Source organism: Pelodiscus sinensis, chromosome 2 (genome assembly GCF_049634645.1).
Source record: "Pelodiscus sinensis isolate JC-2024 chromosome 2, ASM4963464v1, whole genome shotgun sequence".
In the NCBI taxonomy this organism is placed as follows: Eukaryota; Metazoa; Chordata; order Testudines; family Trionychidae; genus Pelodiscus; species Pelodiscus sinensis.
The window spans coordinates 115,078,812-115,655,527 of NC_134712.1; the positions used below are offsets into that span (position 1 = coordinate 115,078,812).

Sequence of the window (576,716 nt, forward strand, 5' to 3'; positions counted from 1 at the left end):
TCTGTCTGGGAAACAAATTGAGAAAATACCAGACATATAAAATGTCTGGTATTTTCTAATTAGGTAAGTTTTATTATAATTAGGTGTGTCAGTCCTTAGCTGTGAACTGCCTGACTGGTAGATGTGCTCACGCTGCCTGAGTGTGTCTACCAGCCAGGCAGTTTCTTAACTACTCAAGAGAGGGTATGGGGGGGGGGAACAAAATGGAATTCCCGGGGCCGGACTCACTCGTGTGCCCAGGTCTGCATGTGCCCAGGTCAGTCCCGCTTGCCTCCCAATCTCCCAGTCCAGCCCTGCTGCCCCAGTCCAGCCCTCCACTGATCTCCCCCGGTCAGCCCCGCTCTCCCGACGGCCCCCCGACCAGCCCTCTGCCCCCATCCAGCCCTGCTTCCAGCAGCTGGTTCTCCCGTCCTCCTCCTCCCAATCTCCCCTGTCCAGCCCACCTGCCCCCCGTCTAGCCCTGGTTCTGCCGCCCGCCCTCCCCAGTCTCCGCTGGACAGCCCCGCTGCCCCCAACCCTGCTTCCGCTGCCCACCCGCCCACTTGCCCGATCTCCGCTGGACAGCCCCACTAACCCCAACCCTGCTTCCGCCGGCCACCAGAAGGTGTGTGTGTGGGAAAAACTGGCCCCTCTCTGCGGGACAGCCCTGCTGCCCCCAACCCTGCTTCCCGGTGGCCAGTTTCCCCCTCACACACCTCCTCCCAGCCCGCCCCGCTCTGCTCCCCTCCTGGCAGCCACGCTGAGGCCCGGTATTTTTTTCCTGCAGCCGATATCGGACCGCGGCCCATAGAATAAGCCAGCGTTTCCCAAACTATCTGAACTGCCAGCCAAAAGTCCTTTCTTTGCCCCCTCCCCAGCAACAGTCCCAGCACCCAGCCAGGTGCTTTCTCTTGCTCCCCTGGTCCCTGCCCACACTGAGCTGTCCATGGTCCCGCTGCCCTTTCCGCCATCCAGGAACACCGTCCTATCTCCTCCAGCTCCAGGCAGCAACTCTTTCTCTGAGGTTACATCTACACTGCAGGCTTCTTGTGCAAGAATCTTTTTGCGGAGGCACTTACCCTTGGTGGTTCCTGGCCAGCAGGCTAGTGGGACCCACAGGCAGGCTCCCTGCTTGCCATGTCCCACGTTCTGCTCAAAGCAGCCAGCTGCCGGGGCCATGTGTATCTCTGTACAGGGCGGCATTAGAGAGGCACCTCCACAAGCTGTTTGTGCCCACAAGCACAGCCCAAGCAGCTCTTATTGCCCAGTTTGTGCAGGGTCTCAGATGCCATCCCACACTGAGGATGCCCTTGTCCCTGTCTACATCCCCTCCTTTAGACACAACCCAGCTCTGGGGAACAGGTGGGTGGCCCAGACAGTAAGGCGAGTGAGGTAGAAGGTTTGGATGACTTCCAGATCCCTCACTGTGTATATAAAAAAACTTCCCAAACCTCTGTGGACAGGTATGTCACAGTACAGTTCCGTGTGCAAGCCTGTTTTATTCTTAAAGTAACAGCACTTCAGAGAAAACATTAAAAGAATAAAAACCTACAGACGTGCTAATGAGCTTACCGAACACCATCCCTCATGAATTCTTGCCGGAGCAATCAAATCCTCACCCAAGAGTATATATGAACCTCTCAGGGAAGGGGGTGTTGATGGAGGGATATAGCTTCACACGACTAACACCAAAAATACATTAGCATCCTCCCCCCTACTACAGAAGTTACATACCATGCTGTGATAACACACAAACAGCTGCATTTTTACTAGAATGCGCTTCCAATGGTATTAACTATAATTTAATAGAAGTTAATAATGTTTATCTTAATCCAATAAAGTTTGTTCAAGATACTGCTGGCCTGTCACAGCATGCTCAGAGGCAGAAATGAAAGGAGCTCTCTTACTGAAGAAATTAAGGCACCAAGCAATAATAAGAGCCTACTGGGCTTGGGAGCAACTGAGAAGGGGTTTTGTAAATCCCAGCGGGACCTGATTTGGGGTTTAAGTGTGAATCCAGAAATTAGTGTGTGTGTGTGTGTGTGTGTATATATATATATATATATATATATATATATTTTTTAAAGCAGCAAACCCTCTCCAACTTTCCTCTTGGGTCAGAGTAGGCAGGTAAATGCAATATGATGGTTCCTGACCTAGCAAACTTTTGTTTTAGCATAGCATACGTTATATTTTTCCAGTTAAGGAACTGTCAATTAACTTTGAAAATTAAAAGTGATTCATTGTCATATGCAGACCCAAAATGTAATATAGAACATCCCTCTCTGTCTGTCATCAGGCATAGGAACACCAGTTTAATAGTACTGCATAGGGTCCCAAAAGTACTAAGGATGGCTCTTCAGCTAGGTCAACACAGTAATTCTGTTGATCTAGCTGTGGCTTCTTGGCATCGCTGCAGGAAATATTTGCATGGTAGCATAGCTGCAGCACTATATGTCTCCTAGCATATGCAGCGCCCGCTTCTTATTACACTTTTACACATTCATGGCAAGACCCATTTATGCTGCCAGAGATTGTAAAAGCATCTCTCTGAATTAAGCCTGCAATGTCTAGTGAAAATTGCATTGGTAGTTTTCAATCTTGTAGGAAGCGTAACACTAAACAAGATGTCTTATTCTGAGCAATAAGAACAATCCTGTTTGTCTCCAGTGAAACTGTTTATTACCACAAAGCAAAGAGATGATGATCTAATTCAAATCTACCATATTTTTTTTTAAATAAAGATACCAGAGGCTTCTGGTTTTATTTTAAATTCCTGCTCCTCCCATTACCAGGTGAGGGTGGAGAAATTTAAAGAGGAAGTAATTCTGTATAGTCACATTTCTAAAGAGTCTTACCTGTATAAAGACTCATGATTTATTTGCCATACTCGGTGTTGTACAGAGCCCATAGAACATGGTACTATTTTTTAATTCTGGGTGACTTCTGACATCTCAGAGAGGTGGCCATGTTAGTCTGTAACTGCAAAAACAATGAGGAGTCCTCTGGCACCTTAAACACTAACTCATTTATTTGGACATAAGCTTTCGTCATAAAAACCATACATCTGACTAAGTGGTTTTTTACTTGTGGAAGTTTGTGTCCAAATAAATTTGTTAGTCTTTAAGGTGCCACAGGACTCCTCTTTGTTTCTGTCTATTGTGTACAGCTCCCGATCCATGTCCTGTTATGCACACACACTTTACTTCACATTAACCATACCTCCTTTGAGGTTAGCATGCTCTTTATTGTAAGAAACTCCCTCCCAGTCCTCGTTCCCTCCCTACCAAGGATAAAAGGTTTACAGCGAACAATGAATGTTGACTGTGAACTGTCAATATTGATGCTGCAGTAATATTCTTCTTGCTGCCCTTCCGCAAGGAAGTCGCCTCATGAATAATTGCAGTGGGAACCAAGCCTTGCTGTCCTGGATGTAATCCGCTGGTAGCGGGGTGCACTAGCCTACCTGAAACACAAAGTCTACTGACTGGCGTGCCCTCCCCCCAGCTGTTAGTGCTTCCTGGAGCGCGTGGAACAGTGCTCCAGAGTAGGGTTGCCAGGTGTCCGGTTTTGAACCGGACAGTCCAGTATTTGAGCTTTCTGTTCGGAAAACAAATTGAGAAAATAGAAATGAGAAAATATAAATGTCCAGTATTTTCTAAATAAGATGTAATGTAGATTGTGATGTAATGTCAGGTGTGTCCAGTATTTCTGTTGAAACCATCTGGCAACCCTATTCCAGAGGCAATTTAAAGGGTCTGGGGCACCAGCCGCTGCCATAATAGCAGCAGCCAGGAGCCTTGGACCCCTTTGAATTGCTGGGTCCCAGGGCAGTTGCCCCATTTGTACACATCACAGTGGGCCTGCATCTTCGCTCGCTGCTTGCTTTGCCAATGCTACCACTTGTTGCACTGCTGAATCTTGTTTCTCTCCTAATAGTCTTCCTTCCAATCCACTGCCATTCCAGGCCTTCTTGTGTACCATTACCTATTTGACTAAGTTCACAGTATCAGCCAAACTATCTAGTGACTTGTTGGCAACTTTTCCTAGAGACAGAGCCCTTGCTCAGCTAGTGTGTGAGTATGGTCTAGTGTCTCCCTTCATGCTTGTAAAGGCCCTCACAAGGTTTCCAAGTCATAAGCAAATGCTTCCAACCTTCCTTTAGGTATGTAATGGTGTTACGTGAACTCAGTCGCCCCGATTTCCCTTTCAGCTTTGCAGAATTCTTTGCCCCGATAGAGGCAACAAACACAGCTTGTTTTCACTGTCCATTTCCCTGCGAGCCATTTTATACGAAATAAGTTCTGGGTCCGTTAATAACTTTGGTAGGCAACTATTTCTGTTCCAAAGCTGTTTTTTCCTTGGCAAAGAGTTCAAAATCTTTCCCGACAGCTTGTCATATTCATCATATATTCAGCTTGTCATATTCGTAAAGGGATTATATTTCTCTGAGTGACTCACAGCACCTCACTTTGTGCAATTAGTAGTATGCAAATCCTGATCCAGTGCTAAATGCCGTTTGATTTCTCCTGGTTATGTACAGCTCCCCACGACCCGCTGAAGTGTTCCACACTTCCATTCAAGGTTATTGTTTTCCACACCACTTACGTTGTCATTTTGTATCGCTAGTTTTGAGCTATTCACATCAATTGCTAGGAACAACTGCTTGGATCTTTTATTTAATGTCATTTACCTCCGCACTCTTTATTACATGCTGAATTTTTCCATTGTGGCATTTTTTAAATTCCATACTCTACCATTAGTAGACATATATACGTGCCAAGTAAACTGTAAATATAAGTGTAAATCTTGCCTACCTCTATGACTACGCCCTTGACGTGCGTAGGGCTCTGACTACCCTAAAACTAGTACAGCTCTGCTTTGAGAGAAGTGGAGGGAATGGGCTAGATGCCAAGGTATCTGCATCCTCTGTGTCACTCTTTGGGTCCTTCCATAAAACCATGGATGGGGACATGGGGGCAAAGAGGGGACATGCTAGGAAAGGCCAGTTCTGCTCTACTCACCCTCCTGGTCTAGCTGCTATGATATCCTTATGTCTGAGAGGGAGTCCCCATGGCCTAAGGACTCCTCTTTCCCTTCTCTAAACTGTTTTATGATTTTTTTCCCCCAAGCACGTTTAACTATGGATGATGGAGTATTTGCCCCACAGAGCAACGATGGCTGGAAGGGGGACGACACAGCAGCCAGGAGTTTAAAATCATTCTAGTAAAAGAAACATTAATCTTCCTTTCACTTGGGCCTGCGCGACCTTGAGCCTCTCTGTTCTCCTTCAGCTTTCTATTTTCTGCTGGAAAAGTGGAGGAAACTAAGTTCTGAAAAGTGGTGAAGGAAAACAAATGTTGCAATGATGCCTTGGTCCTGCGACGTCCCATCCATTGGACAGTTCAGGGTGGCTGCCCCAGGCGCAGTGCTGGACCCATGGGATTAGCTGGGGCCTGGTGGAGTGGCAGCAGGGGGGTCGCCCCCCCCCCCCCCCCGCCAGTCACTGCGGTGGTGGGAGTTAGAGTGGCCCGGCAGCGTGCTCTGCTTCACCGCTCTCTGTTGGCCTGCTGAGCTCGACTCCTCGGCAGTAGTGGAAAGCAGAGTGTCCCAGCCCCAGAATGCTCTTCCTGCAACCATGAAGTGGGGTGCAGCAAGCTGGAAGGGCGCTCAGTAGGGTGGGGTGGAGCAGGCTGCTGGGCCACTCTGTTTTGTGCAAAAAAAACCTTTTGCGCAAGATCCCTTATGCCTCAGAAAATGAGGTTTAGAGGATCTTGTGCAAAAGGGGTTTTTTTTTGCGCAAAACAGACCCGTCTACGCTTTTTTTTTGCGCAAAAACGTCTTCCGCAAAAAGGATCGGAAGACACTATGCAAATGACAGTGCGAGAAATGCTAATGAGCACTTCATTTGCATTGCCTCTGCTGACAAATGCCTGCAGTGTAGACATAGCCTCAGTGCTCCTGCGGAGGTCACACTTTCACTTGAAAGTTACTGTGGCTGTGCTTTAATTTTAGAAGTGTAGAGAAAGCCTGTGACTTTTCTAGTCCAATTCTCCACAGCAATTTTTTCCCCTCAACTAAATGCTATTTTGTCCCCTTTCTAGAAGATGGATTACTTATACATTGCACCAGAAAGTCTTTGCTTTAATTCACCATAGAGGTAACTTAAAATTTTACCTTTTTAGTTTAAGGTAAAACCTTAAACTTTACATTTTAAAGGTACCTGGGGAGCCCCATGGAGTGGCACTTTCATGGTACTCAAGCTATGACCCTGCCAACCCAACCACCTCCCTTGAGTTCCTTCTTATCGTCCATGGTAACCTTGAAACTGCATCTTGCTTGCCTCTCAAGTACTCCCTTAGCCCAGTTACTTGGTCTCCCTTTTTAGCCCCCAGTAGTTGTAATTGTTGTTATTGAGGGAGTGAGTGGGATTTTTCCCATCCTTTTGGAGCTTTGGGGCATGCTGCAAGACCAGGGCTTTGAGTCATGACACACGCGCGAAAAGCCTGTGCCTGACAGTGCCCCCCACAACTCCTGTCTGAGTTGTCAGCGGGGAGTACATCAGTTCCAGCACTGCATGATCTGTAGGGTGTCTAAACCCAGGACCAAGAAAGAGCAGGATTTCCATTTGAAATGCTTGCTTATGGAATCTGCACTTTCCCTCACTGCCAGCGGACTGCCAGGGCTTAGAACCGAGTGCCTCCATATGGAGCACGCTGGTGTCAGTTCACAATCTGATGCTACGGGAAGTATTTACTGTGGGAGACCCGCAGCACCATTTTCTGGACAGAGAAGACTGGACTCACATCCAAGATTGGATGGTGAAGGTCGTTTAACCTTCAGTCTTGAAGTGTTAGAATCACATTTTGATGAACATTAGGAAACCCACCTTACCCCCCAGGGGAAGTGTTTATCAGACGCTATTGACTTCCGAAGCTGCTCTACCATTCTGACTTAGGAGACCATGATCCGTTCTATAACTACAGGATAGAATGGGCCTGATTCTCCCCAGCCCTGCACCAGGTATAGTCATTTAACAAAGTGGGTAAGAAACACACTCGGTTATTCAAGGTGCAAAGAAGGGGAGAATAGGGCCATTTTGTATTGTATTAAACAGTTGTGTGTTTCCACATATCAAGCATGTTAAGCAAAACAAAACCACCTTGTGTTTTCTAGGGATCTGCTATGTCCCCTTTGTTGTGCCAGCATTTGATTAATGCAGCAGCAGCACAATACATGGTACTGGAAGGGAGTACTGCATAAGGCACATGGAAGTGCTGTAGTGGCATTATGCAGCAAACAAATATAAATAATGGTGGCAACCTCCCAGAAAGGGGGATTCAAATGATCTTTATAGAGTGGATCTCATGGAATGCAACCCTGTATGCTATTGCTCAAAATCTGAATTACTTGTAAAGATGTATGTGACTCCTTAGATTGGGAAGAGGGAGAGGAGTGTCCTACCCACAGTCATGCTCTCTATATAGCAGATCCCTTCCTTCAGCTTTGGAAATGTTCCGCCTTTTTGCTGAATCATTTAGTCTGCCATGGGGCTGGGATAAATTCTGTTGGTTTTGAGACTGACAGATGTGAGATGCAGGGAGGGGTGAGGAAGGCTTATTCAGGAGGATGAGCCCACCAGTCAGTAGCATTTTAAGAAAATGCTATAGCAGCCAATCTTTACTGTGCTGGTGAACTACATTCTGAAGTGCTCTTCTTCTTACAGGCTACGTCTACACTGCAGGCTTCTTGCACAAGAAGCTTTTTGCAGAAGAGATCTTCTTCAAAAACTTCTTGCGCAAGAGCGCGTCCACACTGCAAAAGCACATCGAAAAGCAATGCACTTTTGCTCATGAGAGCGTCCAGACTGCATGGACGCACGCTCGAAAGGAAACTCTGATCACTATTTACACAAAAATCCCATGTTCCCCGTCCCCACACACCTTTTTGCGCAAGAACTCTTGCACGAAAAGGAGTTATTCCTCGTAGAAGGAGGAATACCTATACTGGAAAACCCCCTCTGTTCTTTTGTTTTATTTACGCACTTGAGGTGTGGATGCTCTGTGAGCTTTTGCACAAAACCAACTGTTTTTGCACAAAAACTCTGTAGTGTAGACCTAGCTTTAAAGCTGATATCAATGGATTTTCTATTCCATTTCAAGCTGCTTTGCAGAGAGCATGATGCAAACAGCATGCAAGTTTGAACTGTCTGGATCTCTTCCAATCTCTATTCCCAGAAGGCTTGTTCTCACAAATACTGCAGAATACAAGCACAATACAAGGGGGGAAGTGAAGGGAGATTCATAAGAGGTAGGGAGCTGTATACAGTGTCACTAACCATAGTTTATAAAGCAATATGGTCAAGCAGCCTGCATTAAATCATTTAACTTGAGCAGGGGAGAACACTTATTTTTGGAACTGTGCTAATTAGGAATAGGTAACATGACTGGTTTAATCAGCCTTTTGGGAGCTTTGGAGCCCAGGAAGTAAATATATTATAGTCCTTTTATTCTGAATGTGCCTATGAATTTCAAGATGGGTCTGAGCAGGACTATCAAGCCTGTCTCATCTCTGTACCTGTTGGTGTTTCCTCTAAATAACATCTTTACTTACATATACCCCAAATCAACAATTACTTTGGCAAGAAATTTCTCCAGGATTTGGGGCAGGCATGAACATGAATAACTTCTTAGATAATACATCTACCAGTTCAAAGTGAAGCTAAATGGGCAAAACATGCTGCTACCCACAAGCCCATCACTGTGGTACAACACTTTCAACATTCTAGCTGTTTTATAACCTCACCAAACTGGATGGGGCTTTTATGAATCTGAATAGGACATACTCACACGCTTCTGAATGGTGAATGGTCAGGAAAGGGAAATGTGATTCTTGCCCTTTGACCTCTCTTTTTGTTTTTGTGAGCTGTTTGCCAGCTCTTTGGGAAGGAGACATTCCCATAATCGTGGGGGGTGGGGAAAGAGATAATCTGGGGCAGAATTGTCCCCGGCCACACCAAATCCAAGTAGTGGTGGTTGACACAGGGAGTTTTGCAGTCCATAGAGTAGCACGCTGCTCTTTGCTTCTTTTAAAACCCAATTCATTTGAAGGCTAGTGGGTCCAAAGTGGTGGATTCACCAGCTCCAGTACCTTTGCTTTCCATATACCCAAATTCCCAGAGCATGAAGGTACAAAAGGGCACTACAGCGCAATAAGAGTATGGAGTTTGAACATGTGCATCTCAAATCCTGCTTTGCTCCCCACAGGGAAAGATGCCAATTCTGCTTTAGGTAGTGCCCCAACTAAGAAGTGGGGAGGGAGCAGGATCTACTTTGTCAGACTTTGGGAACAAAAACAAATATCACTTAGGATTAGGGCAAAAGCAATCAGCAGTCCTATGGCTGTTGTTTTTCACAGTTACAGACAAATACAGCTACCACTCTGAGACTCTTTAAGATTAGGGATCCACCTTGATAAATAAGCAAATTGGAAAGATAAACCAGAGCAAATGAAAATAACAGGGAAAAGAACAGCTTGAATGTCATAAGTAATCTCTTTACTACTTTCTGATCCTAAAATACTTTGTGTCCTGAAATAGAAATTTCATAGTTTGGGTTCTGTGGATTTAACAATTTAAAAATAAATAAGATAAGGAAGATGTTAGCTAAGAATGCAGCTGGTGAATAAGGCTGGGTCTACACTGAGAAATAAGGTCATATTTATTAAGGTCGATTTTGTAAAGATGAAGTGCATGTTCCCATTGTGCACAAGAGTTCGATGTAGTGCGTCCCCAGTGGAGTGGCTACCATATGCACTGTGGGTAGCTCTCCCACAGTTCCTGACTCCCCTTTGCATTCTTGGTTATGTTCCGAGTTGACAATGGGACTAAAACTGTGCAGTGAGTGGTCCTGGGTACATGTCGTCAGAGTGCCCTAATGCACTCATCTTCTCCCCTCCTCTCCTGCCCCTCTTGAAAGTAATGGCAAACAATCTTTTTGCACCCTTCTTTCCCTGGTTATCCATGCAGATGCCATAGCAGGGTAAGCATGAAGCTGTTCAGCAGCAAAGTATTATGACAATCATATTAGCTGTCCTGCACCTTTATGCTGCAGTATATCCAGGGCCCACCAGAGTGAGGAAGACTCTAAAGAAGCCATGAACATACTCTTCTGTGAAGCATGTGAGATAAGCAATTGGCAGAGGCCACCGGCATTTGAGCCTATTGACACAATGGAATGCCAGTTCTGGTGCCGTGAGACAAGCACTTTCTGGTGGGACTGCATTGTGATGCAGCTATGGGACAGTGACCAGTGGCTGCAAAACTTTCACATGCATAAGGCCACTTTCATGGAAGTTTGTGAATTGCTTTCTCCTGCCTTGAAGCACAGCAATATCAAAATGAGACTCGCTCTGACAGTTGAGAAGTAAGTGGCAATAACCCTGTGGAAGCTTGCAACTCCAGACAGCTACCAGTCAGTTAGAAATCAATTTGGAGTGGGGAAATCTACAGTGGGGGCTGCTGTGATCCAAGTAGTCAGGGCAATCAATACTCTTCTACTACAAAGGATAGTGACTCTGGGAAACATACAGGATATAGTGGACGGTTTTGCCGTAATGAGTTCCCTAACTGGTGGTGCTATAGGGAATGTGTGTTCCATCTATCTTGGCATCTGACCACCTTGCCAAAGAGTACGTAAACTGCAAGGGGTACTTCTCAATGGTGTTGCTGGTGCTGGTGGATCACAAGGGACATTTCACTGACATCAACATGGGATGGTTGGGAAAAGTGCATGATATCCACATCTTTAAGAACTCCTGCCTCTTTTGAAAGCTGCAAGCTGGAACTTTCTTCCCAGATTGTAAAATTAATATTGGAGGCATTGAAATGCCAATAGTGATCCTTCAGGACCTACCTACCCTTTGTTCCTGTGACTCAGGAAGCTGCACATAAGCAGCCTACACTGCAGTCAGGAGCAGTTCAATTACAGGCTGAGCAAGTTCAGAATAGTAGTAGAATGTGCAAGGTTGAATTTACTGCACCTCCTCATGAAAAGCAGAGGCACAGCGGTCCAGGACCCAGCATGAGCTGGGTCTGCTCAGTCCCAGATCATGCCAGGGCCCGGACCTACCCGTGTGGCTCTGCCTTTTAAAGGTAGTAAGAGCCATCCAGCTCTTACTACCTTTAAAAGACAGAGCTGCAGCATCCCAGAGCCAGCACAAGCCAGCTCCAGGAACTATCCCTGTTGCAGCACTGCAGAGAGCCTCCCCTTATCGACTAATCGTGTAGTCGATACAAATTATATTGACTACACAATTAGCCAAACATCCTTAGCATTTCACTGACAGTTGTGGACAGAAGGTCCACTGAAGTGGAACAAAAATGATTAAAGGTCTAGAAAAAACTACCTGTGAGGGAAGATTGAAAGAACTGGACTTGTTTAGTTTAGAGAAGAGAAGACAGAGAGGGGACATGATAGCAGCTTTCAAGTGCCTGAAAGGTTGTTACAAGGAGGAGGAAGAAAAATTATTCTCCTTAACCTCTGATGATAGGAGAAGAAGCAATGGGTTTAAACTGCATCAAGAGTGGTTTCGGTTGGACGTTAGGAAAAACTTGATGGTTAAGCACTGGAATAAATTGCCTAGGGAGATTGTGGGATCTCCATCATTGGAAATTTATAAGAGAAGGTTAGACAAACCATTTCAGTTATAAGATCAAGAACACATATTCCTGCTCATCCAGAAATATAATGTATGCCATCATGTGCCAACAGTGTCCATCTGCTATGTATATTGGACAACTTCTCAGACACTTCGCCAAAGAATCAATGCACACAAAACAGATATCAGACAGTTTCACAAGTTAAAAACAGTTTTTTGCCATTTCAACCAGACTGGGCATTGTCTCAATAACCTGACTACATGCATCCTGCTTCAAAGAGACTGTAACACAAGACTTCAAAGAGAAGCCTCTGAACAATCATTCATGCTTAAATTTGACACTTTACGAATGGGCCTTAACAAAAATGCTAATTATCTTACCCATTACAAAGATAGCTTCCCCAATTATCACCTCTATATCATTATCTCATAGACACCAACCTCTCCTTCTCATTCCCCCTCTGTTCTAAAATCTGATTTGTCTATTTTATATGTGTTCACTTTTTTTGATTGTATCCCTTTGGTATATATGGTTGTGCCAATTTTCTTCCACAATTTGATCTGAGGAAGTGGGTCTGGCCCACGAAAGCTCATCACCTAATAAACCATCTTGTTAGTCTTTAAAGTGCTGCATAGTCCTGTCTTTTGTTTCAGCAAGACCAGACTAACACGGCTACATCTCTATTACTTGTCAGGGAAGAGCTAGATGGTGCTTGGTCCTGACATGAGGGCAGAGAACTGGACTTGATGATCTCTCAAGGTCCATTCTAGTTCTAGTGTTCTATGACAGTGGTTCCCAACCTTTTTATACTGCGGACTGGCAAACCCATTGTGATGGGGTGAGGTCACAGAAGAACCCTTAGGGATGCCTCCCAGCGTGCTGACACAGCTACTGCCACTTGCCTTCCTGCTCTCTGGGGCTCCTCACCACCCAGTCCTGCTGGGCCAGCTCCCTGGTCTCCCTCAGCCAGCCACCAAGCTGAGATCACTGCCCCCTCCGAGAGGCAGCACGGATAGTGAACCTCTTCATGTTCAAGGAGAGTGCAGTTTTGGGCCCAGCTTCCTGGGATACAATTCCCCACATGGGATCAAATCCCCCACTGAATTATTTGGGTAAGCCCCCTTTAGCAGTGAAAGGGGGAATATACACATGGGTTGCCCCTCCAGCTAATAATTATTTACATTATTTACAATTATTTGATAGAAAATAAAAGTGATTTTATGAAGTACAAGCAGTAGGATTTAAGTGGTAGTAAGTGAGAACAGGCAGAGCAAAGCAGATTACAAACTCAAAAGTATCAGAAAACGCTTTGCTAATTCTAACACTAAAATCCTCAGGACAAACTTATTATAAACTCACCCTAAAACTGTTTCTGCTCCAGCGGCACCTTCAAAACAAGGGAAATTTCCACTTCCCCTGTGGTCTCTGGGCCAGCCAGCCCAAAGACCAAAGACTCCTACCTTCATATTCTTTTTAAAGAATTCCCTTATTGCATGGGGAGTCACCTGGCCACTCCCTACCAACCATTGCTAAGACTTAAGAACAAAGAGCTATTTGCATATGATTACCCAGACATTGAGGCCTCCCTTGATGACTTTCATTCACACATTTAAAAAACATAAAGCATTCCACACTAATTTTACACACACACATGATACCTATGCCAAAATAAGATAAACAGACCCAGCGGATTAAGACATGAAGATTGATAGGTTACATGAAGTAATTTGCTCAAAACATCCATAAAGCATGGGAGGGGGGGATGTGAACTGCCACACTCATTCACAAACTTTTGGCAGACTGGCAAAATTTTATTTGCATATTTGTATGTTCATTATACAAATAATTAAAATGCAAATATGCAAATACAATTTTACCGGTCTGCCGAAAACTCTGGCCCCCAGAGCTGTTGCGAACAGCTGGCTTCAGCTTCAGCAGTTGCCGCATGATGGGTGGCTGCCACAGGTAAATGCAGCTGTTGGTGGCAGCTCTGGAGAGCCCTCCACCCCCCCCAGCTACAGCCACTGATCCCAGAGTCCCCTGCACCCAATCCCCCACCCCGTGCCAGCTCCCACCCTCAAAGCCCCCCAGTGCCAGCCCTCAACCCCTTGCAGCTGCACCCACCAGACCCCCTCAGTGCCAGACCCTCCCCCAGAGTCCCCCAGCATTAGCCCCACCCCTAGAGCCCCCCAAAGCCTGCCCCTCTCCCCTCACCTAGTCCTGTTCTGCCTCGAGGCCCCAGCTGAGCACTGCTGCCTGGGTTGCAGCTACTCTAAGGCTGCCGTGCTGGCTTCCACACCGTCCTCCCACTGTGCAGCAAACTGCTCTTCTGCATCCAGGAGGAGACCTTGCCCAGCATTGGTTGACTGAGAGGTGAGGCAGGACATATCTCATTGGACAGCCGTGGCAGGAGGAGAGGCGCTGGGCAGTGTACCCCAACCCCGGCCTCCAGATCCGCTGTGTCCCAGCAGCCAGTAATTTGTAGTCCGGCACTGGGCTGTGGATTAGTGGTTGGGAACCACTGTTCTGTGATACTATCTCTTAGGAATATTCTACACAACTTTTGTGCCACCACTTTGATGTTCTAGTTTCTTGCAACATGGGTCTGCAAATCCCTGCTAGGAGATGAGCTGAGACTAAAGAAATGGTAGCCTTTGAAATGCTTTTTATGTACGTATTAATTAGAATTCTAATAAAAACATGTTACTTATAGATTAATGCCCTGTATTTGGTGTATCTGAGCCCACAACTGCGATCAAATGGAGAAAATTTACTGATGCCTTGAAAAGTATTAAGTGTGTATTTTTGAGATGTGTTGTTTGCAACAGTACTTCTGATATCAGAATTCATAATGTGGAAGCAGGGAAAGGAAAAAGGGGATTTGTGTGCAGCCATCTTAGGGTTGTTAGCAATAGAGCAAGAGACAGGCTAACCCTGAGGCCTAACCATGGGAGAGCGAGAATTGTAATTGACGCTTCGCTCTAAAGATAAGGATGGAATGCTGACTCCAGCAGTAACCTTGAAATAAGGTAGCACCTGAAGAGAACTGTGTAGGCAGTTGTTGCTGTATGTAACGGGAAGGTATATATACTTGTCTTCTACTGCTTGTACTTTGAAGATCTGGTTAGGAAGGGGGATCCGTCCCCCCCCATCCGACCGCAGTCTTCCCTTGCAATTGCTCGAAAACAAACTGTTTCTGACTTGTTGCTTACCAAACAAGTGAGTGATAGAAATGTGATTTGTCCTTTTCATATTTGTTCACTTTTTTTTAATTGTATCCTTTGGTATATATGGTTGTGACTACTTTCTTCCACTATTTGATCTGAGGAAGTGGGTCTGGCCCACGAAAGCTCATCATCTAATAAACCATCTTGTTAGTCTTTAAAGTGCTACATTGTCCTGTATTTTGCTTCAAACAAGTGAGGACCTTGTTTTCTTCCACAATACATTGAAAATACTTTTGTGCTAATAACATTATAGTAATTTAAAATGTACTGAGCTGTATACACTGGCTATTAAGGGGAAATGATCGGTAACATTTTAAATTGAAATGGCACTTCTAACTGTGCTGGGTTTGGTCACAGAGATCTCTTCAGAGTGTCACTTGATGTTCTGAGAATACCACTGAGTACACCTCCCTGTCCTCTGGGGTACCCCACCTCCCAATACTGCTGAAGCAGAGCCTCTGGTCTTGCGCAGCAATGACACCAACTCTGTGCCACAGCAAAGCAACACAGACAATGAGAACACTTCTTGGAAGGCTCAGTCAAAGGGACCTGACACAGTCCCCAGGTGCACAGCCCCAGTGGGATTAGAACCCCTGATAAATCTGTCTTCCTCTTTACAAAGTTTATACAGAGCAAGCTCAGAACTTGTTTGCCTGTCTCTATCAATGAGAGACATGCACAGATATTCCTCCCCCGTCCTGTAACAATTGTTTATACTGAGTTTGATAATAAACAGAAGTGATTTTATTAAGCATAAAAGTAGGATTTAAGTGGTTGCAAGTGATAGCAGACAGATCAAAGTAAGTTACTAAGCAAAATAAACCAGCCAAACCTAATATATTAAGAGAATTTGTTACAAATCATAGGCTGTGTCTACACTACATGCCTCTGTCGGCAGAGGCATGTAGATTAGGGTTGTAGGCAAAGGGAAACGAAGCCGCGATTTAAATGATTGCGGCTTCATTTACATTTACATGGCTGCCGCGCTGAGCCGACAAACAGCTGATCAGCTGTTTGTCGGCTCGTGCGCTAGTCTGGACGTTCCCCCTGTCGACATCAAAGCCCTTTGTCGGCAGCCCCGTTATTCCTCGTGGAATGAGGTTTACCGGGGCTGCCGACAATGGGCTTTGATGTCGACAGGGGGAACGTCCAGACTAGCGCACGAGCCAACAAACAGCTGATCAGCTGTTTGTCGGCTCAGCGCGGCAGCCATGTAAATGTAAATGAAGCCGCGATCATTTAAATCGCGGCTTCATTTCCCTTTTCCAAAACAACAAATCTACATGGCTCCGTCGACGGAGCCATGTAGTCTAGACGTACCCATAATGTCTCACCCTAGTTCTTAATTCAGGTAAAGTCCTTCTCAGGCTAGAGATGTCCTTTCTGATCTGGGACCAGCAGTTCCCCTCCACCCCTATTGTTACAGTCCTTTGTTTCCAGGTGTTTTCATGTACCTTCTCTGGGTAGGGAGGCAGTCTGCCAAGCCAGCTGAGGGCAATCATTGTTTATTTCCCTTGCCTTATATTTAATTTCCCTAAGGCAGGAAGCCTTTGGGTATGTCTACATTTGCACCCTCTTTCGAGAGAAGGATGCAAATGCAGCTGAGCGAAATTGCAAATGAAGCACGGATTTGAATTTCCCGTGCTTCATTTGCATATTCTCGTTATGGTGCTATTTTGAAAAAATAAACGCTGTCTAGACGTGGTTATTTAGAAAGAAAACCCTTCTTCTGAAATAACTGGTAAACCTCGTTGTAGGAGGAATAAGGGTTATTTCAGAAGAAGGGTTTTCTTTCTAAATAACTGTGTCGAGACAGCGTTTCTTTTTGATATTTAAATCCCGGCTTCATTTGCAATTTCGAATGTCTATATTTGCATCCCTCTCTCAAAGGAGGGTGCAAGTATAGATATACCCTTTGTTTGGTTCCCTAACCCAGGGCCATTCTTAGGCATAGCACCACACTGGTGCCCCAAATTCAGTGGTGCCCTATGCTGCCTATGGCTAGGGACGGGATTTGAGGCAGTGCAGGCTCCGGCACTGGCTGCCTCTCCCCCCACAGCCTCAGCACCGGGGCTCCGGCAGTGCTCAGCCCCATCCTCTGGCTGCCCTCATCCCTATGTGCTGCACTCAGCCCCTGCTCCCCCAGCAGTGGCGAGTGTGGGACTGAGGACTTGGCTAGAGCAGGGGACAGCCAAGTGCTGCCAGCAGCTAGAGAGAAGCTGTGTTTTCCCCTTGAAAGCACCATTTCTTTCCAACTACTGACTGCACAGCTTCCCCCTGTTCCTCCTGCCACCCACCTTTGCCCACACCTCCCCCGTGCTGCCCTGAGGCTGCAGATGAGCCTCCCTCCTTGCCCGGCTCCAGCCTTGCCAAGTCTCCCAGACCCAACAGACCAGACACCATTTGATACAATAACAAATAATGAGATGCATGCTTGGGTTACCCTTCATTGCCATTGGGTTAGTATCAGCAAGAGGTTGCAGGAAAAATCTTCACAGCTCCTAATGGAGCTTTACACTGACTTATACCAGTTGAGGATCCGGGCCCTGTGTTTGACAGGAGCTATGAAAAAGGGGATCACAGGACCAAATTTTTCAGTTGGGTATGTGCATAAGACTGATGTCAGAGTGCGGTGCTTGGAAAAATCTCTTGTAGGTCATACCCATCTGCTCCTTCCCTTGTGGAGCCCATGCAAGTGTTCCCTACAGTGTATCTTGTGCATTGTCCAATCCAATTTTAAATAACGGATGGGGCTTCCCCCACTTCCCTGGGGATGCTACCCCACAATTTAATACAGCTCGGTGTTAGCAAGATTTGCTGATAGCTTAATTTTTCCTTTGTGGGACTGAACGCTAGAGCATGATTGAGACATGAAGGAAGACTGGCAGTTGCAAGGCTAGAGCTATTTAGCCACTTTCTAGCTATGCTTTTTAATATTAGCAAGTCAGAAATCCTCCCTTAATAGGGTGCTTGTTTCTAGTCCTGGTGGGTGGCAAAAAATTGGACCTCTTTTTTTTTGTTTGTTTGTTTGTTTTTTGCTTTTGCAGAATAGTGCGAGTTATTGGAGGTAAATGTCAGCCATTTCCAAGATTTGCTGACTATGACCTTTTCTTTCCCTTTGAGGCTTGCACAGCCAGACTCCATAACGCACATGTCATAAAAAATGGCAGTACAAACATTTGGGAAGATGTGCACAACTCAATTGTGGCATTTGCAATTTTAGAAATATACTTACTCTAAACTTATGCCAATTTAAACTTTTATACCACACCGTGTAGCCACTCTTCCTAGATACTTACACATGCAGTACAGACAAGCTGTGAGATTCTTCTTTTAAATGCTAAGCATCTTACATTTCAGCTGAAACAACATCTGCACTACATACGCTCTTTTTCCACACACACACACCCCATCCCTTATTATACTTGCCCAAATACTGCTGTTTATGTCACACTCAAAGTGCAAGCTCTCGCAAACTAATCCATGCCATAGTTGGTGTGGCTCCTTGCAAACGTATGCTCCTCACATCCATTCATACCTCCCTGGGATGTGCTCCAGTCACTTTCTAGGTCTCCACAGAGATGAGCTCTGTCTGCACAGAGGGGATCTTGTTTTTATTTCATTCTGCAGCTGAGGAAATATACAGTAGTGACAGGGAGTCTTGGGAAGCTGAATACAAAGATTCATTTTTGCAAGCTGCTCATTACCATGCAGTATTGGTAAAATTCCTCTCAAAGAGCGGCTGTTCAAATTAAACATGAAGCAGTCTGCCAGAGGAACAGAAGCTGAGTTGGCTCCTCTGGTGAGGTAAAGCAGTGTAGCTCCATTGAAGGTGAGAGGTTTTGCTGACTTACACCAGCTGAGGTTTTGGCCCTCAATCTGTTTCAGTAGCCTGATGATGACAATGGATAACATTCAGACCTCCCTGAGGAGAACCCCAGTATTTTCATTTCAGTTCTGAACTAAATTAGCTAAGATTAAAAGAGTGTCATTGCGGTCAGTCTGCAGCTGCTCACGTGGTGGTTTAGATGGAAATTGCAATGTAATGCATATAGACATTTCTAATCAACATCACAATAACTTAATGCAACAAGTGGACAGCAGTAACTGGAAGTTTGTTTATAAACATTGTGCAGTCCTGACTCACGGTTGAAGCCTTGGGTGGAAAAGGGGCACAGAGCACTGGCTCCAGTCTGGGATGAAGCCATGAGGGGAAAGAGGGGCACACACAGGGGAAAAATATATAGTTCCAGTTCCTCCTGCAGCTGAAAAAGAGATGCAGAGCCCCAGTTGCGACCAAAACCACAAGTTGGGGACGCAGAGCCCCAGGTCTGCCCCTGCCAGCTGACACAAGTCACAAAATGCATGACTTCCCTGACCTCCTTAGTGATAGAAATGTAGCCGTTCTTGCCATTTTAACCAGAAAGGACACTCTCTCAATGACTTAACCACCTGCATTCTGCTACAAAGACCTTTTACATCTGCACTTGAAAGGGAATCCTCTGAACTGTCATTCATGTTAAAATTCAACACTTTCCAAAAAGGACTCAACAAACACTTGAACTATCTCACCCATTACCAAGATAGTTTCCCCAATTATCACCTCTAATACCATTAACTCACAAACATCCCACTCTCCCTACCTCTAATATCATCAATTCACAGACACTTACCTTCCTTCCTCCCCCCCCCCCCCTGCATCCCCCTCCTGTTCTGCAATGTGATTTGTCCTTTTCATATTTGTTCATTTTTTTAATTGTATCCTTTGGTATATATGGTTGTGACTACTTTCTTCCACTATTTGATCTGAGGAAGTGGGTCTGGCCCACGAAAGCTCATCATCTAATAAACCATCTTGTTAGTCTTTAAAGTGCTACATTGTCCTGACCTCCTTAGTGATCACACGCTACTTCTTCTCAGGACCCCTGCTTCATTAGTGCACAAGATGGACCTGCTGTAAGGATGAATTCAGACTGTATGTGAAGGAGACTGTTGTCCACAGTAACCCATTTTATTTGTTACCAGAGTTGGAAAGTGTGCAGTGAATGAAGCAGGGAATGGGAGAAAGAGAAAAGATGGTCTCATGATTAAAGCAGTTCAGTTCTGCTCTAGATAACAGGATTCCATGCCTGCCTCTGCCACAGAGTTCCTCTGTGATGCAGGGCAAGTCTCTTCACAGGCGGCCACTAATTGTTTTCTGGGCTCGTGACTTGAGATCTGGGTGTCTGATTTACAGGGGTGCTCAGTACTCTCCATTGCATCTGAAGACAATGGGGCTGTGCTGTGAACAGATGAAGAGTTTTATATAATGGTAAGTATTCTGCAAAAACAACCTACTCTTCTTTCCCAGCTCCCCTCATCCCAGCCACTTGTCTAATATGTATCTCCCATTTTTCTCCCTGCCCTCATTCCCATGGGCTTCTCTCCCTTTCCTGCTCTGCCTCTCCAAGCTCCTCATCCAATCTGTCTTCCAAGTGCTCCACCACACCCCCGAAACATTAGAGACACCACCTAACCATCAGCTTCACCATCAAAGGCTTGTTCACTTGTAGATCTATTGTGATATATGCCAGCAATGCCCCTCTGCCATGTAGATTGGACAAAACTGATAGTCTGTATGCAACAGAATACATGGACACAAATCGGACATCTAGAATGGTAACACAAAAACCAGTGCAAGAACTTTGTAACCTCCCTGGACACAGTTACAGACTTCACAGTTGCCATCCTCAGGCAAAAAAACCTTCAAAAATAGGTTGCCACATGAAACTGCTGAGCTGTAATTTATATGCAAATTTAAAATTATCAGAATGAGTCTGGATAGGGCCTGGAAATGGCTTGCTTATTACCATAAGTAATTTTCCACATTAGTATCAGAGAGGTAGCCATGTTAGTCTGAATCTGCAAAAGTGGCGAGGAGTCCTGTGGCACCTTATAGACTAACAGAAGTGTTGGAGCATAAGCTTATGTATATGACGAAGTGGAACTTTGCCCACAAAAGCTTATGCTCCAACACTTCTGTTAGTCTATAAGGTGCCACAGGACTCCTCGCCACTTTTCCACATTAAGTATTTTCCTCCTCTTATCCACATCCACCCTGATTGAATTAGCTCTGATGTAACACTCCCATCTCTGTACCTCTACCATCTATTTCTTTTTCTTTCACTTTGCAACTCACTTCATCACATGCGCAATACACAAAAGCTTGTGCCATAATAAAATTGTTAGTCTTCAAGGTGCTGCCAGACTCTCTGTTGTTTTAGTTTACACTGTCAATCGGCCAGATTTTCAGAGTTGACCAGAACACCAAGCAGTACTAAGGTGGTATACGGCCACGTTTTTCTCTTCCTCATCCATCCCTTTATTCCTGCATGAAGTGCGCCTCTGCTGCAGTGAAAAACTTGGCTCCTTGGATACAGCCCTGATTTTGATACATATCCACTGTGTGACTTAGCCCCCGGAATCTCTTTCCTGTTGTGTAAGTTAGTTATATGGCTACATCTTGCTACTACTGCAATAGGAACTTTAGAAATGCTAATAGGTTAGCTAACAAAGACACATCTCACATTCCCAACTAATCTTTGTAGAAATGTTACACTGAATGTCTCCTGCTGGGTGGTTTCAGATTATTAGCCTGAAACTCCTAGATGGAGAATGCAATATTTTCTGCTTCATTCTCTTGTAGTCTTATAGAGGACTGGGGGAACCAGCATGAGACTGTAGCATAGAAGCTTTGAGCTCTATTTAAAGTCAAATGAGAAGAGAACATGCTTTATAAAATGGCAATAAAAAGCCAAAAATAAATACAGGAGAATTAATGGGTTGCAGTGATTTACAAGTAAATTGTTCCAATGAGGATTTGGTCTCCATAGGGTGCTGGGTACATACTTCCCATGTACTACCCTTGTGTTTGTCCTTGGCAATGGAAAGAGGAGAATAACTACTTCCCCATCTCCCCTACATATGCAAATTTGGATTCAGTCTGCCAGATTCTGTTGATACTTTGTACTAGCCAGGAATGACTGGGGGCTTTTAACCACAGAATTATTGTCTAGAGTGCTGGTAACCTCTGGGACTGTAGATACCAACTCCTGCTGGGTGGTAGAGAGAGAAAGATGTGGTAGTGGCAAGGGAGGAAGGGTGGTTGTTTTTCGATAATTCTGGTCAGGGGACTGAATCAGGATTAAAGTAGAGTCTCTTAAGAGTAGTGCATATCATAACTTTATTACAGTGTGGAATGTCATTATGGTGCTTTGTTCTCCCAAAAGATTTCACAGCTCCTCATTCCTCATTACATGCAGCAGTACAATACATCCTGCAAACTGCCAAGGACACAAATAGTGCTTTAGAAACAATTAGAAGTGTGTAGCTCTTCCTTTCTGCTGAAACTGCCAGCTGTGGTTGAAGTGTACTGGAAGACAGAAGTTAGCTCTATCCACCAACAGGCCCTATCGGGGGGGGGGGGGGGGAGCATTTGGCCCTGGCCTCAGGAGACAAAGAGGCCTCAAATTTTGACATTTTTCTACCAAGCCATTTTCATTTATTATACACCTTGCAGTTATATCAGAGACAACAAAAGAATTTTATTAGAGGAATTTAGTAACGGGAACATGTTAGCAGACAAAATGTCAAGACATTGAAATAAAACTATCAGGGCTGTAGTAAATAACACCACCAAACCATTATTATATAATATTAGTTGTGAAGTGTATATACAATTAAAATTGTATATAACCAATAGCTTTTAGCTATTTTGCTAAAGGGGTTTAAAAGAACCCCTTTGTAAAAATGAAGCAAAGATTTGTAAGTGGTGCAAGTAAGAGATGTGTACCTTTAGTGTGGTATCAGTAGTACCAGTACATGAATAAGTTTGCCCTCTAGGATTCTGTCAATTGGCATCTATCCTCCTCCACTAAATTGGAATGGCAAAGCCGGCATCATTGTTCTACTGGTTAGAATAAAACCACAACCAGGTGATGCAACCCACAGTGTAACCATTACTCATGCCTGTTGCTGCTGGTCACATGTAAATGATGTAATAGTTGGGTCCGTTGACAATGAACTGCTCTTAGAACTGACTTGAGGTCTTAGGCAAGGAGCATCATAATGAGTCAGAATCATAATTATAAGGTAAAAGCCCAATTCCTCTGCTTGTATAACTCCTTTTAAATGAATGGAGTTACATCAGTAGATGATATAACTAGAAGTGATTCCTTTCCAGTGGGCACCTGACTTCAGAACATCAAGTGAGATAGTCAGAAAAGAGACCTCTTACGCAACAAGATCTGATTCCTGTTTGTGTTTATACGGTCTCCTGAGTTAATAGCAAAGTGACTTAGTAGAAATAGGAAAGAGGGAGCTAAAATTCTACCCAGGGTTACTCCAGTGTAGCACTGTGAAAAACCAGTTGCAACTGAGGTAAAACTTTAGTCTAGCAAAATCTTTTTTGATGCTGCTGGTGCATGAGCTAGTAAGAACCTAGGCTGACTACATATTGCTGGGAGATAGCCATATAAATGTGCGTGTGTTTGCTTTTAAACTGAACAAAATAGGTCTGGATGTTAGAAGGTTATTACAACCCAATCCTCCTTCCTAATTTTGTTAACAGACTTGAATTTTTTTTTAAGGGTAGCAAGTTTAATTTGCTTTTCTCCATTAAATCTCGATCAGCCTCAGCAAGCCTTATAATTATTCCTTTTTACTGGGGTGTTTGAAATAATTATGTAATACTCCTTAATTTAAAGGTGTTTTTTGTTAAAAGTATGGGAATAAAAATTATTCTAACTAAACGGCAGTTATTAATGATTAATTCTGCTGGAGCATGGTTCTCTTTGAAGTAGCACTCTGGGGACTTATTGATTAGCAATAACACAAAGTGCCTGAGTTTTCTATTTGAAATGTAAAAAAAAAAAAATTGCAAAGGTTGCTGGTATAGCATGAAAACCTCACTGATTGAACAATTTTCCCAGCAGGAGACTGTAAGGACAGAAGAGTAAAAATAATTATTATATGAAGGCCTAGTTGTTTTCATATTGACTTTATATTTAAAATAAAATAGGGATTGTAAATAGAAAAATTCATTGACCTAATGTTATGGAATCCAAATATCAGCTGTTAGGCAATGTGAAATTTAACAGGACCACTAGACTAGAGATCATGCATAACAGAGCTGCCTGTCCCTTTATAGTATGCTGATGTTGCTGACCATTCCTTGTTTATGAATAAAAACTATTAACACTGTTAATTCAAAACAGCTGTCTATTCCAGTACAATGGTAGCATCTTGAAACATTGCTGTTTTGTGCCGCCTGGAGATCCAACACGTGCTGTCTTGTAGCAGTAGACAGCTGAGAAATCTATTTACAAAACTATATTCAAAGCCAAATCCTTTAAACCAAATGAATGCAGTTGGGAGGGGGGGAGGCGGAGTGTGTGTGTGGTGGTTGGTGGTTGGTGGTTGTGGTTGTTGGTGGTTGTGGGTGGTTGTGTGTTTGTACAGTGTCTGCTTCAATGAGTCCTGACCCTAATTGGGATCTGTAGGTGCTACCAGAATATTAATAATATAAGGTGTGATATGCCCAGGAACTATTTGTATAGTAGGCCAGTAGTTTCAAGCCTGAGTTCCTAAAATTAGAATCTTAAATGAAAATGGGTTAATCTTCAAAGATGCTGAGCTCTGGCAACTCCCAGTGATTTCAATGAGAATAAGTTCTCTGTGTTTATGAAAATCAAGCCAGTTTTAATTCAGTTAACTTAATGTGGATTTAGGAACATAAGAATTGTCATACTGGACTGGACCCAGTGTTCCTTTAATCCAGCATCCTATCTTTCCTACAGCAGCTGCTTAAAAGGAAGGTGTAAGAGCCCTGCAGTAGATAAGTGTAAGACAATCTGCCCTTCATATAAATCTCATCCCAATCTCTAATAGTCAGATTTTCTTAAGCTCTGAAACTCACAGTTGAAACTCTGAAACTAACAGTATCCTGTTAAAAATGTGATAGTTATATGTTATGTTATTCCACTTCAGCTCATCTGATGAAGTAGGTTGTGCCACAGAAGCTCATGATACTAAATATTTTTGTTAGTCTCTAAGGTGCCACATTATAACTCTAGATATTCTTTTTAGCTAATTATAATTAGCCAGTCTTTCTTGAATCTTGTTAAACTCTTGACATCCTGAGGCAATGAGTTCCACAGTCTGTCTATACAGTATATTGAGTTCCATTGTCTACACATGGTAATGAGTTCTACAGTCTGTCTATACATTCTGCCCTGCCATGGCCAGTGCTTCCTTTTATCAGTCTTGAATTACCTATCTTTTAACTTCATTGGAAGTCCCCTTGTTTTTTCATTACAAATCATGAAGAATAATGGCTCATGTTTTGCTTTCTTTATGCCATTCCTTATTTCATATATTTTTCTCATGTTCCCTCTTATTACTCTCCTTTCTAAGGTGAACAATCCCAATCCCAGTCTGTCTCCGTAGAGTTTTTTTCCCCAGGCCTTTGATCATTAATTTTGCCCATCTCTAATTTTGCAACATCCTGTTTTGAAATGGAGAGAGCAGGACTGCAGGCACTATTCCAGATGAGGCTGTACCATTAATTTATACTAGAATTTCCAAATTAGTCTCCATCCTTTTTCCTCTTGTTTGCTTTCTAGACTGCAGCTACACATTGAACCGAGTTCTTCACTGAGTTGCATAAGCATGCAAGTTTGAAAACTCAGGCCTCAATTTTCACTGTATGACAACGTAAGTAATAACTAGTGCTGGGGAAATTAGGATTCCATCCCTTATCTTTACTGTCCCTGTGCCATCTTCCCTTGCCCCAAAAAGGCCCAATGTTTAGTGTGTGGGGAACAGATTGTACTTTTTTGCATTGGCTCTCTCACCAGGAGGCTTATTTAAAGCACCACATTATAACTTGAACTGCTTTAAGGTTCCTCTGGAATTTTACTGACTGTCTCAGCAGAATGTTTAAGCCATTCTTTACTGCATCATGAAAACATAGCACCATGTTTTGTCTTCACTTGCCATCCTGCAGCCCCACTGATGCCACTGGGGTTGCATATAGTGTAGGCTGAAGGAGGGTCTGAAGGAATGCTTCCTTGACAGGTAGCTGGGAGGGGGAAAGATTTGGGGTATCTTTTATGTTATCCTCTTGCTCTGCTTACATATTCAACAGAGAGTGGTTTCAAAGTGATCAGCTTCAGCTGGTGTTGGGTACAAATCACTTTAGTGCTGAATGCAGGGGTAGGGGGCTATGGTTAGCAATGTTGTAATTATTGTGGGAATATGGAGAAGAAGGACTGTATTAACCTGGCCCAAATGAGGGTGACACCCTCAGTTGAAAGAACCTCTCTAACTTGAATGTCAGAGCCCTGTGAAATAAGAGAGGTGGGGACAGGTGTCCCAGCCAGGAGGCTACAAATCCTCCCCAAGGGTCCTCCCTGGACTGGTTTAACCTGTTCTCTTCTCCCTCCCCTTCCCCTTCCCACACCCCCAATCGAAGACAAAAATTAAATAGGCTTCATTCGGAATATCTTGATGTTAAATACTCAAATCACAGCTGAGCTCTGTGTAGGTAGGACTGTGTTTTTGCCTGGCCTAAGGGCAAAAAATCACTGGGAGCTGAAATCACTTGAGATGGGGCAGTGTTTCTGCCCAGCCTGCAAAGAACTGAAAATTACTAAGTGACTGACATGCAGAGATCAAGCAACAAGAGTGGTGATCAGGTGGCCAGCACGGTGGCAGTGATGAGGCATAGTGAATGGCCAGCAGGGTGGCTGATGGAGAGATGCAGTGAGCAGGCGGCCAGCAAGAGCAGTGAGCAGATGGCTGGCAGGAGTGGCTGGTGAGCAGCTGGCAGCATGGTGGCAGACAGGAGTGGCAAATGAATGCCTGAGCAGTGGAGCAAGTAAGATGCCTCTTTACCTCCCCTCCACCCAGGGTGGGAGGTGGACTCTGCAGCCGCACCTCTAAACACTGGGTCTGCACTGACCACGGACAGCAACTATATGTGGAATGCTGAGATGGGTCGGACTCCTGAAAGGGACATTTGGGTTGCTGGACTTAAGAACCTAAGGCAAAAAGGAACACTGCCCAGCTTACTTGGGGGTGGATCTTTTACTCACACTTCATGTATGAACCTGATTGCAGTGTTCTCTCAAATTAATGCCGAGTTACTTCCCTCCTTTTATTAAAAGTTCCTTTTCTACACTCAGACTCTGTGCTTTGTCTGGGGGAAGTATTGCTTTTCAGAGGTGCCCAGGATCACGTGTAAATTTCCTAGGTTACTGGGTGGAAGTTTGAGACAATTCTGTGTTGTAGGGTTACCATATTTGAACTTTCAAAAAAGAGGACACTCCCGAGAGGGAGGGTATCTGTATCAGTATCTACCAATGCACGTTGTATTAACTCACGTTGTATAACACATTAATACAACGTGAGTTGGTAGATACTGATACAGATACCCTCCCTCTCGGGAGTGTCCTCTTTTTCGAAAGTTCAGATATGGTAACCCTACAACACAGAACTGTCTCAAACTCCCACCCAGTAACCTAGGGTGTGTCTAAACTACATGCCTCCGTCGACGGAGGCATGTAGATTAGACAGATCGGCAGAGGGAAATGAATCGTGAAACCAGGTTTACCTGTGCCGATCAAGAAAGGCTTCTTTGTCGGCGCGGCGCGTCCAGACTGCCCCGATCTGCCGACAAACAGCTGATCGGCAGAGCGGGGCAGCCATTTAAATTTAAATGAAGCCGCGATTATTTTAATCGCGGCTTCATTTCCCTCTGCCGATCTGTCTAATCTACATGCCTCCGTCGACAGAGGCATGTAGTTTAGACACACCCCTAGTGTTGTATCCATGGAAGGAGCTCCTAGATATTAAACATGGCTCTGGTTGCTGCTGGCTCCACCTGGCAGAAGGGTTACATAACTAAGGATAGTTTTAGATCCCTTGAGTCCCTGGAGGGTCTTATTTGAAAATTAAACATCTGATGTGCCAGGAAGTTCTAATCAAAATCTATTTTCATAACCTCCCTTCATTGATTTTTGCTTAAACAAGCTTACAGTGTTGCTGTAAGATGGACATTGCATCTTCTTAGAATTTGATGAGATAACATGATCTTGGTAACTAATTGACCAATCATTATCAGTGGTAAATAGGTCAATGGAGGGATGATAGGAGTTACTATAGAGAACTTTCTGGGTGTCTGGCTGGTGAGTCTTGCCCACATGCTCAGGGTGAGTCTTGCCCACATGCCATATTTGGGATCAGGAAGGAATTTTCCTCCAGGGTAGATTGGCAGAGGCCCTGGAGGTTTTTCGCCTTCCTCTGTAGCATGGGGTACAGATCACAGCTGGAGGATTCTCTGCATCGTGGAGTCTTCAAAGTATTTGAAGGCTTCAATATCTGAGATATAGGTAAGAGGATTATTCTAAGAGGGGGTGGGTGAGATTCTGTGACTTGCACTGTGCAGGGGGTTCAGTCTAGATGATCATAATGGTCCCTTCTGACCTTAAAGTCTATGAGTCTATGAGCATTTACAAATATTTGTATGAAACCATAGTTTTATCACCATCCAGTAAATAACTAGAGTTCCAACAACCTTTTGCATTCTGACATGCATTCTGATTGAGAGACCCAAGATTATTACTTGGTCTGTGCCTATATAAGTATCCCCTAACCATCCCTGTCTTGTTTCTTAGTGCTGGTATGATTAACATTTGTTAATAATGAACTTACACAAAAAATCTGCATCAGCAGCGAAGAGCAATATTGCCCTCTCAGTATCATCACAACAGCTTCCTGTGCAACACAGTACAAATCTGCCTCAGAGGAGAGGCAAGCTCATCTGGTATTCAGGACACAATGCAGCTGAAAAATTGTATGTGTGACATGTTCACTGCTTTGCCTGAGTTCCGCACAGCCGGGCTCAACTCATGCAAGCCGTGCCTGACGTGTGATTTAGTAAGGCTGTGAGCAGAGTGAATGAGTAGTGCAGTTCTCGCCTAGGCCAGCTTAGAATTCTGAGCTTGTACTGGTCTGCGGGTTTTCACAAAGCAGAGTTTTGGCTCAGGCCAATCAAAAAGCTTGTTTCTTTGTGGGTTGCCAGGTAGCATAAGCCACTCAAAGTCTTTCTAATCAGAATGAGAGAAGGGGTGGGGGAATGACTACTATTTGACTGGCCAAGAAAGGTTAGACTGCAGTGGTTTGTTTTGCCACAATAATTTGGCAGTCTTTGCCATACTACTCATAGAAATTATTCTCTGAAAAAGTCAGGCTAAGCCTTTTATAAGAGTGGCATCTTGATTTTACACGGGTCTTAGGGGAACCCCAAAGCTTTAAATTCTAGTGAAATTGCAGGAAGTCTTCAAAAGCTTGAGGGAGCTCTAATCATACCTATTTGAAATGTTCACTCGCCTACATTATTTGAGTCCATGCATCATTTTCCTCATGGAGCTAACTCTGTGGCCCAAACAGACAACAAAATTAGGGTAAATTGACACGGACTAACGCTGACTTACAAAACTCAGTGGCTGTGTCTAGACTGACAAGTTTTTTCTGCAAAATCATCTGCTTTTGCGGAAAAACTTGCCAGCTGTCTACACTGGCTGCTTGAAATTCCGCAAAAGCACTTACGATCTAATGTAAGATTGTCAGTGCTTTTGCGAAAAAACTATGCTGCTCCCATTCGGGCAAAAGTCTTTTTTCGAAAGACTTTTGCACAAAAGGCCAGTGTAGACAGCAGAGATTTCTTTTCCGCAAAAAAGCCCCGATCGCAAAAATGGCAATTGGGGCTTTTTTGCGGAAACGCGTGTCTAGATTGGCCACGGACCCTTTTCTGCAAATGTGCTTTTGCGGAAAAGCGTCCTGCCAATCTAGACGCTCTTTTCCAAAAATGCGTTTAACAGAAAAGTTTTCCGTTAAAAGCATTTTCGGAAAATCATGCCAGTGTAGACGTAGCCAGTGAGTCATTTGTGGGGTCTGAAGATTTGGGACAAGGCTATCCATGAGCACAACCACAACTCCCGTGGCCATGGTAAGTGCTGTTCCCTTTCCTATCTGCCTGGTAACCTTTGCACATCATAGTAAGCTGATTTCTAACGTTCTCCTAAGGGTTTCAGTGGAAGGGTGGTCTTATGGTTAAATTAAGGGACTGGCATCTGTGACAGACTTCTCTTGGGACTGTGACCAAATTGCTCTGTCTCCCTGTGCCTCAGCTTCCTATAGGAACCATCTCAATACACAAAGGAGGCGAGACAGGGAGCAGTATCATCCCCATTTTAAGCTCTATCTCTTTTTAAATACATACACAACATAATGCCTCTAGGTGACATTGTAATACAAGTAATATGTGTATATTGTCATGACCTCAGCAATGATTACTGGCAAGAGTTGTATGTGCGGGGGCAGCCAAAGTTGGAACTTAGATCCCATCTAGAACTAATACTCATTTAGAAGACCCAGATATAAGGCTGTCCCTTGACCTAGTTATACTGCAGTTTAAAAAAGCAGTGTTGAGGGAACCAGACCATTCTCTTTTATCTGTTCAAGGCTTTATTCTAGTTACAGGGTCATCAACAGTGCTGACGGCAAGTCTTCAAAAATCATGAGTCATCCCTCAATATCCTGAAATCATCTTAAAACCCCTGAGACTATAAAATAAATTTTGGAGTAGTTCTTATTTGCTTTCCAGTTTTTGAGCCTTTAGGGTACACTTGGGTCAGCTTTTCTCTGCTGCCATGAGGTCTAGGAACGTACTTTTATAAAACCAAAAGCTGAGATTCTCACCTAATAACAGGACTCCAGAAGATGGGGTTTAAAAAAATATATAACTGATGTGAGGCAGGGGAGACGTGGGAGGGGCATACATAGCCATAAGCCCCTTCCTAACATGCTGAGTGGGAACAACGGGCCAGTGGCAGAGCTGGAAGGGAAAAGGTGAAATTAGAGCTTTTATTTTTCCAGTTCTGGACACACTGCCTGCTGGGTATTAAGAGGGCTTATCCCTTCATCCTCCTCCTGCCTTCCTGGTCCTTCTCATGTGAACAGAGAACTGCAATACCCAAAGTCCAGTGACACAAACAATTCACTACTTATTGGGGCTAGCTTCCAGCAAGCATGCATCCAGTTTCCTTGCCTTTTTTCCCTTTTTCCAAACTTACTTCCTGTTTGTCCCCAATGTATGAAGTAAATAATTTCAGGTCCTTAACCAGTCATTCTACGGAAATTTAACTAACCAATCCTAACACATTGTAATATGATTATCTAACCAGTCATATATCACTGCCTTAAGAGGTTTACAGCCAGCGTAATTAATTATACAGCAGACAGAAATGATCCAAGAACCAGACAGAGACCATAAAGAAACAATAGAAAGGTGGGGAGGATAATAACAAAACAATAAAGAAATAAGAATTTCACAAGCCCAACTGCTGATAGGTGGGTCCTTGACTGACAAAGTTAGCAACCCAAGTTTTCTTAAAATCTTCTAGGCTGTTCCCTTTATCTGGAGGCGATAGATTGGACTGCCTTTCTAACAGCCCTAAATTACTTTATTTCGATGTGACTGGTTTGAAATGTCAGGACATGACTGTACTTCTCCCAATTTATGGATGCTCCTGCTGCTTAGCCAAAAGCCTTAGCTTAAGAACAAGGCCTCAGATTATCATATGTAGATGGATTGAGATTTTGATTTTGTTTTTGTATTCCTGTAATTAGCAAAATGGTAACAATGCACCTACATTCTTAAAATATAGGCCTTCAGTGCAGCAGTGCAGTGGCTGCATTCTTCCAGGCAGTTGCTGTGTCACACCAGGCAGCGTCCCTGGCAGGCAGCATAACTAAAGGCTATGAGAAGACAGAGTGGTAATGTGACATTGGGAGGGGATAGGGAGAGTGTGAGAGAGAGGGAGGGGGAACTGGGCTGGGGATGGAAACAAGTCATGTAGGGGAGTTGCTTATTATGGGCCTAAGCCATGGATGTGGTTGTTAAACTAAGCTGCCTGTTCTCAAAATGTTATATCTCAGGCTCTCTTCTCCCATTCATGTGAATGTCACCATGGGTAAAAGCACATGGAACATTTAAGTCCAATGCCAGCTGAAGGTATCTATTTTATGTTCAAATTCCAGACTCTCACACTGGGATACAAACACCTAGAATACTGCTGGACTCGTACACAAAAAGTGTTACTGTGAGAGGAACAAAACATTTTTAAAGGGATGGAGAAAACAGGTTTGAACTAGGGATGTAATGGTGTAGTCAATTAACCAATTAACTGATAAGCAAAAGTTTATAGGTTAAAGCTATAAACTACATCCATCCCTCCCCTCCCCTCCACCCAGTAAATTTTTTAGCAGGATGGCCAGTAATCTAGCTTAGTCCTGGCTTGCGATGAGTCTGGGACCTACTCCTGCTGCAGCTTTGCATTTAAAGTGTATCAGAAGCTAGGCTGGCAGGAAGCCCGGCTCAGTTCTGGCTCATGCCAGGTCCGGGAGCACAAACCCTGTCCCCCTGCCCCAGAGGGACTGCTGCCACCTTTCGCTGCTGCCTCTGTATCAGGCAGCCAGTCTGCGAGGGGAGCTAGTTTTTAAACTGGCTCTCCTCGCAGACCAGCTCACGCCTGGCACCCCACACTGTATCAAAGGCATCAGCAAGGAGTGGCAGGGGACTCTTTGGAAGTGAGGCTGGAGCGCACTGGCTGCTGGCCCCACCTCCCAGATACTATAGAGTAGCCGACTAACTGATAAGAATTCATGAGGTTACTCGACTATTCAATTAACCGATATTTAACATCCTTAGTTTGAACTCTCTACATTTTGTAAATCAAATATAATTTTTTTTATTGGGCAAGCTGTGTGTTGAGTTGTTTCATTCCCTTCTCTTTGACATGATGAATCTTATATTTGTTAGTTGTTTAACAAAGGGAATCATGGTCAGTGTATCGAGGGAGAGGGGGAGCTTTATTAAAGTGTCTGCTATTCAGGTATGTGTTGATGTAGTGGGGCGGAGTGGCTGCCCACTGACCCAAAGAGGGAGGAGCCCCTCCCTGAGCCCCAGCTCCTGACCCCAGCAGGCCACCTGACCAGAAGCAAAGGGGCAGGGCTAGGGATATAAAAGGCCTGCTGGAGCGGCCAGTTGGAGGGAAGTCGCCAGAAGAGCCAAAAGCCTCCCCTGCACCCTAAGCAAGGAGCTGGGCCTGGGACAAGCTGAAGATTGGCCTGGACTCCTAGGGTCCCAGCTGGATGACGAACTGGAAGGGCTGCTTACCTGGCCGAAGGTTCCAGAGCACTGAAGTCCAGAGGACCTGCACTGGACACAGGTACCTCCCAAGGGAGAGAGTGGATAAAGCCCAGGGGTAGCCGATCATCATTTGGCTGAGCCAGAACTGGGTCAGTGTGGTGCAGTCCGGATCCCCGTTGACCCAGCAGCAGTTTACAAAAATAAATGTAACTTTCTAAAACATTTGGGAAGGGACGTTCAAAGTGAGCACTTTGCTGTAAAGATACATCTGCTTCTAAATTAGTGTCCGGCTAATGTCTAAGAGTGTACTAAATCTTCCTGGGTTGAAGAATAAATATAAATCTCTTCCAATTGTCACTAGAAAACAAACACTTCAGAGGCTTTCCTATCTTGTTTGGAGAGAAGAGGACCCTATGACTGTGAACTACATTGACAAGTAGAGAGAACTTCTTGAGTTCTGTATCCAGCCAGGCCACTGACTTGCCATGTGGCTGTGGATATGACTGGAAAGCTTTGCCTCTATTTTCCCAGTTGAAACTGGCTCAAAGGAGCACAGGAAGAATCAGTGATTGTATAACGCTGTGCAGTGCTTATTGTGTCTATGCTTACAGTGCTATAAAAACTATGGTTTTAAAGATAACAAAATATAGGCCAAAGGTATTACTTGCACAACGGTCAGTTAGTGAAATCCATTCGCTACACTAATATAAATTCAGAGATGTTCCACATCTATGACAAACCTGAAAATGAGTCACTAAAACTGTACTCCAAAGTTGCACACAGGACACTAGCCAGCACATGCCATAAATGTCTAACTCTGCAGCTGCAACACTGTGTGCTGTATATTTTATCTACACCTAGAATGCAAAGGAATGTTAGAAACTGCATTTCTTAGCCCCCCCAACAATGCCATATGTTCTCTTGTTTTAAATAGTGACAATGAACCTACTCTGGGCTCTAGCAAGCTTCTAGGTTTATGTGACTCTATAGTATGTGCAATGAAGGACGTTCTTTTTGTACATTTATATTTCTAGGCATATATAATTGGATGTCTTGGAATTGTTCCTATTGTTTTACTGAGCTGGTATATGCAGGGGATTTCATTTAGCATGTATTTTGGCTTTAATTAATAGCCCATCTTCCACAGATTAGAAGATTGATCTAAAAGCAGATGCCATACTAAATGTGTCCCACCTCCCCTTAATTTAACAGATGTCTTTGAATTGTGATAAAGCTTCTGTGATTGAGACTCTGTCCCGTGGGGGAAATGAGAGAGGCCTGGGAAAATCTACTCATGTACATAAGAGTGCGGCAAGCCCTGAGCCACAGCATGATTGTGTGAAATCAATAACCTTGGAAACTATGTTCTAGCTGAGACGTATCGTGTTTCAATAAAAAACACTGAATCATGTGTCTTGTGGTCCAGGAGACCGTCCCTGGCAAAGTAACAAACATGCCTTACCAATGCTGCTTTGTGAATAACAGTGCTATTAAAACAAATGTTATCCTGTCAGTATACTGTTATGTATTCTAAGCCTAAAATTCAGGACTGGTATGGTGTCCTAACAGGTTGTGCTCTTCATGGTCTTGTGGAAGACCTGGTTTGATTCCCATTTCTGTTCTCTGACTCACTGAGGCTATGTCTACACAACTGGTTTTTTTGTTTTGTTTTTGTTTTTGCATAAGATGCAATGCAAATGAAGCGCTCATTAGCAACTTTTTGCGCTTCATTTGCATAGTCTCTTCCGATCCTTTTTGCGGAAGAGGTTTTTGCGCAAAAACAGTGTAGATGGGTCTGTTTTGCGCAAAAAAGCCCTTTTGCACAAGATCCTTATGCCTTTAAAAAGGAGGTATACAGGATCTTGCGCAAAAGGGTTTTGGTTTTTTTTGCACAAAACAGACCTGTCGACACTGGGGGTTTTTTGCGCAAAAACCTCTTCCACTAAAAGGATTGGAAGAGATTATGAAAATGAAGCATGAAAAGTTGCTAATGAGTGCTTAATTTGCATTGCCTCTTCCACAAAAAAAAGTAGTGTAGAAATAGCCTAAGTCCCTGAGCCTTACACCTTAATCATCTTCAGTAGCACCTTAGTCAGTGGGGGTATGTCTACACTACAGAGTTAGTTCGAACTAACTTAGTTCGAATTAGTTAATTCGAACTAAGCTAATTCGAACTAACGCATCTAAAACTAAAAACTAGTTCGAATTAGCGTTTTGCTAATTCGAACTAGCATGTCCACATTGAGTGGACCCTGAACAGGGCTTAAGGATGGCCGGAAGCAGTGCCGGCAGGGCATCAGATGAGGACTTAGAGCATGGAGATGCTGTCTCAGGCTAGCCGAGGGCTGCGCTTAAAGGGACCCGACCCCCACCCCGGACAGACAGTTCTCAGGGGTGCCCCGCTTGCAAACCAGTCCTGGCTTGGAGTGCCCTGAGTGCCCACACTGGGCACATCACAGCACTCGGCCATCAGACCGGCTGCACTTGCCGCAGGCTGCCATCTGGGGAGAGGGGGTAATTGGGGGGCTGCAGGAGAGCTTCCACCCCCAGAAGCCTGAAGAGCCAGCCCAGTCCTCCCCATCGGGGGCTCGTACCCCATTCCTCCCTCACCTTCTTCCACTTACCCTTCCCTAGCCCCCCTTCTTATTGATGTACAAAATAAAGATAACGTTTCTTCCAACATTGACTCTGTCTTTATTGAACAAAACTGGGAGAGACTGGGAAAAGGAGGTGGGAGAGGGGAAGAGAAAGGCTGGGAGAAGGGAGGGCAACTAACATGATCAGGGGTTGGGAACAGGTCCCAGATGAAGAAAGGCTACAGAGACTGGGACTTTTCAGCTTAGAAAAGAGGAGACGGAGGGGGGACAGGATAGAGGTCTCTAAAAGCAGGGGTTGGGTGGAGAGGGTGCATTCGGAAAAGTTCTTCCTGAGTTCCCATAAAGAAGGACTAGAGGACACCAAAGGAAAGGAATGGGTAGCAGGCTTCAAACTAGTAAGAGAAAGTTCTTCTTGACAAAGCAAATAGTTAACCTGTGGAACTCCTTGCTGCAGGAGGCTGTGAAGGCTACAACTAGAACAGAGTTTAAAGGGAAGTGAGATCAAGTCATGGAGGTTGGGTCCATGGAGTAGTCTTAGCCAGGGGGTAGGAGTGGTGTCCCTGCCCAAAGTTTGTGGAAGGCTGGAGAGGGATGGCACGAGACAAATGGCTTGGTCACTGTCTTCGGTGCATCCCCTCCAGGGTCCCTAGGGTTGGCCGCTGTCGGCAGACAGGCTACTGGGCTAGATGGACCTTTGGTCTGACCCAGGACGGCCATTGTAAGCTCAGGGCTCAGGGTCGGGGGTCTCAGTGGACCCCCTTGATTTTCATGCCAACCTGCTCCTGGGTGGCCAGGCTGGCAGCTCTCCTGCCCTAGACGGCCACTTTCCTGTGCCTAGTGCGGAGATCGTGGACGAGGTCCACGATGTCTGCACTAGCCAGGAAGGTGCCCGCCTCTTGCGGTCCCGGGCAAGCTCCCGGAAGCCGCCAGCCTGGTCCCGGGAAGAGGGGGTGGGCAGGGGGACATCGGGTGGGTGGCTCTGTGCCATGCCAGGTGCAGGGTCTGCTGGCTGGGTGCTGGCAGGCTTGCACCTGGCATGGGCACCGTAACCAGCCCGTGCCCCTTTAAGCGGTCCGGGGCCGGGAGGGGGGCAATAGAGTTTCCCTGGTGTTGGCCAGAGTGGCCACCAGGGAAACCTGGGGAGGGCTAGCCTCCCACTAGTTCAAATTAAGGGGCTACACAGCCCTTAATTCGAACTAGTAAGTTCGAACTAGGCTTAATCCTCGTAAAATGAGGTTTACCTAGTTCGAACTAAGCGCTCCGCTAGTTCGATTTAAATTCGAACTAGCGGAGCGCTAGTGTAGCGCCTATGAATGTTAGTTCGAACTAACGTCCGTTAGTTCGAACTAACATTGTAGTGTAGACATACCCTGGGACTGGATAATAGGGTAAAAGTATTGGGCATAAGAAAAGGCAGCAGAACTTGACCTAATGCTGGAAATGCTTCAGAGAAAGCATGTTAACTATTTAAGGAGAAAGCAGATCATGATGCTCCCCAGTGACCTTCCAGTCAGTTAAGTAGAGAGATACACTGTGGGTAGTTGATACCTTTTATTGGACCAATTTCTGTTGGTGAAGGTACCAGTTCAAGAAATACAGAGAGCTCTTCTTCAGATCGAGGGAAGGATATATTAGGGTATGTCTATCCTGCAAAAACAAACAGACCCAAAATAGTGAGACTCAGAGCTTGGGTCAGCTGACTCAGGAGCATGTTATGGGGCTAAAAATAGCACCAGAGGTATTTGGGATTGGGCTGGAGCCCAAGCTCAGAAAAATAAGTGAAATCTTCAACAGTCATTACATCTACCACTGACAGGATATCTACACAATCCCTGATATCTAACTACAAGGTAACAATCAAATCATATGACAAAAAGGTTGCTGTCATAGTTCTTAATTCTTTGCTATGTCAATGAGGCGAACTGCATCTCTTAGACACACCCTCCTGTGAAGAACTCAAACAAGACCCTATACAACAATTTGCACAGGAATTTAAAGATAGCATCAAATCCTTCCCCAGATAACTAAAAGAAAAACTCTACAGCCTCATTCCCAATGAACCCACCCCAGGGACCTTCTACCTATTTTACAAGAGACAGAAATAAGGGAATCAGGATGGCCACATCATGTCTGCCTCTGGCACTCATCCTGAAGGAATAATACACCTTCTAGAAATTATCCTCAAGTCCCCAAAGGGCCAGCTTCTTCTAAGACATACTGACTTCTCCAGAAACTCCACAACATAACAATCTCCCCCAGAACACCATCCTTGCTGCCATGAATGTTACCTCCCTATACCAACATCCCTCACAAAGATAGAATTGCTGCCTGCCTCAAATCACTATAAGATAATATACAACATGTGGAAAGCCACCCAAAACACATTGCAATCAATGAGTTTGGCGTTCTCACCCATAATAACTTCACACTTAACAACAAACATTCTGTCCTAACCATGGTAACAGCCACAGGCTACTCGGATGACTCCCCAATATGCCAACTTTTCCATGGACCACCTCAAGGAAAAATGTGGCCTAATAAACAATATCACCTCACCAGCTTCTCCTTTCCATAGCCTGCTAGGACCAACTTGGCTACAACAACACTACAAACATCCTGAAGGAAACACCAATTCTCTTCGGCACAACCGTGACTGAATACTTGCATTGTAGGAATTATAAAGTAAGAGAAAATGAATGCTTCTTAGGGCTCTAGTGAGGACACAGAGGACCCATAGGATAAGCAAAAGCAGAAATTAATCAGATTCAATTTCCTAACCGTAATGCTTTTGGGGCCTGGTTTATTGCTGGCTGTTGATTCAGTCAGTATTCAACCTCAGTATTCAACCAGTCATCAAACCAGGCAGCATTTAAAAGTTGGAATTTATTGGCTGTCTTTTTGAGACTCATTATTGTGCTTACAAAAGTTAATATCACAGCACAGTCTGAATTCTCAGTGTATTGTACTAGAATTTCACTTCTATACATTATTTACAGCTGCTGCAGCTATTCCAAAACTCACCAAACCTCCTGTTTTAACTGCATTAAAAAGCCCCTAGAGACAACTTTGTTTAAACAGAAAAATGAATAGGAAGTTGTGGTGGTGGGAAAGAAGATCTGCTAAGGGAAGCTTGACTGACACAACCTTGACATTAAAGAAAGATGTGAAATTGCCTGGCTTGTGTGTGTTGGGCAGTACATGTCTCCCTAGCCCTCTGCCATAGACTAATTAGTAAAGAAAGCTCTGTTGATGCTTAAACATCATGAAAAGAGGACATGGCAGAAGAGCCAGTGGCCTGCGCTACAGTTAGGATCCCTGTTATAATAGCTTCTGCATTGTAAGTGACACCAGCCAAAATTCAGTTGAAGAACACAGATCAGTACTGATCAATTTGCAGAGGAGTTCAACTCGTAAGGGTAGGTCTACCTGGAAAATTCCATCCAGAGCCATCCTGCCTATAGGACGGGTCAGTAGCCCTAGGCCCATTGCTTTTGGGAGCCCCCAAGCGGCTGCCTTGATCATCCGATGGACTGAACCCAGGGGGCCCAACGCAGCCTGGGAGGATTGTGGGGGGGGGGGGGGGTGTCTGGCATGGGGTGGCATAAAGGCTCAAGGGAAGGTGTCCAGTGGGGTGGGACAGAGTAGGCTGCAGGGTTACTCTGGCTCCCACCGCTGCCGTGAGTGTGTGTTGAGGGGGAGGCAACTATTGCTGCTGCTCCTACGATTCACATCACTCTGGGCAGGGGTCTTTGGTCAAATGGTGCAGGAGGGCAGGAAAGGGCAGAGTAGCGGTGGGGCTTGGAGCAAGAAGTGGGCTGGGGCAGGGATGGAGAAGAGGTGGGGTGGGGCCTGCGGGTGGAGATTTGTCCCTGGGCCCTATGCCTAGGCCCTAGGGCACTAGCGGGATGGTTGTCCCAGACCAGCCTCCTCCTTTGGGATGGCCCTGCCTCCATCAGTATAGTTATGTCTCTCGAGGATGTGAACAATTCTTTCATTGACCTAGCTACCGCTCTAGGGGCAGTGGATTACCTCTGATGATGGGAGAACACCTCCCGTCGGCTGAGACAGTCTCTACAGTGAAGTGCTATAGCAGTACAGATGCAATAGTAGTTTGTGTAGATATAACCTCAGTATTGTGTAGTATTTTGGTGCTGAAATTTAACCTGGAAAAGCCAACGATACTATTCAACAGCACAAATGGCCTGTGACCTTCTCTTTCCTACTCTAACTCAAACTGAATGAACTTATAGCTCTACTCCAAAAAATGACCCTATGAAAATGTTCTTACTCAACAGATTACGTTAACAAGTAATTATCAAAGACAAAGGAACCGGCAGAAGGCAGAATAAAGGGTGCTCTGATGATGAGGTGGTGGGGTGGGTTCTGGCATGGGCTAGGGGATCACTTGGGGAGGGCAGCATGGCAGGTTCTAGTCCATCCTCCACCCCATTCTGACAGCAGAGGGTTAGCCTATACACAGTCTGCCCCAGCAGAATAAAGGGAGCTCTGAAAGTGAGGTGATGGGACAAATCGAACATCTGTGTGCCACATAAGTACAGTTAAACCTGTACAGTACCTGTGCATGCTCATTCACTTGCACAAGTCATGTATCAATTACTTCACTTAGCCTGTCATGGGGGAGGAGGAACCATTAAAAGGGAGCCTGCAGAACTGGTGGAAGCAATTTCTTTGTCTTCTCACTACTTCCTTTTGATCTTCTCTTGTTTGGCTACTGTCTTTACTGCATGTAAGGGGTACGTTTTTCTACCTATCTTCCACTATAAAATCCTAGGGGAGACAAGATAAAGCACGTACCCAGGGAGGACAGGCTTGTGAGTTGGAGTCTCCACCCAGCAGCCCAAGCCCCACCCACCCTGGGAGCAACCAGACAGCCAACAAAGGATACAGAACCCACTAGAGGTGGGGTAGGGTTGGGCTGGGCTCAGCTCTGGAGCAGCCTAGGGGATAGCACACTTACCTGAAGAGCACAGGGTCATGTGGGTTCAAGTTCTGGGAGCTGCTGGACAGCCAACACAGCCAATTGAAATTGGATGACTTGAGAGACATTCACCACCGTGCAGTGGACAGCCATGTAGCCTATGCAACACTAAAACCCTCATAATATGTTTTAAGTCATGCATAGGCCTTGGGCTAACCCTTATATCCAGGCATGAGTTTCACCTTGGCTGTGTCTACACTGGTGCGATCTTGCGCAAAAGCAGCTATTCTTGCGCAAAAACTTGCTGCCTGTCTACACTGGCCACGTGTTCTTGCGCAAGTACACTAACGTTCTCATGTATGAAATCAGGGCTTCTTGCACCAGAACTCTGATGCTCCCGCTCAGGAATAAGCCCTTTTGCGCAACTGTTCTTGCGCAAGAGGCCAGTGTTGACAGGCAACATGAATTTCTTGCGCAAGAAAGCCCTATGGTTAAAATGGCCATCGGAGCTTTCTTGCGCAAGAGAGCGTCTAGCAAGACATCTCTTGCGCAAAAGCACATGCCAGTATAGGCACTCTCTTCTGGAAGAGTTTGTGCACAAGAACTCTTCTGCAAAAGAGTTCTTGCGCAAGAAGCTGCCAGTTTAGACGTAGCCAAGCTTCTGTCTGAGCAGTAAAATCAGGCTCTAAATTATGTTTTATCTCTACTAGCCTCAGGGTATGTCTACACTACAAAGTTAATTCGAACGAACGGACGTTAGTTCGAATTAACTTTCATAGGCGCTACACTAGCACTCCGCTAGTTCGAACTTAATTCGAACTAGCGGAGCGCTTAGTTCGAACTAGGTAAACCTCATTTTACGAGGACTAAGCCTAGTTCGAACTTACTAGTGTGTAGCCCCTTAATTCGAACTAGTGGGAGGCTAGCCCTCCCCAGCTTTCCCTGGTGGCCACTCTGGCCAACACCAGGAAAACTCTACTGCCTCCCTCCCGGCCCCAGACTCCTTAAAGGGGCACGGGCTGGCTACGGTGCCCGTGCCAGGTGCAAGCCTTCCAGCACCTAGGCAGCAGACCCCCGACCCTGAGCCCTGAGCTTAGAATGGCCGTACTGGGTCATACCAAAGGTCCATCTAGCCCAGTAGCCTGTCTGCCGACAGAGGACCAACCCTAGGGACCCTGGAGCAGATGGACCGAAGACAGTGACCAAGCCATTTGTCTTGTGCCATCCCTCTCCAGCCTTCCACAAACTTTGGGCAGGGACACCACTCCTACCCGCTGGCTAATACCACTCCATGGACCCAACCTCCATGACTTGATCTCACTTCTCTTTAAACTCTGTTCTAGTTCTAGCCTTCACAGCCTACTGCATCAAGGAGTTCCACAGGTTGACTCTTTGCTTTGTGAAGAAGAACTTTCTGTTACTAGTTTGAAGCCTGCTACCCATTCCTTTCCTTTGGTGTCCCCTAGTCCTTCTTTATGGGAACTAATGAAGAACTTTTCTGTATGCACCCTCTCCATCCCACTCATGCTTTTATAGACCTCTATCCTATCCCCCCTCAGTCTCCTCTTTTCTAAACTGAAAAGTCCCAGTCTCTTTAGCCTCTCTTCATCTGGGACCTGTTCCAAACCTCTGATCATGTTAGTTGCCCTCCTCTCTCCCACCCTCTCTCTTCCCCTCTCCCACCTCCTTTTCCCAGTCTCCCCGAGTTTTGTTCAATAAAGAGAGATTCTATTTTTGAACACACGTTTTCTTTATTTTGTACATCAGGAAGGGGGTTTAGGGAAGGGTAAGTGGAAGGAGGTGAGGGAGGAATGGGGTACGAGCCCCCGATGGGGAAGACTGGGCTGGCTCTGCGGGCTTCTGGGTGTGGAAGCTCTCCTGCAGTCCCCCAATTGCTCCCTCTCCCCAGATGGCAGCCTGCGGCAAGTGCAGCCGGGCTGATGGCCAAGTGCTGTGATGTGCCCAGTGTGGGCACTCAGGGCAATCCAAGCCAGGACTGCTTTGCAAGCGGGGCACCCCTGAGAACTGTCTGTCCGGGGTGGGGGTCGGGTCCCTTTAAGCGCAGCCCTCGGCTAACCTGAGACAGCATCTCCATGCTCTAAGTCCTCATCTGATACCCTGCCGGCACTGCTTCCGGCCATCCTTAACCCCGCTTCAGGGTCCACTTAATGTGGACATGCTAGTTCGAATTAGCAAAACGCTAATTCGAATTAGTTTTTTAGTCTGGATCCGTTAGTTCGAATTACCTTAGTTCGAATTAACTAATTCGAACTAAGTTAGTTCGAATTAGCGCTGTAGTGTAGACGTACCCTCACAGACCTAGAGCCTAATCTAGATTCTATTTCTTCTCAAACCTCATCAACAGAACAGTTTATTAATTCCCAATCAATCACACCTATGCACATCTATCAATGATAATGGGACTCCACAGATGTCACTGAGGCTTGCAGAATCCTTATCGCTGCATGAGAAGGAAAGAGCCTAGTGTGAATGTGGGATCCCTTGCCTGGGGGTCCCTGGGCAAGGTGTCCCGGAGGCTTAGTTCATGCCCCCAGAAGTGGCAGAGCCTTTGGAGGAAGGGGGAAAGCTGGGGGGAACCAACCCTGAGCGCTCTATGCCAGCTCCTACACAGCACTCAGTGCCGCCGCTTGGAGCATGGCGCTGCCCCTCCTCCCCCTATCATTAGCACTGCCCAGAGTACATGGTGCAGTATTTCAACAGCAATTTAAAGGGCCCAGGGCTCCGACTGCTGCTGCAGCTGGCAGGGAGCCAGCCCCAGGCCTCCTTGGATGACCAGGCCCTGGGAAAGTTGCTCCATTTGCTCCCCCTGTCAGGCCTGGAGAAATAATTTTATTATTTTGACACTGCGTAAGCTGAATATGGAAACAACAGAGAAGCAATGCACACAGTCATACCGGAACAGAACTCCCCTTTCAATTACAATCCCTGCTGCAAAGAGTTTATTTTTTCCAGTCCAAGTCCCGATGGACACATTTCCACCTGGCTCAACATAAAATGTCACTACCGGAACTGGAATCCCTGCTGACAGCTTCATTAGAAAATCCAGTGACTGAATGGGCTTAGAGATGGAACCATCTTCTATATTTTAAATTGGCTAGTTCTTCTAGGTTGGGTTTGATGTTTAGGGCAGAGCTGTATGAGGTAGCTTACACTACCATTGTCTGCTGGATAGCTAACAGAAGATTCCACTTAAGAGGTCTGTGAAGCCAGCACATTAGTAGGTACTCCTGAAAATTCTCAAGATTGTTTTAAAGTGACACATAAGATGCATTATTTGAAGAAGCAATGGCAAGAGACATTTCTTTATTCAGTATTTATGCCCACTAATTCTTCTAAATTTAGCACCTGTGTCCACTAATCTCCAAGCCATCTGGAAGACATTATAGCAAAAGGAAAATGAAACTAATTGCTTTGGCTCTGGGGAATTAAACATTGGATTTGTGGTGAAGGAGAAGGAGGAAAAGAGTCAATGGATTTCTTTCAGAACACCCCCAAATCTGGCTGCAACTGTGTAGCAAGCACATGCTGAATCAAATATCTGTGTGCCACATAAGCACAGCTAAACCTGTACAGTCCCTGTGCACACTCATTCACTTGCACAAGTCACGTGCCAATTACTTCACTTAGCCTGTTTTGGGGGAGGAGGAACCATTAAAAGGGAGTCTGCAGAACCAGCGGAAACAATTTCTTTGTCTTCTCACTACTTTCTTTTGATCTTCTCTTGGGCTGTGTCTAGACTGCAGGGTTTTTTCGAAAAAGTAGCCTTTTTTCGAAAAAACTTCACCTGCATCTAGACTACAGCCGCGTTCTTTCGAAATTAAATCGAAAGAACGTGGCTTTTCTTTCGACGGCAGTACTCCTCATTTCACGAGGAAGAACGCCTTTTTTCGAAAGTGCTCTTTTGAAAAAAGGCGTTCTTGAATGCAAACAGGGCTTTTTTGAAAGAGAGCATCCAGACTTCCCGGGTGCTCTCTTTCGAAAAAGCGGCTTGCTTTTTCAAAAGTACTGCTTGCAGTCTAGACGCTCTTTTTCAAAAGAGGCTTGCAGTCTAGACGTAGCCTTGTTTGGCTACTGTCTTTACTGCATGTACCCCTTTTCTATCCTATCTTCCACTATAAAATCCTAGGGGAGACAAGGCACATGTATTTTTTAGCATGAGGTAGCTGTACTGTCACATGTGGTTGACCTCACCTATTTAGTTTCTATTAAATCTACAGGTGCCTTGATTCCAGCAGAATTTTACAGGGGAATGGTTAATGCACATTAGTTATCCCATGGTAAAAACACTTGGTAATGAATACAAAGCCTTTCTCTCGGTCTCCTCTTTCAGGCAGTGGATCTGGACTGACCGGCTGCGTCTAGACTGGCATGATTTTGCAGAAATACTTTTAACTGAAAAGTTTTTCCGTTAAAAGTATTTCTGCAAAAGTGCATCTAGATTGGCACGGATGCTTTTGCGCAAAAAGTACTTTTGCGCAAAAGCATCCATGGCCAGTCTAGACGCGATTTTGCACAAAAAAGCCTCGATTGCCATTTTAGCCATCGGGGCTTTTTTGCGCAAAACAGTTCTTCCCTGTCTACACTGGCCCTCTTGAGCAAGTATTCTTGCGCAAGAGGGCTTTTTCCTTCTCTAATATGGATGTGCCACCTCGATTTAAAGCCCCAGGAGGTACTGGGAGCAATTACTTTGAATGGCCCTGGGGAGGAGCTATTTTGAAATAGCAGCAGTGGAGCATCCACACTATTGCTATTTTGGAATAGGCCTTATTCCTCGTGGAATGAATTTTACAGATTTGGAAATAAGCCGTCCGTTATTTCGAAATTATTTTGAAATAACGGAATTGCTATGTAGAGGGTCATATTGTTATTTCCAATTAACGTCAGTTATTTCAAAATAACTGTGCTGTGTAGATGCACCCGTACATGTGAAGAGCAACCTAGTCATTCAAATAGGCCAAGAGCCAGCATTGCCCTTCCCCATTATCATCGACTAAGCTTGTTCCTCTTAATAAAAGGATTTTGTTTAGTTTCCTATGTAGTTTCCTCTACTTCCCCTTAGCTCCTCCATGACATCTCTTCCTTTCTCCAAGAAGTCCTGTGTTGCATTTTGTGTGCTCCTCTGAAGTATGTGAATAACTCATGTGTAGCTTCCCCCTCTCCTCAGACTGCTGATGGCTGCATTCCTCTGCAGTCAGAATGTCTCTAGAGTCTAGTTAGATTCTTGCAGCTGGAGAGCCATTCTAGGAACTTACATTTCCTGGCTACCTACTTAGTTTTCAGATCCCTCTGATGTATAGCTTCACTGTTCAGCAAAGACAGAAAACTGTATGTAAGGTAACCTAATGCAGCATTTTTTGGCGAGGCTGATGATTCACACTTGCCCTCATATGCATTGAGTGCATACTGTGAACACAGTGACTGCGTTTATACACTGCGGGCCCAATCCTTCTCCAGTTGAAGTTAACTGGATTTTTGCAATTTATTTCAGAGGGAGCAGAAGCAGGTGCCAGGGGTCAACCCCTGTGACACGCTAAGCACCTACAAGCAGCTTAATGGCCTGCTCTCCCATTGACTTCAAAAGGAGCTGATCTAAAGGGAGTGGGACCATTCCTATTGACTTCAGTGAGCTTGGAATTAGGCCCATAAACCTCATGAAGAAGGTAGTGGGCACCTTTCCAGGATTGGACCCTATAGATGAGGCAACTTTAGAGTGTATTGGAACGAAGGCATGATACTTTATATGGCTGAGGTGTAGAAGAGTGGTTACATCTAGAATCAGAAATCTGCAAGGCCTGATGGTACCATATATTTATGGTTACTTGGTTGCCTGGCTTCTAGAAGACTGAAAAATGTTAAACTGTTAGTGCAAATCTTTTAACTTTAACTGAAAAAAAGCCTTTGAAAAAGAAATAACACATTATTAGATAAAGCAAAAAACAGGACTATGTAGCACTGTAAAGACTAACAAGATGGTTTATTAGGTGATGAGCTTTCGTGGGCCAGACCCACTTCCTCAGAGGAGGGGAGGTAAATGTCTGTGAGCTAATGATATTAGAGTTGATAATTGGGGAAGCTATCTTTGTAATGGGTAAGATAATTAATGTCTTTGTTTAGACCTAGGTGATAAGTGTTGAATTTAAGTATGAATGACAGTTCAGAGGATTCTCTTTCAAGTCTGGTGTGAAAAGGTCTTTGAAGCGGGATGCAGGTAATCAAGGGATGCAGGTAATCAAGTCGTTGAGACAATGCCCTTTCTGGTTGAAATGGCAAGACACTGTTTTTTCTTTGTGATCCTAATATCTGTTTTGTGGGCATTGATTCTTTGGCAAGTATCTGAGACGTTTGTCCAATGTACATAGCAGACGGACACTTTCGGCACATGATAGCATAAATTATATTTCTGGATGAGCAGGAATATGTGTTCTTGATCTTATAACTCAGTTGGTTAGGTCCAATAATGGTATCAGCAGAATGAATATGTGGACAAAGCTGGCAATGGGGTTTGTTGCAAGGGAAGGTTCCAGGGTTGGTATTAGTGTGGTATGTCCTGTGGTTGTTGGTAAGAATCATCTTGAGGTTAGGTGGTTGTCTATAGGAGACTATGGGTCTGTTTACCAGAGCCTCTCGGAGTTTAGTATCGTGTTCCAGTATAGATTGTAGTTTACTGATAATGTGTTGGACAGGTTTAAGTTGGGGGCTGTAGGTGATGACAAGTGGTGTTCTGTTGTTGGTTTTCTTGGGTCTGTCTTGAAGTAGATGGTTTCTAGGTATTCGTCTGGCTCTTTCAATTTGTTTTTTATTTCTCAGGGTGGGTAGTTGAGGTTTATAAATGCTTGGTAGAGATCCTGGTTTCTGGTCTCTGTCATTATTAGATAGCATTATTTCCCTCCTGACAGTGCATGTATTTACCAATTTGTGGTATAATCATTTGGTTAATCGCAATTTTATTAAGGAAAAGAAACACAAAATACTGTGCCAAAGCCCAGTACATTCTTTCTCTTTAACCTGAACCAGTTGATAGTCTGTTTCCCTGTGCAGGCTTGCCTATATTATTCTCATTTTGTATTGCAGTGAGGGGACAATATACATTCCCATCTGAATATTTTGAAAATATCCACTTAGGAGACAAGCCCAAATCTGGAACTGAGCTGTGCTCTGTTGGCATTGTCAGCGTTAAGAGTAAGGGGATTGTTGGGTGGGGACAGAGTAAGGGGAATGTAGGCTGGGACAGAGCAGCTGCTATACACCAGTTGAGTCTATCTGGGAATATTTAGAAGATATGTGTTCCCTGGGTAAAGAAAAAAGGAAAAAGTGTCAAGTGTAAGCAGAGCAAGAAGAAGCTGCAGGGCCTAGTTGCAAGAATGAAACTTCAAAAGGAAAACTGTTTATTGGGAGAAAAAGATATAGATGAAGATATGGCTATGGCAGAATGGAACAACTGGTAAGCAACTTAAATAATTCAGTTTGCAATGCATCTTCTTCAAAATCCTCTTCATGTTTTTTAGTATGTGTGATTTGACAAGTAAATTCCCAAGCTGTTTGACATGTTGCTAGAGAAAAAAAGTTACTAGCCCTAAGACCCCAGAAGAGTTAATCTGGCCTGTGGGAAGCCTTGAACTACTGTCCTCACTTCTCTCCCCACCCCCAATAGGGCTGAAGTGCCAAGAGAGTTAGGTGTCTCAGTCAGGGGTCACATTAGTGTGGGGTTTTTTTGTTTGTTTGTTTGTTTTTTGCTTTTGTTTTGCTTCTGTTGTGCTTAATCTGTTTAATGATTTTGATTAATAATAATTCCTTTCTTACAAGTTATATAGGTTCCCTTTTTCAGGTATCTAAAAGGGTGTCACAAGGAGGAGGGAGAAAAATTGTTCTTCCTGGCTTCTGAGGATGGAACAAGAAGCAATGGGCTTAAACTGCAGCAAGGGAAGTTTAGGTTGGACATTAGGGAAAAGTTCCTAACTGTCAGGGTGGTTAAACACTGGAATAAATTGCCTAGGGAGGTTGTGGAATCTCCATCTGTGGAGATATTTAAGAGTAGGTTAGCTAAATGTCTATCAGGGATGGTCTAGACAGTACTGGGTCCTGCCATGAGGGCAGGGGACTGGACTCGGTGACCTCTCGAGGTCCCGTCCAGTCCTAGTATTCTATGATTCTATGATTCTATGTTACAGCTACATATTTATGTTTTATGCTCCAGTAGCCTTATATGAATCATTTAGTATTTAAGGTATTTAGAGATAAGCAATGGCATTTTGTTATCATGGGTGGTTGGCTGGTGGAAAATTTTGTGTTGTTTTGGGTGGGCACAGACCTAAAAGTTTGTACTAATGCTGCTCAGGCTGTATTTGTGCTGAGGGTGGCATTTCAGAGCTGTCAATTTCACACACTTCTCCCATAGTAAATTCACTCTAAAAATTGCTTCATAAGCCAGAATCCTCTGCAAAATGCCCTTGACCTGTGTTTGGGATGTGTCATGGAGTTGCAGCTGGGAAGTTGCCTCCCCCCAGGCTATTTACTTTGTGGCTGATTCCACATGGTAATGGCTGGAGAAGATTTTGGCATCAGAGCTTCCTTTGCAAGACTGGAAGAGCTTTATGACAGCAGATCCTGTGAACTCACCACTCCCTCATCCCCAGCCTCCTCATTCCACAGTACTGAGGGTGCTCCTACAGAGCTGTTGGTGCTCACTGCCTATGCCCCCCCCCCAACTCCTGTCGTGCACTCTTGTTATGTAGAGTTGTATCGGGGCTTCCTGCATGAGCAGTTATTGGGGAACAAGATTTGCCCCTTACTGATATTTTTAAATAAGTTTAGTGCTACTGAAATGGATAGTTCTGGTTTCTAGCACCAGGTACAATTGCTTCATTATCGTTTTACTGGTTGCAACTTTTGGCTGGATTAAGCCACTTTCCCTTTATAGCTACAGAGCAGTATGAATAACAAAGGCTTCCACTATATTGGGAAATTCTCTCCTTGGCATGTCTCCTATTGGAAGATGTAACAAAAACCTGGAGAAAGCGCAGGAAAATATTTCATGAGCAAAAAGTTCTTGATTAAAGGCTCTATTTTTATTAAATATGCCAGTTTGGTCCTGTGAGATTGGAATATGGTAATTAATACATTTGAGGCAATTAGGCTTTAAGTCACAGTCCTTCCATTTGTTTGGTTACTTTCTGTAGCATGTATACACACTAGCCCAGTTAGACTGCACAAAGGGTGTAATTTATCTGCCTATATTCTGAATAAGTGAGTTCCCTCAGGGCACCTCTGACTATTTTACTCTCATAACCCTCAAGGGACAAACTAGGTGTAGTTTGTGTTTTCCTTCCTCTAGAAATCAAGTTACAGAGTAAAACTGATTGTAACCTTCAAAATCTAGCAGCCAGCAGTTCCTAATGCAAGTAACAGGACACCTTTCTAGCCCTGAACTGGTAATTCATATTCTATAGCATTTTCACAGTTCCTCAATTAGAAGACAGTCACCAGGCTGCAGTTTCACAGTCATTTTACTGAAAAAAATATTTGTATTTTTGTTACTACTAGAAGATTGGAGATAGTCCCCATTTGAAAGGCCCCCTCAAACCATGAGAAAATCTGAAAGCATGAAGTTTCTGAAGAGAGAGACCAGCTCAAACTCTGTGCCATTTAATTGGAAACATCTGAGGATTTTTTTTAAAAGCACTGAATTGACTTTCTTCCAGCTTGGTTTGATTTATACATTTCATTAAGACTCACAAACCTAACCAGGTCTAAAGACTGTATGTCCTGTTCAGTGACTTACTGTGTTGTTGTTTGAGAAATCCATTTTTCCATTGTGCCGTTTGACAAGTAATTTATAATTACACACAAAAAATGACATTAGAAGAACATTATTACGGTTTCAAAGCAAAACACACAAAAGCAGGAAACTCCTAAATTAATGATGACCTGCTTCATTTGTTGCACGAGCTGGAAGATATGTACTATTTGTAGTCCTGGGGCAGGCTGCTTTAGGCATTCCGATAACTGTAGGACCTCTCCTTCTGGTAAAGGGGTGGAACCCTTGAGCTCAGACTACAATTGATTCTGGGCCTATTTGAAATCATGGGATGGTGGGCGGGCAAAGCCCGCCCACCTTCTAAAAGCCCCTCCCCAACCTTATGGGAGGGACACTGAACCCATGTCCAACTGATTGCTTGGGACAAATAATGACTAAAGGATCAAGAAGTGCAGGCTAGAGGTTCAAAATAAGGGAGCCGGATGGGGACACCGAGCAGAGAACCCCGGACAGCGCCCACTGCTCCTCAAAGCTGTCCATGGAGCCAGTGGACGCCGCCCAGAGGAACTCTGCCCGGATTCGTGACACGAGGGAAGAGCGGAAATAGGCCCCACAGTCGCAGAGAACCCCCTCGTCTAACCTCCTCCTCCTGCTATTATAGATGGCAGCTTTCGCTAAGGCCAGGAGGAGGTTGACGAGGAGGTCTCGCGACTTTGTGGGGCCACGGATAGGGTGTGCGTAAATAAAAAGGTGAGGGGAAAAGTGCAGCCAGAACCTCAATAAGAGGTTCTGGAAGAGCCGGAATAGGGGCTGCAACCTGGCGCATTCGAGGTAGGCGTGTGCCAGGTTCTCCCTCACGCAGCAAAAGGGGCAGGTGTCTGGGATTGGGGTGAACCGCGCCAAGTACACGCCCGTGAAGGAACCGCCAACTGATGTCCCCGACGGGCCGCGGAATTAAGGTGGAATAAACGCTGGCCCATCGGGGTTCCCCACCCTCTATAGGTCTGAGATAGTCCCGCCACTTTGTCTCGGGGCGGGACACGAGGGTGGGGAAATGCAAAGCGTGGAGCACGAGCGTGTACAGCTGTTCCCTGGGCGCGGTCCTGAAACAGACCGGCTGCAGATTTTGCAGCCGGCTGGGGGTCCAAGGGTGGGAAGGCCGGGGGGGCCCGCGGGACAGGGGCCCAATAAAGAGGGACGGAGGCTTTGCAGGAGGGGAGGGGCGGGACGTTCCCTCTCGCAGGGCTCTCTGTAGGAGATCGCGAGCGGGCTGCGACAAAGCCGCCTTCACCTCCTGGAGTAGGCGCAGGGGGATTCCTGGAGTAGGCGCAGGGTGTGGAGAGCCCCATGCGTTGAGCGAGTGCTCGGGGATCCACCCAGTCCCCCCTGTCGTAGTCCAGGAGGTCCCCGACCATGGTGGTTTCTGCCAGGATCAGCCTCACAATTGATTCTGGGAGCAGCAAATGACAAAACAGGCACCCGAGTGAGATCAGAGATAAAGAATGAGAGATCCAGAGGTGAAAAAGGAGCAGAGAACCCCAGACAACACCAACTGCTCCTCAAAGGGGGGCAGAGAAGTCCAGAAGAGCAGACAGATTTGCTGGGCCCCTGGGTAAGGATGGGGACAGCTCCATGCTCCTGGAAGGGAAGGGCTGGCACCTGGTGTGGAAGAGATGAGGCTGGGGCAGCCAGCTCTCAGCACTGCCCAGAGTGTGCCCTGCTGTGGCCCTTCCCCTGCCAGCCCTTTGAGTCACCCAGAGTGTCCTGTGCAGCATTCCAGTGGCAATTGAAAGGACCTGGGGCTCTGTCCACTGCTGCCATCACTGCAGTAGCAGCGGTGGGAAGCCCCGCTCCCTTTTGAATTGCTGGGCACTGGTGCAGTTGCCCCCTTTCTCTGCCCCTCTTGGAGACCTGAAGAATTTAGTGGACAAAGATAAGAGGAACTCCACTGAGACACATGATTGGACAATGGAACAAAAATAGGCCACATAGTGATGCAGCACCTCCCATTGAATTTCCCCCTCCTGGTGTGAAGGATGGCCATCTTGACCAGTGTCAGGAGGCGGTTCTGTGGCATTGTGGGGCCACGACTGGGCTATGCATAAATCAGGAGATGTGAGGGAAAATGCAGCCAGAACCTCTGTAAGAGTTTCAGGAGAAGCTGGAAAAGGGGCTGCAACCTGATGCATGCAATGTAGGTTTTCCCTCTCACTGCAAAAGGGGCATGTGTTGGGGAAGTCCTTGAACTACATTAGGTTCTTGCCCAGGCTCACAACTCAGGTTGCCAGGTGTCCGGTTTTGAACCGGACAGTCCAGTATTTGAACTTGCTGTTCAGGAAACAAATTGAGACAATATAAATGTCTGGTATTTTCTAAATAAGATGTAATATAGATTGTGATGTAATGTCAAGTGTGTCCAGTATTGCTGTTGAAATTATCAGGCAACGCTACTCACAATACCCAGGATGAATCACCAACTAGCCTCCCCAGTGGTGAATGGCATGATAGAGGAGTCAAGAATGGCCTGCTGAGGTTCCTCATGCTCTGCTGCTTGGGAGATGGGTAACGAATGAGGCAGGGAATTGCAGGTAGGGTTGCCAGGTGTCTGGTATTGAACCGAACAGTCCGTTCTTTTCGCCTCCTGTCCGGCAAAAAAAATTCAGAGACTATTGAATACCTAAAATGTCCGGTACTTTCTGATTTTTTTTCCGGGCCAGGAGGTGAAAATCCCGGGCTGTCCGGCTCAATACGGAGGCAACCTGGCAACCCTAGTGCTTACCGGGCAGTTGTCTGGCCTGGCGCAAGGAGGCAAGATGGCGGGCAGCCGCCAGCAGCTTATTAGGGTCAAAAAGTCTCACCACATGGTGGGGGTTTTTTCTTAAACTTTTTCCTGGCGTGTTTTTTTTTCTTGTTCGGTATTTTTTCTGAAACCATCTAGCAACCGTAATTGCAGGAAGAAAAAGAGTGGTCTCAGGGTCAAGGATGCCTAGGAGAAGTGGATTCTATCTGTATTTCTGCCACAGAAGTCTAGACTCTGAAAGGTATTGAGGCAACTATTTCTCATTGATATCACTGGCCAGTAAATGTACTAGCAATAGTCCCAATCTTTCACTTTTACAAGTGAAGTAACTTTATATACTGAACTCAGGCTCATGCATCATTTTTAGCAGAATCACTATTTTTATTATTTCCATGAATTTGAAATTTCTGCAGTTCTCAAAGGCATCTTGGGGATAAATATCTCTTGCATTAAATAATAATTTTTAATTCATCATGGCAGACCCTTGCATCAGAGCAAGGGTGAAACTGACTGTAAACAAAAAATTCATTAACCTTTCTCGTAGCCTAGAGAAATGCAAAAGAAAATAAATCAGCATTTATTGCGAAAAGCAAATTATATTTATAGATATTTTAGCTATTAGATTCTATTGATAAATGTTGGTGAATGTCAGTTTCAGCATACACTCCCAAACATAAAAATATATTTCCATTGACAATGGAAATTTACAGATGGGCAAAGAAGGAAAAAGGTTGCTTGAGAATTTGTTAGATTTAAGGATACTTACTTAACATATATAGATTGTGATGCTGGCAATTTGTGTTTAATGGTTGTACAGTTTTAACATTTTGAATATCAACATCTACTATCATGGAACAATTACCTGACCTCCTCCATTGTCTGATTCTCTTATTTTTGTGAAAAATAAATCACATAGTTCTGCATAACTGTGAACATTTGTATACACAATACAAAAATACTTAATAAACATTAATAATTCCATTTAAATAATTACAATGAGGCATGGCAGAGTTCAGTTTTTATCATCTTATGTTAACATGGAGAATTATTATTTTGTAATTTTTCGCCAGACCCTCTCTTTGAAATTGCGCACATACATTTTCTAAGTACCAAGTATTTTCTGTCTGTCTAGGTTTCAGAGACAGGAAGTTGTGGTTCAGCCTCTGATCTTCCCTTTGACCCCTGTGGTCCTCCCCATCAGTTATTCCTGGTTATCTAATCTCCCTTCTTCACTCACAGGGTGGTTTTGTAATTTGGCTTCTCATAGGCTGCGTCTAGACTGGCATTATTTTGCAGAAATACTTTGAACGGAAAAGTTTTTCCGTTAAAAGTATTTCCGCAAAAGCGCATCTAGATTGGCACAGATGCTTTTGCGCAAAAAGTGCTTTTGCGCAAAAAGTGCTTTTGCGCAAAAGCATCCATGGCCAGTCTAGACGCGATTTTGCACGAGAAAGCCCCGATCGCCATTTTAGCCATCGGGGCTTTTTTGTGCAAAACAGTATTCTTGCGCAAGAGGGCTTTTTCCCAAGCGGGAATGTGAAAGTATTTGCGCAAGAAGCACTGATTTTGTACATTACAAAGTCAGTGCTCTTGCGCAAATTCAAGCGGCCAGTGTAGACAGCTGGCAAGTTTCTGCGCAAAAGCGGCTGCTTTTGTGCAAAATCTTACCAGTCTAGACGTACCCATAGTTTTTCTGAACCAGGAGGCTGCTGGACTCTTATGTTACTGAATAGACATAAGAGAGTAAATTAACCTAGAAATAACCCACACTACTCTAGATCAAGATTGTGTAACAGCTACTGCCCCTCTTTTAATTAGAAAGGAACAAAGAATAACCTTGTTAACTGTTTTTCATGGTCAAGCCCATCTTGCTCTTATCACTAATAAATGAGTTAATTGTGAAGGGCTTTGCATATTTTGCTGAAAAGTGTTGTGGTGTAAATATGTTCACAGAACTCATTTACAAGGACATATGCCAAATGTAACAACTGTTATCCAACACCTTTGCAGTGCATTTCCATCCTACCCCAGAGCTGGCTGCATTCCAGTGGTGGGTGAAAGAAGTTATAATTTATAAAGGGTGCTGGTGATCTTCCCGGATGATATACATGATGTAAACTACAGCACTACCTTTGCTGCAGTAGTGTGACTAGCCTGACAGGTTGAATGGAGTGTTATTAGACTGCATTCATTTTAACTCTACCCTTTTGTAGCCTTACAATAACAAACGTCATATTCAATTCATAGGGGATAAAGGCATCTCTTTTATCAAATCGCAGCAAACAAACCACTGGCTTATGTACATTTAATTTGCTTTAAGAGATCAGCCTGATATCTTAATCCTAGGCAAACCGAATACTCTCTCGGGTCCGCTCAAGTGAAAGGTCTGGAGAAGGCAGTCTAGCACGAAGACCCACTCCGATTTCTTTAAGCTGGGGATAACTGGAGAGGAACCAAAGCGGTCGGGGGGAGAGTCATCGATCTTTCGGTCGCTGAACCTCAATCCCCAGCTCCCTCCCCCCCACCCTGCAGCCTCCCCAGCCACCCTGCTGCTGCTGCTGTTGGCTGACACCATATCCACCGCCTCCTGCCTGAGCCAAACCCTGCTGCAGTTTAGCGCAGGCTCTTAAACCCTCCACTTTCCTAGCGGCCGCGGGAGACTGGCCCCCTTGGCCGGAGCCGCTGCAGGAGGCGGACGAGCTCACGGGATCAGGCCGGGTGCCCAGGGAGCGCGCAGGCTCTCCCCGCCCCCTCTGCCGAGCAGGGCTTGAGCTCGCTCGGCTGCCGGCGGCGCCCGGGGTGGGGGAAGGGCTGGGTCCGCCGGCTCCCTGCAGGGGGCGCCCGGCTGCTGCTGAGAGCGCGGCGGCGAGCGCAGGTGCTGCCGCTGTTACCTGGGCCGGGGCGGGTTTGCAGGTCGGGGCTGCTGAGCCGGGCGCGCTGCCCGCCCCCTTCCTTGGGTACGTGCGGCGGGAGCTGCAGGCGCGGGAGAGGCGCCGCCAGGCACAGGAGCGAGCTGTTCCCGGGGCTTCTCCCGCAGGCCGGCGGGCCCGGGGCTGGGCGAGTCGCCCCCGTGGCGCGGAGCCAGATGCGCGGGGCGAGGGGCGGGCAGGAGCCAGCCAGGCGGTGCCGGGAGCTCTGCCCGGCCGAGCCGCTGCCCCGGTGCTGCCCGCGGGACCTGTAGCGGCTGCGGGGGCAGGGGAGGCGCAGCGGGGGCGGCTTTTCGCAGCGCGCCGCGGCTGCGGGGGGGGTGTGGGCCGCGCGCGGCTTGGCGCAGGGGGTCCGGGAGCGCCCTGCCCCGCGGGGCCGCGCTAGCTGTGGGGCGCCTCCCCCGCGCCGTGCCGCCCCCCGCCGCTCTATGTGAGGCTCCCGCATGGCGATAGACCGGCGACGCGACGCGGCTGGCGGAGGCCGGCAGCTGCCGGAGGAGAACGGGTCCCTGCCGGCCGGGGAGGCGGGCTCGGCGGCGGCGGCTCCCCCACCGGCCGCGGAGATCCAGCCCTTGCCGCCGCCGGCAGCCGCCGGCTCCTGCAGCCCCCTGCTGCTGGACTACGATGGCTCGGTGCTGCCTTTCCTCGGGGGGCTGGGCGGCGGGTACCAGCGGACCCTGGTGCTGCTCACTTGGATCCCGGCCCTTTTCATCGGCTTCAGCCAGTTCTCGGACTCCTTCCTGCTGGACCAGCCGGACTTCTGGTGCCGGGAGGCGGACGGGCAGGGGAACGGGACTAGCCCCTTGACCCGGGGCTTCGCTAACCACAGCCACAGCGGCGGGATGCTGGGGCCCCCGGCGCTGCCCACCCCGCCGCCGGGGGACAACGTCAGCCAGTGCCACTGCCACGAGTGGCAGTACCGGATCAGAGCCGGGCTCGCCCACAACGTCGTGAGCAAGGTAAGGGGAGGGGGTGTCTGCCCCCGGGCACCGCCTGCTCCCTTCTCCCCTCTGCATTTCTGGTGGCTACTTCCTGGGGCCTCTGGCTTATTTGCAGTCGTTGATGTTGTGCCCCGGCTGAGCAGCCCCGCAGCTCTCGGCTTGGCAATTCATAGACCCGGCACCTCCGGGCTTGTTGCTTCAGCTCTCAAAGTAAGAAATATGGTTTGAGACTGGGCCACCCCCTTCCATTGCTCATCTGCCCCTTTCCAAGCCGGGCCCTGGGCAGTGAGGGTGCTGAGTGCTATGAGCTGTAAAACCCTGTATATGATGGCAGCCACTTCAAGCCACCCGGTGCCTGGCCACCCCTAGTTCCAGCACTTGCTCTTCCACCCTCAGTACTGTAAGCCCACCTCACCAACTGCGTAGGTTGAGCTGAGGGGCTGCACAAGCTGGGGGATAAAATATGCAAAGTGGGTTTGACCAAGGAATCCTTTCCTCCGGAGGAGGACGGTCGCCTCCCTTAAACTTATGCTCAGATATTCAAGAGGGAAAGGCCAGGTAGCAAGTAGCCTGTGTGTGGGTCACATGCTTCTGAACCCTTATCTACTTCCTGATTGCCAGATTCTTTGTTTGTTTTTCTAATTCATCATATAATGGGACTGGCACGAAGGAGGTGTATTACTGGCAGGTATTGGTTGAAAGTTACACCCAGCTGTGTCATTGAACCTGAATCCTTAACTCATAACCTCCCTTGTTCAAGTAATTCCGGGCCCCTCCTATACTCAGTGGGCAGTATTGCTAATTTTGATGACCGTTTTGAATATGCATACACTGGACACAGTTCATGGAAAAATAGGTTGGCGCCATTAGATCTGTCATGAAGCATTTGAACCCACACATCCAGAAGCAAAAGCAATCAATAACCCATTAGCTACCAACCCTTGAATAAATCCCATGCTTCCTGTCCTGATGTACTCTTTGAATTAATGTCTTGAAAACCTGAACCCTTTTTCCTTTCTTCCTCATCCCTGCCTACTTCAATACATATTTTTATCTCAGGTTTGTATTTGAATACATTTTAAGTTACAAAGTCACAAGGGTCAAGAAATAGGACACAGGGTCTACACGCTGCTGATTTACTATACTAATCTACACAGTTTTCACCGCTAGCACTAATCTCTCAAGCATTATGCGTCCAGTGGGCTAATGAAAAGACATAAAATCTTTCCAGAATTAGTTTGTGGTTGTCACCAAACAGTAGAAAGAAAATTCTCGATTTAGTACTGAGTGGAGCACAGGAGCTGGTCCAGGAGGTAACTATTACAGGACCGCTTAGGAATAGTGAGCATAATATAAATAACATTTAACATTCCTGTGGTGGGAAGAACACCTCAGCAATCCAACACTCTGTCATTTAATTTAAAAAGGGGAATTATGCAAAAATGAGGAGGTTAGTTAAACAGAAATTAAAAGGTACAGTGACTAGAGTAAAATCCCTGCAAGCTGCATGGAAACTTTTCAAAGACACCATAATAGATGCCCAACTTAAATGAATACCCCAAATTAAAAAACAAAGTAAGAGATCTAAAAAAGAGCCACCGTGGCTTGGCTAAACCATGTAAAAGAAGCAATGAGAGATACAAAGGCATATTTTAAAAAGTGGAAGTCCAGTCCCAGTGAGGTTAATAGAAAGGAACATAAACACCGTCAAATCAAGTGTAAAAATGTAATAAGAAAAGCCAAAAAAGATTTTGAGGAACAGCTAGCCAAAAACTCAAAAAGTAATAGCAAAATGTTTAAGTACATTAGAAGCAGGAAGCTTGCTAAAAAAACAGTGGGGCCCCTGAACGATCGAGATACAAAAGGAGCAATCAAGGGACGATAAAGCCATTGCGGAGAGACTAAATGATTTCTTTGCTTCAGTCTTCACGGCTGAGGATGTTAGGGAGATTCCCAAACATGCACTGTCCTTTGTGGATGATGAATCTGAGGAACTGTCCCGGATTGAAGTGTCATTAGAGGAGGTTTTGGAACAAATTGAAAAACGTAACAGTAACAAATCACCGGGACCGGATGGCATTCACCCAAGGGTTCTGAAAGAATTCAAACATGACATTGCAGAACTATTAACTGTGGCTTGTAACCTATCCTTTAAATCAGCTTCTGTACCCGAGGACTGGAAGACTGCTAACATAACGCCAATATTTAAAAAGGGGTCTACAGGCGATCCTAGCAATTACGACCAGTAAGTCTAACATCAGTACTGGGAAAACTCGTTGAAACAACAGTAAAGAATAAAATTGTCAGACACATAGAAGAACATAATTTGTTGGGCAAAAGTCAACATGGTTTCTGTGAAGGGAAATTATGTCTTACTAATCTATTAGAGTTCTTTGAAGGGGTTAACAAACATGCAGATAAGGGGGATCCAGTAGATACAGTATACTTAGATTTCCTGAAAGCCTTTGACAAGGTCTCTCACCAAAGGCTCTTATGTAAATTAAGTTGTCATGAGATAAGACGGAAGATTGTTTCATGGATTGAGAACTGGTTAAAAGACAGGAAACAAAGGGTAGGAATAAATGGTAAATCTTCAGAATGGGGAGGTGTAACTAGTGGTGTTCCCCAAGAGTCAGTCCTAGGACCAATCCTATTCAACTTATTCATAAATGATCTAGAGAAAGGGGTAAGCAGTGAGGTGGCAAAGTTCACGGACGATACTAACCTGTTCAAAGTAATCAAGACCAAAGCAGACTGTGAAGAACTTCAAAAAGATCTCACCAAACTGAGTGGTTGGGCAACAAAATGGCAAATGAAATTTCATGTGGATAAGTGTAAAGTAATGCACATTGGAAAAAATAACCCTAACTATACATACAATATGACGGGCTAATTTAGCTACAACTAATCAGGAAAGACATCTTGGGGTTACTGTAGTTCCCTGAAAACGTCCACGCAGTGTGCAGCGGCTGTCAGAAAAGCAATTAGGATGCTAGGAATTATTTACAAAGGGATAGAAAATAGGATGAGGAATATCTTACTGCCCCTATATAAAACTATAGTACGCCCACATCTGAAATACTGTGTACAGATGTGGTCTCCTCACCTCAAAAAAGATATTTTGGCATTAGAAAAGGTTCAGAAAAGAGCAACTAAAATGATTAGGGGTTTGGAACGGGTCCCATATGAGGAGCGGATAAAGAGACTGGGACTTTGCAGTTTAGAAAAGAGGAGACTGAGGAGGGATATGATAGAGGTACATAAAATCATGAGTGGTGTGGAGAGGGTGAATAAAGAAAAGTTATTTATTTGTTCCCATAATACAAGAACTGGAGGACACCAAATGAAATTAATGGGTAGCAGGTTTAAAACTAATAAAAGAATGTTCTTTTTCACACAGCGCACAGTCAATCCGTGGAACTCCTTGCCAGAGGAGGCTGTGAAGGCTAGGACTATAACAGTTTAAAGAAGAGCTAGATAAACTCATAGGCTACGTCAACACTGGCATGATTTTCCGGAAATGCTTTTAACGGAAAAGTTTTCCATTAAAAGCATTTTCGGAAAAGCGCGTCTAAATTGGCAGGATGGTTTTCTGCAAAAGCACTTTTTGCGGAAAAGCGTCCATGGCTAATCTAGACGTGCTTTTCCGCAGAAAAGCCCCAATCGCCATTTTCGCGATCGGGGCTTTTTTGTGGAAAACAAATCTCTGCTGTCTACACTGGCCCTTTTGCGCAAAAGTTTTTCGGAAAAAGACTTTTGCCTGAACGGGAGCAGCATAGTATTTCCGCAAAAGCACTGACAATCTTACATGAGATCGTCAATGCTTTTGCGGAAATTCAAGCGGCCAGTGTAGACAGCTGGCAAGTTTTTCCGGAAAAGCGGTCAGTCTAGACACAGCCATGGAGGTTAGGTCCATAAAAGGTTATTAGCCAGGGGATAAGGAATGGTGCCCTTGGTCTCTGTTTGTCAAAGGCTGGAGGTGAATGGCTGGAGACAATTTGCTTGATCATTGTCTTCGGTCCACCCTCTCTGGGAAACCTGGCAGTGGCCATTGTCAGCAGACCGGATACTGGGCTAGATGGACCTTTGGTCTGACCCACTATGGCTGTTCTTATGTTCTTACAACACTTTTAAACAGAGAATCTCAAGTTATGACTGCCTCTGTACCAATGCAGCATACTAAGTAGATCAGTTTTAGATTACACAACAAGCTACTTTTCTGCAAAAGTTGTTGAGGGTGGCAATGAGTAATGTAGATTTGAAAGTCACACAACTGGTATGCACTGTGATAAATTTATTTCTAGCTATGTATTTAATGAAGGAATAAAAGAAGACTTGCATTTTAGGTATAGAAATCATCCTAGTCAAAAGGAAAATTGCATACTTCTTGCTCTGTATTACATAGTCATCCTGTAAAATATAAATATGACTTATAGTTAAAACTACAATGAATTCTGATGTGGAAGTATTTCCATATATTCTAATTAGCAAATGTACAGGATCACTTTGCCTTTTCACGTGATATATTTTTAATATATTAGTGGTGCAAAACTCTTTTGTGCCATCTCTGTACAATTCTCATTGATACTAGTAAACAACTGTAGCTTATGAGATATAAAACAAAAATGTTACATCATGATAGCAGTTCCCTTAATCTCAAACCCCCAAAGCTGAGCAAAAAATAGTTCTCACATGGGAACTCTGTTTGGATTAACTGTGCTGCATTACTTTCCTCAACTAGACATGCACTCATCAAGCATGGTTGCTCTTGCTCATGTCAGTTATTGGAAATCATTTAAGTTTTTCAGCATGTATCTCAAAGTGATATATGAAAAAAGCAACCAGATACAGGACAAGCAAATAAACCCCAGAAAAATTCACAAGCATAATGGTTCAAAAATGTCTTCCCTCACACACACTGTCTAGTGTGATGTGATATAAAACTGCAGATCTGAGGTTGTGTTTGGGCCAGATTTGCTTCTGCTCTGACCGAGGACTGAGCTATGTATATGTTTTATGGGGCAATGTTTTTTAGTCTGTGGTTTGTGAACCCACAGAGGTCCGCTTTGGAGTTGGTGGCTCTGGTTCCCAAAAGGGTTCACACTTCCATTTGCAATTTTTAGGGGTCCACAAATAAAAAAGGTTGCAAACCACTGCTCTGGAGCAGTGGTTTGCATTCAGGGAAGTATGAAACCTTTGGGGGTACACAGGTATTCTAGGGGGCACCTAAGCTCATTTAGATATTTGCTTAATTTTACAACAGACTTTGTAAAAAGTACCTAGCAAAGTCAGTACATACGAAAATTTTAATGCAGATAACTTGTTTATACTGCTCTAAGTATTATACACTGAAATGCAAGTACAATAGTTATATTCCAATTAATTTATTTCATAATTGTATGGTAAAAATGAGAAAATAAGCAAATTTCAGTAATGTGTGCTGTAATACTTTTGGGGTTTGTTTTTATGTCTGATTATATAACCAGTTTAACTCAGGTTAAACTTGAGCAGTATGCAGAACCAATCAAACACCTGAAAGGGATACAGTGGTCTAGAAAGGTTGAGAGCCAATGTTCTAGACAAAACTCTTCTACCTAAAGCAGAGCTATAGCAATCTTGAAATACATTTTGTATGGGGGAGAGGAGGGGAGAGGAGAGGAGAGAGAGACTGACCGACCATATTGAAATTCTGAGAATCTTTTGAAACTTATTGTGAAGTTGATAATAGAGCGATAGAGCGGAGAGCATTATTCCTTTATCACTGTGGGCTATCACAACATTTAAAAAAATGTGTTCTTTGGAACAATTTAGCACGTAGGGCAAATTGATTTTAATGGATAAACAAACAGCTGTGGTCCTTGCTCTCTTGTTTAATAAAAAAAAACTTTTAATAGACTTCAGAGGGTGTTTTTAAAGTATAATTTGTTTTGTTGGTGTGTGTTTGCTTGGCAAATATTTCCCATTAAGCTGTAATACCATATAATTACAATTCTGGAGTTTTTTAAGAATTGAGATACCTCTTGAGTTTTGGTTTATTACAAAGGAATGGGAAAAACAAAGCATTATTTCATCCTATCTCAATCTTTATCTCAGGTGAATCCATGGGAGTTTTGTCATTGGCTTAACTGGGAGAAGGTTTGGGCCATAACAGCTAATTCCCATATAGGTGTCCCAACTTCCTTTGTTAAATAGGGCTGCGCTGACTTATTCTGAAAGTTGGATGCTGAGATCTCCCTCTTCCCCCCCCACTAAATAAACTTGCTCTTGTTACATAGTGTTCCGATCTATCTAAATAGAGTTTTAGGGAATGTATCTTGGACTAATACACTCTCAGCTGTGTGGCAGCCAGGGGTTATATTGAAACAGCACACATCGAGCCAAAAAAGTGTAAATCAAAAAGATAGTTGGCCAGAAAATCCCCTATTCTGAATCTGTGTTGCTCACAAGTAATACAGGAAGAAAAGTGAGCTTTGGTACATTTACTTATATCTTAGCTGCACAACTACTTGTGGTTTTTGATAAAAAGCGTATTTTGAACTCTTCTTGTTTTGTTCTTTACATATTTTGTATGTGAGTTTAGAATGTCACCTTCATTTGTTCCTCTTTAGCAAACAGTTGTCCATTAATAAAATGGGTCACTTTAATTAATTAGCTAGCAACTCTTTTCCTTTGCATTATCTTTCAATAGATTGTAGCCTCTTGCCTCGTGTTATGCCTGGGACTTGCAGGGTTGAGGTTTGTCACTTTCAGCACAGCTTTTCAGGGTACCCATTTCTGCCTCTTCTTGGGTCTTTGTTGGTTGTTGTGTTGAGTTAGCTAGTTGCTTGATCTGCAGCAGAATGTGTTTTTTGGTGGTTTTCTGGAGCCCTGCATCATTCCTTTTCTTTCTGATATTTTTGAAGAAAGGCAAAGCTGTTCCAGGCATGAACAAAGCACTGAACTCTTGACTGAGTTGCAGGGGGGGAGGGAGAGAGGAAGGGAGGAGCTGCTTTTGAAAGTGCTGTCAGTCATGAGGGGCTGGAAACAGTAATAAAGTACCACACAGTTTATTTAATATTGTTTAAATTATTACAAAGAAGCAGCTAACAACATAATTCAACCACAAGGCTCTCAATGGCCACATTAAATCACAGACCTGGGTTAATGTCCTGATTCAGGGCATAAATCATGGACTTCAACATGGTACTTAAATTTATCTTCTCCTCTAGATTTATTTATATATTAGTACAGTTGTTAAATGCTACTCTGAGAACTTGGACTTGTTTGTTTCTCACACTATTCAATTGTATTGCCTAGATATCAGATGCAAGTGTAAATGAGGGTGCTTACTGTTCATATATGTCCTGCGCTGAATAAGTTCGAGACAAAAAAAATCCATAATGATAATCGTTAGGAAGTTGGGCACCTTCGTATCCTCTGTGATACGGTGTATCCTTTATAGTCACCTAGATGTGGACTGATACTCTTCATCCATACAGTCAATTTATTTATAAATTGGGCAAACTTTCTCCTAGACCCTTGTGTTGTGGAGGATGTACTTACCTGCTGGGGAAGCTGCTTTTGCCAGTCCAGTATTCTGAGCTTCAGTCTGTGAGCTTCCACCTGCCTCATCTCTGCCCTGTCCTCAATTTCCAGTCAATACATGAGTTTTTGGTCTGCTTTATGTTGAACTTCTTTGTTGGTCTTGTGACTTTGGTAGACTCTCTCTTCCTTATTGGTCTTGCAGTGTCTGGGGCTTGTGTTGATCTGTGGCATATGATCCTGCCAGGGCTATGCCAGTGTCAGTCTGTCTGGAATGGGTTAGGAGCCTGAGTACCAATCTCAGAACAAACTGTTATGATTGGCGTACACTCCAAATTGCTTGTGAGGTCTAGAATTAGCTTTCATCCACCAGATATCAAGTGTGAATTCCTTAGGTATTATAACAGCCTCAGCATGGAATCACAGACAGTTCCCTTGGGCAGTCCTCGCCATCTTGTCCAGGCAAGGTTGCCTTTGTGATGGATGGTCCCTTACACCAAAAAGCGCAACAATATTTAAGTTACTCCCAGTCAAAAGGACAGGCCACATACTCATTTCACTTTACTCCCAGAAGAATTCTGCATCTAAAAATTCTCTGACAAAATTTTTTCAAAATTCTGCACATTATTTTAAATTTCTGCAATTTTTGTCAAAATAACACAATATAATCACAACAGTTCCAATAATTTGGTAATTTATTTCAAAATATTTGTCAGCAATTGTGTCTATAACAATACAGACACACACACAACTTCCTCCAGGAATAGAAAGTTGAAGAAACCCCCCCCCCCCCCGGGACAATCCAATTCCTGTTTCTTTGCCTCTGCCCCCACCCTGAGCCCAGCCAGGGGGCCGGACACCCACAATCCCTTCCCCACTTGGAGTCAAGCTGTGGGCCCCCCCAACCTAGATCAGTGTTCCCTTTAAGCTGAGCACTTGAGCATTCACCCAGGAGAGATTTAAACGCCACCCAGCTAATTAGCAGAGCATCCACAGTTGCCCCACGTGTTTCTACTGGTGGTGCACAATGCACTTGTCTTGATGCACATAACAAAATGTATTCCACACACAAATGTAAAAATTAGAGGTGCCACTGGGCCCTGACAGTACATACTGCAGCTTTCAAGAAACAGCTGCTAGGTTCCTGAAGCCTCTAAATGAATGCATAGGCATCCAGGAAGGCTGCACTCGCTGCCCTTGCACCCACAGGTGTATCCCCAGCAGCTCCCATTGGTCATGCTTCCCTGCCAGTGGGCGCTGCGGAGCCAGCACTTGGGCAGGATCATCCTTCGGAGCCTCGGTTGTCCTTGCACTTAGAGACCACAGACACTTGGTTCCCATTTCTGGGAGCCATATGGAACCAGGGCACTTGCCTTAGTGCTCAGTTTTGGGCCCAGGAGGCACTGGGAGGGAGGAATTGATCAGTAAAGCCCGCGGACTCCCAGGTAGCCATTCATGGACCTCAGTTTGAGAAACAGTAAACTAAGGAAAAGAAATGAGTTGTTTACAAGATTATAGCAGGTTATACCCTAGGGATGTTGAAATGTAACTGCTGCAAATTTCAGTAGTTATACATGGGGGTAGGCTGCTCAAGCCTCTTTAAGCCAGCTCCCTGCACATATGGGCTTTACCTGTCCCTCTGTGCAGCTGCCTCTGATACAGAGGTGGTAGCGCGGAGTGGAGTTGGGGCTGTATGGAACCATGCAGCCCGGGCTGGTTGGTTAACCGTGCACATGGTTACACTTCCACATCCCTAATACAAACACACACAAACCATCCTGGGTAATAGAGGCTGTTGTAATATGCAAGCTCTATATGTCCTATAGGACTAACCCAATCTAGAGGTTCTCATGCCTAGGCATAGAAATCTAGCCCTCCTAACCAGCACAGAAATCTATTTTGTTTTTGTTGGGGAGTTTTATTCCCTTCCTCCAGAATTCAAGCTGATGGAATGAGTCCTTGTGCACATCTCCTCTTCACGGGTGTGGGAGAAACAGTCAACCAAGTCTTTGTCTTCTGATGTTCCACAATAATTTCTCTGGTGTCTTTTATGGGGGCCATCTTTCAATGGGCAGGAGATAACACGTCCTGTGGCAAACTCGTATTTGGTAGTGCTTTTCTCCTGGGAGGTAAGGAAGACTTACAGTTTGAGCAAACACTTTTACAATTACAGAGCAAACCCTTAAATATTTACCTTAAACACAGGATATGCCTTTGTAAATGTTCAAATGATGCTTTAGGCCCTTAGCATGAGCTAGCACCTGGTCTGCCAGCTTCACTTTATATATATATATATACACACACACACACACACACACACACACACACACACACACACACACACTTTACAAATGGGGAAACCATGACATGCTTATGGTCACCATTACATTAAGGAAAACTGTAGTGGCAAATAAGCAGTGGCAAATTTTTAAAGTGCTTGTACACAAATGCTAGGAGTCTGACTAATAAGATGGGTGAACTAGAGTACCTCGTATTAAATGAGGAGATTGACATAATAGGCATCACTGAAACCTGGTGGAATGAGGAAAATCTGTGGGACACAATCATATCGGGATATAAAATATATAGAAAGGATAGAGCAGGCCAGGTGGGTGGCGGAGTGGCACTGTATGTGAAAGATAATGTAGAATCAAATGAAATAAAAATATTAAGTGAATCAACATGTTCCATAGAATCGCTATGGATAGTAATTCCATGCTCCAATAATAAGAAATTAGCAGTAGGGATATATTACCGACCACCTGACCAGGACAGTGATACTGACATTGAAATGCTGAGGGAGCTTAGAGAGGCTACCAAAATAGAGAACTCTATAATAATGGGGGGATTTTAATTACCCCCATATTGACTGGATACATGTCACCTCAGGAAGAGAAGCGGAGATAAAATTTCTCAATGGCTTAAATGTCTGCTTCTTGGAGCAGCTGGTACAGAAACCCACAAGGGGAGAGGCAATTCTCGATTTAGTCCTGAGTGGAGTGCAGGATCAGGTCCAGGAAATAACCGTTACAGGACCGCTTGGGAATAGTGACCATAATATAATAACATTCAACATTCCTGTGGTGGGAAGAACACCTCAGCAGTCCAGCACCCTGGCATTTAATTTCAAAAAGGGGAATTACACAAAAATGAGGAGGTTAGTTAAACAGAAATTAAAAGGCACAGTGACTAGAGCCAAATCCCTGAAAGCTGCATGGAAACTTTTTAAAGACACCATAATAGAGGCCCAACTTAAATGTATACCCCAAATTAAAAAACATAGCAAGAGACCTAAAAAAGTGTCACCGTGGCTTAACCGCCATGTAAAAGAAACAGTGAGGGACAAAAAGATATCTTTTAAGAAGTGGAAGTCCAATCCTAGTGAGATAAATAGAAAGGAACATAAACACTGTCAAATCAAGTGTAAAAATGTAATAAGAAAAGCAAAAAAAGATTTTGAGGAAGAGCTAGCCAAAAACTCTCAAAGAAATAACAAAATGTTTTTTAAGTACATTAGAAGCAGGAAGCCTGCTAAAAAACCTGTGGGTCCCCTAGATGATTGAGCTATAAAAGGAGCAATCAAGGACGATAAAGCCATTGCGGAGTAACTCAATGATTTCTTTGCTTCAGTCTTCACGGCTGAGGACGTTGGGGAGATTCCCGAATCTGCACCGTCCTTTGTGGGTGAGGAATCTGAGGAACTGTCCTGGATTGGAGTGTCATTAGAGGAGGTTTTGGAACAAATAGAAAAACTTAATGTTAACAAATCTCCGGGACCGGATGGCATTCATCCAAGGGTTCTAAAAGAACTCAAATGGGAAATTGCTGAGCTGTTATCTGTGGTTTGTAACCTATCCTTTAAATCGGCTTCTGTACCTAATGACTGGAAGGTAGCCAACGTGACACCAATATTTTAAAAGGGATCTAGAGGTGATCCTGGCAATTACAGACCGGTAAGTCTAACTTCAGTACCGGGCAAATAGTCGAAACAATAGTAAAGAATAAAATTGTGAAGCATGTAGAAGAACATAATTTGTTGGACAAAAGTCATCATGGTTTCTGTAAAGGGAAATCCTGTTTTACTAATCTGTTAGAGTTCTTTGAAGGGGTTAACAAACATGCAGATAAGGGGGATCCAGTAGATATAGTATACTTGGCTTTTCAGAAAGCCTTTGACAAGGTCCCTCACCAAAGGCTCTTGTGTAAATTACATGGCCATGGGATAAGAGGGAAGGTCCTTTCTTGGACTGAGAACTGGTTAATAGACAGGAAACAAAGGGTAGGAATAAATGGTAAATTTTCAGATTGGAGAGGGGTAACTAGTGGTGTCCCCTAGTGGTGTCCCCCAAGGGTCAGTCCGGGGACCAATCCTTTTCAACTTATTCATAAATGATCTGGAGAAAGGGGTAAGCAGTGAGGTGGTAAAGTTTGCAGATGATACAAAACTGTTTAGGATAGTCAAGACAGAAGCAGACTGTGAGGGACTCCAAGAAGATCTCACCAAACTGAGTGATTGGGCAACAAAATGGCAAATGAAATTTAATGTGGATAAGTGTAAAGTAATGCACATTGGGAAAAATAACCCCAACTATACGTACAGTATGATGGGGGCTAATTTGGCTACGACAAATCAGGAAAGAGATCTTGGAGTTATCGTGGACAGTTCTCTGAAAACTTCCACGCAGTGTGCAGTGGCGATCAAAAAGGCAAATAGGATGTTAGGTATTATTAAGAAAGGGATAGAAAATAAGACCCAGAATATCTTACTGCCCCTGTATAAAACTATGGTACGCCCACATCTTGAATACTGTGTACAGATGTGGTCTCCTCACCTCACCTCAAAAAAGATATTTTGGCCTTGGAAAGGGTTTAGAAAAGGGCAACTAAAATGATTAGGGGTTTGGAACAGGTCCCATATGAGGAGAGGTTAAAGCGACTGGGACTTTTCAGTTTAGAAAAGAGGAGAATGAAGGGGGATATGATAGAGGTCTATAAAATTATGAGTGGTCTGGAGAGGGTGGATAAAGAAAAGTTATTTATTAGTTCCCTAAATAGAAGAACTAGAGGACACCAAATGAAATTAATGGGTAGTAGGTTTAAAACTAATAAAAGAAAGTTCTTCTTCATGCAGCGTGTAGTCAACCTGTGGAACTCCTTGCCAGAGGAGGCTGTGAAGGCTAGGACTATAACAGAGTTTAAAGAGAAGCTAGATAATTTCATGGAGGTTAGGTCCCTAAAAGGCTATTAGCCAGGGGATAAAATGGTGTCCTTGGCCTCTGTTTGTCAGGGGCTGGAGAGAGATGGCAGGAGACAAATCGCTTGATCATTGTCTTTGGTCCACCCGGTGCTGGCCACTGTCGGCAGACAGGATACTGGGCTAGAAGGACCTTTGGTCTGACCCAGTACGGCCGTTCTTATGTTCTACAGTGAAATGAAATCTTTTTGAGATGGTGACTTTTCCCCCGGTGGTAAGTACATGAAATAAGTTGAAGCTGGAATGTTTGTGAGCATATTGTGGATGTTTAGTTCCATGGACAGTAGCAAATCATGCCAGGGATTTAGATGGTGTATAGCTACTGAGACCATTGTGCCAATAAAAAGAGGGAGGTGTAGAATTTCGGGAGCTGCGAAGGGAGTTTGGAATTTGCTGTCTTGTCTTTAAAACCTGGATCTGTTAACCTGGATGCTCTGCAAAGCCCATCTTTAACCCACAGTTTTGGTGGAAGAATTGAGTGAACCTGAAGGTTTTACTATATGTTGTTAATTTTTAGAAGTATATTTGTTAGAATGCTCCACTGTAATTGATTGCATTATATTGTGTGATGATTTGTATCATGAATGCTAATTTGTGTAATGGGAACCCAGAGCAGAGGGTAGACAACTACTGAGATGTTAATGCATTGAAATAAATAATGGCACAGATCACAGGAGTGCTAGCTTAGACTATTACATTTCTTTTAGAAAACAATAGTAGAATCATAGAATATTAGAACTGGAAGGGACCTCGAGAAGTCATCAAGTCCTGTCCCCTGCCCTCATGGCAGGGCCAAGCACGATCATCCCTGACAGGTGTCCGTCTAACTTGCTTTTATATATTTCCAATGATGAACATTACACAGCTTCGCTAGGCAATTTATTCCAGTATTTAACCACCCTGACAGTTTGAACATTAGGAGAAACTTCCTACCTAAATCTCCCTTCTTCAATTTAAGCCCGTTGCTGCTTATCCTATCAATGACTAGTTGAGAGGTTGATTTCAAGTAACTTCTTTAGCTTAAAGCAGGCCAATTATTAAATACTGCTTCATGGCTAGTCACCAGTGGATCCAGATGTTCACTCATGCTGCAGCACTGTTTCCTGAACCTGTGGCTATTAATTTTCTTTGGGCTCGTGTTTTCAGTTTTCCTGTGTAATAGTGCATTATTTTCGTAGCAGAATTTTATTTAGTTTTCCCTTGTCTTATTTGGTTTGGCTGTCATTATGTTGTCCCCTTCCCACCTTGCAAAAAGGGAACTCAACCTGGGCTATCTCCTGTGTCTTGCTTCTGGGAACTGGGGTGGGGGGTGTTTACGTGGAAAGAGCTGACTTTTCAGTCTCTCTAGTGCAGATCTTATTCACACCAAGTACTCTACTAAAAAATGACACTATTTAAATATTACTGTAATCCAAGGTACTTCTAGAACTATGCTTATGACAATGAATAAGGAGCTTAAGTAATGGCCACCCAAGAACAGGCCACTGTATCTCTTATATACGGCTGCAGAAGGGCTCAATCTGCAATGTGCCAAATGGTCATGAGAGGTGCTGTTTTCCCACTTGCTTCCATAGAAGTTTGTCACATTTCTGGGGTGGACCAGTGAGCGGTTGTAATCCTGTGTGCCTTGAAATGCTTTGCAGCAGCAGCTCCCTGTCTGGATCTCCCAGCCAGCACGTGTAGTATGAGTTGTTAATGTGATAAACAGCCTTGGCTTGGCAACTTTGATGCTGACAGTCTGTTTGTTACACCACAGCCACAGTCTGGGCAATTGTGTGATCCATCCTTTGACATCCAGTCCAAGATTTTGGCAGTCAGTGGTTTAGGGACACCCGGAGCATTGGGTTGCATCCCTGATCATCTTAACAAATAGACATTGATGTATGTATTTTCTGTTAACTAGTCTAACTCTTTTTTTAACCTAGTTATACTTCTGGCCTTCACAGCATCTTCTGGCAATGAGTTCTATGGGCTGACTATGTGGAGAAGCATTTTCTTCCATTTGTTTTAAACCTATTGCCTAATAATTTCACTGGGCGACTCGTTGTTGTTGTTGCTTGAAAGCATAATTAACACTTCCTTATTCACTCCCTCCTTACTCTTCAAGATTTTATAGAGCTCTCTTTTATCCCACCTTATCCAAAGATAATTTTAAGCTGAACAGTCCCAGTATTTTAAATTTGCACACACAAGTTGGTCCATATACCTAATAATTTTTGTTGCCTTTCTCTGTACATTTTCTAATTCGAATAAATATCTATCTTAAGGTGGGCTGATCAGAGCTGCAACTAGTATTCAAGGTTTAGGTGTACCAGGGGGTTTATGTAGTGGCATAATGATATTTTGTCCCCCCCCCGCCTCACAGGGGTTCCCCATATTCTATTAGTTTTTTGACTGCAGCTGCACATTCATAGAACTGGAAGGAACCTAGAGAGGTCATCCAGTCCAGAGTCCTTTGCACTCTCGGCAGGATCAAGCACCATCTAGATCAGGAGTAGGGAACCTTTTTTGGGTTGGGGGCTGCTGACCCATAGAAAAATCAGTTGGGCCAGGGGTATTGGGGTATGGAGTGCCAGTGCAGGCTTCCCAATGCTGGGAGGGGAGGAGCTCTGAGCCCCAGGGGCTGGATCCAGGCAAGCTAGGGACTGCATCTGGCCCCTGGGCCTTAGATTCCCTACCCCTGATCTAGACCATCCCTGAAAAGTGTGTCCAAATTGCTCATCAAAACCTCCAATGATGGAGGTTCTGCAGTTTCCCAGGCAATTTATTCCAGTGCTTAACCACCCTGACAACTAGGTAGATTTTCCTCATGTGCAACCTAACCCTCCTTCACTGCAGTTTAAGCCCATTGTTTCTTGTAGTATCATCAGAGGTTAAGGAGAATAAATTTTCTCCTTTCTCCTTGCAACACCCTTTTAGGTACATGAAGGCTGTTGTCATGTCCCTTCTCAGTCTTCTCTTTTCCAAACTAAATTAATTATTTTAATCTTCCCTTATAGGTCATGTTTTCTAGACCTTTAATCACTTTTGTTGCTCTTCTCAGGGCCTTCTCCAGTTTGTCTACATCTTTCCTGAAATGTGGTGTCCTGAACTGAACACAATACTCCAGTTGCAGCCTAATCAGTGCAGAGTAGAGCAGAAGAATTATTTCTCATATCTTGCTTACAACACTCCTGCTAATACATCCCAGGATGTGTTGTTTTTTTTCCCCCCAACAGTGTTGTATTTCCCTAGTTTATTAACAAGAAGGTCATGCAAGCCTGTCTCAAATGTCTTACTAAAGTGTAGGTATATCACATCTATCACTTCCTCCTTGTCTACAAGACCTGTTACCCTGTCAAAGAAAGTGATCAGGTTGGTTTGACATCATTGCTCTTTACAAATCCATCCTGACTGTTTATCACCTTATTAACTTCTAGATGTTTATAAATGGATTCCTTAATTATTTGCTCCATTATCTTTCTAGGTACAGAAGTTAAGCTGACTGGTCTGTAGTTTCCTGGGTTGTCCTTATTTCCCTTTTTATAGATGTGCACTCTGGCCATGTCTACACTGCAGGGCAAAAGTTGAATTAAGATACGCAACTTCAGCTACGTCAGTTACGTACCTGAAGTCGAAATGGCTTAATTCAGCCTTTGTCACTGTGTTCAGAGTAGGAAGTTGAAGGAAGAACCCTCTGCCAGCATGTCCTTCCAAGGGTAGTTGCCACAGCCATCTCTGCTACTCTCAGTTGCACTAGTTTCACATTAGGTGAGCCTTTATGTAATAAATCACTTAATGGCTTTATAGAATTTAACACCTTGCTCTCCACCGAGAATCTTGTCGTTGGCACACTTGTGAAGTACAGGTGTCATGTGTGCTGTCTGTATGATACACTGTCCTGCACCTACATAGTATCTCAATGGTTTGTGTTTAGCCCCATATACAGTTATAAAATTGACCACTTTCTGGCTGCGTTCCTCAAATTGCCAATGTTATCTCAAGTCTTGTCAGGTCAACTCTGACACCTAACCCTTATCCAGCCTCCAGGAGCTGGATTAGAACTGATACAAATGAACAATAATTTCCATTCCTGCCTACTCCTTCACATAGCACAAGAACATGAAATTAATAGGCAGCAGATTTAAAACAAAAGGAAGTACTAATTCAGTTGTTTGTCACTCAGTGGAACTTGATGCCAGGGGATGTTGCGAAGGCCAAAATTATAACGTGGGTCAAAAAAGAACTAGATAAGTTCATGTAGAATATATTTGTCAATGGCTATTAGCAAGATGGTCCGGAATGCAAAACCATGCTCTGGGTTATCCCTGGCCTAGCCTGTTTGTCAGAAGCTTAGAGTGGACAACAGGGGGATGGATCATTCCACGATTACCTGTTCTGTTCATTCCCATTAGGGTACCTGGCATTGGCCACTGTCAAGACGGAACACTGGCCTAGATGGACCATTAGTATGACCCAATATGGCTGTTCTTGTGTTGGCATGTTTGGTAAATATGTGGAACTGTCTTACTAGCTCAACAGCCTCACATGCGCATTAAGTAGGAAGAGTGACAAAACAAGCTTCTCGGGTACACAGGATGAGATCCAAAATTACTTTGAGACCCTGAGGAAATTATAGGGTGACTAGATGCCCCAATTTTATAGGTTCAGCCCTGATATTTGAGGCATTGTGTTATGTAGGCTTCTATTCCAACTCTTCTCCCCCTCCCCCCCCCCCCCCCCCCCGCTCCTAATTTTTCATACTTGATTCTGGCCATCCTAGGAAAGTAAAAATTACCATTGGCAGGGGGGAGGGGAGGGAGAGGAGAGGAGAAGGAGGAACTGCAGATGTGTCAACAAAACCTTAAGCTTAGAGTGAGCCAAAACAGTTTGACAGATTGAGAAGAATTGGTAGGGATGCTTCTTTGTGCAGTTTAACTCCGATTTTAAATATAATAGTTGAATTCTGACCAGTTCTTTCTATGTTTATATATAAACAGTTTTTGTAGCAATTACTGCCATGGAGCAAAGGCTTAAAACTATAAATTATACACATTAATTTTAAAACCACAAACCACTGTGCATGCTCTGAGAAATTTCAAGCCATTGTGAGCAATTCCCACAAAGAAATAATGTCTTAAATGTGTTTCATCTGGAGGGCATGTGAAGAGTCAAGGACCAGGATAAATCCACAAATCTCCTTTTTTTTTTTTTGAAATTTCAAGAGATGAAACAATTGCATGATCCATTGCAGATTTTCTGGAATTACTGCTGGACATTAAATGTATTGTTGGCCATCAAGATACTAATATATGAAATACTCAAAAAACAATAGTGATTTGTAATAACGGCTCAAATTAAAGTGTGGGATTTGACCAAATGAAGCAAAACATGTAGGAGGTTATTTTGTATATCCAGAAATTTCAGAATTACGAAGATGTTAAATCTGTATGAACATAACGAATTATTTTGTGTTTGGTGTTTGAAATTGTGCATAAATATCTGGTTGAACTACAAACACTTGTTGGTGGGCTAATGTGCAATATTTGTGTTTTTTACTTTGGCTGGTTTGAGTCAAAATACTTTTAATGTGTTTTTTGGGAAATACAGAATTCAACTTTTAAACTCTCTCCTGTATTTTTGCAGTGCAACTTGTACACTCTGGGTGATTTATATAATTAATTAAGCTTACTGGGTTCCTGACCTATGAAAGCTTTCAATAGTGGAACATGATCTAGTGATTTGGAAAAGAACAGTGATGGCTGACCCTATATCAAAATAAATTAAAGTTTTAAAAATGCATTGCTTCAAAGTCATGGCATCGGTTTTTCAATTTGTACACTGGATTCCAACAGTTTGGCTTTTTAGGCAATAAAACACCCATGGCTGGCCCATGCCAGCTCTGAGACCAAAGTGTAATTGTCTAAATTGCAATTTTTTGCAAGCCAAAGTCAGCTGACCTGGCCGGCGGCAGGTGTTTCTTTGTAGCATAGACAAGGCTTTAACAAACGAACGCCCCCATTGACTTGGAAAAGGGTTAACAGCCTACACCATATATATATTCTGAATATCTTTGACACCTCTTTCTAATGAAGTTTTCTAAGCAGGCTTCTGTATCCCCTTGTTCGATTTACCGTTTTTTCTGTTAATGTCAAAGGGCGGAAAAGAGATTGAATCAAAAATAAAATTGGGGTCAAACCATATCAGATTATGCCCATAGAATACATAGCATAGTATTTTATATGGGGGTGAAATTTATCTTGTGCAGAGTGTTCGGGAAGAACACTTTAAAAATATTGATGTCCATTTTTGGTTCTGTCTTTGGGGGTCCTAGATAGTTACCCCCACTTTCTTTCTCTAGTCTCCTTCATTGCAAAAGCTGTAATATGCCAAGTACAATAGAGCTGTCAGTTCTTTGGGTCATAGTAGTGACACACATTTGAAGGATGAAATACAAGGTAACAGTTGGACAGTCTGACCTTCAAAAGGTCAGGTGCTTCTCATCATGAATGTTAAATGTGAAAACAGTTCAAAACCTTACATTATAATTGACACTGCCAACCTTCCTGCTGCTATTCCTCCTCTTTCTTTTGAAAGGAGAGCATGTTTTTGAGAGCCTACTCTAAGAGTAAACCATTTTCGATTTCACCCTTTCTAAGGAACAGTATTCTCTCTAATTTTTCCCACCCCTGAGCAGTTGTTCTCATATCTCCATGTTGGTGTGAATAAAAATATTCATGGAGGGGCAGGCACGCAAAGGGTTCATAATATAGGAGGCGGCTCATCTAAGGGGCAGAGGATTGTGGTGCAAGGCTGTGAGGGCTCCAGCTAGGAGTATAGACCAATTATGGGATGGGGCTGGGTTTAGGAGAGATTTGGGGTGAAGGACTGTGCTCCAGGGCTACTGTCAGGAGAGAGGCCTTGTAGCAGCACTGGGGCTAGTGGGGAAACTGTTGCAGCTTTGGGGCCAGTCCTTCCCATCTGCAGCAAGTTGGAGGACAGGCTAGGTGCACATTGGGGTGCCAGAGGGGGTTCTAGGTACAGACTCTGGGAGGGTGTTTGGATGCAGAGCTGCTCAGGGCTAGAGCAGGAGCTTGAGGTGCAGTAGGGGGTTCATATCTGGGGTGAGGTTTTGGGATCTGTGTTGACTTCTCCAGGATGCTGCAGGTTTCTGCCCTGTGCAGCTTCCCTGCGGGCCTGTGCTAGGCTAAATAGGTAGATCATCACTTACAGTGAACTTAAGTTGTGAATATATGGATTATCCAAGCATTCACTTGTCTGAAAAATTCACAGGGTTAAAAACTTGTTCAGTAATCCATTGAAAAGATATTGTTAATATTTAACTAAAATGTTTGCACTGTGAATGTTAAGGCTCTCTTTATGATTGGTAAACTGGTATTAAAACAGGTCTGAAAACTAGTTTAACTTTTTACCCAGTTGTCACTGATCCAGTACCACAAAAATGCTTTGTTTAGAACACTGGTTATCAGCAACTAAAAACTGAGAAATGACAATTGTAAAATACTTTCTAGTATGATTCCTGGTGATATGTGCTTTTGCTCCCAGAAAATTCACAGTGCTGGGATGTTGGAATTGGCTGCAATTGTCTAAAAAAACCTATTCAAGGATAAATCAGTTTTGTGACATTAATGTCGTGTTCTTCTGAAAAAAGAAAAAAAACAACCCTAACATTAAAGATGCAGGATTACAGCACAAAAAGACAGGGTTTCTTCTCTTGGAAGAATACGCTAAGGGTTGAAGGTACATTTCCCATGTTTTTTCAAGTGCTTCCTATGGCATGAGGAGAAATAGCTGAAGAGGAAATAGAGATTCAGTGTTCAATATTTGTGCAACACAATTTGCATGCTTTTTTTTTTTTTTTTTTTTTTTTTTGTAACTGTCATAGAAAGACTCACACAGAAGTCACATAAATGAAGAATTCCATTGAGCTTTAAAGAGCACCGCAGCCTCTGGCCTATTGACAAAGGAGCAATGTTCAGTGCTGTTGGGTAGAAGGAGCTCTGGGTGCAGGAAGTACAGTAAATTGATCTGTATATACAGATCACAAAGAAAATGGCAAACTTGTGTCTTGATCATGCTTAGGGTTTAGGCTTGCATGTGAGTGTTTCCAGGATTAAGGGAGTGGTGTGGGAGAAGTACACAGTATTGCTGACCTTAAATTTTCAAAAATCATGAGTTGGGCTCTAAACTATTATGAAAATAGCTTAGAAGACATGATTTTAAAAGAATTTTGGATTGCTTTTATTTGCCATTTGGAGTTCTCAGGTTTTGTCTGGAAATATGTGGACTAGAGAAGTATTTTTTTTAAGCAAGTAATTTCTCATCTCCACAAAGTCACAGCTTGGACTTGGAAAAAAAATATTGCAAAACTTGGATTGAAATGGCAAAATACTCAGTACTTTTGAGGAATTGGAACACAGGTTTCTGATGTTCATGGAGACTTAAGGCGAAATTATTTTTAAGTGCCTGTTGTCATCATGATAGATCTCCAAGGACTTTGATGTTACCCCAAGTACATCAGTGTTGACTTTATTGAGGTGAAAGAGAACCTGATCCACTTCTGGACTACGTGCCCTTCAGTCAGTGGGAAGTCACTTATTTTTGGGATGTGTGAATTCTGAGATGGTTGGAGGTAAAGAGATATCCCTCCAAAAATAAAGGGAGATGAAAGAGAAATTAGAGGTTGATTAATGCTGCTATGATTAATTTAATCCTTTTGAGTATTTAGAACACTGTATATAGGATGTGATTAGCAAATCAGTATTAGCAATGATTGAGTAATTTAAACATGCCAAATCTGATCTGTGTTTACTTCTTACTGGGACTGGGGAGCAACAAAGCTGCTATTAATGTTAGCTGTTCCTGATAAAAGTGAAACCAAAGAGTAGCTGGTCTTCTTTAGTGTCACAGTACTAGAATTTCAGAAATTTTTTCATGCTTGAGATCTTGCTGGGATGACTCATGGATTGTTTGAGGATTTTTGTTAATTTTTATAAACTTTCCAGTTGAATTGGAGCTAAGGTGGTATTCCCAAAGGCTCAAAAGAAAAACAGTTACTAAATTAAAGTATAGACAGGAATCCCACTTCTGTTGCTAGCTGTTACTCATAAAACTGTGTGTAGAACTTGTATGGAATGTAGGGGAATGCTGCACACCTGAATGTGCTAGGTTTGGGGATCCCTGGGAAATATAACATGTTTTTTTCCCCTGAACAAGGAAATCCTATCTTAGGGCAGTTCTACAACTGAGTCTGAAACCACAAGATCAAATACAATTGTAGTAATGCAATTGACAAATCACAGAATCTAACAAGAACCATAAAATCAATAAATGGCTTGGAATTGCACTATTTTTCCATCTCTAGCCATAATAGAGAGCAGATAATAATAGCTTTTCTCAAAGGAAGCCTGCAGTACTTCTAGCTCGCTGAAGGTGAGCTGAGACTGCTGATTTATTTATTAAGCTTGAGGATGGGGGCTCAGTCTTTAGAGCCTACAATAATCTGTTTTAAAAGATTGACTTTTATTTCTTATGTTGGTTAGTGATGGGAACAGACACACCCACCCAGCCTTTATTTAAGCCTCTTTCATAGTAACCGAGGGCCACCGAACTATTTAAGCCTCTTTCATAGTAACCTAGGGCAAGTAATATTGAGCTATGTGCCTGCTTTTCCCCATACAATGGGGGAGAGGAGACTTGCATCAAAATAATCTTTATAAAAGTGTTAGAATGTCAGATGGACAGTCTCTCTCTCACACTCACACACACAGAGTAAATGTTAACATTGAAATATCAAGACCTTTCGGAAGTTGATGTGGAACATTCAAAGGGTGACTTTTTGGACAAGCATCTAAAAATGATTAGAGGATTTTCTGGGGGGGGAGGCAGGGCAGAACTCAGCGATGGCTCTTGCTAGCAGGGGCAACTGGTGAGGAAGGACTGGGGGGGGTACAAGCCAGGTGACATGACTCAGCCACCTGTGTGTAGGGTTCCCTGGTGTCCGGTATTCACCCGGACAGTCTGTTATTTTCGGCTCCTGTCCGGTAAAAAAATTCACAGAACACCGGACACCTAAAATGTCCGGTATTTTCTGAATTTTTCCCTGGCCAGGAGGCGAAAATGCCAGGCATCTGGCAACCCTACACACGCTCAGTGCCTGGCCTCCCTATTAACTCCCCATCCCTGGTCCCCAACACCTCCGACCCCAGCCTCAGAGTTGTTGACTTGAGTCCCACGACTTGAACCCGAGTCTGACTTAAGTCGCCTAGGTGACTCGACTTGAGACTCGACTCGGGTTCTTTGTTTGTGACTTGAGACTCGACTTGAGACTTGCTAATTTTGTTAAATTGACTTGGTGAAAAAATTGTCAGAAAATGCCGATATTGATGGCTTGTACAAAAGTGACTTGACATTTTTAAAATTAAGACTTGAGACTCAATTTGGGACTTTACTCGAAAGTGACTTTAGGGGCTCGAGACTCGACTTGAGACTTGAACTGTAGTGACTTGAGACTCGACTTGGACTTGACAATGATGACTTGAAGACAACACTGCCCAGCCCCCATGCTTGCCTGGTTCCCCAAGGCTGCCAGCACAAAATGGCTGACAGCCAAAAGACCTAGGGGAAGCAATGCTTTCCCCTGGGTCTTAGTGCTCAGCCGCTCCCCTTCACTCACTTTTAAAGGGGACTTGCTGTTCAGTATCTTTGTTTTAGCCATCTGGCAACCCTATTCACGACCCATAACATAAATAAAGCCTTAATATACATCTTATCTACTTTCTTCCACCATGAGTTCCTCCTCTGGGTTCATCTGGGGTAGGCTTGGCTGACTTTTGAAAAACTAGCTCTCTGAAGGGGCTGCATTCTCTGTGTCCCCCTTCTTAATGAACTTTTTGTCAATATGCACTTCTGGGGCTCTTTCCTCTGGATTTCCTGAGGTGTCCACAATTGCTCATGTCATGGTTGTGGGGTCCCTACCTAGTACAACTCCAGCTCCACATAGAAGCAGCAAGTATAGGGTGGGGAGAGGAGTAGTTCCGGATTTTCTTTACGTCTCCATTGCCTTTTGGTATGACTGCTGCAGTTCTTTCCCCTTTGAGCAACATAGCTACTTGTCAGCTCCAGCTTCTGCTTTCATTCTGCATGTTTATTTCTGTTTTAACCTGAAGCTGGGCTTGCACTGTTCCTTTTCCCACTGGCTGAGGAAATCCAGGACTTCTTTCCTGGACCAAGAAGCTTTACATGGAAGAAAAGGAAGACTTGCCAAGGAGGGATAGTAGAAAGTGAAGCATTCCCAAAACACACTGCGTGTATTGCTTTATTTATAGGGTTGCCAGGTGTCTGGTTTTGAACTGGCCAGGCCAGTATTTGAGCTTTCTGTTTGGGAAACAAATTGAGAAAATATAAATGTCCAGTATTTTCTAAATAAGATTTAATATAGATTGTGATGTAATGTCAAGTGTGTCCGGCATTTTTGTTGAAACCATCTCGCAACCCTACCTGTGTGGGAGGTGGGGAAGCCAGCTGGGGGGAGGGAAGCCAGGGAGACACGATTCTCTGTTGGGCAATCTGTGTGTGGCAGCTTGGTGAGGGTTGTGGGTGTGATGGGAATCTGGATGCACAGGGACTTGGTGTGTGTTGGGTGGGGGGAGGGTATTTCCTGGTGCAGTGGCACTGGGTGTCTGCAGGGAGGTTCAGGTGAAAGTGATTGGGGCTCAGTGCAGGGAGTCTAGGTGTGGAGGCTACATCTGGAGGTGCTGCTGGAAGGTAGAGTTGGTGGGGTGGGAGTCTCAGTGCAGTTGGCTGCTGTGGCTTAATGGGGTGGGAGTCCAGATGCAGGAGGCTAGTGGGGGGCGTTTCTGTGGGGGTGGTCTGGGTGCAGAGTGAGGATTCAGATGCAGGGTAGTAGTGCAGGGGGTGGGTTACAGCTCTCATCTTGGAGTCTACATGCACGGATGTTGGGTGAATGGGAGAGCAGCTCCCCATGTAGTGAGTGACAGGAAGGGAGGAACCCTTATCGATACACAAGTCATCTTTAATAATTAGCGAACGTTGGACCACGTTCTGAGGTAAGACTTCCACTGAAATGAATTGGCAAACACTGAGTAAGACCTGTATGGATTTGGGGTGTGATGAGGAGGTTATCAAATAGTTACTCTTTAGAAGTTTTAGGTTTTGTCAGATACATAATAAAAGGAAGCATCAAAGGAATCTATTTTGGTTTTAGTCTATGGTGTCAGGGCTCATCTACAGCTGACAAATGTCAGGATCCTAGGTTTTGCCAAAAATGCTGCGACAGTATAGAAACACTTGCAACATGTTGCCAACAGTGTGTCAACATATGGCAAAAATTTTAAATTGGTGTGTTACCAAACTTGGTATTGCTGAATTCTTTAGGATTTCTTCAATAATTTTGAAATACACGTTAGACATGACAATTGTAAGCTATTGTCTCAAATTGTCATTCCATCTGATCTGTCAAACTGGGCAGGATTGGATGGGAGACATCCAAGGCAGGTCCGAAGAACTCTTGGAAAAGATGTAAAATTAGCAGCTAACCCTCTTCCCTGTAGGTCGGTATTGTACTAACTCCCCATTGTAATGTTGGGACAGATGCACTAAGTACCTGCTCTGGGACAGATGCTCTCTGATGTAAAATTAAAGTGAAGTCTTTTGAGGTTAATGATTTCAGGCATTATTTGCAAGAGCAGAAGTGTTATGTTTGGTATTCTGGCCAAATTTCAGTTTGAGTATAAAAAAATCTCCCAGTGTAAATTCGCTTGGAGTTTCAATTAAATGTAATAGCCTTCACATTTCGTAAGGCTTCATCCTGCAAACATTTAAACACAGATACCTTTTCTCCCCTTCCCCCCCCAATACATTTGTTATGTAGTGACAGTGTTATTGCTGTTAAATAGCTTCTGTTATATTGTGCATGTATGTAACTTGTACATTTGTGTGTGGAAAATGTGATAGCACAGATGGAATGGCAGCAATATCTATTACAAATGTTCTTTATTACTTACAGCTCCCTGTTTAGATGTTTATAGCTTTATTGGAAGGTTTTGAGCTTAATTTTTCCATGTTTGGTTTATGAGTTGGGTTGAATTGGAATGCTTTGTGTGTCTATATAGTAAAAACTTCTAATATGAAAGTCTGGAGATGTCAGATTCGAAATAAAACTGACAAGTTCCTTATTGTTTCTATTTCTCTGTGCAGCAGGGTGACAAAAAGAGAATGCTAATTTCTGTAACTTGTTTGAGAGCAAAGAATAGAAAACATTGTATGTGTATAGCAGCCTTTTATTTGAGCATACTATTGAGCATGCCATCAGTTTTCATGTGGAACTCCACAGTAAAACCAAAAAGGAGTTCAGCCTAAAAAAGTCAGTGGTGCTATATAGCCCTATAAAATTATTACATCACTGTGTACATACTAGTTGTAGATAATCTCTGTACTGTTCAGTATAATTTAGCTCAAGTTTGTAGAAGTTGTCATGGAGGAAGCTGGGTAAACTTGGGCACTACGCAGTTTATGATTGTGATCCACAAGCTGCAAGTTTCTGCTAACATGGTAAGCAGTGAAATAGTTTTAAAATGGTGACGTTTTAAATGGTCATCTATAATTTTTAGATAGACAATTTATTGGGAGTTATGGATCTGATCACAGGTCTTAGAATTCTTGTTACAAGCAATCTCAGACCTAGGAAGTCTATGCTGCATTGTTTTACATTAGATATCCTGGTGCAGAGTATCCACTGGCAACCAAGCAACGCCCCTTCTACCTTCCAGCCTGCTGCTGCTTGCCTGACCAGCTTCTCCTCCGCCCTCCCAGCACTTCCGGAGCACCATGAACAAACAGCTAATTCAAAGTATTCAGGGAAGCCCCTGAAGGGCAGGAGAGGAGCAAGGATGGGATGTGCTTGGGGAAGGGGTGAGGTGTAGCTGAAAGCTTGCAGGAAGGGGGTGGAATGGGGGCTGGGATGGGAAGAGACTGAGCAGGGGTGGGGCTTGGGGAAAGGAGTGAAGTGGGGGTGGGACCCGGAATGGAGGGGCAGGGTGCTGAGTACTCCCCAGCTAGAGTATTCTATGGTAGACACTCTCTTGGTGTAAACTGTTGCCAGTGGGCTATGATGACTTATCAGTTGAGGATCTGGCTCATAATTTTAAATTTTTGAAATCTTCGGTTCTGATTGATAATTCAGAGACAAAGGGTGGATTCTGATGGGTACATTAGGGGCTGGTGATAGGCTTAAGGTTCTAAAGAGGAGGAGTTATTGCGGCATGTAATAGAGCAGCTGAATTTGTCGTATTTCCTTAATTTCCGCCTGAAGTATTATAATGAACAACTAATGACACTTCAGCACTTTTCAGTCTTGAACCCTCACCTTTATGTAATCTTTCCGAATGTCCATTATGTTCAGTTTACATTATGGCCAGGTATCTTTGTTGACTAGCAATACAGATCAAAATGCACTGCGGTATCTGCTGTTTTCATTTTGGATAACATTACCATTTCTCTCATAACAAAATGAAAATGGCAGGCTTGAATACCTGGCTTTTATATTATTTTAAAATAGATTTTTTAATATAAGTATTTTGACATTACTTGAACTCAATTTGTAATGCGCCTTCTTCAAAAGTGATTTATCCTATTGCTGGGCATTATGCAATCTCAATTAGCAAAGTAATTTTGAAAATATTTCTGGAGGTCATATGTCTCTTCGTGCATCTAGTAGCCCTAAAATCTTGAAGTCTCGTTTGTATGTGCAAAATGGCATTAGTAACGTTTCCCTCCCTCTCCAAAAAAAGGGAGGGGGGAGGGCTTTTAAAATTTGGCCTTGCTCACTTGATTACAGTAAGTAGTTTGTAGACACTTGGTGAGAAATATTTACTCCTCCTATTAGCTTCTTGATATTAAGCCCTTTGCTGCCTTCAGACTTGCAGCATATAGCTTGCAAATGGCCTCACTGGTAGGTCTCCCACAGGTGTGAGTGTGCTTCAGTGACTGCACACTATAGGAGAGGAAAATAGGAATGGCTTCGAAAGACTGAATTCAGATGTTTCCAGAGGGATGGATCCATCTGCAAAGAGCTTATAGGATGTACTGACCATATATTTTTACATGACCAGCCATTTCTGTATGTAATTGGATGGTGTACTGCTGACATCATGTCTCTCTTGTAGAGATGGTGCTGATCAAACAGCTGTTATGCTTTCTGTCACATGGTATACTCCACTCACCATTTTGCAGGGAGCCCGTCTCATGCATTATTGGAACCAAATGAGTTTTAATCTAACCCTTTTTTGTGAGATTAATGAATCCTGTAAACTCCCCCCCCCCAAACCCCAGATTTTTCTAATCTAACATTGGCTTGGGATATTGGATCATAATACGTAATCACAAAGCAAATGACATGTTTGATTCTGTACATTTGACCTTGCAGTCATGTTCTGCAAGATGTTGATTGGTAGGACACCTCCCTTTCCTTGCAAATGAATTACAATGTACGCTTCACATTAGGGTTGAAACTAGATATATATGGCTCCCATTGCACTAGTATCTGAACACCTCATAAACCTTGAATTTATTCTTGTAACACTCCTGTGAGGTAAGGAATGCCCTTGCCCCAAAATGTTCCTATGTTGGGAAAATGAATGGAAATTAGAGCTAGGGTTGCCAAATGGTTTAACCAAAAATACCAAACACCCTTCCCCCCCTCCCTCCCCAAAAAAACCCCACCAGGAAAAACATTCTGGGGGGGGGGGAGGGGGAGGAGGGAGACCAAAGTTGTTGAGCCAAAAAAATCCAAAAAAACAGCATGGCCCCTTTCAGAGTGTCTGCAGTGTCAGAATAGGGAAGGGAACAGGGAAGTAGTTGAGCACCAAGACCCAGGGAAGGCATTGCTTCCCCTTGGTCTTTAGGCTTTTTGCCAATGGCCATTTGGTTTTATTGATCAAGCCAAAATGCAGCTTCCCTGTGGAACCAGGTAAGCAGGGGGCCCAGGGACGGGGGGGTGTCAAAGGCCGGGGACTGGGCCCAGTTGCTGAGTGTGTCGTAGGGTTGCCAGGTGTCTGATATTTTTGCCTCCTGGCTGGAAAAAAAATCAGAAAATACTGGACATTTTAGGTGTCTGGTATTTTCTGATTTTTTTAAAAAAAATTTTTACTGGACAGGAGGCGAAAATACCGGACTCTCCCGGTCAATACTGGACACCCGGCAAACCTTAATTAGAGCCGTTTTTGTGGATTTTTTTTTCTTCTGAGAGTTAGGGCTGGAGAGGGCTGAAGATGGGAGGAACATGAGAAGGAGGTGCCTACTGATACAAATCCAGAGCCAAAGGCTGAAGGAAGAGGAAAAGCCAAGGACATTTGCTGGCATCTCCTTGCCAGATAGCTAGATTCCAGAGGAAGCATGCGAGGTTTCCAGGAGAGAGGCACAGAGTTTTAGCTGGAAAGAGCAAGGTTGTACCTTAAAAGGAAGATTAGGCTGGTGATCCCAGCTGAGGGACAGAGGAGGACTATGAAAGAATTCAGGTCTGGCAGAAAACATCAGGATGTTGGGAAGGGAGCTGAGTTTTGAAGACCACATGTGCTCGGGTGATACAGGCTAGGTTGTAGGAATTTTGGTCATGGAATTTTGCACTGTTTTATTAGTAAACTTTAATGGACTTGAGGACATGTTTGTGTGTAAGTCACTTGGAACCAAGAAAGAAATTGAAGGGGGGTGGGCAATGCCTGGCTGCCCTAAGTCTGAGGGGGGGCATCCGGGAGGAGGTGACTCATTTATACACATCCCTTTGAATACTACAGTTTCAGCAATGGAAATTGTTTTAGAGCCCAGTTCCATTTTCCTCTTATCACTTCACCATAGAAGGGCACTGTGGAAATTGCTGAATCAGGCCAACAAAAAGTTACACACTTGATTCTCCTACTGCTCTTATCTCTAATGTGCCAATAAAACTTGAACTTTCGTAAGGAAAACAGCCTGCTCTTACATCATCAGCCCATCTTACTTTAGAGAAGGTAGAGTACTCTTGGGGGACTAGGGTTGCCAGGTGTCCGGTATTTACCCATCAATCTGGTATGTTCAGCTCCTGTCCGGTAAAAAAAATTCAGAGAATACTGGACACCTGAGATATTAACTCTGAGCACTAACTCTTAAAGGGGACATGATGTTTTAATGCTGTTTTATTTCAATTTTTTTTGGCTTATTTGGAGGCTTTTTTTTCCCCTCAAAAACTTTGGTCTCTTCCCCCTTCCATCCCCCCCCCCCCCAAACAAAAATTTTTCCCGGGTTTTTTTTTGGGGAGGCGGGGGTTAGGTATTTTTGTTTCAACCATCTGGCAGCCCTATGGGGGACACTGCATTGTGTTGCAAAAAACTTTCCATCAATTGATATGAAGTATCCTGAACGTGGTGACTCTGGAGCCTGTTACAGACACATCTTCCCAGACATTTGAAAACAGGACATTGGGGAAATGAGGGATTTGAAATTGCCTGACTTACTGGTCGTGGGGTATATGCAGAATTCTACTCCTGCACTTTAGACTTGTGGGGGTGATATTTGGAGATATTTTAAGTTACTTCAAGACTGCCCAGAATATTTGGCTAGATGCTCATTTTTATTAATCCAAATTAACTTGAGAACAAAGATTAAATGACCAAACTTATTAGTGTATAACTAAGCACCTGATCCAACTCATTGAAGCAAAGGAGACTTTTCACTCCCAGTAACATGAGGTGGATTTGGACTTGAACGATGAAGTAAGAACATGAAGTGTGAATGCTAAAATTGAAAAGAACACCTACAACAAAACAACATTATGTTTAAATGCACCAGAGAAGAACTAAGTATGTTTCAATGTACCTTGTCTCTTTTCTTCTTTCAGTGGGATCTTGTTTGTGACTCTTCCTGGAAAGTCCATATTGCTAAATTCTCTCTACTAGTAGGATTAATCTTTGGCTACTTGATAACAGGATGTATAGCTGACTGGTGAGTGAAACATCTGTTAATGCTATATCATTTAAATGAATAGAGATGTTCAGTATCTCTCAAACTTTTTTTAAAGTTGCTCTTCATGGAAAAATCTTTTAATAATTATATCTACAGACCTCTGAAAAATGTTGCATGAGTTGGCAGTACAAAATTGCATTTTAATTGCTTGGGCTGATTCATTTATAGCATGATAAATAACTTAAAAGGAAAATATTTAACCATTGACTTCTAATTATTTGCTGTTGACACACTTTTACTTCTGTCATGACAGAACTGAATTAAATATTTTATAATTATTTAAAAAATGAGCTTTTGTTTAGATAGCAATAGCCTCTAGTGTTCTGTCAAATACTCGTTACAGGCTCAAAATGCTTTTTAGCCATATTTGGTGATAAAAAGAGGCAAGGTCAACTCACATTTGGCCCAGAATGTTCCTCTTATTTTTAAAAGATCTTTACAAACCTTACCATTGTTTTGTTAATTTTTAAAATTGTTTTGAAACTTTCCTTGAAAGTTTGAAACCCAAATATTGTAGCATTAAGAACATATCTCCATATTATTCAAAGTGTGGGATACATCCCTCTGGATTACTGGGGAATGGGAGCATTCTGAGAACTGTCAATCACACTTCAGAGTCTGTTTTTACTTTTAAAAAAATTGCTATCTATTATGGTTACAAAGTAAAATTTTATACTGTGGCCAAAGTAATAACTTCCTGAGCTAGCAGAGAGCCTGAAACTCTAGTTTTGGGGTATGAAACTACCCCATTCATTCCAGTGGATGCTAACTCAGTTGTCAAAGATTAGCTACTAATTAAAGCAGGGAAGAGACTAGTGAATATGTGATATTATGAAGATTAACATGATTACTGCCCACTTTGGTACTATACCTCAAAGCTGTGAGGAGGAGAACCTTGCTGCATTTGAGGCAGCCTGGTCTGAATCTTTAGTTAAAATTGAAATTAAGATGCTGTAATCAAACCAATGTTTTTAATATACATAAATTAATGTCCAGTATTAAATATTCATTGCTACGTAAAATAAAAGTTTAAAAATATATTCAATAGAATACAGTTATGCTTATAAGAAGCACACAGGATCTTTTTCAGGGGAAAAGGCAATATGCTGCATTTGAGAATACAGTAGAGAAGCAGTTAACATATGCTTTACAAAGACACACCTATATAAATACACACACACACGCGCGCGCGCGCCTTGCAGATGGTGCACAGTTACCAGTCCGTCATGGGTCAAGTCAGTCTTACTGGCCAGGCCAGGCTGACTGAGCAAGTCAGGAGTCAGGATTCTTCTGAGGCGTGGCTTGTAGGACTGAATCCAGAGTTTAATGGCCAGAGCCCCCCTTCTTATACATGTAAGTCCCATTGGAGTCTGAAGGTATTGCAGTGTCATGCTGCAATCCTGCATCCTTAAGAGGTGTTAATCTGTGTGTTTCAGAGTTATCCTTTGATGGTGATTGTGAGGCTTTCCATTGATCTCTCTTTGTTGGTGCTGGGGGGGGGGGGGAGGGAGAGGAAAGAGGAAAGGGGGGGGAGGAGGAGGAGAAGGAGTCTCTGTCTGTCTCCAAAGTTGTCAATATTGCTGATTTAATTCAGCCTCAAGACAAAATGCATGTTTCTTATTATCTTCAAAGTTTCCATTTCTTATTCATCACCTGGGCATCTGTCACACTTACACACACATCTTCCCCTCACACCCCACAAGTGCAGAGTTTCAGACAAGATGAATAGTTACTAGAAGACACAGCTTAGTTTGTGATGCAGACATGAGGTACAACTTAATTTGTAATGCTAACTGGGAGCAAGGCCTTATAGTAAACATTGTCTAATAGTAAACATTGTCTAATCGTGAGAGACACACAGAGAAATAGAAGCTACAGAACTTATAAGCAAGTCATTATACATTAAATCATTATGTATCATACTTATAGTCTTATAAACAATACTAACTAATACTAAAATATACATTTTTGCTACACAGTTGAATTTTATTTAATTAGAATTATAAAGTTAGGGTAGCGCTTGAAAATCGTGACAGAGTTGGGGGGGATGGTGAGCGAGTCTGATTTGTTTTACTGACCTATAAAGAGGCAGCGGTGTCTTGCCTTAGGTTTCAAAAGTTTGGCAAACTCTGAGGAAGTGACCAGATTAACAAAAGGGAAATTGACTTTAATTTATTTTCATTGACTAAATTGAGAGAGCTTAAATAGTGAGACACATTGGATTTTGAAATCTCTCAATGTAATAATCTGAATTTGTGGTAATTATACAAGTAAAAAAATTGTTTGCAGCATACAGTTTTTAAGTTGATGACATTCCCTTTAAAAGAAAACTTCTCAAGCTGCTACTGGTTGTATAGGTGGAAGATTTATGGGATCCAGCATGTGGAGATTCCATTCAAACGTACGGCCAAATACTTATCCAACAACCAGGGCGTTATGGATGGCAGCACATGTTGTATGGGCATTTCAGAAAGCATCCTGTGTCAGTCAGGCAGTTTGTTGCTCTCTCTGGGCCACCACAATGTGCTTCCAAAAATTTGTTATTGTTGCCTTCTACAGAAGTAACATGATCACTGGAAATATGGCTGCCTAGAATTTTTCAGTGGTTGGCAACATTCATGCTTATGTACACATAGAGTACATCCCTCACACCCTCTCTTAGATCATTTTTCTTTTGATAGCATTGCTTATTTTATAGCATTAGATGCATGTATCTGCAAGTGCATCAGGATATCACATCTCATATGTTGCTAGTTGCATAAAGGTCCAGGACCTAAATTCCCTATAAGATGCGTGGCCACACAGCTGCCTATTTTTCGTAGAATCATAGAACTGGCAGGAACTTCAAGAGATCAATTCCAATCCCTGCAGTCATAGCAGAACTGAGAATCATGTAGCTCATCCCTGACAGGTGTTTATCTAATATGCTTTTATAAATCTCCAGTGATGGAGATTCCACATCCTCCCTGGGGAATTATTCCAGTGCTTAACCACCTTGACAGTTAGGAAGTTTTTCCTAATGTCCAACCTAAACCTCCCTTGCTGTAATTTAAGCCCATTGCTTCTCGTCCTATCAGAGGTCAAGGAGATCAATTTTTGTAGGATGACTCCTTGATTTTTAGATTATTGAAGATCATCTGGTCAAGTCAGGGTAGTCTCTTGCCTTACTACTCATCTTTCCTATGCAATGGAATAGTTTGCTCTTGAACCCTTAATAATGTCTTTCTGAAAAAATGGTAACTGTCTTCAGTTGTTTTCCTCTTAGACTTGTTCTCCCTGGGTTCTTACCTACTAATTCTTGAATTTGCTAATGACTGCTGCACAGGTGCTCAATGATCTAGCCTGGGGATCTGCTGTACCCCGTGAGGGCCTGGCTCCTGCTCCTGCCTAGCCGTCGCCTGAATCTTTTTTGGAGGGTGGGGGTACCTATCCTTCTACCCCAGCCCTGAAGCTGTCACAGCAGGGAAAGGTAGGGTTGGGGACTTGCTCTGCTCACCCAGTGCTCCTGAGAGGGAGCAGAGTTGGGGGGCTTGCAAGTCTCTGTGCCCTGACCTGGTTCCCCTGTTGAAGTGGCAGATCAGACCCCGGCTCTCTGACCCCACTCCCCATGGGAGCTCCAGGCGGGCAGAACAGGGCCAAGTCCATGCCTGACTTTTATTCCTGGCAGATGGTGTGAGGGGGGGCAGAATGTGGGGAGCATTCAGGACACACATTTTTATGGGGGGTCCCTGGCCAAAGCATCTATTTCTGCCCTTCTTCAAAGACTAGCTGGGGAAGAGGAGAGGCAACCCCATAGCTGCTATCCACCCACCTATCCTGTTCTGGCTATACCACTACCCAGGGATGGGAAAAATTAGAAGGAACATTGTCCAGAACCACTTGCATCCTTTGTGCTTGTTGTGTAACTATATACAGGATTCCACATAACCCAAAGTTCCTCATGGTTTGGATTCAAGATTTTTTTGGGGGGGGCTAAAACCTGAAAATATGAAATGTACATATTTTTTCAACACAAAAAGAGGTAATTACCATTTTGTTTTGAATATATGACAGTATTATGAATCCAACTCCTGGGGAAATAATGTTCTGTTCTCTTCCTGATTTAAAAAGCCACACACTAACCAAGAGTCCATCATCAATGTTTTATGAGGTTTGTAATACCGATTAAAGCAGCCTGCTTTGACCTTACTGTTGACCTGAATGTGCCCGATGGTGCTTTGTTTTAAAAATATCTGTTACATTCTGCAGATGAGTTAAAGCTCTTGGCATGAGGTGTCAACAGGGTGATGATGGAGTTAAAAATGCACTGTGCCCGTTCCCCTTGAAGAGGCCAATATGCTCTGTGTGTGTGAATTGACATTTAGAAAATGGGGTCAATCACATGTAAATTACGATACACATTCTTACACAGTCTTCCAATTCCCAAAAGCCTTAATAGCATTCAGAAAAATATGCTCTGCCACTCTCTCTCACATCTAGATAGGACTTTATTGCTCTTATTCCAGTGTAATTAAAGCAAACCCCCATAGTTTTAATAACTTATGTACATGCGCAGTACATTTTTATAGTTGCATTGTTAACCAGCAAAACCTAAGCAAATGCCCAAATCAGAGTACTAAGTATTGAGATTAAATTAAATTTATGACTTTGTAGAGAATGTGTCTGATGTAAACTTTTTTAAAAAGTCTGTTTTCTTGCATATGTTTTTTCCCCATATCTATACATGCCTTGGCACAATGGGATGACGGCAAACCCCTCTAAATTCTGTGGTAATGTTAATTTTATTCTCTCTTCAGTCCGACAAAAGCACACTCAACTGTGGCTCATAATTGACAACACTTACAGAAATATAGTCTGTACAGTCAGGCAACTCCCCCCTCCCCGCCCTATTCGTCAATATTTTTGAGTTTGCTGTATTCAGCCTGGCTTCATGGTTTTGGCAGTTAAAACATTGACCAGGTGGCCTAGTTCAGATGCTGTCCCTGAAAGAAAGTCAGGAAAGGGGCAGATTGTAGCTAACTTTGATGGCTCATCTGTGGGACTTCCTGACTCTTGTTTACTGCATTGTTCTTCTATCAGTCCAGATGGCCATCCTAAACATCTGACTCTCTTCCCTCCTGGTTAGGAGCTCTACTCCAGTTCTAGCTTCATGGAAGATTGCTGATAGTCTGCTCTGTAATCTTGTTAATTCCTTCTTTGCAAAGGAAAGCTAGAGGATGAGGAAGCTATAGGCAGGCCTGGACAGGCAGACCAAACAAAATGGCAGGTGTCTGACTGCAAATAGTTAATCCTATGGCCCTTTGGAAATATTCTGAGTTTCATAGCTGGTGGATTGTGGAATCCAGGGAGGTGCTGCTGATTGAAATGAGTGAAGTTCACTCCTTATAGAGGTATTGCTTCAGGGTCTCTGAAGGCTGAGAAGGAGGGGTGATGCTTCATTTTTGAGGCTGTCTCCACAACCATAAGGACTAGAAACTTAGTTTTTAACCAAATGAAAGCTGAGATTTGTGGAGCTGAAGCATGTGGCAAGACGAGAATTCTCTAGTAAATTTAATGGTCATGGAAAATGTTTTTTCCTCTTGAGGGAAAACTTCTATTAATCAAATGACATGTCCAAGGTAGGGGCTTTTCCCCCAAAGTGCCTGCCATATCTTTTATTAATGGCTTGCACTTACTGCAATTTTTTAATGTTTATTTTTGATCACTTCAGGGTTTTGAATATGTCTCTAGGATTAAATAGTGATGCACTTAATGCCATTTGCTTTAATCTGTTCCTAAACAAATTTCTCCATGAAATCTTTGCGAGATTTACCAAAGTAATAATTGAATTTAATAAGCAGAAATATGAGAAGTGTGTGTGGAGGGAAGAGTATGTTAGTTGCTATTCAAAATTGCTAGCAGCATTTGTGAGGAACTGTGAGATTTTTTTCCCCATCTGTGCCTGTGTCTGTTCTCTGCAAGAGATAAGCATCTAGCATTGTGTCCACCTTGGATTTTAACCTCTTCTCCCCACTTCCTTCCCATTTGCAGGGTTGGTCGACGGCCAGTGCTACTCTCTTCAGTTATATTCATTCTGATCTTTGGACTCACTGTGGCTCTTTCAGTAAATGTGACAATGTTCAGCACACTCCGATTTTTTGAAGGGTTTTGCTTGGCTGGAATAATCCTATCCCTGTACGCACTACGTGAGTATTACATTCATAATTCAGTCAACTCCAGTTTTGCTTAAATACACAGTCTGTTCTATGTCATGCTTCCTGCTGAATGTATTTCAAGAGGCTTGTACAAAAAACAATTAAATCCCAGAGTTCTTTTTCGTATGCTGCATCAGTTTTGTTGTTTGGAAAGATCTTCTCTGCCCCCATTTTTTTCCTTGCATTGCCAGAGAATCAGCCTATGCAGTGGATGTGTTCATGAGTTTGCAAATGGAAGAAAGGATTAAACAATATTTATTCTTTTGAATGTCTTTAACCTGGGAGTTGCCTCCTTTTGTCATGGCAACATTCACGCAATAACAGGTGTCAACATGATTTCACAACAGCTCTTTCAGAGATTTGAATAATCCTCGTATCTCTTCGTACATACAGACACACAGAATTTTTACTGAAATGTCTTAGATATTAGTAGCTGGGCTTATTTCCTTCTATTGTCATTTAGGGAATTGTTAAATAGAGGGAAAATTGAAGGGAAAAATCTCTTGCTCTCTTTGAATTGTTCTTTGTACTGATTTGCTTTGTTTGCTGAGAGAAACTAGACAGAAATCTTGTCAGAAACTAATGCTTGCTCACTGTTGTCAGGAGCGGGAGGACTCCAGGCAGATTTGGTACACTTAAATGATGTCTATATTGCAGTTAGACATCCTCATACCATCTGACTCAGGCTTGTGGGCCTCAGGGTAAGAGGTTTGTTTTTATGTGGAGCAGACATTTGGGCTCAAGCATCAGTTCGAGTTTAGGTTCAGGAGCCTGAGCTGCAGCCCAAACCCGAATATCTATACTGGAGTCAAACAACCCCTTAAACCAAGCCCTGTGAGTCTGTGTCTGCAGGCACAAGATTAAAGTAGCAGGTTTTTAATTGCAGTTTAGACCTACTCTTACTAGCCATGATTTTCAAAAGCCACCCTCCTCCTTCTCCTTCCCGCTCCCTGAGATACTTGCTCAACACTGTCTGAAAATAAAGTGCCTTTAAGGCAAAGACAGGCAAAATATGGCCTGCTGGTCAGATCCAGCCCACTAAGGGCAGGCTCCCTGCGCGTCAGAGCAACCAGCTGTGGGGGCCATGTGCTTTTCTGTGTGCCACAAGCTGGAGGCGGGGGAGCAGGTGTGGAGAGACTGGCCAATGTTTGCAGCATAGACAGCTCGTAAAGTACCTCCCCAGTCCATGGGTGTTCAGGGAAGCACATGGCCCTTGCAGGGCGCCTGCTTGAGGGACTTGCTGGCTGGGAGCCGCTCTGGCCACGTGGCACTTACCTAGGCCTGCATCAGGCAACCCATTCCTCCCACATCCCAACTGTCTGCTTCCCCTCTTGCACTCCTACCCCAGGTAACAACCCAAACCCTCTGTACCCTGCTCACCTATATCTCTACCAGACCCTGCACCCCAATACGCTGCTTAACTCACAACTCCATCCTGCCCTAGCTCAAAACCGAAACCCCTGCACTAGTGTTCCCAATAAGCTGATTACTTGGGTGCTTTCCAGGAGAGATTCAGCTGCTGCCTATCTGATTGGCAGAGTGCCCACAGCTGACCATAGCCAGAGGCATGTGTTTCTATTTGTGGTACACATCCCTTGGTACACAACAAAATTCATTCCACACATAAATGGAAAATCTTAACGGGAACATTGCCCTGCACCACTGCTGCACCCCTAACCCAGATCACAGTCCCCTCCCAGACTCTGCAACCCTCCTACACACACCTCTCCTCCAAGTCAGAATCCTATCTTGCCTCCCTCACAGACCTTGCACCTCCTACTGGACCCCAATTTTCTGCTCCAGATCACAACCCTCTCTTTCATCCAAACTCCCTCACAGACCCAATACTCGCTTCTGTGCCCAACCTCCATCCCAGATCCCACTCCTCCATTAAAGAGAATGGCACTTGACCACTTTGTAATTCTTGGAGTAGCCTCCTATCAAAAATTACTGATCACTCCTGCACTAAGGCATCCCAGGTCAGAGATGCAAAAGACTAGTCACTTCTAAAATTGGCTGCTATTTTAATCATTAGAAAGTTTAAAACAATTTTAAGAGTAACTTCTGGCTAAATTAATAAACATACTTCAATGTCCAACTCCTCATAGCTTAGGTAGAGGACAGAGAAATGGCATAAAAGAAATTCTGACATCTGATATTTTCACAGGTCTCTTCCTCTTTCTCTCTCAACCACTCTGCATTATACAGTAATATAGATATTCCCTTACCAGGAGCTAGAGAAATCCATTTTGATTGGCAGCTGTACCTGGAGTGCTGCAGTAAATACAGTAGCATGACCATATGTATAATTAGCAGCTAGTATCTTATCAAGGTACCAATGTGTGGCGCTTTTTTCTTTTATTTCTGGTACTGGGAAAACAATTATCAATATATCCTGGAAACTTCTGTACAGTTCGTTTTATTTACTTCCTACTCCAATGTAGATGGGCTGAATGTCAATCGGATCTGTGGATTTAGTGCACCCTCTGTAACATGCACATATATGATCTTTCATAGTGCTGGATTCCTCCGTTTGGTTTTTTTAATCTTTAGGTTGTAGTGAGAGGGAAGAAGGTGATTAATATGTACAAGAATTTGTTCACTACTTCAGTGCATAAATTGCATAGTACCGGAGATCTATGCCCAAAGGAAGAGAAGAAAATCTAATTCAAATCTGGTCCTAGCTTTCAGTGTTACTGAGTAGAAGTAAACCGTACAGGTTGGATCTCTGTAATCTGGTACTCTCTAGTCCAGCAACATCCATGGTCTGGAATGATTTTCTTAGCCAGATGTCCACTTACCATGAATGTAGTCTAGTTTCCCACAGTCCCATCAAGTTTATCATCACTGGCCCTGATTCTGTGTGCTGTGCCATTATTTAGCTCCAATTTACCCCTAAATGTCTTTTATGAGCCCAGTAAACAGTGGAAGTGTTGGTAATGCTGCTAGACAATATTGACCTCCTGTGGTTCAGCAAATTCTCTGGTGCAGCACCGGTCAGATCCCGAGGGTGCCAGATTAGAGAGGTTCAACATGTACAGGCATTTACAGCTTAAAAAGGTGATTAGCTTGCTGCTTATGATTGGATTTAGTGCCCACCTAAGGGGAATTAATAAATAATCATCTTGGGTGCTTTAGGAATGGAAATAGTACCAAAGTAGCGTCTCATAGCTGAAATTGCATAAATTAGATTGATGGCCCTCGGTAGGGTTGACTTAAGCATTAAATGCATGAAGGTGTTGGGGAGGAAAGAACCTAGCAATGTAGCCAGGGCTGTGTAGTGCGCTATCTGTCCATACTACATACTTTATGTCTTGGCCAGGTACATACTGGGATGGCTAGCCTGCATTGCTGTGGCTATGCTTCTATTTTTAGCACACTAGTATGGTCAAAGGTAGAACACATCTCTGCTTGAGCTGAAAATTGCACCTTCCCACTCCTACCTGAGTACTGGAGAATTCACATTCTTCCAAAGACAATGATGAGATTGAATTGTGTTAGAGAGCGAAGCTATGAAAGCCTCAGAAGGATTTAAAGACACAGATTTTCTTCCAAGAGCTTAGATGGTTCAGGAAGAGATTGAAGCGGAGATTGCTGGAAATCAATCTTATCTCACCAAGATTGGAAGAGCTGAGTTTTTATTGTGTTAAAAATCCTTTTCTCTTGTTTTGCGGTGTTCCTATGTTTAATCTAAACAGTACTTTGTTTTTGCAAGGCAGACCTGGGTTACTGTATTAACCATGGATCACAACTCCCAAAGGAAGGAACTGCAGGTGGCTAAACACAGTCCGACCTGTTAGACAGTGCAACCTAGCACTCTGCCACAGAGTGGGAGAATGTCAGGATTCTCCTCCAAAGAGGGGCAATCAGACAGACAAGAAGAAGGGTTAGAAATGCAGTTAATCCTGAAACATGACACACATGCAGCAGCCAGAGGCATGCTTTCTTCCACTGCTGTTCTGAATTGATTTGCCTGTTGCCTCCCCCAGACGATTAGTCATATTGAACAGAGTGCACTCAGCAAACATGATAACTGCTGAGCATGAGCATGTGACGAGGAAGACACTGGCTTTTTTTTTTTTTTTTTTTTTTTTTTTAATTTCTGACACACAGGTAATTCCCGTATTAGCTCACTTAGTCCTGTAGGGCTATTGCTTATGCTAAGGCCCAGATCTAGCCATTGACCCTGCACAAATAGTACTGTTTGACACATTTTACTGCATTCACTTAATTAGGATTCTAGGTTAATTGGAATTCCATGCAAATGCAGGGGTCCTAGTGGGTAGAGTGCAGAATAGAAACCAGTGGCACTTGGCATGTGATTTTCTTACTGCTTTAAAATACTGTGACAGGTGCCATATTCATTAAGTCTTCCAAGCTAAAGATTTTGTGGGTATCCTTCCGGGGGTGTAGAACTGGCATAGTAACTGTGTTCTTACCTTTTATCATTTGATAATTGTGCTATTGCAAAGAAACAAATGCTAGTGCAAGGCATTTCTCTCAGTGTATTTGAATGAAGAGCAGAGCTGGAGCAGTGCCTTCCAAGGCGCAGCACAAAGCAAAGGGAACGGGACTAAAAATGGTATGGGACAGTTCAGAGTGCCCAATAGTCTTTTCCATTGTGATGTCTTGAGATAATTAATAAATTTTGGCTATGTCATTTTGATTCTTTCAAGCCATTTAAATGCAAGGAGTTGACAGAAGTTAAGCATGGGCCCATGGGGGTGAGGGGAAGAGGGAGAGGGAGATTGAAGATGAAGGCAGGAGCAAGACTTGTACAGAGCAGAGCAAATCCACCTACGAGGCTGTGGGATATCAGAGCCAGATTTGCAGAATTGTGCCGCCATTTAAGCAACAAAATAATTGGTCAGATTTTCAGCATGGTGAGCTTTTTAAAAAATCTTACTCTGGGGGAAGGGGAAATGGGTTTAAGGCAGGGGTTAGCAACCTATGGCAAGCTGGTTTTGAGCAGTATGTGGGGAGCTCAGCCTTCCTCTCCCCTCACACAGCAGGAAGCCCCCATTGCTGCAGGAGCCCTCCTCTTTCCCCAGCACCAGGTTAGGCTGCACCACGCCCATAGGCAGTGGGAGGAGGCAGTGCTGGGGCTGAGGCAGCCGCTCCTCCAGCATCCAGGGCTGGCCTGGGACCACGTGGCAAGCAAGGCCAAGGATCACACTAAACGGTAAGCTCTGCATCTTAATTTATATATTAATGAAGTGCTAAAATGTAAGTAGGACTATTATTGATTCTTTTTAAAGTCAATGGCATGCAGACCCATAAATAGAAGTGAATAAATTAAATCTTGGCATGACGCTTCTGAAAGGTTGCTGACCCCTGTTAAGCACTTTTGAGAATCTGACCTTGAAGGGGTGCAACCATTCCAGCATCCAGTCAAACCCTCGCTGCTCCATTTTCTTCCCCCAACCCTTCAATAACAAAATAAGCAAAATGTAGCCGAAGTGAGTTATGTTCAGTATTGAAAACCAGAAAAAGAGAGAGAGAAATAGTTCAGTGTGATCCAAACCCCAACAACTGAATGACTAAAGCTATGAAATGAATCTTTCAAGTGGGGAGGGGAACATTCAGTTGTCTAGCGGACTGATAGGAGGTTTGATTTTTGTATTGCTTTGATAAGATTCTGTTCTGATAAGAACCTGGACAAGATCAAGGTTTTAAAATTATTAACTTGTTTATATAATCAGTTTCTACTGAAACTGCACTTGAAAGGGAATCCTCTGAACTGGCATTCATGCTAAAATTCGACACTCTCTGCGGGGGGGGCTGAACAAAGACCCCAACTACCTTACCCATTACAAAGATAGCTTCCCCAATTATCACCTCTAATACCATTGGCTCACAGACATCTACCTTCCTTCTTCCCCCCCCTCCCCCCCCGCATCCCCCTTCTGTTCTGAAATGTGATTTGTCCTTTTCATATGTGTTCACTTTTTTTAATTGTATCCTTTGGTATATATGGTTGTGACAATTTTCTTCCACTATTTGATCTGAGGAAGTGGGTCTGGCCCACGAAAGCTCATCATCTAATAAACCATTTTGTTAGTCTTTAAAGTGCTACTTAGTCTTGTATTTTGTTTTTTCTACTCAACTAATTCTGTTCCGCTCCGGTGCAGCTGTAGCAAGAGCAATAGCAGAGAGATCCAGGGAGACTCTCTCAAAGCATCTCGTTTCAGTGTAAGGAATAGCATGGTACAGGTTGGACCTCGCTGGTCTGGCACCTTCGGGCCCTGACTTGGCCCATGCTTCCATCAGGTTTGGGCTCCAGCTTGCCTCCGCTGCTGCCCCGGAGCCGCTGCTGTGGGGTCTAGAGCACCACAGCCAGAGCTCTGCAGCCCCCTAGCTCCATGGCTGGAGCTAGAGCGGTGCAGTCAAGGGCCAAGGTGGAGGACCGGAGCCAGACTGGAGCTCCCTGGCTGCTGGAGCCAGAACCAGGGCTGGGGCAGAGCTCCACAGCTACTGCTGGGGCCAGAGCTCCCTGCTGTGCTGCTTGTCACCCTGCTCCCCCATATACACTGGCCTCCTGCCTGAGTTGCTGGTGTCCCCTACAGCACTCCTGCTGGACCATGGATGTTGCCAGACCAGGAAGTCCCAGTTAACCTATACTGAGTATTGCTTAAAAACAGCTGCAAATTCTGAAATATCTGATTGAGGCACGGGTTTCTATACATTGTATAAAGGTTGAATCTCCCTTGTCCAGCACCCTTGGGACCTATGGAGAGGTTAAGGCTGTGCCAGCCCTAACTGGCGCCACTGCGCCAGCCCCAGCCAGAACTGTGCTCCTGGCTGCTGACCTTGCTGCCTCGAACCCTGGCTGGGGATATGTTCCACACCACCAGTCCTGACGGGGCTGTGCTTCTGAGCCTGGCCAGCTGGGGCTTTCTGGTTCAGCAATATCTGTGGTCCTGCCAGACCACAGATGTTGCCGGACCAGAGAGTCCTGGATTTTAGAGGTTCAGCCTGTAACTTTGTAGTTGTAACTGTATCATAATTTTACTGCTACTTACTTGCTGCTGTGTAAGAAACATTAAGTAAAATAGTTTAATCAAGGGCTGTGTTGACAATCTGTCAATTACCCTCTGGGGATTATGCTTAACCTGTGCAAAATGAAACAGGATGCAGCCCATGAAACTACAGGTTCCCAACAGTCAATATTCCATTTAAAAAAAATCACCCTTGTGCCACATTCTGTCTTGCTCAGCAAAGCAAAATCTTGACCCCAAGCTTATCAGATTATCTTAGTCTTTTGTGTGGGGGGGGGGGGGGAGTGTTCCTCTTGGGTCTTTAATGCATGCATTCTCCCTTCAGAGCATTTGCTGACTGCTTGTTTGAATAATTTAAAAAATGGGATCAGGCTCTTATTTAATCTGAATCAATGTACTTATCCCAGTTACTGGAATATTTCAGATATTGGCTATATGGCAAAGAGAAATCCATAGTCAATCCCACAGAGGATGTAAAATCTGAACTTATTTATTTAATGTATTTTGAGTATAACTGGAAATGCAGCCTAACCATGCGCCACAGATAAATATTCCTGTACATGACGGTGTTGTTCAGTTAGGTGGGTCAGTTGAGAGAAAGTCACTTCCACCCTTTTTCCTGCTCAGGATACAGCCTGCTGTCTTTGTAAAGTATCCTTTTCTAACTCTTCCAAAAGAGCTTCATCAGATTGTTAATCTTGGCACGAGAGGTCTGGGCTATCTCACAAACATTGTATTTGCAGGACCACAGCTGTGAATTTCAGAACTATTTTTATCAACACAGACTCAAACAGGAAAATCAGACCTTTCTCTTAACTTAAATAGTGAAGGAACTTCTCGTTTACACTAGGGTCTTTTTATTAAAGCTGGTTGGGAAATAGCTTTTGTTTCATTGAAAAACCTTCACACATGCTAACAAGTTCTCCTTTTTGTTGACATTTTTCATTGGGTTTTTACACGCGCGCACGTGCAAACTTGAATTTTAGAGAATTGTTGAGGCTGGTGAGAGTGCTGCTTTATCAGCCACAGCATGAAAGCTTATGATACCAGCTATATGTTTTGTTCTTTCAGGTGCTACTAGATTCTTTGTTAAATTTTTTCCTGTTATAGACTAACTCGGCTACCCCTCTGAAGCTTTTGAACAAATTAGTTGTTAGCCCTTGGTTTGGGGCTCCGTTTATTGTCCAAATGACCACGTACTCACAAAGGGAAAACAAAGCTTTCATTTTGGGGCTTTCTTCCCAGTCACCACGTTACCTAGTTCTGACCATTAGAGCCTGCCTTCCTTAGGGACTGCTATAGGACACTGTCCTTTTCTGGAGCCTCCCACAACAGTCAGCAGATGAACCACTCCCGCTTGCTGGCTTTTGTAATTACATTGTACTCTGGATAATGTCACAGGGACTTTATGTTCCATTGAATAGCTGTGGCCCTCCATTCTCAACCTACGGTGCCCTTTATACTGCTTTGCTCTGAGAGCAGCCACTCCTGGCCTGTTCACGCTAGTATATAGACTCACCCCCAGCTAATTGATGTGAGTGCTGCTTCTAGTCAGATATTCCTGAGTTATATTGTGGAGCAACACCTGAAAAGTCTCAATCCTGGATTTGTCCCCAGAAATGAGCATCTTGTACTGCTCAGTTCTTTCCTTCTGGACAATACACACTCGGAGAGCCTATCATTCCATTAATAGAAATCCTGTTATCTCAAAAGGAGGTTTCCAAACACACGCACTATTAGCTAAAACAAGTCTATTAACTACAGACAAATTAAATATAATTTAAGTGATTAAAAGTAATGAGGCATAAAAAAGTCAGAATTGGCTATAAAGAAATAAAAGGTAAAGTGAAAGCTAAACTTAACAAGCGCATCTGATTAAGTGAGTTGCAGCTCAAGAAAGCTTATGCCATAATAAAATTGCTAGTCTTTAAAGTGCCACTGTTCTTTTTTCTGAAACACATGAAAACGGCTGCCTCTGAAACTTGAATCCAAGAGGTTTTTTTCTCTCCACTTGAGTCTGGCTGATCTTTCAGCCCTGAGTGCTCCCCGTTTCAGTAGTGCTCCTTTTGTCTTTCAAATGGGTTGTTGATGCCATGAGTGGAGTTGAGGTGATTTAGGACGTGTTCCTCACTTTTATCCCTTTTTCCTCTTCTTTGAGAATTGTCTCCAGTTGGGGTTCAGGTGACAACCATTCTGTTCCATTGCCAAAATTAAAGTTTCTTGCTCACACCCTTCTTCAAGCCAAAAAATAGCCAAGTAAACAGGTAGTAGTCTGCTGGCAAACGGGCAAGATGCCAGCCAGGCTTTTGCCTCTGAGGAACTGGTTTGAGCTGCTTCCCTCGATTTGGAAGATGCCTTAGTAATATACAGAAAAACCTTAACAGGGTGGTGAACCTAGGGGCCAGATGCGGCCTGTGGCTCACTTGGATCTGGCCTCTGAGGCTCAGAGGTCCCTCCCCTTCACCTGCCCAGCATTGGGGAGCCTGCACTGATGCTCTCCCCCCCCCCCTCCTTTACCATCCTACCGCAGGACTGGAGCGCACACAATCTACTAGCCTGGGGCCCCCTTGACTCTGATGTGTGAGGGGGATGCGGGGAGAGTCTTTCTCCTTCTCAGTCAGGGGACATGTCAGTAAGGGTTTATTGGGGTGTTTTCTCTCTTTTTCCTTTTCACTTGTGTGTGGCCCCCGACTGATTTTTTTTTTCTGTGGGTCAGCAGCCCCCAGCCCAAAAAAAGGTTCCCCACCCTGCCTTATAAATTAACATCTATAGTTGCCACACATTTTACCACTACAATAAAGATCAGCAAATGATGAGTTTCCTAATGATACCTCCAGGCATACTTTGTACAGAATTTACGATAGGTATGTGAAAGTAGTGAAGATAGGGTGTATTCTGTTTCTGTCCTTTCCCACATGGTTCTGACAATTCACCTTACCAAAGGGTTTAAGATGGATAGGAAAGAAATTTGCCATTTTCAAGTCAACTTGTATTTTTTCCTGTGCTTTCCCTCCTTGGCAGAAACTAAGCATTTCCTTGTTCTGTAAATCTGAAAACTTAACTGCTGGTATTTTTGGTACTTCTGTGTCTCAGAGGTATTGAGTCTAAAGTGGTGACCAGTGGAAAAACCAATGAAAAATACTTTTGATTTTTAATTCTGTTTCCACATACATGAAGTGTCCTAACCCCCTTAACTAATCGTGCAAGGATGTTTCTCCTGTTTTAAACTATAACTTCATTCTACAAAGTTATTTTCCCTTCTGCAGTGCATTAAACAAGTATTGCTTTTAATACTATATATAAAATATAAAGATAGCTGTCTGTATGTATGTTTAATGCAATATATAAGCTAATATTTTAAAAGTTTAGCAACATATAAATGAGAAATTATGGAAAAGAATTGTGATATATGAGCTGATATTTAAAATGACAAATGAGAAAAGTGAAGGGAGAGAGTAATGGGGCTATTTATTAGGATTATAAAAATAATTAAATACTATAAAGAGAACTTTACTGTCTGTCTCAGGGGCCAGAACACAGATATCAGTGTTTGAAAATAGCCATTGCTGAGTTTCTGTGCTCAGGATGCAATTTCAAAGCAAAATAATGCTTGGGGTGTAGATGGGGACGGGGAGCGGTAGCTTTTTTTTTTTTTTTTTTTAAGGAAACATTTGATTTAAAAGGAAACTGTATTCCATACTAACCATCTTGTCAGTCCTCAGAACTAGGGGTTTGTAACTGAGGAAATAGAAACTGTATTTCAGCAGAGAACACTAATATCAGTGCTACCCCCAGGAAGGTTTCCCTGTTTTTATGTAGATACAGGGTAACTTCTGAAGAGTCAGAGTGCTTCTGGCAGCAGTAGGGCTACCAGCTTGTCAGAGGGTGTGTTCTAGCCTTCCTGATGTAGCTTACACTCCCAAATTGATGTATGGAGGGGTGGTACTGCAGAGAGAGTGTCTTTCTAACAGGATGTTTGCTGCCTGCATCATAAACTCCATGTTAGCCTCTTGCCCAGAGATCCAACCCTCCATACTTTCCTGCACCACTGGGGAATTAACAGCTCTCTAATCTTTGCTATACAAACTATGGAGTTCGTTCAGTCTGTTAGTGAAACCTCATCTTTCTGTAATGCTAAGTTATTCAGTGGTTACTTCCATCTTTGTGGTCACAACTAAACAAGAAAGATTTTTATCATGGACTTATAATTAGCATCATACATCCATGGTCTTCTAAGAAATACACTTTCCAAGGAGAAATATAAATGGTTCAGTGATGGAGAAGTGAAAGGCTCCCCCTTTTCTGGGCAGGTTTCAATATCTTTCTCAAGTGAGGGGCTAAATCTGCTGTGTTAGAGTGGGCCTTACCAAAACCATTTGTGTCCAGCCTCTTCTGGTAGATCTGTTGGCTCATCAGGCTTCAGCTAATCTATGTCCCAAGACCTGATCAGCATCCTGACATCAGAACATAAGATTGTCAAATGAGGCATTTAGAGCTTAATAGTGCTGAGGCTGCCAGCAACCAATTTACACAGCTTCAGCTCTCTCATTTTGAGACTTTTGTGTGTGTTGTTCTGCTGCAAAACCATTCACATAAGGCAACTCGGCACAGCTACTGTTGTACTTCCTTTCCCTCTCAGCAGCACACCTTGACAGGAAAGTGCAAGCAAGGTTTAATGGGAGCTGAAGGGGAAATGCAAATGGACATAGAGAATATAAACTTTAAAAAAACTAGTTTAATGGTTTGAGTATTTAAAATAAACACACACAATATTAATAGTTTTTAAGAGTATTAAACATCATGCATTTCTTTATGCATCATTCAGGAGGAACAATGCAGAATTCCCCGGGGCAATTGCCTCCTTTGAGCTTTCCCCTGTCTGTGGGCCTGTGTGTTATCTTTGGTGCTTTCCTTAGCCTCTTGATACCCAAGACCTGTCAGGTGGTTTGTATTTATGGAGATTCCAGGTTGATGGTATTAAACTTCCAGTGACTGTTTCCTCATTTCTAAAATGGTTATTACATGTAGGGATGTCAACATGTACGATTAACTGATAAGCGTGGCCTCGTCTATCAGAGGCAGCTGTGTGGGGTAGCCAGCGGAGGCTGCTCTGTGGGATGCTAGCTACAATGTGATGCGGTTACATAATTCAGTTACTCGATATCGAACATCCCTTCAACACAAAACACACAGTAATTATGTGTCTTGAGATGAATGGTGCTTAAACACATTGGCAGGTTGTGTGTTGTAGGAAATGCCTTAAATTTGTCTTACATAAAGTTGCTGCGAGGAGGAAGAGAGAGTGGAATACTTGTGGAGCTCACATTGGTACCACATTAAGGCCTTTGTCCGGCAAAGGGAATAGTGTAGGCAGACAGCTGCTCTGTGTTTGGGGCCTAAGAGAAACTCTTCACCATGTTATGTACAGTGGCCTCTTTCCTGCCCTGCCTCTTCCCCCAAGCTCCATCCTCTGAGCCATGCAACCTGGGAGACTAGCAGGGCCAGGGATCTGGCACTGGCAGGAGGAGTCAGGCCCTCAGAATTACTGGTAGTGACTGGGGAAAGCAGAGCAAAGTGGCCCTAGCTTGCTCTGCTCCCCTGGTTCCTGGCAGTGTCACTCTGTTTCCCGTTGGTGAGTGCGAGGATGGTTCCTCCTCTGAGCAAAGCACTTGGAGCCGGGGGAGCAAAGTGAGCTAGGACAATGTTGCTCCACTTTCCCCCGCCACTTCTGGTGAAGGCAGGGGATAATGGCCCCTGCTCCAGGCCTCCCCACTAGTGCCCTAGACCATCCAGAGGCTCTGACTCTGCTGGCTGCTGGTCCCTTGCCCCTTCCTGCCTAGGGTGATTGTGGTGGGGGGGGAAGTCATGTGTCCCCACACATTGCACCTCACCCCTGATAAGAGAGAGTATGATTAAAAGCCATTTCACTTGAGCTAGAATTAAAACGACTAGTTATTTTAGGTTGCAAGGACAAAAATAAAATAAACTTAGGAGTATTTACCATAAAATCAGTCAGGGCCTCATGACTGCTAGTATATGAGAGGTACTGTTGTGTGATGTTATATCACAGTGGTCCCATCATTGGGTTTCAAATGGCTGGGGAAACTTTCAATGAGCTGTTAGTGTCTTTACCAATTAGGCCCCATTTGCAGTGAGACAGACTGTCTGTTATGATTATGAAATACTCTCATTTCCCTCTATTTTTACATTCCTTCTATTCAGGCATTCTATTCATGGAAGTTTACACATGGAATTTGTAATCTGATGTCTCTGTACATAAAAATTTTTACTTTTTTCCATTTTTATGGGAGTTTGGTTGCTTCAGAAATAACTCTCCTGTCTGTTGTAAGGAGAATGGAGCTACTTAGCTTTCTTTCCTCCTTCCTCTTCCCTCTGCTCCGGAATTTCTAGATGCAATATAAAATGATAAAATACCTATTCATAAATCTAACAAAAGCTTGGAAAATTTCATACTCTTATCAAACAGGCCAGAAGCAGACCCAGGAGCACTTGTCTGCTGTAAATGCAGAATTAATATCATCATCATTGTTAACGTTATTTTTCAAGATTGTTTTGCATGTGAATGTAGTTAGTGCTTTGTTCTTCTTGGTAATAGGTTGGAAGGATAGAGTTTACAAAATATTGTTGCTTTGGTATCAGGAAATAAATGACAAAATCCTATCACAGAATATAGTAGGTGATATGATGTGGTGTAGTTTTATTTCACTTGCTAAAGATTATTGACGATGCAGGGTTTTTATAAGCAGTCTTTCTCTGCAAGTAGGCTAGATAGAAACAACTTTTTTTTTTTTAAATGGGACATTAAGTTATCTCTGTTTTCAAATAAAGTGGCCATCCTTAATTGAGAGGAATTTGTTGGTGGGGACACTGTTATGTACATACCTGCATTTTCACATCCTTGAGAAATTCCCAGTGTGGGCAATTTTAAAGCCTAGAGGACATTGAAAACATGTTAATTATAGGTGTTTATTAGCTCTTTTTATTATTGGTAATTTACATGCTTAATTTTTTTTATAAATTTGCATATGTTGGACAGGTAAACCTTTTCCCAAAGAAATCATCTACATTTGAATGATAGCCTTTATTCTTAGGACATCTCTGTTGCCAGGTTGTTAATTTTCCGTGACAGACAAGTGCTTCATGCAGATCCTTTAACGAAAATCATGTCCATTATCGGTATCTGTCTCTCTCTTAATTTAGCACCCTTCAGCTCTTGGAATGAGGAGGCTATATCGTTGGGCTCATTTAAAAAAAAATCCACTGAAACTTGGTTAGAGAACCAGATATGATCAGATTTCAATTACTACACTTCCTTCTTACTGGCAAGCTTTTGTTAGCACTGTGCAAGGAGTTTAGCAGAGAATAAATAGAAACCTACAGTCAGCAGATGACAATAAATAGTCTGTTGCTCAGAGTAAAACATTCTGTCCAGAGACTTGGCAGACACTAAGCCTTCAGGAGCAGAAATGCAGCACTGCAACATTACAGTACTGAAGGACCGTGTCTTACAAGGAAAAATGAGAATAAACAGCTTCGTTGTTTTTTTTTCTTTTGCTTCACTGAGCTTGTTCTTCGGGAGAAGGCTAATTTTTATAAAGGGGGTGAAGAAAGGAATAGTTGTTGTCTGTATCCAGGGAGTGAGAATTGAAAGATGGTTACTGGTCTGACTTGTTTTTCATTCTCCTGCTCGTATTTATTGAAAGAGAATCTTGAGATCTTTATTTGGAACTGCAGTGGCATGTTGACGCCATCCCCCGTTAAGGATGTTAAATTTAGATTAATCAGTTAATGAAATAGGGGATGTAATTTGAATTGACTATTCAATTAGTCGATAAGGGAGCCTCCACATTTGAAATGTACAAGAGCCCCAGCTGGGCTCTTGTACAATTTAAAAGCAAAATGCTGCAGGCAGCCTGAGGTGAGCAGGGGACTCAAACCGCTCCCCCGCTGGCCCCACGCTCCTGACTGCACTTTGCTTTTGAAATGTAGAAGAGCCTTCTCGGGGCTCTTGTACATTTCAAAAACAGGGAGCAGGGGTCAACGGAGGAGATGTTTGAGTCCCCCTGCTCGCCGCAGGCACCCCGCAGCACTTGGCTTTTGAATTTGTACAAGAGCCCTGTTCTTGCTACATTTCCCAGACGGAAGCACCGCCAGTTCCCTGCTGCGCCCCTGCCCCTTTTCCCCATGGAGTCGGTGCTGGGGGGAAACCAGCTTTTAAGCAGGCTCGCCCCCCCCCCCCAGCACCGGATCCTGCTGGCCCCTGCTACCTCTCTCTGATAGAGGCGGCAAGGGGGAGAGCAAAGCAATTAGTCAAGTCACTTACTGCCTCTATCTAATCTCAGTATTCCTTCCACTCTCCCGCAGGTACTTGTCTTAGTTTCTCTGCCCATCTCGTACCATTTCTCTCCTTGTGCCTTGGTTCTGTCAGATCTGTTTCCTCCAAGCCCTCACCTCCTCCTTCCTGCCCACTGGTTCCCAGTCCCACCCTCTCCTTTAGCTTCTCATTCTATGTTAACATTCCTCTTTCCTCCCTATCACTAGCTCCCAGTGTCCGTCCACCCATTTTCTTCCCTGGCTCCCATGCGCTCTGTTTTGAGCTTCAGCCAAGACCAGTGAGATGTTGCGTCCCCAACTGCCCTGTAACGCTTGCTGACTTAAAGGCATTCCTGCTGTGGCTCACAGAGATGACACCAACACCCAGCAGCCAAGTTTGTAGATTCTTGCGTGTCTATATGCTTACAGCTCTAGCTCAGTACAATTATCCTAGCAACCTGCTTCTCACACCCCCATTCCCAAATTTTCCCCAAGCTGTGTGCCCTGAAGTGTCCAGTCCTCTCTTGGCACACCTGGGGGAGGTGAGGTGGATAATATAGTATTTAGGACATTTAAAAAGATAAAAATACAGCTTACTACTTAAACTGGAGCTAACAATCATTTCAGTTCAAAAGCCAAAACTGAGCTGTATTATAGTACAGGCAGTCCCCGGGTTACGTACAAGATAGGGACTATAGGTTTGTTCTTAAGTTGAATTTGTATGTAAGTCGGAACTGGCTCCAGATTCAGCTGCTGCCACTGAAACTGACCAGGGGCTGACTACAGGAAGCTGGAGGCAGAGTTGCTCTGCCCCCAGCTTCCTGGAATCAGCCTGATCAGTTTCAACAGCTGCTGAATCTGGAGCCTGGGACAGAACAGCTGGGGCGCTGCCCGGTAGGTTCCCACAGGACCAACCTGGCAGCACCCCAGCTACTCTACCCGAGGCGTCCCGCAACAAAAGCCTGGTCTGCTGGGGGGGCGCACTAGCTGCGCCCCCTCCCCACCCCCAGCAGACCAGGGAGACCCGAGCAAAGCCGCCCAGGCGGCGGGACCCCCGCCGCCTGGACGGCTTTGCTCCTGTCTCCCTGGTCTGCTGGGGGGGTCCAGCACAGCCGCTGGACCCCCCCAGCAGACCAGGGACACCTGAGCAAAGCCGCCCAGGCAGCGGGGGTCCCGCTGCCTGGGTGGCTTTGTTTCCGGGCAAACGAGCAAAGCCGCCCAGGCGGCGGCTTTGCTCCGGTGTCCCTGGTCTGCTGGGGGTGTCCAGCGGCTTTGCTGGACCCCCCCAGCAGACCAGGGAGACCGGGAGAAGCTTTTCTCGCCCCGGAGGACACGAGTGGCGACCCGCCGCCCGTGAGTTCCGGGGCGAGAAAAGCCCCGTTCGTAAGTGCGGATCCGGCGTAAGTCGGGGACTGCCTGTATAAAGCAAGCGGGTTTATTAGCAATAGGACATAGATTAAATTTGGTAACAAGTAGAATGAATTGGAGATAGTACAGGTTACAAATAAACAGTAAAATACACTTTCTAGTAGCTAAGATTTAACCCAACAAGCTACAACCTTGGTTCAACATAGATTCCTTACCAATCTTTTTCTTTCCAGCTATGACTGACTTTTTCTCTCAGGAAGGATCTTACACAGAACTACAAGATGCTGGTTACCCTTGACTTCCTGGATGGAAGATCTATACGTTAGCATATTTCTCAAATATATTCACTTCCTAGAGATTTCAACCCTTACTGGCGAAGGACTCATCTTCCTCAATTTGTAGGAGCTCTAGTCCCATGTATATCCAGTGATGGATGCTACGATGCCTGCTCTTTTCGCTCTACATATTCCTACATATTCTTACTGTTTTGGCCTCTGACTCAGGGTATAAAACATGATTTGAGTTGAAATTTATAGAGTAATGACCCCACACTGTTTGGGGATTAAAAAAAAAATTACTCTGGATTATTTAGTTCCCTTTCCACACAGTTTTTGGGTGGTGACCTCATTTTGGTTATTTTGAAAGTAAATATTTGTAAGTGCATGATATCCCTCTCCAACCCCCAGAAAGACTGAACTGTAAACATGTGTTTAGTCATACCAGAAAGCTGGCAGTTATCAATAGTGCTATAGAAACCTTCCCAATGCTGTCTTGACCCCCAGAGAAATAATTCAGGCCACACCTGATAATTTTGTGCATAGTCACTAGACTGCTTAGCTAGATGTTTTTTTCTTTTCCCTAGAAGCAATCACCTTGAATTTGTTTAGGCTTAATGTGGAAATCATGCAGGAGTTTGTGGATATAGCTATATAGACCTATATAATATGAATGACTCATTAACCAGTCTTTCCTGCCTTCTTTCGTCTGTTTTGTTGTGTTCATTTTAAAATATTCATTTTACACATACTTGGAACATGGAATCCTATGTAACCCTGGTAGGTGTTTAGGTTTTGCGATTTACTGTACAGAACTAAAGAGGCAATGTTTCGGGTTTCTAGGGCTCTAGTGATAGTTCAGGTAGGGAATTTTCATCATCTGTTCAGGCAGTTGGGCTGTATTCCATGATGTCATTAATAGACTTTGTTCACCTCTGTCATGTTATCAAGTTGTACGTGAATGATTTTGCCCTCCAAATTGTATCCTTTTGTCAAGCAGTAAAATATCTGGTTCTACTTCAGCTGCTTGTTTGTTATGCAGACAAACTAATTACATCTGATAAATTCAGGAAGTTTATTATACACATAACTGTGAAACAAGTATGCCAAGTTCTTGCATAAAGGCTGAGTAGTGCATTTGTTTTGAGGACTTCATCAGTTGCTAAGGAAGAAAGGCAAAGATTATGGGATATGTGTGGCTGGCAAATTTACTTTTGATTCAGTCATTCTCACTGAGTTTTTTTTTTACTCTTCTTCAAACGAGTTATGTGGTGTGAGCATTTGCCTTTGTGTTGATTTCCATATAAAGTACTTACTGCTTTTCACCTCAAGTGTCTCTACAGTGTCCTCTTTCTTCCCTTGTGGAACACTTTCTCCTCAGGACTTATGTGCTCATGCTATTCCACAGCAGTGATTTGAATGCTGAAAGCATCATCAGGATTGCTCACTATTTAGTTTATTTATTGGCATAATTGTCCTAATAAAATATGTTTGTAGTGGTGTTGTGGCCCGAAGGAGGAGCTTTGTGTAGCTTGAAAGTATCTGGTTTTACTGAGGAAAATGGGTCCAATAAAAAGTATTACCTTGCCCATCTTGTGTGTCTAATAAAATAACTGACAGATCAATAACTTGGTTATTTACGGTCCTCTTGCCAAAGGTCAGAAAGAAGCTCTGTCCATGGCTAGGGAAGTTCAAACTGAAAAGAAAATTGGCGAAGTATGAGAAATTTTACTCTTGGTTTAATTTCATAATTTAACACCTGGAGGGGGTAACAAATCACAGATAAACTTGTGTAACTAGCAGAAAATGTGTGTGCCCCCCCCCCCCCGTTCTGTGGTGGACAGTTTTACACAGAAGGACTTTTGAGAGATGTATATTGAAATAGGTGTTATCTTTCTGCCCCATTAAACAAGAAATTGGTTTTCAGCATCATTTCACTGGTGAATCCAAAGCAGACTGAATAACTGGAGGACAGCCAATTTTGGGGCTGTCATCTCCTGTTTAATATTCACCATGTGCATTGATACATCAGAGAGTTAAAATTCCTTCTCTCTAGAGACATCAATATACAATACAGTAAATTAATGTGTTAAAAATAACTCTGTAAAGCCAAACATCCAGCTTGCCTGCAGACTTGTCCTTTTAACCAAGAGAAATATTGTTAGCTTGAATCTTTTAACTCGGAATTATTCACAACAAATGCTGCAAACCTTTCTTTGCTTTTTTTTTTTTTTTTTTTTTTTTTGCTTGATTTATAAATGTGTGGTCTGGAATACACCTAGGTTGAATATATTGAAGTGCTGTTTGTTTCTATAAGTTAATCGTAGATATTCCACATCCAAACATAGAATGTGTTCAGATATGTCACCTAGATTTCAGGACAGAAAACACACTTTTTAAAGTATTTTTTGTATCTCTGTGTTAGTGGGAAAGCGGGTTTTCCAAAATTACTATGATCAAGATTTGTCAAAATGTTGAAGGAAAATGAATATTTTGTGTAGCTTTTACTTCCTGTTTCCCAACATAAGAACAGTCATACTGGGTCCAACAATGGTCCGTCTAACCTAGTCTTCCTACAGTGGCCATGCCAGGTGCTTCAGAGGGAATGAACAGAACAGGCAGTCATTGAGTGTGACCCATTTCCTGTCACCCACTCACTGTTTCTGCTAGGGGCACTTGCGAGTATGGTGTTGCATTGTGCCCATCCTCACAAGTAGCCATTGTTGCACCTGTCCTCCATGAATTTATGTAGTTCTTCCTTGTACCCTGTTTATAGTTTTGACATTCACAATTTCCACTAGCAATGAGTTCTATAGGTTGACTGGGTGTTGTGTGAACGACTGTTTCCTTTTGTTTTAAACCTGGTGCCTATTAACCAGCTCTAGTCATTACATTCTTACCCGTATTAATTGGAGGAGATAGAACTCACTGGAGTTAACTGCCTATGGAAAAATAGAAAACTGTGAATCTGAATTGAAGAACAAGACTAATTCCCCTTTTGTAGATTCTTTCCCAATATCATAGAACACTAGAACTGGAAGGGACCTCAAGAGATCAAGTGCAGTCCCCTGCCCTCACGGCAGGACCAAGCACCGTTTAGATCATCCCTATATATACTAGGTCTCAGAGATACTACAGTAATTAAGTTCAATTGCTATGATTGTTTTAATAATTCATTTACCCTTTGATGGCTGCAGACTTTTTGTCTGGGATCAAATGTAGGATTAGTTTCATATCTCATATGTCTGCCTTCTAGGAGACGCTGCCCTGCAAATGCAGGACACAATTCTGACATGGAAAGTTTTTTTCCATCTCTGATTAATGTAATCCTATCTTTATGTAAGCAGCTGTTATGATCCCCACTGCATGTTTGGATGCAGGACTTCTACCACCATAGCACAAACCTCTAGTAGGTTGTAAGCTAGCTTCTAAAAGGCAGCAGGTGCACACACAGGGCTAGTAGTCTGAAAATTGTCAGCCAGAAAAAGTGGATCTTTATAGCTATATAAAAAGCGGTTTCCCATGAACTAAGTGTCCTTGGTCTGGATCCTCCCACAGTTCCCAAGAGCACTCCTGTTTGGCTAGGCATTGCTGGGACCTGCCAGCTTACACCTCTTGATTTTTGTGCATGTCTATTGTTACCTACAATTTCTGTAGGCTTGCTGCAGTGTTTAAGACCTACACAAGCAGCATATAGTGTTTTAGCTTCCTGGGGTATTCAGTGAAGGCTATCTGTTCAGTCAGTGTCCTCAGGTAGGAGTGTGCTGTATTTCCCATTCTTCCTCCCACTTTGCCCCATGGCTGTCAGTTACTGAAGGTGTGTAAAGTGGCATTCTCTTTTCAGTGAAGCTATTACCCCCCCATAATGACAGAAAGTTGAGAGAGAGAAATATTGTTTTGTTCATCCCAACCCTCTCCTTGTTTGACCTTTGAATATCCTGGACTGGCTGAGTATAATATCATACAGTAATGTATAACTTAAGAGGAGAATTTTAGAGGCAGCATGATGATATTCTCAAGAGAGGGCCAATATAAATCTTGTCATACAGCCTTGCTTTGTGGGCCCCTGACCGAAAAGCATCTGTTTGCAAAAGGCAGCAGAAGAGGAGGGGTTGGGAAGGCTGGCTGGCTGAGATTTGGAGTGTTGCAGAGGCGGTATGGTTACCCCTTGGGGAAGAGTTTGACTGGTGTCAACTAGTAGCAGTCACCTTGGTACAATTAAAGGTGGTTTGTAAAAGATTCCGGGGGGAACCACATCCAGCTGTTTGGCTAATGGGGGGGCCGCTGTGATTAGGGGGCTAAGAGCAATGAAAGAGAGGTAGTGGGGATTGATGAGGAGACTTGGAATGATGTCTGTTGCTGGAGAGAGGAATGGAAGGGGGGAAATGTCAGTACAGAGAGGCAGAATTATACTGATGCAAGGGTGTTAAGAGTGTAAATTTTAAATCCAAGAGGTGGGAAGCGACAGGAATGAGTACAAGTTATGCCTCCAAACCAGCATTCTCTGGTCCAGCAACATCCATTGTCTGGCAGGACCACGGATGAGCCGGGACCGTAAGGACAGGAGAGCCAGTAAGCTGGGGCAAGAGTCATCAGTCCGCCTGGGGGCAGGCCGAGACGTGAGCTGGAGCCCTGAGGCAGCCTTTAGCAGCCCACGACAATGCGGGATTGGGCCGGAGTCCCTCAGCAGCACAGGTCAGTGCAGGGCTGGAGCCCCATGGCAGTCCCCAAGAGCATGGGACTATGGCTGAAGCCCCGTGGCAACATGGGACTGGAGTTCCTCAGTAGCTTTCTAGAGGAAAGGGTAAGGGCACTGTGGCAGCCCCAGGGAATGTGGAGCTGGATTTGAGCCCCATGGCAAGGCCTCTGGACCCATGCTGCTGCGGTGCTTCACTCCAGCCCCATGCTCCTGGGAGCCACCGTGGTGCCCACTTCAGAAAGCTGCAATGACACTGGGCTGCGTGAGGCCAGGGCCCTGCAGCAATCCTCTGGAGCACAGGGGTGGGGCCAGAGCCCCATGACTGCCCCATGGTGCGTGGGGCTCTTGTCTCTGCTGCCCAGGAAGCTGGCAGCAGCTGGACAAGCAGCCCAGCCAGGTTGGAGGTGGAGGAGGGCGAGACAGTATCGTAAGGTTTACAGATAGTGGTTGAATGGATTTGTGGTCCATACAAACTCTGATTTAAATTAGGGATGTTAGCGAGTACTCAACTACTTGACTACCCAATAAACATAAGCTTATCAGGTAGTCAAGTGGAGTACTTGACTACTCGCTCCCCCCTTACTGCCTCTGTATGAGAGGCAGCAAGGTGGGGAGAACAGAAGCCGGTGCTGGGTGGAGCCGGCTTAAAAGCTGGCTTTCCCCCCAACACCGTCTCTGCGGTGCTGCCTGTCCCCCCTTCCCTGCTGCAGAGGCAGCGGGGGGAGGAGAGGGGATAGAAGAGGCTGCTGTGAAGCAGCTTTTGCCCACGGCAGGCCGAGGCTCGCCATGGGCAGAGACTTCTGCTGCTGAGCAATCTCTGTTGACAGCAGCTAGGTCTGGCTGCACGCAGGGGCTGCTCCGGCAGCAACCCCTGGCCACAGGCCACCCTGGCTGCCGCAAAGAGAGGCTGCTGGACTTGGCACGAGCTGGGACCTGTGTGTGGCTCCCAGAGCCACTGCTCAGTCCTGGCTCCGGGAGTAACCCCCACTGCATCTCTGCAGAGTGGCCCCTTAACTAATTGTGTAGTCGATACAAATTGTATAGACTACATGATTAGCCAGATAAGGATGCTAAATTGCAATTAACTTAAACCTCCCACTTTCTGCTCTACAGTCCCCTAACTTAAACTCTGTATGTGCATATGAGAGAATTCCCTGCATCACCACTGGAAACTAAATTTAAGCCCCTTCTGTTCTCAGATTTTTGTGTAATTGAGGAGGACGTGTGGCTTTGTGATATGGGGAAATGTTTAGGAGGAATGTGATAGGGACCATGAATCTGGGGTTGTGACTAGGAAACTGGGTTGAAATACGCATGAGAGATAAAATGCTGGTGTGATCACTCCTTACCCCCCACCTAATCTTTTTGAGTCAGGATATTGAATTTGTCTTGAACATCTGTAAATCAGTGTGTGCTAATTACATGCAATAGTGGAGTAATGCAGTTTCAGAGAAAGGTAGCTTACTTTTTTGGTGATACAATTGTCTGTCTAATCAAGTAATCTATTCACCCAATAACAGTCCATGCTGCACTATTCCCCAGGGCTGGTGGTGGTCATCACATATCTGAGAAGTCCTGGTCGGAATCAGTGACTAATAGAAAAACAATATAATGTTTTATTTACTTTTTCAGTCATTATTCCCAAGTATGTTGTTGGACAATATGTTTTAGCTGAAAGCCAAAGAAAGCACCAGTGCCCTTGCAGGGCAGATTATGCTGTCCTCAGAGAAAAGTGAACTCATGTATGCGTCGTTGTTTGCGCACACATCTGTTTTTTTAAATTGCTCTGACATACAAAATATTAATACAGTTGCACTCTGCCTCATATTTAAATCAGATCATTAAAGTAATGCTGTCTCAACACTGTGGACTACCTGCTCTTTGTTTATAAATCCATGTGAAATTTACTTCAGATCTCCTTTATAAATGTTAATTTTGTTTAAAATTCAGTGTTCTGTCACTGAGAAATATATACATTTAATTCTATCTCCCCTATAAATCTAGCAGTTGAGGTTTGAAGGTCACATTATAAACAATGAACATGAATAGTTTCATTAATCTCCGGTAGCAGTAACTTCTGAACAAAAATTATGATGCCAGTTTTCAAAGTTTGCTGTTCATGTTACAGAAGTCAATACATTGAGTGATGTCTCCTTTATAAGACATTGATAGTCCAGTTTGAGCGTCCCAGGCCCAGTCCAGTAATGTACTAACACATGTTAGCATTTTAAGCATTTAAGGCTCAAGGTTTAAGCACCAGGCCCACTGAAACCAGTGGGTATGTTGTCCTACACAGAAGACGCTTTCTTCCATCCCCCTGGGAAATGAGTAAAGTACACAGCAGTTTATGAGAATTCCTTTGCCTTGAGTATTTATGTTGCTGTAGTAGTGTGTCCTCTGGAAAATGACCGTCTCATGACATTGGTTATTATGCTGTAGTAAACTGCAGAACAAATATTAATTAATTGGATGTAAGGATAGGGAGGGTAATAAAATTAGTATGGAGAAAAGTGCTTCAAATGTTAGTCACTTCAAAAAGGAAATAAATCTATTTATGGAAAATAAGGCAGCCTCGTCCTAAGTAACTGAATGGCCAGATATAATTAACAAGCCTTTTGGAAAACTTGTATACTTTTGTCTTATGTCAAGAACGTCGCTGAATTGTGATTAGATTTCTCAGATATGTTAAATGCCCCAGTGCGCCCTGTGCTTGTAGTGCCAGTAGCACTGATGTTCACTAGTAGAGAAATGAGTCTGCTTATACAGGGCCAGTGTAGAATGGGAGCTCAGAATTATTTAATATGGATCTGACCTCTGAGCCTTTTGGTGTTCTTTTAGAGCTGACAGACTGAGAGGAAGAGAATCTTGGTGATCTGCTTGCAATTGGACAAAATGGGACTGCCAATTATGTTTGGGAAGCTCGCCTAGATTGTCATAAATATTTCTGTTCTCCTTTAAGACCAATTTTGTTTTAACAAAATGTAGGGATGTAATAGTATTGTCGATTAACTAATAAGCAAAAGCTTAAATGTTAATGCCATAGTCTACGCGCATTCTCCCTGCTTCTCTTTGCCAGTTAATTTTTTAAAAGGGTGGTCCAGCAGCCCGGCTCAGTCCTGACTTGCGCCGGTCCGGGACCTGCCACCACTGTGGCTCCTAATACATTGCAATGTAAGCGCAAGGTTAGTAGAATTTAAGTTAGCAGACCCTGGGTTTATTAGCAGCCGGGTGAGCAGGCAACCTGGCCCAGTTCCAACTTGAGCTGGATCTGGGCGCACAAACCCCCCAGATAGGGACTGTTGCCATACCGTGCTGCTGCCTCTGCATCAGAAGCAGCAGTGCGGGGTGACAGGTAACAGGTTCACGAGGGGAGCTGGTTTTTAAACTGTCTCCCTTTGTGGACCTGCTCCCGCCTGGCACCCCACGCTGTTGCCTCTGATACAGAGGTAGCAGTGCGAGTGGCAGGAGGTTCCTCAGGAGTGAGGCCGGAGCGCACTGGCTGCCAGCCCCACCCCTGGGGACTATAGACTAATCAAGTAACTGATAAAAATTCATGAGGTTAGTTGACTATTCAGTTGACCGATATTTAACATCCCTGACAAAATGTGAAAAGGGAAAACCATCCACAGTGACTGTCATTGTAGTTACTTACGTTACTTTCCCTCCTCCCAGCAGAGATCCCCTGTCCCTTAGAACAGGGGTAGGGAACCTAAGGCCTGAGGGCTAGATGTGGTCTCTGGCTTGCCTGGATCCGGCCCATGAGGCTCAGGGCAACTCCCAGCATTGGGGAGCCTGCACTGGCACTCCACGCCAACCCCCAGGGTGACTGGAGCACACAAAATCTTCTAGGCTCGGCCCCTCCTAGGCTTTAGTGTGTGTGGAGAGTGTCTTTCTCCTTAGTCAGTGGCCGCGACAATGAGATTTTTGTTGCTTCTCACTTGCATGTGGACCCTGACTGATTTTTCTGGTGGGTCAGTGGCCCTGGCCCAAAAAAGGTTCCCCACCCCTGCCTTAGAACCTGGCTTCCCTATGCATGGAATATAAATTAAATACTGAAGTTTCCTCTAAAGATAAGTTCCCTACAATTCAAAAGGTCAGGCCATGGCTACAACAACCCAATAGCAGGACAGGACAAGATTGTGACCTTGCTTAACTCTTGTGAAAGATGATGGAAAGTAATCTGTGTCTGGCTTTCTTCCCCCTCTGTTCCAGTTCTGCCAGATAGCATGCTGGGTAGCAGAAAAAAGGCTTCCCCCACTTCCCACCCTTGTGCACCCACCTACTTGGGCCTGGGAATAGACACCTAGTAGAGCTGGTACATCTACACAAACATACTGGCTCTGGCCATGTAGGTAACCTGCATAGGGAGAGCAAAGGATCTCCGTATGTTCCTGGCACTCCTTTGCACGTGTAACAGGACTTGTCACTGAGTGCTTGAAGAACAGAAAGGTGTCTTAGTCCCTCAGTTTATTTCTTTGTCATGCCTTTAATCTTTAAGAAATATAAATGGGCTGAAGGAAACAGTGCATTTTAGGAGCGTGTTCTACTCCTTCACTCAGGTTGAGGGAAATCTGCATAGATCTTGATTTCAAGCTGTTTACCTTATGACTTTTTTCCTCCTCCAACCTCAGGTCTACCTCCAGCGATCAACCAGCCTATCCAAGTACATGGCTTGGCTAGGATGTCTTCTGTTCATCCCTTATCAGTTGAATCCAGTCTCATACTGTACTAGAATGTGCTCTTCAGTATATTCCCTGATCTCCTTTCAGGCTGTGCAATAGCACAGCAGAGCCTTTGTTATGCTCGAGTGCTATTTATAGCCTGTGCCTTGCATGTAGAATAGTGATAGAAATGTAGCTGTGTTAGTCTGGGGTAGCTGAAGCAAAATGAAGGACAATGTAGCACTTTAAAGACTAACAAGATGGTTTATTAGATGATGAGCTTTCGTGGGCCAAACCCACTTCCTCAGATCAAATAGTGGAAGAAAGTAGTCACAACCATATGACTACTTTCTTCCACTATTTGATCTGAGGAAGTGGGTCTGGCCCACGAAAGCTCATCATCTAATAAACCATCTTGTTAGTCTTTAAAGTGCTACATTGTCCTGCATTTTGCTTCATTTATAGCCTGTGACGTGCATAATAACTGCTGCCTGTGTTTCAGCCCCTGTGTACTTTGTGACACATTAAAACCTAAATTGGGTGTCGGTGCAGTCTGATTTATGGGCCAGTGCTGCACTGAATCCTGGAATAAACTGGAAAAGGTGCGCCACAAAATTGAAGTATAGAACCACTGCATATTATTTACTTGCCACACAGGAGAGAAATGTCATTGCTGCGAATTTTAAGAGCTCAGCAAAAAGTGAATATGGGTGACAATCAGCTGTGTGGAACAGGGGTCAGATCTGAAAGTGACTGAATCAACTTGGGGAGGGAGAAGAGGAGGCTTATAGGAGGAAGCAGCACCTCTTCTGTGACAATTATGAATCCTACGTGAAATATCTGCCCCTGCTGCACAGCCCTATAGTCTTGCACGGCTTCTGCAACAAACTAGTCATTTGTATTGTTTGTATTACCTTGGTTTCTAGACACCCTAGTCATAGACTGGGACCCCACTGTGCTGGGTACTGTACAAATACACAATAGAAAACCTCATCCTTGCACCACAGTGGCCTCCCTAGAAGACCTGTTTGTGGCAGAGCATTATATACACCACCTCAAATGGATCTTGTTCAGACTATATGGTTTGCAACTGGATCAGGACGGTTGAGTCTAATGATGTAAAGAATATATAATTTTTCCTTGCTGTGACCTTTCTGGTATAGGTGGTGGAGTATATGTTACAGAAATATTCATGTTACACTAGATGGACTTCATTGGGGACTTGGTAAGTGTTCTCAGTAAGAGAGAAAAGAGGGAATTTTTCTGAAGGCGACTAACAGTGTGGTGAAATTAAAAAAAATATATACAGGCAACGGAGACCCTTTGGGCCATGAACTTAAAAAAAAAAAAAAGTGACCCAAACATTTATTACAATTCCAGAATGAGGGGACTATTCAGGTAAGAGTAAAATTCTTCCGATGGCAGGTAGGCTTTCAGAATACTAAACAAAAAATATCCCTAATCTCTGAAGGACACATTTAATCCTGGATGCCCTGTGGATACATGAGAGTTGAAGATTTGGCTTTATATAGGCTACAAATCTTGTTTAGTCATTATTGAAAGAGATGAAATATACATGTACGCTCCCTATCTCCTGTGGCCCAAATTATTGCTGGCCCTATTTAGGTGCACCAGAGGCAGATGAAGGTGCAGGGGAGATCCTTACAAAAAGAAGCACGCAGGTGACAGCTGAGGTGAGGACTGTAGCTGAGGAGGTCTGCAGCCTGACACCAGGAGCAATGGAGAAGAACAGGGTGCAACATTTCAAAGAAGTAACCTGACCTGCTACCCGCCCATGCTCCCTTCACCCAGCAACTCTGAAAGCTGTGTGCCTTGTGCAGGTAAAATTCTTCCAAGGCCTGTTGCTCACAGTGTACTGCCTCCCTGTCTCTGAGAGCCCTCCTGCCATGCAACCCGACTGCATGTACTGAAGGTGATCTTTTTCATTTGGACCTTCCTGCTGGCACATCATACAGCACTCCAACTGAATTATAATTGAATGCAGATTCTTTTTAGTTGACTTAAAACAGACATTTTTGTTTTTAAAACAATTAAAAAGGCAGGCACTGTGTAAAACATGGCCAAGACATACACCATCATGATATAGTGCAGCTGCCCGGGAGGGGGGGGGGGGGTTTGGTAATAGTTTGCTCCACAGCAGTGTGACTTCCTATGTTCTGAGCTATTCTTTTTATAAACAGGCAAGATGCAACGAAAAGACAGGGAGAAACATGGGTCGATAGAATTGCTTACGTTCCAGCTAATTCAGTACTTTGGTTCTGCGCAGTTGCTTGAGGGGAACCGTTTGAAGGAGACAAAAGGGCTTTATCAACTGAACTAAATTATTCAGCAGAATATTGAGAGGTGTATGCCAAAAGAGAAAAAAACAGAGAACCTTACACTCCCTACTGCAGCCTGTAATGATCTAAAAATAGAGCTTCAGTCTCTGGGACAGACCAGAGAATTTTAATTAGCTCATCGTGCTGAGCAGCTTCAGTGTGTGTCAGCATGTTCTGCACAAAGGTGTTGCCAGGCATTCTTTACTGTTATACTAATTTTTCAGTTTAAATAAAAATAGGTGTGTGTGAGGGTGGGCAGTCGGTTATGTCATTGACTTAACATCATAAATCTTGTGACTAGCAAAGGGCTACTGGTGAATGATCAGGAAGCCCTTTTTATTCCCCCCCCCCCACCCTTTTTCCTTCTCACTTTCCATTTTGTGTCAATTTTTTTTTAAGTCACTGATGTTTATTCTGTCCTTATCCATTTCAAATAAATTATTACCAGGTTCATAAGGTCACATTCCCTGGTAAGTTTTGTATCCTCCCCCTTTCCTTTTTGAATTTACCTTTCCATATAACCTTTGAATGTGTGTGGGGGCTTTTTTATTTCAATGTCATAATGTCAAAGCTTCTGAGATGCTTCTTTATTTGACTGACTTGAATTTCGGGAATCTGGAGTTGCTATAATGGTTTGCTGGCCTGTGTTAAAGGAGCTGGTGGTTTCAGTTCATTTCCTTGTGGACAGGCATCTGCCTCCTTACTTGTCAGCTTGTCAGAACAAAAATGAGTGAACCAGTGGGTGGCTGAGAGCTTCTGCTCTTCCTTTTTCCATTTCTTTTCCATATCATTTCTCCCCCCCCCCCCTTCTGTAGCTGCTGTTGCAGGAAGGCTAGGCTAAAGGACTGAATCTTTTACTGCACTCTGGACACATTGTGGTGGTTTTATATTCCCATATAGGAAACATAGTCATGGACCAAGACCCCATTGTGCTAGCTGCTGCACAAACACAGAACAAAAAGACTGTCCCTGCCTCCAAAAGCTTAATCTATCAGAAGTTTCAGGCAACTAGGCACCCAACATGGCTGGTCCCTATTTTTGAGTTTGCTCCTTCTCTATTTCTGGCCTTACTGGAAACAGGAGGTACCAGAAATCTAATGTACAGGCAGTCCCCAGGTTACATGGATCCAATTTACATCGGATCCCTACTTACAAACGGGGTGAGGCAACCCCGCACTAGCTGCTTCCTCCCAGCAGACCAGGGAGACGCAGAGCTAGCGTGCCCCGCCCCCCCCAGCAGACCAGGGAGACGCGGAGCGGCTTTTCTCAGCAGACACCTCAGCTTGAGAATAAAGGACTGAGGGAAGTGAGGTGTGGGAGAATAAAACTGAGCTCTGGAGAAATGTTTGGCTAGAGTTTCCCCTACAATATGTAACAGTTCCGACTTACATACAAATTCAACTTAAGAACAAACCTACAGTCCCTATCTTATACGTAACTGCCTGTATTACATGTATACAGTCCCTAGTAGGGAGGTAATAGTGTATTCAATTAACTGACTAACTGATAAGCAAAAGCTTATAGGTTAATGCTTTGGACCTCTGTCTCTGTCTCTGTCTCTGTCTCTCACACTCACACGCACACAATTTTTTAGCAGGCTGGCCAACAGCCTGGTTCATTCCTGGCTGGGTCTGGGACTTACCCCTGCTGCGGCTCTGTATTAGGAGTCAGGAGGGTGCGCAGCCTAGCTCAGTTCCAGCTAATGCTGGGTCCAGGAGCTCAGCCCCTAGCCTGGACAGGGGAGCTGGTTTTTAAACTGTCTCCGTTTGCGGACCAGCTCCCGCCTGGCACACTATGCTGCTGCTTCTGATAAAGGGCAGCAGCACAGAGTGGCAGGGGGCTCCTTGGGGGTGGGGCTGACGTGCACTGGCTTCCAGCCCCACCTCCGGGGACTATAGAATAGTCAAGTAACCGATAAGAATTCATGAGGTTAATCGACTATTCAGTTAACCGATATGTAACATCCCTAGTCCATTGTGGAATTGGCCAGAAATAAGATGCTAATAATTATTTCCAAATGAACTTTGTAGACCACATGGTCTCAGAGAAACATCTGAATATTTTGGATGGATATTTGAACAAAAATAGAAACCTGCGGAGGTTCATCTGTTGAACAGGGTCAGAAACTGTCACCTTTTTTGGTCATGCTAATTTTTGTGAAAAGACCCGGAAGAACTGAAAACAGAGAAAATTTCAGTTTTTCAGTGAAAACCTTGAGAAACGTTGACATATTTTGGTTGAAAATTTTGAACATGAAATTTCCTGGTCAGGTATATTGCCCTTCGTTAATGCTTATATCTCCTCATATCCCTGGGATGGAGAGGACCAGGGTTACAATACAGACAAGTAGCAGGAGGGGAAAGGCAAGAACCATCAAATGTGTTGATTTTTGGCTGGGAATTTTTCATTTGGGCCTTCACGCACTGATAGTATCTTAGGCCCGAGGTGCAGCATTGCCAGGGGATGCTCAACTCTGGCTCCACTGCAGACCCCAGCTGCACTCCACCCCTGTCCTGCCTCTTCCCTGCCCCCACTCTGTCCCCTCCCACTCATTTTCCTCCCTTCCCCACCATACCACATTGTAGTTTTCGCAATAGGAGTACCCTAGTGTCTTTTCTATAATAATAATAATTAATAAAAAACTACAGCAATAGGTTTCAATCCTTTTATTGGTCACTTTTGTATTTTCTCTACCCAGTGGGCTACTGTAGTTGCTCCTTAGGTATTTTTCAACATCCCCTCTCAGGCTATGTCTACATGGTACTCCCTTAGCTAAGACATGTAGACTTTGTGTGGCTACATGCTGTACTGAAAGCTAGGCTGCATCCACGCTACTTCATGTAGCTACATGCAGCAGTGAAAGGCTCTGGTGGTGGGGAGGCAATGGGACACTGCTGGCAAAAATAGCCATGCAGATGTGGGAGGCACTGCCTGGGCATGTGGAGTAAAAGTCACAGACAGGTCACGGGAATAAACAAAAATTCATGGAAGTCTGTGACCTGTCCTTGACTTTTAATAAAAATGTTCCAGACAGAATGGGAAGGTGGATTCCATACCCACTGCTGCTTGTGCTCCCATCCCTGCAGTTTGTGGGAGCTCCAGGGTCCTCCCACTTCACTTGGGTTGCTGGGGGTGGGAGAGGGGATTCCCCCACAGGGAGGAGGAGTGTGGGAGGGAGGGGGCCTGGTTGGGACCTCCAGCCTTGAGGCAGAAAATATTATGGACATCAGTAGAAGTTACTGATTCCATGACCTCCGTGACATAATTGTGGCCTTAACTACATGGATTCTGGCTTGTCTTGTACTCTACTTGCCTAAAGCAGTGTCTCCCTCTCTGTGCTGCTATTAATACCTGTACAAAGGAGCATGCACTTCTATGTAGCCTAAGAAGTGTTCAGTGTAGAGTTATCCACAGACATTCTCCAAGCCCAGTCTGCCAGAACAGTATCAATGTAGCTAATCTAGTCATTGTTTGTGCACTTGCTAGATATTAGGGATCTGCGTCGTCATTTGCCATCTGTACACCCAGGCTGTCATTATCCACTGTACCTGCATTGTTCTTATTTAAAGTTCTGATTTTTAAAAAGTTGGGTTTTGTACCAGTAAGAGAGCTTTCAGAAATCTTAAGATTAGTAGCTTCAGGACGCTGATTTGACATTAATGGAAGATATGTCTCTAAATCATAATCTGTGTACCCAGCAAGACCCATAGAGTGCCAGGAAATGTCCACATAGCCAGAGAACAAAATAATCCGGAGGTTCTTGTTCTCTAAGAAGGCAAAACAATTTGTTGAGTTTCTAGGTATCTTGTTATAACTATAGGGATGAAAATTGATTTGAAGGATGCTGAAAAAACTTAACAAACAAGAAATAGTCCTGCAGCACCTTAGAGACTAACAAAACATGTACAGGCAGTCCCCGGGTTACGTACAAGATAGGGACTGTAGGTTTGTTCTTAAGTTGAATTTGTATGTAAGTCGGAACTGGTACATATTGTGGAGGAAACTCTAGCCAAACATTTCTCCAGAGCTCAGTTTTATTCTCCCACACCTCACTTCCCTCAGTCCTTTATTCTCAAGCTGAGGTGTCTGCTGAGAAAAGCCGCTCCGCGTCTCCCTGGTGTGCTGGGGGGGGAGGGGACGCTAGCTTCGCGTCTCCCTGGTCTGCTGGGGGGAAGCAGCTAGTGCGGGGTTGCCTCACCCCGTTTGTAAGTAGGGATCCGATGTAAGTCGGATCCACGTAACCCGGGGACTGCCTATAGATGGTATCATGAGTTTTCGTGGGCAGAAGTGGGTTGTGCCCATGGAAGCTCATGATACCATCTACATTTTTGTTAGTCTCTAAGGAGCTGAAAGACCATTCCCTGTGTTAGTTGGTAACAGAAAATCCTTAACATGGTTACCCCTCTGAAACTTTTAAAGGCTGTTGTAATCCAGAATGTCAAAGGGCAGGTCTACACTATAGCTTGCTTAAGTTGCTCAGGGATTGGGAACCCCCACCCAGCAATGTAAGTTACACTGACCTAAGTGTGGTTGTGGAGATCGTTATGTTGCTAGAAGACATTGTCCAGCCAATATAACTACTGCTGCTTGGGGATGTGGAGTAATTATGTGGACTCCCATTGGCATAGAGTGGCTGTACTAGAAGTGCTGTAGTGCCACAGCTACATTGGTGCAGCTGTGCTGCTGTAGCAATTCTAGTGTAGACCTGCCCAATGACTAATAACTTAGTCATAAAAGGTGACCCTGGTTTTCACAGTTAGCACCTCAATCTTCTGTCATGTGGCTGAGTTTTAAAGAATGTTCTCTCCTTTTCTATTCTGGTGTTAGATGTGAAAGTAACTTTTGAGGAGAATGGCATGGAGAAGCCACCCAAATGTCAGCCAAGGAAGAAGGATTAAAAAGATAATATGATCCACATGTCCTATCAGCAGGAATGATGCTTAAACTAAACCTTGACTCCAGTATCACTCTTGTCTGAATGTTTGTGTTAGGAATTGCTGAATTTTTATGGCAGTAGCAGAAAGGCTGATCATAGCAAGTGGCTCTTGCAATATCATTGAGAGTCAGTACAGAAATACGCCACTAATTGTTTCAACAGAGAAATGAGGAATCTAAATTCCCATTGTAACTTTTCTTTTAAAAAGGGCAGATATTTATCACCGGATCCTTGGCTTCATAAAAGATATACAGTAAACATTGTCTAAAACCCGATGGAAATTGTCATCTTTAATTTGTGTTCCTTTTTTGTAAGCTGCATATTTCAAAAAGCGCAAATTTCGTCTTCCTTTGTGTTTGATTTGCAAAGGAGATCCAACTGGGGCCTATCAGGCTGGCTATAGAAGTTCTGTGCTTCCACCACTGCTCCATTAATATTTGAGGTGCTGTTAAGGAATAAGTGTCTCTTCATTAGACCAGCAGCATCAGACTGAACTGACTAGTGTTCTCCCTGCAGTAATGAAGCAACCTGTCATATTGATGCTACTTTCTGCACCAGTTCCAACAACATGGATAAAGAGCAAGTGCAACACTTTACAGATTGACTAGAAATGCAAAAGCTTCAGAGGGGCAGCCGAGTTAGTCTGTAACAGGAAAAACTTAAACAACAACAAATAGTCTAGTAGCACTTTAAAGACTAACAAAACATGTAGATGGTATCCTGAGCTTTCGTGGGCACAACCCACATCTTCAGATGACTGGAGTGTTGGAAAGTAGTCCATAGCATTTGAAAGCAAAGTGGTACAGCTGCTGACACAGAGATGCCTATCCAAATGGCCCAAAGCTTGTGATTTCAGATGTGCTGCAACCAGTATCCTCCATTAGTATTGGGAAATGCTTTTGTTAAAACAAAACCGCACATTATGCAGTGGTTGGTTATGTGGAATTCACCTGCATCTCCTGGGATATATTGACCTATGTATTAATTACCAAGGCTGGAGTTCTGGAAAGGTGATATCTTATGTACAGTAAACTTCTGATAATCCGGCACCTTTAGGACCCAGGGGGTGCCGGATTATCAGATATGCCAGACTATCGGAAGGGGGGGGCTATGAGGGGTCTGGGGTGGGGTGTGGGGATGCTACCCCAGACCCCCTCATAGCCCCCTCTTCCGATAGTCCGGCTCTACCCCAGGAATCCCTGATTCAGTCGCTGCTGGTCAGTTTCAGCAGCGGCTGAATCGGGGATGCCTGCAGCAGAGCAGCTGGAGTGCTGCCGGGTTGGTCGGGTAGCGCCGACCCTTGGCGCCGCAAGACCAACCCGTCAGCACCTCAGCTGCTCTTGGGGATACCTGGGGCAGAGCAGCTGTGGTGCTGCCGGGTTGGTCCTGCAGCGCCGAGGAGCAGCGCTACTGGACCAACCCAGCAGCACCCCAGCTGCTCTGCACCAGGTGTCCCCAAGTCAGCCGCTGTTGATACTGATCAGTTGCTGACTCCAGGAAGCCTAAGGCAGAGCTGCTCTGCCCCAGGCTTCCTGGAGTCAGCCCGTGTCAGTTTCAGCAGCGGCTGAATCAGGACGCCTGGGGCAGAGCAGCTAGAAGGCTGCTGGGTTGGTCCCACAGCGCCGAGGAGCGGTGCTACTGGACCAACCTGGCAGCACCCCAGCTGCTCTGCCCCACGTGTCCCCAAGTCAGCCGCTGCTGAAACTGACCAGCAGCTGACTCCAGGAAGCCCGAGACAGAGCTGCTCTGCCCCGGACTTCCTGGAGTCAGCCGCTGGTCAGTTTCCACAGCAGCTGAATCGGGACACCTGGGACAGAGCAGCTGGGGCGCTGCCGGGTTGGTCTGGTAGCGCCAAACCTCGGCGCTGCGGGGACCAACCCGGCAGCACCCCAGCTGCTCTGTCCCAGGTGTACCCAAGTCAGCCGCTGCTGAAACTGACCAGCAGCTGATTCCAGGAAGCTGGGGCAGAGCAGCTCTGCCTCTGGCTTCCTGGAGTCAGCCACTGGTCAATTTCAGCAGTGGCTGAATCGGGGACAGCTGGGGTGCTGCCGGGTTGGTCCCGCAGCCCCGAGGGGCAGCGCTACGGAACCTACAGGGCGGCACTCCAGCTGCTCTGCCCCCGGCTTCCCAGATTCAGTCGCTGGTCAGTTATAGCAGCGGCTGAATCGGGGAAGCTGGGGGCAGAGCAGCTCCAATGGTCCGGCTGCCCGGAGCACTTCCGGGATCCTGATGGTGCCGAACCATCAGGAGTGCTGGACCATCAGATGCCGGACCAATGGAGTTTTACTGTACCAGTTTTGGTCCTCTGAGTCTGAATCATTGGACTTTGCTTTTGCTTAGTATATTACACTGTCTCATCAGCTTGCTGATCTCTGATGATTCCCAAAGGAAACAAACGAAAATAAACATTTAGTTCTTAAAGTGTAACTTAAAAATAAAGTCTTGTTTAGCTGACAACTTAACAGCTTGATTCGTTTATTTAATTTGTCTCAGAGTTTGCCTTCAATTTAAATATTAGTTATTATATAAGAGGTCATAATTCATTTCTTTGTGGCAAATGTTTAACCATTACTATCACTCAGGTGCCTTGGAATCTTTGAATGAAACTAAAATTGAAGTGAAAGTCAAGGGGTTGGAGGGGATTTCTGTGTGATTACATTCTTACTTCCATATCTTCCAGGTTTGGCTTCATGCGACAGAGCTTGTATTGCAAAGAGAAACCATTGCATCTTCAGTAAGCTGTTGAATGTGTGTTTTCTTAAGCTTCCTTGTGGTGCTCTACTTTGAAATACGCTGTGGTATATTTTTCTATACAATGGAGCTGGAGTAAAAATTACACACACACACACACACACACACACACACACACACACACACACACACACACACACACACACACACACACACACACACACACACACACACACACACACACACACACACACACACACACACACACACACACACACACACTAAAACTCCAGTTGTTCGGAATCCAATGGTCCGGCACTCCTGATAATCCGGAACCAACTGGAACCCGGAAGTGCTCTGGCCAGCCGGACAATTGGAGCTGTTCAGCCCCCGGCTTCCTGAAGTCAGGCGCTGCTGAAACTGACCAACGGCGGACTTGGGGAAGCCAGGGGCAGAGCAGCTGGGGTGCTGCCGGGTTGGTCCCGCAGCACCGTCCCTCACCTGAGCAGCGCTGCGGGACCAACCCGGCAGCACTCCAGCTGCTCTTCCCCCAGCTTCCCCAAGTCCAGCGCTGCTGAAACTGACCAACAGCGGACTTGGGGAAGCTGGGGGCAGAGCAGCTGGAGTGCTGCGCAGTTCCCCACTGACCCCCTCCCCTCACCCCTAGACCTTTCATAGCCCTCCTTCCGGTACTCTGGCATATCCAATAATCCGTCACTCCCTGGGTCCCAAAAGTGCCGGATTATCGGAAGTTTACTGTATGTATATTTTGCTCAGTGTCCTGCCTCCGATGAGGTTGAACTTATAATGGATGTTAGTATTTAATTGAACCTTGCTAAAGTTATGAATATTACTTGTGGTGCAGCCTTTCAATCATGTTAGTGGTTTTTTCTATTAATAATGAAATAACAATTTTGTAAACAAAGCACTGGGAGTTTAAGCAATAAATACAATTGCAAGTTGCTTTTCCAGCCACTAAGTGCTACATAAATTGAGGCTTTGTTAGTTTGTTGGGTCTTCTTAAATTTCACTCCCCCAAAAAAGGGTCAGACTACCTTGTCAGCAGCAGTCATTTAACACTTTTTCTCTTTACTCCAAACTATCTACTGTTGGCAGCCAAACAACCTATGCGGCTACATGCTTTGTTCTGCCAACACATTCTTCCTCTCCTCTTATATCCTATGTGCTTGTAGTCTTATATAGTGCATCATAAGTAGGGACTTATTTGAAGAGGGCAAATCTGCTTGGTTTGAGGGCAAGACATGAATTATTCTGATGCTTCAGTTTACACTCTGTACCTCACATTTTAATTTTTTTTAAACAGTTCCTGACAAAAGAGTAGATAAAATCTCAGTAGGGGTAGTAAGTTATGAAACCTACCATTCAGTACTCCTGTAGTTTCGCTGATGGTACCAATAGTGGAAATTGGTGTGGACAGGACTCAGGATCATCTTACCATTGTTATTTCTACACTACAGCTCCCACCACTGCTGCCCCAGGTAGAGCTGCACGAGGCATGAATTAGGGATCCAGCTGTGGTCATTGTAGACATGGCTGTGGTGTCTAGCTGAATTCACCTTTGGGGTTGTGCTGCAAGCATGAGTGGAGATGATGAGCCAGGGGAAAAGTCGAAGTGGGTGATGAAAGCCGGCTGGCATAGGTTGGACATTAGGAAAAACTTCCTAACTGTCAGGGTGGTTAAACACTGGAATAAGTTGCCTAGTGAGGTTGTAGAATTTCCATCTCTGGAGATATTTAAGAGCAGGTTAGACAGACATCTATCAGGGATGGTCTAGATGGTACTGGGTCCTGCCGTGAGGGCAGAGGACTGGACTCGATGACCTCTTGAGATCCTTTCCAGTTCTGGTGTTCTATGATTCTGTGATTGCTTGTTGGCAGTGGCAGTGAGGTTATACTCTCATATCAATTTTTGTATTTTCCATTTTGTGCCTGTATAGGCTCAGTGGCTTGGCAACATATATCTGAACTCACAGATTCAAATCAAACTCCTTGGAAGTGGTTCTTGCAATCAAACTTCATGGCTTATTTGAATCAATGACAGCATACCTCAATGCTTTGTGCCTCTGTGAAATCTAATCCTTTAAAACAAACTTTTAAAAGGCTCTCTGGCATGCTGATAAGACCATAGCACTTAGTTTTGATGGAGCGTCTGTCTCCAGGAGTCACAAGTGTACTTCCTCAGGACCCGTAATTTGTCAGTCATAGTTGTGTTTTTTAATTAACCTAATGATCAGTTGTCCAGAATGAAGTGGTGTTAGTGGTTAGAGCATAGACCTGGGAATCAGGAACCCTGTGTTCTGTTTCCATTTCTGCCACTGTCTCACTGATGACTTTGAGTGGGCCATTTATCCCTTTGTCTTAATTTCCTTTAAAATTGGGGGTAATGTGACTTAATTCACAGGGGTTGTTGGGAGTTAATCTAATGTATATAAAATACTCCATCTGTCTAAGCATTATAAAACAACAGTTGTGTTTGTTTCAATGCTTAATAGCAGTAACAGCCTTTCCATCCTAATCCTGCTATTTTATCTACCTTCACTACACTCACTGCTTCCTTCACATACACTTCTAAAAGCATACGTATGTGAACAAAAACAAAAGGCCTGAATAAAGTCCAGGTATTCCAAAAGTGAGTGTGATTAAGTAGTTAATAGTAAATTATTTTTCAGAGTACCTAAATATCTACTGCCAATTTTCTTCGGGGATCATTATCCATGTATTAGTAATTTGTTTCAGCAGCAATTTGTTATTTATTGGATCAAGGAAACAATTGTATTTTCAGCCTAGTTAAGTAAAATCCATTTTTTTTACCATGACTAATAAAGAGTAAGCATGTACATTCTTTATGATAACTGTCTGCTTGTTTACAAATACCCCTAGAAGGCGTGCTTAGAATTTGACCTGCATTTGTTTTTAAATACTTGCTTTCACAATTTTTTCAATTTCAAAATAAATGAAAGGTGCCCCTGCAGGCAGAGGGCTGCTCCACCCCAGTGAGTCCTGTTGTGGGCATGTGTGCTCCAGAGTGCCTCCTAACCACCCCAGTTAAGTGGTTAACTGTTTAAACAATACATTTATCTAGTTAACTGATTAAACAGAATTTTACATCCCTAAAACAAACACTACCCTCCGCTCCACCCCCCCACCCTAGGTGCTGGGTATGCTGCCACACCCTGTGGCTTAAAGTGGTGTCAGCTATGCATACAGGGTTTACAGGTTGGGTTAGTGGCTCTCAGCACCCCCACTGTACAAATTGTTCCAGTGCCCCTGTTCACTCTGGACTATTAGGAGAGCGATTTAGGAGAACCCATTACAAATCTGGTTGTGAAGTGCTCAGTTATGTAGGTGCATTCAGTTGTAGAACAGAACAAAGAGCAAAGTAAGCAGAGGGATGATTAAATATTTTTTTAGTCACCCAACTGCAATTCTGATAATAGGCAGTTTAATTGCCTTGAATATTTTTGCTTGTTGGCATCTGCATCATTTCATTGTATTCATACTGTACTTAGTAAATCAGTGCAGCTTCATGCTTTCAGAAATCATGAACTGGTCCTCCAGAATCATGTGACTTGGCTTAAAAATCTTATGATTTTAAAAATAATACCTTTGAATTTTTTTTCTTTTTGCATTCTGGTACTGGAGCCCTTCAATGTTATGTTTTCAAGCTTTTCTTTGCAACCACAGTAACTAGAAACATCTTTTTTAATGAAAGCTGAGAGGATCGCATCATAACATGACTCCAAGAATAGGAATCCTTTGGAAAATACGGCAAGACTTAAAATTATGAGAGCTTCCAACTTGTTAACACCAAATGGCTAATCAAATGTGGGAAAGGAATAAAAACCACAAAACCCAATGAATTGCATTTGCTTTTAAGTCACATGGCTCACAGATTCAGGCTCATGCTATGACAGTGTGTCTGTGTAGGAAAACATAATCTGGTGAACGTTACTTATCCAGGGAGTGTAGCTGAGACTGTAACCTATAATATTTATTTCTGATCTTTTACTGAGCCTATCGATAACAGTAAGTGAGAGACTCGGAGTTACTGCCACAGTGCTCTCAGTCATCAAACCATGCAGCCCTGAGAAGTAAGCAACACATTGGACCAGGTGAGACACCTCTGACTTGTGGGTCACCTGAGAATTGGGCAACGTCTGAACTAGCTCTGTCTCATCTACCCTGCCAGCTATTCAGCATTCTCAGGCGCTCATGGGTATGTGCGGGAGGGAGGGGGGGGGGGAAATAGAGCTTTTCAGCATGTCTAGTGAGATGATAAAACCAGGTTCTGGCAGAAAGTAAAGGGGGACAAATTCCAAAGCAGAAGACACTTTCTGAGAATGTGCTTCTAGCAGCCTTCTCTTCTTTTTAAAGGAAAGGGATGTACACATTGCTACTGGCCATGTCTATACTAAGAGATAAGGTTGAACCTTTTATGGTTGATTTCTAGTCATCCAATTTTGCAAAGTTGGAGGTCCATGTCCTCATTGCAGGGATGAATCCAAAATAGTCTGAAGTAGCGCATTCCCATTAGGGAGCCTTCCATCCACTCAGCTACTCACCGTGCATCACTCTCTATCCCACCGTGCCTATGCCACTTTGCATTCTGGTTTATGCTCCTGGTGTACACTGGGACCAAAACTGTGCAGCTGGTGATTATGGGTTCCTGTCATCAGCATCCCATAATGCACTCGTCTTCTCCTTCCCCCCTTGTGTGAGATCAACGGGAAGGAAAGCGGGACACTGTGAGATGCCTCCCGGAGGCTAATAACCTCAACTTTTGCCAACAACTGTGTCTACGCTATCATAAACTTTTGACCAGCCAAGGTTGGAATTGTTGCTTCTCATGAGATCAGGAGTAACTGACATCGATTTCAGCAGCCCTTAACGTTGATGACAGGCTTGATAGTGCGGATGCATTGTTTAGAAAATCAACCATATGTGGCTAAATTTGGTGTAAACTCCTTGTGTAGAACAGGCCTATTGATTGCAACTGGGGCAGTGTAGCATGAGAAGATCTGGTCTTGGAGATAACCAGTTCTAAAATGTTTAGTGGCTCTGTAGATTAGAATAAAACACCTTGAATTCCACCTAGAAATGTATTGATAGCCAGTGTAAATTATGGCCTGTAAGAGCATCATTTATTACATGCCATGGTGTATTTATATCAGCTTCAGTTTCCAGCTATTCTTCGTATGCATAGTACTCTACAGTTATCCAATTACAGGAGCCGTGTTGCCATATCTAATGTTCTTTCCACATGTGACATGATTTTGGCTGGGGGTTGGAGTCAGTCTTGTGATAATGCAAGAAGCTCTTCAAGCAAATATGAGCCCTCTGGCTGCCTGCCCCACTCACTCCCCTGTGGGGCAGAATAACTGGGCACAGCTGCAGTAGATAGGGCTCTCTCCACTCCAGTACCCAATACCATTCTCATGGGAGGTGGGGACAAGGCAGCTAAAGAGCCTAGGAGTTCAGCACTTCTCTGCTCTTTCCTTCCTCATGTGAGCAGTGGGGACCAGATGGTGCTTCTGCTCCTTCCCTTTTCACCCTTCTCCTGGCAGCACCCAATCTAGGAATGGGGAGAGGAGGTGGAGAGCATATGGAGCTGCCACCCTCCGCCTGGCAGAGGGAGAAAGGGACCTTGTGGTCTGGGGGGGGGAGGGTGAAGAGCCCCAGGAGGAGCAGAACTGGGGTTGGAAAGAAGGGGCAGAATCAAGGGGGGGCACAAACTCATGAAGATGGGAGCAGAATAGATGAAGAATTAATTGCTGGGCAGAGGAGGAGCAGATATGGGGATGGGCAAGCTCCTGTAGGAATAGCCAAAATTCACCTTACTCAGTAAATGTGAGGGCCTTGGCAGTACTAGCTGTCATGCACATGCTGGAGACGGGCAGTGGGATGTTCAAAAATCTAAAGCTAGACCAAACATACACAGGATAGGCTGGGGGAGAGAGGAAATCACACACACACCTCTCATGGGTTTTTTTGGGTCTGACTCGTGCATTTTTTCCTCTCGAGGTTGGCAGTATTGGAGAAAAAGCTGCATTCTGAAGTGTGCAGGCTTCAGATGAGGCTTTGAACTGGAACATTTTGTATTCACTGCCTTTTAACGTAGGGTGTAGTGGAACTGTAATGTGCTATTTTATGTCTGTACAGTGTTAATATAAACTAATTTGCATTCCAAGCTTTAAAACTGCATAAATAACTTCAGTTGTAGGGACAAGGCAGAGACTTGCATGGATTGTAGGTGGCTAGCGGAATAGATAAAACTCAAATGGCATTTAAACATTACTTGTCACTACCGAGTTTCCGCATATAAAAGTCAAATGCGCCTTTTAATTGTGGGATTTTTGTAATGCTCACTACCTTTGTAAGCTGCCAGGGAGAGAACTTTTCATGTCAATTCAAGTTTTATTGTCCACAACTTTATATAATCATTATAGCAGCTGATCTAATAAAGAGCTTATAGACCTCAAATTTTGGTTCTCAGACATAGTGTTTCGTTCAAGAGGGGGCTTCCACGCTCTGCTAAACTGGTGCTTATGTTGTCATATATTTGCACTCTCAGAAAATTCTTCAGTGTCTTGAAGCCTCTGGGATGATTGATTGCTTTAATGTAAACATTCCAGTCCCTGGAGCGTAGAACTAGGTCATAGGTGGTGAGTGACAAGGGAAGGTGGAGTGGTTGGAGATACAAAGGAGTGGCCTCCATTTCTAGACTGAGACCAATAGTAAGGTGGGTAACATTCAGAGAGATTGATTGTTCCGACTCTGTTCCCACGTGGCTTATTGTAATTTGTGCTAGGGCAGGAATTCTGGGCTTGTGTAATGTTAGCTCTGATTATGAGATCCAATTCAGCTAATTAATCAACAGGTGGGAAGGGAAGATTTGTGGTTTGTTAAAATATATCATCAGGTACCACATCTCAGTTTAGCAGCAGAAGGTATGTTCAGTAGGGGAACCCTACTTTAGTGACAGCATTAAATCCCAGCCTAAAAACAAAACACTTTTGTGCCCTATGCTCTGCATATCTCTGTGGGTCGGCTTTCCTGAGTGAGACTGACATACCCTGCACTAAAGAACTTTAGCAGAGGGGTCATCCATTGCTCTCATTGAGAGTCATAGAATTGTAAGGCTGAAAGGAACCTTGAGGTCATCCAGTCATTCCCTGATGCTGTGGCAAGACCCAAGTGTCCTAGACCATCCCTGATAGGATTCCGCAACTTCCCTTGATACTGTATTCTATAACTTAACTACTGTATTATAGCTAGAACATTTTTTCCTAATATATAGCCTGTATCTTCTTTGCTGCATATTGAGCCAATCACTTCTTATTCTACTTTAAGAGGATGTGGAGAACAGTTGATCACCTTCTTTTTTTTTTATAATAGCCCTTAAGATATTTGATATGTCCCTCTCCCCTAAGTTGTCTTTTCTGAAGACTTAAATACTCCAAATATCTTCAATCTTGCCTCAAAAATCTGGTTCTCTTAAACCATGTATCATTTCTGCTCTCCTCTGGATTTTCTCCCATTTCTCAGCACCTTTATTGATGTGTGGGGCCCAAACCAACACAGAACTCTAAAGGAGGCCTCACCAGTGCCAAATGGAATAGAACAATTATCTCCCATGTCTTGGATACAACAGTCTTGTTAATGTACCCTAGAATACTTCCCTTTTCTGGCAACTTCACCACATTACTGCTTTACATTTAATTTGTAATTGACTGTAGCCCTGAGATCCCATTTACGAGTATTACAGCTTTGCCATTCATTGCCCATTTTGTATTTGTATTTGATTTTACCTTGCTAAGTATCATAATTTGCATTTGTCTTTATTGAATTTCAGTTGTTTTCAGACCAATTCTCCAATTTAACAAGGTCCTTTGGAATTCTAAGCCTATCCTCCAAAGTGTCATCCACAAATTTTATAAGTATCCTCTCTGCAAATGTTATAAATGTGCTCTCCACCCTACTATACAAGCCATTAATGAAAATATTGATTAGTACCAAAGCCATGGACAGACTCCTGCATGATACTATTGTATGTATCCTTCCAGTTTGACAGTGAACCATTCATAGCTAGTCTTCAAATTGATATTTTCAACCAGCTCTGTGCACACTTTTTAGCAATTACATCTAGACCATATCCCTCTGGCTTGCTTATGAGAATATCATGTGGGATGGTCTCAAAAGCTTGGCTAATCTACTATATATTTGAGGGAGTTGGTCCAACTCCGAAATGGTAAGAACTGGGACCACCAAAGTCAGTATACATCTTCCTCTTCATATATCTTACAGCGAGGTAAGGGTTTGGTTCTGCCAGGAAAATGGGATGTACCCAGAATGGGATTGCTTCTCAGAAAACCAAACAGAAAAGAAATGGAATCACCAGACAGGTGAAAGGGGCTGGCTGGGGGCACCTCCTCCCCCATCTTCTCCCATCTGGGAATGCCCCCAGTCCCTGAGCCTCCCACCCCTTAAGCATCCTTTAGGGAGGGCAGGAGGGGATGAAGCTTCTTCACCGCCCCCTCCACCCCAACTTGTATGGGGATGTTGCTGGCTATTCCCCTCTGTCAGGGAGTGAGGGTAAAGCACCATTTGTGGCGTTCCTCAATCTGTCTGGAAAGCACAGGGGGCAGATGAACTTGGACTTGCCCTAGCTGAGGGACATGTACCCCTCCTCTAGTTGTGCCTGCTGTAGTGGCCATGGCTGGGGTAGTCCTCTCTCCCTGGGGCAGCCTACACACTGAACCCCTCATCCCTAGCCCCACCCCAGAGCAATGATTTAAATGAAGCATGTACGTTTTCATTTTATTTTCCAAAAAACAATTAAGGTATCTGAGCAACACCTGGTGAATCTTCTAGTATCAAGATAAAACACCTTCCTCCCATTTCCTGGACCAGTAACTGTCAAAGAAGGAAATTAGGTTGGTTTGGCATGATTTTTTATTGACAAATCAGTTTTGGTTGTTAATCACTCTGTTCCTCTCGGTCAGTGGTTCCCAACCTTTTTTTATATTGTGGATTGGCAACTCATTCAAAAACTGTTGGTGGACCAGCAGTAAAACATTTGCATATGCACAGGGCTCGACAAATGTGCTCGCCCGTAGCGAGTAGATTTTTCCAGCTGGCGAGTGCAGGGGCGGACTGGCCCGGTGGGCCGTTGTGACAGGTTGGCCGAAGCCCACACTACGGGCAGCGCGGCCCCATCCGAGGAGCACAGCGCTGCTGGGAAGGGGGAAGTGTGGCGATTCTTCCCACCGGGCTGCCTGCGTGCAGCTTCAGCGTGAGGAGGCGGGGCGGGACGCCAGGATGCTGGTGTGTCCTGGCCCCGCTGATTTTAAAGGGCCACGGCAGCTCTGCTCTGGCCGAGTGTCCCTGGGAGCTGGCCGCGGCACATGGCGCAGCCAGGGCCTGCCCCGCCGGCTCCAGTCCTGCCACGGCCTCAGCCCCTCTTTGTCTCCGCGCTGCCTGTTCCCCACGCCTCCCCTGCACTCCGGACTCCCTGCTCTTCCTCTTCCCTGAGACCCTTTGCGCCGCCCATACACCCTGCACCCTACTCTCCTCGATCCCTGCCCCCCCAGCTCAGTGCTGCCCATTCCCTGCACTGCCCCTCGACCCCGATCCCTCTGCCCCTCATGTTCCCCGCGTCCCATTCTCTGTGCCTCCACCGCACCCTACTCCCCCCGATCCCTGCATCCCTCTGGCTCTGTGCCTCCCATTCCCTGCGCGACCCCCATACTCCCCCACTGTTCCCTACACCCCTCTGACTCTGTTCTCCCCCTGCACCCTGCTCCCCCTGTGGGTCAGGAGTGAAGGGTGCTTGTCCATAGGGACGGGCTGGACAGGGCAGTGAAAAGGCTGCTGTGACCCAGCAGCGAGTAAAAGGGGGAGTTTGCTTGAAGCGCCTTTGCCTTTGTGGAAAAAAAAAATGAAAATGCTATTTGTTATTTATAGGACCAAATGCCGGGACAAAAAAGAAAAGAAAACAAAAAAAAAAAAACCATTGCAAAATGCAAATGTGTAAAAGACAACAACAAAGGGGGAGGGGGCAAAAAATGTTTTGTTTGGGGCAGCAAAAAACCTAGAGCTGGCCCTTGGGGAGGGGAAAAATTTGGGGAAAGGGCTTGTGCTGAAGGGAGGAGGTCAGGAGAAGAATAAGAAGAAAAAAAAAGGGGGGGGGGGAAGGCACCAAGGGACAGGGTTGCAGGAGAGACAAATGCTAGGGGGCCAAGTGCAGAAAATGAGGAAAAGGGCAGGAGGGTAGGTGTCAGTGGGAGGGGGGACAGGGTGATGCTGGGAGAGGAGAGGAGAGGGTAAGGGCACTGGGGGCTGGAGGGGGAGGTGCTGGGAGAATGCTTGAAAGAAGGGGTGGGCATGAGGAAGGCGAGGATGGAGCAAGGCATCTGTGAGGGCACAGGGGCATGAGGAGAACGGGGGCAGAGATTGGTGAGGGGGTGGGCATCAGGGAAAAAGAGAGCAAAGGGGGCAGTGAGGGAAGGAGGAGGCACCAGGAGGGTGCAGGTGCCAAGGGATTCTGGGGGTGAAGCAGAAGGGCAGACACCTGCAGGGGAGGGACCAGCACCAGAGGAGAGAGGCAGGACAGGTGTGTAGAGGGAGGTTTTAGGAGAGGGGATGAGGAGGGGTAGCTCACACAATCAGAGTGGGGCTACTGGAGGAGTGGGCACAGGGTGGAGAGAAGGGCTGCCGGAGGGGGGCAGGTCTCAGGAAGGCTGAGGGCACTGAGAAGGGCAGGAGTCAGGATAGCAGAGGGTGAGGGGTTGGGGGGCAGCAGGCACCAGGGGAGCTGATGGAGCAAGGGGAGGAGACATGGCAGCAGAGAGAAACAGTAGAGGTTTATACGGTATTTATTAATAACCTGTGTGAGATTTATTAATAACTTATTAGTAATAACTGTTCTTATTCTTATTAGGAATTTATGCCATTAAAAAACACTTTTTGTGGGGGAGGGTGGCGAGTCCCTTTTTTGTCTGGCGAGTAGGGTTTTCCATAATTTGTCAATCCCTGAATATGCATTATGGTAATTAATTTGCATATTCATCATGGTAATTGTAAAAAGCCATGTGTTGTTTTACATTGCATCTGTACTCTCACAGTAGATGTCATTGTAACCGTAACCCATGGTATATGAGGCAAATCAAAGGGAGGGGGGGACATGCTAATTAACATGAATTTGAAATACTGCTGCACGCACACATTTAAAAAAAAACCAATAAAATAGATGCTAGTATTTGTTAGAGTATTCTCCAGTCCAAACCTTTGGCTTCAATTGCACCATAATTAGAAGCAGCAGTTAACAGGTGTGATAGTGCTGACACATTCATCTTTTCTTATGCCCTTAATAATGCATAGTAATATTGTGTGCACGTGCATAGTAATACTGTGTGCGCGCACTAGCTGGGAGCAGCTGGAGGCCGGGGGAGGCTCCCACAAGCAGGGAAGGAGGAGAACAGGGTCACAGGGGCTAGGGATGTGAAGGACTAGTCAACTGGCTAGTCAATTAGTTGTCCCCATCCCTATTGCTGGGAGTACTTCAAAGTGGCAGTGCCTCAAGGAGCCTGGGACCAGATCCTGGGCTCCATGCAGCATGGCTGTTTTGTAATGCTCCGGGGCCCTTGGTGTCAGGCTCTCTGCAGTATTTCAAAGTGGCAGCGCCACACCAAGCCCAGGGTCAGCGGGGTAGTCCCCAGCTGATCCCAAGCTCCACATGGCACTTTCGCCTTTGAAGTGTAGCGACAGCCATAGGGCTGTTACACTTCAGAGGCAGAGGCACCCTATTGACTAATTGAATAGTCGATGAAAATGCATTGACTATTCAATTAGTTGATATTTATCATCCTTATTAGGGGCAGCTGCTCATCCCGGGTAGCAGCAGTGGGGAAAGGAGGACACTGGCACCTCTTTTAGTGTCTGTGCTGCTCCCAGCTCTCAGCCTCCGGGAGGGGAAAGCTAGGAGCCTCCACTTCCAAGCTAGAGGTAGTCTGTGATAAGAACTACCACTTCCCCAGCAGGCTCCCAGGAGTCGCTTGAAGAACGGGAAGTGTGGGAGGGAGTACAGGCAGGAGCCAAGGATATAGGAAGTAGAGAATGACCCCCGTGAGAACAGCCCTTTCAAACGGAAAATGACAAGGAGGTAGCATGTTTGAGCTACTGACTCAAAAGAACCATTTGACATTGGATACTTTTGCCTAGTTCCTGCTGGATTTCTAATTGGAATTCCTGTTCCTTGAACAATCACGCAGCGGGGAGCAGAAAATGTACAAGTAACCCTCTGCCACATCTGTCTTGTCCCTTGCATGCTATGGTGTGCAGCACAGTGACAGCCATGCCTCTTCTAGCTGATCTCTTGTTATAGAGAGACTAAGTTTTTAATAGAATTCTATTTGCATGTATTGTAATTTCAACTGATATTAATGTTTAGCATTTTTAATTTTAATAATTTAAATTTCTGTGTCTGAAAAATTATGATTCTAAGCTTTTTTTATTTTTATTGATTTAAATGTTCACAGATTCAGAAAATCTGCGGATCAGACCATGGGGAGAGTCAGACAATAATTTAACGACAGTAGACACTGAGATTCAAAAAGTTAAAGCTTTATAACCACTTTATAAAACACAAATTGTTGACATCACATAGGGGCAAAATATTCAAAGTGGATATCCATAAATCCAACTCTAATAAGCTAGTCAGGTAGCATTTGTCTCACTTTGCCTATCTCTCCATTCCAGTCCAGTCATTGTTGGAAATATTTTTGTTCCCTTGTGTGTGAATAGTGAACTTGATGTTTATCAGCATTTACCAATAAAAATCACATCCTTTTAACCCTAAGTATTGTACTTCTTTACCTTCCTGCGTGTTTTACTTATCTCTGTTTAAAAGCATTTCCTCTGATGACATAAACAGACTATTTCTCAGTTCTGCTGCATATAAATCTACAGTTGTGTGTGGCTATTACTAGAAAGATAACCCCCCACCGGCAGGGCAAATCTGGTGGCATGGTACAGAACACCGCACCAGCAAGATGCTTATAGATGGTACAGTGTACCAAAAAGAGAGACAGCAGAGCATAGAGCTGCTGGATGGCCCCGTTCTGACAGTTCCTCTGGCGTGGCTTCATGTTCTGCTCCTCTCCCTGCTGTGGATCCTGAGAACAGCAGCAGGAAAAGGAGCGGAACCCCTAGCCCTGTCTGCTACCCTTGCAGAGAGCTGCATCTTCTTGGGGTTCTCAGCAGCAGCAGCCTTGCCTTGTGGGGGTTGGGCTGGGAGCCATACAGGCACCGAATGAGCAGCTGGTGTTCTGCTTCCTCACTGCTGTTCCGAGGTGAGCACCGCCGCTGCCCTCCATGTGGTGCTTAGCCCCAGCCAAACCCTGCAGCCGCCTTCCATTCAGCCCCGCCAAATAGTGGCCACTGGAGCTGCTGCGGCCCAGCAGGCAAGGGTTCACAGCCTGTGGACCAGTAAAAAGTACCTCGCTGCTCTAGGTACTTTGCCCTTCTCAGTCTCTCAGACCTCACCTGTCCTTTGAATACTTGAAGATAATTGGTTAACTTTATCAAGCCCTGCTGTCTTGAATACATTTAATTCACCTAAATATATATAATCTTGATGTGTAAAGCAACATGTCTTTCCTTTTGTCCTGTCTTGGCCTATACCAGTATTCCAGTCATAAGATTTATCTCACCAAGTTTCTTTGATGTCCGTGGAGGATTTGAAGTGGAGCACCTTGTACTGGAATTGTATCTTCATGGCTCAGGTCTTTTGTCTGACTTCCTTCAGATTTTCTATACATATCTGGAGACAGAACATGGTCTTTAGCAAGTTGATTTCTGCCTATAGAGTGTTTCTGAAGCAGGCACGTTGGTTAACTCCAGAAGAAAATAAGAAATGTTATGTATCCATGTTCTGCACCTGAGTTTTACTTTGATGCTCATAATGTGAATCTAATAGTATGAATTTGAAATTCTAAGCACCTCAAGTGCACTATTTCTTCAATGGGAGCTGTGGATGCTGCCTCCTTCTGTAAACCAGGCCATAACCTCTTTCTGAGCTGTTCCCCTGGGGTAAAACTTTTCATATAAGTGAATAACAGATGTAGAGTGAACCAAAGTCCTATAACTGAACAAGAGCATTCCCTTGTTCATACTGAAGCATTACCACATTCATACCCCAAGCCTCCCTTTTTTCCCTGGTGACTCATTTATCTACCACACATTCCCTGTTATCCAGAGGGTGGGAAAAAAGCTTGGTACAAGAACTCTTAAATAAGAGTTCAGTTTAACCCCTGTTTAATATTAATAAGGCTTAGTGCATTTTTTGATCCTGCTGCTATGCCATAAAGCTACCATTCTGGGTATTGAGAAAAGGATCAGAAAACTGCTATAAGAGATGACACACCCCCTTATATACTATGGGTAATCAGTTATTTTTGTCAAGATCCGTATTTCTTGGTCAAGATATTGTTAAGGTCCAGACTGCAGAGAAAAATAATACAAAAACAATAATAATGCTAATAAGTATATAAAAGTCTGAGGGGTAGCTATGTTAGTCTGTAAATGAAAAAACTTAAAACAACGAATTGTCCTGCAGCACCACAGAGACCAATAAAAAATGTAGATGGTATCATGAGCTTTCGTCGGCACAACCCACTCATTCAGAGCTCATGGTACCATCTACATATTTTGTTAGTCTTTAAGCGTACGTCTACACTACGCTTAGAGGACAAAGTCGAATTAAGATATTCAACTTCAGATATGTTAATTGCGTCGCTGAAGTCGAAGTAGCTTAACTTGGTTTTTGGTGCTGTCTACGCTGCAGGAAGTCGAAGGAAGAACAGTCTCCCTTCGACTTCCCTTACTCCTACTAAGCAGGGTTACCGGCATCACTTCGCATTAGCTTTCTTAACTAAACGGCTAATTCAAACCCTGGAAGGTTGACAGTGGCAGTTTTGATCTTCTCTCTAGTGTAGAGGGTATCCTAAAGTGCTGCAGGACTATTCGTTGTTTAAATTTTTTCAAGTATCTAAAAAGATGTAGTGGTGCATTCCAGAGAGTCTGGCGGTTTGGATTTGACCCGTTGTCCACCTATTGACTATCACAGCAGTATAGCTCTAATAATCTACACTGCAAATCCAAAACAGTACTACACTAATGGAAGACAAGGTTTGGACCATTAATGTGGAATATATGAGTGATTTTCTGGAAGGGATTTTTCCCCAATACAGGCAGTCCCCGACTTACGTGGATCCGACTTATGTCGGATCCCTACATACGAATGGGGCTTTTCTCGCTGCGAGGACGCGGGCGGCGGGACCGCCCAGACGCGCCGCGGTCCCGCCACCCGTGTCCTCTGTGGCGAGAAAAGCTGCTCCGCGTCTCCCTGGTCGTCTGGGGGGGGGGGCGCAACTAGTGCGCCCCCCCCCCCCCCCAGCAGACCAGACTTATCTCACCGTGGAGGACGCAGGCAGTCTTGCTGCCTGCGTCCTCCACGGCGAGAAAAGCTGCTCCGCGTCTCCCTGGTCTGCTGGGGGGGTCCCCCCAGCAGATCCCGGAGACGCAGAGCAAAGCCGCATAGGACGCGGGCGGCGGGGCCGGTCCCGCCGCCCGCGTCCTCCGCGGCTTTGCTTCGGGTCTCCTGGGTGTGCTGGGGCGGCCCCCCCAGCAGACCAGGGAGACGCGGAGCGGCTTTTCTCGCCACGGGGGACAAGAAAAAAGCCTGGTCTGCTGAGAAAAGCATGGTCTGCTGGGGTGGGGGGCGCACTAGCTGCACCTCCCCCCCCAGCAGACCAGGGAGATGCGGGCGGCAGGACCGCCAAGAGGCGCCGCGGTCCCGCCGCCTGCGTCCTCCGCGGCTTTGCTCTGCGTCTCCCTGGTCTGCTGGGGGGGGCGCAGCTAGTGCGCTCCCTCCCTCCCCCCCCCCAGCAGGCCAGGCTTTTCTCGCCGATGCCTGGGGTAGAGTAGCTGGGACTCTGCCGGGTTGGTCCCACAGCGCCGCTCCTCGGCGCTCCTGGACCAACCCGGCTGCACCCCAGCTGCTCTGCCCCAGGCGTCCCCAAGTCAGCCGCTGCTGAAACTGACCAGCGGCTGACTACAGGAAGCCCGATGCAGAGCTGTTCTGCCTCGGGTTTCCTGTAGTCAGCCACTGGTCAGTTTCAGCAGTAGCGGCTGAATCTGGACGCCAGTTCCGACTTACATACAAATTCAACTTAAGAACAAACCTACAGTCCCTATCTTGTACGTAACCCGGGGACTGCCTGTATGTTGTGTCTGTACTAACTTCAGTGCCATCCATCAATTATGCTTTTTGTTGTATCGGTTACATTTACTTTTTAGCTCAACGAACTTGGGAACAGTATTATTTGAGAGTGTTTCCTTTCTTTCTAAGATACTTCATCTTTCTACTAGTATATGGATTTCTGGGGAAAAGAAAGGATTAATCTAAGTTTCTGAAAGCCAGTTCTTTTCTACAAGTGCACATCTGGCTCCTGCATTTCTTAGAGACTGTAACATCAATTCTGCCCAGGTATTTCTCAGCTGCACTAAGAAATGGCATATTTAATCAAAGCCACTTTTTGTTTGGAGAATAGCTATTGCCTGTGTCATAAGGGTTTACAGTTCCTTGCTTGTAATGCTCACGTCTAACTAGTGGCAGCATTTGGCCTGCAAAATCATTTATTGTGATTGATGATGCATAATCTGCCAAGGACCCTGCCTGGCTGTCAGATCCCAGGCTAAATTGATAAGGTTGGGAGTAAGATAAATGTCTTTTTACAAGAAAATTGAATAGATTGATTCTGGATCCATTCAAATAAAGCAAGCTGTTGAAGTCCACTATACTATTTTTAATAAGTCAGAGTAGTAATGCACTTGTAAGTCATTATATTTTTATAGTTTACCTATAGAATTCAGGCACTCTTCCTCTTGAATATGTGGCTTTGGTTTTGTATACCTGTATCTGTAACAAGTATGCTCTGTCAGTGTTTGCTACTCACATGTAAAGAATCCAATCTTCAGCCAACTTTTGAAGAGGATCATAGATCAGAGACACAGCAGCTGTGTATCTATGCTACATTACAAAGTAGGACTAAACTTTTGTATTGGAAACATATTACTGTGTGTAAAACTGCTTTCAAATAGATTCCAGCACCCTTCTCTTCCTCCCTCCCCGCACCTCCAAAAAAAGACTTTATCAAAAATTCCACAATACCTAAAATGTTAAGAAGTTTAGAAAATAGCAAATAAGGGATCCAGTAGTATTTGAAATAAAAGGTTTATGTGGCTGTGGAAACTCTCTAGATCCTTTACCTTACTAGGAGCACAACGGCAAAGCTTTTTGTAAGCTATTAAGGTCTTGCCCACAAGTACAATCCCATTTGCAGTCAGTGGGGCAATTTGTATAAATCCTCACTAACCTGTGCCAGTACATTCAATACATTACAGTGGGTCTGAACTTCATGCGGGGGGGAGCAACCACCTCAACGTTTCTCCTTTTACTTATATAGGCTGGTATTTTTAGTGGAGCCTTATTCCCACAGAACCCTCTACAAATTCCAGTTTTCTTCTCTTTCTGAATCTCAGCTCCTTGGAAATAAGGGGTATATTTGAAAATAGAGTGGGGTTTTCATGTATTAATCTGGCATCTTCACAAATGTCAGGATGAAATAGACCTACCATGTCACAAGGTTAGAATTGATGGTGTTCCAAAAGCAGTTATTCATGTGAGTGATTCCCTCCCTAAGGAATCTGTTATTTTTAAACAAAATCTTTTTTACAAAATAAAAGAAACATTCAGGATGTTGCACTGGTTTCAGTGATACCCTATGTGCAGACCTTTTGTGGCATGGTTGCAGTTTTCACACCTGGTAGAAATGTGGCTTTTGCATTTAGGATATGTGTGGAAAAAATCTCTCAGGAGATCACAAATAGTTTTTCTGTCTCAGGAATGTGCAGAGACAATGTCAGCATCAGTGTGTGTATATAAATATAATAAAGCTTTTAGGAAGACTCCAATTTTATTTCCATGATAAATTTCTAGCAAAAATTTTATTTGAGCTATTATATAGAAATAATAGTGGAGCAAAGATTTTGTTTAACTTTTTTGTGGAACCTTTAGATTTTTTTCATTAAAAATCAATAAGGCACAAAAATGTCACTTTAAAATGAAACAAAAGAGTGTGTGTGTAAAATATGTGAGAGGGTATATATGGTGTGCGCACGTGTATGAGATCTTTCTAAAGGAAAGATGTCGGGTGACAAATGAGATGTCACACCCTTCCAACCACTTTTGTGTTTTTTGGTTTTTTTATGATATTTCTTCATATGGTAGTAAAGAGCTAAGGAGGATTTTGTTTTCAGTTTAGTGACTCCTTTTCTCTGTAGGAGGTAGGTTCTGCATCACTGAAACCACCTACTCTGTGAGTTATCTTTTCTTATAGCTCAAACGTGATTTTATATGACCCACATTGTTTTCAGACTTCACATACAAAGAGACTGTCTCAAAGTCTGACCAGAGAGGGGAAAAATGTTCTTCCTCAGACTCATCTTCCTTTTCTTTTAATGGGGTGAGGAGAGGAAGAATCCTCAGGGAAAACTACAAGGAGGCCCTATATACAGAACAAGGAGGAACATGCAGCTTGGAATATATCGCTCCAATTCTGTCCCAATGTTGGTAACTTCCTAGCAACATTAAAAGCATCCCTTGGCTAAATCCCTAGGGGAATCATCAGGTTCTTCCTTTCTTCTGGCTGAAAGCTCGTGTATTGAGCAACAGTGACTTGGCTTTTGTGAAGATAAATTGTAAACAAACCAATACAATGAATATTGCTCTGAAGTCAGTTACTGTAGCATTTCCAGACCTCTGTGTGCCAAGGCTGAGGTTAGGAGCAAACATCATAGAAAGTAGCTCAAACTGAATGAAAATGGGAATTAGAGGAAAGGGAAGTCAAGCTGCTTGTTAGTCTTGACTATACTCCTTGATGTAAGATACAGAATATATAGCTGAAGATTGGTATGCATTTATTTCTGAACTAGAAGATATGCCCGGCATTGCTCAGGTCTTTCACTCAATTTTTGTTTTACTTCATTTAAATCATTGCTGTGGGGTGGGGCTGAGATGAGAAGTTAAGTGTGCTAGTTGCCCCAGGGAGAGAGGACAACTCCATCCCCCTCTCACTGCAGCAACAGCAGGCACAGCCGGGGGTGGAGTGCACGTCTTCCGGCTGGCACAGGTCCAGGTTTGTCTGCCTCCTGCGCTCCCCACCCAGAGTGAGGAATGCAGCAAACTGTGTGTTTTCCCCCTTGGCTCACTGCTGAAGGAGAGTAGCCAGCAACATCCCTGTATGATTTGGGGTGGGGTGGCAGTTGTATCAGGCAGTGGGTGCATGGAGGGTGGAAGGCTCAGGGCTAGGGCAGAACCAGATTGGGGGGCACCCCCAGCCAGCCCCTTTCACCTGCTGAAGGACCCTGTCACGCTTCTGTATGGTTTTATGAGAAGCAATCCCATTCTGGGCACATCCTGTTTTCCTGGCACAACCAACCCCTTATTTTGGTTTAAGTTAGGAGAAGAGGAAGTCCATACCAAATTTTGGGGTCCTAGCTCTTACCATTAGGAGGGGTTCTTCCACAGAAGACGCAGACAAACTGTCTCAAATATCTAGTAGATATAATAGCTTCTTGAGGTTTGCTTCACTGCCAGAATTGTAAATATACTAAGAAATTGTTTCTGTTGCCTTCCCTCCTTAGTCCCAAAGTTGTTAAGCCACTTAAGATTTCTCAGCATATTACATTAGCTCAAACACAACGATAGTCATTTGGAACTCTTAATAGCACTGTGTAACAGTTTCCTTGTGTGGCACACTCTGTAGAGTGGTAGAGAATTTAATTTGCTAACAGAGCTCATCAGCTGTTGCTTTCTTTTCTATAATCCAATATAAACCACATTACTCTTTGGAGAGTTCTTGATTCTCAGTTACTAACCACAAGACTCTATTAGAGGCACCAACTTTAATTTCATGTGAGTGTAGCAAAGTGGTTCACGTGAACATACGTCTTTTTGTTCACTAGTTTGCATTCAGGAATCTCTTGCAGTCATAGTGAACTAAAAATCTAGGCACAAGATTTAAAACAAAACACAAATGTATCCAAGGGAACACACACAGTTGAGAATCCATTCCTCTTTCCCTTTCTTGCCAAGACCTGCATTGAGAATTCTTCTCCATTTTACTTGCAGCAAATGAATGGTATCTCATATGGTTATACAATTCTATCCAATGCTTGGGGGGCCAGCCATTGCAGTGAAAGCAGAATCGTTGTTGCTGTTCTTTTTAGGTTGTAAAAGTTGTCTCCAGTTTGTAAGTTACTTATATTATGGAAACTTGAACACTTTCAACACTTTTTGTAAAGCTTTACCATTCACCTGTAAAAGCAAACATTAATTGTTGAAATGGGCTGCAACATGTGGCAAGTGGCAGGCTTTGGTTATGTGAGGGAAGAATGGGTCTTTTAGATGCATTTTCTCCTGTTGTCTTTCATCCTAGTCTCTTGGCAGACTAGTCCGTTCACTGTTGCTTTTAATCAATGGAAGAAGCCAGAATTTAGGTCAAACTAGATCACGGTGGTACCTTTTGGTCTTGGAATCTATGAATTAATTGCTTGTTCAAAGCAGGAAAACATAATTGTCTTTGATAGAGGATGTTGTCATTAAGGGATATTAGTCTTTACTATGTTATAGATAATATAGAAAGTCAAAGCCCCGATACACCAATATACGGTACAAATATGTATATGTTTTCTTTTTATAAACACACGTGTGTTTGAAGAATCCTAACTCATTGGCTTGAGATTTGTTTCAACAGATCTTTCTTTCAGCAGTTAGAGGTATTGAATTATCTTACACAATTTTTAAAAAATAATTTAAAAGAAAAGTTGGCATGAAGAATTTTTTTTCTTCCCTACAAAATATTTGGCTGAGACTTAGAGGTAATTCAAGTGGATTGGAGGTTTGGTTTTCAGATTTCCTACACCCACACCCATAGTAGCAAGCAGCATGTTTTTGGAAAAATTAATCAAACACTAGTTTCAGCTCCAGACATGATCCATAAAAAAATCCTGCATATGAAGTAAACTGTAGTCAATCATATGTTTATATTTTACATTTTTGACAGGAAAATACTTATTTTTAAATTAAACCGCATAAAAATAGGTGTGCTGTTTAGTAAACATTTGTAGTATTATTAACTGTAGTGGAAGCAACAGATGATGTGATTTATTTATTTTTTTTCATATTTTAGAAACCGGATCCTTCATATTCAGATTCTTTGGGGATGAGAGGTGTTGCATTATAGGTGAATAAATGCTGCATTATAGGTGAAATAAAGGAGAAAAGGATGCAACTGAACTCCGTATACAGTTTTGTACTAAATACCATCCAGGGCGGCTGACAGATCTGCCAGGCCTGAGCGAAGGTGGTGGTGGGGAAGCACTGCACTTTTGGAAGGGGTGGGGGTGGGGCTGGGGCAAACGGTCCTCAGCACTACTTGGAGTGCGCCATGCAGGGCTCGGATGGTGATTTCGAGGGCCTGGGAATCCAGATGCGGCTGCGAGCTCTGGGCCCTTTTGAATCGCTGGTCCGTGGGGCAGATGCCTCTTTTTGGCCTCTCCCCTCCCCCACTTTGGTGGGCCTGATAGCAACAAATAGTACAGGGCATAAACTTTAGAAATAAACTGTAGGCCTTATACAGTATATATGCATTACTTTTAATTGGAGTCTTGCTTGTCAGAGGCAGGAATGTTTCTTCCTATAAAAATGTTTGTTCAATGATCTGATATAGACTGATAGACTGTTCACTACAGTATCAACAATTCTTATCAGATCTCATATACTTTCTAAACCTAACATGGTTATAATCTATATCTAAGGGGTGTCATGTAAGATGCCCTATGCAAATTGGTGACACACTGGGTCTCAAACATTGGGTGGTGTATGTATGGGGTGTGTACAAACTGTGATAGGTGCTAGAATTATGCTCATAAAATGTTGTTTAATATGCAATCTGTAAGTAATATCTGCCCTAGACAAAGGAATGTGGATTTGCTTTCTACCACAATTAAGGTATGTTTACATAAAAGGTGAAGAAACCCATCAACCTAGTAGGAGGAGAGAGTCTCTTATCTCAGTGTTAGGGAGGAGACTGCAAAAATTAGTATGGCTATCTAATGGACACAGTAAGATGAGCCCCAGGAGGGCTTCCTGCCTCTTGAAGCAAGATCAGTGCACTTTGGGGAAGACATAATGAGGGACACAAAGTTATTTCATGGGGGATTCAAAGGGTTAGAGCTCTGGGTCCTTCAACCAATGGAGATGAGGTCTTTGGGAAGTAAGTTTAGGTGACAAATGAGCCTTAGCAAAGATTGTAACTTGCTGAAATTGTTTTACTTTTAGAAGCATATTTTTATTTCTGTTGCAACCTTTTCTGTCTTTATTCTTGATATTGCTTAATCCTATGTCCTTTAGTTAAATATAATTGTTTTACTATAAATAATTCAGTGCTGTGACTGAAACGAGTGTGTTTGTCAAACCCCCATTAAATGTGTGAGCTCCCGTGTATTATCTCTTTAATGGAGCAATGAACTGAATAATTTCTCAGAGTGTTCCACAAAGGCTGGACACTGCAAGGTGGTTGTGGCCGTCTGGTAAAGATTTGAACTGCCTCTTCCATCTGTGTGCTTATCTTTTAGAAATCATTGCCTAACTTAATTTCTAAATAGAAAAATACTTTGCAGGTGTTTTCCATTCATTTTCATATTCTGACTTGTCGGTTATTGGGTCATCAATGATTAATTAGTACAACCTTACCATCTTTTTTACACTCTGTGCTACCTGGTCTGTAGTGTAATTACTGTACAGAACTTGCATGCTTTTTAATTCACACATGGTACACAAGATGTTGTTTTTCCTGCCTGTGGTGGGCTGCCTGCTGATTTGTCTCTTTGAAGGAGGATTTTGAAAATTGAAGCAGCATCAGCCATTTTAATTCTAATCTCTAGTGAAATTAATTAATGTTTCTGTATAGTCACTAGGTCAATATTAAAACCAAGCAGTGCTGTCCAAATCCCTGTGGTCCATACCAGTATTGTCAATTTCAGAAATTGGCCCTGTGTTGACCACCACAAAATACAGAATGACAATTCTCATCTATGCTCTTGCAGGCCCAGTTTCAAGAGGGCTTCCTACATTTAACTAAGGCTAACATTTGGGCCTGGACATTTTCAGTAAATGTCATGGTAGAGATTCAAGAAAAAAAATGATAAATCATGGGAAAAGTACCAAATAATGTCATTTTCAGTACATGAAGAAACAGTGGAACCTCAAAAATACAAATACCAGAGTTAGAGGCTAACCCGTCAACTGGACACCATGGGAACCAGAAGTAAGCTGAGAGAGGGACAACCTTGCAAGCTCAGAGCCAGGGGAAGAAACTTCCCAAACTGCTACTGAAACCTGCCCTAGAGTGTAATCTTCTGGGACTGGAGCCGAAGCTCCTATCTGCATGCTGTGCTGTGGAGGAGCAGTTTTAAAGGGCTACAACATGAACTGGGCACCTACTGACACTGCGGTGCCCTAGTGTGCTTCACCCTTGCAGCCAAGGGCTAGAACCACTCCCACTTGGTAGACAGCCATTTCAAAGCTGTAAGCCCCAGCTCAGAGTAGTCAGCTCTGAGCATCTCCTATAATGACTTGCTCAGCGTTACAGAGGATTTCAGAGTTACAAACATCTTCTGTTCCCAAGGTGGCCATGACTCTGAGGTTCTTCTATACCCAAGAGTACAGAGGGCCTCCTGAAAGTTGAAACTTGGAGAGGCAGAAGGGGATTAGAAAGAGGACCATTCCCACAGTCAACCGTAGAAGAGACATGTATCCTTCAGGACTGAGCGTTTTGATCTAGCATGCTAGGTCATAGAGCTATTCATTATTCGCCCATCTACCCCTCTGTGTAGAGCAGGGTGGGCAGGCCATACCTGAGTAGTGCTATGACCACAGGCAACAGGTGACAATGTCACTCAGTTTGGGGGCCCAATCAGATGCATCTTCACAGCCAACATTTCACAGTCTTCATTGAAATTCATGATTTCCATTACCTCTGCGACAAAACTGTAGGCTTACCATGGACTCTTCTTTACTTTGCACAGCACCTCACAGCATTGAACCTCAAGTGAGTAGCTATCATGAGGAAACAGCTACTCTACATGGTTATTCCAAAAACCTTCAATTAAATGGTGGAAATAGTAACAGATGTGATCTGATCTAGGCTTTATGCAGTACTGAAAGTCCTGCCTAGATCTGGTATGGAGAAAGTAAATAGTTATTTACTACTTCCCATAACATAAGAACTAGGGGGTCACCAAATGAAATTAATAGGTAGCAGGATTAAAACCAACAAAAGAAAGTTATTCGTGCAGTGGTCAGTCAATCTGTGGAACTCCTTGCCAGAGGATGTTGTGAAGACAAGGACTTTAACAGGTTTTTTTTAAGATAAATTCATGGAAAATAGATCCATCAATGACTGTTAGCTAGGATGGGTAGAAATGGTGTCCCTAGTGTCCATTTGTCAGAAGCTGGCAATGGGTGACAAGGGAAGGATCACTTGATGATTACCTGTTCTGTTCATTCCCTCTGGGGGCACCTAGCAATTGGCCACAGGATACTAGGCTAGATGGACCTTTAGTTTGACCCAGTATAGCTGTTCTCATGACTGCTTTGATGGCAGTTGCTTTTCTCAGCTGATTGTATTGGTGAGTTAGTGTCAAACATTTTTTAATTAAAGATATAGTATCTTGCATAGTTTAAGTATTTTTCATGCTCCTTAGCTTGTAATGTCATCTTAGAAGCTTGAACATCATCTTCTCCTTCTCAGTCTTCTGCTTTTACTTTTAGGGTGGATATATTGAAGAACCTGGGGTATATCTGTGTTTCCAACAGAGCTGAGTTACCATGGCCATTGGTTAGGCACAGGCATCACCGGTGTCAGTGCAATTGTGAGACTGCGATTAGTCAATTCAGTGAATCTCAAGCTTTAAAAACCCTAAGTGCTCTCATCAGTTTGTTCCCGTGTTAAAATATCCCTTCTCTAAGATCAATTTATTTTAATCCGAATGTGTGTTAGTTGTTTGGATGTGTTGGGAATATGCTATTTTCAGCAGTGGGGTAGCAGGTGTAGTGTTCTAAGCAATGGTTTCTGACCAGCTTACAAAATGATTTGTAAGTGAAGGATTACACCCCTGCAAGGGGCCTGCCTCAGTAATAACTTGGTAATTCAGGGTAGCCTGCCATCAAAGTATTTCATACAAGGTGGTTGTTTTTCATTAGGCTGATTGGCTTTTTGCATGGCTACAGCTCCCAGAGTTTTCTTAAATTATTTGTGCACTGTAGGAGTATTGTTTTTTCAGCCACCAGCAATATCAAGCAACTGATAATAAAAGGTTTAATACTTACAATACAGGTTACCCAGTTTTGGAGTAAAGATTACCCCCATGCCTAGCAAAACATCTGCTGATTTTAGTGTGTAATCCGGACACACAGAGGAGGAGATTAGGAATGTTAGCTAATGTGTAAATGAACAGTCATGTAACTGTGCAAAATATTATCGGTTACACTAGTGTAGTGGTCACCAACCAGTAGATCAGGATCTACTGGTAGATCTTGGAGCCTCTGACGGGTGATCCTGACTGGTTTGGGTCGGCAGCTCTGGGGGCTGAAAACTTCAAATAAATGCGCTAAAAGACACAGCAGCAGAAGCTCTATTAAATAAAGTGTGTGAGTTTGTTAGTAATCATCATCATGTCAATTATCAATAATATTAGTATATATTTTCAGTCATGCAAACGGGCATTCTTATATAGCTCTTTGTTGACCCTTTATTCAGAATTTTGATGTAGTTTGGCTCTTTGGTTTGAAAAGGTTGCAGACTCCTTCTGTAGGTTGTGGTGCCAAAATTTCGCGTCCGTTAAAAGCTTTTAGCCTGCTTTTGAATACTGGAACAAAAGGCCTAGCTCATGACAATGGAAGCATGATTACATTTCTAACAAAGTTTTCTTAAGCGTTAATGGCTTAAAATAAGAAAGGAATGGATTCTTTTAACCATTTTTTTTAGTGTTTTAGATATCTGCAGACTCTGATCTTAATTATTTTACGCAAATATGCAGATTAATTTGAATAAATATGCAAGTGTGCAAATAAAATGTTACCAGTCCGCCAAAAGTTTGTGAATAGGTTTGCTGGTCTGCGGTATAAAAAAAGGTTGGGAACCAGTAGAAGATGGTGGGCCAGCAGAACACGTTGTGCCTGTCAGCAGTGGACCAGAAGTAAGCTAAGCATCTGCTTCCTACAAAAGAGGGCATGTCTTCACTTGCTGCGCTGGTGATCAATCTTCTGGCATTTGATTTAGTGGGTCTAGTTAAAACCCACTAAATCAAACCCTGAGGGTGGCTCCAGTCGGTGCCAAGGGTAGCGGACAAGAATGTTTGCTCCTGATGGCTTCCCTCTGTAAAGACAGCATGAAGGTTGGTTTAAGGTGTAAGCCAACTCCAGCTACGTATTTTACGTAGCTGGAGTTGCGTACCTTAACCTGACCTTCTAGATCTAGTGTAGACCTGGCCAGAGAATGGATATCCGAATGGAGCATGGACTGTTTATATACTTCTGGCCTTTTTTCCGAAGAGCAAAGCCATAAATTGATATGGGCTTAAACCTAGTTGACTGTATGACATTACTTTGATAATCTTCCTATTCACACCTAGCCCTCATCAAAACGATGTAGCTAGTGGGGAACCAGGACCAGTGGAGAGAATGGGAGTTGTCTGGGAAATATTGGAGGGATAGTTCTCAGTGCCATGAACACTTAGATCCAAACTTGTTACTGTTTGTCCAGAGCCAGACTTGGAAGCTTCTTGAGGTTTGTTCCTGGACAGTTATACCCCACTGCATTCTTTGCAACAGACCTTCCTCTGGAAAGCATGGTTGTCTTCATAGAGACTTCACAGTACTGAATAACAGTTGGAAATCCAAATTATCATCCCATACTAAATGGACAAAGCCAGTGTGCTAAAAGAGAGGTTGGGAGGAGAATTGGGTCTCCCCTTGGCTTCTCTGCTGCCCTGTGGCTCTATAGGAGAAGGTAAAGTGGATACATTTTAGTAGATAAAAGGAATTGTTTAGGAAGGAGATTGACAGAGATACTTTATATGCTAGGATGGAAGTCTGTCGGTGCTGACTGGGAAACAGTTGTGTGGGATTCTATGGCAACACTGTGTAATTTAATTCTATTTTGGAGCCAGTCTTGGATGTATTTCTATTGTCAAACCCTGCCATAACTATATGGGAGTGACATCTAACAGCAGTGAATGTTAATACTGAGAGTTCCCTGAAGGTATCTAAGGGGAAAAAAAGGAAAATCATTAAAAAAGTAAGGAACTAAAACTGGATAGAAGTCAAAAGACAGGAAATGAGGAACCGCCTTATTTTTCATATTTATTTTAGTGGTAAGGAGAACTACATATTTCTGTTGTGATAAAGTTTGTTTTTCTCCGTGCCTAATCTACAGTTGCAGATTTTGCCTTGGTACCTTGAACTGACTGACATTTTCTCCTTGAGAAATTAAAGTTAATTCAAGTATTGAAGAGCCTTGCATTCCTTTTATAGGCATGTCTTGGCCTATCAAGCATGTTTGTACAATGACTTGGAGGGAGGGAGGGAGAGAGAGAGAGAGAAATATGTAAACACCTTAAACTTTCACAGAAATTGCAGGTAAAAATTTGGTGATTAGTGTTAGTCACACTATTAAGTATAAAACTAACACTGCATATGATATCTAATATATGGGAGTGTTCTGAGGGCTCTCATTGACCAACTGTCTTGTATAGTCCCTTTTAAGCAAATGAATACAAATGGGAAGGGTAAGGTAAAACTGAAAAGAAGAGACACTAAACCAGGCAGCCTTGAATCATCAGGTGAATGTTTGCAGTGGAGTGAACCAGTGCTAAAGACAAATAAAATAAAACCTCTTTGTGTAGAACAGGCTCCTCTTTGTACTCCAGTAGATCAGACAAGGTGTTTGGCTATTCATCTGGGTTGTGTGTCCATCTAGTATTAGTGAATGATAGGCATTTCTATTGCTTAGAGTGAAAAGAAGACTGCAAAGGAAGCAGGCTTAGTTAGGTGATCTTTTTATATTTGTTTTTGTTGATAACATCATTTTCACTCATTCAATTGAACTTTATTGGCAATATCAGATTAAACATCTGGCTAAATTAGAAGCCCAGTGCAACAGCTATGTGAACTATTGGTCTTATTTTTTTCTTATGGTTAGCTAGCATGCAGTGTCTCAATTAACAGTTGATACTCATTTAGCATGATGACCAGTAAGCACATGGCACAGTTTGCCTGAGGGCTTCTCCATGCATAAAAATTAATCTGTAATAAAATAGGATGTGAATTTAAAGCAGATTAACTATTCCTGAACAACTCCATGTGTGGATGCTTTTATTCTGGAATAAGTGCCTTATCCCAAATTACTTTAATCCACTTCAGAAGTGAATTAAATAGAATAAAAGCATTCACAGATGGACCAGCTATTCCAGAATAAATTCTAAGAAAGATAAGCCCTAAATATGAAGGCTTATTCAAGAGTATAGGAAGATAAAGAAAAGGAAAATAGCAATTAGACTGTCTTTACTTAGAAGCATATGTTTAACATGGTTTAACTCGAAGCAAGCAGAGATTTTGAATGACATTTCCCTTTGAGAATGATATTGGTAGATCTCCTGGGAGCCCAATTTGTGTATTCCCCCTTCCTTTCTTGCTCCTCTCCACCCACAAGTGCACTTACTCCAGTAGCAGTTCTTGGTTTACAAGGAATGCAGATTCTTGCCCTTTATGCAAGAAAAAACTGTAATTAATGCTGATATTTAAGGCCTTACTTAATTCACAGTATTGCAGATCCAGCAATGTTCGGGTTCCACCACTGTGTTGATTTTATTTTGTGTACTTTGCACAGTCCACAATTTTGCATATATTTTGAGGATTGCAACACACATTTTTCCCCATTAGTTTGGTAGAGCCCTATTTATCTGAGCAGCTAGGGCTTGGGCTCTCAGCCACATGTGTAAGGGGACTGTTACCCCTTACTAAAACTCTGTGGGAGTTTTTTGGTTTGCCAGCTCCCAGTTTCAGAAGGGGGAAGGGTTCATGAGACTGACAGACCCCAGAGACAATGGAAAGCAGCCAACACTCCAGCTCAGCCTGATTGACAGGTTGGACAGGCCAGTGAGGAAGGGGAGAGGCCAGGCCCCATCCTCCCTGTGAGCTGGGATTGTTCTGGCTCTCTCTGAGCAAACAGAGAGCTGAGACACAGCCCAAGGAGTGCAAGCTGTGTGCAGAAGAAGTCCTGTAAAAGGAACAGAGAGCTGAGAGAGAGCCCAAGGAGTGCAAGCTGTGTGCTGAGGGGCAGTTTTTGCAGCAGCTGAGCCAGACACACACAGCTCAAGGAGCACAGACCCTGTGTTGAGCAGCAGACTGGCAGTGCTCAGAGAGCCAAAAGGAACAGAGAAGCAACGCAAGAAGCTAGAGACGGGCCAAACAGCACCCTGCAGCTGGATGTGGTGAGCAGCTGGGAACTGCAAAGTGTGGGGAGAGGCTCTGGACTGGGAGAGGGGTCTGGCCACTTAGAGCTTGAGGCTGTGTGGTCACTACCAGAGCAAGCGTGTCCAGCCTGCAGCCCCACCTGCAGCACATCCAAGGCCTCTAAGGAAGAGACTGAACTGTCCTTACACTCTGCAGACTGCTGTTTTGATGTCCCTGTGCTACAGAGCAGGGCTGTGTGTTCTCATTTAACCATTCTCATTTTTTCTTATTCTATTCTCTTTAATCTGTTGATGTTTAATAAATTGTATTTGCTTTGAACCTTATGAAGTGATCACTGGGCCAAGAAGGCCTGCAGTGTAAAGAGAGCACCTCGGAGTGGGGACACCCTAACTCCTGCCCCTAGTGACTACAAGGTCGGGGATTAAGCCCCAGGAAACCTGGGCCCAGCCTTGTTGGGGTTTCGAGGGCTCTGCTACTCAGGAGAGTGGAGGGGGAGCCCTCAGGATCAGGGAGGCCGTGGGGTAAAGGAAGTGGGAGCGCGGGGGGACTCAGATCCTTTCGCTGGTCCATTTCACCGGGGTGGTATAGAAGCCAGGAAAGTTCCCCACAATAGCGGGACCATTCCCCCGCTTACACATGCATTAATGACTATAATAAAGTTTCAGCAAGATGTTTGCTTTCAAAAAAAAATAGCAGGCATAGCATAATGCTTGAGTGTTTTTATATTGTTTCTACATTTTTTTCTTAAACAAATAAGGTCTCCTCTGGCATTTCCAAATTACTTCAATTAATAAAAGGCCATTATTAGTTTTCCATGATTTTCCATGTCTTGCCTGTAATTCAGCTGCCATTCAAGTAGAGCCTTACTCATGTTCTATCAGGAATTTTTGGCTAACTGAAAGGATAATTTTAAAATGATGGTGTCGCTATTTGACTGTATCCTCTTTACTGATTTTAAACCAAGAACCTTCATCTGCAGTCTGGGTTAGCTTGAACAGAAGGTGAGCTAATGTACGATCTTCCCTTCCTTGGGCAGGCTTTTTTAGATGGCATTTTAGTTGCTTTTACTTATCATGTCACTTGATTTGGTCAGACTTCCTGAATGCTATTTATGCTAGCCTATGAGTCCGGAAGGGATGATTGTGGTCATTTAGCCTGACCCACTGTGTTACGTAAATGATAGGATTTTAACTCAATGTTGCCTGTAGCAAGCCTTGTAACCAGTGATTGAATGAGTTCTCCTTATGACTTGGTACTGCTCCAGGCAGGCAAAACTTCTGGCGCTGCCAATACCAAATTACAAATAATAGAGACTTAAAAAAATTAAATTTGATAAAGCTCCTTGATTCCTGCATTGATGCTGTGTGGCTAGGTGACCACTGATTATTTAATGTTCCAATTCTGTGTAATAAGCTTTGCTTTTGAAGGCTATACAATAAATTCCATTTTTTTAAAGATTTATTTTGCTCCTTCCTTTCCAAATTCAAGATGCATCCCAATTATGTAACCCTTCTGAGCTTTATCTTTCATATGTAGTAAAGAATTATTGATACATGTCCTAACTTTTTTCAGTTAAATTATTACGTGTGCACACTTCATTAACCTTTCTAAAATCAGAACGAGTCAAATTTCAGTGCAGCTGAATGTTTTCCAAGAAACTTAGTTTCACTTAAATTTTGAGTAAGTTAAGCACATTTCTATGGCTTTTGCTGAGAACAAACTATAATATATTATCTTAAAATCCTTAAAGCATTACCATTTACAGAAGCCAATCATTTCTTGTAGAAAAATTGTCTTTACGACATTGGTTATGCAAAGTGACTGAGAACTGTCTTCAAAGTATTATAGTGATAGAAATGTAGCAGTGTTAGTCTGGTGTAGCTGAAACAAAATAAAGGCAGTCCCCGACTTACGCGGATCCGACTTACGTCGGATCTGCACTTACGAACGGGGCTTTCTCGCCCCGGAGGTCAAGGTGGCGGATTGCTGCCTGCGAGCTCCGGGGCGAGAAAGCCCCGTTCGTAAGCTGCTCCCGGTGCCCCTGGTCTGCTGGAGACGGTCCTCAGCAGACCAGGGGCACTGGGACTGAAGCCGCAGCCGCGGCGGGGTCCTGCGCCTCTGAGACTTTGCCAGAGCAAAGCCTCACAGGCGCGGCACCCCACTGCCGCTGCGGCTCTGCTCCCCGTGTCCCTGGTCTGCTGGGCGGGGGGTGCAGCTAGTGTGCCCCCCCCAGTAGACCAGGCTTTTGTTGTGGACCCTGGGGCAGAGCAGCTGGGGCGCTGCCAATTGGTCCTGCAGCGCCGCTCTGGGCACTACTGGACCAACACGGCAGCACCCCAGCTGCTCTGCCCCAGGTCCTGATTCAGCCGCTGCTGGTCAGTTTCAGCAGTGGCTGAATCAGGACGCCTGGGGCAGAGCAGCTGGGGTGCTGCTGGGTTGGTCCAGTAGCGCCAAGGAGCGAGGAGCGGTGCTACTGGAGCAACCCAGCAGCACCCCAGCTGCTCTGCCCCAGGCGTCCCCAAGTCAGCCACTGCTGAAACTGACCAGCGCTGACTACAGGAAGCCCGAGGCAGAGTTGCTCTGCCCCAGGCTTCCTGGAATCAGCCGCTGATCAGTTTCAGCAGCAGCTGACTTGGGGACGCTTGGGGTTCTTAAGTTGAATCTGTATGTAAGTCAGAACTGGCGGTCAGTTTCAGCAGCGGCTGAATCTGGACGCCAGTTCCGACTTACATACAGATTCGACTTAAGAACAAACCTACAGACCCTATCTTGTACGTAACCCGGGGACTGCCTGTATAGGACTATGTAGCACTTTAAAGACTAACAAGATGGTTTATTAGATGATGAGCTTTCGTGGGCCAGACCCACTTCCTCAGATCAAACTGTATCCTTTGGTATATATAGTTGTGACAATTTTCTTCCACTATTTGATCTGAGGAAGTGGGTCTGGCCCACGAAAGCTCATCATCTAATAAACCATCTTGTTAGTCTTTAAAGTGCTACATAGTCCTGTATTTTGTTTCAAAGTATTAGTGCATGATTTTTGGAACAGCTTTGGGAGGAAGTGTTGAAATGACAGATATTTACTGAGCAGTTGCTTGGTCACTGCTCTTCACCTTCAAGTGAGATTTTCTACTTTAAAATAAAAAAGGAAATTCACAGGAAAAACCTGTGATGGTAAAGTTGAAATACAGTTAGTCACATGAGAGTAAGTCCTTTGCAAATATAGTTAGTAAAGCAGCCTTTTAAATGTCAGGAAATTTTGAGTTAAGGTTACATTTAAAAAATCTCCAAATGATTATTTGTTTTTATGAGGATACTACCTTTGTACCCTTCGCATAGAACCTTACTATCCTAGGCAAATATTTTCTGGCATCCTAAATGTTGCTGTTACTTTTAACCAAATAAGTTAACCATGCCTCTGGAAACAAAAATTCTATTTTTAGTTGTATTGAAGACAGGCCAAAAATGCAAAAATTGTGACAATGTAACCGCTTTCTATTGTGAAATCCTATTTTATAAAGACAACCCTTTTTAGTCAGGAGAGAAACAGTCCAGTAAGGAAGTTTTCCTTTCTCAGAACTTTTCTAAGTGGACAGCAAGATAATCAAAACACAGGAACCTAGTTTTCCATGCCTCCAATAACTTCCTTCCAGATAATCAGTCCAGCGTTTCAGTCCACTGTGCTGTATAGTACCACTGTCAAAAACCTCTTTCGCCAACAGATTCTGTTGAAAGCTCATTTCTTCCTTCTATTGCAAGCATCTCCCAGATACAGGAATAGTATAAGGCAGATGTGGAAGTGTAGAAGTGGTTTCACTGGTATCTCTGATACTTCCCTCTCCCATAAATTAGTTTGAAGTGTGCTGTGTTTGCAAGGAATGGTGAAGCTTAAAGTACTAACCTTGTTATGCTGGAAAATGTTGGGGGAAGGGGCAGGGGTCTTCTTTATACATCCATTGCAACATTATTAGTTTAGAGCCTCGTTCTGCAAGGTCTCTGTACAGAGAACTCACATTCCGTGAGTAGTGGAATTCTAAGACCAGACCCTTGAGATCTGTCCTTCTTTATAATTTTAAGCTAGTTTCTTGCCCCATCTAGCAGCTGTTTTTCACTTTCCTGTCTGTCTCATATCCTATGTTTATGCGTGATCACGCAAGGGCTTTCTGTCACACCATCTAGAAGGGCTCAAAACCATTTGCAGGCAGGTACTCTATAATTAGATTACACCAAGCCAGTTATAGTCACAGTCTCACGTGGAATCACAAAGTCCCCTGAGGCCCTCCAGTCTCTTTTGCCATCCCTGCAGACTGGACGTAGTGTTAAGTGGTCACTCATACCAAAAATCACACAACATTCAGGTTGTTTCCAGTCCCAAGAGATTAGAATCCTAGATTTTTACACCAAAGAGAATGCCTATGCTGTAATAAAGTATTTAAATGTGTGTTAGCTAGGAAGTAAAATTGGGAGTTACAGATTAAAGCAAGCAAATATACAGGCAGTCCCCGACTTACGCGGATCCGACTTATGTCAGATCCGCAGTTACGAACGGGGCTCGCCCCGGAACACGGACTGCGGGACCTCGCGGTCCTGCCACCCGTGTACTCCGGGGCTTTCTCCGCGTCTCCCTGGTCTGCAGACCAGGAAGACGCGGAGCAAAGCCTCGGGGAAGCCGGCAGCGGGATAGCCCAGACGCCCCGTGGATGTCCCACTGCTGGCATCCTCAGAGGCTTTGCTCCCTGTCTCCCTGGTCTGCTGGTCTCCAGCAGACCAGGGAGACTGGGAGCAAAGCCGCGGAGGACCCAGGCGGCGGGACCGCGGTGCGTCTCGGTCCGCCGCCCGCGTCTTCCTGGTCTGCTAGTATGCCCCTCCCCCCCCCCAGCAGACTAGGCTTTTCTCCGGACGCCTGTGGCAGAGCAGCTGGGGCGCTGCCGGTTGGTCCCACAGCGCCGCTCTGGGCGCTACTGGACCAACCCGGCAGCACCCCAGCTGCTCTGCCCCAGGCGTCCTGATTCAGCCGCTGCTGGTCAGTTTCAGCAGCAGCATCAGGACGCCTGGGGCAGAGCAGATGGGGTGCTGCTGGGTTGGTCCAGTAGCGCCGAGGAGCAGTGCTACTGGAGCAACCCAGCAGCACCCCAGCTGCTCTGCCCCAGGCGTCCCCAAGTCAGGTGCTGCTGAAACTGGCCAGCGCTGACTACAGGAAGCCCGAGGCAGAGTTGCTCTGCCCCGGGCTTCCTGGAATCAGCTGCTGATCAGTTTCAGCAGCAGCTGACTTGGGGATGCTTGGGGTTCTTAAGTTGATTCTGTATGTAAGTCGGAACTGGCGGTCAGTTTCAGCAGCGGCTGAATCTGGACGCCAGTTCCGACTTACATACAGATTCAACTTAAGAACAAACCTACAGTCCCTATCTTGTACGTAACCCGGGGACTGCCTGTACACACAAATGAGTTGCCATCTAAATCCTCGGTGTGACACAATTGTTGTGATCTGTCAGTTCAAAGTATCTTTCATGGTGGATGGAGGAGATAATTCTTGGGACTATCTGGCTGTGGTGTGGCCTTGTGATAGCTCAAATAGCAAAGAGATGAAAAATCTTCACAAACTATTTTTATTTTCCTCTTCCAGCATTCAGAGCAGTGGGACAAGGCCTTCTGCACATATTCCTCCATGAGTGTGCTAGTGCTGTGATGGGTTGGGTCACAGAGATTCCTCCCTGGAGACTGTCACCTGATGAGCTGATCATTTCGCTGAGCCCACCTACTTGCTCTCTGGGGAGCCCTACCACCTTGTCCTGCTGAGCTAGAAGCTCTGGTCTCATCCAGCAAATGCACAGAGTTGAGGTAGCAGCCCCTCAGCAAAGTGGCACAGACACTGAGAACAGCTCAGCTCCGGAAGGGTTAATTTACAGAGGCTTAACAGAACCCAGGAGCATAGTCCCAATGGGATCAAAACTTCAGATAGATCTGTCTGACTCTATATATAGAAGTTTTACCCACAGAAATTTTATAAAGTGTTCTCTCTTTATCAAGGAGAGAGAGTTACACAACTGTTGTGTCCCTCCACCCCCAGGTAACAATTATTTACACTGGGTTTGATAATAAACAAAAGTGATTTTATAAGTATAAAAGTAGGATTTAAGTAATTGCCAGTGGTAACAGACAGATCAAAGTAAGTTACTAAGCTAAAATAAAACAAAACATGCCATCTAAGCATAATACATTAAGAGAATACATTAATACACTGCTTCTCTTCAGCATCTGAGGAAGAGATTTGTAGCTCATGAAAGCTTATGCTCCAATATCCTAATAAATTTGTTAGTCTTTAAATAGCTACTGTGCTCCTTGTGGATGCCTCTCAAACTCTAAGGGTTTTTTTTTTTTTTGAAGGTATGCAAATTGCACTCACATTTGCATATCTTCCATTTTTTTCCGGAAGAGGATTTTCCAATATTTGGCCCATCTACACAGGGCCAAATGTCGGAAGAAAAAGCCTCTTTCAGAAGCCCCCTGTATACCTCATTTTATGAGGAATAAGTGGGCTTCCGAAAGAGGGTTTTTTCCTACATTTGGCCCCATGTAGATGGGCCAAATTGGAAAATCCTCTTTCAGGAAAAGAAAGGAAGATATGCAAATGTGAGCGCAATTTACATACCTTCTTCGAAACACCCGTGCCTCCTCCCCCACACACAGTGTAGCCATACCCTAAGAGAAGTTGTTACAAATCATAATTTCTCACCCTTATTCTCATTTCAGATGACGTCTTTTCAGGTTCTTCTTTCTGACCTAGGTCCAACAGCTCATCTTCACCCCTGTCTTTAGAGATCTTTTCATTCCCATGTGCTTTCATGTATCCTCTCAGGATGGGGAACAATCTGTGAAGCCAATTGAAGATAATCATCATGTGCTTCCCATTCCTTAAATAGAATTAGTCAAGGGCAGGAAGTATTTGTCCCATCCCCTCCATCCCTGTGGAAAAATACCAAATTCAAGATGGATTCCAGCACTAGATGGCATGTTCACATGTCTTTGTAGGACCAATTGTAATGCACACACTTAGTGTGGTTCACTGTCCCATGCAGTGGCACCTAGACCACAGCAACAGATAAGAACAAGAGTCCTCTACAGCATGGGCTGAGAGCCAGCTGGCTTTTAGTTCAAAGGGCAGAGGCTCCTATACTAAGCTCTAGAGGCCCCAGGTTTAAATCCTTCTGGTGGTGGTTACACAATCACAGTTTAGGCTTACAGGAAAAATAAGACTATTCACAGATACTTGTCTTGAGCACTTGGCCTTTAAGTTCCTTAAGTACCGTGAATAGTTTCACTGGAAGACCTAGATTAATAAACAGGTTTACACTTTATATTCTTAAAAGAAAGATACGGGCACACAAATAGAATATACACATTCATTTTCAAAGTTTTAAGGGCAAACTTAATATGGAATGCAGACAGCAAGTGAGGTTATTGCATAAGTAACTTAAAAGCACTTCATGGAGTCTGAACACTAAATACATTCTTATAAGATTAACACCTATTTTGAGCATCACTGATATACAGGTGAACTGATCTGGCCTTCTACTGTGAGTCTGGCGGTTCTTAGCAAATGCCTGTAGTCTTAGCGAGAGCTGGCACCTCGCCCTGCTATTCTACAAGATGACAGTTCACCATTTCCTGGAAAGGAGAAGCAGTGCTAGAAGCAGCTGTGCACTACCCTTTCCTCTCCCCTGGCTGGGGGAACAAGGGCACTTCCTGAAGGCTTCTCCCGCTGCTTTGTAATCCAGCCAATAGGAGCAGCAGGAAGTAGTGCCTAGCCTGGGACATTGCTGGGAGCTTCACTAAAGCATGTAAGTGGTCCCCCATCCTTTCATGCCCACAGCCCACCCACCCCAGCCTGCTCACTACCACCCTGCCCACACCCCCCAACCCACCTCCACTGAGACCTGCACTAAAAGGCAGAGTCACAATAGCATGGGACCTGGTGTAAGCTGGGACTCCAGCTGCTGCTCTGCCTTTTAAATGTGATAAGCGCCTTGTGACTCTTACCACATGGAAAAGGCAGAGTCACAGCAGCATGAGAGAAACAGCTCTAATTACTATGCAGCCACAAACACAGCCAACGGCTGTCTTGTGCTCCTGGAGATTGCTGCCTTCATTACGGTTTCTCTGGAGCGCCCTTTCTCAGAGAATGTGGGCATTAGCAGCAGTGCTACAAAGAGGGATCGCCTTGCGGCGCCCATGGTGAGATCTCTCTCTTTTCCCATGCAGTTACGAGGGCTCTGTAGTATGGACCAGAAGCTGCAAGTTTTCAAGTGGTTTTCCCTCTGCACTACATTTGCTCTTGCTATGTCTCCCATGACCACATAAGGACTTGGCATTGACAGAGCCAATGTGCCCTGCCACTGGTATGACCAATTTTCCCCATTTGCAGACTCTGATTGGGTGTGACACTCTTGGTCTCAGCGGAGGGCTCTGATTGCTGATTATGTATGGTGAGAGCCCTCCAGTGAAGCACATACTCAGGAAATGCTTATGGCTGGGAGCAGGCACTACCAGGCTTCTCCATCGTCTCTTATCTGGGCAAAAAGAGCAGAAGATGGCCAGGGCTGGCCTTTCCATGAGGCAAACTGAGGCAGCTGCCTTAGGTGCCAGACTGTTGGGGGGGGGGGGGGCACTAGGACCCAAAGTGTAGAAAATTGTGTCTGCTGCTGTTAGTTCTCCTTTATTGGGGTAGGAAGCAGAGCAATACCATGGGAGGAGAAGAACCAGGAAGAAGGCAGAATTGACACCTTTCAAAGTTTTGGCCCAAGCAAGGGGTTAGAGGGCATCATTTGAGCTCCCCGCCTCAGGTGCCAAAATGTTGTGGGCCGGCCCTGGAGCTGGCACTTCACAAAAGGGCCCAAACCCGTCCCAATTGGTAGAGGATGGTGGGGGGGGGGGGAGTTCTTAGATGGGTCATATGACCCCACTTACAGATCGATCACCCTGCCCTGGAACTTCACCTGATTGGTCTAATCTGCTCTTGGGGCAGTCTTAGCGTTCTTAGAGGGGGTCACACTTACACAACAACCTTTCCTTCCGGTCATGTGTCCAGCTTGACCCTGGAAATACTACCCCAGGGGTGGGACACTTTGTGGCAGGTAGGCAGGGCATAAGAGACTGGGGGCATGGCTAATGGGCTCACAGGGTGGCTAACATTTGATTTGATGGTAGGTCCCTTATATCATGTGTCCCCATTTTTGCTTCAGAAAATATGGTCACCATACCCATATGCCAGATTTACTTTTCTGGGGTTCTGGACTTAGTGGATGTTGTGAGCCCCCTTAGGCTCTGGGGTGGGGACAAAAATTAGAAGTTCAGTGTGTGGGACAGGGCTGTCTGTATAGCCCTGAGGATGTGACATGGACCATAGCCAAATGGGCCACTGGTTGATAGCCACGGCTTTTATTAAGTTAGAAAGAAAACAATTTAAGGCCCCTTGTCTAATTTTTGCCATCAGTACACAGTTCCAACAGGAAAATGCTAGAATCAGAGGGCTAATGTAAACTTATTCATTTGTTCTGTTAAGTGAAATAACTGTGGAAGCAGATTCTCTCATCAAGAGCATTTCTTGTGCAGAATTGGTGCCCAGCAGAGGCGACAGGTCAGAGAGAACACGGTGCCATTGGCCACCCTCTGCCCAGGGCCCGCCTCTCCCCACTCTTGCTCTATTCTCTCCTCACCTCTTCCCTGCCTTTATTCCATGCCTCTTCCCCCAACTGAGGTGGCCTTCCCCTCCCACTCCCTCCCTCCCACATTCACTGACAGCTGAGGGATCATTGGAACAAGGCAGTTCCGCTGCTTTGCTTTCTCAGCCACTGCGTTGATCTACTTCCCACTAGGAAGTACAGGGTGGTCCCCTCTCCCCAGAATGGTGTGGCTGGGAGAGCAAAGCAGTAGGACTGCTTATCCTACATATCTGCTTCTGCTGCTGCTGAGTGTGGAGAGAGGTGGATGCCTGCTGTAGGCACCAGTCCTCTCCTCCCCCCCTTGATATTCCTTTTGCCAGCTGCTGGCCAGCTCCTCCCACCCTCGGCATTTGGGGCATGCTGAGATGCAGAAGTTTCTGTCTGTGGGGAGGGTGGCTTTGGAACCCTGCAGGTGCATGAGACAGGGACTTTTTACCATGCTTGGCTGCCTCAGTTAGTTTGGAAATGCTTACCAAACCTGACACAAGAGGTTTGTAATGTGCTGTTTGTACCTGCTGAAGACCTGTGGCCCTTGGCTCTTTTCCCTATTGTGAAATGCCATGGAGCTGAAAGTGGCATGAATTGAAACATTTGTAATTTCAGTGGATTTTCCCTCCCTGTTTAAGTGAAGACATTGTTATGCAAATTCATATCTGGTGAAAGCATTTTCGCTGATTGAAGTGATTGTAATGTTAAAATTCTGAAACAAATATGCTTCAAATTAAACACCATCTGTAGAAGAAAATTTGCCCCCATGACACCTCCTTGTGCTGTGTTCTGTTTTGGCTATTCCTTTTTGTAGTATGCGTGTGGAATGTTTTGCTATCAAAGAAAAGAAGACAACCATGATTTGATTCTACTAGAAAATAAAAAAAGCAGCCAGCTGTTGTGAGCAGCCAACACAGTTACATTTGTGAACTATGCATGTGAACAAGCATTTCCTTTGGAGAAGGTTACCTTATAGAGGAGGGAAAGGTCTAATGCAGCAGCTTTGTGTCACTTAGCATCATATATATATAGTAGCCCAGTGTCTGTGCATCTTTAACGGTGATGTACACGGCCACGCCAATTCTCTCCCCCCTCCCCCCCACTTCTCCTCCCCTGGCCAGCCCTGCTTCCAGCGGCTGGTTCTCCTGTCCTCCTCCTCCCGATCTCCCCCCTCCAGCCAGCCCCCCAGCCCTGCTTCCACTGCCCGCGTGCCCCGATCTCCGCTGGACAGCCCTGCTGCCCCCAGCCCTGCTTCCGCCAGCCGGCCACCCGCACCTCCCCCCCCACCCCCGATCTCCGCCAGACAGCCCCGTGGCCCCCAGCCCTGCTTCCTGGTGGCTGGTTCCCCCCAACACACACACACACACACCACCTCCCAGCCCTCCCCACTCCGCTCCCCTCCCCTTCTGGCAGCTACTCTGAGGCCTAGTATTCTTTTCCCATGGCCCAGTAGCGGGCTGCAACCCATAATTTGGGAAACGCTGGTTTTGAATGAAAGGAAAGAAAGATACCATTCATCAGAATGGTAGGTGGCGCTGGTGAAGACACACTGTTCTGTGGCAGCCCTGACCTCTGCTTCTTTATATTACTATTAATAATATAATTTATTATTATTCTGCGTAGATTGCCTGAACCCGGCTCTTCTGGGTTTCAGTCTACTCGCCACGGGCAAGTAGATTGCATTATTTGTCGAGCCCTGATTATCAGAGCACAACAAATCCATTTATCTACTCGCCCGTGGAGAGTAGATTTCAGCCGGTCGCCCCGTTCACCAGCAGTGTGCGCATGCGCAGTGCAGGTCTGGCGCATGTGCGGTGCAGGGCTGGCGAGTGGATTTCGCCATGGTTTGTCGAGCCCTGCTTATGATAATCTCATTAAATATAAAATTCTGGGACTAGAGTGTGTATGGTAAATCTCTGTATTTCTTGACATTTTTGTAGAACTTTTTTGCCACTGTATTTTGGGCCCATCTTTTCCTTTTTTTGCTGTATATTATGGATACCTACTGTCATGTGTTCAATAACAGAGGTCCCGTTGGGACTGTCACCCAGTGTGCCCCTGAGCCAGCCTATCTGCCCTCTGGGACTCCCCACCACTCTGTCCTGCTGGGCCAGAAACTTTGGTCTCCCACAGCCAAAGCACAGAGTTGGGGCAACAGCCCCCCGACAGAGCCTCACAGATGCTGAACCAGCTCCCTTCTGGGAGGGCTCAGCTATAGGGGTTTGTCAGCATCTAGATATAGTTTCAGTGTGGACTAAAACTCAGATAAATCTTACTCTGTATAAAAAGTTTGGCACTGCAAACTCCCACGTTCACCCCCTTTATCAGTGAAAGAGAGAGATGCACAGATGAGGCTTCTCCACGGGAAACAATTATTTTCACTTGGATAGTAAACAAAAGTGGGTTTTTTTAAAGTATAAAAAGCAGGATTTAAGTGATTGCAAGCGAAACCTGTTAATAGCAAGTTCCTAAGACAAAATAAACAAAACATGCCAGTTAATCCTAATACCGTAAGAGATTGTGAAATATCACCCTAGTTCTTTCTCCAGGTAAAATCATTCAAGAAAGAGTTGATCTTTTTCTCTGGCCTGGGTGTACAGCTTCTTAAGAGTTCTTGTTTTCGGGTTTCTTCATGTGTATCTTCTTAGGGTGGGGAGGCAATTTCAAAAGCCAACTGGAAATCACATTCATTAAATTGAATTTCCTCAGGGCAGGAACTTTTTGTTTAACCCTACCCATCCCCCACCCTGAGGGCTCCCAACCCATAGCCATCTCCTGCACCCCTGATCTCTGGCCCCACACCAAACCCACAGCACTCTTTTTGCACCCTAAATCCCACTCCTGAGTCCCTCTCCAAACCTGGGACACCCTCTTGCTTCCAAAACCCTTCATTCATGGGCCCAACCCAGAGCCCTTACTCCCCACATCTGCACTCCAACCTTATGCCTCAACCCACAGCTCCCTCCTGTATTCTGAATCTCTCGGCCTCACCCCTCCATTTGCAGCCCCCTCCAATTCTCATCCCCAGACCCTTCACCCCGCACTCTCGTCCCCAGATCCCTGACACTCCAACCCTTGAGTCCCTCTTCTCTAACCCCACCCCCATCTCTGGTGATGCTTACTAGGTAACTGGTAACCCTTTATATTCCTACCTTCTACACTCTCAACCCCTTGGACCTACTTCTGCCATATGAATTTTATGTGCACCAATATGAAGGTGATGTGTCTCTCATCACCTCCACATAAGTGCACATCATAAAATTCATCCCACTCAGGGGTGGGAAAAATTGGAACACTGATGCACACTGTGGTGTTCTAATATCTAGATGACAAAGGGATGGGTTGTGGTAGCAAGGTGACCATCTGTAAAAAGTGGCCACAGCCTCCTGGCCAGAAGTAGGGGGAGGGATAGCTTAGCAGGGGGAGAGATGGCTCAGTGGTTTGAGCATTGGCCTGCTAAACCCAGGGCTGTGAATTCAGTCCTTGAGGGGGCCCATTTAGGGATCTGGGGCAAAGCTGTCAGGGATGGTACTTGGTCCTGCTGTGAAGGCAGGGACTGGACTCGATGACCTTTCAAGGTCCCTTTCAATTCTAGGAGCTAGACCATGACAACTGTTTTTATTCCTATCTAATTTTTGAGCACTTAAGAATCCAAGAATATCCCAGGGTTGTGAATGTTCTGACTAATAAATGACAGACACACATCCTCAATTAAACAGGCAGATATAATCTTCCCCCATCCTCTCAGCCTTCCCTGTCACATCTGTAAAACCTGGTATCCTGTGAGAGTGAGTCTGGGGGTGGAATATACTTCATCAGTAGCAGCGGATGAAAAATCATTGGACAGTCCTGCAGTTGTTCAAGAATGGTCAATGGCAGTTTGCTCTCTCAGAGCCTTCTGGGAACTTGGGTTCCATTAGCCTATGAAGAGATGTACCTTGGCCTGAAGTTGTAACATTTAATGATGGTCTCCTGTCTGTCCCCAATCTAAACCCCAGATCCATACTCTGGCCAACTGTATGAACTGAGCCAGAAGCCATTTAGGACCATAAGGCCAGGTCTACACTAGGAGACGAAGTCAAACTAAGATATGCAACTCTAGCTTTGTGAACAGTATAGTAGGAATCGGTGTACCTTAGTTTGAATTTCCACAGCATCTCCAGTGCGGGTGGGAGGGGGGGCAATGGGAGAAACTCTCCCGGGGGCTTCCCTTACTCTTCAGGACCCTGTGGCATACCAGAGATGATAGCAGTGCAATCAGCCATTGATTTGGTGGATCAATAATTTGAGGCCCGTCTGCTGCCTCAGCAGGGCTGTGCAGAGGCTGCTCAGCTGCCCTGGAGCAGGGCACATGTGGGGTGGCTGTCCCGCCTCAGGAGCAGCTGGGCAGTCACCACATGTCCCTGGCCCTACCTTTAGCCCTTTCTCAGACCTGGAGCTGTGGCCAGGGTGGGCCACATGGGGGGGGGGGGGGGTGCTGCTCTGGCAATGGGGGCCCGGTCCTGAGGTGCCATGTGGTGAGTGGTGGTAGTAACAGCTCTGGCGGCTGAGGCCCGGGCCTAACCTGCTGCATGGTGGGTAGTGCCAGCTGCTCTGGTTGCCGAGTCTGGCTCAGAGCCACCACATGGGAAGCAGCAGCAGCTTCAGCCATCGGGGCCAGAGCTGCCACATGGTAAGCAGTGGCAGCAGCTGTAGGAGCCGGGGCTTGAACCACCGCATAGGTTGTGGTAGCAACAGTTCCAGGGGCTGGGGCTAGGGCCAGAGCTGCTGTATGGGGCAGCAGCAGCTCTGACAGTTGGGGCTAGGGTGGGCAGCTGGGGCCTGGGCTGGGCCAGAGCTGCATGGCGAGTGGCTGCCCTGTCACAGGGCTGGCTGGCCTTAGGTTCGGGCAAACAGGGCTCATGCCCAGGATGCCGTAGCTAGAGGGTGAGGGACAACTAGGCATGGGTGCTTCTGGGCAAAGGGGATAGACAGTACTGGGTGAGGGTGGTGTGGCAGGACATGCTGGAAGCACAGGGTGGGTTTGGGGGTACAGCTGGGAGGAAAGTGTAGGGGTAGGGATGAAGGGGGCGCTGTGCAGAAGATAGGGGCAAAGAGGGCATAATGCAGGGTTAGTGGTAGAGGTTGCAAAGGATGGGGATGTCGGGGCTGGGCAGCCCATGGGTGTGGGAGCAAGGCTGGGTGGGAGTGAGACTGGGTGCCAAGCTGGGTGGTTTTCAGGACTGGTGGGTGCAGAGTCATGTACTTTGTTAATTATCCTTCATTTTAGTATTTTTTTCTTACATTACACACACACACGGCTCGCCAGCCATGCAGTTCTGCACTCTGGCCAGCTCTTCTGGGGTGTAATCTACTCACCACGGGCAAGAAGATTACATTGTTTGTTGAGCCGTGTGTGTGTGTGTGTGTGTGTGTGTGTGTGTGTGTGTGTGTGTGTGTGTGTGTGTGTGTGTGTGTGTGTGTGTGTAAATATATATATAAAAAAATAAATTTTGTTAGTAACTGGTGGGTGCCACAGTGGCACACCTCCAAACAAGCGCGCATCACATCAATATTGGTGCACAAGACACAACTCCCTCCGCTCGCGGACGGAAAATCTTAGAGGGAACACTGGTCCATATTAGATCTGTTAAATGGAACCCTGGGAGATTAATCTCTGTAGCATTTATCTCCTGGTCAGTGAAGACAAGGCCTAATATCTGAACCATGAACCCTGATTCCGTGGATGTTCCAGGGCTGGAACAGTCATGGGGAAGAATTAGGGGGTGCTCAGCCCCCACTGACAGCCAAGCTCCTCCTCCCTCTTCGTCCACCTAGCACCTCGCCTGCTGGTAGCCCCACTAACCAGTTTCTCTCCCTCCTTCCCAGCATCTTCCCCTCTTCTATGAACAGCTGTATTGTAGAGTTCAGAACATTATAGTTGGGAGCGGGGAGAAGCACGTATGCGGTGTGGTGAGATGGTATGTACTTTAGCACCATCCTGGCACTTTCATACCAAATGGACATAATGCATTTGGCTCAGTGTTGAGGGTGGGAGACTTCCTGAACTTCAAATCAGATACAGCCACCACAGTTGTACTTGGAGCCACCCTGTGAATCCTGTATTGAGTAGCCTGGCCTAGAAGTACCATCTAGCACGGTTTCAGTCATACATAGAGAAATCATTATATTAGAAAAAATCCATCAAAATCTAAACTAGAAAAAATAGTAGGCACATAAGAAACCATGAGCTATTCTTTGTGGAAACAGGCCTTCGAAGGCACCTGGGTCACGTGGATGTGATTTAGAATGACTTGCATTGTGCTGTTTTAAGGCAGTGGAAAGTAATCCTGATTCTATTATTCAGTCAATGGAGTTTAGTCAATTACTTCGTTTGATAAAGGACTGGATTTCTCCAGAGGGTGAATGAATTTGATTTCTTTTCTTTCTCTGTCACTGCCTTTGGTTTACATGCATTGCCTCTGCATTGTGGTGTGTGATAACCATTCTTTCTGCACTCTGCTTTTATTTACTTATCTATCTTTTAACAACAGAATTTTCACCTGGCCCTTCCCTATTTGCATCTGGTGTCAGCACAGATAATCAAGAAAGAGCATTTTTTGTCTAAACTCATCCAGGAGTGAGCACAGCCTGCAGCTGGTGCTATTGCAACCCCGCTGAAGCAAAGCTGGACAGACTTCATACTTTACATATGTATGAAGTGTGCAATGTTTGGAAGTTTGGATCTAACCACCATCTGGAAATTGGGATGTTTTTCCTGGATTCTTGAGGCTGCAAATATGGGCTGGAAATTAAAAAAAATAAATAGGGGGAGCCTAAATTTCTTATTTGTATTTTCAGTAGGGTCTAGAAGCAACAAAGCAAGCTGGGGGCTCCATCATGCTAAGCATTGTACAGACACACGAGAGATGGTCCTTGCCCCAACAGGAAAATTCAGTTTAAAGAGACAAGTCAGACAAAGATTGGCAAGTAAAACAGAGGCACAGAGAGATGGAATGACTTGTCCAGGGTTACACCACAAACCCGTGGTAGAGCTAGGATTAGAACCAAAGTGTTCTGACTCTGTCCACTAGACCAACGGGGCCGGAACCACAGTGAAACACTTATGTGGTCTTTTGGCCATTTGACTTCAGCTCCTGGCTATGCTCAGAAACTGTGAAAGGAGGAGGGGAGAATGAAGATCGTGAAAATGAAAAGTGTATTGTTTTAAAATGGATTACTTCATTTTTGAGCCTTAGAAATCTAGTTCTTAGGCATTTGTACTGTCACCCTTCATTCTAATACACTTGAATCTGGCAATCCTGGGAAACAGGGCCAGGCCAGGGAGGGTACTGCTCCATGCCACTAGGGCGGCGGTGGGGAAAAGTCTCCTGCAGAGCGCATCGCTGGGCTGTTGTTCTCCCAGCTTAGATTAAGGGGGAGTGGCAGCACACAGAGCTGTGTCTACCTGCCAGGGACCATAGTACACGCATTCCCAAATTAGGGTCACGCAGAGTATGGAGGTTATCCTGTATCTCAATCCCTCCCTTGTAAAATTGGTAGCAGAGAACTTGAAATGTAGGGGCTTCTGACCCTTTCTCCCTTTTTGTTTTTGTTTGGAGGTAGGAGGGGCATGTTTTGGTGGGCTTGGGAAGAGTAGTAGAAGGGAGTGTCTGTCACTTTTGTTATGATAAGTTTTTGCAGCATTTCCTTAAAATGATCATCCTCTGGAGGTTTGTGTAATCTCTACTCTGACATTTGTTCCATAGCTAGATTCTGTCAACTGGGAATGCTTTTTTTCCCCTGGGCTCTGTATTTCCCTCAGAGGAGCAAGCGCATCTTGGTGGCTTGTAGGTTGAAATCAGCCAGGAGGTGCCAAGGTACAAATATCATTTAGCATCTGAAATCCAGCCAAGGATCCATCTGTAACACAGCTAGTGCTTGGTCCATTAATTACTTTATGATTTGGAATTGGAGCTGCTGAACTAATCATGGGCACTCTTTCAAAGTGTTTAACTTTTTCCCTCTTCATATAATTGTTTGCTGTTCATGCATATGCGAATATCTAATAATAATATCTAGCTTTTTTTATTGGGGTTGTTGGCAAATGCCCAAAGCAAACACAGTTTGCTATTTACTTGTTACCTCTCTAAGTAACAAAAGGGGGAAAGACATAATCAGGTAACCAGGCCTTCAGTCTGCATACGGGAGGAAAGGGAGCAGTGTGTGTGTTTGAAAGAGCTAGGTCATCATTAGGACATTTTAAACCAGGTCTTGCTTGAGAAGTGGCTGCTGGAGAGGAGAGGGGGGAGGAAGAGGAGTTTCTTGTATTATAATATTGTGAGGGAGATCTGAGAGAGGTTACTAATTGCTGTGTCTGATCATTTCAAGTGGATCATCCAGCTGTTTTCTTTTCATAGACATTTTTTATTACCACCTCCATAGTCTTGTGGAAGATAACCGGTCTGGTATGAAATAGCACTGAATTCCAGTGGGGGTTTTTTTTTACCTTTTTCAAATTTTTACCTCCATGGCAGTCTTGAACTCATGAGTTTTCAGTGATACAAGTGCTGGAAATGTTGCCAGCATGTGCCGGTCTCTCGCTATAGTCATTCGTTTTGTACCACGTTCAGCACAAATGATGCATCAACTTGAACTACGTCAGTTACAGTTTGGCATTCTTCACAGCTCTTGAAGCTTCACAGGCTTGTCTGCTCCTGTTCCAAATACTGTATATCGTTCTGGAATCTTCCTCCCATTAAGTTGTATTTAATTAGTGATCATGTATATTTTGTTAATCGAGTGGCAATATATCGGAGACTTCTGTTTTCATAACTGTTACTCCCTTGCTAGCAAGCTGGAGAAAAATGATTGATCTTTATGGGCAATCCAAAGCCCATTCATTGTCTTACAAACTATGTCTAAGATTGAAAAAGCTATAAAAATCAAACCTTTCAAAGTTAATGATTCTTTGAAGCGCCTCAAAAGATTAGCTACAGGTCTAAATGCATGATGCCCTACTCATACAGGCCAAAAGAAACTTGCTGCATTTTGAATTATTCATGAGACATCTATATTCACATTAAACAATTTAAATGCTATGAATCTCAAAAACAGTATAATCATTATACATTGACTTTCCGTTGTTGTTAAGCAGTAGTTTTTGTGCATACCAAGATCACACTGGATACATTGGTAAAATTTCCTAATAGCTCAGAATTCTTCCACTTTAGACTTTCTTTGTGGGGACGTCAGTCTTTGAAAATGAAACTCATTTATTGCTTGAGCCCCGTGTGGATACAAAATTTGTATCTGCACCCAGATCAATAGCCACAAAAATGAGCCATGGATATCTACATTGACATCCATGAATGCAGATAACTAGTTGTAAAGCAGATATCAAGTGGATACTGCAAATTTGCAGAGTTCTACATAAAAAAAATTTGTATCCATATCTGCATCCGTATCTGCCAAAATGTGGTTACTCACTTATTTGTAGGGCTCTATCTCTTTTAGTTTCCTAAGGATAGTTTGTGCATTGCATAGGGTTCTGCGACTCCAGAAACTGTGTTAATTAAAATACAAATGCAGTAACAAGGATTGTGGGCTTTAGTGTACTGAAAAAGCTAATTTCTGTATTCCAAACTCCAATTTATTAATTCACAGCTAGACTCAAGAGTTCTAAGGGGTGGCCTGGTGTGCTGTTGACTGATTGCTATGAAGGGATGATTCAGCTGCTCAGAACTCAGATTTGTAGTTACCATTCATGTGATTTTTGTTAACAAAATATTTAGTGTTATCACAGACGTAGTCAAAAGAGTGCCAGAATATACAATGAAGAGCTAATTAATGGCATAGCTTTAGAAAATCATTAAGGACATACGGCATGATAGAACCATATTTAATATATGGACCTCACTTGTGAAACACAGCTTTCATTGTTTCTAAGTATGTGCATAAAAAATGCATATGCCATTATCTCCCTGTCCATCTACAGGAGGAAATGTATTCACCAGCCCCGTCCTTTAAGAAGAACCTGAGAAAATATGTAACCCAAAGATTCCTTGAAGGCCTAGTTCTCCACTACTTTACACCAGCTTTATGATGAAACTTGTTGAAACAGATGCATTGATGCTGACACACAACTTATGTACAAGATAGAAATCCAGCTCTGGAAGTCTAACAACTCTGACTATGAGAGAGCAAGCTGGAGAGAATGTCAGAATTGAAGGCTCTTCACTGTCGAGTTATGTCTTAAAAACAAATATAGAAACTAGCAATTCAAGTGTTCCAGCTACTCTCAACTGCTTTGTTAAAATATAAACCGAGAGCCTGGTTTATAGAAATACTACTGCTGTGCTTGAAGTGTGCTGGGGGTAGTTTGATAGCTGTTGTTTTTTAAAAAGGATAGTATAAAATGATGAATGCGGTCCATATATTGGTACACTGGAGATTAATGTGGGGGGAGGGCTTGTTATTTGAGTTACATTAATAGCAGTTCCAAATAATGCTATCTACAATCCTTTTATGTTGGAAGGCTATTAAGGGATCACTGTGATAATCTAGTTTAAAAGCACTGTTCATGCCTACTTTTGAACCAGGAACCTGATTTATGATGGGCAAATGTGATCTGCACTAGGGATGTTAACTGGTAAGCATACTGGTAAGAATGAGGCTTACCAGTATGCTTACCGCTTAACCGTCTGTTGCCAGTGAATTCCACCATCAGCCAGCTACTCTGGGCATGGATCAGCCCTATACTTGAAGGGTCAAGCAGGCCAGGTAGCAGGATGTCACAGCCGCAGCAGGGTTGGGTGGTAGGCACTAAGTTAAAATAGCTAACTGTTTTTACAAATCTAATCCTTGGTTGTTTTCCAGAAACTAGCCAGTGATTTCAAACTCAAGAAAGACCTCCTAGTTTCCACCCTTCTGCTTTCACCTCCAAACAACACAGCCTTATTATTTGAAGGGGTATGTCTACATTAGCCCCCTAGTTCGAACTGGGGAGGCTAACATAGGCATTTGAAGTTGCAAATCAAGCCCGGGATTTAAATATTCCATGCTTGATTTGCATCTTCCCGGCTGGTCGCCATTTTTTGAAATTTACAAATCCGGACTAACTCCTTGCGTCGACACACGGCAGGGACCCAGTATTTCGAATTAAAGCCCTAAATCGAACTATCTGTTGTTCCTCCTAATGATCATCCCACCCTATCACCTTGGTTGGCCCTTTAAGGGTTTGGAAGGGGGTAGTGAGGGATACATGTAGAGGCCTAGGGGTCCTGGGAAGAAATTTGCCTTTTAAGAGCCTGAAAGAGGAATCAGGGCAAAGCTCCCCTCTCACCCATCAGTGGGGAAGCATTGGGAGAAGGGAAGAAGCATAAAGACTGCCTCCTTAGATAAGAGAGGGCTGGCCTGCTGAACCCTCCATTTTGGTAGGTTAGTTGGGAAGGGTGCTGGGCTGAAGGAGCTGGCAAAAGGCTTGCCTCATCTTAGTCCGTAGTGAGAAGCCTGAGAAACACAAATCAGAAGCCCCAGCCCTGTCCCTGGCTCAGAGCTCCAGTCCCGGCTCTTGGGATGTGTGGGCCGATCACATTTTGGGGGAGGGGAGATCTGACATAAAAAGTTTGAGGACCACTGGATGAAATTCAGAGGGCAAAGAACAGCTAGCAGTTCAATGTAGCTGCTGCAGCAAAGAGCTAAGACTGGCTTTTTGGCAATTCTTCCATAGCTGTTCCCAGGAGAAGCTGTGAGGAATTCCATGGTCAGCACCTGGGCAGCAGAATCTACAACTCTCTTGTAAAGATATTGATAAGAGACTTAAAGGTGAGAGTAGCCCAAGGAAAAAGGTAACAGTCACAGGACTGAAAGAATGGCTGTTAGCTGCTTAAATGGGGTACCCAGACAAGAACCCAGAACTCCTCCAGGCCAAGAGGAGAAACATTGGTGTCAAGAATAGTAGAAGCCAGGAACAGCAAATGCCAGGTAAAGGCCAGAAGGCCATTTTGAAGGACATGAGATTTTTCTGCTAATCCCCATAAGGGGAATGGACTGAGCCATGACCTGGCTACGTGCCTTCAGACTGATGTCCTTGACTGAATGGGCTCTGGGGTTAAAAAAAATCCCTGTAGCACCACGACTGGACACTAGGAGTCGCTCCTTAGGTGAAAGACCCATTATGACAGTATCACGTAGTGTGTGTGGCCAAAAACAAAAGGTGGAGGGTGCGTATGTGATAGTGACTTTCTTTAGTTCAAATTAATGAAAACAGGCTACATAGCACTTCACCACCAAAGGAACAGGTTGGGAAACTCTTAATGGACTGGGAGAAACAGAGGTTCTGTTCCTCCATCCATAGTATGAAAGTGTAAGTTGGACTTCAGTGGATATGTGTGGGCAGAGTCTGAGGCTGCATGGAACCATATGAAATCAGTGGGGCTCAAGAGTCTTCCTACATGCATCGCAATCTCTGGTATTAAAGTGGTTTTATGAGAGCCTTTCTCTTTGACACAGTAATGCTTAGGCTGCCTTGTTGACAAGGTCAAGAATGCTGGTCTGGCAGATGTTTGCTCAAACTACTATTTTAAGCTGCTTGTGTCTTAAGACTGGTACCACAGATCTTTGGGAACTAGAGAGGCTAATCTAATGTGCAGTATATTTCCATTAGTGATGCTGTATTTGACACAGTGAGTTTCTGCTAATGGTACTTGAAAGTCACGGTCATCCGGTAACTACAGCCATTTTTCATCTTCTTTAGGGAAGTGGGAACAACTTGATCATACATAGGATAGCCCAGAGATGGTTTTGCGTCTGCTTTCTTTTCTGAAGTTCTTTGCTGTGTTTATGTAGTCAGTCATTGCTGTAAATGGAATATTATGTCTTTTGTGCATCATTGACTCAGAAACGCAGTTATACAATTTTGACACATCTTCCTGACTTGATATAAAAGTTGATCTTGTCTCTGCAAGTTTTCATAATGGACACTAAGCTCTTGATAGTGGACACTAATCTAAGCTCAGCCATTGGAAAGCTGAATTTGCACCTGTCTAATGAAATGTGTTTGTTTCTATAGCAACAAATCAACATACACTTCCTGAAAGAATACTGGAGTGTGAATGACTGTGATGTCTGATTTAAAAATCAAAACAGATGTATCCTTGAAAGCTATAAAAACATAACTTGGAGGACATCTCCTGTAACCAGGTCTCAGGAGCCAGATGGGGTCACTTAGGCTGAACTGCAATGAATGGGGCAGCCATTCCCAAAGCTGGTGGTTATTCCAATACCAAGTCAGGGCAAAACAGCCTCTAAGATACCTACTGGTTACCCAGAAGCCAATGACACAATTCCCTTAGAGCAACCCAACCTTAGGCTTGCACCCGTACACCTAAGTCAAAGATCTACCAATCCCAAAGGATAGGACATATTACTTCCAGGTCAGTGAATATTTCAAATCTTATCCCAAATACATAGGGACAGCCAATTCTTATTAAAACTAAAACTTATTGAAAATGAGAGAGAGTATTGGTTAAAATATTTTTTTATATGTAGATAGATAGATATTTAGATAGATATATACCCACAGTCAGACATGAGTATAGTTCTAAGATTAGATTCATAGTAAAGACTGTGAGCTTCGTAATTGTAAAGAGTTCTTTTAAAGTTTAGACCATAGGTTATAGTCCAATGTCCAACATCATTTTTAGAATATACCATCTTAAGACTAGGAGCTAGATCCTTATGGCTTAGGTTTCCCCTACATGAAACCTTAAGCAGATCTGAGATGACAGGATTGGCACCCAGTGGTCATCTTATAGATAGAGTATTCTGGAAGCCTCTTGACCATATAGTCCAGGGTGAACAATAGGCTGTTGATGGAACCTTCTGTTTCCTAAACACCATGGTAATTAATAAAGATAATTTATCTATTAAACAATGTATCATAGAATTTAATGAAACATATAAAAATGCCCTTTTGACTTCTGCATCAATAGCTGTGATAATAGACAGGTTAACATGTTTCCATGGTTAACATCTTTTTGTAAACACACACAATTAGTATTGCCTCTAACTTTTAGCACAGGGTGGGGAACGTTGTTTGGGTTCGGGGCCCACTGACCCACAGAAAAATCGGTTGGGGGGGGGGAGGGCCACACGCAAATGAGAAGCTATCCGTCAGGGGTGGCAGGCTTAAGTTCCCCACCCCTGTTTTAGCAACATAGGTTTGTATTTTAAAGTTCTAGCCTGACTAGCACTGAATAGTATGAATTGCCACTTACACATTTTTTCTAACATGTCTCTACAAGGTTTTCTTTGGGCCATTTGGCCTTCAGGATGCTTAACCCTCTCTTGCTATGTGTCATGCTTAGCATAAGTTTTGTTAGTTATATAACAGTGGTAGCAACAATGGTTTTATGGTCATATGATAATCAGATTGTCACACTTCTGCACTGGGGGGGGGGGGAAAGGAATTGGTTAATCCCAGTCTACTTTATGTCTAGGAAGGATGCCTTATTAATGGGATGGGAGCTGTGTGTTTAATCTTGTTTTCCTAATTAAACTGTGAATGCCTTTTTATGCAACAGTAAGTGTGTTCGGGTTATTTTCACCCCTGCCAAAGCTGAACTGTGGTTTGATTATGACTAGGATAATGAAATTTTTGACTGCTTCATTACCATTGCATTTTCCTTTGTATGGGTTGGCAACATTCCAGTTCCAGCAGTAGTGTGGTGCTAGCCTTGGAACAAAGTGATAAACGTTCTGCTCAAATCCCCATCCCACATACAGCTTGGCTTCTGATGAAGGACATCTTAGTTCCTGCTTTTCCCCTTCCCCAGCTTTTCATATCCAGCATCTTCATCATTTAATAAGTGTAACAACAAAATAACTCTGGAAGAGTTCTAAAAGAAAAGTATCATTGATAAAGGGATGGTGACAAAATTGTTTGTCTCGCCCATATATTTGTTTCCATTTGCAGTTAAGGGCTGCACAATCAGTATTTCTGGCAGCCTTATTATGGCTAATGATTAACCCCTAGAAGTGAATGTAGACAAGCCTGAAGTGTAGACTGCAGGGTACCAGCGTAGTTCTAGCTGAAAAGAAAAATCCATCAACATTAGGATGTGGCTCTATGATCTGAAGCAGTTTTATTGCTGTACTTCTGTTGATTTTGAAAAAAAGTGATTCTGCTAGATCCAGCTTCATTTCTGAGACTTAGTGGGTGACTCTCCAGGGCCCAGGGATTTTAAGGAATTTTGTCAACCAACACTGTCACAACGGCTGCTGAGCTTACTGAAATGGCAATAATGATGGATTTCACTGAAGAGGGAAGGGAGAGACATATGGGAAGCTTTCTTGCTAAAAGTTGAGTGAGATCCCCTATGGGGATGGGAAGAAAATTTCAAAGGCAGAGGCGCCTTATCGACTAATCAAATAGCTATGGATGTTAAATATTAGTTAACTGAATAGTCAAGTAACCTCATGAATTCTTATCAGTTAATTGACTATTCTATAGACCCTGGAGGTGGGACCAGCAGCAGCGTGGGGTGCCAGGTGGGAGCTAGTCTGTGAGGGGAGCCAGTTTAAAAACCAGCTTCTCTTGTGGACTGGCTGCTTGTTCTCCTATGCTTCTGCCTCTGATAAAGAGGCAGCAGTGCGGGCCCAGCACAGTCCGGAACTGAGCTGGGCTGCCTGCCCATCTGGCTCCTAATACATTTTAAATGCAGAGCCACAGCAGGGGTAGGTCCCAAACCCAGCATGAGCCAGAGCTGAGCCGGGCTGCTGGCCAGCCTGCTAAAAAATTTACTGGTTGCAGAGGAGGTGGGTGTGGAATGCATGTAGTCTATAGCATTAACCTATAAGCTTTTAGCTTATTGATTAATCGGTTACTGAACTACACTATTACATCCCTAGTTGATGCAAAATGCATGGACTATTCAATTAGACAATTACTTGAAATTTAATATCCCTACTTGGCATCACTGGTACCATGTTCTTCACCATCTTCTAGGATCGGGCCCTAAATCTTTGGGACACTTGGGAGCTTTTATTTGCCACAAGTCTTCAGCAAAATATTTTTGGGCCCAAGACTGAGCAAAATGTTTCTAAAGGACTATTGTATCCTCTTGGTAAATCAAATAGGAAAAAATTGTGATTGACGGGAGTACTTTGGCTCCAGTGCCATAAAAAAAAAATTGTTTGCATTGACCTTCAAATTTTGCATGTTCCCTTTTGTTTCAGGAATAGAACTTTGTCCTCCTGGGCACCGATTTATGGTCACCATGGTGGCAAGCTTCATTGCAATGGCAGGACAGTTCCTCATGCCAGGCTTGGCTGCCCTCTGCAGAGACTGGCAGGTTCTTCAGGCTGTCATCATCTGCCCATTCCTGCTGATGCTAGTTTACTGGTAGTAAGTATTTCTGCCTTGTTTCTTGTATTTAAAGATGCTTGCTTCTAAAGCTGGGTTTGGGAGATGTTTTGGTATTGGGGGAAGGCCCCCATTTTATTATAGTCTATTGAGATTTTCCTTTTCCTAGTTATAAAATGCCTCCTTCAGTAAATAGGCAAATCCCTGCAACAAAGCTTCAGAAGGAAAAACTTTTACTCTCTAATGTAGCTTCTTCTGTTTTTAATGGGAGGGACAGAGGACCATTCTAGTTTATTAAGCTGCCATCTGTGCTTCGTGCTTCTTTGAGGAGGGGCCATGTTGCAATCGCAAAATATAAAAAATGAGAAGAAAGGTAAGTTATCACCAGCAGGATGTTGACTGTTTAGCCTTAGCTTTAGCCCTTGGAGATCTGCATTTCTAAAGTCAAGTTTTCCCCTTAACCACCTAGCGTAGTTCTTGCTTGCCCCTTCAGTTTCTTTGGCCTTCACTAGGCTAGGATTTAAAGCGGTGAGAATAGCATGTATTGGCCAACATGTGCAACCTAGCCCGTTTTCTACATTGCCCTTAATATGTGCTAAGCTCATTTTCCCCGACCGAGTCTAAATAGCAGCTAGGAGGGTATTTCTCAGATGTGCAGCACACTAAAATTAAGTGTGATCATGATGGCATAGGCAGCTGCTCACGGAAGCCGCTGGAATTTAGACTCAGGGAGTCAGACAGGATTATACTCTGGTGGCTAGCCTGACCCACTGCCCATGTCATAGCAGCCATGCTGTTATTTTTAGCGTGCTAGGTGGAGCAAAGCCAGTGTGTGTCCATCTACTCATGCTGGGAAGTACCTAAGGCTCCCACTATGCTTCTCACTCAGGCAGCTTTGCATGTTTTAAAATCTGTACGTATCCATGCTGTACCCTGCAGTTCTAGCCTTGTCCATCCCTCCATGTTAGAGGGAGAGGTAATATCTTTTATTGGGCCAACATCTGTTGGTGAGAGAGACGGGCTTTTGAGCCATGCAGTCATCTTCAAGGCTGAGAGAGATACTCCGCATGTGACAGTAGGGATGTTAAATATTGGCCCCACTCCCAAGGAGCACCCTGCCACTTTGTGCTGTTGCCTCTGTATCAGAGGCAGTAGTGTGGGGTGCCAGGCGGGAGCTGATCTGCAAGGGGAGCCTCTCACCCCTTGCTGCTGCCTCTGATACAGAGACAGCAGTATGGGGTGGCAGCAGCTCCTGTCTGGTGGGTGCGGGGGGGGGGACGTCTGAGCTCCTGGACTCGTCACTAGCCAAAACTGAGCCGGGCTGCCTGCTCCTAATATACTTTAAATGCAGAGCTTCAGTGGGAGTAGGTCTCGGACCCATTGCAAGCCAGGACTGAACCAGGCTGCTGACCAGCTTGCTAAATAATGTACTGGCATGGCATGGGGTGGGGAGGGGAGAATGCACGTGTTCTATAGCATTAACCTGAAAGCTTTTGCTTTTTGGTTAATTGATTAATCAACTACACCAGGGCTACTCAACTTTGGAAACCGCGGGGGCCACAATGATACTCACAGCACATGCTGAGGGCCACAACTTAAGTGTGATTGCAGATATATGCAAATATATATGCAAATAGCTCCTGGCACCTCCTCCCTCAGGGCTAGGAACACCGACACCCTGTACCTGCCTGTTCCAGCCAGCCCATCTGCTTGCATCTTTTAGTGCTCACCCCGCCTGGGAGATGCCTTACTGTTGTGGAGCGTGTTCCCAGTGGAGGCCATGTTCAAAGGATCCCACCCAGGGGCTGCGTGTTGAGCTCCCGTAAACCCAAACTGCACCACTGGCCACAAACAAATGGGCCGCCGGCTGTATGCAGCCCACAGGCCGCTTGTTGAGTAGCTCTGGACTACACTATTACATCCCTATGTAACAGCTACATTCAAGGTAAAACAGATTGTTTAGCATAGGTAGTTAGCAAATATTATAAGGGATCATTCATGGTGAAGTGGTTCCTTAACACCTCTGTAGTCATGGGTCAGAAAGAGGGGCTGAATGGATTACAGTGTGTTGGAGTAAACCATAAATTCAGTGCCTCAGTTCTAGCTGTGATTTTTAGTGTCTAGCAAAGTTATGAATTTAAATTCCAGACTTGTCTTTTGAAAGTTGTGCAGGTTCCTTTGAGAATGAGGACTGAGAGGTCAGCTGTTTTCCTGTGTGACTTCATTCAAGAGCATAGTTATTGTCTGGTTTCACCCACGTAGCTCTTATTGGGCCATTTAATGCACTGGATGAGGTACACTGCATGTTGTTATAGGCATGTATAGGATCCATGGATCTTGAAAGCTGTTGTGGGAAGTGTTGATCAGATGTGTCTTCAGGATTTGTTATTTTGTGCTGCTTTGAGTTGTCGTGTCCTGGTCTGAGCCTTAGCAGGTGTACATTATCACATATATTCTACAGAATCTGTTGTTGTATTTTAGCATAACAGTTCTGGTTTTAAGTGGTGCATATTGCTAGTGTGCAATTGCAATACCATCCATTACAAATATTTTATTTGATAGTTTTACTGTCCTTTAAGAAGACAGATTATTAACATACCAAACAAACCAACAAAATCAAGTCTGTGTAAAGAGACTTTTTAAATATTAAATAAACTGCAAATCAGGATCTGCCTAAGCTCCAGGTAAACTCAAAGCAAAGGCTCCTGCGAATATTAATGAGAGTTGGAAATACTAACCTTTCATCCCAGACTTCATGGTTTTGCTACTGACCAAATTCTGCCCTTCAATATGCACCTATAAATCCTATTGGAAACAGGTAGGGAAGGATGGAAAGAAGGTAGAATTAGGTCCTGCTTTTGATAATGGTAGCAATAACAAAAGTATCAAGAAAAAACAGACTCTACAAGTTTGGAAGAGCAGAAAGGGACTGAAAATGTTTGCTTAGTTACACAGGGAGTACATGTATGCTTCATGTATGCTGGATGCATGAGTATTACCTGTCATACCTTTTTAAGTGGGATGCCCTTTTAATGAAGCAGGTAAGATGTTGTCATTTTTATAGTTCCTTCTATTGTGTAGGCATGTATTGTATGCAGAGTTTGGATGGGGAGGGGAGTGAACTTGTGTTTAATTGTAACAGAGGAAAAAAAATGAAAGTTGCCCTTCTTTGTCAATAATTACCCACACAATGTAAACAGTTAAACAGAAGAAAGGTCCTTTCATCTATCCTATTGTCTCAGCCCTCTTCCTTCCCCCCCCCCCCCTCCCGATCTGTGATGTCTGATATATCTTCTATGACTGTGCTTTCTCTGCTTCCCCCTCACTCTGTAATACAAATTTTATGGTGGCGGGTGCTGTATCCGGGCTGGATCCAGCTCGCCAAATGGGTTGATCTGGACTGTGGAGGTCCTGCCCACGCGCCTGCTTCCAGGCCAGTCAGGGCCGAGGGACGTGGGAGCGTTCAGGGCTTAGTCCACCTTGACTCTAAGCGCTGTGCGCTAGAGGGCAGGGAACAAGAGACTTCACACTACCCACACCCCCAGGTCATTCAGGGCCTGGAGGCGGAGGAAAATGCACAAAGTCTCCTCCTACCCTTCAAGGATCTTGACACTTGAAGTCAACCTTGGAGCTCCCTTGCAGGGCGGGGCAGACTTCATGCTCCTCCTGCCCCCACGCCCTGATTGACCTGGGGGCAGGAGGGAGCGGGTGAAGTCCCCTACCATCAGGGGTGCCTAGAGGGAACTGCCAGCTCGGGGGGAGCAAAGACTTCACATGCTCTCCCTCCCCCAGAACAATCAGGGGCTGTGGGTGGAGAAGCATGGAAGTGTCCTGGCCCCGCCCCTTCTGCCTGAGGCCCTGCCTCTTCTGGGGGCGGCCTGGGGCCACTTCAAAAATTTCTGAAGTGTCCCCGGGTCAAAAATTATTGCCCCACCCCTGTCCTAGAATCTGGAAGATTGTATACAATTGTGCATAAGCTAGGTCTGAGAAATGTGCTTACAATCATGCACTTAGACCCAGATTTTAGATCACCAGGATACAGAAGGCTTTCTGTTTCCTCCTTTGGGTATTAGATGCTTCCTGGATCTGGCTGTCTTGAAGGTCAGCAAGTGCGTTGTTAATTAAAACAAAGAAACCCAAAATCCTAACTCCAAGTTAAGGGGATAAAAAAGGGCTAGCTGGGTTGGGTCTGAGTACACAGGTGCCGTAAGATGAAATGTGTCTTTTCAATGTGTTTCTCAAATTCAGCAGCTTGAATTTTAATTGGTGTAGTTGTTCTGATGTAACCCCCTAGTGCAAACATAGTTTACTCTGTTTGCAGGTTCAGGTCACACTTAATCCCAAGTGTGCCTTAAAATGGATAGCACTGACTGCAGCAGGGTTTGTGAGCCAGTGACCCTCAGCACAAAAATTCTTGAAAGGCATCTTCTCCTCATCCCCATCTTTGCATCTGTGTCCCTCCTTCCTCCTGTCTGCATTTCCTCTCTGTTGCCTCTCTCCTGCCACCTGTTCTGTGTTTGTCCCTCCTCCCTTCCCTTTTTTAAAAACATATTTTGACTTTTTCTATGGTTTGAATTTTCTATGGTGTTAAGGTTTTTGTTCTGTTGTTTCAGTGTTCCTCATGCGCCTTCCCTTTCTCCCAGTGGTCTCTGCATGGACAGCCGCAAGAACTTTTGTACACACTGAAACCAGACACTGACAGGATTTCTAGTTTTTCCCGCCTCAGCTTTTTCCATGGGGAAAGGGTTTGTTTTACCTTTACTCACCACTGCGGCATCTCCTTGCTAGCTGTACTTGGAATTATCTCTGCTTGCCAGGGCATTCTTTGGTGGTGCCTCACCGCTGTCACTTTCATTCCAGGACCCATTCCACTCCCAGGACTACAGCGTCCTCTTTGTGACACAGCCCTCTGGCTATGCCACACTCCGTAATTCCACCCTTCCAGGGGACAGAATCACAGTCCTTCAGTTGAGCCCCTCCCTGAGTGGGGGACCCTGTGCATGGCCGCCACTTGCTGCATCCCCTCCAACTTTTCTGGAAATCTCCCTGGGTCACTTCCCCACAGTCCTAGCACCCTCTTTGCTCTTGCCTCAGGGCCTCCCCTTGCAAATTTCTGCGGCCCATTAGGAGTGGCTTTTAGCTCTCGGGGTCTCTGCCTGCAGCACTGCTCTGTCCAGGGTGCGTGCTGCCCTCTGCCTGCAAGACAGCCAGCCATCCTCCCTCCTCAAGCTCCAGAGTGTGACTGAAGCTGCTCTGCACTGCAGCCAGGACCGGCTTGAGCCCTTTTGGCTTGAGCCCACCCCTGGGGCGCACGGTGCATGCGCTGCCCAGCCCAGCCTGGCCCGGCCAGTGCTGCTGGTGCGCGCTCCGAGCCGTGCAGGGCCCCACAGCTGTGGGGGGAAGGGCACTGCTGGGCCGGTGCCATGGGGCCAGTGTCGCAGGAGCTGGGCGCGTGGTGCCTGATGGCAGCTGTAAGGGACACCATGCGCCCCTTACAGCTGCCATCAGGTGCCCCCCATTGGTTGGCGCTCTGGGCAGCTGCCCAGCTCGCCCATGCCTCAGTCCAGCCCTGACTTCAGCCCTCCTTAATGGGCCTCCCCAGTCTTGATTGGCTGTGCCTCATGGCCTCTCTTTGATTGGCCACTTCCTGTGCAGCCTCCCAGGGGCTCTGTTAACTCCTTATTGTCCAGTGTGGGGCTGATAACAGTACTCCAAAGGGAAAGTTAGGATGGGGGTAAGGGTGGTCAGAGCAAAATAAAGAAAAAGAAATCTTGCCAAGTAGAGCAGATGGGTGGGGGGTGCGGGGGAGGAGAGGGTATCTCACCTAATTTGAGATGGATGGTCAGTCTCAAAATGCAGAGTCCAAGTCCTGATTCTGGGCTTAGTGACTCTGAACAGCATTTGTCCCGAATTCCCTGCAACGCCTGCCTCTTCCTGATTGGGGGAGATGAGAGGGGAATGGAGGCGGACCTTAGCCCCACTTGACTATGAGGCCCTATGCCCTGGTGGGCCAGAAGCTGGAGTTGGGCAGTAGTAAGACCCACGCAGAGAACCTGAGCAACCATGGGAAGCCCCAGACTCTCTACCTGCCCTTGACAATATGCCCCTCTGGGTAGGGCTGGCGACTGCCCTTGGGCACCATTAGTCCCCTATCCAGGGCAGGTGGAGGCTTCCTTGCTTCCCACAGCACCCAAGGCTCCAGGATAGCTCTGTGCAGTGCTGCCGCTTTGAAACACCATGGGGAGCCCGGCGTCAGGCTCCTTGCGGCATTTCAAAGCAGCAGCGCCACGTGGAGCCTGGAGACACCTCAGCTGGCCCTGGGCTGCACGTGGTGTTTCAAAGCAGCAGCGCCACACAGAGCCCAGGGTCTGGCCCCAGGCTCCATGCGGTGCTGATGCTTTGAAGCACCCCCTGTTCTCCCTCCTACCCCTTGCTGCCTCTTTCTGATAGAGGCAGCAGGGGGAGGGGAGTGACTCGTTGACTAGTCCTTCACATCTCCAGTTTGACACAGAGCATTTCCTATTTTGTTTGTGTTGTCAAAAGATGTTGGCAAAGCAGCTTCTTGTAAATATTGTCTTAGATTAGGATAATAAAACAATGCAAGGAGATACAATTGTAGTGAACAAGAAACATGAAATCAGGCTGTGGGTCTAATTTCCTATTAATTTGCTTGCTTTTTGCTTTTAAGTTTCCCATCATGCTGTCTAAAGTTTGGAATTCAGAGCTGAAAAAGTGCCTCCTGTGTGTGTGTCTGCACAGACGCAACAAGTTTAGACCCTGTGTGAGATCTCACAACTGAAATTGAAACAATAAAAGTAAAATGCATTAAATATTTAAGAGAATTTTATTTGAGGACCTCAAGATACATTTAATTCTTGACTTTTATATCAAAATTTTGGTGTCTTCCATCTCCTCCTGCTATTGCTCATCAGACTGAGCAGATGGAGCAACTGGAAGTCTTTTGCCTTTGGGCTTTTGAGCAGCTTCAGTGCTGGAATCATACAGAAGCTACAAGGGGAAGAGACTCTTCACCCTCTCCCACCTTTTCTTCCTGAATGACCAAAATAATGATCTTGGGGGACTGGAAATCCTTTTACCCTCTCCCCTCTTTCCAGTTTGTCCCTAGTGGTTAGAAGCTGTAGCCTCTCCAGTCCTTGAAATATTTATTTCTGAGTCTTCCCACTCCAAAAGGAAGTATTCTTTAAAGTTTGGATGTGTTAGATCCCAGTCCTGCAATTGTTAACGCACAGGCGGACTGTCTAACTCTACACAAGGCTCCATGCTGCAGTCCACTTGCACACTATTACTTTTGTGGAATCTCATATAGGGGAAAAACTCCTATATACAGGAGATGATAAATCCTTGAACAGGTACTGTGGAAGTAAGTCTCTCTGAAGAGAGAGGTATGTATATGATTTTTAAAGCATCGGCCCTGAAGATTTTCCTGTGTTTGCCAAATAGAGAAGCCAGCTGTCATAGTATGGCAACAGCTGTCGCAGGGCTTATTCATGTTTCAGTGCCCAGGCCTATTTTGGTGTGGCAGCTGTTGAGAAACACTGCCTGCCTTCTGACAAGAGGAGCTGTTGTGCTCAGTGGGTTGGAGGCCAGCTGGTGAGTGCTCCCTGATCTCCTTGCCTTGAATGTAAGCAGAATGGAGCCTAGTATGGTTTGGTTCCTGAAGAAGGGTGGTGACCAGCTGCTCGGTGAAAAGGTGGCAACACCCCGAAGCCCAGCTCTGTAGAGTGTTGCATGATTGTATGTCCAAATACATTTTCTAGTGCCATCACCCCATTGTCATACATAAGCTTCTTTTCCTCTTATTCTAATTTTCACCCCTCCAATTGCCACTATACTCTGGCTTTCTACCTTCTTTTGTCCTCTCCCTCCCATCTAGCTCCCTCTTTTTAATAATATCTTGTTAATTCACCCACCCCAGAGATCACCTTGACACTGGGCTCTCACCTTCCAAAAGTACATAAAACTGTTGGGGTCTAAATTAGCTGTTACCATTCAAGAGAGAGATCTTGGCGTCATTGTGGATAGTTCTCTGAAAATATTCACTCAATGTGAAGAAGCAGTCAAAAATTGCAGACGTAATATTGGGAATCATTAAGTAAAGAATAAATAATAACACAGAAAATAGCTTATTGCCTGTATATAAATCGATGGTATGCCCACATCTTGATGCTGCATACAGATGTGGTTGCCTCATCTCAAAAAGGGCAACAAAAATGGTGAGTATGGAACCAGCCACCTTATGAAGAGAGATTAGTAAGACTGGAACTTTTTAGCTTGGAAAAGAGACTACGGGGGATATGATAGAAGTCTATAAAATCATGACTGCTATGGAAAAAATAAATGAGGTTGCGTTGTTTACTCATAACACAAAAACGAAATTAATAGGCAGCAGGTTTAACAGAAACAAAAGGAAGGTTTTTTTCTCCACACAAAACCAGTCAACATGTAGAACTTCTTGCCAGAGGATATCATGAAGACCAACGCTATAAATGGATTTAAAAAAGTACTAGATAAGTTCATGGAGAATAGGTCCGTCAATGACTATTAGCCAGCATGGACAGGGATAGTGTCTGTTTGCCAAAAGCTGGAAATGGATCATTTGATGATTACCTGTTTTTATTCCCACTGGGGCCACTCTCATTGGCCACTGATGGAAGATCAGATACTAAGCTAGATGGACTGTCCCCCATATTCTGCTCTGACCCAGTTGGGCTGTTCTTATGAAGGGTAATATTGAGCAGGGTGAGCAGGAGCCAAAGTGATTCTGAAACATTCACCCTTCTCTTGAAGGCAGTGGAAATGCTCACATGTGTAAAGGTAAACATAGTTTTGCAGGCTCAGACCCCATGTGTGTGAGTTGACACTCAGTTTTACTTTTTAGTTACATTTTTCATTAAGCATACATGATTGACGAGAGGAACACATGGGAATAATCTACTTGTCTGTATTTGGACTGTGAGCTGCACAAGGCAAGGAAAGTGTCTTTTATCTTCTCTTCTGGGAAACTCCTAACCATGGTAGCCACTGTTGGAAAGAATTATTGAAAATAAATAATCATCCATAATTCTACATGTGCAGCCTGGACAGGCTGGGACAAAAAATGATGCTTTGATATGTTGAGCGGATTTCTGCCCTGGAAACCAGCTTCAGAACCACTAACACAGCCCTTTTCCAGCAGTTCCAGTACAAATAGTACTTTGCTATTAAAGGTTTGCGGTGGCTTTTGTTCAGTTACTAAGCAGACTGTTCCAAAGGATCATTAGAGTAGCAGCTATTCCTGCCAATTATCAAGGGCAAAATACTGGATGGTGTGTGCATTCAGAGCCTTGTGGGAGGGGGGAGATAGATTTGCAAAATGTTACTTTCACAAAAATATGTTCTGCTAGAAAATTTGCTGAGGCAAACACATTATATCAATGCAGTATAATGAGCTGTCAAGAGAATGGCTGTTCTATTTGCTGCACTTACTGTTCTTCGCCATTTTGGGTCAGTTTTTCTTTACATTCTCCTTTTTTATGCATAAAATCAGTATGCTTTTTTTCTTCGTCTGGCATTCAAGCCAAGGGTGATGGCTTGCCTGTATTAACCTGAAGAGATGGCTGTTTTATCGTGCAGCTGCCTTTACATCCTTCCCTTGTCACCCTGCCCCCTTGCATATTAAGAGTTGAAACTGCATTTATGGCAAAGGACACTATACTGTGGTGGAATTTATGATTAGTGTAGCTTTATTTTATAATGTATCCGTTATACAAACTGTGTTAGATGCCTTGGAGGATTAAATATATTTCTTGACTCAGAGGGAAAGAGAAATTGCAGCATACATAAGTGAGAAGACTGCAAGCTTTGTGGACCTATTTTAGCTGTGTATTTGTAAAGTTCCAGATGTGCCTGTTTGAGTCAATCTGAAAATAATGGATTTGAAAATACAGAGAAGGCTAGTCAATTAAGACAGAGATTAGGGTGTCTACATTTAATAGAAATAATTGACAACTCTATGAAAAATAGCTATGTTTAAGGAGAACCACCCCAAATACTGTGCTCATGATGCAAAATTGTATGCTCTGCATCATGGCATATGAGCCCTTTCGTGATTATTGCTTAAACACTTGTATCTGATCAAATGCTTCTTAGTTACTCCTTAATGAATATAGGTTGTGGGTTAGCAGGTCTGATCTCAGGTTGTTTTTTTAATGACATCCACACCAGCTGCCTCTCAGTTCCTGACTTATAAAAGTTTTCATGTGTGAGCTAATAATTTCTGAAGACAGCTCTACTAATCAGTGTGAAGCCTGCAACTCTTTAGACAGCCTGTGCTTCATCAGTCTTTTCTCCAAACTCTCACAAGACTTGGTAAATATTAAAAGATTTTTAAGGCCAGGCAGTATCACTACATCATATAGTCTGAACTCCTTTATAGTACACCCTGCTATTGTGTAAGTCTTTCTTGGAGTACAATATTGATCACATTTTTGCAGGAGTACAAAATGAATCAGAATTCTGCAAATTCATATCCATGTTGTTCCTTTGAAGTTCATATCAAAGGTAGATGTTTTCCCAATGTTGATCATCTACCATCCTCAGGAATAATGTGGTATTAAGTTTATAGGGTGTGTTCTCTGATGCTCTTGCTATTAAATCAGAAGTGTTTGAAGTTCTCCCTGAATAGTTCAGCATTATTTCCTATGAGGTTTATATTCAAAGTGGGATTCCATTTTATTTGACTTAATTCCATGTTTGATACCATTGTACAGAGGAGTGTCCGATATGAGAGATTTTTATGCAATATATCTCATAGATAAAAGAATGTTATTTTCATCAAAGGGAGATTTCTTAATAATAAAATTAAACATGGCTACTTATTACATATTTATACATAATAGTAATAGACTTATCACTACTCTGTCAAAATACCTTAAAATCTGTTTCTGAAGCAGGACGTTATTTACTTACAAAGGGCAAAATAATGTTTTGCAGATCATTTTAAACAATCTGCCTTAAAGCAAAATCAACATTGTGTTGCAATTATAAACAAGTTCAATGAGGGATTTTACCCCTCCAGCTTTAAAAACTTCCAGTCACTTCCTTAACTTCGGCTGCTTTCCTCTGGGTAGGAAAGGCCATTTGGAAACTGTCCCACACTTTTACTCTGTTGGCAGCTGGTGGCTTTTGCAGACAGTGCTTCCTAGGACATCTCTGCATGGTAAGTTAGTGTGCAGTAAGCCATAGTGTAAACCTACAATGCTCCAGCTTGCTGCTGTCTAACTCAGTTAGTGGACTTTCACTGCACTGTTGCCACACAGAGTTAGCTCATGAAGCTGGAGAACTATGGATTCGCTCCCTAGCTTGCCACATGCTAAGAGATTTCCTACACTGGCAAGTTACTGCTCTGTAACTTTCTCGCTCAAGGGTGTGTATCCCCCCCTCCTCCCAGCACAACCAGTTACAGCGCTGTAACGCGCCAGTGTAAACAGGCTCCCAGCACTGTTGGCTACCCCACTGGTGGTGGTGGTTTACCTACAGTGCTGGCAGAGCACTCTCCCAGCACTGATGCCATGACCACACTGCCACGTTAAAGCGCTGCCACTGTGCTTTAAACTTACAAGCGTAGACGAAGCCTAAATCAGAATGTAGACAATTCTCCCCAACCCTTTCATACACTGAACTAATGCACACAGTCCTGTTAACCTGCCTTATTTTGTTTTATATTGTCCCACTTTACAAAATATGTAATGCAATAGGAATTGGACTCTGTGCATCTGTATAAAAGAAAACGTGGAGGGAGGGAGAAATATTAAATACCCCTCAATAGTTTATATAGGTGAGAATCTTTGTTTTTGGACTGTTTGCAGGAAGCATCATGTTAAAAAATGTTCAGGCATTATTTGAGAATAAAGTAAGTCAACATATGCATTTGGCTCCCATTGATAGATTTTTGTGAGCACCCACTAACACATTTTGTGTCTCTTGAAGTATTTTCCCAGAGTCCCTTCGGTGGCTGATGGCTACCCAACAGTTTGAGGCGTCCAAGAAACTTATCCTTCACTTCACTAACAAAAACAGGATGAACACTGAAAGTGATATCAAAGGAGTGATGCCAGGTGAGTAGGTTTGTCCAACAAATTAGGCAGAGGAAATCCAGGCAGAGGAATTGCTTTGGTTGTTTGCAAGTATTCATGAGACATAACTGCCCTGAATTAAATGGTCAAGTCACCATGTGTAAAATGACCCGATTTATTCATTCATGTATTTTACAGTTGTCGAAATACAGTCCTGAACTTGGTATCTGTTTTAAATGACTCAGTGTACTGGATAGTCCTACCAATTACATTATTTCTCATTTTTCAGTGCAGTGTTTTATGGCTGTGTCTCAGTTCATTTCACCATAGCTAGAGAAACCACCATTAGCCTTGTATTAGCCCTGGTCTATAAATGAGATTGTGCTATTCAAAACACATTAATTTATTCATATGGAAATTTGGCTGCTGCCAATTAACAGATTCTTAGTAATATCAATATTGATGCAGATCTAAAAATGGTCCACATTTTATTTCCATTTCTTAAAATCTTACTTTACTAGTCATTTCACTTTCCTTTTTAAGTCATTTTGCACTTTTAAGAGAGATTCTCCTGGTGATGGTCAAGGTGGTTATTGTTGGAAATGTAAACCTGGTTGACTGATTGCTTGATGCTTTTCAGATGAGCAGGCAGTTATTGTCACTAAGATTGTCACTGACACAGTAATGTTATTCTTCAGCATGTTTCAGAAAGTGATGGGCTTTTATATGGCTCCATCTACGTTCAATTATAAAGAAAGAGAACATTTTTCTGAAGCTACTCTATCTCTGTTGTTTCACCTGTCAAATTCTTGTCAAGCTCCCCTTTACTCTTCAAAGCGCTGGCAGTGCCCAGAAATATGCATTTACAATGTTCCTTAGAACCAGTATCTGAACTGTCAGTTATCAAGAGGCCAGCTAGTACGTTTGTTCACTGTACTTCTATGGCTTACTGTTCTTTGGTTAAGTCTGCTCTCTCTCTGCCCATCACTATGAATTAGTGCATTTCAACCCAATGCAGAAAATTCATCCAAGATCTTATGAGCAACAGAAATCCCAAATATTCCTTTAATACAGGAATCCATAGGTTCTTATGATTCTTTGCACTCTCGTGAATTTTATCCACAGAATAAAAAATGTCACTGTTGCACTAGTACCTAATAGACTAAAAGATTAGACTTATCCTCAATAATATGTACATTAAACATTGAAATCCTAGCCAGATCTTTGCTTCATCTTGCTATTTATACCAAGTGGCCTCTTGTTTTGAGTGAGGCCTAATCTACTCCATTGTCAAGCTTATTTGATTATAATATTGTTTTATGTACATATTGTAAACTGTTGATTCATGTTGTATGTAATTATAAGAAATATTATTTTAAATACCCCTACACTAAAAATGTATTTAGTCTTTAGATTGCAAAGTCAAGTACTAGCAAGTTAGGAAATACATAGGGTACCATAAATTTGGCAACCTAGATCCTCCTTCCTGGGCATCCAACCTGTTTAGTGGGATAAAATCTGAGCTCCACGGGTACAATGGAACTCTAAGGCGAAAACTCTTCTGTACGGGAGACAGAATGTTCTTGGGGGCAAAACTATGGAATCAGTTCCCCTTGGAACTAAGGATCATGACACATCTCATCATCAAATGCAAGGTGCATGCTTTTTTACTATGTTTTAATATAAACATATAGCAGTGTGTACATGTGTAGTGTGGAAAACAAAACCAAAAAACACAAAACAACTTCCAAAACAAAATACATGAGATATTCCTCACATTGCTTATTGCACCACTGGAAAAGGCCCAAATACTATAGTGAAGAGGATAACAAAAGAACCTATATAAAATAGAATGTGACATCCTATGAAAATTATAATATGTGATCATGTAGTTAAAAATAAGGTTAAAATGTATATTCACTAAGGGGGGCCAAGTTAAAGATGCACGGGCAATCTTAAAATCAGCATCTCTTAACATTATACTTCTTGAATTTGCAACCTAAATAATCTTTTTTAACTGTGGTAGGAGGGCTGATTTATTTATATTAAATTCATGTATGTTTACAATTTGTATTAATTTTAGTAAGCTGCATTGACTTGAAATATTTTATTTATCTTTAACTAGCAGATTTACCTGGCATTGCTTGGCTCCTTAACTCAATTGAGGGGATTTTTTTAGATGGTGGGGAGGAGGGGTTACTTTTGGAAAATAGAGGAAAAATTTACGTTTCACATAAATAATTGTATTTTTAAAAATACAGTATTTTATTAAGTGAATTTTTATTTCAGATTTTTTAAAGGGAATTGTTAAAATTTGTCTTCAGTTTTTTAAAATAATTTTTAAACGGGAATTCCATCATGTATATTTTTTCTTCATCCCTATAAAATCTTATCATTCCATATGTTTTACCAAAAAAGGGCTGTATTCAGTTTGGTTTGCAATAACATTGTATTCTAGCTTTGAAACGTTCAGCATTGATTTAGCTGTACCAAGAGAAGGCACTACTCCAAATTTCTCCCTTTCATCTCTTTTCTGTAAGGGATATTGAGAAACAAACCTATTCCAGGTTCATCCTATGTTTCTGGCTTATCTTGGTTCAGTAACTGTCAGCATTTGTTCACTTACATCAGTTTTTAGGACTGTACCTGCTTTAGTGATTCTGTCTCTCTTCTGTTTAGTTTTATGAGAAGCTGTCCTTTTCCTGGCACAACCAAATCCTTACCTTGCTTTAAATTATGATAAGAGGAAGCTGTATACTTAATTTGGTGGTTCAAGCTCTTACTATTTAGGAGGATAAACTTAAAACTTAAAAAACAACAAATAGTCTAGTAGCACTTTAAAGACTAACAAAACATATAGATGGTATCCTGAGCTTTTGTGGGCACAGCCCACTTCTTTAGATGACTAGAGTTCTATACAAAGAGCTGCACCTTCATTGAATGTTAGGTTGATAGTGTCCCAACCATCCCTCATCACGATTGAGGCCATTGGCATGAGAATTGAACTTGCAGATAAATTGTAATTCCAACACTGCTCTGTGTATTTGGCTAGTAGACTTGGTTTCTGACAAGACAGCCACTTGAAGATCTTCTAAACAGTGATTAGGGTCGATTAAAGTGTTCCCCAACAGGTTTCTGTATGTTCCCTTTACATATATCTGATTTGTGTCCACTGATTCTTTCCCATAGGGACTGTCCAGTTTGTCCTTATATATATATATAGCTGCCAGCAATGCCCCAGATGCAAACAGCTCTTTGTGTAGATTCCTGTGTTAGTACCCTTTCTATCTATTGACTTTGATTCTTATCTGCTTCTTTTAACTACCCTGTCTTCAGGTGCTTACTGATTCCCAGTTCTGCCTTTCTGTATTTCCCTTTGATATTTCCATACCCTATGCTCGTTTCCCGACCTCCTCTTTTATTCCTCCCCCCCCCCATTTATTTGGGGCTGCACATCCTAAACTCAAAACTCCGGTCATCTGAAGAAGTAGGCTGTGCCCACAAAAGCTCATGATACCATCTACATGTTTTGTTAGTCTATACAGTGCTACCAGACCATTTGTTGTTTAAGTTTATCCTGTACAGACTAACTCGGCTACTCCCAGACAAACTCTCTAAAATAGAAAGTACAGTAAACTTCCTATAATCTGGCACCATTAGGACCCAGGGGGTGCCGGATTATCAGATATGCCGGACTATCGAAGGGGGGGGCTGTGAGGAGTCTGGGGTGGGGGGGGGGGGAATGCCACCCCAGATCCCTCATAGCCCCCCCTTCCAATAGGCCGGCTCTGCCTCAGGCATCTCCGATTTAGCCGCTGCTGGTCAGTTTCAGCAGCGGCTGAATCTGGGACGCCTGGGGCAGAGCAGCTGGGGTGCTACCAGGTTGGTCCGGTAGCGCCGCCCTTCGGGGATGTGAGACCAACCCAGCAGCACCCCAGCTGCTCTTGGGGACTCCTGGGACAGAGCAGCTGGGGTGCTGCCAGGTTGGTCTGGTAGCGCCACCCTTCGGCGCTGCGGGACCAACCCGGCAGTATTCCAGCTGCTCTTCCTCAGGCATCCCCAAGAGCAGCTGAGGTGCTGCCAGGTTGGTCCTGCAGCCCCGAGGGGCAGCACTACGGGACCAACCCGGCAGCACCCCAGCTGCTCTGCCCCCAGCTTCCCCGATTCAGCTGCTGGTCAGTTTCAGCAGTGGCTGAATCAGGGAAGCCGGGCACAGAGCAGCTCCAATTGTCCAGCAGCCAGAGCACTTCTGGGTTCCTGATGGTGCCGGACCATCAGGAGTGCCGGAGCACTGGATGCCGGACCAATGGAGTTTTACTGTAGATTGTGTGCTATAGCATAAGGCTAAGGCATTTTATTAATTAAAAACCATAGGTATTTTTAATTTAACTTCCTTTTTTTTTAAGGAGGAAGGTAAAAATAAATGCTGTTGTGTAACCTGTAGGAGACATTTTAACAATATTTTCTGTGGAGGAAGATGAATTAACAGAATATGCTGTTATCACACACATTCATAGCTGGGTTTTTTTTTATCAGTGGTCCTATAGCAGGGACATATAAAAATTACTTTCTGTCATTGATTATTATGAGGGAGTCTTACTTCTATGTGTTAGATGTAAGATGGTCTGCTATACTTGATCAGACCAGTGTCCTGTCTTGCCCAGTGTCCTGTTTTCTGACTGCGGCCAGTACCAAAGCTTCAGAGAGAATGAACAGAACAGGGCAATATATCAAGTGATCAGTCACCTGTCATCCAGTCCCAGTGTCTGGTAATAAGAGATTTAAGGTCTCCCAGAACATGGTATTGCTCCACGACCATCTTAGCTAATAGTCATTGATGTATCTCTTCTCCACGGACTTTTCTAGTTCTTTTCAGAACCTGTTATAATTTTGGCCTTTGCAACATACCCCAGCAATGAGTTCCACAGGTTGGTAGTGTATTAAGTGACAAAGTACTTCTTTGTGCTTGATTTGATCCTGCTGCCTGTTAATTTCATCTGGGTGGCTTCTGGTTCTTGTATTGTGTGAAGAAGTAAATAATACATCCTTATTCACTTTCTTAACACCTTTCATGATTTTATAGGCCTTTGTCATACCCCCTTAAGAGCATTTCTTGATTTTATGGCTTTTATTTCCATCTCTGGATATATTTATGCACACCAACTGTCAGTAAATTTTACTGATGTTACCCTTTTCAAACTTAGTTGAGATACTGTTAGGAAACAGGACACATCTGTTTCTGCCTCCCACTGATGCCAAAGCTATCTTTTTCTCTTGAGTTTTCAGTTTTTTGTTTTGTTTTAAATTATCTTGACAGCCCCATATGTTAAGGTTTTCTTATCCACAATGTTGGAGAGATGCATTACAGAAAAAACTAGCAAGGGGGCAAAATGTTCTTAACTGAAAACCCTTATTTCTTTGCTTAGATTAGTGCTGAAGGTTAAATCAAGAGAGTGAGGAGAGATGTCAGACAAGTCTTGGTTTTGAATGATCAAAGAACCTTATCTGCATCTAAACTATAGATTTCTGACTACACAAGTTAGTAAGTAGAGAAACACAGATTATCATCATCTGGGAAAACCCTAAGGAGACATAGCCTCCTTGGAGACTCTGAATGCCATCCAAATCCATCTCTAGCTAGGCTCTTAAGGTGATCTGGCTGGATAGTCAGTTTATGTTCATTGGCAACTATATTGTTCCACTACAGCTTTTGGTGGTCACATAATTGCTGGTCATGTAGCAGCACAACTTGGTAAACCAGCTTTGTGATTTATCTTCCATTCTAATACATCCATACCAAGAAAGCAGGAGCGTACTGGCAATCAAAATAGGCCCAGGAAATGGGTTGAGAACGGCTCTCCCCATGGCGTCACCCCTGCGTGCCCCTCAAGCCCCGCCTCCTGCATCATTTCCGGCAGGTGACAGGTTGGGCTCTGCGTGCTGCATACAGCACGAACGCGGAGCCACTCGAAGTGAGGGTCAATGGCGTGCGGACACAATGGCCCACCAGACGATTCCTGGTATCCTGCCAGGCCAGTCCGTCCCTGCAAGAAAGCCACTAAAACTGAACCAGCTGATGGAGGCAGTTGCTGAGTTCATTTGCAAATATCTTCACTGCTAATCTTGTCCTGCTACTTAATGGAACAAGTGACAAAGACAACAAAACTTTTTTTTTTTAAAGTTAATCCATTGTTCTTCTCTTGTCTTTGGCATCCACATTTCACTGCCGTGCAACTGAGTTGGTATAATCGTGCGTTGATAGATCTGCAGCTTGGTAATAACCTAGAGGGCCCGCTGTCTCCACAGAGGTCTTTGAATGGGCTGGAATGTGGCAGTGGCTGCTGCTATAGAAGCATTAGCAATTTTTCAGCATCTCCAACACTTGCTATGATGTATATGATAATTGTCACCTGCTCAATATCCATCCAGTATTGTTTCTGTATTAATAACCAGACTAGTGTGTATTGCTTCTTAGCAGGAGAGAATGGCCCTCAGCTGCAGCATTTCACCAGCCTGAGCCAAAGAGGTGTCATCAGTGTAATTCCCAGTCTCAAAACAATGATGTTCAGCTCAATACCACCATGCCTCATCAAGCTTATCCATCAGCCGGTCAATGGCAGTGCTGAGCAATAACGGTGACAGGATCCAGCCTTGCCAAATTCCGTGAGAGATTCAGAGCTGTGCCATATATCTGCCACTGATGCAAATATGGCTTTCTGTGCTAGTCTGGTTCTCCTCTGTCAATAACAGCATCTTCTCCAGAATGCCATATCACCTCATGACAACCCACAAACATGCTCTGAAAGAAGACCTGACAGAAGCCTATAAAAAGTACTACATGTGACTTACGAAATTCAGCCCTCTTCTCAAAACGCTGCCTCAGTGTAAAGATATGGCTGAAAGTTGGAGCGATCAGACCTGAAATGGCACCAAGTGTCCCAGCTTTTGCCCTACAGTCCGTCCCTGATTTGAGACATTAACTCAGAATAAAAAAACATTCCCTGGGACTAACAGTAGTGTAGTACCTCTAGCTGCTACCACTGGCCTTGTGACCCTGTTTGGAAAGAGGCAGAATAACACCCTTCCTCCAGCCATGGAGGATGATGTTAGCAGGGGCAGATGACCATTTTGCGGGGCCCAGGGCAGCACAATTTCGCGGGGCCCCCCTTTGCCATGGTGCATGCGCGGTGGCGCCACGCGCATGTGCGGGGCTTCTTGAAGTGCGAGGCCCAGGGCGGCCGCACCACTCACCCTGCCCTATATCCACCCCTGAATGTTAGCATGCTAGTTAGCTCAAAGAATATGCAGCTATGGACCGTACTTCCCTCTGTTATCCATGGTTGGTGAGTTCATGTCATGAGAGCGTTTCTACTGAAGCTGACCAGCGTGTGACAGTCCACTCTAGGGTCCTTAAGCTGAGAAGGCCATGGGTTTGTCTGCCACTAGGGCAAAAATGATCAATGAAAACCTGGTCATCAGTGCAAAAGGGTCATCTTGGTATCTTTCCTGTTAGCAGGAAAAGAGAAAAGCAGATGCTTCTGGTTTGTTTTAAGTGTTGAGTAAAGGGTGGGTGAGAAGCTTGTACTTATACACAACAACAGGCATCGGGGGCAGCAGCTCAACGTTGGCGCAGGAATTACATAGTTTCATTTTTCCTATTGTTGAGCTGTCCACCAGTCAATTTTAACTGCCTTCTGCCTTACAGCAGAAAAGACAGTTTGAAGCTGAACTTTAGTTAACATCCCTTGTGTCTCAATATTCTGACTCACCAGATGATCACAATGTAGCCCTGTGTGACAGAGTTACACAATATGTCTAAATGATAGACCACCTCCCTAGCAATGAACATGTGAAGCAATCTGCAGCTGGAAAACCCACTGTAATTCTTTTTGTAGGTTGCAGTCAAATTAATATGTGCGACACCACAGAACATTACAGCAATTGCCTTCAGTCACATGCATGCCCCCTCTTTTTTTTTTTTTTTTTTTATGGTGCTTATCAGTGAGTAAATCCATTTCCAGGGGAAGGGGGAAACCATCTTGAATTTAAATCCAAACACGGATCAGATTCTGAGCCCATTGTAAGTTTCATGTTATTTCCACTGTCGGGTGCAAGTCCTTATATCTGTCGGCTTACTGATGACATGCAACTCAAACTGTGAGCCTGATCCAAAGCTCATTGAAGTCATTCGGAAGATGGCCACATGATGATGATGATAAAAAAGGATGAACCACATGATGAAAGTAGGGGGCAGAAGAATTGGAACCCTCTGGAAATTCACATAACAAAGCCCCTGGGGTGAATGAAAAACCTCCCAACACCCCTCTTAAAGAATGTCTCTGAAGGAATAAAAGGAATATTTTGACAGCAGTTCCATCTACATCTGTAAAGGTATATGAGGTTCTGATGACCTAACTGCATAAGGTGCATCTCCACCGGAGCTGGAGGTGCACTCTTTGATCAAGCCTACTATGCAGCCCTGGCAGCATGAGGGGCTAGGCACCTAAGTGTGTAACTAGAGTTTTCGATGGGCTCATATTTGAGTTGGCTCTCCCATTCTACCACTCAGACAGTTGTGGTTATACTTCTGTTTTTAGCATGCTAGCTCAATCAGAGCTAGCTTGGGTATATAGACCCAAGCTGGGAATTATACTTCCGGTTCTATTGTAGACTTAGCCATAATCAACTGCTTCGAAAGCAGCTGAAAAATGTAGGCCTATTAGCAAAGACATCTGGTCCTAAGTTATTAGTAGGAGGACATTAACCACCAACAAACACAGTCGCACACGCACACACACACACAGCTAAACGGAGTTATCTGAGGACTCTAGATGACTGAAAATTTGCATTGCTCAACCTTCTCAGTAGCCGTGATCACAGAGAAAATGTGGTATTCATTATAAGCTATACTTTTCTGAGACATAGAATAAAGGAGAAAATTCCTCCTGTTTGGGTATCTTTATTTTTTACTGCTTAACAGCAGCCTTAATTTTTTCCAGGATCAGATGGTTTCATTAAGAGATATTTTCCTTTACAAATCATATTGTCACTACCAATTAGAAACAGAAACACACTAATTAGAGTTGCTTGAAAAATAAATTTACAGAGAATATGAAATGTCAACGTTCTTTTCATTTCAGACTTTTCATTTAGACTCTTTATAATCTTCCATTTATTGCATTTCTATCAAATATTGGTAACTTTTTTAAATAAAAATCTGTTTTTATAAATGGAAAATCTCAATAAGCATGGTGCTAACATTTTTATATTTGATAAACTTTTATGAAGATATAGTTTTTTTCACAATAAAGAAGTATTTTGACTGTTAGTTCAGGAAAAAAAAATATTCAAAGAAATATTTTTTGTTGGGGGTAGGGGACAAGAATTTAATCAAATAAGACTGTTAACCAGATCATCTTGAAAGAGGAGGAAAAACATGTTGGTTGAAGGATTTTAAAATAAAAAAAACTTCATTCTGTGTGCACATTATGGAAGGGTTGTTTAAAAACTACCATTTTTAAGTAGTTTGTGTATTCTGGTGAGACAAAGGGCCTGATCCTCACCTCATGTAAATTAGCATAATTCCATTGAAGTCAGTATAAGTGCACCTCACTGATTTATACCATGTCAGGATCTAGATAATAATTTATACTTAAGTAAAAGGTGAATATATTGCTATTTTTGTTTGTACTCTGCTATGGGCTACTTGAAAGTCTGTATTGGTAGTTATCTTTCATTTCAGACCTGATGCTTCCATGGAAACCTGCCTTTAGGTGTGTGTTTCATTGTTTTTTGTAAATGGGTGACAGGGACACTTTTGTAAACTCCTTTTGATGAAAAATAACTACTTGACCATCCTGAAGAAAAAGCAAGTCCCTTCTTGACTTATCTCTGAATGAAAATCTAATCAGGAATGCTTCTCTTGACAGTCAGGAGGTAGATGTTTATTTCCAAGATACGGCCAATCAGCATGAGAGTTGAAAGACTATTTAAAGCACGCAGGGAAAACATTCAGATAGCATTGCAAAGGCAGTCAGCAGAGAGTGAGTATCCAATTAGAAATTAATACTTAATGAATGAATTTCATTAATTCCACGTGACTCAGAAAAAAGGTGAAATTTGGTGTCCTCAAACCAATGAAGACCCAGTTTTTAAATGTAAAGCCTGTTTCTAAATAAAAAGAGCAGAATTGCTTCTGAAATAAATATTCACACCTTCGGCCATTCAGACATATTACTATGGTGAAATAATGAAAAATGCTGTGTGTCAGTTTGCTTCCATATATGCAATTTAATCATTTTTAGCTGTGCGTGTTTTGTTTTTATAGGTAAGAATTAATGTAAGAATTAATTTAAAAAAGCCCAATTTTAAAAGCAGCATGCAAAATCAAGCACTCAAAAGTTAACAATAGATTGTGTGCAGACTTAATTTGGCCTCCTACTGTTAATGTGCTTTGAAGTAATCTTGAATTTACATGATCACACACTATTTTTTCCACAGGACCCTTGCCTCACTCAGTGCACAGGATGGACGATGCTCCAGGAATGAAGCTGTTGTCCGTAGAATCCCTACCTCATTTGTTGCAGAAATTGGAAGGTGTGTAGTGAATGAGGCAGAGGATTGCAGGAAGAGAAAGAACAATGTCATGGTTAAGCAAAAACAAGGAGTCCTAGCACTGATCTTCTATTTAGTAATGTAACACTCCCATCCTTGTACATAGGTATAAATCCCTGCCAAACTGAAACTTCCACTTTATGCATCTGATTAAATGAGGTGCAGCCCACGAAAGCTTATGCCCTAATACATTTCTTAGTCTTTAAGGTGCCACAGAACTCTTTGTTCTTTTTGCTGAAACAGACTAACAAAGCTGCCCCTCTGAAACTTGTTGTCATGGTTAAGGCAGCTGAATGCTGCCCTGTAGCTAGTGTGAACAGATAGCATGTATTAAAAATCTGGACAGGATAGGGAGGTAATAGGCACCTCCCTAAATATTGGGAATTCTACTCATCCAATTTAGAGCATTGGATTCTACTTTGCTACAGTTCTTCTGTGATGTTAAGCAAGTCACGTAACCCAAACTTTTCCCAGGTGGCCAATAATTTTATGTTCCTCGTTTTCTGGGTGCCTGGCTTGATACTCTGGGGTCTGATTTAGAGATAAGTTGAGCACGATCAGCTTAAGTTAACAGGAGCTATAATTTGAACCTGTAATGTGCTGTATAATGCCAAGTACTCTGAAAAATCAAGACCTACGTTTTTCGAGTGGGGCACCAAAAATTAATGGCTATTTTTGACAACTTCAGCCTAAAACTGTGCTTTGGTTTCCCATCCATAAGGTGGTAATATCGCTAGCCATAAAGATATTGTCATTAATCTTTGTGAAGAATTCAGATGCTCTGGTGAGAGCACCACAGAAATGCCTATCAGGAAGCTAATAATTTTGTATTCGGTGCAAGGTTTAGATGGTGTGCATGAAATTAGTCCTAAGGCCACACATTGAACAAGGAGGATAAAAAGAAATATTAAATAACTCCTCATTCAATGCATAAAGCAGGAGCCCTGTGGGAAAAATAACATGTGATCATGTAATTAAAGACTGAATCGTAATGCCTACACACAAGGGGACCGAATTGAGGTTGCAAGCGAAAACCTCCCAACATTAGCATGTTCTTGATTTCGGAACTATAATGTTCTTTAACATCATTTTTAAAAATATGTAACTTACTATAGAGGGGCATTATGGGCTGATGAAATGAGCTCTGGGTAGGGAGCCAGGAACCCTTGGGTTCTAACCGCTCTCTGCCATGAATTGATGCAGAGAATCCCATGAAAATGCAACAGCTTCAAAGTTTGTGCAGAGGAGTCGGAGGCTGACGGCTTTCCTTCCTGTGTGGCTGTTACATTTCCTAATGAATAGTTGTCATTTCCACCAAAGTTATAAAGAGCTTCCTTGTTCATTATTTTTCTGCTCTGAGCCGGAATGGAAATGCTACAATGAACGATGCTGTAGAGAACAGGAAGGCACATAAAAAGGGGCTGTGAATTGATGAGTAAAGGAAGCTTATTCTCCCTCATACCCAGCTTCCTAAAGAAGCGATAAAGCGGAAATGTTAAATGCAGGTTGTTTTTAAGTGGGGAAATCCAGTCCAGGAGCCATGGTAGACCCATTAAAGAGCCACCTGCAGCTCATGGGGCTGAGTCTGAGTCTCTGTAATAGGCCATGACATACTGCCATGCTTAGCCAAGGCACCTCAGATAGAGCCTTGTGAGTATAAGAGGGGGGGGCGTACAAGGCAGGCTGATGTTCTTCTCCAGGACTCTGCCTCTTTAGAATTCACCCCCACCTCCTGCTGGGTTCACAACACCCCAACTTTATTAAGAGAGAAACAAAGTGGGAGGATTATAAGAGTTTGAAAGGACTTGATATATAAGGAAGTTTTGAAAGGATTGAGTGCCCATAGCATGGATGAAGTGATGCTTAATAAGGGAGATAATGATCTACAAATATCTAAAGAGTATAAAAATCAGGAATGGAGAAGAATGATTTGGGATGGTATAGGAGGTAAGATTGAGTTAATATCCCATTGAGGGGCAAAATTTAAGCTATATATTGATCACTAAAACGCTGAAATAGTTTCCCAAAAAAGTGGAATTGCCTTTTGCTCGAGAAGTTTTAAAACTAGACTGGACAAAGCACTAAAAAAGTTCTGTAGGGAGCAGTTGTGTACTGGCTGGGGCCATATATGTTTGTACAAAACCTAGCACATGGGGCCCTGATCCATGACTGGGATAACTAGTTGCTAGCATAATGCAAACAATTTAATTACTTTTATATAACCAACATATCTTTGTTCTGATGTCTGTATTTGTGATTCTGTCATCTGGTGTGTTCTGCTGCAGTTTGTGGATTATAAATTGAAAGATTTCAGATGTAATTATGAGAGCAGCATGACAGAATACTCAGACCTTTTTTTTAAAACGTGTCTCAGAACCAAAGTTTGAACTCCTGACTAGTGTGTCTGCGGGCAGTGAAGAGCATGAATAATTAGATTACAAAATAACATTTCTCTACTGGATTTACCATGCAAAAAATAAGAACTTCCAGATAATACAAACACACGTGTTCTTTGGCTGTCTGCCCCCCACTTACCTTAATTTTCTTTACTTCTCCGCGGTTTTTCATTTCTTTTATCTTATATCCATTTAAAGATTGGGAAAAATTGAGGTATTAGAGACAGCTAGACTGTTTATGTATGAAGTGTGCTAATGCAGACTACTGCGGGAGGCCATGTTGAGATCTCATAAACAGTCAGTATATATTGTGACTACTCCAAGACTTTTCTGGGTAATTTTTTTTTTTAATGCTAGTGAAAGACTCTAGTTCTCGTGTCCACAAATCAAGAAGGATGTTGATAAATCGGAGAGAGTTCAGAAAAGAATCGCAGGAATGATTAAAAGATTAGAAAACATAGCCGCCTAGTGAGATTGAAGGAGCTCAATCTATAAGAATATAAGAACGGCCATACTGAGTCAAACCAAAGGTCCATCCAGCCCAGTATCTTGTCTTCTGATAATGGCCAATGCCAGGTGAGATCCTTTTGGAGCTCTTCACAGTCTGCTTTGGTCTTAACTATCTTGAGTAGTTTAGTATCTTCTACAAATTTTGCCACCTCACTGTTTTCCCTTTTCTCCAGATCATAGGTAAAATAGGATTGGTTCCTGGACAGACCGTTGGGGGACAACACTAGTTACCTCTCTCCAATCTGAAAACTGACCTTTTATTCCTATTCTTTATTTCCTGTCTTTTAACCAGTTATCAATCTGTGAGAGGACCTTCCCTCTTATCCCATGACAACAAGAGTCTTTCCTGAGGGACCTTGTCCCTCTGGACATCTAAGTATATCCACTGGATCCCCTTTGTCCACATGCTCGTTTACCATAAAGCAAAAGTCAAGGAGTGTCTCCATTATAAGTACCAGCATGGGGAACAAATATTTGGTAATGGGCTCTTCAGGGTAGCAGACAAAGGCAGAGTATGATCTGCTGGTGAGATACTGAAGCTAGACAAATTCAGATTGTAAATAAGGTACAAACATTTATTAGTGAAAGTAAGTAACCATTGGAACAATTTCCCAAGGATTGCGATAGATTCTTCATCTCTGGATTTTTTTTTCTAAAAGATCTCTCTAAGAATTATTTTGGGGAAGTTCTCTGGCCTGTGTTAGGCAGGAAGTAAAACTGGATGATCACAATGGTCCCTCCTGGCTTTAGAATCTATTAATCTAGAAGTGTTAAGGCATGTATAGTTTGTACTGCTGGAATGTGGAACTGTTGTAATGTTTCTTTCTAGCCCCAGCTGGTTAAGTTTTAACTGGCCTTTTACCCTTGGTACCATTTGTAACGGATACGGTATCTTGGAAAGTATGATCTAATCTCTGGGGATTAGGTGTCGGGGTAATATAGTACCCTTCATTCTGCCTTTTATCATTCATAGACTAGGCAAATGTCTATTCTCCCTAAGGATTATCTATATTCCACTACAAAATGGTAAAGAAAAGTAAGCTCATAGCTGCCTCAGCAGGATTCCAATAGCAAAATGTGTCAGTCAAGTTCACAGCTCTTTTCTTGAACTCAAGAGCAAGCAATATCTTCCAGGATCGAGTGCTGCTTTAAAATCAGAAAGAATAGCTATCAAGAGCCCCCATAATTTTTCTTAAAAAAAAAATCCTCTGTTTTAGTGTCCCATCAAAACGACTGAACACCTGAAACTGAGGAGACATTATCTTTTATTGGGCCAAATTCTGTTGGTGAAAGGGACAAGCCTTGGTACTCCTCAGAGCAGTTCTTGAGGGGCTTGAAATCATGCCCCTTTTATCAGCTGAAGTTGGTCCAATAAAATCTGTTACCTCATCCCTCATTCTAGGGCCAGCACAGCTGCAGCAGTACTGAAGTTGAGGAAGACAGATGATTCATTGCTGCAACCTGCTAGCCATTTATTTCTAGAAACCTGGAAACACACGTTGAATAAGTTGGTAGTTTCCAGTCCACTCCTTAGCACAGATCCATCTTACAGAAGTGCTGTCAGTTTTGTCAAAAATGCGAGGACTCTGTCTGTGAGAGGTGAAACACTAGCAGAGTGTGTTGCTGATTAGGACTAAAACACTACCAGAGGTTCTGGTGTATATCAGGCAACTTGACACAGGGGCAGCACGTGAGGCTAGGCAAACTAGGCAGTTGCCTAGGGCACCGCCGGCGTGGGTGCCCGATGATGATGTCACGGGGTGCGTCGTGATTACGTCACAGCCATTGACTACTGTGCAGGCAGGGGCACCGATCGCACATTCTGCCTGGGGCACCAGCTGTTGCAGCCGGCCTCGGGCCGCTCCTGACTTGACATCACTCTCTAGCTCTCTCTAGGGCTAACCATCTGGTTCCATGCCTAACTCCCCAATTAATTTTTTACATACATGTTTTAAATTGTGGGTAGCATTGGAATCTGCAGGAAGCCACTTGCAGCCCTCCAAGGCTGCAGAGAGGACCACCAACACATGGAAGAATAGGAGAGAAACAAATCAAGATGTGCATGTGTGTAAGGTGGTATGGCATCTTCAGAGCTCTAAGGCAGAAGGGACAGAGGACCCTACTGTCCCTCTTCCAGAACAAAATCTGAAACCCCATCGCTGCACTGCTCTGCTCCCCCACTACCAAGAGAATGACCTTCTGTTTTGTTTCAGAGCTGGAGAAGGAGCTTACCAGGAGGCCCAAGAAGGTCTGCATTGTTAAAGTGGTGGGAACCAGGAACCTGTGGAAAAACATTGTAGTATTGTGTGTGAACTCGTAAGTCCAATATATTCCTGTCAAGTATGTTGAATATTGGTAAACTGAAAGTAGATGTGGATGGTGATGGAAATATGGAGGCTCTTTTGTCCCAGTATAGGACTCTTAATCCAGTGTCTTAGATGTCTCATCAGAGATCAGTTGAGTGAGTTCTGCTACATGAGTGAACTCCTGTAGAAGCTTAAGGAAGTAGTCATTTGATGTTCTAAGCTGCAAAAAGCATGAGGCCCTCGAATTGTAGCTCTGTAAACAGGGATGGTCAATAATCTTAGGTGACCACTCCAAGGCTTTGTTAAGTGGGCAAGGCCACTCCAAGGTTTTGTTAAGTGGGCAAGGGCTGCACTTGTCTATGGAGGAGGTGCTGGGTCTGGGACGGAAGCATAGGGAGCAGCCAGCTGCTTTGAGCGGTGCTGCTCTGTGCCGCAAGGGCGGGCCCACACGCCGAGTTAAAAGACTTGGTGGCTGGATCCACCCTGCTGGCCGTATCTTGTCTGCCTCTGCTATAAGGGCATTGGTGTGTCAATGATCAAGTGATCTCTCTCTTGCACAAACTTTCTACTGTTGGATTTTCCAGTGTGACGCGCACAAATTCCATTGAGTTTTCATGTGAATTCCGTCCTTACCTCCCAGTTTCAATGGAATCTGTGCTACTAAAGTCACTTAGAGTACATCTACATAAAGTTTTAAAATAGTGGTAATGAGTCACAGGCCCTGAATCTACAGATTGGGGCTCCCACTACAGCGCTAAAAACAACGGTGTAGACAATTGGACTCAGCTGTAGCTCGGGATCTGAAACCCAGGCAGGTGGATGGGCTTTTGTGTCTGAGTTCCAGCCTTGGTTGTGATATCTGCAGTGCTGCTTTCAGCACTGTAGCACAAACTCTAGTCTGTTCACCTGGGCTCTCAGGCCTTATCTTCACTCCACGGAAGATCAATGCTGCCGTGATTGATCTTCCAGAGTTTGATTTAGTGAGTCTAGTTAAGTCAGAGGGCACCCTCGCGAGTGTCTAGTACTCCTACTCTTAATGTCCCCATCAGCCTCCCGCTAAGGAGATGGCAACAAGCTCGATTTAAGGTAAGCTGACTCCAGCTCTGTATTCTATGTAGCTAGAGTTGCATACCTTACACTGAGCTTCTGGGTCTTGAGTAGACCTGCCCTCAGACTCACTGTTCCAGGTTTAAAACACAGTGTACTCATAGATGCTTTAGAAAATTCAACCTTATGTTTCCAATGGACAATGACAAGGCACAGATCAGTCTGAACAGGTTAATGACTTTGGTGCATTTGATGGTGTCCCTTTTCAATCTAAAGCAAATAATTCAGAAGTTTTTTGTGAGGTCTTGTAAGTTTCCCTCAATTTAGAAGTTAATCTCTAGATTCCCATTGTCCTGCATGAAAATTAGTGACCAGCAGTTTAATTTGCACGTCTTTAAATATCTGGGAGGTACAGGAGAGCAAATGAGGTGATAAGTCCAAGGATATTACTATCTTGTCTTCACTTCATTTCAAATAAAGCTTAGGAGAAACTAAGAACATATGGTAGATTTGAATGTAATCAACTGCAGAATTATAACACTGTTTACATAATTTATCTACATTCTGTTTAATATTTTCTACAATTAAGTGGATTAAGTTGGCAGAGGAAGATGTTGCTGGGTAATAAATCCTAAGCTGTTGCCTGTATAGTAACTGTCTGTGATATCCTGAAAATTATACAAAAAGGACTGGAGTCCCTCCAAATCATTAAAGGGGTATACAGAGAACATGCACTTTCTGAAACACAGTATTGTGACACCTACATTATAAGGCCTCTGTCTGGCCAACATCTGCTTGGGTGAAGTTAAGCATGTGCTTAAGTGTTTGCAGGATCAGGCCCTGACTGAGTTATTCCACACACAGCTGAAGTTTAAATGTGCAATAAGAGTATATGTATGGACTTGCAATCTATTTCAAAGTGATCCTAACTACTTTTGACGGAGGAGAAGGAAATGGGAAAGTGAAGGGGCAGTGAGTTTGATGTTTTGAAATTGGGAAGGAGCAGTGCTAGCAAGACCAGAAATTGCCCTAGGAAAATTAAGTGTGTGTAATACAAGTTCTCAGTCCTTAGTTGGAATTTCCACTTGATTTTAGGGCCCAACTGTAATCTTCACTCACATGAGAAGTTACAGTGACCCATATGATTATGAATTGTAGCATTAGATCAACTGATCCTGCCTGGGTGAGGCCCATTGACTCTAATGATCTGTCTCTGCTGAATCAGCTGCTGGATCAACATCTTAATTTTCCACGTCAGTTGAGGAAAGAGGTGATGGGCTTTTAATAATCACTGAATTGTCGTCCTACATTTTGGAGCAATTATTTTGCTGCTAGACTGAGTTTATAACTACAGTAACTTAAGTGGACTTATGAACACTATCTCTGTATGAATTCCCCCTTTCCTACCCCAAATTAGACTTGTTTGGAAATTCCCAAGACCAGAATAAAAACAAACCATGAGATGATTTTTGGCTGTTTTCAGTGGAGAAGTTTGCTTTTTTTTTTTAAGCATGTGAATCGAACTCCTGTTTGTCATGCAGATTTTAAGTTTCAATAGGGACAGAAGAGCTGTTTCTATTCCTACATAATGTAGTCTGTCCTAAGATTCAAGCAGGTGTGAATTTTAGGAAAGATAAGACATTTTGAGGAAAAAAGAAGAAACTTCTTTGGGGCACATTGATTCATTTGAAAAAAGGCAACTGTCTGAATCGAGAATTTTCAGATGTGAAAATAAATCTCTGGGATGTGTATTAAAGGGAAGAGTGCAAGTAATAAATTGCATAACAAATCATTTATCTGAGGCATCTTCAGTTTATTATATGGATCATCTCTGCATATATTTGTGTTTATATATTAGCGTTGTCTAGTTACATATTAAATAATGTTTTGTAAGGTAGCAAGCAAAATAGTTCAGACAAAGTAAAATCTGTCTACAGAAGTAAATAATCTACAGATTAGTCTAGATTTCTAAAGCAAATGAAATTTTGTGCAAGAAAAAACTGTATCCTGTAGTACTTGTGTGATGTAAAGTATATCGATTCTCTAGTTCCAAAAGGTACACAATACTATTGTGGCTTTCGTTGACTGGTCTGCTATGCACAGGGCTGTCATTCACTGAGCTGTTAAGTCCCCACATTTGTTTGTTTAAAAAATAAAAAACAAAAAGCCTTTCATTATTCCATTTCCATAAAAAATTGTTTCAAATTCCTGAAAATAATTGGCTAGATGGTGTATTGATATAACATACTAGCCATTCATTTGGGAGATGTAGGTCCAAATGTATCCTAATGACGTGCATGTGGAATGAATTCAGCAGTATTTAGTGAACTCCTTAGTTAATGGAATGCAGCAGGTCCACATTGCCTACATGCTATGGAATTTGCCACAGAAGGCCCTTTTCTTGGAGCGGAGTTATGCTGCCTGAGGAGGTGTTGATGGTACTAAAATGCACCAGGGGCTCTGTCAGTGCAAGGTGAATTTACATTGCACTAAGTTCTGGCCCTATCCATATGAATCTCACCACACCCGGCATTAATTTTTTAACAAATGTATCAAACAGTCATAGTAGCAAATTAAATCCAGTTTCAGTATGTCACTTTAAATATGCATTTTAAAAATTACTTTGGCAGCAGCACTACCTTGAGCAGTGAGGTTGCTGTCAGTTGTGCGATCTCTTTTATAACACGCTTCCTACTGCCCAACCATATCACACTTTTACATAAACCTGATCACAGCAGCGCTCATTTTAAAGGCTGGGGGTCAGATGTTAGACTGAGAATAACAGAAGCCTATTTCATTAATCTGAAGGCAGCTTCTGATTGGTTTTCATGACTGATTTCAGGTTGCTTCCAATCACACAATAAAAATGTAATTTCACATGGCTTGATTTCGGAGCGGCTGTTGCTTAGCACCTATTAGAATCAGGTCAGTTGAATACGAGTCTTTTATTGTGATCAATGTTCTGCTTGTTGTTTATTTGTATTATAGTAAAATCTAGAGTAGAATCAGACTCAAAGGACTCTGGGCCTCCTATTGGGCCAGGTGTTGTATATGCTTAGTAAGAGAAGTCCTCCTCGCGCAAAAACCTTGGTTTTCCTTTTCTTGCCACTCCCTTGTTGAATTTGAATGTTTGCCTGCCTGTTCAGCAGTGGTCTCCCATTGTCACTTTGTTTTCCCCAGGCTGACAGGGTTTGGGATACACCACTGCTTTGCAAAAAGCATGATGGGTCATGAAGTGAAGATGGCGATCACCCACAATTTCTATGCGGACTACTACACCATGGCAGGGATTGCTTTAGCTTCCTGCCTAGCTATGTGCCCCGTCGTTGGGTTTCTAGGGCGAAGAGGAGGACTGCTGCTGTTCATGATTCTGACAGCTTTGGCATCGCTTCTACAGTTAGGCCTTCTCAACTGTAAGTGGGGGCATAAGAGTGACTTTCATCTATATACTGGTCAGAGAGCATTTCATTTCAAAGCTGCATGAGGCCTTGAATCAGTCAACTGATGTATGAAAAAGCCTGTCTGTTGCAGAACAGAAGAGCAGTAAATAAGCTCTCTCTGGATGGTGAGGATTCACACACTGAACAATCCTAATGAAAGCAATAGGGAATGTAAGTCACTGTAGATATTGGCCCATTATCTGTCCATATTCAACTACAGTGAAATTCCTTTTTGTTCCCTTTCCAATTTCCTCTTTATTTTTTCAGTTCATTTTTCTAGGTGCAGGGAATTTTTCCTGTACCAGAGCTCAGAGCTAATCACCCATGTTGAGTCATTAAAAACAGTGTGGATTTCAATCTCTGGTAATGTGTCAAAATTGTCTGGGTATTAAAAAAGGGGGAAAAAATTCTGTTCTCTTACAAGAGTGCATGGAAATGCTATATAATTTTTAGCAGATTTTTTTCCCCCCAAGAAAGCTGCAGAGGAAATAGGCAAGAGAGATAAGGAAACCATTCACGGTTCCTTTTCTCAGATTTTCTGACTTGCAATGACCCTTCTTAGGAAGTTGAATTGATTGAAGGCAGAGTCTCAAAATTCCATCCTCTTACTTTTTGCAAAAGAGGCAGTTTTTATCAGACACAAAAACAGTGTACACCATGTCTGTGAGGCTATACTCTTTCTGGTTGTATGAGATTGCTGAAAAAGGCAAGTATCTGAACACCTGGCTTTTTCCCCCAAAAGACAGCTTGACAGAAGGGGGGGAACATACCTCACTACTATAAAGTTATTGGGAGCACTCACCCGCACAGGAAGTATGTTCTCTATCTCTTCCCTCCCCCTTAGTACATATGTGTGGCCACACATTGGCAACATACAAATATCGGTATAATTAGATACATGCATGTGCTATCTGTATTTCTTAAGTAATTCACACTGCCTAGTATGGGACACAGCTAAGAACCCCAATCTCAGGTCAGACTGCTAGAATGCAGGTTATATACCCCAGACTGGTGGTGTATTCTATCTTAAGACTTCATTAAGCCAGTAACAAAAATGTGCTTCCAAAAAAACTGTACTAGTTATTATGAAGCCAAAGATTGTCCCCTCAGGCTCTCTCGCCTCTCATGCATCACCCAGACAAACCAGTCTCTTGTGATAATCTTATGTTATTTCTGGTTTTAATACTCATTTAACTTCTTCCAGTTCTAGAAAACCAGACACCCACCTGAGGTCAATATATATTTCATGATCTTACCAAACACACGCTTTAGTAAACTAATTCAAATTTTATTAATGAAAAAGCAATTTAATGGTTAAAGTGAATCATATATATTGCATGTGATAGTTTGTAAATCAGGATAATAGCTGTGATGTGAGCTTGCAGTAAGTCTTTCTGAATCACCCAAGTGGTTGGAGGTCTTCAGTCCATATTCAAAGCTTCTCTTTGTTAGAAATCATAGTTCAGAGATATGGAGCAGGCAAGAGGCCAGGACATGATATCACAGTCTCAATTTATGCCCCCAGTTCAAATACGTGGATGGTTACAGGCACAAACATGGGCGCTGAGTCAGGGATCAGATGTTCTGTGTGCCCTTACTAAGTTATGAGACATCCATTGTCCACTTATTTTCTTAGACCTCCGGAAGGGCCCATCAGGAGAGTTGATTCTGCTTAATTGGCCTATCAACCATGACTGACTACTCTTAATGTAAATCCGTCTTCTGTGTCTTATCTCCAGAATACAATATGCTTGAGATACAAATACATAGCAAAGATTCATCACTTCACAGAGCCCTCCTGTCCATAGGACAGTTTGGGGCAGTCCCCCATAGTAATGGGAGCCTTCAGGGCCCAAGGCAGCCTGGGCAATTACCTAGGGGACCTAGTGTGAGGTGTCAGAAAGGGTACCCACCACCCTCACAGTCACTACAGCTGTGGGAGCCCAAGAGGCAGAGCAATGCATGCAGCAATCTGTGCCACTCCTGCCCTCTCCCAGTTGGGTTGCTCCATTCACTGTGGTGGCAGGAAACAAAGCTCTCCGGCCTATCCCCAGCCTGCTGTGTTCTGCTCTCCTGAGCAATGCAGGGCTTGGAGGAGCACAGCAGGTTGTGTCCCAGCTGGGGCAATCCGCAGCCTGTTGCCATGGTGAAGAGGAGCCCAGTGGAGAGATGGGTGGTGAGGTGGAGCATAGCAGGCTGCTACGTCACTCCAGCTCCTGCCACAGGTGTGAGTGTCTGTGTGTGTTGGGGGAAGGCTTGCTGCCACCATGTCACAATAATGCTGCATAATGAAATACAAAAAGCATGCTTTTAAAGAAACAGAATTCTTCAAAACTGAGTCCAAACTTCTCTAAGCTCTGTCAAGTAACCCAGCAGCTGTGGTGTTCTGCCAGGCTCACATAACTATTGTTCTGCTCGTTATGTAGTATTACTTAGGGTTGCATAGGAATGTGGGCCAAAAAGCAGCTTGTGAATAATTTTAAACACTCTAAACTCACTTTGGATTTTGGCAACGAGGAAAGATGTGTTTTAGCAATGCAGGGAGGCTGCTTGGAATGGTTTCCTTTTCTAACTAAAGCTCCTGTGGCCATTCCCTCAGGGTTACAGCAAAGTTTGATTGCAGTTTCTCTTCCTCCTTCGTTACCAACAGAGACTATTGTTTAATTTCACCACTAATTCTGGGTCTTTTCAAATGATTTACCACTGTGTCTTTATTATCATCTCATTAAAATTCCATCCTCCAGTTGGCAAGAGAGCTGGAAATTACATGCCATGTCAAACAGGTTTTGAAAGAGTATCAGAGAGGTAGCTGTGTTAGTCTGAATCTGCAAAACCTGCAAGGAGTCCTGTGGCACCTTATAGACTAACCGAAGTGTTGGAGCATAAGCTTTCGTGGGCAAAGACCCACTTTGTCAGATGCATGCATCTGACAAAGTGGGTCTTTGCCCACGAAAGCTTATGCTCCAACACTTCGGTTAGTCTATAAGGTGCCACAGGACTCCTCGCAGGTTTTGAAAGACTATTCCAATCCAGTCATGACACTGAAAAGAAAGGGTATGAGGAGGAGATGGCAGGCTGTGGTTTGGTTTGGAGTGGGAGGGGTTATGTATTTGTTTTTTTCACTTGGAATAAATCACATATTTAAATGCACTGTTCTCTCTCTCTGTCTTTATCTTTTGCGGTCTTGGATCCAGTGATTGGAAAATATAGTCAACTCCCAGATTCAGGTACTGTTCACAAATGTCTGTACAGGGTTTGAGAACTGCTCCCATTCTAAGTGGGTGTATGTGAAAGGCCACATTCGCTGAGAATGCAGAGCTCAATTGCATTAACTGCCAGTGTCCACATGGAAGGTTGCTGTTCAGCTCCACGTGCTAGGACTCTTCTTGGCTGCTTGTTGTTACAGCTCCTGTTCAGTGCCCTTTGAGGTCTGATCAGTTGAAACGTAAGGATTTTTTTCTGTGGTGAAGATGAGAACATGTTATCTTCCTTTATTGCAACTTCTGTAGTGTCTCAACCACAGAACTGAACTAGGCCATGATTAATTCTGGTTGTCTCCATGTGACTGCTAGATTTGGGTGGGAAGAATTCAGAGCCTGAAAGATTGTTGGGAGACATTTCTTTACATCTTTGAGATGGCTGTTGATAACAAACCTGGGGATTATCTGTTTGTTGCTAATTTGTAGCAATATGTTACGACATTTTTATTTTCATTTTGGGTAGTTTGGTACACGGCTTATTAAACATTGATTTACATACATTTTGGAGACGGAGACTCAAAATTGCATCTAAGGCAAATGAGTGACTTAATGTGGCGGTCTTGTTTTATTACTTGTGGACCATGGAACTTAATGTCCATGTGTCATTGTCTGTCTAACAGGTATGAGTGACAGCGTCAAGGACAAATTCTCTACTGCGTTTTCCATTGTGGGTATGTTTTCTTCGCATGCTGTTGGAAGTCTTAGTGTCTTCTTCTGTGCTGAAATCACACCAACAGTAATAAGGTAAGATTTCCAGACTTCCAAATTTGGGGTGGGAAACCAGTTCAGAAGTCCTCACTTTATTGATACTTTATTACATAAATCATACTTTATGTAAGGCGGAATCTCTAAAAAGCTGATATTCAGTAATCGGAGCAATCTCTTGGGAGCTATTTTGCATATAAATATTTATTTAAACTATTTCAGTTGTTTCAGACAGTTTCACCCTTTCTTCTAATCAATATTTTAATTAACAACTTATATGATGGAGTGAAGAGAATGCTTATAAAATTTCTGTGTGACTCCAAGCAGGGAGGAGTGACAAGCACTTTGGGGCAGAGAGCAGGATTCCAATTCAACAATATTTTGATAAAGTGGAGAATTAGTCTAAAATCAAAAGACAAGTGCAAAGTACTTCAATTAGGAAGAAAAAAATCAAACATGCACAGGCAAAATGGGAATAACTGGATAGCCAGTAGTAGTGCAGAAAGGGAACTGGAAGTTCTCCAATCCAGAAAGGGTGGGAAAAGAAGTTATCTTCTCCATTTTCAACAAGCAAGTAGAGGGATGTAAAATCCAGGTTACCAGTTAACTGGTTAAACATTACGTTTAACTGCTTAACTGGGATCCTGTGGATGTGGGGAGGGGAGAGGGAGGACTGCTCCAGCCTGGTAAGGGCAATGCTTACTGGTTAACTGGTTATATCCACACAGAAACTAAAAGACCGTCCCTTCCAGCCCTGCCCCCCAGCCAGGGGCGGCATTCCACCTTCCTTTGTTCCTCTCCCTGGGAGGTAACTGGTTGAACAAGTTACCTCCCTGTCCCATAAGTTACTCTGCTGGGTCGTGGTACAGACAGTAACCAGTGGGGGTCACCCACAGCCCAAGCCCAGCAACCAGCAAGGTACCAACACTACGTCACAAGGGAATGAGCCAGTTCTCATGCTCCAGCCCTCAGCGAGTCTCTGAGCCTTGGCTCCTGGGCCAGATTGTGAAAGGAGTTTTAGGGGCTGCAACCCAAGGCCCCAAGCTAAGGGGTACCCTTTTAGCCTGGGCCTTGGGATGCAGCCACTAAAGCCTCTGCATGCTGTGTTCTGGGCTGCCTCTGCCTGGCGGTGGCAGGAAAACACTGATTCATATGTTGCTGTTCCTCTCTTCTCTCCCCCCCCCCCCCCCACCTCAGGCTGGAGCCCCATGCATTGCCAATAGCACAGGTAAGCTCTCTGTCCCTGAGCTTGCCTGCAGGTGTAGGCAGCCAGGGATAAGAGGCAAAGGAAGGCAATGCCTTCCCAAACTGTCAACCCAGCCCTGCCCACTGTCTGCCTCCAGCCCATTCTGTGCAGCTCCCCTAGTCTGCTGGTGCTGTCTAGACTTCAGTCCCACTGAGGTTAGAACCATGTTCTGCCAGTCCTCCCTGGGCTCCAGAGGAGCTGTGGGATGCTCCTACTAGGACCATGGACAGCAGGGGTGGAGTTTTGAGTGGAAGAGGTGGGGCTAGCGGTTGCCTCCATCAGTCCTAGGTTCACTCACCATCCATACCTGCAGTTTTTCTCCCACTGCTCCCATTGGCCAAGAATCACAACCAGTGAGAGTAGTGGGAAGGGTGGGGGGTGAGCCTACGAACACTTGGTTGGTGACCTGTTCTCCCACCAAGCAGGAGCTGCCCCAGACAAGTGTCCCAATTCCTGCACCCTACCTCTCCCCCCAGACTCCACACCCCCATTCCCAGTCCACTCCTACCTCCTGGGTATCACTGCCAGAAGTTGACACTGGACAACACTTGATAATTGCCCTGTGTCCATTCCTTCTGATGCATCTGGCACTGGCCACAGTTAGAGGATGGGATCCTAGATGGACTCTCTTGCTGTGAGCCAGTATGTTCTGTTTTTAATGCATTTCAGATGGAAGTGGCATTGCTAAGCTGATGACGTGCCTTTGCTCTGGTATCTTGAAATGGGCATCCAGCCACTTCTCCTTCACACCCGTTATAGGGCAGTTGTCTCTATGAAATACCACTCATTGTGCATTGCAATTTGGCAGAGCATTTTATTGTCAGGACATGACCAATTTTCTCAGTTGATGTTCCAGTCAAAGTCTTGGGGGAGGCCAGAGTAAGGGAATTGGGGGAGTCACTAGGTTTTTCAGACTAATTCTTTATTCATATTTTTCTTGTGAGGAAAAACAGTCTCAATATTAAGGTGCTTACACGAGTAGATTGGCTATTGTTTGATTGCTACCATGACAATCAATAGCATTTGCCAACACTTCTAGACTTGTTTTCAATATGCAAAAGTTTGTTTTTGAGCAGCCCCAACATCAGTTTCCAATTTATTTTCCTGATAGAATCTACAATGTATGTTGCAGAGACATAAAAGCTCCCAGAAACAGCACAAATATTTATTGTTGGGATCCTTATTACACTGATATGTTAATGCTGGTCAGCCCTGATTTCGCAGTGCTAAGCACTAAAGCATCGTTAAAGAATTCAAATTCTTTGTGCCAAGGAGTTCATTAAAAAGCTCCTTTCAAACACTGAATTAAAGCACCAAATGAAGCTGATAAGCCTCCAACAAGCACGATCAGAGTGCCACTGGGGGCTGTGCTACTTACCAAACAGTGCAAGGCTTTAGACCGGTGTTAACTGGGAGGACTATTCTGTTTTTCTCCCTTCTTCCGCTCTAAAAGATGGAGAACAGTACTTGTTATGCCCCAGGGAATAAATAGTAAGTACGTATTGCGTGGCCTTGGCATTGCTTATTTCTGGTAGTTCGCGTTTTCCACTCTACTGATAGCAGCAATGAAGAAAGACAGTATGTGGGAGGAACAGTGGGGATTTTTAGCCATCAGCCACTGGCCACTAACTAGAATAAATACTCATTGAAGTTGAGAGGAGGTTGCTGAGGTTAACTTTAAACCAAATAATCAAATCCAGATGCTAAATTACAGCACTTCACACAGTGGAGTAAGATTGGGGCTCTAAGGCACAATTACAATGTAAATAAATAATATTTTCAATAATTGAAAGTAAAGTGTTCCGATGATGTTTAAAATTCTAGTTAGACCAGGAAAAATTCTAATTTATGATGAGGGAAACTTAGACTACAAATTTTGAACCAGGCTCTTTCAACATTTGCACCATTGATGATTACAAGAGCAGTTATAAATGGCCATCTTGTACTGTTCTCACTGTTACTACATACGTGTAAGCAAAGCCTACTCTCTAGTGGTAACGCAGAGAATGGCAGAAGTCAAATACAGTGGCTACTTTCTTATGAACTGAAAAAACAACAAATAGTCTGGTAGCACTTTAAAGACTAACAAAACATGTAGATGGTATCATGAGCTTTCGTGGGCACAGCCCACTTCTTCAAATGACTGGAATATTGGATGTCTAGGACCAAAATAAATAGGGGAGACAGGAGGGGGGCAAAATGAGGAAGAGGTTTGGTTTGTCCAATGTGTCCATTTCAGATGCCCAAACCACAGCTGGAAACACTGAGCTGTAGTCAGTTAATATTCAGTGTCTTAAAGCAAGTTGAAACAAACTGCACTATGAAATCTTAGAAAACGTGAATGAGCAAGAACAAAATCTAGAAATCAAGCACCTCAGAAAAGTTCTGAGTTCTGCCCATCGTTATACCATGCAAGAGAAAGCAAAGTGAACAACAGCAACGCGCTGCACTCAGGATGAATTTCAATTATTCATTTAAATGCTTTTAAAATCCAAGTCAACTTTTTTTTCCAAGTCTTTGAGGTACAATACTGAATAGACGTGGTTTTTCAAACAGGGTGTCGCATGGTGGTTCTGTGGGAATACCCCTGCGAGTATAAATTCATAAAGTTACTTAAATGTGGCAGAGTATTTAATTGAAGAAACAGTAGATTTTGGTAGGTTTTAATTTTTCAGTGAAAAGTTTAAAGCTTAATGTGAGAACTCGAAATGTCTACTTACATCACAAAATCCAGTAGGCCTTGCAAAAATTCAATTTATTCTGTAAAACTTAAACCATTCTTGCCTCTGGAGAAAAAAAGCTAAATAAACATTGCACTGAGGGATTAATAATAAATTAGAGAGAGATACTGATCTCATAGAACTGGAAGAGACCTTGAGAGGTCATCAAGTCCAGTCCCCTGCCCTCATGACCATCCCTAGCAGATTTCCCTGATCACTAAATGGCTCCCTCAAGGATTGAGCTCCCAACTCTGGGTTTAGTAGGCAATGCTCAAACTACTGAGCTAGCCCTCCTGCTTTTGCTCTGCTGATTGGAGTAGCATATTTTTGGTGTCCTACACTTGCTGCACTTAAGCAGCCAAGTTGTAAATCCATGGATACTGAAAAGATCCTGGATATGGGGATTAACTTTTGAGCAAGATGGCTGGTGGTCAGAGAAAATCCAGAAGTCTGAGATTTATAGCATGGGTTTGATTTATATCATGCTGTAACCTATATGTTGGTAATAAAAAGCTTAGCAATGAATTTGAAGTTTCGGTTTTGTGGAAAGGGTTGGAAATTGGGGGAACTGCAGAATGTTGACCCACAAGAAAGTAATACTGTCTGTGTACCAAAGAAGCAGAATGTAAATTTAATGAGGCAGCATGCTGGTATCAGGCCTTGAAAGAGTACCACAGTGATACGTGTCCTGAAAACACCCTGCTGCAGTAGTGGAGTCCTGCAGACAGACAGGTGACTGAGAAGTCTGTGCTGGGAGAGAGGGCGAAGGAGCACAGCAGAGAAAAGTACAAAAGTAAATGAGAGCTACTGGGAAACCTGCTACTGAGGCACAGGGTAGGGAATGGATAAGCCCAATCCAGCAGCCTGAGGGAGAACATAAAGTGTTGCTGCATTGAGGACTCTGATCTAGTCAGTAAGGTGAAACCAGTCCTAGGAACCAATTGCTGGGTCATAGCTGCTATTAGGTTACTTCCAGCAACTTTTCTCTATCTGCATGTGGAACAGCCTGTCTGCAGAGGCTGTAAGGCTGGAATTTTCAAATGGCCCTAAGGGGTTAGTTCTGGGTTGCAGAAGTGCTGAGCATGAGAGCTGTACTCTGAAGATATGAAGTGCTATGTAAGGGTCAGCGCCTCCTGCCACCTCCCGATCAGTGCCTCCCTTCCCTCTCTGGGTCTACCACCTTTTGAAGAGCTGTCTCGCAGCATGCAGGGGGCTCGGCAGCGTGGAGTGGAGGGGAGAAGCAGCAGGGATGGGGCGGAACTGGGACCTTGAGAGAAGGGGTGGAGTTGGGGCAAGGCCTGGAGCACATCTGTAGGCCCAGCACCATAACAGCACATTGGAAAGTCAATGCCTGTGTCTCTGCCCTAATTCTCCATCGCTAGAGGAGGATACTGACCCTGCCAGTCCTCCCCTCACAAGGGTGCTGTGATTTACTTTCACCAAGTTTAATGTTTATGGAGCCCTCACATACTGCTGTGATGAGCACCAAAGAAAAGACAGTGAATTAATTTAAAACTGTCTGCAAAGCTTGGTTTGACTGGTGAGGAGCGGCCCATGCACTAAACAGTAAAGAGAGAACAACATTTTGAAGAGTTGCTCATTCGGTGAGCACCATCATTCTGTGCGCCGAATGAGGCAGGGGCCCTGTGAAAACAACAAAATGTGATTACGTGATTGGTGACTGCATAGGCTCTGAACTGTGGGTGCTCCAGGGGTGGGGGAATTGATGGGAGCTGAATACCCACTGGCAGCCCTCCATCAGCTCCCGCCAGCTGGTGGGCTCTGTGGATGAGCACCTTCCCCTTCCCTACCTGCACCTCCTGCCTGCCACAGTCAGCTGTACAGTAGGGCTTGGAGGAGGGGGTAGAACTGGGCAGGAAGAGGTAGGGTGTGGAGTAAGGATAGGAAGGCAAGGCAGGGTGGGGCTTTGGTTGAAGGGGTGGGGGAGGTGGAGCACACGTACCCCACCCCCCCACCCATCACTTTTTAAAGTTGGTGCTGTTGAATGAACTGTATCAATGTTTACACACAAGGGGACTGAATTAAGGTTGTCCCGGCAGTATTAATTCTGATATTTCCTAACTTTTGAGGGTTTGACTTTGCAACCTAAATGGGGTGCGTTTTGTATGTGCAATCTAAGGGCATGTCTACCCCCAAAAATTTATGTTGATTTGTATTATATCAACTTACAGCCAGCAGTGCATGCCCACACTACACCTCCACTGGGTCAGTAATGCGCATCCTCACCAGGAGATGGAGGGAGCAGGAGCAAAAGTGGATGCAGGATCAGGATGAAGGTTAGGTGTCTAGCCAGGAGAGAGGGTGCAGGAACAAAGAAGGGTGTCAGAGCAAGCTGGGAGAGCGAGGTCTTGGCTGGGAGGGGAGTGAATGAGGGAGTTTGGGGGTCTGGGCATGAGGGGGAACACTTACTTGGCTTCATGCCCCCTTGCAGCAACTGCCGCAGCCATGCAGTCCTGGGCTGGCCCTGGAGATGCCACTACTGCAGCCACACGGTCCCTGAGGCACCGCTACCGCGGCCATGCAGTCTCGGGCTGGCTCCAGAGGCACTGTTGAGGAGCCTCAGTCCCAGCGCTGCCTCCTCCCACCGCAACCTAACCTGCTGCCAGGGAAGAGGGAGGGCACCAGTGACCGCACAAGGGAAGAGGGGCAGGGCTGAGCTCCCGCCACACATGCGAATGAAAATTGGCTCGCATGCTGTAGGTTGCCAACCACTGGTGTAGACTGTATAAACTGGCCTGGCCCACTTTTAGTGAAATGCTGTCAAGATCACATTGGATTCTAGGTCTGTAAAAGCAGATTTGACAACCTTAAATCATCTAAGCTAGCCTACTTGATAGCGCTAATCAACTTAAAACCAGTTAGAAAACCACAGAGATGCCCATTGTGACTGCACATAACAATGCTCCTGGTACTTTACATGGGTGTGAAACAATGCTCCCTGTAAGCTCAGCATTTGGGCAGTGACCCAGAAAGATTCAAATGCCACCCAGCTGATTAGCAGTGCACCCCGAGTGCCCACAGCCAGTATGTGTTTCTGTTGGTGGTGCACATGCCATACGTAAGACAATATATTCTGCACATGGATGGAAAAAAATTAAAGGGAACATGGGTGTGAAATACATCGCGTTATAAACAATGTAACTGGACGGGCTGCACTTAGATAATTTATGAAGATGTAGTTGTGGGCCACAAAAAAATTCCATTGGGCGGCATGTTTGACATGACTGTGCTGGACCATCAGCTGGGAATTGCAGCTCAGGTACATGGAGAGCATGGCAAGTAAGATAGTTTATAACAGCTCTGTGCTGAACCATCTGAATTTCAAACAGGACACTTCAGTTTGGAATGGGTCAGGTGGCTAGGCACAGTCCCTGTGTTTTGAGATTTAGCTTTGCTGACCTCTGCAGCCATTGCTTGGGGGTAATGTCCTTATATTAAATAACACTGCTGTCTGTGGAGTAACTTTGATTCCAGAAAGTAAACCAGAAGAAGAGTTTTCAATTGTTCACTGAAGTTTTGATGTTTTGGGTTGTTGGGTTTTTTTCCAAATACACGTCTGCTATGTTCTGTCTGTGTTGAGGCTGTTTGTCTTTTAGGGGAGGTGGACTAGGACTTGTCCTGGCCAGCGCAGGCTTTGGTATGCTGACTGCACCTATAATGGAGCTCCATAACCAGAAAGGCTACTTTCTGCACCACGTGATCTTCGCCTGCTGTACGCTCATTTGCATCATCTGTATTCTTCTCTTGCCGGAAAGCAAGAACCAAAACCTGCCTGAGAACATTCCAGATGGCGAACACTACACCAGAAAGCCCCTCCTGCCACACAAGAAAGGGGAGCAGCCCCTGCTTCTGACAAACTCTGAACTCAAGGATTACTCCGGCCTCCATGATTCATCAGCTGTGGTCGATGGGGTATCCGAGAATACCACCGCCAATGGGGTGAAATCTATGTAATGGGGCAGATTTTTTTTTAATTATTATTTTTATTTTTTTGGGGAGAAGGAGCACTTTGGGTGGGGTGTTTTGCACAGGTTTGCAGACCATTAATGGAACAGATGGATACATGGGGGAATTCAACTCTGCTGGTAAAGCCACTTTCCGTAGGAATTATCAACTGGTGTGCAAATTTCTTTTGAAAAGGTTATGGGGGAAAATAATGCACCTGAGAACAGAACTGGCTGGAGATAACTCTTCAAACCCTTTCTTTCCTGGAATTGAATGTTTATATTTATTTTGATGATCACTTTAAAGAAGCACTTTATTCCCTTTTCCTTTCATTGATCACATGAATGAAGCCATCTTCTTTCAAGAAAAAAGAAATTGTGTAATGTTTTTTGTTTATCGTTTTTGTTTTTTGTGCTTTGTTAAAGGAAAAGAGGTATCTCTGCTGCAAAGTTGAATCCACTGAAACTCAGGCTAGCGCAACATTAGTTCTACCTATCTAGAAAGTTCGAATCCCCTAGGTTGCCAGCTGTGTTTATATAAACAACAAAAAGCCTGTCGTGACTCAAAGTTTGACTGCATTTTATTTAGTATAAATTAGGTTTTGATAGAGTGCCCATATGCATTAAATGTTATTTTCTAAATTAAAGTAGAGGAGTTTATTTTTTGTTTTGCTGTTAAAGCAGTCAGCAAAATGCTACACAAGAAAGCTTAGCTTTTCTATCAAGGATCAGCCTTTTACATTTTAAATATCACATTCAGCTCTTTAGAGATTTCCTTCAAGTTATTAATAATATAAACAACTTTAAATGAGTTGACCAACAGTGGTAAAATTACAGTTTTGCCAAGAATAGTTTTAACTAACAGGAGATCCAATACTTGTATCCAGTGTTCCAGAAGAATATTTTTGGTCAAAGGAGACAAAATGTTAGTATTCTCTGCAATCTGAAATGCTTGCTCCAAAAGGAAGTTCAGATGAAATTTCTACTCATACAAGAGCTATGACTTTGCATGCCCAAATTGTTTAAAGCCTTAAATCCTATTCTTATTTAAATGGATAAATATTTCAGTGACTGTTAGAAGGAAAGGGAATGAACTGATTATTTGAATAAATACTGACAGTGGAGGGAAAACAGCTGTTTAAAATGTTACTTAAGTAGAGGTCAAGGGGGCACTCCCTATGAAATGGGTTATCTTTAAAAATACAATTTTAAAATTGTCCTATATAAGCCAGAATTGTGATTACTATATATTCTGTTGTCTACTGTTTGCTATTTCTGTCCCCAGAATTTATAATGAATTGCCACTTTAATCCCACCAAAAATGGGCTCTTGTAGACTCTCCCTTAAAAAAAAAACAAAAAAAACACTATAGGATCACTTACTTGAATAAAGTAAATTAAAATGCCTCTGTTTAGTATAGTGTAAAGCAAATCTTTTCATTTATTGTACAGATGGCTACTTGATAGTAGCTAATTGACCACCTCCTTCTAGTCCCCAAGCCAGCAACAGATTTGCATTGGCCATCAGATTTTGATTCTTGTTATGTGACTGTTTTAAGGACTTAGTTAATACAAGGACAGAGTGAGTTTAAAAACCATTTTTGCATTAGTTCTAATAATCCCCCCCACCACTTCTGTTGCCTTTTCCACTCTGGCCATGCATTTATGATTTGCCCAGTGGTACAGCCATTTTAATGAACAGAGTAGCAGGATGAGCAATGTGGTATTGACCATCCATACCACTGCCGCTTTTATGAACATCTTGTATTCATAGGTATGGACAGGCTAATCTGCACCTTCCTCCTCTTTCCCTACCCCTTCTTTGCTCTATATATTGTCTGTTAACTACTGTACCTACTACTTACATTCTCCATTAGGCTGCCTTTGTCCTCGCAATCCACACGAAATCAGCAAGTCTGTGGGAAATGCAGTAAGCAGCATAGTCTCAGATGCTGATGAGTGGATGAGCAAGCAAGCAAGCCTGGAGAAGTGACACAGATTGTCATGGTTGGAAAAACAATGTTGTCCTAAAGCTGCTGACTTTTGTACAGAGGGTGTGGACATTTGAGCTCTTTTTGAGCCACATAAAAAACACTGGACCAATACAAGGTAATTTTGCCTGGAGTTACACTACTGTTTTCACCTTAGTTACACTTGCTGTGACAGCAACAGACCAATTTTCTTACACTCTCTAGTTATTGTACGGTTTGAAAGTGGCCGCCTCTCCTCGTTTCGTTCCATGTTCAGATTTTTGCAGTCTGCATTCACCTTGAAAATAAGGCCTTTCGGTTTGTGCAGTATTCATGTGCCAAATGTGTGTAATACCTTTTGCCTTTTATATGAAGCTTGTTACAAGCCACATATCAGGAAAAGTGGGTTTATATCAAAATCTAGGAAGTAAAACAATAATCAAGGGAGGGGGGCCTTAACACAGGAGAGCAATGGAGAGAGCAGAGGATTGTTTGAAATCGGGCATGCACAGCGGCTCAGAGCTGTTCCGCCAGCACCTTGCAATCCACATACCATAGAACAGCTTTTTAGTTCATGGCTACTGTGTATATATACTCAGACTGCAGTACAAACCATGTGTAGACCTTTTTCACACGCCTATTAGATTGCATTTAGCTCTGTTATGGTCCTGGTAGGTCATCGCTGTTGTCCACAGAGCTTTATAGTTTCCTATTTGGGTGTTTGCTCTTTCATTACAGTCTGGCCCAGCAAAGAGAATTGTTTAAACATATCAGCCTTTTAAATCAGAAATAAATACATTAGGTGACAGGAGCACTTGGCAATTTTTAAATTTAATTTTTGTGAAATTGACTTTGCATTTTGTGTTTTAATTTGCCTGACATGAGGCATTTGGTACTTTGAATTGAGGCTCAGTCCTGGCAAAAATATGAAATCATATTGTCTCAGTAGCTCTGTTATAGCTCATTTGAGAAGGTGAAAGCCTGTTTTGTGTAAAAGATATTAGCCATCAGCTTTTGTGGAGTGTATCTGAGGAAGCAAAAATTCTGGGGAGATAGGCAGGTACTAAATGATACAGCAGAACAGGAGGCTATGAACAAACATCAGTTGCCTAATGTGTTCTGTCTGGTTCTCCATGGTACTCTGACAGTTCTGAACGACTGTCAAGCCATAAACTTCTCAGTCCTGGTTCTCCACAGTTAGTGCAAAGGAAACACTTTTCTCAAATGACTGCTGTTCCCAGTCAATGCAACAAGAAAAGCATTCAAAGCTCTGCTGTCCTTTTACGCCCATTTCTTTCCATGAGCCTTCAGTGATTTTCACCTGCTTAATGGGGTTTTTAGTTACCATTTAAGGGGTATTGGTTTTGCTTTTAGATTTTTTTAAACCAAATGTGAAAATAGCATTACATTTGATCTTTTTTTTCCCCAGTAATGCCTCTGTTGCTAAAAACACTGAAAACACTTGTGAGAAGTGGTGTTTTGTGGCAACTCAGAAAGGTGGCTCTTTTGGTTAAGCAGGTTTGTTTTGTTTTGCTTTAACATGGAACTATTTTCTTAAATGATGCCACTTCCTGGAGCCAAATGCTAAAGGTCACCAAACTGGAAGCAGAAGTGCCATTAAATGAACTCTGTGAATGTCAAGTCAAATCGCACCTGTAGTTAGCACATAAAGACAACACTTAAGTGTGGGTTGATCCTCCCACATTTTAACTTTAAAAAAATCCTCATTTTAACTGTATTGTGTGAAATGTCTTGGGAAAGGAGTACAGTGTGTTTGTCTAGTGGGTGAGACTTCCCTCCCCCCCTCAGTTTCTGATGAATTTTTATTAAAGAATCGTGTTACTGTATGTTTTGATCTAGTCTGTTGGTGCTTCTTCATAGCACAAGCTTAAATCAAGTACTGAAAACAGTCTTACAAAGCTAAATGTCTGCATGATGTTACATCTGTTGTACCTACTGAAAAACTTTGTTTGTAAATGTACAGAAATAAAAACGTGTTGCCCCATTAGCATACTTCTTAATGTATTTCTTGCCTTTAGTGCAATGTGTGTTACTGCTGTGCTTTTCAAAATACCCTAGATACTGAAAAAGTGTAATGAATTTTTTAAAATCTCCCATAACAGCACTAACCATTTTTTTTTAAAAAAGGGATTCACTAGCTAAGCAGGGTGCTGTAACCACCAGCAGATGGCTTCTTAAGGTTGTGCTTCAAGGAAGAGACTTTGTTGCAGCTGAAGCAGTTTTGCTGCTCAACTACAAGTTCCATTTGCAGAAAAGACACAGCGTGATCTATGGGCCTGGAACTCAGAAGCCCAGGATTCTATTTCTGACTTGCTGCACAACCTAGGGCAAGTAATTTCACTCACCTGTGCCTGTTCCTCCTCCCACCCTTTATCTGTCTCATCTGGTTTGACTGTAAGCTCTTCGGGGCGAGGGCCTATCTTACACTGTACAGTGCCCCTCTTTTCTGGGTTTGAGAGTCCACATACAAGGAGGCTTGAAAAGAAGATTGTCAGTGTTGACTTGAGCTGGGGATAGACAAAGCATCTTTTTACAATAGGTTATTTCTGGGATCTAACTGTATATAGTAACATTTTCTGCCTTCATGATTTCAGTCAAGTCTGGGTCCAAAAGGAGCACCCATTCTTGGTTGCTCTCCCCACTCCTAATGAATTAGGCTACTAACCCAATTACGGGTCAAGCCAGCTGAATCTGCCTGTCTTTCTCAGATGTCATCCAGTGCCTTAAAGCTGAAAGATGAAGACCACATACAGTTGGACAGTTTTGGCTTGACTGTCACTGTCTTACGCTATGAGACTTGGGGCACCTAGATTGGTAGATCCCAGCAAATCCACAGATACCCACTTCATATCTATGGATATCCACATCCATGGCTCATTTTTTTGCTGATGCAGATACAAATTCTGGATCTAAAACCCTATAAATTTGTGGCTATCTGCTTTATAGCCCCATATATCCACATCAGCAGATGTGAATATAGATATCTGGGGATCATTTTTGCTAATGTGGGTGCAGATACCAAATTTGTATCCGCACAGGGCTGTATGGATTGGTGATTGTGTTGCCATCTCTACTACTGATTAGGGATGTTTGAGTGTAAATGACTAGCCATTTAACTGATAGGCGGATGCTTATTGGTTAACAGTATGTTATATACTGATACTTTATATACTGCAGAGCCCACAGCACAGGTAACTGTAACTGTTGAGATTTAATACACAATTTTTAACATCCCTACTATTGATGTCTGTGTTCATTTGCCCTGGTTTCCCAGAGGCTGGGAGCTGGTACTTTTACATCAGGAAAGCTAATTTGGTACATTATTGGTCCCCTCTCAGTCTCATCTTTTCCAAACTAAACAAGCCCAATTCCTTCAGCCTTGCCTCATAGTTCATGTTTTCTAGACCTTTAATAATTTTTCTTGCTCTTCTCTGGATCCTCTCCAGTTTCTCCACATCTTTCTTGAAACATGGTGCCCAGATCTGGACACAATACTACAATTGAGGCCTAATCAACAGAGTAGAGCGGAAGAATGACTTCTCATGTCTTGCTCACAGCACTCCTGTTAATGCACCCCAGAATCATGTTTCTTTTTTTGCAACAGTGTGTCACTGTTGACTCCTTTAGCTTGTGGTCCACTCTGACCTTTAGATTCCTTTCTGCTGTACTCCTTCCTAGTTAATCACTTCCCTTTCTGTATATGTGAAACTGATTGTTCCTTCCTAAGTGGAGCGCTTTATATTAGTCCTTATTAAACTTCATTCTATTTGCCTCAGACCATTTCTCCAGTTTGTCCAGATCATTTTGAATTATGATCCTATCCTCCAAAGCACTTGTAACCCCTCTCAGCTTGGTATCATCTGCAAACTTAATAAGAGTACTCTTTATGCCATCATCTAAACTGTTGATGAAGATATTAAACAGAATCGATCCCAAAATACATCCCTGCGGAACCCCACTTGTTATGCCCTTCCAGCATGACTGTGAACCGTTAATAACTACTCTCCGAGAATGACAACAAATGGTCTGGTAGCACTTTATAAATTATAAAGACCATTTGTTGTTTCTTTTCTGTAGCAGACTAACTCGGCTACCCCCTGAAGTCTCAGAGAATGGTTAGCCAGCCAGTTATGCACCCAACTTATAGTAGCCTCATCTAAGTTGTATTTGCCTAGTTTAGTGATAAGAAGGTCATGTGAGACCATATCAAATGCCTTATTAAGGACTAGGTATACCACGTTCATCACTTCTCCCTTATCCACAAGACCTGTTAGCCTATCAAACAAAGCTATCAGATTGGTTTGGCATGATTTGTTCTTTACTATTACTGATGGGTTTCTTCATAAAAACCTCCACTGATAAGAGATTCCACAGCCTACGTAGGCATTTTGTTCTAGTGGTGAACCATCGTGACAGGAAGTTTTTCCTAATGCCTACCCTAAACCCCTTGCTGTAATTTAAACCGCTTACCCTTCCCATGGAGATTAAGAACAATTTTTCACCCTCCTCCTTGGAATATTTTACATACTAGAAATTGTTTTATTCCCCCCTAATCTTCTCTTATCCAGACCAAATAAACCCAAGTTTTTCATCTTCTCTCATAGATAGTTTTTTAGACTTTTAATAATTTTTGTTGCTCTTCTCTGGACTCCTTCAATTTGTCCACATCTTTCCTGAACCATTGTACATAGAACTGGACATAATACTCCAGCTGAGTGAGGCCTTATCAATAAGCATGAAGTAGAGCAGAAGAATTACGTCTTGTGTCTTGCTTACAACACTCCTCCTAGAATGTTCATCTTTGGCAAAAGTTACACTGTTGACTCTTATGTAGCTTGTGATCCAGTGTAACCCCCAGGTCCCTTTCTGCAATACTCTTTGATGCAGTCATTTCTCACTTTGTATGTGTACAACTGCTTGTTCCTTCTTCAGTGGAGTATTTGGCATTTATCCCTATTGAATTTCATTCTCTTCAGATCATTTCTCTAGTTCAGAGATGAGCAATAAGTTTTTTTGGGGGGGCCCACTCCAAGAATTTAGTAAGTGGCCAAGGGCTGCACTCTTCCATGCTATTAATGGAGATTGGGGTGCAGGAAAGAGTGAGATCTGGGAGGGAGTTTGGGTGAAGGAGGCAGTTTTGATGTAGGGGTTTGGAATAGGGATTTGATTAATCAGTTAAGTGAGTAGTGGATGGAATTTCATCCAAATTCATCCAAAGCTCAGTTGGTGGTATGAACAAACACTGTTAAGTGGGCTCTGGAAGTCATTATCTAAATGACTGATGAAGTTATTGAATAGAAGCAGACACAGGACTGATTCCTGAAGGACCCCGCACATTCTGTTCTGTCAGCTAAACACTAAGGCTGCATCTAGACTGGCATGATTTTGCGCAAACTCTTTTAACGGAAAAACTTTTCCGTTAAAAGTATTTGCACAAGAGAGCGTCTATACTGGCAGGTATATTTGCGTCTTTTTGCGCAAAAGCATCCGTGCCAGTGTAGATGCTCTCTTGCGCAAGAAATTAACTTGGCTGTCTACACTGGCCCTCTTGCGCAACAGGGCTTATCCCTGAGCGGGAGTATTTGCACAAGAACCACCGATTTTGTACAGTACAAAGTCAGTGTTCTTGCGCAAATACTCGTGACCAGTATAGACAGGCGGCAAGATTTTGCACAAAAGCGGTCACTTTTGCCAGTCTAGATGCACCCTAAGACTAAGTGAAATTCATACTCTTACTTTACCTGGTGTTGCTTGGGTCCTTCACTCAAATAAGTTTTGTTTTTCTTCATTCAAATCATTGCTTGAGGTGGGGCTAGATTGTAGAAACAGGTGCTGGTAATAGATACTATATTATTTATCAAAACAACTCTAAGCAGAGACTAGATATAAGGAGAGGTTAAAGTTGTATTCTCCACATTAGCATTATTTGCTGCTTCTACTTTTTAACTACTGACCATGCAGCCATAATAAAGTAGGCTAAGATGGCTTTTCTAGAGCCAGCCAGCTATTACAGCAGCATTAATATTATTTTATACTTGTATCAGATACTTTCCATGCACTCCGAAGTGTGAGATTTGTTATTTTACAGATTACACTTAGAATCATAGAATAATAGGACTGGAAGGGACCTCAAGAGGTCATCGAGTCCAGCTCCCCGCCCTCAAGGCAGGACCAAGCTCCGTCTACATCATCCCTGACAGATGTCTATCTAACCTGTTCTTAAATATCTCCAGAGAGGGAGATTCCACCACCTCCCTTGGCAATTTATTCCAATATTTGACCACCCTGACAGTTAGGAATTTTTTCCTAATGTCCAATCTAAACCTCCCCTGCTACACTTTAAGCCCATTACTCCTTGTCCTGTCCTCAGAACCCAAGAGGAACAAATTTTCTCCTTCCTCCTTGTGACACCCTTTTAGATATTTGAAAACCGCTATCATGTCCCCCCTTAATCTTCTTTTTTCCAAACTAAACAAGCCTAGTTCATGAAGCCTCGCTTCATAGGTCATGTTCTCTAAACCTTTAATCATTCTTGTCGCTCTTCTCTGTACCCTTTCCAATTTCTCCACATCTTTCTTGAAATGTGGCGCCCAGAACTGGACACAGTACTCCAGCTGAGGCCTAACGAGCGCAGAGTAGCGCGGCAGAATGACTTCACGAGTTTTGCTTACAACATACCTGTTGATACAACCTAGAATCATATTTGCTTTTTTTGCAACAGCATCACACTGTTGACTCATATTCAACTTGTGGGCCACTATGACCCCTAGATCTCTTTCCGCCATGCTCCTTCCTAGACAGTCGCTTCCTATCTTGTATGTATGGAACTGATTGTTCCTTCCTAAGTGGAGCACTTTGCATTTCTCTTTATTAAACCTCATCCTGTTTACCTCTGACCATTTCTCTAACTTGCTAAGGTCATTTTGAATTATGTCTCTATCCTCCAAAGAAGTCACAACCCCACCCAGTTTGGTATCATCTGCAAACTTAATAAGCGTACTCTCTATCCCAATATCTACATCATTGATGAAGATATTGAACAGTACAGGTCCCAAAACAGACCCTTGAGGAACTCCACTTGTTATCCCTTTCCAGCAGGATTTAGAACCGTTAACAACAACTCTCTGACTACGGTTATCCAGCCAATTATACACCCACCTTATCGTGGCCCTATCTAAGTTATATTTGCCTAGTTTATCAATAAGAATATCATGCGAGACCGTATCAAATGCCTTACTAAAGTCTAGGTATATGACATCCACTGCTTCTCCCTTATCCACAAGGCTCGTTATCTTATCAAAGAAAGCTATCAGATTAATTTGGCATGACTTGTTCTTCACAAACCCATGCTGGCTATTCCCTATCACTTTATTACCTTCCAAGTGTTTGCATACGATTTCCTTAATTACCTGCTCCATTATCTTCCCTGGGACAGACGTTAAACTGACCGGTCTGTAGTTTCCTGGGTTGTTCTTATTCCCCTTTTTATAGATGGGCACAATATTTGCCCTTTTCCAGTCTTCTGGAATCTCCCCTGTCTGCCATGATTTTTCAAAGATCATAGCTAAAGGCTCAGATACCTCCTCTATCAGCTCCTTGAGTATCCTGGGATGCATTTCATCAGGACCTGGTGACTTGCTGACATCTAACTTTCCTAAGTGATTTTTAACTTGTTCTTTGTGTATCCTATCTTCTAAACTTACCCTCTCTCTGCTTGTATTCACTACGTTAGGCACACCTCCAGACTTCTTGGTGAAGACCGAAACAAAGAAGTCATTGAGCATCTCCGCCATTTCCAAGTTCCCTGTTACTGCTTCTCCCTCCTCACTAAGCAGTGGGCCTAACCTGTCCTTGGTCTTCCTCTTCCTTTTAATGTATTTATAAAAGGTCGTCTTGTTTCCCTTTATGCCTGTAGCTAGTTTGATCTCATTTTGTGCCTTTGCCTTTCTAATCTTGCCCCTGCATTCCCGTGTTGCTTGCCTATATTCATCCTTTGTTAGTTGTCCTAGTTTCCATTTTTTATATGACTCCTTTTTTATTTTGAGATCGTGCAAGATCTCCTTGTTAAGCCAAGCTGGTCTTTTGCCATATTTTCTATCTTTCCTACACAGCAGAATTGTTTGCCTTTGGGCCCTTAACAACGTCCCTTTGAAATACTTCCAACTCTCCTCAGTTGTTTTTCCCTTCAGTCTTGCTTCCCATGGGACCTTACCTACAAGTTCTCTGAGCTTATCAAAATCTGCCTTCCTGAAATCCATTACCTCAATTGTGCTGGTCTCCCTTCTACTTTTCCTTAAGATCATGAACTCTATTATTTCATGATCACTGTCCCCCATACTATCTTCCACTTTCAAGTTCTCAACTAGTTCCTCCCTATTTGTTAAAACCAAATCCAGAACAGCTTCTCCTCTGGTAGCTTTTTCAACCTTCTGAAACAGAAAGTTGTCTCCAATGCAGTCCAGAAACGTATTGGATAGCCTGTGCCTCGCTGTGTTAGTTTCCCAACATATGTCTGGATAGTTGAAGTCCCCCATCACCACCAAAACTTGGGCTTTGGATAGTTTTGTTAATTGTTTAAAAAAGGCCTCATCCACCTCTTTCACCTGGCTAGGTGGTCTGTAGTAGACTCCTAGCATGATATCACCCTCGTTTTTTACCCCTTTTAGTTTAACCCAGAGACTCTCTACACAGCTATCTCCTATGTTCATCTCCACTTCAGTCCAAGTGTGTACATTTTTAATATACAAGGCAACCCCTCCTCCCTTTTTTCCTTGTCTGTCCTTCCTGAGCAAGCCGTACCCTTCCATACCAACATTCCAATCATGCGTCCCATCCCACCAGGTTTCTGTAATACCAATGATATCATAGTTGTATTTATTGGTTAGCAATTCCAGTTCTTCCTGCTTATTACCCATACTTCTCGCATTTGTATATAGGCATCTAAGATACTGATTTGATCTTGCCTCCCTGTTGTGCCCTGACCCTCCTTTCTCCTTGCCATTATAGGCCGTAGTCCCCCCCATTTCCAACCCATCTCCCAATCCCGCACATTCAGCACTTACCTGTGGGCTTTGCTCACCTGCCCCCGTCGAACCTAGTTTAAAGCCCTCCTCACAAGGTTAGCCATGGAGCAAGTCAGCAGTTGGATGAAAAAAATAGGAACTCATAGGCTACGTCTAGACTACATCCCTTTTTCGTAAAAGGGATGTAAATTAGATGTATCGCAATTGCTAATGAAGCAGGGATTTAAATCTCCCGTGCTTCATTAGCATAAAAATGGCTGCCACTTTTTTTCCTGCATGGAGCTTTGTCAGAAAAAAGTGCCAGTCTAGACGCTGATCTTGCAGAAAATAAAGCCTTTTCCGAAAGATCCCTTATACCTCTTGGCAAGATCAGCGTCTAGACTGACGCATTTTTCCAACAAAGCTCCATGCGGGGGAAAAAAGCGGCAGCCATTTTTATGCTAATGAAGCACGGGAGATTTAAATCCCTGCTTCATTAGCAATTGCGATACATCTAATTTACATCCCTTTTACGAAAAAGGGATGTAGTCTAGACGTAGCCATACTGATTGTCCTTTGGGGCCTCTGTTTTCATTGTGAGAATTCTGCCTTTGTGGTGCTAGAACTTACTCAGACTTTTATAGATAAGATTCTCATTATTAAAAGGAAGTTTCTGGAGTAGATAATAGCTTGCCCATGTATAGTACCTTTAACTTAAGGAGCTGAAACTGATTTGCAACATTAATTAAGCTTTAAGCCAGAGGGTTCAATGAAAGGAAAGAGGAAAAAATCCTAATTTCCTAGGGAAAATTGTTACATTTAGCGTATTAACAACAGTAACTGGGAATAAAGACTCATCTCTGTGGGTTGCCACTGGTCACTTAACATCATCTCTATGTAGAGTTACAGTGAAAGCTTTGTTATCCAGCATTCATGGGAAATGGAAGTTGCCAGTTAACTGAATGTGCCAGTTGATGTTATTGCTCTGTCCCTGCCCCTTCTGGCATATCGAGCTCAAGGTAAGCTGAGGGGGAAAGAGGCACATGCTGATATCAGCCAGCAGTGCTGGCTGTCAGAAGCCCAGCAATGGACAGCTGGGACTGAGGTGCATACACCTGAAGACACAGCAGTATTGTGGTTGGGGGCAATGCTGATTAAAGGTTTCCATTTTGCGAGCTAGCCCCATGCCTGGGCTGGGAGCTGGCAGCATCTCACACACACCCATCCCTCCCCTCACAAAGGCTGACAGATGACAAAGCTTTCATCTGTACTTATTCCAGTGCCCTTAATGTCAAACTACACAAATATTTCCTCTTGTTTAATGCCCTTATAAAGTGAGACTTTACTCTGAAGACTGTAAAAGTTATCATGGTGGTCCATGTATATTACATTCAGCCAATTTCTTCATCGTTTACTCAATTTACATGTAAGATAGGCCTAACTACACCTGTCCATCCAACTCCATCTAGACTCTGAAAGGGCTTTCCTGCACTAAAAGCAGCAGCAGTAGTAACAATTTTATCATCTAAACTATACTCTTAATTAATCTGTTGGTGTACAAGAGGGAAAAGAATACTATGGAATGCATCAGCACAGCATGACTAACAGAAAAATATCACTATATGCAGCAGACAAGACTCTGGGTACATGCATACGCATAAGAAACTATACTTCAAAATCATTTATTTCCTTTCCCTTTGAAAAAGCAAATTCCTGCCATTCTCCCACCAGCTGCCACTGAAAGTAATGTGACAGTGCCTTCCTTTTATTTAATTTGATGATTTTTCACATAAGCACTAGAAGAGACTTGCTTTCTCTTCCTATAATGATACATAGTGTTACTTTGTGCAACTAAAATCCAGTGAACATTCCTGAACTGATTACTATATCCATCATAAATCAAGGTCTGTGCATACCCAAATTTACAAAGTCTTGCTTAACTCACAACTTTCTTCCTCATAGCCCACAATCCCCTTTCTCTACCACCAGACCACCTCCAACACAGCAGAGAAATGCAACGTTTGGAAGAAATAAATTTTTTGTCTTACATTTTTATTTTTTTAAGTTTGATTTACCATTTTTTTTAACCAAACACAAAAGCAAAGTTCCAAAATATTAACTCAGTGTCCATCAATATGAAACCTGATCAGTTTATTTCTTAAACAAAAAAGAATTGGCTTACAATGATGCAAAGTCAGAACTTCTCTGGAAAAGCCTTCATTTCTTCCTTGATTCTGTTCTCTATGTGCAACATGAAACTGCTGTCTGTGTTCGGAAGATTGTAGCTAACAAAGACCTGTTTTTTAGTCTTCTTGGCTAAAATACAAAACAGTCCTCCGTTACTCATTCCTGTTAGTGCAGGTGGAAGACAAACATTTTATGGAGGAAAAAAAAATGAGACAAGTTTCCTGTTTCACAATACAGATGACCTGGAGGATCCACCAATAATGTAGTAGTATAATCTATATACCTACTCAATTGGGCTTGTTGGTATCAGCGATATTAAAACGTGTTGTTTAGTTTCAGCAGTTACACACAGAGCAGCAGGTGGCTTCCTGGGAGCCAGTGTGCATCCATGAAGGTTAACAGATGAGACCAGGCTCATTAAACATGTACACAGTTACACTTTCATATCCCTAGCTGATACTACATGGCAGGTAAGTCAGTTTTAGCTTAGGACAGTGGTGGGCCATAAGCAAGGGTATCAAAAGTGAGGTGCGTGCTGACTACATACGACACTGACTGCGAGAGCCCTTGGTATCCAATCAAAGTGCTGCTATAGTTCAAGCAGTACATCCAACAGTTAGCAAAACTAGCCTATACCAGGACACCACCTTCGTTACGACAATTGCCATGAAGGAGAGCCACTCGTGGCCCAGTCACTAACCTAGACTGTCCATCACTAAGTAAGGGACTGATTCAAAGTCCACAGTACTTAAGGGAAAGGTTCCCTGCTGGCTTCTGAGCACGCTCTTAAAGACAATGCAGCTCAAGATACATTATGGATTATCATAGAACAGCATTTCCCAAACTATGGCCTGCGGCCCAATACCGGGCCGCAGAAAAAAAATGCCCCTACAGCTCAGGGGTAATACCACTACTGTTCTGACTACTACTGCTCTCATCTGTTATGTATGTAGAGAAGAACATTCAGTTAAGGGTTTCTCTTTCTGGACAATAACACTGCTGTGAGCTACTGAACAGATGTCCCATTTAACTCTAAAGGAGGCTTCATTTCCCTGGTGCGTGAGGAGATTCCTGTGTGCATTTTCCCTTCACATACACCCCTGCAACTGCCTTAAATCTGCAATCTGAGCCAATAATTGGTAGAGTGCTTAGGGATCTTTCTGGCTTAAAAGAACTATAGAAAAGTAGGATGTAAAAGTTTATGCCTGCATGATTCTGCACACATTTGTGCAAGCATTGGTGTGTGCATCTGCAGAGTGCAGGCACATGCACATTAAGCTGTCTAATGCAATGAATGACTATTTAAAAGCGCATATGCAAGTGTTGGGGACAGACAGGGGGACAGATAGACCCACATGAAAAGTTTATTCCTTTCCTATATTGGTCACTTACTAAAACCTGGGTATTGTTTAAATGCAAAGCCCTCATTATGTTTATAGATAATGTTTGTCAGCAGCTGTGCCAGGAGAGTCCAAGTAGTACACTCCCATTACCATCAATGAAACCTAATGTTTTCTTCCTTTCGAACATTCTAATATAGTAGAACCTCAGAGTTACGACCTGACGGGTCAACCACACACATTATTTGGAACTGGAAGTACATAATCAGGCAACAGAAGAGATAGGGGGAAAGCAAATACAGTACTACTAAACTACTGTTAAAATACTAAAAAGTAAAGGTAAAGTTTTTTTAAATTGCAAGTCAAGGAAACATTGTGCTTTTTTCATTTAAGATGGTTAAAGGCAGCATTTCTGTTTGGGGTGTCCTGACTCATTGCAGGCTGGGTTAGAGGGAGGGGGGAAAGCAGGCTGAATGAGGTGTGGTGTGTGTGTGTGTTAGGAGGATGTTTGCATGATTGTATTTCAAACAAAGTTTCCATAGGTGTTAAGCTAAGAACAAAGAAGATTCTTTTAACAGAATTTTTTTTGGAGTGTTGCACACATCTAAAACTCAGGACTTAATGATTTTTTTAAAATCCTGTGTTAAAAATTAATACATGGTAATGTATTGCATTAAGGCCAGATCTTTGTACGTGGTAGAGTTCTGGCTTTTATGAGTTAGCAGTAGCAAGTACCAGGTGTGATGCTAGTTTTGTAGGATGAAACCTTATTTGCAAGATCTTTGAAACATGCATCTGTCTACAAACCATGAAGCTATGTGTTAATTTGTTCTGAGGCTTTTACTTCCTCTAGTGGAAGAAGGCTAATTTCCTATCTTTGTAGTCACTAAGCAGCTAGACACTGCAGCTAGACACAGGTATCTTGTTTCAATATATTTTCTTCAACACATATGCACTGCTTAAAAAGTGTGAGAGAGAGAGAGACATCAATCGATCCACACACTACCTCAATATTGGTGTTGAACATAAGAAATTTCAACCTACCCAAAAGAAAATTCAACCCACCCAAGGATAGAAAATGTTAAGAGGGAACACTGGTCATGACTCACAATTTGAGAACCGCTGCTTTAACACAATGCAAGCTTCAAGCACAGTCAGCCAATATTTAAGCACGTCTGCATGAGACAAACATATGCCTCTTCTTGAGAAGTCAGGCAGCATTACTTGCGGTGACAGCAAAGGTGTTTCATTCCCAAATATGTGAGGAAAAAGCCAAAACAACCAAATAATTTAAAGAGGATTTCCAAAAAATCTCTGAACCATTCATAAACGCACCTAGTCGCTGGGCTAGAGAATTTGACGTGGTATCAGAGGCATCTCCCAGGAGTGAAGTAGACACTGGAATAGAGTCCTGAAAAGAAAGCAAAAAAAATCAGTTGCTCATTCTGTACTAAAATTAGCTATTTTTCCTCTGATGAGATGGCTACAAATAAGACAAAACAATTTGTCTGTTTACATTTTTTAAAGGAATCCCAAAAGACTTACATTTCCTATAATTATTTGAGTAGCTATATGCTAGCATGTTCAAAGTGAAATTCAATATGTAAAAAAAACAACCAAAACACCTGGGCACCTGCCTAAATGCTCAGCTAACAGGGAACACTAGCACCCACTCCCAGCTATGGCTCCAGTCTGGGATGTTGAGGGGTATGGACAGGGTAAAGGGGGAGATGAGTCGTAACTCAGCACTCCCACCCTAAAAATTGTTCCAGCTGAACCCAGCCCTAAATTTTACGTGCAGATCAGGCCTGGGTAAAATTTAGGAACTTAAATTCCATAACTTCCAGTTAGACATAGTTTTAATAATGGGATATAGTTGCTACATGATTAAATGCTTTTGAAAATTTTACCCACTAAACAACCAAAAAACAACCAAAACACACATCCTTTGTTATATAAAGATGGTGGAAGAAAGTTTCAAAAGTGTCAAATTACAAATGAATTTGTAATTACACTGACTTGTAGTCCCAAATCCCTGAGGCACTTTTGAAAATCTCCAGTGTCTACATTTTTTATAGTGTAGTCATTAAAACAGTCTTTAATTACACACACATGCTATTTCACAAATGAAATATATAATTTTCCTACATCACTTTTAAAGAAAAATTCCATAACCTGGAAATACCTGAGTAGATACCACTTAAATATCCTGTTCCATATAAAAATCCAATTGTACACTCTGAGAAGGAAAGAAGTAAGTTTCACTGAGACTACTCATACAGTTGAGTATTACTTATTGAACAGTGCACAACTGTGCTTTCATTGAGGCATGGGTTTCTATGACGCCTGTGTCACTGAACAAACATTGCCTTATAAAAAACTTTATAAGACTATGATCCTATTCTTGACTGTTTATCTGGGACAGGGTAAGCAATAAAACAGCAGAGGTTCACCAGGATTAGCCCCTGCTACTATATTTACCTGCACCTCCTCAAGGACTGGCAATTGCTACTTCCATTGGCTGGGAATAGTGATCTCTGGCCAATGAGAGCTATGATTCCCTCTGTACCTGCGGAGGCCCAAGTAAATATGGCAGTATGGGGGCCCGCCAGAGGCTAACCCTGGCAGACCAGATTCAGCCCGCAGGCCAGTATTTGCCCACCCCGATCTTGGATGTTGAGTATCTTCAACTCTGTGCCTGTTTTCACCATCTATAAAAAGGGGATAATTATACTTACTTTCTTCTGTAAAGTTCTATGAGATGTACAGAGTAAAAGTGATCTAATATAGCACCCACTGAAGTCAATGGAAGACTTTGAATTGACGTCAGCAGTTTGACCTGACCTCTAAGATGCAAGTATCGTGCTAATACATGAGGCCAATTTTCTGACAAATGTTATCCACTTCTCTGCCAAAGTATTTACTTCTACCCTCCATTGATTTGACAAAATGCTACAATGAAAGAAAATATTCCCCCTCCCTCCATATAAACTCTTCTAGTCCTGAAAAGCTGCCCATTTGTTCATCCTAAAAATTCAACTCCTGAGATGAAAGTTCACCAAAAGTATAAATCACAGAAAAAGGGTTCAAATAGAAATGCTTGAGCAGTGTGTAGACTTGAAAAATTAATAGTGGGTAAAATTTTGAAAAGCATTTAATCATGTAGCAACTATATCCCATTATTAAAACTATGTCTAACTGGAAGTCATGGAATTTAAGTTCCTAAATTTTACCCAGGCCTGATCTGCACGTAAAATTTAGGGCTGGGTTCAGCTGGAACAATTTTTAGGGTGGGAGTGCTGAGTTACGACTCATCTCCCCCTTTACCCTGTCCATACCCCTCAACACCCCAGACTGGAGCCATAGCTGGGAGTGGGTGCTAGCGTTCCCTGTTAGCTGAGCATTTAGGCAGGTGCCCAGGATAAATTCAAATACCACCCAGCTGATTAGCAGAGCACACACTGCCTCCCACAGTCAGCAGCATGGGTTTCTACTGATGGTGCACATCTGCACATGCCTTGGTGCGCATAACAAAATGTATCCTGCACACAGATGGAACAAATGTTTACAGGGAACATTGATGGCTGCAGAGCCCCAGGTGTGGGGCTGACAGTAAGGACCTTGTGCCTGCAGTGAAGCCTCCAGGCCTGCACCTCTAGTGACAATAAAACCCCCAGCATCCAGGACCTCAGGGCCACCAACAGAGCCCATGGGACCAGCAACCAGAATCCACACAAACAGTAGAACTAGCAGATGCAACCCCCCTGGAGCTGGCCGCCAACACCCCAGGTAGCAGTGGGTGTAGGCTAAGCCTCTAAGATGGGACATAAAATGGGAGGGGGGGAGCTGGGTTGGGTTAGGGTACCCCCCCATTGGGGGAGAGGGATAGCTCAGTGGTTTGAGCATTTGCCTGTTAAACCCAGGGTTGTAAATTCAATCCTTGTGGAGGTGATTTGGGGCAAAAATTCATCAGGAATGATACTTGGTCCTGCTGTGAAGGCAGGGGACTGGACTTTATGACCTTTCAAGGTCCCTTCCAGTTCTAGGAGATTGGCAATCTCCATTAATTTAATTTAAATTTAATTACTTTCCCTGCCTATGGCTACACTACAAAGTTAGGTTGGCTGGACTTAATTACAAGGCACAAGCCATTAGGTCTAGGTATTGTCGCTCAGAAAGGTGGATTTAATACAGCCACATAAGCACCCCTCTTACAGAAGTATTAAGTGGCTAAGCAGCAGCAGTTTCAGGTGGGAAACGATGTCTCAATACTTGGAATAGTGATAGAGATGCAGCCGTGTTAGTCTGGGGTAGCTGAAGCAAAATGCAGGACAATGTAGCACTTTAAAGACCAACAAGATGGTTTATTAGACGATGAGCTTTCGTGGGCCAGACCCACTTCCTCAGATCAAGTAGTGGAAGAAAGTAGTCACAACCATATATACCAAAGGATACAATTTAAAAAAATGAACAAATATGAAAAGGACAAATCACATTGCAGAACAGGAGGGGGATACTCGGAGGAAGTATCTGAGGAAGTGGGTCTGGCCCACGAAAGCTCATCATCTAATAAACCATCTTGTTAGTCTTTAAAGTGCTACATAGTCCTGTATTTTACTTGGAGGAAGGGCTGTCTACACCCCCGCTGCTACTGCTTCAATCCTAGTTGTGTCTACACTGTGCATGCAAGTTAGGCCAGCCCAGCCCCCAACAGACAGGCACAACTGGGCCAACAGGGCAAGTCGTCTTACGGGCGGAGCTGCTACCTCTGGAGGGGGCGGATGTACAGGGCTGGCCGGGTCCCCCCCGCCGCGGGCCTGTGCCGCGGGCCTGTGCCGCTGGGCCACTTCGGCCCTCCAGCCGGGCTGCATCTAGACCCTCCGCGCGACCGTCTCCCTCGAGCGGGGCCGGGCACTCACGTGGGGGCTGCACATGGCCACGGCCAGGCTGCGCAGCGCGGGCTCCGCCCCCACCCAGAGGAAGAGCGAGTCCCGCAGCCGCATGACGTGGAAGTGCGCGAGCTGCTCGCCCGCGCGCCCGCTGAAGTCGTGCAGGGAAATCCCGGGCGTGGCGGCTCCCTCCGGCGCGTGGCGCGGGGACCCCCCCTGGATCCCCTCGCGCCGCTGCTTCTCCTCCATCCGCCTCGCGCCTGGCCACGCCCGCTGCTGCCAGCCCGGAGCAAACGATCCCCGAGCGCATTGGTCCGCGTTTCGCACGTGCCGCGCCCTGGGGCGGCGCTCCACCCCCAGACCTGCCCTGTGCCTGCGTCCCGCTTGTTCCCGTCTGCCCCCGCGCTCAGCCTTCAGCCCGGCTCCTGGCCCCGCCCCCCTGAGAGCCCCTTGTCCCTGATCTGGTTTTGAGGGGGTAGCTGGGAGGCTCAGGCGGCTCTCAGACCTGGCTGCCTGCTTGCAACCCCCACTTCTCCTTTGGGCCACTGGGTTTTCAGACTGTTTCTTTTATGACCCAGTTGAAGAAAAATGTTCCTGCCCCTGACCCAACATAATTGGATTAGAGTGTGGGCTCCAGAGTGGGGTTGAGGAAGAGAGATTTGGGGTGAAGGAGGAAGCTCCGGGTTGGGGGGGGGGGGAAATCAGGGCCAGGGCACTCAACCTTTTTTCATTTGCAACCCCAGAGCTGGGAAAATTTGCACCAAAACCAAAAAAACCACTGGGAACATTTTGTTGCAGCCCCTTTAATTTAAAGCACCGGTCCACTCCTCTATCCCCGCCACATATTCCTTGGCTACGTCTAGACTGGCATGATTTTCCGCAAATGCTTTTAACGGAAAAGTTTTTCCGTTAAAAGCATTTGCAGAAAAGAGCGTCTAGATTGGCATGGATGCTTTTCCGCAAAAGCACTTTTTGCAGAAAAGCATCCGTGCCAATCTAGATGCGGTTTTGCGCAAGAAAGCCCCAATCGCCATTTTCACCATTGGGGCTTTTTTGCACAAAACAGTTTTTAGCTGTCTACACTGTCCCTCTTGCGCAAAAACATTTCTGGAAAAGGGCTTTTGCCCGAACGGGAACGTCAAAGCATTTGCGCAAGAAGCACTGATTTCGGACAGTAGAACGTCAGTGCTTTTGCGCAAAATCAAGCGGCCAGTGTAGACAGCTGCCAAGTTTTTGCGCCAAAGCAGTTGCTTTTACGGAAAAACTTGCCAGTCTAGACACAGCCCTTGGGTTCCAAGCTGGAAAACAAAATACCGGCTGACCTAGATCAAAGCACTGCGACCCCTCCAGGAAAACGACAGCAACCCCCTTGGGGGTTGCGACCTACAGGTTGTGCACCGCTGCCATAGACCATGCTGTGCCCCCAAAGCAGGTTCCCTGCTAAAGCAAGCGTGCAGCTAATGCTCAGGGCAAGGACAGTATGCGGAACCCTGTGTGGTCTCACCCCTCCCCCACCTAGGTGCCAGACCTGCTGGCTGCTTCTGGAGCATAGCACAATCTGAGAGACAGGCAGGTAGCATGCCGCAGCACACACACTCCCCAATCACCTGATCCCCCTGTAGCTACAAGACCTACCACCTGACATTCTATGACTCAGTACTGGGTCACAATCCATGATTTGAAAATCACTGCCTTAAGGCACAGGCTTTGGTGTGCAGCTGGCCAGACATGATGGCGACTATCCCAGTAGTGCATTGTACTGTATCCCACCTACAGTAGAGGGGGGGAGTGTACACTTAACGGTGGTGCTCCTGTGTCCTTCCCCTTACTTCCACATCCATCACTTTGGGTGAGATCTAGTTTAGGCTTAGGGCTATGCCATCACCCCCTCCCCCCACCTTCCTGCAGTCACATAAGCATGTGACAAGCTCAGCTTTCTTTCCGTGCTTGAGAAGTGAAACTTGAAAATGTGGCCAGTGCAGCTGCTGTCTGGCTGAGTCAGCAGACAGTCTGACACAATAGCTCAGAAATACAAACTATTCCATGCATCTCATCGGGACGGGGTGGGGGTGGGGATAATGCTAGACACACTGCTCTGAAAAACTCCATCAATGCCACCCATCCTAGGATTTGGTATCTGGTAAGCTACATGTGGTGGCCTAGCTCACTCACCCAGGAAGACTTAATGCTTGCTGCTCCAGAGGGAAGGTGGGTTCCTCGTTCCACTGCTGAGATAAAGAGTCACTCCAAATGGGGGAAGGCTACTGCAGGCCCAATCTCATAGTGTGCTTAGGGAACTATATTGCGTATACTTGATCTCCCCTTCAGGATGCTCTTATGGATAATCATAAATAGTATCAGTATTTTTTAGCCATAGAGCTCAAAGCATTTTACAAGGGATAGTAAGCATGATTATACCCTCTTTACAGATGGGGAAACTCAGGTCTAGAGAGTTTAAAGGTTTGCGTTGTCGAGTTGCTATGCAACCAGAACTATTCTAAGTCAATTGTGGGAACTCTACACCTTTGAGAATCTGTTCTCATTTGAGGAGTCTTAATATGGATGTAAGAGGTATCCACATTTGAAAATGTTACTTCTTCTGTAGAAAGACTGTTCAGTCCATTACTCTAGGCTAGGAATACACAAAGTTACTATGTACAAATATTGAAAGCAAAGATGTGTTGTATGGTATTATTTAAAGGAGAACTGTGAAAGTGTGGCTGTGGAAATAATCATGTAGCCATCACTACATACTTGCTTCAATGCAGAAGTAGGATTTGAACCAGAAAGAAACATTTGATATTTTTAAACATTTGAAGCTAACAGGCAGCTTGAATTTTAAATCTCTACTATTGAAATATATGGGATGATAAACACAGAAAATATTTCACAGAAGCGCTTCTAAATAGGTGTTTCCAAAATTTCCAATCAGGCAGAAAACACAACAGAGAGAATTCTGACAAAAGTTGCAGTTGTGGCTGCAATCCACCAGATGGCACAGTAAATTGGCAAGATGATATACCAAAGCTAGAGATAAACAGATACAGCTGGCTATAATGAATTACACCTTTTGCATGTGCCCCAGGCTCTGCAGAGCCATAGCCTAATTCTGAACTATACAGTGTGGGAGTGTTTGCCAGTATGCTATCCCCTACTGGAAATCTGTGGGAATATAATGTCGACACTGTGTCTTTAGTCAAGTCTGTGGATAGCAAGTGTAACTTTTCTGACAGGTAGCGCCGGCAGCAGCCAGGGCCAGGTTCAATATCTAGGGGTTCCTTTTCATCCATCTCACACAGAACTGGCGCGAGCCTCCTCCAAGTAGCCTAGGAAATTCACACACATCTGGGAACCTCTGAGAGGCAATGCTTCCCCACTCACAAGAACAGAGTCTGAGCATAGAAAATAAACTTTTAATGAGAGAGGGAGAGAAGTAACATGGCATTAACTTGGGAAAATATCACAAACAGAGTTCATAACCAAACCACGAGTAACCGTCTCACCTTAAATGGATTGAGCAATGTCCTTTGCCTCTCAGGCTTACAAGTCCAGCAATGTAAGTGTCCCATTCACATGCCCAAACTTTCTCCATACCCCACTCACAGTTGCTGCTCTTGGTCAGGGCAGACCTGAGCTCAGAGGTGATTTTCAGAGCTCACCTCCCACCCTTGGGGGTTGGGGATAGGAGGCATCTCACCCACTCTGTTGGCTACTCGCCACTGCTCCTGCCAGCCACCCCACTGGCCACCTGCCACTACTCCTACCAGCCGCCCGCTGGCTGCTCCCGCTATTCCTACTGGCTCCCTGCTGGCTGCTCCTGCCAGCCTCCCTGCTGGCTGCCTGCTCCTGCCAGCCACCCTGCTGACCACCTGCCACTTTTCCTACCAGGCGCCTGCCTGCTGGCCGCTTGCTCCTGCCAGCTGCTGCTTCCACGATGGGTCTGGGTCTGGCTCTGGGCCAAACTAGTGATTTCAGCTCTTTGTCAGTCTCTTAGTGATTGCAGCTCTTGGTCCACCACCTTGGTTGGCCAAAAGATTCCAGCTCCCACTTGAATAATATTTCAAAATAACAAAGAGACTCCTTTTGGAGTCTGTTTTACGTCTATCCTTAGAACGGGGTGGGAGGGGGGAAAGAGAGAGAGACAGGTTGAACCAGTCTTATACCTCATATCTGGAGGACATGGAGCTTGTTGGTTCAAGCTCCTTCACCTCATTCCAATCCACTTGAGTCTGGAAGGGGAAAGCGTGTCCATCCAAGACTCTTTATAATGACAGTGTCTCTCCTGCAAGCACTGGTGTAATATTTTATAATTCCTGCATTTAGGGTTAACATGGTTTGTGACCCCACTCCAGCGAAATTAGTTATAATACACAACATTCCATTCCAACAATTGACCATCCATCAGGCTGATAGCACTAGCTGAACTGGATTTACATAACCACACCCTGGATTCCGCTCCCATCCCAGCATGAGCTGTATTTACATATCAACAGTTGATTATCTTGCAGAGCTAAATGACTGAATTACCATAACCACACCCAGGTCTCCCTTCCCCTTTCAGCTGGCTGCATTGGAAGCAGTGGTTCAGACCCTGCTTACACAAGTTAACTCAGTTGGAGGCTACTGATATTTGCTGAAGTGTCTGAAAAAGTGCATTCCTAAAGGCAGGGGCTGCTTTGAGGTTGACCACTCTGTCCTCCTCTTTCAACTTTCAAGGTACAGCAAGGATATTTGCTTCCCAGTCCTTCATAAGATAGCTCTTTCTTAGCTATGATCCTGACAACAATTGATGTAATCTACAGGTACCTGTCTGCTCTACTTGGAGCTTTGGTGTTCCCGTTGTATAGAAGGCTGAGGAATTTTAAAATCTGAATGTAGTGATATATTAGTTTAAACAGACTGATAATCTCTCCTAGAGTTAGCTGGCAAGCAAGAATCCATTATAATGATAATTTTTCACCATTCAGCTCCCATCTGTCTCTGGAAATCTTCTATATTTCCAAATTTTAAAGCTAAACTTTCAGGTTGAGGCAGAATTTTTTCACCATTCCAATTTTAGGAAAATTCATAAATGATGTTGAAAGTTTACAACCCTTAGAGATAATTCATTTCTGAAATGTGACAAAAGAACCAGATCCTCAACACTCCCAAGTTGTTATTCTGCTACATCATGGTTGAGTCTACCCAGGCATGGAACTCCTCTGCTTCTCTAAAGCTGACATAGCACTCTGTGGGCATGTCTACACTACAAACAAGATTACCCTCCAGAGGTTGATCTTCTAGTGCAGGGCTGGCCAACCTGCAGCTTGTGAGCTGCATGCAGCTCTTCAAAAAATTGTGGCTCCTGCACCCATAGCTCACGGCTCTTAAAGGGGCAGCGTGTTTCTGTCTGAAAGAGACAGAGCCGGAGTTGTGGTGTCCCGTGCAGACTTCAAAATGGCCACTATCAAAGGGCAATGCCAGCTCTGCTCTTAAAAGGGCAACCTGTTGTTTGACCAAATGCAGCCGCCAGGGCTCAACAACTTTTTTCTCTTGGCTCTTTGTGCTGTATCTACCACTATTTTGGCTCTTTGTCTGTAATGGGTTGGTCACCCCGTTCTAGTGTTTGATTTAGTGGGTCTAATGTAGATCCCTAAATCAAATATCAAGGGCAGCCCTTTCCGATCTCCAGTACTCCTTGTTCTGTTTCCATCAGCCTCCCATAGGAGATGGCCGTGGCTCAGCTTAAAGTAAGCCGAATCCAGCTATGCATTTTGCATAGTTGAATGGCATACCTTAAGCCAACCTGCCTGGGCTAGTGTAGAACAGGCCTGTCTGGCTAACAGTCTCACATCTCAGCATTGGGGAGGGCAGGGGCAAGGTCAAGTATGTTCCCTTGGATGTCTCCACCAGCATAATGGTTCATTGCAAGCTAACGCTGGTCAAGACCATAGCAGCCTCAGGGTACGTCTACACTATAGCACTAATTCGAACTAACTTAGTTCGAATTAGTTAATTTGAACTAAGCTAATTTGAATTAGCACATCTAGACTTAAAAACTAGTTCGAATTAGCGTTTTGCTACTTCGAACTAGCATGTCCACACTGAGTGGACCCTGAACCGAGGTTAAGGATGGCCGGAAGCAGTGCCGGCAGGGCATCAGATTAGGACTTAGAGTGTGGAGCTGCTGCCTCAGGCTAGCCGAGGGCTGTGCTTAAAGGGACCCGACCCCCACCCCAGACAGACAGTTCTCAGGGGTTCCCCGCTTGCAAAGCAGTCCTGGCTTAGAGTGCCCTGGGTGCCCACACTCGGCAAATCACAGCCCGGCTGCACTTGCTGCAGGCTGCCATCTGGGGGGGGGGTCAATCAAGGGGCTTCAGGAGAGTTTCCACCCCGAGGAGCTCGCAGAGCCAGCCCAGTCCTCCCCATCGGGGGCTCATACCCCATTCCTCACTCACCTCCTTCCACTTACCCCTCCCTAGCCCCCCTTCCTGCTGTATAAAATAAAGGACACGTGTGTTCAAAAATAGAAACTCTCTTTATTGAACAAAACTGGGGGAGACTGGGAAAAGAAGGTGGGAGAGGGGAAGAGAGAGGGTGGGAGAGGGGAGGGCAACTAAAATGATCAGGGGTTTGGAACAGGTCCCATATGAAGAGAGGCTAAAAAGACTGGGACTTCTCAGCTTAGAAAAGAGGAAACTGAGGGGGGATATGATAGAGGTCTATAAAATCATGAGTGGTGTGGAGAGGGTGCATAAAGAAAAGTTCTTCATTAGTTCCCATAATAGAAGGACTAAAGGACACCAAATGAAATGAATGGGTAGCAGGCTTCAAACTAACAACAGAAAGTTCTTCTTCACAAAGCAAATAGTCAACCTGTGGAACTCCTTGCTGCAGGAGGCTGTGAAGGCTAGAACTAGAACAGAGTTTAAAGAGAAGTTAGATCAAGTCATGGAGGTTGGGTCCATGGTGTGGTATTAGCCAGGGGGTAGGAATGGTGTCCCTGGCCTCTGTTTGTGGAAGGCTGGAGATGGATGGCACAAGACAAATGGCTTTGTCATTGTCTTCAGTCCATCCCCTCCAGGGTCCCTAGTGTTGGCCACTGTCGGCAGACAGGCTACTGGGCTAGATGGACCTTTGGTCTGACCCAGTACGGCCATTCTAAGCTCAGGGCTCAGGGTCGGGGGTCTCAGTGGACCACCTTGATTTTCATGCCAACCTGCTCCTGGGTGGCCAGGCTGGCAGCTCTCCTGCCCTAGACGGCCACTTTCTTGTGCCTAGTGCGGAGGTCATGGATGAGGTCCACGATGTCCGCACTAGACCAGGCGGACGCCCGCCTCTTGCCGACGTGGGCAGGCTCCCGGGAGCCGCCAGCCTGGTCCCGGGAAGAGGCGGAGGGCTGGGTGGCAGCGGGTGGCCGGCTCGAGCCGTGCCAGGTGCAGGGTCTGCTGGCTGGGTGCTGGCAGGCTTGCACCTGGCACGGGCACCGTAGCCAGCCCGTGCCCCTTTAAGGGCTCCGGGGCCAGAAGGGGGGCATACGAGTTTCCCTGGTGGTGCCCAGAGTGGCCACCAGGGCAAGCTGGGGAGGGCTAGCCTCCCACTAGTTCGAATTAAGTGGCTACACAGCCCTTAATTCGAACTACCGTATATTCCGGCGTACAAGACGACCTCTGATGTTAAAAAACATCCCCCAAAAATCGGGGGTCGTCTTGTACGCCGGTATACATCCCAGGCACGCCTGGGATGCCCCGCCGTCGGAGCCCCTCCGCGGCTTTCAAAGCCGCGGAGGGGCTCCGGTGGGGGGGCAGCCCATGCGCGCCTGGGATGCCCCGCCGCCGGCTTCCCCCGAGGCTTTGAAAGCCGCGGAGGGGCTCCGGCAGGGGGGCAGCCCATGCGCGCCTGGGATACCCCGCCGCCGGCTTCCCCCGAGGCTTTCAAAGCTGCTGCGGCTTTGCTCCCGGTGCCTCTGGTCTGCTGGGGACCATCTCCAGCAGACCAGGGACACCGGGAGCAAAGGAGGCGGAGGGGCGCTGGGGTATAAGATGAAACCCTATCTTTTAATTAAAAAGATAGGGGGTCGTCTTATACGCCCAGTCGCCCTATACGCCGGAAAATACGGTAGTTAATTCGAACTAGGCGTTAGTCCTCATAGAATGAGGTTTACCTAGTTCGAATTAAGCGCACCGCAAGTTCGAATTAAGTTCGAACTAGCAGTTTGCATATGTAGCGCCTATCAAAGTTAATTCGAACTAACGTCTGTTAGTTCGAATTAACTTTGTAGTGTAGACATACCCTCAGGGATAAAAAGGCTGGCTCTGGTATCCCAGAAAAACCCTGTAGTCGTGACATAGCCCCAGACTGTAGCTCGGAGAAGATTATATCTGAGACAAATTTTGAAGCCAATCTTGGAAGGCTGAGTTACTGACGTCCAATCTTGTGAGATGGTGAGCACCTTCCAATATCAAGCGTTTTGTGACTGTAAAGAGGTGATGCAAGCAGGGTGACTGCACCCCGGAAAAACTCCGTAGTCTAGACATAGCCTAAATCTTGTAGGAATTAATGCTGCTGCAGCCTGTACTGAAACAATAATATTTTGGGCTGTGTTCAGCAATGTCTTGTATTTTTTAGTGTTAGCCCTGGGACGTGGAAGATTATAATAGCAAGGATACACGGCTCCCTCCATGCTCACACACACACTGGAACATAAGTGCTGATGCTGTCTGTCCACTCACAAAGCATCTTCCAGGTATTGTGGAAGCACTTGAATGTGCTTTTGAATTAAACTTGACACATGAAGCTCAATCAATCACAAGTAGAAGTACTGAAAAGTTACTTCAGCTCATTTTTATGTCTTTTGATGGCTACAATGTTCTTTCAAGTATGGAGGACAGAAACAAGATTTTACAAGCCAAAGGAATCTCTCATGGATCAGAAGTAGCTCTCATTGCTGATACTATTGAAGACATAAAACATCTTAGAGATCACTGTCCCAAAATTCTACAGGAAGGAAGTTTTGTAGATGTAGCAAAGGCATGGGAATTTTGGCATAATTGCAAAAGGCGAGAGGAATGAAACTGAAAAGATTTCACAATGAGACATCTAAGATTGAAGAATCATGTTCTAACATCTCTGAAAATGAACCAGCGTCTTTTATCAGAAGGAATGGTTTCAATGAAACTTTGGATAATGGCATATGCAAATTAGAGCACAGATTCAAAGAAACAAATAACATTTGTTTTACATTCATTTCTGTCCTAAAATATGTGACACTAGTGCCTGAGGAACTGGAAGAAGTTTCTAAATGTCTGCTTCACCAGTATCCTACAGATCTTTCTGAGAATTTTCCCTGTGAAATGTTGCACCTAAAAAATCTCTTCAAGTCTACTTTTGGGAATGAATATAAACTATCCCCATTTACCTTATTAAATGAGATTTTAAAAAAACAACTCATTTTCAGTGAAGTATGTAGAGCCTATGGATTTTTTACACCCTGCCAGTGACTGTAGCAGAAGCTGAAAGAAGTTTCAGCACGTGAGTACTCATCAAAACTGCAGGTGTTCTAGAATAGGGAAAGGACGGTTAAGCCAGTTAACTTTCTTGTCTTTCAGAATGAACTTGCAAGAGAAATTGACTTGGGTGGCAGGAGTGAATTAATGATTTTGCAAAGAAAAGGTCCAAAAAAATAAAGCTTTAAAGTTAATTGGCCTTAAATATAAATATCTTTATAATTACCAAATAGTTACAAAATAGCCAGCCAACCTGTAGGACTCTCAGGCTGGGTGTTATGTGAAATAAAAATAACAAAGGGAGGGGGCGTTTTTTTCAGAAATTTAGAATATGTAACAGTAATTTCATAATTAAACTTTTTTTCGTGAATCATGAAACTGTATGTATGGGATCAGTTGTGTGTGAGAGGGGCCCCATGTTACAAGTTTGTACTGGACCCGAAAAAAATTATGCTTGGGCTCTGGTCCCAGGATATTACAGCAAACAGATAGGGAGGTATTACTTTTTAGCAGACTAACTTCTGTTCAGAAGTTGGTCCCATAAAAGATATTATCTTGCCTACCTTTTCTCTAGGGAATATTAATGCTATTCATCCCCAATTCATTACTGTGGGTCACTGATGCTGAAAGAAAAACAGCATGTCAGATAAATTTCCACTTAAAGGTAAGCATACAAATGTAAGGCTAGATTCTCCACTGCATCTAAGTGGAGCCTGGAATGGGTGAGTTCCACCACGGACCCAGCTGAGGTCCCTGGTTGAGGCCTACCAAAGCCAGGCCTGTTTCTCTTCAGCCCAGCCAGAGCTTGATTTTTCTTTCAAGGTTGCTGAGCACTAGGGATGTTACATTTAGATTAATTAACTAAGGGTACGTCTACACTTGAATCCAGTTTCGAGAGAGGGATGCAAATGAAGACATTCGAAATTGCAAATGAAGCCGGGATTTAAATATCCCTCGCTTCATTTATTATGGCGCTATTTCGAACTAGCGCTATTTCGAAATACAAAATGCAGTGTAGATGCGGTTATTACAGGAGAACACCCTTCTACTGAAATAACCCTTATTCCTCATAAAATGAGGTTTAACAGTTATTTCGGAAAAAGGGTGTTCTCCCAAAATAACTGCATCTACACCGCGCTTGTTATTTCGAAATAGCGCTAGTTTGAAATAGCGCCATAACACAATTATGCAAATGAAGCGAGAGATATTTAAATACTGGCTTCATTTGCAATTTCAAATGTCTTCATTTGCATCCCTCTCTTGAAAGAGGCTACAAGTGTAGACATACCCTAATCGAATAGTCAGTGGGAATTCCATCAACTATTCGATTAGTCAGTAAGGGCACCTCCACCAGTATGGTTGCCAGGTGTCTAGTATTGAACCAGACAGTCTATTATTTTCGCCTCCTGCGCAGTAAAAAAATTCAGAAAATACTGGACATCTAAAATGTCGGGTACTTTCTGATTTGAATTCCAGGCTATCTGGCTCGATACAGAGGCAGCCTGGCAACTCTATTGCTTACTGGGGAGCTGTCTGACCTGGCGCCATGGTGTGTTATGTTTTTTTGCTCAACAAACTTTTTCCTGTTTTTTTGGGGGGGGTTGGTATTTTTTCTGAAACCATCTGGCAACCCTATCCATTAGGCTCTTGCTACAGTTCAAAAGTGGAAGTCCTGCAGAGAGCATGGGGCCAGCCGGGGACTGGCCTCATGTTCCCTGTGGCACCTGAGCCTTTGAATTGTACAAGATGTACATTCAAAAGCAGAAGCCCTGCAGGGAATGCAAGGTCAGGGGAGAGTTCTCCGCTGGCCCTGCACTCCCTGCGGTGCCTCAGCCCTTGAAATGTTCAAGAGCCCCAGTGGCTCTTGTACATTTCAGAAGCAGAATCGCAGCAGAACCTGCGTGAACTGAGACTGCTTCAGTCCCCACTTGTGCCGTTTCCTGTTCTGCCTCTACCACCCCTGCCACTCGTGGAGATGGTGCTGGGGGGAACTAGCTTTTAAGCCAGTTCTGAAAGAGGCAGCAAGGGTGGGAGGGGTGGGAAGTGACTAGTCACATCACTAGTCGATTATCCAATAAGCTTCTGCTTCTGCTTATCCGATAGTCGACAAGTTGCTTGCATCCCTATTGAGTACCCAGAGCTTCTTTTGACATTCATTAGCATTATAAGTTGTCAGCATTCTGAAAATCAGGGTCATAACAACCTACACAATACAAAGCAGGGCACAGAAATCATATATTCTGCCCAGCCATAGGTGTCTAGCTTAATACATCAGACCTCTGTCTATAGACAGTTCTGCATATTTAACACCTCACTCAAAATATAGCTGTTCTATGTGGAACATTGCACACTCCTCTTTAAGACTGGGAGAGAAAAACATCCATCTCAAAAGTGGAGGTAATTGTTGCAGTGTGTTTGAAATGCAGATATGAAACATGCTGCAGAGCGAGTGGACTTGTCTCAGGGCAGATCATTTGGTATGAAAGGAACATATTTGACAGTGTTTTAAAGGTATACAAATCAGAACACAAACAGAGAAACTAACTATAGAACAATCTACATCACCCATCACCTTTTTTAACAATGTCATATTTATTATATAGCTATGAAAGTTGGATGTAATTTATTCTGTCATGTCACATCTCTCATTTATGAGATTGCTATATTAGTATGAACTATGGTGTAAAGCTGGCTATCACAATACCAATATAGCAAATATACTGAAGATTATACACTATGGCTATGTTTAGACTGGCATGATTTTTCAGAAATGCTTTTAACGGAAAAGTTTTCCGTTAAAAGCATTTTCGGAAAAGAACGTCTAGATTGGCACGGACGCTTTTCCGCTATTTTCGCGATTGGGGCTTTTTTGCGCAAAACAAATCTCAGCTGTCTACACTGGCCCTTTTGCACAAAAGTTTTGCGCAAAAGGACTTTTGCCTGAACGGGAGCAGCATAGTATTTCCACAAAAAGCACTGATTTCTTACAGTAGGAAGTCAGTGCTTTTGCGGAAATTCAAGCAGCCAGTGTAGACAGCTGGCAAGTTTTTCCGGAAAAGCGGCTGATTTTCCGGAAAAACTGGCCAGTCTAGACACAGCCTATTTGTGCAAGTGAATATAATGCTTGCATAATAATTAGGTCATGTTTACACTAGCATAGTTACACCACTGTAGTGTTACACACGTGCTACATTGACAGAAGGGGTTTTTCTGTCAGTGTAGTTACTTCCACTGTCCAAGAGGCAGTAGCTAGAACAACAGAAGAATTCTAGAATCAAGTATGATCTTTTCCCTTAATACAAAAAAAACCCCAATCCTTCTTTGATATGGTTTGTAATTTAGCTGTTCAAATTTCTCCCAGTAGATTTGGAAAGGAGCCTTTATGGAGTGAGCAGATTCTTTGCCCCCCACAATGCCATTCTGTCAACAAGTTTTGAATGCACCACATTGCTTTGAGTATTCTGCACAATTTTAACACAGCTCATCTGATGACCAGTGTTAGCCAATGATCAGGCAGGCACAAGTCTAGATTTCATTCATGATTGTTCCAGTGTCCTGCTATGTAACCTTGAGTAAATCACTTGTGCTCTTTGTGCCTTATTTCATCCGTTTGTAAAATGAGGTAATTAAATAATACTCAATTCCCAGGGCTTTGAAGACTAATGGGTGTATAACATTTTCTATGTCAGAGCCTCCATATGTGCACAGTAATAACATTTTCCTGTTATAGAATGAGCCATTCTTTTCCTGTTGTTTTGTGAGTCACTAGATTAACTTGTCTTAGATCCAGCAGAATACTACAGTGTCCAAATTCATACACAGGACGTGCAATGTTCTCCACTGGATTATTAATATTTTACATTGCAAAGTTTGGGAACCTTCAAAGTGAAAGGTGCTATATCCATGTAAAATATTACAGGCTCTCATTGTAATGCTCTCATTCTGTGCAGTAAAGGGTCCATTGAGACTGCCAAGAAATGCACTAGAAATGGGAGGTTACATACTTATGACCCACATTTTAAGACTCTTGGAAAAACAGGCAGGAAATGGGAGGATGGAGAATGAAAATGAACATTAGAAAGGATGAGAAAAGCCAGGGAGAGTCATGAGTGAGTAAGAAAAAAGAGAAGGCAGAGAAATTAGGGAATTTCTTCCTCATCACATTTCTAAGTTATGTCCCTTGCCTCGCTATTACATAGGAAGGGATGATATATCCTACTGTATTTCTTGTCAGAAATATCTGTGTGTAGACCCATTTGTAAATGTGCATTCATCTCCATCTACAAAGAGTGTAAGTCTAATACAGCCCCCCAGCTACACAGCCTAACTCTGCAACTCAAGTTACAGAGACTTTCTCATCTAGAAGTCACTCATTCAGTCTAAGCTGTTGGCCAAGGGGGTGGTTGTCACATATATGGGGTCTTGACTAGATTTCAAATTGCATTTTGGGATGAGCTTCCTTGGTTCAAGAAGAAAATATGTAACCTGGGGCAGACCGGCAATCAAAATTCGCCAGGGAAATGGGTTGAGAATGGCCCACTTTTTCACAAAGAATTTCTTTTTAAATTTACTCCTTGACCCCTATTAGTCACACCTCTGACCCCTGCTAACCACGCCTCTGACCCCCATTAGCCACACTCCCTGACTCACATTAGCTAGGCCTCTAACACTCTCGGGGCAAGATGGACACATGACCAGAAGTAAAAGGTGTCATGTGACTTCCTCTCTAAGGACTTTTCCCACCATCCTCCTCGCAATAGGGATTAGTTTGGCCTCCACCAAACCCCCCTCATGCATCTATCCTGCAATTGCATTAACCCAATGTGTGTGACATTAACTCGAGGGCAGAGGGGGCGAAGAGGCTGGGGGAAGTGTTCCCTCTAAGAGTTTCCTCCTATGAGCAGAATGAATTTTGTGTTGTTCACCAGTACTGAGTTCATGTGGCTTGTTTGGATGTGCCACTGTGGCACCCAAGTTATTAATAAATATCTTATAAACCTCTACCTTTTCCCTCTGCTGCCATGTCTCCTCCCCTTATTCCATCAGCTCCCCTGGTGCCTGCTGGCCCCCAACCCCTCACCCTCCTCTGCTGTCCTGACTGCTGCCCTTCTCACTGCCCTCAGCCCTCCTGCAACCTGCCCCCCTCCACCAGCCCTTCTCTCCCCCCTGTGTCCACCCTTCCAGTAGCCCCACTCTGATCATGTGAGCTATCCCTCCTCGTCCCCTCTCCTAACACCTCCCTCTACACACCTGCCCTGCCTCTCTCCTCTGGTGCTGGTCCCTCCCCTGCAGGTGTCTGCCCTTCTGCTTCACCCCCAGAATCCCCTGGCACCTGCACCTTTCCTTACTCCTACACCCTCCTGATGCCCCTCCTTTCCTCACTACCCCTACCCCCTTTGTCCTCTTTTTCCCTGATGCCCACCCCCTCACAACCATCTGCCCCGTTCCCCTCATGCCCCTGTGCCCTCACACATGACTTGCTCCATACCCACCTTCCTCATGCGCACCCCTTCTTTCAAACCTTCTCCCAGCACCTCTCCTTCCCCCCTCTAACTCCCAATGCCCTGACCCTCTCCTCTCCCAGCATAACCCTGTCCCCCCTCCCACTGACACCTCCCCTCCTGTTCTTTTCCTCATTGTCTCCACTTGGGCCCCTGTCCTTTGTCTCTCCTCCACCCTGTCCTTTGGTGCCTTCCCCTTTCTTCGCCTGAATCTTCCCCCCTTACCTCAGCACAAGCCCCTTCCTCTTCCACCTCTTCTCCCTATTTTTCCCTCTTCCCCTCCCCTCCCACACCTTCTACCTTCCAGATTGCGGTGCTGGAGTCTGTAATTGGGCCCCAGAAGTCCCTGCAGCCCTGGCCCCAGCTGCTTCCGGGGCTCCAGACCACTTGCCGGGCCTGAAGCTGGGTTGCATGGTGCAACTCTGTGCCAGGCGGTTTTAAAGTCCCAGGCTGTGATGTCACGCCACGCCTGAGCATCTCCCCTCTCAACTATTGTGCGGAGTTTGAGCACGCCGTGTGTGTGCTCCCTTGGCCCCACCAGCCGTACATGGCCGGCGCTGGGGAATTTAAACTGCGGGGCTGCAGCGCCCTGTCACAATCCCCCTCCTCTTCCAGCAGCCACCAGCCAGCCCTTCGGCCCTTCAGCCAGCCCTTCGGAGGACGGCCCACCGGGAAATTCCCGGTATCCCACTGGGCCAGTGTAACCCACTGGTAAAATAAGAGTGTGTTTTTTTGTGGTCACAGAGGCAGGGGAACTCTGTCCCCTACATGATCTTGCTGACTTCATATTTTCAGGTTCAGTCTTATGCATTTACCTCTCCCAGAGCAGAAATTTGCAAATCTCCCACTCTTGGGCCCTGGGCACCAAGCACCCTGGGTACCAATCATGCCAGTAGGTCAGACTGAGTTTTGGCCCCATGTTTTCTTTCTTCAGAATTCTGTGATGAGCAGTATCCAGTGACAAAACAACCTTTTTAAAGCCAAGTATTGTCTGTTTCGCAGTAGAAACAAAGCATAAGAGGGTAAAAAAAACAACAACCCTGCCTCCATGCAACTCTATCCTACTTAAAGGCTTACCATTCCCCCAGTGGTAACCCAGGCATGCCTAGCTTCTTCAGACAGCCCCGCAGGTGCCAGCTTTTCAGTCCGGTTCCCCAAGTTTCCTGAGAGGGAGAGACCTTTTTTAAATTACCAGAGTTCCCTTATTCTGTGTTCCCAGACTTTGGCTCATCTGGACAAAACTTAATTTGCTGATTGGCAAGGGGACGGAGGCGAAGGTAAAATTCCTGGCTTTGTCCCTTAATTACACTTCGGTGTTTATGATGGGGTAGATTATCTTGAGCTATTTATATATATTCATATAATAAACATCTCAGTAATCAGAACAACATACAGCAGCCATAACTTGTTACAGAGCAGCTCCACATCTGTCACAGTTATGTGTTCCCCTCTCTGTGCCTGACTGACAGAGGACATGGCTCTTTAGCTCTGGAGGTTCTGGAGGTTCCTGATTAAGTGCCTCGATATGTACATGATTTCCCAACACAAATAAGCCTGATAACCACTAGTATCTGCAGTGGGAACAGCACTTATTATTGTCAGAGGATGCTTTCCAGAAACCCCATTTAAGGACTGTATTCCCAGGATCTAAGGTTAATTTCTAGAAAACAACATAAAATAATATTTAGCACTCTGGGGTAAATCTATAGAAGCCAAAAAGAGTTGCTCCCTATTTATGCCGGTATAATGAGAGAAGAATTTGGTCTTTATGCTATCTCTTTAAATGATTAATGAACTCAATTGCATCAGGTTTAGTATGGCTGCATGTTTCACTTCAGAAACATTGAGGCTCATCATCCAACTCTGAGCTGATAACTATGATTTTCCTTTCTGCTGCTCAGAAAATGCCACATGCACCCTTTTCAGCTCGTTTTCTTGTCTGCAAAGGGTGATGGGCAAGCTGCTGCTGCCCTAGCTATGGAATCACAGATCACCAGCAGGTCTGCTCAGCAGGAATTTTAATGCATGTGCGTGCACTGAGTTCCATGTGACATGCATCTGTTATGCATTTTTCATGGAGCAGATGTGGATAAATCTCTGTAACGTTTCCATATAACCATATATCATTCTCATATAACTTTGTATTAAGAGATTTTATATATACATATCTTGTTCTTTTAGATATATCTTTATGTTAAGCTTTCTTATAGAATCCCTGTATTAAGCGAAATCTTGTATCCAATCTTTCCAATAGAAACTTTGTATCAAGCTCTTTATGCTATAGGTCTTAGGAATAGCTAAGGTAAAGAAAAATGTCTTTTGCTAGGAGTAGAATAGATCTCTCCCCTTTCCTTGATTGTCCTGTTGAAATGAATGAGGTATGAATGGAGACAGAAAGGTGAGCACCTCCAGCAGCAGTTGCAAGGGTGGAGAGGGGCTGGGAACCAGATCCAAGACAATACCTGTGAAGTGAGCGCATTGGAAAGAAGGGTACGTCTAAACTTCATGGCGCCATCGACGGAGCCATGTAGATGAGTGTACTCGAAAAAGGGAAATGAAGCAGCGATTTAAATAATCGCCACTTCATTTACATCAAAATGGCTGCCGCGCTGTGCCGATCAGCTGTTCGGCGGCTGATCCACGAGGCTGATTGGCGGCTGAAGCTGTTCGGTGGCTGATCCACGAGGCATAACGGGGCAGTCGACAAGGGCTTTCCTTGTTGACCGCAGAGCGTCCAGACTGCCCCGCTGTGCCGCCAAACAGCTGATCGGCACAGCGCAGCAGCCATTTTGATGTAAATGAAGCAGCGATTATTTCCCTATGTCTAGAAATCTCATCTACATGGCTCCGTCGATGGAGCCTTGTAGTCTAGACATACCCATAGACGGCCTTTGGAGTCAAGCAGCAAGTGCCTGCCCTTGAAAGGACTCTCTTTGAAGCAATATTAAAAAAGGCGAGGTGATGACTAACTACCTACATGGGAGGGATAAATATGAGGCTTCTTGCAGAGGGACCCCGGGTTTTCATCTTGTCAACATTGGAGCATCGATCCGGCTCCATCTAACTCATCTGGCCAGTGCAGTTAGGGGGAGCAACTATTGGTAACAATAAGACGGCGTGTGCTTGTGTGTGTGTGTGTGTGTGTGTGTGTGTGTGTGTGTGTGTGTGAGTGCATGAGCGTAATGTATCATATACATATGATAAAGTATTGATTGATCTATGTATGTTCAATAAATGTGGCGTGTTGCCTTATCCCCCTGAAAAAGATCCCAGGTGCTTCTTTTAAGCACAACACAGACACCAATCAGGAGTCCTGAAAGATTGTAGTAAATGACAAATAGAAAAATCATGATTAGATTAATTCACTGCATGTGGGAATGCATCTTTAATGCAGTCAGGACCCGATCTAATGCCCATTGAAATCAACAGGAAAACTCTCATTGTCATCACTATGCTTTGGATCAGGCCCTTAAAACTATGAACATTAATTGTGCAGAGAGAACTGGAAACGCTGCAAGTTTGGACTCAAGAGTTTCTGCCTAATGGATCATTCAGTTACACAGAACCAAACTCATGGGAAGAAAAGTCTCCACATTTCAGTCTCCTACTGAGACTCAAATCTATTGCGGCAAAGGCTATTCACATATAGGGGTGGAGGTCTTGGGTCTCCACCCTTCTCCCTGCCTCCTCCTATTTCACTCAACCTCCATGGCAGACCAGCTCCTTAAGAAATAAGGAGATGGTCTGGAGATGACTCTTCAAATCTACCAGCAGTTTAAAGCCATGTCTACGAGTGATGTAAAATCCTGTTTAATTAGTTAACTGGTTAAATGTTACGTTTATTTTTGTATCTGATTAAATGGTGGCAGGTAAAGGGGGGCATTGCAATCTGCACCATGGGCAGGAGCTGATCCAGCTCCAAAGGGCTGCTGGCTCCCAGTCTGCATGGGCTGCAAGCCAGCAGCCCTCCCTCTCCCAACTGCTACTTCTGTCCCTCTCCCCCACATGCAAGGCTGCTGACTCCCCAGCTCCACAGTGCTGTGGCTGGAGGGCTGCTCCTGGGTAGTGGTTAACTGTTACCCAGTAAGCATCACCCATTAAGGCTGTGTCTAGACTATATGGCTCCATCGATAGAGCCATGTAGATTAGGGTTGTAGGCAAAGGCAAATGAAGCCGCGATTTAAATGATCGCAGCTTCATTTAAATTTACATGGCTGCCGCGCTGAGCCGACAAACAGCTGATCAGCTGTTTGTCCGCTCAGCGTGCTAGTCTGTACGCTCCCCTGCCGACATCAAAGCCCTTTGTCGGCAGCCCCGTTATTCCTCGTGGGATGAGGTTTACCGGGGCTGCCGACAAAGGGCTTTGATGTCGGCAGGGGAGCATCCAGACTAGCTCGCTGAGCGGACAAACAGCTGATCAGCTGTTTGTGGTCTCAGTGCGGCAGCCATGTAAATGTAAATGAAGCCGCGATCATTTAAATCGCGGCTTCATTTGCCTTTGCCAAAAAAACAAATCTACATGGCTCCGTCAACGGAACCATGTAGTCTAGACATACCCTAAGAGTGATACTTACTGGGTAACCTGCTACCCAGTTACCCATTCACATCCCTAATGTCTATACCACAAGTGTTACAGTGGCACAACTGCCACACTACATCATGCCACTGTATCACAGACACTTTTCTACCTCTTCTAAATCTACCCCCTCGCCAGGCAGTAGCTAGGTTCACAGAATAATTCTCCACCAACCTACCAGTGTTTACATGGGGGTCAGGTTGTCTTAAACTACATCTTTTTCATAGCCCTGTGTGAGGTAGTTAGGGCAACATAACTTATAGCTTCATACCAAGCCTCAGTCTGAGTAGGACTCTCCCAAACTCTGTAAACCAACCCCAGACCTAACTATCAACCTGTGACTGATAGCACAAGGCTGCTGTGCTCAGAGTATAGCAACACCTGCTCAGTGGCCCCTGAACTCAGCCTCTCTCAGCGGCAGCCAGCCATTTCCCAGACCTGCTTCCTACAGCCTCAGGCTGAGAGACAGCTGGTGGTGAAGCAGAGCTGGCAAGCCTTCTCTCTGTGTGGCTAAGAATATGGGTCAGTCCGGAAGAGGGGAGGGAGCAAGGGGGAAATTATGGTATTGTTAGGGCTGGGGGAGAATACTGGAGTACTGTGGAGACAGAAAAGAAAGCCATAGGGATAAACAGAACCTACTGAGGAACCATGGGTAGAAAAGAGGAAGGTTGGAGGGAGACCTGTGGGGGCAAAGGGAGAAGCTAAATGTTTTAAGAGATGTTTTTGAGTGCATGCTAGTGATTGGAGCTTTTGTTTTCACCTCCTTTTCTCTCATCCTTTTAAGGCAACAACCAGTATGTCTACATAAACCTCTGTTGGATGCAACTCATCAACAGTATTGTCTCTTGCAAAACTCTTCCTGCAGCTAGTTGAAACCACTTCATGCTACCAGTAAAAGAGAAGAGAGATACTTGAGCGAGCTAAAAATACTTCATTCAACTCAAAGATGACTGTTTCAATAGTATTCCCAGCTGTTGTACGTCTAGGGAGCAATCAACAAATGTATACCTGAAATTGAATGCCCAATATTGCACTGCAGTACAGTGAGCCCTCGCTACTTCGCGGTTCGACCATCGCGGATTCACGACTTCGCGGACTTTTTTCATTACATTATGTATATACGTGAATCCGCGATGGTCGAACCGCGAAGTAGCGAGGGCTCGCTGTATACATGTTAAATATACATGTCCCTACTTCGCGGATTTTCAACTATCGCGGTCGGGTTTGGAACCTATCTACCGCGATAAACGAGGGTTCACTGTATTTTGCTATCAGATGCCCATGTTGGGCTACTCAAGCATTTTGGGTATGTCTGCACTACAAAACCTGAGTTATGTCCATACTGCAATCGTGTTCTTCTGAAAGTAAATCGAAAGAACAGAGGGGTTTTTTTTTGGCATTGGCAATCCTCTTTCTATGAGGAAGAAGCCTTTTTCTGAAAGAGCTCTTTCAGAAAAAGGAGTGTGTGGACGGGGAAAAGGGAGTTCTTTTGAAAGAAGAGGAAAGAGGAAAACACACAGGTGCCCTGGTGGCCACTCCATCCATAGTAATCACAGCTTAAATGCAAGATAGCGTCCATTAAGTGTGGATGCTATCTTTCGAAAAAGCAGATCACTTTTGTGTGTGGACACGCTCTTTAGGAAGAAGTTTTTTTCAGAAGATCTCTTCCGAAAAAAGGTTCTTCCGAAAGAAGAATGCAATCTAGACATAGCCTTTGAGTAAAGAAGAGAATCCTTGAGTTAGTGAGAAATAAGGTCAAAGCCAGAAGGTTCTAATCACAAGAGAGTCTCTCTTGTGCCCAAGCATTCTGCACCATTATAGCCACATGCTTTGACCTGATGAATTCAATCCACATCTCTTGTTCCAAAAGTACCTTTATCCAATTTCTCATGAAAATAAGGATCGGATTTTGCCTAGTTTTGTTTAATTACAAATACCTGATTGGAAGACAAAACACTAAGAATAACACAGACTAGCAGGTGAATATTATTAATGCCTTGCTCTATGCACACAGTAAATTTGTTCCACAGGAATTGAGAAACAGCTGTATCACATGTATTGATACTGGAACCTTATTCAGTTTTATACCAGGAGAGTACTGAACATAAGAATTTAAAAAATGTGTTTCTTTTATTGCTGGTACATCAGACCATCAATATAGTCCTTTGCTGCACTTCATGGTCATCCTATGAGATTTATGACAGCAAGGACTCATTTGTCAATGGGGGCACATCTACACTGTGGGATAAAGTCGAGTTAAGATACACAACTTCAGTTGTGTAGCTGAAGTCGAAATAGCTTAATTCGGCTTTTGATACTGTCTACACAGCAGGAAGTTGAAGGAAGAACCCTCTTCTTCTGACTTCCCTTACTCCTCATGAAATGAGGTTTACAGGAGTTGGAGTAAGAAGCTCATTATTTTGAAATTATTTTGAAATAATGGGCTTGCTGTGTAGACACGCACTCTGTTATTTTGAAATAACATGAGTTATTTCGAAATAAGGGTGCAGTGTAGACATAGCCTTGGAGGCCTAAGGGAAACTGCTCCTAAACTGTCTGTACTTTGACTCCATCTGTTCAATAACTGCCCAGTCAGCAAAAGTATTTCCAATTCCTCCTAGATATTTTTCTGAGGTTTATATTCTCATTTGCTAAACATAGGCTGAGCCATTACAAGTCCCTTGCACTTCTTTGACACTTAGTAAGTAGTAGCTAAACAAGTCAATAAATAACAATCCTGTGATGGACTTAGCACATCCTGGAATGTACTGCATTCACTCTGTGAGCAAATCCTGGGAGATACAGAAATGCCCTGTGATCTCCATTTGGCTTCTGCTGCACACCTACAATCTTCCCAGTGACAGCTGAGTGTTCTGTTTCTATTGACAAGGAGACACATGAGAGCTTTTCAAATGAGATTGGGGACGCCTATCTCATTGGATCCTGGGTGGGGGTTTGGCTCAGAGTTTTGGTTGGGCTTTGGCATGGGAGGGGAATTCTGCATTTTTATTCTAAAGGAAAAACTATGAGTAAACAGGGACGTAATAGCTGGTTCAAAAGGTTGTCTTTATTTTAAAAATAAAGTAATTAATATATTTTAAACATTAATACATAGAAATTTGGCATGACACTAAAACCTATAATTTCACAAAGTGGAAATTTCATAAGGTTAATGTATATATATTTAAATTTTAAACCTAAACTCACCCTGATGACTCAGACCTGCAATTTGATCCACATGGGCAGACCATTATTCACTCATGCTGCCCCACTGAAGTCCATGGGGAATCTTAACAGCCACAGGGGTCCAGCTCTGAGAATCGGATTTCAAGAGTGGGGTCTGTGCTTACACATTTTGGATCATTCCACCATCTGTCATCCATTTGAACTGTAAGTTTCTGGGAATACAGGGTGCTTGGGACCAGCCAATGTTGGTGGGCTAGCACAATGGGCACCTCATCCTGACTTTGAGCACTCCATCAGTCAGTAGAAATAAGTTTTAAAATGCTACATGGTACAGGTAACTCAAGACTGTGCCCTATATTAAGCCACAGAGTCTACAGCCCAGAGACCTTTGTGTCAGCTCCTTCCTTTGAAGAATTTCAGGAATGAATCTCAACATAAGAGGACAGAAATACATTTTACCAATAGAGGGAAATGGAGCTCTGAGTGACACTGCAGCATGCACCACAAACTGTGCTGCTGTGAGAGGTATTGATTATTTACTTGCTATGAAGTAAGAATGATTCCCTCACCTGATCTTTTCTTACCTGGACTAACAAGGCCTTTGTAACACTCTCAGAACCTCGGAGGGAAAATCAAGTCCGGCTCACAACGCTGACCATTTCAAGCGATGAGGCAGCAGGGTTAGAAAGGGCTCACATCCAGCCTCTCTCAGCTGGAAGGACGATAGGCATGGAAAAACAGGGTAAGGGTAAAGTAACTAAAACCGGGTTGATCCTCTGAACTTCATTAGGTAAACTGGAGTGACTTCATCTTAGTCCTTCTTTCATGAGTACAGTAGGGATAAAAGTATAACCCCTTGGCCAGATCTTGGCTTTATGCTACGCTGTTTTTCCCACTCCTGCATTTGCAGTGCTTTTAAATGATGGGAAAAGAACGACATGAGTGAAAATGTTGCAGAGCTTTTTGTTCTCTTCCTTTTTGTGCAGCCTGCTTCCAAGGCTAAGTTGGTTGCCTAGGAAACTGCAGTAGGAGAAATTTGATTGAATGTGTAGCCAGACTCAGCGTCAGAGTTGTGGGCAGAATTTTGACTGAGAGAGAGAGAGAGAGAGAGAGAGTGAGAGAGACTTGAAATCAATGGAGAGATTTTAATTCACTTCAATGGGTTTCGAATACAGACATTACATATAAGGTTATAACATCTAGTACTATAGTTAATTCCCTCCCAGTGATCCACGTTTATTCTTAATTGTTCATTTTTTGGAGCAAAACCTGGATGGGTTTTTTCCCTTCCAGTATGTACTGCTTTTTTTCTTGTATTAGCTCAAAATTTAGCTTCTGGCTCTTGGGGATAAACTCAAAGTGGGTATGAGTGATCTTAAAGGTCAGCGTTCCCTTTTGGATATTTTCTTGGATGTATATTTTATGAAAACCTATGCTCAAATTTGTGATTTGGTGGAGTTATGATCTGCTTGATTTAACACTGAAAACGTACGTATATGTCTATGCGTACACACAATTATGCATTCACAAATGTACATACTGTATACATTTTGCACATTCAAATGTTTATAGTTCTGCCTGTAGCTAGCCAATATGAAATTAATGGAACACAGCATCACTTTTGGCATTGGTAACACAAATACTGCCAACTCATTCCAATTATACAATTAAATTTGCACTAATTTCATTGCAAGCTGCAGTTGTTTTTTTTAAGTACAATATACATAGCTACAGTGCAGTGGTTACTGGGAATAATATATGTAACCATTATTCTGAATCATCACCTGAAGCATCTAGTGGCTTAGTGAAAATAGGCTTAATAAAATGGAAATTATTTTTAGGAATGTAATTATAGAATTAGATTTTGATTATATGATAAATGTGCCACAAAAATGTTCACTTGGCATTAAAACTACATACTAAGTGTAGTCAGCCATATAATTAAGTTGTTGCTGGTTTAGACCAGTAAAAGCAGATTTTACAGGGAATGTAAATGATCTAATTTGTCTTTTACATCACTTATTAAAAGTAAAACCCAATTCAGCAGCTTTCAAGCAGACTAGTTTGAACGTTGAATGGTTTTTAAAGGAAAATATGCCCAAAGAAACAAGTAGCCATCCTAACATGTAACTAACATGGATGGGACTGCTCTGAAGAACACCATAGAGATATCACAATATTCAATAGTTAAGCATACTGAAATGTATGAGAGAGGTTCGGAAGGATTAGTCATTGACTGATTGGAGAACAGAACAAAGAAAAGCAAAAAGCTGATGTAAATTCAGGACACAGTGCTGCATTTTGTTTATTCCCGTGGAATGTCTGGCAGCTTTATTAATATAAATATTTGCTAAAATCTGAGAAAATTGCTACTTCTTAATCCTAGAATATTAAAATAGTTTATGTGTTTGGGCTGTGGGTTCATTTTATCTCTAAAATGAAAATTCACAGCTAAATAACTTATACACCTGAAAGCAAACAAAATGCAAAGTGAAATAGACCATATTACTGGTATCCTACGTAATTTGCTGAGCACAGAAAAACATTCCTTGTGAAGCATAAAAAATACTGCTCCTACATGCTCTCTTAAATTCCATATCCCTGTCTTGCATTGTTACCATGTTCACTAATGAATTATTTCTAATGCCCTATCTGACATATTTGGACTTGTCGTAGTAATCAAAATATTGGAGTAGTGTGATAAAAAATAAAAGCAAGCAATCTGATACATTGTAGATCATACACATGCTCTGATAACAGTGTAAATCTGCCACAACATGAGGACAGGTTTGCTATAATATGATTCGTTTTGATTCAGAGTTCAGATAAAGCTATTTAACAAGAAAATTTAATCTATGTTTTGTGTATTAGAGTCAGTTGCAAATAGCCGCATGGCATGCGGACAGAGGTCAATGTTACATTGCTAGGGAGCAGCTACAAAAAATGAAATCCAGTCTCTAATCCTGGAATATGAAAAGCTGGCCTCATCACCTAGAAAACATCAGACATCATTACTCATGGAATATCTGGAAATAAGGCCAAGGTTTGCAAAGGAATTTTTTTTAAAAAGCCTTTAGCAATATAGCCCCTGTCTGCAGTGGAAAAAAAATCTTCTTTGTGTAAATGAACCAGTTTAAAACCTCACCGTTGATCCTATTTTTGCAGGTTGTTTTAAAGTGATCTGTCTCATTCCAGTAAGGAAGGTCTAAATGACAAAAAAAAGTATTGCAGTTAATATTTGTAAATTGGATTTTACGCTGATCAGGTTGTGAAGTTATTTGTTAAATTTCAAAAGAATCAGTACTGACAATGGTCTCTAATCTCTTTACAGATCGCTTAGCTCCTCCCTGAACACACCTATGGACAAACACTAATTGCATATATGGTGTATGTGTGTATTTGTGGGGACAGATATGTGGATAATTAGCAACGTTGCAGTATCCCTTTTAATTGTTCTTTTGTGTCTCGAAACTGACGAGCTTATTAAAGCTTCCTTAATCTCCTCCCCAGGGAAAATCAAATAATCAAATGACAGTAGAATTTACATGTAAACACCCATTGAAAAACAGGTTGCGTTTCTCACTACTGCATGCGGCCAACCTATCACGTCTCAGAAAGACCTAATTTTCCTGTATTGATCTCGGAGTGCTCCTTGTTTTACCTCTAGGGAAGAGGCTGGGTCCCTCAAGAAATCCGGATTTGTATTAAAAACCACTTGTAACCCTCTTGAAGGGTCAGTTTGGGGATCTGTGGGAATGAGGAGGAAAGGCAGGGGATCTGGCGTTTCTCAGCCATTATTCTGGAAATGAATTAGGCTCAGCCACGAAAGGGAGAGGCGAGAAAAGTGGGGGGGAGGCGCAGTAGAACGCGTCCCCGCCTCCCTCCCCCAGCACCTTGCAGTTTGATGCTGCAGCAAAGGGAGCAGAAACAAAAGGCGGATGCGGAGGGAGGGAGGGAGCTCTGTACGTAGCAGCAGGTTCGCGCCTTCCTGTCGCACGGCCGGACTTCGGTTCACCCCTCTGTGTAAACGCCGGCCGAGCGCTCGCGTTCCACAGGCTTCGCCGGCTGCAAGGGAGACGCGCGCCTGGCCCTCGAGCTCCGCTCATGCCGCTGCCGGCTGCTCTCAGGAATTGTTACTCGGGAGAGGCCGCGCTCGCTGCCATGGGGGGGGGAGGGGGAGGGAGAGCAGGGAGCTGCCTCTTATCCCGCTTGCTCTGCACGGGCGGGGCTGGGGGAGCAGGAGGCGCTCGATGCCCTCAAGCTGCTGAGGCTGCAACCCCCCCCTCCCCTCCTCCTCCCGGGATGGGGCTCGCGCAGCCCCCGCCCAGCAGACAATGCAGCCCCGCATTACCATGCCCCGCCCCGGCTCCCGCATTACGTCACCCGCCGGAGCGGGGCTGCGGGCAGCCCGGGAGTGAATGAGGGGGCGGGGCCCAGGCGCGAGGGGGCGGGGCCAGCGAACCCCGCTATAAAAGCGGGCGGCGGGGCGGCGGCTCGGGGTTCGCAGCTGCAGGTGCCGGAGCGAGGCAGGGCGCGGGCAGCCGGAGGCAGAGGGTGTTTGTTGCCGCGACTCGGGCGCCATGCGGGAGATCGTGCACATCCAGGCTGGCCAGTGCGGGAACCAGATCGGGGCCAAGGTAGAGAGCGGGGGCGGGGTCCCCCCCTTGTGCGGGGCTGGGGGGGGGGTGCGCAGCCGGGGGCTGGGGTTAATTAGTGCTGCGCTCGCCTTAATGCTCGGCTGCTTTGTAACGCGCCCGGGCTGGCTCATCTCGGGCTGTGTATTGTCCCTGGGACAAGAACGCCCCGGCCCGCTTCAGCGGCGCGTCGGGCGGTGTCCAAGCGGTGCCCAGGCGAAGCGCTGCCGGGGCAGGGTTGAAAGCCCCGTCTGGAGGCTGGGCTGGCAGGCAGGGGCCATCCCTCCGAACAGCCGGGCTGGGACCCGCCGGTGGGTTTGCAGCTGCCTCCCTGCAGTCTCCAGCGAGCCGCCTCGCCCTTGGCGCCAGGCGATGCAGTGTCAGGAATGGGTCTGATCTGCCGAATGCTCGGCACGCCCTCCCGCGCCGTGCCAGAGCGGGCGGGCACTCAGCAGAGCGAGAGGGCATGGCAGGCCACTCAGCCCTACCCCGCCTTGAAAAAAAATCCCGCAGTGGTGCTCTGCCCCTCCCAAGCCCGCAGCCCTCCTGCCCTGCCCTTGGTCCGGCTGCGTCTGAATAAATGGCACTCGCGCGTTGCTAGTGGCGCTGAACAAAATCAATTGCCGGGCTGCTGCGCTTCTTAGCAATCGCTTAATTGTAGCTCTGCACCTTCAGCTGCTTCTGGTGGGGAAACGCCTTGTCTGCTGCGTCAGTCCTGCTGCTGCAGCTACTCGTTAGGTTGCTGCTCCACTGGCCGAGTGTAGGAAAAGGGAAGGGCTGTAGAACATAGAAAAAGCTTTTTTGGGAGGGGAGGGGAGGGGTAGGAAAGAGGAGCACATTCCTGAAAGCCTAATACAATGAAATGCCCTTTCAACCCTGTTTCAGTTCTGGGAGGTCATCAGTGACGAGCATGGCATTGACCCCACTGGCAGCTACCATGGAGACAGTGATTTGCAGCTAGAAAGGATCAATGTTTACTACAATGAAGCCACTGGTAACTTTTTGTTTATAGCTCTGTGTCCTCCTGAAATCAAAACTAAATATTCTTAAAGCACATCTCTGTGTGTGTCTATTATAGAGGTATATGTAATGAAGTTCAGTACATTCTACACTTGGTAAAAGGCTCCCACTGAATTACTGTTAAATCCTTGGCAACGCTTTAATACCTACTTCAAATTCAAGTCCTCATCACACTCAAGTCTGTTCTTTTTAAATACCCCATTTCTTCACTTGTCTGGGCAGCAGCAGTCTGTTTCCAGTGAATTGTGATGAGCTCTGCTCTGAGCACAGTAGCCTGTTTGTTAAATAGCTGACTGCAAGTCTGTAATCTGGTTTTTGTTCCTCCCACAGGTAATAAGTATGTGCCCCGTGCAATTCTTGTGGATTTGGAGCCTGGCACAATGGACTCTGTCAGATCTGGACCCTTTGGTCAGATCTTCAGACCTGACAACTTTGTCTTTGGTATGTAATTGTCTGTATTTGCAGTTGACTATTGCCATAACATTAAACTGAATATCCACTCTATGCCCCATACTAACACAATTGACTTGGCTCCAAGAAATGAGAGACTTAGTTGGTAATTGGTGCCTTTATTTGCATAGTACTTAACAAACTGGGTCCTGACCCTTGCTAGGAGTTCCAAGTAGTGCTGTAATATAAATGTTCTGCACTAAAAAGACCATATGAAACTGCTCCATGTTCTAGTGACTAAATCAGCATCTTTCCACTCTGCCTTCTAGGTCAGAGTGGTGCTGGAAACAACTGGGCAAAAGGCCACTACACAGAGGGAGCTGAGCTAGTGGACTCTGTCCTGGATGTGGTAAGAAAGGAATCGGAAAGCTGTGACTGTCTACAGGGTTTCCAGCTGACCCATTCTCTAGGTGGTGGCACAGGGTCTGGGATGGGAACTCTCCTCATCAGCAAAATTAGAGAGGAGTACCCAGACAGAATCATGAACACCTTCAGTGTAATGCCATCTCCAAAGGTGTCAGACACAGTGGTTGAACCCTACAATGCCACCCTTTCTGTCCACCAGTTGGTGGAGAATACGGATGAAACCTACTGTATTGACAATGAAGCCTTGTATGACATTTGCTTCCGCACGCTGAAACTCACAACCCCTACCTACGGGGACCTCAACCACCTGGTCTCCGCCACCATGAGTGGCGTGACCACCTGTCTCCGGTTCCCCGGACAGCTGAATGCCGATCTCCGCAAGCTGGCAGTCAATATGGTGCCTTTCCCTCGACTGCACTTCTTCATGCCAGGGTTTGCCCCGCTAACTAGCCGGGGCAGCCAGCAGTACCGTGCCCTGACGGTGCCAGAGCTGACGCAGCAGATGTTCGATTCTAAAAACATGATGGCAGCCTGCGATCCCCGCCATGGCCGCTACCTGACTGTGGCGGCGATATTCCGTGGCCGAATGTCCATGAAGGAGGTGGACGAGCAGATGCTCAATGTCCAGAACAAAAACAGCAGCTACTTTGTGGAATGGATCCCCAACAATGTCAAGACGGCTGTCTGTGACATCCCCCCTCGTGGCCTCAAAATGTCCGCCACTTTCATTGGGAACAGCACAGCCATTCAGGAGCTGTTCAAGAGAATCTCTGAGCAGTTCACTGCCATGTTCCGGCGTAAGGCTTTCTTGCACTGGTACACTGGCGAGGGCATGGATGAGATGGAGTTCACTGAAGCAGAGAGCAACATGAATGACCTGGTCTCAGAATACCAGCAATACCAAGATGCCACTGCTGACGAGCAAGGAGAATTTGAAGAGGAAGGAGAGGAGGATGAGGCTTAAGATTAAAAAGGCTTAAGAAAATCTTTAGTAAAAAGGCAGGCAAGTGTGTTTGAATGAAGTCTGTTCAGTTGTGCTGAAGCATGCTTTATTATCTATGGTGCCCTTTACTGTTGCCTCTGTCAGCAGTTTTGTAGCCTTGACTGTCAATGTAACAGTAGTTGCAGAGAGAACCTGTAAAAATCTCTGTTTAAATGGCTAACTTGTCAAATATAAAAGCCCTCTGTGTTCTAAATGGTGTGTTAGATTTATTTCTCTCTTTTCCTACTAAGAAAAGTAGAGCTGGGACAAGCTTCCTAATTGCAATCTCACATTAAATTGTGCGTGGTTGGCAAATATAAAAACTTGTCAGGCTATCAATCAGTAAGCCATCACTTGCACTGATATTCTAGTGATTAAGATCTTTATTCGCATTTTTAGAGATCATGCCAATAAAAAATGCAATCTTCTGGTGCAGAAGCTGAACAACTAATCTATTGTTGGAAAAGCTGTTTTAATAAAAACAAGACACTTCCCTCAAGGATTTTGCAGTGTCTATTTATGGGACTATATATGGTAGTGAGATTGGTTAAACAGTATTAACTTGTCAAAACTGATCTCACCGTGTGGCTGCAGCCTTCCCTTGTCATTTAACAGCTCTTAATGCACTTGTTACAGGGCTTCCAGAATGTTGGGCAATCTCCCCTCCCCGTGACTGGAATGAACTTGAGCAGCACAGATCCCATTTGTGAAATGAGATGTGTGCGCGCACAGGGGCATGAGGTTAGACTTGCATTAGCAATACTGTAGTTATGGTTGATCGGTTGTGTTTATGCCTAAAGGCCCATTCAGGTACTTAATGCTTATTCTCAAAGGTGAATGCTTTTCACAATCGTGACTTGTTTCCCTTTTATAGCTTTCTAGAGGCAGTGACTCACCACCATGTTACTAGAATCAGCCAGTTTGGCCAGAAGAGTACTATCAGCCTCAGGGTTACATACAACATAATAAAACAAAACTTAACTACCTTCTTGGAGCAGGCTCGCAAAAAGAAAAACCCTACACTTGTCTGTCTCTTACCCTACATCTAGGCTTCTGCAGACTTCCTAGTGCCTGAAATGTTAATAGTCAATGCACAAAGAAATGCAGCATGACTCTTTGAGGAGCTGCCTTCTAAACCACTGTTTTGGTTTGCAAAGTGTTGGGGGGGGGGGGGCGAGAAGGGGGGAGGGAGAGAAGCCGTGGTAGAAACAGTTAAAATGTATTGGTAACACCACGTTACCTGAAGGTGAACATTTTACCTTTTTTAGAGGGATCAGTGACCCTATAATGTGCTAATGAGCTATAGATCTTAAAGGACCTGTGGTGGGGCTCTCAAACTAGAATAAATCCTACTCACCAATGTAGGATGGTTGAGAGTAATAGCCTCTGACCAGATTCTGACTCTGTCTATGATGTTATGGCTGATCTGCTATTAATGTAAGAACAGAGCTGCTTCCTAAAGTAAGTCCCAGAAACTTGCTTGATTTTTAATGTTTTGTTCTGTTTCTCTCTAGTCAAACAACTTGACCCAATGTTTTTTTCAGGGAGAGAGGCCAAATAAGAGGTATAAATAATGGTCAGTAATGGAAATGCTCCCTTAATTGTTCCTTAAGGGCCCTTAGATGTGGAGCTCAAATACAGCTGACCTTAGAACCTATACACATAGGCAAAGGCTGGCAATTAGGCAAAATGCTTGGTAAGTTACTCTAAATAAGCATGGTGGGTTCACTCATTCAAATGTTTTAGCTTAGTGTTTTACCATAGCGTGTGCATGCACAGTTCTAGCTGTGCTGTTTAGAGTTACAGTATCTCCTACAGAACCACAAAATTGCCTTTGGTTACCTTCTGAACAGTATCAAAAGAATGTATCTTTCCTACTCTGTCTTCAGCCTCTCCTAAACCACAGGGAAGGAGATGTATCTTTCAACAGGGGAGGTCCCTGTACAGCTGTGGATCATGCCTTCAAGGAAAGCCACTTATCTCTTAACCATGACATGGCTGTGGTAAAAAAAAATAGTTCTAGTAACTCATTACACTACACACCACCCTTGCAGTTTTTAAAATAAAGGTACTAATAACACAAGTAAGTTGCCTTGGTGGTTAAAGAAACCATCTTGCCTAATGAAGCTGTACTTGAAATCTTGTCTACTTTTATACATCTCCCAACAATGTGGCTACGTCTACACTGGCATGATTTTCCGAAAATGCTTTTAACAGAAAACTTTTCCATTAAAAGTATTTTTGGAAAAGCACGTCTAGATTGGCAGGATGTTTTGCTGCAAAAGCACTTTTTGCAGAAAAGCGTCTGTGGTCAATCTAGACACAGTTTTCCACAAAAGCCCCAATCGCCATTTTCGCGATCAGGGCTTTTGCGGGAAAACAGTACTGTGCTGTCTACACTGGTCCTTTTGCGCAAAAGTCTTTTGGAAAAAGACTTTTGCCCGAATGGGAGCAGCATAGTATTTCCGGAAAAGCACTGATGATCTTACATGAGATGGTCAGTGCTTTTGCGGAAATTTAAGCAGCCAGTGTAGACAGCGGGCAAGTTTTTCCGCAAAAACAGATGATTTTGTGGAAAAACTTGCCAGTTTGTATGCTCACAGGCTGTGTCTAATGCTGCCAGCTTTTTGGAAAGTGGGGGGTGTTGAAAGGGCTAGCAGTCTGCCTTTTAGGTATAGTTGGCTTGTGGCAATTACTGAGGTAGTAACTATGCAAAGGAGGCAAACTATTCCTCCAAACTCAAACATCTGTCATTCAAATTGTGCCACTAAACATTGGCAGTATCGTATTACAGTAATCATGCCTATTAACTTCCCCATTCACTCTCAGCATGTTAAGTCTTCCATTCTGTTTTAGCATCAATATGTCCATGAGAAGGCTAATAGGGAAATTCGATTACCCAGTACTGATGCTTTCAGTACTGCTCATTTTCTTCAAAGTGGGATACCTTTCTACCCCTTATGCTGTTTGCTATCCTATCAGGTTTTGCTAGACCTCTCTCAGAAGATATACAGTAGGATGTTTTGGGGTAGAGTGTCTTCTATAAAGATTAGTAACTTGCCATTTGCCCATCACCTCATATTTACATAGGAATATAAAAATTACATCTGGGCAAGAGGCTGGAGGAAAATTGGATTTGTGGGGAAAATAAGTTTTATGAGATATGGAGAAAGATGGGTCTGTCGGGCATAGGAAAATTCAATATCATTTTATGCCTAAAACACTAGAATCCAACTGAACCTTTAATACCCCGGAGACTGCTAATCAGAGAAATCTAAGGATGACATTTTTCCTGTATTTCAGATAAAAAGCAGATGTGTGCTTTACTTCCTTGCCATGGTTACATTTCTCTTTCGCAAAGAAAATGTGTGCACTTGAGCAGGATTTTAGAATAGAATCTAGCAACCTCTCCCTGCTGTAATTAGGCAGTTGACAGGTGTTGTAAATGTCCTGCTGGTATAATCTTGTCTATTATCTAATGAAATGAGGCATCTCTTTCAGGTGTGATTGTGATGAGCATAGAAGACTTAGTCTCTATTTAGGCAGTAGTCATGGATGGCAATAGAAAAGATTCTGGCAAAAATATACCATTGAGGCTTAGTACCAAACATAGGGTACTCACTCTTCATTAATAGAACCAATGCAAGAGAGTTGCTTTAGTAATGCTACAGGTTGGACCAGTCCTGGCTCAGATTTTGCTGAAGCAGAGGAGGTCTCTTCTAGACCCCTGCCAGTGGACTCCTCCCCCCTCCCCAGCCCACTGGATTCCTAGACAGCTCCCCATTTCCTGCTGGCTGTTGCTGTGTGCTGGGGCGCTCTGTGCCTCTGACCCACCGCCACATTTACTCAGCTCCCAGCCCTACCAGGCAGCCATGTGTCAGGTCTCCCAACCCTGCTAGACCGTTCCACTGCCCATGTGCTGGGAGGGCTCACTGGCAGCTTGCTGTGGGCAGCTGTCTGGGTCCTTGCTGCTGGCCCTCCACTAGAACTCTCTGGTCCTGCAACATCTGTGCAGAACCATGGATGTTGCTGGACCAGAAAATCGTGGTTAAGAGTTTCAGCCTGTAGTAGAAAAAATACATGCATGGAAACAAGCAGAATCTAGCAACCCAACACATGGGCACAAGTAAACAAAATATCTCATAGCCCACACACAAGAACCCCAATGAGTTCTGCATGCAGGTTGTCCATCACTGCTGTATAGGCAATGATTTGAGAAATCTGGTTGTGGTTTGGACATATTCTACAGCAATATCGAAAAACAATATTCCTAGCCAAGATCTTGAGGGGAAGATGACAAAGAGGAGGACAACATTGAGGAAGATATTTATGCAAACAGACTATAATAGAACAAGAAATGTCATTAGAGGTGGAAAGACTGAGCTGTCTTGCATCACAATGCAGGAGAGTATCTAATAAAATATCAGATCCTCATAGATATTTAGGAGCACTCTATGGCATCCCAATACCTCTGCCCTGTTCCCCCAAATCCCATGCCCTTGCCCCAGAGCATCTTCCCCCTTCCTACACACCAGTTCTGAGTCCCTCCCCAAACCTGGAGCCCCTCGTACATCCCAAACCTGTCATCCCCAGCTCCACCCCTGAGCCTGCATCCCCAGCCAGAGCCCTTGCACTCCAACCCTCAGTCCCAGGCCTGAGCCCCTCAAGTCTAGCCCCACGGTTAGAGCCCACACCCTCAGCTATGAATGTGATATGTTGCACATCAGCTCCACACTGATGTACATGAAAAAATTCATTACTCTTGGGTGGAAAAAATTAGAGGGTACACTGTTTTGGGATGTGGGTTCTGACTGGGCACTGTTTACCTCAGGTGGCTCCTGGGGGGTGGTGCAGTGGTGCTAACGAGGCTCACCCCTGGCCCTGCACCACTCCCAAAAGCAGCCAGCAAACTCCCTCCATCCCAAGTCCTTTTGTGCCCCCTCTCTGCTCTCTGGAGCTAGGATACAGGGTGGGAGAGGGGGCACCTTGACATTAGCACCCCTCTTCTCCCTTCCCTGCACAGCAAGCAGGAGGCTCCTGGGGGTGGAAGGACACAGCTCTAAGGCAAAGGGCAGGAGGTGTGCAGCCATGCGGGGAAGGGCAGCTGAAGTCCCAGCACTTGATAGTCTCTTGGCAAAACCAGTCAGGACCACCTGTCAGAGGCTCCAAGATCTACCGGTAGATCCTGATCTACTGGTTGGTGACCAGTGCCACTGACCTAATGGAATCCACACTTGAACACACTTGCTGCCTAGATTCCTTTTACAATGCATGGGGAGGCTCCTAAGAATGGGATTCAAAGAAGCCAGCAAGCTGAGTGGCTGCCTAAGCTAGCCAGACAGAAGATTTTAGGTGTCTAGCTCTGGCCCAAAGGGACTCCCAACTACCGTCAGATATACCAGCTCAGTCCTCTCTTGTGAAAAAGGGTGGAGTGGGGAAGGTGTCGGTGGAGATGCTGCTGCTGTTATTGTTGCTGCCAACCCCTTCCTTTTACTATCCAATAACCTGGTGGCTAGAGTACTCACCTAGGATATGGAAGACAAAGATTCAAATCTCTCTGCTTGATTTGGCTTACACTAAGGTCTCCCAGCTTCCAGATTAGTGCCCCAGCTGTTGGATCTATAAAGGGGCACTTCACTCCTCCTCCTTAGTTGCCTTTTATGTGGGTTCACTGTGCTCTGAGCACACCTATGACTGGACCCAACAGAGGCACCCAGGTGGGGAAATACCTCCTTTGCAAATCCCACTGGGGCTGAGATATGAGCTAGTCCAGTGTTTCTCAACCAGTGGTATGAGTATCCTTAGGGGTACTCAAGAGAAGCCTGGGAGTACATCAACAACTGAAATTTGGAAAAAACTGAATTTTGTTTTGTTTTACAGGGCTTTATTATTTTTGTACTTTTTACACCCAAAAATTTCATCACCTGCCCAGCTATGATTAAGTTGTTTAAACAAATGTGTTGCAATGGTAGAAAAAAATTGTGTGTCTGAAAATTGTAGGTACTGGGGTACTTATATATTTTTTTTAAAAAAAAGGTTGAGAAACACTGAGCTAGTCATCAAATGGCTCAGTGACATCAGAACCTTGGTGGCTGTGTGCATGCTCACAAGCAGAAATGTAGGGGAATTTACCAACTGAGACTTAGCTATCCAGGGATTTTAAGCATCCACAGAGTTAGATGGCAGCAGAGTAGGGGTTTTTTTTAAGCCCTTAGTGGTGCTTAAATGTTGGACTTACAAACTTAAGAAGGTAGTTAGGTGCCTCACAGGTAGTTTAGTAGCTCTCTAAAAAAGGAGGATACGAGTGAGAATCAATATATTAAAGAGTGTGGGATACTCAGATACTATGAGGCTATATAAGTACCTTAGAGAGACTACAGTGCTGGTGGCGTGTGAGTCGCCAGGACTCAAACAGTGTGGCCTATTTCAATGAAGTCTGTGTCAATCTTTCTAAAGGGTGTTAAACTAGGGTCTCAGAAAATGACAATTGTAATGTGGATTAGCAAGATGGAGAAGAAAAGGTTGGAAACCCATAATCTTTAACTCCTCGCTACAAGGGTTCTTAACTTTTTGTTCAAGTCAGGTCTGAAGCTAAATCTCAGTCTGCCAGATTATGTGTTGGGGGTGTGGTGTACAGAATGCAGGTAGCCTGCCTGTCTCTGTATCTGATTATTGTGTGCTTGAAAAAATTCAGAGCCAGCATAGAAAACTAAACAGCAAAGCACATGCTTAGTTTAATGGACAGAAACACTTTTCCCATTAGGTTATGTCTACACTGCAATGCTGTTTTGGGATACATCCCAAAATAGCGTTCCCGCATCTTCACAGCAAGCCCTTTATTTGGGGCTTGCTATTCTGACATCCCTGTAAACCTCATTCTATGGCTGTGTCTAGACTGCATCCCTTTTCCGTAAAAGGGATGCAAATTAGACACATCGCAATTGCAAATGAAGCAGGGATTTAAACCCCCTCTGCTTCATTTGCATAAACATGGCTGCCGCTTTTTTCCGGCTCAGAGCTTTGCCGGAAAAAAGCGCCAGTCTAGACGGGGATCTTTCGGAAAATAAAGCCTTTTCCGAAAGATCCCTTATTCCAAAGAATTCTCTAAGAATTCTCTAAGAATTCTTTGGAATAAGGGATCTTTCGGAAAAGGCTTTATTTTCCGAAAGATCCCCGTCTAGACTGGCACTTTTTTCCGGCAAAGCTCCGAGCCAGAAAAAAGCGGCAGCCATGTTTATGCAAATGAAGCGGGGGAATTTAAATCCCCGCTTCATTTGCAATTGCGATGTGTCTAATTTGCATCCCTTTTACGGAAAAGGAATGCAGTCTAGACACAGCCTATGAGTAAGGGATGTTTCGGAACAGCACTTTATTTCAAAACGTGGTGCCGTGTAGACAGCGCCAAATGACAAAATAAGCTATTTCGAGATAGCATCAAAATAAGATACACAATTTGTGTAGCTCAAATTGCGTATCTTATTTTGAGTTACAGTGCTGTGTAGATGCACTCTTACTGTTCAGCTCCCACTGCAGAGCACACAGCAGTGGTCATCTGGAGGCCTGTGGGAGATAATGTCAAGAGAGGCAGTCAAGTCTGAACTCAGAGAAGAAGAAATGGAGTGTTGGGGGTAGAGGGCTCTGGGGATGTATGATGCAAAGTAAATGGAGGAAACTGTTTCATTTTCCCTTCCCCACCCAAACCCCTAAAGCTTTAGGGGTGTGGACAAATCCCATTGCTATTTGCCTACATGGCACCCTTTTGGAATACTGTAAGGCAAAGTTTTCCAAACTTTTTCATCTGTAGAGCCCCTACTGGGTCCTGATCATTTGGTGGCGCCCTTAAAATATAATGATTTTTAATACAATAGGTACCCAAATAAATAGGAATTCTATTTTTAATTTCTTATAATTTTTCCAATAAAATGATCTGAAAATTAGTAACAAAATAACAGGACCATACAACTGTCATTATTATTTTCTTGCTGAGCACTGTCATTATTATTTTCTTGCTGAGCCCTTGGATCTATCGCATGGAGCCCCACGGCTCCGCTGAGCACACTTCGGGAATATCTGCTTTATGGAATTAACTTTCCTTTAGAGAATTATAGAATCTTAGAAGTGAAAGAAACCTCGAGAGGTCATCGAGTCCAGTCCCCTGCCCTCATGGCAGGACCAAGCACAGTCTATATCATCCTTGACAGGAGTCTGTTTAACCTGCTCTTAAATATCTCCTATGATGGATATTCCACAACCCCCCTAGGCAATATTTTCCAGTGTTTAACCACCCTGACAGTTAGGATTTTTTCCCTAATGTCCAACCTAAACCTCCCATTGCTTCCTGTCCTATCCTCAGAGACTAAGGATAATATTTTTTTCTCCCTCCTCCTTGTAACACCCTTTTAGATACTTGAAAAATGCTATCCTGTCCCCTCTCAGTCTTCTCTTTTCTAAATTAAACAAGCCCAATTCTTCCAGTCTTCCCTCATAGATTTTGATCACATTGTTAGAGTAAAATTAACTATGATTGATGTAAGTTGAAGAACTGAGGGTCAAATTATGCTCAATTACACTGGGGCAAATCCAGAGTAACTCAGTTCAAATCAAGGAATAGTTTTGTCTAATAATATTTGTAAATGGACTAAGTTCACAATTCTTTTTTCTGTTGACTGTTGAAAAAGTCAGTAAATAAAAAAAAATATTCATGACTATCCAGCTTTAGAGATCGTTGAACACTCTAGTTGCCACAAATCACCACCTTGTCCCACCCCCAATCTATTGGCAAGTAATTTAGACAAGAACCATTGTTCCACTGTAGGTTCCTACAAACATTTGCATTTCTAATGCTGCAGTAAACTATTCTACTCTCGGTTTAAACAACTGGTGTTGTCTCAATTGGGAAACAATTTTTTGTTTTAATGAGCCCTGAGTTTTTTGTTTGTCCCTATTGCCAGGAGATGAAACATTCCCTGGAGAGATCACAGGACTTTCACTTGTATTTGACTCAGATCCTTTCTCTTCAAGAGACTCCTTTTACTTTCCAATTCCACATGTATTTGTGGTTACACAGCTTGAGGGCCTGCTCATATTTTTCCAGCTTCGCTTGGAGCTGTGGGTTACACTGTCCCCCTCCCCCAGGGGACCCTGTATATGTGAGGCACTGTTTTCTTATTTAGAAACAAATCCCACAACACACCCTTTCTATGAAATATTCTCTGATTCTCTCTACTTACGTGCTTTGTTTTGTAGGAACCAATTATGACGCATTCTAGGTAGTACTAGTTGGTGTCAGTCTAGCCAATTAAGACTGTTTCCACCCCCTTATCCAATTCTGCAGCATTTACACAGTTAAAATATATCCTGTACTTTGTTATAGCAAAGGGTTATAATTACAGTAGGTCCCTGATATAAGACTCAATTACAATAAAGCATCCTGGCAATCCACCTGTCATTCCCAGTGCTAGGCATCCTCCTTGTAAAAGTAGGAGTGGCAGTACTGGGGCCAGCTGCTTCTGTGTGGAGGCTCAGACATCTCCAGTATGGATTCTTTCTAGCACAGTCCAAGTACACAGAATGTTTGACTGTTAACGTTCAAAAGTGAGGTCTCCCGGACACAGTATGGGGCTAGGAGGTACTAGAGTCCCCAGTCCATTTTGGAAAAGGAAGGAGACAAATTAGGTCTCCACCCTACTAGCCACTACTGCAACTGGAGCCCCTGGAATGCGGATTTCAGTACAAGCAGGGGAAGGGTCATGGGAGAGTTCTGAAAGGACTACCTCCCAGGGACTAAAGCAATCAAGAGAACTAGAGTAGGTGATAATCTTTCCAGTCCTCAAGCAGTTTTCCAAGGAAATTGGTTTCTCACCATTAATTTCAATCTGATGCAAATGATTTGCCTCTCAATAAAGCCATTCTAGAAAAAGAAGTGATAGCTATTAAAATACATGTCAAGAACTTAGCTGTTTACATTTTCCAAGCAAGCCAGACACAGTTTAAGGTTAGCTTATTTCTCTCTGCCCCCCTCCCTTTCCCACCCCCCAAAAAAGACCTTTAGATGTGTGGTTCTCATTTCAAGGAAAGGAGAAATCAATTGAGTTTACTCTACTAGTTTCTGTTTAATGTTTGACTTTTCTGCAGTAACTAGCCCTTTCCTAATTTACCTCAATTTATCAATATTACATCTTTTTGTAGTCAGACTATATTTTTGCACTTGACCTCCTGGATGAGACAAAGGCCGCATTTTTTTCTTTTGGCCATAATTAATCCATAGCTGAAGTGATGGGAGTGTTAATGATGCTCCATCCTAAATCAACTATGAATGCACATATTTTGAAAGCTGAGACAGCTGCTTTAACCACCAAACTATGCTATCTTTGCTGAGTGTTTGGACTCAGGCAAGTTCTCACATTTTTCTGTTTATGCATCAGCAATAGACTGCCTATCCTTAAAATTAATAATTAAAAGCTCTAAGTGGAGTTAACAAGGTCAAACTAAGACCTACATATGTGGAATGGAATTCTGTCTTATTGATCTGTTTTAACTTCTTTGCTAAAAGCATAACGTCTGTCGTCATATACTTCTTTCCTGTATTACAGTGACACAGCTGGCAGTGGATGTCGCCACTGTAGGGTTGCCAGAGGGTTTCAGAAAAAATACCAAACAAACAAATAAAAAGGACCTGCAGAGTTGTTAAGCAAAAACAAACAAACAAACAAAAAGCGTGACCCCTTTAAGAAATGCGTGGTGAGGCTTTTTGTCCCAACAAGCTGCAGGCTGCCAGCAGCTACCCGCTATCTTGCCTCCCTGTGTGGGGCCAGACAGCTCCCCTGCGTAACCCGGTAAGCACTAGGGTTGCCAGGCTGCCTCCATATTGAGCCAGACAGCCTGGGATTTTTGCCTCCTGGCTGGGAAAAATACCAGAAAGTACTGGACATTTTAGGTGTCCAGTATTTTCTGATTTTTTTTTTTTACCGGACAGGCAGGGTTGCCAGGTGTCCGATATTGACCCAAACAGTCCGGTATTTTCACCTCCTGTCTGATAAAAAAATTCAGAAAATACCGGACACCTAAAATGTCTGGTATTTTCTGATTTTTCCCCCTGCCAGGAGGCAAAACTACCAGACACCTGGCAACCCTACTCACACTCAGCAACTGGGCCCAGGCCCTCCCCGCTTACCTGGTTTTGCAGGGGAGCTGTCTTCTGGCTCAGAGCAGGAAAACAAGATGGCCACCGGCAAAAAGCCTCAAAGGCATTTCTTAAAGGAGCCATGCTGGATTTATTTATTTATTTATTGCTCAACTACTTTGGTTTCCCCCCTTTTTTTTTCTCAACAGAAATTTTTCCCCGGTGTTTTGTTTTGTTTTTTTGTGTGGGGGGGGAGGGAGCAGCGGGAGAGTTCAATATTTTTGGTTAAACCATCTGGCAACCCTACAGACCGGAGATGAAAATACCAAACTGTCTGGTTCAATACCAGACACCTCGCAACCCTAGTCGCCAGGCACTGGGCAATGTGTGTGTGGGGGCCAGTTCTGGGCCCCCAAAAGGGGCGTGACCTTCAGCAGAAGGGGTGGGGCTAGGGACAGCCAGCTTTCAGCACTGCCCAGAGAGCATGCCATGCTTCCCTAAGCCAGTTCTCAGCACTGTGCATGGCTCCAGCAGCAATTTAAAGAGCCTGGGGGCTCTGGCTGCCACTGCTGCTGCAAGCCTTTTAAATCACCAGCTCTGCAGCAGTTGTCCCCTTTGCCCACCTTGTCAGTGGCCCTGTGCAGTGGCACCTAGATGTCCCTTGTGCTAGGTACGCTACATACATGTAATAAAAGCCAATCGCTGCCCAAAGATCTACAAAGTAAACACACAAGACAGACAAGAAATAAGGCCATGAAAGGCAACATGAGTTGCTGGGCCATGCAGCAGGTTAATGATAGAGCTAAGAAAATCACCCATTTCTCCTGAGTCTCAGTCCAGTGTCCTATCACCAAACTACACATCCTCTAATCCAGTCTTAAGCAGGTGAGCAGAAGCTTTCAAGAAACTAACCATTATTATAGCAAAAAAAATCAGTAGAATAATTATGATGCTTAGGACAGTGAGACAAAAGGGAACTCATGTACAATTCTACTGAAGTGAACACAAACATTTTTTTATTTAAGAGACATACTATGATGAACACCAGAGAAATTTTGCCCCCAACAAATTACTTTGGTTCTGAACTCAGGGTGTAACTGTAATGTCTACTTGGAAACTCATTGTACTTAGTAATGTCTGAAAGTTTATTTGGAAAAAAGAAATTTGTCTCGCAGTTACAATGGCACTTTTATAGCTGAGTCTGATAAGAGAGGTTGAACCTCCCTAGTCCAGCACCCTCGGAACCTGATTGGTCCTGAACCAGGGAATTTGCCAGACCATGGAAGGTCAATGCCAGCTCCTCTGCTGCTGCCGGCTGTGGGGTTCCACTTTGGTGGCAGATGAGGAGCAAGCATTGATGGAATATTGGCTGCTGGGTAGCACGCCACAGCCCCAAGCCACTTCCCACAAGCTCCATCCATCCCCACTCCTCTCCCTCTTTTCCTGAGCTTATCACAAATAAGCTATTTGCTGCACTCTGTAAGCTCAGGGAAGGTGGAGGAGTAGTTGAGCACAGGGCCCCTGGCTTTTCCCTATGATGCCAGATCATGGATGTTGCCAAATGAAGGAAGGCGGATTATAGAGATTCAACCTGTACAAGTTAGAACCAGTGTTCCCCCTAAGGTGCATGCCTGCGCAGCCGTGCACAAAAAATTCTGAGCCTGCCCACCTCCTTCGTAGAGCTACGCAACTGCATTCACCTTCTTGCTGGACACAGAAGGTGAGTTGCATGACTTCTCCCACAGCCAGGGATGCGTGGTGGGCGGGGACGGGGATGGGACCACATTGTGAGGTGGCTGCTCTGGCTGCTGCTGGGGCTAAAGCCGTGTTGGGACCCAGCTGCCATCAGGGCTGAGGCCATGTGGATTAGAGCTGTGGGGCTGGCGGGTGGCTGTTGCTGCCGGGAATTAGGGCTGTGGGGCTGGTGGGTGGCGGTTGCTGCTGGGAATTGGGGCCTTGAGGCTGGTGGACAGCTAATGCTGCCAGGGATTTTTTTTTCAGCCTGGCTCGGGGTGGTTTATTAGCCTGGCCTCTGGCCAGAAAGACCCAAGCAGCAGACTAGTGGGAGTCTGTAGTGTCTGGAGGAGACTGTGGGTGAGGCAGGATGTTCAAACCCAAGGGTCCATATCAGTCAATATTGCAGGATAGGGCCCGCTGTCTCACACATCTTCCCCAGGCAGCACTCCTGCAGCACTGGCCAGGGGTTGTCACACCCCTCTCCATGTTGAAAATCAAAGAACTATCCCACACTACAGCGGATGGTGCAGTTCAAATTCCCCTCTCCAAATCCCCAGGCCATTTGGCTCCAGGCAGCTTCTCAGGATGGAATGCAAGGCACCAGGAGGAGCCGAGAGGCAGCTTTGCCACAGCCCATTGCATTAGACTGGGTGCTGGTTCTCCCTGGGCTCTAGCCCCAGCCACCCAAGAAGAGACAAAGGGCCCAGTGCGGTTGAGATGCTTGTTCTTATGGTCCAGCCCAATGGCTGTCAGAACTCCCGGAGGCCTGGCTGCAGGGTGAGAAGTGGCTATAATGGAATCTAAGGGAGCCAGAGCTGCTGCTGGGCTCCTCTCACTACTCGCATGAGAGTCTGGTGGGGACTTCTCAGTGTTCACAGGGGAGTTGGGGCAGCTGAAGGAAGAGAGGAGCAGTGAGGGTTGGAGGAGGAGATGGGGGGCTAGCTGTGTAACAGGGCAGAAGATGAAGCAGGAGCTAATGCACCTGTAGAGTAATATATATATGTATATGTTTAGTTTAGTTAGTTAGTAACTGGTGGGTGCCATGGTGACACACATCTAGACAAGAACACAATGTCAATATTGGTGCACAAGACAAAACTCTGCTCATGGATGGAAAATCTTAGAAGGAACACTGATTGCAACTAATATTTTAAGTCAGCAGATAAGGTTTTGGGTTTGCCCAGTGTATACTTAAATTGCAAATTACTGTCCGATTGCAAAGAACTGACACTAAGTAATAAGAGCAATTCTGACTGTCTGGTGAATGCCACAATTCATGCCTTGATCTTGCTGGTATACAGCACAGTTGTTCTGCTAGAAACAGCAATATCAGCACTTTATGGCTGTGTCTAGACTGGCCAGTTTTTCTGGAAAATCAGTCGCTTTTCCAGAAAAACTTGCCAGCTGTCTACACTGGCTGCTTGAATTTCTGCAAAAGCACCGACTTCCTACTGTAAGAAATCAGTGCTTTTTGCAGAAATACTATGCTGCTCCTGTTCGGGCAAAAGTCGCTTTTGTGCAAAACTTTTGTGCAAAAGGGCCAGTGCGAAAATGGCAATTGGGGCTTTTTGCGGAAAAGCACGTCTAGATTGGCCACAGGCACTTTTCCGCAAAAAGTGCTTTTGCGGAAAAGCATCCATGCCAATCTAGATGTTCTTTTCCAAAAATGCTTTTAACGGAAAACTTTTCCGTTAAAAGCATTTCCGGAAAATCATGCCAGTCTAGACGTAGCCCTAGTATACTGATAAAGGAGCCTTATTGATATTTATACCAAGAGCACTGCTGACAGGATTAATAAAGACATTAATCTATTTGATAACACCCCATCAGTATTGTTACTTGCTGGGTTTAATATTTATGGTAGAATGTATATTTATCATCAAGATCACCATTTGCTATGGTGTAGGAGGGTACTTGCTCCCTACAGCCTTCGGTTTGATCTCCTAGACTTTTAGGCAATTGTCTAAGGCAGCGTTTCCCAAACTATGGGCTATGGCCCAGTACCGGTTGTGGTGTAGTGGGGGTGCTCTCTGCTCTGTAACCCGGTGTCCCCCTCCACTGTGATGTGATTCCCTGACTCACCCAAATGTGTATTAACCCAGACACCTAGGCTCAGCCTCCCAGGGAAAGAGAGAAAGGGAGGAAGGCGGAGACCAACACCTGGCTGAGGGGCAGGACCTTGGGGGGAGACAGTTGCTGTCTGGGAAGCATGGAGAGAACAGGCTAAGCTGGGGGGTAGGGGTGATGGACCCTAACCCTAGGGGCCTGAGTCATCTTGGCCCTGCCCCCAGTAGCCACATCATGTATGTGCTGTGCTGTATTCTGGAAAATCAATAAACCCTCTCTATTCTACTGGCTGGTGGAGACTGTTCTGGCTGCTATGGGGGTGCAGGATCAGGGAAACCCCAACTCGCCATCACACCGGTCTGTGGGAAAAAAATACCAGGCCTCATCGTGGCTGCCGGGGTGTTCCGGGCTCCTGGAGTGCCCGTGCGGTGCCGGGTCCCCCAAGCCCTGGTTCGGCTGGGAAGAGGATGCAGCCGGATGTTCCAGGCTCCCGGCAGAGGTGTCATGAGGGGAGAACAAGGGGGGGCAGTTGCCCCCGGGCACCACGCTAAGGAGGCACCAGGCTGTGCTGCAGGAGTGTGGGGCACTGGGCTCACCTGGGCTGCAGGAGGAGGAAGGTGCCAGGAACCCAGCACTGGATTCAAAGGGAGGGGGGAAGGGGCAGGTAATCAGCATGGGGCTCAGCATGTCTGCATGGTTTGGGGGGAGGTGCAGGAAAATGGAGCTCAGCTGGGCTGCAAGCGTGAAGAGGTGCAGGGTGCTGGGCTGAGCTGGGCTGCGGGAGTGGGGAGTGCTGGGCTGCGGGGGAAGGGGAAGTGCGGAGCTCAAAGCTCAGTTTGGCTGCAGGAGAGAGGTGCCAGGAACCAGGGCTAGACTCAAGGGGAGAGAGGGAGGGGCAGGAAATCAGCAATGGGGCTCAGCAGTTCTGCAGGGCTTGGGGGGAGGTGCAGGGAAACAGGGCTCAGCTGTGCTGTGGGGGAGGCATGTAGGGAACCAGTGCAGGGCTCAACTGGGCTGAGGTGGATGGGGAAGGCACAGGGAACAGGGCAGCTCAGCTGGGCTGCGAGGGGTTGCAGGGAACTGGTGCTGCACTCCCTTGGATTGTGGGGGATGGTTTTTGGGGAGGTGCAGGGAACCAGTAGGGGTGGGCAGCTCAGTTGGGTTGCAGGGGAACAAGGTGCAAAGAAGCCTAGTGGGGAGGAGGGGAACCAGGAGCCCTGAAATGACCTCCCCTGGTCCAAAAAATCCTTCATCTGGGACCAGTCAGGTCCAGAGGGTGCCAGAGCAGGGAGGTCCAACTCCTACCCAAATCCCCTCCTTGCACCCTCCCTCCTAGCCAGATACCCTACCCCCAATCTGCTCCTGCTCCCCCCTCCCAGAGTGCCCGTGTGGCGCAAGGTCCCCCAAGCCCTAACCTGGGCTTGGTGGAGGATGCAGCCGGATGTTCTGGGCTCCTGGAGTGCCCATGCGGCAGCGGGTCCTGGCTGGGTGGAGGATGCAGCTGGATGAAACTGAAAATTTATTCATTTTTCATTCTTTTTTTTATTTGCATTTATATTTTGGGGCTGCAAAAAACAGTACTGAAAAAACCGGGTTCCAACTAAAGTAAAAAGTTTGGGAAACCCTGGTCTAGCCAGCTTTCTATCCATCTTACAGTCCATTCATCCAATCCATATTCCCTTAACTTGCTGGCAAGAATATTGTGGATGACCGTATCAAAAGCTTTGCTAAAGCTGGCGCTGGGGGGTTTGGAGGACCAGAAACAACTTATTTGCATATGCAGCATTTGCTTAATGCATATGCAAATGAATGTTACCCGTCCTCCAAAAGCTTGTGAATGGATTTACTGGTCCCCGTGTCAAAAAGTTTGGGAACCCCTGGTCTAAGGCAGTAGATTTCTGGGCAGCTGCCCAGTGTGGGACCAAACCTAGGCCTATGGGGCAGTGGGCAGCACAATAAAGTTTTGCCTATTGTGGCTCTTAAGCAGCCATTAGCACCATCCTCTTTTCCCTGCTGGCTAAACAGGTACCAGCAGCAGGGATGTGTCTAGACTGCATCCCTTTTTCGTAAAAGGGATGCAAATTAGACATATCGCAATTGCAAATGAAGCGGGGATTTAAATCCCCCCCCTTCATTAGTATAAAAATGGCTGCCGCCTTTTCCGAAAGATCCCTTATCCCTCTTAAAATGAGGAGGGGGAGGACAAAATTGTGTTTGCACAATTCCCTCTTAAAATGAGGGATAAGGGATCTTTCGGAAAAGGCTTTATTTTCCGAAAGATCCGCGTCTAGGCTGGCGCTTTTTTCCGGCAAAGCTCCGAGCCAGAAAAAAGCGGCAGCCATTTTTATGCTAATGAAGCGGGGGAGATTTAAATCCCCGCTTCATTTTCAATTGCGATATGTCTAATTTGCATCCCTTTTACGGAAAAGGGATGCAGTCTAGACACAGCCCAGTAGTCTGGATGAGAGATGAACAGAGAATGTGCTAGACCCTGATCCTCCCCCATGCCACCACATCCCTCATTCCCTAGGACAGGACTGGCACACCACCTCCTCACCTTCCTCTTGGATGGGACCCCTATGAGCAGTCATGGCCTCAGCAGGGAAATGAGTGTAGGGATGCAAACACAATTTTGTCCTCCCCCTCCCCCGCCCAGAATTTGAAACGATGCTCCTGCTTATTACAGTAGTGCTGAGAGGTCAGGCGAGAATGGAACTCTACTGTACTAGGCCCTGAACAACAGCAGAATAAGAGAGACTATTAGGGTACGTCTAGACTACAGGCTTTTGTCGACAGAAGTTTTGTCGACAGATACTGTCGACAAAGCTTCTGTCGACAAAGAGCATCTAGACTACATCCAGTTCTGTCGACAAAGCAAGCTGCTTTGTCGACAAAACCCTATAGTCTAGACACAACCCTAAATTCAATAACACCTTCTGTTGACAGAACTCTGTCGACAAAAGGCGTTATTCCTCATAAAATGAGGTTTACAGCCGTCGACAAAACTGCTGAGTTCTGTCGACGTTATGTTGACAGAACTCAGCGGTAGTGTAGACGCAGGTATAGTTTTGTCGACAAAAGTCCACTTTCGTCGACAAAACCCTGTAGTCTAGACACACCCTTAGATTAGATTTTACAATCTAATAGATAAGAGACACAATATCAGGGAACAGTTTGAGTCTCATTCAAAGACAGTTGTTCCCACTGAAGGAACGTTGATCTTTTTAGAAATTGTCCCATGTCCCCAAAATTGTTGGCTTGGCCAGGCCGCGGGAGGGGAATTTTGCCCCGGGGCAGGCGCCTGCGGAGGTTGGCCGCATTGTTGGGGGGGGGGGGGGGGAAGGGTTGGCCGCGCCGTGCTGTGGGAGAGGCAGTTTGGCCCCGGGGCAGGCACCTGCGGAGGTTTGGCTGCACTGCGGGAAGCACGTGCTGGCTTTCCTCAGAGAGGTGTGGGGGGGGGGGGGGGGAAGAATCCTGGGAGGGGGCTATAGCAGGTGACTCTCTGTCCCCACTCCTCCCTATGGCCTCCCCCCTCTCCCCAGCCCCCTGTTCCCTCTCCCCAGCTCCCTGTTCCCTCTCCCCACTCCCCAGCCTCAGAAACCTGTCCCCACTAGCACCCTGTCTCCTCTCTTGTCCCCAGCTGCAGAAACCTGTCCCCACTGGCACCCTGTCCAAACAGGTTCCCTGCCCTTTTCATAAATAAAAACAATGCAGAAACTTTTTGTGTTTGACATAGTATTTTATTTGAAAATGAAGCCTGGCCAACAAACCCCCAATTGGGGCCAAGCCCCCATCTGGCCACAGCATCATGACACTCCTGCACTCCCCTTTCCCCCAGACCCTACATCTCAGCCTATCATACACCAGAACCCCCTGCCCTGAACTCCTCACATACCCCAACCCAAATTCCTGAACCCTCACATCCAGAAGTCTGTGGCTTGCTTAGTACCCTAACCCTACATCTGACCCCAACACTGCCCGGCCTGGAACTCCCTCCTCAAGCCAGCGTTCCCTTATCCACTTCCTCCTGCATCCAGATTTCCTCCCAGAGCTTACACCTCTCACCTCTTCTCACACCCAAATCCCTCCTTCCCACCCCAGAGCCTACACATCCTGTTTCAACCCAGCGAGGGTATGGCTAGACTGCAGGGGCTCGTCTACACTGGCCCCTTTTCCGGAAGGGGCATGTTAATTTCACCTATCATAGTAGGAATAAGAGCCTCCGGAAAAGGGTGCTTTTTCCGGAGGATCGGGGCCAGTGTAGACGCTCTTTTCCGGCTTTTTTAAAAGCCGGAAAAAAGCGGCGGACATTTTTATTTAAATGCCGCGGGGGATATTTAAATCCCCCGCGGATTTCCCTACTACGATAGGTGAAATTAACATGCCCCTTCCGGAAAAGGGGCCAGTGTAGACGTAGCCCAGGAGTTTTTCAGGATTCCGGAGATACCCCAGAAAAACTCTTCTGTATCCAGGGATGCATTTGTTCTTACACTTCTTTTAGTGGAAGAGCAAACATGATCTTTCAGTCACCACTATATTCCTCTTTCCATGAGGAATAAGGGGGCTTCCAAAAGAAGGGTTTTTTCTGACATTTGGTCAAGTCTAGACAGGCCAAATGTTGGAAAAAACTTCTTCCTACAGAAGAATTGGGGGAGAAAAAGCAGCAGTATAAGGGTTGGGAATTGCAAGTGATGGAGAGGAGGTGAACAGAGAGGGCAGGGCTTCAAGGAAGGGGCAGGGCGGTAGATCTTGGCTTTTTGTGTCATTTAAAAAGTGATCTTGGGTGTAAAAAGGTTGGAGACCACTGGTCTACAAGATACAAGGTTTCTATGTAAAAAGGCTTAATACAAAGTTTCTATGTTCTGTAAAAGTACACAAAGTTTCTATAAAAGGACTTAATACAACAAACTAAAGACTTATTACAAAACTAAAAGGACTTGATACAAAGTTAAAATAAAAAAATTCAATGAGAAAATGATTAATACAGAGATTAATGAGATTTACCTACAGTTGCATTGGTATGGAGGGGGCTAAGGTGCTTGCTCTGGGGAAGGGGTGGTTACACTGGAATGGGGAGGGTGACTGGCTCTAGGGCAGGGGTGATGAGGGCACTGGGGTTACTTATTTTTTGTAAATAAAATATACTTTATAACAAAAGGAAAAACCTAAAAAACAATAGTCTGGTAGCACTTTAAAGACTAATAAACATGTAGATCAGGCATGTAAAACTTGAAGCTCTCTGAGGGCCACACTAATGAAAACTGATAGCTTTCAGGGACACCAAAATCATAGAATCATAGAATACTAGGACTGGAAGGGACCTCGAGAGGTCATCGAGTCCAGTCCCCTGCCCTCATGGCAGGACCCAGTACTGTCTAGACCATCCCTGATAGACATTTATCTAACCTGCTCTTAAATAGCTCCAGAGATGGAGATTCCACAACCTCCCTAGGCAATTTATTCCAGTGTTTAACCACCCTGACAGTTAGGAACTTTTTCCTAATGTCTAGGTACCCTGCTAGTGGGGCGCCAATTTAGTACCCCTCCACTCCCCGTCATCCCTCTGCTTGCCTACTCCTCTTCTGCCCACTGCTGCCAGCTGGAGACGCCTCCCTGCCCCTGGTACTGACCCTCCACCTCTGCTGAAGGGTTAGTGCATGCAGGGGCCTGGCCCCAAATTGGAGGGAGTGGGGTAGGATGCAGTACAAACTCCCCTTCTCCCCCATGATCTGGCTCAGTCATGCGCCAGATTTGCGGGGGTGTGTGTGCAAACTTTGCCTTTGCCCCCGGGCACATAACATCCTTGCTACACCTCTGATCCACAAATCAATGGGGCAGCCCTGTGGATGGCACCAAGTAGGTTTGAGGCATGTATCCCTTCATGCATCAGTGGCAAGTCTGAGAGCACAATGGGGTGTTTTTTGTCTACCCTGGTGACATGGCCAAAGAGATGCAACACAACTTTTGGATATAATGAGTAACTGAAGGAAAGCCAGATTACTCTGAGATGATGACATTTTGCACAGTGAAACCATTTTATGCTCAGGATTTGGTATTGACTGTACTCAAGTACAGTAATGCCTCCAGCTGCTCCAAGTCTGACTGTAAGATGGTCCAGGTTTCTGACTCTCGGACATTCAGGTAGTTTGTGGTTTGATAGACCCGAAACGCCATCTCTGCATAAATATGTTATGAACAAAGTAGTTTATTTAATCTATCTATACATTGCTCATCACTGCAGTGTCTGGTTACCTATGTAGGCATGTGTGGGCTGTAATTAGGAAGTAATTTATGCTGCAGCCATTTCCATACTTGTGTATCTGGATTTTTTTCAAACTATGGGGAATTATTGACAAGAATGAAAATGTTGCAAGGTTTTTTGTTTCCTTCTTTCTTGCGCAGACTCATTCTGAGGCTAGTTGGTTGCCTGGGAAACTGCTGAAGGAAGAATTTGAATATGGTGCCAGAATGAACATCAGCATTGTGGACAGAGAGAGAGCAAGAGAGTACACACCCACAAAATGTATATATTAGATGCTTTGGTCCAGATCCACAAAGGTATTTAGGTTCTTAACTTCCCCTGATTTCAAGGCTTTTGTGGACTTTTTTATTTGTAAGATCAAAAAAGACTGAATATTCATGATGTTATGTTAGAAAAATACTGTGGTTATCTAAATACAGTCAAGATTTTAAAAAGTGGGTACTTAAAATTAGGCTTCTATATTCATATTTAGAAACCTGAAGGGTTTTCAAAGGTGTTCCACTATGGATGCTGCTAGGTGCTGAGCACTTTCAAAAAACAGGCCATCTAAATATGCTTTTGAAATACCTGGCTACTATCCCTTGTTTATATATATATGAAGGAACAAGTGCAGAATGATAACCCTGCTCAGGATTACAAAAGCATGTGTCTGGCAGACTTGGGAATACAATATAGGTTCTTGACTCACAGACCTATGCTCTAACCATTGCTGCATCATAGCTCCTTAAAGAACTTTCTTTATAAACATCCAGACCTCACAGGACCAAGACCTTGGCAACGTACAGCAAACACTCTATAATCCAGCTGTTACCTTGAGCACACAATTTGAACACAGTGAATTCACAGGTATTAAATTAGCTATTGCAGAGATTGCTTGTTAAGCAATACTGTTAAGTACCATGGTATTATTAAGTACCAAAGAAATATACTATTATGAGAAAAAATTAATAATAGAAACTTGAATACATAAAGGCTTCAGCATTCAAAAACAGCACTCACAAAGTTTATTCTCAAGCTGATGCAAAAATCTTGGATCAAGCACAATCCCTTGATAATAACACCTGTTTTTGCTACAGCAAATGTTGTAATAAGAGTAATGTGGCAAAGGTGGCAGGGCAGATCCATGATAATTTTCACCAGCTGAGAATCTACCCAGGAGTCTCCTAGAACAGCGTTTCCCAAAGTGTGGTCCGCGGGCCAGTATCAGTCCTTAGAAAAAAAAATACTGGTCCTTAGAAAAATGATCATGCATGCTCCTATTAATTAGTGTGACAGGGTAACGGCAGCATGGCCCTCTTGGTAGATAGCCTGCTGCTGTGGCATCTCTGCTGGGCATGCTCCCAGCGGTGGGGCTAAATCCGGCGGATGCTAGAATCCAACGCAGAATGCCCAGCATAGCTGGGGGAGCTGGCGCCGGCCAATAAAGCGGTTGGGATTGGGGCCGGGGGGAGGGGTGGCAGAACAACCTGCTGGACAGGTAGGGCCAGTGACACAATTATTTGCATATTCATCATTTGCTTAATGAATATGCAAATATGAAAATATATGTTACCAGTCCTCCAAAAGCTTGTGAATGGGTTAACTGGTCCCAGTATCAAAAAGATTGGGAACCACTATCCTAGAAGATCCCCAACTTGCTAGGAGGAAACTTCACGGGAGCAAATTGAGAGACTCAAAATTAGTGGCCACTTTTTGAAAATGTGGGACCAGGTGATTTGCCCAAGGTCACAGCAAGCCAGTGTCAGAGACAAGGACAAAACTCTGAAGTCTTAACTCACTGTTTTATTCTCTAACCACTAGGCAGCAAACGTAAGCAACAAAACAAGACTTGAGGTGAAATCAGTTACTTTACAACACATTTCATGTTACTGTTTTAAACACAAACTAAACAAACTATTATTAATTATAGAGTCCTTTGCTTACCCTGGCTCCATATTACAGCTCTGTAATTACTACATTAGTAACTGACCACTTCTCCTGATATTGTGATTCTATGACCAACAAGCCATCAATCTGGTGATATAGTTAAAGGCATATATCCCCAGATTCCCACCTCTTCCCCCTTACACTTTCAATACTGTGCATCTGTAAAGCAGTGCAAATCTGTCATACATTTTATAAGTAAACACGATCATTTCTACACAATTCATTGTAGAATTTATCAAAGTGAAAATTATTCCATATTTTTTACATTATGAATAGAGCAGTTGGAGAAAATATTTGGTCAGTATTTCTGGGGTCGTTGACACAAATTTGAGGCTCCTTATCAAATCTTTAAATTTCCCCCCAATCTTCTGCCATGTCATCTGGTAGATTTACTTCCACCAGGAGAGTGGGGATGAGTAATGGAGGATTTGTGAAATGTTAAAACAGGAGCATATGCTTGGCTGAGTGGGGAGCTAACAATGGATAAGTCTATGTTGTGTTCCAACTAATGCTTACATACAAAAAAAAAAAAAAAAAAAAAAAAAAAGCTGATAACCTAGGGGGCTAAGCTATCATCATCACAGAGACCTCTCTGAGCCCAAATCAACTCTACACCTCTACATTACACAGCACAGGTATTAAATCTCACACTAGCATTTCTACTTTTCCTTGATGTGGTCAGTCTCCATGATGCAAGGGCCTCACGTCTAGAGGCTTGGGCAGCTATAGGTGCTGCCATTAACAAGACGCAGATACAGCCTGCTAATGGCTGAAAATAGGAAAAGCTGGCCTTTTCACCTAAGCAAGAATCAACCGTTAATCATGTCAAAACTGGAAAAAGACGTGGGTAGAATAAAAAAAAGGTAATACATCCTCTACTACTATGCTGCAGTTTTCAATGGCAGAATGACATAGTCCCATATAACACATTTGCCCCCAATTTGATCAATCCTCTGAAAAACAAAGATTTAAGGTTCTCTCTACATGTAGGTCACTTGATCCCTCCCATTCACCTGACTATGCAAAATGAGGTCATTTCTACACAAATGCATACTGACAAAATTGTAATTGAATGTGAACTATTCATATTATTTCTAGGTTAAACAAATTATCTGTTATTTCAACATCTTTGTAAATGAAAAAAGTCATGGAAGCTTTATGATTAATTTGCTAAAACAGAAAATAACTGAAAATCACAAATTAATAATTGGATTATATATTTTGCATAAACTATAATAACTTAATTCATTCAGGAAAGCAGCATATGCTCAAGACTGATCATGTTCTCAACCTACTGATCTCTGGCATCCTCTCTAGGATATGTGGTACGTTTCTGGTAAATCCACAAAATGTCTGAATTATCTCTTTAAAATGTGTGCATATGTAAAAAACAGTGATCAGTTGCAGCAAATCTAGCAAGCATATCATCCATTGTGGTTCACAATGCCAGGTTCAGATTATATACTGGCTGTGACATGGGAACCTGACTGCAGAATTCCAGATGACAATGGATCTATAAATTTAAATTGTGACAAAACTATTTGGCTATGAGTTTTGCCGCAAGAGCCTATGCAAATGAAGTACAGATTAGCATTTTCCTGTGATTCATTTGCATACTCTTTCGTTCCATTTTTGCACAAAAACAGGCAGTGTGGCCCTGGCTGTTTTGTGCAAAACTCCCTTATGCCTCTCTGGGACAATTAAGACCTGGGGGTGGGGGAGCGCCCGAAGCCTTCTCTGCTTTGCCCCCATTCAGTGAGCAGTGGGTGGGCAGAGTGGAGAAGGCTTCAGGAGCTTCCTAGCCCCCATACCCTAATTGGCTTTGGGGCGGGGGAGTAGCAGAGCCTCCACGGGCCAGATTCACCTGCTTGGCAGGCCGAATCTAGCCCACGGAGGCCCCTTTGCCCACCCCTGATCTAGACCATCTCTGACAGATGTCTATCCAACCTGCTCTTAAATATCTCCAGTGATGGAGATTCCACAGCCTCCCACAGCAAATGTGTCAATGTTTTGTCCTGGCTGATTTTTCTGGTCCAAAACCACACAAACAAATCCTATTCCCCAACCTCCTTTTACAGTCTCTTACTTAATAATAAAAAAAGCACAAACAAAAGAACAACTGAAAATAAAATTTAGGACAAAAATAGGTGATTGAAAAGCATTATCTTGTCTCTGGATTATAACACTGAGAAGAGCAGAGGAATCTGATGATACAAAGATTTTCTGGTCCTTCCTGCCCCCCTCTGCCCCCGCACCATCCTTCAGTGTTTACTGGTGATACAAGAGGAGAAACAAAGGGAACCAAGCATCCATTCTTATTTACCTAATAGCCCCCTCAGCCTTTAGCACGTTATACTTAAGAGCTTTGCGGGGCCTACGACTTGTTTCTTTCACCAACAGATGTCGGTGCAGTAAAAGATGCTGCCTCCCCACACTGCGGCTCTACCTGCATACGGGCACTCGGCTCCTCAGAGGCATGTCGCTGACACTGCTTTTTACACACAGGCAATCGGTCCTCGTCGTGCCAGTTCTCACGTTTCAATGTAGCTGGAGCTTTTTAGACGGTTATACCCCGGGCCTTGGGAAGGCTGCAGAGACCGTGCCGTGCTGCGCCGCTCGCTGCCATGGGGGGGGGGGGGGGGGGGAGAGCAGGGAGCTGCTTCTTACCCCGCTTGCTCTGCACGGGCGGGGCTGGGGGAGCAGGAGGCGCTCGATGCCCTCAAGCTGCGACAAGCCCCCTCCCTGCTGCTGAGGCTGCAACCCCCCCCCCCCTCCCGGGATGGGGCTCGCGCAGCCCCCGCCCAGCAGACAATGCAGCCCCGCATTACCATGCCCCGCCCCGGCTCCCGCATTACGTCACCCGCCGGAGCGGGGCTGCGGGCAGCCCGGGAGTGAATGAGGGGGCGGGGCCCAGGCGCGAGGGGGCGGGGCCAGCGAACCCCGCTATAAAAGCGGGCGGCGGGGCGGCGGCTCGGGGTTCGCAGCTGCAGGTGCCGGAGCGAGGCAGGGCGCGGGCAGCCGGAGGCAGAGGGTGTTTGTTGCCGCGACTCGGGCGCCATGCGGGAGATCGTGCACATCCAGGCTGGCCAGTGCGGGAACCAGATCGGGGCCAAGGTAGAGAGCGGGGGGCCGGCGCTGTGGCCCCTGTCACGGCGCAGAGGCGAGATCGCCACGGGGCGCTGCTGGAGGCTGGGCACACTGGACGCTGAAAACATCATGGGGGGGGGTGACTTTCTGTGGCTCAAACACCTGCTTCAGCTTCCCGTCCCGGCTGCGGCGCCTCGGCACAAACCTCATGGCGCTAGAGGGGAGATGGGCTGCTGTCGGGACGGGGGGGGGGGGTCATGCTGCGACAGCCCGATATCCGTGCTCTGAATTCACAATGGCTCTCCTCGCCTTGCTGATGCAGCTGCCGCGCCCCTGTGCGCAGGGATGCCACCCGGGCTTGCAGCAGAGATGCTTCCAGTGCGTCACAGCTCTTGTGGGCTCTTTCTGCCTCTAGCTACGTCCCCAACGGGGAAACAGCTGGGTTTCCTTTAGTATCTAGCAACCTACATCAATTTGAAGGCTACATCTGGTTAGAGAGACTGTAATTCTTGACCCCTGTGGGAACCTTTCAGGAAGCAGTACAATTTTGTTACTGTATCTGATCTATACCTTTGCTGTTGGACACTGCAGTTTGGTGGTGGTTTTCCTCAGTCCAGCTATACCAATTCTCACTTGCTTCTGTGATGTGTGTATAAATATCTGTTTGTCTCCCCAAGGTGCAGTTATTGGTTAGCGTACTCCATTGGCTGGGCAGGGGTAGGTTTGTGGAGCTAGAAAAGACATGTTGGATCCCTCCTGACACCATAATGCAATTACTCAGTGCTTTTTTCCTAAACCCCTATTTCAGTTCTGGGAAGTCATCAGTGATGAGCATGGCATTGACCCAACTGGCAGCTACCATGGAGACAGTGACTTGCAGTTAGAAAGGATCAATGTTTACTACAATGAAGCTGCTGGTAATTATACACCATTTGTTTCTTCAGCCCTTTGTAATTTTGCTAAGTAAACTAAAACAAAAAACAGGTGTAGAGGTGTACCACTCATTATAACTGGAACTGCTAGTGTAAAGGAATTTGCTATTGACCATGGAAGCTTTGTTAAAGGGCTGAGTCTTTCCAAGATGGCTCTACTGAAAATTCTTTCCCTTTTGTCAGTGCGCAGTCTCTCCTGGGAGCTGGGTTGCTTTGAGCAGCCTCAAAAGCAGCGAGTTGACTGTGTCTGTAACGCTGTTTTTCTTCCTCCTATAGGTAATAAATATGTGCCCCGGGCAATCCTTGTTGATTTGGAGCCTGGTACAATGGACTCTGTCAGATCTGGACCCTTTGGTCAGATCTTCAGACCTGACAACTTCGTTTTTGGTATGTAGCTTTACATACAGCTGCAGCTACTGCAGTCTGGCTTGCGATGACCCAATTAAATACCCCATAATGCTCTTTGTACTAATAACATTTTTTGTATATATTCGAGTGCACCCTTCCTGATTTTTTTTTGGGGGGGGGGGGCGGGGGGGTTTGCATGAAACTTGTATGGATTAATTCAGCTTGTTAACTTGCAGATTTGAAAAACACAAATTGAACCATGCTATAAACAATAGTCAGCTGATCATTGTAAATCTATTTTAGGTCTGTAAAATTATCCTCTGTCCACTATCTAGAATGTAATAGTTCTCATCACTTGGACTCCATATCATGTTCTAGTGACTAAATCAGCATCTTTCCACTCTGCCTTCTAGGTCAGAGTGGTGCTGGAAACAACTGGGCAAAAGGCCACTACACAGAGGGAGCTGAGCTAGTGGACTCTGTCCTGGATGTGGTAAGAAAGGAATCGGAAAGCTGTGACTGTCTACAGGGTTTCCAGCTGACCCATTCTCTAGGTGGTGGCACAGGGTCTGGGATGGGAACTCTCCTCATCAGCAAAATTAGAGAGGAGTACCCAGACAGAATCATGAACACCTTCAGTGTAATGCCATCTCCAAAGGTGTCAGACACAGTGGTTGAACCCTACAATGCCACCCTTTCTGTCCACCAGTTGGTGGAGAATACGGATGAAACCTACTGTATTGACAATGAAGCCTTGTATGACATTTGCTTCCGCACGCTGAAACTCACAACCCCTACCTACGGGGACCTCAACCACCTGGTCTCCGCCACCATGAGTGGCGTGACCACCTGTCTCCGGTTCCCCGGACAGCTGAATGCCGATCTCCGCAAGCTGGCAGTCAATATGGTGCCTTTCCCTCGACTGCACTTCTTCATGCCAGGGTTTGCCCCGCTAACTAGCCGGGGCAGCCAGCAGTACCGTGCCCTGACGGTGCCAGAGCTGACGCAGCAGATGTTCGATTCTAAAAACATGATGGCAGCCTGCGATCCCCGCCATGGCCGCTACCTGACTGTGGCGGCGATATTCCGTGGCCGAATGTCCATGAAGGAGGTGGACGAGCAGATGCTCAATGTCCAGAACAAAAACAGCAGCTACTTTGTGGAATGGATCCCCAACAATGTCAAGACGGCTGTCTGTGACATCCCCCCTCGTGGCCTCAAAATGTCCGCCACTTTCATTGGGAACAGCACAGCCATTCAGGAGCTGTTCAAGAGAATCTCTGAGCAGTTCACTGCCATGTTCCGGCGTAAGGCTTTCTTGCACTGGTACACTGGCGAGGGCATGGATGAGATGGAGTTCACTGAAGCAGAGAGCAACATGAATGACCTGGTCTCAGAATACCAGCAATACCAAGATGCCACTGCTGATGAGCAAGGAGAATTTGAAGAGGAAGGAGAGGAGGATGAGGCATAAGGCAGTTGGTACTAGAAAAACTCTTTTAAAGCAGGCATGTGGTCAGAATGAATTCTGACAGTGGTGATAAAGCATGTTCTTCATTGCAGTGTACTGGATTATCTGTTAAATTTTGTAACCTTAACAAAAATCTCTATGTAATAATTGTGAAGTCAAGTTTATTGATGACTTTGATTTAAGTTTTTAAAACGCATAAAGGCATGTGTTCCAAATATCTTCTGGTTTTTTCTTTAAAACAGGTCTCCTCTTCTCATATATAGCATTCCTTTTTTAATATATATACTTGTATTAACGTCATACTTCATGCTCCTTGATATGGAATTCAGGTACTTGCAACATAACAATCTTGATCAAGTAAAGCACAGATTTAATGCTACTTCACTATTACTCTTGTTAGACAAATTCAGCTCTGCCAGGAGCGTCTCAATTATCAAGCAAGACACAGTAGGTATCTTAATTTACCTCTAGCATAAATGAGATGTCCTTTTACATTTTCTAATAATGGAGAATCAAACTAAATAAAATCAGTATCATAACAGGAATACGGCCTGGACGGGGAATATAATTTAAATACACTAAGATAATCATACATAGACTGTTTAGTACATAATTGAGTTTAACAAATTAAGTCTGTCGTAGGAAATTTTCTACTACTTTGTTGAACTCTTCTGCAAATCGTAAATGTAGATTGTGCTTTCCTTCTGGCATCAGAAACAACCTAAAAAATAAGTAAGTTGTGCATTTAGAATTTTACTTTATGCATATACAACACATAGGGTAACTACGGGACTGTGGTAACCAAGTGCAAAATTTGAAGCAATGCCTGTTCTCTCCCCCCCTCCCCCCACACAAGTTAAAAATTAGTCAAGCTGACTTCTCAAGTTTAATAATTAGCTGAGTAGAAACTTTGATGGTAGACCACCTGTGCCTACAAATCTAAATTCCAGCTTTGGGGAAAACAATTTTGTTTCTGGAACAAAGGAAACCATGTTAGATGAGTGCTAAATGTAAATCTCTGGGAAACCTTGTCAGAAGTCAGATGGTTTTTTTTTTACCTGATGCAGAGGGTTAACCTTCCAGAAGTGGCAACACTGAAGTCCACAGCACTTGTCTTCAGGGAAAAGGGCAAGGTGATGGTCATGAGTCGAAGTGGGTTTTTTTTCCTGCGCAGAGGAGGGAGTAGCTGTGCTGGAGTGGGGGGGAGGAGACTCATGGTGACAGCTGAGAGACACTAAGGGTACAGCTAGACAAGTGTTTTGTCAGAAAAAGGTATGTAAAATGCACTACGCATTTTACATACCTTTTTCCGATTCTTTTGTCAGAAGCTTTTCCGACAGTTGGCCTGTCTAGAGTGGGCCAAATGTTGGACCAAAAAACCCTTTTGGAAGCCCCTTCTTCCTCATAGAACAGGGAATACATGGGCTTCCGAAAGTGTGTGCTCTTCCTCAAAAAAAAAAAAAAAAGGCAGAAGAGCAAATGTGTTCCCTAGATGTGGTGGAGGGTTTTTTTGGGTTACCTCTGGTAGCCCAAAAACCCCTTGCAGTCTAGCCATACCCTTAGGCTGCGTCTAGACTCGCATGATTTTGTGTAAAAGCAACTTATTTTGCACAATCTTGCTGCCTGTCTACACTGGCTGTGAGTATTTGCACAAGAACACTGACTTTGTAATGTACAAAATCAGTGGTTCTTGCGCAAACACTGATGCTCCCGCTCAGGGATAAGCCCTCTTGCACAAGTATTCTTTAGACAAACATTAATTTCTTGCGCAAGAAAGCGCTGATAGCCAAGACAGCATCTACACTGGCCTGGATGCTTTTGCACAAAAGCAAATCTTTTGCGCAAAGGCACATGCTAGTATAGATGCTCTCTTGCGCAAATACTTTAACGGAAAAACTTTTAAGAGTATTTGTGCAAAATCATGCCAGTCTTGATGCAGTCTTAGTGTAATAGCTAAGGGGCTTGGATTGGGTATTAAGTATTGCTAAAGAAGTAGATTAAAAACAATGCCTCCAATATTGAATTATTCTAAAGAGAATCTAGTGTGCATGAACCTGCAGTCAAGCTGTAATTTGACCTTATAAAAACAATGTTTCTGGAATGGCTTAAAGCTGTAGGCTTTTACAGTCCTGACTGCCAAGCCATGTTCAGAGGGGTACACTGAGAAGTGAAGGTGACTCAACTAGTGTTTTTTTTAAAAGGGGATGTCAGTTTGATAAAACATCATGAGCTTGGTTTTAATCAAATAAAAGTGCCTTAGTTTGCTGTAATGTGGAAATAAGTCACAGATATGTAAGGCTAAGTTAGTCCTGGGAGAATCCACATAAGATGATGGTAAACTCCTAACTTGTATGCATTGACTTCCCCTGTTTTAGGGTACATCTATGCTGCACTGCTATTTTGGGATATTTCAGTTATCCCAGAATATCTATGCTACATCTTTTTGAAATATAATTGCTCACTATTCTGACACTCAAGGTTTACAGGGATGTTTTGGGATAGTGGTTTATTTTGAATTTTTGCACCAAATTACAAAATAGCTTATTCCGAGCTAAGGCTGCAGAGCAGATGCACCGTTAGTTGTCACCTTCCCCTGTAAGCTTGGCTATAGTAGTGTGTAATGACCAAACTGCCATCTGGCATGAGTCCCATACCTGGAAGAACTTCTTCATGGTCATCCCCAGATAGAAAGTGGGGATATACCCTTCAAAACATAGATTGCCTATTCCTAAATCCAGCTTTGCTCATCTTATACACGAGACACCTCAAACTAATCTTGTATAGTATGCTAGCATGCTCCTCATTAAAAGACTGGGATCTCCACCTCCTTTCTCAAAGTACTAAACTATGTCAGGTAAGCAGTTTTGGAACTACAAGAACAGAAAACACTCACTAATTTCAGTGCTGTGCTACAAAAATTACTATATGTAAAACTAGCTCAGGTTCTGGAATAGAGACTCCAGTATTTGCTCAAGAAGCAGTTAGGGGAGGTGTTTAACAAAATTCTACTACAATATTGCCATGTTCCTTCTATCTCTAATTTCAATGGAAAGACTCTAAGCAGTGATGATAAAAGCACCACATGATGCCCATTATTTTGTCTTGGGGGAGGGGTGGAGAATGGTATTTTTTTTACCTCTTCTGTACTTTTTTACCTCCTTGTGGCTACTATATTTTCTCTGAGGAACACCCACCAATCTGTGTCTTCAAAGACAAAGCACATAACACTGGAAGTGCATTGGCTTTATTACTGATTAACACACAATTACTTTCAAGACATTTTTGCCATAAGCAAGGAAAGCTTACTATGTTGTACCAGTGAAGAAAAACCAGACTGCAAAGCAGAAAATCACCATTAAGAATGAGAGCCTGTCCTTAAGGTACTCCATTGTGATGAGGCAATAGTTCTCAACCTTATTCATACCACCCTTTCCAACAATGTGTGTGTGTAACCCTGACATGAGTTCATGGAGTCCAGGTTGTGAATTTGTGCTAAAGTACTCCCCTGCACATTGTGTAGAACATAGCAGCAGCCAATAGGAGCTGGGGGAAGAAGGGAAGGGAAGGGATGTGCCTGCCCAAAAATGGCTGCACACAACCACCTGTCCCACCCAGAGCTGTGCCTGATAGGTTTCCCCCCCCCCATCTTCTGGCCCCTCCTGCTGAGACCCTTATCCCACTTCCCACTAGCCCTCTCCCACATACTGAACCCCCCCTAATTGTTGGCCCACCTCAGAGCCTCAGGAGGCCCCCAAAAATCTACCTGCCCCCCAAAGAATTAATCCAGCCTGGGGGGGGGAAGCCCTTCCCCATAGGGCTGGAGTGCAAGCGTAACCTTGAGGCCCCAAGATGCATGAGTGAGGTGAGTGTGTCTCTTTTTTCCTGCCTATCAATGCTACCTAGCTGAGTTTTCTGAGGGTCATTGGCCCCTAACGCCAAAAAGGGTTCTCACCCCTAATCTAGATTGTTCCTGATAAAAACTTTATGTGAAAGACACTGGAGCAAAATAGTTGGCTGTCACTTAATGATTATTTAGAGGGCAGAGCCCAATAGTAAAATCCCAGTAAATGTATAGATAGAGCAGCTATGACTTTAGCATTCAGTACTACTTCATACAAGTAGGATTTCTGCTCCAGCCCTAGTATGTGTGTTTCATTAGCTCTGCTGAAAGGAGATATGACAAGAAGGAGCACAGTGGCAATAATTCAGATGGGTGGAAGTGGTCTTAATTTCTTGGTTTCACTTTAGAATTAATAGATTCCAAGGTGAGAGGGGACCGTGGTATATAAAAAAGGCCATAGACATTCCTCAAAACTAATTCCTAGAACAGCTTTCTATTAAAAATAAAAATTCAGTATAGATTTAAAAAGTCGCTAGTGATAGACAATCCACTGCAATCCCTGGTACACTGTTTAAAAGGTTACATGCCCATCACTGTTAAAAATTTACACTTCTATTTCCAGTCTAAATCTGTCTAGCTTCAACTTCCAGGCAGTGAGTCATGCCATACCTTTTTCTGCTAGACTTAGCAGCCCATTATTAAATAGTTGTTCCTCTGGTATGTATTTGTAATAAAGTAACCTTAATCTTCCCTTTGAGCTTCTTGAGTCGATTCAGCTTAAACAATCTCACTGTAAGGCATGTTTACTGATCATTTAATCATTCTTATGGCTCTTCTCTGAACTCTCTCTAATTTATCAATGTCCTTCGTGAATTGTGGGCTCTAGAACGGGATACAGCATTCCAGCAGTGATTACAACAGTGCTAAACAGAAGTAAAATAATCTCTCTATTCCCACCAAAGAGTTCCCTATTTATGCATTCAAGGATAGCGTTAGTCCTTTTGGCCTAATTAGTCCTTTTGTTATACTGTGAGCCCATCAACTGTTTATCCACTCCTCAAAACTCTCTTTCAAAGTGACTGCTTCCCAGGATGAAGTCTCCATCTTGTAAGTATGGCCTAATTTCTTTGTTCCTAGATGTATACGTTTTCCTTTAGCCACATTTAAATAAATGTTTTTTGCATGTGCCCAGTCATGTCAGTGACCTGTCCTCTTCTTTATTTACCCACTCTCCCAAACCTTGTATCCTCTGCAAACTCTGTCAATAGTGATTTTGTTTTCTTCCAGGTTACTGATAAGGTTTTTAATAGCAGAGGGCCAAGAATTAAACCCTGTGAGATGCACTAGAAACACACATGCTGGATGAGTCCCCATTCACAGCTATTTTGAAACCTAGCAGTTAGCCAGCTTTTAATCTGTTTAGCTCCTCACTCCTTTTAAAAAGAGCACTATGATGTAAAAAGGGTAGTCTACACTGCTCTCAATGTATTATTCTGGGGGCTTTGAACATCTCCATCAATGCCTGAGAAATGCTGTCCAAAGATGTCCCATATTGTGTGTTCACTTCTTCCCTTCTCCAAAAGGTGTTTCAAAACTGTGTAGCTGAAGGTATGACTCACCGGGACTCTTTGATGTGTTTGTGAAGATATTCTGCATGAAACTGTGGTACCAAAGGGTCTTTCCCACCATGTATTATAAATGTTGGACACTTTATATGAGGCAGTAAATGTTGACAAATGTTACCTGAAAAACACATGTAAAGTTTTTTATTTTAAAATATGAATGATTAAAACAGAAAAACTTGTTAGACAATAGTAACTTCTATTGTATCTCTTACAATTAGCACCTATTATCATGTTCACTGTAATCGCCCTACCACAGAGGGATAAGCAAGTACCAAACCTATGCTGTCTAGCTCCAGTGCAAAACTCCCCTGTCTGAAAGATTTACTGCTCTTATTTGTCCCTTTTCTGGATTCCCTTCATTGATATGTTGATGCATAACTGGCTCTCGGAGCTAACTGCCTTTCACAGATGACCTAGTGAAAACTGGATCAGATCCTCCAAAATGCTGATGGCTGAGTGCCGCCAACAAAAGGACTGACTACAACTCATTATGATGCTTCTCTGTTGGGAGAAATTATACCACTAGCTGGCTGACATCTCTCTTACAAGTTTGTTTCTGGATTTGAAAAAATAAAGTGTAAGGAAACATCTTACCTACAGTCAATTCAGAGCCACAGTCAGGGATTTAGAATTTTAGTTATAAGGACTAAATGAAAATGCACATAAGGAAGTCTTGGGCTCTTTCCCTTGTATGCACCCTATATACTGTATATATTGTTTGCATTCAGCAATTTAAAAGCAAATTTGCTATGAATTAAAACACAAAACTGCTGTTTAGTATTCAGGGTCCCTTCTTGCTTTTCAAAGTTCTCTTATAAGAGGAGAGTTATTCCCAAAGATTTTTAAGTGCCAAACTTAAAAATAACAGTTGTCATTGAATTGCAAATGACTAATCTTAGCTGACTAATCTTTGATTGCATTATATGCATTAAATATGCTTTGTTGAATCTGAACTACAAAACTTTGAAAACCAAACTTCCCATCCACTCCCTCACTTTCAACGCTTCCTGCTTATGTGTAGAAATTATAAACAAATGCTTTTTAGGCTACATCCTCGCTCTAGAGAGGAAAATATTCCCCTGCTGAGAAAGAAGAGGAAAATGAACCTGAAAAGAAACTTTCCAACTACATTTGTTTAAAAATGATATTTTAATAACCTAAACTTGTGGGAAAGCGAAGGCAGAGAAAATTGTCAATTAATCATTTCCAAAAGCTCTTTTCCTCCTGTGCATCACTTAGATTCTGTGAAGTGTCTGCTGTATTCATGAGAGTATTATAGGCCAGCTGACTCATGATGAGGTGTGTGCATGTAGTCCTTTCTTTGTCGGCTGCTAAGAGCAATGTTGAGAGATTTTTATCCATAACTTTTCTGCTGCTGCAATTGCAGGAATCTTACCATCTGCCTTGTCAGCAAACTGAGATATTCCATCCACCCAGGCCTCACATGTTTTTGCAAAGTATTCATGTCCATACATTTCTTCCATTGGTTTCCTGACCTTTTCACTCCATTTTGAAACATCTCGGATAGCTGTGTAAAATGGCATTGAATATATTAGGCCCTCTTCAATAAACAAATAGCATTCACATAAACACTTATGTGCATTTTAAGAGCCAATGACAAATACAAATTTCACATGCTAAATTCTGTTAACGGATTTAAAAAAAAGTTATGGAAGGGTGAAAAATACATTCATTGTACTGTCTATAGCAGAATCCTTTCTGAGTTCAAGACGCAAATACCCGTGTCACTACTGAATGCAAAGGGTGGACAAATCAAGAGATTCTGATCCTACAAGCTGTCTGCCTGCATAAGTTAGGCAAGACAGAGGGAGGACAGCTTGCAAGAAGAGGAAGTATGTACAGTCTCGGGGAGGGAAGGAAGAGTTTTTATCTGGAGTCAATGTTCAAATCATATATATTTTTATAGAAAAAAGGGGTAGGGTATAAATGCCCAGCTTTAGGACAGCTTTCTGGTTTGGCCTCTGAAGGGAAGCTGACACCTGGTTACTCATCACAGTTCAATGGCAGGAAGTCTTTACTAAGACATTCCAGCAGGCTGACATCATGGCACACTTGCCACATTCCTAGAGGAAAACCAGGATTGCCTCACTGCATGTTAGGCACAGCTGTACAAACACTCTGGAATTCTACTTTACTCACTTGTTTGCCAGGTTCAGAAATCTCGTAGCTTGCTCCACCTGTCAATAATGCAAATAAAGCAAATGTCCTCAAGAGTGGCACCTACCCTACTGTCTTGCACTAAAGATGCAGGGCCCCCATGCGGAGAGGGGGGGAAGGGTACATTTTACACTTCAGGGGGCCCAGCCCAAGCAGAAATCCCCATTACCATGAGCAAAAAATAGAGGCTAAATTGTAGATCATGCTTGAGGATGTTTATGGACATTTATTTCCCTGTATCTACTTTCCTGATCTTGTGAGATTTGCTAGAGCCAATCAGAAGCAATGTTAGAGCAGTCTCACCTAGCATTCTGAGCAGTGAGTTCCTGGGCCTGCTGGTCCAGCCCAGGCTCTTGTCTAGAATAGAGAGTGTGAGCATGTGCAGTAGAAATGTAAAAAATGATTAAAAAATGTAACCATGTAATTGTTAAAAAATCCTAGCAGTTACACTCATGGTGAGCTCTGCAGTATAAAGTTTTATACTGCAGAGTCTGCAGCTGAAGGTGACAGCCCTGGCTTCCCGAGAGCAGGGCCAGCAGCCCCTACTGGCCCTGCTCCTGGGAGCCAGTGCGCAACTGAAACAGAAACCAGTAAGTTAATGTTTGTTGGTTAACCATTTAAATGGTTATACGTTTACATGCCTAGTGTGCACTTAATTTAGGGCTAAGTCTATACTTAAAATATTAAAATGCTGCTGCAGTCATGCTTTAAAGAGAAAACGTGGCCATGGCACCAATGCTGAGAGGGTTGTCCCAATGCTTTTCTGTAAACCACCTAAATGAGAAGCACAGATCCCCGCGCTGGGAGCTAGTTTTCACTGGTGCTATAGTGCTGTAACTTACTGCACATGGGGGAGAAGGGTTTCATACCTCTGAGACAGAAAGTTGCACCGCAAAAATTGGCAGTGTAGACATGGCCTAGGACTTGTAATTTGAGACTGAAAAAAGAGAGAAATTTGTGCTCCGCTGTGACGTGGTCTGTCATATCAAGATCAAGAACTACCACTCCCACAGTTCCTTGAGTGTAAGCAGGAGGGAAATACAGCTGGTGTGAGCGGCAAGGTAAAGCACCATACGACAGTGAAAGGCAGTGGTGTTGCTACTTCTGGTAGGATTTGCAGGCCCAAAAATACATGCAAGTAAGTGTCTAATTCATTCACAGTCACCCACTCCCAGACCCCATACTACCATGTGTGATGGTGGTGATAAATACAAATCAAGCAGCCTGAAATGTAAGGAGATAAAAGAAAGGGAACTAAAAGAAGCTAACACACACCAATTTATCTTCCAGTTTTTCAAATCATACAAACCTTTCTGCAGTTAGGCAATATAACAACTAGGGAAGCAGATGAACAAAATCAAGATGAAAATAATTTCAATATAGAGACTGTGTCTGTGGCTCTGGCAATTGATGACAAAGAAAAGCTGCCAGAACATGCATTGTGTAACTCCAATCTAATGCTTCAAGATGGTTGGTTAGTATCACCATTAGCACCACCACATTCAGAAGGTTTACATGCAGCAGCAGATAGTAGTGCTACATTATCTGATTCTTGTCTTTTCAAGGATGCAGGCTTGAGACCTGACAGCATAACAGATTCTAGCCACCATAAAATTGTTCTGTCAGGTGTCCTGACATAGAAAAAATGCAGAAGCTAGCAAAGTCAATGCCAAAAAAAGTTCATGAACATAATTTTTCTGATTTTTTCTCAAAGGTAAGACTTGCAAAATGAAAGAAACGATACCAAGAGGCTGGCTTGCATGGAGTGCTACCAACCAAGCACTGTATTGTTTTCCATATCGGCTATTTCCTAAAAGGAAGAATAAACAACACAGTATGCTGGCAAAAAATGAAGCGTATTCACTAATCGTGAAAAAATGGCTTAAACTATATACTAAATTTCTAGAACACAAAGGGTGTATCTACTCTGCAGGGATTAACTCAAAATAAGCTATGCAAATTGAGCTACATCAATTGTGTATCTTATTTTGAAACAGCTTATTTCGAAATAGGGAGCGTCTACACAGCACTTATTTCGAAATAGACCACTCTTCCTCTGACTTCTCTTGTTCCTCGTGCAATGAGGGTTACAGGAGTCAGAGTGAAAAGTGCTCCAGCTTAACAGTTTTTGACACTATTTCGAAATAACTGCCTGCTGTGTAGATGCAGACTAAGTTATTTTGGAATAGTGCTAGTTATTTCAAAATAGTGTTGCAGTGTAGATTCTGCTTCAGTGTAGTGTCTGCTTCATAAGTATTCTACAGATCTTTCTGAGAATTTTCCTTGTGAATATTGCACCAAAAAACCCAAATCTTCAAGTCTACTTTTGGGAAAGAATATGAACTTATCTTATCGATTATCTTATTATATTACATTTATCACAAACAACTGCAACTAATTTTCTGTGAAGTTTGCATACCCCTTCAGATTTTTTGCACACTTCCAGTCCCTGCAGCAGAAACTGAAAGAAGTTTCAGCTAGGGATGTGAAGGACTAGTCAACTAGTCGCTCCCTCCCGCCCCCTTGCTGCCTCTATCAGGGAGGAGGGAGTACTTCAAAGTGGCAGCATCGTGTGGAGTCTGGGGCCAGACTCAGGGCTCAACATAGCGCTGCCGCTTTGAATCGCTGTGTGCAGCCCAGGGCCAGCTAGGGTGTCCCCAGGCTGCACGTGGCGTTTCAAAGCGGCAGCGCTGCATGAAGCCGGGTGTCGGTGGGGGAGTCCCCAGTTGACCCTGGGCTCCAAGCAGTACTTTTGCCTTTAAAGTGTAGCCACTTCAAAGGTGGAGGTGTCCTATCGACTAATCAAATAGTCGATGCAAAATGCATTGACTATTCGATTAGTCAATTACTTGCAATTTAACGTCCCTAGTTTCAGCAAGTTAGCACTCATCAAAAACTGTAGGTGTTCTACAGTGGGGCAAGAATGGTAAGTCACCTACCTATCTTGTCTATTCAGTCTGAACTTGCAAGAGAAATTGACTTTGGGAGGGTTTTGTAATTAAAATCATTTTACAATTAAAAAGTCCAGAAAAAATGAAGCTTTAAAGTGAACTGGCCTAATCATACAATGTTTGCAGTCACATTGGTGCCTTAGAATAGAATAATAATAAAAAAAATCAAGACATCTACAAGATATAATACCTTTATAATTACCAAAATGTGACAAAATAGCCAGACAACTTGTAGGACAGGCTGGGTGTTATGTTAAACAAAAAGAGCATAAAGGAGCATTTTTCAGAAACATAGAATATGTAACAGTAATTTCAGAATTAAAATAAACTTTTTCCATTGCTCATGAGATGGAATGGGATGGGTACATGTGTGAGGGGGCTCACATTGTAAGTTTGCTCTGGGCCGTATAAAATGATTTGGGCCCTGACTAAAGCAGCAAAGACTAATGCTGTTACAACAGAAAAGGAAAGCGAACTGAAAGCTTCTGAGTCACCAAATGGCAATGACAGTTGCTAATAGTGAGCTCTTAAAATGGCTTCTGATGGCATGGGAAAGATTAAAGTATTCAGTAGGTTAGATAAATAATATGAAATACAACCTGTTTAACCAATCAGAAAGCAGTAGTGACTAAAAGATGTTGTATAATGGCTGTTAACTGGCTTGTTCTTGATACTGAACAGGTACCTTCTTCACAAAAATATTATTTGATGCTATGGTTGGCAGTCTCATTAGAGACGCAAAAAACAGAGGGCATGGAGACCAGATAGCTCTCTCCCCCACTTCACTCTTCTGATATTATAACGACAAAGAAATAAAAGGGCATTTCTGAGCTCACCGGTGACATTAGCTCTTTTGCAGCAGAGTGCCAAATGGTCATATCCTGCACCTCTTAAATCCATAGTGAAACTACAATGAAAACAATGGTGTGGAATGGAGCCCACAGATTTGATATCAGTGATGGAAGAGCCCACAAAAAAAGACAGTGAAATAGTATTTATGCAGTTGTCAAAATGGCTAAATAATCAGAACTATGTTTCATACTGGAAGAACAAGTCTTCACATTTGTACATGAATGCTTTTGTTTTGATACACCAGGGGTCGTCAACCTTTTCAAACCTGAGAGCCAAACTACATCAAAATTCAGAACAAGTGGTCAATAAGGAGCCATATAAGAATGTCCATTTGCATGACTGAAAATATACAACTTAATATTATTGATAATTGATATGATGACTAATACTAGCATAAACGAAACATTGTATTCACAGACTTTATTTATTGGGACTTTTGCTACTGCAACTTTTCACACATTTCTTTGAAGTTTGCACCATAACTGGTCAAATCCAGCTTCATGCGCACATTCAGGCTGTCTTCTGTCAATTTTATGGCAGGAGGCTGGGAATTTGGGGGTGCAGGAGTCTGGGTTGGAGTGTGATAGGGGGCTCAGAGCAGGGGGTTAGGGTGTATGATGCATTCAGGAACACAAGGTTGGAGTGTGGGAGGGTGCAGGAGTGTTATGGCAGGGGCATGAGGATGTGGGGGTGCAGGAGTCTGGGTTGAAGTGCATGAGGGGCTCAGAGTTGGGGTGTGGGAGGTGCAGGAATGCTATGGCAGTGGGCTGGAGATGTGGGGGTATGAGGAGCTAAGGGCAGGGGTTTGGGTGTACGATGGGCTCAGGGCACAGGAGTATGTGGGGTGCAGAAGTGTTATGATGCTGTGGCAAAATAGGGACTGGGCCCCAATTGGGGGTTTGTTGGCCAGGTTTCAATTTTAAATAAAAGTAAAATATTATGTCCAACACACAAGGTTTCAACATTGTCTTTATTTATGGCAGAGGTTAGGAGCCTTTTTTAGGTCAGTGGCCACTGACCCACAGAAAAATCAGTTGGGGACCACACAAGCGAGAGGCAAAAAAAAGTCTAAAAACAAAACAACAAAAAAAACCTCCAAAACCCCTCAACCCTCGCTGATGTGGCCCCCAACTAAAACACTTCACTCCCCTGGTGCCTCAGCCCCGTGGTGGGGGGAGAGGCAGGGAGAATTGAGGTTCAAGGCCTCAGGCTAGATTTACTCTACTGGGGTTCCAGGGTTAGTGCATTTTGTGGCCCCCTCTAGGCTCTGGAGTGCGGCCAAAATGAGGGGTTAAATGTGTGGGACAGGGCTGCCAGTGAGTGGGATAAGGATGGGGGTGCAGGAACTGGGGGGGAAGGTGGGATGTAGGAGGGTGCGAGGTCTGGTTGGGAAGTAGGGTGCAGGAGCAGGCTGGGGGGAGGGTGTCTGGCCAGGGGGAAGGGTGCAGGAGCAGGCTGGGAGTGCAGGGTCTGGGCATGAGGGGCACTTACTTGTTTTCACAGCACATGCTGCTCCCAGGTGCCAGAGGTTTTCCCTGCTGCTCCAATGGGAGCAGCGGGGAAAGCTTCCAGAAAGTGCATCTGCACGCTGCTGTTTCCCCAGCCCAGGGAGGGAGAGAGGAGCAGCAATGTGCAGCTGTTTCTGGCTCCACTTCCCAGCAAGCTGGATCTGGTGTGGAGCCTCTGGCCTTTCCCCATCTCTCCCTCCGCAGGAAGCCAGCGCTGATGGTCTAATTTTGCAGGGGGGTGAGGGGGGGGGAGGCTTGTAATGCTGGAGTGCCAGCACAGGCTCCCTGCTGAGGAGGGAGAAAAGGAGCGGGCTGAGCTCTAGCTTCAAAAGGGCCATATCTGGCTCCATAGTGATTCATATTTGGATCGCAAGCCATAGGTTGCAGACACCTGTGATACACTCTCTTCACTAGATGGTCTCTTATTACCACTATCGCAAATGATGTTCCTATATACAAAATGGCAGTAGCTTCATTAACACTAATTGTAAATGGGTATTTGACTATCAAATGAAATGTAGAACATATATGACCATGTGACCATTTTGCGTAAGGCAAACAGAGTGTGTATAGCCTTCTCTTTTCAATGTTTTTTTGTCCACCCTAAATCTTTCAAAAAAGCATAGCTATGTTTAGTATGAACAGATTTTTCTATATACCTGGAGAAATGTGCCCTTTATTCTAAGTTAAGTTTATTCTAAAGCCCTATGGACTTTGGTAACCAGAACAGCATGAAATTTGGATACAAAGCAAATTATGAATAATTTTCAATATATAGCAATGTGCAATTTCTAAAAGAAAGTTTTTCTAGACATTTCTTGGGTTACTGAAATCGGCTATTTGTTCAACAAATTTTTTTTTAGAATTTTCAGCCTTAGTTTTGCTGGAAAAATTGCAGTTAGACAGAAATCAGAAATCCTTGGTGTCTTGTTAATTTGCAAAGCTTTTGTTTGTTTGTTAATAAGGCAAAGAATTTAAAGGGAATGAAAGTGGGAAAGGGAATGTGGGTAATTCATTTTTTCCTGACACAAATGAACTTTATTTATGTCATTATTTTCTGACTGTGTATTCTGACCTCAGTTGGGAAATGTTCTTGTTCATTATAGGCTAAAATATTAGATATTACACACTGTTTTAAAAGTATTGCTGTTCCTCAGGAAACGTTTTCCCTATTCTGTCTTATTGCACCTAAGGTGATTTGTGTGTGTGTTTGGGGGAAGGAGGGAGGAGTTGTCTCACAAAGATTTTGAATCTATTCCTGTATTTACCAAAATGGGGAATTTTGTGATCTGTGTTAATTGCTTTAATTGGTTATATGTCAGTAATTCTTTTAAAGGATCAATATCTTTTAAAGATAACTGAAGAGACCTTTAGTATGATATAAGAAAAGAGTAAGTTATTGGCCAATAGACATTTCTCTATTCATGCAATTAATACTCGCCATTGTAAAGCTTCAGATCCTCCTGAGTAACAACAGCATTTGCTCCCCAAACAACTAACTTGTAGATAAGGGCTGGATGTTTCGCAGCTGCTATGAGTGCTGTAATCCCACCGTCACTCCATCCCAGCAAAGAGAACTTCTTAAACTTCAGTGCCTTGATTGGTGTGAGAAAATTACAGTGAACATCACTGGCCTTCACTACTAACCAGTTGTATCTACCTGCAGTCAAATGTGTCTTAACAATTAATACCTTCAACCGGGGCCAGTCCGAGCCCTTTTGGCGCCCTGGGCCTGGGCGTGTGGCGCTGCCCCCGGGCGCATGCGCAGGCCCGCCCGTGGGGTGCGGGCCCGTCGCCCCCCGGGGTGTGCGGGCCCACCCCAGGGGCGCATGGTGCGTGCGCTGCCCAGCCCGGCCCGGCCAGCGCTGCTAGTGCACGCGCTGGGCCGTGCATGGCCCCGCAGCCGTAGGGGCAAGGGCGCTGCTGTCCAGCACCGCGGGGCCAGTGCTGCGGGAGCCGGGCACGCGGCTCCTGATGGCAGCTGTAAGGGACACAACGTGCCCCTTACAGCTGCCATCAGGCGCCCCCCGTGGGTTGGCGCCCTGGGCAGCTGCCCGGCTCGCCCATGCCTCCGTCCAGCCCTGCCTTCAACCAACATCTCCACAAGGTGATCCTGTCAGAACAGCTATACCACGGTATGGCAAAGGATTAGTTGTGTAGTCAGTAACAAAATCTGCAGAAAGCAAATAGTTCTGAGGGCTTGTTCACACAGAAAAGTTAAGTATAAGCTATGATGGGAATTTAAACTGATATATCATATAAAATCCCACTGTGGACACAATTATTCTGGAAATCCTACTCTTCATTACTAGGGCTGGTTCTTTAGCTACTATGGTAACATACTGTATTTATGAGACTGTATGAACAATTTAATTTATGCTCCATATGTAGGCTTGGCAACATTTTATTTTGTAATCATTTCTACCATTTTTAATGTTTATCAATTTCAATTTTCAATTGTAGGAAATTATGTGGAGGTCAGACAATTATTTAATTACTGTAAATGTTGAGATTCAGAAAAAATAAATAACCAATAAAATACAAATTGTCAACAGCTCATCTCAAAATATACGAAGCAAACAGTCTTAAATCAATTCTAATAAGTTCTCAAACAGCATTATTCTTTGCCTCTCTGTAAATTACTATTGATAGAAATGATTTTTTCATCAGTTTCTGTAAAATGAAATCAATGTTTATTGACCTCTACTGATGAAAAATCGAATCCTTCCAATCTTATTCATAAGTGAGATTTCAATAATCCTTTAATATATGCACTTATAAACATGCATATTTTCGAAAGCAGAATGTACATTATAGTTTTCTGTTCCCAAAAAATATCTAGTCAGTTATTCTCTTAACTTTAGCACTGATGAAATATGGATGGGATTTGGCCCTGCTTTCTACCAGGTTGACTACAAAGTATCTGATTATGTACTCCTTTTAAGGAGACCATCTTTTTCCTCTGAGAAGCAAGTAAAATGGGAGTTCCAAGCTTTCACACTTGGAAGCCTGTCACCTGCTGATGATTAGGGATGTAATAGTATAGTTGATTAACCGATAAGCAGAAGCTTATAGATTAATGCTATAGACTGCATGCATTTCCTCCCCACCCCCATCCCCACCCTCCACCCCTTGCAATTAATTTTTTAGCAGGCTGGCTAGCAGCCCAGCTCAGTCCCGTCTTGCACTGGGTCCTGGACTACCCCCACTGCGGCTCTGCATTAAAAGTGTATTAGGAGCCAGGTGGGCAGACAGCCCGGCCCAGTTTGGACCTGTGCCGGGTCTGAGAGCTCAGACCCCTCCCCCCTAGATGGGGGTTGACCGGGGACTATAGACTAGTTGACTAACCAATAAGAATTCATGAGGTTAATCGACTATTCAATTAACCAATATTTAACATCCCTATTTATGATAACATTTTTGTTCTGATTGGCCAGAGCAGTACTGGATTTTTATGTTAGTCTGCATATACGTTACAGCAAGGAACAGCTGGATTTCATGACTAGGGAAAAACATTTCTCATATGTTTCCTGTCAGACTAATTTTGGTTCAACTAAACTCCTCGTGCATCGTATTTTAGGAAGACTGCATTTTCAATTTCTCAGGGTTCTGCAAACTTGCTACCGTTAAAAGAAATAACTGGTTTCACTGTCCAAACCATGTCTGATATTTTTGGAACACGTTATATTGTCAGAATTCTTAACATGGCCAGAGATATTGTATGGTTTAACATAAAGAATTCCACTCACAATTTGCCACTATAGTAGTGAATATTTTATTGTGAGGGTTTCCTTTAACATTAATTTGGCACAGTCATTATAAAAACAGAACAAAACTGCATGACATATTGTTCCCTTTATGATTCTGTAAATCAGTTTTAAAAAATGGAGGAACAATGACAGACATGAATTCTTTGTAGGAGTGTAAATTATATTCATTGTGATTTTAGGAAAACTCTGACTCCCCATTCTAATTATTTCAGAAATAGACCTTACAATGGAAATGTTTCAGTTTAGTTTGCATGATCAGATGTTAAACCTTTTCACTATGACATTTTGTAAGACTCCATCACCACTAAAGAATTCATCAGCTACAATCATTAATGGTAGCTTGTTTTACCATCTATAGCAATGTGTCTCAACGTGGTCCGCAGACCCACTGTGATAAGGCTGTTACTGGGCTGCTCTGATTTGTTTATTTATTGGCTCTGTAGCCACAGAGCCTTGTGGCTCCCAATGGCTTCAGTTCGCCATTTGCAGCCAACGGGAGCTGCGGGAAGCAGCATGACCTGGGCTGCTGTTTCCTGTGGCTCCTCTTGGCTTCAAGCAGTGGACTGCAGCCAATGGGAGCCACAAGGCTCTGTGGCTGGAGAGCTGGTAAATAAACAAACTGGAACGGCCCAGTAGAAGCTCTCTCAGAGTGGGTCCGTGGACCACTTTGAGAAACACTGATATATAGTTTAGTTTTTCTGGGCTTTATGTAGTGATAAAGTCACAAACATCCTGGGGCAAAATATTTTGGAATAAGAACATACTGCTTACTTACATAGTTAATTCTCATGGCTAAATCTTCTGTGTGATAAAAGGGAAATGGAAGAAAAAACAAACTTCATAAGCAGAACATGTCTTCATCCATGTTAAGTGCTTTGCATAATTTAATTTAATATCAGCAATTACTGTTATAAAACACATAATCCTTGATTTTGGCCCTCCCCACCAACATTAAGAAAAACAGAGTTACCATTATCTCTAAACATTATCTCAAAAGAGTGTTACCTGCATCAGATCAACAGCATCTCTTGCATCCCTTTCAAAAAAATCAGGCGGAAAGTCTCGAACTGGAGGGATAGAATGTCCATAGCCTCGAGGATCCCAGGCTACTATTGTGAACAGCTGCTTGTTCATAGATTTGAGCTGTGGTCCAAAATCACTTTGACTGCTCCCTGAAAACATTATATCTTTATATTAGGACTGTCAATCAATGGGCGTTAACGCCTGCAATGAATGCAGGGAAGAATTAATACGTTAAAAAATGAACGCACGTTAATTGCAGAGGACAGCAAACCAGCATGAGCAGTAATGCAAACTGCCACCAGAGAGCGCACGGAAAAAAGAAGCAGTGAGAAAGGAAAAAAAATCTGAAAAAAATCCCAACTCCAAAGGAGAAGTAAACAAGAAGTAAAGAACCTCACACACATCCCTCTCCCCTCCTCAGGTGACCATATTTTTAAAAATAAAACAGCCTGGGGGGCTTGCCCAAGTTGTTGTCCCTCCTCCCCGGCAGGGGTGACCCAAGCCACCCTCTCTTTGCCTCCTGGGGCTGAGACTGATCCTCCCCCCACATCTGATTCTGGGGCTGAGTCCCCCTCCTGAACTCTGCATTGCCCATGGTGGGATCTACCCCCCAGCCTAAGGGCTGACCTCTCCCCTGAGCTTGGGGGCTGCCTCCCACCCTCTGGCTCTGTGCCGCCCGCAGCTGGGGCTGAGCTAAAAAAGGACTCTTTCGAATAGGACACAAATATATTGATTATATAGAAGAATTTATTGAATTATTCCATACATTGACACAGTTCTGCTGTGTTTTCATGATCTATAGGGATTAGGGCTGTCAATTGATGTGCGTTAATGCCTTTGAGGCAACGGGGCAGCGTTTCCAAGGGACAGCGAAACGTGGAGCTTGGTATCAGCTGCAGTCCTCAGCTGACCCTGGGCTCCACCTTGCACTGCCCCTTTGAAGTGCCGCTCCGGCGCCACAAAGGGGCAGCACTGCACAGAGCCTGGGGTCTGCTGGTGACTCCAGCTGACCCCAGGCTCCCATGGAGCTGTCTGTTGGAAAAGCTGGGGCAGTCTTTCCAAGGGGCAGCGCTGCACGGAGCCGGGGTCAGCTGAGGACTCCAGCAGCGATGGCCATTTGAAATGCCTCTGCAATTTGAAAGTTGAGATAAATCCACAAGAACCAAGTACCTTTCTCAAACTTACTATAACTAGGAATTGAAACTAACAGAGGATCAATTGTTCATTAAAAACCTTTAGTAGTATTCTAATACATTTGAAGGAAACTAATATAAAAAAGCATTCAATCTTGCCTACTGAGCAGGACTTCATCAATTAATTTAGTTGGGACACATTTCAACAAAGAAACTTAGCTAAATGGCCTGGACCATGACCACTGTTTAATCATGACAGTACAAATAAAAATGTTAATGAATGAAGATATTTTCTTCCATGGGTAAATAAGGTAATATACTCATTTTAAGAGTTTTCTGTTGCACCCATTACTGTAGGATGTAAGACCTTGATTTGGCAATATTTTTCAGACTTATATTTCCACACATTTTTAAATGAATAGGGTGCCAGGAAATCAGCTGGGCTGTAGAGTGCAGAGGATTCTGTTGGACTACAATCTCAATGAATGCAAGGGTTGAGATAGCAGTTTTGTGATCACACTTCGTAGCCCCAGTATTATACATCAAAAGAATGTAAATCCAAATTTCATCAAAAAATCGCTCTACACTTCTAGAATTTAAAAGAAGATGGTCAAATACTTTTAACACTCCTATCAGAATACTCAAATACCTGCTTTTACATTAGTACTGTAACTAGTAATTGGAGACATGACAGAACCAGTGGAAGTTTATGACAGCACATGGGCTCCAAAAAAGAATTCTATTACCTCCACAGTGTACAGCATGGTGCAATTAGCTGATGATATTAAGAGATGAGTTTTCTTCCCTTGCAACAACGTTTAATGCCACTATCGGAAGCAGAATACAGAGTAAATGGAAAAGCATTGGACTGACCTGGTATTATAAATCAGGTACTAATTTTATTGGTAGAAAGCACTATGATCCAAGTGCTTGAAACAACTAAAAAGTGGGCTGCTTTATTTTAAGGACACCTTAGGAATAGTTGAACCACTTATTAAAACAACTCCTAGGCTACGTCTACACTGGCATGATTTTCTGGAAATGCTTTTAACGGAAAAGGTTTTCCGTTAAAAGTATTTCTGGAAAAGCGCGTCTAGATTGGCACGACGTCATTTTCGCGATCAAGGCTTTTTTGCGGAAAACACTACTGTGCTGTTTACACTGGCCCTTTTCCGGAACAGTTTTCCGGAAAAAGACTTTTGCCCGAACGGAAGCAGCATAGTTTTTCCGGAAAAGCACTGATGATTTTACATTAGATCGTCAGTGCTTTTCCGGAAATTCAAGTGGCCAGTGTAGACAGCTGGCAAGTTTTTCCGGAAAAGTGGCTGACTTTCCAGAATAACTTGCCAGTGTAGACATAGCCCCAATCAATAGGCTCCTTCGGTCAATAGATTGCTTATAACTGCCTATAATAAGTTTCATGTCTCTAATATGCTATTGATCATTTAACATTTTATAAAATTGCATCAAAAAGAATTTGTCATTTTTTGCATAACATTAAAACATGCCTGTTCTAAGATATTATGTTCCAAGCTTCAGCCCAAAGAGATTTAAAACATGCAAAACAACAAAATCTGCAACTGGAGTTTTAGTGATAATAATTAAACTATACTGATGCACATTTCAAAATAAAACTATGTATACATTTGGGATGTGAAAGGTTAATTGGTTAACTGGTAAGCTTCACCCTTAATGGGTGAGGCTTTCCAGTTCCAGTTAACTGGTAGGGACAGGCCTGGCTCTGCTTCCGGGGAGGCTTGGCTGCAGCTTCTGCCATATAAAGCTTATTTAAGCTTTGTAATGCAGAGCCTGCAGTGTGTGTAACTGCTATGATTTTTAGCGGTTACGCCGTTACATTTTTAAATGCATTTTTACATTCCTACTATACATTGCAAAAATCAATTTTGAATTCATATGTGGGCCTTTCTAGACTCCTCTTAGAACAGGATCAATATCAATAATGAACAATTTAAGAATTATTATTTCTCATACACCATTAGCTCCTTTTCTTCCTATTTTTGCCACCATTTCTCCAGAAATATGTTCCAAATTTATGTATTTAAAAAAATATTTTGTTACAAAGTATGTCAACAAAAAAAACGGTACCCCACTTTGTATATTTCAATTATCTATGGCTGTGATCTAGCAACCTACTTAAGCATATGCATAATTTTAAGCACATGGGTAGATCCAATGATTTTCTGTCAAGTGACACTAAGCAAATGAGGAGCAGCATTGTGCATCAGCTTTATGCACTTTCTGGGTTGTTTTAAGGTACAGAGTGTTGCATCATAGTGACTCAGTCTAGAGATGACAAAGGTAGCAATTATTGTGGCAAGATCAGTATCCAAAAGTAGAGGTTGCAACTGCTAGCTAGATGTTCCTGGCTACTGACACATTATGAGTCTCTGAAAACAGCTGAGAATTGAAAATACAACCAAAAGGTGAACATATACTCTTGTTCAAAAACTCAATATAATCGCTGCTATTTTTCCCCTTCAGGAGAAAAGGTCTTGTTTAAACAAGATGTTAATGCTGCCATCAGTGTGCTCATTATTATAGCTGGAACTGGAAGACACCCATACTTTTTTTTAGAGATTATCATTCTTCAGTCTGTATATACTACAGTATAAAACACAATGGACCAGACTCTACTGTTTTGCACCTTGTGTGGTCATTTGCACCTGTGTAAAGTGAACATAAGAATGGCCATATTGGGTCAGATCAAAGGTCCATCTAGCCCAGTATCCTGTCTTCCAACAGTGGCCAATGCCAGATGCTCCAGAGGGAGTGAACAGAACAGGTGATTCCTGTTAAGTGATTCCTCTCCTGTCATCCATTTCCAGCCTGTGACAGAGGCTAGGGACACTATTCCTACCCATCCTGGCTAATAGACATGGATGGTCCTACCCTCTGTGAATTTATCTAATTCTTTTTTGAATGCTGTTAAAGTCCTGGTCTTCAGAACATCCTCTGGCAAGGAGTTCCACAGGTTGACTGTGTGCTGCATGAAGAAACTTATTTTTGTTTGTTTTAAACCTGCTACCTATTCATGTCATTTGGTGACCTTTAGTTCTTATGTTATAGGAACAAGTAAATAACTTCTCCTTTTTCACACCAGTCATGATTTTATAGACCTCTATCATATCCCCGCTTAGTCTCCTCTTTTCCAAACTGAAACGTCCCAGTCTGTTTAATCTCTCTTCATATGGGACCCGTTCCAAACCCCTAATAATTTTTGTTGCCCTTTTCTGAACATTTTCAGATGCAAAGTGGACGTACAACATCACTGAATCAGAATGTTAGCGGTTTACACCCACTTTGTGCTGGTGTGAGTGATTACAGAAGGTGCAAGGCCATGGAGATTCAGACCTAGAATATTTGCATCTATAAGGTTCTGGTGTTCTAAATAAGAATAACTTTGTAAATCTGCAACTGCTTAAAATTGAGTTATCTTAACTCTATTACATCTACAAAATTCTACTTTTTACAAAAGTAATGCATAAAAACTAAAATGTTGCTGAGAAAGAGCTACAAAAAATATGAAATAGCTTTAGAAAAAACAAGAAAAAAAGTACTGATATCAAGTCCTAATATGATAGAAATTACTTACCTAACATTCCAGGAAGCAGCAGAACTGCATGATCTCCTTGTCCTGTCTGCTGATAATGCAGGTGCACTCCATTCACTTTGATTTTAGCAGACGTTATTGAAGTACTAAATGAAAAGAAAATTATTCAATAAGATAATATCTCATTACGGTGCAGTTTTTCAATGACTATGCAGTAGTTATTAATGCTAGACACTGACAGCACAGTCATATTTAAAGGGTTCTATTTGCCTTTGTGTAGGAGGTAGGTTTGGGTGTGGATATGTGTAAGAGAAAGAATCAAACACAGATTGCTTACTACAGCGTTTCCCAAACAATGGGTCACGGCCTGGTACCCGGGCCGTGGGAAAAAAATACCGGGCCTCAGCATGGCTGCCAGGAGGGGAGCAGAGCAGGGCGGGCTGGGAGGAAGTGAGGGAGGGAGGGAGAAACAGGCCACCAGGTTGGGGGCAGCGGAGCTGTCCCTCGGAGATCCGGGCAGGCGGGTGGGCAGCTGGCGAAAGCAGAGCTGGGGGCAGCGGGGCTGTCCTACGGCGATCCGGGCAAGTGCGGGGCGGAAGAAGCAGGGTTGGGGGCAGCGGGGCTGTCCCGCGGAGATCAGGGTGGGCGGCTGGCGGAAGCAGGGTTGGAGGCAGCAGCTGTCCCACGGAGATTGGGGGATTGGAGTGGGCGGCGGAACCAGGGCTGGACAGGAGCCAGGGGAGATCAGGAGGAGGAGGAGGACAGGAGAACCAGCTGCCGGAAGCAGGGCTGGATGGAGGCAGCGGGGCTGGTTGGGGGGGTCGTCGAGGGAGCGGGGCTGACTGGGGGAGATTGGTGGGGGGTGGAGGGAACCGGCCACCAGAAGCAGGGCTGGACGGGGGCAGCAGGGCTGGACTGGGGAGATCAGGAGGAGAAGGGGGGGCACAGACCTGGGCACAGGCAGACCCTGGCAGACGAATCAGTCTGGCCAGGGATCCCATTTTGTCCCCCCACCCACATACCCTCTCTCGAGTAGTTGCAAACTGCCTGGCAGGTAGACACACACAAACAGCGTGAGCACATCTACCAGCCAGGCAGTTTGCAGCTAGGGATTGGTGCACCTAATTATAATAAAACTTACGTAATTAGAAAATACCAGGCATTTTATATGTCTGGTAATTTCTCAATTTCTTTCGCAGACAAAACCTTCAAATACCGGACTGTTGGGTACAAATCTGGACACCTGGCAACCCTACCCTTCCTTGCACCCTCCCTCCTAGCCAGATACCCTACCCACAATCTGCTCCTGCTCCCGCCTCCTGGAGTGCTCATGTGGCACTGGGTCCCCCAAGCCCTGGCCCAGACTGCGTAGAGGATGAAGCCGGGTGAAACACTGAAAATTTGTTCATTTTTCATTCTTTTTTTAAATATGTGTTTATATTTTGGGGCTGCAAAAAACAGTACTGAAAAAAAATGCGTTCCAACTATAGTAAAAAGTTTGGGAAACCCTGATCTAGCCAGCTTTCTATCCATCTTACAGTCCATTTATCCAATCCATATTCCCTTAACTTGCTGGCAAGAGTATTGTGGGTGACTGTATCAAAAGCTTTGCTAACACTGGCACTGGGGGCTTTGGGAGGACCAGAAACAACTTATTTGAATAGTCATCATTTGCTTAATGAATATGCAAATATGCAAATGAATGTTACTGGTCCTCCAAAAGCTCGTGAATGGATTTACTGGTCCCCGTGTCAAAAAGTTTGGGAACCCCTGGCTTACTGGAAAATAGAGGAAACTATATGGGAAGTCAGGCATGTGACATTTTTACTTCATATTATGCAGTTCTGCAAAATGTCTCTTAAAATAAGTTGTATTTTTTGGAATAAAAGGAAATTTTGCAAACCTGCATCACATTATAAAACAGGACACCTCTTTCTAAACACCTTCCTCCTTCCCAATATATAACCCTCAGAAATTACACTTGCTACCCTCCCAAGCATAGAGGATGACAGGACACATTGCTTGGCATAGGAGCCAGTACTCTGTGGGAAGACAGAACATTGGGAGCTCCAAAAAAGAAAAGAGGTAAGTGCTAAATTTTGAATGACCTTCTTAGCTTGGCTATTGGAGGTGTGCAGCATGTTACTAACTTACTAGAATTCTGTTAAAATCCTTGGTATATCACTTTTCAGCATTTTGTTCTGCACAGTACACAAATGAAGTGACAGAGTAAGAATAAAAGCAGAAAAATGGTTAGTTCTAGTTTATAAGATGGACTGCACATCCACAAAGGGAAGCAAATGGGGAATAAATCACTTCCCTTGCTGTCTTGAGCAGACTACTTGGCTGTGTCTACATTGGCAAGATTTTGCACAAAAGCAGTTGCTTTTGTGCAAAATCTTGTCCTGTCTACACTGGCCGCGAGAATTTGCACAAGAACACTGATGTTCTACTGTACGAAATCAGTGTTTCTTGCGCAAATACTCTGACACTCCTGCTCAGGGATAAGTCCTCTTGCACAAGAACACTTGTGCAAGAGGCCAGTGTAGACAGGTAACATCAATTTCTTGCGCAAGAAAGCCCGATGGCTAAAATCTTGCGCAAGAGAGCATCTACACTGGCACGGATGCTTTTGCACAAAAGATTTTAGGGATAGGAATATGCTGTCTCCCCTAAGTGCAAAGAGGTAACACTTCCTCTTGTATAGTTCCAATGTAGTCTTTGCTGCTGGCATTTTTTTAAATTACTTTGTTGTAAGCATGTTTAATGGTGGTAGCTTTGAAATGTTTACATTTTATACTGATGGTAGCGCAATAATAGGAGATTTTAAAAAAAAATCAGTGTAACTACAGCCTTAAGTGCCTACACAAGTAAAAATAAAACAAAAATGTTAAAAGGAAATGTCATGGTATTAAGGAGCTGCTTCCAACTGGCAGCTGCTGTTGAAACTCATTCTCTGCTGTTACATATCAGAATGTGGTTTATGGTTACATTATGTATGATCCACAAATTGTGTAATGAAAAAACCTGCAACTGGGAATGAAGGAGGAAAATCTCATCATACAATGCACTTTAATATAATCTCAGCAGAGGATATTGTTCATTTAGAAAATGCATTACTATGTAAAATGTTCCAACAGGAAGAAGTAGCACTACAAGATTATGAAAGTCAGTCACAAGCATAGGAAAATTAACAGTACAGACAAAGTCTAAAACATGAAAAGATGTGTATTTGCATAGTTTGGAATTCTGATACCATCATCAGTTAATTCTTAGAGAGAACATAGCTACATTTTAGAGACTGTTGGGTCTCTGCTAACCCATTACATATTTGTGGGAATATAAATTAATTTAAACCGTAATATATATATGTTACTATTTGGAATATTAGTTGGCTTTAGGCACTAAATGTTTCACAAGTGTAATCTGTGAACGAGAACATGGTGCACTGAAAGTGATTATTTTTTAGTATCTTTGAACTGACTTTTGAAGCCAGTCCGTTTCAAGTGGCCAAAGCACACAAAGGAGGTATTAGCACATTTTAAGTCATAACCTCTTTTTCTGCTCTGAATAGCAAAAACCTTGTTGAATATTGAGGGAATGGAGTACAAAACCATTTCCCATTGAAGAGTCAAGAAGATAACTAGATTACTTTTACTTTTGTGTAAACTTGTATTCTGGCAGCATAAGAACTCAAATATGCAAGTGTGGGAGCTTTCTTTTATTCTGCTCTCTGTAGGATCTCATCACTGTAGTACCTGAGCATCTTACAGTAGTGCATTAAGTGGCATGAGTTACATCAGGCTGTTTTCTTTCCATCTCCCACCCTCTTCTCAAGGTCAGAATTGTGTGTGCAGATGGTAGCTTTTCTTTTTCTTAGTATGCTCATTATATGTTGTGTTTGGAGAAAGCAAGATAAAAAAAAATGCATCTTGCACTTGGCATGTAAGATGATGATTGTTCCGGTGGTCCTTCCACAACATAAGACCAAGCACATATTAGCCTTACCTTTCCAAGTTATATCTTCACTGCAGAAAAAAGTGTGTTTTTACATTGAAAGAGCTAACTCAGATAAGCTATGTCAATGACAATTCTAGCAGAGACAAAGCAAAGAGGTAGTCTTTTATTATCTGAACTAGCTACATCAAGGTAACACCTACCTGTGCTGTGTGTCTACTAGGATTGTACATCCAGAAAGCTACTTCAAGTTAGCCAGTACAATGTCAAATTGTAGTGAAGACACAGCCCTACTCTTCACCCTACTACACTCAGTCCTGACCAGTCAAGGGAGCACCTGCCAGTGTCAAAAGTTCTGTTTTTAGAAAAGCATTCAAGCATGAGCGTAAGCCTATCCCTATTCAGGAAAGCACTTATAAGCCCCATTGAGTTTAAGGACTTAAATATTTGTTTAAGCACTTTTTTGAATAATGTGAGTGTCAACCAGAGCTTCTGAGCCCTCTTTCCTCCTATGGGTAATTTCCTGTTCCAGGACAAAGGAACAGTCACTTCAAACTATAAGGACAGCTTCCTCAGTGACATATCCTCCTCCTTGCTTTTTCTCCATGAGCTTCCTAGTGTTCCATAAGATTTACCTAATTTTACATCTATTAGTTAACATGTGTAAAGTTGGAATTCTATGTTATGGTATGACAGCACCAGCACATAGGAGTATTTGGATTCAAAGACAGACTGCCAACAATCCCACAAAAAGTTTGTGCTTTAACCTGGTATTAATACTGCGTACTGGAGGGTGAAGAGAGGGAACAAGCCATTTGCGAAGAGAGGGGGATGAGAGACTGAGATATTTATTCATTTTTTCATTTCAGCAAAAATGCTTTTTCTAAGCCATAATGAAAGAGGGAAATAACACCATTGAGCAAACAAACCTCTATTAGCATATTTGCACTTTGTTATTTAAATAGGATACTACGTATATTTACAACATAACATCGTTGTAAACTCTGAGGTGGACCTGAGGGTATCTTTCATCAGGAAACATTTTTTGCCATTTGGTGTAATTTGGGGGAAGATTCCAAAAGCCAATTCCCTTCAAATAATCTGTTTTTTCAGAGGTATTTTATGATCCTCAAAGATGTATTTGACAATGCTTCTAACAATTTCCATAAAATGATAAATACCATCAAAAAGCAAGAATATAATCTCAACCATTCCTTCAACTAGTTACATTTTAATAAAGGGCAATTTTAACACAGCCTTGAGGATAGTTAAGGAAGCACTTTAGAGACAGTGATATAGATAATAACCTAAGTAAGAATAGCTGACTGAAGTGAGAAAGTATTATAATTCCATATTCTATCAATTGTGAAATTGTCAATGGATAAAATTAAAATGGATTGGAAGAACAGTGATGGCAACTGGAAGTTTACATTTTAAAAGTCTTTGGTTTTTTTTGGCAGTAAGTCATATCTTGCACAAGAGGATAAAAGACCAATTCAGTTTAATATTCACCTTTTAACTGCACCAAATATGAAACACTGGTGAAAAAAATGTTTTTCTACACTTTGTTTTCATTGCAGAATGTTGTATTTTGATGTTGTTCGTGATCTTTAACTACAGTGCTATTCTAGGGCTGGAGTGGGCAAGAATTTTTAAAAGGGGCCTTGGGTGGAAGGGATGTGGCCAGGAGACTTCTTGTGCCCCCACCCTGATTGGCCTGGGATGGGGGAGCGTGAGAAGTCTTCTGCCTCCCTCCCCCGCCCCACCCCCTAGAGAGAAATGCCAGCTGTTTTAAAACAGCTGACATTCCCTCTAGGTGCCTAGCAGAAAGAGAACTCTAACGCTCTCTGTGCCCCCAGGCCAATTAGGGCCCGGAGGCAGGGGAGCACATGAAGTGTCCTCGCCCCTGCAAGAGTGTGTGGTGGCTAGAGACACACTCTGGCTGTTTTAAAACAGCCGGCATGTCTCTCTAGCCCACGGGTGGGCAAAGGGCCCTCTGCGGGTTGGATCCGTCCTGCCAAGCCGGTGAATCCAGCCCGTGGCTGCCCTGCCACTCCCCCAGCCCCAGGCCAATCAGGGCCCGGGGGTGAAAGAACGTGTGAAGTCTCCTTGCCCTCGCAAGAGTGTGCGGCGACTAGAGACAGTGCACTGTTTTAAAACAGCTGGAGTGTCTCTCTATCCGCTGCACACCCCTGGGAGAGTGGGAACAGGACGCGAGAGACTTCATGCGCTCTCCGCCCCCAGGCCCCGACTGGCCTGGGGGTGGGAAGCGCACAAAGCTCCCCTCCCCCAATAGTGCACAGCAGCTAGAGATAAACACGACTGTTTTAAAACATCCAGTGTGTTTCTCTAGCCACCACGCATTCTTGCGGGGACAGGGAGACTTGGTGCGCTCCCCCGCCCCCAGGCCCTGCTTGGCCTGCAGGTGGGGAAGCAGCAGGGTGGCCACAGGCCAAATCTTTGGTTTGGCAGGCCAAATCTGGCCCGCAGAGGGCCCTTTTCCCATCCTTGTTCTAGGGTTTCACTATATATTTCTTATCTTTTTGCACAGCTATGTATTAGGCACTTACATCATGCAAAAACACACACAGGCGTTCGTATTTTATCTTTAGGGTTGCCACATGGTTTCAACAAAAATAACGGACACACTTGATATTACATCACAATCTTCATTACATCTTATTTAGAAAATACCGGATATTTATATTTTCTCAATTTGTTTCCTGAACAGAAAGCTCAAATACTGGACTGTCCGGTTAAAAATTGGACACCTGGCAACCCTATTTATCTTCCAATTACTTTATATCCTAATAGTTGCAGTTGTCTTCTAACTTACCTCACTGTAAAAAACAAACAACACATATTGACTCCTTATTCTTTGGATACTTCATTGTATTACTTTACCTGTCTTAAATATGGTGGATGAAATATTTATCCAATTAAAGTCAATGGGAATTTTATTTGTTTTTTTGCAGGAATGCTACTTTAAAGCATTATGGTTGAGAGAACTTTTCTTTCTATACCATTCACAAAATATCTTCATGATTTAGTGAGATTTTTCAGCTGTTAAACTTGATATTATGCTTAACTCTGCTATACACAGAGGCTGGCATTGCCTCATAGTTTAATTCAGGACTGAATGACTTTTATTTTAAATCCTTTCTCATAAAACAAACCGTAATGAACAGACAATGGCTGTGCAGATGCCTATTCTTAATTCATGACAGTGGGAATAAAACTGCAGCCCTTCATTCACCAGAAGGCCCAGATTATAGGTAAACTAAGTGTTTATATACACACACAGTAGATCGGGGCGGACAAGATCGGGCCTGTGAGCCCGATCTGGCCCACCAAGCCATTTGATCTGGCCTATGGCCCGCCCTACCATGCCCCCCCCCCCCGGCTAATCAAGCCCTTGGGAACCACCAGCTGTTGAAAATGGCTTGTGGTTCCCTCTAGGTGTCACACGCCCTGGCAGGGCAGGAGCGGAAATCTTCATGCATTCCCTTGCCCCCAGGCCAATTGGCACCTGGGGGCGGGGGAGCACATGAAGTCTTCTCCTGCACCAGGGGCGCACAGTGCCAGAGGGCACCTTGTGCTCCTAGCAGGGGGAGGGGGAAGAGACCTCCCATGCTCCCCTGCTCCCAGGGGGAGTGCGCAAAGTCTTCCCTCCACATGAAGTGCCTAGACAGAACAGCCCCTTCCACCTGAGGCCCTGACCCTTCCGGGGCCAGCCCACAGGCACTACCAGCGTTGATGAAATACCTCCCCTCTACAAAAATTATTGCCTACCCCTGCAATGGTTGACAATGGCACATACCAAACTAAGGTCCTGATCCTGCAATTAGATGTATGTGATTCACCTACACAGTTCCTTTGAAGATTGGGATAGAAGTCCAGAAGTGGTCTTCAGGACTATGGCTTAGCCTGGAAGAGTCATTATGGCATTTATAACTTAAGGAACTTTGACTCCTGTTAAGGGCACATGTTTTAACATATTAATTTGACTACCGAAACTGATCAACCAAGTTTTCTGTTACCTACTGTAAATATTTATACATATAAACCAAGTTTCATAACTAACTGTGATGCAGCTAAATGTTTGAGCACAGGATAAGAAATGTAGCATGTTCTTAGCCCATTTTTGAACAAGATTAATTAATAGAAAATATAGCTCACTTGCCTTTTGACTTAAGAATTCCATTCCATACAGGTTATTTGACTATATCTTTCATCATGACAAATGAGGAACATTTAATATCCCATTACTTGAAATCATTTTAAAAATTAAACAAAAAGGAAAGAAGAAAAGAAAAACCTGCCTAACTTTACTACTGACAAAACATAATCACTATCCACCTGTTGCCTTTTTTTTAAATGGGCCCTGAAATGGTGTTTTTACAGACCTCTGGGGAAAAACTATACTGCTTTCCTTTTTCATGTTGCACTTACAAATTCTAAAGCCTTTCCCCTTGACCTATTTATTAATTTCATGTAAAGTGGCCTTTCGCTAAATGTGTGATGCTGCCTCACACTTGCTCTTGAGCCAAGTAAAAAGACTACAATCTTGGAATTTCATAACCAGTGTATACAGACCTTTTTATTTGGATAAAGACTAAACGAGGGACTGCAACACAATCTTAGGAAATCATCACATTACTGTGAAGTTAATATGTAACCATTTGGGGATTGCAGAATCAGTAAATCAGTCAGTAAATCAAAATGCTAATCTCAAAACATTAACCGCTCTATTTTTTTCAACAGGCCTGAAGTACTCCTACTTAGAACAGGTAATGTTCAGAATATTACTGGTTTATCAAAAAACATTAGGCATAATATAAAATTATTATTGAAGCATGAAAAATAAGAGCAATAGTATTGCCTCTGAGAAAAACAATCACCTTATGCATGTCTTTTATAACTGTTAAGATAAAATTTGCAGTTTTGTTTCTTCTTCCTAGGCCTCTTAGAGATTCTCTGCTCTTTACATTTTCGTCCTTGGTTTTGATAAGTACAAAGAGCTGACTGTATGAACAAGATCAGATAGGTCAGTGCCCCATATAGCCATGATGACATGGAAATTATTTGCCCCAGTAGAGATGTTTGGGGGGGGGGGGGCGGAAGAGAGGGAGGAAGATTGTTAAATGGGACAAAGATGTCACTAGGAAGGTTCCAGCTCATTGGACAAATAAATTGTGATCAGCAATGTAAGGTGAATGAAGTATGTTTTATGACTATACTATAAAGAGGTTAAGCTTATACAACAATTCCCAGAAAAATAAAATGTGCATGTTTGACAGAAATTGTGCTAGAATCATGCTAATTCAGATTTGATGCCCTTGACCCCATCCACCCTAACTTGCACAGATTGAGAATCCAGTTTTCTGCATGGTTATGTTGGCCAGCATAAACAAGGCATTGGATCTAGAGATGAACAGAGTCTGAAACCTTTTTTAAAGACGCTATGCCACATTTCACACTACCCAACATAGCCATGTATATAGGCAGAAAACTTGGTTTTTTTTTAAACAATGTTTAAAAACATTTCCTACCTGTAACATAGAGAGGGCCAAAGGCCCATAACTCTGAACTTCTAGGAATTACAGTCAGTAATGCCCAGTAGCCTGTGCTGGTGAATCTACTTCTAGCACAGTAGTTCTCTGTCCCCTAAAGTCACAGGGTGAAGCCACATTTTTATTGTGTCTACAAATCATGCTACAGCCTTGTATTATCCAGACATGGGTTGCACGTTGTGGATGACAGGGGAAGGACACTTAAGTTTCAGCCCCTTACTGGGGGGCTGGGGTGCAGGTTGGCTCCCCAATCAGGGGGGAACAGGGACTCAACCCAGAGGAGAAGCGGGAGTGGGTGTGTGGAGACTATAGTGACAGCGCCTTACACCAGAAGAAGGCAGGTAAAGAGACAGGCGCCCCACCCCAAATCCCTACAAAGCCTCCTGCCAACGCCCAGCCTCCATGTCCTCCGCCTTCCCCAAAGCACCGCCCCTTCCATACGCCTCTGCACACCCCCAGGCTCCCCAGCAGCAACAGGGGACTGCCACGCCCTGGGAGGCGGGAACTGCTCCGCGCTGGCAGCGCCGCAGCCTGGCCGGGCAGAGCCGGGCTCGCTTTACCCGTAGGAGGCGGCAGCAGGTCCTCGGAGCTGGAGCGGCGGCGGCCCCCGGGCGGCTGGGGGTCGCGGGGCGAGGAGACGCCGCAGCAGCGCCCCGCCAGCGGCCTGCCGAGCCATGCCTGCCCCGCGCAGCGCCCAGCCCCGCCGCGGTGCTGCAAAGACCCCGCCTCCTGGCTCCCGCCTCACCCCACTCGGGCCGCCCCCTCCCAGCTGCCTGGCCCGCAGCGCCGCCCCGGTGGTGGGCGAGAGCTGCGGGAGGCCTGGGGAGCGGCGCGAGACGGGGCAGGCCCGCGGGGAGCCCCTGGTGCAGGAGCGGGTCCCGAGAGCAGCCTTGTTTCCATCCTCCCGCCTCCCTCTGCCCCGCAGTGCCCCAGCGCTGAGCGAGCGGCACTGCGACCTGGCAGAATAGGAGGAGGAAGTGTCATGTCAGTGCAGCTGCAAGGGCTGCAGGGCCACCCCAGAGTGACACCCCCCTCCCCGCCCCTCGTTGTCCTCTGGAAGGCCCAGTGCTGGTGACTTGGCACCCTTGTGCTTTGGCTGACTGAGGGTATAGTCCTGTCGCCCTCCAGGGATGGCTTTGGGGCCCACTGCTCAGAGCTGTGCTCCTGCTGCTCACACCATGGCCCGTGCCACCAGACAGCTACAGCAAGGTACAGTGCTCAAATCGAAAGTGTGACAAATGGGAACAAGTAGTGGGAAGTAATAGGTGACTATATGAGAAAAATCCACAAATATCGGGACTGTTCCTATAAAATCAGAACATCTGGTCACCTCATACCAAGGTGGCGCTCCCCAAGGAGAGTGAGGCCCAGGTGGCACACACAGCTACATGTGAGTTACCTTAAGATGTGATTTTCCAATCAATTAATTACGGCTTTGTTTACACTACATAGTTTTATTGCCAAAAACTGCCTTTAGGCGACAAAACAGCAAGGATATGTCTACACTACAGCGCTAATTCGAACTAACTTAGTTCGAATTAGTTAATTCGAACTAAGCTAATTCGAATTAGCGCAGCTAAACTTAAAAACTAGTTCGAATTAGCGTTTTGCTAATTCGAACTAGCATGTCCACAGAGTGGACCCTGAACAGAGGTTAAGGATGGCCGGAAGCAGTGCCGGCAGGGCATCAGATGAGGACTTAGAGCGTGGAGCTGCTGTCTCAGGCTAGCCGAGGGCTGTGCTTAAAGGGACCCGACCCCCACCCCGGATAGACAGTTCTCAGGGTTCCCTGCTTGCAAAGCAGTCCTGGCTTGGAGTGCCCTGAGTGCCCACACGTGGAATATCACAGCACTTGGCCATCACCCCGGCTGCACTTGCCACAGGCTGCCATCCGGGGGGAGGGGACAATCGGGGGGCTGCAGGAGAGCTTCCACCCCGAGAAGCCCGCAGAGCCAGCCCAGTCCTCCCCATCGGGGGAACGTACCCCATTCCTTCCTCACCTCCTTCCACTTACCCTTCCCTAGCACCCCTTCCTGATGTACAAAATAAAGAAAACATGTGTTCAAAAATAGAATCTTTCTTTATTGAACAAAACTGGGGGAGACTGGGAAAAAGAGGTGGGAGAGGGGAAGAGAGAGGCTGGGAGAGGGGAGGGCAACTAAAATGATCAGGGGTTTGGAACAGGTCCCATATGAAGAGAGGCTAAAGAGACTGGGACTTTTCAGCTTAGAGAAGAGGAGACGGAGGGGGGATATGATAGAGGTCTATAAAAGCAAGAGTGGTGTGAAGAGGGTGCATAAAGAAAAGTTCTCCATTAGTTCCCATAATAGAAGGACTAGAGGACACCAAAGGAAAGGAATGGGTAGCAGGCTTCAAACTAGTAACAGAAAGTTGTTCTTCACAAAGCAGAGTCAACCTGTGGAACTCCTTGCTGCAGGAGGCTGTGAAGGCTAGAACTAGAACAGAGTTTAAAGAGAAGTTAGATCAAGTCATGGAGGTTGGGTCCATGGTGTGGTATTAGCCAGGGGGTAGAAATGGTGTCCCTGCCCAAAGTTTGTGGAAGGCTGGAGATGGATGGCACGAGACAAATGGCTTGGTCACTGGCTTTGGTCCATCCCCTCCAGGGTCCCTAGGGTTGGCTGCTGTCGGCAGACAGGCTGCTGGACTAGATGGACCTTTGGTCTGACCCAGTACGGCCATTCTAAGCTCAGGGTCGGGGGGTCTCAGTGGACCACCCTGATTTTCATGCAAACCTGCTCCTGGGTGGCCAGGCTGGCAGCTATCCTGCCCTAGACGGCCACTTTCCTGTGCCTAGTGCGGAGGTCGTGGACAAGGTCCACGATGTCTGCACTAGACCAGGCGGGTGCCCGCCTCTTGCGGTCCTGGCCAGGCTCCCGAGAGCCACCAGCCTGGTCCCGGGAAGAGGCAGAGGGCTGGAGGGCATCGGGTGGCTGGCTCATGGCGTGCCAGGTGCAGGGTCTGCTGGCTGGGTGCTGGCAGGCTTGCACCTGGCTCAGGCACCGTAGCCAGCCCGTGCCCCTTTAAGGGCTCCGGGGCCGGGAGGGGGGCATACGAGTTTCCCTGGTGGTGCCCAGAGTGGCCACCAGGGAAAGCTGGGGAGGGCTAGCCTCCCACTAGTTCGAATTAAGGGGCTACACAGCCCTTAATTCGAACTAGTAAGTTCGAACTAGGCTTAGTCCTCGTGAAATGAGGTTTACCTAGTTCGAACTAAGCGCTCCGCTAGTTCGAATTAAGTTCGAACTAGCGGAGCGCTAGTGTAGCGCCTGTGAAAGTTAATTCGAATTAACTTTGTAGTGTAGACATACCCCCAGAGCATACACTTCAACAGGAGTTTTGTTGGGGAAATATCCCCAGTTTCAGCAAGAAAAACTTCTACCCCTACCTGAGACTTTTTTCTTTTCCCCTCCTCTATTGTCAACAAAGAGCATAGACACTGGTGTTTGTTGTGTCAAAAGAACTGGCTTCCTCCATATCCCATGCTTGTCCTGCTCAGCGTTTTGTGCTCTGCTGCCCTGCAGGCATGTGCCCCTCTCCTGTCATAGCTCTGGGAAGTATCTGACAGCTGAGTGTGTTGCTCTGGGGATCAAACAAAGAGTTCATTGAACTGCTCCTGTTCTACGCTGCACTAGGAATACAGCTGCAGGACAGAGTGTTCTACTACTTTGACATTCCTCAGCATGGAGCGCTCACAGAGCTACTCATGATGCCAATTCTGGCAGCTGAGGAAGCTGTGAGAGAACTCAGAGGGAATCCCAAGATGTGCAGGGATCAGCTCTGCTTTTCCACAACACTGCACCTGGGATATATACGTGAGCATTTTCACAGTGTTGATGATGGTGCCACCCTAGCGTAGACGTGATCTGTCAACAGGGGAACTTCCTTTGCTGATTTTTGTTTTGTTGACTTTTGGGTGTCGACATAAGTTTTATTGACAAAAACTGGTAGTGTAGACCTAACCTTAGTGCAAACTTTTTAAACGTATGGGACAATAATGTTTACTTATAAATTCTGTACTTCAAGAAATTCTGTAATTTGTATACTCTATCTCCAGCATGACTAGAAAGTTCATGCCCCTGCTTCTGATTAATTAGCCTGAGATGAAATGCCCCACAGAGTCTTTGCTTTGGCTCTGGCTTTTGGTTTTCCTTTCCCTTTTCATAAGCATATAACACCAAATTTACTCCCATCATTGTAGGAAAACTACATAAATAATAAATATTATCATAATAAAGAAGTCAATTCTTTTAATGTCAATTTACAGTTTTTCCATACCTGATAATCACTATTTCTCTTACACCAGTACTTTGTATTATTTTTAAACTTCTGTATTTTCATTATAAAATTTATTTTTTTTAAAGTTATAAAAAGAACATTTAATAAAATAAGGCACTGTGAGCTATGATGATCTCCTGGGGATATTGGCTGTGCTTAGAAGAGCTGAGTTTGGTTTTGTTTTCAGTCCAAACCTTAAATGCGGTGTGAGAAAATTCATGATACATGTTCACCGATATGAGATTTACATAGCTGCCATACTTCTTTTAGGCAGTAATTAAGTCACTTTAAACACAGCTAGTGGTATGCTTTGAGGTAGTACTTCGAAGGTTCTTTAGATCCAAATTCTTCCCCCTTCCAATTGACAGTGCCGTCCCTTCCATGTTACTTCTCACGACATACACAATTCAGATTTTGTTTGCTTTTTTGTCCTTGCACAAAGTTTATTAGATAAAACTATTATCTTTATTGTAAAAGGAAGTGCTTTTTCTCCTTCTCTGAAGAGAGGATTTTCAACATGGTTATGTCTTTTCAAAAATTTAATATTTTGAGCTACAGGATATCTGTATATACTTCTTGACAGAAATATGTGCATGTTCTAGACATGTGTCTTTCATGCAGCATGTCTACAAAACTATTTCGTGTTCTTAGTAAGAGGATCTTCAAATAAAAATCTCAGTCATTTCCACCTAGTTTCCATACCCTCTACTCCTGGTTCATTTTTATCAAATCGTTAAGGAGATCTATTCTCTTACAGCCATGGAGGGCTTTGGCCAGCTTTCCTACGGTAGGCCCTTTGTAACCTTCACTCATAACCCATTTCTGCAGCATTTGGTAAACTTTTTCTTTGAGTCCATCTCTTTCGTAGTCATGGTCAATTTCATCAATCTGTGGTTCAGTGAATCCCAGTTTACGAGCACAATGTTTCCACTGTTTAGCCAAATTTTCTCTCACTAAATTCAGATTACTTTCAGAGAGGATAGAGGTGCTATCTGCAAAAAGAAAGACCAGTGTAAGAAGACTGCTTTGTTCAAACTCTCCCTTCCCTTTGAATGTCTCTCTCTAAAACATGGTCATAGTAATGACAGGACTATGGGTGGCTTTCATGTAAGCAGTTGGTTTAATGATTAAAGAAGAGTACTGAATGTCATAATGCTCCTGGATCTGCAACTGTTTTGCCTTTTTTGACCAAGGGCATGTCACAATTTCCTTGTGACTTTCTTTAATCATCTGTAAAATTAAGAGAATCTGTTTCACAATGGTGATCTTAGAGTTAATGTTTATAAAATGCTTGCAATTTCTTGGATGGAAGATACTATTTTAACTTGATTAAATAAATTAAATACATCCAGTAATGATTTAAGCCAGTATTGACAAATACAAATATTATTATTTTTAAAAATAGTTCTGCCCTTCCTGTACTGAAATATTTGAACTCTATGTTAGGGGGACCACTGATCCTAGTTTTGCTTCCATTGCTCTGTTTTTTTCTCTGTCTTGATGTACACATCCCCACCTGCTGACTCATGAGACAGTACACTGTGTTAACATGCGGTGCTCAGCTTAATGTCAGCTTCAGGTTTTATAGAGGCAGCTGGAGAATATCATCTATGACACAGGTGAGTAAACTTTTTGGCCTGAGGGCCATACCTCAGTATGGAAATTGTATGGTGAGCCATAAATGCTCATGAAATTGAGGGTTGGGGTGCGGGAGGGTATGAGGGCTCTGGCTGGGGGGTACAGATTCTGGGGTGGGGCCATGGATGAGGTGTTTAGGGTACAAAGGATGCTCCAGGTTGGGACCAAGTAGTTCAGAGGGCAGGAATGGGATCAGGGCTAGGGCAGGAGGTTGGAGTGTGCTGGTGGTGGGGGTTCTAGAGTGCAAGCTCCAGGTGGCCCTTTCCTCAAACAACTCCCAAAGGAAGAGGCACATCCCCCACTCCAGCTCCTACCCAACGGTTTGGCCAGAAGGCTCTGCATGCTGCCCTGTCCACAGGCATTACTCCTACAGCTTTCATTGGCCATGGTTTCCAGCCAATGAGAGCTGCAGAGCCAGCTCTTGGGTCAGGCACATGTGCAGAGCCCCTGCCTGCTCCTTTGCACGAGAGCCAGAGAGGAGACATGCTGCTGTTTCCAGGAGCCATGCAGAGCCAAGAAATGTGAGGAGCGGGACAAGCCCCCGATCCTGTTCTCCAGCAGGAGCTCAAGGGCTGGATTAAAAGGCCTGACAGGCCAGACAGGGTCTGTGGGTCATAGTTTGCCCACTATGTGTGGGAGGGGGGGTGGATGGTGTAATAATACAAAGCAATGTTAGTACAAACCACCACTCATGATGATTAACCTTAATTATTGCCAATTGTAATGCTATGTAATAAAAAAGGACCCAAAATGGCTAACGTCTGAATACACAAGGGAGCATGATGCACTGTATGTTCCCTAAAGATTCTTCTCTCAGTAAGAGACTAAAGTCACCCTTCAGATTGTGCCCAGAGAATGAGTAGTGCAGAGACTCAGTGGTGGAGTACACAGGGGACAGAGAGCTGATTATAGAGAGGAACATTATAAAAGAATGGAACGAAATTACTCTTACCAAATATACCCGTGCTGTCATAATATTCATAAGAGTTTTGCGTGTCGACCGGAACACTGCTTATGTATAAATTCTGTTTTTCAATTTCCATGTGGTTGTGGGCTCCAATTTGAATTCCGCTACTGTTATATATGGTGAATTTTGTATTCTCATCTGTGTAAAGGCAATTTAAGACTGAGATATAATCAAGTATGTACAATTTAGAATTCAAGAGATACAATGGCAAGGCAAAGAAGAAAGCTTTGATCCATGAGATTAATTATTTTGTATTTAAACCAAATACAGCCACAATGATTATTTTGTATTTACAATTGAAATGGCATTTCTTTGGCTATTGGAAGAACTTTTTCATTATTAATTTATGATACTTCTCTAGCAGGTGGCATTCCAGGAGTACTCTGGGTTGTACAAAGACGGAGGAAGACACTCACAATCCCTACCCCTAGGAACTAACATTCTAAACTGAACAGGTGATATAGTTCAGAGACGTAATTCACTAGGTGAAAGAAGAAAATCAACATTTCAAAGTAGTGCTGGTATTTCTTTAAAACAAAGTTTGTGCACAGGGGATGGGGAGGGAAGGAAGGTTAAGAAAGAGATGGGGAGTTCTGCATTCATGACTTCAATGGCACTACACTGATTGACATTAATTGAGGATCCAGCCCCAATCTTCTGTGAAATATTTACTGGATTTACTATTACATGTATGAGATTTATTGTATATAGAACGGTATCTTTATACACCTCTGCACCGGCCATTACAGCAAGACCAGCTCTACGGGAGAAGCATTCTGTGATCCATTAAGGGCTGTGAATTGCAGATGTACAACCCTTGCACACTAGAGGAATCCTTGGCAGGAAGCTTCTGGGTGCTCCCCTATGGTTAGTGTGTCTCTGTACTGTCGTCTCTGAGGGGCTGTACCTCGGAGGTACAATAGAGGACTAAATTATTGAATAGGCAAATTATTGAAGGCTAACATTCTAAGGGCATAAAGATCATGACATTCAAAATGGCACAGTCACTACTGTAATAAATATGCTTATGGTAATCAAGGGATGAGGAGGAGAAAAACAATTTCCCTGAGATATTTTACAGGCGTAAAAACTGAGCCACAATATTGAATTAGTATTTCTTTGCATTTAACTTATATATATAAAAAGGTACTATTTCAGAGTACAACCATATTAATATTAGTTCATTTTATACCATGACAATAGTTCTTGGAAGAAACTTAGCTAAATATATTATAAATTGCCTTATGAGCATTCCATAAGTGAGAAAATTGCAAAATACAGCTGTGCAATTTTCAGTTGTTCAGGATTGACAGAAAAATAGCACTCCTGCTTTAAAAAATGGCTGTGATTAAATGGCTCCTTCAAATCTGTCTCCTGTGTGTATCCAAAGTAACATTTGCATATTTTATTGAAAATAACATGGTAATATTCAGTTTATAAAGTGCCACATAAATTTATACTTCCATATACATGATTTTAATCAACACTAATAATGGCTAACAGTGATAAATATAAAATTAAAGAATAACATCCCTGCCATTGGTGAATATGTAGCAATAAACACATTTGTGGTTGGTTTACTTCATTTTAATTTAGCTATACTTTTAGTAAAAATGCTTTTTTGAAGAAAGCTTAAATGCAAAGCTTTTGAAGATTCATCTGGCTTGTAGTTTTAACTCTTTGAAGTGAATCCAGGTATGAAATCATGATTTCACAGTTCTGTAAAACTCTGGAAAATCATGCAGTTTGTGTCTCAGGCTATATCTAGACTTTGGTGTTCTTTTGGAAGGAGCTTTTCCAGAAGTGAACTTCCAGAAAAACTTCTTCCAAAAGAGAGCGTCTACATTGCTAAAGCACATCGAAAAAGTGATCTGCATTTTCGAAAGATAGTGTCCACACTGACAGGATGCTATATGATTACTATGGATGGAGTGGCCATCAGGGCACCTGTGCTTTTTCCTCTTTCCTCTTCTTTTGAAAGAACTTCCTCTTTCTGTCCACACACACCTTTTTCCAAAAGAGCTCTTTCGGAGAAAGGATTGTTCCTCGTAGAAAGAGGATTCCTGGAAAAACCCCTCTGTTATTTCAATTTACTTTTGGAAGGATGCGATTGCAGTGTGGACATAACTCAGGTTTTGTTGGAAAAAAAGCTGTTTTTCCGACAAAACTCTGTAGTGTAGACATACCCTCAGCTCATATTTTGTTACCATCTACATATTTTGTTAATCTTTAAAGTGCTACCAGACTATTTGTTGTTTTTAAAGTTTTTGCTCAGAGCCATGACACTTCATATATCTGCAGGGGAGCCAACAGACTTACCAGGCCCCTGGGCAAGGTAGGGGGGATGGCTCTGCAGTCCCAGAAGAGGCAGGCCTTGGGTGGAAGGGGTAAGGATTGGGGCAGCCAGCCCTCAGTGCTTCCTGGAGCACACTGTGCTGGGCCCCCTGCCCTCACAGCCAGCCCTCAAAGCTGCCCAGAACATGTTGGACAGTGTGGCACTGTGGTGGCAGGAGGGAGCCCTGAAACCTTTTGAATCTCTAGCCCCTGAGGCAATTGCCCGCTTTCTCCCTGCACTTTATAACACATCTACATGATGTCTTAAAGAAACCTCTTTGTTTTACAAGGTGTCTCACAGTTTTTAGAGGTTAGAGATTTCAGTTTCACTTTTTAGTAAAGCTGGTCAGAATTTTTTGAAATAAGGTTAGCATGCATATCACGTTAGCCGTTAGGAAATATCAATGCTACAGCATTTACCTGTGTTTATTCTGTGATGTACAGGTATAGTAGAACTGTATGCAAAATTCCCCTTCTTAAAAGGATTGGATTCCATTTTGCCTGAATAATTACAAAACACAGAAATGCCAAAACTATTTGGTAATCAAAAGCCCAAAGGCATAAGTACTTCAAAACAGCTGTAATATTTATAACAGTATCAAAACTTGGTTACTGCTCCTAATACACAGGGCAGGGAGGAGTGCTGTTAACCAAAAAGCTAAGAAGCTTTAAAAAAAAATCCAATATTTTAAACACATCATAGTTTAGTGAAGTGCCTAACAACCTGACTCAGTGTTAAGATCTTCTAGTGGAGATCTTGCATCTGTGCAGAGCCTTCAATGTGCTAGCGTGACCTATGGGATTCCTTGCTAGCAGATCCCAGTGCAGGATTAGAGTCTAGATATGGGTTTAAGTACCTAATTTTAGGTACACAAATTTGAAAACTCCAGCCTGAGATAGCACAAGTAAATGGAAGAGCTGGTAGGTGATTTGGTTGTCAGGGTTTGCCTATATGGAGCTTGAGTGCACGGCAAGCCAGTCTGTGAACGTATAGCCCGCTAGCATGGGGTCACCCTGTAGACCCCACTTCCATGCACTAACTTCTGTAGTGCCCTCTGATATACTGCTGTTTGAAACGCTAAGCATGGACTTTTTACCATATGGCAACAGTGTCCATAGGGTGCTTTAGGGCACAGCAGGCCATTGTGCTTACCACGCACCAAATCTCTGGGTGGCCATCCCCCAGAGTCGGGTACTTTCTCCACTATATTGCGTGGCTTCCCAATAATAGTTTCTTTTCTTTCTATCCAAATATTTAACACTGTTACAGAACAATTTCCACTTGTAGATGTGACAACACCAACCTTCACAAACTCCTTTCAATCAATATGCTGATGTAGATAGCAATTGTAGACTCCCCATACAATGTGACTTTGACAGAAAGAAATCTTATTGCATTCTCTGTCAGCTCTGGCACCCATGCTTTCTTTGTGTAAAGTGTTGAAAAGGAATGCCATGCTAGGAAAATCCAGCATCTAGGACAGGGATGGGCAATAATTTTTGATGGGGGATTTTGACATTTCAGGAATTTGGTAAGTGGTCAAGGGTGTACTCTTCGATGGTATTAATGGAGGAGGTGCAGTGTCTGGGATGGAGGTTGGGTGCAGAAGGGAGTCTGGGGTAAAGGATTGGGGTTGCAGGAGGGGATGTGAGATCTTTAATGAACTGAAATTATATAAAGATGTCAGGAAAAGAAAGAGCAGTGCACCATAATATATCATAGGCTTTGCTACCAGCACTATGTTCTGAGAGTAAGAAATCTGTTGCCTGTTGGTATGGGAGATGCAAAATGATCAGTGGCCATCTTATTTCTGGAAGACAACAAAAGCAGTACTGTTGGTGTTTTAGACAAAAAATAAGACAGATATTTCACCTACCTGGCTCTGTATTTAGGCTCTTTGGAAACCAAGATGTGAATGCTTCTGGCTGCTGGTGTAGGCCAGATTCAGGCACAGGAGGTTTATTCAGACTAAATGTATTGGCTGAACTTGATCCATACAGATCCTCTGTACATCCTGTTATCAGATCTGCAGACCTTGCCCCAAACACATTTGGATTGTATGGTTGTTGTTCCCATATTGGAGTTGCTGCACTGGATGGTGTTGGTGTTGGTAGTGGCGGTTGTTGTAAATGCTTGTAATTGGTCATGTTACTATAGGGACTGGCTTTTGAGCCTGTATTTGCAGCTTTCAGATATGATTCATTCGTCTGTGGAGCAGCAAATGGCTTTGCAAATGGATCAAAGGACACCCTTCGTCTTCTTTCCTCCTCTGTCTTTTCAGCACTGTATACCAGAGGCTGGCTTTCTGAATTATCCATCCGGCTGCCATAATTATGATAATTTAATTCATCCTGTAGTTTTCTTTCTAGGTTCAGAGAGGCCTCAAAGGCGATCTCACAGCTCTCAACAGGCTGGTTCTCCGGATAAGGAGCAAACAAGGCTTCATCCACATTGCCAGTCATGAGACTCGGTGAGCTATGTAGGGAATTGGGCTGATCTGCAGCATGGAAGGGAAATTAAATTCTTTAATTATCTCATAATGTAAAGGTACAATTATCATTTTCAATTACATCTCCACAACAGAACTGTAGCATCTAGCATCTTCAAATTAAAAGCAGGTAAATAATTCATAACATGCAACCAAAGGTAATCTCTTCGGGTATGCCTACACTAGCTCGTTAATTTGAGCTAGGTAGGCAAATCAGGGAACCAGGGTTGCAAATGAAGCCCGGGATTTAAATATCCCGAGCTTCATTAGTATGTTCCCATCCAGCCGCCATTTTTAAATCCCCCTTAGTCCGAACTAACTGCCCGCAGCTACATGTGGCAGTTTAAAGTTAATCCGAACTAAGTCCTTAGTTCGGATTAACTGTTACTCCGAGGACTTTAACTTTCAACTGCCGCGTGTAGCCGTGGGCAGTTCATTCGGACTAAGGGGGATTTAAAAATGGCGGCCGGACTGGAACATGCAAATAAAGCCCGGGATATTTAAATCCCGGGCTTCATTTGCAACCCCGGTGTCAGCCGACGGTCAGGGAAATGTGTGTGTGTGTGTGTGTGTGTGTGTGTGTGTACGCGCGGGCGCGGGGAAAAGGTTTAACGTCCGTGACTTTACTGCTAGGACTGGGGTCCTGTCGCAGAGGGCAGCCAACAGGCTGACAGATGCCCTGGGCCCATAGGAAGAGCCTATTACATCTCAGATTTTAGCTGCTAGAATACAAGATCCCTTCGCAGAGGGCAGCCTAGGAAAGACTGAGAGATTCCCCAACGGATCTGTCACCTGGGAGAGACACAAATCCAAACGCCCAAGCTCTTCCTATACCTGTCCCTTATGACCGGCTGAAGTTCTTTTAAATTGTGCTTGGTTCTGTTACAGCAACTGAAGGAGTCAGGTTAAAAAAACTTAAACAGTTACAGGTTTATTAAAAAGACTTATAAAAGCATATGGTTACAATGGCTATTGCTCTCTTTCTTAACTGCTAGCAAGTATAGATCTTAAAAATGGTTACAAAGAAAATAAAGATAGAAAATAGAAATAATGGTACCAAGTGACAGCTTAATCTTTAAAGAGCGCTAAATCTATGTGTACACTTAAGACAAAGGACCACATCCAGGTACAATTTTTACCCCTTTCTGTGCCTCTCGACTCCTGCATGTCAGGCCAGGGCCGGTCCCTCAATTCCTAGGAAAGATGAATACGAGGTGGGCGTCCCCATGGAACCTCGGGAGGTCAAACACCAAACCCGACCAGCAGATAGATGGTAGATTGACACTCAGAGTAAATGTGCTGCTGGACCTATCTTTATACCCCTGGGGGCCCGCATCCTCTTTCTTATCTAAGATTCCAAATTGTACTGGTCCGTTTGTGGCACCAGTTCTTACAAGCAAGTTTCAAGTTAATTTACACTTGCAAGAGAGAGAACTAAATTATGTGTACTAGATATTTTTTTACTGGGCGAGAGATTCCTCCCCCCGCGGACGGCTGTGTGTTCGTATCAATATGGGATTTGAGTCAAGGGCACTCCTCAGCAGGCTCTTGGTCAGCAATTGGCATATCTCTGTTTACAGCCATTCACGGTCACAGCAGCCTGCATATCCTGAGCCTCCTGTTCAAGGCTTTTACTGTTCTGTGTGCCCTGTATGCTCCAGGCAAGCAAAGATGGATGTTACAGGGGGGTTTCTGTCTGGCTACACCCGGTTCCCTGATTTGCCTACCTAGCTTGAATTAATGAGCTAGTGTAGACATACCCTTCTAGAAAAGATAATGCTGTATTGTACATTTTACCTTTATTTGGAATGATCACAAACCACTCTGTAAACTGTGTGTCTGACCATACTGAAATCAATGACAAAAGCTCAGTGACTTCATTGTTACAGGATTGACGCCTATAGGCCAATAGTCACTAATTGGCCAATTGCGATCAACTAATGAATCTTGGAGAGTCTCCCAGTCGATCACAATTGGCAGGCTCCCTGCTTGCCCTCTCCCCATGCCACCAGCCTATTCCTGGGAGTGGCCAACACAGCCCTGCAGCTCTGTATGTGTGAAGCAAGAGTCTTGATGTGTTGCTCCTGCCTGCAAGCACCACCTCCCGGAGGTCCCATTGGCCAAGAACAGGAAACTGTGTCCAATGGGAGCTGAGAGGCAGGACCAGTGGAGAAGGGTAGCGTGCAGAGCCATGTGCCCCTGCCCCATAGATGCGTTGGCTCCTTCTGGAAGTGGCGTGGGGCCAGGCAGCCAGGGAGCCTGCTTCAGCCTCTTTGTGCCACCAACAAGGGGCCACCTGCGGTAAGTGCTGCCGGTGGGAGGCCATACTTCAAATCCCAGCCCCCTCCTGTAGCCAGCACCCCATACCACCTCCTGTATCCCAAGCTCCGACCCTCCCACAGCTAGCATCCCATACCTCCTTCCTGCACCCCTCCCCCAACTCCTCTCCAAGGACCAACACCCCATAATGCCTCCTACACCCCAACCCTGTCTCCCCTCTCAGAGCAAGCACCCCATGCTTCTTGTACCCTGAACCACTTCCTGCAGTTCAAGCCCCAGCCCTAAGCCCCCTCTCAGAGCAGGCATCCCATACCTCCTCCTGCAACCCAACCCCCTGCCCCAGCCCAGTGAAAGTGAGAGAGGAGAGATGGGCATGGCTTGGGGAAAGAGTGGGACCCTGGGAAAGACAGACAGATGGACAGACAGATGGACACACAAATTCTCTCAGGGCATGTCTACACTACCACCCTAGTTCGAACTAGGGTGGTTAATGTAGGCAACCGGAGTTGCAAATGAATCCCGGGCTTCATTTGCAACTCTGGTTGCCTACATTAACCATCCTCGTTCGAACTAGGGTGGTGGTGTAGACATACCCTCAGTTATATAGTAGATGTACAAAACTTGCATTCAAAAATAAAACCATGTGAAACTTTAGAGCTTATAAGTCTACTCAGTCCTACTTGTAGTTCACCCAATCACTCAGACAAACAAGTCTGATTATAATTTGCAGGAGAATCTTGCCTGCTCCTTGTTTACAGTGTAATCAAAGAACAGTTGTTCATGTGGCACTGTTGTAGCTGGCGTCACAAGATATTTAGTACCAAATGCACTAAAGATTCATATGTCCCTTCATGCTTCAACCACCATTCCTGAGGATATGCTTCTATGCTGATGAGTTCTGCTTTGATAAAGATCCAAAGTAGTAAGGACTGAGCATGTTCATTTTCATCATCTGAGTCAGATGCTACCAGCAGAAAACTGATTTTCTTTTTATGGTGGTTTTGCATGAGAGCATTGCTCTTTTAAGACTTCTGAAAGCATGCACCACACCTCTCCCTCTTAGGTTTTGGATGGCAGTACAGATTCTTAAACCTTGGGTCGAGTGCTGTAGCTATCTTGAAAAATCTTACACCGGGACCTTCTTTGAATTTTGTCAAATCTGCTGTGAAAGCATTCTTAAAAAAAGCATGTGCTGAGTCATCATCCAGGACTGATATAACATGAAATATATGGCAGAAATGGGTAAAACAGAGCAGGATACATACAATTCTCCTTCAGGGAGTGCAATCACAAATGTAATTAACGCATTATTTTTTAAAAAGCATCATCAGCATGGAAGCATGTCCTATGGAAGTTGGCAGAAGCATGAAGGAGATATGAATGTTTAGCATATCTGGCAGTGAGTATCTTACAATGGCAGCTACAAAAGTGTCATGCAAATACCTGTTGTAACTTTCTGGTGACATTGTACATAAGAAGCAGGCAGCAGTATCTCCTGTTAATGTAAGCCAACTGTTTGTCATAGTGATTGGCAGAACAAGAAGTAGGACTGAGTAGACCTGTAGGCTCTAAATTTTACATTGTTTTGTTTTTGAGTGGAGTTATGTAACCCCCCAAAAACTCCACATTTGTTATACTTTCATGCTAAAGAGATTGCACTTCAATATTTATATGAGGTGAATTGAAAAATATTATTTTTTGTGTATCATATTACAGTCCATATATTTGTAATAAAAACAATAAAATAAAGGAAGTACTGTACTCTTTGTATTCTGTGTTATAATTGAAATCAGTATTGAAACTGTAGAAAATCATTCACAAATATTGAATGTGTTTCAACTGGTAGTCTATTGTTTAACAGTGCGATTAATCATAATTAACATTTTAATCACGATTAATTATTTTTAGTTAATTGCATTAGTTAACTGCCATTAATCGATGACCCTAAACTAAAGTCATGTTTCTTTTAATGTTCTTATCATGGTAAATTTCAAATTAGCCTTCATGAAGGTATCATTCTATACTTTTAATAAACTTTGATTTTCACTCTCTGGGAACGTCTAAACTACATTCCTCTTTCGAAAGAGGAATGTAAATGAAGCTGATCAAAAATGCAAATGAAGTGTGGATTTACAAATCTTGCGCTTCATTTGCATAACTGTGTGAGAGCACTTTTTTGAAAAAGAAACCGCAATCTAGATGGTGTTCTTTCGAAAAAAAACCCCCGTTTTTCAAAAGAACCTGTACTCCTGAAAAAATGAAAAAGTGTACGGGTTCTTTCGAAAAAGGGTGGGTTTTTTTTTTTTAAAAAAACCCCGTCTAGATTGTGGTTTCTTTTTTCGAAAATCCCTTTTTTGAAAAAGCACTCTCACGTGATTATGCAAATGAAGCGTGAGATTTGTAAATCTATACTTCATTTGCATTTTTGATCAGCTTCATTTACATTCCTCTTTCAAAAGAGGAATGTAGTTTAGACATAGCCTCTGCCTGGCTTGTTCTTGAATTCAGAGAATACATTTTAATATAGAACATTTCATGTCTATGAGCAAAAAGGGAAGAAAGCCCATGATTTTCACCTTAACCTTACAGACAAATTCTTTCCTTTGATGGGGGCACATAGCTTTTCTTAAAGACAACAAAAGTTTTTCTTGAGGCCTGAATTGGACTGTTTGAATTCTAATTTAGAACTCTTACTTGAGAGCATTCTGTAACATCACAGTACTGAACAAATATGTCAAAACTGTTTTTTTACCATGTTACTTGTTTGTAGTACAGGCAGTCCCCGGGTTACGTACAAGATAGGGACTATAGGTTTGTTCTTAAGTTGAATTTGTATGTAAGTCGGAACTGGCTCCAGATTCAGCTGCTGCCACTGAAACTGACCAGGGGCTGACTACAGGAAGCCGGAGGCAGAGTTGCTCTGCCCCCAGCTTCCTGGAATCAGCCTGATCAGTTTCAACAGCTGCTGACTCTGGAACCTGGGACAGAACAGCTGGGGCGCTGCCCGGTAGGTTCCCACAGGACCAACCCGGCAGCACCCCAGCTGCTCTACCCGAGGCGTCCCGCAACAAAATCCTGGTCTGCTCCCCCCCCCAGCACACCAGGGAGACCCGAGCAAAGCCGCACAGGCGGAGGGACCCCGCCGCCCGTGTGGCTTTGCTCCTTTGCCCCCGAGCAAAGCCGCACAGGCGGCGGGATGCTGCCTGTGCGGCTTTGCTCCTGTCTCCCTGGTCTGCTGGGGGGGTCCAGCAAAGCCGCTGGACCCCCCCAGCAGACCAGGGGGACAGGAGCAAAGCCGCCCAGGTGGCGGGGGTTCCGCTGCCTGGGTGGCTTTGCTCCCGGGCAAACGAGCAAAGCCGCCCAGGCGGCGGCTTTGCTCGGGTGTCCCTGGTCTTCTGGGGGGGGGGGTCCAGTGGCTTTGCTGGACCCCCCCAGCAGACCAGGGGGACCGGGAGAAGCTTTTCTCGCCCCAGAGGACACGGGTGGCGACCCGCCGCCCATGATCTCCGGGGCAAGAAAAGCCCTGTTCGTAAGTGCGGATCCGACATAAGTCGGATCCGCGTAAGTCGGGGACTGCCTGTATAAGGCTGGACAGGAAACCCTACTGAGATTTGAAGGAGTTTACAGCATCAACATGGAGCTTGCAAACTGTCTTGTTGATACTGGGCATCACTGAAAATAATGAGGCTCAAAAAGACCACTGAAGCATTAGCACAAAGCTTGTATGGGACTGGATAGTCAGGGTATCAATAATGATACATGGAATGTTGACCTATTTCTAGGACAGTGGTTCTCAAATTTTTTGGCCCATGGCCCACCTGGCTCAACACAAACCTTTCCATGGACCAGAAGTTGCTAATGGAAACTCTCTGTTAATTACATAACTACACCTGAGCCATTTTGCTAGTGCAGCAGTTAGGGAGAACAGTTTAATTTAACCAATAAGAAAGGAAATATTAAACAGATTAATTGCTTTAATTGGGAGAGCTCTCTCGCGGTAGCCTAGAGTGGGTACATGAGTGATCTTATAGCAGGTCAGCTCCATTGGTATAGCTGTGTCGCTGTAAGCTCGCTAATGTAGACATAGCTTCAGGGTATGTCTACACTGAGTTTTAAATCCTGGGCAATAAATCTGAGGTTCAGGATGGAGTCTGGGCACAGAAGCCTCGGGAGGCTGCAGAGTCTAAACTGTTCTTGCTATAGCATGAACTTGGGACTGTACACCTGTGGCCAGGAGCCTCAGAGCCTGGATTTTTAAAAACACAAGCATATACATGCCCTTATACTGCCACTGGCTGCCCTGTGTCTATTAAAGAGAGGTGCTTAATCTGCAAAGCTGTCAGTCTAGCACCTTTCACAAACACCACATTCACACCAAAGTTTTTAAAGGATGAGAGAATTTGTAACATGGTGCTGCCACATACTAATGCATTTCTTAAGAAAACGTACGTTACACATTAAAAGTGTAGCCCTGCTGCTGCCCTACTTTAAAATCCATTCCCTTTGCCAAAGAACGGCATGAGTTGGGCCTATCCTGTCTTTGGGGTGAGGGTTTGTCAGGGCAGATGACAAGACTGATCATGTATTCTAATTCAGATATGGTCTGAGCAGAAGAAAACATTCAAGGAGTTTTTACTAGATTTTCTAATATTGCGTTACATGTTTGTGTGTGAGGTGTACACCTGCTTACAATGGGATATGCATCTCACATTGGTCCTCTAAAAGCTGAATTAGGCCAAGTGGGCCCAATCAGCCAATTAGGCTACAGAGGACTTTTTGAGCTGGAAGAGGGGAAAGGGAACAGAGGGGGCTACTGGGAAAATCTGCAGTCACTCCCTGGAAAGAGGGAGGAGTGTGTGAAGGCAGCAGAGATGTGCAGTCTGTAGTTGCTCACGGGGAGGAGGGAGTGGTGAGACTGACAGACCCAGAGAAGGAAGGGAGAGTCAAAGGTTAGGACAGAGCTCAGAGAAATGCAGCAAGTTATAGGGTGGAACAGACCTTGACTGCTGACCAGAGGGTCCCTGAGCCACAACATGGGACACAGAATGGATCCATGTTCCCCAACCAGCCACATGGGAAGTGCATGGGAAGACTACCTGAGCCTGTTCAGAAGAAGAGACATCTTCCTTTCTCCTCTCTTCCTCCTCCCCCACTGGAAGGAGAAATCACAACAGTGATGGAGAAGCAAGGGTGAGTCACAAAGAGTGAGAGATCGGCTGCAGACAGACAGAGGGGGAGGGATGGCTTGCTGGGGAGAGGTGCTGACCTGGTGAACTATCTCCCACAATGGCTATGAGAAGGTGCCAGACATGGGATAAGTAGAGCACCCTCTCAGATTGCCACATCTGAAAAGGAATTAACTGAAGCCTGAGAGCTCGGCTAGTACCTCCTGAGAACACCTGCGAAAGAGAGGTCAGTTTGGAGGAGGTGGCCCAGGAAAGAAGTCTAACATGTGTAAGGGGACTGTTACCCCTTACTAAAACTCTGTGGGAGTTTTTTGGTTTACCAGCTTCAGAAGGGGAAGGGTTCATGAGACTGACAGACCCCAGAGACAATGGAAAGCAGTCAACACTCCAGCTCAGCCTGACTGACAGGTTGTAAGTGGGGATTGTTCTGGCTCTGTCTCTGAACAAACAAGCTGTGTGCAGAAGAGGTCCTGCAAAGACAGAGAGCTGAAAGAGGAGTACAAGAAGAAGTCCTGCAGCGACAGAACCAGACACAGACAGGCCAAGCAGTGCAGACCCTGTGTTGAGCAGCAGACTGGCAGTGCTCAGAAAGCCAAAAGGAACAGAGAAACAACACAAGGAGCTGGAACTGGCCAAGCAGCACAGCCTGCAGCTGGATGTGGTGAGCTACTGGGACCTGCAAAGTGTGGGGAAAGGCTCTGGACTGGGAGAGGGGTCTGGCCACTTAGAGACTGAGGCTGTGTGGTCACTGCCAGTGCAAGCGTGTCCAGCCTGCAGCCCCTTGCAGCACATCCAGGGCTTCTAAGGAAGAGACTGTGAACTGTCCTTACACTCTGCAGACTGCTGTGTTGATGTCCCTGTGCTACAGAGCAGGGCTGTGTGTTCCCATTTAACCATTCTCATTGTTTCTTATTCTATTCTCTTTAATCAGTTGATGTTTAATAAATTGTATTTGCTTTGAACCTTATGAAGTGGTCACTGGGCCAAGAAGGCCTGCAGTGTAAAGAGAGCACCTCGGAGTGGGGACACCCTAACTCCTGCCCCTAGTGACTACAAGGTCAGGGATTAAGCCCCAGGAAACCTGGGCCCAGCCTTGTTGGGGTTTCAAGGGCTCTGCTACTCAGGAGAGTGGAGGGGGAGCCCTCAGGATCAGGGAGCCGTGGGGTAAAGGAAGTGGGAGCGGGGACTCAGATCCTTTCGCTGGTTCATTTCACCGGGGTGTATAGAAGCCAGGAAAGTTCCCCACAAGAGCGGGACCATTCCCCCGCTTACACATGCTCTCTGAATGAGAAAGGATTAGCAAAAAGGAGCAAGAGAAGTAAACCTGGGAATGTGCGAGGGAAGATTAGCTCTGCTGGTCAGTATTCTGAGACCAGGATGAAGGATTGCAAGAACCAGAAAAAGACTGAAATCACAAGCCACGTAAGGGTGGGAGTGGTTTAATGGTATTCTTTTTGTTTGTCACTGCTTGGCAGAGAGACCCCAGGAGGAGCAGAAGACATATGAGTTGACTATATATGATGTACCTGTCATAGTGGTCATGATTTGGGATTTGAAGGATAGAGGTGACCATGGAAGGAGTGCAACACAAGGAGAACTTGGCCAGGTTCCCAACATGAGGAATCATCTGAAAAGACCATACCTGGAGGGGGCGTGAGGGGGGGCACTCCAGGATAGGGCCTGTTACACAACACTACAGATCTGACCTCCTGCTAACAGGGCACTTCGGAGAAAGAAGTACAGACATACATTTTCCTTACAGACATAGTGGTATGGCCACATACAATTTTATACAACTATATAGTTCCTTACAGCTGTGAAACACAATCCAGGATGACAGTATATGTGACACAGGAAGGAACAGATGAATGGAGTAATCCACTACCAGTCCCATGGTGTCCAAGGCAGAATCAATAGGAGAAAAATCTTAAATCAAGTGACACATTCTATTTTTTCACTTTAGTTTTTCTCAGGGCACTGACAAGGCTGGATTGAGAAAAGGAGATTACTACAAAATCGGATATTATGCAATTGAAGCCTACAAATCAAGCAAACATTAGTTTCTGTGACTAAACAGAGGGCAGGTTGAGGGATGTTATCAATGTGAACATGTAATTTATTTAATAATGTGACAATGGACAAATCAAGTATAAAACACATGAAATACAGATGGAAAGAGAATATACTTTCTGTGTCGTAAGACAAAATCACAGTAGCTTAAAAATAACCTTCTCCCCTCCCCCCAAAAAGATGAGTGTGGAAAGAACAATTAAAGGATAATGTTTTTGTGACTTGCATGTTTGAAGAGCAAATAAATTGGATGTTTTTATTCAGTGCTCGAGATTCTCTCCTGAGTTGTGAACCATTGGGTCTGTTTGTAACAGCTTTACTATAATAATAATAAAATTCATTCTATTTGTCCCCAATATTACCCCCAGCAGGCAATATGAAATAAGGTGTTAAAAAGTGACTGGTAATAGTCACCTGTTTGTGCATGTTCATCATTTGGAGGTTCTGCGACAGAGTCTATCTGAAGAGACTGCATCCTTTTCACAAGTTCAGATGGCCCAGGGTACACTTTCTGTACATAGGAAAAAAATCAAGCAGCAGGTGAAAGCTTAAGCAAAGGAAGCATCTTTACTGCACTGTAGAAACAAAATGCATTCTCACAACGAGTGGCCCAAGTGAACAGCTTGCACAGCTATCATGTTCTTTGTTGGGGGAATACTTATGCCATCACTTTGCAGGGATTGTTTACCAAGGAGGTTAAGTTTATAAACAAGCAATATCTGCTTTCCAGGAAGGCAGGAATTATTACTATATAAATATCAGGCATGATTCTCTGATCTGGCCCAATTGCACCCTTACTCACACTGGCTACTGCCTTAGGCTGTGTCCAGACTCAGGGGTTCTTTCGAAAAAAGTAGCCTTTTTTCGAAAGAACTTCCCCTGCGTCCAGACTCAAGCCGCGTTCTTTCGAAATTATTTCGAAAGAACGCGGCTTTTCTTTCGATGGCGGTAAACCTCGTTTCATGAGGAAGAACGCCTTCTTTCGAAAGTTCCTCTTTCGAAAGAAGGCGTTCTTGAATGTAAATAGGGCTTCCTCGAAAGAGAGCATCCAGACTCGCTGGGTGCTCTCTTTCGAAAAAGCGGATTGCTCTTTCGAAAGATCCACCTGCAGTCTAGACGCGATCTTTCGAAAGAGGCTCTTTCGAAAGATGCTTTCGAAAGAGCCTCTTTCGAAAGAAGCCTGCAGTCTAGACATAGCCTTAATGTATGAGTAATCCCACTAGACTAGACGGTGTGACTCACTGCACTGGTTCCAACTCTCAGCTTTACTTCCAGTTTTATCACACTGCAATCAGTAGGACTGTTTGCAGAGTAAGGTGCTGTTTAAGGTAAAGGTAGCAAAATCATGCCCTATTTTATGTGCTTACATGTGGAGCTTAACTGGAAAAAAACATCCATAGCTATGGCCTTGTTTGGACAACAGTTTATGTGTGGGATATCACGACAGGGAGTTTGGTGCAGCACCTCGGAAGGAATGTTTCATAGCGTTTCACTGCACTTTCATCTTTTCAAACCCTTGTCTTCATTTTGCAGGGCCCCAGGAATAATCATTTTTACCCTGGCACTTCGATGTTCTGGTCATTGATGCCTTTTTAATGTCCTTGCTAAAGTAAAACTTGAAGTCAAGTGCAGTTTTACCAGATTATGGACTTGACCTCTTGCTCTTATTTGCACTCAGGAAGTCATTAGTTACTTTCTTACCAGGAAGTCTTTCACAATCTAAAAACCAACAACAACCTCTTCCTGTAAATGCATCTTGATCTCAAATAGTCAAAGTTAAAAACTTCATTTCAGACTTCTCTTTGATGTAATTGTGTAGTATCTTGCTCCAGGAAAAGGCTCATTGGTAAGGAATGCAGCATATTCCACTCTTGTCTGATTTCAAAGGGAATATTTGCAGAGAGTGGTGCTACTCTAAAATCAAACAGTAAAAGGCTACAACACAAGTAACAAAGCTGTACCAATACATAACCATATTAATCTGCTTGCATGTCATATCCTTACTTCCTGTTTCTGTCTTTAGACCCTAAACCCTTCAGCGCAGGGATTGTCTCTTGTGTGTTTGTGCAGAACCCAGCACAGTCCTGACTGAGAGCACCTAAAAGCCCCATAATATAATTATAAAGCATTTACTACTCAGAATTAGTATGGGTGGTAGAATCATTTCCAGTAGAATACTTATTGTGTGTTTTGTCCACTTTATTTTGCAACGCTCTACTGTCTTGTCAAAGGGTACTGGACACATCTTCAAAGTCACTGTATGGATTTTCCAAAGCAGAAAATTTTAAATTATTCACCTTGTAATTTCAGGGTCAGGGAAAGTACTTCATAAAACATGGCTGTGTAGCAGAACAGCAGCAATATAGGGACACTTTCACATATTAATTTTAAATATCAGGGGATCCAGTCCCTGTTGCCTCTATATAATTTATACTTTCATTTTGCTGTTCACCCACACCATCAGGCCCCTGATGTCAGTAGTACTACGCCAATGAGTAAATGCTTTCCAGTTTGTAACTAAGGGTTCCATAATCTGGCCCAAAGCATGTGTCAGAAACTAAACTGGCTTTCATCATTATTTCAATTCAGGAAAGCCATCCTTCTGCACAACAGTTTGCAAGCTACATCCAGAGAGAGGAACAGGGAATCAAGTTATAGCTGAGGGAGGACTCAAAACTTTGCATTTCCTATTTTTTTTAAGATTACAGTAGTGCTTACAGATCTCAGCCAGGTTCAGTCCTGTCTGTGCTAGGTACTATATAAACATATAGTAACTTGTAAGTATTTAAAAAATTCAGCAGTAGCACCTCAAAGTATGGACTCAATTCAACTTGAGTCCCACAACTTGAACTTGAGTCTGACTTAAGTTGCATAGGTGACTCGACTTGAGACTCGACTCGGGTTAATTGTTTGTGACTTGAGACTCGACTTGAGACTTGCTCATTTTGTTAAATCGACTTGGTGAAAAAATTGTCTGAAAATGCCGATATCGATATTGATGGCTTGTACAAAAGTGACTTGACATTTTTTAAATTAAGACTTGAGACTTGAATAGAAAGTAACTTTAGGGACTCGAGACTTGACTTGAGACTTGAACTGTAGTGACTTGAGACTCGACTTGGACTTGACAATGACAACTTGAAGACAACACTGCAATTCTGTCACCTTAACTCATGTTGAATAGCTGGCTCAACAGTCTCTTTTGATTTTAATGTCAATGGAGTAACACTAGTATAAAATGAATGCAAATGTGATTTCAGCAGGACCTCTAACAGAGAAAAGTTCTATTGACTGGCAATCAGAATCTAGTTTACAGGGCTTTTATACAGTTAACATGGGCTGGACTCTACCCCCATATTCACACTGAGTAGAACTTTACTCCACGAGCAGACCTATTGGAATCACTGGGAGTACTTGTTGAATAAAGTATTACTCAGTGTGAGTAAGGGTGTTAGAATCTGGCCCCGGGCATATGCATTTGTTGTTGTTTTAAACTTACAAGTTATGCTAGGAAGCACATGGAATGCTACTTACTTTTATCTTTCTCACATCATCTTCAACAATTTTTTCCATTTGCTCATGGTAAAATGGCTTGTATGTCTGACTAATTTCTGCAAGAAAGCAAGATTTGGGGAAAGTAGTTTTAAAAGGCAAATATAAATGACTGTGCTGCTTAATTTGCTTCCACCAAAACATTAAGCAGTTAATTACATACGTTTATAAACAGGTGTGGGCTCATAAAAATGTAAGCAATATTAGCAGGGCTGGCTTAGTCTTAAAAGAACATAATAAGAACTGAATGTTTGTTCTCTTTAAAGCAGTGTTTCTCAAAATGGTCCATAGACCCACACTGAGAAAGCACCTAGTAGGCCACTCTGGTTTGTTTACTTACCGGCTTTGCAGCCACAAAGCCTTATGGCTCCTATTGGCTTTGGTTCACCATTTGCAGCCAAGGGGAGCCACCGGAAGCTGCAGCCCAGGTAATGCTACTTTCTGCAGCTCCCCGTCGCTACAAATGGCAAACTGCAGCTTATGGAAGCCACGAGGCACCGTGGCTGTGGAACCAGTAAATAAACAAACCAGATTGGCCCAGTAGCAGCTTTCTCAGGGTGGGTCCACAGACCCACTATTTAATTATACCTACCAGCTCAACTGTAAAGCCTGCACAGGCTATGACTTCAATAAGACAGAAGTCAACAAAGACAGCGAGTGATAGCCAGGTCCTCTAACACCATTAGGCTTTGCTTCCGATGTTGTACTCTATAGTGTCTTAGCAAGACAATGCTACAATTCTGTCTAGCTTCTAGAACCACAGAGCTCTGGATACCAGGTGGCTCCCAGGACACATACCCTTTCCACATAATCAGCTGTATGATGGACCCCTATTCTTTCGGATATCCCCTCTATGATGCATGGATGAGAGCAGGTTTCTGTGCCCTTCCAAGCACAAGGACTGCAGTTTGGGACTGGCTCTTTTTCAGGGCATGCAAAAAGAGGGAGAAGCGTTTCCCCTCATTCATCCCCCTTATCTCACCTGGGCCACAGGCAGACAAAATTTGCAAAGCACCTCATGTACAAACCATATCCCAAATGGAGTGCCTTGCTCCATGAACGGTCCTATTGACTGAGTCTCCTCATAACAGCTGTATAATAATACCTATCTGCTCTATGAAGTGTTTTATCATTGCCCCCATTTTACTGATGGGGAGAAATTGAAGCACAGTACTTGTACAGACCTGGGCTGTGTCTACATTGGCACCCCTTTCCGGAAAAGGGATGCTAATGAGACTCTTCGGAATTGCAAATGCTGCGGGGAATTTAAATATCCCCCGCGGCATTTGCATGAATATGGCTGCTGCTTTTTTCCAGCTCGGGGTTTTGCTGGAGAAAAGCGCCAGTCTAGATGGGATCTTGCGGAAAATAAGACCTACTTTCAAGTAGGAATAAGGGATCTTCTGGAAAAGGGCTTATTTTCCGCAAGATCCCGTCTAGACTGGCGCTTTTCTCCGGCAAAACCCCAAGCTGGAAAAAAGCGGCAGCCATGTTCATGCAAATGCCGCGGGGGATATTTAAATCCCCCACGGCATTTGCAATTCCGAAGTGTCTCATTAGCATCCCTTTTCCGGAAAGGGGTGCCAATGTAGACACAGCCCTGGTATATTAGCAGTAGAATATGCAGGTTGGAGAATGGGATATCAAGTATGCCCCTAACAGGGTACTTAAGAGCTAAATAAATAAATTCAGGGGTGCATGTTTGTGCAATGAACTTTTAAGCTTGCGCACACTGCAAATCAAACAGTTGCCTGAAGTATCAGTACTGCTGCCTAGGACTAATACTTTTAGATGCAGTAGCTTTTATGTTTTAGTCACCAGCGTACTGAGGATAAGGAAGAAAGGGCCAAGAAGAAAGAGCAGAAGCTGACAGTACAGCTACATGGCTGGGAGGAGCTGCTGGCGTTGTGTGGCAGCACCACATTCCTTTCCTTTCCTGGGAGTCGAGCCCTGAGGTTCAGTGGATACCAATATCTATGCATGGAAATGTGCATCCGCGGGTAGAAATTTGTATCCATACAGGGTTCTTGCTAGAAGCTTCATTCAAAACCCATTCAAGTCAATGGAAAAACCTCTCTATTGACTGACGCTACTAAAGGAGAATTAGGTAGCTAGCTCCAGGTTATGTCTACACTACAGGGCTTTATCAATAAAAAGGTATACAAATAGCATTCTGCAATTTGCATACCTTTTTCTGATAGTTTTTTTGGAAGAGGCTTTTCTGAAAGTTGGCCCTTCTACACTGGGCCAAATTTCGGTAAAGCCTCCTCTTTCGGAAGAGCCCTTCTTTCTCGTGGGAGGAGGAAGACAGGGTTTCTGAAATAGTGTGTCTGCTCTTCCACAAAAAAAAGCGGAAGAGCAGAGACGTTCCTTGGACCTGGCAGAGTTTTTCCGGGATACTGGTATCTTCTAATATCAAGCTTTTTGTGACTATAAACAGGAGTCACCCTATGGTGCAAACAGGGTGACGGCACCTCAGTTGAGGTAGGTCAACAAAGCTCCACTGAAGTCAATGAAGATGTGTCAATGTATTTCTACAGAGGATGTGATGTTGCCTGAAGTTTATTCTGAATTCAGGTCATGGACATAACTTCTGTGTATGATTTATTTTCAAAATAAAAATTAGTTAAGACACAAAAACCTGTTACAAACAAAAATTATTATTTTTCTCAAAGGAAGAATCAAGTTCATTTTGCCATATTTTATCAACACTGGCTACGTCCAAATAAAAGTAATTCTGAAGCAATGTTTTACCTGCAAAAGTTGGCCGATTCTTTGGCTCTTGCTGCCAACACTGCTGCATTAGGTCGATAATTTCCTTTGGACATGTGTTTTTAATTTCTTCTGTATTCGGCCTGTCCCCATTCATGATGCCAAAACAAATGTGTGTTTCATTTATAGCATCTGAAAAACAAAATCTCAGATCAGAAGCCTAATCACAAGGTTTTGCTACCATAAAAGGATCAACTCATAGGAAAATGGAGAATGGGAGATGGTTTCTTTGTGTCCGTAAAAACAGAAAATGCCCCCAGATACACAAATCTGCTGACACATGAAAATGCTTACTCTATGGCTCTGACATTGAAACTTTTACTCATGTGGAGTATTATTTACAACGAGTTCACTAGGGCTTACTTAGATGAGTGATTCCTATGCAATATGAGTTAGGGATGCACAATTGAATCCTCCAGGGCTTGATTCTCAGTTGTTTTGTTCTGGTGTTTGGAGGAAAAACAGAGATGTGTGGCTCCAAAGGCAGCTTACGCCATTTTACTGTTCCTGTATTCTGGGACTGTTCAGGGGTCTAGTCAGCCACCAATAAAAGCTGGAGCAGCTCTTAGTCTGCTCCAACATCTCTCTGGCTTCCCATGGCGTTCTGTGCTAAGGATGGGAGCAAGTCTGGCAAGGATCCCTTAAGCCAGCTCTCCAGAAGTCCAGGAGGTCCACTGCACTGGACGGATTCTCCTGGAGGTTTCTCTGGCCCCAACTGGAAGAACTTAGCATAACTGAGAAGTAGGTGTTCAGTGAGCAAACACAAGACTGTTGGACATAACACTCTAACGATATGCTTACACTATACAGACGATACCTGCTATAGCTAACCAGATATAACTGTGTAGCGTAAGTGCAACCTACCTTCACAGAAGTTTTTTCTGACCAAGAGTAGCTACATCAATTAAAGAATTCTTCTATCAACATAGCTGTGTTTACACTGGGAGTTAAGCTGGCATATGTCAATCAGGGGCTTAGAATTTTCACATAGCAATGTGATCTAACTTGTAAGAGCAGAGCAGGTCTAAGTGAAAATGTTGTAGGTAAAACTTGCGTCTTCCTTTTGTAAATATGGCCCAGTCAGTATTTAGTATCTGGTACAGGTTTCAGCACAAACAGGTTTGTAACAGGCAGTTAATGCAGTGTGTCATACAGTATAGTCAAGTTGAGTGTAGTATCAATATGGCAAAATGAGGTTATCACCCCCCTCCCCGCAGATAAAATGTGATTGATGCAACAGAAATATGTAGAAGGAGAGGAGTGAGAAAGAGAGTAATAAAAAGATAATGAACAAAATGTAAACAAAGGTGGCATTGGTGTGGGGAAGAGAGCTATACAGAATAGGGATGTAATCGTGTAATCAATTAACTGATTAACCAATAAGCAAAAGCTTATAGGTTAATGCTATAGACTACATGCAGTTTTCTCTCCTCCCGCCACCAGTACATTTTTTAGCAGGCTGACCAGCAACCCAGCTCAGTCCTAGCTTTTGTCAGGATAGGGACCTACCCCTGCTGTGGCTCTGCATTTAAAGTGTATTAGGAGCCAGGAAGCTCGGCTCCATTCTGGCTCGCACCAGGCCTTGGAGCTCAGATCCGACCCAGACAGGGACTGCTGCCACCTCGTACTGCTGCCTCTTTATCAGAGGCCACAGCACAGAGTGATAGGCAGCCGGTCTGCAAGGTCTGGCTCCCCTCACAGACTAGCTCCCACCTGGCACCTCATCCTGCTGCCTCTGATACAAAAGTAGTAGTGCGGAATGGCAATAGGCTCTTTGGGAGTGGGCCGGAGCGCACTGACTGCCAGACCCACTCTGGGGACTATAGGATAGTCAAGTAACCAATAAGAATTCATGAGGTTAATTGACAATTCAATTAACCGATATTTAACATTCCTAATACTGAATTAATAATAGTATTAATACTGAATTAGGAATTAATAGTTTAGTAGAATCTGTGACACATGGGGATCTAGCAGAAACCAGTCATTTTACTAGCAAGCGTTCCCATTTTATATATTCATGCAGATTCTAGGCTTTTACTAATCAAGCAAGGCCTCAGTGAAAGGGAACACAAGAGTTTAAAATGGACATGGTTCTTCAAATTTGAAATCAGTCTGGATTTCAGAATGACAGAGCATCATCACTAATGCCTGGGGATGAGGTATTTCAGAAATGAACACCAGCTTTATCATTCAGAGAAATGTGTGACCAGTTACGAGAAGGCGGTCTAACGAGAGGTACTGCTTTCAGCTCTCACCAAACCTCCAAGTAATAGGAGCTTAGTGGTTACTTGTCAACATCATGTAGAACCACCACACAGTATGGTAGATTTGTCAGTTTCTGCTCAGATGAGATCCAGATTTGCTATAGCAGGAATAATGTAGTTCAGGTATGAGTGTCACTGGATAAATAGGTGAGGAAGCTGATGGCCAATCCTAACCTACTTCAAAGCAATGCTCTGAATTTCCAATATTCACTAACATTCACAGAAAATTCTCAAAGGAAATACAGTATGGAAAAGTAAAAGGTGCTATATTATAATGGAACTGATCTTAGGTGTTTTATGGATGTTACAAATTCTACTACTGGTCCTCACAGTGACTCCTTCCATGAACTTGGGCAAGTCACTTAACCTATCTGCCTCCATTTCCCCTCTGTAAAACGAGGGTAACGACAATGTAGGTGCACTGTGAGGATTATTTAGGCCTTGCCTACACTTGGAAATAATCCTCATTTAGCACTCAGTGGCCAACAATTGTGTAGTTGCATCAATGGTAAACCTTTAAATATAGACAAAAGCAAGCCATTGTTTGCACTGACAGAGCTAATCTGGGTTATCACTACTTCAAGTAGGAATAAACTTCAATTAGTTCCATCAATTCAATCTACATACCCTTGTCCACCAGTGAAAGGGCAGTACTGGTGCAGTTGGACTAAGTACTGGTCACTGATTCCTGAATACACACTATTAGAAGTGAAGGGAAGGACTTATTTAACACTTATAGGGTGTTTTGCAAATGTTATGTCAGGGGTGGGGAACCTTTTCTGGGTCGGGGCCACTGGCTCACATAAAAATCAGCTGAGGACCACACAAAAAAAATCCCTAATTGACATGGTGACCAACTGAGAAACAGAAAGACACTCCCCACATTCCCCTTGCACACCAGAGTCTAGGGGACCCGGGCTATGAGATTTTGTGTGCACCAGCATCGCAGTGGGGGGAAGGAGGTCGGAGCACCAGCACAGGCTCCCCAAAGCAGGGGAGGAGGGGCTGAACCTCAGCGGCTGGATCCAGGCAAGCTGGGGGTCACATCTGGCCCCCAGGCCTGAGGTTCCCCACCCATGTTATATGATAATATTAGAAATCTAAATTGTATAGCTTCCTCAAAGCAAACTCATTTAGCAATACAGGCGTATTCCAAGTGACGTACTTTCATATGGCTCTTTGTTGGCAAAAATTGCCCAGAGAACTATGCCAAAACTGTAAACATCTGACTTCTCCACGGGTTTTGTGTTAACGGAGAGTAAGTGCTCCGGGGCCATATAGAAAAGAGTGCCAGCAGTGCCCCTGGATGTGCTCTTGGAAGTGCTTTTGATTTTCCTCTGCCGACTGGTCTCTTCTTTGGTCAGTCTACTCCAGCTTTTAAAGCAGGCAACTCCCAGATCTGCAATCTGCAAAACAAATCCAATCAGAGCTACTGAAAATGGAGAATGTATCTAATAAATTGTTTCACATATTATTCAAAGTTTGTAAAATACTGTATCATGGAATGCTTATGGAAATGACTTATCTGAAAATTCAAACTCTTCAATAAGTGTAACCAAAGAGAACAAATGAAATCATATTTTGAAAATCTATGTGAATTTGATGCCCGAATCAAGCACTGTTGCCAACTCAAGACACATTAAGCCCCACCCCCTATGAACATGTGGAGACATTATTATAATACAACTTTGTTAAAACACAACTTGGCTTTGCTTAGGTGGATGAGACCAAACGGGGTTATAATCACAAGAGAACTGAAGTTCAGCGTGAAATTCAATCCAGTGTGGGAGATCAACATAAGATCCTCTTCCTCAGAGAAAATGTTAGCCTCTTTAAAACCAGGGTTCAAATTCAGAAGCACGATGTAAGATTATGTAACATGGATCCCCTCTTTATATGCACATTCTTTTGCACTAGCTGGGACTCCCTTACACTTTCACATGTAAGGGAGAATAAGGGTATCTAAGCAAGTGTGACAGCTGCTGAGGAGCCACAAGAAAGCATAAAATTGAATGCGTTCAAGTAGGGATACTCAAGCACCACTGTCATGGTAAGTTCCAGAACAAAACCCTTCGACAAAGATGGGGTAGCCTACTTCAGTTTATGCCTTCTTACTTCCCCCCATTAGCTGCTTTTCTTGTAGCACTTCTCTTTTCTGGGCCCTAACCAATTTAGCGTCCCCTTGCAGGCATGCTGGCTTCTCCCATCGTGATTAGACTCTGAAAAATGGTGGTGATTCTGGCTTTAGGGCACACATCCCTCAGTTCAGAAGGGGTGAATCTCCAGGGATTCAGTTTTAGGGCTCAGTCTTTCACAACCAGACGTGTGCTATCAGCTGCCTGGATATCAAAGCCCAAAGGTTGGGGTAAGATTTGAGAGCTACCACAGAAAGCTACCTAAGAGAGCAGGTGCAGCCCGGAGAAGCCTCTTTTGAGGAGAACTGGGAGCCAGTGCATCTCTGGAGCAGCCAGTGCACGAAAGGCTAAGGGAGCTGGAGCTGATTTGTATTCAGTGACACACAGAGCCCTGGGGATCAAGTCAGAGACTGGAGCCAGCTGGGAAAGCACCTCCTACAGGCATCCTCCCGCTCCTTGCTTGGCTCCTTTTCCTCGACAACTCTGCCCCGGCTCTTCACACTAGATCCACTGATATCTTGGCTAGGTCAGTTTTAACCAGGACAGTGATTTGAAAGGACATCTGCACTCTCCTTGGAGATCTACTTAGAGACTTGCTCAGGCTCCCCCCCTCCCCTCTCCGCTCCTCCTTCATATACATACAGAATTTATTATAAACTTTTCTTCTGGTTCTTTACGTGACACTGCCCATCTGTTATCAATGTACAATGCTAGGAAAGCTTATTTGGACATCGGTGAAACCAAATAATCTTTCTTTGAGTACAAGGTCATGCTGGGTAGCCTTTGACAAGAGTTTAAAGACTAGAGAAAATTGTTTAAAATGTGCTATCAGTAGCTTCAAAGTGGAACAGTGGATTTTATCTCACTTTTGTACATAATCAGTGCAGCAGCTCTGAAGCTGGAGCTGTGGCTAATAGCATTGACATAGTTTTTCTCCCTGTAAATTAGCATAACGCTGCATCCCCACCCACCGTATCCTCTTCCAGGTATGTGGCCTATGAACCTTGCTAATGGCTCCCAACATTTCTAACCCAGATAAGATTAGCATAGGCCTAGAAGAGAAATTAACTAACTCCATCCCAATTACAAGGGGGTTTCAACAAGGCTGTCCTTCAGTCCCTTTTAGCATTAAAAGAGCATCAGTATCCCCTCCCCCAAATTATGAATCACTTTGTCTTATTCTATGTAGACAACAAGGTTCTGTCTCTAATACCATTGTGTTTGAAGCATTTATTAAACTCATTTGGTTTATATTGTCAATGAGAAAGCATCTTTGATAGATTATTCACAAACAGAAATATGGCGATGGAATGATCCCCACTACTTCTAAGTCTGAAAGGGATTCAGAACAAATTTATTAGGACGACGCTTGGTCTCCCAAATAATACCCCAGCTGTTCATAGTGATGAGACAGGTCTGAACTCTATTCTGTCCAAAGTGCAATACAGAGATATTAACTGTTGGCTTTGTATTCATAGCATGGGCTCACAGCACTTGTCAAGGTCAGACTTAGCAGACTAGCTCAGTAGGACTTTTTCACGTCAATTTGTATTCTGAAGGTTTAAGTTCAAAAATGTGAAATCCATAATCTGGTCAAGAATAAAAGATAGCAATAAGCAAATATATATGGCAGAGATTTCTATTTCAAATATGTCTCCTTGGTTCCTCCTTGTTAAAAAGACTCCTGGGTATACCAGATATTTAGACAGTTTGTGTAATAACTTGCTAAAGAGGGCCAGTAGGGTTCTCCATTTTTAATCAATGAATACATCTTACTTAGAAAGCTGTAACCATATCTGTCCATGAGATTTAGGGAATCATTTATTAAATTGTAATCTGTGTTGCCACGTGAGGTCAAAATGGCTTTCTGCATTTTTTGTCCTGGATGCCTTTTTTATGCCTTCTCAGAAAACAGAATATATGTTAGGAACTGACCACATACTGTGATCCGAGCAGTTGCTCTATTTGCACGAGCAGCTACTAAAATAAGGAAAAGGCAAGTGACATGATGGTCATATATGGTTTAATGGTGAATGTACTTTTTAATTTTAATTTATAAGTATTTTAACGTCTTACAATTTTAGATTGTTTTAAGTTTCATTGTAATACCTTTGGGTTTTCTTAGCCCTAAGGGAATAAATTCATCAGAGATACGTCACTATTAAAAACCTTCGTGTTCCTTAGGCCAAATTCAGAAGTATAATGTATATGTATAACATATATGGGTGAATATAAAGGTACATGTTGTAGAAGACTTATACCCAGCAGTGAAAGAAACTTAAAATTTCTTACAGGGACTGTCCTATTGCAACCCAGGTTCCTGCCAGCTCTTTAAATAGTTCTCTGCTGGCTTTTGCTGTAGCTCGGCCAGCTCTTCTTGCACCCGCTTACTTTCCCCTCTGCTTATACCAATCCAAACTCTATCTAAACTCCCTTAGGCCCATCTTCTTCAGAACACTGATTCATCCTTATAAATGTTAGCAGTGTTGGAGGACCTTGGTCAAACTGGTCACCAGCTGCTGCTTTAACACCACCATGTTTATCCAACCCGCTCAGAACAAGTCTGACTCATCTCTGTATTTGGCTTCAAGGCTTTAATGTGGCTCTGCGATATGTTTACATGCATGGAACCAAACTAAATGCTTGTAACTAAGATCAAAATGTAAGTCTAGTTACCCAATTACATTTGCAGTGTTGATGGGGGCTTAGTCATTTGGTCCCTTTGCAGTTAGCTTCTCTTATCCTCTCTTCATGTTGTGCAAAAGTTTTTGTTTGTTTGTTTGCTGTTATCTCAGTCTTGTCATGTCACATGAGCCAATGAAGTGACAAATATCAAACAGAGCTTTCCTTATGCAGGACTCATTAAATAATTGCAAGTAATGATAGGGGAGACTATTTTAGTAGTTCATCTTCAGAGGACATATGTCCACAGGATAAAAGACATTGGATGCCACAGATCCTACTCAGATTTTCTCAGCAGCAGGTACTGCACATAGGGAATTTGATTCAAAGCACCTGAAGTCAGTAAAAAAACTCCAGTTGACTTCAATGGACTTTGGATCAGGTCCACAAAACACATCTGTGAAGGTCTGTGTCATTGCTTTTCTTCTTTAGCTGCTGGCTGACATCTAAAAACAAGGAAGAGAGGGAAAGAGAAGCACAAAAATGAAAAAGGTTAAAAAAGGGAAAGTGCAGGAAGAGGGATAGGGCAAGAAGAGAAAACACAGGTGAGACAGAAGCAAATGTGTGAGCTTTGTCATAAAGCAGTTTGATGTGATATTCTGGTATTTCTGTTTTGTCTCAAGTTGTTTTTGTTGAAGTTTGTCTAAAATCAGTAAGTAAATTAAGGAATAAATAATCAAGTGAGAAAAGCCAGTATTTTCTCTCTACTTTCCATCCCATGTACTTTTGGCATAGACAGATAATGAATATTGAAGAATTAGCCTATTGGTGGGCCACTACATTTTAAAGATGGGTCACTAAAGTTTTGATTTTTTTTATCAGCGTACTGGACTACTAGTTTATTATTCCCTGGTGTAAACCCCCACCTACATGGGAGGAGCTTCACTCTATAGCCCAAATCACAAGAGTTCTGTAATTAAATTCTATCAGTACCTTAATGTGAAAGTCATCATCTACCAGGATGTTTTCTGGCTTCAGGTCTTTGTGTACCAATCCCTGCTCGTTTAAATAAAGCATTCCTTCAATGATCTCTAGGATAAACCGCCCTTTCACGGACAAGGGAATAGTGGACTACAATGAAGAAAAGAAAATACAAATTATTAAAACTACTGAATAATACATCATTAAATGAAACAAAGGGCCATTATAATATTCCTTCTCTCTGGTTCCCACAACACCTTTGCTAAAGCTACGAATTAAAAATCATTGAAATCCTTCCTGTAGCTAGATTCCACTCAGTTGTACCAGAGTAAATCTGGAATGATTCCACATTTACACGGGTGGAACTAAGATCAGACACAGGCTATCTATGATTACTCCTCAGCAGCTCTCCACACAACTCTCAGGGTATGTATACGCTACCACCCTAGTTCGAGTTGCAAATGAAGCCCGGGATTTGAATTTTCCGGGCTTCATTTGCATATTGCCGGGAGCCGCCATTTTTAAATGTCCGCTAGTTCGGACTCCGTGCCCCGCGGCTACACGCAGCACAAACTAGGTAGTTCGGATTAGGCTTCCTATTCCGAACTACCGTTACTCCTCGGTAACTTACTATGGGTTAAATACTGCCCTACTGGCTCATAGTATAAATTAAAGGAGATATACCGCAGGGTTTTTTTCCTCAACTTTCCCCCAACCTTTTTTTAAAATTTGTATTGGTTTTACTCAAAAAATTCTTGGTGCTCCTCATAAAAAAAAACTGTTTGGTGTTCCTTGGTCTTAAAAAGTTTAAGAAACACTGTCCTAACCAGACATAAATAACCTTTCAATGGCCTATCGCTTCCCCCACACCATGTGCAGTACCATAGCAGTTCTGCTGCTTTTAGAATCAGCTGTAACTATAGAGGGAGAGGTTCCATTTGTGCCTCAAGCAGGACAAAAGGGATTCTGCATATGCAGATAGGGTTGCCAAATGGTTTAACCAAAAATACCAACCCCTTTCCCCCCCCCCCAAAAAAAACACAGGGAAAAAAGTTTCTGATGAGAAAAAAAGAAGGGGGAGACCAAAGTTGATGAAAACCCTCCCCTCCTCCCCAGCAGTTTTTAAGAAAAAAAAATCAGCATGGCCACTTTAAGAAGAGGCTTTTTTGCCAGTGGCCATCTTGTTTTTCTGCTCCAGCCACAAGACAAGCCCTTTTGGAACCAAGTAAGTGGGGGGCTGGGAGGGTGTCCGGGGGGCCTGGCGGCGGGTCCGGGGGCTGGGCCCAGTTGCTGAGTGTGTTGTAGGGTTGCCAGGTGTCCGGCATTTTCTGAATTTTTTTACCAGACAGGAGGTGAAAATACCTGACTGTCCGGGTCAATACCGGACACCTGGCAACACTATATGCAGATATTTCCTTGTCCCTTTTCAAACTTCTTACCAACCCTGATTGGAACGTTTGCTTTCACTTCCCCTTATGAATAATGTATAAACAACATTTCACCCATAGACAGTTGGTGAACATAGGGCTGGGGGAGGTAAGCCCTCAGTCACGCCTCTTCTGCCGAGGCCCATCCCCATCGGAGTCAAGCTGTATGTACACACACACCCCACTACCATGGGGAGGGAAGGAAGGCGGGTGGGAGGGCGTGCAGGAGCATCCAGGTCTCCCTGGCAGAGCATGGGGAGGTCAAGGAGCAGGTCGCTCCAGCCTCCCCAGCTCCAGAGCACAGGGAGGGGGGAAGGCTCATGGTTCCAGCCTCCCCAGCCCCGGAGCATTGGGACAGGCATTGGGGGCAGCAACACTCTGTCCCCAGAACACCTACAGCAAGCGTTCTGGGGTTGGAGTGTGGGCAGGGGTAGGCTGGCGGTTTGGAAAGACTGTGCCTTCCCCCACCTATCATATCGGCCACCCATGATTTCACCCATAACCCTCCTAAGCCAAAGTTTACTGATTATTTTCTGCCAAATAAAAGCAGAGTAAAAGCTCTAAAAAGCCCTGAAAAACCACTATATCTTTTAAGTGATTTTTAAAGATACTCAGAAATATTAACTTCCTGCAATAATAGCTGATGAGTCCATGCGTGAGAGATTATTCAGTTCACTACTCACTGTTTTTAGTACTTTCATCAAGTTTCCCTTGTGCACATACTCCATCACCAGAGAGTAGTTCCCATCTTCCAGAATGATGCCTAGTAATTTCACCACACGATCGTGACTTAGTTTGCGCATAATCCTGCCTTCTTCAAGAAGGGAAGCATTATATCTGTGAAATGGATACTACAGAATTACACTGTGTGCAAATATCCAACTGGTAAGAGCACAGTAAGGCATCAATATCCTTCTAATTCATAGTGAAATTGATGGCCAAAAAAGTAATCTGACCTCTGTAAAGTGGGCCAAATTTTCAATTGGTTTAAAACCACTGAATTCTGTTTACACCATCTGAGCCTCTGGCTTGGTAACTTTTATACAGGCAGTCCCCGAGTTACGCGGATCTGACTTATGTCGGATCCGCACTTACGAACGGGGTTTTCTCGCCCCGGAGCTCGCAGGCAGCGGGACCGCCCAGAGCGCAGTGGTCCCGCCACCTCGACCTCCGAGGCGAGAAAAGCTGCTCCGGATGCCCCTGGTCTGCTGGGGACCGTCTCCAGCAGACCAGGGACACCTGGAGCAAAGCCAGGGAGGCGGAGGGGTCCCGCGCCTCTGAGGCTTTGCTCTGTCAAAGCCAGGGAGGCGCGGGATTCCACCGCCGTTGCGGCTTTGCTCCCGGTGTCCCTGGTCTGCTGGGGGGGGGGGGGAGGGCACAGCTAGTGCGCCCCCCCCCCCAAGCAGACCAGGCTTTTGTTGTGGACCCTGGGGTAGAGCAGCTGGGTTGCTGCTGGGTTGGTCCTGCAGGGACCTACCTGGCAGCCCAGCTGTTCTGTCCCAGGCTCGAGATTCAGCCGCTGTTGAAACTGATCAGTGGCTGATTCCAGGAAGCTGGGGGCAGAGCAATTCTGCCTCCAGCTTCCTGTAGTCAGCCCCTGGTCAGTTTCAGCAGCAGTGGCTGAATCTGGAGCCAGTTCCGACTTACATACAAATTCAACTTAAGAACAAACCTATAGTCCCTATCTTGTACGTAACCCGGGGACTGCCTGTACCTGTTCCCTGTGTAACTAGTCTACATACTCTTAATTTTCAAGACGTGTGTAGGTATATAATAGGAATGTTAAATATCGGTTAATTGAATAGTCGATTAACCACATGAATTCTTATTGGTTACTTGACTATTCTATAGTCCCCAGGGGTGGGGCTGGCAGCCAGTGCACTCCGGTCCCTCTCCCGAGGAGCTCCCTGCCACTCCGCACTGCTGCCTTTGTATCAGAGGCAGCAGGATGGGGTGCCAGGTGGGAGCTGGTCTGCGAGGGGAGCCAGTTTAAAAAACAACTCCCCTTGCAAACCAGCTGCATGTTGCCCTGGCTGTTGCCTCTGATTCAGAGGCAGCAGCGTGGAATGGCAGCAGTCCCTGTCTAGGTGGGATCTGAGCTCCTGGACTTGGCACAAGCCAGAATGGAGACGGGCTGCCTGGCTTCTAATACACTTTAAATGCAGAGCCACAGCAGGCGTAGGTCCTGGACCCACCACAAGCTGGGACTGAGCTGGGCTGCTGGCTAGCTTGCTAAAAAATTTACTGGTGGGGAAGGGAGGAATGAAAATGCATGTAGTTTGTATATGCTTTTGCTTATCGGTTAATCGAGTACAATATTACAGCCTTAGTATATAATGCAGGGGTGGCCAACCTATTCAACAAAGAGAGCCAAAGCAGCGGTGGAAAAAATGTGAAGAGCCGCTCCAGAACTGTCAAGAAAAAAAAAAGCCCGCCCCCAGAACAGAATTGACGAGCAAAAAAAAAAAAAAAAAAAAAATTTAAAGGAGGCTGCCCCTTTAAGACAGCCACCATCTTGGGCACCATTTTTAAAAGCCTGCAGCTCCAACCCAGAAAGCACAGGGAAGGACCCGGTAAACACAGGGAAGCTGGGGGAGGGACCGCGAGGGACATTTGGGGGGAGCACTGGAGTGGCTTCGCAAGCCACACTTTTGGGGGGTAAGGGCTGCATGTGGCTCAAGAGCCACTGATTGGCCACAGCTGATATAATGCTTTGTGTATGTCATGCTAAATGTGTGAATACAGATCCCTGAGTTGCATGTATCTAGTTTATTTACAAATGTGCTAAAAATTAGGCCTCATAACTTTTTTTTAAACTTTGGAAAATAGTTACAATTAATCTTTGAGAGCATGTCTATTAATTAGCTTAATTTACTACAAAACACATAAAGTAAGGCACTAAACACGGATTACTTTAGATTTGTCACTACCTTTCTCCCTATTTAAAATTATAATAATATAGTTAGAATTTCAAAGCAAATTAATCCAGGGGGGATGAAGAATTAGCCAGGGGAAAGGGACATACAGACAGATGTTGTAACTGTCCTATAGAACCTTTCTTAATTTTTTTTTAAAGTTAGCCTCCAGCTGTTATGGGTTTAAAGGAAATTTTCAAATCATGACCCAAGTGTAACCAATGTGGTTGTATCTGACTGAGTTTCCATACAGTCTGAAACAATGGATCTGAAAAGTATGAACATCTCAGTGGCGACTAACTCTGATGTCAATGAATATACTTTATAAGTCAGTGATTAATATACAAATTAAGGACACATTTGAAAATATAATCTAATTTCATTCAAATTATAAAAGAGGAGTAGGCATTTAGCAATAGCTAACAGAGGGCACAATTAGTTTTGTATTCCCACAGAGGGCTGTTTTCCAATGTTTGTGTGAAACACTGTCCTTTTGGTTAAGGATCCTTAAGTGAGATGCCTAAAATACACAGAGAAAGAGGGAGAATGGGGAGACAGATAGAAATAAAAAGGCAGTTACTTAGTGCAGAGACTCAAATGGATTATGTAGGGCATGGTCACCAACTTGCGTCAAATGTTGCTATGCACCCCAAGGGTTGCAGTCCTACAGACCTTAATATGATGTAGACAGTGCTATGTCAATGGGAAGGCTTCTCCTGTCAATCTAGCTATAGCACCTCAGGGAGGTGAAGTACTTATGCTGTTGCGAGAAGCTCTCCCAGCGGAGTAGATAATGGCTTCAGTGAGCCCCCCAGTGACGCATCTCTACCAGTGCAGCTGAACTGCTGCAGTGCTGTAAGCGCAGACAAGCCCTAGGACGCTTTAGTAAAGCACTAGTTTTCCAAGACTGTCTTAAAAGTTAATTTCAGACAGGATTACAGAGGGATCATCCATGCATGACTGTGGGTAATGCTTCATTTATAATGAAAGAGGTGCACAAATTAAGCTCTAGTGGGGTAGCCAGTGACTGGTGGCTGGCCACATGGTTATGAAATCAGTGCATCGGCACAGAAGTAAGAATGGCATAGTATGGGGTAATGCAACCCTTACTTTCGCACTGCTGTGGGCAACAATGTAGCTTTCACAGCTGGGTGGCCAGAGAGCAGTGACTGCTGGCTGGGAGGCCATAGGTGCCAGGGCTATGAACTGCCAAGCCTAGAGGCACAAATTAAGCACTGTCTATGGATACTGGGTGTTTATAACCCTTATTATTATGGAATAATGGTTTGGAACACTGATTGTTCCAAGCCACATTCTGCTGTGTCAGCTGGGCCTCTTGCTGTTCACACCACCACTCAAGAGTGCACATGTTGAAAAAAAAATCCCTGTGAGCATTGTGTTAAATGGGGCAGAGTCAAGTTAGCAAGAAGAAAAAACATTGTGGCCAGACCGCAAGAGGAAGTAGTAGCTTCCTTGTAGTACAATTGTGTGCTAGCACTCTCCCAGGCTGTGATTCAAAGGGAAACTGCCCCTTCTCAGCCTTGAGTGTAATTCTACAGCAATGCAGAAGAGGCTGATCTGCTTTCAGCTAGAGGCTTGTTTAAGGCATCTGACCAACATTTTAAAGCAAAAATAAACTTAAGGATTTGAGGTAGTGGAGGAGAGAAAAAACAATAAAAGCAGCCAGTGGGGGTAAGGGACAAGAGTTGTCAACTTTCCCGACTCGAAGGTTCGGACACTAGGCAATGGCATCTGGTCAGGAAAATTGGCAACCCTGTAAGGGGGGAAAGTGCTGCAACAGTCTGTAGACCATCACAATCTCTTCAGTCACTTTCTGCTCTTAAAACTAAATTGGGAACCATTCCACAGTCTGGCTATGTCTACACTCGCGGCTTTTTGCGCAAGTAATATGCAAATGAGGCTAAGTGTGGAATATTGCCGATCCTCATTTGCATGCCTGTCAAGTAATAGGTGTAACGGCATTGCGCAAGAGGGTTTTTCTTGCGCAAGAAGGGGCAGTGTAGACGCTCCTTCTTGCGCATGAGCCAATTCTGAAAAAAACGATGGCTCATTAGGTATGCAAATGAGGCTCGGCGATATTCCACGGTTAGCTTCATTTGCATATTACTCGCGCAAGAAGCCGCGAGTGTAGACATAGCCTCTGAGTTTTATACCATGCTGGAAGAATGTGGGTATTTGTAAAGTAGCTGGTCCACATAAGAGGTTTACAATATTACTACCACTTGCAGCTTACTGGACTGATGGCCTGACCCCCAAATCCACTAAAATCAATGGGATTTTTTGCATTAAATGCAGTGGACTTGACCTCAAATACTTAGTTCTTCAGTTCAAGGAACAGAGACTCACCTTCTTCATGGTGTAACTCTGGGGTTTAAACCCAGCTGATGACCAGAACAGTATTATTTAAAATAATACATTGTTTTCTTGCTACTCCTAACTGGACATTTCCTGGTAAGTGCCTGATTATGTTTTTCATTTGCATGCTTTAAAAAAATGTGCCACCCAGTTGAATTCTTGCTCTCATTTAAGCACACAAAGGTTTATTTGCTTTTAAGGAACTCATATGGAAATTATTGAAATTCCCAGGAAATGGAGAACTGCATTATAAAACTGATGCAATGCTTTATAAAGATTAACTTTTGAGGAAAAATAAAAACCTTACCTGAAAGTCCAACTGGTGCCCGCACTGTCTAAACAGAAAACTTTTCTTCCAAAAATGTTAAACATTACATAGTCTATCTTTTCATCTGTTGATCTCAAAATTGCTTCACAAAGGAGATCAGTATCATCATACCCATTTTACAAATTGGGCATTGAGTAAGGAAATGACTAACCCAAAGTCACACATGATATCTGGCAAACTGGGGACTTGAATTTGAGTCCAAATCCAGTGTTTTTTCTACTAGGCAACACTGCCTCCCTTTAAAAAAATAGAAGTTCTTTACAACTACCAAAGAGGCAGAGAAGTATAATGTAGAGATCACAACAATGCAACCCAGCAATGCTTCACATAGATATAGCATATAATAATAATAATAGTTCAAGATAGGTAGCAAAGATGAATTCCCTATACAGACCATGCAATATTTCACTAATGCAAGTTGCTAATAACAGATTTAACTTCCTTAATAACCATCATTTACTCTTAGCCCTAATGTAGAAGACATTCTCCATAATCATTTGGTGAGTTCACTACTGCACACTTTATATTCATCCTGAAAATATTCTCTGCACCAAAGCGCCATTTACTCAAAGATTTTTTTATACTACTCTGGCAATGTAAAAAAGGCCTCAAAAGGTGTGCAGATGTAAGGCCCATTTACAATGCCAGTGATGTAAAGGGACCTTTTATTGTAAATGAGAATCAAGCCCCCTTCGCTTTCCAACTTACTCCATGCGCTGGGGTCCCGTGTACACTGTTTTTAATACCACAAGCCCATATTTCTTGTGATAACATAAAGAAACCATTCCAAATCCTCCAGCATCTAGTTCTTCCTTTTGCAGCAAGTCCTGTGTGTTCATATGAATATCTTCCAGTGACATGTTTGTAGCCTCCAAGAGTTTAGGGTTTACAAAAATATAATCCTCCTGGATCTATAACATGAAGAGAGAATAAAAATGAAGTGTCATCATCCAACATTCATCTGTCACAATAAATGATGATCAAATTATGCAGGTAGGCCCAGATCCTCAAAGGTACAACATTTTGATGCCTAACTCTCACTGAAATCAATGAGAGTTAAGTGCCTAAGTATCTTTGAGGATCCAGGCTCCATGGCACTCTGTACCTCAAATCAACACCCTGGAATCCTTGTATTCACCACTGTCATATAATTATTGTGATGGCGTGTGGTCACAGAAGACCCCTTGGAATTGTTCCCCAGTGTGCTGATCATGCCATTGACACCCTTGCTCTCTGGGGCTCCCCACGATCCTGTTCTGATGTGTCAGAGCCTCTGGTCTCCCAGAGACAACGTACAGAGTTGGTGTTACTCCCCTTCCTCCTCCTCCCCCTCCCCCCGAATAGTAACGCAGACTCTGAACTACTTCAGTTCTGGGAGAATGCACTTCTAGGTCACAGAATCCAGGAAACTAACCTCCTAAAGGGATGAAAATCTCAAATAAATCTGTCTCTCTCTGTGTAAATGTTTTACACAAGGAAAACTCAGGAGGGTGTTCGCCTCTTTAGCAATGAGAGATATGCACACTCGTCATTCCCCCAGATAACAATTATTTACACTGGGCTTGATAGTAAATAAAAGTGTTTTTATTAAGAACAAATAGTAGTATTTAAGTGATTACAAGTGATAATCAAATCAAAGTAAGTTACTAAGTTAAAATGAAAAGAAAATGCACAGTGCTAATTCACTAAAAAAAAAATATTGCAAGCAGATCCTTACCCTAAAAAGCTGTTCTTATTTCTGCCACTATCTTCAGGTCAGAGACAACCTCTTTTATCCTGATGTGGGTCCCCAGTCTTTTACATCCTTTCAGAGTTTTCCAGACCAGCTGAAGACAAAGGGCTGATAGTTTCCCGTTGCCTAAATAGCCTTTCCTCTATTGTTCTACATCCCCTTTCCATGGAAAACTACCAGGGTCAACATAGAATCCCAGTACCAGGTGGCATGGTCACATGTCTTACTTGTCCAGTCACCTTTGGATTTACTGGATAAACAAGGCTGTTTACACATTGTTAAGTTGATCACCAACTTGTTAAGGCTGGGAGGAGAGGCACCAGTAAAGGCTCTCATTGCACATTTAAAAACTATAAACAGTCTCATACTTCATCTTTCTAACTTTACATACAAGAATGATACATGCACCAAAATAGGATATACAATTCCAGAAAGCTGTAACACAAAATTCACAAGTTACTTGAGGTATTTTGTTTAAAGCATCTTTGAGTTATGAATATTTATATTCATAAGCCAAACTTCATAAAGCATGGGAGAAGGGGACCATCAGAATTACAATATGTTTTGTATAGAGTATGCTGCCTGGCAAGGTATAATTTAAAGATCTTGATCTACTGAACATTAATATCCTATTGGATTGCATGTGCTATCATTGTATGTGAAGTTATGAAGTTCTGCTATGTGTGTGATACTCAAATATGTCAAAAGGCCAAGTACACCCACAACCAGCCTTTCAGGTACTCCATCAAAGGGAATCTACTATTCCAATAACTGTACACAATAGAGATTTCTGAGAGAGAGCATGTAGAGAATGTAAAATGCTTGGCCAGCTCTCCCCATTCCCCCCCAGCACATCCTCCCTCATTTCCACCTCCTCCCTCCCAGCGCCTCCTACCCATGCAGTCAGCTGTTTTGTAATGTGCAGAAAGTTCTGGGAGAAAGCAGGGAGGTGCTAGGATGGTGTATGCTTAGGAGAGGGTAGGAAGAGGCTGGTTGGCATGAGAATGTAGGGGAAGAAGGGGAGAGGGCAGGACCTGGGACAGAGTGGGTGGTTGAGCATTCGCCCAAGGAAACCATTACTTATGAAAAAACTATGAAGAAGGGAAGTAACATCATAACTCAATCACAAAAGTGAAAAACACAGAGACCTGGGAGTTGGGCAGGAATGGAAGAAGGAAAAACAGCAAAATGGAGACAATGGATTTCAGGAAGGCAGATTTTGGTAAACGCAGAGAGCTGGTAGGTAAGGTCCCATGGGAAGCAAGACTAAGAGGAAAAACAACTGAAGAGAGTTGGCTGTTTTTCAAAGGAACATTATTAAGGGCTCAAAAGCAACCTATTCTGCTGCGTAGGAAAGATAGAAAGTATAGCAAAAGACTGCCTTGGCTTAACCAGGAGATCTTGTATGATCGTAAAATAAAAAAGAAGTCATATAAAAAGTGGAAAACTAGGACAAATTACAAAGGATGAATATAGGCAAACAATACAGGTATGCAGGGGCAAGATTAGAAAGGCAAAGGCACAAAATGAGCTCAAACTAGCTACAGACATAAAGGGTAACAAGAAGACATTCTATAAATACATTAGAAGCAAGAGGAAGACCAAGGACAGGGTAGGCCCATTGCTCACTGAGGAGGGAGGGAAAAGTAACAGGAAACTTGGAAATGGCAGAGGTGCTTAATGACTTCTTTGTTTCGGTCTTCACCAAGAAGTCTGATGAAGGAATGTCTAACATAGTGAATGCTAGTGGGAATGGGGTAGGTTTAGAAGATAAAATAAAAAAAGAACAAGATAAAAATTACTTTGAAAAATTAGATGTCTGCAAGTCACCAGGGCCTGATGAAATGCATCCTAGTTTACACTCAAGGAGCTGATAGAGGAGATTTCTTTAGCTATCATCTTTGAAAAATCATGGAAGTCGGGAGAGATACCAGAAGACTGGAAAAGGGAAAATACAGTGCCCATCTATAAAAAGCGAAATAAGAACAACTCAGAAAACTACAGACCAGTCAAAACAAAAAACAGGACTGTGTAGTACTTTAAAGACTAACAAGATGGTTTAATAGGTGATGAGTTTTCGTGGGCCAGACCCACTTCCTCAGATCTCACACACAGAGAATGGGAAGCGACTGTCTAAGAAGGAGTACTGCAGAAAGGGATCTAGGGGTGATAGAGGACCACAAGCTAAATATGAGTCAACAGTATGATGCTATAGCAAAAAAAGAGAATAAGGAAAAGTTATTTAATTGTTGCCCTAATATAAGATCTAGGGGTTACCAAATGAAATTAATATATAGCAGGTTTAAAAAAAACAAAAGGAAGCATTTTTTCAAACACCGTACAACCAACCTGTGGAACTCCTTGCTAGAAGATGCTGTGAAAACCAGGACTTTAATAGGGTTCCAAAATGAACTAGATAAATTCATGGTAGACAGGTTCATCAATGGCTATTAGCCAAGATGGGTAGGACTGATGTTCCTAGCTTCTGTTTGCCAGAGGCTGGGAATCGGTGATAAGAGAGGGACCACTTGATGAATACCTGTTCTATTTATTCCCTCTGGGGCACCTGGTATTAGTCACAGTTCAAAGACAGGATACTGGGCTAGATGGACCCTTGGTCTGACTCAGTATGGCTGTTCTTATGTTCATCGAACCCCTGGATTTTGTTTGGTAGAAAAGAGTAAATAACCCTTTCTTCATTTTCTCCACATCATCTAGATTTGTAAAATCATGAATTATAACCTTCTCTCTTTAGTTGTCCCTTTTGCTAAGATAAACAGCCCTAATCCTTTTCGGGGTCTCCTCATATGGAAGCCATGCCATGTCCTTGATCATCTTTGTTGTCTGCCTCTGAACTTTTTCCAATTCCACAATATCCTTTTGAGATGGGGCAACCAGAACTGGACACAGTGGATCACACCATAGATTTCCTGTTTCTAACAGTTCCTAACATTGATAGCTTTTTTTACTGCTGCTGAGTATGAAGCTGCAGTTTTCCGAGAACTATTTTCAAGCTTTGAGGTTAGTTCTAGTTTAACCTCGGCACTAGGGAAGTTAGATAGTGGGTATTTGAATAATCACATGAAATCTTTGCAGTGACACGGCTATTGTCCCTGGAAACGGAGCTGGCAGTGTACTCCTGGGAGCCCCCTGTCCATCTCATGCTGCTGCCTCTGATACAAAGAGCTCCCCTTGTGGACCAGCTGCCCGCTGCCACATGCTGCAGTGCAGAGTGGCAACAGCCCCTGTCCATTGGGGGGTTCAAGCAGCAGCCGTGACAGAGGCAGCAGTGCGGTGGGGTGGCAGCACTGGCTCCTGCTGCCTCTTGTACATAGTAGTCGACAAGATTAACTGAAAAGTTGAGGCTTATTGGTTAATTGTCTAGTCGACTACTTGCTAACATCCCTACTGGGCACTACCATTATTTATATCCGAAAAGGACTACTGTAAATTACTCTGGATTAACGCTTTGTCCTTTTCATATTTGTTCATTTTTTTTAATTGTATCCTTTGGTATATATGGTTGTGACTACTTTCTTCCACTATTTGATCTGAGGAAGTGGGTCTGGCCCACGAAAGCTCATCATCTAATAAACCATCTTGTTAGTCTTTAAAGTGCTACATTGTCCTGCATTTTGCTCCAGTACTACAGACTCCTCAGTATAAACTAGGAGAAGTATACTAGTATAACTAGACAAGTATAAACTACCCAAATAAAAACTAGACAATATGTAGTCCATTGACTTCAGTGTGAGTAAAGGCGTCAGAATCTGATGCTCTACTGATTGGACTTTTTTTTCTGATATGTAACTTTGTTAAAGTACATATTGCAACAATCCTGAATGAAACTGTAAAAGTGAAATACAAGTAGGGGCCAACACCAACTATAGACAAATTCTGCCAAATGCTAAGAACTTCTTACAATGGTAGTCAAGGGCACTCTGTCTCATGAAAGATACTTAACACCTTTGGGGATTACATATGCTCAGATCCTAAAAGGCATGTTGAAACTTATTTTCAATTTATTTAAATAGGAGTTAGACACCTAAATACCTGTTTTAACAATGTGGATTTAAATTAAACTTTTGCCAGCATTTAAATGGGAATATGAATTTTAACCCTAGGAAGCAAAGTCCCATGAGAAATAAATGAGTTACATAACCCCTCCCAACTACCAAATCCTATAATACTTCCTAAGGTTGACACACACATTTAAGGTTACTCCTGAGGGGATTCTGTATGGCTGCATGCCTGCAGAAAATGCATCCCCCAATTCATGTGCTTTCCTTCAAAAAATGTCAGGCAGCTGCTTGGAAGAGGGGGCACGAAGGACAAGGGAGCAAAATTAGAAGTGCCAAGCCACAAAATGACATCACACAGGCTAGAGACATGAAGGATAACAATAAAACATTCTACAACTACATTAGAAGCAAGAGAAAGACCAAGAAGGACAGGGTAGGATCATTATTCAATCAATGAAGAGGGCAAAATAATAACAGAAAATGTGGAAATAGCAGAAGTGCTTCATGATTTCTTTATTTTGGTTTTCACCAAAAAGGTTGGTGGTATTTGAACACTAGAGAATATAAAGCTTATACAGGTTCAACCTTCCTAGTTCAGCACCCTCAGGACCTGATCAGTTCTCAACCAGTGAACTTTCCAGACCATAGGAAGTCAATGCTGTCTAGAAGCATTACCAGCACTTCCACTGCTTACTGGGCTGGTAGAGGACATTTAGGGGGTAAATTAGAGCTAAATAATAACACAGATCTAGGATTTGTGGCTCTAAATAAAATTTATAGGACCGTGGAAAACACCCATGAAAAGTGGACATCCAGCTAACTAAAATCATTCCAGAGCATGGATGTTTCCAGACTAGAGAGGGTCAACCTGTACTGCAAAGCCTGCAGTGCAGCTAGCTTAGCTCCTGGAGAGCCAGCTACTCCTTGAGCCAGCTGACCCCACTCCCAAGTAGCCCCCTGCCTCTCTGCACTGCTGACTCTGTATCAGAGGCAGCATCGTGGGGTCCCAGGAAGGAGCTGCTCTGCAAGGGGAGCCTGTTTAAAAACCAGCTCCCCTCATGGACCTGCTGACTGTTGCCCTGTGCTGCTGCCTGTGTGTCAGAGGCAGCAGTCTCTGTCCAGGGCGGGGAGAGAGGGGCTGAGTACTCAGACTGGACACAAGCCAGATCTGAGCCAGGCTGCCTGCCCCCCGGTTCCTAATACACTTTAAATGCAAAGCCGCAGGGGTAGTAGATCCTGGACCCAGGGCGAGCGAGGACTGAGCCAAGTTGCTAGCCAGCCTGCTAAAAATTTACTGGCAAAGAGGGGGAGGTGAAATGCGTGTAGTCTATAGCATTAACCTATAAACTTTTGCTTATTGGTTGATCGACTACATTATTACATCCTTAGGACAGATGTAGACAAATTGAAAAATGTGCAAAGAGCAACAACAAGTATTAAAAGTCAAGAAAACGTGGCCTATGAGGGCAGATTGAAATAAATGTGTTTGTTTAGTCAGGAAAAGACTGAGAGGAGACATACGTTTTCAAGTACAGTACCTAAAAGTTACAAGGAAGAGGGAGAAAAATTATTCTTCTTAACCTCTAATGATAGGACAAGAAGCAAGGGGCTTGAATTGCAGGAAGGGAGATTTAGGCGAGATGTTAGGGAAAAGTTTCTGGCGCTAGGAAAAAATGTAAACCCTAGGGATGTAAGAATTTAACCAGTTAAACTCCCAGCCAATTGATTACACAATTAGTGGGTTTGATTTTTTTTTAATTTTTACATCCCAATTAAGCACTGGAATAAATTGCCTAGGGAGGGTGTGGAATCTCCATCATTGGAGACTTTTAAGAGCAGGTCAGATAAACACCTGTCAGATGGTGCTTGGAGATGCCATAAATTCAAGAGACTTGACTTGATGACCTCTTGAGGTCCCTTCCAGTCCTATGATTATGTGACCATGGGTGCAGTTTTTATGGGGGGGTCACCCCTCCCCCAACAGAGGTGGCACAAAGGGTTACCTGCCACTGCCACCCTATTTCTGCAAATGGGGAGCTAGGACCCAGCTGAAGGAGACAGCATCTGGCCTCTGCTGAGTGTCTGCAGCAAAACACCATATTTTGGGTCCTAGTACCACACATGCTCCCCTTCTCTGTGTCAAGAGCTTTCCTGTTTCTGTGCAACAGGGAGTGCCCATGGAGGGGCTGGGTTTGGAAGCGTGGAAGAAATGAGAAAAGGCGGGATTAGACAGGGTGGGAAGAGGCAGTGGGTAAGGAAGGGGGTAGAATAGGGCAGGGGGAGGGAAATGTGGGAACAAAGGGCAGAAGATGAATAAGTAAAGGGAATAGGGAATTATGGGGGGAAGTACGAGCCTGGTATGCAGTGTCCCCCTCAGCAGCTGTTGTCCTCCTCCCATTAAGCAGGCACATTGAACCTTCATCCTGTCACACCCTTACCACAAGAAGTAATGTTGCGTAACTAAGATTATTTTCTCATTAGCCTTGTTCCTTGTTTTACCATTCAGAAGTTGTCCCCCTCTCACAGTCTGAACTCTACTGAACTCCCCCCTCCCCCCCCCCCACGCCCTCAGATGACACCTACAAAGTCCTCAGAGAGACTCTGACTGGTGCTATGGTCAGTTTTCTATTAGGATGAAGTTGGGATGTAAAATCCCATTTAATAGGTTAAACAATGAAAGGGGGAGGAGGGAGGCTCCACAGCACTGTCACTGCGTTCTGCCCCTGTCCTTCAGGAGAGTAACCATCTTTTTAGGCTTTGGATGTCACTACATCATTAGCACCTTGCACCCATTTCGATGAACGCGGGCCCCCTCTTTTTTTTTATTATCAAAACTGAGGTGGGTGTGCACATAACAAGTACCACAAGAGTGGAGGGCAGGAGGTGAAAATTCTCACTACTCCCCCTTTGGGCATGGGAACGGGGTATGGAAATCCCCCCCCCCCTGCTCTCCCGACCCCTGAGGATGAGCAGCAGTGGGGGCTCCCCACCTCGGGCTGCGGGTGGGACAGTGGGAGGAGAGGAGATAAAAGCCCCTCTCCCGCCTTGTGGAGCCACAGGGATCGTCCCGCAAGGAAGCAGAGGAGGAGGCAGCCCAATGGAGGAAATCCACGCGTCACTGCCCGCTGTAAGGACAGGTAGCAAAGGTAGCAAGTCCTGAGCAGTAGCACCGCATTTCATGTATGCATGACAGAAACCGCAACGATCGCAACAACGGAGAGTTTCAGAGTTGCACTTTCTGTCGTCGCCCCGGCAACTCCCAAATCGCATTGCACCGTCACTAGCGCAGAACGCCCCTGCCCTGTCCCGGGACATGGGGACTCACCACGCGCACACGCCTTTCCCTGCACAGCAGCCCAGGGCGGAGCCCTTCCCGGGCCAGGTAACTGTCTTAAAGAGACCGGGTCCTCGCCTACAACCCCGCTTCCCACGGATCGCATCCAGCCCGGGAAAGTCCGGTGTTAAAGCGTGAGACACAGCGCGCAGGAGGGGAGCGGCGGGGTGTGTGTGTGTGTGTGTGTGTGTGGGGGGGGTGTTCTACCTTAGTCCTTCAGCTGGGAGTTGCTGGGTCGGTGTGTTAAAGCCCGCAGCACACCACACCAAAGAAAGCGCATGAATCAAGGGCTCAGGATACAACAGTGTCTGACACATACAGGAGCCCGCTGTGTGTTTGCAAGAGCGAAAGTTTATGTGACCATTAGGAAAGCTAGTTACCGTATGCTAGGGGGGCAGAAATGCACCGGGAACTGGAGCAGGAAGAGGAAACACGGAAGGCTCGTTCCACCATTAGAATTTGCTAAGAGATTGCAAAAAATCCGGCCTTTACAACATGGTGCTGAAACTGAAACTAACTCTCACCCTCCGGCAATAATAAGGGAAGTTTTAGTGGAAAACGACAATCGAAGAGTCCTACGTTCCCCCTTCTCTCCAACGTCAGGTCCCCAAAAGGCCTTGATCTTAATATAATGAAATATTGCACAGCGTGTCTATTCAAACGCGAAGGAAAAATAAAAGGACCCGAGTTCCAGGCAGGCCTACGTGCAGCTCCTGTGAACTTTTTTAAAAGAAAACTAAAGCAAACAAGCGGAAACATCGCTAGTCTCTTCTTAAAGGCGCAAAGAATGGAAGTGCCCTTACCTGTCACTTCACAAAGCTCCGGCCCCGGCCCCAGGAAGCTCCAGCCACTATAGTCTGGCTTCAGTTCTTTTACTAACTCTAAAGTTGGGTTGGTTCTTCTCTCGGGCCCGCCTCCACCTTGCTGTGGGAGGAGTCATGAAAAACTAGCTCCTGTACAAACTCATGGAAAGCAGTACTACTTTTAGCTTCAAAGCTAGCTTCACAAGTTTGGCCCTGGTTTACAAACTGAGTAGCCACATTGAAGTCAGTGTGTGACGCTGTATGGAATTTGGGGGACAGGAGGATATTATGAAATCTGTAGAACAGTGTTTCCCAATTTTATTTGGCCACGGAACCCTTTTAAACGCCAAAGAATTTAGCGGAACCCTTAATAACAGCAACTTGTTTGACAGCTGAAGTTTCGATTTTGTCCAACGCAGCGCTAGTATATTCGTATTCAGTCACCCACGTGATCCATGCTCCCTGAGAGTGAGTACGGGGATTTACGGTGGTATATAACAGGCGAGTGCACCACTGACTGGCAGCACAGCGCTGAGTAGTGATATCATCGTCCCCACTCTCCGGCTAAGCTGGCATTATACAGAGACACTTATCATGGCAAACACAAATGAAAATTGTTTTAAATGAAATTCATAAATGCTTAAATATATATTTTTTTAAAAAAAAATCATAAAATGTTATTGTAATGGAATTGTCTTGCGGAACCCTTGTTTTCACTTCGCGGAACCCCAGGGTTCTGTGGAGCACCATTTGGAAATACTGCTGTAGAATGATAATCAAATATGCCACCCATGCCATGTAAAGTATCTGCAAAATTGTTACAATCTACCAAAGCTGATAATCTCAGTTATATGTTTGTATCACCTATGTTTTTTGGGTTATAGATATGTGTGTGTCTGTATTACAAACTTGTGCTAATCTGCTGGGGGATGCTCATAGGTGGGTATGCACTGCTTAGCCTGCTTGATTTCCCACCAAAGAACACCAGCTATTCAACTGACCCATTGAGAGAAGGCAGGAGATACACCTGATGCCTCAGCAAGGCATGTCAGGGCATGTCTATGGACAGAACTCTAAAGGGTATGTCTACACTACCAAGTTGTGTCAACAAAACTGATGTCGATAGCCAAAGGTAGACAAAACAAAAATCTCCAGAGGGTGTTCACACTTGCTCTCATGTCTGCACTGGGGGCACCATCATTGACAGTATGAGCAGTGCAGTGTGGGTACAAAACATATCCCACAGTTGTGTGAAGGCAGAGCTGATTCCTGTGCATTTTGGGATTCCCCCTAAGTTCTCCCGCAGCCTCTTCAGCTGCCAAAGAACAACATCATGAGCAGCTTTTTGAGCTCTCCAAGCTAAGGAACGTCAAAGCAGCACAGCAGCCTGTCCCCCCTCACACCTGCAGTAGTAGTCTGTCTACCATTATTAACTGTGGTTCATAACCTAACCTTTAAATTAGCTTCCGTACCTAATGACTGGACTATAGCTAATGTGACACCAGTATTTAAAAAGGGCTCTAGAGGTGATCCTGGCAATTACAGATTGGTAATTCTAATGTCTATACCGTGCAAATAAATTGAAACTATAGTAAAGAATAAAATTGTCAAACACATAGATGAACATAATTTGTTGGGGGAAATGTCAACATGGTTTCTGTAAAGAGAAATAATGTCTTACTAATCTACTAGAGTACTCTGAGGGGGTCAACAGAAATGTGGACAAGGGGGATCCAATGACTATAGTTTACTTAGATTTCCAGAAAGCTTTTGATAAGGTCCCTCACCAAAGGTTCTTAAATACAGGTGGCCCCCGATTTGCAATGCGCTTGGTTCCCGGAGAAGCGTAGCAAGTCAGGGGCATCGTAACTTGAACCCTCATTTATGATAGGCACCGTGCGCCATCATAAATGTGGGACGAGGACGTAAGTTGGGGGTTTTCGACCCCTTCCTCACTTACAAAAATGGTTGTAAGTGTGGGAGACCGTAACTCAGGCAGTTGGAAGTCGGGGGTTTCCTGTAAAGTTAGTTGTCATGGGAGAAGAGAGACAGTCCTCTCATGGATTGATAACTGGTTAAAAGACAAGAAACAAAGAGTAGGAATAAATGGTAAGTTTTCCTAATGGAGAGAGGTAACTAGTGATGTTCCCCCAAGGGTCTGTATGGGGACCAATCCCATTCAATCTATTTATAAATGATCTGGAGAAAGGGGTAAACAGTGTGGTGGCAAAATTTGCAAACAATACTAAACTGCTCAAAATAGTTAAGACCAGAGCAGACTGTGAAGAGCTTCAAAAAGATCTCCCCAAACTAAGTTATAGGGTAACAAAATGGCAAATTAAATTTAATGTTGATAAGTGTAAAGTAATGCACATTGGAAAAAATAATCACAACTATACATACAATATGATGGGGACTAATTTAGCTATCACTACTCAAGAGATATCTTGGAATCATTGTGGCTAGTTCTCTAAAAACATCCACTCAATATGCAGCGGCAGTCAAGAAAGGAAACAGAATGTTAGGAATAGTTTAAAAAGGAATAGAGAAGAAGACCGAGAAGATTTTATTGCCTCTGTTTAAATCCATGATACGCCCACATCTTGAATACTGTGTACAGATGTGGTCGTCTCATCTCAAAAAAGATATATTGGCATTGAAAAAGGTTCAGAAAAGGACAACAAAAGAAAAAAGAGGTTTGGAGTGGGTACTATATGAAGAGAGATTAAAAAAGACTGGGACTTTTCAGCTTAGAAAAGAGGAGACTAAGGGGAGATATGATAGAGGTGTATAAAATCGTGATTGATGCGGAAGAAGTTAATAGGGAAAAATTATTTACTTGTTCCCATAATATAAGAACTAGAGGTCACCAAATGAAATGAATAGGTATCAGGTTTAAAACAAACAAAAGGAAGTTCTTCTTCATGCAGTGAACAGTCAACCTGTGGAAATCTCTGCCAGAGGATGTTCTGAATCATAGAATCATAGGACTGGAAGGGACCTCGAGAGGTCATCGAGTCCAGCTCCCCGCCTTCAAGGCAGGACCAAGCTCTGTCTACACCATCCCTGACAGATGTCTATCTAACCTGTTCTTAAATATCTCCAGAGAGGGAGATTCCACCACCTACCTTGGCAATTTATTCCAATATTTGACCACCCTGACAGTTAGGAATTTTTTCCTAATGTCCAATCTAAACCTCCCTTGCTGCACTTTAAGCCCATTACTCCTTGTCCTGTTCTCAGAAACCAAGAGGAACAAATTTTCTCCTTCCTCCTTGTGACACCCTTTTAGATATTTGAAAACCGCTATCATGTCCCCCTTAATCTTCTTTTTTCCAAACTAAACAAGCCCAGTTCATGAAGCCTGGCTTCGTAGGTCATGTTCTCTAGACCTTTAATCATTCTTGTCACTCTTCTCTGTACCCTTTCCAATTTCTCCACATCTTTCTTGAAATGTGGCGCCCAGAACTGGACACAGTACTCCAGCTGAGGCCTAACTAGTGTAGAGTAGAGCGGCAGAATGACTTCACGAGCTTTGCTTACAACACACCTGTTGATACAACCTAGAATCATATTTGCTTTTTTTGCAGCAGCATCACACTGTTGACTCATATTCAACTTGTGGTCCACTATGACCCCTAGATCCCTTTCCGCCATGCTCCTTCCTAGACAGTTGCTTCCCATCTTGTATGTATGGAACTGATTGTTCCTTCCTAAGTGGAGCACTTTGCATTTCTCTTTATTAAACTCTATCCTGTTTACCTCTGACCATTTCTCTAACTTGCTAAGGTCATTTTGAATTATGTCCCTATCCTCCAAAGAAGTTGCAACCCCACCCAGTTTGGTATCATATGCAAACTTAATAAGCGTACTCTCTATCCCAATATCTACATCATTGATGAAGATATTGAACAGTACGGGTCCCAAAACAGACCCTTGCGGAACTCCACTTGTTATCACTTTCCAGCAGAATTTAGCACCGTTAACAACAACTCTCTGACTACGGTTATCCAGCCAATTATGCACCCACCTTATCGTGGCCCTATCTAAGTTATATTTGCCTAGTTTATCAATAAGAATATCATGCGAGACCGTATCAAATGCCTTACTAAAGTCTAGGTATATGACATCCACCACTTCTCCCTTATCCACAAGGCTCGTTATCCTATCAAAGAAAGCTATCAGATTAGTTTGGCATGACTTGTTCTTCACAAACCCATGCTGGCTATTCCCTATCACTTTATTACCTTCCAAGTGTTTGCATATGATTTCCTTAATTACCTGCTCCATTATCTTCCCTGGGACAGACATTAAACTGACCGGTCTGTAGTTTCCTGGGTTGTTCTTATTCCCCTTTTTATAGATGGGCACAATATTTGCCCTTTTCCAGTCTTCTGGAATCTCCCCCGTCTTCCATGATTTTTCAAAGATCATAGCTAAAGGCTCAGATACCTCCTCTATCAGCTCTTTGAGTATTCTAGGTTGCATTTCATCAGGCCCTGGTGACTTGCAGGCATCTAACTTTTCTAAGTGATTTTTAACTTGTTCTTTGTGTATCCTATCTTCTAAACTTACCCTCTCTCTGCTTGTATTCACTATGTTAGGCACACCTCCAGACTTCTCGGTGAAGACCGAAACAAAGAAGTCATTGAGCATCTCCGCCATTTCCAAGTTTCCTGTTACTGCTTCTCCCTCCTCACTAAGCAGTGGGCCTACCCTGTCCTTGGTCTTCCTCTTGCTTCTAATGTATTTATAAAAGGTCTTCTTGTTTCCCTTTATGCCTGTAGCTAGTTTGATCTCATTTTGTGCCTTTGCCTTTCTAATCTTGCCCCTGCATTCCCGTGTTGCTTGCCTATATTCATCCTTTGTTATTTGTCCTAGTTTCCATTTTTTATAGGACTCCTTTTTTATTTTGAGATCATGCAAGATCTCCTTGTTAAGCCAAGCTGGTCTTTTGCCGTATTTTCTATCTTTCCTACACAGCGGAATTGTTTGCTTTTGGGCCCTTAACAACGTCCCTTTGAAATACTTCCAACTCTCTTCAGTTGTTTTTCCCTTCAGTCTTGCTTCCCATGGGACCTTACCTACAAGTTCTCTGACCTTATCAAAATCTGCCTTCCTGAAATCCATTACCTCAATTGTGCTGGTCTCCCTTCTACCTTTCCTTAAGATCATGAACTCTATTATTTCATGATCACTGTCCCCCATACTGTCTTCCACTTTCAAGTTCTCAACTAGTTCCTCCCTATTTGTTAAAATCAAATCCAGAACAGCTTCTCCTCTGGTAGCTTTTTCAACCTTCTGAAACAGAAAGTTGTCTCCAGGACTTTAACAGGGTTCAAAAAAGAACTAGATAACTTCATGGAGGTTAGGTCCATCAATAGCAATTAGCCAGGATGGGTAGAAATGGTGTCCGCAGCTTCTGTTTGAGAGAGGCTGTTCTTAGGTTCACTGTGTTCCTAGTGCAGGGCGGAACAGGGGCACTCCAATTATTTGCTCTTTGTTCCCCAAATGGAGCAGCTCACTCAGCTGTCAGGCATTTCTGGGAGCTTTGAAGGAAAGGGGCTGCATGCCTGCAGAGCAGTTGAATCAAACCTAAGTAGGGCCATCAGGGCAGGCATTATGGGATACTGATGGAAGACAGATCTGTTGACAAAACAAACAGCAGTGTCTACACTGAGTCTTTGTCGACAATAAACAGAGGGGAAAAGAAAGAAGTCTCTCATAGTTGTGGAAGTTTTTTGTCGCCCAAACTGGGTGTTTTTCCCAAGAAAAGTCTCATTTCAGTGTCTATGCTTTCACTGTTTTGTCGCCAAAAGGCAGGTTTCACCAGTAAAACTTTGTGGTGTAGCCGTAGCCTTCCAGGTCATGTGCTGGGCAGCTTGTGTTTGGGACAAAGGAAATAGAAGCCATATGGCAAAAAAAATATAAAAGGCAACCGCATCTTCTCCCTTTTGTCTCCATTCCTGCTGCCTACCTCTGGAGTAACCAGTCTACAAAAAAAGCTATGAGCAAAGTATTGAATGACCCATCCAAACTGTGGATGTGTTCCAGAGGGACTTTCAAGCCAGCAAATTCACCAGTACAACTGGGAACCTGAAGTTGTATGTACGTGACTGTCTGACCATTTCACACCTCTCTTCGGTCTTTCTTTTTTCTTTAATAAACTTTTCGTTTTAGATGCTAAAGGATTGGCTGGCAGCATGGTATTTTGGGTAAGATGCAAACCAATAGTGAGCTGGTAATATGGTTGGCCCTTTGGGTCCAGAAGAATATTTTGTATGTGTGAGCAGAGTTTTAAAATAACTTCTCACTGTACTGGGTCTAGGTTCTAACTGGGAGCCAGAGAACTAGAGGGCAATAAAGGGGGTTATGTTTTTTTGTTTCTTTATAACCAGTGTGTGTATTGGGATAGGGCGAACAGATCAAAAGCACAGTTTGTGACTGGTTAGGAAGGTTAACTCCAGTGCAGCCTGCCCTGACTGTGGCATTTCAAGTAAGGACTGTCCCCGGCACACCTGCCTGATTACACAGTGTGTAATATAGCAATGATAGCCTCAAAAATGATAAGACTGCCTTTCCCAAACTTGAAGAAGAACTTGGGGTAGCTTAAAAGCCTGTGTCTCTCATTACAAGAAGTTGGTCCACCCACCTTGTCTCCCCAAAATGAGTTGGATTTTTTTAAGGGTTTGTTAGGACTGTTTCACTTTGGCCCTAGTTTGCATTGCTAGCCTTTTGTTAGCAATACACAAAGTAAACTAACTAGGGTTTTATCATGTAATACCAGGCTGATGGCTGCCTCACTGTGCAGCAGGAATAGAGTGCATTGATGTGTGAACACAGAACATGTTAAGGTGAGAACTCATGGGTAAACATGGATTAAAATTCCACTGGAAAAAAAAGACTTCGTTGTGCACATTTTACTTCCTCCCGTAGAAAGGTACCTGCTGTAGTGAGATACCTACTGCAACTAATTTGTGTTGACCTTGGGCAAGTCAGTTAATCTCTGTGGCTCAATCTCCAGGTACAATATGGACAGGATACTTTCCTACCTCTCACAGACTGTGAAGCATTCCAACGATATGGCATGTGGAACCAGGAAAGTATGGTGGGGGTCAAGGAGATGAGGTCTGAAAATCTAGCATAGTTGTGCTTCCAGAAGCTTCAAAGTTTTGCAGGTGAATCTGATAGAGCTTATCAGTTCCTTGGTCACAAATACAAACATACAGTTTTCATGATGGAAAGCAGAAATGCTAAATTCCAAGAACTAAGTTGTTCCTGTTCAAAGAAGTTTACAGTTCACCCAGTACTTGTAAAATAGCTCTTTATGCATCAGAACCTCTAAAGAATGCTTTGACACAGAAATTCTGTAGAGAGCAGTTGTTTCTCCAAAGAACCAAAATATTAAGTACCAAAGAATAGGCACTGAAGCAACTGAATTTCCATTTTTAGGTTCCACTAAAATACAGTATGGACTAGATCCATTTTCATGACTTAAACAAAAACTGGTCTGGTAGCACTTCATAGACTAACAAAACATGTAGATGGTATCTCAAGCTTTCGTGGGCACAGCCCACTTCTTCCGAGTGAGCTGTGCCCATGAAAGCTCATAATACCATCTACAGGCAGTCCCGGGTTACGCGGATCCGACTTATGTCGGATCCGTACTTACGAACGGGGCTTTTCTCGCCCCGGAGAACACGGGCGGCAGGACCGCCCAGACGTGCGGCAGGACCGCCGCCCGCGTCCTCCGGGGTGAGAAAAGCTGCTCCGGGTCTTCCTGGTCTGCTGGAAGGGGCCCGGGTGAAGGAGCAGACCAGGGAGATGCGGAGCAAAGCCGCGGAGGACCCGGGCGGCGGGACCGCGGTGCGTCTGGACGGTCGCCCTGTCCGGGTCCTCCGCGGCTTTGCTCCGCGTCTCCCTGGTCTGCTGGGGGCCCCCCAGCAGACCAGGGAGACGCGGAGCAAAGCCACGGAGGACCCGGGCAGGGAGACCGCGGCGCGTCTTGGTGGTTCCCCCGCCCGGGTCCTCCGCAGCTTTGCTCCACGTCTCCCTGGTCTGCTGGGGGCCCCCCCCCCAGCAGACTAGCGAGACGCGGAGGACCCGGGCGGTGGGACTGCGGCGCGTCTCGGTCCTGCTGCCCGCGTCTCCCTGTTCTGCTGGGGGGGGGGAGGCACAGCTAGTGCGCTCCCCCCCAGCAGATCAGGCTTTTCTCGGGACGCCTGTGGTAGAGCAGCTGGGGCGCTGCCGGTTGGTCCCGCAGCGCCGCTCTTGGCGCTACTGGACCAACTGGGCAGCACCCCAGCTACTCTGCCCCAGGCGTCCCCAAGTCAGCCGCTGCTGAAACTGACCAGCGGCTGACTACAGGAAGCCCGAGGCAGAGTTGCTCTGCCCCGGGCTTCCTGGAATCAGCCACTGATCAGTTTCAGCAGCAGCTGACTTGGGGTCCTTAAGTTGAATCTGTATGTAAGTCGGAACTGGCGTCCAGATTCAGCCGCTGTTGAAACTGATCAGCGGCTGATTCCAGGAAGCCCGGGACAGAGCAAATCTGCCTCGGGCTTCCTGTAGTCAGCCGCTGGTCAGTTTCAGCAGCGGCTGAATCTGGACGCCAGTTCTGACTTACATACAGATTCAACTTAAGGACAAACCTACAGTCGCTATCTTGTACGTAACCCGGGGACTGCCTGTACATGTTTTGTTAGTCTATAAAGTGCTACCAGGCCAGTTTTTTTTTTAAGTTTATCCTGTACAGACTAACTCAGCTACCCCCTGAAGCTGTCTTAAAGAGGACATTCCCAGACATGGGAATGACAAGCCTGCATGGATGCCCTGGGTTTTATCTAGGATGAATACAAAGGTTCTGGGCTCAGATGGCGAGGGGACCTGGCACTACCCAGGGGCGGGGGTCAGGCTTGGATGGTGGAGGAGACTCAGCCCCAGCAGCTTCTCCCCAGCATGAAGCAGGAGCTGGAGCTGGAGCTGGAGCAGCCCATGCCCGGAGGGGATGACGCTGAGGCTGGTCACATCAAGCAGCTGAGGTGGAGGCAGGCAGCAGCATGAGGATGCAGATGACATGATGACGTCATTCTGTCATCCTGCAGGAAAATGTTTTTTATAGAGAGAGAAGACTAGTACTCAATATTTAAGAGAATTGCACTATCAAACTGAAATGATTATTTTTCTCGAGTCAATAGAAGTCTTGTTTTCATGGATTCCTAGATTCCAAAGACAGAAAGGACCATTGTGATCATGTAGCCTGATCTCCTGTGTAAAACAGGCCAAACATCCCCAACATAATTTCAAGAGTAGTCTTTTGCAGCTCAACTGATTGATGAGTCTAGGCATCCTCAGATGGAAAAGACCATTATTAATACAAGCTAATTACTGGCCATTGTAACAAAATGTGAGACATCATTGATATAGTTACCAAATTCTGATTCAGAGCATAATCACTTGGTTTAAAATGTTTTTAAAAAGGTTGGATGAAATCCTGGCTCTGGTGATTTCAGGGGCAAAAATTCTAGGCTTCAGTAGGCTAGGTGCTCATCCATATTTACAACTTACACAGCAATGTGAAAGGGAAAGGCTGCCATCATGTGGGGGAAGAGAGAATGTCAATCTCCTAACTAATAATTTCTTTTCTATCAATCTAATCTGTATATCACAAGGAAAAGGTTCCATCTGGAAATCTCCCTCTGAGCAAACAACTCCCAAAACAATGCAAGGCAATAATGTATTGGTGCATTTATTGTAATGTTTATATACACAAATGGATAATGTAGCTATAATAATAATAAATAATAATAATAATAATAATGCAAAGGCCTATGTCCAAAATACCTAATTGACTATGATCAGCTGTTCAAAGATTTTTATGATTGAATTGCAAGTGTAGTCAAGTAATGACTAAATCTAAGTTAAACTGCAAAAGGGTATAGAATTAGATGAGCTTATTAGTCAAAGGCAAAGCAATACAACAAAAAGATGTACATAACCACCCTTTCAGAGAAGCAATCTCATTGCATTCATCTTACATTCATCTGCTTCCAAGACTGGCTTTTATCTCATGCAGTAGAGCGGGGGTGGCAAAGCCATTTAACACAGATGGCAGAAACAGTGGCAGGAAAAATGCAAAGAGCTGCACCAGAATTGTCAAGCAAAAAAAAAAAGGAAGCTGCCCCTTTTTGGCCATATCGGGCTCCCATTTATGGCCGCCATCTTGGGCACCATTTTGAATTGCCAACCCGGTGAGCACAGGGTAGCTGGGGACCATTGGTGGAGGAGAGGGCGTGCAGGAGTGGCTTTGCGTGCCACACTTTTCGGGGGGGGGGGGAGGAAGAGAGAGGGAGAAGAGCAAGCCGCGGCTCAGGAGCTGCATGTGGGCCACCGCTGCAGTAGAAGCTCATGTTCTGAGCTTTGGAGAGGTTCCAGGTTCAATTATGTCTGTAGACCACAGGGGCATGTCAGCATTACCTATAGTTTGACATTTGTATTTATATTGTGGTTGTTTACAAGCTAAAACACTCCATCTCTAACCCAATATTTAACCTTCTGGTCTCTACCAGTTTGTTGATTTTCTGCATTTTTCTGGACTTTTTGTATCTTTGTTTTAGATACTTTATTCCAGGCTTCCATGGAGACATCACCTAATTATACCAAAACTTACTAGTTACACATCTTGTTTCTATCAGGTTATGTATTTGTATGAGCCAAGAACAGAGTTCAGATGTGCAAAGTGATATGGAATATACCTTAGCATGAGTGAACAAGTGTGAATGGCATTCTGGTAAAAGCATAATACAGAGTACAGTTGTGTGACTTAGCATAACTACCCCACAGTCATGCATAAGAATGGCCATAGTGGGTCAGACCAAAGGTATCCTGTATTTGACAATGGCTAATGTCAGGTACTTCAGAGTGAATGAACAAAAGATCTAGTCATCAAGTGATCCATCTCCTGTTACCCATTCCCAGGTTCAGGCTTATAGCAGCTAGGGAGTTGGAACACCGTACCTAACCATCCTAGCTAATAGCCATTGATGGACCTGTTCTCCATGAATCCATCTAGTTCTTTTTCTGAATCCGGTTATAGTCTCGTCCTTCACAACATCCACTGGCAGAGTTCCATAGGTTGACTGTGCATTGTGTGAAGAAACTTACTTGTAAGCCTATTAATATCATTTGGTGACTCCTACGCCTTGTGTTACAAGGAAATAAATAACACTTTTCTTGGTCCACGGCTGTGGACATATTTTTGAGGCATTTTCCCTTAGTCATCTCTTTCTGAAGCTGGATAGTCCCAGTCTTACTAATCTCTCCTCATATGGACGCTGTTCCATACTCACATTTTGTGGTCCCTTGGAGAACCTTTTTCAATTCCAATATCTTTTCTGAGATGGGGTGACCTTATCTGCACAAAGTATTCATGATGTGGGCTTGCCATTGATGTATACCTGAAACTATCTGGGAGCCCTATACTTAGATTTCAGCCACTCATCAACAGGTGTAAACTCCTTAGATACTAAGGGCTTGCCTATACTCACCTGAAGATTGATGCTCCAGAGATTGATCTTCCAGGGTTTGATTTAGCGGATCTAGGAAGGACCCACTAAAATAGAACGCTGATGATACCTCTGTCACCCCTGGTACTCCACAGGATTATGAGGAGTAAGGGAAGTCAACAGGAGAAATTCTCCTGTTGATTTCCCAGTGTAGGGACACCACAGAATTTCGGCTTAAGATACGTTGACTCCAGCTACACAATTTTTGTAGCTAGAGTTAGGTAATGTAAGTCAATTTTATCCCCAAGTATAGACCTGGCCTTAACATGGAATCACAGACAGTGCTCTTGGATACTCTGCTCTGACTCAGCACCCAAGTAAGCTTGCCTTTGTGATCGATGGTCTGTAGCCAGACACAAAAACCCCATCTTGTTTTTCCACGAGCCCCATCTTGTTTTTTCCCCCCCCAGAGAGCAAGAGAAAGGCAGTCAGCCTTTGATGCCCTGGGAACGCAGGTGTGGTGCCTGTCCCTGACTCTACCATAAACAGAAACCAGACAGTAAATGGACTAGCTGACGACTGGGAGGCCTCCCGTCGCCGTGATGGCTAGTATCAGTAATTGACACGCCTGCACTGTCTCGGGAGAGGAATCTTCGCCCATCACATACCAGAGGTGCCCATTGTCTGCATCTTCCCAGGTGTGAATTATGCTTTGCACCCTTCGTGGGAAACTTGGCATTCAAAGCCATTTTTCCTGATTGGCCACTTGAGACCAGGAAGAAGCCCATGTGACCCAAGGGGTATAAAGAGGGTTGAGTTGCCCACCCAATTTGAGCTCCAATCACCTACACCTGCTGGCAGGTATTGATTGTCTCCCGAGGTCCGTGGGATGCCCAACCTCGCCCTACTTCTTCCCGAGGGATTGAGAGAAAGACGCTGGCCACGCCAAGTCTGGAACGCAGGGGTGAGAATTGTACCTGCAATGTGTTTTCTTTATGTGTACACTCTAATTGTCTCTGTTATAAGTTAGTTACTTTATTATAGTTTTCTTAAAGTCAAACTGCTTCATTTCTATTGTAAATCACCTTTGGTAAGGTGATTTAGCTATAAACTTTGGGATCAAGTGGGGTGCCCTCATTCACTTATAAAATATATATATCTATATACACTGAACCAAGTTTCTTTATTTCTTTTCTCTTTCTTTCTCCTATAAATAAGCCAGTGCGTGTCAAGCTTCTGACTTGAACCCGTGCTGCTGTACCCGAACCGAACACAAACAAAAGAACTTCAGCCGGTCATAAAGGGACAGATATAGGGAGAGCTTGGGCGTTTGGATTTGTGTCACACCCAGGTGGCAAAATTCAGTTGTGGCGCTTCTCAGTCTCCCCGAGGCTGCCCGCTGCGAAGGAATTATGAAATTCTAGCAGCTAAAATCTGAAGCGTAATAAGCTCTTCCTGTACACACTAGGGCGTCTGTTAGCCTGTTTGGCTACCCTCTGCGACGGGACCTCGGTCCTAGCAGTAAAGTCACGGACGTTAAACTACTTTTCAGGGTGCCCTCCAGCCTCCTAGGCTGCCCGCTGCAACGAGACTTTGTGTCTCAGCAGTTGAAGACTTGGGTGTAACACACACGCACACACTGCCCTGACCGTTGGCTGACATGGTCCCTTGCACCAAGTATCACAGCAATACTCAAGTTGCCCTTAGTTCCAATGAGCCAGTCACTTATCCCAGACGAATTGCACCTTAGATATCACACCAGAAACAAGGCTTGTAGCCAATCCTACAGTAAGCTATATAAAGATTTATTATTAGGAAAAAGGAAACAGTTATTTGCAAGGTATAAGATTCTAGGGATGTAAGCAACTAGCCCAGTAGTCGACTACCCAATAAGCCTAGACGCAGCAAGGGGGAAGCAAGAGCTGGTGCTGCGAGGGCTGGCTTAAAAGCCGGCTCCCCTAAGGACTCTCTCCATGGTGCGGGAAGTAGTGGAGGCACAGATGTAGTGGTCTGGAGCCCAGTGTGAGCCAGGACTGTTGAGTCCCAGCTTGCGCCACATCTCAGGCCTACTCCTGCTGTGGCCCTGCAATTTAAATGCAGTAGGAGTCAGCCTCAACAGGGCCCCTTTTTGACTAATCGAGTACTCGATACAAATTGTATTGAATATATGATAAGTCAATTACCCGCTTCTTAACCCTTAGAAAATGCACAGATATGGCAATTCATATCTGTAACAGAAGTTTCTATAACATACAAGCTCTGTATCTCTTGGACATATGGAGAAAGGGGTAAACAGTGAGGTGGCAAAATTTGCAGACAATACAAGACTGCTCATGCTAGTTAAGTCCACAGCCAACTGTGAAGAGTTTCAAAGGGAGCTCACAAAAGTAGGTGAGTGGACAACAAAATGGTCAATGAAATTCAGTGTTGATAAATGCAAAGTAACGCATATTGATAAACACAATCCCAACTATATGTATACAATGATGGGGACTAAATTAGTTATTACCACTCAAGAGACAGATGTTGGCATCACTGTGGACAGTTCCCTGAAAATATTCACTCAGTGTGCAGCAGGAGTCAAAAAGCAAACAGAACGTTGGGAATCATTAAGAAAGGGATAGATCATAAAACATGGAGAATCTTATTTCTTTTATCTACATCCATGGTGCACCCGCATTTTGATAACTATGTGCGGATGTGATTGCCTTATCTCAAAAAAGATATTGAAATTGGAAAAGGTTCAGAAAAGTGCAACAAAAATGGTTAGGACTTTGGAACAGCTCCCCTATAAGGAGAAATTAATAAGACCTGGACTTTCCAGCTTGTAAAACATGACAAATGACGACTATTACAGAGGTCTATAAAATCATGACTTGCATGGAGAAAATAAATAAGGAAAAGCTGTTCCCATAACAAAAGAATTAGGCATCACCAAATGAAATTAATAGACAGCAGGTTTAAAAACAAACAAGAAAAAGTATTTCTTCACACAATGCATAGTCAACCTGCGGAACTCTGCCAGAGGATGTTGTGAAGGCCAGGATTTTAATAGGGTTTTAAAAAGAGCTAGATATATTAATGGAAAATAGGTCTTTCAATGGTTATTAGCCAGTAGGGGCAAGGATGGTGTCCTTAGCCTATGTTTGTCAGGGCTGGGAAGGGGTAACAAGGGATGGATCACTTGATGATTACATGTTTTGTTCATTCCTTCTGGGGCACCTGACATTGGTCACTGTCAGAAGATGGCGTACTGGGCTAGATGGACTTTTGATCTGACCCAGTATGGCTGATCTATGTTCTCATGTCTCTTTGGGCTAACCCAGGCAGAGGACATCTTGTCTAGGCCAAGAAAACCTTGTCTTCCAGAGTCCAAATAGTCTAGAGATCAACTTTTCTAAGAGATCTGCCTAATTTTACCCTGACTGCAGTCTATCAATTCCTGTTGACTTCAATGACCACAAGAGCAAGACCCTTCTGTATAAATCCTCTTTTGGAGGGAGGGGGGACAGAATACTCATTTGTCTTCTGAATAACATATTCAATTAGTCTGGAAACCAACAATGGTGACTTTTATTTTGAAAAGTAAATTAATATGCATGAACACAACTGCATTTGTGTCTTACTAGGTTAGCTTTTTTCAGTCTAAAAAAGATGTCTGGAAACATTTTACTCTGGTATCTACATTTTGCACACAAAAAATAGGTAAACATTCACATTCCAGCATAATAGTATGTTAAGGATGATCAGTCACTGTCACAAAGGCACACACCCTACACCAAAAAAATTTAATCAGTTGCTTCCCAAAGCCAAATTATCCTATTGAAGTACATGGCACAATCCCAAACATTAAGAGCTAACTCACACCTACAAGTATTTCTTATTCGGCATTGACCCACACTTGGACAGTTGCCTTCTACACTCGCCAGTGGCCATGTGCCACACCAAGCCACAGACCCAGGAAAGCACAATTGCAGCTGCAATATTTGGTACTGAATGCCTGATGTACCACCCCCTAAGGCTGAATAGCTCTGCTGATTGTGTGAGGGGCCAGAGCAATCGCCCTTGATTCCTCCCTCCTTCTATTGGTGTGGGTAGTGGTAGTGTAGGTACAGACCAGTCTGGGAACTCTGAAAAATGTATGCATTACAATGAGAGCCAGCTCCTGTAGAAGAGGCACAAATGACAGGTACCTTCATATACTCTTCCTTTTGTACACACAGGACAATGCAATGGTGAATTGACTTCCTTTATTGGCATTTGACACAGTCTTAAAGCTGCTTTATTATAGTTCAGTTGTAAAGAATCTTAGGCATTTAAGGCAATTAGGAACAACTGACTCATAGATCTGTTTTGGCATTGAAGTCTAAGACTGGCTATAGGCTGCCTTTTCCAAACACCCAACAAGTTTTCATGTAATCTAAATTACTGCATATCACATATACTCAACCTGTACAATAATTCAAATGCAGACAAAACTTGCTTAAGAAAACAGAGTTGACTAATAACTGCCTGTGACATACCTTTATCACAGGATATTTCCTGCTCAATTAAATAAAAACAGCAGCTGGTATGCCAAAAAATAAATACATAAATAAAAAAAATGTTGAAGCAAATCTGGCAGCATCTTTCAGTGTTCGCCTGCATTTTAGGGCAATAGCGATTCTGCAATTCCATACTATCCTTGTATGAACAGGCACTACTCTAAAAACAAACAAAATCCTGGTTGTAGACTAGCAAGTAAGGTTTACTAGTTAGGAGATCAAGTGGCTGCACCACTCATCATTAGACATACTCATAAGGAAACAGGAAGACACCAATAGCTCAGTTAGCAATATGGTATCTGTCTCTGGTGTAATACAATTCTGAAAGTTATGAGATGGATATTATGCACTGACTTGTTCAGTCTATATAAGATACAGCATGAGGAAAAGAGAAAAGATACAATGGAGACATAATTTCTGCCTCTATTCTCCACCTTACCCCCTGCCACAATATCTTTGTAGTGTTGTGTGCCTGAACATTACTTAAAATACCACTCAGGAGTGCAGTTTATAGGCTTTTCCTCCCAAATAGTCTTCAGTCGCTGTGCCCAGGAGGCCAACATCTCCTCTCTCTTCTCTTCTGTCACATACTCTGCTGCAAAGCAGATCTGAGGAGCAAGGACTTTGAAACCACAGAAGTGCATTATACCATGCTAGACTCAAAAAGACAGGAGACAGGTCAGAAAAGGGTTCAATTACATTTTTGCTAAGGTTAAAGAATTCAGATTTTAAAACATTTCTCTTACTCCACGTGACGCATGCTTTCTTTGATGAAACAGCATTGCTTTTAACTATCCATTTGGAAAGAGAAGAGAATGCGGCAATATCTTTGCAACCATGCTTATGGACAAGTGCTGAAGGCTAACCTATGATGTGCAATCTGCTGGGAGATTAGACCAATTTTACATGCTTCTGAGTTTGATTAATGTTCCTGGTGCCATAGCTCATGGAACATAACCATTTTGAAATGCTATTTAAGCTATATAATTATCCCCTTCAGCCATCAAGCTTGGAAGTGTATGGCAGTTGACCATTTAGTATTCTACTGACTCTTCTTAGATTAATTTCATTCAGTAACAATGTTTCATCCCTGTACCTCTAGATTTGTTGTAGGCCCTTCAGAATCTAGCTTGGTCATGCAATTCTGATTCATGTAGTTCTGAATGAGTTACAATGCTCTCTGCATCAGCTAAAGTCACTAACATGCCTCCACTCACTTTGGAACTTCTGGATGGCTGTGTCTACACTGCACCCCTTTTCCGGAAAAGGGATGCAGATTAGACACATCGGAATAGCAAAATCCGCGGGGGATTTAAAAATCCCCCGCGGCATTTGCATTTACATGGCTGCTGCTTTTTTCCGGCTTGGGAATAAGCTGGAGAAAAGCGCCAGTCTAGACGTGATTCTCCGGAAAATAAGCCCTTTTCCAGAAGATCTCTTATTCCTACTTTCAAGTAGAATAAGAGATCCTCCGGAAAAGGGCTTATTTTCCGGAGAATCATGTCTAGACTAGCGCTTTTCTCCGTCTTATCCCCAAACCGGAAAAAAGCGGCAGCCATGTAAATGCAAATGCCGTGGGGGATTTTTAAATCCCCCGTGGATTTTGCTATTCCGATGTGTCTAATCTTCATCCCTTTTCCGGAAAAGGGGTGCAGTGTAGACACAGCCGATATGTTTAGAGCGAACACTCTTCCATTAGTCACCTTTTGAATGATTCAGCCAAATGATGCAACCCACTCAGGGCTTCTCTGGGGACACGGAGGAAACCATGGTGTCTGGACGTGCTAGTCTTGCTTGATTATAGGGTACAGAGCAAAAGTGGATGGCTGACGCAGGAGCCACAAATAATGCCAATAGCTAGAAATGGCAAAAGAGTTTGTTAAAAGATGGGAGTGTTTCTGGAAGAGCGAGATCAAGTGACTTAACTAGTTTCTGTCAGCAGGTAGAGGTCACAGCACACCATGCCAGCCACAGATTTCTCCCAACAAGCTGGCTCTTCCCATTAAAACTACAGGAGAAGCAATATTGCTAACTCTCACAACATCATCATGAGCATCAAGATATTTGGTGTGTCATAAAGACCCAGCTACCTACATCATGCTTTTAAATGCAAGTCTCTTCAAATTTTTTCCCTCACAGTTTTCTAGTTTCTCTACCACATGAACACTACAGTCTCAAATCAGATGACAAATAAGTACCTAACATTTCTCTTTCAAAAGCAGATGGTTTTTTTTAAAGTAATCATGATTTAAAGTGAAAATAATGTCTTAGCTATTATATGCTATGAGTTGGCAGTACTGTGAAGGTACACCATTAGTGAACAAATATTCATATATTGTACCTGCATGGGCCACAAGAGATAGCGAATGTCACCACTGACCCCTCCCTTTGAAAACATCTCTTCATCTCCTCCAGTGGTAAATGAAAGAAGGGCTAGTTTATCCTGGATTGAAGAAATAAAAAGGATGTAGGCACATTTTCCTGAAGAACAAGTAGCCCATTAGCAAAAAAGGACACTTCAGCAACACTACGTGAACTTGGCAGTACAGAGATGGATGTGGGTTCTGACCCCCCATTGTGTCCTACTATCTTGGCCTTTCCAGAGTACCACTTACTACATCTTTGGTACACAACATGTTGATATATGAAGTGTGTGAAGACCAATCTGTGGGAAAGTGTGTATAAAAATGCAAGTAACTTCGGCCTTAGCTTTTCCCACCTGTAAAATAGGGAAGATACTTGCCCTCCCTTATAAAGTGCTTTGAGATCTATGGTTGGAAAACACTGAGTGCTAAGTATGTTTATGCTCCTCCCTTTCCCCCAGATGGTAATTGGTAGTTTCCCTTTAAAGCTTCCTAGTTGTCTGAGAATCACTTAATTGGGGATCTGCTGTGTTCTTTAGGTATATTCCTTTCACTGAATATTTGATCAGGCCCATGTTTCTTCTGATTTCACAAACATGGGATCTGACTCGGATGTGTATCCCAGCATCTAACTCTTACTTATGGCAGCCAAGAGAATATTTCACATGTGAACTGAACATAATGGCTGCAGCTGCCTCATTGTCCCAAGTTTGCTAACAGGAAAAAAAAGATCGCTTTCAAAGAGTCTGAATTTCCGGCATTCGTCTCAATGGGCTATTTCAGAAATCTAATAATGAAAACGTACGTTAGTATTATTAAAATGACCAGCAACATAAATAGCTAAGTAATCTACAGAACCATAATTGTTGAATATTGGATGTGAGCAGTAAAGCAGTGAGTGTCAAATCTTCGGTTAACAACTAGCTGTGCTATTCACCATGCCAAGAATAGCTCCAAAGTTATGAATTGGTGTGTGAACATGCCAGTCTTGCTTGATTATAGAGTAGAGGAAAAAGGCAGAAGTGGATGGCTGGGACAGGAGGTCACAAAAATCTACACACATAAACCACAAATAATACTGAGCACTCCATTTATATGACTCCTAATGAAGTTTTGTGCCGAGTCCAAAATCTGATATTAATCATAGAGCAGAAACCTTTCTACCCAATACACTGCCATCATTTGTTATAGAGCAGTGGTGGGCAACCTGGTGGGTGGCAAGCTGGCTAAGCTCTTGCTGAAGTGATTATAAAATGCTGCTGAAATATGAATTTTTTTCTTAATGTGTATGGCATCTAAAACCTAGCACAGGAGGATTTCTAGTTATTTTAAAATAATACAAATCTGTTGCACACCTCAGAAAACAAATGTATCAAACAAATCTTTCCCTGCAGAGTCTGTAATCCACTTGCAGAAAAAAACGTCCAAGGCAGGATGAAGACAAGGGTGAAAATAGCATATGGTTACTTAAAGAAGCTGGCGTACATCTTGATGTCCTCTTTCTATAACCGTTCTCCAATGCATGTTCTCATAGGCAAGGTAGATCTGCCACAGGATATTGTGTGAGAGTAGATAAGAAATGGTTCAAAGTGTTCCTCTTTGACAAAGCCTGTAGTTATACAGACACTCCTTTCCTTTTCCAAACCAATCCCAACTTCCCAGTCCTACGCAAAATTAAACAAAACCTCTATCCTACACAGAGTTTTGATGCTGAAAAGGTAGAAATGCACAAGACTCCACAAAGTCCTCTATGAATTTTGCTGTTGGTTTTAAAACGATGCTCAGATACTACAGGACTGTATAAAATGCTAAGGGACAGAGATGAAATAAGTTTTAAGGCAGGATTTTGAATGATCACTGAGTACCACTAAAAAGCCTAAATTTGTGAACCCTCATTTATCCACTTGGGTTAAAAATGGAGAGTAAAAGCATGGGAACAGACAGGGATTATACAAAAACATTGTTTGGCCTCATGTAACAGCCTGGGGAACTCACCTTGAGCAAGCCATTATCGTAATACTGTGGGAAGTTGTAAGCAAATCCTTGGACCAAGACTCTGTCCACCCAGCCCTTCATGATTGCAGGCATGCTGAACCAATACAAGGGAAACTGAAAAGCAAAGGGTGCTGTTATTAATAATGAAACATAACTGGCAGAGGTACACCATTTCTTTTGGCCTTGTTTCTATGAGAAAAAAAAATCGTATCACCTTAATCTGTCAAGCCATTCACAGTAAATAAATCCTATAATTCAGAGGATGCAGGAACTATATTTACTTAAGATTACAGGCTTTTCCCCCTTTGGCTGTCTCTGTGGTGGAATATACAATTTTCTGTAACATCCTGATTTTCTCTTTTTCTGCTATTGACTAGGCCGTACCACTTTCCATGCGAGCTCACAGGCTAGGCCTTATGTGCACTGTCAGAACAGGCAACGCATTAGGTGACAAAACTTTCTGGCTTTTTATAAGAAGTTCCTGACTATTGTATTTGTAGTAACACTGTACAGTTAGACTATGAAATTATTAATAAGAAAAATCATGACCTGAAAAATCAACAATTCAGCCTCTTGAACCTTCCTCTGTTCCTCGGTCAAATCACTGGCCAAGCATCTTCTCTTGTAAGCTTCCCACGATTCCACTCCATAATTAAAGTGCTCTGAGTTGTGGAGGAAACCTGTGGAAAATGCATGTTACAGGGCCTCCAATGCTTTATGAAAATTGGCTGGATATATATGACTTATGAATATGCATGAAGATGACTTATGCTAAATGCATCATGTAACTCGGCGGTTCCCACCCGCTGGTCCGAGGACCAGTGCTGGTCTGCGGACCAGTGCTGGTCTGCAAATTGTTAGCTGCTGGATCACAGTGGCTGCCGGAGCCGAAGCTGGCTGTTCGTGGTGGCTCAGCTCTGACAGCCATGGTGGTTGATTTTTCTTGGCAGCGGTGCTGGGGCTAAGGCAGTGGCAGGAGGTGGCAGAACAGGAAGTGCCTTCCTTTCTCCTCCCACCTAGATATGATGGCAGCCCGGCTCTTCCCCCCACCTCTACCCTTGGGGATGCGAGACACGCTTGGTTAGGGAGAAGGTGTGAAGGAGGAGGGAGCACACGCATCACCAACGGCCACGGCCCCTGCCCGTGTGGCAGTAACGGCCACGCTCCCTAAAGAGGGCAGCCTCACTCTGGGGAGTGTGGGGCTGGGGTCAAAGAGCAAAGGAGTGTTGGGTGAGGGTGTGGTAGGGTCATGGGTCAAGAGGGTGCTGGTATACGCTCTATGGGTATGTCTACACTACCCCGCTAGTTCGAACTAGCGGGGTAATGTAGGCATACCGCACTTGCAAATGAAGCCCGGGATTTGAATTTCCCGGGCTTCATTTGCATAAAGCCGGCCGGCGCCATTTTTAAATGCCAGCTAGTTCGGACTGCATGCCGCGCGGCTACACGCGGCACAAACTAGCTAGTTCGGATTAGGAAGCCTAATCCGAACTAGCTAGTTCGTGCCGCGTGTAGCCGCGCCGCACGCAGTCCGAATTAGCCGGCATTTAAAAATGGCGCCGGCCGGCTTTATGCAAATGAAGCCCGGGAAATTCAAATCCCGGGCTTTATTTGCAACTCCGTATGACTACATTACCCCCCCTAGTTCGAAGTAGGGGGGTAGTGTAGACATACCCATAGAGACTGTTTATCCTACTCCTAGCACTAAATCCACATAAAATAAATATAAATCACAATTTGCTGTCCAAGATGGGAATATTTCATCCCAATGATTTGTCCTGAGTCATTCCATATTGTAAGGACTGATAAACAGTGGTATTCATTTTTTTTAAAGTATAGATGAATCTAGTACCTGTACTCATTTCCATTAATGCTCCTTTTACACCACTCTGGCAGCATAAAGGGTTGACAAAGATGTAAATGACCTTAATGTAAATGAAAATCAGGCCATTAGAGTTTCAGGCCTAATCCAGAGCCTCTGCTAAGGAGCTTCACTTCTTCCTGAAATCCATGTGACCAGAAAGGGTTACCATTAGGACTTTAAGACCTGACTTCTAGCTTGCATTTGCATGAGACAGTCTGCAACCTTCCTCACCCACTTCTGCCAGTGCTCTTGCAACTTCCTCTTTCAGTACCGGGTTTTGCTTTAACAGACACTGTCACCTCTGTCAGACCGTGTTACAGTTTTGTGCTTTCACTTCCTAATTTAGACAGTATCAGGATTTTTTAAAAAGACCTACTTGGAGAATGGTTTTCTTAATTATGAGAAACACTTGGAAATCAGTTTTAAGTTTAATATGATCGCCACTGGGTTTCTCAAGTTTTTACTAAGCAAATAAATGAATGATGGCATTACCATATTCCATCAAGGAGAGTAATACTTAAGACACCCAACCAAATTCATTTATATGAATGAACACTTGGGGATTATTTCCTGAAAACATCGGTAAGCAGACTGGTTCTTGAGAAAAAGTGATTTACAATGATGCTTTTTAACAAGGCACACAAACACTTGTAAGTTATAAAATACAAACATTTGGGCACAAAGGTAACTTTAAAACTTACAGGATACCTCTACACTGGCATGATTTTGCGCAATAACACAAGAGTTTTTGCGTTAAAGTATTTGTGCAAGAGAGCATCTACACTGGCATGTGCCTTTGCGCAAGAGATGTGCTTTTGCGCAAAAGCATCTGTGCCAGTGTAGATGCTCTCTTGCGCAAGAAAGCTCCGATGGCCATTTTAGCCATCGGGTTTTCTTGCGCAAGAAATTAATGTTGCCTGTCTACACTGGCCCCTTGCGCAAGAACAGTTGCACAAGAGGGCTTATCCCTGAGCGGGAGCGTCAGAGTATTTGCGCAAGAAGCACTGATTTCCTACATTAGAACGTTGGTGTTCTTGCGCAAGTACTCACGGCCAGTGTAGACAGGTGGCAAGATTTTGCACAAAAGCACCTGCTTTTGCACAAAATCTTGCCAATGTAGACACAGCCACAGTCTTATTAGTGACGGCCCAATCCTACTACTGTTGTGGTCAATGGCAAAACTGCCAGACTCAAGAGCGTAGCATCAATTTTTAAAGTGATAGCCTCTAGTACAGTGGTTTTCAACCTGTGGTCTGTGGCCACTTGGGCTGATGCAGAATAGGGGCAGATATACACTATTGTTTAAATTAATCTAATTTATGTTGCTCAGGGGTATGAAAAACCCAGCCCAACCCCATGTGATGCAAGTTTCACACTGTCCACACTGGTGATGTGTTAGCAGGAGACACCCTCTCACCAACATAGCTTTTGCTTCTTGCCCAAGTGGAGTAATTATGCCAACGGGAGAGTGTGTCTTCACCAAATGCACGCCAGTGGCACAACTGTATCCGTGCAACTGCTCCGATGTAGCACTATAGTGCAGACTTGCCCTATGACTAAGATCTGCAAAAGGTAACCATGAAAATAAAGTTTCAGAGCCCAGATGAAGTAGTCTACAGTAACTCCTCACTTAATGTTGTAGTTATACTCTTGAAAAATGCGACCTTAAGCAAAATGATATTAAGTGAATCCAATTTCCCCATGATAATTAATGCAAATGGGGGGGGGGGTTAGGTTCCAGGGAAATTTTTCTCAGCAGACAAAAGGCAGAATAACATATACAGTATACGTTTTAAACAATTTAATACCATACACAGCAGTGATGATTGTGAAGCTTGGTTGAGGAGTCAGACTTTGCGGCATTTTCCAGGAATGTCTTGCTGCTAAATGATGAACTAGCATTGGCTGAGCCCTCAAAGGTAACACTTTGTTAATGTAGCCATTAGGACAGAATCCAGTTTAATTAGTTAACCGGTTGGTTAGACATTAAGTTTAACCAGTTAACTGATTAAACAGGGATGAGGGAGGGGGATAAGAGGAGACACTCCCTCCATCCCTGGTTAATATTCCTAGTAGCCTCACGCTCTAGTCTAGAAGCAACAGAGAGGAAACAACAGACACACAGCTGTGGCTGCAAACACTTCCCTGCAGAAACGGAACATCATGATGATGTGGGGTGCACTACTTTCTCTTCCAGGTGGCACATATATAGCTGTACAGTGCCAAGGAGTGTGTGTGAGACACACACTGAGTGTGAGACAGACATACACACAAGTATATGTGTTTGAGAGAGGCAGACAGATGTGCATTCCCCTTTAAGTATGCTGACCTCACTTCAAATACACTGCTCTTTTAGGTATAATACTGTAGATCATGGAGTTCAGACTCAAGAATCTGTAGCTGTTTGTAACCTGCTTTGTGGAGATGTAGTACAGAGTGGGGGGCTTAATCAGGGAAAGTCAGGGGCATCCCATCTCCCCTCAGCACCGCAAGCAGGAGGCTCCTGGGAGCAGCTTTGCAGTGGGCGGGGGGGGGGGGGGGAAGAGGAGAGGTAGCTAAATGGCAGCTGTCCAGCCGCATACCCTACAGAGAAACTTAGGGGAGCTGATGGGGAGCTGCTGGCCCACCCTGATTCCAGCCCCCCACAAATATAGGTTGCTCTTCCAGAAAATCTTGCAAGTAATGGACAAAGCAGGATGCCAAATGACATTATAAGGGGCATTAGGCAACTTTAAATGAGCAAGTGCTCTAACAGAGCAATATAACAATGAAATAATGTTAACTAGGACAACGTTAAGTGAAAAGTTACTGTATTTTTCTGCTCAAAACAAAGTGTGAATACCCCCACCTACAGGTCAAAACTTGGAAATGTCATTACAATAGAGGCCCAGACTGCATCAAATACCATGCTGTGCACATGCAACATTTATGGATGAATTCTGTTCAGTCAGTTTTCACCCTAAAACTTCTATGGTGGGAGCCCATGGGTCGTGGGATGGTTTTCCAAAGGGATCTGCACCTTCATTTGAAATTTTTTAGGGGTCCATAAAGGAAAAAAGTTTGAAAACCACTGCTTTAGTAAATGTCCACGGAAACAAAAATTGCTCTTGCTAAATAGAATTTTTTTACACCAAAAGTCTCCCCTTTTTTTCCCTCCAGAGAGCACCTGATGCTTGTATCAAACAATGCAGCTTTGGTGTATTGAGTAGGTAAGATTGACTGTAGTTACAATACCAAAGAGACTATTTTAATATGTATTTCAACTAGTCTCACCAGTGATGTCATTTCTCGTTGCTCTTGGTTCAAATTGCATTGCGTACAGATCAGACACGGTGACGCTGCAGCCCTGTTTGCTCAATTCTTCCATGGCAAGATTCTTTAAGGATCCATTCAGAGACTTGGGCTCTTGATGTGCATAAATTATCAGTACTTTTTTCCCTGGTGTTAAAAAGAAAATCTCGAGATACCATGGGGATGAATACATCTGAAATAGCATGCAGAGATGGGGCTTTGTTCTCCATTGTTTAGTACTCTGTTGTCTCAGACCAATGCAGAGAGAGAAACATTACTTGGTCATAATGGTAGTATTTTATAGCCATTTATTTGTGGTACAAGACTTGGTGAAGGGTTGGGCAATGGTGAATCTGGCCCAGTTGAATTCAGTTGTGCTGAAATGGGCTTTCCTAATTGGAACTCAGTGGACAGAGGGGAAAACCCAAAACCTGTTATGTGTTTGTAACACTAGTGCCTGGAGTGACAAGTTAAAATCTTCTGCTTATTTTGTATGCAGCACCACTTTCTCCTGGCAGCACACTCAAGGAACTAAACAAATAGTTAACATTCATAATGTAACAATTTAAAAAAATGGAAGTATAGCAGTATTTCCTGATTCACTGAGCACAACGAACAGAGAGAGGACTATGTATGTTCCTATATATATATATATATATATATATATATATATATATATGAAGACAGTGGTTTGTAGACACACAGACACAGACACAGACACAGACACAGACACAGACACAGACACTTAAATCTGAGGTGAGAAAGACCTGCAGGGAGGAAAAGCTGCATCTCTGAGGAGCCAACAAAAAAGGCTTAGTTATCTGAAGAACTAAATTTGGGTGGTGGAAGCAAGGGATGGATATGCCAGGTTTCCATCAGCCTGGTGATTAAGTTGGAGGTTTCAACTATAGCCAGGAGTATTTTAATTAAGGGCTTGAAAAACTACTCTGCTTCTTTACCATTAGTGAATATAAGGAATAATGTGAAGAGCAGATGTTGATCTACTAAAAGTAGGTTACAGATACCAGCACCAGATAAAAAGTTAAAGCAGCCCTGCCAAGAGGGCATCACGAACACCAAGAATTGATTTAATAAGAATATAAATACACTTGAAACAATTGTGATCTCATTCAGAAACTTATTCATGAATGTATACGGAGGACAGGCTCCCATTTGCTGTTGAAGAGCCTGTTTTTGCAAACCTTACTTGCTGAGTAGTCTACAAGGTACTAAATAGCATCAAGTTCCATGGAGCTGAAGGGCCACTTAGCACTGTAGACTTGGGGTAAAATTTTCAAAGGCACCCAAGTCCGATGGGACTTGAAGTGCCCTAGTTGCTTTAGAAAATGTTACCTTACAGCCCCATTCAAGCACCGATGGAGCTAGGACATTTCTGATCCTAATGTGCATAGCTCCAAAATGACTCATTCTCTCAATACCAAAGAAAATGATCTCTTTTTACCTGCCATTTTACACAAAGCCTTTAACAGTCTTCCTCTTTAGAACATCCAATATTTCCTGTAGCAGACTCCCAAAAGAGATGTGCTCATTGGAGACACGCCATAACCGCGAAAAAGGCAGGCTTTTCCTATCGGCACCACCTTGCTGAAAGTACTCTCTGAATCTGAAACAAAAGGATGCAGGATGCAAAAGAATAATTAAGAAACAAGTGTGGATGTATAGATTGTACTGTAAGTACAAGGAGCTATATGATGGTGTAGAGTGTGAAGATTTTATCAATGTAATTTTTGGATGGCTGCTTTAGTCACTGGTGGTGAAGTGACAGGTAAGTTATATACATCATATTCACATATAGATACATATTGGGGCAGAAGGATTGGTATGCTCTGGCTACTTACAATGCTCCAGCAAAACATCTATAAACCAGTGTTTCTCAACCTTTTTTTAAATAAAATACCTCTTTAAAAAAATGGTAAGTACACCCAGTACATAGTTTTCAGACAAATATTTTCTCTACCATTGCAACACATTTGTTTAAACAACTTAATTGTAGCCAGGTGGGCAATGCATGTTTTGGATGTAAAAAGTACAAAAATAATAAGACACTGAAACTTAAACCAAAAATTCAGTTCTCCAAATTTCAGTTGTGGTGACGTACCCCCCAGACTTCTCTCAAGTACCCCTAAGGGTTGAGAAACACTGCTATAAACCCACTTTAACTGTCTGGTTAAGCTAGATTTATAGCTGCTTTCATGAGTGTCTACACAACAATGAATTTTACTACTTTGGAAGGCGCTAATTCTTCTAATAGCTTCTAACAACATTTCAACATAATTTCTCTCAAACTCTCCATGCCTGAGCATATAGTATATTTATATTAAGTACTCATTGAATTGTTTAATCACAGGTACATATTGAAACCTGCATTTCAGTTTCAAACATCCGCCTTTAAAACACTAGAATCCAGCCTGAAGGCACTTTGCAACCAAATCACTGACTTGTGGGGTCAGAGTATAACCACTTCCTCACCCTGGTGAACATTCTCACGCAGATACATGTAGCTATAACTGCTCATCAAGATGTGTTAAAAGTGTTACCAAATGCCCCTTTGTGTTTTCCTGTAATTAAAATTATAGACTAAATGGATGCTATATATTGTGAAAAGAAGCCTTATCCTGTGAATAGCTTCACTCAAATCCATGGGACTACTTACAGAGTAAGATACTTTTCATTATGAGTAAGAATCACAGACTGGCCCAGAAAGTCCTAATTTGTATATGTTACTTGTATTGTCATAGCCTGTAATAAAACATTTTAAACTGATCTCCATGAAAGCAGATGGGGTTCTGACTTCTGCTCACCCTGTTTTTCTTCCCAGTTAAAATACCACAATAGGGCAAGCATGTGTGTGTGTGCAAGGTTGTCACTTAGTGTAAGCCCAGTACATCTGTTTTATAGATCTGCAGAGACTTTCCTAAGTTTTTCCAACCATCCTCTTGGCACCCTGGACACTTCTGTTGTGCAACGTTTGCATGTCACCTGCTGCCTGGCTCCTTTTGTGTGTAAAGTTCAAACCCACCAGCACCATTTCCAACCCAACCTACTGCACTGTTATAAAGATTCTTCATCTTCGCTGCAAAAAAATGTGTTGTGTTTTTTTACATGAAGGTACAAGTGACAATCGAGTTTGCCAGTTTTACTTAGACTCATTCCCGGAGGTTTCAGCACATGACCATCTTTAATTAAAGATCAATATTAAATTCCTGGAGACCCCAGGCCAGCCTTAGAGACTCTCAGTTTCAATATCACAACATTTTGCTGTGAAGACACAGCCCCAAGCTGTCTGTACAGTGTGTAGCACATCACATGAAAGCTGCATGCATCTCAGGCTTGGTCTACACTACAGAATTAGCTAGGCAGTTTATGTTGACATAATTATGTCAGTGTCTACACTACAGCCTTGCTCCAGCTGTTGTAAGTGACCATCTACCCCCACATAATATTGCCACCTCCAGGAGAGGCAGGGGCTTATGTCAGTAAAGTTAGGGAACACAGTGTCCATGTAGACACTGCATTACTTCATCAGCAGTTGAGTGTCACTCTTGTCAATTTCATGGCTCCATGCATGGATGGTGGGTAGAATAAGCCAGGGGAGGCTAAGCCACCCCAAACAAGATGTGGCACACCTCCCTTTGGAAGCATGCCACAGGCCTGCTGCCTCTAGTGTGCTGCCCACACTCTGCCCTAGGCCTCGCTCCTGCGTCGCACTCTTCTCCCATGGCTCTGCCCACGCTGCTCCTCTTCTTGCTCCCTGTCTGTCTCTCCCCTCTTCCAAGGCCCCATCCTCACTCTTCCCTCACAGACATCTCCCCTCTCCACTCCTCACACCTCTCCAGCACTTCCCCTGTAGTTCCCCCATCTTTGCTCCTCCCTCACAGCCCCTCCACCCACTACTCATGCCTCTTCACCCCGAGAGGGAGAGAGGAGTGGGTGGCAGGTGGGGAGGCCTCTTAGAGGTGCAGGTGGAGAGAGGCATGATGGACAGGTTGTGTGGGGACCTTGGGGGATGTGGCCCACCAGGGCTTGGGGCAGAGTGGGGGTTGGCAGTGGAGCAGGGGGCAGGACCATGCTCTGAGCATGGGTGCCTCCCCTTCTAGGGAGCTTCTAGCACTCAGGGCCCACCTCCCCAAATATGGAGGTCATGCACCACCCACGCTCCATGCCTGGGCCGGTAGTGGGCTCCTGCTACAGGCCAGCAGCACTCCATTCCAGCTGCCTGATCCCAGCTGGGCTACTGCTTGTGCTCCCTGCTGGAAGCTCTGCTGCCCCCAGGATACCCGATCCCAGCCAGGCTGCTGCTCAGGCTCCCCATGCCCAGCTCCCCACTCCTAGAGGCAAGAGGCCCTGGCTTCCAGCTACCCTGCCCCACCACTGCTGCTCTTCAGGTGGAAGCCCTCCTGGTAAGGGCACACCACTGACAGAAGAAGGGTGTTGTAGAGACCAGCTACCACAATAATTACTACAATGGCTGCAAAGTCGGCCTAACACGTCAGCTGCAGCATAGAGATGCCCCCAGTGTTTGCAGACTGGGCCTTTCTTACCTGTATCTGGGTCACAAGGAAAGAAGCTTGTTCCTGGATGAAAGTGAAGCTGCAGCTCTTTGGAAAGGACTGTGAGAGAGAGAGAGGCATGCAGCCAGTCCTGCCTGCAAATGAAACTCCCCCCTGTTGGGAGCCCTCTCCCTCTCCCTCTCCCTCCTTTCAGTGTTACAGCTGCAGAATTAGACCAATAGGAGGGTGTTAGGCACACACTCCCCACCTCCACGAGTGCCAGCAGGGACCCACATGATTGGCTCCCTATTGATTCTGCTGATTCTGTCTAGCTCCTGTCTCTCTGCCCCCTGGCAGGTCACCAGAGGCTCTCCCCACCCCCTGGTTACTGGGCCCACACTCAAGGCTCTTGGAGCTCTGCTGATTCACTCTGCAGGCAGCCTCCTCCAAGGGATGCATGATCTTCAGCAGCTGTGACACAACTTTAAAGGCAAGGATGTGAATTTCCATATTGCCCTCTGATCCCAGACCCCCTGGAAGGCTCCCTAACATACCGGCTCCCGACACACAACTCTTCATTAGGGGTAGATCAATCCATGTTCCCAGCTTCACAGACGAATGTGGGTTAGTGGTCCTCAACCCAAAAAAGGTTGCTCACCCGTGATTTAAATGTTAAATTCTCCTTTTGATCTCTGAATTAACAGAATACAGCATAGACTGGGACTGTGTGATTACATCGTTAACCTCTAACAATACATAGATAAACACACACAAAAAACCCCACAAATATTATTTACTGATATGTCTCTAACCATTGAATCTGGGTCATTTACCCTGGAATGTACTTAACTTTTTCTTGCTACGTGTCACTGCTGAAATATTAAGTAAGAGGCTGGATGCTAAGGTCCTTGCTTATTGACATAACGGGAGGTTGTGTGGCCTACTGGATAATGCCCTCGACTGGTACGCTAAAGACTTGGATTCTATTCACAATGCTGTCACTGGTATGCTGGGTTAACTTTGACAAGTCACTTCTCACCTCAGTTTCCTCATCTGTAAAATGGTGATAATGATACCTCCCTTTGTAAAGTGATTTTGAGATCTGTTGATGAAAGGCACTACATAAGTGTTATTTATATTAGTGTACTGAAGGCAATTGGAGTTCCTTTGAGGCACACTGAATAAAATAATGGATCTGGCTTAAAGTCCTTAAAAATCGTATCTATTTTGTTTTTAGCTTATGCAAACTAGCAAGCTGAAAAGTATATTTTTTTCTTTGTGGTGTGTATACACTCTAGATCAGAGGTCAGCAGCCTTTTCAAACCAAAGAGCCAAACTACATCAACATTCAGAACAAGTGGTCAACAAAGAGCCGTACAAGAATACCCATTTACATGACTTAAAATATACAACTTAATATTATTGATGACTGACATGATGATTAATAGCATAAAGTAAACATTTTACTCAGACTTCATTTTATGGGACTTCCGCTGCTGCTGGGTATGCAGGAGTCCAGGTGCAGGAGTCTGCAGGTTGCAGGAGTCTGTGGCGGTGGATGTGGGGGTTCAGAAGTCCAGGTTGGGTTGTATGAGGGTCTCAGAGCAAGGCATTGGGGCGTGTGGGAAGTGCCAGAGGCAGGACGGGGCACTGTGGGTGGGAAATAAAGTAAGTGGAAGGGTCTTGGGCCGGATTACTTTAGCTGGCTGGGGCTAGGCTGCTGCACCCAGGCAGCAGTGGCTGGACAAGGGGCTGGGCCAGGAAGGCCACCGCAGGATCGTGGCCTCCCCTCCTACCCATGTCACAGCAGAAGGAGAACCGCCACCAGCACTTCCTGCAGCCAGATGGGGGCTGGACCGCGGGGCCTGCTCCAGGTTTGGGGCTAGGGACAGGACGCTATGGCCGGATGGGGTCTGGCATTGTTGGCCAGAATTTATTTTAAATAAAGTAAAATATTATGTCCAACGCTAAAGGTTTCAACATTGTCTTTATTTATGGCAGGGGTGGGGAAACTTTTTTGTGTCAGGGTTCACTGACCTACAGAAAAATCAGTCAGGGACCACACAAGTGAGAAGCAAAAAAAACCCTCCAAAACCCCCCAAACCTCACTGATGTGTCCCCCAACTGAAACACCTCACTCCCTGGTGCTCCATCCCCATCGTTGAGTGAGGGCAGGGAGAACTGAGGTTCAAGGCCTCTTCAGGCCAGATTAACTCTGCTGGGGTTCCAGGGTTAGAGGATTTTGTGGGCCCCCCTAGGTCCTGGATGCGGACAAAAATGAGGGGTTCAGTGTGCAAGACAGGGCTGTCGGTGAGTGGGATAAGGAAGGGGTGCAAGAAGCGGGGAGAGGGTGTGAGGTAGAGTGCAGGAGCAAGCTGGGAGTAGGGTGCATAGCCAGGAGAAGGAGGCAGGAGCAAGGGAGAGTGCAGGAGCAGGCTGGGGGGCAGAGTGTCTGGCCATGAGGGAGGGTGCAGGAGCAGGGGAGTATGGAGGAACAGGCTGGTGGTAGGGTGTGTGGCCAAGGGCAGGGAGGTGAAGGAGCATACTGCGGGGCAAGGTGTCTGGCCAGGAGGGAGGTCCAGGAGCAAGGGAGGGTGCAGGAGTGGGCTGGGGATATGAGGTCTTAGTGGAGGGTGTGTGTGAGTGGGCTGGGGGTGCAGGGTCTCAGCAGGGTGGTGAGTGAGGGGGCAGAGGGTGCAGGGTCTGATTTGGGAGAAGAGAGGGGCACTTACTTGCTTTTGCACCGCTGCCAGCACCATTTCCCAGGCATGGCCTTCTGCTACTCCCATTGGCAGGATTCTCCAGGAAGCACATCCATGCGCTGCTGTCCCCCAGCTCGGGGAAGGAAAAGGAAGCAGCAGCATGTGGAGCCGCTTCTAGCTCTGCTTCTTCCCTGCAATCTGGATCTGACAGGGAGGCACAGGGCTTCCCCCCCACCTCCCACAGGAAGCCAGTCCTGGTGCTCCAATTTTTCAGGGGGGTCGCAAGGCTGGAGTGCCAGCACAGGCTCCCTGTTGAAGGGGGGGTTGAGCTCGAGCTGCAAGGAGCCATATCTGGCTCCCTAATGAGCCATATTTGACTTGAGAGCCATAGGTTGCTGACCCTTGCTCTGGCTGATGTAAAGGTAGGGAAACTAAAGGAAAGCTGCCAGTATGGTATATCCTGTACCAGGGGAGGGGAGCAATAATATATTAGAAATGCATCTTTCCTCTTTCCATACATAATAATATTTCAAAAAGATCATGTCTCCTTCGTTTCCCTCCCTTCATTCCTTGCCCTGAATAATAGGGATGGGTTAAAAAAATTTCCTATTTGCCCCTAGCAAAAAATGTTCTAAACGCATGCTATGGCTCTGTCAGGGCATTCATGGAGAATGCTGCTTTATCATTCTGCCTGGGGCTGCTTCCCTTCTGCCCTTCATCTATGCTTTGTGCCTTGATCCTGTAACTGACTCTGCACAGGCTGACTCCTCTGGCCACTTATATAACCCCTCTGACTTCCGTGACGTAACATGCAGGTGCACCTGGGCAGAACCAGTGAGCGGATCTAGCCCTTAAATCAGTCAGGGAGTCAGGGGCTGCACACAAGTGAGGGGCCTGGGTGGGGCCCAGGCTAGTAGATTGTGTGCTACAGCCAGCTGGGGAACAGCTGGGGGGCTGGAGCACTAGTGTGGGCTCCCCAGTGCTGGGGGGGGGGCAAGTGAGCCTTGGGGGCCAGATTCAGGCAAGCTGGGAGCTGCATCTGGCCACCTCTGCCTTAAATGGTAAGGTATTTGATACAGGGGCTGGCCCAGACCCTCAGCATCTAGCTGACGTTTTAGGCTTATAAGTCCTCCTGATAGGTGCCATGATAGTTTTAAAGATATCATTCAGCTGCTGCCTAACCCCTTGGGTGTGTAAGTCCTCTAGGCATGTAAGCTTCTGTTAGTCAGCATTTGCTAAGCCACCCTACACCCAACAGGCAGCTTGGAGTCCGCAGCCCTGAAATGGGTTTCCCAAGCTAGACGGGAAAGCTTATCTCACCAGCATGACCCAGTTCAGTAAATGTGCCCTGTGCACGTCTCAGACCTGACACCTGTCCTACCCCACAATGGTAGGAAGCTGAACCTCACCATACAAAGACAGCTGGGGGCACAGGGAAACGCAGGGCAAGTGTGAGAGAGGTGTTGGGCATGAGCAGGAGACAGAGGGGGTTTCAGTTGCTATTCCTAGGCCTACTTCAGTGGCTTAACTGCTCCTGAGTGATGAGAGGTGCATGTCTATCTCTGCTCCAACAGCCAGGCCCATTAGGTCACCTGTGTAGGTGCCTCTCCTCTCCCTTCCCTCCTGCTTGGCATTACACTCCTGGCTAACTTTGGCTGCTCCCCATGCAGCTTGCTGATTTCTGAGGATCCCTGTTCATTCTAGCATTGTTGTCGTCGTCATCAGCTCTTCGGTCTAGCAGCGAAAGCTATAACATGAACCAATGGCTGGATGATGAATCTAGACAAATTCCAACTGGAGCTAAGATGTAAATATTTACCAGTGAGAGTTGGACCAATTTACCAACCTCATGCTGAATTCTCCTTTACTGACAATTTTAAAATTTAAGATCAGCTCTAGGAATTCTCTTGGGGCAGTTTTCTGGACTGTATTACACAGCAGACCAGACCATATGGTCACAATCTACGAACCTCTGGGAGGCCTGGGTACAGGGGCGGATATAGGGCAGGGCGAACGGGACGGCCGCCCCGGGCCCCGCGCTTCAGAAAGCCCCGCGCATGCGCTGTGGCAAAGGGGGGGCCCCACGGAATTATGCTGCCCGGGGCCCCGCAAAACGGTCATCTGCCCCTGCCTGGGTAGCTAACTTGGGGCTGAGGATTCCACTAGCATTAGGGAGACAAAGTGGAGGGAGGTCATGTCTTTTATTAGACCAGCCTCTGTTGGGGAGTGAAACAAGCTTTCGAGCCACACGGCGCTCATCTTCACCAACGGAAGTAAAAGATGGAACCTCACCCAGCTTTTGTCTCTCATATCCTGGAACTAACAAAGCTACTGCAAACAATGCCACTAGGTGTCAGGCCAGTAGGGTATGTCTACAATGCAAAGAAATAACAATAAAAAACCCAGCAGCAGTGATTCTCAGTGAGTCTGGCTTGCTCTATGGTGGGAGGAAAATAGTAGTGCAGATGTTCTGGCTTAGGTCAGAGCTTAGTCTCAGAGATTTCCCCTCGTATCTCCCTTGCTGGGTTTCAGAGCTCAAGCTTCTGCCTGAGCGGAAACATCTACACTGCTATTTTTAGCTCTATAGCACAAGCCCGAATCTACACACCCGCATGGTGAGACTCGCTGCTTCAGATTTTTAGTTTACATATTGTTTTGTAGTATAAACGTACTCATGCAGATTAGATGTTGGTACACTGGGGGGAGCATGCCCTAAATGCCTTTGAAGATCTCGGCCTTTGTCTTTACATTTGCCCCTAGTGCATGTAGCACAGTTAGAATTATGTTAATCATACCCAAGAATAAACATTTCTATTACTTGATCTTTATAAAAACATTACAAGCATTTCATAATTAACCATCAGAAGGGAGGCAAGGTGAGACAGCTAACTATTTACTAATTTTTCATTCTTTGCAGTGCTTGCTTCTCAAGACTGCAAGCAGAGAGATCAAAACAAGAGCTGTAAAGCCCCAATCCTGCAAATACATGTGTGCATTTAACTGTCCAGATGAGGGTATTCCCATTGAATGCCTTGAAAGTAGTCACAGGTATAAAATTAAGTGTATGCATAAATATTTGCACGACTGGGACCTTAGAGATTATTTTAACTGTCCCCATTCAGCTCTCTGAACTATTAACTGAGAAGAGTTAAATGGCAGCATTAAGCATTTCACCATTTCACTTTTTTAAAGCAGAAACATCCGTGTAATCTGGGTAGAGCTATCAGCACTTCAGCAGAATTCTCTGTGGTATCCAAATGTGACAGAGTGGCCTCGGGGCCGGACCGAGCCATTCTGGCGCCCCGGGCAGACAGTTTAATTGCACCCCGGGTTGGGAGAGGGCACATGTGCGGCCCTGCACTGGCGCGAGGGAGAGGGCACATGCGCAGCCCTGTCCCCGCCCGGCACGTGGGGGAGGGCACGCGGAGCTGGCGGTGGCAGGACGCACTTGCCCGGCCTGGCCCAGCCTGGCTACTGCCGCTGTCACACAGCCTGACGCCATCCGGGGCAGGCCGAGCCTGGCTGTGCAGGGCCAGCGGCCACGGGGGGAAGGGCGCTGCTGGCCGGCCCTGTGGGGGTTAACGCGGTCCCCACCCTTGGCGGCCGCTGCAAGGTGGCCGCTTGGAGCTGCTGCAGCCCACGATCCAGGAGCTGGACACGCAGTGCCTGATGGCAGTATAAGGGGCGCTGCATGCCCCTTACAGCTGCCATCAGGCACCCCCCCATAGATTGGCGCCCCGGGCAGCTGCCCGGCTAGCCCATGCCTTAATCTGGCCCTGAGTGGCCTAGGCCCAGTCAGTTTTAGGTTCTGACTGCCCCCCCTTTGGGAGAGACTAGAGTTGCTTGCTCTCCTTGTTTTTTATGTTAATGAATCCCTGAATATCCCATGTCTTGAATGGGTTCCCCCCCTTCCTGCACTGAGAATTTGTGTATCTATGGGTAATTAGCTGTCCGTCTTCCTCATCTTACCTCTAAATCATTGCAACATTAATCTCCTCAGCCTTCCTTCAGAGCAGAAAGGACATTTTCTTTCCATTATTTATTGCTCTGCCTAAGGAATTAGTGATGCAGAAATAGTTGCAGCCCAGCTAGAGCTGGGAAGGGATTCTCCTCTAATCCCACTGTAAATCAGAAGGCTGAACCCAGTGGGTCCATACTTGTGTAATAGGAGGATTTTCTGTTTAGGGTTTCTCCTGCTTCCAGTGCCAGTAGCAGCTGTTTTTCCCCCACTTAGGACACAGACTGACTCCATTAGCTATTTCCTCTCAGTTACCCCTGAGAACCCAGCCGTCCTGCTTTAAGGACTCAAAGCAAATCAGCGTGAGTGGGAGGAGTATGTGTAATTCTGCTGGGATATTTTGAGGAGGGGCTCTCTCACTATCTCTTGTTAAAGCTGTTTCACTGTAGATAAATAATTAAAGAGTCACTGAGCCAGAGTCAGAGAGAGAATAAGAATGACTGGATTCTGGCAGTCAGAGTATGCACATGGAAGACCTTTAAATTAAGATTTGGTCCAGGACTGGGTAAAATGGGGCATTTATGGATGGACAAAAGAGAGGGATATTTCAGGCAAAATATCCTGAAGCTCGCTGAAATCCTTCAGTAGGCTGCATGGGCAAAGGGAGAATGCTGGAAGCGTTACTGTTGTTCTGTTGGTCCCAGACTTCTGAAGAAGTAGCAAAGTATAATCCATCCTGCCAAGAATGTCTCATCTGATACAGAAAAGTAAAGACAAAAGGATTCCAGTCCCTAAACAACTCTGTCTCTTGAGAGGAATAGTTGGGGGCACAGTGTGACCATGAGCGAGAAACTTGCTGAGTCTTACAGGGCAAGACTGGGCAGGGTGGGTCTAAGGGGGTTTGGCTCCCATTACCATTGGGATAATGCCAGCTCCCAAGGGTATTATGTCCATTCCTGAAAATGATACAAAATAAGTTCAAGCTGTTTGAGACTGTGTCCCTCAGGGTGCAGCCTGGGACTGTAGGACTGCTGTGGTCCCTTAACTCGTTCCAGCCTGGGCTGTCTCTCACAATGTCTTGCTATTGACCAGCAGCAACCCTGTCAGGCCCTGATATCCCTTTGCACAACTGCATGTGGCGTCCCCCACCCAGTCAGATTGCATGAATGCTCCCAGAGCCACTTGAGTCTCTCAGAGAAAGGCACCTGAGCCAAATCCCTCCCTTTCCCAGCACTGTACCGCAAACATAATGCTATCTAATGAATTAATTGGTTCATCACTTCATCAGTGGAAAGTGGACACACACCAGCTTTTGTAAAACCCTGAACAGATTTGCCACACACTTCACAGGAAGTCACTGGTAAAGATAAGCAGTAAAAGTTGATTGAGTACAAAGATAGAATTTAAGTGGCTATAAGTGTGAGGCAAAAAGTCAGAGTAGTTACTGAAAGAAAAGAAAATACAAACAAACACACAGTCTAAACTCACAGCCCTGTTAGACTGGACAACAACTAGATTAAGTTTTTCTCACCCCACTGGGGTATGTCTACACTACCACCCTAGTTCGAAGTAGGGTGGTTAATGTAGTCATACGAACTTGCAAATGAAGCCCGGGATTTGAATTTCCCGGGCTTCATTTGCATGTTGCCGGGTGCCGCCATTTTTAAATGTCTGCTAGTGCGGACTCCGTGCCCGCGGCTACATGCAGCATGAACTAGATAGTTCGGACTAGGCTTCCTATTCCGAACTATCTGTACGCTATCTAGTTCGTGCCGCGTGTAGCCGCGGGCACAGAGTCCGCACTAGCGGACATTTAAAAATGGTGGTGCCCGGCAACATGCAAATGAAGCCCGGGAAATTCAAATCCCGGGCTTCATTTGCAAGTTCGTATGACTACATTAACCACCCTAGATCGAACTAGAGTGGTAGTGTAGACATACCCCTGGATACTGCAATCCATAGTACACAGATTTCACTCTTGAAATCTGAGCCAGTTTTCTCTGCTGGAGTCTTCAGAGGGTCTTTATTGCTTGCAGCACGGTGGGGCAGGAAAAAGTCCAAGCATGGGTTCTGTGTTTGGTTTTCATATCCTCAGTCCATGTGCTTGGGCAGCACAAATCTAGGCATGCCTAGGGTATTGCTGAGTTTCCAGGCAAAGTTGCAAAGTTGAACAATTCCCTAGCTCCTCGGCAGGACAATGGCCATTCACGCCCTATCTGAGCATTGGCTACTCTCCTTGCTGTTGTCTCTGGAAAGATAATATTTGGCTGATTTGCCCATTTACAGCATGTTTTAGAATAATACAATACAATCACGTAATTTCATATGCACTGCTGAGCTATATAGATAGATAGAGAAATTACTTTCAGCAGATCATAACTTTCCCTTGCTACCTTACAAGTTCCTGTAGAATGTGTGACTGCATGGCTGTGCAGTTTCTTATTAAGCCCTGTGCATTGGCTAGCAAGCCCCATGCAGGGGCTCAAGTGTGCAGCAAGGACAGATGCTGCTCCCCAAGCCCTAAAGCTGCAGTGGCTGGGGAAGAAAGGCCTCCCACACCTGGGGCAGTTCAGTGCTGGGTCCAGCTGGGAAACAGCCAGTGGGAGATCCAGCTCCAAGGCTGAGGGATCATGGCCTTTGCGTGCTGCCCCATCCTGTGCACCAGCTCTCCACTCCAGCCAATGGGTGCTGGGGGTGATGGTTGCAGGTGAGAGCAGTGACCCTGCACCCCACCTTGCGCCCCGAAACCTGGAGCCATCTTCTAATCCCAAACCTGTCATCCTCAGCCTTGCCCCAAAACCCATATCCCCAGAGTGGGAAATTACCTATTGTAATGTGAGAACCATTCCATGTTTCTATTTACACCTTATTTCATAATGTCATAGAGTGGTTCTCACATTATATTAGCTAATTTCCCATTCAGGTACTCTCACCTCTGTTGGATACGAGCCCCATCCACTCTGATTTTATTAGCACTGATGTCACAGTCCCATCTCTGTATCCTTTTTTTTCCTCTTTCTTTTCTCTTCAGCATCTGAGGAAGTGAGCTGTAGCTCACAAAAGCTTATGCCCTAATGAATTTGTCAGTCTTTAAAGTGCCACCGGACTCCTTGTTGTTTTTGCTGAAACAGACTACCCCTATTCAGTTTTGACATGGTGCCACTTCATGGCTAATGAGAGGAATTGTCCTGCAAATGTAAGCTGCAAAGTTCTACTTGACAGGAGTGTGGTGTTTACATTTTCGCCAGAATTACAGAACCATAGCGTTGGAAGAGATCGCAGGAGGTCATCAAGTCCAACCCCTTGCTAAAAGCAGGACCAATCCCAACTAAATCATCCTAGCCAGGGATGATTGTAGGACCCATGCTAATTAAGTGGGCTGGATGTGTCCCCTTCATAACTGTTGATGTGAAAATGCGGATGTTAAAGGCAGAGGAAATTGGCTTTGTAGTGCGATTACCAATTAATGTCTTTAGTCAAGCTCAGGATAATAGTGTCAGATTTGTAGATGAAAGTCAATTCCACACTCTCTCGCTATAATTGGCTGGTGACATTCCTTTGTAGAAGAATGGCTCCTTTTAAATCGATGACTGAGTGACCAGGCAGTTTAAAATGTATACCTATAGGTTTATGTGTGTTACCATTTCTGATGTCTGATTTGTGTTCATTCATCCTTTGTCACAGTACATGTCAAGTTTGGCCCATATACATGGCAGAAGGGCACTGTTGGCACTTGATGGCATAGACTACATTAGTGGATGTACAGTTATATGAGCCTCTGATGTTGTGGCTTATGTTGTTAGGCTCTGTGATGTGGTTGTTTGTATAGATGTGTGGACAGAGTTGGCAACGGGGTTTGTTGCAGAGGTAGGTTCCTGGATGAGTATATCTGAGGTGTGATTTGTCAGCATAGCAATGGCACCATAACTATGCCACTGTTCTCCCTACCCAGTAGACATGTTTTTGGCTTCTGGATAGAGTAACCAGATGTCCTGATAATATCAGGACTATCCTGATATTAGGGGCTTTGTCTTACATAAGCACCACCCTATCAGTAAAACTTACTATCTGGTCACCTTTCTTCTGAATGACAGCACCCACACTTGGGTTCAGTGCACTTAAATTCACCCCTTTATTGCATCTGGTTTAACTTCCCAGGTAAACACACCCTACACTAAAGTGAATCCTATACTCCTGTCTGGAGTTTACTTCAACTAGCTATACCAAGGGAAAAACGACAGTGCCTTGTCTCCATAAGGATTGTACATCGAGGTAGGTATTTCATGTAACCCCCCCCCCCTTTTTTTGCTTTTGTTTGTTTGTTTTGTTTTTGTAATGAAGACATAGCCAGATCCTTAAGTTAATCTGGTTCCCTACTCCCAATTAGCAATTCTTATACAATAGGAACTCATGCAAAGTCACCAGATGAACCCATTGCCACCTACTTACCACAGGTGTCTTCCATGGAAAAACTGTGATCATGACTGCAAAATGACTTTAATGGCAGCCACTTCATATGAGTTTTAAATCCCAGAATACAAGAAAAACTTTAAAAACAACAAATAGACCATAGCACTTTAAAGACTAACAAAACATGTAGATGGCATCAAGTTTGCCTTTCAACATGTGGAAAAAAATCCATATTCATTTGACATTGCAGGTGCTTTCTGAATGATTTTTTTCACCTGTATAATGTTGAAGGCTATACCAATTTGGTATTAACCTTTGTCCACTGATGGATTTTAGCATTAAGGATTTTGTGTCTTTTTTTTACACTTTTTGAGCAAAATAAAGGGGTTTGGGGAGGGCTATGTTTAATTTCAGTTACTCGCATCCTAGATGTCAGCTTCTCATCTGTCTGGTAAGAGGTAAAAATTGTGGGTTAAGTTGGGACTTTGATTTTCTAGGTGATTAAATACACATATGAAGGGGGAAATAAAACTTTAAGAGGGAGCTCTAGTAAACTATAAGGCTGAGGGAACAATAATTTCATCATCTAACATAATGAACTCTAAGTAAACCTCAGCAGGTGCATAAGGTGCTGCCCCAGCTGAGTCAATCATGTGTGACAAAAAGAACTTAAGAAACAACTAATTTTAGTTATTCTTTCCAGATTGCTTGTCACAGGTTCCTCTTGCATGGTACTTTATGGGGGGGGTTCTGATTCTCAACTGTGTTTTAGTGAGTTTTGTGTTTAAAGGGCTTAGGGGGACTGAAAGGTTTACTGCTAGTTGGTGAGCAACACCTGCTCATACATACTTCCATCCAGCTGCAAGCCAGATGAGGAGGAACCAAAAACCAAGAGAGCCCTTGCTTGAATAGTGCTCCATGATTTCACCTTTGCAAATTGCATTATGGAAACCTGGTTATGACATTGTGCTTCTAAAGCAGGCCATGTTGAAGTGCCCATTGGTGTCAGTAATGTAGGATCATACCCCATGCCTTACACACCGATCACCTGAATGTGAATCTGTCTAGAATGTTACAAGCGGAGCTGGCCTTATGGACAATGATGCCTTGGGTGAACTTGTCGTGTGGTGCCCTTTGCTGAGAGAGCAAGGACCAGTTCCTTGCCCCAGATCCTGGTCAGATTGCAAACGGAGGAGTTTCTAAGTCCAGGAGCTCCTCTGGCCATATACCCCCTGACTACCTAGCAGTAGAGAGCAGGTGTATGGCCACTGCCAGTGGGAAGAGGGTACCCAGAGGCTGGCCTGCTGGCTCCACAGGGGCGAGTCCCACTGCCTGCACCTTCCCTTCAGACTGGCAGCTCTGGGTGGCATTTCCCACCCCTTACTGGCTGGCTGTGGGCTGAAGCTCTGGGCTTGCCAGCATTCACCTCCACTCCACCAGCCAAAGCCTGCCATCTAGGGACACTTGTATGGCACCCCCTAACCTCTGTGCCCTGGGTGGTCGTCCGCATCACCCACCTATGAGGCTGGCTCTGGTTAAAACAGACTTGGAGCATAATCTTTTCCCTATACCGTACAGTTTAAAACCTGGCATTTGGGACAGCAAGCAGCTATGAAGCTCTAATAGTTCTAAGTTAGTCTAAGAAATAAATGGTAGCAGGGCTAGTTTCATTTCAGAGAAGTCTCTGAATTGCAGCAGTAACGATTCTTCAAGAATTCTGTAGGGACAAACAAACCATTATGTTTTCAACAATCAAACCATAGCACTTGCTCCCACTGTGACGGACTGAAAGTACTCCTCTTTTCGTGAGAACGGTGCTCTGCTATTTGAGGCAAAATCCACTAGAGGGAAGAAGAGGGCTAAGAAAAATGACAAGGAGACCGGTGGTGCTTAAAAGACTAAATGTATTTGGGCATAAGCTTTCGTGAAATACAACTCACTTTGGGTCCACATACTAACAAATTCCCAGGCTTATTTTCTCATCTTGCAGTAACTGGATAAATAAGAAATTATCCAAAGCTTTTCTTGTATTTGCCTGACACCTTTATATAGATATACAACCACCATTACCCTAGTATCTGATTACTTTCCTTTTATCTATTGAGTTATCCTCAAAGATAAGGCAGTATGATTATCTCCATTTTATAAGGGGGAGAAGTGAGGCACAGAGATTTAGGCCTTGATCCTGCCAAAGTTAAACACATTTATTGTTCACCCTGAGTAGTCTCATTTGAGTAGTGCCTAATCTTAAGCATGGGTTGCAGGATTGGGGCTTTAGCTTGATCTGCCATATCCCCACCAGCACCCTATAAAGGAGCAGTTGGGGCCTTCTCAAGAGTAGATTTAACAGAAATACTCCAACTCCCTGCCCCCCAGGAAGCACTTCTACAAAGGTATGTTTTCTTCTTAATAGGTATAACTTACTACTATAGTCTAAGTGCACAGCCTGGGGTGAGTACCGGTGAAACTGAATTTGAGTATTACAACCTTCTAAATCCAGGACTGTAGTTAGATTTTGGCACGTGCCTGAATGTGGCCAAACAGTGTTGACTTATAATCAGATAGGGCATGGATGCAGGTCATTGTAGGCTGAATTATTGTGTGAGCATAGAGTTTATGCATCTCTTGCAAGTTCTGGTTTTAAGAAATGTATCCCTCATCGGATAAAGCCTCGTCAGTGTAAAATGAATTGAAACTGTGTCTGGCCAATGTTACTTGTTACTTAAGAGTGAGTATCTTGCCACATGTCTGTGCGGATTCATTGGCAAAAGCGTAAGTGAGGCAGTCAAAGAAGCATTGCCCATGTGGTAAGTTGTGTGCAGCGCAGTTGTAGCTGTGTTGGTCTCAGGATATTAGCGAGACAAAATGGGTGAGGAGGTAATATCTTTTATTGGACCAGCTTCTATGGGTGAGACACAAACTTTTGAGCCACACAGCACTCATCTTCAGGTACTCCCAGCAAAATGCAAGATGGAACAGACTGTGCTTATCACATATTACACATATTTTCATGTTAGTGCTACACCAGTGTGGGGATATCTCCCCACCCCCACCCCCCACATCCTTCCCACATAAGAGACCAACTTCCCTGAAACACTCTAACAAGTCTCCCAGATCCACCACCGCATTACACAGAACTCACACATTTTAGAATTACTTCCTTAATGTACATCTGTGTGGTTCTTCTCCCCTCCCCACATTTCCTTTGTGCTGCCTGCAGCACTCACACCCCCAGGACATGCGAGCTGAGAAATCCCCTGAGCCCCTTTTCATCTACGTCATGATCCAGCACACCTCAGTCAGCACTCACCCTGCGGAAGGCTTTCCCCCCTACTTGTCTCTTTTGACATTTTCAGTGACCTATCCCCCCGTGGCTTCTTGTCTCACTCACTCATGCAAGCTACAGTAATTTGTTCTGTGATTAATTGCTGTGGTTTATCAATCTCAACCTGAACTGCTGGGTATCAGGTTAAGAGACGTCCTAGTGTGCAACAGTCAAGGATGATGAACAAAACCTAGGATGGAAAAGTGAAAAAAAAATGGCTTCCACCCCCAGCCCCCGACCTTCTACATAAATTGCATATCTGAGGGGAAGAAAATCCTGGCTGCACTTCTGATTTCAGAAAGATGATCTACAGTCCCCTGTTGTGGTAGTAAAGGCTGTGAACCTGAACCTTTTCATTACATAATGTAAATCTCTCAGCAGTATTGTCTCCTTCACAGCTGGAGGGAAACTGAGGCAGGAAATCAGGTTTCAGTTTTTGTGGCTGTCCCTCTAGGTCAGTTTTATTTGTCCACGGAACCCTTTTAAACTTGAAAGAATTTTGCAGCATCCCTAATAACAGTCTTATATATGGTATATAACAGGCGAACACACCATTGACTGTGTGTGCAGCGCTGAGTAGTAACATCATTGTCCCTACTCTCTGGCTGATCTGGCATTACACAGGGACACTTATCATGGCAAACACAAATGAAAATTGTTTTCAATAAAATTCATAAATTCTTAAATATTATTTTTTTTAAATCATAAAATGTTATTGTAATGGAATTTTCTCGCGGAACCCTTATTTTTACTTCACAGAACCCTGGGGTTCCGCGGAACACCATTTGGGAAACACTGCTCTATGGGACTGTTGTCATAGAAACAAGAATTTGACATGACCAATAACAATTTATGTTAGTGTTAAAGAAAATGGATAGTTAGTCCAGCCCGTTATGTGTTGCTGATTTCCTCCTCTTGTCCTGTCTAAGCATTAGCAAACTTTATTGCACTTGCAGTATGAAAATGTGTCTTCACTAGTGTTTGTATGCAGTATGAAATGCTTGAAATGCAGTATCATGGGCCTGTGATTAGGGGGAGGAATTCATGGATATGGCTGTTGACTGTCAAAGTAGCTTTATTTATTTTAATTACTGCTTATAATTAAAATAATTACCGGTAGTAATTATTACTTAGTCCCTGTAACCCTCAGCGAGGATAAGGGCCTTCGTGTGAAAAGTGTGACTTAAGCACATATAGTAAAAGGAAGCCTCTGCCCCAAAGATCTTACAATCTAAGATGAGATCCAATAAACAGATGGAACAAATATCACTGGAAGGATGAGAGAAATGACACTAAAACCAGGTATTTGTGTAGGCCAGCAACATGTACAGCAAGATGGAATGAGACAGATGTTAGAAGTTAGTTCATTATAAGATAATGGAAGCCCATACTAGCCATCTACTTTGTCTGATAGGATTTTTTTTCCTTGGGAACATAAGCAGAGCTGAGTAGTTTCCTTTGGCCTGAGAATGATAGTAACCAACATTTATTTCTTTTGCTCTATCAAAAAATATTGGACAAAGTACCTCTCCTCTGCTCATCCTTTTTCCTCTCAGAGATCCTGCTTAGGATAAGGATGAGTGAACTCCACCAGGGAGACTTTACAATGGAGCATGTTCTTGCTACCAAGGCCGGTCCTAACCAACTGGCGGCCCCGGGCAACCACCCGGGTTGCCCGTGGGGTTGCCAGATAGCTTTAAAAAAAATACTAGACAAAAATTTGTCATAAAAAAAAAGGGGGGGGGGGGGGTCGGGGAGTAACCAGGGAAACCTGTGGGGAGGATTTGGGAAGTTGGACCTAAATGCAGTCGTGGCCCGACTGGCTCTGTCGGCGGCCCCTTGAAAAGGGCAGCCCTGGGCGACCGCCTAGCTCGCCTGCCACTAAGACCAGCTCTGCTTGCTATAAACAAGTTTATATCTAGAAATGAAATGATCCACAGTCTGCACTGTTAACTGCCCCCTGTTGGGACAGAAACATATTTATGTTTACAGGAACACCCTGTTATTTAAAGGAATTCACTCAGCAGCATGTGAAATCCCCTGCAGGACAGGCAGATTTGTAAGGCTATGCACGTCTACTGTCATGAATTGACAAAGTGCTTCTCCCATTCAGATCACTGTAACTAGCACACAGACACGGTAAACAACTGAACTACTTCTTTTGCTAACCTGTCATTTTCTACACTTTCAGTCAGACTCAACTGACATGACTGAGAATGAAATTGAAAAGTCTCTCACTCTTACCGTCCCAGCATATTAGTTAATAAGATTTCAAACCATACATTTGTGCATTAGTTATGATTGTAGTAATGACCTTGTGCAAAGTTGTGCCTTTCAGTCAGTTGAATCTAATGCTCTAATCAATTTTTTTTTCTGTTCTTCCTGCCTGTATCTGGGCAGTATTTATTCCTGGAACACTGGGTGAGATGCAAAAGAAATGCCAGCTTTATAGGTAGCTCACAATTTGCACAATTTGGGAAATTTGAAAAAAAGGCAATGTCTACAAACACCCTCTGCTGTACCTCTCTTTTATTCAGTTTATTGCAGATGGAATAAAAGGAACTAAGAAAAGACTAACAAGTATCAGGTAGTGTAAGGAGAGGATATATCACAAAAGATTAGAGCTAAATATATATGATTTGGCTAAGAAGGAGCTATTAAAAAGGGCTCAGAAGAACAAGGAGAGAACAGCGTCCTGGAAGCAAGAGAGGAATGAAAAACTTTGTACAAGTATTTGACAGGTGTAACCACTAAAGGATTGAGAGGAGTAACTGAGAATGATATGAGGAGGTACAGATGAAAGTATAAAGGGATTATATTATCAAACGAAAGATTTAGGCTCAGTATCAGAAAAAAATTCTCGTTTGTGGACTTCTTATAGAACATGGAAATCTCCACAGGGAATGGTAAAGCTCCGTTGTTTAACACACATTTTTCTGGGTCAGTCTTTAGTGGCTTCTACTGTGGGAAGCAATTCTACATTGCCAGGGGATGCTGGAGATGACAATGGGAGACTATTAGCTCCAGCTACTAGGAATGGTCGTATCTAAGGTGGCTTACGTTCTTCCAGAAATCTTGTGCAGAATAAGATAAAAGAGCTTCTCCACCAATTTCTGTTTTCTAATCAAGCCCACATGATGTGAGTCTAGTGCCCTTGGTCGAGTTACCAGTGGGCATTCACCTCACAAAAAAACCCACATGAAAACAGCCTCTCCTGGTGGTTAGGCTGAGTCGTCTGTAATGAGGAGATCATCCTTTTATCTCTGGCACAGAGACGGGGCCATTTTTTGGAAAAAAAACCTTTTGTGCAAGATTCCTTATTCCTCAAAAAATGAGGTTTACAGGATCTTGCACAGAAGGTTTTTTTTTCCAAAAAATGGCCCCGTCTACACTGTGGGTTTTTTTCTGCAAAAATCTCTTCCGCAAAAAGGATCAGAAGAGAATATGCAAATGAGAGTGCAAGATTTGCAAATGAGCACTTCATTTGCATTTCCTCTTCCACACAAAACAAACAGTGTAGACGTAGCCTTAGATTGAAGTATTTTAGCAGGGGAGTTTGGGAAAGACTTGCTGTTGTTTATGCCAGAACTGTGGCTTCCTAATTTTGTAATCAGGACCTTTCAGGACCACAAATTCCATTAAACATACCACACAGATGATAATTCCAATACTGTATGAGTGAGCACAAACAAGGAAGGTACAATAAATGACTTTCTGTTGTCACTGCTAGAAATGTCATAGCTATGCTAGTGTAGGGATCCCCCTTTGACATCTATCTTTTTTCCATTGCCTCCCCACTCGTTATTTCCTTAACAGCACTGCACTGTTCCCCACCATGAAAACACACAGGGTTCTGTCTTTGGGAATAGCTTGAATCGGACAAAATACAGTTCATAGAAGTTTATTAAGTTCCATTGTTTTCAGGATCAAATGCTACCAATGATTCAAATAACAGAAAGAGACTAATCATTTGAAGAGGACCAAGAGTTGCCATTTGATCTCCCATGGTCAATAGCAAGCAGGTCTTGGCTTGATTCTTTCTTCCTAGGGTATAATCACCTGTCATTACGGCTACATTTCTATCACTGTCATTAGGAGTCGTTCAAACCCTGAAGTAGGAAAAGAGCACACTAGAGATGAATTTGGTCCAATCATTCTAGTAATAAGTACAAGCCACAGAGAAGCATTAGTTCTACTATTGCTGTAAACTTTCTCATCCCTCACCATTGTGTTCACTGCTTTCTGCTTCCTATGCACTTTGTTCTCTCTGCTGGTATCCTGAGAATGTAGATGTAAGCGGCAGTTTTCACCCTGAAGCCACATATTGATTACTGGATCTGTGTCAAAGGGGGTGGGGGCACAGTGGAGTTATTGGCTTTGGAATGCTGTTCAGTTAAGTTTTGTGAAGAATGTGTATCTTAACACACTAAAGCTAGGTGATTAAATCCTTCAACCCTTGTTAGAAAAAAAAACCCCTCAGTGGTAAAACCAGTGCTCACTCACTAAGGGTATGTCTACACTACCCTCCTATTTCGAAATAGGAGGGTAATGTAGGCATACCGCAATTGCAAATGAAGCCCGGGATTTGAATTTCCCGGGCTTCATTTGCATAAGCGGGGGGCCGCCATTTTTAAATCCCCGCTCGTTCGAACCCCGTGCCGCGCGGCTACACGCGGCACGAACTAGGTAGTTCGAACTAGGCTTCCTAGTTTGAACTACCGTTACTCCTCATTCCACGAGGAGTAACGGTAGTTCGAACTAGGAAGCCTAGTTCGAACTACCTAGTTCGTGCCGCGTGTAGCCGCGCGGCACGGGGTTCGAACGAGCGGGGATTTAAAAATGGCGGCGCCCCGCTTATGCAAATGAAGCCCAGGAAATTCAAATCCCGGGCTTCATTTGCAATTGTGGTATGCCTACATTACCCCGCTAGTTCGAACTAGCGGGGTAGTGTAGACATACCCTAAGTCTGTAATGGGCTGTGGACACCCTCTTCAAATTCACAACCTGGACTTCAGGAACTGAAGAGGCAGCTAACCTCTTTCCCAGTTCTTACACAGAGGTCATTGCCTGCTGGGGAGGGACTTCTGAAGGTTAGTCGGTGCTATGTGAATAACTTGTGCAATTCCTCATGTGCCGATATCTCACGATATGATGACTCAACGCTTTGAATACATGCATTTGTGTCATAATCAGGAGGGCTGACCAGCACCCTGGTGGCAAAGGGGTTAACCTAGCCAGGTATTTTGTCAGCCAATAACAATGCAGGTAGGGATTTCAAACTGGGACAAAGGAGTTTTTATCTTTCCCCTCTTTTGTCAGAGTGGTTTCTTCCAGGTAACAGGGAGATTGGAGGCCGTTTCTCAGGTGATCTCTTCCCTAGTTTTCTTGGAATTACTTGAGTGGTGGGCAGTGGATATTCCCCAAAAATCTGGGAATTAGGACTTTGGGGGGAATTTTTTGTACTAAAGTCTGTAGAGACAAAGTTTTGGGGTGCTTTTGTGTGCCCCCAATTCTGATTTTGTCATGACAGAGTGGGGGACAGCCATGACAACTCAGCTTCCACAAATACCAGGAAAGCAGAAGCCCTAACGTTGCTTCTTGGCATTTCTGCTATGAGACACTATTGCTATTTGGCCTGCTAGCACCAGCTTCTTATTTTCACAGCATTGGTTTTGGGAAGTAGTTATTCTCAATGAAAATGTATCACATTTATTATCACAGGATGTATGTGCCCAGACTCTCTGTTTCTTAGGGACATCAGTGTCCATCTTCATGGCCCTGCTGGCCCTCAGTTCCCCTCACGCACCCTCTTATTCGACTGCCTCTCCTGGATTAGCTCAGGGTCACTTATTTAACCTTGGGTTAGCCTTCAAGATGTGTACACGCACACAACTAGGATGTTGATGCATCTCATTTAATTCTTATTCTCCCAAACATTCATTTGTTAGCACTTGCTGTGATATGTCTCACTGCCTTTGGAGCAAGGACCATGCCTTTGTATGTCTTTGCACAGCACCCAGAACAATGGAGTCATGACCTGATGATGCCCCAGGGTGAATTACGTCTCTGCCCTGTTCTCTCTGGGATATTGCAGGGGGAGGGCAAGATGTTGCATGGTTGTCATTTGGCTGGACCACTGCCAGTCCCCTCGCATCACACAGATATCACAGACCTAAGACCAACTCTCTCTGGTCTCCAGAGCAAGGATGTTTCTATGGCAACTAAGACTTTTCCCACATGGAAGAGAGTTGTGTGCAAAGGGGTCTTGACATGTCTTGGGGACACAGTCAAGCCAGCAGTTCCCTTTTCATTTCTGAGAAGTGATTTCAATGGCATTGTTATCATTGGTTTATATGGAATGTATAGTTCCTTAGCAACTTTTCAAAATGCAGAAGACACAGGGCTTGGCTACATGATCAGCTAGATAGAGCATGGCAAGCAGGAGTGTAAATCTCCAGCATGCTAGCTTGCCAGATACTAATTGGCTGTATGACATACTGTGCCTACCCTTCTACAATGGGATTCCCCTTGAAGGGGATGGGGGTCCCCCCAAGCCAGCTGCTGCTTATAGAAATCTTGACAGCACATCTGTGCTACTGCACGTGAGGATGTTGCCTTGCTGAGCATGACCCAGGCCTCCCTTTCATTTCCTGGACCCATGTAGCACCAAGGGGCACTGGAGGGTTTGTGGATGGGTTCGTTAGCCTGTGCCATGCCTGGTTTGCTCCCACAGCTGAACACACTCAATACATAAAGGCTACATCTAGACTGGCATGATTTTCTGCAAATGCTTTCAATGGAAAAGTTTTTCCGTTAAAAGCATTTGCGGAAAAGAGCATCTAGATTGGCACGGACGCTTTTACGCAAAAGCACTTTTTGCGGAAAAGCGTCCGTGCCAATATAGATGCGGTTTTGCACAAGAAAGCCCCGATTGCCATTTTCGCTATTGGGGCTTTTTTGCACAAAACAGCTTTTAGCTATCTACACTGGCCCTCTTGCGCAAAAACATTTCTGGAAAAGGGCTTTTGCCCGAACGGGAACGACAAAACATTTGCGCAAGAAGCATTGATTTCGGACAGTAGAACGTCAGTGCTTTTGCGCAAAATCAAGCGGCCAGTGTAGACAGCTGTCAAGTTTTTGCGCAAAAGCAGCTGCTTTTGTGGAAAAACTTGCCAGTCTAGACACAGCCAAATAGTTTTAAAATCAGGAGTGGGGGAGAGAGGAAGAAGAATGGTTGTGTTTGAGAGAGGTCACGGGTCTGACAAAGAAGAAGGAAACTGTTTCCTCTCCCTTATGTTTTTGTTGACTAAAGCAATCCCAGGCTCTCCCATCAACAGTAATAAAAGAACCTTACCACAGGGAAACAGCTGGAATCACCAAACTTGAGGAAGGACCTTCAGAAAAACCCAAACCCAAATAGTAGGAAGGAAACCAGACAGCAGGTTGTAGTTGTAATTCATAGCTATTCACATACAGGTTGAGCCCCTGGGAGGCCAACCAAGGGATTGATCCTGCAGGGGCCTGGGTGCTTCCTGGGAGGTACCTTCAGTGGTGTTGATGCCAATGGGAGTGAAGGGCACAGGCATCTTACAAGAAGTAGGCCCCAAGTGACAGAGCTAATGGAATATTACTCTTTATTACACAGTGATCTATGTTTATGAAGACAATATGGGTGACACAGATACCCACATAATCATGAATTGTGTTGCTAAACCATTGGTTTCAGGTAAACGCCTGTTTGATATGGAAAGTCATCCAATGAAATCCTAGATTTCCATTACCTCAAGTAGCCATGGGACAGTATGGGTAATCAGTGTTTGGGACAACATAAGATGCAATAGAGAGCCCCTCACAAGTATAAGCGAAAACATGGATAGGTACTTTCCTTAAATTAGACACAGTCCAGACCAAAAGATTTTAGCTCAGAGTAATTTCTGTTAAAGTTGCAGCCCCCTTTTTTGGAAGCTAAGATCTCATTCAAAAGACTCTGGCTTATGTATTTATTGGAGTAATACTCAATACTCCTAATCTGGAAGGATGGAGGGCCAAGTTGATTGTGTCAGGATTTGAACATGTGGCTTCAGGGTCTTTAACATGAATCCTTTGGCAGGGGCCATCTTTTTTATCTGTGTAGTAGTTCACCTAGCACAATTGAATTCTTGTCCATGCCTGGGGCTCCTAGTCACCACCACAATGCAAATGATTAAAAAAAAAACTAGCATTTGGCTGACAGGTAAAGGTAAGCTCCATTACAAAAACTGTGACCTTTCCCTGTCTCCGTCAGGACTGTGTGTGTGTGTGTGTGTGGCTGTCTGTCTGATGGGAGTGCTGCAGAAGCACTTTGCTCATAGTGAGTAGTACACTAGCTATGTAATGTTAGAACAAAATAAAAGCACATTCAAACCAGCTCTGTTCAAATTCCCCCAAACTGACGTTAAATATTGTGAGTGTGAGCGACTCACACTTTGCAAAGGCATCACATCACGCAACAATTTACCAAGGCTTGTTGTGGATTCTCCATCACTGACAATTTTAAAATCATGACTGGATGTCTTCCTAAGAGATCTGCTCTAGGAATTGTTAGGGAAGCTCTACGGCCTGTGCTAGGCCCAGACTAGATGATCCCAGTGGTCCTTTCTGACCTTAAAAAAAAAAAAAAAAAAAAAACCTATGAATCCATGTATCAGATTGTACCCTGAGGGTGCCATCAGCCTAAAAAGCCCTCATACTGAAAATCTGGGAGGGTACGTCTACACTACAGCGCTAGTTCGAACTAACTTAGTTCGAATTAGTTAATTCGAACTAAGCTAGTTCGAACTAACGCATCTAGAACTAAAAACTAGTTCGAACTAGCGTTTTGCTAGTTCGAACTAGTAAGTCCACATTGAGTGGACTCTGAACAGGGCTTAATGATGGCCGGAAGCAGTGCCGGCAGGGCATCAGAGGAGGACTTAGAGCGTGGAGATACTGTCTCAGGCTAGCCGAGGGCTGCGCTTAAAGGGTCCCGACCCCCACCCCGGACACACAGTTCTAAGGGGTGCCCCGCTTGCAAAGAAGTTCTGGCTTGGAGTGCCCTGAGTGCCCACACTGGGCACATCACACCACTCGGCCATCAGCCCGGCTGCACTTGCCGCAGGCTGCCATCTGGGGAGAGGGAGTAATTGGGGGGCTGCAGGAGAGCTTCCACCCCCAGAAGCCCGCAGAGCCAGCCCAGTCCTCCCCATCGGGGGCTCGTGCCCCATTCCTCCCTCACCTTCTTCCACTTGCCCTTCCCTAGCCCCCCTTCTTATTGATGTACAAAATAAAGCTAATGTTTCTTCCAACATTGACTCTGTCTTTATTGAACAAAACTGGGGGAGACTGGGAAAAGGAGGTGGGAGAGGGGAAGAGAAAGGCTGGGAGAGGGGAGGGCAACTAACATGATCAGGGGTTGGGAACAGGTCCCAGATGAAGAGAGGCTACAGAGACTGGGACTGTTCAGCTTAGAAAAGAGGAGACGGAGGGGGGACAGGATAGAGGTCTCTAAAAGCAGGGGTTGGGTGGAGAGGGTGCATTCAGAAAAGTTCTTCATGAGTTCCCATAAAGAAGGACTAGAGGACACCAAAGGAAAGGAATGGGTAGCAGGCTTGAAACTAGTAAGAGAAAGTTGTTCTTCTTCCCAAAGCAAATAGTTAACCTGTGGAACTCCTTGCTGCAGGAGGCTGTGAAGGCTAGAACTAGAACAGAGTTTAAAGGGAAGTGAGATAAAGTGATGGAGGTTGGGTCCATGGAGTCCTATTAGCCAGAGGGTAGGAGTGGTGTCCCTGCCCAAAGTTTGTGGAAGGCTGGAGAGGGATGGCACGAGACAAATGGCTTGGTCATTGTCTTCGGTCCATCCCCTCCAGGGTCCCTAGGGTTGGCCGCTGTTGGCAGAGAGGCTACTGGGCTAGATGGACCTTTGGTCTGACCCAGGACGGCCATTGTAAGCTCAGGGCTCAGGGTCGGGGGTCTCAGTGGACCCCCTTGATTTTCATGCACACCTGCTCCTGGGTGGCCAGGCTGGCAGCTCTCCTGCCCTAGACGGCCACTTTCCTGTGCCTAGTGCGGAGATCGTGGACGAGGTCCACGATGTCCGCACTAGCCCAGGAAGGTGCCCGCCTCTTGCGGTCCAGGGCAAGCTCCCGGGAGCCGCCAGCCTGGTCCCGGCAAGAGGGGGTGGGCTGGGAGGCATCGGGTGGGTGGCTCTGTGCCGTGCCAGGTGCAGGGTCTGCTAGCTGGGTGCTGGCAGGCTTGCACCTGGCACGGGCACCGTAGCCAGCCCGTGCCCCTTTAAGGGGTCCGGGGCCGGGAGGGGGGCATAGAGTTTCCCTGGTGTTGGCCAGAGTGGCCACCAGGGAAACCTGGGGAGGGCTAGCCTCCCACTAGTTCGAACTAAAGGGCTACACAGCCCTTAGTTCGAACTAGCTAGTTCGAACTAGGCGTTAGTCCTCGTAAAATGAGGTTTTCCTAGTTCGAACTAAGCGCTCCGCTAGTTCGATTCAAATTCGAACTAGCGGAGCGCTAGTGTAGCGCATAGGAAAGTTAGTTCGAACTAACGTCCGTTAGTTCGAACTAACTTTCTAGTGTAGACATACCCGGAGAGAGGATAAACTGCTTAAATTTCCTGTCACCTGCACTGAAACATTGGCTTTGCTGGGCTGGCCTCTCAGTATCTATCTCACCTGCTCTGATTTGGGTTTGCTCAGCCTTATAGCTAAGCCCTCCCCTTTACGTTTATCCAACACTGCTCAACAGTGACTCTGTCAATCAGAGCAGGGTTGGGCAATAAAATGGCAGCAGCTCGCCAGGGTTAGCCACCACTATATTTACCTCCGCAGGTACCAGCAATGACAGCTTCCACTGGCTGCAGATCACCGTTCGTGGCCAATGGAAGCTGAAGCAGCGTGGACCAGGACTCCACTTCCCGCAGCTACCATTGGCCAGGAATTGGCGATCCACAGTCAACAGGAGCTGCAATTTCCTGTACCTGCAGAGGTGCAGGTAAATATAGCAGTGGTGGCCTGCCAAGGGCTAACCCTGATGGACTGGATCTGGCCTGCAGGCCAGTCTTTGCCCACCCCTGAGTTAGAGAGTGGTGTTGAGAAACATAGAGAGAAAATTCCTTCATCTACAAAGTGTGTGGGTGAAATCCAGTGGTGGCAGTGGGAAAACAGGACATTCTTAGGGGTTTGGTAGTGATGTGGAGGATGCCTCTGAGCAATAGCAACACGATGTCTCAGTCCTATGTAGTCACCCATCTTGAAAAGGAAGCATTTCAGTGATGAGAGAAAGCGAAGGGGACCACATGCATAATGAAACCATGCTATGAATAATGAAAGTACCATCTATGGGGCAGGTATCCCTTTCTGTGTGAATTCTGAGTATTTGATTTTTAGTTTATTTTTAATAAACAAATTGAAGAGCATATCATCTATATGCATCCTCTTGTTGGAGCCTGGAGTAATTTTCCTAACTGTTCAGAAAACACCTCCCAGAGGCTAAAAATAATGCACACAAGAGCAACAATGCCACGGTTATAATGTTGTGTTACTGAGGCATTACTTTAGTTGTCCGATTAAACTCCCAAATCCCTAACTAATATCCCTGAATTCTCATGAGGTAGGCAGAGCAGTTTTGTCCTGATGTAATGCCATTTCTTATGTAGGTCACAGTTATGTATGTCTGCACTGAATAAGTTACACAAAGTTTACAACTGAACCTTCATGAGCAGACAAAGCATAAATAATACAAGTTGCTAGAGTGTGCTGCATTTGGCCAAACCTCAGTCCCTCAGCACAGCTGAAGTATATAGGCAACCGACAGGAATGTTAAAGGCAGCTCACAGCTGATCCATAAAGGAAGTGAAGGCAGTAGAGTTTGTCACACATCTGCTGGCTGTGCCTGTGCACTATTGTGGATATGGCCCTGTAGAGTCCACCTTTATTATGCAGGGAGGAGGCAGACTTCTGTTGCATGTCCTCCCAGCATGCTGCCATCTTCCATGCACAGTGGAACTGCCACTATTGCTTTTGTCTCAGTGTTCAGTGTTCTTAGAGGGTGCGTTCTTAAAGGGTGCATTCAGAAAAAAAAGATATAGGGGTTTGCCTTTTAAGGGACTGGTTAAAGGGCACATTAGAACTATATAGGAGAACAGTGTTTTGGGTGAACATAAAACTATGATCAAAGAAGACTTGGGCCTCCTGATATTGGGGGCAGCCTGCTTAAGCAGTGTCACTGGTTATGCTCATTCCATGTAATCAGGGAGTGAGCCAAAGAGTAAATCTGGGGCAGGAGGGGGATGGGGACACATGTGAAGCTGCATTCTCCCACCCCCAATGTATCGCCTCTGCCTAGGATATATAATTCCAGTAATGTGAACTGAGTCACAATTGGTTTACTTGTTCCACTGAATAACCTTAGAAAATTCCATAGTGAGAAACCATTCTTTATATCACTTTTCTTATTATCCTTAGAGATACAGGCCATCTGCCAGCTTCTCCCCAGAGCCAGCCAAGGGTGGCAGGGGCCACACAGGCCACCCGCTGGTTTCTCTCCAGTGCACGCTCAGAGCAGTGGGGACCACACAGGCCACATGCCAGCAGCTGCTCCCCAGATCAAGCCAGGGAATGGGAACCATACTGCCAGCCAGGGGCTAATCACTGGAGTGCTCACTGCCCCCCTGTGGTCATTTGTGAGTACAACTGTCCCTGCTATCACACCCTTCCCTTTCCATTTGATGCAAAACAATAGAATTCTACACATCTTATTGTCCTGGCACAACCAAAACCTGACCATGTTTTAAGTAATGATAAGAGGAAGCTACATACCAAATTTGGTGGTCCTAGCTCTTACCATTTAGGAGGAGTTCGTAACAAATGGGCTCACAGATGGACAGACAGACAGATGTGCATTTCTCAAATATATGGTCAGATCACTGACTGATAAATAATTCGTCTGCCAAACAACACCTACCCCACCATAAGTAATAGAGTTTGGGCCTTCACAATCACATTATAAATTGATCAAAGAATGTTCTGATGGCCATTTGTTTTAAGTGTAGCTTTGTTACTAGGGTTGGCAGGCGTCCGGTTTTCAACCAGACAGTCCAGTATTTGAGCTTTCTGTTTGGGAAACCAATTGAGAAAATATAAATGAGAAAATATAAATGTCCGGTATTTTCTAAATAACATGTAATGTCAATTGTGATGTAATGTCAAGTGTGTCCAGTGTTTTTGTTGAAATCATCTGGCAATCCTATTTGTTACATGTAATGTGTTATGCGTGGGAACTTTTCATTATTTTTCAGTGCACATCACTTTATATAACTGTACATTTTCAGTATGCAAAATGTCAAGTGCCAAACTGTCAGCCCTGCTTCGGCCCCTTTCTTTCCAGGCTGTAAAGTGGGAGATATGGGGAATCCCCCATCAAGGGGAATCCCCACTTGGTACTGAGCCAACTCTAAGCTACCCCCTTCAAGAGCCCACACTGGTGAAGGGTGCATGGCAGGGCTTGCTGCTTTCTGGCATAATGGCCCTTAGAGAATTGTTATACACAGGCACAAGCCACTCAATGTTTATCTCCATGAATACAGGAACAATGGTGGCAGAAAACCTTTGCTCCCTTGCCTACATGAGTGTCATGCTGAGCATAACTTGACTACAGCCATGAATCTGGTGCCCTAAAATCCAAACCCACAACCATTAGATTGTTTAAGTTGGAGAGGACCCAAATCTAAGGTTTACTCAAGCAAAGATTCCAAATTCTGCCTTAATAGGTACTGAAGGATTTGGTCCTAAATGTTTACATAAATGATAACTACAGGTTGTATCTCCCTTAACCAGGACTCTCTGGTTTGGCAACGTCTGTGGTCCAACAGGACCCAGGATGTTCCTGGACCACAGAGCCCAGGTATAGGGAGGTCGGGCAGTGGGGCAGGGGTACGACGAGGGGGCCAGTGACTCACCTGGGAGTCCTATGTGGGGGGAAGACATAGAGGGGCGGGTGGCACAGCGGAGACTTCCTCTCCCTGTGGCCAGGAGGTAACAGGGACCAGCAGCAGCTGTGGAGCTTCAGCCCTGGCCGTGGAGCTTGGGATCCAGCAGCAGCAGCTAGGGAGCTCCAACCTGGGGAGCCATGGCCAGGCAGGCAGCAGCCGCGCTGGGCTGGAGCCCTAACCGGGGACAGCAGAACAGCACCGGCCATGTTGGGAGGGATCTCCCTTGGACTGGCAAATCCCCTAGTTTGGGACTGGTCAGTTCCCAGAGGTGCCGGACGAGGGAGGTCCAACCTGTATTTTATTCTAAAACATTCTTATAATAAAGATCTCCTCTACCCTCCACTAAGAAACAATAGAAAAAAGTTATTGTTAAATACCAATAGCGTGCTCAAAGCTTTCAAAGACAATGCACAGTATCAGATTCTGCTCTCAGTTACACCAGTATACAGCTGAAGAAACTTCACTGAAATCAGTTGTAACTCAGATTGGAATGTCTTATTCAGAAAACTGTAAACCTCATTCTGCAAATAATAATGTTTCTTCCGAAATAGTTATTTCAAAATAGGGGCTGTGTAGACAGGGCAGCAGCAGTTATTTCAAAGTAAGAGGCCTCCAGCCCTTCCCAGAGTGCCCTGCTGGCCACTCTGTCTACACTCAGCCAAATTCTATATCCACCCCCCTTCCCCTGGAGCCCTTAAAGCTGCAGCCTCAGCAGAAAGGGCTTTTGGCACGCAGGAGGCCACGACAGCCATGAGCCACCCTGAAACTGCCACTGCCACTGAAGTAACCGCTGCCATGATGCCCTGCCTGAAGTGGTTCCAGGTGGCCTTAAATGCAAGTTAGCATCCAATCAGCGTGGATGCTCTCTTTCGAAATAACTAAGTACTATTTCAATGCGCATTTGGTGTGTAGATGCGCTATTTTGAAATATGCTATTTCGGAAGATATATTCTGGAATAGCTTATTCTGAAATAAATGTGCTGTGTAGACGTAGCCTTAGAATCCTATTTTTGAGGAATTCAGAATTTAAAAATCTGGATAAGGAAGACAGAATTAGTATCTTGAATGCTAATCTTGCTGTTTTTAAAATTGACCATTGAACAATATGGGTTCAGAGATCTTTCCCCCCAATTAGAAATGTATTGAAATTAGATCTGTTATAGAAAATACTATGGGAAACGCAATCAAATTCCCAGTGACCTCAAAGGATATTACAGTGCCCAGCCCCACTGAAAAATTAGGGAGTTTATTGAGATGGGTAAATTTTGGATTTACCTCCCAAAGTTGAAAAATGGGGTCACCTCTGCTACTGTTGCCCTACATTGTGTCTTTTATCTCTAGGGGCTCAAAAATATACAGTAAACTTCCGATAATTCGGCACCTTTAGGACCCAGAGGGTGCTTGATTATCAGATATGCTGGCGTACCGGAAGGGGGCTATTAAGGGCCTGGGTTGGGGGGAAGGTCGGCGGGGAACTGCGCAGCTTGGGAGAGGGCGGCGCTGCGGGACCAACCCAGCAGCACCCCAGCTGCTCTGCCCCTGGCTTCCCCAAGTCCGCCGCTGGTCATTTTCAGCAGCGGCTGACTTGGGGAAGCCAGGGGCAGAGCAGCTGGGGTGCTGCTGGGTTGGTCCCATAGTGCCGCCCTTCACCTGAGCGGCGCTGCGGGAGCAACCCGGCAGCACTCCAGCTGCTCTCCCCCAGCTTCCCCAAGTCAGCCGCTGGTCAGTTTCAGCAGCAGCGGACTTGGGGAAGCCAGGGGTGGAGCAGCTGGGGTGCTCTGTCCCAGGGCTTCCCCCAGTCCACGGCTGCTGAAACTGATCGGCAGCGGACTTGGGGAAGCCGGGGGTGTGCAGCTTCAATTGTCTGGCTGGCTGAAGCACTTCCGTGTTCCAGTTGGTGCCAGATTATCAGAAGTGCCGGACCACTGGATGCCGGACAATTGGAGTTTTACTGTATTTAATAATACATAGCATTGGTATGCCACAATTTAGGGCAGACAGTTTAAAAAAACCTGTTTTATCAAGTGAAACTGCAAGGGAGATGTATTTAAAGTGGCAAGTTAGAATTTGACCATGATATGGAGGTTAATGACCTGTACTTTCCAAAAGTGTCAAGAGATCCTTAATATCTGGGACCTTTAATATCCTTGAACCAAAAGAAAACAGCAGGGTGTTTCCAGGGCACTGTCTCAGTGCAAAGAACGCCACCTAGTCAATCCTCATTGCCATATCCTGTCAGCATCTTGGCTTTTTTTCTGGAGATTTGCCATCCAAATACTGGTGAGCCTCAAAACTCTCGTATGGATCACTTAGTGAATAATTAGTGCACGTCTACACAGCAGTATTATTTTGGAATAACGGACATTATTCTGAAATAACATAGTCCGAGTCTATGCTACAAGCTGTTATTTCAACATAATGTCAAAATTCTGGCAAGCTGGATGACTTCTTACTCTGACACTTGGAACCCTCATTTTATGAAGAGAAAGGGAACTCGGAGGGAGAGAGCTTTTTCTCAGACTTCCTGCTGCTGTGTAGACAGCGCCAAAAGCTGAAATAAGCTATTTCGACTTCAGCTACGCATTTGACGTAGCTCAAGGTACGTAGCTCATTTTGGTTTTAGCCCTGCTGTGTAGATGTGCTCTTAGTTTAGTTGAACACATTGTACCATTTCCTTAAGTAAAGAGGAAGCATTTTCTGTCAGCTTGTCTCAGCTGTATCCTTTGCAGTGTGTGTTAGTGAGTGGTGAGAAGAGATGGTGTTGATAAAGGTAGCTCGGCCCACTCTGGGGATCTTAACAGATCAAAGATAGAGTAAATAGCAGTTGAAAGGCCACTGAGTGCTACCAGTTTATCTCCAGCCAAGGGAAACCACCTTGCCCAGCAACAAATATAGGCTTAGAGAACAAGATGCTGTCTCTATCCATGGTACTTATATGATCCCTATTGTCTTTAATACTTTTAGCTCCATAGCTCTCCTGTAAGAAAGAGAAGTGTTATTATCCCCATTTTACAGACAGGGAACTGAGGTACCAAAAGATATACACTTGGTCGCATAGGAAGTCAGTATCAGAACAGGGAACTGAATCTGTATCTTCTGAATCTCTGCCACCCCTTCCACAGGAGCACTTCTGCTGTGACTGCGTTATGCCCTGGGATTCTGTGTGGGGCCAAAGGAAGCACAGACAAATACAAAGTTGTAGGTGGGGGAATGGCATTTTTTCCAAAAGCAGGAACAAAGAGGATAGTGTGGGGAGAGGGAAGAATGATGCCACCCACCACCAAATAAAATGGAAATGGCTCTGCCTTGGTATCCTCCTTTTTTGTCTCATCAATCGGTAAAACTATGCAAAATATGTCTGTTCCTGTTTGTACAATGGAGGGTATAAGAAGTGGATAGTTTGAACCTTTTAGTAGTGTCACTGATTTGTATGTTTTAAAAGCTAGTAGATCCGGGCCAGCGCAACACTGTCTGTATGTAGCTAAGTCCTGCATGTTGTATATAGCTAATACACAGGGTTATTTGGACCTCTTTGTACCAAGTTATTTCTCCCAGATTACATTAGTTGCATAAAGGTTTTGGCAAAATGCAGCCCATGGATTAGCATCACATGGGGCTGTTACCCTGATGCTCCACTGTCTGGATTGGATTCATGTACAAATGACAATTCACTGAAATCTGACGCATTGCCAGCAAACCTGGGAAAGGTTTGTCAGTTTCACTGTGAAATGAAACTTGCCTAAATCAACTTCTTCATGGACTCTCCTCCCACCAATGAGTGCTGGGGCTTCCCCTTCTTGGAAAGTTTTCTTCTCTGGCTCGTGATGTTATGATTGCCTCTGCTCTGATTCCCACCCAGCTATTCTGAGGAGCAAGTCAGCAAGCAAGCCTATTGCATCTCCTCAGTCTGGTGAAGGGTTTTCAGAGTGACCAGAGTTGAAAGAATAATTTAATTCACCCTAACATTCATGGGCTTGCCATTGTTTTAACCACCCCTGTGACTCTGTGGGTGCATAGGAGAGTGGAGAGAGTGCATGCCTCAATGGGGGCCAGACTGTGGGACATGGGCTGCTCTTCAGTGCCCCCTTCAAGACCACATGTGGGACTGCAGGTAATCCCTGCCTTAGTCTGCAAGATTTGGTCACCTGCATGGCATAGGGAATCCTGTGCTGTAAACTCGGTTCCAGTCTCAAACAATCAAGTAACAAAATAGCAACTCAGGATTCAGCTGTCTGCACTTTTAAACAGAGAAAAAAATCCTTAAAATTCAAATGCGTTAGGCACTTAGCATTAGGCACTGGCCTTGGTTCATCTGGGGGAGCTCCTCCTCTGTCCCAGTCTCACACAGCTCTTCACCTGAGCAAAAGAAGACAAGCCTTCTTAAATGGCCTATTAGTTCCTGATTGGTCTGTATTTCCTCCTGACCTTTTTAGGCCTCTGGAAGACTGTCTTGTTGGTCACCTGAGCAGGGAGCATCAGGGCACAGATGCCTCCAGCAGGAGAAGAGAAGGCCTCAGAGACTCTATCACACAGCTATAAACTCCAAAGAGCATGGATGTATGGTTTTGGCTCTGGTCCATCCCTAACTTTCACACTCCCTGTTAAAATGCTGGAAATATTGAGTGACCCCTTACAATTGCCGTGATTGACATTTCTTTCCTGGGCTAAAAACTGGAGCTAGAGCAAGATTGTCTAATGTCGAAGAAAATCCTTGTTGTGCCTAATGGTTCTCTGATACCTGCCAATGATCATTTTCTGAAGCCAAAGGGATTATGGCCTCAATCTCCTCCTCTAAGTTTCATTGCTATTTTTGTTTTTCGGGCCTGGTCAGTTCCTTTTTTTTTTCTGCTATTGCGGGGGGTGAGGAGGCATGAGGGTTTCTCAAAAATCAAAAAGGGGGTTTGATGCCAAAAAGTTTGGGAACCACTGGATTAGGGCATGCTGTGTGAGGTGAATGGGCACGAAGAGTGAAAGGGTACAGGGAAGAATCAAAACTCAGTTTTTTGTTGCTGTTGCTGTAATGGTCTCAGACATAAAGCACCTGTAGGTTTCACTGGTGTTTCACCCACAGCTCTTGTCTGACTGTTGTCCACTTTTGTAGAAATTATTGTGAAGTCATGATATGATGGTGGATAGCCGCTTCACCTGCCAGCTACAAAGGAGAACTAGCTGCAATGTTTTCACTTACTATTGCATCTTCTATGCTGGGATGTTGCCCAGCATTTTGCAACGTTAATCCGCTCAACGATGGTAAACGGAGAGTGGACTAGAGCTGTGTTAAACTTGAGTTACAAACCTGGGCCCTGGATTCTCAAAAGATTCATTGTGGCTTGTAATTTTTGGGGGGAACTGGTGGAGGGTTATACTTTGTTGTGAGATCTGCACAGAATGTGGTCATTTCCCTGAGTTTCAGCCAAGAGTTGGGTGGATGTTGAGGGTTTTAGTAGAGACATTTTCACTGAAGTTTTGGGTTCATTAAAATCTGAAGTGGAGTAAAACTCCAGGGAAATGAATAGATGGTAACTGAAATGGTTTGGCATCTGTCCCTGTTCATGGAAATTGCCATATGTTGATTGCATGAAAGAAAGTTATCTGCCATTTCACCACAGAACACCCGCTCCAACAACTAGAATACCTTATTTTGTTTGATTGTCTACTCCTGGGTTTTATTCAATGGAGGGAGAGATGGGAATAAGCTGAAAAAACTCAGATCTGAAGCCCAGATTTCCTAAAATACATATGTGTTTGGCCCTGGGAGTTTGGTTTAGGTCCGTATCCAAGGCCAGGTCTACACTACAAACTTATTTTGGTATATCTATATCTCTCACTGTTTGAAAAAGCCACCCCCCTAGAGTGACGCAGATGTAAGCCATGTGTAGAGTGCTATGTTGGTGGAAGAGTTTTTCCCATTGATTTAGTTACTGTCTCCTGGGGAGAGTGATTAAATATGCCAATGGAAACAGCTCTCCTGAGACTTATTTTATTGCTTTCTTTTGGGCTATTCCCCTTAGAATAAGAAGGCATCTAAATTTTGCTTCATCAGGCTGAAATATTTATTGTTCTGCTGAGCAACAGGCTAGTTTACAATGTAAAGAAATGAAACTGGTTAGTCCCGAACAGTACCTAAGGCCGATACCTTTTCCTATTCTGTTTTCTGTGTCCCTGGCTGCTCTCCACTCCCTGGCTGTGTCTACACTGGGCCACTTATTCTGGAAAATCAGCCGCTTTTTCAGAATAAGCTGCGAGCTGTCTATACTGGCCCTTGAATTTCCGGAAAAGCAACGATGCTCTACTGTACAAAATCAGCCGCTATTCCGGAAAAACTATTCTGCTCCCGCTCGGGCATAAGTCCTTATTCCGGACGGAACACTGTTCCGGAAAAGGGCCAGTGTAGACAGCCCAGTAGTCTTTTCCGGAAAAGCGCGTCTACATTGGCCACAGACGCTTTTCCGGAAAAAAGGCTTTTCCGGAAAAGCAGCCTGCCAATGTAGACTCTCCTTTTCCGGAAAAACTGAAAACGGAATAGTATTCCGTTTTAAGCATTTCTGGAAATTCATGCCAGTGTAGACACAGCCCCTATGTTAATAGATCTGAGTGAAGGAAAAGAATAGCATTGAGATATGCCATTTGTATTATTGGTGAATACTGCTGATGTAAATAAAGGCTGCCCCAGGATGTACCAAGTGAAGAGAATGCTATTAACTTAGACTTTTTTTTTCCTCTGACAGTTTCATACTCTTTTCTCCTTAAAGAGTGGAGTGCACGTTTGATCAGCTTGGCTTAATGCAAGGGTGGGAAACCTTTTTTGGGTTGGGGGCCGCTGACCACAGAAAAATCAGTCGGGGGCTGCCCACAAGTGAGAAACAAATAAAAACAACACTCCCCCACACCAAATCCTCACTGATGTGACTCCTGACTGAAAAGGAGAAAGACACTCCCAACATTCCCCTTACTCACCAAAGCCACGTGGGGCCCAGGCTAGTAGATTTCATGTGCTCCAGCCCCGTCTGCTCCTCAATGCTGGGGGAAGCTCTGAGCCTCGGGGGCCAGATTCAGGTAAGTTGGGGGCTGCATCCAGCCCCCAGGCTTTAGATTCTTCACCCTTGTTTTAGTGTTTGTGACCCTGTGGATCTAAGAGAAAAATTTTGCCCCCAGATGTAATAAAGAGACGAGGCAGACGGATGGGCTCCATGCCACAAAGTTCAGAACCTGATCCATTAACAGGTATATGAGTGACAGACTTTGGTGGCAGTGAGTTTGGGTCTGAAGTTTTGGTTTAGGCTCATCTCTAGTAAAGAACAAAAGAGAGTTCCAGCAGGAATTATGAGGTGAACACATTTAGAGGTATGGTAAACCGCACCCATCAAATTCTAGCAGCAGTAGACCCCATCTTAGAACTATCAAGATAAAACCATGAATTGCACTAATTCAGTGTAAACAAAAGATGTCAGTCAGACACAGAAAAAAAGACAGACTGATTTAATAACCCATCACCCCGAAAGTGTTCACACTCATCTGTCATCATGATACATTAATGATTATTTTTACTTTCTTTGTTTATACAATGGGAAATCACTGAAGATGCTCATGTGCAAAAAACCCTAAATCTCACTTTTGTGAAGCTCCTTTGTTTCTTTCAAGTGTTCTAGAAATGCTTCCAAGTTCCTGTAAATGCCCCCACACTTCACACTCAGTCTGGAATGTGAAACTACTCTTGACCCTAGAGAAGCTGCAGAGTGAATCACTACATAGACATGAAAGAAGAAGAATGCGGAGAACAGAAAGTATGTGAATTGTGAAGACAGAGCACAGGGGAGGTGGCAAGACAACAGGGGAAGTTTACAAGGGTACATGGTGCTAGGCCAGTGGTTCCCATACTTTTTGGCATCATGCTCCCCTTTTTGATTTTTGAAAAACCCTAACCTCCCCCCCCCCCCCAAAATAGCAGCAAAACTCCTGAGCGGGGCAGGAACTTGATGGGGGAGGGGGAGGGAGATGGGTCACCTCGCGCCCCCCCTGGAATTTCTGCACACACCCCAGTTTGGGAATCCATGTGCTAGACATTGGAGGGAAAGGAAGAAATAATTGAAAAACCTACTTCCATCGGGTTATACCAACGTAGAAGAACGACCTATGGCACAATATGGGGCCTAATCCTCATGTTCTCTTTGACATCACTCACAACTCTCGCTGACTCTTATGGGAGCAGGATCAGATCTGTATTTTGTGTTCAGGATCAGCACTTTCCTCTGAAATCCGTGAGCACCTTTAACAAGCTGTATCTCTAGCCAATGCTTAATGCCATTTCGTCATTTCAAATGTCACACACTTCCCTGCAGTGCTGAGTCACCTTATCACAACATATCATGGTCCAATTCTTGAAGCCCTCGGACTAAATTCTGCCCTTTCAGCTCCCCAGGAGTAACTCTGCCATTGCATAAGATTGTAAACTTCCCCTGCGCTTGTACCATCGCCCCTGCATTCAGTCTTCACAAATCGTGTACTTTCTGTTCTCCCCATTCTTCTTCTTTGGTGGAGTGCCTATGGATTTACAGCTGTGTAGCGAAGCAGAATTTGGTTCTCATATTTTACTCAGATAAGCTGATTGATAGGGACCATCTCTCCAAGAGAAGTATTTGAATGTGACCCTCTCTTTGCACCCCTCCCCCCACTTTTTCCTTGGCATTTGCAGATATGACAATAACCCCTGTCCATGCAGTTTTTGAAGGGTGCAGGGACTGTGTAGGAACCAGGTACAGTGAGGGGGTAGATTTTGGGAGGAAACTCATAGCCCCTTCACCAGCCCCTGGGGGAATCTGCTGAAAGGTTAACATAGCCGGAGACTGCATTTATTCTCTATGAGTCCCTTTTGTTATGGGGAACTCCCCCTTAAGGGGGAAATCCAGGTTCAGCCAGAGATGGGGGAATCCCTGATAGTGGGAGCTGGGGGCAAAAGAGGGAAAAGGAGGACCCACAAACTAGTGCAGATCTGCATGGACTTCAGGGGACAGGAGATTTGGGGGTTTGAACCTGTTGTTAGTTCTGAAGCAGAACAAACTGTCCCCAATGGGAAAACTCAGGTTTTTTTTTTCTCTCTCTCAGGCCCTTCCACAGGAAAAGCAATCTGTTTGGCTGAAACCAATGGGAATTTTGCCTGAGTAAGCAGTCTCAGGATCTTTTTGAGGGGATTTTTATCCATGTTTCTGTATTACCCATGGGTACAAGAGATTTATTAGAACATGAACATATTGGCCAGCAACCAATATTTTCATTTTCTAATAATCTTAGAACATTTGGTCCCAGGGCTGCTTCCATTGACTAGACCGTAAACTACCATCTCTCTCTCACATATCCCATTGGAGAGGTTGCTGGCAGTCTGGCTCAATATTTAGAACCAGGATGAGTGCTCCTGGGTTCAGAGCCAAGGTCATATCAGAAACCAAGAGCCAGGGTCAGGAAGGCTATGCTGGCCTGAAGCAAGAGCCACTGGAACTGCAAGAAGAAACATGGAACACTGAGGCTCCAGGGATGAGTTGCTGTTGCTTAGCTTAAAAGCAGCTTTGCTGGCCCTTCAGTCACTGGGATGGGCTAGCTCCAACCTCAACCCATCTGATCAGCCTGGAGACTAGCCTGGTTAGCTGCAGATGCTCAATCCAGGCACCTCCGAAATGGCTAAAGAAATAGTCACACAAACTTTTTCAGTGAGCCGCCAACACAGCTGTCCCACCTTGAAGTAATAGAATATTGCAATGGGGTACATGGAGCTCTGACCCTTCTGTGTCCTGCATATTTAAATGTAAGGTGTTTCCATCTGCTAAGGAGCACAGGCATCAGGGCCCTCAGCACAGACAGGATCTTACAGAGTGAGTTGCACGCTCTGCCTCCTGTCATGGGAATTCGGTATTTGCTCTTTGTTCGCCTACTGTCCTCCTCACTCTAAAATAAATCATCCAGACTGAAAGACTACGATTTACTCTTTGCTCATGGAAAATATAATGGGCCTAGTTCTCATTTGCACCAAGGCCTTTTACAAAGCTTTGCCAGCGAAAGGAGCCTTGAAATGGATGTACATGTGCACCCATTTTATGGACACTTTGGGTGTGTCTAGACTACTGAGCTTTTTTCGAAAACAGTGGCCTTTTTTCTGAAAAAACTTCACCTGCATCTAGACTGCCGTCGCGTTCTTTAGAAATTAAATCGAAAGAACGCGGCAGTTTTTTTCGAAATTGGTAAACCTACTTTTACCAGGAAGAACATCTTTTTTCGAAAGAGCTCTTTCAAAAAAAGGCGTTCTTGACCGCAAACAAGGATTTTTCAAAAGAGAGCATCCAGATTGCCTGGGTGCTCTCTTTCGAAAAAGCAGCTTGCTTTTTTGAAATCTTTGAGGCTGTCTAGACGATCTCTTTCAAAAGAGGCTTGTAGTCTAGACGTACCCTTTCTGTTGCTAGAGTTGTGTCAAGGGGCGCTACCATGAGTGAGACTAAGGCCCAACACATATGATGCAGTGGTGGTAGTGTTTGTACTGTGGTCGTACTTAGACTAATATGGATACCTTCATACTTTCCAAATATTACTAGTCTAATGCGTGAACATTTCATGCTGTGTGAGAAAACCATTTTCATTTTTTCTAAATGCGTGATTCTTCTGAATATCAGCCCATGTCTACACTACAGCTGCTTCAGCACTGACACTGCTTACATGGGGACGGGTTTTTCACTCACTGTAGATAATCCACCTCTCCGAGAGGAGGTCAATAGGTTGAAGGAAGAATTGTTCTGTTGACTTAGCCACATCTACACTAAGGCTTCAGGCTGTGAAAAACCTGAGCAAAGTAGCTTTTTGATCTAATTTTGAAGTGCAGATCACATCTCTCAGAAAGTTACTAGCACTGCCTGCTATGCCATATATCAGTGTTTCTTAAACTTTTTAAGATGGAGGAACACCAAACAATAATTTTTTTTTTTTTTGTGAGGAACACCAAGGACTTTTTGTTGAGCAAAAACAAAAAAAGAGGCAGGGGAAAAGTTATTGAGCGAAAAAAAAAGAAAAGGAAAAATAGGGTCGGGGGAAAAAAAGTCGCTCCTCTTTAAGGGTGGCTAGTTTGAACTCTGTTATTTTCCGCGGCACACCGGTGTGCCATGGAACACAGTTTAAAAAACACTGCCCTATATAATTCTGCTAGCTGGAGTTACCCGGCATTGCTCGGGAAACTGGAGGAACAAAAATGTAGAAAAACAGTAGTCCATTATCTTTTTTGAATGGTAGAAAAGTTGAACTGATTTCTATAGGGATTAAAATATAGGTCCGCGTCAACCCCTGGGAATGGGTGTGATCCCAGGTGGAGTGGAGTTTACACACACAAGGGGCACCCCAGCTCGTGCCCAGGGCTGCAGGTGCTGCGGGGGGCAGGGTGGGTGCCCAAGCTGTTGTGTGCGTGGGGGTTGGGGCACTGCATGCTAGCATGGGGGAAAGGGGAAAGATAGTCGCTTACGTAACCTCGCGAGTGGGAGGGGGCAAGTCCCGGATGGTGCTGGGGGCTGCAGGCGGCAGGCACGGGACCTAGGGTGGGTGGGGCGACCCCTGCAGCGCAGCGTGGTGGGTTACTTTTTTATTTTTACAGATTGAGCTTGGCCCGAACGGGTCCAAAAGTACCTTAAAACCTTCTCCTGGATGAAAGGTTATCCCATGCAAAGTTTGGTTGTGGTAGCTCTTATAGTGTCCAAGTTACTAGCGCACAAACTTACACACATTCTCCTTTATATATTAGATTAGTGCTATTAATAATTAGTTGTATTAATGTTCCACTTAGGGGCACCAGTCAAGAATCCAGGATCCCATTGTGCTTGGTGCTGTACAATTACAGAGCAAAAAGACAGCTGCTGCCCAACTGACCTTACAATGGAAGTATAAGGGAAAGACAAACTAACACAGACAGATGGGGAAGCACAAAGAAACACTGAGAGGCTGTGTCTAGACTGCATCCCTTTTCCGAAAAAGGGATGCAAATTAGACACATCGCAATTGCAAATGAAGCGGGGCTTTAAATCCCCCCCACTTCATTTGCATAAACATGGCTGCCGCTTTTTTCCGACTCGGAGCTTTGCCGGAAAAAAGCGCCAGTCTAGATGGGGATCTTTCAGAAAATAAAGCCTTTTCTGAAAGATCTCTTATTCCAAGGAATTCCTTATCCAAGGAACAAGGGATCTTTCGGAAAAGGCTTTATTTTCCGAAAGATCCCCGTCTAGACTGGCGCTTTTTTCCGGCAAAGCTCCGAGCCGGAAAAAAGCGGCAGCTATGTTTATGCAAATGAAGTGGGGGGGATTTAAAGCCCCGCTTCATTTGCAATTGCGATGTGTCTAATTTGCATCCCTTTTACGGAAAAGGGATGCAGTCTTGACACAGCCAGACAATATTGGTCAGCATGATAGGCTGTGATTTCAGCACACTGAGAGCCTCATCCTTGCCAAGCATGACAAAGGAGAGTTTTAAGGAGGGATCTGAAGGAGGCTCATGCTTCTGTTTTGCAGATATTTATGAGGTGCTCCTCAGGAGAAACAAAAATGCTTGTCTGAAAATTTAACAAGGGGGAGATGGAAGCTGGCATCATGAATGATTGGCCAGGTGGGGGGAGGGGGTGCTGGGGCTGATATTTCAATAGTGAATGAGAGATGATAAATTAAGGTGGGGGGCAGGGAAAGGGGTCAGCCAGAGAAGAACCTTGGAAGTGCAGAGAAATCGTTTATTTTTCATGTGACTGCGAAGAGAGAGCCAGTGGAGGGAACTAAACAAGAGGTGACCTGGGAAAAGCAGAAGACTAGAAAATTGTCTTTGCAGCAGCATTCTGAATAGATATGGTTGCAGAAATAAGGCTGTTGCCATAGCTGAAACATGAGATGGTGAAAGCCCCAGTGAGAATTCATCTGTGTGGATGCATAGGTAAAGCCACATTGCAGAGGTGTTCTATTGAAAGAGTGCAAAATATAGATGCAACCTAGATATGAAGACCTAGAGAAAAATGTGAGTCAAAGATAACACCCAAGTCGAGAAATTTAGTGACAGGCAGGGTGGTGGTGTTGTCTACGGTGACTGAGAAAGAAATTTGGAGGGCAGGGAATAATTTAAAGTAGTGTTTTAGCCATGTTGAGCATAAACTGATGGAAAAACATCTCTGAGGAGACATTAGACTGACAGGCGAGAACTGGGTAGGAACCAGATATTCCTTTTGATGAGAGAATCTATTATACTGATTCTCCCCACCCCACATGCAGAAATAGAACAGAAAAAATATGAAAAATTTCCCAAAATCACACTTTGACAAAATTACTAGGTTTGGGCCAATTTCAATGTTTTGTTTAGATAAAAATCAAAGCATTCCATTTTGATTTTAAGCTTCAAAAATGTGTTTTATATAAAAACAATGAATTTTCCTTTGAATAGCTATTTAAAAAATCCAAATATTTTGTTCTGAAAATGGTGACCATGGCCATTTTAATATTAGTGAAATACTTCAGTTTTTCTAACTCTTTTGCACCATTTCATTTAAATTAATCCATTTTTCTAAATGTCCTGATCAGGCCCACTGATAGGGTCGGAAAGGGACAATTGCCCAGGCCCCTTGGCCACTGTTGCCGGCGGTAGCAGAGCAGAGCTAAGGCATGCTTCCTGCCTGCATTCACTCCGTGCTGCTCCTGGAAGTGACTGGCACATCCCTGTGGCCCCTGATTGTGGGCAGAGGGTTTCCATGCACTGCCTCTATCCCAAGCACCAATTTTGCAGATCCCATTGGCCAGGAATTATGGCCAATGGGAGCTGCAGAGACAGTACCTGCAGGTAGCAGCATGAGACACTCCACATACACACACACGACCCACTGCTGAGGAGCTCCTGCCGGAGGTGTGTGCCAATCACTTTTGGGAGTTGCCCGAGGTAAGCGCCAACCCTCTGTCGCCATCCTGCACCCCAGCCCTTGCCTCATCCCAGAGCCAGCATCTTGCACCCAAACTACCTCCCAGAGTCTGCACCCCACCGCCTATGAGGATATGGGTGAGCAAGGGAGAGAGGGGGGATTGAGTGAGCATGGGCATGGCCTCAGGGAAGGGGCAAAATAGGGCAAGGGTCTTTAGGTTTGCCTAATTAGACAGTTGGAAACCCTACCAGGTGTGCATGTGGGGGTTGTGCCTGAAGAACCCATTCAGCAGTGCAACCGGCAGCTCGCTGGACACCAGCCAGAGCAGGTGCGGCAGTGCTCTCATGGGTGCAGCTTGTGAATGTATGTGGGGACCCATTGACTCTTTTGCCCTGGGGCCCAGAATTGCTGTCAATGGGGCCTGGTTCTGATTTTAAAACTGGCATTTTTTGTCAACAAACAAAAAGAAATTTCCAACAGCTTTAATACAGGTGAAACTGTAGTTTGAACAGGAGACAGACCGATCTCCTAGTCGCCCGCATGGAGATGGCAGCTGACTGTGTTTGGGTGAGAGTACCCAAAGGTAAGGTCTAAGGAAGGGGACAAAGGACAGAGCCCTGTGGAAGCTCCATAGAAAATTGAAGGAAGAATGAAGGAGCAATTAGAGAGGTAAGAGCAAAGGTGAAAGTGGCTCATTGTGGTCTGGTGCAGCGCTCTGGTAAGAACCAGCCAACAGATTGGCCTGCACCCGGCTGACTTTTTGCTCCTCTCTATCAGTGGCCCTGCTGGTAGCATCTGGCAAAACTGCTGTGTTGCTCCTTTTGCTTCAGGTAAGTGCTTGATTCCAACCCCAGCTTCAGTCCTGAGCCCTCCCCTGTAGCCTAAATCCCTCCTAGACACCAAACCCCCAGTTCTGAGCCCCTTCTGCCCCTTAAATCCTTCTCAACTTCTGCACCCCAAGCCCACCCCAAACCTTAACTCCCACCTACACCCCATATCCTCACCTCAACCTCCTGTCCTAAGCCCTGGACCCACACTCCAAACCCCAGGGCCCCAGCCTGGAGCCCTCTCTTGCACTCAAACACCTCATCCCCAGCCTCACCCTGGAGCCGTCACTCCACCTTGCACCATAACCCCCTGCCTCTACTCATAGTCCTTTCCTGCACTCTGAACCCCTCATTTTTGGCCCCTAGGGGCCCCACAAAATCTAATAGCCCCAGGTCTCCAAAACATTTAATCCAGCCCTGGTTCCAGTGTCTCCTTTCACCCCTGGATAAGAGAACAGTCACGGAAGCCAAGGAAGGACAAGATTTGAAGAAGACCGTGGTCAGCTGTGTTAAGTGGATGGGCTGGAGGAGGAAAGCAGATGAGAAATTCTTACAGCTGTGAAAGAGGATGAGGAGAGAGTTCTAGGGGGGGAAGGGGAAGAGAAGGCAAGCTGAGGGGAAGCCCATGGTATATTTCATTAGTTTTCTCTCATGAGAAATTGTCAAGATCTATTCTTATTTGTCACTCATTATGAGACAGTGTCTAGAAGGCTCGGCCACATCTCTAGGTTGATTAATGAGCTCAGCTGGGTTTAGGGTGGCCAGACATCCTGATAGTAAGGGCTTGTCTTGTATCGGCAACTATTGTCCTGCCCTTCCCTCCTCCAAAAAATGGATTTTCCACATTTGCTATCCGATCACTCTAGCTGGGCTGTGGTAGGAGTGGCTGAAGGCCGTCAAACAGGCTTGATTTTAAGCTCAGCAGCAGATAGTTGCTGGCTGCTCAACATTTCTGCTCTTTCCCTGTCTTGTTGCTAGGGATGTAATAGTGTAGTCAATTAACTGATCAACCAATAAACAAAAGCTTATAGGTTAATGCTATAGGCTACACACATTTCATCCCCCTCCCTTGCCAGTACATTTTTTAACATGTTGGCCAGCAGCCCGGCTCAGTCTTGGCTTGTGCCAAGTCCGGGACCTGTCCCTGCTGCAGCTCTGCATTTAAAGTGTATTAGGAGCTGGATAGGCAGGCAGCCTGGCTTATTCCTGGCTTGTGCTGGATCTGGGATCTATCCCTGTCGCAACTCTGCATTTAAAGTGTATTGGGAACAAGGTGGGCAGGAAGCCTGCCTCAGTTCCAACTCCCACTGGGTTTGGGAGCTCAGACCCCACCCTGGACAGGGGCTGCTCTTCTGCCCTGAGGAGCTCCCTGACATTGTGCGCTGCTGCCTCTGCATCAGAGGCAGAAGTGCAGGGCAACAGGCAGCCGGTCCATGAAGGGAGCTGTTTTTTAAACTGGCTCCCCTCATGGACCAGCTCCCACCTGGCACCTCACGCTGCTGCCTCCCTCTTTAACATCCCTATTTGTTCCTGTCCTTCTCTAGTCCATGTTCCTTCCTGGTTCCTGCTCCAGCTCTTAACTCCTGGCTCTGGTTCCTGACTCTAGTCCTGACCCCTGGCTCTTGTTTCTGATTTCCAAACTCAGCTCCATCCCTTGGTTCCCAGCTCCACTTCCTGGCCCCCTGAGCCCAGTTCTAACCATTGAACTGAACTGTCGGCCACCATTCTGACAGGTTGGATCCCCATTGCACTAGGAACTGTATAAACATAAAGTAAACAATAATCTCTGTGCCAAAGAACTTACAAATCTAGCTCAACATTAGGTTGTATTTGTTGTTATGAGTGCAGTCATGCCATCTTTTGATGTGTTCGCATTCAGTAAGATTATTCATTTCCATAGATAGTGCTCCTCAAAATGCACCAAAAGTAATGAAAACAATATGTTGACAGAAAATGAACTTGAACCTGCTCCTAGTGATGTCAAAGGCAAAAAGCCCTACTGATTTCAGAAGGTGAACGATTGGACCCTATCTATCAACAGCCTGTGTTGTTGTGCTGACTGAAAATGAGAGGTGGAGAGAGAAAGAGTAAGCAAACAAGAAGCCCAATGACATCGTAACATGGAAAAGAAACTACCCTGTTACATAAAAAGCTCTTATGCAGACTAGTTGGAATGAATACTCCTCTTACATAGAAATATTGAAAGTTATCTTTCATTTTATCTTGTTGATACAAAATCAGGAAGTTGCTCTTCCTCTGCATAATTCCCTTCAGTCTGGTCAATTTCAGCTCCATTGCTGAGTGTGGACAGTTGAGGTCCTTATCCTACATTCCTTATATAGGTAAATAAGGTCAACGAGGACTTTGCCTGCATAAGGACTGTTACATCCAACAATATAAAACTAGAAATGTAAATAGAGGGATCAGATTTAGAAAACTAAATTTCTAATATTACAAGCATAAATGACCTAAAACAAAGTATTTCAAGTTGAAAATGAAAATCACACAAAAATCAGTAAAATCTTTCATAATGGACCAGAGGGTGAGAAAGGGTCTGGGAAGTTCCACCAAAACCATTTTTTTCTGAGGTTTGATTAAACCCAAACTTGAATTTTCCCCACCCACTCATTTAACACCTGATATTCAAAAGTACTCAGAGCAGAGAGAAAGTCTAAGGAAGACTTTAGTTTCAGCTGCATTTCTTATTTTTGCATGGCAGGATCAAAAGTGAATCACAAAATCTAATCTCAGTCATTTTCTCAGGAATTGGGAATCTCATCTGGAGGCTGCAACATAACAGGAAATGCATATCACACAAAATCACACTGAGAATCTCTTTAAAAGGTCCATTAATAAAAACTGTTGGTACATTTGTTAAATTGCACACAAGGCTTGCACTTATTTAGCTTGTTATTAAAAAATGGATGAGGTGCAAAATAATGCTTTCAGTTACACCACTATATATTCCAAGTAATTTCTCAAGCACCATGGAGGGAGAAAAGTACTACATATAGCTTTAGTGTTCACTAGTTTGTTTGTATTTTATTGTTATTTGAATTACAATGATGCAATCTTCCACCATCAGCAACAGAGCTGAAATTAACCAGATTTAAAACGCATAGCACAAGCAGCTTCTTTATTTTGTATTAACAAAATAAAGGCATTTTTCATGTTACAATATTTCTGGGTAAGTAGGTTGCTCATTCCAGTTACTCTGCAGAAGTGCTTTTTTATGTAACAGAGCAGTTTCTTTTCCACATTGTGATGTCACTGGGCTCCATGTTGTGCTGACTGAAAGTGAGAGGTGGGGGCATGCCCACAGTTCAACCCTAAGTCACCCGAGGGCAGGCCAACTTATAGCCATTGCAGTAATTACTGCAGTGGCTGATGTCCATACTACCATCCTTATGTTGGTGGTGTGCATTCTCACCAGGAGCTGTGTTGTGGGATGAGAACCAGAGCTTCTCCCTCCCCACTGGAACCCAGCTGTTCCCCAGGGCTCTTGGCTCTCCACTTTCAACTGGGAGTAAGACAGCAGCTGCCTAGGCTTCTCGCCAATCCGCTCCTAGCTGGAGAGGGCGAGGAGGAGAGAAGAGAGGGAAGGGGCCAGCTGCTCAGGCTTCTCAATTCCCTGAGCAAGAAGCCTCTGGGCAGCAGCCGAGCTGGGAGTGTGGATAAGGTTGCCAGCTCTGAAGCTATTCTGGGAGATTTTTTCGCGATCGGGGCTTTTTTGCGGAAAACAGTCCCGTGCTGTTTACACTGGCCCTCTTGCGCAAATGATTTGTGCAAGAGGGCTTTTGCCCGAACGGGAGCAGCACAGTATTTCCGCAAGAACACTGACGATCTTACATGAGATTGTCAGTGTTCTTGCGGAAATTCAAACGGCCAGTGTAGACAGCTGATTTTGTGGAAAAACTTGCCAGTCTAGTCACAGCCTACATGTTTTGTTAGTCTTTAAGGTGCTGCTAGACTATTAGATGTTTTTTAAGTATGGTCAGTAGTATCAGTCATCCAACAAGTAGAGGAGAAGTTTGTGTAGGCTTTGAAATTTGGCATAGAAAATGTTAAGACTTTGAAAAAAGCAACATCTGCGTATTCTAGGAAAACAGAGAAAACAAATGAGCCCTATTTAGGTTTTATGCTGTTTATTTAAATAGCTACTTCTTGTTTATTGGTGCTCTCTCATAGATATCACCTACTCCCCTTTCTCTTACCTGGATTCCTGTCTCTGCACGTGTGAAATGTTCGGGATCAGATCCGCGTCAGGACGACTGAAACTTGCTGGTAAAGTACAAACAGAAATGAGGACTTTATTTAAGAGTGAAACTTCAGACTTCTCTAACTTTGCCCTGAATATTATTTGAGAGAGGCCTTCCCCAACATTCTGTTTCGGGGATGTTCTCAGGTTTTAAAAATTCAGGGTAGAATTTTCAGAAGTGCTCATCATTGGCCTTTCTTCTGCTGAAGTTAACGGTAACATGCCAACTGACCTTAATGCAAGCAGAATTAGGCCAACACAAAGTGATTTTGAAAATCCCACTCATAGATGATCCCACACTGTTCAGAAAATTAGCTGTCTGGAAAAAAAATTATTATTTAAAATTAGCATAACCTAAGATTAGGGGTTACAGTTTACAAACTAGAAATATATTCCCAGAATAGGTGCCAGGCCAGCTCTACTTTTTTTTTTAAGCACACATACCTCTCCTGCAATGACTTCAATACAACAGATCAGCAATCAACCTTTAGCAATCTAAGCATGGGTCTAGACAGAGGTGCTATTTTGGGATACTTTAGGTATCCCAAAATAGCGTTTTCCTTGTCTTGACAGCATGCTCGTTATTGCAAAATAGCTTTCAAAATAATGGGCATGCTATTCTGATGTCCCTGTAAACCTTGTTCCACAAGGATCAAGGGACATTTCAGAATAGTGCTCTATTTCATGCCAAATTTCAAAATAAGCTATTTCGAAATGAACTCGAAATAAGCTACACAATTTGCTTAGCTCAAATTGCGTAGCTTACTTCGAGCTAAGGGTGCAGTGTACACCCACCCTATGAGTCCCCACATCATTGAATGAAATTTTGGAAAGCCACAAACAATTGAACAATATTCACAATACCACCACCACCAAAAAAAAGTATCCAACAAGTTTATTGCCAAGTAACACCTGAAATATTCATGAAACTGCTAATAATGGCTACAGTATCAGGATGGCCTCATTTCCCAGAAGTCTGAGTCTGTTGACTTTGCTGACAACCATATATCTGTCTCCATTTGTGTTTTTATTTGAAGCCACAATTTTCTCTCTGCCCAACCATCAAATTAATACCATATTAGGTCATCGCCCGATGCATCACTCCACCCCAAGCAGAGAATCAGGCTAAGGAGAACCATGGGCTGGTTACACTAGGCTCTATTCTGAAAAGCCATGATGGAAGAACGGTACCCTCTGACTCTACAGAAGCTGTCTCTCCATGCAGTCAGATGCTTACTGAGGTTCCCACAGCAAGTTTTTCCTCATTTTTATGCTGTGAATCCTCTGGTGTAACATACAGCTAAGGGGAAATGAACTGGATTCCATTCCATCAGATGTACCAGCAGCAGAACTGTTGGCTAAATTCCTGTCAGTTTTACATGTTCAAATACATTGAAGACTACGCTTGAGTCTCAACAAAGACTCTGGCTAGCTCACCCATTACAAAGATAGCTTCCCCAATTATCACCTCTAATACCATTAACTCACAGACATTTACCTTTCCCACCTCTAATACCATTAGCTCACAGACATCTACCTCCCCCCCCCCCGCATTCCCCTTCTGTTCTGAAATTTGATTTGTTCTTGTCATATGTGTTCATCATTTTTTTTTAACTATAACCTTTGGTATATATGGTTGTGACAATTTTTTTCCACTATTTGATCTGAGGAAGTGGGTCTGGCCCACGAAAGCTCATCATCTAATAAACCATCTTGTTAGTCTTTAAAGTGCTACATAGTCCTGTATTTTATTGAAGACTATCGTACTATGTAAGCCCCAGATTGCATCTGAATCCTTCTTGTGTGTTAGACATCACTTTGGGCACAAACATCCCCGTCTACCATGCTGTTTCCTGGAATGGCTACCTTGATCTGTTTCTAGCATTTTTTTAAAAAGGCTAGTTTGTTGGCCTGTTCCTTTCTCTCAACCTGGAGGCCCAGTATACTGTTTTTGTCTGGTCCCTATGCTTGGACCAGTCTGTCTTGTGTGACCATATTAGGACCACTGGCATACCTCTGAGTCCACGAAGCACACAAACCTTCCCACCACATCAAGGTACCCAAGGAAGGTGAGGAATCAGCAGAGGTCATAATTTAGTTTGCAGACCCTTTATCACTGATGAAAATGTTTGAGAAGGAAAAATTCTATCGACTTTTAACCTCCTGGTTGATTTTATATGCTGTCCGTTATAAAAACATTGTATTTGGAAGCTGAACATTGATACCCCATGGCCTTTGGTACGTAATCACTTTTCAGAATAGAGCCGCATGTCAAATACTGACTCTTACCTAATCTCTAAAACCTAACACTGCCCTAGGGGAACACACAACGAAGTAGGTGTTAATGTATGAAAAGATTCCTATTTTATCTCAAGGAAGTGCAAATGAGATGTACCTGGAATTAATTCTTCAGGTTCAACCCTTCTGAATGTAACCAGTGTGTCTGAAAGGAAAGCATTAGTGGGTAGAATTAGTTGGAAAATGGTTTCTCCTTCTTTCCCAGGGGACAATTTTGAGTAACCCCCCCAAACATTTTCATGGAAAAATGTTCAGTGTTTGTAAGGAAGACCAGGCACATTAGTTTTACAGTGAGGTAAATGAAGTAAACCCCTGGAAGAGTATAGGGCTTTTATCTCACTGTGGTGCCAGGTCTTCACTGTGGGTGCATTAACACAGCACCCTAAACTCAAAATAAGATATGCAATTTGCACTACACAACTTGCATATCTTATTTCGAATCTATTTTGAAATAGCTTATTTTGAAATTTGGCACATGTACGCAGCACCAGATTTCAAAATAATGTGCTATTTTGAGCCCTCCCTTATCCCTCGTGCAATGAGGTTTACCAGGATGGTGAAATAGTGTGCCTGTTATTTCGAAAAATATTTCAAAACAACAGGCAGCTTGTGTAGACACGGGGTAGCTATTTCGGGATACCTCCAGTATCCCGAAATAGCCGTGCATCATAGACGTACCCAGTATTATTACCTTAGGCTAGCTTGTGCATATTAATTAAAAATGTACCTTTTTAACACTGAAGACAAGGCCCCTGTTAGCAAATAGCTGATTCAATATACACTGAGGTATCCCATGATACAGCAATTTCATAAAGTCAGTCAGAATTCCTGTTTTACACAGACAGATTTCCCACATTGTCACAGAATCCAAACTTTGACTTCTTTGAAGGAGAGTGCATGCACCTACAGACAGAATTTGGTTTAGAGTCTGTTATCTCTGCTGCTGTCAGGTCTCATCCTGCTTCAGAGTGATGACTTGTCATATTGCTCAGATTGAACTAGGTCAGTAGACAGTGGTTTTGTGAACGGGTACTTTTAAAGCGCTCTTTAAAATCTGGACACTTATTTTGGTACTAAAATAGAAGATGAGTTTTACAGAAAATCTGTCCCCTTTTAGCTATCACTGGAATGGAATATATAGCTTGAAATAATGCTTGCTGTATGGGTTTCTTTATTTCTGGTGAACAGGCAGTGGGAAGCCAACAGGGTTTTTTAAGACTGTTGCCAGACTTCTGCAATGCATAAGGTCAATGTTCTGAAAAAAATAGGGCTTTACACATTCATGATCGTGAACACTGATTCCTAATCTACAGACCATTGGACTGGTATGAAAGTATAACATCCCTTGTATTAAAAATAAAGGACTTTATTAAACAATTTGTAATCCAAAACATTGCAGCAAAAATACTATAAGCTGTAGTGTTTTGGCATATTAGGGTAGAATACTGTGAATTTAGTATATTTTTAAAAAATATAAGAGATGACACTTTAAAAGTACTGATGCAACTTTTCAGTTTTTTAAAACCACCCTTGTCTCTCAATTTTGAAGCACTATCACTCAGCTCTAGTTTTGCTTCCTACTGTCAACTTGCTTTCAGCGAAGCTTTTATTTTTCAGAGTTTGTGAGAAACACCTGTTTAAACAATGTAGACAAATATGAAGGAACTTTTGAAAATGGTTCAGTATCTATTATTTCATAACTGAAACCAAGTCAGGTTTCTTTTGTATTTTAGCATGATATGGCAAGCCACACAGGAAACCTACCTTCATTTCTATAGTGACTTTACTTGGTCAGATATCAACTATATTAAATAGTAAAATTACTCAGTGCTGGCACTACTCCTAAATATAAATCCATTTATATGTTTTATGGTGCTATTGACATTAAAAGAGGATAAGATGAGTTTCATTTTCTGCCAGACAGTGACAAATACAGTAAGCATCAAAGCAGGTGAAATAATAATAAGAAAAAGGATATTGTGAAATTTCTTCACGTCTACTTTCTTTATTTACAGAAAGATTAGATCAAGTGGTTCTTTTGCTACAGTTTTTCTTCTTTGGCCCCATAAGAAGGCTAGACCCATAGCTAGTGTAAATTTGTGTTCTGTGTTGACTTCAGTGGAGTACACTGATTCATACCTGCTGGGAATCTGGCCCAAGAGTTTGCGTATTGATCTCAGGGAAAGGCTAACAGGTATTTTAAGAAGGAGAGTATGTGGAGTCTTCTCTGGTGCACCACACAGTTTAACTGGACTGTCAAAATATAAATTCAGTCAAAACAACAAGGAGACCAGTGGCGCCTTAAAGACTAATAATTTTATTATGGTACAAACTTTCCTTTTTTTTCACTTCATGCATCTGATTAAGAGAATTGCAATTCACGAAAGCTTGTGCCCTAATAAAATTATTAGTCTTTAAGGTGCCTCCAGATTCCTTGTTGTTTTTGCTGAAACAGACTAACAGACACCTAGGGAGGCGGGGCTGGGAGGTGGAAGGTGTGGAGACAGGGCAGCTAGCCCCCTGCGACACCCAGAGTGTGCTAGCCACACACCTCCCTGGCCCCGAGAGCCACCCAGAGCATGCAATGCAGTGCTCCAATGGTGATTTAAAGGGCATGGACTCTGGCCACTGCTGCTGCCACAGTAGCATCAGCAGCAGCGTCTGAGTGTCGTCGGGCTCTTTGAATTTCTGGGCCCTGGGGCAACTGTGGGCCAGCGGCTACTTCTGAAACCCCAATTCAGTCGAGATGTTCCAAAAGTTTAAAGAGAGGTGGTAATGGAGGATTCACTTGTTGTTCTACTTATTTTAGCCATTTCCCAGTTATCATTTGGCTGTACTGAATGGAAGTAGACCACATCCGATTGACTGCAACTTGTCCTTAGTTGAACAAACTGTAAATTGCATCAGCATTTCTAAAATCTAAAAACAAATAAGAGGCAAAGAAAAGGACAATCAGATATATTTACCGTATGAAAACAGAATGGCCTGATCTGCTTAGAGCCATGGTGTCCAACCAGTTCGGAAGCAGTAGCCACTACAGAGCTTTTGGTATAGCGATCTAGCCACACTCAACTGACTAAATAGCCACATGGTTCAAGCCAACTAGCCACACTCAACTGGCCAAATAGCCACGTGTGGCTAGCTGCTAGCATGTTGGACACCATGGGCTTAGAGGTCTCTCCTCTTCACAGCCTGCCATGCAGGTATTTTCACTGGCTAGTATGCAGTGAGGTGAAGCCAAGCAATTGAAAGGAATGGGAGGGCTGGCTACCTAGCAGTTTGCAGTGTCTTCAAGACAGACATCTGTGGTGCATATTTGCTGAAAACAACATGCTAAGCTACCCACATGGCCTAGTCACAGCTTCTTTTAGGGCCTTATTCCAAGACTCCTATTGGATTCAGTGACCTTCAGATCTTGTTCCTTACAGTTCTGTGCTGGTGAGACCGCAGCAGTGTTCCGCACTGGGCTCTAAATATTACCTTCACTGGGGTTTCTCAGGTGTAAATTGAGAGCAGAATTTAGCCTATTATAAAAGTATTTTTCTTCTAAAGTCCTTATATGCACTGAACACCCACAGAAACAAACAAATGTTTAGTTTATGAGCAGGAGTAAATTTTGGTATTTTCACTCCCACTCAACAATGGGTTATTTATAGTAACTCATCATAGCTGCATAGCTTGCAAAATCTAGAATTCCAGAAGTCAATATTTTATTATATTTGAAGAAGATTGTCAATCATGAAAAATGTGTTACTATTTTTGTAACAATTTGATTTCTAATTATGAAAGATAAACAGAATTGTTGATAGGCTCAGTTATGTTTTTACATATGTAGCAAATGTGAAGGTGGGAGACAGACCATGTAAGTGGATACAGTAAAGTCAAAGCACTATAGATCATTGACTAGAATTTACTGTTCTAAAAGTTATAGCAATGGTCTATACTTAACATATTGTCAGTGCCGGCACACAACATTTTGGCACCTGAGGCGGGGAGCTCAAATGATGCCCCAATGCCCCTCACTTGGGCCAAAACTTTGAAAGGTCTCAATTCTGCCTTCTTCCTGTTCTACTCCTCTCATGGTACTCCATCATCTCTGTGCATTTAGAGCATAGAGAATACATATACACCAGCAGCAGGCACAATTTTCTACACTCTGGGTCCTATTGGCGCCTCCCCCCTCCCACACTCTAGCACCTGAGGCAGCTGCCTCAGTACGCCTCATGGTAAGGCCAGCCCTGCATACTCTTTTCACTTTTCCAAAACAGGGCATTTTAAAAATGGACTAACATCAGAATACTTAAAAAGAAAAGGCCTTAAGTTCCATTTCCCCATATATTTTAACTAAACAATTCACAACAGTCAAATAAACCAAGTAGCTGCAATCCATCAGCCATTCCTGTTGAATTTTCAGAGAGATTTTTTAAAATTGCTTTAGGTACATGTAAATAGACTGAAGGACAGCTTTAGAGATATGAAAGTACAGTTATTTGATATATTGTTGCTATGGCTAACCTATACCTAGATATTCTCACACATTTCTCCAAAAGATTTACAAGTCTGAGCTATTTTATACATTCATATCCCTCTGGCTGCATGATTTGTTCCTCCTGTCAGAATTGCCTGTTATTTTCGGACCCGGTCCTTGACCTCTTGTAAGCCACCTTTGTGCCATTTCTGTCTTACGCCCTCACCTGTAGATTCACCTCAGACATTCTGGAATGTCCACCATGCCACTCATTAAGGACTGGAGGAGGAGGATCAAGGGTGGTGCTATAGGACTGTGATCCAGCCATTTTAGCCAGCAAGTGCAGTCCTAAGCCAGTTTGTTATAAAATTTTGAAGGTCAGAATTTGCTCTCTTCAAGTTACATGGGTATATGAATAAAGAGCAACATAGTTGATTTTAATGGAGTTGCTTTAGATTTACACCAGCATAAAGGAATGCAAATTTTGGCCATAAGGCCTTGTATTAGTAAAGCTGTGTTTGAATTCTGCTTGGTGGAAATCATCATAATAACCAAGAATGCTTATCACTCATAATGCAAGTCTTCTGCAGTATATTAGTAATGTAGTATGGACTCTACAGTTATCCAGCAGGAATACCAGAATTTGGTGGGACTTCCCTGGATCCAGCTCTCTCTCCTTTACTAACCACTTCTCCAGTCCAAACATTACAAAACACCTTGTTTATTATTAATTTAGTTTTAAAGCTCAATTTCTTTCCCCAAAACTTTTCAATGTCATGGAATTGGCATTTTCCAGATTGTAGAAAACTATTCCACTGGAAACTTTGATTTCTTTTGTATCTTCCTCCTTGCCAGCCTTGCAAAATTAGCCATGTAGTCCTTTCACTGGAAACCAGCCCCACTCCTATCAGTTCCTGGCAGATACAGGATGGAGGAGGATGCCTTCTGCCCATTCTGGAGTGTCAGCACATCAGTCCACTGTATTTGCCCAGAGGCTGAAATCACAAGATAACAAGCATGGATTACTTATTTCTCTTTAAGGGTATGAAACTCAACTTGCAAGTTAAAGCAGAGGACTAGATTTAAAAAACAAAATCAGTTTCCCGTCAGCTTGTCAATTGCCTCAAAGACGGTTGCAGAAATCAGGGCCCCGAGTATCACTGGATTCTTGTATTCGATGAGAAACAGTGGTTAGTACTCTGCATGTGCTTCACATGTTCCCTGGTAATGCAAAAAAAAAAAACCCAAAATTGTATATGCTATGCTAAAATAATGCCACTTCTCAGGAATGCTAAAAGCTATCAGACCCCAGCAAGTGCTTTTATGCACAGCTAGAGTGTGTTTATTCAATGTGATCACCTCTGTATAGATTGCTCTTGACAGTCAGGGTGTAGTCTATCACAGACTAAATTTGATGGGACATTGCTTTAAAAAGAAAGGAGGAGGACAAGTGTTATTCTGAGATATATTAGCAAAAGTGTTGTATGTTAGATATGAGATGAGGGATGTTAAATGTAGTTTAATTAACTAATTGACTAGTTGATGGAATTTCCATCAACTGGTCAATTAGCTGATAAGGGGGGGAACCACAGCAGTTAGCTCCCGACCCTGGAACCTAACCCTGCTGCAGCTCTGCCCTTTAAATGTATTAAGAGCTAGGAAGCTCTTAATACATCTAAAAGGCTGAAGCACAGTGTCGGGGACCCAGCACGAGCCAGGAAAGCTGATTCCAGCTTGCACCAGTTCCCTCTGCTGTGCTTCTGCTTTTTAAATGTATTAAGAGCCCTACTGGCTCTTAATACATTTAAAAAACAGAGGCATAGTGTCTGAGACTGGGCACAAGCCGGGAATCAGCTGATTCCCAGCTCATGCCCGGTCCCCACTACCCCTCAGTCTCCCCTGCCCCCCGCAGAGACGGTGCTGGGGGGAACTGGCTTACCCCTTGCACCTGCTCTCCCCCCTTGCTGCCTCTGATAGTCTTACATCCCTACATGAGATGATTGTTCCTTTTCTCGAGACGATACCTCAGCTGGATGGTGATGCCTCAGCTGGAGTACTGTGTTCAGTTCTGGATGCCACGCTTTATTAAAGATGTGTACAAAATGGGGAATCCAGAAGAGAGCATCAAAAATGAGCTGAAGTTTAGAAAACATGGAGGAAAGGTTGAAAGTACTAGGATGGTTTAGTTTAGACTCGAGGAAAGAAGGCAGAGGGAGAAGATAACTGTCTGAATATGCACAAAGTTATTATAGAGGACAGTAATTAACTGTTCTCTGTGTCCACTGGGCGTAGGTGAAGAAGTAATTGGCAATTTGCCGCAAGGGAGAGTCAGGCTAGCTACTAGGGAAAAAAACCTGTAAGGATAATTTAGCACCGGAGCAGGTTATTTAAGGAAACTTTGGAATTCCTATCAGGGACAGATTTTAAGAACAGGTTAGACAAATCCCTGTCAGGTAGGGTGCTGGTATAATCCTGTACTACCCTGGGGGCTGGACTAGATGACCTCTTGAGGTCTCTTCCACCCTATATATCTCAGATTTATTTTGGCTTTAAAGGTTTGAAAACAATGCATATATATTGAACGCAATGGAGCCCCTCCTCAACAGATGTAAATCAGCATATGCTCGTAACAGGGTCGGATGCATAGTTACGGCGCCTCCTATTGGTCATACTGGGAATTAGCTCCAACAGTTGAACACATCGCCTTCTGGCCAGTGTCTCACCTGTCAACCCTCTGCTTCACTATCTCCACCATTTGTAGCTAGACCCATGTCACTCCCTGGGCCATGGTGTCCTTTTCTGGACGCTGCCCATTGGCAAGGTTGCCAGGTGTCCGGTATTCACCCGGATAGTCTGGTATTTTCGCCTCCTGTCCGGTAAAAAAATTCAGAGAATACCTGACACCTAAATGTCCAGTATTTTCTGATTTTTATCCCAGCCAGGAGGCAAAAATGCTGGGCACCTGGCAACCCCACAAACACTCAGCGCCCGGCCTCCCCCCTCCTCTCTTCGGCCCCCTCCCCACGGCTCCCAACACCCCGAGCCTCCTAACCCCAGCCCTCAGGTTTACCTGGTTCCGGAAGGCTGCCGGTACAAAATGGCTGAGAACCTGGGTCTTAGTGCTCAGCAGCTCCCCTGTTGCTATCCCTGCACTCACTCTTAAAGGGGACATGCTGTTTTATTTTAATTGTTTTTGTTTTGCTTAATAAGTCTTGGAATTTTTTTTTTGCTCCCCCCCATCTCTTTTTTTCCCTTCAACAGAATTTTTTCCCAATGGTTTTTTTTGGGGGGGGAAGAGGGGAGTGTCGGTATTTTTGTTTCAACCATCTGGCAACCCTGTCCATTGGCAATGCCTGCCACTCCATTTTTGCCCCCTTCCAGGGGGTATCAGCAGTACTTAGTCTCACACCTTTTACTGTGGCCATTTGCAATCCTAAAGTCTAGCCTCTTAGCTCAGGGGCAAGCTGCAATCTGTAATCTGTATAGGCAACTCTCCTTGGTAGCAAGGTATGGTGCAAAGGGGGAATACAGACCAATGTCCTTTCTAAGTTTTTCCACCCATGTGCAGAATACATTTAGTTATGTGCTAAACTAAACATTTAGTACACATGCTGCTGGTTGGGGATGCTCTGCTAATCAGCTGGGCAGCACTTGAATCCGGATAACCGTCTAAGCGCTCAGCTTACAGGGAACACTGATCCAGGCCCACCCACTACTCTGGGACTCCTCCGGGACCCTATGCAGCAGTCTGTTCCTGCCATCCTTCACTCCCCTTAACTGCCCTCATTGTTTCCTGGGCCATTTCCCCATGACCATAGTATCCATATGGACCATAGAATCCATAGTAGGTATATTGATACAGGACTTGAGGTGTTTTTCTTGAATAGTTATCTTCTGTTTCAATGACATTAAATATTTCAATTAAACCAAATCATTTTGTTATATAAAACTATGGTAATTGACCTGGCCTAAAAGAGTGTTAGAATCCTTAAAGACTGTTTTGTGTCTGTTGTGTCTTGTCCAAATTCAACTTCTTTGTACTGCAAGGTTTTTGGGTCATGCTGCTGTAGTGGGTAGAGGGGCTGGTGAGTTGTGTGACAGAGCAACCAGTGGTTAGAGCAGAATTCCACCAGAAATAATATTATGGCAAACGGCAACCAATATTATTGAGTCTGAATTTCACTAACATATTGAAATAAAATACATTTTGGGGAGCATTGCAACGAAATATTAAAGACTGTCTCTCTTTTCCATAGGCTGAATAGCTGTTTGGAATTATTTAGGCACAAGGGAGGGGAGGAGTAGCTACAATGCACAGACCAATTTATGCTCTCCTCCTTCAGCAGAATGGCTGTTTTTGGAAAACCATGTAAGGAATGACAATGTAGGGCATTTAGACAGCTATGGCCTTGTCATGACCGTTTTAAAGCACTAATTCTCAATCTTTCCAAACAACTGTTCCAGTTTATCAAACTAAGGCCCTAATTCTGTTATCATTGAAGTCAATGGAACTCCTGGTTTTGACTTCAATGGGAGCAGGCTCAAAGTCTTACGAGGTTGGCTATATTAGCTATTGCCTCATTTAATTATCTTCCATTAATCTGCATGAATTAAGCAACTAGGGAGCTTGAGAGACTTGGGTGTGGAGCAGCCAAAACTCCAGCGTGGGGTAGAGCACTGGTATTTGATGGGAGCTAGATATTTCAGATCCTGTATGACCCAACACAAAGGCAGCTGCTCAAGACTGTATGAAGAGCTAGTGCAAAGTACAAAAATTAGAGTCTTGCTAGTTGCAGAACTAGGGCTTATCATAGGGAAGGCAGCATCACTGTACATATCACACTTGCTTATCACCCTTCAGGATGCTTCCCACAATGCCCTGGATTCTGGAAGGATCTAGCCACTCCAAGCACGCCGAGGAGAGCTCTGGTAAGCACTAGGGATATAAAATCCAATCCTATTAAGTGGTTAACCAATTAAAGGTAACTTCACAGGGCTAACTAAAAGGAGCCAACTGAAAGCTTTATGCAGAGGTGCAGCATGGGACCCAGTGCAAGCTGGGACTGAAGCAGTCTTACCTTGCGCTGGGTCCGGACTGCTCCGTCTCTGCCTTTTAAATGCATTTAGAGCCATACAGTTCTTATTACATTTAAAATGCAGAGCCACAGTGGTCTGGACCCAGCGCGAGCTGAGACTGCTTCAATCCCAGTCTACAGTTTAAATATAGCAGGAGCCAGGCTACCTACACACCTGGCACCTACTACATTTAACCTGCAGAGCGGCAGTGGCTCCTTATGGACTAATTGTGTACTCAATAGAAATGGTGTCAACTACACAATTAGTTATTTACTTGCTACTTAACATCCTCCCTCTCAAGATCATAACCCATGACATTCTGATTCAATTGTGCAGATTTAAATAAAGGGCAGCCCTTTGGTATGTGTACCAATATTTGGTAATTATTGCTAATTAGGTTTGGAAGTGGTGCCTGTCCCCAGCGGTTAACTTTAACTGGTAAGTCTTGCCAGTTAACCTGTTAAACATTCACATCCCTAGTAAGCAGCAGATCACATTGATAATGCACCTCTAACAATAGGAGACTGAGCTCTCATTTACTTTATTATATGATAGGGGAGGGATGGGGGATAGCAATTAACAACTGAGCCTATGCAGCTACACCAGTGTTTCCCAATTTTATTTGGCTGAGGAACCCTTTTCAGCTTTTCAAAATTTCAAGGAACCCCTAGGTTTGTCAAGCAAAAAAAAGGGGGGGGGGAGGGCGGGGGAGGAGAGAGGGACCCACCAATTCATAACCCAAGACCCCCCCATCTCCTTTCCGTGAGGCCTCATCCTCTCTGTTCCCCTCCTCTCCATCACTTGCTATACCCAGCCCTTATACTTGTCTCAACCTAGTGAGTGAGATGTGGGGTGGGAATGAGGGATTTGGGTGTGGGAAGGGGTGAGAAGTACAAGCTCTGGGAGGGAATTTGGATGCAGGAGAAAGGGCTGTTGACTCAGGGAGGGGGCTCTAGGCTGGGGAGTGTTGGGCTCAGGTGGAAGGTTGGGGTGCTGAGCAAGCCAGGGCTTGTGGATATGAGGGTGCAGGAGTTTGGGCTGGATATGTGAGGGACTCAGGGCAAGAAGTTTGTGAGTATGATGGGCTCAGGACACAGATTTGTGATGTGTGGATGGTGGAGGAACGTTGTGGCAGAAGACTGAGGATGTGGGGATGCAGGAGTGTGGGGATGTACGAGGCTCGGGACGGGGGGTTCCAGTGTATGATAGGCTCAGATTTGGGGTCAGGTGGTGCAGGAGTGTTATGATGTTGCAGTGAAATGGGGGTTTGGTCCCAATTGGGGACTTGTTGGCCTGGCTTCATTTTTAAATAAAATATTATGTCAAACTCAAAAGGTTTTAGCATTGTCTTTATATATGAGAGGGGTGAGGAACCTGTTTTGAGTCAAAGGTCACTGACCCACAGAAAAGTCAGTTGGGGCCACACTAGTGAGATGCAAAAAAACAAAAACAAGCTCCTCCAAAACCCCCCAAGCCTCACTAATGTGGTCCCAAATGTGCTGGTGGGGGTAGGGGACAGAGTGCTAGTGGGTGCTGGGGAGAGGATGCTGCTGGGTGGAAGGATGCGGGCTCAGGTGGCAGGGTGCTTGGGCAAGGTGCTGGGACAGGCAGGTGGCAGAGTGCTGGGGTCAGGGACATGGTCCTGCTGGGCACTAGGGTGACTGGCAGGGTGCTGGGACAAGGAACAGGGTGCTGCTGGGTGCTAGCATGGATGGCAGGGTGCTGGGGCCAGGGCCAGGGCCAGGGTGGTGCTGAGTCCTGGGGTGTGAGGCAAGGTGCTGGGGCCAGGACGGTGCTAGGGTGGATGGCAGGGCTGCCAAGGAGCGGGATAGGGATGGGGTGCAGGATCTGGGAGGGAGCTGGGGGGCGGAAGGGGACAAGGTTTGGGTAGGGTGCAGACCAGATAGGTAGGGTGCAGAAGCAGGCTGGATGTAGGATGTCAGGGTGCGAGGAGGGGACTTGGGTAGGAGTTTGACCTCCCTGATCTGGCACCCTCTAGACCTGACTGGTCCCAGATGAGGAATTTTTGGACCAGGGGAGGTCATTTCAGGACTCCTGGTCCCCCCACTTCCCCACTAGGCTTCTTTGCACCTCTATCCCCTGCAACCGAACTAAGCTGCCCACCCCTGCTGGTTCCCTGTACTTCCCCCAAAACCATCCAAGGGAGTTCAGCACCAGTTCCCTGCAGCCCCTCACAGCCCAGCTGAGCTGCCCGTCTGTTCTGTATGCCCTCCCCCATCCACCTCAGCCCAGCTGAGCCCTGCACTGGTTCCCTGCATGCCTCCCCCACAGCACAGCTGATCCCCGTTTCCCTGCACCTCCTCCAAGCCCCACAAAACTGCTGAGCCAAGAGCTGATTCCCTGTCCCTTCTTCCCCTTGAGTCTAGCCCCCGTTCCCGGCACCTCCCTCCTCCTGCAGTCAAACTGAGCTCTGAGCTCCACACACACACACTCCACCCCACCCCCCAGCCCAGCTCCCCAGACCTCCCCACTCTGCAACCCAGCTGAGCTCAATTTCCCTGTACCTTCCCCCAAACCATGTAGACATGCTGAGCCAGTGCTGATTCCCTGCCCCTGCCTCCCTCCCTCCCCTTGGCTGTGTCTACACTGGCACGATCTTGCGCAAAAACAGCCGCTCTTGCGCAAAAAATTGCTGCCTGTCTACACTGGCCGTGTGTTCTTGCGCACGTACACTAACGTTCTCATGTATGAAATCAGGGCTTCTTCCACAAGAACTACGATGCTCCCACTCAGGAATAAGCCCTTTTGAGCAACTAGTCTTGTGGAAGAGGCCAGTGTAGATAGGCAACATGAATTTCTTGAGCAAGAAAGCCCTATGGCTAAAATGGCCATCGGCACTTTCTTGGACAAGAGAGCGTCCACATTGCCATAGATGCTCTTGTGCAAAAGCCCAGCTCACACATGGAAGAGTGGATGTGTTCTTGCACAAGAACATTTGCGCAAGATGTTCTTGCACAAGAAACAACCAGTGTAGACATAGCCTAAGAGTTTTCTCCCATGAGCAAAATGAATTTTGTGTTGTGCACCAGTATTGAGTTCATGTGGATTGTTTGGATGTGCCACCCAAGTTATTAATAAATATTTTTAAACCTCTACCTTTTCCCTCTGCTGCCATGTCAGCTCCCCTGGTGCCTGCTGCCCCCCGACTCCTCACCCTCCTCTGCTGTCCTGACTCTTGCTCTTCTCACTGTCCTCAGCCCTCCTGCAACCTGCCCCCCTCCACCAGCCCTTCTCTCCTCCCTGTGCCCACTTCTCTAGTAGCCCCACTCTGATCATGTGAGCTACCCCTCCTCATCCCCTCTTCTAACGCCTCCCTCTACAAACCTGCCCTGCGTCTCTCCTCTGATGGTGGTCCCTCTACTGGGCAGGTGTCTGCCCAGAATCCCCTGGCACCTGCACCTTCTCTTACCCCTGCACTCTCCTGGTGCCTCCCCCTTCCCTCACTTCCCCTGCCCTCTTTGCTCCATTTTTCCCTGATGCCCACCCCTCACCACCCTCTGCCCCCATTCCCCTCATGCCCCTCTGCCCTCTCACATGACTTGTTCCAACCCAGCCTTCCTCATGCCCACCCCTCCTTTCAAACCTTCTCCCAGCACTTCCCCATACTCCTCCCAGCATCACCCTGTCCCCCTCCCACTGATACCTCCCCTCCTGCCCTTTTCCTCATTGTCTGTGCTTGGCCCCCTGCCATTTGTCTCTCCTCCACCCCTGTCCCTTTGGTGCAGTGGTCCCCAACCACTGGAGGTTGCCGGGCGCCATGGGGTGTGGCCGTTCGCCCACCGGGCGCCAGAGGGCGGGGATACTTGCGCACCCGGGGCCGGCGCCCCCCCCAAGCACCAAGTGCCCAGGGCCGCGCCCCCCCCCCCCAAGTGCCACATGCCCGGGGCCGGCACCCCCCCCCCAGAGCGCGGGCAGCCAATCTGCGGCACTCCCAGGGCCAGCGCTCACCTTTAGGGAAGGTCGCGCATGGCAGGGACAGGTCTGGGGGAGAGACGCTCTGGGGCCGGGCTGGGAGAACACGCACGCGGAATCAGGACCAGCTCCATGCTGGCTAGCCGGCTCTCTCTTTTTCAGAGGGGGCGGGGGAGCGCCGGCTCCTCGCGGAACCCCTCGTTTTGCTCCGCGCAACCCCGGGGTTCCGCGGAGCACCAATTGGGAAACACTGAGCTACAGAATGGGGGTCTGGTGGAAAAGTTTCACAGGCCTGTACACAGGAATTTGTGTGTGTGTGTGTGTGTGTGTGTGTGTGTGTTTTTAATAAATGGGGACAGCAGGGATGCAAATGCAGCCCCCCCATCATCTCCCAAGTAAGCGTGCTCCAGCTAACCAGGGGAAGGCAGGAGGGACATGCTGCCTGAGCCTCCTTCCCCCTCTCACTCCCAACCCCACCCCTGGCCTTGCTCCTGGGGTGAGGTGGGGTAGAAACCAGCCCCAGCCTTCCTCTGGCCAGAGCATGCTTACTGGAGGGACCATAGGGCCCTACGTTTGCACACTCCCCCTCCCCCACCCATGTACAGGGCTTTGTTGACCTCCCCCAGTGGGGATTTTGTAGAAATTCGACCTAAGATACATCGACTCCAGCTATGCTATTCACATAACTGGAGTTGCACATCTTAGGTTAACTTTCTCTGATAGCGCAGACCAGGCCTCAGTATCAAGACCACAGCTGCAGCTGTACCTATTCCCTGACCCATCACTGTGGTGTAGCAATGCAAGGCCAGATGTTTCAGAAGCTGTTAATGTCTCACAAATGGGAATACAGGATGATCCTGGAAAAGCCGGGACAGGGGGTCACAGAGACCTTAGTCATTGGAAACCACTGTACAGATCATCATCTTGCTCAGTCAGTAACAGTTTCCTGGTAGAAGACCCTGAAAAAGGGTGTTTTCTGTTTTTTTAAACCAATCCTGATTTGCATGAACGGCAAGAAATAGGGCTGCTTATTTATATGTAACAACTTGTGTTATTCTGGCCCTGCCTGCTGAGAACTAAACAACCTTCTTCGTCCCACACACCCGCCGCCGCTTACTCACCCTTCCAGGAATGAGTGTGGGCAGGGCTCGCTCCTCGCGTGCTGCAGGAGGAGGAGGGGTGGGGTCGCTTTGCACGGCGGGACTTGTATTTCTCCAAGCGGTCTCGGTGGAGCAAGCCGGCAGCGGCGGAACTACAAGCCCCAGGGCAGCCTGCGAGCGACGGGGGAGACGCTTCTTAGGCGTTTGGGTGCTAATCACGCGTGGGGGGGGGTGGCGAGCCCTGCAAAGAGAAGGGCGAGAGGTGGTTCCTGGCAATGATGCCTTAGTGACTAGTTCAGCTGTTCTCCTCCAGCGCAGTGAGCTCCGGGGGCAGCCAAGCGGAAAGCGCCCTCTGATCGCAAGGCGCCTAGCCGCTAGCCAGGCTATGGCAGGGATGACCGTACACGCTCCAACTCAGAATTCACAGTGACCCCCCTCCCCGTGCCCCCATGCACACGCTCGTCACAGGGCAAACCCTTTCCCATGCACGTTGACCTGCAGCGTGCAAGCAAGTTTAGCCTGCAGCCAAGAGTTCTCCCGTGGCGCTAAAACTCAGCCCGCTTAGAGCCATGGGGAATGGGATGAACAAGGTAATGCTGCTTATTGTTATTCTTTGTGTGCATGGGCATCGGGGGGCGCGAGGCGCCTGAGGGGCGCATGTCGGCTGAAAAGGTCAACTCGCCGCCCCACGGGGCGCCCCCCTCCCCTTTGTTTTGTATGAAACCTTCTTGCACAAGGAGGGGTCAAGAGCCGATGTTACAGGAGTCTGTGGACACCTGAGGTCAAGTGAGGGTTTCTGCCTAACTTTAAGTTGGGCTTTTTGGGAAGGGGAGGAGGAAATGGCTGAATTTCCCCCCCCCCCCCCCTCGGGGCGCGTTTCCTGGTTAGCCATCTGCAGCTGCCAGGCAGGCGCGATGATTTGGTTTCAGGTCTTCCTTCCTCGCCTTGTAATAGACGCTTGCTTGCTGCAAGCTAGTTTAGCGAAGTGGGAGAGTTAGCCAGTTCCACCCCCAACCCTCTATGCGCCTTTATTAGCGTGGTGCGCGCATGACTAGTAACTAGGGTGTATTTGTGTGGTTCTCAGTGCCGTTTCCTTTCTCTTGTGCTGTGTCTACACTGGCATGATTTTGCGCAAAAGCGTTCTAATGTAGGAAATCAGCGCTTCTTGCGCAAGAACTATGATGCTCCCGCTCAGGAATAAGCCCTCTTGCGCAACTGTTCTTGCGCAAGAGGCCAGTGTAGACAGGCAACATGAATTTCTTGTGCAAGAAAGCCCAATGGCTAAAATGGCCATCGGAGCTTTCTTGCACAAGAGAGCCTCTACACTGGCACAGATGCTCTTGCGCAAAAGCACATCTCTTGCGCAAAGGCACATGCCAGTGTAGACGCTCTCTTGCGCAAATACTTTTAACACAATAACTCTTGCGTTAATGAGTGTTTGCGCAAGATCTTGCCAGTGTAGACATAGCCTTGTTGTGTGTACGTTTCTCAGTTTTGCCTGAGAAGGTGGAAATGCCTCAGGCAGACAGCCCAGCCTTACAGCCACCTTACATGTTCATGAAGTATTTGGGCACCCCCTATAAAACCATCTAACACATGAGGGGGGCAGGAAGATCAAGATAGCAGGCCTGTTGGCTGCATGCGTATCTAGTGAAGCTGGGAGAGGAAAATAAATGGCGTTCTTTACATTTCGCAATCTTCTAGTCATCTAGTAGTTTCACAGTTACTTTATTCCATCTCCCCTCCCCCTCCCATAACACGATGAGTCAGTCTCGGGGCATGTAGTTACACCACATGCCTTGAAGTAGCCAAGTCGAAAAACACTTCATTTTGATTGTTGTGGTTCTTGGCTCTTTTGTTGTGTTGTTTGTTTTCTTAAACGCACTTCTGGGTGTGTCCTGTAAGGAATGCTTGAATTTCTATAGCTCTGTCTGGATTTTCCCAGTTGATGCCTTTTTTTAAGCATGTCTCTTTCTTTTCTCTTTCAGCCTCAGCTCTCTTGTGCTCACACTTGTTTAATACAAGTGAATTAGTTTTTCTAACATATAGAGGATGATTGCTAAACCATCTCCCCTATTGCACACACACTTCTGGGGGGTTCTTTTGCCTCACAATTACTGTGTGGCATCTGTGTCATTCATGTCCCGCTTGGCATGTATGTTTGTTAAGCACTTGAAGACCACGTGATTTAGTAGATTAAATGGGCTCTGAGGTGGAGTTTCCTGGTTGTGAGGCTGACTTGCTGGGATGCCCTGGGCAATTCAGGGAGGGCCTGATCTTGTGCCCTTTGAAATTAATGGCTGCAGGATCAGACCTTTGTTTTCCCATCTGCGAAATGGGAATAGTAACACATACCTGCCTTATCTGAGACTTTGGGCAAGTGTGGCCAATTGGAAGAAAACTATGGATCTTCCTCTGCTTTATTAGGGCTGTTCAGGAGAGAACCTTTTAATTACTTTGTTTTTGCACATCAACACTTTCAGAAAAGCAGGGTCCTTTAAGGTGTGTGATGTTGAGTAGCCCAAAATTGAGGTGTTCCAAATTCTGGGTCACTTGAAGATTTGGGTGTGGGTTTTATTCTTAGCATCTTTTAGAATGTGGCAGCAAGCATATTGCCTTTCTGTCACTCCTGTGAGCCACAGTAACACCAGGAAGTGGGTCTGGCCCACGAAAGCTCATCACCTAATAAACCATCTTGTTAGTCTTTAAAGTGCTGCATAGTCCTGTCTTTTTGTTTCACCAGGACTAAGACAGGCTTGGAATCATCAAAGCTGATTGTTAGATGCACACAGGCCCCCTGCTTCATCAAAGCCTATCCCTACCAGTGACAGTTGGTAATTTTAGTGCTTCTCGCAAGGTAGCCATATATGAGAGAGAGTGCAGAGGGGCATGACTTGAGCAGCTCATCAGATGGTGGATTACTTTCAATTAGGAGAATTTCTTTGTACTGAAGCCAAGAGAGGATTACTTTGTTGCCCCTAATGGTTCAAGAACAGGAAAGCTCCAGAGACTGCTACAGCTGCTGTTGGTTCTCGAGTCCTTGTCACTGTTGTTTGTTCTGGTCATGAGTGCAGTGACAGTGCCTCCTGTGTTTTTTGTTTAATTAGAAATATGACCTACATGTATTTTGTAGTAGTAGGGGCACCTGATTTTCTATGGGTTTTGGTGTATATAGAGTGGTTTTTAGAGGACTGGGCATTTTGTCTTACATCTTTTACTGCCCATCTTAGCAAAAATAGCTGTGCTACTTGTTCTCAAAGCCCCTAGTCATCCTCCTTCCAAAGTCAATTGAAAGCATTTGTCTGAAATATTATTCCCATCCGTGCAACACATCTAAGGGAAAAAGGCTAGCAAGTCCTCTCTGACTGCAAATTCATCACTTAACTGCAATTAATTTTCAATGCCTTAACCTTCTCTCCAAGCTTAGTCTCTTTAATCAAGGACAAAAATCATGCTGATCTTCTTTCTTCACTTAGCCCCTCCTTTATCAGTAGTTTCTAAAGGTCCTTGTTAGTTCAGTCAAAAATGGTTCCAGTGATGGGCTTTCCACCACTTCCATGGGTGGATTATTCTGGTTGCTAGTGAGGCTTTTGTAATTGTCTGCATTTTCCTTTTCTTACTCTGACTCCTCATGCTCATTTTAGTTCAAAGTTCATGTTGTTTTCTGTATTTCACAATGATGCAGAACCATAGACAATGCCTCTTCATTTTGCAGTTAGGCAGCTGAGGTAGGATGGAAGATGATGCTCAAACTGATAGAACTTGATGAAGAGCCTTCCACTGGGATTCGCTCCTTTCTGGGTCTGACACAGTTAATTGATCTTCCGAATATGCTGCAACATCTTTTTATTCACACAGGCTTTCTTGAGGGGATGGTGTAGGTCTCAGTATTTCATTAGGGAGGGTTCTTTTAGTGGCATTGTTAAAATGTCAACTGGAAAATAGTATAGGTATGTTTTATTGTTATAATTGATGCACTCAATGATCCTGTAATAAATGTGCTATATAAATCATGTAGATAAGTAATATTTAATGGAGGGAATAAATGTCAATCAATGTATATAATTACAATTGAGGTAAATACTTCCATGGAAATTGGAGGATATATGTCATATTACAGCAGATGAGGATCTGGTCTATCAACCTATGTGACTTTGCTGTCAGGCTAAGTGAAATAGGCTAATCCTCCTGTTCTTGCCCTTCATTGCATTTCTCATAATCTGTGCACACATTAGGGATATTAAAATTTCTATTAATTAACTAATTGAATGGTTGATGGGATTGCTTGCTGGGGCTCTTGTACATTTCAAAGTGGAAGCGCCTGCGTGGAGCCCAGGATCAGGGGACTCCCTGCTGGCCCCAGGCTCCATCCAGCGCTTCTGCTTTGAAATGTACAAAAATCCAGCAGGGAGTCTTAGACATTTCAAAGTTGGAATGCCATCCCTGCGCTCCTGCCTTCTCCCATGGAGCTGGAGCTGGGGGGAACCAGCTTTTAAGCCAGCTCTCCCCAGTGCCCTTTTATCCTCTTCCCCGCCCTGCTGCCTCTTTCTGATAGAGGCAGCAAGCGAGGGAAGTGACTAGTCGACTAGTGTGTTGACTATCGGATTAATTGCTTACATCCCTAGCACAAATCCCATTGAACAGTGATTTCCCAAGGAGTGCTAATAGATTTAGTCAAAACAACTTTATTCAGTAAATTGTGTTAATGTAATCTGAGCGTATGTGTATTATTTAGAAAATAATGGCGCTTTCAGACATCCACTTAAATATACCTGAAGAATTACTAGGAGATTGATAACAAGTATCAGAGGCTCACTTTTAGAAGGACTCTGCCTCGCAATATTTATTATTTTGACTTTCTTCTTAACACAAATAAGACTTAGATACCTTTCGTGACTGGTGACAAAGTAGAGCTCTTGTCCTTGGTCATATTTACTAAATAGCATTTGCATAATATTGTGTTTCAGCTCACATGAAGAGCTATTTTTTTATTCACAAAGCAGTGGTTGAAAAGTTCATGATATAACCATCCTTTCTCCACTCATATTCCCACTCTTCTCTCACATATAAACACCTATACATCACTCTTCACTTGGTTCTAATCCCTTCTCCATAGTCTGAAATTGCACTTGTTGAAATCAGCATGAGATGACACAGCTGAAAGTTCCCAAACACAGAATAGTGTTGAAATGTTAATAAGCAATCTAAGAATTGCTTCTTGTGAGGTGGCTTTTCTCAGGTAAGGTTTCATTCTTTTAGAATGACTTCTGAGGCTGGTGGTAGCAGCTTCTTCCTTGCAAGTCATCCTGATTTCCTTTATTGGTTTCATAATGCACAAATAAACCCTTCTGGATTTTTTCACTTTCACTGAGGACATCATATTTAAAGAGCATCTTCCCTTTTATCGCTCCTCCAGGCAGTCCCTCTACTTTCTCTTGGCATTTTCTTTTTATGGTTTCTAACCTTAGTGGTAATGATTAGAATTTAAGATCTAATGCACTTGGTATATAAATGTTGAAATGCAGACACTAGAATACTACAGCATACTAATGTTACTGTGATATTTGAGTTCACTGTTACAGATACAGAATTTTGTATCTGGAAACTTAAGCTCAGAGTGAGGTAGTTGGCTGAGTTAGATTGTTGAATTTTGTACCATATTGATCTGTTGGAGAGCATATTATACTAGCAATTGTTGGCCCTTTACTCATACTCCTAGGGGAAATTGCTATTGTGCTGTCTCCCCTTGCTTCCAAACACAGATCTTGGCCCACATATATTTAAGTAGGAGAGACTCAAGCTGAGTCAGAGATGTAACCACATCTTTATTATTATTATTATTATTATTTTATTTAAAGTGTACCTTGAAGGGAGGGTTTTTTTTTTTTTCAACTTTCAGCTTTTTTTTTTTTTTTTTTTCAAGATTGAGAGTGAAAAGTTTCAGGGATGGGTCCTCCAAATAATTCTACTAAGGAGATTAGATTACAAGCACTCTTGAAATCATGACTTTCTAGAATGGGTAAGACACCCTCCACCCCTTTGCAAAGGATATTAATTAGTTAAACTTGAAACCAGGGATAAATTATGAGAAGGTGTTAGTTGGACTTGCAGGTCTCTGTTTAAGTAGGCTTTTGTCAAACTTTTTCAGCTTTGGTTTACGTGGTTTTGCAGCCCTTGACTTTTGCTTTAAGTTTCATATTCCTTCAGAACCCAGCATAGCAAAAGCAAAAATAAAAATGAAATGGATGAGCATTGCTCCACTCTGTACATAGTTAAGAGAACTGCAAAGGTTCTCTGGGCCCTGGCCTTCTAGACCTGTTGACAGGACAAGTTGAACGGTAGGGTTAGATACGATGTAATATGACATGGAGAGGGGAAATCAGTTAGTGATGCAGGGGCAGGAAATTCAAGCAAAATAAAATTGATATGAAAGCGTGGCTCTTCTTTTTTGTCACCTGATTTACAATGGGATAAGCAAGCATTAAAGCTTGTTTTCATTTGTGGAACCAGTCTGCCAAAGTACATTGGAAACTAGCTTTGTCTTATTGCTGGACAGCTATACTCTGTGTCACAAATCATATCACTTTTCAACAGGATGGCTGCTATGAAGAAAGGGATCAAATGCCAATCCCTAGTGAAAATGCTTTATACCTCTTAGAACTTCGGGATTGCTGGACTGAGCAAAATGGGTGGAGTTTTTCCTTTAAATAGCATTGCTAGAGAGATTGTTGATGCAGTTGTGATGACATTAGAGTGTTGCTAAGGCATTAGGAAGCCGGTGCTGACATGTCACTGATTGGTGGTATGCTCTGTCTGCATGCTAAGGAAAACAGATCATATATTTTAGCTACCTTGTGTTTTAACTTCTTCAGAGGAATTAGATGTTGGTCATAGATGCCCAGGTGTCTGTCATGTAGTGAGAGAGGACAAAGGTTTTACTTTTGAGTTGTGGTGTGAGCCTTTTTTTCATATATGCTCTTTCATGTTTTGGCTTCAGTTCAGAGGACGTCTATGAAAGGGTGGGAATGGCTAACATCACGATGTTAACCACATGTACTCAGACTGCCAGAGCTGGCCCTGAAGCAGACTTTGAAACTCCCAAGTTGAAGAAAGTAATGTAACTGAGAACAGCAAAAGCTTACTGGAGTACTACTGAGGACACACATTTCAGGAGGGAGAGGTTGCAGAAATGCAATTGAGTGACTTTCTTTGATTCTCACTCTGTTCATAAGTGCTTTTTGCAGTGATTTCTTATATTTAGGAGTATCCTACTGTACTGTAGAGAGACAGTGGTCTGAGTTGTATTTCTCTGCTTCAAGCATTACAAGACCTATTGGATTTTGTTTTCCAGTCCCTTCTCTGACTTGTTCTATGACCTTAGGCATGTCACTTAACCTTTTTGTGCTTGTTTCCTCATTGATTCAATAAGGATAATACATTACAACAAGTATCAGAGGGGTAGCTGTGTTAGTCTGGATCTGCAAAAGCAGGACTCTTCGTCACATTACAACAAGAGTTTCACAAGGCCTGTTTTTGAGATTGGGGGGTGAAAGATGCTATGTAACAGTCAAATATTACCCATCAACACCTATGTTGAAACATTTCAAAATGGAAACATCTCAAAGCACAGCATTCCTGAAGCATTGTAGAATGGGAAAGTTGCAAAGAGAGATATTTAATGCTGCCAGCAACTTTTAGATTCTATTAAACAATAGTCTGCAACAGACTTATGTTCCATCCTGTATGCAAATCGAACATTGTTGAACTGTGTTACCACAAGACCTCTATATTTGATACTATATTTCTTTCTCACAGATTCTGCCTGGCTTGTTCCTTGGCAACTTTAAAGGTAAGATTAGTTTTATGGTTACAATTTAGGATTACTTAAAAGTCTAAAAAGGTGTTGGGTCATATGCCATATGGTATTTGCTAAAATCTGTGAAAGTTCTTTATCCCCATTTTGCTTAATTTCTGAATCTACCTGCTAGTATTAAAAACAAAAAATCTGTTTTCTCTGTCATCTGAATACTGCAATGCACAACTGGTTAAAAATGCACACACTTTCCTGGGATCATGCTTCACCTAGAATTCCCAAATGATGGCCTGTGTTGTAAATTGATCTTACACTTTGCAGACTGGCCTGTAAGCCATGCCATTTTTTGCAACCTCTCCTCAGTATTAATGCCTTAATCTGCTTCCAGTTCATTTGTTGCTCTCATTATTATAGTTATTTATCAGAACCTTTCAGGAGCCCTATTCTAAATATTGGTGAAACTGACAGATAAAGAGTTTGATGCCTGAGTACCAGTATGCAGTGTCCATATTGTAGATGCAAACCTGTTCTCCTCTGCACGGTTAAGGCTGAGATTTTCAAAAATAGTAACATAAAGTTGTGTCTTAGCTCTTTCTCTCTTGAACGTGCATACACACACAAACACACAAATATGAATATGCCTGTTTAAAAAGTACTGGGCATCTAGTAGCTCCCACGGACTATAATTATTAAATATTTGGTACAGGAGCCTTTGTTCAGTACATGTGTGTACAGAGCCTAGCACAGAGGTACCGCAGTTCCAGCTTGGGGTCTCTAGGTGCTATTTCAGTGCCACACATAAAGACTGGCAAAATCTACCTAAAGCTGTGCTTAATTGTGAGCAGCAAGAGTGTTGCTGAGGGGAGACCACACATGCCTCCATATACCTGGTCTGCTCACATGATTGTACAAGGTCTATTCCTCATATTTAGGTGATGCAGCACCAACATTTTCCCCCCTCCCACTTCCTCCTGTGAAGTATCTGGTAGCAGAAACCTGCAGCAGTATACTGGCACGGGCTATCTTGTCTGTATCTGATTGTGCCACCCTTTGCTGCTGGGGAGCTGAGCTTGCAGGGTCCACTTCCTGCAGACCCATCCCCATATATTTGTTTCCCCCCCCCTTTCTGTGTATAGAGTATCTTCAGAATGAGTCTGGAAGTGCAGGATGAATTAGAGGGGTATTCCCGTGCCAGGTAGAAAACATGAGGGAGGAGTGAAGGGAAGTTGGTGGTGTCAGCTGTATGAGGGATGGGCGGAGGGGAAGGAAAGGAGAGTGCAAACAATGACAAGTTTGTGAGGGGATACAGGAACTGGAAACAAAGAAGATAACAGAAATTGGAATGTCTGGGGTGGGGAGAATGAGGAGGGAGAAACCCAGAGTCAATACATCTTTTGAGTTGGGACAGAGCTGATCTTGGCCTCATTGCTTGATGAAACAAAGTGGGAGTCGTCTAGATGGTGTCTCGCAGTTGCTGTCAAACTGCTTCAGTTTTTCAAAATGCTGTGGGGGAAGGGTGCTGGAGTTGCCCACAGCGCATGGTGCGTGATTCTGTGAAACTGGCCTTGTCGTCATGCCAGCCGTGGTGGTGGCAAAACTTTTAATAGCACTCCCAAGAGAGTGAAACTCAGACCCAGCATCTGTTTCTCAGTGTGGTACTGTTTTCACCCACTGAGTGAGTGAGGCAAGGCAAGATGGAGAGTAGGCCAAGGTTACAGAGTGAGTCAGCAACTCAGCTCAGATTAGATTTTAGAGCCCTTCTGGCTTGTCTTGCTATAGCCAGTCATTGATGTGCCTTGCAAATGGCCTATAAATGGCATGCCAAATAACTTAGCATGATAAAAATGTGGGGTTGATTGGCGGGGAGGGGAGGAGTGAGTAGTATTGGGATCCAGTTACAAATAAATGAATCTGAAGTGCTGCAATTGTTTCATATTGGGGGTGGGGGAACATCAGTGCCAATGTGTATGTCGCTGTTTTTGTTAGTAATAAGTTTTTTTTTAAAAAGTGGTCTTTTGCTTACATAATATTTAATATTCTCTATCATTGTGACATCATGTCAGTAGGTAATTGATCTCTGAGGTAGTTACATCTCTGGAGCAGAGACAGTTGTTGTTAAAGCATTTTATTAATTAAAGAGACAAGCTTTCAAGCCACACAGAGTTCTTTGGACACCATACCTTTGCCAGATGTGAAGAAAAGCTCTGTGTAAGCTCAAAAACGTATCTCTTTCACTACCAGAAGTTGGTCTAAGATATTACCCCATCTACTTTGTCTCTAGTGTCCTGTACCACCTGGGATATAGCAACACTTCATTTATTTAAGTTGTTAATCTTTGAATTTCTAAAAAAAATAAATTCGAGTCTAATAATCCTAATAACCACACTGACAGACTGCTGATGTTGCAAAGCAATACAGTGCTGTTGAAACTATGCAAATATAAGCTTGCCACTATAAAAATTCCCAGAGGAATTTGATTACTGAGTTCTTCTGCAAGTTTTCTGATCTACTTCACATGTGGTGTACAAACAAGAGGACAGCACTTTGAAAAGTGAATTGTGATTGAGATGTAGGACTTGAGAGAGACCTATATTCAGAGAGTTGGTGCTCGGTGCTTTCTGACAATCAAGTCCTTTGTCCCAAACTGGGCATTCAAAATTACTAGTCATGTTTGAAAATCTTTAGTTTTATGCTGAGACAGCTTGGATTTTGCAAGTGATTTTTTTTTTTTAAGTATAAATGTGATACAACAGATAACACCTTGAACTGTGATTTTTATCACCTTTCACAAGCTGAGCAGTGCTGTGCTATGCAAGTAATTGCACGAGAAAGCTCTGGAAACTGTGATGGTATGGGAAGTGATATGTGTGATTCAAGCAGGTGGTTCCCTGCCTTCTCAATCAGAAGCAGTGCAGTACTCCGGCAGGATGTTAGGGTACTGTGCTTCTGGAAGTTCCATTATTTGGAAGGGACAATGGATACTCCGACCAAGGGGGTTTTTACCAGAATAACAATCATACTTTGTAGTTAAGCCTCCAATTGTCTGTCTGAGAAACAGCTTTAGACTGATTTCATGTGTGGGTAAACAGAGGGTGTGGGTAATCCGTTCCTACACCCTATCGCTCTCCGAGATCCACTAACCCCCAACCCACTCTTGCTCTCTCCTTCCCTCCCGCTCCTACCCTATACCCCAAGCCTGGTTCCTGGCAGCTCCCTCCCACACACTGAACTCCTCATTTTTGGCCTCATGCCGGAGCATAGGGGGCCCACAAAATCTACTAGCCCGGGCCTCCCTAAGCTCTGGTGTGCAAGGGAAATGTGTGTAGGGGTTTTTTTGCTTCTCGCTTTTATGTGCCCTCCCAACTGATTTTTCTATGTCAGCGTCCCCCAACCCAAAAGAGAGACCCTACCCCTATTTTATAGCATCTTGGAATCCTTTGGAATGGTAAGTTTTGTATGGTACTGATTCAGGAAATCACTGAAGTGCTTACAAGTGTTTTCTTGAATTGGGACTTTAGCTGAAAGTTAAAATTGAATTGCATTCCTAAGCTACAAAGCGTTTAGGAGCATGTACATCCACAGAGCGGAGCAGTTCAAGCAGAAGAACGACCTTCCTTACAAAGGAAAAGGAAAAGTTCACCTTTAAAATCCAGAAGAAAATTAGTCTTACAGATTGATTATCTCTTCTGGGTGTTCTTTTATTCAGGAGCAAAATATTGCCCCGAGTAAATGCCATGGTATTGGTAGCTTGGTAAAAAAGGTGGGGGTTGAGGGGCTGAAGGTGGGAAGAAGCCTTCTTCAAATAGTGTAACCTCCCTTGGCAAGAGCTTCTTAAAGTTCAAAACTCTCAGTCAATGGCTGAGGGACTGATGTTTCCCTACATACCTTTTTCCCCCCACTAGAAAGCTGGTGTCTGCTGTGGGGAAACTGACAGTTCTTTGTATTCCCATCAGGAGAAATGTCTTGTTTTTCGAATAGCCTAGTAGGGCAGTACAGGGCTTTTTGCCTCTTTTTTTCCCATGCAGCAGTAGGGAAATATTTTTCATCTACTCTAGGGAGTGCACACTGCGTCTTTCAAGTACAATTAGTTCCCAAAACCAGGGCTCACTGAACTGTAGTAAGAGTTGAAGGCAGCACAGTTCTTCAAGCTTGAAGACAAAGTAATGTCCTTTCTGCTTGCAAGCCTGGTTGGAAGATTTGAGTTTTTCCAATGGAATATTTGGGGCTTTTCAATTCTGAGGGGAAAGCCACAGTGTGAGGCTTAATTCCCCCTGCAAAGAGTCCAGTGGCACCATGGATGAAGTAGAGAGCCTAGCTGAAGTTTCCACTCTTCCTGTTACTCAACATAAGACACAGTGCACACCAAATAATTCTGCTGTGTTCACTGAACCATTTAATTCCTCTGAACAAGCTTGTTTGAAGTTCTTTCAGGAAAAGTTCCCATTCTGAGGGTCCATTAGGGGGTTCAGTCTTCAGGAAAGAAGAGTGGGTTAGTGTCTTTCCATGTTGCCCACCTGGAATTCACAGATTAGCTGAATCTGCCTGTAAATCTAGTTTGTGTCAAATATGGATTAATCTAAAGAGGGTAGAAGGTTCAGGGTAGAGCAGTGGTGACCAAACAGTAGATCGAGATCTACTGGTAGATCTTGGAGCCTCTGACAGGTGATCCTGACTGGTTTAGCCGGGAAGCTATCAAGTGCCTACTCTTCAGTTGCCCCTGTACTCCCTGTCATGCTGCTCCTGCCCTCTGACTTGGAGCTGCCCCCCTGGGAGCCTTCTGCACAGTGTGGGAGAGAGATGTGGGGGGAGTGCTGATGTCAGGGTGTCCCTCTTTCTCCCACTCTTGTACTCTATCTCTACACAGAGAGAAGGGGATGGAGGGAGCTTGGCAATGCAAACCTCTGGCACTCTCACACACTGTGTGTGTCTCTGTCATTCTCGCAAACACACACTGTTCTTCCCTCTCATCTCCCAACCCAACAAATATGAAGCAGTTGTTATTACTTCTTGTACTACTTGCAAAGTGTTATTTTTGGTTTTTGACTGGTCTGTGCATTTCATAGTTTTCATTTCTCTCTTACGCTTACATTTAATTCTTTGAGCAGTGAATTCTAAAATGCCAAACCTGTCGTGGCTGGAGTCCTTATTCCCGTGGTAATTGCTGCTCCTGGAAGTGGCTGGCATGTCCCTGCAGCCCCTGAGAGAGGCAGAGCAGGGGGACTCCACATGCTGTCCTTGCCTGCAGACACCACTCCTGCAGCTCCCATTGATCAGTATTGGGGAACCGTGACCAGTAGAAGCTGTGGGCTTAGTGCCTGTAGATGAGGGGCAGCTCATGGCGCCATGGAGCCATTGCTGTACATGCCAGCTGCTTTCAGGAGTGGTGCAGGGCCAGGGCAGGAGTAAACCTGCCTGAACCCCACTGTTCCATCATCCTGCAGCCATTTCAGTTAAACGGTGCCCAGCCAGAGCCTGCTTCCTGAACCCCTGTCTCAGCCCTGCACCTCCTCCTGAACCCAACCTCTTGCCCCAGATGTGAATCCCCCTGCACACAAACTCCTTCCTAGCGCTTGCACCCTGAAACCCCTCCTGGACCCCAAACCCCCACCCTGGGCTAAGCCCGGAGCCTCTCCCACGCTCCAAATTCCTTGGCCCAAGACCAGTGCCTACACCCCAATCCCCTACCTCAGCCTGGTGAAACTGAGTTATGATGGGGAGAGAGGGGGATGGAGTGAGCAAGGTGAGGCCTCAGGAAGGGGTGGAGCAGAGGCAGAGCCTCAAAGAAGGGGTGGGAAGGAAGTAGGACAAGGCTATTTGGATTTGAGATAGATCTTACATTGCACTTAAATTGAAGAAGTGATCTTGTGGTTAAAAAGGTTGGAGACCACTGTGGTAGAGCCATGTGTGGGGCTATTTTAAAATCCCACTCTTGTGCTGCTTTGCAGTTCCCACTCCTACCTACTCCTGCATTGTTTCTTCCATTTTTATCTGTCTCCCACTCACAAAAATCCCTGAAACCCCATGAGACAGGTGGATTCCCCATACCACTTAAAAAAACTCAACCAATATAATATATTGAAATTGACAGAATTTTTATCACTAAAAGAGTAAAACAAATCTTGCTAAAACCTTAATGCCTATTGTAATAGACATCACATCTCTCTATCCCTTGCTTAAATTTAAGTATTACAATCTTTATTTTTTTTAAAAAAATAACTTTCTTTACATTGTTGAATTTGTTTATGACAAACATGAGATTTATTGTTTTCCCATAAAATACCACAGACTGTCCTGTCCCTCTCTCCCTCCCCCATTTAATCCTACCTACCAGTAGTACCTTTTACTTGCTCCCTCTCAAGGCTGTTCTCCATTCTGGCACTTTGAGTGCAGAAAGTGGAGGCCACATTAGAGACTTTAAAATACCTCACCCCTAGAGGCTGTGTTAAAACTCCCCAAGGTCACCTGCTTGCTGTGCTCACCAACCCCCTTCTGTCTGCTGCCTCCCCTCCACCCAGTGCCACAGCAGAAGAGGGGCCACCACCAGCCCTTTCTGTGACCAGATGGTGGCTGGACTGCAGGGCCTGCCCAAGATCAGGGACCGGGACAGGAGGCTGCACCCAGATGGGAGCTTGGCCCTGATCGGGGCCTTGTTGGCCAGGCTTCATTTTAAATAAAGTAAAATATTATGTGTAACACAAAAAGGTTTCAACATTGTCTTTATTTATGGCAGGGCTGGGGAGCCTTTTGGGGTCAGGGACCACTGACCCATAGAAAAATCAGTTGGGGATCACACAAGTGAGAAGGCAAAATAAAAAACCCCATCCCTCACTGATGTGACCCCCCTCCCACCTGAAATACCTCACTGCCCTGGTGCTCCACCCCCATGGGAGAGCGGGAACTCAGGTTCAAGGCCTCAGGCTAGATTAACTTTTCTGGGGTTCCAGGGTTAGTGGATTTTGTGGGCCCCCCTAGGCTCTAGGGTGGGGCCATAAATGGGGTGTTCAGTGTGTGGGACAGGGCTGCCAGTGAGCGGAATAGGGATGGGGGTTCAGGATCTGGGCAGGAAGTGGGCTGCAGAAGGGAGTGAGGGGGTGAGGTCTGGGTGGGAGACAGGGTGCAGGAACAGGCTGGGGGGAGGGTGCAAGAGCAGGGGAGGGTGCAGGAGCAAGCTGGGATCAGGGTGTCTGTCTGGGGGAGGGAGCAGGAGTGGGCTGGGGGTATGGGGTCTTGGCAGAGGATGAGTGAGGGGGTTGGGGTTCGTGGTAGGAGTAAGGTGGGGGGAGGTCTCCGGCCAGGAGGGAGGGGGCAGGAGCGAGCTGGGGTCAAGGTGCCTGGCAAGGGGGGAGGGGGCAGGAGCAGGCTGGGTATGGGATCTCAGCAGGGGGCGAAGGAGGGGGCTGGGGGTACAGGGTCTGGGCATGAGGGGGTGGGGGGCATGCTAGGTCTAGGCTTAGCCTCCCGCTGCTCCCGTTAGCTGGAATCTGGCCGATGGGAGTGCAGGGACAGACTCCACACAGCATGCTGCTGTTCCCTCCACTTGGGAGGGGGAGCACTTCTTCCTCGCACATCAAGGCTCGGGGTGCTCTCTCCAGACATTCCTGCTTCCCACAGCAGGAAGCCAGCGCTGGTGCTCCAACCATGCAAGAGAGAAGGGAAAGTGAGCGACTACAGCACTAGGCAAAGGGGATCTGGGTCAGTGCTGCCAGTGCCTCCTCTCCCGCCTTGCAGAAGTGCCACTTGCTGCTGCAGCCCCGTGTGTGGCGGGGCGAGAGGGAGCCAGTCTGGGCTTAGGTCTCATCAGGGCCGCTCGATGCTGGGCCCAGGACACAGCCACTCGGGGCACAGTGGCGGATGGGGCGGCAGGCAGCCAGGGATGTGGGGGGCCTTGCCTTGTACCTGGCGCTTCTCCTGAGCCTGCAGGCCCAGCAGCCTGTGAGTGCCAAGAACAACAGTAGGGCAAAGAACCGACCCTGGAGCAAGTTATGGTGCCCCGGAGCATGGGAGCCTGCCTCTGTTCCTCATGCGAGTGGGCTGCGCCCTTGGCCTTACCTCAGCCAAAGTAGCCCCTGGGCCAGAGGACAGACCACCTGAAAGGCTGAGAACAGAGATGAGTGGGCAGGACCTTGGGAGGCAGCATCCACCCAGGGTGGCATTGCTGGTCTGCGAACAGTGTCTGGGACAGGCAGCCTGGACATTGGTGGATGTTATGTTGGTTCAAGATTTAATGGTTCCCTACGCATGGATGTCACTGGGTACTCCAGGCCTGGCTTCTTGGCTTAATTCATGTCCTTCTAGCTCTGCTCTGTTTACGTAGCAGAAGGAGCAGGAAAGGCCACTAATTTCAATTCAAAAGTCCACACCCTGTTTCTATTGGCTCTCCTGGCATCCTGCCAACTCACTTCCTGCTTCCCTAGCATTCCTGGGGACTTTCTAGAATCCACTGTTTATGATTTTAACCCTTACAGGCAAGACAATTAGGGCTAGCTCTCAAGAGTTAACTACTGAGAAGACTTTAGTTAACTGAATGCCTGGAATGTCCAGAAAAGAATATTATATCCCCCCAATTAATCACAGTTCCACTATTATGGGTGCAGGTCTTGCAGTATCCTAGTCTTGCAGGGCTCTAGTTCAAGAGCACTGTCTTTAGCCAACTAATTAGATCCTCGTCACTCCTTTACAATGGAACTACTTAGAAGTTTGAACATGTTTATGTACAGGAATTTCAAGCTTTGAGAGCTGGAAGGGTGGAAGTTTTTTTACCTAGGTACTCAATTTGTTCTATGACATCATTGGACAGTATGGTTGAAACGATGGATCTCCTGCAGAACCATGGGGAGTGAGATGAGGTGGGAAGCATTCCTAACTGAGAGCTGTGGGTGTTCAGTGCCTCTGAAAACTAGGGATTCCAACTTCCTAATCCCTGAAAACTGAACACCCATGCCTTGTCCCTTACCCCAAGGCTCTGGCCTGTCCCCTCCCCCATCACTTGTTCTGTCCCCCATCCTCCTGGATACACTTGCTCCCTGCAGAGCCAGGCTAGGAGAAGCTGATGGGGTGCCTGCTGCCTGCCCAGTCAGGGTACAGCAGATCTGGCACAAGTCAATCCCCAGAGCCAGGGACCGGGGAAGGGAAATCAGGGCGCTGTGTGCGTGTGCGCGTGCGCGCAGGGATCGGGGATGGGGTTCCTGGGTTGAGAGCTAGGCAAATCAGGGCACAGAAGGGTGGGGAGGCAGACAGGTCGCTCACACTCCACCCCCAGGGATGGTGTTGCTATCTACATTGGAGCCTGGTCCCGCAGCCAGCCAGTTGTCTCCATTAAGCTGCGGGGCTGGCTGCGGCCGGTTCCTCCCCCATCAACTACAGGGATAAGCTAGCTGTGACTTTAATAGATTTCTCTCAGTTCTGATTTCTGAGATAGGGCCTCTTACACTGTGACTTTGAAACATCAGCCTGGTTTGCATGGTGCAATACTATAGTGATATGCTAAAGAGTTAGTCAGAATTACAGTTTTAGCATTGAATGTTCTTGTTTTTTGGTTCCTTAATGTAACAGTTTTAGATACGAAATTGAACATACATCTCTGCTACACAGAAATATTGTGAGCAACAAGATAGTTAATATGTATAGCTACTGAGGACAACTTCTAAATCTTGTCACTTCTAGCAGAGATTTTCAGTGGGGAGAAGCCAGGGAATTCCCCCTCTCTAAGTTATCTATTCCCTGGGTTTAGAGACTTCAATAACTTTCAAACCAGGGACTGTGTTTTTTCCTCCTCTGTATATTTTGTGTTCTTTTTGAATTGTGTACTGTGAACGGCTGTTTATCTAGGCAGTGTTTGTAGTGCTGTAGCTGTATTGGTTCCAGAGCATTTGAGAGATGAGGTGGATGCTGGAAAAGATACTACCTCACCCACTTCGTTGATATTGGTATGCAGATTCAGGATCTTTGTGTGATTCTCCTATGAACATTCAAAAACAGTGTCTCACTATACAGCATTGATTTTATTGACTTGACTGAAGCACTAAAACGTTGCAAGGGTGTCTTCTGAATGACACCATTAGCCAGTCAACGTGTGTTAAAGGCTGCTTCACTTGCAAGGGCTTTGGGAACCTGGAGCACCATTTCTCCTGAGTCATTAGCATTCTCTTAAATTATAATATATTTACTCTACCATTGATTGTGATTAGAGCTCAGCTATGAGAGGCATTGTACAAATGCATAATAACATCCAATTTCTGTGTTGAAAAGTTTACTAAATTGACAAGGCAGCTAACGACTATGGGGAGAAACAAAGACACGTAGTGATGAAGTGACTTGATCGAGGCTACATTTAGATCAGTGGCCAAATCACATCTCCTGTTTCCCAAGCCAGTGTCCTAGCCACTAGGAAGTGCTATCTTCATAAAAGTAATATTGACTGTTCCAGCTAGATGGCCCTGAAGTATGCTACTCTATATTTGGAGGGCACACAATAATGACATTAAAGCCCAGCTCTGTAGCTTTCCAAAGCCTTGACTTTACAGGTGGTCTCCGAGACCTCAGAATAATCAAGGATGCACTTAATATTATTAACAACGCTGTTCCTCTGAATGTCAAGCAAGTTACAGTGTTTACGACAGTAAATCTCATAGTTATCTTTGGAAATGCTCACTTTTTGTTATGAAGAGAATATAAAGTTTTTAAGGTAATTCATGGTGGATTCTGCCTGAAATGGTAGCACAGGAATCCAAATGAATAAACACATACACTGTAATTGTACGTGTTGGACCTTCAGAGTAGGTGATTCTAGACAGTTTTGATTTTCCTCTGGTTTTTCGAGCTGTTAAGGTCTTAATATTTCATTAGTATTTTTCATAATCAGGTACAACCTTGTTAACTTTCTTCTCTTGTGCTCAGATACTCAGCATTTTTTTATTGGACCATATGATTAAATGCCACCTTCTGCTTTCTGACTTAAAAAGGGTATTGAAACTTCATAATAGAGAGTAATGACTTGCATTAAGAAATGCAGATTGATCTTTTGCACGTACATAAAGAGTGTACAGGTGATATTGTTGTTATTTTTGTACTGAGGAAGAGCCGATTTGAAACCTTTGTGGTCTGTGCTTTTTTAAATCTGTATAACCATGCTAACACAAACTGATTGTATAGGCTAGTTTTAAGACAGGTGTCCACATCACAAAGAACACTATCGTAATCGACATATATGGTAGGCTTTTTCATTCAAGATTAACACAGACTGAACTTTGACCCCAGGGGGTCCTCCCTCCTGATCTTGTGGTGGGCCAATGGAGGGAAATTACACTGCAGCTACATAACATTTCAGTCTCCAGGGATCTTTATTTTAACTCCATTCATATAGAAATAGTCAAATCTCAGATCTTTAAAATAAAATTTTCAGGTCTTTGCCTGCATCCTAAATCTGAGCACCTGACTTTAATTCTGAATACTCATGTGCCTAGAATTCAGAGTCTAAGATTAAAATTCACTTTGGGAAAATGTCTTCCTCAAATTTACTTAACAAAATGCTTTACAATCAGATTTACAGGCAGACCCCGGGTTACGTACAAGATGGGGACTATAGGTTTGTTCTTAAGTTGAATTTGTATGCAAGTCGGAACTGGCTCCAGATTCAGCCACTGCTGAAACTGATCAGCGGCTGACTACAGGAAGCCCTAGGCAGAGTTGCTGGGCCTCGGCTTCCTGGAATCAGCCACTGATCAGTTTCAACAGCGGCTGAATCTGGACTCCTGGGACAACAGCTGGGGCACTGCCGGGTAGGTCCCCGCAGGACCAACCCGGCAGCACCCCAGCTGCTCTACCCCAGGCGTCCGGCAACAAAAGCCTGGTCTGCTGGGGGAGGGGAGCGCACTAGCTGCCTCCCTCCCCCAGCAGACCAGGGAGACCCGAGCAAAGCTGCGGAGGTGCAGAGGTCCCGCCGTCTCTGCGGCTTTGCTCCTGTCTCCCAGCACAGGCTTTGCTCGGGTCTCCCTGTGCAGCTTTGCTCGGGTCTCCCTGCTGTGCTGGGGAGTCCCCCCCAGCACACCAGGGAGACCCGGAGCAGCTTTTCTCGCCCCGGAGGATGCGGTGGCGGGACCGCTGCGCTCTGGGCGGTCCCGCCGCCCGCGAGCTCCGGGGCGAGAAAAGCCCCGTTCGTAAGTGCGGATCCGACATAAGTCGGATCTGCGTAAGTCGGGGACTGCCTGTACTTGGTACAGTGTTGTTTTTTTTACATTTCTTATGTAACTTGATTTAAATGTGTTTTGGTACCTTTTCCATGTTGGAACTTATTAAATCTCTTTATAACCAGTGGCCAAATTTAAAATGACTACAGCAGGGATGGTATGTTACACCCTGGAAACAGATTCTATGCCCCTCTGTAGTGGTTAGTTCACACAGAATAAGAACCCAGTATTACTAGTAGCTAACAGTACTCTAGTAGCTGAAGTGGCAATGGTCTGTCCTTTTTTTTTTTTTTTAAACACAGATTCACTCCTCACTGATGACTATTAAACTTTTAATCTTGTTTTAAACATCTTGGGACAAGATTATATTATTCTTTTAGTATACACTGTGTGTGTTTGTGTATAATGCATAGAGAATACATGATGAGGCCTATTCTGTAAAGATTTTGTTGGGATGGCTAGTTTTGCTCATGAGTGGAGCTGGTTGAAGTAATAAGAAATCTCAGACTTCAAAAATTGATTAAATTGTGTACATTTTCCTTCCTCCCATGTTATTCTGCTTCTTGTAGAGCTAATGGAAATCTTGTGAATTTTTACAAAACTTTTTTTGCAGGAGAGAGATTGGAAAATAAAACACAAATCCTAACCTTTTCCCCCATCCCTTTGCTACAGTTTTGTCGGTCATCTCAAACAAATCATACCCCATTTTTGACATGCTGTATACAAGTAATATAATTGACATTAAACAACAATGGCAATTTTGAAGATAGTTAGTGCTACAGGGTATAAATTGAAAGACTAAATCCAAATGCGGTATTAGTGGACAGAGAATAGGTGACACAATCAAAGGTGTATGATCAGTTTCAGAGTCCTGCCATAAATTGCATTTATTGCATGTCTATTTTCTGCACACATGTGAGGTATATGTATGACACACACACTCAATTTTCAGATGCAAAATATGTGAAACACTTAATAAATCAGGGATGTTTTCTTAAGTCTGTTCTTATATAGCATATGATTTGCTTTGGAGTTAACTTTTCCCCTTCCTCTCTTTTTGAATGTGTTGTTTTTAGAAGAAATTCACAGATGATAATGATTTTCAACATGTGTGAGAGAATGAAGAGCAGCTTTTTAAGAGAAACTTAAAAAAATAATCTTTTTTTCCCCCTACCACAGATGCTAGAGATGCAGAGCAACTGAGCAAGAATAATGTTACACACATTCTGTCAATCCATGACAGTGCTAGGCCTATGCTTGAGGTAAGGGGGATGGGGAAATCCACCATAGGTCATTATTTCATGTTCAGGTTAACTAGAGCTGTCAACCTTCACTTAATTTGATTCTTGTTGCAATTGTTTGAGACAAATTTCCATATTTTCTCTTGGAAACATTTGGCAGTCATAATGTGAGTCAGCCACAATTTTCATCACTGGTATTGTTACAACAGGAAGTCCATATCTCAAAGGAGGATTCAGTTACACTATTTTATTGCTTGACATTCTGTTTTATTAGAGAGACAAGGTGGGGGAGGTAATATTTTTGTATTGGTCCAACTACTGTTGGTGAGAGTGCAAGTTCTTAGTCCAGTAACAGAAGTAACTCCACTTCTGTGTTGATTTCTAGGATGTTTAAACCCCATTTAAAAATCCTTTCATCATAATAACCTACCCGATGTTAAGAGTACACAGCAAATTATTTATGCAAGAGGTTTCCAATCCTTTTCTATCTAAAATGTAATTATCCAGGCTTGAAAAACATATACCATTGCCTAGTAGCCTGGAAGGAATACACATGTGCTTCTACACCCAAAAAGCCACTCATTCATTCTACTTGGGCAGATATTTGCCCTCTCTGCAAATTTATCCACCCTTCCCCTCCCCCCTTGTACAGATTGAACCTCTCTGCTCCAGCAACATCCATGGTCTGACATGATTTCAGTGGTCCGGATTATCATGCGTGTGGCTAGTTTCCTGTGATCCCATAAAGTTTGTTTACAACCACCCGTTCTGGCTCTCAGTGTTCTGTGCTGTGATTTAGCTCTAATTCACCCCAAATGTCTTCTACGTTCCTAGCAAGCAGTGGAAGTGTTGGTAATGCTGCTAAGCATTAGCATGGTTTTTATGCTTTATCTGCTTATTTCCTTGTGCCAATACAGTAAAATTGTGTAACAACACTAATACTTTGTTATGAAGAGAGCTGATAACGCCTTGGCTAGACATAAGCTTACATAGGATGTATCAGTACAACCATACATTATTAAGCAGCATTGCAAACATTTCATTTATTCACCTCTGTGAAAATAAAAATAGAGACCCAGTCACCACAATTTTGGTGGGCAAATTCTCTGATTTAGCACTAGTCAAGTCCTGAGGATGCCAGACTTGAGAGGTTCAATCTGTACTTCCATCTATATATTGTGAATGTTTGCAATATAGAACATGGCTGCTGGTGCCACTACTGCTAGTGTTTGCCTTCTGAGTCTGTATAGCTTTCCTCCACTCCATTTCTAATGCCTTCACTGATCAAAAGGCTTCTGCTTCTAAATCCATTCCCCTCCTGTAAAAAGAGCAGTGGATTCAGCCACTCATGCATAATTGCCATTTGTCCTGGCAAGCCACTCAATACATTTTTTTGTTTGTTTTTTAAGCTTTGATAACATATATATTTCATACCTGGAGAAAGTTGGTTGCCGGTTTTGTTTGGATGCCTTCCCGGAGGCTTCATTACATGATGTAATCTTGAATCAAATGTTAATCTTTAATTCGAGGAGACTCCAGGACAATCCTGGAAGGGTGGCAATCTTAGAGGAAAGGACAGCTAAAGGTAAACTAGAATTTTTAAGATTGTCTTTGTGCTCAGTGCTGTGAATCATCAAAGCTAAAACTGTTCCCTTTGTTGAATGAGTGTGAGAGTTAGTGTTTGACTTATTCAGGTGTGCTGAATGTATGGTCATTCTAAAAACATTGAATGTCAAGGCTGCTAACTGGAGGGATGTACAGATACACTCACTGAGGAAGATGTCATTACACTTTTATGTCTCTGCTGCATGTGTTTCCTCTGGGGCGTTGCCCTCTAAAATAAACAGAAGCTTGCTTCTGTCTTGTGTCATGATTTTCTGGTCAAGGTAGGGTAACTATTCACTGCAGAATCCAGGTGCAGTCACAGTATTCTCAGCGTAAAGCTCCTCTCATGTGGAAAACAAATGTCTGCAGTTCTTTAAATAGAAAGAAGATTGCAAGAGTTCCTTTTTGCTTTTCAGCTAAATTGTTTTAATTATATTCTAATTCATGGTCTCAATCTGATATTCTCTTGCAGCTAAGAGCACACTGAATGATGGTTTAGAAACCCTTTTAATTACAGTACTTCATTAGTTGAATTTAGGTATGATTACCTGTCAGATTGTCATTAAGATACACTGAACATGGTGTATTGGTACTTTGTAGGTTGTCTTGCTCCAGGAGCAACGAAAAATAATGTTTACAGTTTAGTACTTATATAAGTTATATTTTGCTTTTTAAAGATTAGCAGGATTGTTCCAGTTTTAGGAACTCTGGGCTTTTCCCCTTGTCCACTGAAGTCAATGGCAAAGCTTCTATAGACTTCAGTGGCAGTGTTATCAGTAAACTGAGTGCTTGGGTGGCTACCCAGGACAGATTCAGTGGTGCCCAGGTGATTAGCAGGGTGCCCACAGCCGGCAATATGTGTACATGCCTCAGTGCACATAATAAAATTTGTTCCACACATGGATGAAAAAAAATTAGAGGGGACATTGTTCAGTGGTGCAGCATTAAGTATCCAGTTTTGTAGCTGCTCTGGCAATGGAAATTCTGCTGAAATCATTGAGTTTAATGCATGGAATAATTGTGAAATCAGAGCCTTCGTAAACTTTCCTGTTGCATAGATGTAGTAGTCACCCCATAAAAATCAGTATATGATGATTGAATTTACCATTTGCCAAAGTTGGTTTTTTTCATTTCCTATTTTAAGTTTACAAAATGCTGCAACTGATTTTCAAAAGTTAAATTAAAAACTATAGGAAGAGCTTTCTGATTTGCTTTTAAAGTGGCAAGCATAATACTATAAAGTGATGGCTGTATTTAGTTAGTTGATTATCAGAAATATGAAATAACACATTTTCTGAAAAACGAATGTCAAGTTATTTTTATTGACCTGAGAAATTTTGTTGTTCATTCTAGCGAATCATGCTTAAAGGATCACTGTCACATAAGTTAGCTCTCAAAAATTCTTACAAAATCTGCCATTACCAAGTGTTTTTTTTTTTTTAATTTCAATAATAGCTTTTTGATTTGATGTGATAATTCTTCGGTAGTACAGGCAGTCCCCGAGTTACGCGGATCCGACTTATGTCGGATCCGCAGTTACGAATGGGGATTTCTCGCCCCAGAGGACTGGAGCGGCGGGACGCCTGGTCCCGCCGCCCGCCTCCTCCGGAGTGAGAAAAGCTGCTCCCCGTCTCCCTGGTCTGCTGTGGGAGCCAGCAGACCAGGGAGACGGGGAGCAAAGCGGCGGAGGACCCGGGGCTGGACCCGCGGCCGCTTCCAGCTGATCTGGAAGCGGCCGCGGGTCTGGCCCTGGGTCCTCCGCCGCTTTGCTCCCCGTCTCCCTGGTCTGCAGACCAGGGAGACACTGAGCAAAGCGGCGGAGGACCTGTGCCGGACCCGCGGTGCTTTGCTCAGCGTCTCCCTGGTCTGCCGGGACCAACCAGCAGCGCCCCACCTGCTCTACCACAGGCCCCCGGCTTTGCTCCATGTCTCCCTGGTCTGCTGGGGGGGGGCACTAGCTGCGTCCCCCTCCAGCATACCAGGGAGACGCTGAGCAAAGCTGCGGAGGACCCGGGCCGGACCGCGGCGCTGATCTGGAAGCAGCTAGTGTCCCCCCCAGCAGACCAGGGAGACGTGGAGCAAAGCCGGGGGCCTGTGGTAGAGCAGGTGGGGCACTGCCAGTTGGTCCCGCAGCACCGCTCCTTGGCGCTACTGGACCAACCCGGCAGCACCCCAGCTGCTCTGCCCCAGGCGTCCTGATTCAGCCGCTGCTGATCAGTTTCAGCAGTGGCTGAATCAGGACACCTGGGGCAGAGCAGCTGGGGTGCTGCTGGGTTGGTCCAGTAGCGCCGAGGAGCGGCCGCGCTACTGGACCAACCCAGCATCACCCGAGCTGCTCTGCCCCAGGTGTCCCCAAGTCAGCCGCTGCTGTAACTGGCCAGCGGCTGACTACAGGAAGCCCGAGGCAGAGTTGCTCTGCCCTGGGCTTCCTGGAATCAGCTGCTGATCAGTTTCAGCAGCAGCTGACTTGGGGACGCCTGGGGTTCTTAAGTTGAATCTGTATGTAAGTGGAACTGGTGTCCAGAGTCAGCCGCTGTTGAAACTGATCAGTTTCAGCAGCGGCTGAATCTGGATGACAGTTCCGACTTACATACAGATTCAATTTAAGAACAAACCTACAGTCCCTATCTTGTACGTAACCCGGGGACTGCCTGTATTTGAAAATGCAACATGGTAGCATTTTGCTAGGGCAGAAGAACCAGAATTTACCTGTCTAATGTCATTGTCAATTTTGAATGAAGAATAAAAAAGAAAATAGCCATTATAAATCGTGAACAGTATATTTGGTGTATATTCTAACAATCTAATTTAAAAAAATCTGATGTGTTAATATAGATTAGGACATTTTAAAAATTATTTTTGACCAGAGAATGATTGTGTATTTGAACAAATACCTTCTTAACTTACATTTTCTCACTCTCTTCCTTGTGTTTACTGCACTATACGGAAATATGAAACTTCTGTTGCCCGATAGCTTGCCATATCAGTAGAAAATTGCCTTACTGGTATTCATATAAAAATGCTTTATGTTTTTTCAGTGGGATTTGCTTTGAGATACTCTGGAAAAGTTCAGATCCTCTTGTGAGTTTGCTATTTATAGTTGGCTAATTAACAAAGATTAGGCTCAGGAAGCTATTGCTTGCTTTCAAAATGGAATATCTGCAGACAGAATGGTTTTAAAGTAAATAAAGCCTTTTAATCTCTCTGTGGTAAAATGAAGGCTGAACACAGCTTTTTAAAGTCTTGTTTTTACTTATCGTAGGGAAGGGTACGGCGGCCATATTATATGTATGTGGGTGAATCATGACGTGATTTAAATTGGGGAAAAAAAACTATTACAAATTGAGTATCTAATCTGCCACTATTGTCTGCTTAGTTCTTTTGCTTTGTATGCAAAACTATTTAAATGTAAACTAGCTCTATCTCTTAAAAAAATAGAATCTATAATTCATTTATTTATGAAGCCCTTGCTTCAACATTGGTGTTGAAGCAATCCAAATGCTGAACACCATCACCAGGCAGGTATCTGAACAAGGCGTATAGGCATTAATAATTTGAAAAGATGTGCCTAATGGTTTGTCAGAAAAAAATGTCGATGTAACTGATTGTGGTGGGTCAAACACAAAAGGGACTACAAGAGTTGAAAAGAAAGTGAACTGTTAGCTATGAGAGCTCTCAGTAAATAGGGACGTATCGGCTACTATCCTCTATCAGCATCATTTTAATTTTTGCGTGGACAAGGAGCATGTCTCTCTGGCATGTTAGCTGATCAGTATCATTTGAGCATTCTTCCAGAGCAGAGGCTGAATTTGCATGGTCACAGATGCTTGTTCATAGATCTGTATGTCACACAAAATCTTAGCATAGAAGATGCTCAGATTCCAGGCTGTCACTTTTCAAATCTGTAGCTCCAAATAATCCCATTGCTCTCTGGGCATGAGAAACAACCAGTGAGCTGTAAAGCCTCCTCTAAAAGGTAGTATCTGTCAGTGCCCTGATGGACTCCATGGAATGAAACGGATGTCTGCTATGCCTTAGCATCAGCTCCTCTGAGGCAATGAGGTTCTGGAGGTAACACAGGTTTGGACTAGCCCAGTGGTTCCCAACGTGTGGTCTGTGGACCCCTGGTGGTCCATGATGGTATTGCAGGGGGTTGGGAGAAAGTTTAAAGGTAAGGATCGGCCTGATCCTTACTTAACTTTTTCTTTTCTTTTTCTCCCCTGGGGAGAGGGGTCGGTGAAATTTTAATAGATTGAAAAGGGGTCCAAATACTCAAAAAGGTTAGGAACCACTGGACTAGACCAAGCATCAACATGCACAGGTTGCATGCATAGAACTGAGCCAATGATGTTATCGATATATCTGAACTTCAGACAAAACCCGGAGGTGAAGACCAGCATGTAACCAGACCTGAGGAAACTTTTCTCTTTGAAGTAGAACACCTAGAAAGTCCATGGCTTCCCGGAAATCCCAAGCCATTAGAGATGTTGTCTGAATGCACACTGAAACGCCTGAAAACAAGAATCTGTCTACAAGGTCTCTGTGATGTCAGCACATGCTGCTTAAAGCTGACTTTTACAGCTGCTTGAAGTTGAATTTTATTTCTATTGCTGTAGGCTGAAGAGAGATAAAAAGTTATTACACAGAGCCCCGTTGATCTCTGTGAGTTTTGAATATGTCCCAGAGCAGGTACAACAATGGCAGCAGCAATACAAACTTCTTGCATGTGGAGACACCCTGCTCTGCCTCTGTCAGGGGCTGCAGGGACATGCCAGACACTTCCCCGAGCAGAAATTACCACAGGGATAATTACTTCAGCCATGACAGTTTAGGCATTTTAGAACTCACTGCTCAAAGAATTACATTTAAGTGTAAGAGAGAAATGAAAATTATGCAATGCACAGACCAGGCAAAAACCAAAAATAACCCACTTTGGAAGCAGTAAAAGAAGTAACAGCAACTCCCCACATATGTGCTGAGTCAGGAGATGAGAGCGAAGGACAGTGTATGTTTGTGAGAGTGACAGAGACACACACACTGTGTAAGAGTGACAGAGATTTGCATTCCCTCTGTGTGGAGATAGGGTATAGGAGCGGGGGGAAGAGGGACACCCTGACATCAGCATCCATCCCCCCCCCACACACACACCCTGCACGGCAAGCAGGAGGCTTCCAGAGGGGCAGCCCCAAGGCAAGGGGACAGGAACAGCATGACAGTGGGTAGAGGGACAACTGAAGTGTAAGCACTTGATAGCTTCCTGGCCAAACCAGTCAGGATCATCTATCAGAGGCTCCAAGATCTACCAGTAGATCCCGATCTACTGGTTGGGGACCACTGTTGTATTACATTCATTGTATTACATTCATTCATTGGGGTACTCAGAGCCAACTGTGAGGAGTATAATATAAATGCTGAGAGAAGGCATTTGAGTTCTTTAATGTTAGTAAATGTTGCCAAACTCTGCTTTGGAACAGGACCTGCGTAGTTACTATTAGTCTGTCTTCAAGCATTAGCTTAGCTTAACAAAAGAGAAGATTAAAGAGTTATTTCATCACTGTTTACAAGAACTTGCAGGGGAAACAGAAATTTGATGATAGACGGCTTTTCGGTCTATCTGAGAAAGGTATATGAAGTTCCAATGTCTGGAAGTTGAAGCTAGACATATTCAAACTAGAAATAAGATGCAAAATTTTAACAGTCAGGATAAATAACCATTGGAATAATTTATCTCACAATTTGTGATGGATTTTCTGTTATTGGTGATTTTTAAATTAAGACAGTATGTTTTCTTAGAAGATGTGTTCAAGTTCAAACAGGAATGAATTCAGGGAAGTCCTCTGGGCTGTGTTATACAGGAGGTCATATTAGAGTATCACAATGATGGTTGCCGATTATGGTGAGTGTTCAGTGCATGAGAGGTAGATGTGTCCATTAGGAACTGGATCGAAAATATCATTCTTTTTATAGAATCCAACAAATGTTTGTCAGTTACTAGTACGTTTTTATTGCTGTTAACCTAGACCGGCGTTGAAACAGTAATTGTATGAATCCTATTTCCCATTTCTTGAGGCTACCTGGTCTATACATTAATTTTCAATATTCTGTCATTTGCAGACTGGCCTCTATTGCATCACAGCCAATTCTATTCTCTATAGTATAGACATAATTAGGACAGTTGCATTTTATTGGACAAGTAGTATGAGGTTAGAGGTATTTTAATGTACCCATTATGCCTACATGTAGTAAGTGCAATCTTCTGTCACAGCAAGTTTGGATCTTCACCATTCTGTTTAGTGAGTCACCTTTGTAATTGGTCCTTGTGTTAGGTTCTGTGCTTTGCATACATGTGTGATTTTTTTTCTTGCTTTCAGAGTCTAAAAGAATTGATTTTTCTTTGTTATGAGTATCTGAATAGAGAGGAATATGTAGTAAGGATGTCAAACAGTTAACTGATAAGCATGAGGCTTACCAATATGCTTATCGTTTAAACAGTTAAGCCGCCCTTGCCAGTGAACTCTGGCAGAGGTCAGCTACTCCTGGCTTGAGCAGTCCCAGCCACAGAGGGTCTAGCGGGGTTGGAGAGAGGTCCTCACGGCTGCAGCGGGACCGCCAGCAGGACCTCATGGCCACAACAGGGGCAGCAGGACCTAACCAGTTAAACAATAGCACTTATATTAAAAAAGCTTAATTGATTCACTGTTTTAACATCCCTAATACGTAGTTGCAGTTGTTAATCTAAAACTATCCAGGTGAGGATAAAGTAGTTGGAATGTTTAAATCACAGCAAAATGGAGATTTTTTTTTTTTTTTTTTTTTTTAAAGAACACAGCTCCTTTCACATTTTAGGCAGTTGCAATACATGTACATAGATAGCCAATCCACACACTAGTACAATCTTTGCTCTGTAAGATATATCTAGCTTGTTTGGTGATATACATCTGTATAAGTGGCCCATCAATAAGGTAGTCCTGTCATTGGAATATTTGTGGTTTGATGATCAGTTTATTTCTAATGATTTTAAAGTATTATACTTAATTGTTTAGAGCATAACATAGTTATGATTGCTATTTAGGAAATACTCTATGGTGAATGCCAATGAAACATCATAATCTTCCTCCACTAGCTCTTCTGTAATGTAAATTTTGAAGTGGGTTTCTTTTTCATTCTTTATAATTAACCGGAGCACCTGCAGGAAGCAGAGTTATTTATTCTTAAAAAGAAAAAAAAATCTGATCCCATTCACTGTCCCAAGATAGATCTTGTAAAGTCTTGGCTTTTGTGCTCTGTAGAAAATAATAAAAACCTCCATGAGACAATTTGATGCAGTTATCTGTTTGGGTTGATATGTTAGCTTTTCTGGTGCTACTGTCATCATTTAAATAAACTGTAGCTTTAAGACTAAAAAGTTTCAAGGGACTCTCCTAGAGAATTAGATTCCCGATTTGATCTTCCATGCAGTCACTGAGAAATTGAAGGCTTTGGGGGTGAAGGCTGGGGAGGAATATTTTGAGGGCCACCGAAACAATCCTTCAAGGTCCCTGAGTTTGCAGAAGTAGTTAACACATGACTCTTATTTTTCAGTTCTGCTAGCATCAGTGGTACTAGTTCATCAAGATAGTCTGAAGTAGCAAGAGGCTGACAGCACATTAATTTGGATTCTATGATTAAAATAAAATTCTCCAACAAAGTGCGTGCCAAATTTTTTCAGGCTTACAGTTAAGAGTTGGTTTAGAATAAAGTTTACATACTTTTTGAAGTTAGTCTTTAAAAATGGAAATTCAGCCCAATTAAAGGTAATAGAAAGGAACATAAAGTATGGTAGTTAAAATACAAGGAGGGAATCGGAGCAATACATGAATTGCTGAGTATATAGACAAAGCTACACCTAGAGTATTTTCTTGTTTTAATGCCAGAATCAGTAAGTTTGAGAAAATGAGGGGAAGAAAAAGGACAAGGGCATTGCAGAGAAGCTAAATTACTACTTTGCATCTGTTTTTACCTGAGATGGTGTTGCAGGCATCCCTGTTCTTTTCAGGCACTGTTGGGGACTGAGAAGTCAAGAGAGGATGTGCTGGAACAAGCCGATATACAAGTCCCTGGGACTGGACGGAAGATCTGGGGGGATGAGGGGCAGGGGGGTTCTAAAGAAATGTAACAAAGTGGTTATCTGCTAACAAGAGCCATCTGATCTCTCTAAAACAGCTTCTATCCTGGAAGAGAGAATATCAGGTTGACCCTTCTTAGAGACCTTTAATCATAATATGTTCCTATTGGCCTACACTTAGGTTTGCTGTTTGTGGACATTTCTTAAATTTCTGAGCCTGGCCAAATATTTAGCATAAATGGACTGTACACTTACAAAAGCTGTATGGAAAAATGGAAATATCTTAGGTTCCAGAGGATCAGAGGAATGCATGCAGCAGATAAGCTCCTTCAATCAACACAGTGTATTCCTGCACCTTCCTAGCAAATCAGTTCTTGGTACCCCAGAATATTATTGGGAAATGCTCAGCATAGGGTTTGCACTGAAATATTACATGGTGATAGCCCCGCCATGTTTCAGTTTTCTAATGCCACATGTTCCCTGTATTGAAAGCTTCCACAACTACCTTTACTTGAGTGTTGAAATGGCCTCTTCCCCTTCTTTCCCCTTGATACACTGTAAGATTTCCAAAATTCTTGGGGGGAAACCCTGGGTTAAGATGAAAGAAGCAATTTCCATCTCTCTAACTGGTAGAACTACAGGTGCAGAAGATAACTAAGCATCAGCACTCTCTCTTTAGCTCTGCAATCTCAAGGGAATATCCACAGTCAGAAACCAGCCCGCAAGTCTTTGGTTGGGACTAGAAGTGTATCATTGCTGTGACGCATAATGGCTAAATAGGGAAATGTTAGGAAATTAATCAATCATGCGTTTTTTGAGATCAGCCTAAATCTGGACTGATGCTGTTCATTATGTGTTAACTTTCAGACCTTTTAAATAATACAGCTTCTGTATGGCAGAGTATAGAGCAGCTCTTGAGATGCAAGAAGGCATTTGTAAATAAAAATGCTGTCTTAAGGAACTGATGAGAGGAAATGCGTCCTCTAGTCACAATTTGGTAGTATACACTGTACACTGCCTCTGCAAACTTTTTGTATATAGGCCAAAGTCTTAGGGGGACTTGTAAAGAGTGTATTCTGCTGGCAAGCTAGCATAAAACAAAATGCAATTTCCAAGTCATTAGCATGCTACCACGGTGAAAATTAGTTCTTCCAGTTGTTAAATCAGCAATTAAAGTCAGATTGAAACTGTTCTGTTTGAGTCCCTTCCAATGGGCTCCTGTGTCAACCAGCATCACAAATTGTCATTCTTCAACAGTTTGATCACAATCAAAAGGAAGCTCAGAAATGCCCATTTTAAACAAAAAATGTACATTTCATATACATTGCACAGCTTATTCATGGCGAGAAGAGTTTCCCCATGAGAGGTTTCAAAAGACTGTGCTGAGCAAAATACAGTAGTCACTATTTTTCTTTCAGTTGTAATGATGCCAAAGACCCCTTTATTTAAAATACAGGTCTGGGTCACTTTGGCTTAGTTCATGTGGAGTTGGGAACTCTGACCTAATGCTAATGTCTCACAAGTAACTAGCAATTGTGGATGTCCCCTATTAGACGCTAAATTCCAGGAAATGCTGAGCCGTCACCCTCTTGATATCGGTTCCCTGTAGTGTCTCAAGTTGGGCATTCAACATTAGTCATCTCTGGTGGAGACTGCTGAGGTGATCTGCTTCTGTCCATTCTTTGGTTTCCCTGGTTACCCCACCAGCCTTCATTGGGTAGAAGAAACATCTTGTAGAAGGGTGTTTCTAGAATATTTCCGCTAATGAGGCACCTCTGCTAGGGATTAGGTTGTAAAAAATATGGGTTAGTATCAACAGCAGTCTTCTGAATGCCACATTCATTGCACCACAATGAGCCTTTCTGCTTCCACCTTGGAGATGTGGAAAGTGTGTTCATTTTCATTTCTAGAAATCTAATTCTTGCCTACCAACGTTCCCAGTTATGGTAGGTGCTGCTCAGATAGGAAAGGCCAGTCTCTGCCCCGAAGAGCTTGCAATATAAACACACATGCTAGGTGACCAGGAATGCAGGATCACAATTAAAAGTAACTTGTGCAGCTCTGTTTGAATAACAATGCTGTCTTTCAAAAATGTGTGGTCTTTTTGGGCTCTTCGTTTAAGACATAACTGTTTCTGGTCTTAATGATTTTTTTAAAAACCACACACACACATTAATATTTCATAAGAATGCCATAAGTATCCCTGTGTTTTGAACATAAAAAAGCTACTGTATTAAAAATATTACAGGGATCTTCCCAGCTTCAGAAGTTCATATTCTCTGTAAGTCAATTTCATTTATATATGATGCTACCAAAAGCAAACATCAAATAACTCTACAATGTGGTCAATTAATGGTTATTGTTGAAACATAAATGTGTTTTCTATGAGTCATTAATAAAATCAACAGCATTTCTAACTGCTCCAGAAAGTAACTGAAAGGACAAACAACGGTTGAATGGTTTTCAGTTAAGTGGTTCTGTAGCTGTACTGGACAAAACTCTTGGTAACCTCTTGCTGGTTTGCCTTGAGGAAACCTTATCTGCTGACTGTTTCCCACTTTAGCTTTTTTGCTGAAATGCCCCTAAGCAAAAATAAGTACTCCCATCCTCATCTGTTGATGTGACAAGTCAAATTAACACATGGCTTTTGACTAACCTGAAAGAACTGCCAGGTGCTAGAGGTTTCCTATTTGCATCTGGGTTCACAAATTTAAGCTGAGAGGTTTTGGTTTAAAAAAAAAAAAGAATTTCTTGGAAGTCGTTGTTGGTATCTTTACATAAATTTAAATACCGAGAAGTTTAATGCCAAAAATGTAACATTTATCTTTAAAAAATAATGATTTTAGAACAGAAATTGTAGTGGTATTTTTGCACAACTCAAGGTTCATTTTTTTCTCTTTGACACCACCCACCGCTGATTGACTGGAAATGGAGATGTTTAAGTTACAAAACTCAGGAGAACTCTCAAAGGGGATAGAGCATTGAAGTTAAACTCTGTCTTAGTTGATACTTCCCACTATGAGTCTTTGGCTTTTTTTTTTTTTTAATTCTGTTTCTCTTCCCTTCATATGTAGTGTTACTCGATTACTCAAAAGCATTAAAGCAAAATACCTCATTAGAGGTTTTTATACTTCTGAATACACCATACAGTGCTATTTATTTATAGCTTAATTTAATCAAGCATCATTTTTGGTGAATTCAGAATGTCTTTGATTATAATACGCTATCCTGCGCTTGTAACCTAAAAAAATAACGGACACATATGCTTTGTCATGCTTCTCTTAACTTATTCTTGGTACTGTGTTTGTCAAGATGAAATTGGCAATGTGCTGTTTCCATTTTCACATATAGATTTACTATCTCAACTGCACTGGATATGGTTATATCATTTTGCTATTGCAAAGTTTTGTCCTGTATAGGAAAATTCAAATACTAATTATTTAAGTTTGTTTGATAAAATTAAGCTAGGAATGTACCATACACTTACTTTTTTTCTTTTTGAACTAGCCACATATAAAATTAATTAAAAAAAATAAATTGTGTCACATCTTAGTAAGTAATGACACCTAAAATAATTAGAATTTGTAACATATTTGCTCTTAAGTTGATAGCTTTTTTTTAAGCTCTCAGTGTAACTTATAAAATATATATTTAAATTCTGTTTCTCATTTTTTAAAACTTGGGAGATACAGTGTAATGGATTTGCCTTTATTTTATTATAGACTGTGAAATGGTGCAAGCATAGTATTGTTTCACAAATAACAGTGAATTTTAGAAATTTTCTTAACTCTCGCTTGTTTCAGCTTTGACAGTCTTGAAATCAGAATACTTGTTCTGGTTTTGTTAGCTCTCACTGTATCGGTTTAACTGTAGCCTTTAGTTTCAGGGCCTAAGAGAGACAAAATTCTAGTTTTGGTGGTTACTCTGTCTGCTGAAATAGAAAACTGAAAAGAAAATGATCTTTTTAGTATATTGGGTTTCCAATCTATCACGTATCTTTAACTGCACTGGGAGAAACATGTGTGACCTCAATTGCTTCTTGCATCATTAACTAATATCAATAAACTTAATAAAAAAACTTTAAAAAATGTATGTAGGTGTATTGGTGTGGATAGGGTGGTAAGAATACAGAAACAACATTTGGAGAAAAGATAATACTGAATTAAGAAGTGGCCATGAAAAAGGTACTGTGATATAGCTAATTATTCAGGATGTGTGTGTGTGTGTGTATAGATGTCGGAAGTTTGAATGAACACTTGAACTTCAGTGGTGAACTGCTGAAGGTTTGTTTTTCTCAGCTGAGAATTTGGTTTGCTTTACAGCAACAGATGTGTATGTCGTTTTTCATAACTTAAAGAAAATGTTTAATTTTAGTTAGATGAAAACGCTGTTTTGATTTAATCCAGTAATGGTTTGTTTGGAGGGAGAATGAAAGAAAATATTGGCATGCAAGATATCATTTGAAGGAATATTTTTAGCATGAATGTACCAACTGCAGCATTAAGTAATTAATTCCTTTGTTATATTTATTATAATTGCTTTTTCATCCACTCCATGTAGTAAAATTTTGTTTTGGACTTAAACAAATCATTCCTTTTTTGAGAAGCTCAAATATTCTGTGAACTTGATGATAACTTTAATGAATGGAACTGGACTGCTGGAACCTATATCAACTTTTTTTTTGCAGAAAAAGCCATCCATCATTCTACCCAAATTTCCTTCTAAAAGAAATACTGAAAATTGTACAAATGCAGTTAGTTTATTTTGCCTGCCCCATCTTTGTTAAGGTTATTACTTTATATCCTGTTAAACCCTACTATATGTTTTTTAAAACATTTTCTAGCAGTATTATAGCTTCCTGAATAAATCACTAAGCCTCTAATCTAAGGCACATTGAGACATTGGATGTTTTTTTATTGACTTTGATGATCTTATGATTAGGCTCAGTCTGTTTTGTCATAATAAGCATATACTAAGCAAGGAAACAGACTCTTTGTCTTTGTTGAAGATTCTGACTGCAGTTACTACTAACTACGGAAATTGTGAAGCCTTTAGCGTTTTTGTACACTACTGAACAACCCATGAGCATCTGAAAATCTTAGTCTACAGTATTTACTTGTTACGTTGACACAAACTGTTCTGCTTTGGTTAGAGGTCCCTTTGGGACAATTCTTAGATGTTATCTGTATTGTACGTGCACAGGAAGGATAGTAATGTCTCTGGGGCATAACTACACAAGAACACTACGATCTTGGGTAGGTTTTTTTTTATTATGACAGATAGCAGGGTTCAGAAATTAAATAACTTCCTGTTAACAAAACCTTTAAACAAGTGTGTTAAGTCTGTAAAAATATCAAAAGTCTAAAAGCATGAAGAAAAGCTAATTCAACTCTAGTTATCAGTAGCAACATCTGAACAACCTCTGTTGGATAATGTTTCATTTACAATGCCCAATGCCAACCAGTATAATCCCTCTATTTTATTCATGCAATTAAAATGAATGCTTTTGATTCAAAGAGTGTTAAGCCATCTAGGATCAAAATCTGGTTATGGGGAGGGATTTTCAAAAGTTGGTCGGTACTGTCCCAATTGTGTTCCAGTAGAAGTCACTGGGAGATTGACTGTTGATTTCAGTGGGCAGAGGACAGTCAACACTGAGCTGTTTTGAGATCCCATCTGTTTTCTACTGTATATTTGTCATTTTGGAGGGGAGGATTTCCTGGGAAGTTTAGGGAGAGGAGTTATTACCACCACCTTCTGAAATGTTCCAAGGTGGCACGCATCAGTAAAACTTGGAATTAATTCCCCAACATCTTTAATCCTATGTATGTTGAAGGGCCCTGCTATCCTGACTAAACTTTTGATCCTGAGAGGTGACTGACTGCAACTCTCATAGACTTTTCTGGAAGTTGTACCTGCAGATCAGGCCTGTGAAGAACTAGTCAGCACAATATGTGGTCCCTTTACAGGCGACGTTCATGCTTACGTGTGGTTCTGTGGTAGCTGTGAATTTATGTCACTGTTGGCATCCCTCAGAATGGGAGCCAGCCAGCTGTGACGGAAAAGAACACGGTGTGCTGTAAAACTGACAGTACTTCTTCTTTTAAAGAGAACATTTTCTGAAAGCCCCTTTTAGTTTAGCAACTGGGCGCATTCAGCATGTGTGCTGACTGCTGAAATCAGTGGGGCTACTTAAAATGAGTATGGGATGAGGTATTGGAACCTTTCAGTGCATGGTACCATGCTGGTCTTAATATATTTCCTTCTCTCTCCCCGCCCCCCACCTTCTTTTTATTCCTGCACGCTGCCTTGCTGAAGGATAGCTAATGAGCACTAGGGCTGTAAAAATGCGCTTTAAAATGTAACCGCCCAAAATCATAGCCGTTACCCACGCGGTGGGCTCTGCAGGCTAAAGATTATTTAAATAAGCTTCCTTTGAGCATTTTTAAGATCCCATCCATCATTTACTACTTTGGCTACTATTTGTACATTTGTCATTTTGGAGGGGAGGATTTCCTCGGAACCATAGGGAGTGAAGTTGTTACCACCACCTTCCAAAACGCTCCAAGATGGTGGTAATCTCTTTATACTGCAGAGCCTTCAGCGAAGCTGCCGCAATGACTAGAGCTCAATCCATGGTATAGAGAATCCTGTTGTTTTATACCCAGATTGTTCTACCACTAGTTGAGTGGACCTACACTAGCTGCATTGACTCTGTCAGGTTTATTATCCTTACATCCATGCTAGGGCTACTTAGTCCTGATTCAAGTAAGGGTAGCTACTACGTTCAATTGTTTTCATTTTCTGATATATCAGATATGTCAGTTATCTGGCAGGCTTCCATGGTTCACCAGCGGAATCTCTTCTCTTCTCCCAGCTGTGTTTTGTCATGCCCACAGCCTTCCCAACATTACTCTTTCCAAATGTCACCAGCTCCCCTTTGTAGGAGCTCTGCTTAAAATTGGGCACACTCTCACTTGTGATTACTCACTGTAACCCTCCCCTCTTTCAAATATTCCCCTCTCCCAAGCCATGATCTCCCTCCGCTATGCTATCCACACTTACAGTAATTCCCACACTCTGTCTGTGCCACTTAGGCCAGGTCTACAATAGATCAAGAAGGTTGGGTTAAAGTACGAAACTCCAGCTTGGTAAAATACATAGCTGGAGTCGATTTATCTTAAGCCGAGCTTGGCACCATCTTCACAGTGGCAGGCTGGCTAACGGGAGCAAACACTTCTATTGGCTTCCCTGACTCCTCACGACTGCAAGGGAACACCTGCACCAACCGGAGCCACCCTAAGCATTTGATTTAGCAGGTCTTAATTCAACCTAGGCAAGTGGAGACGTTGCCTTAGTCAGTGAACCATTGACAGATCACTAGCTATACTCTGTAACACTTCCAGTGGAAATTAGCTAGCAATCCACAGATGGATCATAGGGGCCAGGAAGAAGTGGGGAATCAGTAATGATGTGACAGCGAAGGATGCATTAGCTTGCTCCGATATACCATCTCTGGTTCTTCAGACATGGTAGTTGAAGTATTGTTTGTTGATTCAGTTGTGGAATATTCAGAGGTCAGGCTGGAGATGATGGCCTGGGGAGAAGTGGTCATGGTGAACTCTGAGAACCATCTGTAGATACCACAAAAGAAGGAAGCTACTAATATTTAAAATTACACCATATCTGTATGGAGTATTAACTTCTATGGTCATAGCTCTTTTTATTTGTTACTTATCTCTTACTTTATCACTTTATTGCCCAAGCTCGTTTTTTTAAACTTGTTCACGTGGACCTTCGTAAAAACATTGCCTAGTTGACTTTTCAGATCAGAGTTTTTCTAAGAATATATATTGTAGTCCCTTACTTGAGTACATAATTCATTATGATAATAGATGACTAATAAAGTGAGGACGACTTATTGGTAGATAAGTTTGAGTCTTAAAGTCACCACTTTCAAAAAATAACTGATTTCTTTTCCAAAATTCCCTCCCTTTTTGTTTAGTGTGTTGCTAAATAAGTAAGGGAGGAACAACTGAATGTGGCATTCTGCAAGATTTAAAAAAATAGGGTGTGGTTTTTTTACAAATTTCGTTTTCAGCATTCATTTTGACAAAGTGAGAACTGTATAAGATGTCACTTGTTTCCAATGAAACATAACAAGAATAACACTTTTAAGACGATGAATATAACGAAAGTTTTACCCCTTTCTAATAAAGATGTTGCTGTTTAAAGAATACACTAAAAGGTCTTTGGCGTTAACATGACTAAGCTGTCTGTTCCTCAGTGACCAAACACATGTGAAAACAACTTTTAAAGTCTGTAAGCACTGTTGTGGCAGTCGCGTTGGTCCCAGAATATTAGGAAGATCAGGATGGGTGGGTACATCACATACGAATGGTCAGACTGGGTCAAACCAATCATCCATCTAGTTCAGTGTCGTGTCTTCTGACCGAGATCAATGTCAGATGCTTCAGGGAGTGAACAGAACAGTCACTTATTGAGTGATCCATCCCCTGTCCTCCAATCCCAGTATATTGTCGTGAGAGGCTTAGGAACTCCCAAGCATGGTATTGCATTCCTGACCCGTTGGCTAATAGCTGTTGATAGCTCTTTCCTCTGTGAACTTAACTAATTCTTTTTTGAACCTAGTTATACTTTTTGTCTTCAGAACATCTCCTGGCAATGAGTTCCACAGGTTGACTGTGCATAATGTGAAGAAGTACTGTCTTGTGGTTTGTTTTAAACCTGCAGCCTACTAATTTTACTGGGTGACACATGATTCTGGTGTTATGTGAAGGGGTAAAGAATACTCCCTTATTTACTTTTTTCCCCACCAGATGATTTTATAGACCTCTGTCATATTTCCTCTTAATCATCTCCTTTCCAAGTCGTCTTCAGCTCTGTGGATATGAAGAAGATTATGAATCTATATGAAAAGAGATTAAAGAAAAAGAGCTCTGGATAGCTTGAAAACTTGTCTCTCACCAACAAAAGTTGGTCTAATAAAAGATACTACTTCATCCAATTTGTCTTTTTAAATCTGGGCAGAGGAGGCAAAATCTGCAATTATTTACAATACAGTTTTCATAATCAATGGACCCGCGCAAATACTAGAGCAAAATTTACCCACTGACACCATCATGTTTCTGTTTTAATATTGTGTTCTCATTTCTGTTGACTACTTTATACAGGGAGTGAAGTATCTGTGCATTCCTGCTGCTGATTCGCCCTCTCAGGATTTGTAAGTTTTTGTAGTTGTTATTTTTTAAATTCTGTACTAATGCTTGGTTTGAAATAAATGAAAAGACCTCCTTTTGATCTCACACCAGTTTTACACCTTTGTTAGGTTTAAATTTGTTCCTTAGGTGTAATAATTGAATTAATATTGAGGTAACAGAAGAACAAGTCATTTAAAAAATGCTTCCCTACTTGGCATATCTGGTTTGCTACCAAGAATATCCAGAATTGTTACAATTAATACGCAATTTTTGGAAGGGGTATTAAATCTTGTGCTTCAGGGCTGGTCTGTGCTACAAAGTTAGGTCAGTTTAACTACATTCCTCCAGGGCTATGAAAAATTTAACACCTTGTGTGATGTAACTAAACCAGCCTAAGATCTCGTATATACCATGCTTAGTTGATGGGAAAAAGTGTTCTGTAGACCTCGCAACCATCTTTCACAAGGTTGGCTTTACTACAATGGAAAAACAACACCACAGCAGTGCAGCTGTGTTGCTAGAGCAATTCTGGTAGGGTCAGTCTCTACATTTTAGAGACAGGGAAGAGACCTATGTAGGGTGCGGATGGTGGCACATCTTCCTACTCTAGGGTTCTTACACCTTCCTTCAAATCATGTAGTGCCAGAGACAGGGTACTGGACTAGGCTTGGTCCGATATCACCGTACCTATGGTCTTAATGCTTGAAACAGGATGTATCTACATGAAGCTGCTGTGTCCCATTTTTAAGCGTTTTTAAATTTAATTTTTTTAATATCCATATTACTGTCCAGAAGGTTAGTTGAGCTGACCCTGAATTTAACATTCTATCTTTGAACTGATTGTATGTAGGAAATCATGATTTTGAAGTAATCAAAACATATTTCATAAGAATACTTGGATGGCGTAGCGACCAAATCTTTCTTTTAGTGCTCACTGTTTATGTTGAAGAGAGGTGAGGGGGTTTCAGCCACTTCCTGCTAACTAGTTATGTAGAGAAACAGAAGTAGTTGAAAGGGCCTGGTACCTACGGAAGGAAGTTCAGCACTGCTCTTTCTCAGATCACAGCAATATTCTGGCGGATGCTTTCAGTGGATATTTTTAGAGTATTTTGTTTCTTATACTTTGGAGGGATTCCAACATGACACTGGCTGGTTTTTTTTTATTTCTCATTTTACTCTTTTCAATAACATGTTTCTACACTTACAAAAATCCATTTTAACACAACTTTGTGTAATAAGAACATAGGCCATGAGCCTGTGTTTCCCCCTCAAAGGTGCAGAGCACCCTCATATGCAATTGTGGTCAATGAGAGCTGCATGCTTTCAGTGCCCCTAAAAATCCAGACTCTGAGTGTATTACTCCCTTAAAAATAATATTTAGTAGCCCATTTGCTATTAAGTAGGAGTCAAGCTTAAGGAACAGAATAGAATTTTCAGAACTAAGATAGTGGATATGAACACAATTTTGTGCATTGTTTTGTGGGAGGGTAGGAATGTGAACAGTTTCTCGCTTTTGTAGTCCTATAATTGTGGAGATTCTTTCCTTTTAAGAAGGAAGAAACTTAAGAAATTACAGAGGCCATATTCACATTTGTTGGGTCATCATTAACGTTTTGTCAGTATTTGGCGATCTACAGGATAGTTGTGAAAATGTTTGTAAATCTGCCTTCTGTGTTAGTAGAAATCTGGATCAGTTTGTGAACAGAAAAAGGACAGAATTAGCAGCTAATGTTAATTACACATACAAAGCAACCAGCCGTTGTCATTGCATATCAAGGAAACACATTGAAAAGCAACCTGTAGCATTCAAAAGCAATTAGCTTTCTGGCACTGCTCCAAGACTCTTAAAGCATTTATAAGAAGATAAGATATTTGCATGAGTATTGTGTCTGTGATGCTGCAAGAATCTAAGGTTCTTGCATGGGTATCAGATTGCTGCAAACAAATTTTGTTACTTCTGCTGTTGATACATTTGGTTACTTAAAACTTGATGAGTAACTGACTTTTCTTTTTTCTTTATATGATGGAAAAGGTCAGGTATAACCCATGCACAGTGTGTAGAAATACTGAGGTTACTTGCTTTTAATGTAAAAACTTCAAGAGGTCAAAGGAAGCTTGTTATATTCAGGTCATAAGAATGTAATATGATCTTCTCAAACTCTGGTTTTAAAGGATGTGGTTTGAGGGGATTCTGAGGGAAAAGGGCATCTGTCCATTTGTGACATTTTTGTGTCTTATCTTCTCAAAGAGTGAGGTTGGCAGCTGCACAGGAAAAGAATAGCATCACATAAAGTGCTTTTACCCTAGTGCAGGGGTTCTCAACTTGTGATACTGCGACCCCCCCTCTCAGTTGCTTGCGACCCCCCCCTCCATTGTTGCAACCACCCTCTCAATTGTTCACGACCCCCCTCTAAGTTGATCGCGACCCCCCCCAGGGGGTTGGGAGCCACAGTTTGAGAAACAGCTGCCCTAGTGGTTGCTGCCAAGTGAAATTGACTAGGATCATATAACAGGCCTATCTGCATTCAGGTACATTTCTTCTGAAGTGGTGGTTCTGCTTTTCTGCAGCTGCTGGTATTTGTCAAAGGGCCAGCTTGATACATGGTCAGAGTGGATATTGGGTTTGGATTTGCTAACTTAAGTTCACATTAGCTATGTTTTCCTCGGATAACTTTCTTTTTCAACATGTGTAATTAGGGCCCTGTCAAATTCATGGCTATGAAAAATGTATCATTTACCATGAAATCTGGTTTCCTTCTGTGAAATCTGGTTGGCTGTGTGCTTTTACTTTATACTATACAGATTTCACAGGGGAAACCAGAATTTCTCTAATTGGGGGTCATGACCCAAAAGAGACTTGCAGAGAGATCGCAAGGTTATTTTACGGGGGTTGTATTTCCACCCTTACTTGGGTGCTGCCTCCAGAGATAGAAGGCCAGAAAGGAGTAGTTGTTGGCCAAGTACCCAGTGCTGAAGGCAGTGCCCCATCAGCAGCAGAAGTAAAGGGTCATACTATGCCACCATTAATTCTGCACTGCTGCTAGCAACACCTCTGCTTTCAGAACAGGACTCTCAATCTGCAGCTACTGCATTCCAGCTCTGAAGGCAGTGTTGCCACTATCGGCAGCAGAACTAAGAGTAGCAGTACTTGCAGCCCCCTAACAATAACCAGCCCCCAAGCTCCCTTTTGGATCAGGATCCCTACAATTACAGCACCATGAAATTGCAGATTTAAATAGCTGAAATCATGACATTTACAACTTTTAAAATCTTATTACCATGAAATTGATAAAAAATGGAACATGGCTTTGGTAGGGCCTTATGTATAATATACGGGCACTTGCAGTAAGCATATTAAGGGCTCTTTCGTTTCTGCAAGAAATCAATTTCCAATAAAATCTAACAATGAAAACGAAGAGACACACATTCTTTGAAACTGGGTGAAGATTTGGTTCTATTAGCATTTTCTGTTGCTGCTTAGACTGTGAATTAAGCAGCCATTCTTGAGAACTAGGTTACTTCCTTGGAGTTTAATGTGAGGTTGGCCTCAGTGGTGTGAATTTGGTTTCAAGCCATTTAATTTCTGCTGGTCATTGATTTCCCTGACAATGCCCTCTCCTAAGGAACTTGTTTTTCCAAAAGCGTTTCCGTAGAAATTTAAATATACCCTTCCCCACTCCCTCTTGTTTTTTGTATATGTGGTACTAGAAAATTAATACTCAACTATGCTAGTCTATTTAGGGTGACCATATTTCCCAAAGGGAAGATTGGACACCATGCCAAGTTGGCCTGAGCACTTAGCCTCCCCTATGCCCTTGTACGGGACTGTGATTGGTCACTCAAACCATGCCAGTCCTAGCTCGAGGCTATTGCTAGTCACTTGTACCGTGCCTACCTCCGAGTGTGCTAGAACCCTTCCCTCGGCGCTGGGTAGTCATTACATCTGCTTATGTTCTTCCATTCTAGCCACACCACACTTTTTTAACAAAAATGGGCATTTGTCCTGTTTGCTTTTGGCAGCTGATCAGGGCTTAAAAAAGGAAATGTCCTGGCCAAAACTATGGTTACAACAAGCCTATTGGCTCTCATGCTTGTCTTTTGAGCCTTCCTTCTTACTTATATTTAATATTACAACCATCCTGTCTAACAGTGCCACACCAGCAAAATGCCAAAGAATCATACAGAAGTTCTAGATAGTTCTTAGTCTGACACAGGTTTGATTGTTGAAGAGACTATACCACTAAATTGCTGTTCCTTCTGACACTTTTTTTTTAATCTAAAGCATTTCTGAAAGTTCAACAAAATACTGAAATTTAGACCTGAAATGGAAAATCCCCCATCTCATTTGTATCTGGTTATCCTCTTTATCATTGAATAAGTGTGGTCAATTATCAAACCATGATTGTAGAGGCTGTTGACTGCTTAACTTTGTGTGGGATGTGCCCCATGATATCTTAAATAAGCTGCAATTCACAATAGTTAAGTTGGCAAGAGAAGTGTTAGAGTTGGATGTTGTACAATAAATTGTCTTTACCTTGAGTAGATTGTTAATCTGCACAGTTTTGACACTTTTATGTAGCAAATATTGATTTCCTGTTTCGTTGTTAACCTAAAACAGTCTGCTCTTCTAGGGACTCTATCTCTTGCAATCATTTAAACTTTAAATAGAAGTTTGTACCCTATGATAAGCTTCAGTACATAAAGTGTACATAAACCAGCATGGTGTTGAGTTGACAGAGTGCATGAAACAGTAAGTCTGATGAGTGAACTGCCCCATTGATCACAGTCAGGGCTTCGTGATTCCACAAAATGCCAAATGATTTCCGCAAGTGTAGCTGCATTAGGATTTCCCGCCTAAGTTTTATGAAACTTGAACAAGACAATCAAAGGCGAATACTATCACATGTCTAAATCTGATGCTGTAACAAGTGAACTGTCTGATACATAGTGACTCATCATACTGTGTGTCATATCTGGAAAATGATTAATAAAGTTGGACCAAAAGTTCACTGTTAGCCACACCTAATACCTTCTCCCTCTCTCTTCCCCCGCCATGCCTGAGGAAAAAGACATCACATTTTGATAATTTTTTTTGCAGCCCAAAGCATGTTCTATAAGAAAGTGGGCAAAACTTATGCTAGGTCATTGTAGAAGATGTATTGATATTTGGAGCTGTTGAGGTGGAAATACACCTCAACCAATTAGAGGGATAAGGTGGACGAAATAATATTTTTTATTGGACCAACTTCCCACCTTGTTTGTGTCTCTGTCCTGTAAGGGTGTGTCTAGACTACAGGGTTTTTTCAAAAAATGTGGCCTTTTTTCGAAAAAACTTCCCCTGTGTCTAGATTGCTGCCAAGTTCTTTTGAAATTAAATCGAAAGAACACGGTGGTTTTTTTGACCGTGGTAAATGTCATTTTATGAGGAAGAACAGCTTTTTTCGAAAGTGCTCTTTTGAAAAAAGGTGTTCTTGAATGCAAACAGGGCTTTTTCGAAAGACAGCATACAGACTGCCTGGGTGCTCTCTTTCGAAAAAGTGGCTCGCTTTTTCAAAAGAAGTGGTTGCAGTCTAGACGCTCTCTTTTGAAAGAGGCTTTTTGAAAGATTCTTTCAAAATAGGCTTTTTCGAAAGAGGCTTGTAGTCTAGAGGTACCCTAACTGACAACAACTATGCTGCATACATCAGCCCGTGTTGTTTCTCCAGAAATCTAGGGAGCAGGAGAAAGGATCAGTACTCTCTCTGGGATGTTCCTCACTATGGTGTCTGGGCATGTGCGAAGGCGGAAGGCATGTGTGATGACCGCAGCACTGCATAGGTCTCCCTTTCGAGGGAAGCTGGCGCTGCCATGCCAGTGCGATTTGTATACTAGGTCATTGCTGGCCCTCTGGGGAAGAAACATCCACTTCTTCACCAGCTGCCTGATAGCACTGTCTGCTTTGTTGAGGGGTACCTTCTCCATTACAGATCCCTCTCAGGATGAATGAAATAGTGGGGATCAGGACGATCACTGATCTCATTTCAAGGTGCTAGCAGGGAGCAGTTGATGCTGGCCACATCTCACAGGATCTCCACAATGGTGTCTGCAGGATGTGGAAACCCATGAACATGCCAGGATGCCTATTTGCCTGCCTGTCCTTGAAGAAAACCATGGATTCACCCTGGATCTGGAACCATATCACTTGGGCTGAGTCTCTGATGCTGCCATCTATATGCAGGGATATGTACTTCCTAGCATCAAAATGGAGGTCCATCCAGTTGGAATCCTGGCTGGTGACATTTGAGCATTTTTAGAGGCTCTCTGGGTTGTCCGCAATCAGGACCAGATTGTCTCCGTAGGCTAGACTGTTTGCTTTTGTTGCTGTACAGGTTGGAACTGCCTGGACCAATGGAGAGGGCTCAGATGAGTGACTTAATGACAGTGTTGAAGATGATGAGGCTGATGGGACATATGTCTAACCTTCTCTTACATATCTCCAATGATGGAGATTCCACAATCTCCCTGGGCAATTTATTCCAGTGTTTAACTCCCTAACAGGAAATTTTTCCTAATGTGCAACCTAAACCTCCCTTGCTGCAATTTAAGTCCACTGCTTCTTGTCCTATCCTCAGAGGTTAAAAAAAATAATTTCTCTTCCTCCTCCTTGTAACACCCTTTTAGATACTTGAAAGTTCCTATTATGTCCTTTCTCAGTCTAGACCAGGGAATGGGTGGACAGCTGCAGGGTTAGGATGCCGGTCTGTTGATGCGCCCCCCCAGGCTCCAACAGAGGAAAAGCTAGCAGTATTATTGGTGACACAACATTTTCATCCCATAGCAGATTCTTCCTTCTAGAGTGCCTGCAGGTTTAGGAGGCAGAGGGAAATAATACCTCTTCAGCTGTTCTCCCCAATACTATCATCCTCGTTGTTTCTCCGGAACTAATTCCTCTACATTGCAGAGGACTGAGTCACATGGAGTGTCTTGTATGATTCAGCATGAACTGCTCCAGGAATTAGTCAATTAAGTGACTCTCAAGCAGGCTGGATATCTAGCAAGATACTAATTCTCCAAACCATGTACTGATGTGCAATTCAACCAGTTTTCATTGGGTCAGTGTGACAATATATACACACCCCATCTCAAAAGAGGAGGATAGTGGGTGTCATGATTAGATCTATTGGGTGATCTTAGATGTCACAAACTCCAAGGTCCAAAGCTCAGGGTGAGGGCTATAGTCCCAATGTCCAGGGCCTGTCAGCCCGACAATTAGAGAGACTCCTCAGTGCAGAGCAGCAAGGCCTATTGGCTCATGTCAGTTAGGAAAAACCTTTGGTGTAAGGCAATTGGTCCCAACAGCCAGGGTATGTCTAGACTACAGGCTTTTGTCGACAGAAGTTTTGTTGACAGATACTGTCGACAAAGCTTCTGTCAACAAAGAGTATCTAGACTACAGCCAGTTCTGTTGATAAAGCAAGCCGCTTTGTCGACGTGACTGTGTAGACACAAAGGACAGTGTAGATGCAATAACGCTTTCTGTCAACAGAACTCTGTCGACACAAGGCGTTATTCCTCATAGAATGAGGTTTATAGCCATCGACAAAACTGCCGAGTTCTGTCAACGTTATGTCGACAGAACTCAGCGGCAGTGTAGATGCAGGTATAGTTTTGTTGACAAAAGTTCACTTTTGTCGACAAAACCCTGTAGTCTAGACACACCCCTAGAGTCAATATAGTGACCCTTTGGTGCATGGCTGCATGGCCGAGGTAGGCCAGTACCAAAAGGGCCACAAGCAGTTGGCAGCCTAATAAAGAGGGTCCGGGTCCACCCGACTCTATTGGGCCACAAGCCAATACCCTGACAGTGGCAGAGCTGTCCACCATTGGTTCAGTATGGAGCCCCACTGGACCACATGGGTGGGCGATACCACTTCCTCACCCTCCCTAGGTCACTTCCTACCGTACTTGGTGGTGAGGCAGTCCAGACAGCCTGAAGATCTCTCTCATTAAAAACTGAATGTAGAGGAATCAACATTCGAAGCAGTGCAGCAAGTAAATTTCCTAGGTATGGAACTTGATGCCACAATTCCCATTGCTTACCTCCTGATAGACAAGTTCCAATCTTGCATGGTCTTTGTCCAAGAACCTTGAGTCCAACGTGGGAACCACAGTGAGTTCATCTCTACATTGTTGGGTCAAATGGTTTTGTACATATAAGTGGTCTCAGCATGCCAGGCTTTACCTCAGGCGTTTGTAGAAATGGCTTTACTCAGCATATCATGCAAGCCAACATTTGCTGGATATGCTGCTTTGTGTATTTGCCCAAGTGCTTCAGCCCCTGAACGGGTAGTTAGAACCTCAGAATGTAAACAGAAGGATGGATTGCATTCCTTCCTCCACAATCAACTATGATTTTGGAAACAGATGAATCCAACCAAGATTGAAGGGCCTATCTGGGTCAACTTTAAGCTCAAGCGCTTCTGACATCTAAGGACAGGTCAGATTTTGGAGATATTGTGCAGGAAGAAGAGGAAAGATTTAGACATGGCCTGCATTGGTTCAGATGGTTGTGATGTCTGTTGTGATGGAGAAAGAGGAGGGAAAGGAGGTCTTTTGCGGGGAAAAAGCAGGAGTTCTGTTTTGTCCATGCTAAGTTTCAGTTGCTGGAAGGATATCCAAAAGGAAAAGTGAGTAAGACAAATGAACATCGTTGCTCAGCTTGAGGGAGGGAGACAGATTTGCCAGTCATCAGCACAAAATATTTGTCAATCATGGTAGAGTAGGGGTGGGCAATAATTTTTGCCTGGGAGCCACTTCAAAAAATTTTTGAAGCCCCGGGCCACTCCGGAAGGGATGGGACCTAAACAGAAAGGGGCGAGGCTATCCCACCCCTAGACCATGATTGGTCTGGGGGTGAGGGAGCCACCTTGCCCCCATTCCCACTAGGCACCCATGCCCTGGAAAAGGCTTGGCACGCTCCCCCACCCCCAGGCCAATCAGGGTCTGGGGGCGGAGGAGTGTGGGAAACCTCCTCCCATCCTGTGAGGATCATGTGGCATTTTGAAATGCCGCGGGCTCCTCGCAGGGCCGGGGCAGGGCGAAGGAAGCTTCATGCTGCTCCCCTGTTCCCAGGCCCTGATTGGCCTGGGGATGGGGGAGCGCGCGAAGCCTTCTCCGCTCTCCCCCTGCCCTGCGAGTAGCACACAGTGCTTCAAAGCGCCACATACTCCTGGCAGGGGGGGGAGGGAGGCTTCGCATGCTCCCCTGCCCCCAGGCCAATTAAGGCCTGGGGATTGGGGAGCCCGTGAAGCCTTCTCTGCTTTGCCCCCTCCTTGCGAGAAGCACAGGGCCCTGCCTCTAGGCCCTAATTGGCCTGGGGGCAGGGGAGAAGAAAGGCCTCCACGGGCCAGATCCAACCACTTGGCCACTTTTGCCCACCCCTGCTGTAGAGTGATGCTTGAGATACCAAAGTTTCCATTCTTATTTAAAACAGGGAATAATCAAGGCAGCTGTGCAGTAGCTGTTGCTTGCCTTTTTAATGTACTGTATTCTGGGAATAATATTAAGTGGCTTTTCGTATCTTTTTCTTGTTTGTTTTTTCCTCTTTGTGATTTCACTAAAACTAAATGCTCTGTATTTCCCTCTTGCTTCTGTTTTCAGAACGAGACATTTCAAAGAGAGCATCAAGTTTATTCATGAGTGCCGGCAGAGCGGAGAGGGCTGTCTTGTTCACTGGTACGTATGTCAGTTGTTTAAGAATATTCTTAATTTTCCCCCCTCCATTTTGTTGTCTTTTTTTAACTCAATGGTAAATTAGTGTTGCTCACCCTTCTCTTTCTTTTTTAACAATAATACTTTTGCATTTATCTGCACCTCACATCTGAGGAACCCCTTTTCCTCCCTCCCCCCAATAAAAAACACTAGTTAAGCTTTGATCCCCTGTGGACATTGTGGCATAAAGAGGGTAAGTGGCTTCTGGAGCAAACAATGTGTCGGTGGCAGAGCCAGGAGTGAAATCCAGAGCTGCTGACTCCTGGTGATCATCAGCTCCCTGTGTCATTTTTCACCAATAGTGTTTCATTATCTATTTCTCTGATTAATGCTGGGCACCATTTTCTTCCCTCAGCAACAGTTCCTGTAATCCTAATAATCTTATCATTTCCTGTTGCAACTATTTTTTCTGCTTTGGGGCTGCTGGAAATTTCCTCTCCACAGAAACTGCTGTTTTAAGCTTCACTGAAGCATTCAAATATCACAGCTGTTTCAAGCAGATTACTGATTAGAGAGGCTGTCCTGAGACATTAACTGCCTTCAAAAGAGTTTGAATACAGAACAGGAAAGCCCATCATGATTTCTCTTACTGTCATTGCTTGTGGTCCTTGTGCATTGCTGCAATGTCTAACGAGCTTTTCGGAAACTAGATCTAGAGTCAGAGACATCTAGTAGTTTGGAGGTAGAACTGGAGCATTCTGTTCCTGTTTTGCCATTGCCTCACGGTGTAGCTTTGGACAAATCGATTAACCTCTCTGCACCTCACTCTCTTCATATGCAACACAGGGATATTGATCTACTTCATGAGGGTATTCTAAAATCGCTTGTTGATGTTGTGCTATATCATTTATATTCTTTGAAAGTGTAAAGTGTTTTGTAAATGCTAAGTGAGCAAATCTACAACTATCTTTATGGTTATAACACCACTTTTCATCCATAGCTGTCAAACCACTTGACAGTGGAAGATTCTATCATTCTCCCAGTGTCACAGATGGGGAAACTGAGGCACTGAAAAATAGTCATGCAGCATGTCAGAGGCAGAGCCAGGAATAAAATTGACAACTGAAGCCTGTGTTCTAATAGTTCAACTCAGTCAGAAGGTTTAATTAAGTTAAAGCCAATCTCATTTCAATGAGTCCTCTATATGTGCTTGAAAAGGCTACCACCTTATTTCATGACCCTATTCTGAATGGGAATTTCAGTACAACTCCTTAGTTGGGGTGCCCATACTTCATGCAGATTCTCTCCTCAACATTTTGGGGTCCAGTATATAGTCAACATAGAGCCCTGCAGATCCACGGATAGTGCGGTTCATTTTTTGCAGAGTTTTTATCTGCACAGGGCTCTTAAACATAAAGCTATCTCAGTAGTTACATAGGATCAATCACCACACTCTATTCATTCCCTTATATTCCTTAGTTTAGGTGATGTATTTTACTCTGTAAAGTGCTGCATAAATGTATGATGCTATATGAGATAATGTGTATTTACTTTAAGACTTCATATTTTATATCTCTTTTGTCTCATTTCTGCTGCAGTCTCGCTGGGGTCTCTAGGAGTGTAACTTTGGTAGTTGCTTACATCATGACAATCACAGACTTTGGCTGGGAAGATGCACTGTCTGTTGTACGAGCATCAAGATCCTGTGCCAATCCTAACATGGGTTTCCAGAGGCAGCTACAGGAGTTTGAAAAGCATGATGTGGACCATGTAAGCGATTTTTGTTAACTCAGTTCATTGATCAGTTTGGTTTATTCTAATCTAAGGCATAAAGTTTTGGACTGTATCAATTTTAGAAGATTAAAGATTAGAAGATATATGGCCCAGGATGCAGCAATAATACAAATGTACAAGTGATGCTAATGTAAAAACTGTGGGGATTTTTCCTATCTACTTAGCTATTAAAGCAAGAAAAGTCATTTTTCAAAGTAACAATCCTGTAAACAAAACTTGAGATCTAGAAGTCAAGCGGAGTTCTCTTTCTGGACTATGCATCCTCACCAATAATGAACACTGTGTGCCACTAGAACTTAACAATTCTGAGGATAATTCCTGAGCCAAAATGGAATCCAGCTGCTTCTCCTTGAGCTGTGTTGGTTTTGCAGGGCTAACGGGACCTTAGCAAAATAGTAATAACCTGTTTTTTTCAGTAACATAAACAGATAACACATACCAGGAGCAAGTCTGTGGCAAAAGCTGGTTCTGTTTTTACATAATCACTTTTTTGACCATCAGTCCATTTTACATTGCTCAGCACATTTGTGTTCTCTGGACTTTTTTTCAAGTCACTCTTTTAAAATTAAGTAAATGAGGTGGGGAGGTTGGCTTCATTTTTCTTTCATAATTTCTTGCAGCAGAGAGCTGAGAAATTACTGTGGCATTTCAATAATGCAGTAGTTTACTGTAAATATATATTTTTTGAAAATATTTAACTGAATATTTCCTGGCTCATTCAGAACTTGTATTAATGAGTGGACAACTGAACTGATTTTTTAAGAGACATTATAAAGGGACTTTCCAGATTGGTCACCTTCCTCCCTCGAATGAATGTCTGTAGTCATTTCAAATCTGATTGGTTTTAGCTAATAACCCTAATTGTCATTGTATAGGCAAATACTCTCTTCTCAGGTTAACATCTTTTTTTTTTTTTTTTAAATGTCACAATGGAAGGATGCAGCAGTTTCTTTGTTGAAAGAGTGACACTAGGCTACAAAAAGAAATTCTCACCTGTGGACATAACTTATAACAGGCTGCTGTATCTCTGAGTCTGAGAATCAATGATTTCACTGCAACTATATCAGTTTGTCAGCTGAGAATTTAGACCCGAGTTTTTAATTACAGTACCACTTGTCCATGGTAGGTCTGTACAAAGTATCTGTCATGATACAGGTTGGGGTTAGGGATGTAATAATGTAGTTGACTGATTAGCAAAATCTTATAGGTTAACACTATAGACTACATGCAATTAAACCCCCCTCCCATTCTGTGCTGGTAAGTTTCTTAGCAGGCTGGCCAGCAGCACAGCTCAGTCCTGGCTTGTGACGGGTCTGGGACCTACCCCCGCTGTGGCTCTGTATTTAAAGTGTATTAGGAGCCAGGCGGGCAAGCAGCCCAGCTTAGTTCTGGCTTCCACCGGGTCTGGGAGCTCAGACTCCCCCTATATAGGGTCTGCTGATGCCCCACGCTGCTGCCTCTGTATCAGAGGCAGCAGTACAGGGAAATAGGCAGCTGGTCCGCAAGGGGATCTGGTTTTTAAATTGGTTCCCTTAGGGGACCAGCTCCCACCTAGCATACAGAGACAACAGCACCGAGTGGCAGGGGGCTCCTTGAGAGTGAGACCAGATTTCACTGGCTGCCAGCCCTGTCCCCAGGGAATATAGAATAGTCAACTAATGGATAAGAATTCATGCATTTACTTGACTATTTGATTAACCAATATTTAACATCCCTAGTTGGGGTTTCAGCACATTTGAGCCATTTGACTTGATTATCTAGGCCATTAGGCATTGAAAGTCATAACGTGCTTCATTCAGAAATTTCCCTTAGATGTGGTTTAAGGTCTCATCCTTGATAATGCCTCAGTGTAAATATATTTTGCTTCTTTTGTATGTGTTTGATCCTGCTTTGATGCTGAGTACAGTACCATGGTCCTGATATAGCATGTGAATGGTAGTAGCTAAATCAGACAGTTCTCATGGAGATTTACATTGGTTCTTTGTTTAAAAAACTCACATCTGGACTGAGTTTCTGTTACAGCTCCTCAGTCGGGGGTGCCCATTCTTCTTGGAGATTCACCCCTCTATATTTCAGGGTCCAGTATATAGTGAACATAAATGATCCTGATCTAGCAAAGCACTTAAGCGTGTGCTCAACTTTTAAGAATGTGAGCAATCCCCTTAATACCTTTACCACAATTTGCATGCTTATGAGTCTGTGTTTAAATGCTTTGCTGGATCAGGGCTGGATTGCAGAGTTCCTTACAGGATTGATCCCCATATAGTTAATAACTGAGTGGCTACTGCCACTCTAATATATCTCATGCTCTTACTTAACTTCCAAATGCTATATGGTTGATTAAGAAAGAGTCATGTGATGTAAAATAATTTCCTTCTCCCAGCTAATGAGTGATAGCAGGGTTAGGAGAGGGAAGGTGCTGCTTTCAGCCATGCTTTGCACAGCTGATTGACAGTAGTGGTGCTAAAGAAGCAAGAAGAAAGAGCTGGAGCCACTTGTTCTTTAAAGCTCCCCAACTCCCCACCCCCCAAAAAGATCAACATCTGAGCAGAGTAGAAGCACTTGTAATTGTTTCTTTATTTAGGCTTCACTGCCAGGTCAGATGAGTGAGAGACTTGTCAAGGTAGGAAGAAGGGGAGGTAGGTTAAAGAATTCACACGCACATTTGTAATGTACTTGATGCAACAAGAGATTATAGGCCAGGTTATCAGCTGGTTGTAAATTGACATACCTCCACTGAAGTCATTGGAGTGATGCTGACTGATACCTGCCGAGGAACTGACCTCATGTTCAATGCTTAAAATACCTGGTTAGTTCCCGATCCCACAGACTTGGCCACATACTAAACTTGACACAGGTGAGTAGTAGGGATGTTAGAGTTTAACTGGTTAAACTTCCAGCCACTGCCAGGAATCTGTGAGGCCAGCAAAGCTAGCAGCCCCCGGGGGCCTGCTGGTTACAAAGTTAATGTTTTTTTTACAAGTTTTGCATCCCTAGTGAGTAGCCCCATCAACATCAAACTAAACACTTGCATAAATCTTTGCGGGATCAGGGTCTGAATCTGTACTTGTATAGCACACACTTTAATAGAATCTTTGTTTTTATATTTTATTTGGCAGATACACATGTTATAGAATATTAAATATTTAGTTATTATCACTCAAGACAGAGATCTCAGAGTCATTGTGACTAGGTCTTTAGAAACATTCACTCAATGTGCAGGAACAATCAAAACAGCAAACAGAATGATAGGAATCATTAAACAAGGGATAGAGAATAAGATAGAGAATATCTTATTGCCTCTTTATAAATCTATAGTACATCCACATCTTGAATACTGCATGCAGATGTGGTCACCTCATCTAAAAAAAATTATCTTGGCCTTGGAAAAAAGTTCAGAAAAGGGTAACAAAAAGATTAGGGATTTGGAATGGCTGCCATATAAGGAGAGATTAATAAAACTAGAACTTTTCATCTTCGAAAAGAGGAGACTAAGGGAGACATGAGAGAGGTCTATAAAATCATGACTGGTATGGAGAAAATAAATAAGGAAAAGTTATTTACTATTCATGGAGAATAGGTCCATCGATGGTTAATAGTCAGGATGGGAAGGAATGATGTTCCTAGCCTCTGTTTGTCAGAGGCTGGGAATGGGTGATGGGGAGGGATCATTCATTCCCTCTGGGGCACCAGGCATTGGCTACTATTGGAAAACAGGATACTGGGCAAGACTAACCTTTGGTCTGATTCAGTATGGCTGTTCTTATGTTCCGTGCTCTTCACATCCAACTAAACCATTTTAAAAACACAGTAATGCACTTCAAGGTATGTATTAAAAAGCCTATATATTACATACACATAGCCCAGCATTGGTGTGTTGAAACAAGAAAATATAAATGGCCATACTTGGTCAGACCCATCTAATCCAGTATCCTGTCTTCTGACAGAAGCCAGTATCATATGCCTCAGAGGGAATGAACACAGGACCCTCAGCAAGTTCGCAGATGACACTAAGCTAGAGGGAGAGGTAAATACGCTGGAGGGCAGGGATAGGGTCCAGAGTGACCTGGACATATTAGAGGATTGGGCCACAAGAAATCTGATGAGATGCAACAAGGACAAGTGTAGAGTCCTGCACTTGGGACGGAAGAATCCCAAGCACTGTTACAGGCTGGGGACCAAATGACTAAGTATCATTTTCTGCAGAAAAGGACCCAGGGATTACAGTGGTTGAGAAGCTGGATGTGAGTCAACAGTGTGCCCTGGTAGCCAAGAGGGCTAATGGCATATTAGGCTGCATTAGGAGGAGCATTGGATTGCCAGCAGATCCAGAGATGTGATTATTCCCCTTTATTTGGCGCTGGTGAGGCCACATCTGGAGTATTGTACAGTTCTGTGCCCCTCACTATATAAAGGATGTGGACGCATTGGAAAGGGTCCAGGGGAGGGCGACAAAAATAAGGGGGCTGGAGAGCATGACCTATGAGGAGAGACTGAGGAATTTGGGTTTGTTTAGTCTGCAGAAGAGAAGAGTGAGGGAGGATTTGAAAGTGGCCTTCAACTTCCTGAAGGGAGGTTCCAAAGAGGATGGAGAAAGGCTGTTCTCAGTAGTGATGGATGGCAGAACAAGGAGCAATGGTCTAAAGTTACAGTGGGAGAGGTCTAGGTTGGATATTAGGAAAAACTATTTTACCAGGAGGGTGTTGAAGCACTGGAATGGGTTACCTAGGGAGGTGGTGGAATCTCCATCCCTAGAGGTTTTTAAGACTCAACTTGACAAAGCCCTGGCCGGGTTGATTTAGTTGGGATTGGTCCTGCCTAGAGCAGGGGGCTGGACTTGATGACCTTCTGAGGTCTCTTCCAGTTCTCTACTTTTCATCGTATTTTTTGTTTGACAGCTACTGCACATTGAGTGGATGTTTTCACAGAGCTAATCACACAAACACCAAGATCTCTTTCTTGAATGGTAACTGCTATATCAGACCCCATAGTTTTGTGTGTATAACTGGGATTATGTTTTTCAATATGCATTATTTTACATTTATGAATATTGAATTTCCTCTGAATTTTTATTGCCCAGTCAGTCATTTTAGTGAGGTCCTTTTGTAGCTCTTTGCAGTCTACTTGGAACATAATTATTTTGTGTCATCTGCAAATTTACACTGTTTAACTCACTGTTTACCCCATTTTTTTTCCTAAATCAGTTTTGAATATTTTGAATACAATTGTTCCCAATACATACCTCTGAGGGAGACCTCTATTTACTTCTCTCTGCTGTGAAAACTGACCACTTACTTCAGCCTTTTCTTCCTGTCTTTTAACCAGCCACTGATCCATTAGAGCACTTTCTCTCTTATCCTTCATTTACTTTGCTTGAGAACCTTTGGTGAGGGAGCTTGTTTATCTTATTACTAGCCTGTACTTGTCAGGATCATCTGCAGAACTTTTCCTGAAAATCAGTGTTACGTTAGCTATCCTTTAGTAACCTGGTACATAGGCTGATTTAAGCAATAGGTTACATACCCCAGTTAGTAGTTCTGCAGTTTCATATTTTAGTTTCTTCCGAACTCGTGGGTGAATACCTAGGGACCCTAGTGACATACTACAGTTTGCTTTGTTAAGTTATTAAAAAACTATGTCTGTTGACGCTTCAGTATGGACAAGGGCACTGTGAACGTGAATGCCTCCATGATTGACCTTTGTGCCAGATGTCATTTAAAATTTGGTTATTACTCTGCCATTTCTTTTGCCCAAAGTGTGCTTGTACTTGTGCCTTATTCCAGATTTAGGGCACAATCCAGCAAAGCATTTATGCATGTGCGTAACCCTTTTTAAGCATGAGTTAGTCCCATTGACTTCAGTGAGTTGACACCTGTGCTTAGTCACACATATTTAAGCGCTTCGTTACTTCAAAGCCATAAACTGCAGCATTTGGAGCACTTTTCTTTAGCCAAATGGGGTTAGGCTATAAAAGGATTCAATTATGAGATTTTGAAATTATTTTGACTATTGTAATGATCTTAAAAAGATGTTGATATTTACTAGTAAAGATGCTGTTGGTAAGAGGAGTAGTATTTCTGTATCTAGTATGTGTTAACATTTAGCATCTCTCTTATGTATTTATTTCTACAGTTCAGGCAGTGGCTGAAGGAGGAATATGGAGAAAGTTCTTTGCAGGATGAGCAAGAAGCCAAAACTCTTCTGAGTAAATATAAGGAGCAGGCAGCGACACAGCCAAGTACCAGTGGGAGACAGTGGAATAATAACTTTTCCTCGCTGCCGTCCCTGTCATACAACTATACAACAGAGACGTAATCATTCTAGGCTGGATTCATTTTTTTTTCTCATCCCTGTTTAAAAACAGATGTCACCCGAGTCTCCTCCACACTCTACAGAAGTCATGCAAGCTGTGCCTTGTGGAAAGCTTGATGAAAATACTATATAGTGCATGTGTGTGTATTTGATACAGTTTTACAGTTTTATGTAAAAGCACTCTCTCTCTCTGTAACCTTCTCTGGTGAGAGGTATCCCTTTTGTCAAGTTCTCACTACCCTCAGACTCCACCCCCTTTGTAATATGCGCCTCTAATATGCATTCATGTACGCATGATAACATTGCCTCCAAAGAATGAGCTTCCAAAGTGTGTGAGCACTTACGTATTTTTTGCTTGTGCTTCACATTGCTGTTTGACCTTAGCTACCTCAAAAAATGCTGTTCATGTCACTGCGGTTGTAAATGCAACTTTGAAAATTGCATCATATAATCTTGATTTCGCACGTGATGAATGCAAAGTGTGTGTTTCATGATTTTTTTGTGTGTGAAAGCTTTATGGGTTTTATTTAAATTATTCATAGTTGTCACTAGTTGGGATTAAAAATGAGGTAGGAAGATTTGAGATGTGTAAATTCCATCTATTTTGCCAATATAAAACCAGTGGTCAAGTTTGTCAGTGTGCACATGCAAGCTAAATTTTAAATCGGAGTAAAAAAAACTAGAGGTCAAATTCTGCTTCTGATGTAAATCTGGAAGAGCTCGATTGATTTAGTTGGAATTATTCTGGATTTATAACAGTGTCACTACAAACAAATTTAATGAAGTATTTCCAGATTTACACTGGTGTTATGGTGAGGAGAATTGGATACAATGTCCTTACTTTTAGTCTTTGATTCAGAGCATGCAGGGTTTTTGCTTAAAGATTTCAGAACAGAGAAGGAAACTCCCAGCCTGCAAGGATTTTTTAAAAGAAATATACAATGAATGATGAATGCCCCAGTCATCCAGAGTAAGACAGAGATTCAGCACATTATACTTGACCTGATTTTTAAAAAAATGTTTTGTCCTTTGATACCCTAATTTAGAAACATTTAACATGCTGTTTGATGCAAGCTGACAATGTCTTCACACAGTGATGAGCGCTGGGATGAACTGTAAGGATAAAGTAAGCCCCCAAATATTTTGGTATCTTACTGATTTTAATGGAATGGAAAGTATGGATATAAAATCCATCAATGAAAAATTAGGATTTATACAATTATTATATTCCAGCTCCAATCTGCACCAAAATTCTATGTTTGGGGCCTCATCACACAACAAGTTGTTGGTGTATTGGTGGCAGGTGTTGGGATATTATAGGACTTAGAAAAGCCTTACCCTTTGTTTCCAACCTAATAGCTTGCTGAATTCTATGCGTGTATGTGTTACATAATCTTTTGACAGCCACCATGATTAATAGATAACACTTGGCTAGCAAGCAGACAGGTAACTGTATATGAATTTCAATAGGTGAAAAGGTTTGCCTAAGACTGTACTAAATTGTGCTGTCATGCACAGTCCCTAGTTTTTGTGGATTGGAGACTTTCCTCTTTGTAAAAATCTTACACACAGGACTGAGAGTGATGATCTCCTTGTTCAAACCTGTAGTCACAAGACGATGTGTATGGCAAAAGATTTCCATGTGTTTACAGCAAAAGTAGTGTGTGTGTGTGCGTGTGTGTGTGTTACCTTATACTGAGAATAGTGGGAGACATTGGTTAATGTTTTCTGTTCAGATTTGTTTGGTTTTTGTTTTGTTTTGTTTTAATTGGCTGGTTGACTTCCAAAACATCAGCCTCTGAAACAACAACATTCAATGCCTGGATAATTGAGATGTCTCAATAGTCCTAAAGCCCACACACTTGTGAAACTACAACTGGAAAGCAGACTTAAGAATAAAGAAAATACTTAGATGAGAGTTGGAGTGCTACTTTCCCAGCACACACAAACTCGTCTTTTTCTTTAATGGGCCCTGTAGATCTCTTTGGCTAGGATCCTATTTTCTCTGAACATCATTGGTTGCATCACCCTTGTAAATCCAGGCTATAATTGCTCTGTGTTCTCCTTCAAGGGAGTGGAACAGAATTAAGGGAGAGAGAACCCACAGCAGCATATGGAAGGCTGGGCTGTCCTGTCCATGTTGGAAGTATGACTATAGGATTCCCTAAATCAAGGCACAGAAGGGATGTCAGTCACTGACTGTCCTTCTTCCAGTCCTGTAAGAAAGGAACAAAACAGCCATTGTCCAGAAACATGACAGGCTCTTCCCTTACCAGCCTTTCAGTGACAGCTTAAGGGGCGACTAGACTATGTGAATAAATGATTATCCACCAGAAGACAGTCAACACTCATGTGACTGACTTCAGCAGTATAGATTGTATCCAGTTTTTCCGCTGCTTTCTGTGTTGCCTTTCTGTATTTCTAAGCCCCTGTTTTGTTTTTCCTTCCTCTATCAAATACATGAAACTTTTTAGCAACTTATTGAACATCTTGAGTTACATAAATAACTTATTGTTTTATAAAGTTAATATCCTTTTGTGACTACAAGGAAACATTTTAGCGTTCTATAGGTAACTTCATCAGTATTTATTACTCTGATTTTAATCTGGAACCAGTTGCTATTCTGTTTTGTTGGCTGATTGGAAAAAATATTAACATATTTTGTGTCTCTTAAACAAAAGAACATTGATTGTTTATAATGGTCACTGTATAGAACTAAGTCAAAGAAAGACTACAGTAATTACTTCAATCAGTTAGAAACTGAAAACCCTAGTAATCTTCTTGGTTCTCTGTCTTCCTTTTTGGCATCATAATGAAGCTTCATCTTGGGTTTTTTCTATGGTTTGTATTTAATTTCTATTATTTTCTATAAATAAAAGGAAATGTTAATAGCCTACCTATTTGTGTATTTTCTTGAAAGACCTACATTAATACTCTGCTGGATCCCTAATCCTTGACTAACATCTCTACTTTTTGCAAACGGATTCACTCTGCTGTTCAGATGAAGTTGCACTTTCCACCATAGAGATCTCCGTAGCCCAAAAAGGATCCCCTCAATCCTTCCATGGGTTGGTTCATTGATCTCTTCCAGGTGAGTAAAGAAGTTCCTCCCTTCTTCTCCCCTCCCTCCTGAAATAGGGTTGTGGAGCCTTGGCAGCCCTGCTACACTTGGTTACTGTGGTGACAGTATCGGCAGTACGCAGGCCCTAGTGGTCTGAATTCTTGGTTAGAGTTCAGACAATTAAAGACCACTGTGAAAACTGACTAGAACCCAAAAATCATGAATCTCGTTAATTTGCTGTATATTTTAGAGAGTTTGCATTTGATCAAGAACTCCTAAACGGTAAGGACTGGGACAGTCACGTTTGGATGTAGCTTCCTTTTATCATAACTTAAGCAAGGTCAGGGTTTGGTTGTGCCAGGACAGTGGGACCTGTGAGGAATGTGATTGTTTCACATTAGATGGGAAGGCAAGGGTGTGATGGCAGGGACAGTTATACTCACAAATGACCTCAGCGAAGGCAGCAAGTGTCCCAGCCCCAAGGAGCAGCCACGAGCAACTACCCACTGTGACATGTAGCTCCTGTCACCCGGGACCAGCCCTGGGGAGAAGCCGGCAGATGGGACCAAGCCTTGGACATCACCAGGTACCTCTTCTAGTAATGTATGTTTAAATCTCTCCTGTGCTCTGCTTATTACATATAAAAGTAGCCCATGGGGGACTGGTTATCTTTGCAGTAGCAGAGGAGAACTGTTGTACATAGCTCCCTAACAATATCCTTGCCAGCTGATAGTTAAAATAGGATGTGCAGTGACTTGTTGACATTTCCCCCTTTGGAATGTTTTCTTTTCCTGGTATGCCATTGTTTTAGATGTTAATAAAACTAACTAGGTTTTACCATGTGTTGCAGCGTGGTGGTGTATATTGATTGCTTGTACTATCGTAGCACCTGGGAGCACATTGTGCTAGTTATAATCCACATTACCATAGTGTGGGTCTTTGTTCACCCTCTAGTGGTTGATCCATATAAAAGGCTGATGAGTCATCCCAAGTGATCAGTTAAGAAAGAGATTTAATCTTTTTCTCAAGAACTAGAGATTCATGCTTAGTGCAAAGAGGTCCGTAGTTCAGTACTCGCTGGCAGCCCTTATGGGATAGTCATCACAAAGTATATTCCATTTATAACATATGAAATGTGTTAAAAAGGTTAAGATTCCCAGAACTGCCCAATTTAATTCAGAGTTTTTATGACACTGAAGTACTATTTCCATTATTGTCTCACAATTTGTCAGCAGTCTTCGGGAACCAAAACTATTGACTAGATTAACCATTGCTTAAGACGGTCACATGGCTTTGTGGCATAAAACAAAGGACCCGTGGGCCAGATCTACACTAGAACAATTTGTCAGCATTGTTACAATGGTTGGATGTTAGACCACATCTGTACTTACCTGTGGATCGACGCACCGGAGGTTCATCATCTAGTGTTTGATTTAGTGGGTTTAGTAAGGACCTGCTAAATTGAATGCTAAGGGACTCCCTGGTCAGCACCGGATTCCTACTCCTCACAAGAAGTACCGTATTTTCCGGCATATAAGACAACCTTTTATGCTAAAAAACATCCCCCAAAAGTCAGGGGTCGTCTTATACGCCGGGTATACAGGCAGTCCCCGACTTGCAGGTACGAACGGGCTTTTCTCGACCCGGAGGACACAGACTGCAGGACCTTGCGGTCCCGCCGCCCGTGTACTCCGGGGCGAGAAAAGCTGCTTCGCGTCCCCCTGGTCTGCAGACCAGGAAGACGCGGAGCAAAGCTGCGGAGGGGCTCCGGCAGCAGGGCAGCCCAGACGCGCCGCGGCTGTCCCGCTGCCGGCATCCTCAGAGGCTTTGCTCCCGGTGTCCCTGCTCTGCTGGTGACGGTCCCCAGCAGACCAGGGGCACCGGGAGCAAAGCCGAAGCGGCGGCGGGGTGCCGCGCTTCTGAGGCTTTGCTCTGGCAAAGCCTCAGAGGCGTGGGACCCCGCCGCTGCTGCGGCTTTGCTCCCGGTGCCTCTGGTCTGCTGGGGACTGTCTCCAGCAGACCAGTGACACTGGGAGCAAAGCCGCAGCCGTGGCGGGGTCCTGCGCCTCTGAGGCTTTTCCAGAGCAAAGCCTCAGAAGCGTGGCACCCCACCACCGCTTCGGCTTTGCTCCCGGTGCCCCTGGTCTGCTGGGGACTGTCTCCAGCAGACCAGGGACACCGGGAGCAAAGCCAGGGGAGGCGGACGGGCGCTGGGGCACTGCCGGTTGGCCTTTTAAAGGGGGGGTAGTCTTATACGGCGAGTATAAGACGAAAACCTATCTTTTAACTAGAAAATTAGGGGGTCGTCTTATATGCCCAGTCGCCTCATACGCCGGAAAATACAGTAAGGGAAGCCGAAGGGAACGTTTTCCCCGTTGACCTCCCGTTGAAGGCATGGCACTAAGGTTCAAATTAAGGTATGTTGATTCCAGCTAAGCAATTAATGTAGCTGGAATTGCATATCTTAATTTGAATTTATCCCTTAGTGTAGACTTGGCCTTAGATAGCCACACCTTTGCTGATATAGCTGTGCCAGCAAAACTTCCAGTGTAGATGCAGTTATGCTGAGGTAAGAGTGGCATCTGTAGTATAGATAAGGCATTGGCACCAGAGAATTTTGATACTTTGCATTATATAGTTCAGAGTATTTGATGTATTTTAACTGTATTCAGACAGCAAGTCTGCTCCAGAGCCCACTGACATTGATGTGTCTGCTTACGTGTTAATACTTTGAGTGTTTAAGTTCTTTACTGAATTGGACCAGAGCTCAGGTCAGTTGGACTCCAAATCTCTTACCATATTAGTTTTTGGGCCTAACTTTATGCTCACCTACACCAGGGAAAATGGCAATGAATCTTTAATAATTATTCAGTATGAGTGTGAGCTGCGTCCTCTTCTATACAATTATAGACTATTAGATTTACCCAGCATTGCTCAGATCCTTAACTCGATTAATTTTTGTTTTTCTTCATTTAAATCATTGCTCTGGGGTGAGGCTAGGAATGAAGGATTCAGTATGCAGGCTGCCCTGTGGAGAGAGAACTACCTTGGCGCTCCCCACAGCCCCAGGGCAGGCTGTGGGGAGTATAGGAGTCAGGGCAGGCTGTTGGAAGGGGTTCTGGGGGCTGTAGGAAGAGTGTTATAGCTGTCCTAGTCACCATCTTTGATCCCTTGCTGCCCTGCTGTAGTCTCATTATATAGTATAACTGTCCCTGCTAGCAGCCCTCTCCCTTTCTGGGTTATGAAAAACATTTGCATTCCAAGCACATCCCATTGTTCTGGCACAACCAAACCCAGATCTTGATTTAAGTTAGGATAAAGAGGAAGCTACATAACAAATTTGGTGGTCCTAGCTCTTACTGTTTAGGAGGAGTTCTTGAACAAATGGACAGACAGACTCACTCACAGACAGTTAAGCTTTTTCAAATATATAGTAGATAAAATAACCAGATTCCAGTGATCATTTTCATCTCTCCACCATCACTTTTCACTTAGGAAGATTAGGATGATGTGTTTTAGATCAGTGTTTCTCAACCTTTTTCTAGAGTACCCCTTTTTTTAAAAAAAAAGTATAAGTCCCTACAGTTTTTCAGACACACACATTTTTTTTTCTACCATTGCAGCACATTTGTTTAAACAACTTACTTGTAGCCAGGCGGGCGATGACATTTTTGGGTGTAAAAATACAAAAATAATAAAGCGCTGTAAAACTTAAACAAAAATTCAGTTTTCTCCAAATTTCAGTTGTTGATGTACCCCCCAGACTTCTGTCAAGTACCTCCAAGGGTACTTGTACCACTTGTTGAGAAACATTGTTTTAGATTACTTAATAAATCAAAGCACTGCACTTCAGTGTTGCTTTATTACTCATGTTAGGACTGCAGGGCAATGCTCACTAAATTCCCCACGTCCTTTCCTAGCATACATGGGGGCTCAAGTGTAACAGGGGACAATTCTTTGAGGGCGATGTCTTGTTTGGTTGTACCAAAGTTCTGGTCAAGAATATGGAGAGGACCTTCCCAGGACACTATAGTGGGAACTAATTGGAGCTGGTTGTGCTGGAGGGCAGGGTAAATTTTGGACTTTCTAGACACTATTAGAAAGACATTCTCAAGTCACTGGTGACTTATTTTTATAGAATCCCCTGGAGATGTAAAATATGTGACTGTTACAAAGTTAGTTATTTATAAATTATATTCTCAGCAGAGCTTTAAATATGATTCTTGCTTTACCACATGGGCTGAGCTAATTTAAATTAAATCATTGGTGACTAAGCTTTGTAACGGTCCAATATTTTTCCTTGTTCTTTGACTTGTGCGCATACCCTTGTCTGTACATGTCTGAACATCTGCAAGTTTAGGTTTGCATTTGCAGAGGCTAATTATGCAAACTGCAGTTTACAAAGAGTTAATAGCTCACAAGTTGCAAGATTACATCCTGTAGCTTTCGTGTAGTTTCTAGTGTACAATTATTAGGAGTTGTCATCTAACAGTGTATAAGCAGGTGCATAATTACCCTGGAAACACAGCACAGCTCTGAATCCTAATGAAAGGCCAAATTCTTCCCAAGAGAAACTCAGTCCAACTTCATCAGATTAAGGCAAAATTAGGTTGCTAATGAAGATTTTTCAGGATCTTCTTAGTCCAGCTTCTATTTTTTCCAGGTGCAATTTTCATACTTAAAAAGTGTGTCCTCCAGTTTGCCTCTCCAGGGAATTATGGATAAAAAAATATTGTATGTAATCCTGAGTCACAGGACATTGGAGAGAAAAGTTAGGTGAAGTAATATCTTTTATTGGACCCCTTTCTGTTAGGGTACGTCTAGACTACAAGTCTCTTTCGAAAGAGAGTATCTAGATTGCAACCTCTTCTTTCGAAAAAGTGAGCCATTTTTTCGAAAGAGAGCACCCAGGTAGTCTGGATGCTCTGTTTCGAAAAAGCCCTGTTTGCATTCAAGAACGCCTTTTTTTTGAAAGAGCACTTTCGAAAAAAGGTGTCATTCCTCGTGAAATGAGGAGTACCGCCATCGAAAGAAAAGCCGCGTTCTTTCGATGTAATTTCGAAAGAACGTGGCTGTAGTCTAGATGCAGGTGAAGTTTTTTTTCGAAAAAAGGCTACTTTAAACTAGAAAGCTACTTTAAACAAAAAAGGCTACTTTTTTCGAAAAAACCCTGCAGTCTAGACACAGCCTTAGTGAGAGAGAATGTTTTGAGCTAGTAGAGGGCTCTTCTTCAGATCTGAAAAACATAGTGTCAATGCTAAAAAGAAGGTGGAATCTATTATTTAGCATGTTTCACCTTCATTTTAGCTGTGACACTGAGTACATTTTACAGACATGAAGAAAAGTGCTCTGTAAACTTGGATAAAAGTATTGTGAGATTGACCTGTCAACTACATCAGGTGCAAACTCGTAATTCAATATATCTGCTGCATGGGCTAACAGATGATCAAGGGTACAAAAATAAAGCTTCAGTAATTTTTCCTTGTTGAAATTTGTTTATATAAAGATATATTTAATGTTCTGCTAAGACATATATATTTTTGATATTTATCCCAGGACTCCTGAAATGGGCTAATTAATGCAAATGAAAGCATACTGTGCAAAGTTTCTGAGATGGGGGTATCTCTGGCCTTTGTGGCTCCCTACAAGAAGCCCCATGCTGCTTCTACACTCTGCCCGAGAAGCACCATAATGACAGAAAAGGAGCAGCAAAGGGCTTCCTAGAGCAGTGTTTCTCAACCTTTTTTAATTAAGTACTCCTTAAAAAAATAAGTACCTCCAGTACCTACAGTTTTTCAGACACACAACATTTTTTTCTACCATTGCAACACATTTGTTTAAACAACTTAATTGTAGGTAGGAGGGCGATGACATTTTTGGATGTAAAAAGTACAAAAATAATAAAGCTCTGTAAAACTTAAAACAAAAATTCAGTTTTGTCCAAATTTCAGTTGTGTTGACATACGCCCCAGACTTCTCTCGAGTACCCCTAAGGGTACTTGTACCACTGGTTGAGAGACACTGGTCTAGAAGCCTCATGGATGCAGTCAGTCTCAGCCCAGCAGGCTCAAATAAAAGGAGGTACAGGGTCTTAGCATGCAAGATCAAGATCAAGATTCTAGTTTAAAGGAAATGTTGAATGATTGGTACAGTTTATTTCCATCAGCCATTAGGGAGATGGCATAATCCAGTATGGCACTAGACAAAGAGTCAGGAGGTTTGAATTTTGTTCCCAGCTCTGCTGCTGATCTGTTGTGAAACTTTGCGCGCCAGCCACTTCACTTCTTTGATTCAGTTTCTAACCTGCAAAATGTGGATAAATTATACTAACCTCCTTGGGAAAACTCTGAGATATATAAATGAAATTACTAAAATGCACTATGTAAGAGTTAAAGGTTTATTAAATTATTAACATGTATAGTTAATAACTTGTTACATTTCCTGTATTTTTTTAAAATTTAGTGGCAGTGCTTCAGGACTGCTATACAGATGACTTGGTTTAGTTTAAAATACCAACGCCACCTCTTGCCGCCTTCCCCTCCTCCCCCCCACAACCCAAAGACTATTTAGAAACTTCAGCCATTGTAGAATGTGGCTGTTCCTCTTCTGGGCAGTTTTTTTTCTCACACAAAGCTGATAACTCCCATGATCTGGTACTATTATCTGTTTGGATACAATTCTATATATTGGTACTGATTAATGAAGCCTTATGTTCATCAGATCCTTAGGGCTAAATTGTGACTTTGTTACACACATTGAGCAAGGGACAGTGAATAGTTTTACTGATCCAGGAGCAGATGAGAAAATGGATTATGATTCATACTCTCAATATGGTTGCAAATTACCCCTATTACTCCAGGGTTAGAGGAGGAATTCAATTCAATTTTGAGTTCATGAAATTACTTGACTCAATATGATGCTTTAATTGATTATTTTAATTGTGTACAATAGAATATTTGAACACTGGTGAACATTATGTACATAAATCTCCTCCCCTCCCCCGATAATATGGGGGCTAGGGTTTTGAAAATAGTTTGACTGCTGTGGGGCGAGGAACACAGGTTTTGTTTGTTTGTTTGTTTGTTTGTTTAAATGTGCCTAGTTACTCTGGAAATGTTTTAGGGGAGCAGTCAGCAATCAATGAAGCAGTCCACTTGGTTAATTTAAAAATGTATTTTCATTGCTTCTTGTCAAAACCAGGAACATTAGATGAGCAACAAAGGAAAAAAATTAGTCATTACTATGTAAGCCATACTTCTATTTAATGTTCCATTAAGTCCTTAAAAACCTGTGAGCTACAGAATTTATACAAATAAATATAGGATTAGTGATGTGTTTCCAATCTTTTAGTAGGAGGCTACAATTAAAAAACCTCCTTTAACAGTGATAACGATCACAAATCCAGGCATATGTGAGCTTGGAGAGAGGTGGGGCAAGGAACTGGAAAAATCTGAACATTTGTTTGCCCATTGAAATAAGAAACTCAAAATTGTACTCTAAGGAGACTTCACCACTTGGCAAATACATTTGTATGAAGTGCACACTGTTTATATGAAGAGACATATTGAGTATATTGATATGTTGTAGGTTTTCCACTTGTGAATCGAAAGCAGCAGATTGTGGAGGAGAATAGGACACAAATCTTTAGTGGGGGTTGAAAGCATTTGGTACATTTCAAAGAAAAAGACTTTTATGAAGTGACTAGTGAATTTGAGTGACCCCAGCTTTTGGGTGCTCATACTAAAAACTGAAAATTGGCTTCCCTTGAAGAAGATGGATGCTGACAGCTTTCTGAAAATCAGACCAGTCCTGGTGTCTCAAGTTGGGCGCACAAAAGGCTCTTGAAATCAATGGTCACTTTTGGAAAATGCTGGCCTTGTTCTTTAGATGTGTATTTGGGAGCCGAAAGCATAAAAGCAATCCCTGTCAAGTTCTTTTGTGGCAGCATACAGGGAGTGTGAAATTTATCAAGAGGTGTGAAATCACAACAGCCTTGATTATCATTTGGCAGCAAAGCGCCTCCCTACCGGACGCTGTGTGGTATGTTCTATGCAAACGTTTTATCTCAGCTACACGGTATGTAATCTTTACAAGACTTCCAATGGGCAATAGGATGGTTTGCGATTTTGAAGGGATTTCCAGTAAGGTGCTGTGTCTTGATGACTCGAATGGGAGTCAGGACAGTCTTTCATTTGAGATATGCAGATGATGATCGTTGTCATCTTTGAAAGTAATTTACCGAACATGATGGAAAAAGAAAGATCACATAGTCATCATCTATTTCAGTCCTATAATTAAATTCCACACACTCATTCTCCCTCCCAAGGGATGACAGTAACAAGCCAGCTCTCCGCTTCTGTCTCAGTTTGTGGTACTGCCCTGCAGTAGACAGCTGCATAGGTTGTGTGATGGCTGAAAATCATAATGGATAATGAGAACTAAACCAGGGTCACAGTGGACTGGCTCAATTGATCATTAAAGGTAAGAAGACATAGGATCACTCTCAAATGTGAGCCAAACTGGGCTCTGATTTTTTGGCCTGGCTTTATCAAACTGTGGGATCTTTACAATCAAACAAATAGGGGATAGTGGCAAATGGAGATCTGGGATCCAGGGCAGCTTTGAGGACCAATGTGTATTTCTTGAGAGGAAATCATGTGGAAAGAGGCAGACAAAATGAAGAAGGCATTTCTTCAAGAACAAGCATCAGGCAGACAGTGATCTTTTATCTGGCCAAAAGAGGGCAACAATCATGCCAACTGAGCAAACTGATTAGTTAAGCAAATACTGTGCAATGTTGTAACTGTGCTGGCCTCAGGATATTAGAGAGGTTAATTACCTTGTGTTTCCAATTTTTCACAGGACATTTACTTTACCTGAGAATAATTTTATTAGTGAGGATTTTTATCTGATGTGTCCTTTTAAGTATCACTTCCCATTTTTTCGCTAGCTACTTTAAAAACTAGTCGTCTGATGCATTTGGCAGGGAAATCTCTCCAACGTATTTGGCTCCCAGATTCTGTGTTGATGGAAGACATAGTAGGACCTAGATAGATAAAAAAAAACAATCTGTTCAGTGCCCCATCCTCCTCTCTCTTGCCAGCCCAGACCTTCTGTAACCGATAAGAAATCAAGATCCTGTACTCATTGAAGTGAATGGCTAACCTCATATTAACCACAATGAGAACACAACCGATCTTCAAGTTTTGCAGGTCAAAGCTTGTTAAGGCTACTGTACGTGGCCGTATAATTCTTTTTTTCAACACGCTCACTAGCAGGGTTATAGAAAGCAATGTGAGAGCTGTTAGTAAACTTTAATAGCTTGTTAAGACAATTTACTATCTTTATAGTACAGGAATTATATAAAATATACAAAGCAGCAACTTTCTTTCTCTACATACCAAACTCCTGTCCCAGCAAAAGTAGTTCATGTATGCTGAAGGAATTCATCCCTTTAATAGCAAATTGATGTTACAACTATCTTAAAAACTTAATAGATGCTTCTTATAAAATAAGCACACTTGAAAGCAACTAGGGCAGCAAATGTTTCTATACACCAAATACAGAAATAACATCTGTCACGTAACACCTAATGAGGATCTCAAAGTGCTTTATGAAGAATGGTAGGTATGAGCATCTTCAAGTTACAGTTGTGCAAAGCATGGATTGCCATGTGACTTGCCCAGTGTGTCACAAGAAAGCAGTGGCAGGTTGCCTGACATCTAGATCCCTGTTTTAACTACTAAATGATGCTACCTGGCTTTGTGTGGCATGTATAATCACACTTACAATAAATGAAAAACAGCAACCAGAATTTATTTGAACAGAGGCTATTTTTTAGTCTAATCCAGACCAAAAAGAAAAAGTTATGCAATAAAATGAGTACTATTGAGTGGGCGAGGGAAATTCTTGGTGTTTTCTATCATGCTTTACTTAAACATACCTTGCATGGCTAAATTTGCGTCATCAGCAATGTGAAAAGCTTTATTATGCTTCAAAAGAGAAGCATTTGCCCATGCTAAGAACTCACCCTTTAGAATGTCCTTCCTGTTCATGTTAACCAAGAGTAACCATGCATGCAGAGACCTTTTTTTCACCAGAAGAAAAGAACACATGCTGGTAGAGCTCATGAAATAGACCATCCTGATGATATCAGCTGTCAACAGTCACTGCAGCTGTTTGTTTGTCAAAAATATTATGGGCCAACATCAACTGTCAGAAGAAATTCACAGAACATGCAGAATTGACTCCCGCATTTCCTTAAATTAAAAAGAAATATTAAGGTGAATAATTCATTTGTTTTTAAATGGCTAAGTGGGAGATTTTCAAAGGTAAAACGCAAAAAGTGGTGATTGGATGCCTGAAAGTTGAAATCCTCTTTTTGCCTTTGCAAATCTCCCTTTTACTGTCCCAAGCATCTTGCTTCTATCTGATTCTATGGGGTAAGTGGTTCTAAAAACAAATATTGTATGCATGAAACCTTCCCTGTTGCATACCTATAGACATTTCTTCCTCATTTTGCCTGTTCAACAATTTTTTAAAATTGGCACAATAAGGTACCAGCTGTCTTGAGAGGTTTTGTGTCTGTGCGTGCATGTGTTAAAATTAAAGAGGTTGCAAAGTGAAACACTCAAAAGTTAGGAAGTACCAGAATTAAGATTGTCTGTTCAACAGTTCAGAACATAAGAACAGCCATATGGGGTCAGATCAATGGTCCGTCCAGTCCAGTATCCTGTCTTCTGACAGTAGCCAATGCCAGGTGCAACTTTAATACAACCCTCTTGTGTGGATGCATCATGGTGTAATTTTTTATTATTTGATCAAATAGTTTTTTCAACTGGTTCACTACATTATTCAGTGCTCAGAATAGCTCAGCTCTTAGAATTAATCAAGATTATGTAGTGAAAGGAGGCTGTTGTCTGTCTCCTTTTGGCTCATAAGCTGGAAAGGGTGTTGTGAATGAGGTAGGGAATAGTATATAGCAGGACAGTTTCATAACTAAGAAAACTAATTATTGCCACGGGGAACTAGATTCTATTCCTCCTTTTGGTCATATGTGATACTGGTTAAGTCTCTTAGGGTACGTCTACACAGTCACACGTAGATAGCACCACATTTTGAAATAGGCTGTCTCAACAGTGCCCCATTATTTCAAAATTATTTCAAAATAACGTGTGGGCTGTTAAGACGCACACAATGCTATTTTGGGATAACAGACGTTATCCCGAAATAGCGCAGCTGTGTAGATGTACCCTTACACCCAACTTTTCACATGTGGTCAATGATTGTGTATTGCTTATTTTCTAGGTGCTTTACTTGAGGCAGGGTGTCTGATATACACAAGTGCTGTGCACCCACAGCTGCAAGTGAAATCAGTGGAAGCTGTATTTTGAATATATAATGTGAACTACCCTGAAAAATTAGGTCCTAGTCATCTCATACTGGACATCTAAAATTAGTGGATATGTTTGCCCTCTCTGTGCCTCAGTTCTTGAGCTGTAAAATGGGGAGGATGATGCCCTCTTATCTCACAGGCAGGTTGAAAATATATTCTTTAATGTTTGTGAAGCACTTGCATATTATAGTCAGAAGCATCATAGAAAAGCTCTCAAGGAAATTAATAATTCTTGTCTTCAAAGCAAGGCTGGAATAGCAGGTAGTATATTTGGCCTGAGATCTCAAGGAGAAACAAAATACTGAATAGTTTGTTCGGAAAGGCTATTTCTATACTCGCGACTTCTTGTGCGAGTAATATGCAAATGAGGCTAAGCGTGGAATATTGCCGAGCCTCATTTGCATACCTAATGAGCCACCATTTTTTTGGTGGCTCATTAGGAGCGTCTACACTGCCCCTTCTTGCGCAAGAAAAACCCTCTTGCGCAATGCTGTTCTTCCTGAAAAGTAATAGGTGGAACAGCATTGGGCAAGAGGGTTTTTCTTGCGCAAGAAGGGGCAGAGTAGACACTCCTTCTTGCGTAAGAGCCTCTTCTGAAAAGAATGGTGGCTCATTAGGTATGCAAATGAGGCTCGGCGATATTCCACGCTTAACCTCATTTGCATATTACTCACGCAAGAAGCTGCGAGTGTAGACATAGCCCATGTGAGTCCATTCTACAAACTGAAGGGGGCAGGGGTACTATGGAAAAATAGTATGAGAGTAATCCACACACCTAGTGAGGTTACAGAGCAATTTGAGTGGTACCTAGACCACAGCAACAGTTAAGATCAAGAGACCTCTACAGCATGTGCTGGGAGCCAGCTGGCTTTTAGTTCAGAGGGTAGAGGCTCCTATACTCAGCTCCAGAGGTCCCAGGTTCAAATCCACTTGGTGGCAGTTACAAGAGCACACAATTAAAGACTGTATTGTAATGCATAGGCCCAAAAAAGGGGCAAAATTAAGGCTGTGCCACAAAAGGTTCATCCCTCCAGACTCGTCATTACAGTCTTCTTCCCCCTCATCTCTAGTCTCTTTGTGCCCAGACTGTTCAAGCCCCTCTCCACCACACACTCTTTGTCCCCAGTCTCCTTGCCCAGCCAGACCAAGGTGCCTCAAGTGCTGGAGTCCTAAAAAAAGAAACATCAAGATGCACTTGTGGTTTCTCAGGTGTTGTCACTTCTGAGTGATGATTCCGGAAGGTTCTACCAGCTCCCCCCACACATGCTGCAATGCACAACCTGCTTCACTTTATGCACTGTTACTTAATTGTCTCTGTTCCCTCACATCCCACCACCATTCACATTCCCTGTCTCTACAAGAGCCCTACTACCAATGACCTTCCCTAGGCTTTTCTGTCCATCTCAGTGCCCTCAGTGCCCTCACTTTCTAGCTTCTTATCCTGTGTCTGCTCACTGAGTCTCAGTTCTCTTTCTGGAGCTCATGTCCTTTTCAATTGGGATCTTCCACACCATTGCTTCCCAATACTTACTTTGAAGTCCTACTTACGTAAGAACACCCATAGTAGGTCAGACCAACGGTCCTGCCAGCCCAGTATCCTGTCTGCCAACAGTGGCCAATACCAGATGCCCCAGAGAGAGGGAACACAACAGGTAATCATCATGTGATTCCTCCCCTGTCACCCACCTCCAGGCAGATAGAGGCTAGGGATATCATTCCTACCCATCCTGGCTAATAGCCATTGATAGACCTAACCAAGAATCGATCTAGTTCTTTTTTGAATCCTGTTAAAGTCCTGGCCTTCACTACATCCTCTGGCAAGGAGTTCCAGAGGTTGACTGTGTTCTGAGTGAAGAAAAACTTCCTTTTGTTTGTTTTTAAACCTGCTGCCTATTAATTTCATTTGGTGACCCCTAGTTCTTATATTGTGGGAATAAGTAAATAACTTTTCCTTATACACTTTTTCCACACCAGTCATGATTTTATAGATCTCTATCATGATCTCTATCATCCCCCTTTAGGGTACGTCTAGACTGCGGGGGTATCCTGGAAAAACTTCATTGTGTCCAGGGAACGCATTTGCTCTTCTGTTTTTTTTTTTTTTTGCGGAAGAGCAAATGCGCTCTTTCGGAAGCCCTGTCTTTCTTGTTCTATGAGGAAGAACAGATCTTCTGAAAGAGGGGGGATTTTCCAAAATTTGGCCCAGTGTACACGGAAAAAAAAATGGAATAAGGTGCAGTGTCGACTTAGCTTTAGTCTCCTCTTTCCTAAGATGAAAAGCTCTAGTCTTTTTAATCTCTCTTCAAATGCGACCCGTTCCAAACCCCTAATCATTTTTTCTGATAGATCATTGTAGTGTAAACATAGCCTGAGTGGAAGTTTTCAGAGAATTATCTACCATGACTCCAAGATCTCTCTCTTGAGTAATTGTAGCTAAATTAGTCCCCATCATAATGTATGTATAGTTGGGATTATTTTTCCAATGTGCATTACTTTATATTTATCAACATTAAATTTCATTTGCCATTTTGTTGCCCAATCACTTCCCTTCCACTCTGTCTCTTTCCTCCCTGCTATCTCTCCTCTGATCAGGCCTAGTTTCTTTGCTCAGGTTGTCTCTGACCTGCTGCTAGCCTCAAGACCGCATCATCCATACTCCATGAGTCGTTGGTCCAATCTATTCCCTCAGCCTTCCCCTGAAACACCTGATGTCTCACTGTTGTCCTTTCTGCACTTGAATCAGATGGCTTCCTCCTCCTTGCTGCCTGGGGACAGCAGAAGAGTCAGTGATAGCAAAGAGGAGACAAGTTCCCTCTGTTTGTTTGTAGTGGTGTGGTAGCTGTGTCCGTTCCAGGCTATTACAGAGACAAGGTGGGTGAGGTAATTTATTTTATTGGACCAACTTTGCTGGTGAGAAAAACAAGTTTTCAAGCTACACAGAATTGTGTTGCAGTCAGACTATCGCAGCTAACTTTTTCACACTCCTGAACAGAATTAATTTTATGTGCACCAATATGGAGGTGAGGTGAGACAAATCGCCTCCATTTTGGTGCACATAACAAAATTCAAATGATGGGGGAGGAACCAAGGGGTTCTGAGTGCGCGATGGGCTCAGGGTTGGGATGCAAGGCTGGGAGTGCTCTGTCTAGGAGTACAGTTTCTGGGATCGGGCCAGAGATGAGGGACTCATGACTGTGTCAGAGAGTTGGGGTGCAGGGATGTGAGGTCTCTAGCTGGGGGGTATGGGCTCGGGGGAGGGGCTGCAGATGAGGGACTCAGGACTGGGACAGAGGATTGAGGTGCAGGAGTGTGAGGACTCTGGATGGAGTGCAGGCTGTAGGGTGGGGGCTGGGCTGAGGGATTTGGTGCGATGGAGGGTGCTCTGGGGCTATTGCGAGGAGACAGGACTCCCCCCAGCTCCCTCTCCTTGCAGCAGTACCTGAGCTGGTGGGGAGAGGCACCTCTCGTTGTCATGGCAGCTCTGGGGCTGGGGCCGCAGGATAGGCACCCTCCCTGGTCCCAGCAGGTTTGCGCCAGAGCTGAGGGGTCACTGTGGCTATGGTTATTCGGGGCAGGGTAGGGGCTTCCCAGCTGTGGTTAGTCCAGGCTGCCCCAGCCGCAGCTAAGCTTGGGCCAGTGTAAGAGTGCCCCAGCCATGACTGAGTTTGGGCAGGGGAACCCTGGCTGCTGCAGATCCTGGCACTGGAGCTGCGGCTGAGCTCAGGCTGGGGTAAGAGTGACTGCAGGGCTGACTCACAGCAGTTACAGCTGGGGGAGGAGCCACTCGTTACCAGGACACCAGGTTGGGCTACATTGGGATCGGAGGACACGTGGCCCCACAGCTGCATCAGGTTCCTTGAGTGCCTACATGGCGCTAAATAGGCACCTGCCTGGCCAGGCAGCTTACAAGGAACTTAGCATCTTATATGAAAAATGTTAGGCCAAATGATTGAAGTTTGGCAACTTGGCATTTGAAAACCAGATCTTATAATGGGATGTGGGCAACCTTAATAATAGGCTGTTCTAACAGCCCCATTAATCTTTTTTTTTTCTCTTTAAACATCATTGAGCACAATGTGTATGTAGCTCTATTGTAAAGAGGCACTGCTCCAGCACGGACCATCAGACTGCTGTGATTCTAACTGGACAGTTTGGGAATTCATGATAAAATAAAATCCCATGATTTGGGGGGGGGGAGAGAGAAGTGTAGACATCACACAGCCCCCTGTCTCAGTGCAAGGATTGGGCCAGTGCCCTTGTATCCTTCTGCAGTGACCCTCATTTTCAGTGTTGCTGGGCACCCACACACCCACTGAAGCTGCAGGTTCTTGGAACCTCTGAAAATCAGGAATTTAGTGTTAATAGATGCCTTAGAGTAAATAGGGTGGAGAAGGGTCCCACCCCCCCCATCATGCACTGAAACTTGTACCGTATCCCACTAAGGAATACTACATTCTCACTGTGATTCAGAAGGTGCATTGGCTGAGATACAAAGCCTCAAAGAGCTTCCTTTGGGGCTGGGCATTTCTTACAGTGCCCCCTAATGTTCACCATGCCTTAAAGGCACGATGTAGCACTATTTGTTGAGTCACAAGAGAGGTGATCAACACTGTCCAGAATAAGTTATGATGTCAGTTGTATGGCGCTCACAGGCAACCTTGTAATTCCGACAAGTGCCAGGAAGTTGTGACCACCCTGCCCATCCCCAATCAGAGGAAGAATTCCACCTAGGCCACTGCTAGCTGCAGGGAGTGGGGGAGGCAGCACTGAGAAGGTTGGGAACCACTGATGAGTTATTTAGCAAATTGATCTACTGCTTGCACTTGCTCTTGAATTTCCAGCCGCATGTGTCCACTTGACCTGATCACGTTGCCCTGTGATTTGACCACATGCTGAAGAAGTGAAACCAATGCAGTTTAAAAAAACACACACTTGGACATTTGCTGTAACTTAAAGTATGATTGCATCGTGTATCAATGGGTGGGGTGTTATCTATTTTTGAGAATGAGATGGAAGTATTTACCATTGTATATATTGGTGAGGCTGATTGCTGACACTAGGAAAAATTCTGACTGGACCCATGCAGCCCCATTAAGTCCTTGGCTATAGATATTTCTTCTAAAATCACTCCTCTATACATATTTTGGGGCTGTGCAGACTCTTTTCAAAATGAGACGCCCTTGCCATACTATATTCATAAAGATCTCTCCTCCTTTATCGCATAAAGACCATTTTCTTACCATGCTGTAGTGATGTAACTAAAGACCAAATCAGACCAATCTTCTACAGAAAAGGGGTATTTATTAGCTGCCTAAGGCATTATAAAGAATCACTGGGGTTTTCCTTTGAAGAGTTTAGATTTTGTCCCTGATAGTGTACTTTAGTGGTCAGTCTTTCTTCTGGGTTGTGCAGGTCTTATTTTCAGAAGAAGGTACTGCAGGCTTTGAGAGAGTGAGCATTGAACACACTAATAACAGCTACTCAACAGACTCAGGGTTGAGGTGTAGCTCCTCACCAGTCCTGTTAGGACAAAACAATTCACTCATATCTTGAACTGTATGAGGCACGATGTGCCTTCACTATGATTTTTCAGCTCTAAAACCTGTAATCTAGTCACTTAGTAATTATATGTGGCATGTATCTATACTTTCTATCTATGGCTCTCCTTATACTTTATGAACATATGTTATGCCTAACTTCCCTGAGGTAAAAAAGTATTATCATCAGGGCTGGGGAACTTCATGACATTTGGGATTTTGTGAACTTTCCAATGATACCTAGGGATTGCAAAACAAGTTTGTATGCATGAACCCTTTTTTTTTTAATCTGTAATGCAAATTCCAAGGATGCCTTGATTAAAAACAAAAACAGAAGGTGGGAAAACTTCTTTCTTTTTCTTTTTCTTTTTTTCTTTCCCTTTCCCTTTCCCTTTCCTTTCTTTCAAAAGAGCTGTTTGTGCTATTTATTAGGATAGAAGACATTCCCTAATACACACAAAAGCTATGAGAACACAAGTACACTAGGGACAGTATACATACTATACATAATGTGTGTGTTAATTCCCCCCCCCCCCCGAAACCAGACTACTTAGAATATTTTTTTTTTATTCTGATTTCTTTCCTTTGTTCCCAGTTAAATAAAAATTAACTTGAAACTTTTTCTCTACTCTTTGAGTCTCTTTAAACTGCAGGGTTAACCCGGAAGCTTTCAAAATATAACTGATCTTCAAAACCCATAATGTCTGTGATGGTTTGAAATAGCACAATTAATTTATCCATCCAGGAATGATGGCTGTTTTACACCTGGGTGAATGGAAGCATAGATTGGCTAAGGCAAGAATCAAGCCTGGATTTTTAAAAGATAACACCCAGATAACAGGCCTGCCTTTCTGAAATGCTGCACTAATCATTCACATTAAAGTTCGCAGCTCTGCAACCTCAAACCTCTATCCTCTAGCAGCCCAAGCCACTAGATCTGGCTTCCTGAAAGAAACAAGGAGTGCTCTTAGAGCTCGTTGTTGCACAGGAAGTCTATAACCCTGGTTGCCATCTGCTAAGCTTGGAAAGTTACTGTAGGTTAACTTCCACCTCCCTTTTTCTTGCCCTCTATTAGAAAGGAAGGAGGAAGAATTGGAATCAGCAGAACACTTTCCAGTGGGGAGCAAGACAACAAGCAAGTACCGGTAATTGGTGTCTTTCCCCTCAGCCCAGTAAGCAGGTAGTCATAATTAGAGGCTTCTTCCCCGAGCTCAGTGCTGGGAACACAGAGGCAGCTACAGGGCTGCTAAGTTTCAGGCACCTGGCTGTTCCCCTTGTCCCTCTCCATAGTCCTCTGGAATCTTAGGGATTCACTATGGCTGTGTGTAGATTACAAAGTTCTATCGGAAAAAGATACGCAAATTATGAATTGCAATTTGCATATCTTTTTCTGCGTTTCTTCCGAAAGAGGCTTTTCCGACTATTGGCCCACCTACACTTGGGATGCCGAAAAACACATCTGCTTTTCCAAAAATTTGTTTTTGAAAAGCAGATGCATTTCTTGGATGCAGCAGAGCTTTTCCGGGATACCTCCGGGTGTCCTGGAAAAACTCTGCAGTCTGGACATATCCAAGAGTGCAGGCCTTACTCCACAGCTGTTCTTTGAGCTCTTGGAAAGACAGCCAAGCTTCCTCTCTGACTGCTCCCCCTGCTGGATCCAAATCAAAATGAAGCCGCTGGGAAAAGGAGTTGAGGCTGGCTGGTCCACTGAAGTTTGAAAGAGGAAGGGAAGTTCTCATCACACAGCTCCAGTCCACCTCCTTTGCTGGTATGGGAGTGCTGGTCATAGAAACTAGGGAGCAGAGCATGAACAAAGCTCTTCCTGCCCCCAACCTGCCCATAGGAGTAAGGAAGATAAAGAGGCCTGAAAGGCAGGTAAGAGAACCCTGCATGTGATAAATGACAGGGATTTAAAGGAGTGGGACAGACTCTCAGTGGAATAGGGCTTGGATTGAAAGGGGGATAGAAATGTCGGGTTGTCAACCGTTCTTTATTATGAGAGACAATCCCTTATATTTTCATCTCCGTATTGGAAGATCAGGAATTGCTCAATGTTGCAAAAAGCAGCAAGAAACGCCCCAGGAGAATATAGGTGAATATGATTTATTAATTATTATTATTAATAATATCAGGAGGTGAGGAGGGTGGGGATACTAAGAAAACAGCCCCTTGTTTTTAAAATACAATTTTGGCAACTCTAGATACAGGAAAAAGTCAGGGGCAGACGAACCCCTGTTCTTCAACTACCCCCTCCACAATGGTGTCAATTGGGAGGAATGAGGTGGGAGAGGTGTCTGCGTTGCTCAAAGTACCCTAGACCACGGGGACCATTCCCTGACAACTGCACACTAAGCAGTATGGCTGTTGCCAGAGACGCCTGGAAAATTGCTCTGGGTGAGTGGTTGCAACGACATTGAAATTTGACCCAGACCCTTCCATACATAGTTCCTTGCCAAGGAAAACTTGTGGTCCATGCAGGAGTGAGAATGAGCAGCGACCACTGACTGGGGAGGAAAGGAGAATGAGAATTTGCCCAAGTTGTATGAACTATCTAAATTGGCACCACCTGCCTACACACCTGACAACCAGCCCACACTATTCAGGCTGTTCTAGGCTATCTGGGGCTGCCTTGCCCCACTTTGCTCCCCCACAACCTCCCCTCTCTGTCACCATCCATGATGGGAATGAGCAAGGGTGCCCAGCCATGGCAGCAAAAAGAACGGCTGAGGGAGAGCAAGTTCTTAAAATGGGAATGTTCAACATTACACTGACAGGGTTCAGAAATAGCCAGTAGGTGCCCATATGCTGTCCCAGCAGCTCTCTGAAACCACTAGCTCGGTCTTCAGAATCTCAGCGTTGTTGTTTACTAAACTAAATCCCTATGGAGCATAATGCTCTCAGGTCCTGTTCACTGGCATTTTCACCCGAACTTAGGCTGCCTCAGTTTGCTAGTAGTGGAGGGAGATGCTCTGATCCACCTTTCTCCTAAGACATCAGCCTCAGGGCCTTAAGAAAGAGGGAGAATAAGTCCAATATTTTGAAAAGCAGCCTAGGTTTCTTTCCTAATTCCCAGTGACTGCTTACTTTGGCAGAGCCTACCTTCCTCAACCCCCCGCCCCCCCCCCCCACCGTCCCACACTGAAGGGGGCTGAAAGATGGATTCCTGCCTCCTTTAAGCACCTCCCTTGTGCGTGGAGTAGAGGGAAGAAATCCCAATGGGGAATAATGGGAGATTTGCTTTTTTCCTCACTGATTAGAAATTGGGCAGCTATAGTGCTGCAGTCCCCCGGGGCTGGGCCATGTAAAATAATTTTGGGCCCCTGTGAAGTTTGGAAATTTCCCCTCGGTCCCCTCATACCGTCATTTTCCTTAAGCTAGACAGAGAAGAGGCCTAACTGCCAACAGTGCCCAATCTGAGCATCACTGCACTTCCGTAGGCCAGATTAGACCACTGACTCTGAAGTCTGGCCTGTCTGCCCCTGCCCCTTCTGAATCATGACCCAGGAGGAGAGAGCTGGCCTCAACCTGGTCAAGCCTAAATAGGGGAGAAAAACTAGTCAGTTCCATCAGTCGCATCTTGGCTCTCCTCTTCCCCCTCCATGTGACCCACCCTCCAGCCTGATCCTCTTCCCTTCCCAGGCACCCCTGTCATCACCTCCCAATTCTCCTGACCCTTGAGCATTTATACCCACCTCTCAGGAGCCTCAGCCCAAGGAGCTCTCTACCTTCCCCTTCCCCCAGTCCCTGCTGCTTAGCCCTCCTTGCTGGCGAGCTTTGGGTCCATCTTATTTTCTAGCACCCAGAGGAAAAGAGAGCTTCAATCACTGTGTGTCAGCATGCTGATGAGTGCCATGCCAGTGGTGCTCCTAGCAGCCACATGACCTAAGTGCCATAATGGAAGCAGCTGCTGGTAAGGGCTGCTGGTTCCAATGTGAGGCGTGTTTGTGTGTGGGGGAGTGAAGTTCACCTGTAGCTTGCAAGTTATAAGTTGCAAGTGAAAAAAACACTTGCATGTTGAAACTGGCAGTGCTAGAGAAAAGTTATCCAGGCCAGTTAAAAAGTGGCCACGTGGCAAACACAAACCTAAATCTGGTTGTGTTTCTCTCTTCCCCCTGCCAAATTCCCTGGAGGGTCTCTCTGTAAACGTACAAAAACTGGTTCATCTGAGTTTGCTCCTGGGATATTTTTGCAGATCCCAGAGGGTCCCAAATCACAGAATAAAATCCCTCCTAATGCAACAGACAACAATAATGCCACCTCTTGAGTGTAAAAATTAGTAAATAGTTTCAGGAAGAAAGATTTACTGTTACCAATAAAGAAATGGAAAAATGTTTATTTTTATCCTTTTATTAATTAAAAATATGTTGATTTAGCAGCTTGCTATCTTCTTGATTTTTTTCCTACCCCAGTGTTCCTCACGCTAGTCACATTTCATGCATGACTTCTTTTAGTTTATTTATATCTGAGGCATAAAGAGAGATTGCTTTGATGTTACAGTGTTTCTAAAAACTTTCTTCAAATCAGGATGGCACTGTGTTAATTGCATTTATAAATATATTGTCATATGATGCTTGAGAACAAGTGTCTTCCCTGTTTTAAAATTATAATATGGACCTTAATTTTTGGTTAGTAAAATATCAGATATAGTACATATTTTGCCAGTCTCCATTTTTTTCTGTAATTGGGTCAATAGTAAAGCATCTCCTTTTTTGATTTTCAGGTTTTCTGTTTTTTTGACAAAAAAAACAAAAAACAAAAAACAAAAAAAAAAACCCAAAAGCTCATGGAAAGCAGCAATTTTCATGAAGCATTTCATTTAGTCAAATACTTCTGTTTTTCAGTGAAAAAATGGTTTAAATAGAAAAATGTCAGCCAATCCCAGTTATTTGTTTTTAAAACTATTTATTTTGTTTTCTTGTTGTAAGTGTCAGGTCCTGCATTGTGACCACATGTGTAGCTTTCTTTACTTGAGTAGTCCTCCTGAAGTCAATAAGACTACTCATGTGAGGAGCCCTCCCTGCTCCCACCCCTCCATCAGAGGTGCGTAGAGCAACCCAGCTGCCATTCCATCATGTTAGAAGGGTGGCCTGGGCAAATTTGAATGGTGGTGCGACTTGGCACAGAGGGTCACAATGCTACTCAAATTTGAGGTAACTGGGCAGGTAACCTGGCCTGCTCCTTAGCAAAATTCTGGTTATGCCCCTGTAATCTACTAATGAATCTTACAGTGTAGGCTGGGGGAACAACAATGAACACATTTTAGCTGTCCATGTAGACAAAGACAAACCATGCTGTTGAGACATCAACTTTACCCACAGCTTTTGAGCTTTTGCTCAACAAGATTCCCATCTACGCTGGTGGACTATATTCTCTCTAATCTTTTCCATCCATTAGCAGATTTTCCCCTCTATGTGCAAAATACATTCTTTTATGTGCACTGAGGCATGTGTGAACGCACCACTTAGCTAGAAACAAAAGCCTAGCTGTGAGTGCTCTGCTAGACAGCCTCTGAATCTCACCTGAGCGACCGCACAAACGCCCAGCTTACAGGGAACACTGCTGGCAGATCAACCCTGTTTGGCAGTAGATGCAGTGGTACTAATACTGATGACATTCACTGCAGAGTAGTTTCTGAGGACATAATTTAGCCTCAAGAGCTTTTGGGGAAAGGTTGATATGTCTGTACAGCACATAGCATAATGGAACTCAAATCTTGGTTAGTGAGTTTACATTTTACTGTTACTAGATATAAATAATAATATTCTTTATTACTATATGGGATATAAACCAAGGCACATTATAGGCCTTTTTAATTTTGTTGGGACTGTTGCATGTTTACTGACTTTCTAACAGAAGTTAACTTGCCAAACTGTCCATTTGTCATTATGAGTTGTCCAGGTAAATATCATGATTTTTTTTATTTTATCATAAACTTTTCAGGCCAGATTGTGGTCCAGAGAACAGTTAGAATATGATGTTAGATTGCAGGTGGTCAGAATAGTCTTAATATAACAATTTACACCATCTGTGAGTTTCCCTCATGATGTTCATGAAAGTAAGATCAAGTCTAGCAAGACCTTGGAATCTTCAACGCTTAGGATGGGTCAATAGAAATTGATGATTTTGGAAGCTCCTCATGTTTAGCCTCCGAAAAATCGAATAAATCAATCAAGTCACAGTTTTATCATTTGTCATGTTGCAAAGTCTTTGTTCACTGAAAAATTGTGATCTTAGAAGAAAATTAAGACTGTTGCTTCTTCCACTATCAATATTATATTATTGATTATAATAATATATTGTAATATTATTTATTTTAGCATTATCTATAAAAACACTTCAGCAGTGATCCCTGCTCTCATACCTCAGCAATACCAACTCCACTTTTAACACAGTCCACTTCAGGCAAGTTGTAGCAGGTAAGTATGCAACTGCTGCTTTCCACACTTGTGCCTTAATTTAAGGCCCCAATATAAAGTGAAATAGATTCTATCAATCCAGAAAGAAAAAAAATGTTGCTTGCCTGCAGAAGTGCACTGTTTTTTCTAAAACATGGAGCCATGTTCTGAGAATTGGAAACCACCACTGCAATCCTTAATCACTGTGCAGCTCCCTTACGTGTTCAAAGAGTTGTCTCAAAATGAGAACACATTGTTCTCAGGTCCCATTGTATTTCATAGTTGGGCTTCAATTTTTATAATTGTTCTATTTGTATATTTATTCTCTTTTAATATTGATGATTATATACATATGGAAAATTACAAGGAGAAAGATGAAAAAAGTAGCCATATTGTGTGGAGGAAGCAATGACCTGTTTCTTATTAAAATGAAGACAAAGTATGGATGCATATCAAAAGTTTAGCTGACCCTCTGCACCTTTAACATGACTTTTCCCACGTATATGCATGGTCATGGTGAGCAACAAATGATCACTTGTAATATCTATTAGACCAAACGGTATGACTTAAAATAGAATGAACATTTATATATGAAAAGAACATTCCCAAGCTTGACTTGGTTCTGTTCAGTGGCACACACGTCACACACTCTTGATTTATAAATGGGAGTCTCATTACTTTCAGATGTACAATTCTGACAGGCCGGCAGAGCTGTGAGATGGTAAGATTATATCTCTGGCTTGCCTAGCACAGAGGCTGCTATTTTAGTAGCAGCATGGCCTTTATTTTTGAGCTGATTAAAAAACAAAACAAAAAAAATCCCAGATAAATCAGGGGTCACAAATAATTTAATATGCATAATGTGTTTAATTTAACTGAGGTATTACGGTGGGAATATGTAAATCAGGTAGAAGAGACTCAGGTTATTAATTATGTCAGCAAAACTTGTGTCACTCGTGGGGGGGGTGTTTGAAAAATCAAAACCTCTTGATACTCTCTGACATAGCTACCACCACTCGTTGTGGGTGGTTTAATTATGCCAATGGAAGAGCTCTCTCCTCTTAGCTTAGACTCACTATATAAGAGATCTTACAGTGGCATGAAATAGTACAGCTCTGCCTATAGGTGGTGTGTAATGAAAGCCTGGGGAGGCTAGACCTTTGCCTGTGCCATTGGGGTAAGGGGCAGTAGTGGATTTGGGGTGCCTTGAAAAATCTCATCTTTGCTGTGGCCCCAGGGCTGAGGAACTCTCATCCTCCACCACGGCTCTGCAACTGATGAGGGGCACAAAGCTTCTCTGGTGTTGGAGTGGTGTGCGGGAGGAGTGAGTGGGGGGTGAGGTCTTGGGGAGTAAGAGGCAGAGTGAGGGCAGAATGGAGGTAGGGCCATGGGTGGAACAGGGTAGGGCTGGGGGGGAAGGCGTGGAATGGGGCCATGGGTGAGGCTGTGGGTGGAACAGGGAATTGGGTTCTGGGCTTGGCACTTCGGCCGAGTCTGAGAGCTCTGCCGCTGTCCTAGCTGCAGCCAAGCTGTCAGCCCAATGCCCCCTGGGCCCTGTTGGAGCTCTCAGCCCCTCACCTCCACCCTGCCTGGAGCAATGGGTGGGAGGAGCCAAGATCTAAGGCCCTGCTACTACAGCCAGGGCTATGGTGGGGTGGGGGAGGGGTGAAGATGGGGGAAGTCTAAGAGCTATGAGTAGGCATGGGGCCTCAGCCAGAAGAGGTGGGCAGGGGCCTACCCTTCCCGCAGGGAAGCTTCACCTCCAGCCCAATGATGTGCCACTTTAAGCTCTCTAGTGTAGACAGAGCCTCAGAATTTCTCATTGGAAGCCCAACTTTGACAGTACTAGTAGCAGAGTAATGCCACATGCCGGTCATGTTAAAATCCCCTTGCGCGAACAACAACCCAGCCCTCACAAATATGTGGTCAAACCCCACATGCCAACTGCACTGGAAAGAAAGCCCACCCCACCAAGAACAGCAGTCTCACACCTAGTGTGCACTTTCCCACATAAAGCCTGCCTACGGTCTCCTTGGCAGCCTCTTCACAGCCCCTCTGTGCTGAGAAAAGCACCGGAAACACTTCTGTTAAAGCTATTCTGTGACAAGGGTAGGTGTCAATGAAGTTTTGTATTTACAGAGAAATTGAGGGTAGCATACAGCCCCTGAGTAGGGAGCAAAGAAGCCTACCTGCAGTGCCCTATGTTGGCAGGGGCTGGAGAAACGTCACAAGAAGTAACTTAGTTTTTTCCTCTGCTGTTGGTAAAGTGTCATTCACATGGTGTGGTTAGAACAGTGGTGGGCATCCTTGGCCCATGGGCTACATGTAGCCCAGTGAGGTTCTCTGTGTGGCCCACAAGACACTTTGTTTCTGTTGAACATGCAGGGTTGGGGGTGGAACCAGATTGCACTGGTTTCCATCCACGTAGGATTTTCCCTATTGTCATTATTAAAGTGACATGCATATAAAGCAAGGGCATGTGAAGTGAGGTGTATACTGATTGCACATGCTGTTTCAGGCCAATTCCACAAGCCAAGTACACAGGGAAGCCTTGGAACTTAACTTCATTTACAGGTTTGATTCCTATCACAAAGGTCTGAATAAAGACATTGGCTGGATGGCCCACTACATTCCACATTCTAATGACATTAAAAGACAAAAGAAGCCCATGAAAGCTCCTGGTACCATCTACATCGGGGTCTCCAACCTTTTTAAGCACAGATCACTTTCTGAATTTAAGTGCAGTCCAAGATCTACCTCAAACCCAAATACCCTTGCCCTGCCTCCTTTGTGTGCCTTCTCCAAGGCACCACCCCTGCTCACTCTGACCTTCCTCCCTCCCCCTCAGGCTGGGGCAGAGGATTGGGGTGCAGGGTCTGGTCTTGGATTAAGGGATTTGGAGCATGAGAGGGGCTCTGAGCTGAGCTTGGGGCAGGCCAGAGGGAGTTCTAGGTGTAGTCTGTGGGAGGGCATTTGGATGAAGGGGCTCTCAGGGCTAAGACAGGAGCTTGGGGTGTTGGAGGGGTTCATGACTGGGGTAGGGGTTTGGGATGTAGGCTCCAGCTGGGCATGGCAGGATTACACATTGCTTAGAATTGTGCGTCCCCCCCCCCCCTTATACAGTATCTGCCATTGCATCCAACAAGAATAGATAATTTGGACAATAACGATGGGCATATTAGCTGGCTGTTTCTGATAAAACGATTACCTGAGAAATGGCTGACAATGTTGATACTCGGATTGGTTTAATTAGAATTTAACAACCTGTTGCAATGAAGGGAGCAGCTCCTCTCCCCTGCCCAACCCATCAGAGTTTTTACAATCTGTCTGCAAGCTCACAGTGTAGACGTTCAGCATGGTGACATTTCCATCCTAACCATAATGTTTTTAATAAATGAAATCTTGAATTGTGCAAAATTGTAATCTGTCATGAGACCCAGATCACAAAACAGGAGGATTATGTTTTTTATTAATACAACTGTAGTCACAAGGGCTATTACTGAAAGAAGAAACTGTTCCTGGTAATCTTTTCCCCCCCTCTCTTTATATTTTCATAAGACAAACATGTGGGTGAATAAATCTTTTAGTTTTGTTTACTGATTTCTCAGGCCACGTTATTGGTTGTTAGTGAGTATTCACATGACATGTGAGTCTTCAAGGATGTTAATCATGAAATGTCCATGAATTTTTAGCATAAATCATTTTCATTCCTAAAATTTGTTATGAAAGTTTGTATTATTTGTAGTTCTCGTCAATCATCCAATCAGGGAGCAGTAACAATGTCACGTGGTAAAAAATAATGGAAGTATACAGACAAATATAAAAAGCTCAGTGGTTGGAAGTTGAAGTTAGAAAGATTCATAGTGGAGAGTAATAGGCAACTTTTAAACAGTAAAAGGAGGAGTGAAAGTAACTTAATTTTCTTACAGACACTGTGGTAAGGCAATGCCCCCTGTGGGGGTGGAACTCAGGGTAAGAAACAACAGTTGCTGTAAGAAATTTACATGTGAATGGAGTGCAGAGGATTCAGGGCAGGGGGTGGAAGGGTGTGACTGTTGAGCTACGGCTACACTGCACCGTAGTTTCAGCTATCTAAATTGCGTATCTTATTTCAAAATAGCTTATTTCATAATTTGGGGCTGTCTACACAGCCCCAAATTTTGAAATAAAGTGCTATTCCAAAACGTCCCCTACTCCTCGTGGAATGAGGTATACAGGTACATCAGAATAATGAGCCCCAGTGCTTTTTTTGTGATGGTACTGCCCGGTACACAGTACCGGCACCTCCAGACGCAGTACCAGCACCTCCAGTCAGAGCTCAACAACTTTTCCCCTGGAGTACCGGCACATTTTTTTTTAAACAAAGAAAGCACTGGTGAGCGCAAAAAAACAGGCTTGCTGTTAGGATGCAGGATAGCTATTTCGGGATACTCTGGTATCCCAAAATAGTGTTGCAATGTAGACGTAGCCTAGGGGAACTCAAGGAAGTTATGTAGGGGGCTAAAGGCCGAGGGTGTGGATGTGCAGTAATGCAGGAGACAGAGCAGGGGG

At 43.9% G+C, this 576,716-nt stretch overlaps 8 protein-coding genes and 1 long non-coding RNA gene across 28 annotated transcripts; 4 read left to right on the forward strand and 5 right to left on the reverse strand.

The window, feature by feature from the left end:
* The first annotated feature begins 55,841 nt into the window (after window positions 1–55,841).
* Window positions 55,842–234,377, forward strand: SLC22A23 (solute carrier family 22 member 23). 2 transcript variants are annotated; one of them, XM_075921326.1, is made up of 11 exons: window positions 55,842–57,115; window positions 87,763–87,866; window positions 93,918–94,072; window positions 185,991–186,159; window positions 198,106–198,233; window positions 208,692–208,787; window positions 213,925–214,027; window positions 218,245–218,477; window positions 221,699–221,731; window positions 222,385–222,508; window positions 230,053–234,377. In XM_075921326.1, the coding sequence occupies exons 1-11, from the start codon at window positions 56,600–56,602 to the stop codon at window positions 230,408–230,410; spliced, it is 2,019 nt and encodes a 672-aa protein (XP_075777441.1). In that variant the 5' UTR covers window positions 55,842–56,599; the 3' UTR covers window positions 230,411–234,377. The 2 variants fall into 2 exon arrangements, with proteins under 2 accessions (XP_075777441.1, XP_075777442.1); XM_075921327.1 differs by lacking the exon at window positions 208,692–208,787 and having other exon boundaries at window positions 55,846–57,115.
* On the reverse strand, window positions 221,653–250,133 carry PSMG4 (proteasome assembly chaperone 4). 4 transcript variants are annotated; one of them, XR_012901685.1, is made up of 6 exons: window positions 249,839–250,133; window positions 246,255–246,330; window positions 243,575–243,708; window positions 234,736–234,897; window positions 225,094–225,161; window positions 221,653–221,963 (listed from the first exon to the last, which is right to left on the reverse strand). XR_012901685.1 is itself a non-coding variant. In XM_006138818.3 (3 exons), the coding sequence occupies exons 1-3, from the start codon at window positions 250,055–250,057 to the stop codon at window positions 243,587–243,589; spliced, it is 417 nt and encodes a 138-aa protein (XP_006138880.2). In that variant the 5' UTR covers window positions 250,058–250,130; the 3' UTR covers window positions 243,523–243,586. The 4 variants fall into 4 exon arrangements, 1 of the variants encoding a protein (XP_006138880.2); XR_012901684.1 differs by lacking the exon at window positions 234,736–234,897; XR_012901683.1 differs by lacking the exon at window positions 234,736–234,897 and having other exon boundaries at window positions 221,653–222,483.
* A 15,737-nt stretch (window positions 250,134–265,870) lies between these two features.
* Window positions 265,871–306,022, reverse strand: LOC106733050 (uncharacterized). 2 transcript variants are annotated; one of them, XR_012901686.1, is made up of 4 exons: window positions 305,569–306,022; window positions 275,702–275,761; window positions 273,141–273,644; window positions 265,871–265,957 (listed from the first exon to the last, which is right to left on the reverse strand). It is a non-coding gene; the product is annotated as an uncharacterized LOC106733050 (long non-coding RNA). The 2 variants fall into 2 exon arrangements; XR_003087277.2 differs by lacking the exon at window positions 265,871–265,957 and having other exon boundaries at window positions 272,425–273,644.
* LOC102454956 (tubulin beta-2 chain) lies at window positions 277,034–280,222 on the forward strand. The gene is made up of 4 exons (XM_075921328.1): window positions 277,034–277,193; window positions 278,076–278,184; window positions 278,541–278,651; window positions 278,930–280,222. Exons 1-4 carry the CDS (start codon window positions 277,137–277,139, stop codon window positions 279,988–279,990), a joined length of 1,338 nt encoding a protein of 445 aa, XP_075777443.1. The 5' UTR covers window positions 277,034–277,136; the 3' UTR covers window positions 279,991–280,222.
* A 56-nt stretch (window positions 306,023–306,078) lies between the features above and the next one.
* On the forward strand, window positions 306,079–309,177 carry LOC102455457 (tubulin beta-1 chain). The gene is made up of 4 exons (XM_006138819.2): window positions 306,079–306,236; window positions 307,018–307,126; window positions 307,418–307,528; window positions 307,903–309,177. Exons 1-4 carry the CDS (start codon window positions 306,180–306,182, stop codon window positions 308,961–308,963), a joined length of 1,338 nt encoding a protein of 445 aa, XP_006138881.1. The 5' UTR covers window positions 306,079–306,179; the 3' UTR covers window positions 308,964–309,177.
* BPHL (biphenyl hydrolase like) lies at window positions 309,105–341,672 on the reverse strand. 5 transcript variants are annotated; one of them, XR_012901681.1, is made up of 8 exons: window positions 341,503–341,669; window positions 331,455–331,558; window positions 326,691–326,857; window positions 323,357–323,510; window positions 316,587–316,624; window positions 315,823–315,954; window positions 314,421–314,544; window positions 309,105–309,681 (listed from the first exon to the last, which is right to left on the reverse strand). XR_012901681.1 is itself a non-coding variant. In XM_075921330.1 (7 exons), the coding sequence occupies exons 1-7, from the start codon at window positions 341,616–341,618 to the stop codon at window positions 309,588–309,590; spliced, it is 891 nt and encodes a 296-aa protein (XP_075777445.1). In that variant the 5' UTR covers window positions 341,619–341,662; the 3' UTR covers window positions 309,105–309,587. The 5 variants fall into 5 exon arrangements, 3 of the variants coding, with proteins under 3 accessions (XP_075777445.1, XP_075777444.1, XP_075777446.1); XR_012901682.1 differs by lacking the exon at window positions 309,105–309,681 and adding an exon at window positions 310,032–310,151 and having other exon boundaries at window positions 341,503–341,672; XM_075921330.1 differs by lacking the exon at window positions 316,587–316,624 and having other exon boundaries at window positions 341,503–341,662.
* A 3,503-nt stretch (window positions 341,673–345,175) lies between these two features.
* On the reverse strand, window positions 345,176–393,596 carry RIPK1 (receptor interacting serine/threonine kinase 1). Of its 5 annotated transcripts, XM_075921324.1 has the most exons (13): window positions 392,870–393,438; window positions 385,292–385,400; window positions 384,283–384,485; window positions 378,639–378,792; window positions 376,541–376,678; window positions 371,956–372,196; window positions 368,506–368,655; window positions 365,734–365,810; window positions 362,614–362,710; window positions 352,052–352,672; window positions 350,595–350,675; window positions 347,826–347,978; window positions 345,177–346,227 (listed from the first exon to the last, which is right to left on the reverse strand). In XM_075921324.1, exons 3-13 carry the CDS (start codon window positions 384,432–384,434, stop codon window positions 345,941–345,943), a joined length of 2,151 nt encoding a protein of 716 aa, XP_075777439.1. In that variant the 5' UTR covers window positions 384,435–384,485; window positions 385,292–385,400; window positions 392,870–393,438; the 3' UTR covers window positions 345,177–345,940. The 5 variants fall into 5 exon arrangements, with proteins under 5 accessions (XP_075777440.1, XP_075777439.1, XP_014436929.2 ...); XM_014581443.3 differs by lacking the exon at window positions 385,292–385,400; XM_014581441.3 differs by lacking the exon at window positions 392,870–393,438 and having other exon boundaries at window positions 385,292–385,809.
* A 14,921-nt stretch (window positions 393,597–408,517) lies between these two features.
* Window positions 408,518–423,740, reverse strand: NQO2 (N-ribosyldihydronicotinamide:quinone dehydrogenase 2). Of its 3 annotated transcripts, XM_075921336.1 has the most exons (8): window positions 423,586–423,740; window positions 420,486–420,647; window positions 419,006–419,170; window positions 414,418–414,548; window positions 413,869–413,982; window positions 411,852–411,953; window positions 411,214–411,367; window positions 410,034–410,163 (listed from the first exon to the last, which is right to left on the reverse strand). In XM_075921336.1, exons 2-7 carry the CDS (start codon window positions 420,490–420,492, stop codon window positions 411,248–411,250), a joined length of 639 nt encoding a protein of 212 aa, XP_075777451.1. In that variant the 5' UTR covers window positions 420,493–420,647; window positions 423,586–423,740; the 3' UTR covers window positions 410,034–410,163; window positions 411,214–411,247. The 3 variants fall into 3 exon arrangements, with proteins under 3 accessions (XP_014436931.1, XP_075777452.1, XP_075777451.1); XM_014581445.3 differs by lacking the exon at window positions 411,214–411,367 and having other exon boundaries at window positions 408,518–410,163; XM_075921337.1 differs by lacking the exons at window positions 411,214–411,367; window positions 420,486–420,647; window positions 423,586–423,740 and adding an exon at window positions 415,721–415,793 and having other exon boundaries at window positions 408,518–410,163; window positions 419,006–419,148.
* A 46,281-nt stretch (window positions 423,741–470,021) lies between these two features.
* DUSP22 (dual specificity phosphatase 22) lies at window positions 470,022–548,689 on the forward strand. Of its 5 annotated transcripts, none has more exons than XM_075921338.1 (9): window positions 470,022–470,205; window positions 470,868–470,963; window positions 482,565–482,632; window positions 495,628–495,661; window positions 508,990–509,072; window positions 527,955–528,004; window positions 537,621–537,695; window positions 539,270–539,441; window positions 545,598–548,689. In XM_075921338.1, the coding sequence occupies exons 1-9, from the start codon at window positions 470,067–470,069 to the stop codon at window positions 545,778–545,780; spliced, it is 900 nt and encodes a 299-aa protein (XP_075777453.1). In that variant the 5' UTR covers window positions 470,022–470,066; the 3' UTR covers window positions 545,781–548,689. The 5 variants fall into 5 exon arrangements, with proteins under 5 accessions (XP_075777453.1, XP_075777454.1, XP_075777455.1 ...); XM_075921339.1 differs by having other exon boundaries at window positions 470,071–470,358; XM_075921340.1 differs by lacking the exons at window positions 470,022–470,205; window positions 470,868–470,963; window positions 482,565–482,632 and adding an exon at window positions 488,040–488,402 and having other exon boundaries at window positions 545,598–548,688.
* The last annotated feature ends 28,027 nt before the right edge of the window (window positions 548,690–576,716 follow it).

Bases quoted from the DNA above. Each gene is read 5' to 3' on its own strand.
- SLC22A23 (XM_075921326.1), top strand. From the start codon at position 56,600: ATGGCGATAGACCGGCGACGCGACGCGGCTGGCGGAGGCCGGCAGCTG. The intron at 94,073-185,990 runs GTGAGTATTACA...CTTTTGTTTCAG, and splicing joins CCTATCCCTGTACGCACTAC to GAATAGAACTTTGTCCTCCT. The intron at 214,028-218,244 runs GTAAGTCCAATA...TGTTTTCCCCAG, and splicing joins GTAGTATTGTGTGTGAACTC to GCTGACAGGGTTTGGGATAC.
- PSMG4 (XM_006138818.3), bottom strand. From the start codon at position 250,057: ATGGAGGAGAAGCAGCGGCGCGAGGGGATCCAGGGGGGGTCCCCGCGC. The intron at 246,331-249,838 runs GTGAGTGCCCGG...CTTTCTTTTCAG, and splicing joins TGGCCATGTGCAGCCCCCAC to GACTCTATTCCAGTGTCTAC. The intron at 243,709-246,254 runs GTGCGTTTATGA...TTTGTATTTTAG, and splicing joins TTCTCTAGCCCAGCGACTAG to CCAAGAAGACTAAAAAACAG.
- LOC102454956 (XM_075921328.1), top strand. From the start codon at position 277,137: ATGCGGGAGATCGTGCACATCCAGGCTGGCCAGTGCGGGAACCAGATC. The intron at 278,185-278,540 runs GTAACTTTTTGT...TTCCTCCCACAG, and splicing joins TTACTACAATGAAGCCACTG to GTAATAAGTATGTGCCCCGT. The intron at 278,652-278,929 runs GTATGTAATTGT...TCTGCCTTCTAG, and splicing joins ACCTGACAACTTTGTCTTTG to GTCAGAGTGGTGCTGGAAAC.
- LOC102455457 (XM_006138819.2), top strand. From the start codon at position 306,180: ATGCGGGAGATCGTGCACATCCAGGCTGGCCAGTGCGGGAACCAGATC. The intron at 307,127-307,417 runs GTAATTATACAC...TTCCTCCTATAG, and splicing joins TTACTACAATGAAGCTGCTG to GTAATAAATATGTGCCCCGG. The intron at 307,529-307,902 runs GTATGTAGCTTT...TCTGCCTTCTAG, and splicing joins ACCTGACAACTTCGTTTTTG to GTCAGAGTGGTGCTGGAAAC.
- BPHL (XM_075921329.1), bottom strand. From the start codon at position 341,618: ATGGCTCGGCAGGCCGCTGGCGGGGCGCTGCTGCGGCGTCTCCTCGCC. The intron at 331,559-341,502 runs GTAAAGCGAGCC...CTTTTCATTTAG, and splicing joins CCTGCTGCCGCCTCCTACGG to TACTTCAATAACGTCTGCTA. The intron at 314,545-315,822 runs GTAAGATTCCTG...TGTGTTTTTCAG, and splicing joins GTTTGCTGACAAGGCAGATG to GTAACATTTGTCAACATTTA.
- RIPK1 (XM_014581443.3), bottom strand. From the start codon at position 384,434: ATGTCACTGGAAGATATTCATATGAACACACAGGACTTGCTGCAAAAG. The intron at 378,793-384,282 runs GTAAGTTGGAAA...TCCATTTCACAG, and splicing joins ACGGGACCCCAGCGCATGGA to ATATAATGCTTCCCTTCTTG. The intron at 362,711-365,733 runs GTAAGTAGCATT...TCCTATGTACAG, and splicing joins ATGATGTGAGAAAGATAAAA to AAAGTGTACCCTGGGCCATC.
- NQO2 (XM_014581445.3), bottom strand. The intron at 414,549-419,005 runs GTGAGACTAGTT...CATTTTCCACAG, and splicing joins AACGAGAAATGACATCACTG to GTTTCCTCCACAACTCAGAG. The intron at 411,954-413,868 runs GTGAGTTCCCCA...TCTTCAATCCAG, and splicing joins ACGATAATGGCTTGCTCAAG to GATAAACTAGCCCTTCTTTC.
- DUSP22 (XM_075921338.1), top strand. From the start codon at position 470,067: ATGTCCATACTACCATCCTTATGTTGGTGGTGTGCATTCTCACCAGGA. The intron at 509,073-527,954 runs GTAAGGGGGATG...TACTTTATACAG, and splicing joins GTGCTAGGCCTATGCTTGAG to GGAGTGAAGTATCTGTGCAT. The intron at 539,442-545,597 runs GTAAGCGATTTT...TTATTTCTACAG, and splicing joins AAAAGCATGATGTGGACCAT to TTCAGGCAGTGGCTGAAGGA.